Here is a 491,131-nt window from a genome sequence, read left to right as displayed (position 1 = left end):
TTGACAAATGGAGACCATCATTGCCATGCCAAATTCCACTCTTCATCATTTGCACTTCCAGCAGGGGTCACTCACATTCAAGGAGTAAATGGCCTGGGAGCATCTGGTTCATTGTATGCGTCCACAGCCTGAAGTAGCCACCATCATAGCTGAGGTGAGCTGGAAAGATTGCCGATTAAATTTTGGACCTCTATAGAGTCAATGCCAGGTATGGTGTGAAAATAGCTTCGAGTGAAATTGACAGGAATTCATGGCTCTGTAAATCTGGCACTTGAAAATGGAACAGGTCTCACTTCCGGTGGCGGCAATGCGCATTCGGCGGCTCCAGCGATTAACGGACTTCGGGGCTCTTTTCAGGGCCCCCAACGGAGCTGAGGAGGCAAATCCCAGCGGGGGAAGAGGCCAGGAGTCGACCCCAACGGTCCTATGGTCCGGACCAGGAGTGGGGCAGAGAGAAGACCGCCGAAAACACCCAGGAAAAATCGGGGGCAGGAAAAAAAAATGGCGGCCGGCGAAGGCTTCGAGGAGCTGAGAAAGTGGGTCCAGGAGCAGCAGATGATTCTGCTGCGCTGCTTCCAGGAGCTGAAGTTGGAGCTGCTGCAGTCCCTGAAGGTAACCAACAGGGAACTGATGGAGACCCAGACAGCCCAGGGGGCTGCGATCCGGGAGCTACAGCAGCAGGCCTCCGAAAGGGAGGTCGTGGCGGGGAAGGTGGAGATGCATGAGGCGCTCCATAAAAGATAGCAGGAGCGGTTCGAGGAGCTGGACAACCGGTCGAGGAGGAAGAATTTGCGGATCCTGGGCCTCACGGAGGGGCTGGAGGGGTCGGACCTAGCGGCCTATGTGGTGATGATGCTAAACTCGCTGATGGGGGCTGGGTCCTTCCAGGGGCCCCTGGAGTTGGAGGGGGCCCACAGAATTCTGGCTAGGAGGCCCAAGCCGAACGAGCCGCCGCGGGCGGTGTTGGTGAGGTTCCACCGGTTCGTGGATCGTGAGTGTGTGCTCCGGTGGGCCAAGAAGGAGCGGAGCAGCAAATGTGAGAAAACGGAGGTGCGGATCTTCCAGGACTGGAGTGGCGAGGCGGAGAGCTGGGTTTAACCGGACGAAGGCGGTGCTCCACAGAAGGAGGGTGAAGTTTGGAATGTTGCAGCCGGCGCGTGTGTGGGTCACCTATAAGGATCGGCACCATTATTATGAGTCCCCGGAGGAGGAATGGGCCTTCGTGCAAGCCGAGAAACTGGACTCAAACTGAGGGTCCCCCTGATGGGGGATGCTGTATAAAACTGTATTTGTATTTGCTGGGTTTCGGGTAAGATGTGGGTGGGGTGATGTCGTACGGGTTTTTTCTTTATGGGTTTTCAAGCAGGGGTCGGGTGGACGGGTTCGGGCAGAGGGGTGTTCGGGGAGCTGGTGGGGGGGACTGACCATGGGAGTGGCCCTGGAGGAGGCGGGGCCCGGCAGAGCGAAAGCGCGGGATACCCGCGCTGTGAGAGGGAGGGGGCGTGTTTTCTATTCCCGCGCAGGAGCGGGAGGAGGGTGGACTTGTTGGTGGGCACAATGGAGGAGGGGCAGTCCCACGTTGGGAGGAGCCGAAAGTAGGGCGGGAGCCGCCGGGGTCAGCAGAAGTTAGCTGGCTCACGGGAGTGCTGTAGAGGGGGGGCGCGGCTAGGAGGGGTCCAAGCCTGGAGGGGGGGGGGGGTACCGCGTTGCTGCTGAAACGGTCAGGAAGGAGGTGGAGGACGCAGGGGGTGCTGGAGGGGGGGGGGGGGGGGGGAGTTGCTGCCGTGGGAAACTGGCAGAGCGTGGGACGCTGGCCGGGGGTGGGCAAGGGATGGGGTATGGCTAATCGGCAGGGGAAGGGGGCAGGGAGCCCTCGGATCCGGCTGATAACCTGGAATGTGAGGGGGCTGAATGGGCCAGTCAAAAAGGCCCGAGTATTTGCGCACCTGAAGGGACTGAAGGCAGATGTGGCCATGCTCCAGGAGACACACCTGAGAGTGGTGGACCAGGTCCGGCTGAGGAAGGGGTGGGTGGGCCAAATATTCCACTCAGGGCTGGATGAGAAGAGTAAGGGGGTGGCTATCCTGGTGGGGAAGAAGGTGTCGTTTGAGGCGTTGAAGGTGGTGGCTGACAGTGGCGGAAGGTATGTGATGGTGAGTGGCAAGCTGCAGGGGGAGCGGGTAGTGTTGGTGAATGTTTATGCCCCAAATTGGGACGATGCGGGGTTTATGCGGCGTATGTTGGGCCGCATTCCGGACCTGGAGGTGGGGGGCCTGATCATGGGGGGGGACTTTAACATAGTACTGGATCCCCCATTGGATCGATCCAAGTCCCGGACGGGCAGGAGGTCGGCGGCGGCTAAGGTGCTGAGGGGATTCATGGACCAGATGGGGGGGGTGGACCCTTGGAGGTTTGCGAGGCCAAGGGCCAGGGAATACTCGTTTTTCTCCCATGTACATAAGGCCTACTCGAGGATTGATTTTTTTGTCGTGAGCAGGGGGCTGGTGTCGAGGGTGGAGGATGTGGAATACTCCGCTATTGCCATTTCGGATCTTGCCCCGCATTGGATGGACCTCGGGCTGGGGGAAGAGAGGGACCAACGTCCGCTCTGGCGCATAGAGGTGGGGCTGCTGGCAGATGAGGAGGTGGCCGGGAGGGTCCGGGGTGTATCGAGAGATACCCCGAGGCCAATGATAACGGGGAGGTTCGGGTGGGGACGGTCTGGGAGGCATTGAAGGCGGTGATGAGGGGGAATTGATCTCCATCCAAACCCATAGGGAGAGGGGGGAGCAGAGGGAAAGGGAGAGACTGATAGGGGAGATGGTGCAGGTGGATAGGAGATATGCGGAGGCCCGAGAGGAGGGATTGCTGGGGGAGAGGCGTAGCCTTCAGGCCAGATTTGACCTACTGACGACCAGAAAGGCGGAAGCTCAGTGGAGGAAAGCACAGGGGGCGGTGTATGAATACTGGGAGAAGGCGAGCAGGATGCTGGCACACCAGCTCCGGAAGTGAGACACGGCCAGAGAGATTGGGGGAGTGATAGATAGAGCTGGGAAGGTGGTGCGGAGGGGGGTAGATGTCAATGGGGTCTTCAGGGACTTCTATGGGGAACTGTACCGGTCTGAACCCCCAGTGGAGGGGGGTGGAATGGGGCACTTCTTGGACAAGTTGTGATTCCCGAGGGTGGAAGAGGAGCAGGTGGAGGGACTAGGGGCGCCGATCGAGCTGGAGGAGGTGGTCAAAGGGATAGGGAGCATGCAGTCGGGGAAGGCGCCGGGGCTGGACGGGTTTCCGGCTGAATTCTATAAAAAGTGTTTGGACCTGTTGGGCCCCCTGTTGGTCCGGACCTTTAACGAGGCAAGGGAGCCCCCCTCTATGTCACGGGCGCTGATTTCCTTGATCCTGAAGCGGGACAAGGACCCTCTGCAGTGTGGATCATATAGGCCGATTTCGCTGCTGAACGCCGATGCTAAGCTGCTGGCAAAGATCCTGGCCATTAGAATAGTGTGCCTGGGGTCATACATGAGGACCAGACGGGGTTTGTGAAGGGAAGGCAGCTGAACACAAACGTACAAAGGCTCCTCAAGGTCATTATGATGCCGACTGTGGAAGGGGAGGCGGAGATAGTGGTGGCATTAGACGTGGAGAAGGCCTTCGATAGGGTTGAGTGGGAGTATTTGTGGGAGGTGTTGGAGAGGTTTGGGTTTGGGGAGGGGTTTATCTGCTGGGTGAGGCTGCTCTACGAGGCCCCGATGGCAAGTGTAGCCACAAATAGGAGGAGGTCGGAGTACTTTTGGCTGTACCGGGGGACGAGACAGGGGTGCCCCCTGTCCCCCTGGCTCTTCGCGTTGGCGATTGAGCCCCTGGCCATGGCACTGAGGGAGTCAGGGAACTGGAGGGGCCTGGTGCGGGGTGGGGAGGAGCATCGAGTGTCGCTGTACGCGGACGACCTGTTGCTGTATGTGGCGGACCCGGTGGGGGGGATGCCGGAGGTGATGAGGATTCTTAGGGAATTCGGGGGTTTCTTGGGGTATAAGTTGAACCTGGGCAAGAGTGAGGTGTTTGTGGTGCATCCGGGGGATCAAGAGGAGGGGATTGGTTGGCTCCCATTGAAGCAGGCAGGGAAGAGCTTCAGGTACCTAGGGGTCCAGGTGGCAGGGAGCTGGGGGGCCCTGCACAAGCTCAACCTCACAAGATTGGTGGAGCAGATGGAGGAGGAGTTTAAGAGGTGGGATATGTTACCGCTGTCACTGACGGGGTGGGTGCAGTCCGTCAAGATGACGGTGCTCCCGAGGTTTTTGTTCCTGTTCCAGTGCCTCCCCATCCTTATCCCGAAGGCCTTTTTTAGGAGGGTCAACAGGAGTATCACGGGATTTGTGTGGGCACATGGGACTCCGAGGGTTTGAAGAGTGTTCCTGGAACGAGGCAGGGATGGGGGGGCTGGCGTTGCCCAACCTCTGTGGGTACTACTGGGCTGCCAACGCAGCGATGGTGCGTAAGTGGGTAATGGACGAGGAAGGGGCAGCATGGAAGAGGATGGAGGCGGCATCTTGTGTGGGCACGAGCCTGGAGGCGCTAGTAACGGCGCCGTTGCCGCTCCCTCCAACGAGGTATACCACGAGCCCGGTGGCGGCGGCTACCCTCAAAATTTGGGGGCAATGGAGACGGCACAGGGGAGAAATGGGGAGCTCGATGGAGGCCCCGATACGGGGGAACCATCGGTTCGTCCCAGGGAGCATTGATGGCGGATTTCTGGGCTGGCACAGGGCAGGGGTTAGGATGTTGAGGGACCTGTTTGTGGAGGGGATGTTCGCGAGCTTGGGGGAGTTAGAGGGGAAGTTTGGGCTCCCCCCGGGGAACATGTTTAGGTACATCCAGGTGAGGGCGTTTGCCAGGCAGCAGGTGGAGGGGTTCCCCTTGCTGCCCCCACGAGGGGTGCGGGATAGGGTGCTCTCGGGGGTGTGGGTCGGAGGAGGGAGGATCTCGGACATATACCGGGTAATGCAGGAGGTAGACGAGGCCTCGGTGGAGGAACTGAAGGGGAAATGGGAAGAGGAGCTGGGGGAGGAGATTGAGGAGGGGACGTGGGCGGATGCCCTGGAGAGAGTGAATTCCTCCTCTTCCTGTGCGAGGCTTAGCCTCATACAGTTCAAAGTGCTGCATAGGGCCCACGTGACTGGGTCGAGGATGAGCAGGTTTTTTGGGGGAGAGGACAGGTGTGCTAGGTGCTCGGGGAGCCCAGCGAACCACGCCCACATGTTTTGGGCGTGCCCAGCGTTGGGGGAGTTTCGGAAGGGGTAGCAAGGACAGTGTCGAGGGTGGTGGAATCCAGGGTCGAGCCAGGCTGGAGATTCGCAATTTTTGGGGTTGCAGTGGAGCCGGGAGTGCAGGAGGCGAGAGAGGCCGGTGTTCTGGCCTTTGCGTCCCTAGTAGCCCGGCGGAGGATCTTGCTCCAGTGGAAGGATGCGAGGCCCCCAAGTGTGGAGTCCTGGATCAATGATATGGCGGGGTTCATTAAATTGGAGAGGGTGAAATTTGCCCTGAGGGGATCAGTACAAGGGTTTTTCCGGCGGTGGCAGCCGTTTCTGGACTTCCTGGCGGAACGGTTGGGAAATAGGCCGACAGCAGCAGCAACCCGGGGGGGGGGGGGGGGGGGGGGAGGATTGGGGGGAGGGAGAACTGTACACATGTGTTTGTGGGGGGGGGGGGGATTGGGGGGAGGGAGAACTGTACACATGGGTTTGTGGAGGGTGCTATCTCTCTCTTTTTTGTTTTTTCTTTTTTCTTTTTCTTTGTTTTTGTTCTTTCCTTTTGTTTGAAGTTGCTCTTGAAGCTGGGGGGGGGTATTGTTCATGGAGTGTTACCGCGGTTGTTTGTTAATAGAGTTAAGATGTTTATATTTTGTATTTTGTAAAAATTTCAATAAAAATTATTTTTTTTTAAAAATGGAACAGCAATAAGCGCATCAAATTCATCACATGAGTTCAAGTTAGAAGTTATGTCAGACCTGTACAGTGCTTTGGTCAGATTCAGCCTAGAATACAGTGCTCACTTTGACGTCCTAAGACAAAAGGGAAACACTCAAGACAAGGAAGCAGTGGAACAATAATCACCTTTATTATTGTCACAAGTAGGCTTACATTAACACTGCAATGAAGTTACTGTGAAAATCCCCTAGTCGCCACACTCCGGTGCCTGTTCGGGTACACGGAGCGAGAATTCAGAATGTCCAATTCACCTAACCAGCACGTCTTTCAGGACTAATAATGAGGATTCAGTATTAAGAAAAGATTGCTGAAATTATTTGCCTTGAAGTATACAAAGAGCATAACTACAGTTATTTTGGAACACTATCTGAGATCTAGAACAGGACCCATTAAAATGGGCAAAAGGGACATTTAAGACATCACATCGTTTTCATGCTGAAATGCTCTATCAAGTACACAAAAGGATGCAAAATCCTTAGCCTCCAAACTGAATCAATTTTATAAAAGATTTTTAGATCCACAAGACCATTTGGTCCGTTAAACATTGTCAAATGGAAGGAGTAGGCTTAATCTGAAATTTGGAAAGTATGTGGAGGGTTACATTTTTTCAGGGGGCAGTTCAACAACAACTTTGTATTTAAATGTGCAATGGAGCAAACCTAATTATGGACTTTGTGTGGCACAGGCAGACAGTAAATTTGTGAATAGACAGCTCACTGAAAAAAGTTACAGTGCTGCACTCTCTGACAAGTCGAAAATGGTATGGGTTTATACCCTACTAAACATTGTGGTCCCTCAGGCCATCAAAAAATTTCAAGTTGTTTTCCAGACACAGGAAGAAAAGGAAGACCCCAAAATAATCCTGGAACAGTTTGAGAACATCTGTCTCCTGTTTAAAAAAAAAACATAATCCTTGGTAGACCTGCATTCAATTCAACAAATTGAAGATCAGTTGAGTCAATATAATGTTACATGACCACCCTAAAAATGTTGGCAAAGAAAAATGCATTCAGAATACTGACTGAAGACCTAATTAGGATTTGAGTAGTTTGTGGAATATATCGCGATTTAGTTGCTGCTGTGAGAAAAAGACAACATTGCAATCATCCATCAGTATCTGCATGTTAAACAAAATGAGGCAGAGATTTTAGGCAGGAAAACAAACTTTTTGTAGTGTAATTGAAAATATGGAAATACCTGATCTAAGGGTGCATGACAGAATGTAGGGAAAAATCCCACGAAGGGTTAACAGCAGCTGCAGAAGAGGGCTGTGAAATGCAGATAACCTTGGTCAAGCAGGCTTAGCAAACAAAACAAGCAGGTCTTTCAAGACACAATCAAGTGAATTTTAGTATACGGCTAAAAGCAATGTTTCGCACCTCCTTTTGAAATTAGGTAAGCAGATGGAAAAGAATGGATGAGGTTTTCAGTTGAATTAGGTGACAAATGTTTAAATGTGAGGGAAGTCTTTTAACTCACAACCGATTTGAATTTTTAGTATAAAGCTAAAAGCAATATTTTACACCTTCATTGAAGTTAGGTAAGCAGATGGAAAAGAATGGATGAGGTTTTCGGTTGTATTAGGTGACACGTGTATAGGTGTGAAGTTCTGCTGACATCAGGTAAATTAAAGAAAGCTGGACACAACCTGTCTGCGAGAACACAAATTAGAGCCAAATTAAAGTCAAAACTACAATTTGACAATAATAAAACTATAGAAATGACAGGAATCAAAAGTCACACCACTTTGAAATCAAAGCATTTTTGAACATCACAAAGGGTACAATGTAATCAGAGATCTATGAGATGAGGTCATGCTCAAAATGAATACTTAGTCGTGTTAGAAAAATTTAGACTAAAGGTACCTTTTATAATCAGAAGTAAAATAAAGTTACTTTACAATAAAGTCATAAAAATGTAATAACTGCTAGAAAGATACATAAACCCTAAGAAAGCAGACAGCCAGCAGAGTCAGCTCAGAGCCAGCTCTCATAGCTCAGTACATGGGAAAGATAGAGCATAGCAACCAAGCAGAACAGTGTATCCATCTGAGAAAGAACAAAAGCTAAAGAAGAGAGAGAGTCAGCTCTCATAGCTCGGTACATGGGATGGATAGAGCATAGCAACCGAGCCGAACAGCAAATCCATCTGAGGAAGACCAAAAGCTAAAGAAAAGTGATTGCCAAGGTCGACCTGAAGGGCTCTTCAACCAACCAGGAGAATCCAGAAGCAAGATCTTTTTACCTTTCTGTAAAGACAGTGATTGCAGCTTTTAAAAGAAAAAAATATAATAATAAAATAACTTAAGTTTTAACGTGAAACAGTGGTTATTACAAAGTCTACTTTACTTAGCAATGCGGGACCCAGGATCGATGCTACTAAGTGGTAAGTAGATGAAATCTTCTGTGAAGGTATGGGTTATACTGGGGGATAACTTGAAAATATAGTTTGACCTGAGTAGCACCCACCTAAGCCTGCATTGGAGTCAGGGAGTGAGAATCCCTGTTCACCATTTAGAATGTCGACCCTTTTTGGTATAGGAGGAATTCTAAGAACAGTGGTGAGTTTTTAACTTCAGTAGTAAAGGGGGTGGTGCCCTGATCCAACTGCAATAGTCAGCACCCACTGAACAGAACAATTTGCTTTACATGTGGTAAAAGTTGGAGGAAATGGAACCATTTTGCTAAGTGCTGCAGATCCAAACCACATCAGCCCGTCTTTACCATCAGCCATATGGTAGCTGTTTGATCCTCCAAGGGTAGTAGCATCAGTAAGGTGAATGATTTGGAGTTCAACCAAAGCAGTAAAGTTACAGAGCCTCCATAAACACTCTATTATGACACTGTTTACAACGTCACCGAAAGGATGAGATCTTCACCACCCTCAACATATTTAACAAAGGCCCGGGGCGGGGGGCGGGGGGGGGGGGGGCGGACAGAGCCGCCCCCTGTCCGCACCATCCCCCGAGGCCCTGACACTGACCCTCAGCCGCGGGAGGAAGGATCCTCCCCTTCGCTCCCCTCTTCCCCCCCCCCCCCCACTGTCAGCATCCCCCCCACCGCCCAGTAACCTCCCCCCCCCCCCCTGTCAATTCCAATGATTTCTGTGGTGGATAATTCCTTCGATGTCACCTTTATGTTCCTTAATCAGCCATGGACGATACATCCTTCTCCTCAGTGCATCAACGGTTAGGGGTCTATAAACTACTGCATTCAGTGCATTCCATATCCTTACCACTTGCTGTGATTTTTTTAAACTCCCTTCTCTCTCCACAGACGGTGTCAGACCTGAAGAGATTGTTCAGTATTTTTTGCCTTTGCATAAGAAAATGTGGTTGTCTTCTCCTCTCAGTATTAAGGAATTGATCCATAAAGATATTGGAAATCAGGAAATCATGGAGAAGAATAAGAACAGGAAGAAGCTGCGAATCTGTGTTGCCACCTGTAACCGTGCCGATTATTCTAAACTCGCTCCCATTATGTTTGGCATTAAGGAACAACCTGATGTTTTTGATCTGAAAGTGGTTGTTCTAGGTCGGGATCTCATTTAATTGATGACTATGGAAATACATATCGAATGATTGAACAAGATGATTTTGATATTAACACAAGTTTGCATACAATAGTTCGAGGATGAAGCAGCCATGGTCGAGTCAGTCGGTCTTGCTTTGGTGAAATTACCTGATGTGCTCAACCGTCTGAAGCCAGATCTCATGATTGCCCATGGAGACCGGTTTGATGCGTTGGCAGTCGCGACCTCGGCTGCATTGATGAATATTCGGATTCTGCACATGGAAGGTGGTGAGGTCAGTGGTACCATCGACGATTCAATCCGACACGCCATCACCAAATTGGCCCATTATCATGTGTGCTGCACTCGTGGTGCTGAGCAACATCTGATAGCCGTGTGTGAGGATCACAATCGAATCCTGTTGTCTGGCTGTCCATCTTATGACAAATTGCTCACAGCAGGATCCAAGGATTATCTGAGCATTTTGCAGACTTGGCTAAGCAAAGATGTGGAACCTCGAGAGTACATTGTGGCTTTGCAGCATCCAGTTACCACCAACATTAAACATTCCGTTAAAATATTTGAGCTTACACTCGATGCTCTAATAACATTCAGCAAACGCACCTTGATTCTGTTTCCGAACATTGATGCAGGAAGTAAGGAAATGGTGCGAGTGATGCGGAAGAAAGGAATTGAACAGAATCCACATTTCCGGGCAGTGAAGCATATCCCCTTTGAACAATTTATCCAGATGGTTGCACACGCTGGTTTAATGATCGGTAACAGTAGTTGTGGGGTGCAGGAAGCAGGTGCGTTCGGCACACCTGTCATCAACCTGGGAACACGCCAAACTGGAAGAGAAACAGCTCTAAGATCTATGCTGATGGTAATGCAGTTTCACGGATAGTAAAGTTCCTCAAGTCAATAGACATGAATGAACCTTTGCAGAAGAAGTTTTGTTTCCCACCAGTGAAAGAGTGCATCTCCCAGGATATTGACCATATTCTGGAAACACAGAGCGCTTTAGCTGTGGATTTGGGAGGAACAAATTTGTGGGTGGCTATTATCGACATGAAGGGTGACATCATAAAGAAGTACAGCCGGGCCAATCCCAGAACATATGAAGAAAGAATTGAGTTGATTGTGAAGCTGTGTGTTGAGGCCGCATCTGAATCAGTGAAGCTTAACTGCAGGATTCTTGGAGTTGGCATTTCCACAGGTGGCCGTGTCAACCACAATGAAGGAATCGTGCTTCATTCTACCAAACTTATTCAGGAATGGGACTCGATAGATCTACTGACACCAATCTCCGACACACTTCACCTGCCGGTTTGGGTAGACAATGACGGCAATTGTGCTGCTTTTGCAGAAAGAAAGTTTGGTCATGGCAAAGGAGTGGAACATTTTGTAACTGTGATCACTGGCACAGGAATTGGAGGCGGAATCGTCCACATTAATGAGCTGATTCATGGCAGCATGTACTGTGCTGCAGAGTTTGGTCATATCATGGTGTCAATGGATGGGCCTGAGTGCATGTGTGGGAGTAAGGGCTGTATGGAAGCGTACGCTTCAGGAATAGCCTTGCAAAGAGAGGCAAAAAAATTACATGACGAAGATTTGCTCATGGTGGAAGGGATGTCTCTGAAAAATGAAGAAACAATCAGTGCAGTTCACCTCATTCGAGCTGCCAAACTAGGGAGCACAGAAGCACAAAATGTGCTGCGAACAGCTGGGTGTGCTCTTGGAGTCGGCATTACTAACATTCTGCACACGATGAACCCATCTCTTGTTATCCTGTCTGGAGTTCTGGCTGCTCACTATGGGGGTATTGTGAAGGAGGCGATTGCCCAGCGAGCACTAACATCCACACAGGCAGTGGAGATTGCTGTCTCTGTTCTTTCTGAGCCTGCGCTCCTCGGAGCAGCCAGTCTGGTTTTAGATTATGCAACGCGCAGAACCTATTAGACCAATGAGAGATTGTCCCCAGAATTGTCCTCGTTTCCAGTTGCAGTTGAAAAATTAGTTAATAATTTATTCTCAGCCATTCTTATTTATTTTTTCAGTCTTCCATGTTGATAGAGTACTGCCCTGAAAAGGGGAAAGGTCAAGTGTAACTGCCCTCGGACTGTGTTAGTTACCTTTATGTTCTATTGCCAACACCATTGTTTCCAAGAATGCCTCGCATTTGGAAAGTCTGTGAAGGATTAGGGAAGGAGATAATTTCTGTGAAATTCCAGAGTGACATTTGGCTGAAGCTAATTCATACCAATTTTACAGTCTGTGCTGCACAATCCGTCCATCAACCTCTTTCCCATAGAGGTGAAGCAATCCTGGAGATGCAGCTTTGATCTAGGTTCACATCCAAGTTCCAGAAACCTTTTGGGGTATGCAGACACAAAACCCTTTCAAAAGGAGATTGTGATTTCAGTCACAATCCCACATCAGCTGTCTTACTACAGCATCAATGAGCTGCAAAATCACCTTTTAATGCACAACTCTGAACCATACATAAAATATGCCCCGTACACGGGGGAATGAAATTGCCACCTCCGCCTGGTGAAAATCATTTGGCCTCTTGTTACCAATTCACATCCTTCATGTCCCGATCAAGTCCTTGAGGAGGGGAGCTATAAAACCCTTCCGGTCCCCCGCTTCAATTTATCAAAAGGATATTTGTGATTTTTGCTCTTAAAACAGGGCAACCACGGAAAGCTTGTTTAAACAAATTATTTGCAGCACATGTGAATGTCTGCAAGGTGTGCTGCTTACACATTTGGTAAATATTCCTATAGGATTTATCTGCGAGAGACATGCGGGAAATGTAGTAGTATGTGGTAAGTTAGGGTTTGTTTCTACAGTGAAGTGAAGAGTGGGTGTGAGGGGGGCTCACACAGAAGATAAACACCAGATTAGACCACTCGGACAATGTGGTCTGTTTCTGTGCAGTAGACACTAACTAGATGTTGATTATATTATTTTGATGAAGGGAATAAAGGTAAAGATAGAATTTGCAGGTGCCATGAATAAAATGTCACGTGAAACTTTACAAATCCAATAAAATATATTCTCAAATACAGAATGGTAAGCCATTATACTACCGTGCTGCTCCAAAGTCCAGATTGTTAAGAACTCCACTAATATTATCTGCGAGAGTGACTCAAAACCCCAAAGGATAACTTGAAACACTGGTTCTTAATTGTGTAAACAATACAGAATATTTATTAATGTAAAAGAACATTTAAAAAACACAACAAAAAACTAATATACATAATGACACTTAAATATATTAATACTAAACACCTTAGTTTACCTGAAGTTACCTCTTGTTCTCAGAATATATCCACGCTCCCTCAATTCACTGAGAAATCCCTTTTCCCAAGCAATATCCAATTTTATAGATATCAATTCAATACAGATCAAATCCAGCTTCTAGTTACCGCACAATACCGCTTAGGTGATCTAGTCTGGGATCTTCCTGGTTCAGCGAAGGCACACAACTCCAATTTTCAGAGGAAAATGCAATCTGCCATGTCTCTAAATATTAGATGGAACAGGCTGCCATGTCTTGGATTAAGGATGGAACTGGCCTGTTGGATGGAGAACGAGCCTCATTTCCCAATGAGGGTGCTAGTAATTATAGTGTTCAGTCTCTTTGATATCCCACCTTGTGAATTCAGCTATCTGGTAAGCAATTTTTCTGATATGGCCATTTGCACCTCAATGTCTCTAAATCCCACCACGGCAGATGGTGAAATTTGAATTCAATAAAAATACTTGTCTGTTAGTTTGGTTTCAAGTTCACTGTTAATCTATTTAATTTCCAAAATTCCTAACAAACTAGCTTTCGGAGCGCATGCTACGACCACTCATCTGATGAAGGAGCTGCGCTCCGAAAGTTAGTGCTTCAAAACAAATCTGTTGGACTTTAATCTGGTGTTGTAAGACTTCTTCCTGTGCCCACCCCAGTCCAACGCCAGCATCTCCACATCATGCAACCAGAATGGCAGACCAACAGCTTTTGCTTCAAGGGCCCTCACTGACACTGAGACTAGTTATCCACAAATCAAAAAGGAGCTTCTTGCTTTAGTCTTCACCTGTGAGAAATGTCATGCCTTCATATATGGTCATCCTGCAACTGCTGAAACTGATCACCAGCCACATATCTTAAAGAAGCCTCTCCGCAATGCGCCTGCACAGCAGCAACATTACAACCTCAGCATCATCAACAAATATGGCAAGGGTGCTTTCGCCAGTGCCTTCCTACCCACCCCAGATCATGAGGAAGACTTACATATATGGCAATCGAGGTGCTGTTCTCTCACTGAATTCAGGAACTCAAACCGGTCTTACAGGCAGACATAACAAGCAGGCAACTCTACGACGTCTTCATGAGGGGCTGGCCAGAGTCCTCAAGGGAGCTTCCTCACAAGCTCTTTACATTTTTCGCCATGAGAGATTAACTAACCTTACAGGATGAACTAATACTGTGGCCAGTAATTCTTCATCCCTCCTTCCTCCCAGAGGTACTACACACAACTGCCGAACATGATGAGTAAACTGTAATCATCGAGCTTAAGTTAGAATCACTACAATGCAGGAGGTGGACATTCAGCCCAATGAGATTGCACCGATTTGGAGGAGGAGCAGGTGGCGGGGTTGGGGGCGCCAGTTGGATTGGAGGAGCTGGTCAAAGTGATAGGGAACATGTAGACGGGAAGGCACCGGGGCCAGACGGGTTCCCGGTTGAATTCTACAAGAAGTATTCAGACCTGCTGCGCCCGCTGCTAGTTAGGACCTTCAACGAGGCAAGGGAAGGGGGGCGCTGCCCCCGACGATGTCTAGGGCGCTGATCTCCCTGATCCTTAAGCGGGATAAGGATCCCCTATAGTGTGGGTCATATAGGCCGATTTCACTCCTAAATGTAGATGCAAAATTGCTGGCAAAGATATTGGCCATGAGGATTGAGGACACCGTGCCACAGGTCATACACGAGGATCAAACGAATTTTGTGAAAGGGAGGAAGTTGAATGCTAATGTACGGAGGCTCTTAAATGTTATAATGATGTCGGCAGTGGAAGTGGAGGCGGAGATAGAGGAGGCTATGGATGCGGAGAAGGCCTTTGATAAGGTGGAATGGGGAGGTGTTGAAAACATTCAGGTTTGGAGAGGGGTTCATTAGGTGGGTGAGGCTGCTACACGAGGCTCCGGTGGCGAGTGTGGCTATGAACGGAAGGAGATCAGAGTATTTCCGACTGTGCCGGGGCAGGGGTGCACCCTCTCTCCCCTGCTTTTTGCGCTGCCGATTGAACCCCTGGCCATGGTGCTGGGGGAGTTGAGGAACTGGAGGGGGATAGTGCTGGGGGGGGGGGGGGGGGGGGGGGATGAGCATCGGCTGTCGTTATACGTGGATGACCTACTGTTGTACGTGGCGGACCCGGTGGGGGGAATGCCGGAGGTGATGAGGATCCTTAGGGAGTTTGGGGATTTTTCTGGGTATAAGCTCAATGTGGGGAAGAGTGAGCTGTTCGTAGTGCACCCAGGGGACCAGGAGAGGGGGATTGGCGAGCTCCCGCTGAAGAGGGCAGAGAGGAGTTTTAGGTACCCGGGGGTACAGGTAGCTAGGAGCAGGGGGGACTTACATAGGCTTAACTTCACGAGGCTGGTGGAGCAGATGGAGGAGGCGTTTAAGAGGTGGGATGTGCTGCCACTCTCCCTAGCGGGCAGGGTCCAGTCAGTCAAAATGACGGTGCTCCCGAGGTTTTTGTTCTTGTTCCAGTGCCTCCCTATCCTGATTCCTAAGGCTTTTTTCAGGCGGGTCAATAGGAGCGTTATGGGGTTTGTGTGGACGCAGAAGACCCCGAGGGTGAGAAGGGTGTTCCTGGAGCGGGGCAGGGATAAGGGGGGTTGGCGCTGCCTAACCTCTGTGGGTACTACTGGGCCGCCAATGTGGCGATGATACGTAGGTGGGTAATGGAGGGGGAGGGGGCGGCATGGAAGAGGTTGGAGATGGCGTCCTGTGTGGGCACGGGTCTGGAGGCGCTGGTGACGGCGCCGCTACAGCTTCCCCCAACGAGGTATACCACGAGCCCGGTGGTGGCGGCTACCCTCAAATTTTGGGGGCAATGGAGGTGGCATAGCGGGGAGGTGAGGGCTTCAGCGTGGTCCCCGATACGGGGGAACCACTGGTTTGTCCCAGGGAGAATGGACGGAGGGTTTCTGAGCTGGCACAGGGCAGGTATTAGGCGGTTGGGGGACTTATTTGCAGATGGGAAGTTTGCGATTCTGGGGAGCTGGATGGGGGGTTTGGCCTCCCCCCAGGGAACACCTTCAGATACATGCAGGTAAGGGCGTTTGTCAGGCGGCAGGTGGCGGAGTTCCCACTGTTGCCGTCAAGAGGGGTTCAGGACAGGGTGCTCTCGGGGACGTGGGTTGGAGAGGGGAGGATTTCGGCAACCTATCAAGTGATGCAGGAGGGGGAGGAGGCCTTGGTGGAAGAGCTGAAAGGTAAGTGGGAGGAGGGGTTAGGAGAGGAGATCGACGAGGGGACGTGGGCGGATGCCCTGGGGAGGGTGAATTCCTCCTCCTCTTGCACAAGGCTCAGCTTAATTCAATTTAAGGTGCTGCATAGGGCGCACATGAGTGGGGCAAGGCTGAGCTGGTTCTTTGGGAGAGAGGACAGATGTGTCAGGTGTTCAGGGAGCCCAGCAAACCACACCCACATGTTCTGGGTGTGCCCTGCATTGGAGGGTTTTTGGAGGGGTGTCGCGGAGACGCTGTCACGGGTGGTTGGTTCCAGGGTTGAGCCGGGCTGGGGGCTCGCAACATTTGGGGTAGCAGTGGAGCCAGGAGTGCAGGAGGCGAAAGAGGCCGGTATTCTGGCCTTTGCGTCCCTGGTAGCCCGGCGCAGGATTCTTCTACAGTGGAAGGATGCGAGGCCTCCGGGCGTGGAATTCTGGGTCAACGATATGGCTAGGTTTATCAAACTGGAGAGGGTCAAATTTGCCTTAAGGGGGTCGGTGCAAGGGTTCTTCTGGTGGTGGCAACCGTTTCTAGACTTCCTGGCGGAGCGTTAGGTGATGGTCAGCAACAGCAGCAACCCCGGGGGGGGGGGGGGGGAGAGAGAGGATGAGGGTTCATTTGTTTTTCTTTATTGGGCGTGTATATTTGCTTTCATGGTTTTTTTGCTTTCATGTTAATTATTTCTGTTAACTTATTATTTGTGTATAGCGGGGCGGGGGCGGGGGGGGGGGGGGGGGGTTTACTGTTCTTATTTCTTTCTGTTCTTGTTGGTAAAAATTTGTGAACACTTGAATAAAAATAATTTAAAAAAAAAGAGATTGCACCGACCCTCTGAAAGAGCACTCTACCTCGGCCCATTCCTAAGTAACCCCACCTAACCTGTACATCCCTGGACGCCAAAAGACAATTTTATCATGGCCAATCTTTGGACTGTGGGAAGAAACTGGAGCAGCCAGAGGAAATCCACGCAGACACAGGGAGAAAGAGCAAACTCTACATAGACGGTCACCTGAGGTCAGAATTGAACCCAGGTCCCTGGCGCTGTGAGGCAGCAGTGCTAACCGCTGTGCCATCATGCAAGAGATACTTAGTCACACACAACATCCTCACAGAGACTCATGACAGACAACGCTCACAATTCATCTCTGCTGAATTATGCAACCTTGTACACACAATGAGCATATCTTGAGCAGCTCACCATATCCACAGTCAAATGGTTTGGTAAAACTGATGATTCGCTCATCCAAGCATCTTGAGAAATTTGAAATGAAAATGAAAATTGCTTATTGTCACGAGTAGGCTTCAATGAAGTTACTGTGAAAAGCCCCTCATCGCCACATTCCGGTGCCTGTTCTGGGAGAGGAATTGAACCGTGCTGCCGGCCTGCCTTGGTCTGCTTTAAGAGCCAGTGATTTAGCCCAGTGTGCTAAACCAGCCCCTAAATTTGCACAGGGTTGCACAGACTACTATTCTTCACTCCTCAGCCTGCAAAATCTAGCAGTCCAAAGATGTGCAGGTTAGGTGGATTGGCCATGCTAAATTTCCCCTTAGTGTCCAAAAGGTTATGTTGGATTATTGGGTTATGGAGATAGGGTGGAGGCTTGGCTTTAAGTAGGATGCTCTTTCCAAGAGCCAGTGCAGACTCAATGGCCTGAATGGGCGCCTTCTGCATTGTAAATTCTATGACGGGGCCTGCTCATTAGCACGACTTCAGATCAGTCACACCAGATCACAATTCCTCCTGCCAAAGCTCTGCTGCAGCCTAAACTTGAAACCAACTTGAAGATGCTTGAAGGACTTAGGGGCAGCACGGTAGCATGGTGGTTAGCATAAATGCTTCACAGCTCCAGGGTCCCAGGTTCGATTCCCGGCTGGGTCACTGTCTGTGCGGAGTCTGCACGTCCTCCCCGTGTGTGCGTGGGTTTCCTCCGGGTGCTCCAGTTTCCTCCCACAGTCCAAAGATGTGCGGGTTAGGTGGATTGGCCATGGTAAATTGCCCGTAGTGTCCTAAAAAGTAAGGTTAAGGGGGGGGGGGGGGGGTTGTTGGGTTACGGGTATAGGGTGGATACGTGGGTTTGAGTAGGGTGATCATGGCTCGGCACAACATCGAGGGCCGAAGGGCCTGTTCTGTGCTGTACTGTTCTATGTTCTATGTATGCCCTCCTGCAACATAGATTGTAAAGCAAAATGCAATATGATCAAGATGTTCATGGACATGGTCCTCTAACACCAGCTGAAATGGTCAGGATTCAGACTTCATGACAAGTTGGCAGTGGCAAACAGTAATGCTCTGCAAACGAACAGTTACGTGGTAGCCTCAGACAGTGCCCATAATATATGCAGAACCAGCACACATAACACGGCACTTCAGTCATCCGGCCTATGGCACCAGTCCCCATGCACTAGCAGACATGCAGATTCCTACGGAGGTCTGCGTGGTGAATCCTGCACCTGACTAAGATAGATGAAATGTCCTTGTTGCTAACAGTGAGGATACTGGCCAAAGAGAGACTTCAACACCACCAGCAGGTGTAATCACATGCTCAGGGTGCTTGAGCAGGCCAAACACAACATTCCAAGACTTTATTATCACTTAACCTAGAACTGACTTGATATGCCATCAATAAGCACACGACAAGTGATGAATGTAACTGAGGCTTTAATACACTAAACAGCTGGCCTCCTGGCCTCTGGTCCCGAATTGGGGCGGAGGCGGAGACTAGCCACCTATATACATGAGCCCGAGGGGAGGAGCCACAAGCGGAGCCAGGGGACAAGCCAACACAATGCAACACAGTGGTTTACCACATGACTTTTGAATGTAAGTTTTTTTTCCAACAAAAAAGGGAGGAGCGGGAGACAGGTTGGGCCATGCACCAGTTGCTGCACTGCTGCCTAATCCATGTCTCAGTATAAATACACGTAGTTATGCATTCAGTTTGTTCCGTTGTATGTTAAATAATGATCTGTACATAGTTTCCTATTGCCCACACACGCCCTTTACATCTCACACCACCGGCTGTCCCAACTGAATGAGGAAGAAGTAGGCCGAGTGATGAGGCGTGGTGACAGCGTGGGAATTATCCCCGGGAGTGCGGGCAGAACGCAACTCTTATATATAGTTGTTGAGCTTAGGAGTAAGCTACCTTTGTTGGAAGTCCTTGATGTCTGTAATTTAAGGAACTCACAACATACAACAAAATGAACAAAGCAAAAATGTAGAACTGGATTTGTGTCCTCTTGATCACTCTTGGTGGTTTAAAATTAAGTAGTGTTCGAATGGGTCTGCAATTTGTGTCACATTCTCATTGCCCTGATGTTGGGATCTCTAACATTTGTGCCAGTTCAGACTTGGGGCATTACAAAAGTGTTATTCACGTCATAGAAACAGATACACGAGCTTGTTTGAGCGCTGACGCGGACTCCTCCAGACAGGACTACAACCCCCAGGATGCCCCAGGGACATGCGCACCATTACGGTCCTCGGCAGCTCGAGGCCCCACCTTCCATCATCGCCGGCCGCCATTGGACAGCGAAGCTGCAGGCTTATGATTGGTGCTTGTTTTGAGCGAGCCTGCTCAAGGTGAAGGTGGTCACTGGTTGCATGCAATGGCGGCTACTCGGTTCGCTTATCTGGCCAGCCGGCGAGCTCAGAGAGGGGACGGTGTGGCACGGCGGCTGCTGGTGAGGAATCCGGTTCTTTGAGAGGTTGTGGCGGTGAGGTGATCTGTAGAGGTCGATAGGGGGCGGGGGCTCAGTCAGACTCCCGTTGATGTGAATTCAGTTGCCTTGGATAGACCGGGCGGTCTGTCATTATAGTTTGTGCAATCTGGACCGGAGAGTAACTGGTGCAAACCCATCTGAACATGTTCCACAATGACAATCATATGCCCGAGGTGAGAGTCACTCGTAGTGAATGAGACTTGCCTACTCCCCCCTCCACAAGTTGGTAAATAGTGGACTTAAAAAAAAATAAACTGCAAGCTTTAAAATCTATCGGTCGGCATAGTGTTTCAGGAGTTCAGTTTCGGGTGAGGATCTTCAATCAGAACCACTGAAACTAATATGTGTAAAAAAAAAGGTTATCTCTCGCCACTCCCCACCCTATCCCGATTTTTGGAAGAACCAAGGCTGTCAATGTAGAGAAACGTAGAACAATCAATAATCCATCAGTTGCTTCAAGATTTGTTTAGATCGCCTCTCACTGAGCAGTGTGTGCAAAGGGGAAAAACCAGATTAAGAGTTAAACATTTTAAATTTATGTGACAGCATATTACAGGTGGAGGCATGGCAGCACAGTGGGTAGCACTGTTGCTTCACAGCTCCGGGGTCCCAGGTTCGATTCTTGGCTTGGGTCACTGTCTGTGCAGAGTCTGCACATTCACCCCGTGTCTGCGTGGGTTTCCTCCGGGTGCTCCGGTTTCCTCCCACAGTCCAAGACATGCAGGTTAGGTGGATTGGCCATGTCCAAAAATAAATTATGTGGGGTTATGGGGTTAGAGTGGAGGTGTGGGCTTAAGTAGGGTACTCTTTCCAAGTGCCAGTGCAGACTCGATGGGCCGAATGATCTCCTTCTGCACGGTAAATTCTATAATTCTATGACAGGCGATTGGCTAATTTAGTTTTCTTTTAGAATATGTTTCTCAAAGCAGTGCATCGGATGCAGGTGTATGTATATGTATACTGGGATTTACATGGGGGGAAATATCCGAAAAGGGAAAAATAAATCTTACTGTTCTGACTGCGCATGATAACCAACCAAAAGAACTTCATGGAAGGTAAATAACAACTTGTCCCCAAATGTTTGCTTTTCTACCAAAGCCAGTTCCTGTTAGCTAAACAAACCGGTTAAGGCTTATCGTTTTGTGCGTTTTCTTCATTTCATGTTATATTACATTAATAGAGATTCTCTGGCTTCTTGGAGCTGGTGTACCATTCGCTGTTGGCGGGATTCTCTTTTCCTCCTGCTGCCAATAGGATTTCCCATTGATGCTGCCACACGTTGCCTGGAAACCTGTGGGCAGGGGTGTGCAGCTGATGGGACCAGGGAATCCTGCCACCAGCGAACGCTGGAGAATTCTGGCCAAAACTCATCATGAATTAGGTAAGTGGTGCTTTAATCTATTTTTTCCTGGAATGTTTATAGCTTTCCACTATAATTCCTGGTAGGTGGACCTAGTAGGTGTAGTCTGTTCCCCAAGGATGAACAACAGTTATGAAGGTTCCTAATCAATCTTTCTAAGTACATCTTCATGAGTGCTGCAGGCTTCAAGGCATCTCATTAAACAATCATAGAACATAGAGCATACAGTGCAGAAGGAGGCCATTCGGCCCATCGAGTCTACACCGACCCACCTGAGCCCTCATTTCCACCCCATCCCCATAACCCAATAACCCCTCCTAAGCTTTCTGGACACTAACGGCAATTTAGCATGGCCAATCCACCTAACCTGCACGTCTTTGGACTGTGGGAGTAAACCGGAGCACCCGGAGGAAACCCACGCAGACACGGGGAGAACGTGCAGACTTTGCACAGACAGTGATCCAGCAGGGAATCATTACTCATATGTGAATGTCACCAGACTCTTCAACTGTGAGACACCACATTTATTTTTTCCAATTAAGGCGCAATTTAGCGTGGCCAATCCACCTACACTGCACATCTTTGGGTTGTGGGGATGAGACCCAAGCAGACATGAGGCGAATGTGCAAACTCCACACGGACAATGACCCAGGGTCGGGATCAAACCTGTGTCCTCGATGCTATGAGGCAGCAGTGCTAATCACTGTGCCACCATGCTGCCCTGTGAGACAACCACATTTAAGCATAATCCTGTATGATATTTAGATACTTCCGGGTTTCTAATAGAGGTTGGTGGATAGTGATCAAAAAACGGAAATAAGATGTTTTCCTTCCCTGCCCAGATGTATGGACACTAATTAGCACAGCTAATTCAGAATTGAATTATTCTGGAGTTCTTGATATGGCCGATTGGTCAAGGTCACTGAACTGGTATAACAAAAACCCTAGAGTCCCAGACTCGAATCCCAACATGGTAGATGGTAAATCGTCTTGCAGCAGGCATGTGTCGTATATAAGATTCAAATACATGCTGCAGTTATCAAGGGAACTTGGATATGTTTCAAGATCTGTTATTGTTTTTAGACATGGAGTAGTGTACATCTTTTTTTAACATCAGATTTTTGACTTTCATAACATTATCTTGACATGTATATGAAGTTTCTGACAATCATTATAAATGTAAGGGTTGGGTTCATATCTGGAACAAAGGTCATATTATTTCATAATGGTGGATCATTGAGTTCACATATCTTTGACCAACGATGGTGCAATAATGACTGCAGAATTGAACAAATAGCTGGTGATTACTCAGGGAGAAATGTTTATCTTTCAATGTGCCAAATAAGTGATTTTTATTTAAAGTTGAATTTTTATTACATTTTTACTATTTTGGGATTTTATTTCATTTCTTTGCCATTTCTCTCTCATTCCAAAGTTGCGAGTATCTTACTACTATATATTTTCCCATGTGTGAAGACAAATTAATCTTTAGCACCAAATATTTTTTTGTGAATTTGTATGTATCTATACTCGTGTTAATTTTCTTTAAAATTCTATTTTTAAAATGAAAGGTCAACAGTTATTACTTAATAATAATAACCGTTTATTGTCACAAGTATGAAGTTACTCTGAAAAGCCCCGCGTCGCCACATTTCAGTGCCTGTTTGGGTAAGCTGGTACGGGAATTGAGCCCGCGCTGCTGGCCTTGTTCTGCATCACAAACCAGCTATCTAGCCCACTGAGCTAAACCAGCCCTTCTGACACCACAACCCACATGACTGCTGATAAAATATCTTTTTTTTTTTTTTTTTTTTAAATTTTTTTTATTGGAATTTTTTGCAGAAAATATAACAAAAAGTATAGCAAAAAGCAGTAATATGCAACTAACAGCCCCATAACACCCACAATTCCCCCCATACCGTAACATCACATGTATCACATTCCCCCACCCCCCCCCCCAAACAAGAGAACTTAACCATAAATTAAAATTAGATAAATCAAATTTAAATAAAATAAGCTAACATAATCAACGCCCCCCCCCCCCCCCCCCCCCCCCCCCCCCCCCCCCCCCCCCCCCCCCCGCCCCCCCCCCCCCCCCCGGGTTGCTGCTGCTACTGTCCCAGTACCCTATCGTTGAGCCAGAAAGTCGAGGAAAGGTTGCCACCGTTTAAAGAACCCTTGCACCGATCCTCTCAGGGCGAATTTAACCTTCTCAAGCTTAATAAAACCCGCCATGTCATTGATCCAGGTCTCCACGCTTGGGGGCCTCGCGTCCTTCCACTGTAGCAAAATCCTTCGCCGGGCTACTAGGGACGCAAAGGCCAGCACACCGGCCTCTTTCGCCTCCTGCACTCCCGGCTCTACCCCAACCCCAAAGATCGCGAGTCCCCATCCTGGCTTGACCCTGGATCCCACCACCCTTGACACCGTCCTCGCCACCCCCTTCCAGAACTCCTCCAATGCCGGGCATGCCCAGAACATATGGGCATGGTTCGCTGGACTCCCCGAGCACCTGGCACACCTATCTTCACCCCCAAAGAACCTATTCATCCTCGTCCCAGTCATGTGGGCCCTATGCAGCACCTTGAATTGGATGAGGCTAAGCCGCGCACACGAGGAGGAAGAATTTACCCTCTCCAGGGCATCAGCCCATGTCCCGTCTTCGATCTGTTCCCCCAGTTCCCCCTCCCACTTCGTTTTCAGCTCCTCTACTGACGCCTCTTCCTTCTCCTGCATAAGCTTGTAGATATCGGATATCTTCCCCTCCCCGACCCAGACCCCCGAGAGCACCCTGTCACTCACCCCCTTCGCGGGGAGCGCAGGGAATCCCTCCACCTGCCGTCTAGCAAATGCCTTTACCTGCAGATATCTAAACATGTTTCCCGGCGGGAGCCCAAATTTCTCTTCCAACTCCCCTGCTGATAAAATATCTTAATGACTTAATTCGATTTTGGCCGCAGACTACAACAGTTGGTTTAATTTGAAGAGTTAAAAACATGTTTAGGAGTGATTGCTGTCAGTCTTTTTTTGAGGCTTCAGTAGAAACTTATTTAGTAGTGATATCGGAATGAATGAAACAAGCTTCATTTTTAATTTGGTTTTAAAATCTTCCCCCGTACTCAAGGTTAAGCTAACAATAGTTATTACTGCCAGAGGTAGTCTTAATGTAGAAATAATGCATTCTTTTGCAATTCGGACTTTGAGATACAGTCAACAAATAGACTGAATAACACCAAAGAGCTGGCCTTTGACTCTCTTTGCCAATCAAAATAGAAAATAAAATTCATGCTAATATATAGTAAGTCCTAAGACTAAAATAAGCTTTGCTTTTATTGGCTAAATGTATGTTATTTGGACGTGCAATACCCGTTGTAATGTGCTTTGTCATTATAATCTTAGTTTTCTTTAATACAATGTGTTTTATCTCAGCTTTCAAGTTGGAAGCATAGAGAATATTCATCTGGACCCACATTACATGTAAGTAGAATGCATTTAATACGTTTTTGCAAATTTACTGCAATCTGCGTGGAGTATTATGGATTAGGATATATATTTTTCAATTTTAGAATACCCAATTATTTTTTGTTCCAATTAATGGGCAATTTAGTTTGGCCAATTCACCTAACCTACACATATTTGTGTTGTGGGTGTGAAAACCACGCAGACACGGGGAGATTGTGCAAACTCCACACAGACAGTGACCCAGGACTGGAATAGAACCTGGGTCCTCAGTGCCTTGAGGCAGCAGTTCTAACCACCGCGCCACCGTGCTGCCCATCTGGATTAGGATATTTTACCAGAAATGTGCACAGTATTCTGTGACAATTACAAAATGACTATATTTAAAATTAAACCTGTACAACTGACATCCCCAAAACTCAGTCACGTGTTGACGGTCCCAAATAACTTGTTTATGATGGATACAAGCTGCACCTTGAAATCACAGACACTTTGGATTGCGTTCATTGCACTAAATCTGTTCGCAAATGAAAACATGACACATTGGTAAATGCGAGGAGGGGGGGTGGGAAAGAATTACACATCTCTTACCCAGCATCAATTGAGACAGAGAGAGACCAGTCCATCTCTGAAATTGAATGATTGCTTGAGCCCCTTCCAGGCATCTGCCACTATGGTTGTTAGATAAAGGACTCCTCATTCCACAAAAGCTAAGAATACAGCTCACTCCACCACATGGTTCCCAACCCTCCAAGAAACGAGATTTCCTATCCTGTGCGCTGTCTCCAGATGAATTGTTTAAATTTATTGAAATAGGACACCCACATGACAAATGGGCAGTATGTGACTAATTGTTATCTTGGTGGCAAGAGTCAGAACAATTCATGCCACATTAATTTTAAGCTGGATTGCTTTTCTGCCTTTTCCATGGAGCTCATAATTGGTACTGCTTGGTGTTGACACTCCGAGCCACAACTTGGTACGGAAGGGGAAAATCAAATTACTGAGGGCTGATGGTTGTGGGGAAGGGGGAACGAAAAACTGGGGAATGAATGTTTGTCAGTTGGGTGCAGTGTTGGAGGGGTGAAGAGGTGAGGAATGGGGTCTTGGTAGGCATGTAGGTAGAGATGGAGGTTGGATAATGGAAGCTTGTGGGATTGGTGAATGGGGTTGGGCAGGGAAAAGAGAGAGGTTTGGGAATGGGGAAGGAGATGAGGGACATAGGGGAATGGGGACTTGGTGGGAGTAGAGAGAATGGGGGTTTTGGGAGGAAGAACAACAAGATTTGGGGAAGGGGGCTTCGGAAGGACAAGAGGTGCACTGGGGAAGGGGCTTTGGGGATGTGTGGGGAAAGGAAATGGGCATTGTGGGAGCTGTAGAAGTGAAGATTTTTTTGTGTTCATTGGAACATTAATTCCTTCAAGTTGCCTATACCTTATTTCCCTTGAGAGGGTGGTGGGTGAATTGAATTGCTGCAGTCCATCTGTTGTAGGTACACCCACAGTGCTGTTGGGAAGGGATTTTGATGCAACATGAAAGAACATATGGAATGACATAGTTCCAAGTCAGAATAGTGCGTGACTTGGAGGGGAACTTGTAGTTGGTGGTGCATCAAAGGGCCTTGTTCCTCTGGGTAGTAGAGGTCATGGGTTGGAAGGTGATGTCGAAGGAGCTTTGCTGAGTTGCTGGAGCGCATCTTGTGGAGGTTACATGCTGCTGCCACTGTGTGCCGGTGATGAAGAGAGTGAATGTTTAAAGTTGTGGAGGGTGTGCCAACCTGTGCCTTTTAGATTGAGAAGAGGCTTTGGGGAATTAAGAGGTGAGTTACTTGCAGAAAAGTTCCCAGCCTCTGATCTGTTCTTGGCAGCCACAGAATTTATATGGCTGGTCCAGTTGAGTTTCTGCTTAATAGTAACTGTTTAACATCCAGAGAGATGATTCGGTTCTCTCTTGTTGGAGATAGAAGTTGTCTGGCAATTGTCTGGTGTGAGTGTCAGTCCAACCCTGAATCTTGTCCAGATCATGCTGCAAGCCGGCAGGTTGCTTCATTATCTAAGGTGTTGATAATGTCACTGAACATTGTGCAATTGTCACGAAAGTCCCTGTTTCTGACTTTAATGGAGGGCAGGTCATTGAAGCAGCTGAAGATGGTGAGGCCTAGGACACTACCCTGAGGAACTCCTGCAGTGATGTCCTGGGTCTGAGATAATTGGATTAATACCCTTGAGAGAAGGAAATCTATCATCCTTCCCCGCTCTGGCTGACATGTGACTCCAGAACCACTAGAACAGAGTTAATCCTTAACTGTTCTCGAGGGCAATTAGGGATGGGCATTAAATGCCAGCGACACCAACATCCCGTGATTTAAAAATACAGACATTTTTCTGTGTCCTTCATGTCATTCGATATCAAATGCCACCTTGATGTTGAGGGCAGTCACTCTCACCTGACCTGTAGAAATTAGCTCTCTTGTCCATGTTTAAATCTAGACTGTAATGAGGTCTAGAGCTGAGTGGTCCTGAACAAGTCACTGCTGACTTGGAAGGTGCCACTGACAGTGCTATCATCACTTTGCTGATGTTTGAAAGTCAACACCACTCCTCTACATAGTTGGATAGATGTCAGTGTTGTACGTGTACTAAAACAGTTGGCTAGAGACCAATTATATACCCATTTTACATGTTTTATTAAAGTCTTGGAATTCTTTCCAGTTCATATCTGTGTTGACTACCTCTCCCTGCCTACCACCCAGTTATGTTTTTTATTCCAAACTCTTAACTTGTTATAATGTGTGAACAACAGTGGTCCCAGCTCTGATTTTTGTGGGATCACACATTCCGCCACCTGTGTAAGAAATTGGGGTCTTGAATAAACATGTATTTCTGCATAATGTAGAATGTTCATAGGAGTTGCTGAACAGCATAAATTTTCTCTCTGGAGTGAGGATTTCTAAACACTTCGACCTATAAACAGTCTTCAGGCTACTATGTTGACATTCCTAAGCTGTTAGGGTTGCGTCTTGTGCACCCCTTATCTATGCAAGTATTTAGAAAGCACCAGGACATGACCCGCAACATGATGTAAACTAAAAAATTGACATTGAGCAGGCTGACAACAGGGAGGGTGGTAACCACTCTTGACAGTTTGGATATCTGTCTTGTATCCATTGGTCAGAATAGTTTGGGTAGATGATTGACACTGAACAAACTACCAAACCTCAGAAAAAGTTTATATTAACAATTTTCAGGCACGGGTGATATACTGTCACGGGTTGTTTACTGCTGATTGCTGGGGAGGTTGCTGTAGTCATTGGCAGCCGCTTTCTCAGGATGGTGAGGTCAATACACACTGCCAACTGTTTGTCCACTGTCTGGAACCAGTAAACCACTCTCACTGATCATATACCTTTTCTGGCTAATTAGTTAATGTATCATATTCAAACTACTATTTCTTAACTTGTAACTAGTCAACTGCCTATTTGGATAACTGTGGTCCCCGATCCCCTGGAAAGCCTGTACCTACCGTTCTGAATCGGCACCCTAGACCCAACTCTGCTGTTTTGAAGCTATCTATTTGTCCAGTCTGCTACTTGTCTCCTGACTGTGCACGCTCTGATTTATTAGTTATGTCACACCTTATCCAAAGCCTTTCGGATGTCTAGAAAAATTACATCTGCTGTATTCTGCTTATCCACTGTAAGTTGCCAATATTAGTATACGATAAAACAAAAGCATTTTCTAAGGTAAAGAATGTCTTAGGTCTATCTTATTTAAAATTTCAGTTACAGTTGAACATCTATATTAATACCAGAATTTAATATGTTTAAACCATAGGAAGTGGTCATTGCAAGTGCAGCCAGAACTCCTATTGGTTCATTTAAGGGATGTCTTTCCTCATTAACAGCCACTCAGCTTGGTTCAATTTCAATAAGAGCGGCCATTGAAAGAGCAGGTATGAGTCTATGTTCTGTTCTTTGATTTAAAAATCTCTTCCTCAGCTTTAATTCATTTTTTTCTGTGAAATAAAGCCAGATAAAACTGAAACTACATTAATAGAAGCAAATGGTAAGATAAATTGGAGATCTTCATGATGCTGGACTGAAGAAATCATGTCATGGAAGAAAAGTAACCATTAAATCTAATTTGTGAATTAGCTTAAATTCATTTACGCATTAAATTCCTTAATGCGTAGATCGCTACATAGTGCAGTGATTGTAGACTCAGCTGAAGCATTTTACAAAATATTTAACTTTTTGTTCATGTAAAAAGGTAGAGGATATTGACACGGTCTCAGGATATGAGGAAAAGGGAGCTGGTGAGCTGAATACCATTTTCCCCATTGCCCAGGGGCAGCACGGTAGCATGGTGGTTAGCATAAATGCTTCACAGCTCCAGGGTCCCAGGTTCGATTCCCGGCTGGGTCACTGTCTGTGCGGAGTCTGCACGTCCTCCCCGTGTGTGCGTGGGTTTCCTCCGGGTGCTCCGGTTTCCTCCCACAGTCCAAAGATGTGCGGGTTAGGTGGATTCGCCATGCTAAATTGCCCGTAGTGTCCTAAAAAGTAAGGTTAAAGGGGGGGTTGTTGGGTTACGGGTATAGGCTGGATACGTGGGTTTGAGTAGGGTGATCATTGCTCGGCACAACATCGAGGGCCAAAGGGCCTGTTCTGTGCTGTACTGTTCTATGTTCTATGTTCTAATTCCTTCAGTTCTTCACCCGCCACCAAGACGTGTTTATGATGTCTGGTGGTGACCTTGATTATATTACAAGTTATAACAAAATCCCCAAATGTGCTGAATAATTTGCAGTTTGATTTACAAATGAGTATTAGCATGTGCTTCATGGTGCAAAATTGTAGAAATGTGAGAGTTTGCAAAAACCTCATTACCTGTTTCGGCTTAAATATCCATAGTAAGGTTCAAGCGAGAGACATTCATAAACGCCATTTGATGCTAAGAAGTTTAATTAGAAAAGGGTACTGTACAGATTCGGGTTTCAAACCACAAGTGGACAAAATCAGTATCAAGGTTACATTGGAAGAAACCTTCACCTAATTTCCGATACATTTTTATTTATGCGTTTATAATATTACATTGCAGTCATGTAAGCTCTATCATTTCAGTATCAAGTGGTTTTTCCAGTGTTAGTACTGTGCAACGTGAATGTTTATAGATACTTTGGTTTTAAAAATGCAATTTTCCAAGCCTGTTACCTTTTTAAAGGTGGGGAGGTGCCTAAAGCAATGCATTTTCTCCAGTATATTAACACTGTTTTTTAAGATACAAAGTACTTGAGAGCAGTTTGAAATCATCAATCTCATGCTATTTTCTTACCTCATAAAGCACATGGCTTCCACCTGACATTTCTCCATTGGCATAGCTGAGCAAAATATCATGGGATGTATCTGTACCCCTCTTATGCAATATGTTTGCACTATCGCCTATTACATTACAACAATGGTGATTAATCCATATTTCTGTAGACCAAATGATATGATCATTTATTCTGTTAAATCTGAGACATAGCTGTGCTTATTTTCTACAAGTGTGTAAATTAATTGAATACTTGTATGCAGCAGAATTTATGTATATTGGTTTAATTAACAGGAATTCCTCCAGAAGAAGTGAAAGAAGTATACATGGGCAATGTTTTACAGGCTGGAGAAGGACAAGCCCCTGCTAGACAATCTGCCCTTGGTGCAGGTAATATACTGCCGGTCTATATGGCACAGAACTTTGGGTTGGGTCATAATTAAAACTCTGACCATAGTTGTCTTAGTTCAGTGTCAAGAAAAATAGTTACTCTAAATGTTCTCGATGATGTTTGATAATTAGAAAACATTTCTCTTGGTTTAGGCTTGCCAGTCTCCACACCTGCAACAACAGTCAACAAGGTCTGTGCCTCTGGAATGAAATCAGTCATGTTGGCAGCACAAAGTCTTATGTGTGGACATCAGGTACTTTTGTTTAATGCATTGGTAAAGATGTGACTTTTTTTCTGATTGATCTAAAATTTAGTTTTCGTGGTAGTGTATTCTGATCTTGTTTGAAGCTTGCTCTCAATTAACTTGTTTTCAAGTCAGGAAGCTTGCAAATTGCAGTCTACTGAGACATGACTGCAGGAAAAAACAGGACTCAAATTAAACGTTACAGGGTATATTTAAACAAGATAAAGGGGGAAAATGGGAGGTAGATTAGCTATGTGTATTACATCTAGCATAATTGCAGTAATCCATATTAAAGATCAGTCATAGAATCATAGATGGGGATAGTGGGATCTTTTTCAGGATGGCAGCTGGTGACTAGTGGTGTGCCGGGTCTGTGCTGGGACCCCAACTTTTTACAATATACATTAATGATCTGGAAGAAGGAACTGAAGGCACTGTTGCTAATTTTGCAGATGATACAATGTGGAGGGACAGATAGTACTGAGGAAGCAGGGGGGCTGCAGAAGGCTTGGACAGGCTAGGAGAGTGGGCAAAGATGTGGCAGATGGAATGCAATGTGGAAAAGTGAGGTTATGCACTTTGGAAGGAGGAATGGAGGCATAGACTATTTTCTAAATGAGGAAATGCTTAGGGAATCAGAAGCAGATAGGGACTTGGGAGTCCTTGTTCAAGATTCTTTTAAGATTAATGTGCAGGTCCATTCGGCAGTTGAGAAGGCAAATTCAATGTTCGCATTCATGTCGAGAGGGCTAGAATATAAAACCAGGGATGTACTTCTAAGGCTGTGTAAGGCTCTGGTCAGACCCCATTTGGAGTATTGTGAGCAGTTTTGGATCCTGTATCTAAGGAAGGATGTGCGGGCCTTGGGCAGAAGGCAGGAGAATGGGGATGAGAAAAATATCAGCCATGATTGAATGGCGGAGCAGAGTCGATGGGCCGAGTGGCCTAATTCTGCTCCTATGTCTTATTGTCTTATAGGTGTAGTCTACAAATCACCTAATAGAGGGCGATGTGGCAAGAAAGGGGCGGCACGGTAGCACAGTGGTTAACACTGCTTCACAGCACCAGGGACCTGTGTTTGATTCCTGGATTGTGACACTAATAAAGATTGTTATGATTATTATTATTCAATAAATTAGGTAATTGAGTAAAAAAACAGAATAATAATCATGGGGGCTTTTGATTACTCTGATATTGGACAGAAGAAGTAGGGAAAAGGGATAAGGGAATGGAGTTCCAAAAAGGTGTTCAGAACTCCTTTCTAACTAAATATGTAAAAAGCCGAAGAAGCATTTGTTGCCCATGCATAATTGCCTTTGAGAAGGTGCTGATGAGCCACCTTCTTGACCCACTTCAGTCCATCTGGGGTAGGTACGTCCACAATGCTGTGAGGAAGGGGGTTCCTGGCTTTTGATCCAGTGACTAAAGGAACGATGATATAGTTCCAAGTCTCAAAAGGGTGTGTGAATTGGAGGACAACCTTTTGGTGGAGGTGTTCCCATGCTTCTGCCCCTGTCCTTTCCCTGACTTGGAAAGCCTTCACTGTCAAATATTGGTGGTCAACATCCAAGATGGAGTCCACCAGCCTTTGTGGTTCTACTCTCTCCTTTTTCACAACTTGAGCTTTATATGAGGTAATTTCCCCCTTAAAACGACCTTTAGGACTTCCCAGAGTTGACGGAGAAATTGGATGTTTTATTGAGTTTGATCAAGTCTGCTAGCAGCAGACAATCACTCACAAAATTTGTCATTGACAGTAAGGGGTGTCTAGACTCCCAGGCAGGCGCTCAGGGGGGCCAAAATCAAAGCAAAATTCAACAAAATGATGGGCATAGTCCGAGATGACAATTGGTACTTGGCTGTTCTCAGGGGAGGAGGGATTTATCTTCACAATATAAGCAGTTTGGGAGTAGGCGTGGTGAACGTGCGGGGGAAAAAAAAGAAAATTCTTTACTGTTTGAATGCAGAAAACGGGTCAACTCTTCCAATCCTATCCATGAAAGAGGTCAATGATTTAGACATCCCAGTTTGGGACTGGGATTTGGATATGGAGTGGCCTAATTTAGGGTCTATGATACAGTTTTAAGTCCCCTCCCAGAGTCATCCGAATCAGGGAGGGTGTTCACCAGGGAGTTTATGAAGCTCCAGTCGTCCCAATGGGGAGCATAATTATTCACCAAAATAACCAGAGTGTTTTCCAGTGAACCACAGACAATAATGTAGCCACCATTGGAGTAATCTATAATCCGGGAGGGAGTAAATTGTATTTTTTTTGTGGATTAGTATTGTCGTGCCTCTGGCCCTACCATTAAAGCCTGAGTGAAAGACTTGTCCCACCCAATTTTTGCAAAGCCTCATCTGGTCCTTCCCTTGAAAGTGGATCTCCTGTTGGAACACCACACCCGGGTCTAGACCCTTCAAATGTGCAAATACCCTTGCCTGCCTCATTGGTCCATTCAAACCCCACGCATTCCAGGTTATAAGGTGGAAAGGAGAACCTCGACCGCCTCTCCCAGGGGTCAGCCGTAACATCTGTAGTTCAGCAAGCAAGAAATTTTGTAATGCCACGGCGAGGAGATTTCACCAGGACTGCAGTCTGTACCAGTCCAATGGTTGGACAAGTACAAATTAGTGGGCAACATCAGACTACTAGCTATTTCCCTCTCCCTCCCTCTAACCCCTCAATCCCCAACAAACATCAAATTTGTATAACACCTAAACTCTTTAACACTATAAGTTCCTGTTCGCCGAGTATCTGCGAGTGGGAGCTGCAGAATACCCACATTTATAACTTCCTTTCTCCAGGCCCATCTCTAGCTATAGCTGAGGCTCTCCAGCCAACCTTCTATTAAAAGTTGATAAACTTTATTAATATTATTCAAAAAAAATCACACATCAATTCAGTGGCAATGACAGCAATAGTATAATTGGAAAAAAAAGGAGGACACTTCAACAGTAATAACTCAGCCATATAAACAACAAAAGTATAACTTCCGAACATACAGAATTTTAACTTTTAGACAACAATAGAGAAAGATTTACACAGAATTCGAACCAAGTTTCTAACACAAGTGTTTGCTTCGTCTGGGGAGTCAAAGAAGTGATCCTTTCCCTTGATTGAGACTCCAAGATGGGCTGGGTAAAATAGCCCAAACCAGATACCTCTTTTGAATAGGGCAGATTTTGCCCCATTAAATGCTGCTTTTTTTCACTAACTCAGCACTAAGGTCCTGGTAAAGCTGGATCGAGTGACCCTCACATTTAATGTCTCGATGCTCCTTGTCCCATCGCAAGATCTGCTCTTTTTCTTTTGAAGTTATGGATCCTCAAGATCATTGCTCGAGGGGGTTCCTCTGCAGGAGGTCTTGGTCGCAGTGTGTGATGAGCCCGATCTAGCTCCGGGTGGGGATCAGAGCACCTTCTCACCCACCGTTTTCGATAACATGCCAGCTATAATTCTGTGAGGGTGTTGCCCTCCGTTCCGTCCGGCAGACCCACAAGGCAGATATTTGTCTTTGAGACCTGTTCTCCAGGTTACTTACTTTATTCTTCAAAAACTTATTCGAATCCAGGACTGAAGATGAGGTTTTTTTTCAAACTCTGTAATCCACTCACTCTGGTCAGAGAGGGCTACCTCCATATTTTTGATTTTGTCACCCCACACTTCTATTCGTTTTATCCATCCACTAACCTTTTACTTCTCCAGCCAGGTCCTGATGATGTTTTTTTCAGTTCAGCTGCCACAATGCAGCTAATGGAGAAAATAAAAAGATTAGGAGAGAAATCAAAACTATTGGGAAGGCAAAGAGGAACTATAAAAATTGGGTTGCCAAAGAACATCGAGCAAAGTGGTAAAGTATTTTATGGGGACATTCAGAGAAAAGGACGGCTGAGCTGAAAGTAGCACCATTAAGGATGGATATGGTCATGTCGCAGATAACAATGATGATCAGAAGTGAGAGGATGTTAATAAATTTGCAAAAGGGCAGCATGGTGGCGCAGTGGGTTAGCCCTGCAGCCTCACGGCGCTGAGGTCCCAGGTTCGATCCCGGCTCTGGGTCACTGTCCGTGTGGAGTTTGCACGTTCTCCCCGTGTCTGCGTGGGTTTCGCCCCCACAACCCAAAGATGTGCAGATTAGGTGGATTGGCCATGTTAAATTGCCCCTTAATTGGAAAAATGAATTGGATACTCTAAATTTAAAAAAAAAAAATTTGCAAAATGGGCAAATAACTTCAAATTAAATCAACATAGATAAACAAAGTATATTTTGGATGGAAGAATAGGGATGTTACTTATTCCTTGGAAGGTGCACGTTTAAGTGGGTAGAGTGACAAAACTTGGCGTGCAAATAAACAAATCATTAAAAGCTCGTCACAGGTTAGCTCATCAAAAACAGCAAATCAGAGGGATAGAATCGAAAAGTAAGAAGGTTATGGTAAACCTGTATCGAACCTTGGTTAGACCTCACTTGAGAGTACTGCATGCATTTCTGGTTGCCGTATTATAATTAAATCGATGTAAAGGCACTGGAGAGGGCGCAGAGAAGATTTACAAGGATGGTCACTGAAACGTATGGCTCTATATCAGGAAAGGATTGGAAGGCTGAGAGGTGACATAATAGATGTCTTGCAAAGTATGAAAGTTTTGATAAAGTGGATACAGAATGTTTCCACTTGTGGGTAAGAGCATAACCAGAAGTTATCAGTATAAGATAGTCACCAAAACATCAATGGGGAATTGAAAAGAGACTTTTTTATCCAAAGAGTGGTAAGAATGTTGAACTTACTGCCACGGAGAGTGGTTGAAGCGCATAACCTTGATTAATTTAAGGGAAGCTCGAGAACATACAAGGGGGAAGGGAATATAAGGTTATGATGATAGGTTTACATGAGGAAAGATTGGAGGAGGCTCGAATGCAACGTAAGTTTGATATGGGCTGGTTGGGCTGTGGCCTGTCATGTGCTGCATATCCACATCCTACGGAACATGATATGCAAAGCAGCAACATAGCTGAGAGTTCACAGAATAACAGAATAATATAGCACAGAAGAGATCCTTCGGCCCATCGGGTCTGCACCGACGCATGAAAAACACCTGACCTGCCTACCTAATCCCATTTTCCAGCACTTTCCCATAACCTTGAATATTATGACTTGCCAAGTGCTCATCCAGGTACTTTTTAAAGGATGTGAGGCAATCCGCCTCTACCACCCTCCCAGGCAATGCATTCCAGACTGTCATCACCCTCTGGGTAAAAAAAGTTTTTCCTCAAACCCCACCTCCTGCCCCTGACCTTGAACTTGTGTCCCCTCATAACTGACCCTTCAACTAAGAGGAACAGATGCTCCCTATCCACCCTGTTCATGCCCCTCATAATCTTGCGCACCTCGATCAGGTCACCCCTCAATTTTCTCTGCCCCAGCTAAAACAACCCAAGCCTATACAACCTCTCTTCATAAATTAAATGCTTCATCCCAGGCAACATCCTGGTGAATCACCTCTGCACCCTCTCCAGTGCAATCACATCCTTCTTACAATGTGGTGACCAGAATTGCACACACTACTCCAGCTGTGGCTTCACCATAGGTCTATACAGCTCCATCATGACCTCCCTGCTTTTGTAATCTATGCCTTGGTTAATAACGGCAAGTGTCCATGCGCCTTTTTCATCACCCTATTAGCCTGCCCTTCTGCCTTGAGAGATCAATGGACAAACACGCAAAGGTTCCTTTATTACTCTGAACATCCCAGTGCCAGGCCATTCATTGAATATTTGTCACATCACCTCACACTTTTCAGGGTTAAATTCCATCTGCCACTTTTCAGCCCATTTGACCATCCCATTTATATCTTCCTGTAAGCGACACTCAATCTCACTGTTAACTACGTGGCCAATCTTTGTGTCATCCGCAAACTTACTTATCCTACCCCCCATATAATTATGTCATTTATATAAATGACACACAATAGGGGACCCAGCACAGATCCCTGTGGTACTGGCTCCCAGACACTAAAGCAGCCATCTATTATCACCCTCTTTTCTTACTGCTAAGCCATTTTTGAATCCACCTTGTCTGTCTCCCATGTGCAATTGCCTTCTTTATAAGTCTCCCATGTGGGACCTTGTTAAAGGTTTTGCTGAAATCCATGTAAACTACATCAACTGCACTACTCACATCTGGTCACATGCGCAAAAAATTCAATCAAATTTGTTCGGCATGACCTCTCTCTGACAAAGCCATGTTAACTATTCCTGATCAAACCTTGCCTCCCCAAATGGAGATAGATTCTCTCCTTCAGAATTTTCTCCAATAGTTTCCCTACCATTGACGTGAGACTCACTGGTCTGTAGTTCTCTGGCTTATCTCTACAAACTTTCTTAAATAGTGGGATCACATTAGCTGTTCTCCAGTCCTCTGGCACCTCCCCGTGGCCAGAGAGGAATTAAAAATCTGGGTCTGAGCCCCTGCAATCTCCTCTCTCGGTGCCCACAGCATCCTGGGACACACATCTGGACCTGGAGATTTTGTCCACTTTTAAGCCTGCCAACACGTCCAATACGTTGTCACTCCCTATGACAATTTGCTCAAGGACCTCACAGTCTCTCCCCGAGTTCTATATTTATCTTCTCATTCCCATGGGTAAAGTGTCCTCTGGCTCCACCCACAGATGTCCCTGTTGGTCCCTAATGGGCCCTACTCTTTCCCTGGTTATCCTCTTCCCATTGACATATTTTTAGAATATCTAGGGATTTTCCCTACTCTTACCAGCCAGAGCTTTATCATATCCCTTCTTTGCTCTCCGCATTGCTTTCTTAAACTCCATCCTGCAGTTTGTGTTCTACTAATGCCTTTGTTGATTTTCTCCCCTTGTACTTGTTAAAAGCCTCTTTTCCTTCTCATCATAAACTGAATGTCTCTGGTCATCCATGGTTCTCTGGGCTTGTTACTCCTTCCTATTACCCTCGAGAGAACATGTTGGGACTGTACTTTCCCCACTTCACTTTTTAAAACACCCCCCTTCTGTAGATTTCCCCACAGTTTATAACTCTTTCCAATCAACTTGGCCAGATCCTGCCCTATTTTACTAAAATCCGCCCTCTGCTAATCCACACCTTTTATTGCAACTAGTCTATTTCGTCGTCCATAACAAACTCAAATTGTATCATGTGGTCGTTATCACCAAAATGATCCCCCATCAACACATCAACCACCTGTCCAGCTTCATTCCCCAGAATTAGGTCCAGCACTGCACGGTCCCTTGTTGGACCCTCTACATGTTGAGCTAAAAAGTTCTCCTGTATACATTTTAAGAATTCCAATCCATCTATGCCCTTAACACCGTGATTATCCCAGTTAATGTTAGGAAAGTTTTTTTTTGATAATCTTTATTGTCACAAGTAGGCTTACTTTAACATTGCAATGAAGTTACTGTGAAAAGCCCCTAGTCCCACATTCCAGCACCTGTCCGGGTACACAGAGGGAGAATTCAGAATGTCCAATTACCTAACAGCACGTCTTTCTGGACTTGTGGGAGGACACCGGAGCACCTGGAGGAAACCCACACAGACAGGGGGAGAACGTGCAAACTCCGCACGGACAGTGACCCAAACCGGGAATCGAACCTGGGACCCTGCCGCTGTGAAGCCATAGTGCTAACCATTATGCTACCGCAAAATTCCAAAAACAGTGTACGTTTAAAGTAAGGTGTAGTCTAGCTTTCTTTTTTGTGAGTCCACTTTTCATGTTTTGTATTTTCTTGAATGTGACGACTAGCTATTTTTTAATATTAGGTAAATATTTTTTCCTACATCTCAGGAGGTAATGGTTGCTGGTGGGATGGAGAGCATGTCCAATGTACCATACGTGATGGGCAGAGAAGCACCAGCTTATGGAGGTGTAAAATTGGAGGACCTGATTGTAAAGGATGGGTTAACAGATGTCTACAACAAAATTCATATGGCAAGTATTCAACTTTTTACTGTAAACTTTTTACTGTAAACTCATTGAAAGTATTTATGCATTGGCAATGGCACTGGATGTTGAATATCTTTTGATGTAGAAAGTCTAATTTCAACTTCCTGCAGTGCTGTGATCTGATGTGATCAGACAAAGAATAAAGTTGGTGGGGTGAGATCGAGAATGGGGTCAGGGTCAGGAGATGCCAAGAGTGGGGTCTGGGGTTTGAGCCCTGACAGCTCCTTCACTTCATTCCAGCTCTTCCTTCATTGGGCAAGATGGAGAAATCCAGGCAGTGGAGAGGAATGGAGAAGGGAATGACTGAGTGCTGGATGCTAAGCGGGTAGGGAGTGACCGAGTAGAGAGGGAGTACATAAGTGAGTGGAGTCTCGAGATAGAGAGTGAGTGAGTGGAGTCTTGAGATAGAGAGTATGAGGAAAGGAGTGCATAAGTAAGTAAGAGGGGGACTAAGCATGGAGGAAGGGCATGAGTGTGTGGGAGAGCTGAGTGATGATGGGAGGACATGAGTGAGTGGATGGGGGTCTGAGTGACGATGGGAGGGAGGCCATGAGTGAGTGTGATTGGAGGGGATTTGTGTGGTGGGTAGGAGAGTTGGCTTCATGAGTCTTCCATCACCAGGGAATAAGGAGGGTGGGCTGAAACCTACATGAATATATAAAATATTTGTACAAATAGTTTAAAAATACAGATGTTGACCTGTAATACAAGAACTGTAATAACGTACAAATGTTACTATGCTACTTATTGCTATTTTTTTTTGTTGGTGTCTGGGCTCACATTAATTTACGAGTTTTTTAATTTTTTAAAAAGTTTTTTTTCAATTTTTAAATCATTTTAACATTTAAAACATATAGCATTACAAAGTAACACCAAAACAAAACCCCAACTCTTTCTCCTCCTCCTCCTACCCTCCCCCAGCAGTTGACAGGAATCAGCTCCTTGAAATATAGTATGAATAAACCCCAACTCCTGTGGAACCACTCACTCGCCCTCCGAGCAAATTTCTCCTTTCCCAAGTACAAGAAGGGTGGAGAAACTGACCTCAACAGGACACGCCTGCGAACGGTCAACGAGGCGAAGGCTAAAACATCCGCCCCCACTCCTGTCTGCAACTCGGGCATGTCTGACACCCTGAATATGCCCCCCAGGGGATTGGGCTCTAAATCCATATGTGAGATCGCCGACACGATGCTGAAGAACAACCTCCAAAATTTCTCCACACTTTGGGCAGGACCAGAACACCCCCTCAAACAATCGGCCCATCTTAGACTTTGTCAAATGCACTCTGTGTACTACCTTCAGCTGCATCAACCCAAGCCTCGCACACAAGGTTGAGGCATTCGCCCTCAGCAGCACCTCGGACCACAGCTCCTCCTCCCACTTGGCCTTAACCCCCTCCAGAGACGCTGTATCCTCCTCCAAAATCCTCCCATAGATTGCCAAGTACCTGAAAAGTCAAGTCGGAAAAACCTTTTGCGAAATCTCCCACCTGCATGTATCTGAAAACCTCCCCTCGCGGGATCCCAAACTTCTCCCCCAGCTCCTCCAAACTTGCAAACCGCTCTTCTAAAAATAAGTCCCTCACCCCTCGCTTCTCGCATCCATCCTCCCTGGTGTTTAAATATATATTCTTCAATGGATGTCAGCATTATTGACAAAGCATGCCCGTTATCCAGCCCTAAAAGCCCTTTAGAAAGTGATGGTGAGTTTAAATGGGGTCATATTGCACAATTGTTTTCATAGAATTGCCATAATCTTTTTCTTCGCTTTGCATGTATACAAGTGTGACATTAAGGATCCGTAGCAATTTGGCGGGGTGAGGGAGACGACTGGTTGGAGTCATACCTAGCATAAAGGAAGATGGTTGTTGGAGGTCAGTCATCTCAGCTCCAGGATATTACTGCAAGGGTTGCTCAGAGTAATTTCCCAGGCCCAACCATTTTATGAGGCTTCATCGTCAACCTTCCCTCCACCATGAGATTAGAAGTAGAAATGTTCACTGATGATTGCACAATGGTCAGCATCATTCACAACTCCTCAGATACTGAAGCAAGGCATGTCTAAATTCAGCAAGACCTGGACAATATCCAGGCTTGGGCTGACAAGTGGCAAGTAACGTCTTGGCACTAGAGCTGCTGGACAACAACTTGATCATTGACATTAAAGTTTTTACACTTTAATTACCCATTAATCCTGCTACAAAATTAAGTTGGTAACTAATAGCTGAAGTACCTTTTTAATGATGTGGATGTCATTAATGATTGCCAATCATACTTTCAGGTCAGAAGATGAACAGTTAAATGTGGAATCTCAGCCCTTCATTTGTGAATAGTTGTGAATTGAGATTTAAAAAATGCCAAATTTAAGTTTTGATTACTTTTCCTTTGTCTTTGCTTTCTGTCTTACCTGATCTTTTCTTCTCTGTTCCTCCAATTGTACCTGATTGAACATTGAATTCTCACATTCTAATTCACCCTCCTCAGTCCATTCTGGTTTTTTTCCTCAAGTCCTTTAATCACATGGTTAAAGCAGATGCACTGTTTGTCCCATTGGGCCTGAATTATCTGGATGCCCAGTTATCCTTCTGTGCTATTATCAGCTTACACTGCAGTAGCTTTGTGGACAGAAGTATTTAAGCCTACATATGCACAAAGAATTCTTAAACGGATATGTCTTGGTGCTCTGCTCCAGCAAAACCTTGGTCTTCTATTCAAGAAGTCTACAGTGTTTTTTTTCAGTGGTTTTTTTCAGTAGGTTAGCTTGAAATGAAAACAGCTGTATACTCTTTAGAAAAACATCAGCTTTCAATTATCAATTTCCTAAGCCAGGGTAATAAAATTGTTCTTGGGTAAAGGCAGATTTTGGAAAGATAGACATACACATTTAACTGAAAAGAAAATGTGTTCCTTTGGTTGTGATGTCTGGAATCCTTTTTCAAGGGAAGCATTTTGAAATGCTAATTGATTCCCATTTTTTTGCAGCTTTATAAAAGGACTCTCAGCTCTAATAAATGACTGATTTAGTAACCATTAAGTGCTTTGTTCCAGTTATAATGTTTGGTATCAATTGATATAAACTGCAAACCATATTGATTGCCAGGCATATTTTATATATAAACCTATATTTATGGGGAGACAGTGGCGTAGTGGTATTGTCACTGGGCCAGTAATCCAGAGACCCAGGGTAATGCTCTGGGGACCTGGGTTCGAATCCCGCCAGCGCAGTTGGTGGAATTTGAATTCAATTTTTTAAAAATCTGAAATTAAAAGTCTAATGATGACCAAGAAACCATTGTCATTTGTCATTAAAAACCCATCTGGAAACCAGCCCTCCTTACCTGATCATGTGAATCCAGATCCACAGCAATATGGTTGACTCTTAAGTGCCCTCAGGGATGGGTAATAAATGCTGGTTCAGCCAGGAACACCCACATCCCATGAATGAATAAAAAAAAAATAATCACACTAATATCATTGTCAACTGTATTTTGAAAGTTGCATGGAATAAATAGGTGAGGAACATGTAAAACCATATGTTGTAAACTGTTTAGGTCTATAAAAACATTAAGGGGATGGAGGAGCTTCCAGTTCCAGAGAATTGGGGAAATATTTACAGGGCTGGGAGGAAAAGGCAGAGTAAGACTCCTTCAAAAAGCAGGTGCTGTTGGCTGCATTCTGTGCTGCATCATTTTGTGATTCTTTTCAGGTGAAGCTAGATAAGTAGGAGGACAGAATAGAAGGATATGCAGATAACATTAGATGCAGAAGGGTGGAAATGACATATGAACACTGGCATAGACCAGTTGGAGAAAGTTGTTTCCATGCTACAAATTGTGTGTAATTCTATGATTATTAACTATATAATTTTAGCTGATGGGAATCATTTTCCATTAAAATTAAATTTGTTACAGGGTAACTGTGCTGAGAATACTGCTAAGAAGTTTAATATTTCCCGTGAAGAGCAAGACACTTACGCAATTAGTTCATATACTAGGAGCAAAGAATCTTGGGATTCAAAGGTGATGGCAAAAGAAGTGGCTTCTGTCAACGTTCCACAAAGAGGTATTTGTGCTAAGTCTTTCTGTTGCATTATTCAGTGTATTTTTAAAATTAAATTTTGTATTGTTTTCTCTTTCCCTCCCGTCACAATGCTTCCTCTCACTTCTCCTCCAGTGTCCCAAATTCCTGTTCCAACTCTTCAGTATTCCTCAAAGTTCTTACTCTCTCAAAGCTGTCTCAGGTTTAACTCCCACTTAGATAAGGCTGCTTTCTTCTGTGCTCCACTCTGCATACTTCAAAGGGCCCAAAGAGGTTCTGAGCACTGTTTCCCTATGATTAGCAACTCCAACTGCAGTTTAGCACACAGCTAAAATCGCTGGCTTTGAAAGCAGACCAAGGCAGGCCAGCAGCATGGTTCAATTCCCGTACCAGCCTCCCCGAACAGGCGCTGGAATGTGGCGACTAGGGGCTTTTCACAGTAACTTCATTGAAGCCTACTCGTGACAATAAGCAATTTTCATTTCATTTTTCATTTCATCCTCCTTTTATTACCGACCTTCCCATTTAGCACACAAATCGGGTACTAATCTTGCCATTCACCTTCCTGTCTCATTCACCCTTCCCAGCGCTGTTTCCATGGTTGCTGTCAGCAGATTGGTTGCCAGTATACTTCTCTGCATTTCCCTCCAGAAAGACTATTAATTTTTGAACGAGGCCCTTTCTGTCGACCTCCGGGTAGCGACATGTAAGAGGGAGGTCACACCTTTGGTAGCTCCGGCTGGGATCTGCATTTTTAGGCATTTTTGTCAGTTTATTTGGGTGATCTTTGTTAGAAAGCATTCTAGACCGGAACAACAGGTTCCTCCCGTGTCTAAAAGGCAGGGGAAAGAAACCAGGAAACCCGGAGTTGATATTCCTTTGACGGATCGCGGCTGAGATGGCAGTGGTGGCCGATTGGGAATAAAAGGTTGAAGGCAAAAGTCGGAGACTTGGAAAATGTCAAAGAGGCAGAACCTCCGTGTTGTGGGGTTGCTTGAGGGGGTGGAGGGCTTGTTTCCCACCAAATATCTGGCAAGGATGTTTTGGAAGACGGCGGGCGATAGTTATCTCCACCTCCTGGTATTCTTACAGGGGCCCATTGGATGCTCAGGAAGAAGCTTCGACCACATGAGGCGCCTCGTGTAATGACCATTTGGTTCCATAGTTTTTGGGATAAGGAGAAGGTCCTGCAGTGGGCCAAGGAGCACCGTGACACCAACTGGGAAGGAAATCTGATAAGGATCTATCGAGACGTGGGGCAGAGCTGGTTAGCAAGCATGCAGTCTTTTACAAGGTGAAGGCCGCTCTGTACAGGAAGGGTTTTCGATTCAGAGTTGGTTTTTGGTGGGGATCCATGCAGATTCCTGCACACACATGATCGTGGATTATCGTTTTTTTTCTCACGTACATGAGGTCTACTCCAGGATGGGCTTTTTTTTTTTGGGTAAGTCCCTGCTCCAGGCGGGTCAGAATGTGGAGTATTCAGCGACAGTAATCGCTGACCATGCGCCACATTTGTGGATCTTGAGTGGGGACAGATCCCATCCAGCAGTATTATGGAGATCAGGTGTGGTGCTACTGGTGGAGAGGGGGTTCTGTGAATGCACAGCTGTGGCCATTGAAGAGTACATTGGGTTTAACAGGAATGGATGGGTCTCTCCCTCCACGTTGTGGGAGGCACTTAAGCTGGTGATAAGAGGAGAGGTAATCTCATCCAAAGCGCACTTAGACAGGACAGTCAGGGTGGAAAGGCAGCGTTTGGCGAGGGTGATCCTGGAAACTGATTGTTGCTACTCGGAAGATACTACCATGGAGCTGCTTACAACTAGGAAGCAGCTCCAAAACTTGGTATCCACTGGAAAGGCTGTGAAACAGCTGTGATGCGGGAGGGGTATAGTGTATGAGCATGGGGAGAAGGCAGGCCATCCGTTGGCGCACCAGCTAAGTGGCAGATAGCTTTCTGGGAGATTGTACACGTCAGGGACTCGAGGGGCAGCTTGGTGACCGCACCAAGGAAAGTCAGTGCGGCATTTGAGGCTTTCTATAGGGAGCCTTATAGGTTAGAATGTCCGGAGGGGTATTGGACATGGTGGGGTTTCTAGACAGGTTCCTCAAAGTAAAGGGGGAGAGTAGGGAGGAATGCATGCCCCGCTAGGCTCGGAGGAGGTGCTGAGGTCGATTGTGTTGATGCAGATGGGTAAGGCTCCGGCCAGGGTGTGTTTTTTAAAAAATAAATTAAAAAATTTCAGACCAGCTGGTACCATTAATGGTAGATATGTTCAACGACGCTTTAGCTTGAGGTTCCCTGCCTGATGCACCTTCACAGGCCTCCTTCTCCCTCATCTTTAAAGTTGAGATGTCGGCGCTGGTCTGGGGTGGGCACAGTAAGAAGTCTCGCAACACCAGGTTAAAGTCCAACAGGTTTACTTGAAATCACAAGCTTTCGGAGCGCTGCTTCTTCACCCGATGTTGCTAAATCATTCTTTGTGAAGGTGGACAAGCTAGTGAATTCCTTTTATATGAACAAAGAGCAATCCAGCACAGGAACAGACCCTTCGGTCTTCCATGCCTGTACTGGTCATGATACCAACCGTGGCCAAAACCCTCAGCAATTCCTATTGCCGTATCCCTCTATACCCATCCTATCCATGTATTTGTCGAGATGCCTTTTGAACGTCGTTCATGTATCTGCTTCCACAGACAACGCGTTCCAGGCACTCACCACTTTCTGTGTAAACAAAAAAAAACCTGCCTCACACATCCCTAAACTTTGCCTCACGGACTTTAAACCTATGCCCCCTGGTGACTGACCCCTCCACCCTGGGAAAGAGTGCCTGCCCATCCACTCTGTTCATGCCCGTCATAATCTTGTAAACCTCTATCAGGCCACCCTCATCCTCTGTCGTTCTAATGAAAACAGTCCAAATTTATTCAGCCTCTCCGCATAGCTAACACCCTCCAGACCAGGCAACATCCTGGTAAACATCCTGGTAAACCTCCTATGCACCCTCTCCAAAGCTTCCAAATCCTTTTGGTAGTGTGGCGACCAGAATTGTGTGCAATATTCCAAGTGCGTCCTTGCCAAGGTTCTATACAACTGTAGCATGAATTGCCAGTTTTTATACTCTATGCCCTGTCCCATGATCCGCATGCTTTCTTAAATACCTTGTCCACTTGTGTTGCCACTTTCAAAGATCTGTGGACCTCTACGCCCAGATCTCTCTATATTCCCAAGAGTTTTGCCATTTACGGTATATTTCCCCTCTATGTTAGACCTACCAAAATGCATCACCTCGCATTTGTCTGGATTAAACTCCATTTGTAATTTCTCTGCCCAAATCTCCAACCTATCTATGTCTGCTGTATCCTCTGACAATCCTCAACATTGTCTGCCACTCCACCAACCTTGGTGTCATCCGCGAACTTATTAATCAGACCAGCTACATTTTCCTCCAAATCGTTTATGTATACTACAAACAACAGAGGCCCCAGCACCGATCCCTGTGGAACACCACTAGTCACAACCTTCCATTCAGAAAAATACCCTTCTACAGCTACATTCTGTGATCGAGCCAGTTCTGTATCCATCGTGCCACCTCACCTCTGATCCCGTGTAACTTCATCTTTTGTACCAGTCTGCCATGAGGCACCTTGTCAAAGGCTTTACTGAAGACCATGTAAACAACATCCACTGCCCTCCCCTTGTCATTCATCTTTGTCACCTCCTCAAAAAACTCGATCAATTTAGTGAGGCACAACCTCCCCTTCACAAAACCATGCTGTTTCTCACTAATGAGTCCATTTGTTTCCAAATGGGTATAAATCCTGTCCCATAGAATTCTCTCCCAATAAATTACTTACTACCGACATGAGGCTCACCGGCCTATAGTTTCCTGGATTATCCCAGCTACCTTTCTTGAACAATGGTACCACATCACTCCCTATTCTGGGGTAAATCCCATCCGGCCCAGGACCTATCTATCTTAATATCTTTTAAAACACCCAAAACCTCCCCTTTTTTTTGATGTCAACATGACCCAGACTTTCCACACACCCTACCCAAGAATCATCTTCCACAAAGTCATTTTCTTTGGTGATCACTGATGCAAAGCATTCAGTTAGTACCTCGCCCATTTCCTCTGGCTCAACACATAAAGTGGTCCAATCCTTTCCCTGGCCACCCTCTTGGTTTTTACATATGAATAAAAGGCTTTGGGATTCACCTTTCTTTTTTAAAATTTAGATTACCCAATAATGTTTTCCAATTAAGGGGCAATTTAGCGTGGCCAATCTACCTACTCTGCACATCTTTGGGTTGTGGGGCCGAAACCCACGCAGACACGGGGAGAATGTGCAAACTCCACACGGACAGTGACCCAGAGCCGGGATCGAACCTGGGACCTCAGCGCCGTGAAGCAGCTGTGCTAACCACTAGGCCACCGTGCTGCCCCCACAAAGACTTTTCATGACCCCATCTAATTTCCCGCTTAAGTACCGTCCTACTTTCTTTATACTCCAAGGGTTTTGACTGTCCCCCACCCTTCTAGACGGTACAAAGCCTCCTTTTTCTTTTTGACGAGGTTCACAATATTCCTCATTTTCCAAGGCTCCCTAAACTTCTCGTACTTATCCTTTGTTCTCTCAGGGATGTGACTTTCCTGAATCCTAATCAACTGTCGCTTGAAAGACTCCCACATGTCCGATGTTGATTTAACCTCACCAGTTGCACCCAATCCAAATTCTTTAATTCCTGTCCAATGCTATCGTAATTGTCTTTCCCCAGTTTAGCACCTTAATGTGAGGCTTACCCTCATCTCTCACCAAAAGTACCCTAAAACGTACGGAGTTGTGGTCACTACTCTCAAAATGTTCCCCTACTGAAACCTCAACCAGACCCATTCCCCAATACCAGGTCCAGTCTGCTCCTTCCCCAGTTGGATTTTCTACATTTTGCATCAAGAAGCCTTCTGGATACACCTTACAAACTCTGTTCCATCCAAGTCCCTAGCACTAAGTGAGTCCCAGTCAATATAGGGGAAGTTAAAATCCCCTACCATAACAACCCTGTTACTTTTGCACCTATCCAAAATCTCTCTACCTATTTGCTCTTCTATCTCTCGTTGGCAGTTGGGGGGGCCTGTAATAAACCCACAACATTGTGATTACCTCCTTCCTGTTCCTGAGCTCTACCCAGATTGCCTCCTTATATGAGTTCTCCGAGGTGTCCTCCTGCAGTACAGCTATAATATTTTCCTTAACCAGTAATGCTACTCCCCCACCCGTTTTACATCCCCCTCTATCTCTCCTGAAGCATCTATATCCTTCAAAGTTCAGCTGTCAATCCTGCCCTTCCTTTAACCAAGTTTCTGTGATAGTCGCAACATCATAATTCCGAATACTCATCAGCGCTCTAAGTTCATCTGCCTTACCTGCTATACTTCTGGCATTGAAACAAATACACTTCAAACCACTGCATTTGAGCAGACAGGGTGATGTTGTTCTCTTATTTTTGTTTCCCCTTCAGTTATTACACCTTCTAAGTTAACGCTCTGGTTCCCACACCCCTGCCATACTAGTTTAAATCCTCCCGAGTGACTCTAGCAAACCTCCCAGCCAGGATATTGGTGCCCCTCCAGTTTAGATGCAACCCGTCCTTTTTGTACAGGTCACACCTGCCCCGGAAGATATCCCAATGGTCCAGAAATTTGAAACCCTCCCTCCTACACCACCAGCGTAGCCACATATTTAGCAGTACTATCCTCCTATTTCTAGCCTCACTGGCACATGGCACTGAGAGTAATCCTAAGATTGCAACACTAGAGGTCCTGCTTTTTAGTTTACTGCATAACTCTCTGAACTCCTTCTGCAGGGCCTCATCACTCTTCCTACCTATGTTGTGTTTTTTTTAATATAAACATTTTATTGAGGTATTTATGGTTTTATAACAACAGAAGAAACGATGTACATACAAATATAAACATAGTGCAAAAGCCGTCTTCCTCCCTCGCAGATCTCACCTTTTCTAACACCCTACTCTAAGCTAAACTAAACCCCAGCACCCCCCCACCCTCCCTTTCTGCTGATGGCTGATTTTCCCCAAAGAAGTCGACGAACGGCTGCCACCTCAGGACGATCCCTAACATTGACTCTCTCAGGGCTGTGGTGATTGTAGATTTGACTAGATGAAATACAACTGAGCAAACACTAGAGGGAGCACAGGAGAGCTATAAATACACCGGGACACTCATTGAGCATAACAAGAAAAACAAAAGCCAAAAGAAGCACAGCAGAAACGATAACAACAACAGCAAGAACAAAAGCAACATGAAGCGCGACAAGAACAACAACAATAGCAAGAACCACTGCAGAAACGAGAACAACAACAGCAAGAACAAAAGCAACATGAAGCGCGACAAGAACAACAAAAAATCTCAAGAAGCACTGCAGAAACAAGAACAACAACAGCACCAACAAAAACTACAACAACAACGACAAAAACTACAAGAAGAACAACAAAAGCAACAAGAAACATAACAAAGATAGCGACAACAACAAAGACAAACGACAAAAACAGCAACAAGAATGTCAACGAAAACAACAAAGACAGGAACGACAGAAACAACAGCAATGATACAACGACTTGTACACAATGGTACAACTCTGCACATGAAGGACAATGCCACAGCACACTGCAAAACAATGACAAGACTACAAACATGCCATGGGATGACAACGAATCGCACAAACTCACATCTGCTCCAGAGCAAGCAAGCACACCAGCATTCAAGGCGGATGAGATAATAAATCGATACCACAAGCACAGAAAAAAGTCCATGTCAGTCAACATCAGTGGTTCGACCATGCAAACACCTCGGGATGACGCATTGGTTACTTAAAATAACAAGGAACACCAACAACATTCACAACGGAGTTGCAATATCAATATCACCACGTCAACAACAACAAAAAGAAAAAAAACTCTGAACAAATTCATCAAGTTTGGACTCATAAATGTTTTTATTAAGATTGGACTCATAAATATAAATTGGCTTTGTAAAATATGCAATAGCACCATCACTTGTATAGATACACATATCATAAGTAACTGTTTTGTACAGTTTTCTTTAACGATGTACAGAAAATATGTAAAGAGAAAAAGGGGGATGTGGTGATCGTAGATTTGACTAGATGCAATACAACGGAGCAAACACTAGAGGGAGCATGGGAGAGCTATAAATACACCGGGACAGGAAGTGAGGACACATTTCACGGAAGGCAGAACTCGTAGCAGGACAGACACACAAGCAGGCAGCATTTGAGGTAGCCGTAAGTTAAGCTCTGAAGAGAGAACAAATTCACAATAAAGCATCTTCTCCACATTTGAGACTACGAGCTTTATTAAGACACGAGGAACAACACAAGGGCGAACTTGATTTTCTTCAGACAGAGAAAGCTGGCTATGTCAGTTAGCCAGGTCTCCGACTTTGGGGGCTTTGAGTCCCTCCAAGCTAATATCCGTCTCTGGGCTACCAGGGAAGCATCTGCCTCTTTCTCCTCCTGGATTCCCAGGTCTTTCGACACTCCGAAAATTGCCATTTCCGGACTCGGGTCCACCCTTGTTTTTAACACCTTGGACATGACATCCGCAAACCCCTGCCAGAATCCCCTAAGCTTCGGGCATGCCCAGAACATATGGACATGGTTCGCTGGCCCTCCTGCACACCTTGCGCACCTAACGTCTACCCCAAAGAACCTGCTCACCCGGGCCACTGTCATGTGGGCCGGGTGAACGACCTTAAACTGTATCAGGCTGAGCCTGGCACATGTTGTGGATGTGTTGACTCTACTCAATGCGTCCCCCCAGAGACCATCCTCTATCTCTCTTCCTAACTCCTCTTCTCATTTGCGTTTCAGCTCCTCGGTCTGCGTTTCCTCTGACCCCATGAGTTTCTTCTAAATGTCCAAAACCCTCCTTTCTCCCACCCACATTCTGGAAACTGTATCCCCCTTGGTAGTAGGAGCGGGAAGGTTGAGACTGCCTGCGTAGGAATGCCTGCACCTGTAGGTACCTAAACTCATTCCCTCCCATCAATTCAAATTTCTCCTCCAACTCCCTCAGGCTGGAAAAGCTCCCCTCTATAAACATATCTCCCATCCTCTCAATCCCTGCTCACTGCCATCTCTGGAACCCCTTCATCTAGCCTACCAGGGGTGATTATTGCATATTGGAGACCAGACCGATGCTCCCTCTGCTCCCACATGTCTTTTCCATTGCCCACAGACTCTCGGGGCCGCTACCACCACGCTGTTACCAATGCCCCCAAACTAGTGCCCTTGCATGATGCCACCTCTACTCGCTCCCACACCATACCATCCTGGAGTCTCTTTGACGTCCACAAAAGCGTCTATCTGTGCCCTTTACTATAGAGTCCCTTATAACTATTGCTCCCCTGCTGAGCAACAGAGCCAGTTGTGGTGCCACTGTTTTGGCTGCTGTTGTTTTCACCCGATAGGCTATCCCTCCAACAGTATCCAAAATGGTAAACTTGTTGGGGAGGGGAACAGCCACAGGGGATTCCCGCACTGACTGCCTGCCATTTCTAGTAGTCGCCCATCTGTCTGCCCGCACCTCTATAATTCTTATCTATGATGCTTTCTGCCACCTGCATGCTCCTAAGTGCATCTGACTGCTGCTCCAGCCGAACCACACAGTCTGTGAGGAGCTGCCATTGGTTACACTTCGACCAGAATGCTGGAAGTGTCACGGATCTCCCACATCTCACAGTTAGAGCATTGACCCTGCTCTATTTAAAAGAAATACTTAAATTGTTATTAGATTAAGTTACAATTAACTATATGGTCCCTGGCGCTAGAGTTTTACTCTATGTAAAATTAAATGCTAAGTACTAATCTCTGCCCTCCGATTTAGTTACTCCTCTATCTAGTTAATTAATGAGTTAACTATTTAAAAATGTCAAATTTAACACCAATCCCCTACCAGCCAATCAGGTCACAGCTTTACTGTGACATCACTTCTCCATGTTTTTCCCCACAATTTGAAAACACAGAGTCACAGACACAAAGCACCACTTACCTTCCCAGGCTGCACTCTGGATTTCTCCCGCTCAGCTCTGCTCCCGATGTGAAGGACTTATCTGCCTGTCGTGGCAATTATAATAAAGACAAATTCTTTGAGGCGTCGATTCAGGAAATCTGTTTGACACAAATATTTGTGGAGAGGCCCATAGTCTGGTTAAATAGCCATTCCACAGTACCCTGAATTTTACAGTTAAAAATCATTATATTTATAGTGTGAAATAAACAACTTTAAAGAGATAAAACCTTGGAACATACGCAAGAGGAAATACGAATGTTTTGCCCTTGGTTTATAAACATCTGGAGTATGCATTTTGTTGTTCTTCAGAAGAACAACTTATTATGATAAGGCCGAGTCCCAAATAATAAGCAGTATTTTGTTTACGTTACTGGTCCTACTTATTTTCTCATGACAAACCCAAGTTTAAAAATTTTTAAAAAATCTTTCATTTTATTTACATTTTAAACATATTTATAAATACTAAGCACTAATAATATAAAACTTTAACCTACCAAAAAATGTCTTCCGACGTCTGCTGCCTCTGATGGACTGAAAGATTTCCGTGTAAATAAAAAGGCGTAAAAGCTCACCAAATATACGGGTAAGTGGCCCACGTTAGCTTTGCTGAAGGATTTTTCATTCGGCAGCACAGAGCTTCAAGCAGGGGAAAAAAGTGGCTGGGAGTTTAAACACTTGAAAACCCACACTTCTGGGTCATTATACGAACCAGAGACTTAGAGTCGTGAATCTTCCAGGAGGTTACAGGACAATATTTTTGTTCCCTCTCCTCAGGTACTGAATCCCTTTCCTTCAAATTTACTATTGTCATCCCTCTCAAAAAGCCACCCTTGAGTCCACTATCCTTGTAATCTACTGCCTCTAACTCAAACCTCTTGCCTCTCCAAAGGTATTGAAAACATTGCATCCCAAATCCATGCCCATGTTTTCCATAATTCCTAGTTTTAACCAATTGTCCAGCCACATACTGAAAAGTCACAAATGGCATCCCATGTGACAGTGACCATGGTTAACTATCCCACATCATCCTCCTTGACATAAAGGCTAATTACTGAGGATGCTGCAATCTGAAACAAAAGCAGAAAATCCTGGACAAGCTCAGCATCTGTGGAGAAAAAAGGGAGCTAACATTTCGAGTCTGGATGACTGTCAAATCCTCCTTGACACGTCTGTAGCTTTTGACACATTGAACCACATCCTCCTCCTCGATTGTGTCTCTTTTGTCATCTAGCTGAATGTGCCTGGTTCCATTCTTATCTATTCAGTCATAGCTAGAGCATCAGTTTTAACAGTAATCCATCAGTCTGAGATTTCAAATGAGTAATTTGACCCAGCATCAACTGCTGTTTGTGTTCCGTTCTCTAAACTTCCTTGTTTTTCTCATTTCACTGTTGACAGGACTGTCTCTAATGTTTTGGCTACGTTCTCTAGTTTCTCCAGCAAATTGAAATAGTTATTCCCTATTTACTCTGTTTCCTTAATATATTTTGATGAGATTATCTGGATCTTTAAATTTCAGGGAATATAATGCTAACGGTAGTGCCCACTCTTGAATATAATGTTTAAAAAAGCTTCAGCTGTCTTTTTGGACATTACTAGTAAGGAATGATGTGTCAAAATTGAAAATTCTATTTCCTAACTCTCAGGTACAAAATGCTGTTTTTTTTTCTCTTAGGTAAACCAGATCTAGTGATTAGTGAGGATGAAGAGTACAAACGTGTGGACTTCAGTAAAGTTCCAAAGGTAAAAACAGTCTTCCAGAGAGAAAATGGTAAGTGCATCTGCTCTAATAGTTTATAATACTTGCTTGAATTCATTCTTAAATATTGAATTGCTTAACGTCTGTAAAAATATTTTTTTTTAGTTGCAGAAATTGGTAGATTTTAATGCAAATTTCATTTATTCAGAATTAAAATATTTTTGTGCTCTGGTTGACACTCTTTCTGCAAACAATATCACCAGTCAGATTAATCTATTATTTATCTCATTATTGTTTGTTTAATCTTGTTATTTATAAAATGGCTGGTGTTTGATGACATCTAATTCTGTTCATGTCAAAGTAATGTATATGCAATGTGCTTTGAGAGGTTTGAGACGCCTGATAATGCACTCTCTGAATTCATAATTCTTCTTTGAAATATTGACTGTTAATTTTAGGTCAATTCAAATATTGAACTGTGAAATTGGGTTTCATCAAAATGTCCAAAGAAATATTGATGCAAAAAATATATCTGAGCTGTAAACTACTGTACAATTTGAGGGGAGCTCTTGAATTATTGTTACCCACACACAGTCAGAAAAATGATTTTTCACTACAACATCAACTTGTTCAGCCAACATGAGTTTTAAAAAACAAATGATAAGGTCATTATTTTGTCACTGTTTATGGAACCTTGCTGTGTACAAATTAGTTGTCACAACACTTCATGGGTGATAAATGTCACTTCAAAAGTTATTGTGGAAAATAATAGCTCATGGTGTGGAGGTAACTTATTAGCCTGGATAGAAGATTGGCTGGCAGAAAACTCTTAAGTATATCTTTGATTGCAGGATGTGACAAGTGGAGTCCTGTAGGGGTCCGTGTTGGGACCTCAACCTTTTACAATTTATTTTGATGACTTCGGTAAGGGGAAGAAAGACATAGTAGCTAAATTGATTGCACAAAGATAGGTAGGAGAGAATGTTGTGAAGAGGGCATAAGGAGTTTATAGTACGTTGAGGTAGTAGCCACAAATCTGTCAGATGGAGCATAATATTGGAATATGTGAAGTTGTTCACTTTGGCAGGAAGAAAAGCAAAGTATTACTTAAGCGGAGCAGCACTGCATAATTGAGGTACAGAGGGACCTAGGTGTTCAAGTATATGAATCACAGAAAGTTAACATGCAGTTACAGCCCATAATCAAGAAAACTAATGGAATGCTACCCTTTATTATGAAAGGAATTGAATGTAAAAGTAAGAATGTTTTGCTTCAGTTGTGCATGGCATTGGTGAGACCACAAAACAAAATGGCAAAAACTCAACATGCATTTCTCAGGCACAGGTTGGTCAATATTTTGGGGATTGTAATAAAGAAATTATACAAGCTAGTGGGGGTATAGCTCAGTGGTAAAGCATTTGACTGTAGATCAAGAGGTCCCCAGTCCAAATGCCCACATTTGGGACAGCACGGTAGCACAAGTGGACAGCACTGTGGCTTCACAGCGCCAGGGTCCCAGGTTCAATTCCCCGCTGGGTCACTGTCTGTGCGGAGTCTGCACGTTCTCCCCGTGTCTTTGTGGGTTTCCTCCGGATGCTCTGGTTTCCTCCCACAGTCCAAAGACGTGCAGGTTAGGTGGATTGGCCATGCTAAATTGCCCTTAGTGACCAAAAAGGTTAGGAAGGGTTATTGGGATGGGGTGGAAGTGAGGGCTTAGGTGGGTGACGGACAATGGAGAAGTTGATTGGGGTTGAGGCGTTCCCTCGGCCCTTGGAAGTGGATAGAGCGCACAGAGCCCTCGCAAATGAGCCACCGAGGGCAATGGTGGTACGTTTACACCGATTCCTGGACAAGGAACACGTTCTGCAGTGGGCCAAGAAAGAACGGAGCAGCAAGTGGGAGAATTGTGAGCTGCGCATCTATCAGGACCTGGGTGCGGAATTGACCAAGAGGCGAGCTGTGATTAATCGGGCAAAAATGGCCTTCTTTAAGAAGGGGGTGAAGTTTGGGATGTTGTACCCAGCCCGTCTGTGGGTCACACATGAGGAACGGGACTTCTAGTTTGGGGCAGCACGGTAGCACAAGTGGATAGCGCTGTGGCTTCACAGCGCCAGGGTCCCAGGTTCGATTCCCCGCTGGGGCATTGTCTGTGCAGAGTCTGCACATTCTCCCCATGTCTGTGTGGGTTTCCTCCGGGTGCTCCGGTTTCCTCCCACAGTCCAAAGACGTGCAGGTTAAGTGGATTGGCCATGATAAATGGTTAGATGGGGTTGTTGGGTTACAGGGATAGGGTGGAAGTAAGGGCTTAAGTGGGCCGATACAGACTCGATGGGCCGAATGGCCTCCTTCTGCACTGTATGTTCTATTAATATTTATGTATTGAAAACCTTTGTGTTCTATCCAGTGGGCTAAACAGCTAGCTTGTAGTGCAGAACAAAGCCAGCAGCGTGGGTTCAATTCCCATACCAGCCTCCCCAAACAGGCGCCGGAATGTTGCGACTAGGGGCTTTTCACAGTAACTTAATTGAAGCCTACCTGTGACAATAAGCGACTATTATTATTATGATGTACAAGGGGTTTTAATGTGTTTAAAATATTTTTTTCAAATGTGTATGAATAATACGAAAATACTCTAAACTTAGTGTTTTTTCTAGCTGCAAACTGGCTTAACTTTCCAATACCCATACCATTTAAACTACATATTGGTTGAATTTGTTTTTCAGGTACAATAACAGCTGCCAATGCAAGTACCTTAAATGATGGAGCAGCTGCTTTAGTACTGATGACTGCAGAGGCTGCTAAAAGACTAAATGTTACACCATTGGCAAGGATTGTAGGTATGCAACAAGTACTGGTTCAATATAATATTTTAAACTACAAATATTGTTTGTAGTATGAATGCTGCAGAGATGTGCAGCAATCATGAGGTGGGTATGGCAGCCATATTTAATTTGAAGTAGTAGTACATGTTTGTGACAGCGTAGCTCTTCTAACAAAAATACTTAAATGATTTAATGAAAAATAGAGATTCTTTTTAAAAATAGGCAGTCGCGGAATTATTCAAAAATAAATAAGGTTTGAAAACACAAGTTGAGTGGTTAGCACTGCTGCCTCACGGCGCTGAGGATCCAGGTTCGATCCTGGGTCACTGTCCATGTGGTGTTTGCACATTCTCCCCACCCCACACACAACCCAAAAGATGTGCAGGGTAGGTGGATTGGCCATGCTAAATTGTCCCTTAATTGAAAAAAAAAGAATTGGATACTCTAAATTTATTTTAAAAAAGAAAACGCAAGTTGATGTGGTGCGATAGAACAGAAGTGTGAAGTGATTCATTTTGGTAGGAAGAATATGAAGAGATAATATAAAATAAAGGGTACCATTCTAAACTAGATGCACGATCAGAGGAATCTTGCTGTATATAAATCATTGAACGTGGTAGGAGAAATTAAAAGAGTGGTTGATAAAGCAAACAGCAATCTAGGCTTTATTAATGGGGACATAAAATACAGAAGTGAAGCAGTTATGTTGAACTTGTATAGTGGCACAGTGGTTAGCATCGCTGCCTCACATCGCCACGGGCCTGGGTTTGATTCCCACCTTGGGTGACTGTCTTTCCCAATGTCTGCATGGGTTTCCTCTGGGTGCTCTGGTTTTCTCCCACCATACAAAGATGTGTAGGTTAAATGGATTGGCCATGCCAAATTACCCCTTAGTGTCCAAAGATGTGCAAGTTAGGTGGAGATACGGGGATAGGGCGGGTGAATGGGTCTAGGTAGGATGCTGTTTCCTAGGATTTGTACAGACTCAATGGGCCGAATGGCCTCCTTCTGCACTGTATGGATCCTATGGCAAACACTTGATTGGTTTGAACTGGAGAACTGCATCGAGGTCTGGACACCACACTTTAAAATGGATATGGCATTCGAGAGATTGCAGGAAAGATGAATGAAAATAGTTCCAAGAATAAGAAACTTCAGTTACATGGAACGACTGGAGAATTTGGGGCTGTTTTCTTTGGAAAAGAAAAGATTGAGAGATTTGATTGAGGTATTCAAAATCATGAGGAGTCTGGGCAGAGCAAATAGGCCAAACTGTTACCATTAGTGGAAGGGTCGAGAACCAGAGGGTACAGATTTAAGGTAATTGGCAAAAGAAGCAATGGTGACATGAGTGACAATAGACGAATTTCTCCTTCGGAGAATCAATTGGATTCCACTTGCTGCCTTCCACAGATGAGATGGTCAAGAATCTAACAAAAAAATGTTGGAAATCCATCTGCCAAATATTTGTTTCCACAACTTGTTGTAAACTGGCATCCTGAAGCTATGTCAAGTAAAACAGCTATTACATATTTACATATTTACATATTTGCAGGAATGGGGAAAGAGGTGGTGCTATTTTCATTGGGGCTTCTGGAAAGATTGGGCTAGGCATTTTGACCTGGTTGCACTGTTTTTTCAGCATAATTTACCCAAGGTCATCCAAACTAATGCAAAAGATTGAGGTACTTCAAATGCAAATCAAACTTTTGAGAGTTTTTTTTTGTTTCTTGTCTTTTCAAAAAAAAAGAAATGTGTGCCGGAATCCGCTCAATGCACTAAATTGACCAAGGCCCCAGATCAAAATCATTACCGTAGTGATTTTCTACGAAATGAGCTTGTTTGTTGAATCTTCAATTCTTTAGGTGCAAGAATGTTAAAAAGCACCTCCTTAAAATGCTTTTAAATTATTTTTTGATTTAATTCACGGGTATGAACCAATGAAACAGTAAATGGTTCTGTGCAGATTTAATACTTTGTCATTTAAAATCAGATTACTCGGCACCAAATAAAAAGTTTATTTTTGTGATAAACGCATTTTCAGCTGCTTTTCAAAACAGAAGCAGGTTACCACTCTCAAAATTATTGGAATTATTTCAAAATAAAAAGTTAATTCTAAACACTACTCAATTCCACTGGTTCACGGGAGATCTTGGGCTGGATTCTCCGCCCCACTGTACCACATTTCTGCCTCGACCTGCGGCGCAATTCTCCGTTACTCCGGCTGGTCAATGGGGTTTCCCATTGTTGGGCAGCCTCACGCTGTCATGAAACCCCCGGGCGCCGACAAAATGGAGCATCCCGCCAGCGGAGAATCACGTCCCTTGTGTTTGCCGATGTCCAAATGGATTGCAACAGAGACTTGAACACAATGCGTCTGAAAACTAGCATAATTTTGGTGCAGTTTGTGCCTGGGTTGCTCCTGAAGTGACAACTCTAACCGGAACTTCCAACTCAGAAATATTGTCAATTTTTAATGGGAAAAGGAAGATGACTATGATTGAACAATTTTAACATCCTTTTATTAAACATAAAGTTGTTTCATTGAACTACCTTTGTTCTTTTAGCTGGATCTGGTCTCTGTGGATTGATTTTGTGTAGTAAATCTTGTTTATTCTCTGCAGCTTTTGGAGATGCAGCAGTTGATCCAATTGACTTTCCAATTGCTCCTGCTTTTGCGATACCAAAGGTAGATATGTAATATACTGTAGCTGTTTATGTAAATCGATTTATACGCAAATTAGAAGATATGAATTGCTGGTGTAGGTGAGAGTGGCCACTATTTTGAATTATGGAAAAAAAATTCAATTAATGTGGCAATTTTTGAATACATTTATTCTACAAGATGCTTTAATCATAGTGAAAACCTTTAAAAATCTATCAAATTCATTGTCTTTGGCATCCAGGCAGAGATCATCAAATTAATTGAGTCACTTTGGCTATTCCACCAATTTATGTATCAGATATGGTGCTTTTGGTTTCAGATTCATCTCTCCACAATAAATCATCTTGAATCTCCATTCATTAAATTGGAAATTCCACATTTTTGAACGATCTGATGTCAGTTTCTGATTTGTGGCGAAACCTCACAAAATGGCAGATGCAGCAGGGCACACATTTGCACTCTTTGTAAAGGATTTTTCTGTGTTCACTATCAATCTATACCATTTGAGAATATGATCCTTGAATGGCTTGCTGAAGCAAGCATCCAAAGGTTGAAAAACAGACAATAGTTCCCCTGGTATAACTACAATGCGAGTGTTATTTAATTAAGAGGCACCTCTTGTTATCATCAGTTACATGGGATCTGAACATGGCCTACATAAGGAATGCAGCTTAGTGTAGGACATCAAACACCTATTCAATTTAAGTTTGAAAATTGACATAGGCTTTAATTTTGTCCCATTGGTTGGTACCAGTGTCTAATAACATTGTGAATCTTGTCTTCACCCATCCTGCCATTTTGACTGGAACAATTTTCGAACCTTTGCATCCCACAGTTCAGTTGCTGGGCATTTGGAATTCATGGGTGGTTCATCAATGTTTCCAATGTGTCATAATGGATAGTTTCACTGTCTGATGAATCGTTGGAAATTGGTAATTTTGGCATGAGGTTTTTCGGTAGTGTCTGAGCCATCTTGATCTTCTGCAACACTTCCCGTACCAGCCTCCCCGGACAGGTGCCGGAATGTGGCGACTAGGGGCTTTTCGCAGTAACTTCATTGAAGCCTACTCGTGACAATAAAGCGATTTTCATTTTCTTTTTTTTTCACTAGACATTTTTTCCCATTTTTGGCCCACTTAATTACCATTCTGATGATCTTCAAAGACCCATTCTGATGCATGCTTTTCAAGATCAGGCTAGTGGCTGATTCTTGTTCTGATGGAAATTTGGTCTTGAGCAGCTTCAGAGTGAATTCCGTCTTCCATTCTCACACCAGTGTTTCACAAATTCCCTTGGTGCAGCACAATTATTTCTTGAGTTAGAAAATGTTCTGAATTTTAGCTTGAAACCCAGTTTAAAACTTCATTTGTTTTGTTGGAAGGCTCCCTTCTGTTCATAATTCACCTTGTGAGATCTGCTCTGTGGGCGTCTTAAAGTCCCGCACATCTTCATAATACAGCCTGTATCAGCTGCTCGATCCCTTGCACCCAGTAGTTATGTAGTATGTACAACTTGCATTTGTGGGGTGAAAAGTTGAGGCCGAATACTAATGCTAGTATAGCATGTTGTGACTGAAAAGGGGGTAAAAAAACATGATTTTGGACCAGAAAAATAAGGTTGTCATCCTTTGTTGGTCAACTTACACCCCACAATCTATAATAATAATAAAAATAGGATAAGGGAGGGTAAGTTATATAGGGGAGGGTATAGTTATATCTGACTCACCTGATGAAGGCGCTATGCTCTGAAAGCTAGTGATTCCAAAGAAACCTGTTGGACTTTAATCTGGTGTTGTACGACTTCTTACTGTACCCACCCCAGTCCAACGCCGGCATCTCCACATCAAGTTATATCTGGGAATAAGGCAGCACAGATTGTGGCATTGACGTACAACTTTAGGACCTGGAGTTCAAATCCAGCCAGAAGTGATGGGATGAAAGTTGTCTTTTGACTACTGGCTGTAAGGCTTTGTGATAAAAAAGAATCTGGGCAGGGTCAGTCTAGTTCTGACTGAGCATGGTCCTTAATGCAGCACTAGTTGGCAACTTAATTGTTTGTCAGCCTTATCCAAGTTAGAACGTTTTAGTTTTGAGTCCCATGCCACAACTAAGCTGATACACCAGCACTATGTTGCACTGTCGTAAGTGCTATCTTTCGGATGAAACATTAAACAGAGGCTTTGTCTACCCTCTCATGGTTGAAAAGAAAATCCTATGGTACTATTTTAAAATAGTGTCATAGAATCATAGAGTTTACAGTGCAGAAGGAGGCCATCGGCTCGAGTCTGCACGGGCCCTTACAAAGAGCACCCGACTGAAGCCCACATATCTATCCTATCCCAGTAACCCCCATTTAATATTTATTGGACGCTGAGGGCAATTTAGCATGGCCAATCCACCTAACCCGCACATCCTTGGACTGTGGGAGGAAACCGGAGCACCTGGTGGAAACCCACGCAGACACGAGGAGAAAGTGCAGACTCTGCACAGACAGTGACCCAAGCCGGGAAACAAACATGGGACCCTGGAGCTGTGAAGCAACTGTGCTAACCACCATCCTACTGTCCTGGCCAACATTTATCTCTCAATTAACTTAAAATAGATTATTCGTTTATTATCACATTTCCATTTTGGGAGCTTAGTGTTCGCAATTTAACTGTTGTGTCTCCTACATTACAGCAATGACTACATTTCAAAAGTACTTTATTGGCTGTAAAGTGCTTTGGGATGTGCTGTGGTCATGAAATGTGGTATATAAATGCAAATGTTTAAACTCTCACTTAAGCCCAAAGGATGGCTGATGTGGAAAATGGAGAGGAAAAATGACACATGGTATTTTGAGCTGTCCATGCGCTGGTGACATTGTGAACCATGCAACATGTCGGATGACCTCTCTATGATGTATCACATTTGAGGATACAATTTTCATTAGGAAGACCATGGAAAGTTGGGAATATCTAGAAAAAACTAGTTCACAAACCAGAAAATCATCTCTCTGGTAGAAACTGGCATTATTTTCCTAGCATATCTTATGGTTAGTGGGAAAAGTAACTAGCAATTCAAGATGGCCCACAACCTTCTCTGTATAACTAAGGGTGACAAATAAATAATTTATAAAAATTGATCGCTTCTTATCTTAAGTATTTAACTTCTCTACCTTTTAATCTGGATTGTAAAAGTCTGTTTGGAGATTCAGATCATCGATGTTTTATGTTTTATTAAGACATCAAACCTATTTACTTGATTCGACATGTGAATTGCTTAATAGTCTACTAAGTATTGTGCACAGAAATGCGATTAACTTGCCTAACAGGCTGAATCAATCAATGAATGTGCAATTAATGTCTCTTTTTTTTAAATTAGCTCCTTTCAACAACTGGCATAAAGAAGGAAGATATTACAATGTGGGAGATTAATGAAGCTTTCAGCATTGTTGTTCTGGCTAACATTAAAATGTTAGAGATTGATCCTCAAAAAGTTAACATCAATGGTGGAGCGGTATCTTTGGGTCACCCTATTGGGTAAGTAGAAATCTTGAACCATGACTAATTTTTACTTGATAATGTTGACCCAGTAATTTGCTCCAGCCATGCAAGGCCACCTCTGATACCTTGGCCAAGTGCCTATTTTTTCAAGTAGGAGAGTAGATGCACATTTAGTCATTCAGCTCAGGAGACATTACAGCGAAACACTTCAAAACACTGAGGTACTAAAGAATTCTGAAATGGTGACTATTATTTAGACAGAAAAATGCACTTTGAATATAACTGGATATCAAACTAGGCACTAAAGCCTGACATTGTGCTCGATTCAACCAAATGGGAACAAAGTCCCATAGCGAGTGCGTTTAGCTGCGTGTTTCCTGGCGCTGGCAGTGCCGAGAAACACATGACTATACAGTGACTTGTGTTGTATAAGGGGCCTCAACGGGGAACACGCAACTGAGGCTGCACACAGCCCCATTTTGTACACTGGGGAGCTTCGCTCCGAGGCCCCCGAAGTGACCACCCCCCCCCCCGCAGCCCAAATGCACTATGGGAGGTTCGCACACCCAAGACCCATGCAGGGCAACCCTGGCCAGATCGTGCACGGAAAAAATGCCAACCTGGCATTGCCAAGGTGCCAGGCTGCCCAGGTAGCACCAGCAGTGCCAGGGCACCATCCTTCCCAAAGGGCATGCAGATGGGGGCCTCCGATCTGCTGGGAGACTCTAGGGGTTGGTTTAGCTCACAAGGCTAAATCGCTGGCTTATAAAGCAGACCAAGCAGGCCAGCAGCACGGTTCGATTCCCGTACCAGCCTCCCCGGACAGGTGCCGGAATGTGGCGACTAGGGGCTTTTCACAGTAACTTCATTGAAGCCTACTCGTGACAATAAGCGATTTTCATTTCATTTCATTTTTTCATTTTCATTTCATTTCATTTCATTTCATTTCATTTCAAAAGTGCTGATCTGTCTGGCCCCCATTTTTGGGGACCAGTGCTGAACTGCACTTGGCCGAGGTGTCTGCGGCGAAGGGGATGAACCCCAAAGCCTAAGGTACCTCGGGAATCTGCACATTACAGTGAGACTAGCTGCCTTGCTCTAATATGCAGATTTGCCGAAAGGTGATCCTGCCCACAATGGGTGGGAATTAAATGGCAACATCTCGCAAGATCGTGTTGGATTTTGACACGCGTTGAGAGCCGGGTATATCCCTGGACCGGGGTCTCCCAGCTTTTATCGGCCACACTGCATCACGCGCGAGCTGCTTTTCCGGCGCAACGTGGCCATTAGATTGCACCCAGTGTTCATTCTCCACACAAGATTAATTAGCAAGCTCAATTTTACATATCTGGATCACTTGAGGGTTGAGGATGTTATTTTCTTTTTTTTTGGCATTGTGTCCAACTCCTATATTCTGTCAGTCCTGCTATCTGGTTAGGTAATGGAAGCTGTTGAGCACGGAATTGATGCAACAAGCCTTCATAACACAGGATGTACAATTTACCTACTTTATTTCCTAAGGAACTTCTACATCAGTAACCCCCTCTAAGGAATTCCTGAGTATTTGTCTTTGATTCCATCATTCATTAATGAACTGTGGATTATTTGATCAGTTATTAATTTCATAACCTTCACTTTCACCTCAGCTAGGATTTATTTTTTAGAGAAAGAGGAAAAATATTCTAATCTGATTTGAGGCACGTTAGTTTTGAATTTGGTGTCATTTAACATCATTTACAAATATGCCTCCGCTCTATGTTTCCTAACGTTTTCACAGTTGACTGACTTTCTCTCAGGTTTTGCTTGTTTAGTATTCTTACATTCAGCTGAGCCATTCATTCCTATAAAGTAAACCATGACAATGTCCAAAATAATGGAAACAGATGTCCCAGTGTCTAAATTTTCTCCAAACGAAACACAAAAGACATGAACACTTCTCTAACATTTTTATTCTGTTTGGTCTTTCATTATTCTGTGCTGTATGTTCAAAATATTTTCTACACTTAAAAAATTTGGGAGGACATGCATTCCTAATCCGTTTTCTTTTAATTTTAGAATGTCTGGAACTAGAATTGTTGGTCATATGGTTCACAATCTAAAGCCTGGAGAATATGGTGTGGCTGGAATCTGTAATGGAGGTGGCGGTGCTTCTTCAATACTAATTCAGCGCTTGTAAAATACCGTCCTAAACTATGTCACTTGTGTAATTCAATGGCTAAGCTACTAAACATTGTCACGGAACAATGATGTAAAAACAAACTTTGTATAATCGTTTGGAATGAATATTGGATACAATTTCTGTTGTCAAGAAAATCAGTATTTCTACATTAGTGGCAAATATTACCCGATTCTAAGTACAGCAGAAGCAATTTAATAAAGACTTTGTGAAATGTGCCTTTTACAAGGTTTACATTGTACTTCAACCATATTCTGTTAAATGCAGTCTGACTGATCAGTGCAGATGTTTTGTTCCAAAACTTAACTCTTTCCAAACTTAATCATTGTGGCCTTCCATCAATTTTATGAGTATACTTCTACCTAAAGTGAGCGATACAAGATTGACATTGACATTTTTAAAAACTTCACAGCTATATTAAAATAGAGGTTTTCTGTAAATCTATGGTAGTTAAATGAATGACGAGCCTCAAAGTTCAATTTCTGCTTTGCTTTAGAAAAGCAGTGTGCCCAATTGTAGAATTCAGCCTCCTGAGTATATTAACAGCAGCATCAATAATAGTTTTCTCATGATCATTTATTGTCCATTCAAAATATTTACTTCAAATAAAATGGTATCTGCAAAACTCTGGTGAGTTACTTGAAGTTAAAGGTTGTGTGGGAGCAGTGAAGGATAAATGCAACATTTTCTCATCATTTTGCTTACAGAAAATGTTTTAAAAGTGATGAATTAAAATTAATTGGAAGTAAATTTCTTCCACTGGTTATTTATTACAAGCATGCCTTGTACCTGGGCAATATTTACCATTGTATAGTGTTGCTCGTTCTGGGTGAGCTCTGTTTCGTTACTTAACTCTGGAGTCGCCAGGTATCGTTAAGATACTGCCACAAGTTTCAAGGTCAAGTTCAAAGCAATAAAACCATACACCAATTAGTAAGTTCAAACAAATGAGTTTATTATAATACAATTATAATACTACCCATGCACACGCTAAGATGATTCCTACCACTAAATAAACCAATACTTAAAGGGAACTGCCGGATCAGGGGACAAGGCCTCTTGCTCTGCACTGGTCTGCAGACTTCAGGTTGGTACGGGTTTAAAAAGGGGTCAGGAGTGTCTATCTCTGGTAGCGATCGTTGTGAGACACTTACTTGCTGGCGGCTGCTGTCCCAAACCTCTCCTCTCGCTCGGTCAAGGTCTTCTTCGGTAAAAGCTGGTCGAGAGGGCTGGTCAAGAAGAACGAACTAAGTTTGGGAACCTGTCTTTTATAGGTCCCAGGGCTTCGTGTCCTTTTGGGCGGACCCTCTACCTGCTGGGAATCGATTGGGTCTCTTCCCAATCGATTTGTTTGAATCCCCCCAATACTGAGGCTGTCCCTCGGCTACTGGGCGGGCCTTCAGGTGCTTTGTCTTCGAACCCCCGCTGGTGCTGGGGTGTCTGGTGTCCTATACAATGTTGCAATCCCTTCCCTATTTGTGTCCATTGTCCCTGGGATCGTTCCATTACCATGTTAACTGTCCTGGAGATTGCCTCATTAGTATGCGGAATGTTCGTTTCGGTGCTGTCTGCTCTCTTAGCAGACAGAATACACATTGGCTTGGTGCAGCCTGCTTGTGCTGCAAACTTTGTCCATTTTAACCTGCAAGCTTTGCGTTCCTCCATTTTGTATTGAGGGAATGGCCAACTTCGGTGGCTACAATAGTTATTTACATTCTTACAATGTTTGCTACCACCCCTATTTGTTTGCAGTCTGAAATATTTTACAATCCATAATGTGATCTTCGCTACCAATTCTCTTTAGATTGCTTTACCTTAAAATATGGGGCGGAATTCTCCGACCCCCCGCAGGGTCGGGGAATCGCCCAGGGCCGGCGTAAATCCTGCCTCCGCCACCCGGGAATTGGCGGGAGCGGGAATCACGCCCCGCCAATCGGCGTGCCCCCCGCGGCGATTCTCCGGCCCGCGATGGGCCGAAGTCCCACCGCTGACAGGCCAACCCCGCCGGCGTGCTTTAAACCAACTCTGTGCCGGTGGAATTGGCGGCGCGAGCGGGCCCCTGGGGGGGGGGGGGGGGGCGATCGGACCCCGTGGGGTGCCCCCACAGTGGCCTGGCCCATGATCGGGGCCCACCAATCGGCGGACGGGTCAGTGCCGTGGGGGCACTCTTTTTCTTCCACGGCCTCCACCACAGCGGAGGCGGAAGAGGCCCCCTCCACCGCACATGCGCCGGTGGTAACGTCAGCGGCTGCTGACGCACCGACGAAGGCTTTTTGGCCAGCCCCGACGCTGGGCGCCAAAGGCCGTGGGCGCCAGTTTTGGCGCAGGCCGGCGGAGCGGAAACCACTCCGGCGCAGGCCTAGCCCCTAAAGGTGCGGAGAATTCACCACCTTTTGGGGAGGCCTGACGCTGGAGTGGTTGGCGCCACTCCGCTACGCCGGGACCCCCCGCCCACCGGGTAGGGGAGAATTGTACCCATGATCTTCGAGAATGCAGCCAAGTGCAAAGGTAAGAATTTTCACTCAAGAGGCTGATCTATAATTACTGTGGTGAGTAGCTGCAACAGAGATTGATGTTGCTTCAGCTCCTATGCAGGTGGACAGGACTTCCCCAGGAGAGGAGTGGGGGGGGGGGGGGGGGGGGGGGAAAGAGGTGTATCCGTTTGAAAGCTCCCAAACATATGCTGAAAACAACACTCACATTTCCAGTAGAATTTTTTGAGGAAGTAACGAGATGATTGATGAGGGTTCTGCAGTGGATGTTGTCTATGTGGGCTTGAGTAAGGCATTTGATAATGTCACATGCGACAGACTGGTCAAAATGTTTTATTTTATTATTTGTTCTTGGGATGTGGGTGTCACTGGCTGGGCTAGCATTTGTTGCCCATCCCTAATTGCCCTACTGAGTGGCTTGCTAGGCCATTTAATTAGGAGGCAATTAAGAGTCAAACACATTGCTGTGTGGGTCTGGAGTCACATGTAGACCAGACCAGGTAAGGATGGTAGATTTCCTTCCCTGAAGGACTTTAGTGAACGTGGTGGGTTTTTTACAACAATGGTTTCATTGGTCATTGTACTTTTAATTCCAGATATTGATTGAATTCAAATTTTACCATCTGCCATGTAAGATTTGATCCTGGCCCCAGAGCATTACCTTGGGTCTCTGGATTACTAGTCCAGTGAGAATACTACTATGCCGTCTCCCCCAAACTGTCAGATTCGTATGGGCTAGTGACGGGTTTGAGCCAAAATAGGCCTGGTGATGGAAAACAAAGGACAATGGATGTTTTTGGAAGGCTAATGGATGTTTTTGTAAATAGAAAGTAGTTGCCAGTGGTGTTCCAGTGCTCTACTGGGGTCTTGCTATTTGTTTTGTATAGCAATGATTTAGACTTGATTTGGGTGGCATGACTGGGAAATTTGTAAATGACACAAAAATTGAATAGTTTATATTGAAGAGGAGAGCTGTTGACTCCAGAATTCTGTCACTGGTTTGGGGTTGAGTGGGCAGCGAAGTGGCAAATAGAATTCAATCTGAACAAGTGAGGTAATGCATTGGGGGAAGGGAAACCAAGCCAAGGAAATACTCAATAAACGGGAAGATGTTGAGGAAGTAAGACCTTGGAATATATATCCACAGGTCCTTGACGGTGGCAGGTCAAGAAAGCATATGAACTGCTTTCTTCTTTTGGGTGAGGTATTGAATACAAAAATCAAGGATGTAATGATGGAACTGTATAAAATGCTGGTTAGGCCACTGCTGGAATTGTTACAGGAAGGACATCATTGCTCTGGAGAGTGCAGAGATTTACAAGAATATGGCCAGGGCTTGAAAATTGCAGCTGAGAGATTGGATAGGTTAGAGTGATTTTCCTTTAAAACAGACGAGGCAAAGGAGTGACCTAATTGCGGTGTACAATGAGGGGCCTAGAGAGACAGGAAAGGCGGGTTTCCCCTAACTGAGGGGCAATTATCAGGGGGCATAGATTTAAGGTGAATGGTAGAAGGATTAGAGGGGAGATGAGGAAAACCTATTTTATCCAGAGGTTGACAGGCATCTGGAATTCACTGCCTAGGACGATGGCTGATGCTAAAACGCTAAACTCATTTAAAAAAAAAAAGGTACCTGGAGTCTTCCGGAGGCGGCCATGAAGCGAGTGGTCGCACACAGGGCAGCTTCAGTCGAAGAGGTTAGTTTGAGCACTTTATTTCTGTTAGTGGGGTAACTGGCAGGAAAGTGGTGCAGAAGGTGTAGGAGAAGAGGTTCTCCCTGGAATTGGCAAGTCGCGGAAGATGTGCTGCTATGTGATTTGGACATTCTGAATTCTCTGTGTAACCGAACAGGCACTGGAGTGAGTGTGGCAACTAGGGGATTTTCACAGTACCTTCATTGCGGTGTTAATATTTAATTTTTTTTTTAGAATACCCAATTATTATGTTTTCCAATTAAGGGACAATTTGACATGGCAATCCACCTAACCTGCACATCTTTGGGTTGTGGGGGGTGAAACCCACGCAGACACGAGGAGTGACCCGGGGCTGGGAGCGAACCCGGGTCCCCAGTGCCATGGGGCGCAGTGCTAACCACTGTGCCACCCTGCAGTGTTAATATAAGTCTATTTGTGACAATAATAAATATTATTATTACTGGCTGGCTACCAGACCTATTAAAAAAAAGTTAAAGACCTGGCTTAGGAATTGGAAGGGACCTGTGGTACAGCAACAATTTTGAGAATGGTGGCGGGGGAAGGATCGTGATAGTGGGAAGCCCCAGATGGAGCAGTTAACATAGAACATAGAACGATACAGCGCAGTACAGGCCCTTCGGCCCTCGATGTTGCACCGACATGGAAAAAAAAACTAAAGGCCATCTAACCTACACTATGCCCTTATCATCCATATGCTTGTCCAATAAATTTTTAAATGCCCTCAATGTTGGCGAGTTCACTACTGTTGCAGGTAGGGCATTCCACAGCCTCACCACTCTGCGTAAAAAACCCACCTCTGACCTCTGTCCTATATCTATTACCCCTCAATTTAAGGCTATGTCCCCTCGTGCTAGCCACCTCCATCCGCGGGAGAAGGCTCTCGCTGTCCACCCTATCTAACCCTCTGATCATTTTGTATGCCTCTATTAAGTCACCTCTTAACCTTCTTCTCTCTAACGAAAACAACCTCAAGTCCATCAGCCTTTCCTCATAAGATTTTCCCTCCATACCAGGCAACATCCTGGTAAATCTCCTCTGCACCCGTTCCAAAGCTTCCACGTCCTTCCTATAATGAGGCGACCAGAACTGTACGCAATACTCCAAATGCGGCCGTACCAGAGTTTGGTACAGCTGCATCATGACCTCATGGCTCCGGAACTCAATCCCTCTACCAATAAGGGCCAACACACCATAGGCCTTCTTCACAACCCTATCAACCTGGGTGGCAACTTTCAGGGATCTATGTACATGGACACCGAGATCCCTCTGCTCATCCACACTACCAAGAATTTTACCATTAGCCAAATATTCCGCATTCCTGTTATTCTTTCCAAAGTGAATCACCTCACACTTCTCCACATTAAACTCCATTTGCCACCTCTCAGCCCAGCTCTGCAGCTTATCTATGTCCCTCTGTAACCTGCAACATCCTTCCGCACTGTCTACAACTCCACCGACTTTAGTGTCGTCTGCAAATTTACTCACCCATCCTTCTGCGCCCTCCTCTAGGTCATTTATAAAAATGACAAACAGCAACGGCCCCAGAACAGATCCTTGTGGTACGCCACTCGTAACTGCACTCCATTCTGAACATTTCCCATCAACTACCACTCTGTCTTCTTTCAACTAGCCAATTTCTGATCCACATCTCTAAATCACCCTCAATCCCCAGCCTCCGTATTTTCTGCAATAGCCGACCGTGGGGAACCTTATCAAACGCTTTACTGAAATCCATATACACCACATCAACTGCTCTACCCTCGTCTACCTGTTCAGTCACCTTCTCAAAGAACTCGATAAGGTTTGTGAGGCATGACCTACCCTTCACAAAACCATGCTGACTATCCCTAATCATATTATTCCTATCTAGATGATTATAAATCGTATCTTTTATAATCCTCTCCAAGACTTTACCCACCACAGACGTTAGGCTCACCGGCCTATAGTTACCGGGGTTATCTCTACTCCCCTTCTTGAACAAAGGGACCACATTTGCTATCCTCCAGTCCTCTGGCACTATTCCTGTAGCCAATGATGACCTAAAAATCAAAGCCAAAGGCTCAGCAATCTCTTCCCTGGCTTCCCAGAGAATCCTAGGATAAATCCCATCCGGCCCCGGGGACTTATCTATTTTCACCTTGTCCAGAATTGCCAACACTTCTTCCCTACGCACCTCAATGCCATCTATTCTAATAGCCTGGGTCTCAGCATTCTCCTCCACAATATTATCTTTTTCTTGAGTGAATACTGACGAAAAGTATTCATTTAGTATCTCGCTTATCTCCTCAGCCTCCACACACAACTTCCCACCACTGTCCTTGACTGGCCCTACTCTTACCCTAGTCATTCTTTTATTCCTGACATACCTATAGAAAGCTTTTGGGTTTTCCTTGATCCTACCTGCCAAAGACTTCTCATGTCCCCTCCTTGCTCGTCTCAGCTCTCTCTTTAGATCCTTCCTCGCTTCCTTGTAACTATCAAGCGCCCCAACTGAAACTTCACGCCTCATCTTCACATAGGCCTCCTTCTTCCTCTTAACAAGAGATTCCACTTCTTTGGTAAACCACGGTTCCCTCGCTCGACCCCTTCCTCCCTGCCTGACTGGTACGTACTTATCAAGAACATGCAATAGCTGTTCCTTGAACAAGCTCCACATATCCAGTGTGCCCAACCCTTGCAGCCTACTTCTCCAACCAACACATCCTAAGTCATGTCTAATGGCATCATAATTGCCCTTCCCCCAGCTATAACTCTTGCTCTGCGGGGTATACTTATCCCTTTCCATCACTAACGTAAAGGTCACCGAATTGTGGTCACTGTCTCCAAAGTGTTCACCTACCTCCAGATCTAACACCTGGCCTGGTTCATTACCCAAAACCAAATCCAAAGTGGCCTCACCTCTTGTTGGCCTGTCAACATATTGTGTCAGAAAACCCTCCTGCACACATTGTACAAAGAACGACCCATCCAATGTACTCGAACTATATCTTTTCCAGTCAATATTAGGAAAGTTAAAGTCTCCCATAACAACTACCCTGTTACTTTCGCTCTTTTCCAGAATCATCTTCGCCATCCTTTCCTCTACATCTCTAGAACTATTAGGTGGCCTATAGAAAACTCCCAACAGGGTGACCTCTCCTTTCCTGTTTCTAACCTCAGCCCATACTACCTCGGAAGAAGAGTCCCCATCTTGCATCCTTTCTACCACCGTAATACTGTCCTTGACTAGCAGCGCCACACCTCCCCCTCTTTTGCCCCCTTCTCTGACCTTACTAAAGCACCTAAACCCCGGAACCTGCAACAACCATTCCTGTCCCTGCTCTATCCATGTTTCTGAAATGGCCACAACATCGAAGTCCCAGGTACCAACCCATGCTGCCAGTTCCCCTACCTTATTTCGTATACTCCTGGCATTGAAATAGACACACTTCAAACCACAGACCTGAACACTGCCGCCCTCCTGCGAAGTCAAAACTGTGCTCCTGACCTCTCTACTCTCAATCTCTCGCACCCCAAAACTACAATCCAGGTTCCCATGCCCCTGCTGAATTAGTTTAAACCCCCCCAAAGAGTACTAACAAATCTCCCCCCCAGGATATTGGTGCCCCTCAGGTTCAGATGTAGACCATCCTGTCTATAGAGGTCCCACCTTCCCCAGAAAGAGCCCCAGTTATCCAGAAATCTGAATCCCTCCCGCCTGCACCATCCCTGTAGCCACGTGTTTAATTGCTCTCTCTCCCTATTCCTCATCTCACTATCACGTGGCACGGGCAACAACCCAGAGATAACAACTCTGTTTGTTCTCGCTCTGAGCTTCCATCCTAGCTCCCTAAAGGCCTGCCTGACATCCTTGTCCCCTTTCCTACCTATGTCGTTAGTGCCAATGTGGACTATGACTTGGGGCTGCTCCCCCTTCCCCTTAAGGACCCGGAAAACACGATCCGAGACATCACGTACCCTTGCACCTGGGAGGCAACATACCAAACGTGAGTCTCTCTCGCTCCCACAAAATCTCCTATCTGTGCCCCTGACTATTGAGTCCCCAATTACTAATGTTCTACTCCTTTCCCCCCTTCCCTTCTGAGCAACAGGGACAGACTCCGTGCCAGAGGCCCGTACCCCATGGCTTACCCCTGGTAAGTCGTCCCCCCCACAAGTATCCAAAACGGTATACTTGTTACTCAGGGGAACGACCGCAGGGGGTCCCTGCACTGACTGCTTCTTCCCAGTCCCTCTTACAGTTACCCATCTATCTCCAGTCTTTGGTGTAACTACTTCCCTGAAGCTCCTATCTATGACCCCCTCTGCCTCCCGAATGATCCGAAGTTCATCCAGCTCAAGCTCCAGGTCCCTAACACGGTTTTTGAGGAGCTGGAGTTGGGTGCACTTCCCACAGATGAAATCAGCAGGGACACTGACGGCGTCCCTCACCTCAAACATTCTGCAGGAGGAGCATTGTACTGCCTTCCCTGACATCCCCTCTAGATTAAAAAAAAACAAGAAAAAGAAAAAGAAAGGAAGAGCTTACCTGATATTACCTCAAACCCTGATCCCGCTGAAAGGTAAGCAAATTTAAAGGCACTCACTCACCTTCACGACAGGCCCCTGCTCCCGCTTCCCAACCACCGTGGGGTGGGGGGGTTGGTTAGAGGAGGAGGTAGGGTGGGAAACACTCACAAAGTGTTTCGGGTTTAACTGTCACTTGCCAACAGCCCCTCCACAAACCACCTTCAACTTAGGCTGACCGCACTGCACGTATGCAAATTTCCCCAGAACAGCTGATCAGTAGCTCTGCTATGCTGCCCTCTGCTGGTTGCTTGCCTTTACTCAAACTCCTTGGGTCTTCTTCGCAGGTTCACCTTCAACTTAGGCTGACCGCACTGCACGTATGCAAATTTCCCCAGAACAGCTGATCAGTAGCTCTGCTATGCTGCCCTCTGCTGGTTGCTTGCCTTTACTCAAACTCCTTGGGTCTTCTTCGCAGGTTCACCTTCAACTTAGGCTGACCGCACTGCACGTATGCAAATTTCCCCAGAACAGCTGATCAGTAGCTCTGCTATGCTGCCCTCTGCTGGTTGCTTGCCTTTACTCAAACTCCTTGGGTCTTCTTCGCAGGTTCACCTTCAACTTAGGCTGACCGCACTGCACGTATGCAAATTTCCCCAGAACGGCTGATCAGTAGCTCTGCTATGCTGCCCTCTGCTGGTTGCTTGCCTTTACTCAAACTCCTTGGGTCTTCTTCGCAGGTTCACCTTCAACTTAGGCTGACCGCACTGCACGTATGCAAATTTCCCCAGAACAGCTGATCAGTAGCTCTGCTATGCTGCCCTCTGCTGGTTGATGGACTTCATCAAAGACCTCAAAATTGTAGGTTTGCCAGCCTTCGTTCTGGAAGGAACGGGTGACACGAAATATGTGTAGGGGATGCTGGTCGGGTTTGTGCTGGAGCAGAGATGGCCCCAAAGATGGACAGGGCCCGCAGGCGGGCGGTGATTGTGCGGTTGCACAAGTTTGTGGAAAAGGAGAAGATCCTATGATGGGCCAGGGAGAAGTGAAACTGGGAATGGGAGGAGAATCAGGTCTGAATATACCAGGATATTGGTGTGGAGCTGGCAGAGGTGTGCTGGATTGAACAGGGCAAAGGTGGTGTACCAAAGGAAGATTCATTTTGGGGTGCTGTATCCGTCAAAACTGTGGGTCACTTTTGAAGGCCGGGAGTATTATTTCAAAACGTCAGAAGGGGCCAAGATTTTATAATGGACCATAAGTGCAGAGCTGAGTCGGTGTGAATTGGAGGAGCTATATTTGCAAAAGGTTGGAGGTTATGGCTAATGTTTGTTGCTGGAGTGTGGGGTTTCTTTCCTTTGGGGAAATTTTAAGTTTGCATGGCGCACAACTTTTGTGGTGAATTTTGGAGGGGGCGATTTTGGGTGTTTTTTTCTTTACGGGTAAAGGCTGAGTATGCTTGGGGGAAGGGGATGGGTTGACGGCTGAGGGGCATTCAGGTGGGTAGGGGGGCTGTTTGCACAAGCTGAGGGACATAGAGGTGCTAGTCAACATATATGCTGTAAATTGGGATGTCGGGTTTGTAAATGGTTTACTGGAGCAATCCCAGACTTGGATACGCATCAGTTGATTATGGATGGAGATTTCAATAGATGGAACAGAGGGTGGACAGGTGGATCCCCAAGTCAATTGAAAAGTTGATGATGGTGAAGGAGTTGAGAGAGTTTATGAAACATATGGAAATGGTTGAACCATGGGGGTTTCATGAACCCGGGGAGGGGGGGGGGGGGGGGAAGGAAAGAGAAAAGAGAGCTGTGGAGGTTCAAGAACCCAGTGGGAGGGAGTACTCCTCACACGTGTATAAGGTGTACTCGATCATGCACCGTATTGGCTGGAGGTGAGGCTTATCTCTGGGTAAATGCAGAGACCAGGATGTAGGATAGATTCGGGTCTTTTGGCAGATAAGGGATTTTGTGAAAAGGGGAGGTCGGTGATTAGGGTTTACGTGGAAATTAACCAGAAAGGGGAGGTGTTGGCCACCACATTCTGGGAGTCGCTGAAGGCGATGGTCTAAGGGGAGATTATCTTGTTTTAGGCGCACAGGGATAGGAGGCAGGAGGTGCATGGATGAGATGGTTGAGGTGGACAGGAGATACTTGGGGGCCGGGAGGACACTTAAGAGTTGGTGGTGGAGAGGAAGAGGTTGCAGGGGTAGTTTGATAGGTTGACGATAGAAAGGTAGTGGGGCAACTACGGAGGGCAAAGGTGGGGTGCAATATGAATATGAAGAAAAGGTGAGCCATGTGCTGGCCCACCAGCTGAGGAGGCAGGCTGCTTCCAGGGAAATTTTAAGGGTGCGAACAGAGAAGGGAGAGGTACTGTCAGAGCCGGTGAGGATAAATTAGGTGTTCAGGGGTGGAACTGTATGAGAAATTGTACAGGGCTGAGCTGGGTGGAGAGGAAGGGGATATGGAATGGGTTGGAGTTTCCAATGCTGGAGGAAGAGAGGAGGCAGGCGTTGGAGGAGTCCCTGGGGCTGAGGGATGTGATTGACAGCATCAGGGGTTTGAAGTCAGGGATGCCTCCAGGGGCGGACGGCTTTTCAGCAGAGATTTGTAAGGCAGTAACGGCAGAGTTGGCACCATATTTGTTGGGGATGTTTAGTGAGATGTTGGAGAAGGAGGAGCTGCCAGACACTGACACAGGCTATCACGCAATCCCAAAGTCAAAGGATTCGTTGGAGTGTGGGTTGTATAAGCCCATTTCGTTGTTGAACAGTGGTGGCAGGGAGCATGAAGAGATTTATGCTCGACATGGTCGCTGAAGATCAAACGGCTTTTGTAAAGGGCAGGTAGCTCTCCAGTAACATTAGGAGGCTGTTAATGAAGTTATGACTCGGTCAGTGGAGCGGGTGCCAGAGGTTATTGTCTCCAAGGATGCAGATGCACACAGTGTGGAGTGGAGGTATTTATTTGAGATCTTGGGTGGGTTTGGTTTTGGCCCGATATTTGTGGCCTCGTTGACAAGTATATGTACAAATGGGATGTGTTCGCAGCGTTTTGGACTGTATGGGGGAACAAGACAGGGGTGTCCGCTGTCACCGTTGTTCGCGCTGGCGATTGAGCCTTTGCCAATGGCCTTTATGGGGTCTGTAGAGTGGCAAGGGATTGAGAGGGGGAGTAGTGAGCACCGGGTGCCACTGTACACGAACAACCTGGTGTTGTTTGTGTCAGACCCGTTGGAGAGTATGGGTATGATCGTGGGAATATTGGAGAGTTTTGGGGCCTTCTCTGGGTGGAAGTTAAATATCGGGAAGAGAGTGAGGTGTTTCTGGTGAATGCGGCGGGGTGAGGGGCCAACTTGAGGTGTTGCCATTCAAGGTAGCTAACGTTCAGGTGGGGATTCAGGTGATGAGGGAGTGGGCTACAATGCACAGGTGGAATTTGACAACGTTGGAGATCAGGGGAGATTTTAACAGATGGGATACATTACACCTGACACTGGCAGACAGGGTGCAGGTGGTAAAAATTAACGTGCTAGGGAGGCGGAATTATTAGCATTGCTGCCTCATGGCGCTGAGGACCCAGGTTTGATCTCTGTCCCGGGTCACCGTCTGTGCGCACAACCAAACCCACAAATCAAAATGTGCAGGGTAGACACAGAGACAAGTTGGAAGAGATGTCGGGGTTGACACCACTGTGCGAGAACCACAGGTTTAAGCTGGGAGGGGGGAATGGATGGGATATATGGGAAATGGAGGGAGGCGGGTCTCGTGAAGGTGAGGGACTTGTACTTCTAAGGGAAGGTTTGCTGGTCTGGATAAAGGTACAGGAGAGGTTCTAGTTGCTGATGGGGGAGTGAATTTAGATAAATGCAGGTGAGGGACTTTACATGAAAGAAGTGGAGGACGTTTCCCAGGTTGCCGGAGTACATGTTTTTGGAGCAACTGCTGCTCCTGGATGAGTCGGGAGAGGGTAGGATTGGGGATATATATGGGTAGTTGGGAGAGCAGGGAGTGAGGATCAAAAACAAATGGGAGAAGTTGGGGGAGGGGGGAAATAAGCTGGGGATTGTGGTGCGAGGCAATGCGTAGGGTGTATTCAACATCTTCTTGCACGAGGATGAACTTGATTCAGTTCAAGGTGGTGCACAGGGTGCATATGACCTGGGTGAGAATGAGTGGGTTCTTTTTTTTTTATAAATTTAGAGTACCCAATTATTTTTTCCAATTAAGGGGCAATTTAGCATAGCCAATCCACCTATCCTGCACATCTTTGGGTTGTGGGGGTGAAACCCACGCAGACACGGGGAGAATGTGCAAACTCCTCACGGACAGTGACCCAGGGCCGGGATTCGAACCCGGGTCCTCAGCGCCGTAGGCAGCAATGCTAACCACTGTGCCACCGTGCCGCCCGAGTGGGTTCTTCTTAAGGGTGGCTGATGAGTGCAAGAAGTTTGGGGCAAGGGCGAGTGACATGCACTCATGTTCTGGGGTTGTGAGAAACTGGAGATTTACTGGGAAGCGGTATATGGGATGTTATCTAAAATTGTGGGGGGTGGAGGTCAGGCTGGACCCCATGGAGCCAATCTTTGGGACATCAGAATTGCCCAGCGAAAGATCCTGTTAAATTGGAAGTCGGGTACTCTGCTGGGGGTCTTGTATGATTCCGGTTGGAAAAAATGAGTTGAGAGGATCAGCAGAGGGCTTTGAGGCATGGTGGGGGTTGTTCGTGAGAAAGTTTGAGGAATTGTTCGTCGGGGGGGGCGGGGGGCAAAAGGGGATAAGTTGAACAAAATTGTGGACTGAGTTTGTGGAATGTTGTATATATTGGTTTTTACACGTTTGGAATAAAATACATTAGATACAGATTCAGAAGACGGTAAATTAGCCGGTTAGCCTGACTTTGGTCATTGGTAAGATTTTAGAGTCCATTATTAAAGATGAGATTGCGGAGTACTTGGAAGTGCATGATAAAATAGGACTGATCAGCATGGCTTCGTCAAGGGGAGGTCAAGTCTGACAAACCTGTTAGAGTTCTTTGGGGAAGTAACAAGGAAGTTAGACAAAGGGGAACCAGTGGACATGATTTATTTAGATTTCCAGAAGGCCTTTGACAAGGTGCCACAGAGGAGGCTGTTAAATAAGTTAAGAGCCTATGGTGTTAAGGGTATAAGATCCTGGCATGGATAGAGGATTGGCTGACTGGCAGATAGTGAGGATAATGGGGTATTTTTCAGGATGGCAACTAGTGACGAGTGGTGTCGCTCGGGTCTGTGCTGGGACCACATTTTTTCACAATATACATTAATGATCTGGAAGGAACTGAAGGCACTGTTGCAAAGTTTGCAGATGATACAAAGATCTGTAGAGGGACAGGTAGTATTGAGGAAGCAAGGGGGCTGCAGAAAGACTTGGACAGGCTAGGAGTGGGCAAAGAAGTGGCAGATGGAATACAATATTGAAAAGTGTGAGGCTATGCACTTTGGAAGGAGAAATGGAGGCATAGACTATTTTCTAAATGGGGAAATGCTTAGGAAATCAGAAGCACAAAGGGACTTGGGAGTCCTTGTTCACAATTCTCTTAAGGTTAACGTGCTGGTTCAGTCGGCAGTTAGGAAGGCAAATGAAATGTTAGCATTCATGTCGAGAGGGCTAGAATACAAGACCAGGGATGTACTTCTGAGGCTATGTAAGGCTCTGGTCAGACCACATTTGGAGTATTGTGAGCAGTTTAGGGCCCCGTATCTAAGGATGTGCTGACTTTGGAAAGGGTCCAGAGGCAGTTCACAAGAATGATCCCTGGAATGAAGAGCTTGTCGTATGATGAATTGTTGAGGACTCTGGATCTGTACTCTTTGGAACTTACAGGATACTGCTAGGCCTGGATAGAGTGGACGTGGAGAGGATGTTTTCACTTGTCAGAAAAACTAGAAGCAGAGGATACAATCTTTAGACTAAAGGCACGGTCCTTTAAAACAGATGAGGAGGAATTTCTTCAGTCAGAGGGCGGTGAATCTGTGAAACCCTTTGCCGCAGAAGGTTGTGGAGGCCAAATCAAAGTGTCTTTCAGACAGAGATAGATAGGTTCCTGATTATGGGAAAAAGGCAGGAGAATGGGGATGAGAAAAATATCAGCCATGACTGAATGGCGGAGCAGACTCGATTTGCCGAGTGGCCTAATTCTGCTCCTTTGTCTTATGGTCTTATTCCAGGTACCTTTTTAAAAAAAAGTGCCTTAACCTGCAAGGCTACAGATAAGATGGGCAGAATGGCCTCTTTCTATGCCATAACCTCTCTGGAACAAATACTATGTTGTTTCTTTGGCAGTTCTGTCGCACTTAACACTTATGCCTGTAATAAAATACATTGCTTCATTAACATACAAATTAACTGCCAAGTTGTTGGAAGTACATTCACTCCACATGCCAATTACAAATGCTGATGTGAACAAACACTTCTTGATGTGACTGATCGGCACACCACCAAACCAAGTTCAATTTTATGCTAAGTGCAACAGATATCATCTCAGTTTGAGGTTGTAATTGGGTATGATTTAAAAAATTGTACTTAGTGATTTGGTGTTATCCACTCAAAGTGAGATAGATCCAAATGAGGGCAGCATTAATTAAATCAGGCTAAAGGAGACTGTAGGAGAGGTATCATAGTTAGCTGGGGCAGACGATGGGCTAGGATTGTAAACTGTGCAAACAAACTAGACTTCCCATGCTAAAGGTGGGGTCTGGTCGAGACATTTCCCACACAAAAGGTCGGTAAGGTTTTTGCTGGCTCACATTAGGGTTCATTCACTTTTGGATGTATGGATAAAGGATATTCAACTGCATAAATTTAAATTCTGTCCTTATTGAAATAACCCAATACCATATGAGACTGACAGATAATTGTGCTCCCTTGCACGTGGTAAATTTATTAAAGCATAGTTCAAAGCTTTACAGTATTTACAAGTTGACTGGCAATATTAATAACAATTGCAACTTGAAATATACAGTCCAAGTTTCAAAAAATATTTTCAAGCATAATCTAGTTGTCACTCATTTTCTACAAGACTTGCCCTTCAACTACAACAGGTCACTCATTTTTACAAAACTTGCCCTTCGATTACACTGGGCAAAGGTCACCTTGCTTAGTACTTTTCAGCAACTGTACTAAGTCCTGTTCAAGGCATTGTAATTTGTAGAATTTTGTATGTCAATTTCTGAAATCAGTTATATAAGATAAACAGAGTAAGATGCAAGAAAGGTTCTGTTCATAAAATTAAGGCCATATTGAATTCTGCATAATCATTCATCATATTGTAGCGAACTCAAAAATTTATCTACATCCATTTCAACAGGAAAAGAGTCCAGGTGTTTCTTTCTCTTGTGTTTCTGGAAGAGAAAACATTTAATTTTGATGTGAGAACAAATTACCTATGATCTTCCAAGAAGAAATTAGGAAAGAAAAAATATGACCTGAGAAATTAAAAGCTATATTTTAAATAGTCTTAACATAGAGCTTTTGAATACATGTTGTCATTGTTGATTATTCTTTAGTCCAAACAGAACAATCCCAAAAAGACTGCAGCATATATATTATGTTAATACTATGCTATTGCCAATAAATAAACCAAGACTATGGGCAGAATTCTCCACTCCCCACGCGGCCTGGGAGAATCGTGGGAGGGGCCCCGACATATTTTACGCCCCCCTGGCGCTCCCAGCGATCCCCCCCGCCTCAGAAAAATCGGCGCTCGCCGTTTTTTACAGCGATTCTCCGAGCCCGATGGGCCAAGCGGCCGGCCCCTCACGCCCGTTTCACCACGGCAGCAACCACACCTGGTCGCTGCATTCGTGAAACGGGCACCAGATGCCCGTTTGGGGCATCTAGGGGCCTGATTGGCACAGGAGCACCACGACTGTGCTCGGGAGGGGACAGGCCCGCGATCGGTGCCCACCGATCGTCGGGCCAGCGTCCAAAACGGGCGCACTCTTTCCCCTCCGCCGCCCGGCAAGATCAAGCCGCCACGTCTTGCCGGGCGGTTGAGGAGAAAGACGGCCACCGCGCATGCGCGGTTCGTGCCGTCTGCGCGATGAAGTCATCCGCGCATGCGCGGGCTGGAACCAGCAACCTGCGCATGCCCTCACAAATGCGCCGTTTTGCGCGTCATTTCCGGCGCGATGAGGTCACGGCCGGGAAAGACGGAGGCCCGCTCCTAGCCCCCCGGGTGGGGGTGAATTAGGTGCGGGGAGCTGGCCCCGAGGCCGTCATGAACTTCGGCCGAGTTCACGACTGCCTCCACGATTTTGGCCACCAGCGGAGAATTCCGCCCCATTTATTCATCCAGGTCTTGTTTCACATAACTTTGTTGCAGTGTTAATGTAAGCCTACTTGTGACAACAATAAAGATTATTGTTACTTGGTCAGGAAAATCGATGCTATCCTCTATGGCTCCCATAACCATCTATGCATCAACTTCAAATGATTTGCTCCATTTTCTTGGGTACAAACAGCCTTATGAAACTCTTGTTCTGGCATCTCAAATTTGTCACTTCTTAATACTCCCTTTGTAATTTTGCATTCTCCATCCCTGCCACTAAATTTCTTTTTCTACAGCTCCATGAAACACTGACATTTCTGCAAATTTAGCTTTGACTGCAAAACGATCAACAACAAAAAATGTCTAATGATTTCTGACAGATATTTAATTTTCATCGCACCTTTCAGGGTCAAAAAGATTTTTTTAAACTCTCCTCAAAATGTCTTTATCAAAACTCTTCTAAATTTTAAGCACCTCTGAAATCTCCTCTTGGCATTTTCTGCTCTTAGTGAACAGAGTCAAACAACCTTGATCTATATAATCAATTCCTCATTCCTGGAACCATTCTAGTAAATTTCTTCTATACCTTCCCTGCAACTCCTTCCAAAAGTGCTTTGCCTGTAATTGGAAATATTCCAAATGGGCCAAACCAAATCCATGTTTTACATGGATTTAGCAGAATTTTGACGATTTCTACTTGTAAAGCCCAATTAGTATGGTGCTACTCTGCCAGGAGCATGCAAAGGTTTTCTCACCCAGATCTCTTTCATCTGCTCATCAGCTGGGTTTGAGCAAACAGGATTAGGTTTTAATGTGCACTTATCTGCATGGCACTTCATCTTGGCTCACTCTCCATGTAAGTTTTGCCTGGGCTTCTCCTTAGTTCTTTGAATTAACAGTTTAACATAGGTACAAGCTACCATCTCACCTACCAGTTAGTGTTGCAGGTACAGAATTACCAGTGCTCTAAACTGTACCTTATGGAATGCAACTTGTTCATCTTTTATCACTTTAAGATCATTGTTTATACATTTGTAAGTAGTGATAGTTTTTATTATTGACCAGACTGGCTGTGTATTTTGTCAAACACCTGTTAGATTACTATGTAACAAAATCCGAAGACTGAACGACTTACATGTGATTTTGACCGTTTCTTCTTTCCAGGCGAGTTGGAATTTTGAAGATCTAACCTGCTGGATAAAGACTGCTGTCTATGTTCTTCCTCCCGTTCTTCCAGTTTTCTTTTCTTTGTTTGGCTAAGTGGAGACCTGATTTGACAGGTATTATCTTTCAGAGGTGTGGTACCAGTAGTCCTTGCAATTGCAGCCCTTGAGAGAATCATTAAAGTATGGGCAGCCATACTAACACTGTTTTCACTTCCTGCTTCACTTGCTGGGCTGCATGTTGGTATGTCTGGGGTTGTTGGAGGTACCATTACCCTGGGCGATGCCTTATCATCTCCAATACCTTTGTTCCGTGGAGTGCGTTGAAAATCTGAGCTATCATCCGGTCCTTCATGTGCATTAGAGCCTGGTGTCCTGGGAACAGCTAAGTCAGCATTACTAGTTTGTTTTGGGACAGGACTTTGCCTCTGCATATCTTGCAGCATCTCAGCCGCCTGCTTAGTCAGTGTGCTGGTCAGACTAAAACAATCACTTTTATCTGGATTCCTTTTAGAAGTAGTTTCTTGAGAGACTGCAAGAGCAGTGGCCCCTTTTTTACACTCTTGCTGAGATTCAGGAATTTTATTCATGCCATCCTTGTCTGCAATAGTAGTTTGAGAATTAGGTCTCTCACTATGAGAGCCTTTTTTTTGGATTTGAATATTTGAAAGATCTGAAGTTTCTTTACCTCTTGGTCTAACCTGATCCCTGCTTGCCTCATTTTCCTTATTTGCCGTTGTTTTGTGGAATGAATCATAAGATGGGCCAGAAGATACATTTTTATTCTTCTCTAATTTCCCCTGCATTTCCCTCCCTTTACTAACCCTTGTATCCGTCCTTTCAGACCGCTCCTTACTCTGGGAACTAAAACGTCTGTCAGATTGATTTATATTATCTGTACGATTTTCTTTCTTTTCTTGACTGGTGTTGGACTCCACTTTGGATTGGTCTGATCCTATGGCAGTTGCATTATCAAAGCACAGTACTCGTCTATGGCGCTGAGGTTTCAGTTTTGAGCTTGATGCGTTAAGTATCTCCGCTGGGTGCTCTCTTGATTTTCCCGATTGGTCGACTGGAATATTCAGGTCTGAATTTTCACCCCTGAAAAATAATGCAAATTCTGCATTATATATTGCAGCCTTTGTCAAAGAACATAGTTCACGGAAGGCAGAAGTTATTTTGTCTACTTCACACAAGGAAGCACTTTATTTTCACTTGCTTTCTTCACAGATATATTAGGAAAGAACAATTTCCTTCTAAATTCAAGGGAGTCAATTTCCTAAATCACACATCAGTTACTGAGTAACTGAGTGCACATCAGATAGAAGTAAAGTCTAAAGAGAAACCGGAAAAATGGACAAATGGCTACATGCTGTCCAATGTTTACAATAAGCACAGTAATTCCATGGTGAGAGTTTAATTCTAATAATCTCAATGAAGGGAGCATATAGTTGAGAAATAGTGGACCAAGGACAGATCACCAGAGATATTGGTGCAGGAGCAGTGATACCCTGACTACAAAAATTAGACATGTGGTTGATAATGAGAGACTGTAGACTGCAACAAGATGTCAATGAACTTGTTAGGTATACAGGAAGTGGAAAATACAATTCAATCCTGAGAAACGTGAGGCAATGCATTTGGGGAGGGCAAACAAAGTAAAAAACACAAGAAGGCTAGAAAAGACTTTGGAGTGGTCTTCAAGACAGCAGGAAAGGTTGATAAGGTGACTAACAAGGTATACAAGACAGCGAAAGTACGGTTCTGGTCACATTATGGGAAGAATGTGATTGCACTAGAATGAATACAGAGGAGATTTGTAAGTATGTCATCAGGATTTGAGAATCTTAACTGTGCGGAAAGATTTCATAGGCTGGAGTTGTTTTCTTTGGAACAGAGGAAGCAGAGAGATTTAATTCAGGTATACAAAATTGAGGGACCTGGATAGAATGGATTGGAAGGGCATATTTTTCTCAATCCTCCATGTCTTGCGGAGTGGCGGACAGCAACTGCGCATGCGCGGGTTGGCGCTGGCCAACCTGTGCATGCGCGGGTGACGTCATTTAGGTGCCGCCGGCCGCGTCATTCAGGCGGCGCCGCTTTGATGTGGGCGCCAAGGCCCGGCGCCCGAGATTGACGCGCCTCCGCTCCTAGCCCCCTGGGGGTGGGAGAATAGGGGGCGAGGAGCGGCCTCCGACGCCGGAGTGAAACACTCCGGTTTTCACTCCGGCGTCGGCACTTTGTCTCCCTTTGGGAGAATCGCGCCCGAAGAGTTTCTACAGATATGTGAAGAGAAAGAGATTGGTAAAGAGAAATGTAGGTCCACTACAGACAGAAACAGGGGAATGCATAATAAGGGACAAAGAAATGGCTGAGCAATTGAATACATACTTTGGTTCTGTCTACACAAATGAGGACACAAATCAGATCCCAGAAATGTTGGAGAATGAAAGGTTTAGTGAGAGGGAAGAACTGAGGGAGATCAACATTAGTAGAGAAATTGTACTGGGAAAACTGATGGGATTGAAGGTGGATAAATCCCCAGGATCTGAGAATCTGCATCCCAGAGTGCTTAAGGAGGCGGCTCTGGAAATAGTGGATCATTGGTGGTCATCTTCCGGGATTCTATAGACTCTGGAACTGTCCCTGCAGTTTGGAGGGTAGCTCACATCACTCCGATATTCAAAAAGGGAGGTAGAGAGAAAGCAGGGAATTATAGACCAGAAAGACCAACATTGGTAGTGGGGAAAATGCTTGACTCCATTATCAAGGATTTTGTAGCGGAACATTTAGAAAGCAATGGCAGGATCAGTCAGTCAGCATGGATTTATGAAGGGAAAATCATGCTAGACAAATCTGTTGGAATTCTTTGAAGAGGTAACCAGCACAGTCGACAAGGGGCAGCCAGTCGATGTGGTATATTTGGACTTTCAGAAGGCGTTGACAAAATCCCACATAAGAGATTATTGTGCAAAATTTAAGCGCATGGAATTGGGGGAAATGTATTGAGGTGGATAGAAAACTGATTGGCGGAGAGGAAACAGAGTAGTGATTAATGGGTCCTTTTCAAATTGGCAGACAGTAACCAGTGGGGTATCACAGGGATCAGGGCTGGGACCCCAGCTATTCACAATATATATTAATGATTTGGATGAGGGAACAAAATGTAACATCTCAAAGTTTGCAGATGATACCAAATTAGGTGGGTAGGTGAATTGTAACGAGGATACAGGGATCCTCCATCAAGATCTGGACAGGTTGGGCGAGTGGGCAAACCAATGGCAGATGCAGTATAATTTGGATAAGTGTGAGGTTATTCATTTTGGAAGCAAAAAGAGGAAGACAGATTACTACCTGAATGGTTGTAAATTGGGAGAGGGGAGTGTGCAGCGGGACCTGGGTGTCCTTGTGCATCATTCGCTGAAGGCGAGCATGCAGGTGCAGCAGGCGGTAAAGAAGGCTAATGATATGTTGGTCTTCATTGCAAGAGGTTTCGAGTATAGAAGCAGGGATGTGTTGCTACAATTGTACAGGGCCTTGGTGAGGGCACACCTGGAGTATTGTGTGCAGTTTTGGTCTCCTTCTCTGAGGAAGGATGTTCTTGCTCGAGGCAGTGCAGCGAAGGTTTACCAGACTGACTCCAGGGATGGTGGGACTGTCATAGGAGGAGAGATTGACTAGGTTGGGATTGTTCTCGCTGGAGTTCAGAAGAACGAGGGGGGGATCTCATAGAGATGTACAAAATTCTAACAGGACTAGACAGGGTAGATGCAGGGAAGATGTTACCAATGATGGTTGTGTCCAGAACCAGGGGTCACAGCCTGAGGATTCAAGGTAAACCATTTTGGACAGAGATAAGGAGACATTTCTTCACACAAAGAGTGGTGAGCCTGCGGAATCACTACCACAGGAAGTAGTTGATGCTAAAACTTTGAATATATTCAAGACTTGGCTAGATATAGCACTTGGGGAGAATGGGATCAAAGGCGATAAAGCTATTGAGTTGGATGATCAGCCAGGATCGTGATGAATGGTGGAGCAGGCTCGAAGGGCCAAAAGGCCTCCTCCTGCTTCTATCTTCTATGTATCTACGAGATAAAACTATGCAGGATTTTGATCGCTTGCAACAGAGATGAGGTGAGGTGAATATTTTGAACAGTTCAAATCCATCTACCCAAGCATCATTTCTGAACTAGAACACAAAAGGTTAGCTTTAATAGCATTCAGAATGACGCATCAGTCACTCTGGTGTATTACCTCTGAGGCCGGGAATTACTTTGTGAAATCGATGAATCTATTGAAATGAAAGTGCCAATAACAGATGATTGTCCTAGAATACAAGAGAGTGCAGTAATTAATTTAATCAATTTAGTGTAATCCATGGTATTTAAACAAAACTGAGAAAGCAAAACACCAAATTACTTGTTTTTCACATTTATATTTCTCCAAAAATTGAACTAATATGAAGAATAAAGGTGCACATTACCAAACCATATAAAGCACTATTGTGGTATTAATTGCAAATCTCCTTTCAGCCACCACAATGGTGAGAATTACAAGCACGTGTTCCAGGATGTAAAAACAAACTAACTGTTAAAATACAATTTGATCATGCAAGGTAACAAGCAAAATTTGAATAGAAGTACATTGTTCGTCAAATGAAACCTTTGGGGGGGGGGGGGGGGGGGGGGGGGGGGGGGGAGGACGACGCAACTTATTTCCATACATGCTAACCTGTATTTAAGGGGCTTGGCTGAACAGCCAACTGTGGTGGTTTCCTTGAAATGGGAAGTTTGCTGAATCTGTTACACTTTTTGCCAAGTGAAGAGGGTACTGGCATACGGAGAACCTGTTTGAAATAAATAGAACATTGCATAACTAGCAGTCCTGTAAGTGGACACTGGTGTTTATGCATTCCACCTTCAATGTGGCAGAAAAAGTTATTCTTATCCTCTATCTAAAGGCTTGGGGCACCATGCTGCCATCCTGCTTCTGAAATGAGTCGCAAACTTACTCCTTTGGCTTCCACCAATGGGACTCCACATCATAGGCTCCAAAGACTTACATACCCGATTAGGGGAATGACTTGTATGTTTCCCCCTCTTTCTCTGCATGGTGTTGCTTCATAATACGGCTGAGATGAGCAATATGCCACAGCGAATGGCAAATGTGAAGCCAAGTTCTTTGATACGGTGATGACAATTTTTTTTAGCTTTTATAGAAAATAATTGGTTTCCAGTTTAAGCATGATCAGCCAGGATCTCTCATTACTTGAACCAATGGCAACAATGGAGTGGGGAATCTAACTATTAACAAAGAATATCCAGATCCTAATTCTCACTCTTGTACAAAATAACCTACATTAGCATCCAATCCACCAACTCTTTTTTTCTAAATTTGCAGCCCTGGCTCTAATCCCCTTCATGGCCTTGCCCTCCCCATCTATAACTTCAAGTCTAGTCCTACGACCTTCCTCCACCTCCATTCCTTTAACTCTGACCTCTTGTATATCCTCGCTGTAGACCATTAAGTGTTGGAATTCCCTCATTTAGCCTCTTCCCTCCTTCAAGACACTACCTGAAATCTACTCTTTAACCAAGCCTTTGGTCTTGTAATGTTCTAATGTTTTCTTATTGGGCTCAGTGTCAATTTTTGTCTGATTATGTTCCAATGAAGGGTCTTACAGCATTTTTACCACATTAACAGGGGCCATATAAACAAATAAAAATAAACATGTCAGTCAGCATACCTCCTGACTCCCCAAAACTTGTCAACCATCTACAAGGCACAAGTCAGGAGTGTGATGAATACTCTCCACTTGCCTGGATCTGTGCAGCTCCAACAACACTCAAGAAGCTCAACACCATCCAGGACAAAGCAGTCCACCAAGGGCCAACACTGTGACCCTTAGCACCAAGAACGACAAGATGCATTGGAACACTGCCGCCTGAAAGTTCCCTCCAAGTCACACACCATCCTGGCTTGGAACTAGATAGCTGTGCTTTCACTGTCACTGGATCAAAATCTGAAACTCTCTAACAGCACAGTGGGTGTACCGACACCACATGGACTGCAAGGGTTGAAGAAGGCAGCTCACCACCACCTTCTAATGGGCAATTAGGGATGTGCAATAAATACTGGTCTAGCCAGCAATGTCCACATCTTAGAATGCTTTACTACAAATAGCGGTTGAGGCAGAGATTAAGACATTATGCCATTCCATTTTAAACAATGTGCCAAACAGCCTCTCCCTGCACTGCAATTTCTCCAATTCTGTGAAAAAGAATCAATCAAGCTCTCAAAGTCCCAAATCAATATACAATTATCCTCAATAAATGCAGCACCTCCTCAAAGTCACAGATTAAGTACTCAAATGTAGGCAGATATAGAAGATATTAGAACTGGCACCGAGGACCTGGGTTTGAATCCCGGCCTTGGGTCACTGTCTGTGTGGAGTTTGCACATTCTCCTTGTATCTGCGTGGGTTTCACCCCCACAACTCAAAGTTGTGCAGGTTAGGTGGATTGGCCACACTAAATTGCCCCTTAATTGGAAAATAAAATAATCAGGTACCCTGGGCGCAATTCTCCGCTCCCCATGCCAGGTGGGAGAATTGCGGGAGGGCCGGGCGAGTCATGACACGCCGCCCTGGCACCCGCCGCAATTCTCCCACCCCCCCCCAAAATGACGTGTCACGGAATCGCGCTCACCGTTTTTCACGGCGACCGGCGATTCTCCGGCCCGCATGGGCCGAGCGACCTGATCACGCCGGCGGCAACCACACCAGGTCACTGTCGGCGTGAACATAGCGCAAAAGGTAAGTTTGGGGCTTGTGGGGGGCAGAGAGGGGATTGAGCACCACGGCCGTGCTCGGGAGGGGACTGGCCCGCGATCGGTGCCCACCGATCGTCGGGCCGGCGTCTCCAAGAGACACACTCTTTCCCCTCCGCCGCCCCGCAAGATCAAGCCGCCACATCTTGCGGGGCAGTGGAGGGGTAGACGGCAACCACACATGCACGGGTTGGAGCCGGCCAACCTGCGCATGCACGGCTGACGTCACTTAGGCGCTGCCGTCGCGTCATTCTCGGCGCGCCGCTTTGACGCAAGCGTCAAGGCCCGGCGGCCGAGTTTCTCACAACGCCGCTCCTAGCCCCCTTGGGGGGGGGGGGGGGGAAGGTGAATAGGGTGCAAGGAGCGGCCTCCGACGCCGTTGTGAAACTTGGCCGAGTTCACGACGGCCTTCCCGATGCCGCGCGGGAGCGGAGAGTCGCGTCCCCTAAATTTATAAAGAAAAATAAAGGTATTAGAACTGACCTGTTGGGGCGACACTGTGAATGAAGTTCCATTATTCGGACCCATTATTGAAACAGGAATCACTCCCATCATTCCTTGCAGCACTGGTTGAACAGGGGATGTGATAATAAAAGTTGAACCTAAAAAATGTAATTATTTAACTTTCAGTGACAAGATGAGTTACAAAACACCACCAGGGGTGACACCAGTGGTTATCACTGTGCTTCACAGCTCCAGGGCCCCAGGTTCGATTCCCAGCTTGGGTCACTGTCTGTGCGAAGTCTGCACACTCTTCCCGTGTTTGCGTGGGTTTCCTCCGGGTGCTCCGGTTTCCTCCCAGTCCAACGGTGTGCAGGTTAGGGGGATTAGCCATGCTAAATTGCCCCAAGTGTCCAAAAGGTTTAGGTGGGGTTACTGGGTTACGGGGATAGGGTGAAGGTGTGAGCTTAAATAGGATGCTCTTTCCAAGGGCGGACTTGGTGGGCCGAATGGCCTCCTGCACTGTAAATTCTATGAAGAGAAAGGTTACAAATATACATATGAATTAGGAGTAGACTACGGCCCCTCATACGTGCTCTGCCATTCAATAAAATCATGACTAATCTGATTGTAACCTCAACTCCACATTTCCACCTATCCCCAGTTAGCTACTAGGCTTAGAGGACAGATGCCACTCAGTTTAGGGGGGGGGGGGGGGGGGGGGGGGGGCGGCGGCGGGAAAGAGAGAGAGAGAAAGGGAGAGAGAAAGACACAACATGAATGTCATCTCAGGTTTCACACATGATTGCTCATGTGTCTGTCCTCTATTATAAGAGACAGGGAGGGAAATAAATAAATATGTACTTTGAATTGGCATTTTTCTATAAACCTGGAACCGAGTAAATGCAGGGAATGGTAGTCAGCCACACAAACAAAAAAATCCACAGATTCAATCTCTTTTCTGTAATATTTTAGCTGACATTCAGCTTCTATCTTTGTTATGTGCCAAGATAGTTGCCAGAGAAGCAGTTTTGAGTTACTTCCTGTAACCATTTGCAAAGACAATCAGAGAGGGGGAAAAAAAACTTCTCTTGTCTCCTTCTGCTCTAATTATTCTAGTCTTTCATCACATGCCAGCTGCGCAGCAAATATATGCCCAATATTGAATTACTATACAACTGTGTTACTGGGTAGTAGCACTAATGGAAAATAATAGAAGTTGGCAATATCACAATAACATCACACATGAAGTTGGAACATTTGCTATTATTACAAACATATCAAAAATGTGCACCTTGTGAAAAACTTGAAGATACAGGCTGTCCCATGGTAAAAACAGTGCTTGGCCTTGGAGGGGTTGATAAAACTTGAGGAACAGGCGTCGATATAGTGGCAGAAGCAGAGCTGCTTGGTAGCATGAGGACATTTGTAGAATTTCCTCGATGACCCAAAATAAACGTGTTACCATTATTTGGTTCCTCTCCCTTCCTCAAAGACTGTCCTGCGGAATCTTGCACACACGTTGCTATCAGGACACTGTTGGACTGCCCAAATGGGGTAGTGGCAGGCAATAGTTGAATAAGCCCAGTGTCATTTGATAGGCTAACTGGATTTTGTGTGGACAACAGAGTACCATCAGCCTGTGGTATATTAATGGTTATGTTACCAGTGGTAATGGTTTGTGTAGGCACAGCTCCAACTTCAGTTGCTGCAACATGCTGCTCACTGCTTTCAGGCTCTGCTGCCACCCCCAAACTATTTATAGCACGTTCTGTTTCTTCAGTACTTACACACTCATTGCAACTAGAGTTGGTTTCAGTAACAGTAACACTGTTGCTGCTTGATAAAGGTTGGTTTAATCCTTTGCCTTTTAAGGGCGTACCACCTGGAGAGGACAATACAATTGTTGGTACATTTTCATTTATAATACTGGACACAGCATTACTTAATTCTGGATCTGACGAAGTCTGTTTGGGGTCATCACTAATTATTATCTTGAGAGTGACTATATTTGTGGGATCTATCTCCATAGTGCTGGAAGGTTCAGCATTTGACATTTTGGAGGTGGAGATATCAGTCTTTGCAGAAGTGGTAGCGAGGGGCGACTTAGTCACCATGTTAGCTGAAACAGTTGCAGAATTCAGGCCCGAAGTACCAAAACCTGGTTGAAGGGAAATACCTTTAACCTCAGAGCTTGACTTAGAAGAAGAAACAGAGGACGAAACTGGTTCTGCTGGATCATGCAACTCCACTTCAGCAGAAACAACACAAGTTTTTATTGCAGCAGATTTCAGAGAGTTTACTGAACTAGAGCTTACAGTGGAACTATTTGATGCTTCGGGTACAGTAGAAACAAGGATATTGGTTAAACAAAGGCTTTTAGAAATGTCAAGTGTGTGCATAGCATTTTGCTGATCCGATAGTGTAGTTACTGAGGAGTTGTCAGAGTTAACTGATAAGGGCTTTCTTCCATCCAGGGGAGCAGGCTCACACTCAGACCTTTTCTGTACTACAGATGTTGACTGGATTGATGATGCTTCAGAACAAGCTGGAGCTAGTACATTACAAACAACAGTGTCAGTCTCATCACTTGTCCTTGTACCACAGATAGTTTGTGTTGTTGGCTGTTCAGGTTTGTGCGGACTTATAATTGCTTTTGACTTGTCATAAAGTGAAGACTTATTAGCTTCTGCAGCAAGGCCAGTTTGACATGTCAATTTGGATAGTGATTGTGCTTTCCCATTGTGATTAGTTAACTCTTCAATTCCCAAACGGTCCTCACTGAGCTCTTGTCGCACAAGTGGAGACAGTTTTGCCTTTTCATGATAAATAGATGATGACTGGGCTTCGATCTCCATTTCGGCAATGTTCCCAGCTTCTTGACACTCTGACATTGCTAAAGTTGTGTGAATAGTAGTAACAGAGGAAGGAAGGTCAGATACAGAACTGGCTTCTCCAGCGGTCCAACAGCTACATCTGGATGCCTGGCTGCTGGTCATCTGACTATTCATTGAAAGCGTGGGTTTGTTTATATCAGTTGTACTGAAGGTTGGAAAACTCAGATTTTCTCTTTTTGTGGATTTTGTAGTAGAATTTGATTCTGATGACATTTTATTTTTATGTACTGTCCCATCTGCTTTGCTTTTCTTCTTGTAACCACTTGACCCTTTCTCAGGGACCATTGAAGTCAAGGACACTAGCACACCAAAGAAAAGAAAGGTAAAATTACACGATTTGTAAACCTTGTAAAAACATATTACAAATACTTTAATAACGGTTTTACTTTTTAGAGAATACAATTATGTAATTATACACTGACGGCAATATTTTTACTTAAGAAATTTTTGATACAAATTCATAAACATGTATTTCTAATTTTATAAATTAGCAAACTAAACCACAACTCACCCATTTCCTCCGTTTGACAGGTGTTAAATACATCAGAGGGTGCCGAACTTGCACTATTTTCTATTATTTCCAATTCTTGACTGCACGGTGCACGAACGCCATCTTCATTCCTTTTAGATTTACCTACAGATTTTAGAACAGATAAAACACAAATGTACTAAATTATAAACACAACTTTAGATATACATTTAATCCTGATTAATGAAAGACTGATTTTAGAACCAAGATGTACAATTTCTCCAATTAACACCTTTAGAAAAACAAGTAAAAATTCCAGAAATCAGAATAACACAGGCCATTCAGTCCACTGTGCCTGTGCCACCGCCTTACCAAAAGCTATCTAAATAGAACATAGAAAAATACAGCACAGAGCAGGCCCTTCGGCCCACGGTGTTGTGCCGAACCTTTGTCCTCGATTAATCATAGATTATCATAGAATTTACAGTGCAGGAGGCCATTCGGCCCATCGAGTCTGCACTGGCTCTTGGAAAGAGCACCCTACCAGAGGTCAACACCTCAGTCAACATTTATCATAAGATTCCCTTTTCCGTTTCAGTTTAATCACTATGTCTTTAATTATCCGAGGGACATACCAACAAGGAGCAGGGGTAGGCCATTCAGCTCCTCGAGCCTGCTGCAACATTTAATATAAATGTCGTCATTGTCCCAGAGGACCATATGCTGCTCTCTCCTTTGAGAGCGAGAGCTGACTTGTGGTGATTTGGATTGGATTGGATTAGATTTGTTTATTGTCACGTGTACCGAGGTACAGTGAAAAGGATTTTTCTGCAAGCAGCTCAACAGATTATTCAGTACATGGCAGAAAAGGGAATTAAACAACATTCAAGAAAATACATGAGAATACATAATAGGGCAACACAAGATATACAATGTAACTACATAAGCATTGGCATCGGTTGAAGCATACAGGATGTTGTGTTAATGAGGTCAGTCAATAAGAGGGTCATTTAGGAGTCTGGTGACAGTGGGGAAGAAGCTGTTTTTGAGTCTGTTCGTACGTGTTCTCAGACTTCTGAATCTCCTGCCCGATGGAAGAAGTTGGAAAAGTGAGTGAGCCGGGTGGGAGGGATCCTTGATTATGCTGCCCGCTTTCCCCCGGCAGCGGGAGGTGTAGATGGAATCAATGGATGGGAGGCAGGTTCGTGTGATGGACTGGGCGGTATTCACAACTCTCTGAAGTTCCTTGCGGTCCTGGGCCGAGCAGTTGCCATACCAGGCTGTGATGCAGCCCGATAGGATGCTTTCTATAGTGCATCTGTAAAAGTTGGTAAGGGTTAATGTGGACATGACGAATTTCCTTAGTTTCCCGAGGAAGTATAAGCGCTGTTGTGCTTTCTTGGTGATAGCGTCGACGTGAGTGGACCAGGACAGATTTTTGGTGATGTGCACCCCTAGGAATTTGAAACTGCTAACCATCTCCACCTCGGCCCCGTTGATGCGGACAGGGGTGTGTACAGTACTTTGCTTCCTGATGTCGATGACCAGCTCTTTAGTTTTGCTGGCATTGAGGGAGAGATTGTTGTCGTTCACCACTCCACTAGGTTCTCTATCTCCCTCCTGTATTCGGATTCGTCGTTATTCGAGATCCGACCCACTATGGTCGTATCGTCAGCAAACTTGTAGATGGAGTTGGAACCAAGTTTTGCCACGCAGTCGTGTGTGTACAGGGAGTAGAGTAGGGGGCTAAGCACGCAGCCTTGCGGGGCACCGGTATTGAGGACTATTGTGGAGGAGGTGTTGGTGTTCATTCTTACTGACTGTGGCCTGTTGGTCAGAAAGTCAAGGATCCACTTGCAGAGTGGAGAGCCAAGTCCTAGGTTTTGGAGATTTAACCTGAGGGTCACCACACCTCAGACAAGAGGCAAGGTTGAGAAGGGTGGGCCCTTGATGAATAAGCTCAGCAGGTACGGGAAAAGATCATATCTGATCTGACAGTAATCTCAAATCTGCATCCCGCCTATCCCCAATCACCTTTCACCCTCTTACATACCCACCTTACATACCAAGGATCTATCTACTTATGTCTCAGAAATATTCAGACTCTGCTTGCACCACCTTTTCAGGAAGAGTTCCAAAGACTCATGACCCTCCGGGTGAAATTTCTTTGCCTCATCTCGGTTTTCAAGGGCGACTCCTTATTTTTAAACAGTGACCCCTAGTTACAGATTCGGCCACATCCCTTCATCCAAGTCATTTATATAAATTGTAAACCGTTGAGGTCCCAGCACATATCCATGTAGCACACCACTCTTACATCGTGCCAACCTGAAGTCCCATTTATGCCTACCCTCTGCTTCCTGTTAGCCAGTCAATCATCAATCCATGCCAATATGTCACCCCGTGACGAGCTTTTACTTTAAGCAATAACCTTTGATGTTGCACTTTATCAAATGCCTTCTAGAAATCTAAGTACAGTATATCCACTGGTTCCCCTTTATTCACAGCACATATTACTTCCGCAAAATAATTCAATCAGTTGGTTAAACACGATTTCACTATAACACAATTATGTTGACTTTGCTTGATTACCTTGAGCTTATCAAAGTGCCCTACTATAATTTCTTTAATAAAGGCTTCTAAATTTTCCCCATGACAGATGTTAGGTTAATTGGATTTCTGTCTTCCTCCCTGTTTGAATAATGGAGTTACATTTGCTATCTTCTGATTTAATGGAAATTTCCCTGAATCTAGAGTTTTGGAAAATTAAAACTGATCATTATCTCACGAAACCTTTCAGAAGCTAGGGTGAAGTCCATCAGGACCCAAGCTTTTGTCGGACTGCAGCTCCAACAATTTACTCAGTAACATTGCAGTTAGGGAGTTGTACTTTAGAATGCCCTTCCTTGCCCTCTTAGCAGAAATGTGTCCATTCTGTAGCCAAGCTATCTCCTCTCTGATGATTATTATTATCTCTGATGTCCTCCCATTGTTCATTTACTGTTTAACTGCCAATCCCAGATCCCTTTCCAGCTCACTGAAATTAGCCCTCATAACAGGGTATTTTCACATCTGATTTTTACTTGTCCCTTTCCATAACTTCTCCAAACTTAATGATATTGTGATTTCTGTTTTCCTCAAGTACACTACGACTAAAACATGCTCCACTTGCCGTACTCCACCCCTCAGAATTAGATCCAGCACAGCTTCCATCCTCATTAGGCTGGAAATGCACCAGTCAAGAAAGTTTTTTTTTGCACAAATTTCAGGAACTCCTTCCTTTCTTTGCCGTTTAAATTGTTATTTTCCCAGTCTAAATTAGGATACGTGAAGTCCCTCACTCTCACTACTCTGTAGTTCCCGTGTCTTGCTGCAATGTGCCTGCAAATTTGTTCCAGTCATTCCCACTATTTGGTGGCTTACAGCATACATCCAGCAGCATAATGTCTCCTCCATTGTTCATTCAACTATAACTAAATAGATTGTCTTTGTACCCTCAAGTGCATCATCACTTTCTGGTGCTGTTAACAGTATCTTTGCCATTCTCTCTCATTTATTTCCTTCACCAACTTGCCCAAATTCTGCCATTGTAACCATGAAAATTAAACATCCATTTCCCCCTTTGTTTGAGCCACTCTTGCTATTATTTCATACCATGTACCTGCAGTTCAGCAACCTTATTTACCACTGTATGCATGTGCACAAATGCATAGAGTAAAAGGGAATGCACAAAATTCATAGAACATCAACAAGCATTTTCAAGTCTAATGTTTTATCCTCTAATTAATTCCAAATTACCACATTTCCATGCATTTTAAATCCATTTGGGGAGTTCCTGCATTCAACAAGATGAGGAATGTTGAAGTGGAGAATCACACTTACCCAAATGTCTAAATGAATGAGTTTGACTAGGGGCTTGTCACAGTAACTTCATTGAAGCCTACTCGTGACAATAAGCGATTTTCATTTCATTTCATTTCTACTGTTTTAGTAACTCGAGGACTTTTCACCTCAAAAAACGACCAGGAAACGGGTCTCTCAATTTGTATTTTGCGCATTCGCAGCATTTGCAAATATATTGAATCTGAAATTCTGAACTGAAATCTGGTAGATAATGTAGCAACTCTTCCAACAGAATATGATAGCAGGTGCCATACTGCACAAAACCATTTATACATTGGAACTGTCTAGTTATATCAAAGAAATGTCATGTCTTTTGTGCTAATATGCATTTAGCATTTATATTCACATCCTTAGAGATTCTTCCTACAAATCACAAACAGAATACTTATGGCTGCTACTGATTGTAAAAATGAAAACAACTTCTTAATGCAGTCAAAGACTTGTACTAGGAGACCCTTATTTGCTCAGATCAAGTTCATTTTGAATTGATTTTTATTGAGCATAAATTTAAAAAGCGTACACTTATAATAGAGTTAGGCACAAACCATAATCAAAGAGATCAAACAAAGCCTGAAATGCAGGGTCTGACTCTGTCTGCTCCAAGATATCCTGGATAGCTTCATCAGACATATGGACTTCATCCTACAAAAAAAATAAAGAGAGCATTTTATTCAAGATTTTGATTTGGTTTGCAGAAAAAGTTGTGTCATAAGAGGAGGGCATTGTCTAGAATGGACTGTGGACATATTTGCTGCCTTTTAAGGACAGCTTTAAGAACAAAACACCAGTATTTTGTGTTTTATCTCGGTTTTGGAACTAGTGTTCCGCTTTTCTCAATCCACCTTTTGACCATTGCCCATTTGTGCACAAGTGTTTCTCAGCACCTAAAGATCAAAGCCGGGCAGCACAGTGGCGCAGTGAGTTAGCCCTGCTGCCTCACGGCGCCGAGGTCCCAGGTTCGATCCCGGCTCTGGGTCACTGTCTGGGTGGAGTTTGCACATTCTCCCCGTGTTTGCGTGGGTTTCGCCCCCACAACCCAAAGATGTGCAAGGTAGGTGGATTGAACACGCTAAATTGCCCCTTAATTGAAAAAAAAATGAATTGGGTACACTAAATTTATTTTTAAAATATCAAAGCCGAGGTTGTTGAACTAAGAGTATAACATTTGTGTTGGCTGAATACTCCATCTATTCATTTTGAAGAGCTTTGTTACTGAAGTGACATTACAGATGTTCTTCAGTTTAAGCTTAGTTATTCCAACATTTCTATAGTTGTAAACCGAGGGAAAATATTTCACAGCTGCATTGAAATACAAGCAATGGTATTTTAAATTAAGTTCATTTAATTTATACAGAGTTACTACTTATTCTCCAAACACAATGGGCATGATTGTTTGGTGGATGTTGGAACCCTGATGCCAGGCCCACATGGGGTACTGACCTGCCCACTGGCACAACTGTCTTCCTAACTGGTTATCTCCGTGATCAGTCCTATTAAGGGCAGCCGGCAGGCAGGTTCCTGATGTTGCCTGCAGCCATGTCAGGTTGGAAACTCCGCCAGGGGGCAGAGTCCGGTAGATGATGCCCTGGCTGGCAGGAAAGCATGAAGTGCTCCGGCATGGAGGTGCCCTCAGTTGCTTGTATAAAGTTATGAATTAAAGAGATTTGAAGTGAGAAGGGCCATCAGGTTGGAGAGGAAACCTATTCAGACAGAGCTGTGATTTTTCTTCCCCACAATCCTGTCATTGGGGATGGAGTTCAGCCCAGCTCAGTGCCTCGTATGCAGGAATGCCCCAGAGCTGTCTGATGCAGTTCATCTCCATTTTCCTTCCTTTTCCCAGCCTCCAAGGGTATGGAAAAACCCAGCCCATCATTTCACTATTTGTACAGAAAGGTCTTGTCCCAGAATAGTTATATTTGATCCTCGTCATATTTAGACTTAGTGGCATACAGCCACATTTTATAATCATAATTTATTGGTATCACACAAAAGTCCACCTTAATTAAACCAACTTGAAAATATTAAAAGAAATTCAAGAGAATCATCTCATGTTTTGCTGAATTTATTGACAAAATGCCATATTAATTGGCGCAAGTCTTCAAAGACACAAGTTGCATAAAATAAATTACACAATATACCACTCAAGTATAAAATAAAGATTACCCCAAGGCCTAGGATTTCATCAATGGACTGCTCTGGTAATGAAGAACTAGTGTCTGGTGGCTTTGAAGGGTGCCCAGCATTAGTCTCGCTACAAGACAAAAAAAGATGTTGGATTCAATATAAATTTGAGCAGTCTATCCAGTTTACAAAAGTCCAACCCATGGTTGGTTAAATTTTAGTTTTAGACGAAACGTTCCTATGAGTACAGATGCATCGGAATGCCCATAACCAAAATCCTTTTAGTACACTCTAGCGATGTATTTGGAGTATGGAGACCTGCCCGCTCACTGCAGCCACTAGTGCCCAGCCTGGCCAATCCTCTTCCTGTCCAACTCACCCAAATACTGACCTTATGAACTCTGCCAGTGGAGTTGCTCTCACTACCTCTCCTCGTCTTTCCCGCCAGAAAGTCTGTTCACTTGTGGACAAAGAAAGCCATTGCTAGGAATAATTGCATCAACAGCATGGCCTTAATGGAAACTTGGCAGAGGGGGCGACAACACCTTCCCCCTTCATGAAGCCTCCCTTCCTTGGCTATATATGCTATCACTCACCCCATGAAGACCATCACAGTAGCAGTGTGGTACTTATCACCTCTGCCCGTCTGGTATTCTCTCCTCCTCTGAGCATCTCACCTTGTTCCACCCTTCCCACCTCTTTCAAAACCATAATTCTGTACCACCTACCAGAAATTCTTATCACCAAGATGTTATCACTGCTTCACTCCTTCAGTGCGTGAACAAATCAACCCCTCATTCCCAGTGATTTCAACCTCCATTTCAACTCATCATGCCCTCTCTCAAGGTAATTGCCTTCTCATTATCCCTGTATCTCTATCTACATGTAAACTCCCTAACCTATATTCACAGCCACCCCCATGGCTATCTCTGATCATTTCCCTGTGTCACTCCCCACACACATCCCCCTTCCATGCCCCAACTGTACCTCCTTCGGTGTCCACTTCTGGAAAAAACTATTACCTAATTCACCTACAAAATTCCAATTATCCAGTCTTTGGCACACCATTCATTACACTTCTGCAGCTACTGATTTACTCAACTGCACCCTCACTTTCATCTTTGATATCCTAATCCCCAATAAAGCAATGATTCTCTCTCTCACCCTGGCCATTTCCCCTGGTATCACCCTCACCTCCACTCCCTTGATACTTGAAATGCATACTTGAAAGGATATGGCTGGCAGCTTAGCCATCCACTGCCAGATCTGATTGGACCACGTAAAACACTACTCTTGCTTGTTAAGACTGTTCACTATGCCAGGATCTTCCTGAAATGTAGAGCTAACCCCTGGCCTATTTACTGTAAACTGTTGTCATGAATCTCTCTCAGTCTTCTCCACCTTCACTTCCAACAAGTGTGAGGAGCTCGGATTTATTTGACATGAGAGACAATCCAATTAGCTGCCTTTGTCATTACCCTCTCTTCTGCGAGCTGACCTGGCTAAGTTTCCATTAATGCTTCTACCTACATTAGCCCTGAACTCGCCTCTTTCTTTAGTTCCCACTAAATTGCTGTTCACCCAACCTTTCCCCTTGCCCCAGGTGAGCTAATATTGTAAATGGTTCCCTCTCTTCAGGTATGCCCTCTCTCCCTTAAATTTGTAGTCATCAAATGTCTCCTTAAAAAAACAATCCTGACACTTGATTCTTGCAAACTACGAGCTCCAACCTCCCATTCTTCTCCAAAGCCCTTGAGAATGCTGTCGCCTCCCAAATTCCGAACCTCCATGTTTGAATTCCTCCAATCAGATATCTGTCCGTGCCACAATACAAAATGGCTCTCAAAGTCACAAATATCCTATGTGACTGTGACAAAGGTAATTTCATCCTTCTTCGCTGGTCTGCTGCTTTTGACAGTTTAAAAAAAAAAATTTTTTTTTTTGCATAATATCAACAACGAAAAGACAGAATTTTTTTTTTACAAAGAACAGAAAGAACAGCATACACAGCGGAAGAGATAAACTAACACCCATCATTCCCCCAAAACATCTGCCCGTCCCTTCAATAGACAGGACAGAACCCCCCCCGTCCCGCGTATACACAGAAGAGGAAATGAATTAATGCCCGACATTGGCACAGAACATCTACGCCCGTCCCTTTAGTACAAAACAACAAAACAACCCCACCCCCCCAGTTGCTGCTGCTGCTGACCTGTTTCTATCGTTCTGCCAGGAAGTCCAGGAATGGCTGCCACCTCCTGAAAAAACCATGCACTGATCCCTTTAGGGCAAATTTCACCTTCTCTAGCTTGAGAAACCCTGCCACGTCGTTGATCCAGGCCTCCACGCTTGGGGGCCTCGCGTCCTTCCACTGAAGAAGAATCCTCCGCCGGGCTACCAGGGACGCAAAGGCCAAAACACCGGCCTCTTTCACCTCCTGCACTCCCAGCTCCTCCGCAACCCCAAATACTGCGAGCCCCCAGCCTGGATTGACCCTGGATCCTACCACCCTCGACAACGTCCCTGCCACACCCTTCCAAAATTCCCCCAATGCTGGACATGCCCAGAACACATGGGTATGATTTGCTGGGCTCCCAGAGCACCTAATACACCTGTCCTCACTCCCAAAGAACCGGCTCATCCTTGTCCCGGTCATGTGAGCCCTGTGCAGCACCTTACAACTGTATGAGGCCAAGCCTCGCACAAGAAGAGGAGTTCGCCCTCCCCAGGGCTTCCGCCCACATCCCCTCCTCAATCTCCTCACCCAGCTCCTCCTCCCGTTTACCCTTCAACTCCTCAACCGAGGCCTCGTCCATCTCCTGCATCACTTGGTACGCCGCCGAGATCCTCCCTTCCCCAACCCACACCCCCGAGAGCACCCTGTCCTGGACCCCACGCAGCGGCAGCAGAGGGAACCCCGCCACCTGCCAAACGCCCTCACCTGCATGTACCGAAAGGCGTTCCCCGGGGGGAGCCCGAGCTTCCTCTCCAGCTCACCCAGGCTCGCAAATTTCCCGTCTATAAACAGGTCCCCCAACCTCCTGATACCTGCCCTGTGCCAACTCAGGAACCCGCCATCAATTCTCCCCGGAACAAACCGGTGGTTCCCCCGTATCGGGGATCCCATCGAGGCCCCCACCTCCCCCCCGTGCCGCCTCCATTGCCCCCACATTTTGAGGGTAGCCACCACCAGCGGGCTCGTGGTATACCTCGTTGGAGGGAACGGCAGCGGCGCCGTCACGAGCACCTCCAGGCTCATGCCCACACAGAACGCCATCTCCATCCTCTTCCATGCTGCCCCCTCCCCCTCCATCACCCACTTATGCACCATCCCTGCATTGGCAGCCCAATAGTACCCACAGAGGTTGGGCAGCCCAGCCCCCCCTATCCCTGCCCCGCTCCAAGAACACCCTCCTCACCCTCGGGGTCCTATGTGCCCACACAAACCCCGTAATGCTCCTGTTAACCCGTCTGAAAAAGGCCTTCGGGATAAGGATGGGGAGGCACTGAAACAGGAACAGAAATCTCGGGATCACCATCATCTTGACTGACTGCACCCTACCCGCCATAGACAGCAGCAACATGTCCCACCTCTTAAACTCCTCCTCCATTTGCTCCACCAGCCTTGTCAGGTTAAGCTTATGCAGGGCCCCCGAGCTCCTGGCCACCTGCACCCCCAAGTACCTAAAGCTCCTCTCCGCCCTTTTCAATGGGAGCCTACCAATCCCCCCCTCCTGGTCCCCCGGGTGTACCACAAACAGCTCGCTCTTCCCAAAGTTGAGCTTGTACCCTGAAAAGTCCCCAAATTCCCGGAGAATCCTCATCACCTCCAGCATTCCCCCCACCAGGTCAGCCACATACAATAGGTCATCCGCATAGAGCGACACTCGGTGCTCCTCCCCACCCCAGCCCCCTCCAGTTCCTCGATACCCTCAGCGTCATAGCCAGGGGTTCAATTGCCAGCGCAAAAAGTAGGGGGGACAAGGGACACCCCTGCCTCGTCCCTCGGTGTAACCGAAAATACTCCGACCTCCTCCTATTCGTTGCCACGCTCGCCATCGGGGCCTCATATAACAGCCTCACCCAACTGACAAACTCCTCCCCAAACCCGAACCTTTCCAGCACCTCCCACAAGTACCCCCACTCAACCCTATCAAAGGCCTTCTCCGCGTCCAGTGCCACCACTATCTCCGCCTCCCCTTCTACCGCCGGCATCATTATAACATTCAAGAGCCTCCGTATGTTAGTGTTCATCTGCCACCCCCTCACAAACCCCGTTTGATCCTCGTGGATAACCTGCGGCACACTGTCCTCTATCCTCGTGGCTAAGATCTTTGCCAACAGCTTGGCGTCCACATTCAGGAGTGAGATCGGCCTGTACGACCTACACTGCTGGGGATCCTTGTCCCACTTAAGAATCAGGGAGATCAGCGCCCGAGACATCGTTGGGGGCAATGCCCCCCCTCCCTTGCCTCGTTAAAAGGTCCTAACCAACAGGGGGCCTAACAGGTCTGCATACATCTTATAAAATTTAACCGGGAACCCATCCGGCCCCGGCGCCTTCCCCGACTGTATGTTCCCTATCCCTTTAACCAGCTCCTCCAGCTCAACTGGCGCCCCCAGCCCCTCCACCTGTCCCTCCTCCACCCTCTGAAATCTCAGCCGATCCAAAAAGCGCTCCATCCCCCCCATCTCCACCGGGGGTTCGGACCGATAGTTTCTCGTAGAAGTCCCTGAAGACCCCATTGATGTCTCCCCCCCTTCGCACCACATTTCCTCTCCGATCCTTAACTCCAACAATCTCCCTAGCCGCATCCCGCTTACGGAGCTGGTGTGCCAGCATCCTGCTCGCCTTCTCCCCATATTCATACACCGCACCCTATGCCTTCCTCCACTGAGCTTCCGCCTTTCTGGTGGTCAACAAGTCAAACTCAGCCTGAAGGCTGCGTCGCTCCTGCAACAATCCTTCCTCCGGGGCCTCCGCATATCTCCTGTCCACCCTTACCATCTCCCCCACCAATCTCTCCCTCCGCTCCCTTCTCTCCCGGTACGCTCGAATGGAGATCAACTCCCCCCGAACCACCGCCTCCCAGACCGTCCCCACTCGGACCTCTCCATTGTCGTTGGCCTCCAGATACCTCTCGATACATCCTCGGACCCGCCCGCCCACCTCCTTGTCCGCCAGCAGCCCCACCTCCAAGCACTTAAGCGGGCGCTGGTCCCTCTCCTCTCCCAGCTCGAGGTCCACCCAGTGCGGGGTGTGGTCAGAAATGGCTATCGCCGAATATTCAGCATCTTCCACCCTCGCAATCAGCGCCCTACTCAGAACAAAAAAATCAATCCGGGAGTAAGCCTTATGCACATGGGAGAAGTATGAAAATTCCCTGGCCCTCGGCCTCGCAAACCTCCATGGGTCCACCCCTCCCATCTGGTCCATAAACCCCCTCAACACCTTAGCCGCCACAGGCCTCCTACCTGTCCTGGAACTGGATCGATCCAGTGGCGGATCCAGCACCGTGTTGAAATCCCCCCCCCATTATCAGGCCTCCCACCTCCATATCTGGAATCCGGGCCAACATGCGCTGCATGAAACCTGCATCGTCCCAATTCGGGTCGTATACATTGACCAGCACCACCCGCTCCCCTTGCAGCTTGCCACTCACCATCACATACCACCCGCCACTGTCTGCCACCACATTCGACGCCTCAAACTACACCCTCTTCCCCATCAGGATCGTCACCCCCCGATTTTTTGCATCCAGCCCCGAATGAAACACTTGGCCTACCCATCCCTTCCTCAATCGAACCTGATTTGCCACCTTCAGGTGCGTCTCCTGAAACAGGGCCACATCCGCCTTCAGCCCCTTCAGGTGCGTGAACACGCGGGCCCGTATAACTGGCCCATTCAGTCCCCTCACATTCCAGGTGATCAGCCGGATCAGGGGACCACCTACCCCCCCATACCCGTCGACTAGCCATCACCCTTCCGTAATCCGCCACGTGCACGCGCCCCCCGCTCAGCCTGTTCCCCACAGCGGCAAATCCCCATCCCGACCCCCTCTACCTGCTGCAGCTCCTTTACCAGCAATCCGGTCCCCCCCCCCCCCCACTTTCTACCCCCCCCCCAAACTAGGCCCCCCCCCTAGCTGCGTAACCCCTTCTATTGTACTTCCGTAAGCCAGCCGACTCCTGCTGACCCCGCCACCCCAAAGACCCTCCCCATTGCAACACAACCAACCCCCCTCCAGTGGCGGTCCCGCCCACTACTCCTCTAGCGCGGGGGAAAAAAAAGCCCGCACTTCCCTCCCAACCCCCCCCCCGATCCAAAACGCGGGAAAAGGCGGGCACATGACCCAACAGGACCGCGAACCCCACCCAACCTCCCAACCGATGAAGGAAAATAAAAATCCAAACAAAACAAACGCCCAAGTAAGCAGATAACAGTCCCAAAAAGCAAAAAAAAAGCAGAACGGCAAAAAACCAACATCATCCAACAGAACCGATAAAACGAAAGGATACCAAGGAGGACAAAACCTCCGGGCTGTGTACAACGTTCCCCAGCCCCCAGTCCAGCTTCTCTGCCTGGACAAAAGACCAGGCCTCCTCCGGGGAGTCGAAATATAGCTGGCGGTCTTTATAAGTGACCCACAGGCATGCTGGCTGTAGCGGGCCAAACCTGACCCCGTTCTTGTGGAGCACTGCCTTCGCCCGGGTAAAACCAGCCCTTCCCTTCGCCACTTCCGCACTCCAGTCCTGGTAGATCCTGAGCACCGTATTCTCCCATTTGCTACTCCCCTCCTTCTTCGCCCAACGAAGCACACACTCGCGGTCGATGAAGTGGTGAAAACGGACCAGCACCGCCCGAGGCAGCTCATTTGGCCTGGGTTTCCTCAGCAGCACCCGATGGGCATCCTCCAGCTCTAAGGGTCCCTGGAACGACCTCGCACCCATTAGCGTGTTCAGCATCATAGCCACATAGGCCCCCAAATCCGAACCTTCCAGCCCCTCTGGGAGGCCCAGAATCCGCAGGTTCTTCCGACGGGCCCGGTTCTCCATCTCCTCCAGCCTTGCTGACCACTTCTTATGGAGCGCCTCGTGCGACTCCACCTTCCCTGCCAGGCCCAGAAGTTCATCCTCGCTCTCCGAGGCCTTTTGTCGAAGCTCTCGGATCTCCGCACCCTGAGCCGTCTGGGTCGCCATGAGCTTGTCCAGGGAGGCCTTAAACGGCTCCAGAATCTCTGCCTTCAGCCCCTTAAAGGAGTGCTGAAGAAGCTCCTGCTGTTCCCGCGCCCACTGCTGCCACGCTGCTGCTTCCCCGCCCGCCGCCATCTTGCCTTTCCTGCCTCGCACCTTTTTCTGCTCCAAAGCCGATTTTCTGACCGCTCCACTCCTAGTCCAGGCCATCCACCAGTGGAGAATCTGAGCAGGAGTGTTCCCACACGGGGAAACATCTAAACAGCACCACTACGGCCCCTTAAAAGAGCCCCAAAGTCTGAAAATAGCGGGAGCCACTGCTTTTGACACAGTTGACCACACCATCCTCCTCCAATGCCTCATCATTGTCATCTAGCTGGGTGGGGCTGTTCTTAAGAGTCCCATTCTTCTCTATCTAATTGGAACCAAAGAATCACTTGCAAGGGCTTCTCTTCTTGCTCCCACATCATTATCTATGGTGTGCCCCAAGGATTTATCCTTGGTTTTCTCCTATTTCTCGTCTACATCCTGCTCCTTGGTGACATTCCAAAGGCTTGGCTTTCATGTATATTCAGGTTGCTTCCAATTCCAGGTCACTCAACTCCTCTACTGTTGCGAAATTATCAGACTGGATGAGCAGAAATTTCTCCCAATTAAATATTGGGAAGACAGAAACCACTGTATTCGATCCCTGTTCCAAACTCTGTTCTTTATGTACCAACTCCATCCCTCTTCCTGGCAACACTTTCAAGAATAAGCCCATCTCTTTGCAACCTTAGTGTCACACCTGAGATGGGCTTCTGGTCTTTTATTCTTGCCATCATTAGGATCTCCTATTTTATCCTCCATAACATCACTCGACTTTTCCTATCTCAGCTCATCTGCTGCTGAAACCCTCATTCATACGCTCACTGAATCTAGACTATTTCAACAAACTCCTTCCACATTCTACACCAAAAACTGTGCTGTCTGTGTCTTAACTCACATCAAGTAGTTCAATGACCTCGGAGTGGCTCCCAATCAAGCAATGTATGGACTTTAAAATTCTCATCCTATTCTTGCCATTATTTGTTTTATAATGTTCCTGTGAAGTACCTTGGAAAGTTTCATAATGTTAAAGGCATGATATAAACATAAGTTGTTGTTGCTAGGAAAGCCCAGTTTGTTGCCACATAAGGATTACATTACCTGAACATAACCTTATTTATGTTTTCTGCAAGTTTTTCCAGGAGCGATCGGTCTTTCAAAATTTTCTCTCTGGCATTTTCTATTACTCTTTGCTGCATAAAAAAAAAGACAAAATTCCATTCTTAATTGGTGTCCTACACAATCTTATTTTAAAGGACAAATTATTATTTTCCTATATGAGCGGGTATATTAGTTGAGCTTAATCCTGTTTTTATTTGGTAGACATGAATAAGCAGTGAGTGAATTTCCTTTTTCCATTCTTGGGAAGATCAATATTCGTTGTCTGGCCCAAGCTAACCAGAATGGTTGCGATGGTCCCTCTTTAAAATTTTTTTTTAGAGTACCTAATTATTTTTTATTTTTCCAATTAAGGACCAATTTAGCATGGCCAATCCACCTAACCTGCACGTCTTTTGGGTTGTGGAGGTGAAACCCACACAGACACGGGGAGATTGTACAAACTCCACACGGACAGTGACGCAGGGCCGGGATTCGAACCCGGGTCCTCAGTGGCGTAGTCCCAGTGCTAACCACTGCGCCACCGTGCTGCCTGTGATGGTCCCTTTTTGACAATTCGATGGCTTACTAGGTCACATGTAGAGCAGACCAAGTATAGTATGGTTCCCTGTTTATACAGTAGCGACAGCTTTATAAGTGATTTTTTAGAATGGCCAACAAATTATTTCCACTTGTGATTAGATGCAAGAACCTAGGCTAATTCCTCCTCCTCTTCACCCTTTCCTATCTGGGATCAAAGCCACCATGTAGCTGATGGCAGGATTGAAACCAACTAACAGCACATGATATGGTCTGAACCATATACTCTTGATCCATTATGGTTCGGTACAATATTATCCACCAACTGCTAGAGAAGCCAATAATACAAGGTTAACGATTTTAATAAAGTTATCTTTCAACTTAAAATTGCTCCCAATTGCCTTGGGTTTAGTAAAGGGGACAGGCAATGTTCAACTTTTTCAAAATTTGTCAACAATAGCAAATGTAATAAAACCAAGACTCTTCAATCAGTTAGTAACACCTAAAATCTTCACTTGGCAGGACAGGTCAGTCCAGCACAAGCACATCCTCAGGACTGATCAATGTCATTCTGTGGAAGACAGCATTGAATGTAATTTCCTCCTTTATAGTTTATGTGCTCTTTCGAAAGTCTAACTGATACTCCCTCAGGCTCATCAGCTGAGTATGTGTACTTGCCTGTATTATTTTTGGATAAGCAGCATTGGAGCAGAAAAAACAGCCTTTTGACTAAATTTTAAGACTAGTTTTGTACTCCTGTACTTACTGGAAAATTTTCAACAGCAATTTCTACTTGACTTTCTTCCACTTCATTCTCCACACTTCTAGAAGTCGAATTCTGTCCTGATACAAAGTTACCTCTTTTGCGGGGGGAATCACTAAAGTCAAAAAGGAAACCAAATCAAGGAGTCATTAATACAACTAAAATGTACAGCAAAATTGTAAAGAGATGCAGGTTTCTTTAATGTAGGATAGAATGGCATTAATTAACATGTCAAAGTTGGCAATTTTAGTTGTCGATCACTAGTACTCTGGGGTCTTGAGCATGGCTGCAATTATTAGGTGCTAACTTGGCTTTTTCCTTGAGGTGCAATGTTCAGATACAGCCTGTAGGAAGTGATCTGCGACAAACGTGAAATAATTTTGTCTTGCATTGGTCTGGTAGTTGCTGTTTTAAACCTAACCTGACATAATGTTAGGTCTATGCCTAACATTAGCATGTGTTTTGTGATCGTCTTGAAAAAACAGCCAGCTCAAGATTTTCAATTAATATAAAGATTTGGCAATCGGTTCAACTAATTCGCGGCATGGTAGCACAGTGTTTAGCACAGATGCCTCACAGTGCCAGGGACCCGAATTCAATTCCAACCTTGGGTGACTGTCTGTGTGGAGTTTGCACATTCTCCCAGTGCCTGTGTGGGTTTCCTTTGGGTGCTCCAGTTTCCTACCACAGTCCAAAGATCTGCAGGTTGGATAGATTAACCATGCAAAAATTGTCCCGACGTCCAATGGTTAGGTAGGGTTACAGGCATAAGACAGGGAATGGGCCTCGGTAAGGATTGGTATAGATTCGATGGGCCAAATGGGCTCCTTCGGCACTGTAGGAATTCAATGATTCTAACGGAGAATGAAGAGAATAAAAGATATCAAAGGGAAGACAGTTAATGTTTAAGAGAAGATTGGGGATTGCTGATGCAGGTAAAAGATCTGGGATAGCTAAAGAACTAAGCGTGGCAAATAGCCTAGATAAGTATAGGAAGTGCAGGGACAAAGCCAATAAGGATGTCAAAGACAGAGCATGTCCGTGTTTACAAAGGAAACGGATGATGCAGATAATGTAGTCCAGGAGGAACACGGAGATATTGGATGGGATAAGCATAAAGTGAGAGGAAGTACTCGAAGGATTAGATTCCTTGAAAGTTGATAAGTCGCCAGGGCTAGACGGATTGTTTCCAAGACTGCTGAAGGCGGTCAGGGAGGAGAGATAGCAGATGCTCGGAGGATGATTTTCCAATCCCATACTAGATACAGGGGAGGTACCGAAGGACTGGAGAAATGCATATGTTGTTCCATTGTTTAAAAAGGGGTCAAAGGAAATGCCAAACAATTATAGGCCAGTAAATCTGAAGTCAGTGCTCAAAAATTAGAATTAATCCGGAGAGATAGGATTAACGACAGTAGTCCCCCGTTATACCGCGCTCCGCAATATACCGCGTTCGCTATATACGGCGGGGGGGCTTATGGACCCCAACTGTCAGCTTCCCTCTCCGGATCAAAGTGAGCTGGCCGCTGAAATTGACACTGCCGGCTGCTCTCTCCCTCCAATCAGAAACATTAAAACTTAAAAGTTGGATTGGAGGGAGAGAGCAGCCGGCAATGTCAATTTCAGCAGCCGGCTCACTTTGATCCGGAGAGGGAAGCTGCTCTCTCACTGAAACAATCAGCCGGCCGCTGAAATTGACACTGCCCGCTGCTCTCTCCCTCCAATCCAACTTTTAAGTTTTAATGTTTCTGATTGGAGGGAGAGAGCAGCTGGCAGTGTCAATTTCAGCGGCCGGCTCACTTTGATCCGGAGAGGGAAGCTGCTCTCTCACTGAAATAATCAGCCGGCCGCTGAAATTGACACTGCCGGCTGCTCTCTCCCTCCAATCCAACTTTTAAGTTGTTAAAAATGCAGCAGTGCTTGTTTTAATTAGATCCACGATGGGGGTTTTAAATTTATTTAAAACCCCCATCGTGGATATCCGCGGCTCGGATGCAACGCGGGTGGCTGTCTTGGACCCCAACACCCGCGTTATAAAGGGGGACTACTGTATCACACAAAAGGCATGAACTAGTCAGGGATAGTCAGCATGGATATGTTAAAGGGTAGTCTTTCCTCACAAATTTGGTTGAATTATTTGAGGAAGTGAAAAGGGTTGAAGGTAGTGCAGTGGATGTTGTGTACATGGATGTTAGCAAGGTGTTTGATAAAGCCCCACATGGCAGATTGGTCAAAAAAAAGTAAAAGCCCATGGAATACAGGGCAATGTGGCAAAGTGGATAAAAGGTTGGCGTATTAGCAAGAAACTAAGGGTAATGGTCGGTGGCTTCTGCTGCAAATGGAAAGTTGTTTCAAGTGGTGTTCCACAGGGCTCGGTGTTGGGGCCCTTACTGTCTGTATTATATATTAACAATTTGGACTTGAACATGGGGCACAACTGAGAAATTTGCAATCGTAAAGATTGGCGAGTGGTGGACAGTGTTGATAGCTATAATCTACAAAATAATATAGTTGGGTTGGTGGAGTGGGCAATAAAGTACAGATGGAATTTAACAGAGAGAAGGGGGAGGTCATGCATTTAGGGAGATCATACAATTATAGGGAGTACACAATAAATGGGAATATACTAAGAGGGGTAGATTAAGTGAGAGATCTTGGCGTACAAGTATACTGGTCCCTAAAGGCAGCAGTTCAAGTAGACAAGGTTGCAAAGACAGCATATGGAAAGCTTTCCTTCACTGGTATAGAATATAAAAGTAAGGATATAATGTTGGAATTGTATAAATATACTAGCTCACAACTGGAGTATTGTGTGCAATTCTGGTCAACACATTACAAGGAGGATGTAATTGCTCTGGAAAGAGTGCAGAAGAGATTTACAAGAATGTTGGCAGGACTAGGAAAGTGCAGCTACGAGGCGAGATTGGATAGGTTGGGGTTATTTTCCTTAGAACTAAGAAGGCTGAGGGGTGACTTAATTGAAGTGTACAAAATAATGAGGGGAAGAGATAGAATGGATGGGTGAAAATTGTTTCCCTTGTAGAGAATTCTAAAACCAGGAGACATAGATTCAAGATAAGTGGCAGAAGGTGCAGAGGGGACATAAGTGGAGTTTGCATGGACAAGAGGAGCCGAATGGCCTCGTTCCGTGCTCTAATTTTTCTATGGTTCTATCAGATTGAGGTCCTGGCTATATTTTGGAGGACTGGGATGGAAAACATTGGAGGCCATCTACTGCCTTCTTGTTTGCACCTCACATCCCTTACAGGTTGATCAATATTCTCAACACCTTCATTCCTTCTCCTGCCCTTCCCTCTCATTTCCATCTGTTCGATGCCTGTACTTGCCTTCTCTTATCCCCTGTAACCTTTCACGCTTCATTTTATTACTTACTGAATTCCATCACCCTTGTCCACTGCTCCCGTCTATCAACACCCCTTCCTATAATTATGCCCTCTTTTCCTTTGCATTCAGTTATACCCTGTTTACATCACCTCCCTTTTGTTGTCGACACTCTTTCCTCCTGATTTTTCTCTCATCTCCCATATACCTACACCTCTTCTCTTGTCCCCTCAACAACTTCTGTATATATTGACATTATCAGACAGAATTGGCTTTATCATAATCAGAACAATAAGCAATCAATAGTGGGATGAAGGAAATGTAACATGGACAAGGGGCCAGAGTTGGAGGTATGCAGAGTTGACAGGGGGGCAGCACGGTGGCACAGTGGTTAGCACTGCTGAATCACAGAGCCAGGGTTCCGGGTTCAATTCCGACCTTGGGTGACTGTATGGAGTTTGCACTTTCTCTCTGAGTTTGGATAGGTTTCCTCCAGATGCTCCGTTTCCTCCACAGTACAAAGATGTGAAGGTTAGCTGAATTGGCCACGCTAAAACTGATGGTTAATATCCAGGTTAGGTTATGGTGGAATGGGCCTAGGTAGGGTGCTCTTTCAGAGGATCGGTGCAGACTCGATGGGCCGAATGGCCTCCGTCTGCATTTTAGAGATTCTATGGCCTTCTGGCATTAAAATCAAAATCTCTCTGTGCTCAATACCGTATTTCTAAGAGCGATATTTTAACAATAGAATGTACTTTGTGCTCTATGTAGTACACGACTAACAGTATTAACTCTTTCTGTGCATTATGTATTTTGCCTTATGTAGGCCCTTTGGTGTACAAGATCCTGAATGGCCTTGACAAGGGGAACCTGGAAAAGTGGTTTCCTATTGTGGCTAGACCAGAACTAGTGGACATTGTTTTAAATTTAGGCTCACCCTGTTAAGACAGGCGAGGAGAATTTATTTCTCTCATGGGGTTGTGCAACTTTGGAACTTTCTACCTCAGAAGGCAGTGCGGTAAGGGGGCCATTAAACATTGGTAGATAGATTCTTACTAGGCAAGGGAATCGCAAGTTATTGGGGGTGGATGGAATGATTAACTTGAAAAACAAACAGATCATTCATGATCTTATTGAATGGCGCGGTGACGCCGGTATCTACCTCGTCCGGGATCTACCTCGCTCAGAGAAACATAGAAAGTAGGTGCAGGAGTAGGCCCTTCGACACTTCGAGCCTGCACCACCATTCAATATGATCATGGTTGATCATGCAAATTAAGTATCCCCCTCCCACTTTCTCTTCATACCTTTAGCCACAATCATGAGATCTTGCGAGGTGTTGAGACCTGAATCCTGCCCATTGTGGGTGGGACCACTATTTTGCAGCTAGTCTCACTGATATGTATGTCCCTGATTTATCCTAGGGATTGAGACCTAATCCCTTCGCCTAAGAGACCTTGGGTGAGTGCCGTTCATTGCTGCTTCCCGGAATTGCACTTGTGGGATTCTCGCAGGGAATCGGAGGCCCCCAGGTGCTTGCTCTCTGAGCAAGGTGGCACCCTGGCACTGCCAGCCTTGCATTTTCTCATGCCGGGGATCAGACCCTTTGTGGTGGGGTGGGGGGTCCCTTTGTGTGTGAGATGAGGTGCGGAGGGGCCTCAAGGACCTTCATAGGTGAGTTGGGGGTGGCTGGTTCAGGCGTCGCGTCAGGGGCTGAGAGATCAGGGTGCCATTTACCTGCGCTGAGTTCTCAGTGCAGGAAAACAGGAAAAGGGATTAGGTGCGGCCTCGGTGGGGCAACCCCCGCTGAGGCCCCGAATGGAAACAGAGTCCCAATAGATAGCATGGGCGGAAAACACCCCGCTAAACGTGCTAGTCACGGAACTCTGTTTCAATTTGGTTTGATCTTGCCCAAAGTTTTTGCCTAAATCACAGCTCACAACTGGAGCCCAATCTCTGTAGCAACAATAAACAATCACATTCTGTAACAAACAATTCTGTTGCATAGAGTTGTCCCGCCAATTCCCTTGTCCCAGTGTTTACCTCTAAAAATCTAAAATTCAGTCATTTCCAAAAGTAGAACATTCAAACACACCCAGCCCATGAGTAAAATCCTGAAACAGACAATCAACAGTGTATCCGTATTCTAGGATTCAACACAAGAACAGCGCATGTATAGCAGACCAAAGGCACAGTCCCATGTCGCCCCACCAATAAGCTCACGGTTTCTTGCTCATTCCTTCTCATGGTTCTCCACTTGGTGCTAGCTTTAACTATTCTCAGCTTGCACCCAGAGATGCAGCAGACCTGGTCCTACCAGAACAATAAAGCAGACAGGCAGAAAAAAGCAGGGCAAAAGGTGCAACACAAATATGACAGATTGAACAAAGTGGACAAAATAGGTAGAGAGAAAAAAAGCCACGAATCAAAAAGTACGAGACAAGGATAAAGACAGTGTTCTGAAAACCAAAAGCATTCATGGAAGTAGAGAATACAATCAGTAACAGTGGTAAAACCCATGAAGATTCTGTAATCATATGATAAATATATAATTTGACTTACCCACTGTGAAACAAGTTTCCTAATTATAAACAAACTAAATCACAGAATGCTATTCCAGAACGCATTGGAATAAAAAAGACAGAATTTCACTTATTCAGAACTAGTGGCCAAACTAGGTCACCAGCTCATTTTAGCTTTTAAACCCATTTGTTTCAGTCTATTGCATGTGTTTACTACATTTGTGGAAGTGAGAGACTGATCATCCATCACACAAAGTATTGATATCTGCAGTCATAAGGATATATTAGCATAGAAGGGGAAAGCAGACATTTATAGACGAAGCACAAGAAATTTAACCTCACTTGCAAAGGTGAAAATATAAACAACTAGTGTGTGCAAACTATACTGAAACATGGAATTTGCTAAGCGACATTTCAATATAACTTCCAACATGATGCCAATTCAATTTAAAGCTTTCCACTCATTACCCATTTACCATTTCCTTTTCCCTGGAGAAATGTGTTCAGGTTGTAATCTTCGGTCACAGTGTCCAGGAACAACAATGTGAAGGACATCACCTAAACAAAAACAAAGCACCTCTAAAATTTTCATCCACACAAATCCACACTCCCTAAACCATACAGCAAATCGCTCATCTCTGGTTTCTTTTCCATACCATGCAGCAGAGTACCTAATTTGAGCAGCAAGGTGGGGTGGTGGGCATCCCCAATAATAATACAAGGGAATTGTAATTAGTAGTGCTCCAGAATGATTATGAACTCAGAGACTAATTAAATAGAAATGCTTTGTTGAAAAGAAAGTTGCATGCAGCTTTGGGAATTAAACCCTTCCATGCCTGTTTCAGCATTAGAGGAATAAAAGCACAATCATTTTATATTGTATTGATCCAAGTGATAACTGATGTGTACCTCCATCCCAATGGCAAAGTGGCTAGCAGACACCAAAGCTGCAAAAGGATGGCTAGCATGGATATATATTTTAACAAAATTCAAACACATCCTCATCAATCACACCAGCTACTTCCAGCAGGAATAATCGAATGGTTATCGGAGGTGGGAATCCTATTTGACTTTCCTCTATCTAGTTCATAGGTACCAAGACTCCCTGAAGTCTCTTGCACCTCCCCACCCAAAATCAGCCGACTTGGAATAGATTAGGAATCGACCAATGACTGTACCATTATAAATAGCTCAACTACCAATCAAACCTATCCACCCATGGAGCTAAAACTTTCAACCCCAATGAACCTACTTACCACTTGCAATAGCGCCAGGCCGACTAGGATCTTGTGAACAGATCTGGTTTGCAAAAACATCTGGTCGAGGCTGTGGAATAACTGGACTGGTTCCAGTGCTGTGTGTTATTACAATTGGGTTTGCTGACAGAGGTTTAATAATTCTCTGCTCAGTTTGTGGAGAAATTGACAAGAGGCTGGAGTTAGCCTTGGCCACCTGCCTTGAAGAATAACTCCCTCGTCGTCTTAATTCACTTAAAGCATTTTTTGTGCGAGCTATAGGAAAAAAGATGTGTTTTTTTTTTAAAAAGAGGAATTTAAAATACCTTTGACAAACAATGTATAAATTGCTGTGAAATTAATACTAATTTTATAAACATTCAAACATTTAATATTTCAGCATTCATCTGCACAGAAAGGTACTTAGTGTAAAAGTCCAAGTCATTTACTGCTAATTATAACTCCCTATATTTTGCAGCAAAAGATTAATGAAGCAGCTGATTTCAGTGAAGGCAGGGCAGAGAACCAAGAAAAGGAAAGTTTAAAAGGTTTGATTAATCATAGATATATCCAAAATGTTTTAAGACAAAACATTTTTGCAAAAAATACCTCTCTGGTTTGTAGCAAGTGCTACAGAGCTCTGCTGCAAACTCCTGTAAGTAAAATAAACACACCAGTTAGAAACATCAATAATCAAGAAACAGCACAGAAAGCTAATCATGACATTTCAAGTCGACTCAGTACAGTATTTTGAAATTGCCTTGGCGCTCTGAACGAGGAAGAATATCAACCCACATACCAAAGAACTGCTGCATTTATCAGAGAGGCTTTCCTCTAGCTGCAAGATCTTTTTTTCAAGTTTTTTTCACTTAAGTATATTTTGCAGGAAGAGGTCAGGAGGGAAGAACATTCAGTTATGCTCCTGGGAGAATGTGACATGCCTTTTAGCTCTTGACCCAAGGTTCTCCTTTAAATGCTCCTCTTGCAATATCAGTTTGGCTGATCTCAATGCAGTTCCTGGTGGGCATGGATCGCCCCATAATTTGACGCTAACCCCATGCAGAAAGTGCCTGTCAGTAAAATTGCCGTGGCGCTCCTAATTGGAGAATGCCCGGTTGTGGGACATGCAAATTAATGCACGGAGGATGGAAGTACAGTCATGAAATTGGGGTAACGACAGCTTTATTTTGCATTTAACCATCCTACACTTTACCAGAGAATACCCGATATGACCACTAAACACCTGAGATGGGAAAGTATTCTACTTCAGCTACGTATGTAATATAGTTTTAGTTAAAACGCTATTTGTTGGAGCCTTGCCATTATTCCATTTGCAAAAATAACTAGCAGTCTAGGAGATGGGTTATTACCTAATTTGCAAAAGTGTGTACTCCAATTTCCTCCACAAGGATGGCAACACTGCAGGTGCTTCTGGCATTGAATCTAGAAAAGGGGAAAAGAGAGTAAAATTCAGTTTTTGCCATAAAAAAAAGCCGTCACTTCTGCTAAGATACTGGACCCAAGCATCTGCTACTGAACAATGAATTCAGGGCCAGGTCCACTGATAAAACCAAGCCAAAGCTCCATTATAAGAGTGCTGGAGTAGGAACTTATTCATTCTTGCCTTAAGATAAAAGTTTCATTTTTACCTTCCCCTAGTTCCTCATGCCATTTGATATACTTTTGCTTATAATCCATCGAATCCGCTTGGGTCACTGTATGTGTGTGTGGAGTATGCACATTCTCCCCATGTCTGCATGGGCTTCCTCTGGGCCCTCCGGTTTCCTCCCACAAGCCCTGAAATATGCGCTTTGTTCGGCGAGTTGGGACATTCTAAATTCTCCCTCAGTGTACCCAAACAGGCACCAGAGTGTGGCGACGAGGGGATTTTCACAGTAACTTCATTGCAGTGTTAATGTAAGCCTACTTGTGACACTAATAAAGATTATGAATCTCTACAGTGCAGAATGAGGCCATTTGGCCCATAGAGTCTGCACTGACCTCACCTGGGCCCACTCCCCGCCCCAACCAGTAACCCCACAATCCACTTTGGTCTTTATGTCAAAGAATGGAGTTAACCCTACTAGACAGGTCAAAGAATGGAGTTAACACTACGAGACAGGTCAATGAATGGAGTAGGGTTACTACTAGACGGGTCAGTTATACTCTGAACTCTATTATAGAGGAATAGTGCACATCAGAAATATATTTAGAAAGCCAACCAACTTTTTCAGAACTGCCATCTAAATAACCTTTCACCAGATTCATCTTGCACACAAGAAACTGAACTCACTTCTGGACATCTTCTTATAGAGTACTAACAGACAACAAATCCAAGGTGCAGCACAGAAATATAATCAAAGGCGAAAACTGACACCAAGCTGAAGGAGCAGATCTTTTTTTTTTCTTTTCTCTGATTTCCTTTATTCTGCTTTCTGATGGCACCATTTAGGATCCTGCCATTCATACCTTGAGAGTAAAAGTTTGTTTCTTGTCCGATTATCACTCCTTGCTCTATGAAACTGCCCTATCCTCACAATCTTTCCTTTTCATTTGCTCAACTGAGTGATTCCAGGAGGCCAGAGACAGTTCGCAGTGGTCAGGCTTATCGCAACTTTGGCCAAATTGCAGCTTATCCAAGACTGGATGTCAACAAGCAGGCTGACAGCACAGAGAGTGCAAGGGAGTGCATGGATGGATCCTTAGGGATGGGAAGAGAAGCTACAGTTAGCGGTGCAGGGTCAAATTGGCTAGCTAAGACTGAAACTAAGTGAGAGCAATCCTACTCAGTTGAGCAACAAAGAGCCAATGGAGATGATGGTGAGGTTGGTCTTGTTAAAGGCAAGGGTGAGTCCAAGAAGAATTTTTAAAAAAAAAATTTTTTATTAGGGTATTTGCAAGTTTTCATAATAATAAGTGACATAAACATGGTACAATAAACATTTCCACCCCCATCACAATCTTCACACACCCCAACCATAAAACAACAGTCCGTCCCCCCACCCCCACCTTGGAATTCTGCACCTGTTGAAATTTTAATTTTCCCCGAGAAAGTCGACTAACGGCTGCTCTATTAAGGCAAACTTTATTTTCTCAAGACCGTGAAACCCAGCCATGTCACTAACCCAGGTCTCTACACTCGGGGGGGGCTTTGAGTACCTCCACATTAATAAGATCTGTGTCCGGGCTACCAGGGAGGCAAAGGCCAAGACGTCAGCCTCTTTTGACCCCTGCATTCCCGGCTCTTCTGACACTCCAAAGATCGCCACCTCCGGACTCGGCACCACCAGTGTTTTGAGTACCGTGGACACTGCCTTAGCGAAACACTGCCAAACCCCTCCAACCTTCGGGCATGCCCAAAACATGTGGACATGATTTGCAGGGCTTCCCGCGCACCTCGCACACCTGTCCTCTACCCTGAAAAACGTGCTCATCCGGCCACCCTCATGTGTGCCCGGTGGACTACCTTGAATTGTATCAGACTAAGCCTGGCACATGATGAGGATATATTAACCCTGCTGAGGGCATCAGCCCACAGACCAGCCTCTATCTCTCCTCCTAGCTCGTCCTCCCACTTGCCCTTCAGCCCCTTCACCGGCGTTTCCTCCGATTCCAAAATTTCCTGGTAAATAGCTGATACCTTCCCCTATCCCACCCAGGTACTGGAGACGACTCTGTTCTGTATCCCCATGGGCGGCAGCAGCTGGAAGGCCGGGACCTGCTTTCTCAAGAAGTCTTGGACCTGCAAATACCTAAACCTGCTGGCAATTCAAATTTATCCTCCAAGGCTTTCAAGCTGGGTAAACTCCCATCTATAAATAGATCACCCACCCTCCTAATTCCTGCCCTTTGCCATCTCCGGAACCCACCATCCAGCCTACCCAGTACAAACCGATGATTATTATAAATCGGGGTCCAAACCAATGCTCCCTCCACTCTTGTATCTCCTCCACTAACCCCAGATTCACAGAGCCGCCACCACCACCGGTCTTGTGGTGGTGCCGGGTTGGGGATAACGGAAGAGGTGCCGTTATCAGTGCTCCCAAACTTGTGTCTTTACATGACGCCGCCTCCATCCGCTCCCACATCGACCTCTCCCCACTACCTAATCGAGTCCAAGAAAAATTAAGAGCGGTTGTGCCCTCCAAACTGAGAATTTAGTTAAACAAATTACAAAAAGCTATTGAATATATATTTTTGTATTTGCCTCTTGATATCACCCACACTTTCTTCAGGCAATACAACATGGCACAATTAAGATACACACAGAAATTTCCACAAGGCTCGGCTTCTGCCACATATAATTTGAGGGGACTGTCCCAATCAAATGAGACTCATCACAACCACCTATTTAACAGAGCTTTGCTCCAGCAGCATAGCAAATGACTGATCCATAAAATCAAGTGCAACATATATCAAGTTCTGCTCATTCTGCACAAAACCTCAAGCACCTGTTTCCCACGAGGTCACTTCTGACCAAATCCAATGTCTTTGGTGCCTATCACAAGCTCAGTTTCCTTGCCACCAACACCGTAAGTCTCCCGTGAGGCCAAACAAAGCAGTTCTTAACCTTGGTGTTGCATGAGCTTCCGACCACATATATACATCACCATGATTGCTGATTTCAACCTCTTTTCATCACCCAACACCACCCCTGCCCCAGCTCACCTGCTGCTGAAACTCTCATTAGTGCCTTTGCTTCCTCTAAACATTCCAATGCATTCTTGGCCAGCCCCCCATCCTCCACCTTCCAAATTTGAGATCATTCAAAAAACTTTACTGCTAGTGTTCAACATCGCACCAAGCCCCATTCACCCATGTCCTTGCTCATCTACAGTGATTCTTGGTTAAGCAATACCTGACTTTTAAAATTTCCAGCCTTGTTTCAAATCCCTTCCTGGTCACGCTCCTCTGCCATCCCACAACCCTCCAAAATATTTGCATCCCTTCAATTCTGTCCTCTTGCATAATTTTAATTGTTCCAACAGTGGTGGCTGTGCCTTTCGTGACCAAGGCCCTAATGTTAGAACGCCGTCTTTAACCGTCGCTGCCTCTTCCCTCCTGCAACACTTTCCCTAAAACCTACATCTGACTGAGCCTTTGGGCATCTTCCCTAATACCTCATGTAGCGTGGTCTGAAATATTGCTTGATAACATTCCCATGAAGCTATGTTAAGGGCACTATATAAAAGTTATTGTTGTTGATGATGATGCAATGTCACAGAGAACATTTGTTTTCTTTTCTGATTACTTGATTATTCCAACTTTCTTATTCTTCTATTTTATTAACATAATTCTGCATTTTTAATTTCCACATTTCTATTGACTATAGACTAACAAAAATTGCAGGTGAGTTTATTGGCTTAATCTTACCATCAGATATTTGAGAAAACACCATATCAACCAAGAACACCAACAATATGCTTACCTCTTGCTTTCATAATCACATATTCATTAAGAATAGTTTTCAAGTTTTTTCCAAAAAGTGACTGAAAGAGAATGAATTCAATATTAATCAGCAATTTAAAACAAGCAAACAAGAATTTCAGTTACACTATCGCAGCCAATCTAAAGAAGTTCACAAGAAACAAAAATGCTGTAAATACCCAGCAGGTCAGGGAGTATGCAGAGAGAAACAAAGTTAATGTTTCAGGTTGATGACTTTTCCTCAGAAATGGAAGAAGTTAAAAATGCAAAATATTTTAAGCAGATACTAAAACAGGGAAAAGGGGAGTTGGGGAAGATCAAAAGGACAATTCTGTGATCGGGCCAAAGGCAGAAAGATTAAATAACAAAAGATATGATGTTACTGGGACAATTAAGAAAGCAAAAGATTAGATGTCAATGTGTTTGGAAGAATAATCATTAAACCCTGTCAGAACAAAATGTGGGTAGAGGTTATTATCTGAAATGGCTGAACTTAATGTAGGATCTAGGAAGTCGCGAGTGTCTAATTGAAGGATGAATCGCTGTACTTTGAGCTTATGTTAAGCTTCATTGGAAGTGTAGGAAAGCGAGGGCAGAGAGGGAGTGGGGTGACACAGAGCCATTATCATAGGTCACAAAGAAAAGCCCCAAAAAGTGCATAATTTAATACTGTACTTATATGAAGTGAATTTAAAATAAAGATGAAGAGACTTTTTTAAAAATAGCAATGCGAGGGGTGGCACTGCAGCGGTTAGCACTGCTGCCTCACGACGCTGAGATCCCAGGTTCTACAAAAATGTAAATTTGATTATAGAGATTCGAGACTTGGATTCAGAAATGAACTAACATTTGCAGATGATACAGGGGCGGTAGAATCAAAGAGGCAGCTTAGAAATTAGAATACAAGCTGGACAATTTGTGCCAGTAGAATATGCAAATAATATTCCAAGCTGTTATAGTAAAATACAGCTCATATGAAGGATAAATGAGTACAACACAAGAAGTACAACACACTCCACGAATGGTGCTGAAATCACCACTAAATTAAAATGATTTGACCAACAGACTTAACAGATCACCGCAAGTAGAACAACAATCAAAGCTGAAAAATAGATGCTCTTTGTCAAAATAGTGGAATATAAGTCAGAGGAAGGTATGGTGAAATTGCATACAGCTTTAATCAGACTATTTCAAATACTGTATCCAGCTCCTGTCACTGAGAATCAAAGGAGAAGTACCATGAAGCACCATGATGCTAATCCCTAGTGTCAGAGGATTGAGTTGAGGAAATACTGGAGAAACTTGGTTATTTAAAGTTGGAAAGGAGATATATGAAAGTTGATCTTTAGAAGCAGATAAGATTGTAAGAAAATGGAAAAGAGAAGTTCAAAATATTACTTCAAATTGATGTGTGAGAATAGGACCAGAGGACACAGTTTCAAACCGGGAAAGCAACGCCTGTTAGCAAAATGTAGTTTCCCCAATGTGAACACATGGAATGAACTTGTGAATTAGAATAGTTCTTTGGTGGTGAAACTGCACACCTGAAAAGCTGCAGTATAGCTTATGCTGTCTCCAACCATCACAAGGATTTGTTCACTGGTAAAAAGTAACGGGTCAGCTTTGCGCAGCTATCATATAAATATCCTGCTCCCACATATCGGTCCGAATAACAATACCTGCAGCTTTATTCACAATCTCCAGGGATTGTGCCATGGAGTGTTTCATCCCTTCTCTTAGTTAGTGGGAAAGGCTTGTGGCACAATGGGTAGTGTCCTTGCTTCTGAGCCAGAAGCTAAGTCAGAGGATTTGATGGCCACGCAAGGTGGGTACATAGTATTCAAAATGATCAGCCTGTAAATTCAAGAGTCCCCTGGTCACCCATGCTTGATGCAGAGCAGTGTCCCTCAAGCAATAACCTCTTATGAGAGGTTAGTGACCTGTTCCAGGAAAAACTAGCCCTGGAAATAGACTCAAGCACATATTCTATTTGCCTCTGATGTCCCAACATGGGAAAGGTTCTTATCTGGGTGCTGTAGTAAAACTCCACAATCTCACTCATTACATGGGAAGTCTATTGAACCTTTGAGTTTTTTAAAATGGGACTTGCATTCCCACCAAGTACAGAACAAAGTTACTTTACAAGAGGCACAGAACTAATTCAATGCATACTGTACCAGTAAACAAGCTGGAACCAATCCATCCTCCGTACTGTGTTCTGCATACTCCTTTAGGTCACCACTTTCCAATATAAAGGCTCTGCAAGTATTAGAAAGCTTTTCCTGCTGTAGATATCCTATAAGACGAGCACAATAAAGCTCACAGTTTCTCACTGATCTATACAGAAAGCGATACATCTCAACATGCAAGCTGTTGCAGAGACATTATAACAATTAAATAACTTGTACTATAAACATATAGGGGGAGATGGTGGTGGTGTTAATGTCACTGGACTAGTAATTCAGTGACCCAGGGCAATACCTAGGGACTTTGGTTCAAATTCCACCGGGACCACTATGACTCTTCTCTGGAACTGCCTAGTCAGTGACTTAAATGTCAACAGTTTCTCGCTCAACAGATGCTGCCAGACATGCCGAGTTTATCCAGCATTTTCTATTCTGATTTGTTGTCCATCCCCAATTGCCCTTGAAAGTAGAGACAATCACATTGCTGTGGATTTGGAGTCACACAGAGGTCAGACCAAACAAGGATGGTAGACATTGTTCCCTAAAGGGCATTAATGAACCAGATGGGTTTTTACTACAATTGATGACAGTTCATGGTCACCATTACTAAGACTTGCTTTCAATTCCAAATTTTAATGAGTTTTTCCAGCATTTTCTAATTTCAGTTTTCCAGCATCTGCAGTCGTTTACTTTTATTTTAATGGGTGGCCTTGCCCACATAATATTAAAGAACAAAAACATAAAAGTCAGGATATAGGAAACTCTGAATTAATACCATTTTACAAATCTTTCAGTCACATTTCTATACGGGAAAACATTCCCTTTTGCAAGCTAGCTGTGATAAGCTTCAGAAAATAGGTTTGTTTTGAAGGATAGGTATTATTAGGCAAGTCTCCACTCCTCAAACAAAAAAAATGTATCACCCATAGGAAATTAGGCTGACCACAATCAGAAGGGGCACGGCAGCTGGTAATTGTTCTGTATTGTGCATCTAGCTATTTCCAAACCTGGCGGGTTACACCTGGCTCTGTCTACACCTGTGGAAAAATGGTCGCTTGCCACAGAGGCTACCAGACCTGTCAAGTCTTTACAACTTTTTCTATTTTTATTTCCAAATCCAGTACAACTCTTAAGCTGCCACCAATCGCACCAGCACCGCAAGGCCTCAACTAGCTCTTCTCTTTCCCTGTCCCCAATATGCCGACCCTACACCAGCATTTGCAACTGATATGTCTTCAGCATCTTTACATGAAGGCAGAGCTTGTAGAAACGTATCCCATGGCACATCAATAATGAAAACTCTATCCTAATCTCCTAGTATGCTTTAATGCTTTGGTATGATGTCAAAATAATGTACATGTTGTAATAATGAAAACTCTGTAGATTGTGCCATGACCTCGCGTTTAAATATAATTTCAGATAAACTTCCAGTATAAACTACTCCCACAATATAGTTCAAATAACTTTCTTACCTATGAGAAGAAACTTAAAAATATTGTCAGTAGAATGAGCCAGCATGAACTTTTTGCATTATGTTCACTCGAGCTGAGCAAAGTAACTCAAAGAGTTGAGTGATACATAATTTTCTTCCAAATTGTGCTACATTTGAGTCAGCAATTTGCTTCATTTATTATTAGGGTGAACATGCAACATGCATATTGAACAATATTAAAATATAAAAAGGTTAAATTTCTTCTCCAAAGCACTGTAGGAATGTACAGTAAGAACATAGACATAGGATCAGCAATGGGCCTTGCAATACTATCCCACTTCATTGGCTCTTCGGCAATTTAATTGAAACCCTTCACCAGATATTTATAGTTCTGTTAACTTATGCATAGATTTAATCAGGAGATTTTCTTGGTGCGCCAGGAATCTAGCTCAGCAATTGTAAGAGTCTCGGATCTTCAAAGAAATCTAAACATTCAGTACAAGATTGCAATATAGGAACAAGGGAAAGAAATTGCAGTATTTGGTATCTTATCAAATCTCCCCATGCATAAAAAATACTTCAAAGCATGGTCACTGTTGTCATGTAATCAGTTAACCTTGTCTCAGTGGTAGAACATTCTGGTTCAAGTCCTATTTCAGAGACATCAGCACATAATCTAGGCTGGCACAGATCTGTGGGAGTACTCTTGCAGTTGCCATCTTGCAAACAAGATGCAAAACCAAAGACTCACCTGCCCTCTTAGGTGGATGTGAACTATCCCAATATTTATATTTCAGCCAATGTCATTAAAAACAGATCAGGAGCTTGTTATTATTTCCAGTAACCAGTAGCTCATCATTATTTCCGGAACCTGATGTATGTAGTCAGACTGGCATACTTTTTACATTATGACACTAACTACACTCCAAAGTATATCATAGTAAGTAACTTTTGGACATCAGAGGTTATGAAAGGAGCTACATAAATGCCAGTTGTTTCTTTTATATACTGCATCTAAAGGATCCCAACAAAACATACATTTTTTTCTTCATAAGGAGACAAATATAATTAAACAACTGTTCTTTACACGGTTAGTGCTTCCATACAATGATCAGTGGGATGATTGTACTGTATGACAGATTTTAGCACGCGTGATGCTCTGTTGTTGCCACACTCCTGTACTGCTGTGAAACCAGGAGTGCGCATCAGTGACATGTAAAAACAGTAGGGAAATTCCATCCGCAATGCCATCACCACATCCTTCAAATTCAATGGTGGATTGTCAAACACACGCTAGTGTTCTTCTTGAAGCCAACTCCACACCATTCAGGCATAACTTCTCTAAAATCAATTGCAATGGACTGGACGCTGTGCCCGGATGACCCAGCAGGTCCTGTTTTGCTCTCAAATGGGCAACGATCCTGGGAGGACAAAAAAAAACATTGCAAAGACATTCTGAAGCTCAGCAGCATTGATATTAATGACTGGAATGAGCTAATTTCCAATAGTTCAAAAAATTCAAGCTTAGAGTCCTTAATGATGAGGCAAAGCAGCAACAGAGAAAGAAAGTAAGCAAATTCCACACTCCAGATGTAATACCCTGTTCAATGTATCCTAAGATCCACATGTCAAAAAATAGTCTGCTTAGTCCCACAAAGATCCAGTGGAAACAAGCAAGCTAATGTCATCCTTAAATCGAAGGACAGCTGCCAATGACCAATCAATCATGAGGAGTTTCTGATATGTGCTCACTGTCTAATGGAACTGTTTAATGACCAAATAATTTTCAAGACCAATTAAAAATTGCCTTTCTGGAGTTCAAAGCATGGAAAGGAAAAGCCAGCTGGATTTCTTCATAGCCAAAAAAGATCCAAGATGACAACCCACAAAGGAAAATAGGAATAGAGTAAACCCTCAGTCAAATTGATTTGATAACTGACCTTTGAAGACATTTACACAAAAACAATCCATCCATGATTTAAGGTAACATTCGCATGCAATACCTTATTTAAAAACAAACTGCAGTCAAATTTAGTTGATCTAAAAGGCCTGTTGTGAAGCAGGCTAAGAAAATTTCCCCCATGCTGCAAATCCATGTGAAGCAATGTCAACACAATGGTACAGATAGAAACTGGGGGGCTGTCAATTAGATGATGACACGCCGTTCAGGCAAGAAGAAAGTGAAAATATCCCGTCAGAGAACCAGACATTCGACAACACCATTAAATCGAGGTACACCCTCATGTTCTGGGGACTGCGATTCAATTTTACGATAGGAAAAATGTTGAAGTAACTTGGAATAAGTTGCGATCAAAGGTGACTGATTAATAAACCGTTATCGATGGGCAGCTTCAGGAGACGCGGCTGGTATCCCGCCCACTTCAACCTGCCAAAGAAATGTTCACCGCCGGTCTGACCGGTTCCTCATCAGCACCGCCCAGTCAGCCGAGGCGCAGCCAGGCCCTCTCCAGGCCCCACTTACCCAGGACGAGCCGCGCTATGTCGGATGGCAGTAGCATGATGGCGGAATGAGCCGTGGGGCGCCAGAGGGTGGCCGGGAGCCGCGGCCTCACTTCCCTCCGTTCTTCGCGGCTCACTCACATCCGAGAGCGATTGCGAGCGGAAAATGGCGCGTAAAAAAAAACACACGGCTGCGCTCATCTCCATCCGACGGAAATGAGGGCTCAACGGGATGCGTTGTGGGAGGTGTAGTTCAAGGGACTACAGATTCCAGAGTGCCGCGCGGCTCCCGGGCATGCGTGTTAGGTAACCGGGGGGGGTGAGGAGAGTGGGATACCTCCACCTGTAACTCGTTTCCAACGTGAGTTTCAGCAGCGACTCCGGTGTGACTCTGCTTTAAATGGAGTTTGATTCTGCCCCCCGCCCCGGTCGTGTGCAAAGTTTAGTTGCTATGAGTGCGCGGCCCTGTCCAAGTGATTCCGCGTTGTGATGGCGGGCACGTTGTGGTTGTCTGCCGGCCCGGTCGCAGACAGTGAGGATAACTGGACCAGGTCCGCTGGGGTTACTGCAGATGACATTGAACTAGAATAACATGGAGTCGCGGCCAGCCAGTGGGATATGTGTAATCTGCAATTTGATTGTTTTAGGATTTAAATGTGCGGATTTCCCGCTGAATTTTAACTGCCAGCGGATGGCTCGCTCGCTTTTTGCTGCTGGCGGGAGTGCAAGGTCAGGGCGGGCGCTGATTGGTTTACGCAGTCTCTTTGACTTGACCGACAAAGTCTCTGTGTTTGCCGTCTTCTCAAATGAATCATTTCCGTTCCGGTTCATCGCAAGCCAGAGATTCTTGGATGGTATTTATCAGGGATGATGGAGATCTCGCCTCCTGGTCGAAGAAACATAGAAAATAGCAGCAGGAGGAAGTTATTTGGTCCTTTGAGCCTACTCCTCCATTCATCATGATCATGGCTGATCATTCAACTCAAAAGCCTGATCCTGCCTTCCCCCTTCTATCCTTTGATCCCTTTCGCACAAGAGATAGTGAGGGGCCCACTTGGCCTCTTTTAGGAAAGGCACCACATTTCCACCTGATCAATTAACTGGACAGGGGTGGGCCTTTCTTGCGATCAAGGTCAGCTGTTCTGTTGAACGGCTACAGTGCTGGAAAGCAGTGGCTACTCTTGGTATGACACCCACCCAAGACGTGGTATCATTGCTGGGTCCCAGGTTACAGCTAAATGTTGGAGGGAGGTGGGTTGGCAGCAAGGAGAATGGCACTCAGCAGCCCCATGCCAATGCTGAGTCCCTTGATTAGCCGCTGAATGCCATTGAGTGAGGGTGCCCCCTAGGAGCCCGCAAACAATCCTGTACTGGTTACTTGTGTTCCCCGCATAGAGAACCCCCCCCCCCAAAAACCTGCTGCTGGGTTAGTGACAATTGCAACATGAGGTTCTGAAGTGGGCATTAATTGGCCACTTAAGGGTCTCTGTTAGCAGGGCAGGACCTCCCGCTATGGGCTTACTCAGGGCAGAGGCGGAGAGATGACTGGGTTCCCACCTGCCATCCTTCAGTCTGTTTACACGTCCTTCACCTCCTGACCACTAAATTGGCCATTAAACTCCACTCGGGCGGCTGAGATATTTTGTAATTCAGCGACCAAGTTCTGTGTAGAGCATTTGTTCGAGAGTCTGGTGTCAAGCATATTAATTACTTGTCCTGCCCATTGGAGCTGGCTTTGTGTGATAATCACCTCCATGTTGGCTTGGGATTGGACACTGCTTTTGGACTGCCTTTCTTGCCACTTTAGAACATAGAACAGCACAGAACAGGCCCTTCGGCCCTCAATGTTGTGCCGAGCCATGATCACCCTACTCAAACCCACGTATCCACCCTATACCCGTAACCCAACAACCCCCCCCTTAACCTTACTTTTATTAGGACACTACGGGCAATTTAGCATGGCCAATCCACCTAACCCACACATCTTTGGACTGTGGGAGGAAACCAGAGCACCCGGAGGAAGGACATGCAGACTCCACACAGACAGTGACCCAGCCGGGAATCGAACCTGGGACCCTGGAGCTGTGAAGCATTTATGCTAACCACCATGCTACCCTGCTGCCCCTTTATTTGAAGTATCTTGGGAAAGGCATCACTGATGGCATTTGAGATATCTGCTGTAGGTTGTCTGAGTGTCTGAAGCATTTAGGGAAGTCTGGTAAATCATGACCTTAGTCTCAGGTTTGAGATTCTGGGCCTCAATAATCTTTTCTTCAGACGGCCGAAGGGTGAGTTGGCAAATTAGAAACAATTATGAATTTTGTTGTCTGCCTTTGCTGAGCAGTTCCTCCGAACAACAGGTAGAAAACCACCCTCATTTCGAGCTTTCCGGGGTGATAGCCTCAAACAACAACAGTTGGCATTTGTGCACCACCTTTTACATAATAAAATGCCCCAAGGCACTCCATAGAAGCGTTATCAAATATCATTTCACAACAAACCACATAAAGGACAGATTCAGAGGTGGTAGAGGGATTCAGGAAGAATATTCCATGCCTAAAATGATTCAACGTGATTTTTAGAGGAATGTGAGTAATTATATTTGTGATTAATAAAAAGGAAAGTGCAGAGCTGTACTAAACCAATGGAGCTGTGCTTATTGGAGTAGCTCAGGAGTCAAAATTAGTTCTCTTTTTTTATAAATTTAGAGTACCCAATTAATTTTTTCCAATTAAGGGGCAATTTAGCGTGGCCAATCAACCTACCCTGCACATTATTGAGTTGGCGCGAAACCCACGCAAACACGGGGAGAATGTACAAACTCCATACGGACAGTGACCCAGAGCCAGGATCAAACCTGGGACATCGGTGCCATGAGACAGCAGTGCTAACCACTGTGCCACCGTGCTGCCCGAGTTCTCATTTTTAACAAATCATTGTCAGACTATGCAGTGTCAGCTCCATAATTTGAACATCTGTTTCCACATTCTCCCATTCTTCAGAACCACCTTCTTCCATTTCAGCCCTTCCTGGACTGAAACTGTTAGACATGCTTTTGTGGTCTCCAGACTCATTACTCACTTTACTGTTCACTGATCTTAACTCCATAATCTCCAATTTGTACAAAACCACGCCTCATGGACCATATCCTACAGTTAAATTCTGCTCTCCCATCATTCCTCCTCACCCACCTATATTGGCTCCATGTCTCCAATAATTAAATTAAAACTTTTTCATCCTTGGGTTTAAATATACCCAGGGTTCGCCTCACAATATTTTCTGTGCAATGTCTTCTTCCAATTCTGTTCTACAGTGCATCCCTCTTCCTCTTGGGACGGGGAGGCAGAGAAGGAATGGTGGACATGGCAGGAAGGAGAGAAGAGAGGAAACGGAAAGGGGAAAAATAGAATGGGAGGAGGAATAAGGAAGGAGGAAAGTAAGAATGGGGGATGGAAGGACAGGGTGGAAAGTTTGGATCATCAGTGTTAACTCAGCCTTATTTGTTGGGCATATTACATTATTGCTGGTCTTCAGTCTCACAAGAGGAAAAGAGGCTTTTCTTCCTTGCGAATTGAATGTTAAGGAGCGAAGAGAGAGGTTAGTGAGGAAAAGGAAGAGAGGAAGAACGAACAGAAGGGGAAAAGGAGGAGGAGAGCTGCTGGAGTCGAGCACTTTTTCTGAGAATGCAGTTTTACTTTCCTCCTGTACTTTGATCCAGGATGGGTGGGAAATGGATTGTTCTCGTTTCCTCTAGAGTTGGTTTTAAAGGTTGGGTAATGTTTTTGTATCTGCTTTCTTTATTGGGTGGGTGTGTGAGAGACTACTGGTCCGAATGCTTGGCTGTCATCATTCAGCTGTCACTGGCCACAATTGCCTTTCATCTTGCCCTTCATATAACCTCTCTTTTAATGTCTGAAGTAAGCAACGTTGCTGTTGAGTTTTCATGTTAGTGTAAACGTTTTAAAATTATCCTTTCTAAAATTCCCTCTTGCGTATTTTGTAAGATTTTTGATATAGCTTTGTTTTGGGTGGCCCTGTCACAGACCATTCGGACAATATGCTCATAGTGCAATATTTTTGGAATTTTGTGAACTGTGCTAGATGGTTATATGTATATTTACAATTGTACTCGCCAGAATGAATAACAGAAAAGACAACTTCCCTTTCAGGCTCTCCAGGGTCGCTAGCAACCTTTTAATTCCGACCTGCAGGGTGACGATTCGGTCACTCTGGTCCGTCAAGGCTTTCTCCAGCTCTTTTATTGTGCTGCCCTGGGCCTCCAATCTCTTTCCCATACTGTTGAGGGCCACCTGCGTGGTGGCCAGCGCCTTCGTCGCCATTATTTCAGCCTTGATGTCATTCCTCATCTCCTACAGTTCCCTGGTGATGAACGTCTTCCATCCATCGCCTGGTTGGGGGAGGGGGCTCGTCTTTCGGGTTGTTGGTCTCCCTCTCTTGTGAGTGGTCAGGGACCCCTCACCTCATGGGTCTGCTCATCCGCTTGCTCATTGCTCCTGCCCTTGCCCCCGTGTTTGGTGTCTCTGCAGCTTCTGGGACTGCTGCTTCCTGGCATCCTGGCTGTATTTCGTACTGTTGAGGGTGAGTCCTCCGCCGATTTTCCACGGTGGGGACCGCCTCAAGAGAGGAAAGTGCGTTTTCTTCACAAAAGATGTTACATACTTTGATATTGTGTGGATCAGGACAGACTGCACCTGGTGGAGGAGAAAGTGTGGGTGATTAGACAAACCCCCAATCCAGAAAATGCGATAGTTACAGTTTTCCTTGGGTCTCGTAAGCTATTATCTCGTAAGCTCGGAAGTTTATTCCTCGCCTTGCGACCATCCTCAGCCCTTGCATTGCAACAACAAGAATGGGTGTGGAGAATGTCTCAGAAGGAAGCTTTTGCCTGAGTAAAGCAGCAGCTGTCCAGATTATTAACTCATTACGACTCCTCTAGTCTTTGCACTTTGGTAGGGAGAATAGAGGCATAGACTATTGTCTATTTGGGAAAAGACTTAGGAAATCAGAAGCATAAAGGGACTTGGGAGTCCTAGTTTAAGATTCTCTTATTTTGGTTTGACAGAAGTTATCATGCCTTTTGCAATAGGAAATGTGAGTTGTAACATTTGTTTAGTTTTATGCTTAAATATTTGTGTGAACAATCTTGTGTAGACATGATTTAAGACAGTGAAATTGCAACTTGGGCATTAAATAGCTTGAGTAAACTGGCTTTGGAGATGAGCAGGAACTGTTGGCATTTTTTATCACAATGTTAGACCATGAAATGTTGCCACATAATGCTACAATGTGAACCTGAATCTGGTGGTCTGATTTAATTCAATGTTGGCACGGTTGAAGGAAGTTTGAAGGGGCTGTCTTGCTGGAAGTAAGAGGAGGCCAAATAAATCTCAACCCTTATACAAGTCTTGTTTCATCTTCTGATTTCGGATAAGTATCTGACTTCGGTTATTGGGGGTGTAAGGAGTGTATATACGAACCCACGAATTAGGAACAGGGGTCGGCCACTTGGCCCTTCAAGCCTTCTCTGCCATTCACTAAGATCATGGCTGTTCTGATTGTAGCTTCAACCCAACATTCCTGCCTACCCCAAAAGTTTTAAGCCCCTTGTTAATCAAGAACTGATCTATTACTAAGAGGGGAAATCATTGCCTTCAAAGCGCAAAGAGATAGGGAGGAAAGGGTGGCGAGGCAGAAGCTGGTCGACTCCATACTGGAGGTAGACCGTAAATACTCCGAGGCCCCGACCGTAGAGCTCCTGGCGGAGAGAAAAGAACTACAAAGGAACTTTGACCTCTCCACCAGGAAAGCAGTGCACCAACTCCGCCAGGCGCGCGGGACCCTGTACGAACACGGAGACGAAGCCAGCCGCCTGTTGGCACACCAGCTGAGAAAGCAGGCAGCCACCAGAGAAATTGCGCAAATCTGGGGTACCAGAGGCACGTTGGAACCAGAGAGGATTAACAAAACCTTCAAGGCCTTCTACCAAGAGCTGTACACCTCAGAGCCCCCAACGGGGAAGGCTGGGATGAACCGGTTTCTTGATGGACTGGACATACCAGTTGTGGGAGAGGGCAGAAAACGGGACCTGGAAGCACCACTAGCACTGGGAGAGATCATGGACAGCATTAGCTCCATGCAGACGGGGAAGGCGCCGGGACCGGACGGATTCCCGGCGGACTTCTACAAAACATTCGCGACAGCGCTGGCCCCGCACCTGCAGGAGATGTTCACAGACTCGCTAGCTAGGGGCACACTGCCACCCACGTTAGCACAGGCGTCAATCTCACTGATACCTAAGAAAGACAAAGACCCAACGGAATGTGGGTCAGACAGACCCATATCTCTGCTGAACGCAGGCGCCAAAATACTGGCCAAAATCCTAGCCAAAAGGCTAGAAGACTGTGTACCTGAGGTGGTCACAGAGGACCAGACGGGCTTCGTCAAAGGTCGACAGCTTACCTCGAACATCAGGCACCTGTTGAACGTGATAATGATCCCCTCCGGGGAGAGAACACAAGAGGTGTTCGTCTCCCTGGACGCAGAAAAGGCCTTCGACAGAGTCGAATGGAAATATCTCATAGAGGTACTGGAGCGGTTCGGGCTTGGAACAGGGTTCACCGCTTGGGTAAAGCTACTATACAACGCTCCCATGGCGAGTGTACGGACCAACAATACCAACTCCCAATACTTCCAGCTGCACAGGGGCACCAGACAAGGATGCCCACTGTCCCCGCTGCTGTTCGCACTAGCAATCGAACCGCTAGCAATCGCGCTCAGGGCAGCAAAAAATTGGAGGGGGATCCGAAGGGGAGGCAGAGAGCACAGAGTCTCACTCTATGCAGATGATCTGCTCTATATCTCGGACCCACAAAGCAGCATGGACGGAATCATTGCGCTCCTGAAAGAGTTTGGAGCCTTTTCGGGCTACAAACTCAACATGAGCAAAAGTGAGATCTTCCCAGTACACCCGCAAGGGGGGGAGGCAGCACTAAAGGGGCTGCCGTTCAAACAAGCCCGACACAAATTCCGCTACCTAGGGATCCAAATAGCCCATGACTGGAAAGGGATCCACAAATGGAACCTCACCAGCCTGACGGAGGAAGTAAAAAAGGACCTGCAAAGATGGAACACACTCCCACTCTCCCTCGCGGGGAGAGTCCAGACGATCAAAATGAACGTACTGCCCAGTTTCCTCTTCCTGTTTAGATCCATTCCGATCTACATCCCCAAGGCCTTTTTCAAAGTGCTGGACAAACTTATCATGGCGCTCGTATAGGGGGGGGTAAAAATGCTAGGATCCCAAAGAAGGTCCTACAAAAAACAAAATCCAGGGGGGGGCTAGCCCTCCCGAATCTACAATTCTACCACTGGGCGGCAACAGCCGAGCGAGTAAGAAATGGATCCAGGAGCCAAAAGCCGAGTGGGTGCATGCGAAGGAGGCCTCCTGCATGGGGACCTCCCTCCGGGCCCTCGCCACGGCAGCACTCCCATCTCCACCCAAAAAACACTCTAGCAGCCCAGTGGTGACAGCCACCCTCCAATCCTGGAACCAACTGCGGCAGCAATTTGGCCTGACCAAAATGTCGGACAAGGCTCCCATTTGCAACAACCATAGGTTCACACCAGCACTGACTGACGCCACCTTCAAAAGGTGGAGGCAGGACGGAGGGACACTGACAGTCAGGGACCTATACACGGATGGCAGGATCGCAACACTGGACGAACTGACAGAGAAATTTCGGCTAGTCAGGGGGAACGAGCTACGGTATCTGCAGCTCAAAAACATCTTACGAAAGGAGACAAGGACGTACCCACAACCGCCACGACAGACACTACTGGAAGACCTACTGGACGCAAGTATCCTAGAGAAAGGGGACTGTAGCGACATGTATGACCGACTGGTAGAAAGGGACAACACCGTACTGGACGCAACAAGAATCAAATGGGAGGATGACCTGGGGATTGAGATAGGGTGGGGACTCTGGAGCGAAGCACTGCATAGGGTCAACTCCACCTCCACGTGCGCAAGGCTCAGCCTGACGCAACTAAAAGTGATACATAGAGCCCACTTAACAAGAAACCGTCTGAGTAGGTTCTTCCCGGAGGTGGAGGACAGATGTGAACGGTGCCAAAGAGGCCCGGCCAACCATGCCCACATGTTCTGGTCTTGCCCCAGACTTGTGGAGTACTGGACAGTCTTCTTCGAGGCTATGTCCAAAGTGGTGGGGGTGAGGGTGGAGCCATGCCCGATAGTGGCGGTCTTCGGGGTTTCAGACCAGCCAGATCTATTCCTGGGGAGGAGGGCGGACGCCCTTGCCTTTGCCTCCCTGATTGCCCGCCGTAGAATCCTGTTTGGCTGGCGGTCAGCAGCACCGCCCAGAGCTGCAGACTGGCTGTCCGACCTCTCGGAATCTCTCCAAATGGAGAAAATCAAATTCGCCATCAGAGGGTCAGACGACGGCTTCCACAGAACATGGGAGCCATTCATGCAATTATTCCGGGACCTGTTTGTGGCCAACGAACAAGAGGAAGAATAGTCGGGTGGCCAAGAATCGGGGGAAAATGGACGGGAATCGGGGGAAGGTAGCCGGGGGGGGGTTCGTTATGGGGTTTGATGGCAAGCTAAGGCCCAAAACCAAACTATAAATAAATGCCTATAAACATGTGCCTCGGCCATATTGGAGAATGTAAAATATGTATGCCGGCTAAAGGGGGCGGCCACAATTGTTATTATGAAGATGCTTACCTGTAAATATACATGTTAATTTTTGCGTGTTTTTTTTCTCTCTAATAATTTGTAATATGTTGTATATAAAATATGAAAACTCAATAAAAAAACATTTAATAAAAAAGAACTGATCTATCTCTGCCGTACAAACATTCAAAGACTCTTTTTCCACTGACCTTTGAGAAAGAGAGTTCCAGAGGTCCATGACTTTCGGAGAAAAAAAATGTGCCGTAAATTATTGTCCCATTATTTTTAAACAGTGTGGAGGAAATTTGAGTTACATTTGAGTATAAGTATCAGTGTGCATGGTAGTTTCAACATTGTACCATAACTGATTATTTAAGATGGTGTAGTTATTAAGTATTAATTTTCTTTGATTTTTGTGTTGCAAAATTATTTTGATTTAAATGGTGAACCTTGCCGTAGCATTCCTTTGTTAAATACCTGGATTTTTGGATTTCCAAAATAAAGGTTACAGGCCTCTACTGGGATCATAACAATACATCAAAAGCAAAGCTGGAAATACGAAATAAAAACTGAAATGCTGGAACAACTCGGCAGGTTTAGGATCTGTGGAGAGAAACAAAGGGTGGAATTTTCCCCAAAATCGACCAAGTGTTTTTGCGGGTGGGGAACCAGCGCGAGTACCATTCCAATTCTCCCACACTTAATCATTTCTTTTAGAACTTGGAGAGATTATCACTGAATTCTCCCACACTTGGAACGTTTTTTTGAAGTGTGGACCTAAAGATGCCGGTAAGACCAGAATTTTTGAGATCAGGGCGTCCTTTAAAAAATACGGCCAGATCTCCAGACAACCCTACAACCATCCCCACAAGTGACTGAAGCCCCACATGGGGTTGCCAAATGCCCTCCCCTTCACGGCCCTCCTATGGTGCTGGCATCCTGGCTGTGCCAATTTGGCACTGCCAGGTAGCAGAACACATCCCTGCCCTGTTCCCAACCACCTGGGACCAATAGACTTTGAGCCCCACGGCGTGGGCATCACACCATGGTCTCTGTTCATGGAGACCAATAGTGATTTCTGCTGGCCTCCGGCTGAATGGGCGAGGCGGAGAATCCTGGGAGCTGGGAGATTCTGGTTTCAGACAGATCGCGGAGGGCCGTTCGGGGCCTGGGGCTCCCTGCGATTCTCATGGGCGCAACATGGCTGGAAAATCACCCCCAAAGTTAACGTTTCAGTCAAGTGATTTTCAGGGATCTGATGAAAGATCCTGTCTGACTTGCTGAGTGTTTCCAGAATTTTCAATTTTCACTGCATTTCTGTAAGATCATTGAAGTAGAAAACAATCCCATCTATTTCACAAATCTATGCTCCAACGGGCCATGTGCTTTTTGTTTTACCCTCTTGTCTGTGGAAGGAACTGTTAACTTCCGCAGCAGCTTAGCCTGAGAATGAAAATGGTAACAGAAACCCTGTGTCCAATGTGCCAAGTTACAGTACATTAAATCTTCAGTTCACATGCCAACAAAAGCATTGTTTCTATCTTTTCATGGATTGATGATTGTTAAAAATTAAATGTGTAAGTTCTCGTTCATTTTTAATTGATAGGATTCATTCCACTGCTCTTCAAAGGAACCATGAGCCTTATACTTCATGACCTCCACTGTTGCTGTCGCCAGTTTGACAATGACAAGACTACAGAGAGAAAGGTAATTATGTCTATCTCATTTAATTTTTTGTAAAGTACGGAAGACACTTCTCGGACATTGAGTTAAAAAGTAAAATTAAAAGCTTGACAGTCAATTTCACTCAGTGTTGCCAATTGTTTGAATGTTATTTTTTGTTGCGTTATATAATTTTTTTTGTTCCCTTGACAGGTCGGAAGCTTCTTCATTCACCTTTTCTCTCTTGTTCTCGCTATTTGTTTCTTCTGCTCTCTCCTGCTTTCTACCCTGGCAGGAATTAAGAGACTCAGCATCTCAATGTTGAACTGCTTCTCCTTTGCCATACGGAGGACTAATGTGCAGCAACTCTTGCCTGGTTTTGTGATTTTAATTCATAGATTGAATGCATACATTGTAGTTTGTACATGGTCACTGGGCTAATTGTGGCTTTAACACCTTGTTTCTTTTTTTTTAGAAAGAAATAGAAAAATTTAAACGTCTTATTCGAACACCAGAAGCTATTGAGCAGTTGGATCGAAATTCTGAATCAAAAAATCCAAAACAGTTGAACTGGGATGCAGTTTTTGGGTAAATTTTTCAAATGTCCCTTTGTAAAAAATAGTGTGGATGCCTTGTCAAGTATCTGAAGCCTTCTATTACAGAGCAAGTACTCAACTACAAAATATTTTTCAATGCATATAACAAAACAAAGAACAATGCAGCCGTAGACTGCCTTCCATACCCCGTCTATTCATGTGCGTATCCAGATGGGCTCTGGAAAGGTGCAAATTTGTACTGTTGTCAACATTTTTTGAAATATATGAAAATCCTGGTTGTGTTTTATCATACTTTATATCGCGGCATTGATAGTGAGTTCATCAGGATTTCATGTGTTTCTGGAGCAGCCACCCAACTCCCTCCAAAGGGTACATCAAGTTCTGCATGAGTTTATCAATTGTATTCCTTAGTCTCTTTTCTCCTCATTATTTATCAGTGATATGAATTTTTTTGTCCCCTCAAAATATCTTGACATTAAAATGGAAAGTCATTTTTTTAATGCAGCATGCTGAAGGTGATATGCTGTTCTTTAATAAAAAATGTATGTTTATCCTTCTCTAGTGATGTGTGTGCACAAAGTTTCTAGATAATGTGGAGAGGATTCTGCAGAATAAAGCACAGTACGGTGTAATGGCCATTTCCCATTCTATTGTAGAGATTGAAAGCCTACACTCATTGGATTGGCCATCAATTCTAGAACCCTAACCTGATGTGGCTTTAGTTTCTTAAGATTTGTAGTTTAGTTACACAGAATTTCACAGAAATTGTAAAATAAATCTGCGTATTGATCCCAACATGTACATGTTGATGATTATCCTTCGAGCAAATAATAATCCTCGCCTCAAATGTCCAATTTGTTGCTATATCCCTTTATTTAATCTAGGGGAAAGTGTTGTCCAATAAAATGTAAGATGAGACTTCCGGTGGCAGTTATGCAGCAATAAGCCACACATGTGGGAGCTCCCGTTTTAAAGAGATTTTTCGGCTCTTTTGAGAGCCCAAAACGGAAATTTTTCGACGTCTCCCGGTGGGGGAAGGTGTGCTGAACGACTTTCCCTGCAGTCCATGACTCGAACTCGGAGTAGAAAGGTGGAAAAAACAGCAGCAGCTCCTCAGGAAAAACGGGGGAAGGGATCCAAGATGGCCACCGACAAAGCTCCAGGGGAGTGGAGACTCTGGGCCCAGAAACAACAAACTGATCTCCTGCGCTGCTTTAAAGAATTCAAGGATGAAGTACTGAGCTCTCTGCAGGAAACAAACAGAAGGCTGTCAGAGATTCAGTCCACCCAGGGTGCTGCCATCAAGAAGTTGCAGACGCAGGCCATTGAACGAGAGGAGGAGGCCGTGGTCCTCGTGAGTAAGGTGGAGGGGCACGAAGCACTCCACAAGAAGTGGCAGGAACGCTTCGAGGAGCTGGATCACCGCATGAGGCGGAAAAACCTGTGGATCTTGGGCCTTGCGGAGGGGCTGGAGGAATCGGACCTGACAGCCTATGTGGCTGTAATGCTGGGTTCGCTAGTGGGGGCCGGGTCTCTCCATCTGCCCCTGGAGCTGGAGGGAGCACACACAGTACTAGCCAGGAGGCCTAAGGAGAATGAACCCCCGCGTGCGGTGCTGGTGAGGTTCCACCGGTTCAGTGATCGGGACTGCGTGCTGCGCTGGGCCAAGAAGGTGAAGAGCAGCAATTGGGAGAATGGGGTAGTGCGGATCTACCAGGACTGGAGTGCGGAGGTGGCTAAGCGGCGGTCCGGATTTAATCGGACGAAAGAGGTGCTTTATAGAAAAAAGATAAAGTTCGGAATGTTGCCGCCCGCGCGCCTGTGGGTAACTTATTCGGACCGGGACCATTATTTCGATTCCCCGGAGGAGGCGTGGGCCTTCGTGCGGACGGAGAAACTGGACTTGAACTAGGGGTTGGGGGTTGCGAGGTCGGCTGTAAGATATTAGTGCTGGATTCGGCTGTTGCTGTGTTCTCTTTTTCTTCTGTTTTTTTCTTCTTGTTTTAGTACTTTTGCAATTTTGATATGGTTATTTACGGGGGGGTTGTTCTGCTATGTTTTTGTTTTTGTGCTTGGGGCATTGTTTGGGCTGTATCTTGCGGGGAGGGTCGGGGGGGTATGTTGTATTCTATGTCGGAGTGGGGGTATGGAGGGGGGCTGATATTTGGGAGCTGCGTCAGAAGGGTGTGGTGGGGCAGGGCGAAAGCGCGGGCTTTCCTCTGGTTTCCCGCGCTGCGGGGCTGGGGGGGCGGAGATGGTGACGGGGGAGGTGGGGCCTTAACTGGTTCTTCCCCGCGCTGGAGCGGTGCCAGGAGGAGGGATAGATTGGGGGATGATCCCACCTCGGGAGGGGTCGGGCTATTGGCGGGAGTTTCCGGGGTCAGCAGAAGTTAGCTGACCCACGGAAGTACAATGGAGGACGGTTCGCGGCTGGGAGGGTTCCTAGCCGGGGGGGAAGGGAGGGGGGGAAAGGGGAATACCGGGTTGCTGCTGGTAGGGTCAAGAAGGAGCTGGTGGGGGCTGGGGGGACAGAGGTGAGGGGTTGTCGCTATGGGGATGGGGTCGAGCAGGGGACGCTGGCCTGGGGCGGGCAGTCGACGGGCTATGGCTAGCCGACGGGGGAGGGGGGCGGGACGCCCTCTGATCCGGTTGGTCACCTGGAATGTGAGAGGGTTGAATGGGCCGGTGAAGCGGTCAAGGGTACTGGCTCACCTGAAGGGGCTAAAGGCGGATGTGGCAATGCTTCAGGAGACCCACCTGAGGGTGGCGGACCAGGTCCGCCTGAGGAAGGGATGGGTGGGGCAGGTTTTCCACTCGGGGTTGGATGTGAGGAACCGGGGAGTGGCGATTCTGGTGGGGAAAAATGTGTTGTTTGAGGCATCGGAGGTGGTGGCGGATAAGGGGGGTAGGTATGTGATGGTTAGGGGCAGGCTACAAGGAGAGAAGGTGGTACTGGCTAGTGTGTATGCCCCAAATTGGGACGATGCGGGCTTTATGAGGCGTATGTTGGGACGGATCTGGAGGCGGGAGGTCTGATCATAGGGGGGGACTTTAATACGGTGTTGGATCCTTCACTGGATCGGTCCAGCTCTAGGACGGGTAGGAGGCCGGCGGCGGCCAAGGTACTGAGAGGGTTTATGGATCAGATGGGTGGAGTGGATCCATGGAGGTTTGTGAGGCCGAGGGCACGTGAGTACTCTTTCTTCTCCCACGTACATAGGGTCTACTCTCGGATAGATTTCTTCGTGGTGAGTAGGGGACTGATTCCGAGAGTGGAGGAGGCCGAGTATTCGGCCATTGCAATCTCTGACCACGCTCCGCATTGGATAGAGTTGGAAATGGGGGAGGTGCGAGACCAACGTCCGTTGTGGCGGTTGGATGTGGGGTTGTTGGCGGAGGAGGAGGTGTGTAGGAGGGTCCGGGCAAGTATTGAGGGGTACCTTGAGGTGAATGATACGGGGGAGGTTCAGGTGGGGATGGTCTGGGAAGCCCTGAAGGCAGTAATTCGTGGGGAGCTGATATCCATCCGGGCACACAGGGAGAGGAGTGAGAGGGATAGACTGGTGGGAAAGATGCTGGAGGTGGACAGGAGGTATGCAGAGGCACCAGAGGAGGGACTGTTGGGGGAGAGGCGCAGCCTGCAGGCTAAATTTGATTTGCTGACCACTAGAAAGGCTGAGGCACAGTGGAGGAAGGCACAAGGGACAGTGTACGAACATGGTGAAAAGGCGAGTAGGATGCTGGCTCATCAGCTCCGTAAGCGGGATGCGGCTAAGGAGATTGCTGGAGTGAGAGACAAGAGTGGGAATGTGGTGCGGAAGGGGGTAGAGGTGAATGAGGTCTTCAAGGACTTTTACGGGGAACTGTACCAGTCGGAGCCAACGGGGGAGAGGAGGGGAATGGAGAGGTTCCTTGACAGGCTTTCTTTCCCGAAGGTGCAGGAGGAGAAGGTGGAGGGGCTGGGTGCGCCGATTGAGCTGGAGGAGCTAGTTAAGGGGATCGGGCAGATGCAGTCAGGGAAGGCACCGGGGCCGGATGGGTTCCCGGTGGAATTTTATAAAAAGTTCGTGGACCTAGTGGGCCCCTTGCTGGTGCGAACACTCAACGAAGCGTGGGAAGGGGGGACTTTGCCCCCGACGATGTCACGGGCGCTGATCTCGTTAATTTTAAAGAAGGACAAGGACCCCCAGCAGTGTGGTTCATACAGGCCCATATCTCTCCTCAACGTGGATGCTAAGGTGCTGGCAAAAATCCTGGCCACCAGGATAGAGGACTGTGTGCCAGGGGTTGTGCATGAGGACCAGACAGGTTTTGTGAAGGGAAGGCAGCTGAACACGAATGTGCGGAGATTGCTGAATGTCATTATGATGCCGGCGATTGAGGGGGAGGCAGAGATAGTGGTGGCGCTGGATGCGGAGAAGGCCTTCGATAGAGTGGAGTGGGGGTACCTATGGGAGGTGTTGGGGAGGTTTGGATTTGGTGAAGGGTTCATTAGATGGGTAAAGCTGCTATATGAGGCCCCGATGGCATGCGTGGCCACGAATAGGAGGAGGTCGGAGTACTTCCGGCTTTACCGAGGGACCAGGCAGGGTTGCCCCTTGTCCCCCTTGTTGTTTGCACTGGCAATCGAGCCGCTGGCGATGGCATTGAGAGATTCAGAGAGGTGGAGAGGCTTGGTGCGAGGTGGAGAGGAACATAGGGTGTTGTTGTATGCCGACGACCTGTTACTGTATGTGGCGGACCCGGTGGGAGGGATGCCGGGAGTGATGGAGTTACTAGCCGAGTTTGGGACCTTCTCAGGTTATAAATTAAACTTAGGCAAGAGCGAGGTGTTTGTGGTGCACCCTGGAGACCAGGAGGAAGGAATTGGTAGGCTCCCGCTTAGGCGGGCAGGGGAGAGCTTTAGGTACCTGGGGGTGCAGGTGGCCAGGGACTGGGGGACTCTCCACAAGCATAACTTTACCAGACTGGTAGATCAGATGGAAGAGGAGTTCAGGAGGTGGGACATGCTGCCATTGTCGTTGGCGGGGAGGGTGCAGTCTGTCAAAATGACAGTGCTTCCGAGGTTCTTGTTCCTTTTTCAGTGCCCTCCCATATTTATCCCCAGGGCCTTCTTTAGGAGAGTGACCGGCAGTATTCTGAGCTTTGTGTGGGCACATGGGACTCCGAGAGTGAGGAGGGTATTCCTGGATCGAGGAAGGGATAGAGGCGGGCTGGCGCTGCCCAACCTTCTGGGGTACTATTGGGCAGCCAATGTGCCAATGGTGCGTAAATGGGTGATGGAGGGGGGAGGGGCGGCGTGGAAAAGAATGGAGATGGCGTCATGTAGAGGTACAAGCCTGGGTGCCATGGTAACGGCACCGTTGCCGCTCTCCCCCAAGAGGGTTACCACGAGCCCGGTGGTGGCGGCGACCCTAAGACAGTGGAGACGGCAACGGGGGGAAACAGGGGGCTCGATGGAGGCTCCACTGGGTGGCAACCATCGGTTCATCCCGGGGAACACGGATGGGGGATTCAGGGGATGGAAAAGGGCGGGCATCAGCAAATTGAGGGACCTGTTTATTGGCGGGAGGTTTGCGGGCCTGGGAGAACTGGAAGATAAATTTGGCCTTCCCCAGGGGAACATGTTCAGATACCTGCAGGTAAAGGCGTTTGCTAGGCGACAGGTAGAGGGATTCCCTTTGCTGCCCTCGCAGGGGACGATGGACAGAGTGCTTTCGGGGGTGTGGGTAGGAGAGGGGAAGGTGTCTGACATCTATAAGGTAATGCAGGAGGTGGAGGAGTCGTCAGTGGAGGAGCTGAAGGCTAAATGGGAGGAGGAACTCGGGGAGCAGATAGAGGATGGGACTTGGGCGGAGGCCTTGGAGAGAGTCAACTCCTCCTCCTCATGTGCGAGGCTTAGTCTCATCCAATTTAAGGTGCTGCACCGGGCCCACATGTCCGGGACTAGGATGAGTAGGTTCTTCGGGGGTGAGGACAGGTGCACCAGATGTTCGGGGAGTCCTGCGAACCACGCCCATATGTTCTGGGCATGCCCAGCACTGGAAGAATTCTGGAAGGGGGTGGCGGGGACGGTGTCGAGGGTGGTTGGATCCAGGGTCAAACCAGGGTGGGGACTCGCGATTTTTGGGGTTGGGGTGGAGCCGGGAGTGCAGGAGGCGAAAGAGGCCGGTGTCCTGGCCTTTGCGTCCCTAGTAGCCCGTCGAAGGATTCTGTTACAATGGAAGGATGCAAGGCCCCCAAGCGTGGAGACCTGGATCAGTGACATGGCGGGATTTATAAAATTGGAAAAGGTCAAATTTGCCCTGAGAGGATCAATACAAGGGTTCTATAAACGATGGCAGCCTTTTCTGGACTTCCTGGCTCAGAGATAGGTAACTGGGTCAATAGCAGCAGCAACCCGGGGGGGGGGGGTTGTTCATGGGGATGGGGCGAATGTATATGATTGTTAATATTATTGTTATTTTCGGTATTTTACTAAGGTGCGTTATTGTTGTATAAAATCAAAATTTCTCAATAAAAATTATTAAAAAAATAAAATAAAATGTAAGATAATTGGACTTTAATTTTTTTTTCCCTACTATGCTCCTGTTTTGTTTTACATCCACAAGTTGCTTGTGTTCTAGGTTTCTTCAAAGGTACATCCAGAAAGAAACTGAATGTCTCCAGGCAGCCAATCCCAATGTATCAGCAGCTACCCAAGCCAACAGGCAAAAGAAAATGCAAGAAATCGGCAGTATTATGAAATATTTTATCCGATGGGCCAATAAAAGTGAGCAAAACTAAAATGTTTACATTTTCTTCCATATAAACTATTCCTATCCTGATGAAAATATTTTAGTTTATTTATGTTAATTGTGGTATGTAATGTTTTTTCTGATCATTTCTAAAGACCCATTGTTCGTTTGTTCGCTTTCATTAAAAAAACCCAGAAAATGCTAACCTAATTCTCCTGTGCTGACTAATTGGGCTGGAGGAAATGTTGATCCTGAAACAAAAGTTCCTGAATTACATTACTTAACCACTTCAGCTTTTATTTTGACTTTCCAAGGCTATACTTAAAATCACAAAATCTTTGAAATAAACAGGCCTGCCAGCTGAATTTAAGCAATTTATTTTAGATTGGAACTATGATCTAGTTTCTAACCTTTCTCAGAGGGTTTGCATTAGCCAATTTAACCAGACTTTCTTGAGTTAGTGAGTTTATTAACTATTAAAAAGGTAAGGAGGAAAATGATAAAACACATGCATATGCATTCATACAGATTAGAAGTGAGAATTGAGTCCAATAGTAAATAACTATAAATAAAAAGATATACAAAATAATCTTTGACTCCCAAGGAGTCGATGATAACGCGTGTGGCCATTACGATTGATTCCAGTAGAATTGACTTTGGTAGGTGGATAGTCGCTTTCAAAGTTCCAGTACAGTTGACTTCTGCAGGCGAATAATTGATTCTTCAATTCCCATGTTTTGTGGTTTGGTAGCAAAATTCCCCAATAATTTTTTTCCAATTAAGGGGCAATTTAGCGTGGCCAATCCACCTAACCTGCACATATTTGGGTTGTGGGGGTGAAACCCACACAGACGCGGGGAGACTGCAATCTCCACACAGTGACCCGGGGCCGGAATCGAACCCGGGTCCTCAGCACTGTAGGCAAGAGCGCTAACCACCGTGCCGCCCAGCTGTGATCTTTTTGCTGCTTGAGATGATTTCCAGTCAGAGAGATCCAAGATATTCTGGCAAAAAAATAGCCATTTTACAGGGGTACTGCTGGCTGCTTCTGTTACTGTATCACACCTTGGAGTGTGAAAAATCTTACAGCTACTTATCCTCAGACAGCATACACAGACGGACACTGGCAGATCTTTCAGCTAACCTTTAACCCAGTCTTTGTATATTCCAAGTGGAAAACTGAATCCAAAATTCCATCTAGGTATTACACACAGGATCTTTTGAGATGAGATGTCCCTTTCTCTTTACCGATTATGCTAATTAGTCTCTGGATGCTTTTAGAAGTTAATTATCTGGAAACAAAGATGGGTTCCATTGTCCCTTCGAGAATGTGACTGACTGCATTCTCAGGCCTTTTGGTGTTTGTGTCCATTTGTTTTTTTTTTAAATGGTCTTTTTGTAAGATCAATATTTTGGGCGTAATTGTGTTTTATTTTTCCATGACGCCATTTCATACTGATTTATTTTGGTGTGCCCCTAGCAGATGTTGGAAGTCAGGAGGCGTGCAAAAACATACCAACAAACCCTCCTTGACACTGGCACCTCTGGCCACACCCCCCCCCCTTCTGTCTCATCACTAACTGCAAAATCGGACCCATTGTCTTCAAGGTGATATAGGAGCCTATGGGGCGGTTCCTACCTTTCTTCTTACTGTTTCATTGATAATATTGTTTCATTTAGGAGGACCACGTCTGAAATGTCAGGACCTTCTGAAGCACATCATGGATACTCTGCAGAATCGATTTAGCTGTGCTGCCTATGGAACTGACTACAGCAGCATTCTGCTGAAGGATATTCTCTCAGTTAGGAAGTACTGGTGTGACATTTCCCAACAACAGTGGTCAGGTATTTTTATTTATACTAAATGTTTACAATAAGTAGATATTTTCCAATGACTTATGAAAGTGCTTTTGTAACGGTAAATGGTGCAAAATCCACAAGAATCACATTGGAGGGCAAAACATGGGAATTGCATTCATTTGAAACTGGATTGGGGCAACTCAACCCAGACAGAAGAGACTTTCCTCCCAGAGTTCAGGATTGGATTTGAAGCTAGCCCTAAGAGGTGAAAGACCAACGTTGAATGCACCATATTACTGAGTTTCCTAATTTTTAATATTAGTGCAATAATCAATTTATTTTAGCAGTGGTCACAAGTCACGCTTGAATGTGAACCCAAATTAGGAGCATTTATCCTGTTAGTGATTAGTGAAATACATGATTACAAAAATCTACGGCATATAGTGTAACAGGTGGAATAGGTCAAATTTTATTTTTTATAGATGTTATTTTTAAAAAAAATAATTTTTATTCCAGTTTTTCAACAACAAATTTTCTCCCAACAATAAAATAAACAAGGCATAGAAAAAACAGAAAGAAAAACCCCTCCCCCACCCCCCACCAATACAAAGCAATAAATTAATTTAAAAAAAGAGAAATTAACAGACATATAGTTGCAAAAAAAAAAAAAAAACCCCTGGGTTGCTGCTGAGATTGACCACCCCCTAACACTCCGCCAGGAAATCAAGAAAAGCTGCCACCGCCAGAAAAACCCTTGTACCGACCCCTTCAGGGCAAACTTGACCCTTTCCAGTTTGATGAACCCGGCCATGTCGTTAATCCAGGAATCCGGGCTCGGGGGCTTCGCGTCCCTCCACTGTAAAAGAATCCTGCGCCGGGCTACTAGAGACGCAAAGGCCAAAATACCGTCCTCTCTCGCTCTCTCTATGCCAACTCAAAAACCCACCATCTATTCTCCCTGGTGCAAACCGGTAGTTGCCCCGTATCGGGGTCCAAACTGGGGCCTTCACTTCCCCCCTATGCCGCCTCCACTGCCCCCAAATTTTGAGGGAAGCCACCACTACTGGACTCGTAGGATACCTTGCCGGGGGGGGAGTGGGAGCGGGGCCGTCACCAGTGCCTCCAAACTCGTGCCCACACAGGATGCCACCTCCAAACTCTTCCATGCGGCACCCTCCCCCCTCCATCACCCACCTACGAATCATTGCCACATTCGCAGCCCAGTAGTACCCACACAGGTTGGGCAACGCTAAACCACCTACCTCCCTGCCTCGCTCCAGGAATACCCTCCTCACTCTCGGGGTCTTCCTCGTCCACACAAACCCCAGAATACTCTTATTAACCCTCCGAAAGAAAGCCTTCGGAATCACGATGGGGAGACACTGGAAGAGAAACAAAAACCTCGGGAGCACCGTCATCTTAACCGACTGGACCCTGCCTGCCAAGGAGAGTGGCAGCGCATCCCATCTCCTAAACTCCTCCTCCATCTGTTCCACCAGCCTTGAAAAGTTTAGCCTATGTAGGGCCCCCCAGCTCCTAGCTATCTGGACGCCAAGATATCTAAAGCTCCTCTCCGCCCTCTTCAACGGGAGCTCCCCTATCTCCTTCTCCTGGTCCCCCAAGTGCAGCACAAACAGCTCACTCTTCCCCACGCTGAGCTTATAGCCTGAAAAGTCCCCAAGTATCCTCAACACCTCTGGCATCCCCCCCGCCGGATCCGCGATGTACAACAGTAAATCATCCGCGTACAGCGACAACCAGTGCTCCTACCGGGGAACTATACAGCAGCCTCACCCACCTGATGAATCCCTCACCAAACCGAAATCTCCTCAACATCTCCCACAGGTAGCTCCACTCCACCCTATCGAAGGCTTTCTCCACATCCATTGATGTTACTATTTCCGCATCCCCATCCGCCGCCGACATCATCATAACATTAAGAAGCCACTGCACATTGACATTCAGCTGCCTCCCCTTCACAAACCCGTTTGGTCCTCATGGATAACCAGCGGGACCACATCTTCCACCCTCCTGGACAGTATCTTAGGCAACAACTTTGCGTCCACGTTGAGGCGCGAGATCGGCCTGTAAGACCCACACTGGAGGGGGTCCTTATCCCGCTTCAGAATCAGTGAAATTATTGCTCTAGACATCGTCGGGGGCAAAAGACCCCCCTCCCTCGCCTCATTCAGGGTCCTCACTAACAACGGGCCCAGCAGGTCTGAGAACTTCTTATAAAACTCCACCGGGAACCCGTCAGGTCCCGGTACTTCCCCTGTCTGTATGCTCCCCAGCACCTCAATCAGCTCCTCCAACTCGATTGGGGCCCCCAGACCCTCCACCCGCTCCTCCTCCACTCTTGGGAACTCCAGCTTTTCCAGAAAGTGGTCCATCCTGCCCACCTCCCTAGGGGGCACTGAGCGGTACAGCGCCTCGTAGAAGGACCTGAACACCCCATTAATGTCCCTAGCACTCCGCACCAGGTTCCCTCCTGCATATGTGACTCCCCCTGCATCTGTGACTCCCCCTGTCTCTCTCGCTGCCTCCCGCTTCCGGAGCTGGTGGGCCAGCATCCGACTTGCCTTCTCTCCGTACTCGTATACCGCCCCCTGCGCCCTCCTCCACTGCGCCTCCGCCTTCTGGGTAGTCAGTTCATCGAACTCCGCTTGGACACTACGACGCTTCCTCACAAGCCCCTCTTCCGGGACATCCGCATAACTCCTGTCCACCCTTACCATTTCTTCCACCAACCTCTCCCTCTCAACCCTCTCCCCCCTCTCCCTGTGCGCCCGAATAGATATCAGCTCCCCTCTAACCACCGCCTTCAACGCTTCCCAGACCACCCCAACTTGCAGCTCCCCATTGTCATTAGCTTCCAAATACCCCTCTCTGCACCTACGGACCCGCCCACATACTTCCTCCTCTGACAGAAGCCCCACATCTAACCTCCACAGCGGGCGCTGATCCTTCCCCTCCTCCAGCTCCAGGTCCACCGTGGTCAGATATGACTATCGCCGAATACTCCGCTCCCACCACTCTCAGGATTAGCGCCCTGCTGAGGACAAAAAAAATCAATCCGGGAATAATCTTTGTGGACATGGGAGAAAAAAGAAAACTCCCTACCTCCCGGCCTCAAAAACCTCCAAGGGTCTACCCCTCTCATCTGATCCATAAACCCCCACAGCACTGTGGCCGCCGCCGGCCTCTTGCCCGTCTTAGACCTCGAACGATCCAGAGCTGGGTCCAACACAGTATTAAAATCCCCTCCCAAGATCAGGTCTCCAGGTCCGGAATCCGGCTCAACATTCGCCGCATGAAACCTGCTTCGTCCCAGTTGGGGGCGTGCGTACACATTAACCAGAACCACCCACTCCCCTTGAAGCCTACCACTCACCATTACGTATTTGCCACAGCTATCCGCCACCACACTCGACGCCACGAACGACAAGCTCTTACCAACTAAAATCGTCACCCCTCGATTCTTCGCATCTAGCCCCGAGTGAAACACCTGTCCAACCCAGCCTCTTCTCAGCCTAACCTGATCCGCCACCTTAAGGTGCGTCTCCTGGAGCATAGCCACGTCCGCTCCCAGCCCCTTCAAATGCGCCAAGACCCAGGACCGCTTCACCCCCCCCCCCCCCCCCGGCCCGTTCCCCAAGGTGGCAAACCCCCCTCCCAACCCCCCATCACCAGCAGTTCCCCTTCGGCCCCTGCAGCAGCAACCCGGACTCCCCCCATCCCCCCTTCCCGCCCACTGCGCCTCCAGCGCGGAAAGAAAACCCACGCTTACATCTCAGACCCCGCCCCTCCCGACCCAACCCGCGGGAAAAAGAAGGGCGCATGACCCAGCGGGCCCGCGAACAGCTCCCCAGCCCTCCACCAGTGAAAAACAAGAAAGCACCAGAATAGATAAATAACAGCCCCAAAAAGCAAAAACGCATCAACAAACACAACCAGAAAAACGAAAGGATACCAAGGAGGACAAGGCCTCCGGACTATGTACATCAGTCCCCAGTCCTCAGTTCAAGTCCAACTTCTCTGCCTGGACGAAGGCCCAGGCATCCTCCGGGGAATCAAAGTAAAGCTGGCGATCTTTATAAGTGACCCAGAGGCGAGCCGGCTGTAACAGGCCAAACTTCACCCCCTTCTTGTGAAGCACTGCCTTCGTCCGATTAAAACCAGCCCTTCTCTTCGCCACCTCCGCGCTCCAATCCTGATAAATCCGGATCTCTGCATGCTCCCACTTGCTGCTCCTCTCCTTCTTCGCCCATCTCAGCACATACTCACGGGCAACGAAGCGGTGAAAAAGGACCAGCACCGCCCTAGGCGGCTCGTTCGGCTTGGCTTCCTCAACAGCACTCGATGGGCACCCTCCAGCTCCAAGGGCCCTTGGAACGACCCCACGCCCATTAACGAGTTCAACATCACGGCCACATAGGCCCCCAAGTCCGAACCTTCCAGCCCCTCCGGGAGGCCCAGGATCCGCAAGTTCTTCTGGCGGGAGCGGTTCTCCATTTCCTCCATCCTCGCTTGCCATTTCTTGTGGAGTGCCTCGTGCAACTCCACCTTCACTGCCAGGCCTAGGATTTCGTCCTCGCTCTCCGAGGCTTTTTGCCGTAGCTCTCGGATCTCTGCACCCTGAGCCGTCTTGAGTCGCCATGAGCTTGTCCAGCGAGGCCTTAAGGTTGTTCCAAAAGCTCAGCCTTCAGCTCACTGAAGCAGCTCCTGCTGCTCCTGTGCCCACTGCTGCCACGCTGTCGGTTCCCGCCCGACGCCATCTTGTTTCTCCTGCCTTGCACCTTTCTCTGCTCCAAAGCCGAGTTTTTAACCGCTCCGCTCCTGGTCCAGTCCATCCACCGGCAAATAAGCGCAGTGGATGTTTTCCCACACCGGGAAAAGTCCAGCCAGCACCGCTACGGGCCCTTAAAAGAGCCCAAAAGACAGAAAATAGCGGGAGCTACCGAACGTGCGGCTTAGCTCCGCATCACCACAACCGGAAGTCTTTTATAGATGTATTAACCAGGCCCAAGATTTCTTTAGAAATTTAGTTAGTCTAAAAATTAGTTGATGTCAAATCTGCATTTATGTCCAGTGGAATGAAATGAATGATTCTTCCGAACAGAATAGTCTAGAGCCTTAAATATGTCCAAAACCTCTTCATGGGTATGTTTTTAATATTTTTTCGAAAAAGTCTATAGTTTTGAATCTTGGTTGGAACCAAACTTGCCATTCAGCAGGTTTAAAAAGTTGAGAGTAATTAGTGGCTGATGAACTGTCTCCATCTGCCTTTCAGGTTTAACAAACTTGTACTTCAAGATGTACCTGAGACCATCTAATGATACGAACCGGGTTCTTGTGGCCAGAATAATTCATACACTTGTCAGAGGCTGCTGTTTCCAGTCTGAAGGATTGACCTCCAAGCTGTTTGAGTTCTTTGCAAAGGCAGTGCAGAATGCAAGGTAGTGAGCTTTTTGTATCTAAATTTCTTTAGGTGGTTGGGCTTGATAAATCATTATAATTACCTGCAACGTATTATCTTGGAGATAATGCTATGATTAGTATGTTCACTGGTAAAGATGGAGCATACAATAGCTGTTATTTTATGCCAAGATTGTGTCCTTTATGATTTTGCAACTGTGTCTGAATCACATGAATCACTTAAAATACTGTCTGATTTTATTTTCCCCCAACCCACATGCTCTTCTCACTAAATTCCTCGGGCTGGATTTCTCCATCTTGAGAGGGGGCTGGCCCACATTGGGTGGGCATAAAGAGAGGCGGGTGAGCCCTGCATCCGGAATTCCCACACTAATTTCAGACATGGCCATTTTCACTTGGATGTGGGGTGGGTCACGATGCAAGAGACATTGGGCGCACCGTAGTGAAGACTGCTGAAGCAGTCACTTCAACATTTTGATCAAGTTGTGTGGGTTTGGAAGCCTGAACCATGCCAACTCAGTGCAGTTGGTAGCAAACAGGAGGTCACTCAGCAATGAGAGGAAGCTTTGAAAACTTTGCACATAAGGAAAGTCTCCTGTATCTCGACCAGAAAGGGCCTCTGGGGAAGGTCCTGGATCTACACCATGGAGTGGGCCTGGGCACAATTCTGCCACCAATAGGACATCCGTCCATTCAGCCAGGCTGGAATAATCTTTACTCTTAATAAAAGAAAAAAAAAGCAAGTCTTCAATTGGACCTGGCTGAATCTTTCTCATGTCTGCAGGCCATTCAGGCAGAGTGACTGTAATAGCAGCCTTGCATGACAAAAATAAGTGTCCTCCGGCAGAAAGAATCAAAAACTCAGCAGCCAGTGCAGAGTGGGGGGGGAGGGGGGTTACATTGAGCAATATGTTTGACATATCAGGCTCGCCTACCTGGAGATGTTGGAGCACCAGTTCAGGAGGAGGCTTTGACTGTCCAAGGAGATAGTGATTCCTTTCTGTGCCCTCCTGAATGATGACTTGGCCCAAAGAACCATCCACTGAGAGGCCCTGCCAGTACAGCTCCGAAGATGACCATGACCCATCATTTCTTCACCTCGGGTTCCTTTCAGCACTCTCCTGCTGGTTCCAGTGGGATATCTCAGCCAGCTGCTCACCGCTACATCATTGCTGCCACATGGGCCGTCTTCGCAGTAGTGACTGACTTTATCAGCTTTCCAACAGATATGGTCGTACAAATACAGAGGATTATTGATTTTGTGTTCATACCCCGTTTTCCACAAGTACAGGTGCAGCTGGTATGTGACTACTGGATGAACATCCTGTATGTCTGTGCAAACTTTCCAGGAAACCACCACAACGCATTTATACTCCACAGGTCAACTCCTCTTAAGCCAACCCCCTCCCCAAAAAGCTGATGGATTCGGGGCAACCCTTACCCTTGATAAGGGGGCTTCAAAGCGCACGAGTGAACCTTCAAACAGAGCCCCAGCACAGATACAATGAGAACTATCTCTAGACCAGGGCATTCATTTCAAAATGAAATTTGGCGCTTTGATCACTCTGGTGGCGTGCTCCAACAGTTGCTTGCCGGGTTTCGTGGATGGTGATAGTCTGCTGCATGCTGCACAACAGATTTGGCACTTGAGGAAGACCCCATATCCTCTGAGGGGGAGAGTGGAGAATAAAATCAAGGGGACATGCACCAGAGGAGGCCCAATGACAAGGTGACCACAGGAAAAGCACAGGAAGGCTTTGGAGAGGAATGATGCAGGACGTCGTCATTGCAAAGGGCACACCGAACGAGCTGCTATTTAGTTGAAGGACCCTGACTGGTGGTGATGGGAACACATGCCTGGATAACAATCATGACGGTATCCTTTCCAATACAGCTGTCACATATAGATGATTGTCGGCATAGTAGTTCGCACTGCCTCATAGCTCCAGGGACCTGGGTTCAGTTCCGGCTTCGGGTGACTGTGTGGAGTTTGCACTTTCTCCCCGTGTCTGTTTGGGTTTCCTCCGGGTGCTCTGGTTTCCTCCCACAGCCCAAAAATGTGCAGGTTAGGTGGATTGGCCAGACTAAACTGCCCCTTGGTGTCCAAAAGATTAGGTCGGGTTACGGCGATAGGGTGAAGGCAAGGGCTTAAGTTGGGTGCTCTTTCCAACGGCCACTGCAGACTTGATAGGCCGAGTGGCCTTCTTCTGCACTGTAAATTCTATGATCTATTGGCTGCAGTCTTCACTGACACCCGTGAGAACCTGAAGACTACTGTATAAATAATTGTTGATGGAAATATAGAAAGCTGCAAACCATTTCATAAACCAGTTACTTTACTATAGCATTGTGTGAGACAATTTTCTTATCTGCATAAGCACATCACACTGCGGTGACCCATTCAGTGTTCTAGGTGACACGGTATCCTGCGAGCGTGCACATACCGATGCATTATTCCTCTTGTTGCCTTGGAGATAGTCTGCTTATGTCTTTAACTATGCAGCTGTGAGGACCGTAGCAATTGGCCTCATTGTACAGATGCCCATCTGGGTCCCTCCTGCAACTGCACTGCCTACAAGCCCTGCAAGAGCATCGCCAAGACATGGTCGATCTCATTTGCACCATGGACTCCACTGTTTGCAGCACAAAGTCTCTGCCATATGGACAGACATCATCAGCTGCAGGTACAAATACTGAGCCCCAAAATATGATTCCTGAGATTGTACCTTACTGCGCCCGAGAACAGCACTGTGACTGTCCACAGATGCTTATTGCTGTTATTCATGAAGGCCGGCCTCCTTAACTTTGTCTTTCGCCTGAGGTGTGATGATCCTCCGGTTAAATCGCCACCAGTCAGTTCTCCCCCTCAAAGGGAAAAGCAGCCTATGGCCATCTGGAACTATGGTGACTTCACTTGCTTACTAGTGCTGTGCTCCTTACCCAGTGTCCCTGACTAAAACTGCACATGGACCCACTGAGAGGCAAGTATCTGCACTGATGCTCGGTGTGCTTGTCTTGGTGTGACACTGCTTCTTCGAACAAGTTTTCCTTCTGGTGTCTGAGGTGCTGTATATTTCCTGGGGATAGGACCACAACGCTGGAGCCTGTGAGAGGAACAAGGGAAGCATATGAGAGGAGTGAAGAGCCTCATCATTTCTCATTGTCATTACACTGCACCCAGTGTTTGGTGTCCTGTCAGTTGAGGTTTTCCTTGCAGATTGAGTGCCATCCTTCCGACTTTGAGAGTCTCTGAGATTGACCACCGAATCATTCCTGCAAATGCTTTCATCAATTCTCAAAATATCCATGGCCTCCTCCAAAATGTGTATTAACCGCAGCATTGGAGTCCCACCCCAGCTCTCTCATGGACAATGTTTTCATGGGCATTCTGTGCCCGTTTCTCCTACAAGGACAACCGGGAGAGGGAGATGAGGCAATTCTGTTCTGCATGGGGAAGGGTATCTCCTCCACCTGCTTTGAAATGGCATCTCCTGGGCATCCTTGCCAATTAGCATTGGGTGCTGCGTCAGTGAACTGAGTGCATACTCCAACAAGGATGAAGAACAGCATGCGCCCTGTGTTCCCCAGATAGTTTGCAGTTTACATGTTGTAAGCAATTAGGAAGGCAAATGGCATGTTGGCCTTTATCCAAGGGGATTGGAGTGCAAAAATTTCTTGCTACAAATGTGTGGGGTTTTGAAGGGATTCCATCTGGAATAGTGTGTGCAGTTTTGGGCTCCGCAATTAAGAGAGGATATACTTTCATTGAAGGCTGTACAGCAAAGGTTCAGCAAATTGTTCCCTTCTATGAGGCAGTTGACCTATGATGAGATGTTGAGTAAATTGAACCTATATTCTTTGGCGTTTAGAAGAATGAAATGTGATTTAATTGAAACCTACAAAATTCCCATTGCAAGTTGATCTACAAACAAAGGAAGAAATCAGAAGGAGCTACTCTATTTTGAAAGAATACAGCTGATTTTTTTTTGGAGAAAACTGGGGCGCAATTCCCCCCCCCTCAATGGCGTGCTGAGATTTACGGCTGGCCGCTCAGAGAATCGCTGCTCGTCACTTGTAATGGGCGGGCGGCGATTCTCCGGCCCGGATGGGCCAAGCGGCCTGCCGAATACGACGTGTTCACGCCCGTTCCAACCACACCTGGTCGCATCTGGCGTGAACAGCGCGCGAACGCTGCGGGGGTGGCCTGTGGGGGGGGGGCGCTCAAAAGGGGTCTGGCCCGCAATCGGTGCCCACGTCTCTGAAGGACGCACTCCTTTCCTCCGCCGCCCCGCAAGATCACTCCTCCATTTCTTGCGGGACGCCCGCGGGGAGGACGGCGACCATGCATGCACGGGTTGGCGCCGGCCAACCTGCGCATGCGCGGGTGATGTCATTTACGCAGCGCTGGCCCAAGGCCCGGAGCGAGTAAATGCCGCGGCGCTGCTCCTAGTCCCCTGGGAGTGGGAGAATAGGGGGTGAGGAGTGGCCTCCGATGCCGGAATGAAACACTCCGATTTTCACTCCGGCGCCGGCACTTAGTTTCCCGTTGAGAGAATCCCGTCCCTGTTCTCTAACTGGAGCCAGAAGTGAGAGTGCGATTATTTAGCTAAACTGAAATTGGATTATATGTTGGTAATGAAATATTGCACAAAATTTCCTTTCAGGAATATAGCATTCTATAATAAATTATTGTTGAAGTATACCACGCTATCCGATTGAAGCAAATCATGGCCAGATACATATGAATTTGGAACATGAGTAGATCATTAAGCCCCTCGAGCCTGCTTCCCTGTTTTATAAGATCATGGCTGATCGGATTGTGCCCTCTGCTTTCCTGACTAATCGCATAACCTTTCACCCCCATGTCAGTGAAGATTCTATCTAACTTAGCCTTTAAAAATATAACATTACCTTGCCTCTACTGCTCTCTGGGGAATAAAATGGCCTGCTAATGACCCTCTTGAAAGGAAAGAAAAATTCTCCTCATCTCACCTGCATAGTAACTTTTGTGTGTCAGGTAATAAGGCATCCAGATACCTCTGTGCTGCAAAGTTCTGCAATCTCTCTGCATTTAAATAATATGCTGCTTTTCTATTCTTCCTGCCAAAGTGGACAAATTCACATCTTCCTATGTTATATTCGGTCTGTCATGTTTTGTCCACTCACCTTTCCTATCGATCTATATTTGATTGCAGACTCTTCATATCCTCCTCACAACTTGCTTTCTTACCTATCTTTGTATCATCTGAAAATTTGGGTGGAGTGCAGTCAGTTCCTTCATCCACATCATTTAAATAGATTGTAAATAGTTAAGCCTCAGCACTGATCCGTGTGACACTCCGCTGGTTTCATCTATTACTATCCCTGACCAGACCTTAACATTGGCTAGGATACTGGACAGAAGCCCCAATGGTTTGTTTAATTTGTAAGAAAGAATTTGAGGAAAGAATACTTCACTCCAGGAGTGACTCCACATACAAATAGGGATATGATATACTAAAACACTTTATTATTGACACAATATTAAACTAACATTAAAATCAGACAAGAAGTACCTCACAATTAGTAGTCAAATAACGCTTAACAATAAAATGAAACACTTCAACTCCTAACTGCTATATTGTTTGCGTCTTCTACAGTGAAGATAGACACAAAATATCTGTTCATTGTTTCTGCAATTTCCTATTAATTCCCTATATCTTCCCGAGAAGACCAGGTCTCACTTTCGTCAATTTGTTCCTTTATAAATACTGATAGAATTGCCTACTAATCTGCTTTTATATTTTCAGCTGGTTTTCTTTCATGCTTTATTGTTTACTTATTATTTTTTGGTAATTTATAGAATTCCCCCAACGGAATGTGGGTCATACAGACCCATATCTCTGCTGAACGCAGACGCCAAAATACTGGCCAAAATCCTAGCCAAAAGGCTAGAAGACTGTGTACCTGAGGTGGTCACAGAGGACCAGACCGGCTTCGTCAAAGGTAGACAGCTTACCTCGAACAACAGGACCCTGCTGAACGTGATAATGACCCCCCCTCCGGGGAGAGAACACAAGAGGTGATCGTCTCCCTGGACGCAGAAAAGGCCTTCGACAGAGTCGAATGGAAATACCTCATAGAGGTACTGGAGCGGTTCGGGCTTGGAACAGGGTTCACCACTTGGGTAAAGCTCCTATACAACGCTCCCATGGCGAGCGTACAGACCAACAATACCAACTCCCAATACTTCCAGCTGCACAGGGGCACCAGACAAGGATGCCCACTGTCTCCGCTGCTGTTCGCACTAGCAATCAAACCGCTGGCAATCGCGCTCAGGGCAGCAAAAAATTGGAGGGGGATCCGAAGGGGAGGCAGAGAGCACAGAGTCTCACTCTATGCAGATGACCTGCTCCTCTACATCTCGGACCCACAGAGCAGCATGGACGGAATCATGGCGCTCCTGAAAGAGTTTGGAGCCTTCTCGGGCTACAAACTCAACATGAGCAAAAGCGAGATCTTCCCAGTACACCCCCCAGTACACCCGCAGGGGGGGGGGGGGGGGGGGTGAGAGAAGCACTAAAGGGGCTGCCTTTCAAACAAGCCCCACACAAATTCCACTACCTGGGGATCCAAATAGCCCATGACTGGAAAGGGATCCACAAATGGAACCTCACCAGTCTGACAGAGGAAGTAAGAAAGGACCTGCAAAGGTGGAACACGCTCCCACTCTCCCTCGCGGGAAGAGTCCAGACGTTCAAAATGAACGTACTGCCCAGGTTCCTCTTCCTGTTTAGATCCATTCCGATCTACATCCCCAAGGCCTTTTTCAAAGCGCTGGACAAACTTATCATGGCGTTCGTATGGGGGTAAAAATGCTAGGATCCCAAAGAAGGTCCTACAAAAAACAAAATCCAGGGGGGGGCTAGCCCTCCCGAACCTACAATTCTACCACTGGGCGGCAACAGCCGAGCGAGTAAGGGGATGGATCCATGAGCCAGAAGCCGAGTGGGTGCGTGCGGAGGACGTCTCCTGCATGGGGACCTCCCTCCGGGCCCTTGCCACGGCAGCACTCTCATCCCCACCCAAAAAACACTCCAGCAGCCCAGTGGTGACAGCCACCCTCCAATCCTGGAACCAACTGCGGCAGCAATTTGGCCTGACCAAAATGTCGGATAAGACTTCCATCTGCAACAACCATAGGTTCACATCAGCACTGACTGACGCCACCTTCAAAAGGTGGAAGCAGGACGGAGGGACACTGACAGTCAGGGACCTATACACGGATGGCAGGATCGCAACACTGGACGAACTGACAGAGAAATTTCGGCTAGTCAGGGGGAACGAGCTACGGTATCTGCAGCTCAAAAACTTCTTACGAAAGGAGACAAGGACGTACCCACAACCGCCACAGCAGACACTACTGGAAGACCTACTGGACGCAAGTATCCTAGAGAAAGGGAACTGTAGCGACATGTATGACCGACTGGTAGAAAGGGACGACACCGTACTGGACACAACAAGAATGAAATGGGAGGATGACCTGGGGATTGAGATAGGGTGGGGACTCTGGAGCGAAGCACTGCATAGGGTCAACTCCACCTCCACGTGCGCAAGGCTCAGCCTGACGCAACTAAAAGTGGTACATAGAGCCCACTTAACAAGAAACCGTATGAGTAGGTTCTTCCTGGAGGTGGAGGACAGATGTGAACGGTTTCAAAGAGGCCCGGCCAACCACGCCCACATGTTCTGGTTTTGCCCCAGACTTGTGGAGTACTGGACAGCCGCCTTCAAGGCTATGTCCAAAGTGGTGGGGGTGAGGGTGGAGCCATGCCCGATAGTGGTGGTCTTCGGGGTTTCAGACCAGCCAGATCTATTTCTGGGGAGGAGGGCGGACGCCCTTGCCTTTGCCTCCCTGATCGTCCGTCGTAAAATCCTGTTTGGCTGGCGGTCAGCAGCACCACCCAGAGCTGCAGACTGGCTGTCCGACCTCTCGGAATCTCTCCAAATGGAGAAAATCAAATTCGCCATCCGAGGGTCAGACGACGGCTTCCACAGGACGTGGGAGCCAGTCATGCAATTGTTCCGGGACCTGTTTGTGGCCAACGAACAAGAGGAAGAATAGTCGGGTGGCCAAGAATCAGGGGAAAATGGACGGGAATCGGGGGGGGTCTACAGGTTCGTTATGGGGGTTTGTTCGCATGGTTTTACGCTTATTTCTTTTTCTTGTTAATTTATTGTTTTTGTATTGGAGGGGAGGTGTTACTGTTTTTCTCTATTGTGATAAAATTTGTTGTTGAAAACTTGAATAAATATTATTCCCAAAAAAAAGGAAGGACAAAGCCGCAAGCGACAGTCTGATGGCAAGCTAAGGCCCAAAACCAAATTGTAAATAAATGTCTATAAACATGTGCCTCGGCCATATTGGGGAATGTAAAATATGTATGCCGGTTAAAGGGGGTGGCCACAGTTGTTATTATGAAGATGCTTACCTGTAAATATACATGTTAATTTTTGCGTGTGTTTTTTTCTAATAATTTGTAATTTGTTGGATATAAAATATGAAAACTCAATAAAAAACATTTCCAAAATTTTTTAAAAATAGAATTCCTACGGTGCAGAAGGAGGCTATTTGGGCCATCGAGTCTGCACCGGCCCTCTGAAAGAGCACCCCACCTAGGCCCACTTCCTTGCCCTATTCAGAAACCCACCTAACTTTGGGTACTAAAGGACAATTTAGCATGGCCAATGCACCTAACCGTCTTTGCTGTTTTTTATATTCTATGCATTTTTCTGACCTGCCACTATTTTTTGTGAAGTTGTATGCTTTTTCTTTCAATTTGATACTACCTTTAACTTCATTAGTTTGCCATGAATGGTGGCTTCTCCTTCTAGAGTCTTTCTTTCTTAATTGAATATACCTTTGTCTAGCGTCACAAAATATCTCCTGAAACATCTTCCACTCTATCTCTACTGACCTACCCCTTAACCTAATTTCCTAGTTCACTTTAGCCGGCTCTGTATTCATACCTTTATAATTGCTTTTATTTAAGTTCAAGATGCTAGTCTTGGATCACTTTTCTCTCCCTCAAACTCAATGTAAGATTCAATAATTTAATGATCTCTGCTACCTTGGGCTCCTTCACAATGAGGTCATTAATTAATCCTATCTCATTACCAGGTAATGAAATCTACCCTGTGGTTAAGTGTAATCTCGTATACACTTTAACTCAGTAGAAATTTACACTACATGCCTCGGAGGCGTAATGAAATCTTTATTGGGTGTCTATTGATTATAATTGTGAGTTTGAAATCTTCTTGTGGGTACAAATCAAATGTTCTGAAGAAAGCCCCTGCAGAAGGCTTTAAGAGATAAAATTAAACTCAGTCGCTTACAAACAAATTGAACTTTCAAAATACAGTAATGGTTTCTTGCTCCAAGCAAAACAGCTTGCGCAGACTTAGAGTAGAAATATGAAAATATAAAATAAAGATAGTAGATAATCAAGCATATGGTATAGAGTGATTCCGGAATGGAAAATTGCTGCCCGGACCACTATTTTTCAGGAAAATGTTATCAATCTGAGTCCATCTGTTCCTACCCTTGTAAGATGCTGATTGGCTTGGATGACTCTTAAATGCATTTGATTGGATGGTAGTTGTCAATCATCAATGTGCAACATAGGAATGACTATGTTGGATCTTTGGGTGTTTTCTGAGTGTTGGAATGTAATTTACACTTATTATCAGGTCTGGTATTTGTTGACTGCTATACTCTTCACATTTTGAACAATGGTAGATTCATGTTGACTATGGTGCTCATTTTGACCGTCAGTAGAAATGTTGCATTTGCTTATGGTTAGACTGCAAATGTTTCAAAATCCATGCTTTTATTATTGCAAGCTATGTGCTTTTGTAATCTGAGGTTGTGTTTGATTATATTTGCAGTCTTATGATGGGATCCATTTTTAAAATGATTTTTGAACTGGGCTTTATTATTTATAACAAAATGGCTAAATCAGTGGTCCTTTACCTGTCAGAAATAGCGGGTTTCCTTCACCAGGTCGAGAATAATCTGCTCTCTGGCTGTAGATGTTGCTGCTCTAAGAAACTGCCTAGGGAACACTCTTATGAATTCATCGTCCAGGCTTTCCTTGCCAGTCTGTTTCATCAAATCTATATGTGGATTAGAGGGTGGCACAGTGGTTAGCATTGCTGCCTACGGCGCTGAGGACCCAACTTCGAATCCCGGCCCTGGGACACTGTCCATGTGGAGTTTGCACATTCTCCCCATGTCTGCATGGGTTTCAGCCCCACAAGCCAAAGATGTGCATGGTAGGTGGATTGGCCACACTAAATTGCCCCTTAATTGGAAACAAAACTAATTAGGTACTCTAAATTTAAAACAAAAATCTATATGTGGATTAAAATCAGCCATGATTATCTCCATACCTTTCTCAGAAACTCCCATTATTTATTTCTTTATATCTCTCCTTTGCTGTTCGGAAATGTATAACAAGTGACTTATCTTTGATATTTCTTATCTCTACCCAAACTGATTGTACATCTTGATCTTTAGAACGAAGGTTATCTCTAACTATTGTACTTATGGCATCCTTAGTAAACAGAGCTACCCCACCATCTTTTCCTCGCTTCCTATCCTTCCAAAATGTCATGTACCCTTGAATATTCAGGTCCTAGCCTTTGTCATCTTATAACCATTCCTCTGTAATGGCTTTTAACTCATATATTCATTACAATTTGAGCTGTCAATTCATCTGTTTTGTTATGAATGCAATGTACATTCAGATACAGAGCCTTTGATTCTGTTGTTTTGCAACCTCTGGCTTTATCTGTTGGAGCACTTTTATGTTTCTATGCTCTGTCCCTTTGTGCCACATTTTGATTATCATTACCCTTGTTACTGATGTGATGCACGTAGTATCAATCAGCCAAAGTCCCTAGCCCTTTCATTAATGATTTTTTTGTGACTGATGGTGAAGGCAGCTTTAACAAAAAAAAGTAAGAATGTTTAATTGTTTTCATTCATATTTCTAATACAGACAGGAAAACATCTTCGCTGTCATTGAACACATCATGTCAGCTCTCAATGTCTTTCTCAACATGTGTGTGATGAATTGTCGTATTCGTGTGTGCAAACTGGGGGAGGAGATCTTTCCAACACTTCTATGCATTTGGACTCGGAAGCGTCCCCAAGATTCCCTAAAAGAAGAAATAATTGAATTCTTTCGATTACAGCTTCGAGCCCACCACCCAAAAGGGGCCAAAACTCAGGAAAAAGGTACGGGGTAGATTGAGTTAGCTTGTGGCCTATGTTATTTTGTTTTTAAAAGTTCAGTTACGGAGTGTGGGCATCGCTGACTAGGCTAGCATTTAATGCCCATCCTTAATTGCCCTCAAAAACGTAGTGGTGAGCTACCTACTTCAACTGCTGCATTTCCACAGTGCTGTTAGGGAGTTCCAAGATTTTGACTCAACAACATTGAAGGAATGGCAATATATTTCCAAGTCAGGATGGTGAGTGACTTGGAGGGGAACTTCCAGGTGGTTGCGTTCCTATGTATTTGCTGGCCTTGTCCTTCTAGATGGTAGTGGGTTTGGAAGATGTTGCCTAAGGTGCCTCAGTGAACATCTACAGTGCACACTACTGCCACTGTTGTCAGTAGTGGAGGGAGTGAATGTTTGTGGAAAGGTTGCTAATCAGGTGGGCTGCTTTGTCCTTGTGCACAATTTACAGATAGTGTAGGAAAAAATATTTTTTCTCTATTTAATTATTGATTTAAATTCTTTATTACTAGTAACAGTACATACATGGTTGATTATGGTTTTTGTTAGCTATCTCTGCATGGTACAGATATATGCACTTTTATTTTACCAGCTGAGGACCAGTTACTATGTCTAGGTTATAGTCCCAAACAATGTGGAATTACGTACATATACAGATTTAGATTTATTGTCATGAGTATTAAGGTACAGTGAAAAGTATTGTTCTGTGGACAGTCCAGGCAGTTCGCTCTATACATGAAAACATAGAACATACAAATACATGATGTAGGGTGGCACGGTAGTATAGTGGTTAGCACTATTGATTCACAGCGCCAGGGACCCGCGTTCGATTCCTGACTTGGGTCACTGTGCGGAGTCTGCAGGTTCTCCCAATGTCTGCGTGGATTTCCTCCGGGCGCTCTACTTTCCTCCCACAAGTCCTGCGACACTTGTTAGGTAAATTGGACATTCTCAATTCTCCCTCCGTGTACCCGTGTGGCAACTGGGAGATTTTCACAGTAACTTCATTGTAGTGTTAATGTAAGCCTACTTGTGACACTAATAAAGATTATTATTATATAGTTATAAATGCATAAACATAGCTAATGGGTGAAGCATACGGATTATAGTGCGGCAACTGTAGAGCAGATGCGTAGAAAGATCAGTTCAATACATAAAAGGGCCATTCGGGTGTCTGGTAACAGCGCGCAATAAGGTGCTTTTGAATCTAATAGTGCATGTTCTCAAATTGCATTTTCTACCCAATGGAAGAGGTTAGATGAGAGAATAACCCACATGGCTGGGGTCTTTGATTATGCTGTCCGCTTTTGCAAGTCGGCGGGAGGTGTAAGGCTGATTTTCTAGAGTGCGGAGAACTAATACCAACTAATATCTTACCCAAACTATTCTAAATCTTCAAGATTCTTCTGAATATTATTTGTGTTTTAAAATGTTCAGTGTAATTATAATAAACTGTTTTTAATTTAATTTAATGTTTGTGTGAATAGGTGCTTTTGCAACTGACTGGTTGAAATGGCAGAGTCTGCTTTTTAGTCTCTATGAAACAATTGTCAATGAAGTGAGTCACATCGGAAGCAGAGGAAAGTACTCGGGAGGAATGCGCCATGTTGCTGTCAAGGATAACCTTGTTGATCTGGCTGCTGATATCTGTCATCAGGTAAAGTAGAAATGAAAATCTGACTGCTTTGGATTCCTGACATCTCTAATAGATTGACGTTCAACTTGGGAGGTGAGATGTTGGCATGGTTACTGATAACCGGTTTAATAGAGCTCTGGTTGTATGCAGAACATTTATTATTTTCACATCAAATTGTAATCTAGATGTTGAAGCATACGTTGAAGGAAGCAAATAATACTTTTACCATAAGAGCGCTTTAGGTGGAGCCAATTAATTTTATTCTTTGCTTTCAGTTGTTTGGTCAAGATACCAAGGTGTTTGTGTCATCAGTAACAACTGTTGATTCACCACAAAGCCACTCTCATCAGGGAACACCAAGCAAACTTAGACGTGTTGAATTAGGATGGGATGTAGTACGTGATGGTCTGCAAAAATCGCAGAATGATTTTGATGTGATACCATGGTATGTTTGCTTCTAAAATTAGATGTGTACCTAATACTGATTTCATTACTAATTGCTCTAAACTTTACATTTTTCCCCCATTTTCTTGTGCATATTCCCAGTCCACCTTACTAGAGTAGTGGGTCATTCTACATTCCTGTTAAAAGTTCAATAAAGAAGGTTAGGTTAAGTTTGAAATGTTTTATTCAGTTTGGACCTATTGAAGTCAATAGAGACTACAGAGGTTGGAATATTTTATGCTATGGGAAGTACAGAAATGCTGCTCATCACTGTAGTAGTGTCTGTAGTTTTTCTTCCTCCTTTTCCCCTTTCAATTTTAACAAAGCATTATCCTGACTGAGATAACCTCTTCTCCTTTCCCTGTTTCAGTTGTTTGATGAAGATTGTCCTATGATAGTTTTAAAATAAATGTGCTAGCATCTATCTGATATGTATTATCCGCTGTCTCCCCATCACCGCTTTCTTCTCCCTGTTTGTTTGAGGGACCTAACTGGCTTGGTTCCCTCATCTGTGCTGTACTGGTCCAGCAACGACTCCAACAGTGAGAAAAAAAATCACTTGAGACAAAAATGAATAGGTAAGAGAAGCAAAGGACAGAACACAAGAAATGGAAGTGACGGAGGTAAACAACAAAAACAAAGATAAGAGGAGGAGAAAGACATTTATATCATACGTAACACATTATGCTCAAAGAGTCACACCAATTTGTGTTTTTCTTATCCAAGAGCTGCAGAAGTTAAACTAGTCATTATAAAACACATCTCATTGCCAGATTCTAATCGGACTTGTGAAGTATCTTACAGAGATCATTTTAATTTAAAGTTTAATTCAGTTCAATATAAATATTGGAATTTGTTAATGAAATTTAAAATTCTGAGGAATATTAGTGCATTATAAATGATGGAAAACGTTTGCTTTTGTTCCTTAGGTTACAAATCACCACAGTTCTGGTTGCAAAGTATCCATCAAGTGTACCCCACAATGAACTGGTTCCCATTCTGACCATATTGCACCAGATCCTATCTCAGCAGAGACGAGGAGAAAGAATTCCTTATGTTCTTTGCTGCCTCAGTGAGATTGCTGTGTGCCAGAGATTGAAGTCGACTCTAAATACTGTACAAAGATTAGACCTGCAGAAGCTCTGGGCCAAGATCTGGGCCATCACATTTCGATGTATCAGCTCACAGCAAACTGAGGTTGAAAGCTTTCAGCTGCTGGAGGCTATCCTTCATGGAAACTTGACTATCCCAGATAAAGATTTCTGGAAAATATTTTCATGCTCTACATGTCAGCCATCCAGGTGAGCCTATCATATCCAAATGTTCATGGTGATGATCATCTGTTTCAAAATTAGAGTACAAACTTTTATGTAATTTTGTCTATAATTCCCAAAACATTAGCACTTCAATTCTTCCCTGTTCACCTTGTAGAAGGACAGATGGCCGTGTTGCACTCAGGTTGTCAGTTGAACTGAATACTGGAATGAGCCAGCCACCTCGCCTGTCAGTAAATTGGTTACACTGCTTACAATTCAGCCATAATAGAGCAGGAAAGCCTTGTGTTAATAGCACGGTTGATGATAAACACCAACGTATTCCAAATCCCAGAAGGGAAACTTGTAACTCCTGCCCTTGACTGTGAAGTAAGATTTGAAAACCAGATAATGATGTCCCAGATGGGTTTTCTGATGATTTTAAATAAAATAAATGTTTATTAAACAACATTAAAGTAAATTAGAAGTATACTTAACCAACTCCGTGACTGTACACAGTAACCATGACTTTATCCAGTTATAAACACCTTTGTTTCCTTAACTTCAGAGCTAATTCTCCCCAAACAACATTTCTACGTTTAAAAAAAAACTATAACCAAAATCCAGTTATAGCTACCACACCAGGCAGTTATTTATTTTGGGGTTGCTTCTTATGTAGGACAAAACAACTGGTTGTTGAAGCAGGTCTTCTTCACAGAGGCAGCTTGCTGGGCGTTCAAAAGCTATATCTGCTGTGGGCTGAAGTCTCAAAAAAGACCGTTGCATAGGTTGAATTGCTTCTGATTTACCGTTTTACCTTTTGATCTCCTCCTGTCTGAACTAACCTCTTCAGAAGTCAAACTTAATTACCTTCATTTCTTGAGTACACCCTTTAGAATCTAATTGAAAAGTTAACACCATGTATATTTCTTTGAACATTTGACATCTTACTCAAACTCATGATATTCTATTGCCCATGGTTACTATTTTGCCTTAGATAAACATCTGTTTGCAGTGTAGCTAGGCTCATCAACATATTAAAAGCACTAATTCCATTAACCTAGCCAAACTGTCCCTGCCATTACACACCTTCCATTTTTAAATAGTTTAAAAAAAAACTTGGAACCAGCAGAACACATTCCAATTTACTGGATTTCCTTGATTTTTCATGTTGCCATGATTTTTCCTGACACTTCGATTTAGTCCCGAGTCTGTTCTGAATTTGTCACATTTCCCAAGAAAGCAGAAAGATCCTAAATTGTGCATTCTGAGTGTAAAATTAGTTAATTCCTGAATCCAATCCAGTGATTCCTGCTATTTAGTCCATCATGACTGCCATTAGTTCTTGCTTTGATTTATGTCTTGTTCATGCTTATCCTCATTGCAGTTTGTACTTCATTGATATATGACTGACATGTGCCCAATTTAGTTCACCAATTTATTTAGCTTGAAGTACCAAGTTGTATCATGTTATAGTGGATCCCTATAATTTGGTTGAGATGAATAGATTATAACATAAATCTTTGCGCATGGTGGCGCAGTGGTTACCACTGCTGCTTAATGGCACCGAGATCCCAGGTTCGATTCTGGCCCTGGGTCACTTTCGTCCCCACGTCCTAAAGATGTGCATTGTAGGTAGATAGGCCACTCTAACCTGCCCCTTAATTGGAAAAATGAATTGGGTAATTTCATAGAATTTACAGTGCAGAAGGAGGCCATTCGGCCCATCGAGTCTGCACCGGCTCTTGGAAAGAGCACCCTACCCAAGCCCATACCTCCACCCTATCCCCATAACCCAGTAACCCCACCTAACACTAAGGGCAATTTGGACCCTGAGGGCAATTTAGTCTGGCCAATTCACCTAACCTGCACATCTTTGGACTGTGGGAGGAAACCGGAGCACCCGGAGGAAACCCACGCACACGGGGAGAACGTGCAGACTCCACACAGACAGTGACCCAAGCCGGGATTCGAACCTAGGACCCTGGAGCTGTGAAGCATTTGTGCTAACCATTATGCTACCGTTATTTTTAAAAATAACAAATCTTTGTAAAGATTTCATCAGCTAATTAAAATTACTTTTAATACCAGAAATCTTGTGTAGCATTGCAAGTATCATTGTGGAATCAGACTTGCATTGCAGGATGGCTCCCTAGATAACTGGATGCTGAAACAGCAGCTGAATCTGGAAAGAAGGGGAGTGTTATGGTTGGGAAATTGACAAGTTTGGCCCAATAATCAGGGTAGGAGTGAAACTATATTACTTTAACGAGAACTGGTTCATTTTGAATGTATATAAAGTATTGGAGGCTGAAAAAGAAGTATATACTTCTCTGTATGTAAAGGGGCTGGACGGACTGAGAAAGCTCTGCTTAGTTTGTGCACGAACAAAGGCTAAAAAGATCCCAAGGGAAGGCCCAACAAATAAAATTAAGCTGTAGGAAATAAGCAAAATAGAAACATTATCAAATGCATTTCCAGTAGGTGATGAACAATTAACTTTGTTTCCTGTTATATAACTTGTATCTTTAAGTGCCTATATAGTCTAACTATTGAGGAAACAAAAACCAGGCAATCTGAGGAAAGCGCAAGGAAAAAATTGAACTGTTTAATTGGTGTTAATGATCCAGAACAATTTGATTAATTTGTATTGCTGGTTATTGATGGTTTTTACTATTTGAGTGAATAGGCATGGTTATTTTAATTGCAGTTAAGTAATTCATATTTACAAATATGGTATTTTGGAGTATGGGCAATTTACCAATGCTTTGGAAATGCTTTAAATAATTAGCATCTAATTGTTGAAAGATATTCTCAAGTTCTGCAGTTAAATGCCTCTCACGAGCATTGGCGAAGTGCACTTTACCAGAACAAATCGATGGCCTTGCTGAACATAACCTAATAACTATGGGTGACAGACCACAGACTCTTAGAGAAGCCATAATGCGATGGTTATTGGGATACCGAGCAGAGGAGGACATGGAAGAAAATGTGGAGCTTCCGTCCATTATCCGCAGGTTGGTCAATTCATCTTACAAAGTTCAACTGTAAGATAATGTTGAACTATTCTGTGGACACTGAATTTTCCGGACTTAAATGCCTGGAGTGTGATTTAGCCTCGAAAGTATAATCGTACTGCATGACAATTTCTGGAATTGTTTAATTACTCTATTTAACACAGTAGAATGAACTTTGCCTTGCACCAAATGATCATATCTGACTTGGTAGTGCTTAAGGTTGACAGTAAGAGTAAAAAATAAACACCCCATTTCATAATGCTCACCTCTTTGATCAAAATAAAGATGTATTTATTATAAATAAATATTACTTGTCCATATTCATATCCAAAGAAAATTACTTTGAAAAGCTGAATTTACTGCCTTTTGGAATAAATAAATGTTTTCAGGTCTAATTTTACTTGAGCAAAGTCTTGAAACTCTGAAGCAAAATTAATATTTTTAAGTCGATGTTTGCTCATGGCTTACACGCAGCAACAAACCCAACAAATCTAAAACTAGCTAATTCAAGTCCAGCCAGGGTTGTGTTAGAATAGTCAGGTCCGGACTTCCGGTTGCGGCGATGTACGAGTGAGCCGCACATTCGGTGGGCTCTCACTCCGGCGGGGCTGAACAGCTGATTCCCCGCGATAACGGGACCACGGGGGCGGCAAAAAGGCTGCCGGGAACAGAAGAGGAGAGCGGGCTGCAGCAGATGGAAGTGTGGGAGGCCAGCAGGTGAGGAAGAAAGAGAGAGAGAGAGACGGAGGCAAGGAGGAAGCTGACCTGAAGGGTAAGATGGCGGACCCACGGACCTTCCTTCCTCCAGGACAAAGGAAAAAAAAAGTTTGGAGTTGCTGAGGAGGGACAGCTTGGACCCACTTCAGATGCCCAGGAGGTAAAATTCAAGGAGCTGGGCGAAGGAAAGCGGCAGCGAAGGCGCTGAGGAGCGGGCTGCGGCACATGGAACAGCGGGATTCCAGAAGGCAGAAGAAGAAGGAGAAAAAGGGACAGAGACAAGGACCTGAAGAAAATTACCTGGGACCTAAGATGGCGGACACACGGACCCCGGACTCAGCAATCCAGCTGGCGCTGGATAACATGCTCCAGGTAATGAAGTCCAGTTTTGAAGCGCTGAAGTGGGGCAGCTTGGACCCAATCCAGAAAGCGGTGGATCAGCTCAACCAGAGGCTGGACGCCCAGGATGTTAAAGTTAAGGAGCTGGGAGAGGCGGTGGAGGAGCAGGCGCATGCGCAAACGGTTGCAGCGCTAGAAGTGGACGGCCTGAAAGAGCGGCAGAGAAGACTGCTGGACAGAGTGGAGGAGCTGGAGAATAGAGTCCGCAGGAACAATCTGAGGATGGTCGGCCTCCCGGAGGGGGCGGAGGGAGCTGATGCTGCAGAGTTTGTAGCAGACCTGCTGAAGCAGCTGATGGGGGCCGAAGCCTTTCCGCGACCGCTGGAGCTGGAGGGGGCACACAGAGTGCAGGGGCGGCCGGGCGGACCCCCCCCGCCCGATGGTGATTAGGTTCCACAGGTTCGTGGACAAGGAGTGGGTGCTGCAGTGGGCAAAGAGCGCCAGGAGCAGCACGTGGAACAACAGTGTTCTCCGCATTTATCAGGACCTAAGCCAGGAGGTGGCACGGCGGCGAGCAGCCTTTAAGAATGTCAAGGAGGTGCTTACAACACCAGGTTAAAGTCCAACAGGTTTGTTTCAAACACGAGCTTTCGGAGCACGGCTCCTTCTTCAGGTGAAGAAGGAGCCGTGCTCCGAAAGCTCGTGTTTGAAACAAACCTGTTGGACTTTAACCTGGTGTTGTAAGACTTCTTACTGTGCTCACCCCAGTCCAACGCCGGCATCTCCACATCAAGGAGGTGCTGTTCAAGAAGCACGTGAAGTTTGGTCTGCTGTTCCCAGCTCGGCTATGGGTCACGCACCAGGGTCAACACCACTACTTCTCCGAGCCCGAAGAAGCGATGGATTTTGTGAGGGACCTGGGCCTGGTCCCGAAAGGAGGCCCCAAGGACGCGAGTTAGGGCCCGAGGATTTCTGTGGGAAGGAACGCCGAATGTGCCTGGACTGCTGCTCAACGGTTTGCTGGGCCAAGGGGGCCAAGCGGAACATTTGAGACTCTTTCCTTTGTTCATGGACATTTATGTGCTTTTTCTCTTTTTTCTGTGGTTTTTTCTTTTTTTTTCCTGTTTGGGCTGGTTTGTGCTTTTTGTGCAGCTCGCGGAAGACACTGGAGCCGGCTTGCCCCAGTGGGTGGGGAGGAGGACGGGGAAACGAGGGGAATGGGACAGGAAGGCGCCGGAGTGTTGAGTCACCGGGCTAGCAGATTGGCTAGTCAAGGAAGTCAGATGGGGGGGGAAGTTACAGCCAGTAGATGGCAGGTCGAGGGTGGAGGCAGCCAAAGGGCGGGCCAGGAATGGCGCGACGCACGGGTCGGGTCGGCCCGAGAAAGGCTATGGCTGACCGGCGGGGTGGGGGTGGGATGTGCCCCCCGACCAGGCTGATCACCTGGAACGTTAAGGGACTGAATGGGCCGGTTAAGAGGGCGCGGGTGTTCGCGCACTTGCGGGCCCTGAGGGCGGACGTAATTATGTTGCAGGAGACACATCTGAAAGTGTCAGACCAGACCAGGCTAAGGAAGGGCTGGATTAGCCAGGTCTTCCACTCGGACTTCGACTCGAAGTCCAGAGGGGTGGCAATCATGATCAACAAGCGCGTGCAATTTGAGGCAGAGGGCATATCCGCAGACAGGGGGGGCAGATACCTGATGGTACGGGGCAGACTGGAGGGGAGAAGAGTGGTGCTGGTGAATATATATGCCCCGAACTGGGATGACGTGGACTTCATTAAAAGAGTGCTGGGGAAGATCCCGGACTTGGATTCTTGCAGGCTAATAATGGGAGGGGACTTTAACATGGTCCTTGACCCGACTTTGGATCGGTCGTGTCCCAGGACGGGTAGACTCTCAGCAATGGCAAGGGAGCTGAAAGGGTTTATGGAGCAAATGGGGGCAGTGGACCCCTGGAGAGAGGGACAGGCAACAGGAAGGGGCTACTCGTTTTACTCGCACGTCCGTAAAGTATATTCCAGGATAGATTTCTTTGTACTAAGCAGGGACTGTATGGGGGTGGTAAAGAACACGGAATACTCAGCAATTACCATTTCAGACCATGCCCCGCATTGGGTGGACCTGCAGTTCGGGGGAGCGAGCTATCAACGCCCGCAATGGAGGCTAGATGTGGGACTGCTGTCGGAGGAGGGGATCTGCGAGAGGCTTCGGAAATGTATAAAAAATTACCTGCAGGTGAATGACACTGGGGAGGTCTCAGCGGCGACCGTGTGGGAGGCGCTAAAGGCAGTAGTGCGGGGGGAGCTGATTTCAATTGGGGCCCACAGAGCCAAGGCAGACCGGGCAGAGATGGATAGATTGGTCAGGGAAATGGGTCGGATAGATGAAGAGCACGCGGAGTCCCCGGGGGAGGTTTTACTCAGGGAGAGGCAGAGACTACAGGCGGAACTGGGGGTACTATCCACGAGCAGGGCCGTGGAACAGCTTAGGAAGGCGAGGGGAGTGGTGTACGAGTATGGGGAAAAGGCCAGCAGACTGTTAGCGCAGCAACTCAGGAGGAGGGAGGCGGCCAGGGAAATAGGTAGAGTGAGGGACGAGGGGGGGCGCAAAGTGGAGGATCCGGCAGAACTGAATAGGGTATTCCGGGACTTCTATCGTAAGCTGTATACTTCGGAGCCGCCGGAAGGACCGGAGGGGATGAAAAGGTTTCTGGACGGGTTAACATTCCCAACAGTTGGAGGGGGGGGGGGGGGGGGGGGGGGGCGAGTGGAAGAGCTGGGGACCCCGATTAGAGTAGAGGAGGTATTGGGGGGCCTAAAGGCCATGCAGTCGGGGAAGTCCCCGGGGCCGGATGGATACCCAGTAGAGTTTTATAGGAAGTTCTCTGAGCTGGTGGGCCCGGTCTTGGCGAGGGTTTTCAATGAGGCAAGGGACAGAGGGACCCTGCCGCCGACAATGTCACAAGCCACCATATCTCTGATATTGAAGCGGGGTAAAGACCCGGAGGTGTGCGGGTCCTACAGGCCAATCTCCCTGATTAATGTAGACGCCAAGCTCCTGGCAAAGGTACTGGCGGGTAGAATGGAGGACTGTGTACCAGAGGTGATTGGGGAGGATCAAACGGGGTTCGTGAAAGGTAGGCAGCTGGCGGCCAATCTGAGGAGATTGCTCAATGTGATAATGATGCCCCCGGCGGGTAGAGAGGTGGAGGTAGTGGTGGCAATGGACGCCGAGAAGGCCTTTGACCGGGTGGAGTGGGACTATCTATGGGAGGTGCTCGGACGGTTTGGGTTCGGGGAGGGATTGGTGGATTGGATCAAATTATTATATCAGGCCACGAGGGCCAGCGTCAGGACCAACAGAGAAGTGTCGGAGTACTTTAGGTTGTACCGAGGGACGAGACAGGGCTGCCCGCTCTCCCCGCTGCTGTTTGCGCTGGCCATAGAGCCGCTGGCGATTGCGCTGAGAGCCGCAGAGGGTTGGAAGGGGATGGTGAGGGGCGGGGTTGAACACAGGGTTTCTCTTTATGCAGACGACCTGCTCCTGTACGTGTCGGACCCAGTGGCCGGGATGGGAACTATACTGGGAATGCTGAGGGAGTTCGGCCAGTTCTCAGGATACAAATTAAATACGGTCAAGAGTGAAATGTTTGTGGTCCAGGCAAGGGGCCAGGAGAACAGATTGAGAGGGCTACCGTTTAGGCTAGTTGAGGAAAATTTCCGGTATTTGGGAATCCAGGTGGAACGAGACTGGGGCAGGCTGCATAAGTTAAATTTGGCCAGGTTGGTGGAGCAAATGAAGGGAGAGTTTCGGAGATGGGATGCACTCCCGCTGTCACTGGCAGGGAGGGTGCAGACTGTAAAGATGACAATCCTCCCTCGATTTTTGTTTATTTTTCAGTGCCTCCCGATCTTTATCCCACAGTCCTTCTTCAAAAGAGTTAACGGGCTGATCATGAGCATTGTCTGGGCGGGAAAGTCTCCGCGGGTGAAGAAGGCGATGTTGGAGAGGAATCGCAGCGAGGGAGGGCTGGCTTTGCCGAGTCTGGTCAATTATTACTGGGCGGCCAACATCGCTATGATAAGGAAGTGGATGGTGGGTACGGGGTCTAGTTGGGAGCGAGTGGAGGCGGCTTCGTGCAGGGGCTCCAGTTTGGAAGCCCTGGTCACGGCTCCTCTACCGCTGCCGCCGGCCAAGTACACCACCAGCCCGGTAGTGGTGGCGACCCTGCGGATATGGGGCCAGTGGAGGAGGCATGTGGGGGAGATGGGGGCGTCTGTCTGGGCGCCAATCTGCGACAACCATCGGTTTGCCCCCGATGGCGGCGAGCAGGGGCGGGAAGGGTGGGTGATATGTTCCTGGAAGGGAGCTTCGCGAGTTTGAGGAGCTTGGAGGAGAAATTTGGGTTGGTAAGGGGAAATGATTTTAGATACTTACAGTTGCGGGACTTTGTTCGTAGACAGGTCCCATCTTTCCCGCGCCTCCCGCCAACGGGGATCCTCGACAGAATAGTCTCTAGGAGGGAAGAAGGGGAGGGCAGAGTCTCGGGTATATATAAGGTGCTCATGAGGGAGGAAGGGTCCCAGACAGAGGAACTGAAACTTAAATGGGAGGAGGAGATAGGCGGGGAAATGGAGGATGGGCTGTGGGCAGAGGCCCTGAGTAGGGTAAACTCGACCGCGACATGTGCTAGGCTCGGGCTGATCCAATTTAAGGTCGTTCACCGGGCCTATATGACGGTGGCTCGGATGAGCAAATTTTTCGGGATAGAGGACAAATGCGCTAGGTGCGCGGGAGGACCAGCGAACCATGTTCACATGTTTTGGGCATACCCTGAGCTGAGGGGGTACTGGGAGGGATTTGCGGGGGTCATGTCCCAGGTGCTGAAAACAAGGGTGGTGATGAGTCCAGGGGTGGCAATTTTTGGGGTTTCGGAAGACCCGGGCGTCCAGGGGGAGAAAGAGGCCGATGTGCTGGTCTTTGCTTCCCTGATAGCCCGTCGACGAATATTATTGGCGTGGAGGGACTCAAAGCCCCCGAAGACTGAGTGGTGGCTTGCGGACATGTCGAGTTTCCTGGGGATGGAAAAAATTAAGTTCGCCTTGAGGGGATCTGTGCAGGGGTTCACCCGGAGGTGGCAACCATTTATTGACTTCTTTGCGGGAGAGTGAGCGTCAGCAGGGGGGAGGGGGGGGGGGGGGGGGGGTAGAGTAGAGTAGGAGGGAAAATATGGCGGGTAGTACCGGTGGGAGGGGAGCGGGCTTGTGCAATATGTTACGATGGAAGTATTGAAAGTACGTGGATGTTTGCACATTTTTATCTTTTTTGCTTCCTTTCTGATGATGTCTGTAACTGTTTATAAAGCCAAAAACTACCTCAATAAAATTGTTTATTAAAAAAAAAAGAATAGTCAGGTCCTAGAAATGTTTCTCTCGATTCATTCTCCCTGTCTTTCCTTTCTATTTCAGTGTGCATATTTTTCTCTCTCTTTCTCAGCTTTGCCTCCCTTTCTCAGCAGCAGGTGGAGTAGACCAGAATACTCCAAATTCAAGTATGTGCAGTCTGATATTCCCACAACATATCATGCTCTAACAATGGAGCTTTTCTGCAGCAGTTTATGTTGTGATCCTATTTGAGTCATAAATTGCAAGTGGATACACTTGGAGGGATTTGTGGAAAGAGCAGTTGAATGGGGCTAACTTTAACTTTGTTAAAGAGCCAGCACAGGCACAATGGGCCAAATGGCCCCTCTGTGCTGTATGATTCAATCTCAATTCTTAGTGTTTGGAATGGCAGCTTGTGCTACTCATGTTTCTGGCACATAATTACCGATTTCAAATTTGGAATTTATGGGGGGAATAAATTACGACAATATTTATAAATTCTGAATAAAGCAAGTGCAGAATAATGAGAATGTCATACTGAACTTTAAGAGAATAGCTAAGTAGAAATAGCTTCCAACTGGGTTTCTGGTTTGTTTTGAATGTCAGGCTGGTAAATTAGCAAACATGAGTTCTGATGAAAGGCTATTGCCCTGAATTGCTGACTGCACAGACAATTCTTTTGCCTGCATTCGCCTTCAGCTGACCTGGGTGAAAAATCAAGTGAGAATCGGGAAACACGATTGTCTCGGGAGAAATCGCATTTCTCGATTTTCCTCACCCTTTGCCGTTGAATCATGAGGGCAAGAACCTTATTTTAATGAATTTAAATACATTTTCATATGATTAACCAGCCCCCCTGCCACACAAACCCCCCCCCACCACACACACACACACACTGAATATTCTTACCTCGTCAACCTTTATGACCACGTTTTAATTCTGGATTCAGTCAAGGAGATCCCTCTGGGTGCGCAGAGGTAAGCCCGGGGGGGGGGTGGACATGCCCACTTGGCAGTGCCAACCTGTACCAGGAGCTTTGCTAGGGGTGGGCCCTTGTGGGCTTCCATGAGATGTTCTATGTATGTGTGATGGGGAAGGGGGGGGGGGGGCAGTGAGGGTAGAACTTGCAGTCATGGGGTGAGGGAGCGGGCACTAAGGGCAGGAGAGGATTGCCGTTGACACTTGCGCGATGACAGCAGTGTGGGGGTGGGGGAAAGGAGAGAGTTAAACTTCAGTGCTGATCGGGGCACCCTTTAAAGATTGCGCCCCGATCTCTGTGGAGCCAGGTGCTGGCTCTGTCCCGCCATAGTGACGCCGTAAATTATGCCCGCTCAATTTGTTTTCTCGGAGAGGCTCAAGTTCTGGAGAGAAAACTGTCCTGTGCAACTGAAGAGCTGCACGCTGGTCTGTCTGAGCCTGATACTTTGAAAAAATGTGGTAAGATTCTGCCCTCTATTTCTCTCTCCACAGATGCTGACTGACCTACAAAGTCTTTCCAGAATTTCCTGTTTTGTTTCAGATCTCCAAAATTTACAGCTTTTTGCTTATATGTTATTCCTTGTTTGCCAGTGCTAAATATTGTTTTTCTCACCACACATTTTCTTATAGAGATTTTCCAAGTCAGCTTGTTTCTCAAATTTTGGTGGTTTTGACACTGAAGGACTGTCGAGCAGGAATGGATTTCTTTCACAAGCCTTCATCAGAGAGGTAACTGAATAAATATTATATGGATAGGACCATTTTAAGGAGCTGAAATGTCTATTCCAATTGTAATCCTGCCTCACCAAGGAATGTTATAATGTAACAGCTTGTATTCCAAACAATTTCTTGAGTTCAGAACAATTTAAAGTGAAAGTTCCTAGATGTCTGTTAATAAACTGCCTAAATATAATAAACTGGCTTCTAATAAGGAGAGAGTATGGGCATTGTTTTGAAGATGTGCATATTCTGATGCAGAAATAAGTTTATTTAGGAAAATAAATCACAGAAGCTGCAAAACAGAACATAGAACAGTACCCTCGATGTTGTGCCGAGCATTGTCGAAAACCAAGATCAAGCTATCCCACTCCCTGTCATTCTGGTGTGTTCCATGTGCCGCTTGAAAGTTCCTAAAGTGTCCAACTCCACTATCACAGCAGGCAGTCCATTCCACACCCTAACCGCTCTTGAGTAAAGAACCTACATCGGATATCCCTCCTATAACTCCCACCCTGAATCTTATAGTTATGCCCCCTTTTAACAGCTACATCCACCCAAGGAAATAGTCTCTGAACGTCCACTCTATCTATCCCCCTCATCATCTTATAAACATCTATTAAGTCGCCTCTCATTCTCCTCCACTCCAAAGAGAAAAGCCCTAGCTCCCTCAACCTTTCCTCATAAGACCTATCCTGCAAACCAGGCAGCACCTGGTAAATCTCCTTTGCACCCTTTCCAATGCTTCCACATCCTTCTTATAATGAGGTCACCAGAACTGCACACAGTACTCAAATGTGGGCTCACCAGGGTCATGTATAGTTGCAGCATAACCCCCGCGGCTCTTAAACTCAAGCCCCTGTTAATAAACGCTAACACACTATAAGTCTTCTTCACGGCTCTATCTACTTGAGTGGCAACCTTCAGAGATCTGTGGACATGAACTCCAAGATCTCTCTGTTCCTCCACATTCCTCAGAACCCTGCCGTTGACCCTGTAATCCGCATTCAAATTGTTTCTACCAAAATGAATCACCTCGCACTTATCAGAGTTAAACGCCATCTGCCATTTTTCAGCCCAGCTCTGCATCCTATCAATGTCTCTTTGCAGCCTACAACAGCCCTCCACCTCATCCACTACTCCACCAATCTTGGTGTCATCAGCAAATTTACTGACCTACCCTTGAGCCCCCTCCTCCAAGTCATTGATAAAAATCACAAATAGAGAGGACCCAGCACTGATCCCTGTGGTACACCGCTGGTGACTAGTCTCCAGTCTGAAAATTTTCCATCCACCACCACCCTCTGTCTTCTATGTGATAGCCAGTTACTTATCCAATTGGCCAAATTTCTCTCTATTCCACACCTCCTTACTTTCTTCATGAGCCGACCATGGGGAACCTTATCAAACGCCTTATCCAACACAGTACATCTTATCAAATAACCTTATCAACCTTATCAAAGTAACCTTATCAAACACAGTACATCTGTGGTAATGAGTGGAAAGAACGGGGATGAGATAGGGCAGGAAAAAGGAAGGAAAATGTTGCTCAAGTTCTTCAGTAGGACAACACTACTGGGTTCAATAGCTGTGCCAATGAATATTATTACCTCTTATATTATTATTTTAATAATTTTAGTCCTGTCAATGCACACTTTTAATAAAGAATGGTAATATTTCTGTCTTGTCCAAGTACACTAGCAGAAGAAAGCCTGGCTGAAGTAGACAAAAGTGGCACAGTCTTCACAGAAACAGAACGTCTTTTCCTGCAGACGACATTTGATGAAACTCCAAACTACAGTAGCGCTATAGTATCAGTTAAAAAAAAGGTACCTGTGACATCACGAATATGTTTCAAACATGTTTTGAAAACCAAACTCGAGGAATACCTGTTGGCATTGATGGAATACCTGCATTCTGTTGAGGTAAGTGCATACAATAATATAATGTAACTTTGGTGCTGGGGACATTCTTCCCAAACTTTTCATTGGACGTGAAGGCATTCTATGAAAAAAAAGAGAGAGAACAAATTTAATTTATGTAGTCTATTTCCATTGTCTCAGAACAGTCCAAAGCACTTCAGAGCCAATAAAGTACTTCTGGTTCTTCTAGTGACAGGGATGTACTGAGTAGTCGCACATCAGATGGCTCTCCTCGAAAGAAAGAATAATAGGCACTTTGAGCCGAATTTAGCCCATATTCCCTCACCACTAACAACACAAAATACAGCAAGGATGCCAGAAAGCAGCAGTTCAAGAGGCTGCAGAGACACCAAAAACAGCGGCAAGGGACAGGAGCGGCGAGCACATGGATCAGCAGAACCACTAGGCGAGGGATCCCCGGCCACCCCTGAGAGGGAGATCAATGACCCGAAAAACGAGCCCCCACCGCGTGATGGATGGAAGACATTCCTCACCAGGGAGCTGAAGGAGATGAGAAATTTTATTAAGGGTGAAATAAAGGCAGCAGTCAAGGTGGTGGAAGTGCGGTGGCCCTCGACAGTATGGGAAGGAGACTGGAGGCCCAGGGGACCACAATAAAGGAGATGGGTAAAGCCCCAACGGACCAGAACAACTGAATCGTCACCCTGGAAGCTGAAATGAAGAGGTTGGTGGTGACCCAGGGGAGCCTGACAGATGGACCAAGAAAATCTGTCGAGGTGACAGAACATCAGAATAGTGGGCCTGCCAGAGGGAATAGAGGGCAGGGACCCGACCGACTATGTGTCCAAAAGTGGGGAGGGATCGCTTCCCCAAGCTGCCAGAGATTGACAGGGCACACTGGTGCTCCAGCCAAAGCCCAAGACAGGGGAGCAGCAGGGAGCGATCATTGCCAAGCATTACAAATACCAGGACCGGGAAAGGATCCTTCGCTGTGCCAGACAAACGAGGGCTTGCAGCCGGGAGGGACACAAGATCAGAGTCTACCGGGACCATTGGGGTAGGCCTGGCAAAGTGCAGGGCAGAATTTAATACAGCAAAATTAGCCCGGTACAAAAAGAATATTAAATTCAGGATGCTATACCCAGTCAGGCTCTAGGTAACATGCCAGGGCAAGGAACATTACTTCACTGCCCCTGCAGAAGTGGAAAAATCCGTCAAAAAGAACGGTCTAGACAGACAGCAAGGGAGACAGCGATGAAAAAGGCCCAGAGGAAGCAGAGAAGAATCAATGGACAGTTATGCACGGGACTTAATCGCCTTGTTATGAACAGGAGAACCAGTTCGTAGAAAGGAGGGGGTGAGTGCAGGAGAGGGTGAGGAGGAGATAGAGGGGATACCAACAGAGCGGGAGTAGGAAGGAGATGACCGACCCCAGGAGGGAGGCCATCACACTCGCGAGAAATCTAGCACCAGGATGTATGAGTGGGGATGGGGAGGTAGTGCATCTCCTTCAGGGAGAGAGCCTCTGCCAGGGGAGGTACAACACCAAGGTGGGGTGGGGGAAACTAGAGGGGTAAACCGAAGGAGGTGGTTGGGTGGGGGGGGGGGGGGGGGGGGGGGGAAAGAGAGGGGAAACAAATCCACAGAGGGAATAAAATGACTGGAGGGGGGGGGGGGGGGGGGTGCTCAAGACTGGCTTCAGCCAGTTACTCTCTGAAATGTGGAACAAGATGACATCGCAAGTAACCACTTCCCCAAACAAAGGGAAACCCCGGAGTGCAGGGGCTCATCCATGCGATGCACACACAGTTGCTGGACATGTTAGGTGGTCCTTGGACAAAGGTAAACACCAGAGCGCAGGGGACCTGTTCTCATGGGGAGTACAGTGACCGCAGCTATTTTGCATGGCCCCCTAACAAAGGGAAACCCTGAAGTGCAGGTGCGCATCCACAAGGTAAGTATGGTTGATCTCGCAGGGGTTGTGGGAGGGGGGAATTCCCAACAGTATAGTCACCTGGAATGTCAGAGGATTTAATGGCCCAGTTAAAAGATCCAGGTAAGAAAGGGTTGGGTAGAACAGACATACCATTCATGTTACGGGGTGAGAGCTATCGGGGTAGCCATACTGCTCAGTAAGAAGAAATGTTCACTGCGGCTAATGTGAAGGGCCATGGGGAGTGGTACATCGTACTCAGCAGTGTCCTGGACGGGGCACAGATGGTCCGAGTCAACGATTACGTGCCCAACTGGGACGACATGGAATTCATTAAGAAGACCATGGCGGAAATCCCCAATATAGCTACGCGCCGACCGATCATGGGGCGGGGGGAGGAGACCTAAGAAAATATCTTTAAGCAACAAAAGGGAGGCTAGGTTGGGGGTCTATACCAGGGGTGGGCAAACTACGGCCCGCGGGCCGCATGCGGCCCGCCAAAGGTATTTCTGCGGCCCACCAAGTCATTAAAAAAAAAAAAAAAAAATTTTTTTTTAAAAAATTTTTTTTTTTTTTTTAAATTTTTTTTTTAAAGGTTAATGGGTGGGGGGGCTGTTGGGTTACTTACTGGTATAGGGTGGATACGTTGACTTGAGTAGGGTGATCATTGCTTGGCACAACGTCGAGGGCCGAAGGGCCTGTTCTGTGCTGTACTGTTCTATGTTCTATATGAGGCGCCCAGAATCATAACCGGGTGACGTAATTATTTTACTTAATATACTATGCGGGCCCTTTGTGAATTGTGAATTTCTGAATGCGGCCCTTGCACGGAAAAGTTTGCCCACCCCTGGTCTATACCAATGGAAATTTTTTGTACATTGTACCCGATGCACATACCCTTGTTCACTGTACAGTGTAAAGATGGAAAACTGCAATAAAAAGATTTTGGACAAAAAAATTATCATCACTGTTGTGATGTGGGGAAACCGGGCAGCTAATTTGCAGGCAGCAATTTTTCTCCAGCAGGAGCATGTGCAATCAATGACCAGATAATCTGAGTTAGCCATGTGGTTGAAGGATAAATGTTGGCCAGTAAACAAGGAGGATTCACCCGTTCTTTGTCAAATATTCATGTGGTCTTTTATCTGCACCTGAGAGAGCAGATAGCACCTTGGCTTGTTGTCTCATGTATAAGATAACACTTTTGAGTGTGCTGCAATATCTCCGTAATGCACTGATGTCGCAACCTAAATTATGTGCTTAAGTGGTCCAAGAATGAGACTTGCACCCAAAAACTTCGAACTCCGGCAGATGATATAATTTGAACTATAGTTGACATCTATTGCTAAAATGTGAGGAAAGGAAGGTATCTCCTGTTTGTTGGACTGGATATTTGCATTTTGGTCAAGTTATGAACCATTGGTAAAGTTTGGAAACATTTGTTCTATCGTGTGAGAGTACCTTTAAGAAACGGGGGCGGAATTCTCCGACCCCCCCTGCAGGGTCGGGGAATCGCCCGGGGCTGGTGTAAATCCCGCCCCCGCCGTGGCCGGAATTCACCGCCACCTGGGAATCAGCGGGGGTGGGAATCACGCCCCGCCAGTCGGCGGGCCCCCCGCGCCGATCGGCGGGCACCCCGCGGCGATTCTCCGACCCGCGATGGGCCGAAGTCCTGCTGCTGTCAGGCCTCTCCCGCCGACGTGGTTTAAACCACCTCTGTGCCGGCGGGAGCAGGCGGCGCGAGCGGGCCCTGGGGGTGGCGCGGGGCAATCGGACCCCAGGGGGGGCTCCCACGGTGGCCTGGCACGCGATTGGGGCCCACCGATCGGCGGACGGGCTTGTGCTGTGGGGGCACTCTTTTTCTTCCGCCACTGCCAGGGCCTCCACCATGGCGGAGGCGGAAGAGACCCCCTCCACTGCGCCTGTGCCGGTGGTGATGTCAGCAGCCGCTGACGCTCCAGCGCATGCGCGGACTCATGCTGACCGGTGAAGGCCTTTTGGCCAGCCCCGACGACGGGCGGTTTGACGTTGGCGCCAGTCAGCGGAGCAGGAGCCACTCCAGCACGGGCCTAGTCCCTAAAGGTGTGGAATTCCGCACCTTTGGGGAGGCCTGAAGCCGGATTGGTTGGCGCCACTCCGCTACGCCGGGACCCCCCGCCCCGCCGGGTATGGGAGAATCCCGGCTAGGGTGTTTATCAAATAGCTGCAGTGATGTCAGAGTGGGTGGAGCTGGGATGGCTGTCTTTCACTTTCGTTTTTGAGCAGGCAGGTACAGTGTGTTTTAGTTTTGTTTTCAGAGCTGTGTAGCTTCAGGCAAAGCAAGCAGCTGTTTAATGATCTCTCTCTACAAGCCACAGACTGTCTTCAGCTCATTTGAGGATTTCATAGTAATTCTTGTTTCTGTAGAGAATTTAAATCTGCTGTTGTTCTGTAAAAAGAATCTTTAGAACTTATGGATGTTGTTAGGAAAGTTATGAAGGGTTACTTACAGAATATTGTATCTGTGGGGATTATTGGTGTTGATAGTTGTTAAGATGTTTACTGTGGGTTTATAAAGTGTTAAGTGGACTCATAAATAAACATGGTTTTGTTTTAAAAGTACTTTAGAACTCTGTTGCATCACATCTATAAAGTAGGCCCTTGTGCTTCCCATAACCGAAATCTATTAATGGGTCAGGTGATCTCCATGATACACTTTGGTGTTCTCGAAACCTTGGCCCATAACCGTTCCCACAGTCGTGAAATTCTCCAATTTAAGAAAAGGACCAGTCCATGTTAGACCACATCAAGTACTGTAACTAACCCCAATGTCAGATATTTCTGAAAATCTGGAACTTGAACCAAGTGCAATATTGACTGTTTTAGGAGGTTGTTTTTTTCTCTAGGTGTTGTAATCTATATAAATATTGTGCAATCTCAATGGTCTGAAATGAAGCTGGCAAGTCTTTAATCCAAGCAAGCAGGACTGTGTTAACTTTTCAGCTAAATTTAACAAATTCAAAACAAAATTGTATTAGATCAAGATATATTAAAAACGCAGGTTATTAAAAAACCCATTTAGAAATTATTTGGACCATCTCATTTATCACCTGAAGTTAGCACATCAGATTAAAAACAGGCAAAAAAAACAGCGGGCAGAATTTACCATGCAATCCACCATATGTTTCCCGGAGACGGCCTGCCATTGGCCAGTGGTGATATCTTCTGGTCCTGTTGTTGTCACTGGGGTTTTGCATTGAATGCTGTTTGCGGGGCCAGAAGATCCCACTGGTGTGAACGACCAGAAAATTCCAGCCTGTGTTCGTTCAGCTACTGAGCCATACTGACTTGGTAAAATGAAGTGTGCCCACTTGGGAAAGATATGAAGAGGTTCCGCTGCCTGTAATGCTATTTTAGATTAGCGGATAGAATGAAGAGAAGCTTGCAGGGAAAAGTTTGAAAGAAGAAAAAATAAAGTCTTCAGACTTAGATTTTTAAATTATTGTTGATTAAAGGTGAATTGTGGCAGCAGTGAATTGACCCTGTTTAGTATGTTAAGGAGGGGAGCAGGTGAGCTCAGTTGGCTAAATGGCTAATGTCTGGTTCAGAATAATGCTATCGGCAGGGTTTGATTCTTGTTTTGGCTCAGGTAGACTTGGGACCTGCTTTATCGCCCTGCTCCTGAGAGCGGATGGCAACAGCACTGACAAAAACTGCCATGGAGTCTTCTCAGGATGAAGCATCTGCAGACAAGGAGCCAAGAATCTGTCTTTGGGCAGAGATCGGATAAATGAATGAATATATTAAGCAACAAAAATAGCTCATTAGAGAACATTTATCATTGAGTTAGCTTGTGTAGTCCAAGCAAAAGTCCAGTATTGAGTAAAGGATCTGATATATTAGATTGACACGGTAGAAATATCTACAGTGAAAGGTTTCAGACCACTTTTAATGCTGGTATTCTACTTATTGTTTCCAGATGGTTCCACCAGAATGCCAGGTTCGCTGCGCAAACCTCATCGTTGGTGTACTCCAGTGTTATTCTGATATCGGTGTCACCAGTGAGGATGATGCATGTACATCTGTCCTGTTTCAGAAGGCAAAGGTATATTACTGAGTTCTGGCTCCTAAATTATTGATCTAGAATTTGAAGAACACACTTAAGGGTTCATCACATATAAGTTTGACGGCTGTAATGTAATTTCTTTAAAAATTCAGTTCAAGCCTGACAGAATGGTTTTGATAAACATCCAGGAGCAAAATGTCATCATTAGTTGTTTTTAAGGAACAGGTTAATGCCATTAGGCTAATTTATAGGACCAACCGCTAGTGAAATCCAATTTACAGCACTAGAATCTGGTTCAGAATTTTGTGTGGATGATTGGAAGATCTCATATGTGTGTATGTGCACCTGGCTTCCTTTTTCATCCTATTTTTATTCTCTCCCCTATTTTTCCAAATCTATTTTCTCTTCCCCACCAAACCACAGTTTCTGCTGGCTGCAACTCCAGAGCACTTGGTATGATTAACAGTCTCTCTTTGAAGTTAATGTGCAAAATATTCTGACTAGTACAGAAAGATTGAGGTTGAAGTTTGGGTTCAGTTTTGAGACAAAAATATTAAATGTTGCTTGATTAGGGCATGTTTAATGTGAACAATATGGGCTTGTAAAATCATTCTCGTAGTGCATTTGCTACTTGAGAAATTCCTACTCAAAAAAGATATATTTTTGTCATTTAAGTTGTGATTGTTAATTTCCTTTCCCTCTTAGTCTTTTGTACTGGATGCCGGTGAATACATTTCGACAGCCAAAGACAAACTTAATGAAGAGTTGAAACTTAGCTCTCTGAAAACGATGGTGACCGTATGCACGAAATGTCTGCATTCTCACACTAAGGTATTTGACTCAATTCAGTTAAATGTCTACAAGTACATTGTACTAAATATGTTCAGCTTCATTAAACTGCCACAATTTTGTTTTATCTTTTTAATGGAATTCACTTCAATTAAAGCATAATTCCAATTGTTAGCACCCTTATGCTTGAGTCAGAAATCCTAAATTTAAGTTCTGCACCAAGATTTTGTGGGATGAACTAGGCTGGCACTCCATTGAAGGGATGCTACACATTCGGGAGTGCCATCCTTCAAATTAAACTTGAACTAGGGCTCTGTCTACCTGTTCCAAGGTTTAGATAGATATGAATTATCCCATTCCACTACTTGGAAATGAGCAAGGAATTCCCTTGGTGTTCCTGCCAATGTTCTTCCCTCAACTGACACTGTTGGAGGACTTCCAGTGACGACGGGCGGGAGGCAGCCGCGCAATGGAGGGCTTCCGTTCGGGAATGGCATTTTCGGGGCTTTAAGCCCGGTCCCAGGGTCCACGGAGGCGGCAAAAGCAGGAAGAAGGCACAGAGGAGGCACAGTGAAGGTACAGTAAAGGAAAATGTTGAGGGTGAGCAAACAAACGGCCCTAAAAAAACAGCTGAAGGTCTGTCAGGGAGTGGAAAGGTCACCGCGGGGTCACCAAGGAAAATGGAGGCTGGAGCACCTGGGGAGGCCGGATTACTTACGGCTGAAGAAATAACTAAGGTGATGGCTGCGGAATTCGAAAGGCAGTTTACAAAATACATGGAGACAATGAGGAACGAGATGATGGAGGTTTTGAGTGGGCTGGTGGAGGAGGCGATTTCCCCGGTGGCGAACGCAGTGGCGGGAGCAAGGGGAGGCGCTGAAGGAAGTGGAGGAGACAGTGCAGCACGGTGATCAACTTACCTTGATGGGGAAGGAGATGTGGAAGATGTTGGAGATTAACAAGGATCTACGAGGAAAAATGGAAGACCTTGAAAATAGATCCAGGCGACAGAATTTGAGGATTGCGGGGCTGCCCGAAGGAGTTGAAGGGCCGAGGCCGACTGAGTATTTTGCCGCGATGCTGGTGAAACTATTGAGGGAGGGGGAGGATCCCTCCCGGTATGAACTGGATCAGGCTCATTGGTCGTGGAGGCCTGTACCAAAGGCGAGTGAGTCGCCAAGGGTAATGACTCTGTGCTTCCGTAGGTACAGTGTGAAGGAGAAGGTCCTGTGCTGGGCCAAGCAGAAGTGGGTGGTGCCATGGGCTGGAGCTGGTATACGTGTATACCAGGACTTTGCAGTGGAGCTGGCGAGGAGGCGGGCTGCTTTCAACCGGGTGAAGAGGGCACTGTACATTAACAAGGTGCAGTGCGGCATTGTATATCCAGCGAAGCTGAGGGTGACTTACAAGCTCAAGGACTTTTATTTTGAAACGACGGAAGCAGCGGAGGAGTTTGCGAAGGCAGAAGGACTGTTGAAGAATTGAGAAATGGCCATGTGCCGATGTAATCTCATGACTGTGTTTTCTTCTTTTTTGTTTCACTGCATGTGGGTGCATGGGCTAAAGGAGCCAATGTTCTATGTATTTGGACAAGGGAAGTGATGGGACTTTCACTCGAAGTGAGGGCTCTTTTGGGTGTAGGTGGATATGCGGGGTTTGTGTGTTAAACGGGGATTTCTGGGCTTTCCTAGGGCCGAGCAAGGGGGAAAAGGACCCAGGTGGGGGCCTCCACGCTGGCCGGTTTAAGCCGGCCAGTGAACGGGAGTGAGGTGGGGGGAGGGGCTGCAGCCATCGGAGCCTGGCAGAACAGGGTCTGAGTGGTCTAGCCGGGGTGGAAAGTTGGGAGGAAGGAACCTAGGTTGGGGGGAGGAGTATTACAAGAGTAGTGGAGGGGGAGTTCGGGGGGGGGGGGTGTTTACAACTCTGGGTATCATGCACGGTACTCTTTCAGAAGGTTGCGATGGCGGTTGAGTGGGGGGGGGGGGGGGGAGAAAGTCGACTCTATAGGTTAATGGGCCGTTGTTTGGGGTGGTGGGAGGATGGGATCGTTGTTATTGTTAAGGGGATTAATTTTGTATTTGTTACTGTTTACTGTCTGTGGGTAGGGTGTAAACTTTGAAGGAAAATGTGAAAATGGAGAATAAAAACATTTAAAAAAAAACTGACACTGTTGGATCTTGCGCTGATAGATTGCCGACTATTTCTACCTACCTACCAGAAGTCACTCCACTCTAAAGTAATTCATTTTAGGCAAAGCACTTTGTGGTTTTTCTGAAATACATGACAAGATACTCATAAATATACTTATTTTGCCCCAAAACAGCAATTAACTTACCATGTCAGCTTTACTTAATTTTTAATGGTAACCTCACAAAGTTCCTTATAAAGTAAATTTTTTTTTAAAAAGATAATTTATTGGGGACATTTTCAAATATATACAAAGAGCCATAACAAACAAACAGCAATGTAATAAGATATCTAACACTAATTATACATATTCCCTCCTCCCCCCCCCCCCCTTTTAACCAGTATAACCCTCAACCCCACCCTTAACACAGAAAAGAAAAAAGAGAGAAAACAAAAAGAGAGAGGAGACCCTCCCCCGTTGACACTTTAAAGAAGTCAATGAACAGCTTCCATCTCATGGAGTACCTCTCGTCCATCCCCCTAATGGAGAACTTAATCTTTTCTAAGTGAAGGATTTCCAACAGGCCATTCACCCATGTTCCTATCCTTGGCGGCTCCGAATCCCGCCAACTCAGCAAGATCCTCCTCCAGGCTAGCAGTGAGGTGCTTCTCTTTTTTACTCAGCTCCACATAAATATCAGAGATCTTGCCTTTCCCAATTTCATCCTCTGACAAGAGCCTGGCCTGCAGCTCCGGGATGCAGCATAGGGAGCGAACCCACCTGCTTTCTCAGGAAGGACCTGATCTATAGGTATCTGAACCCATTCCCTTTTGACAGCCTATAAACTTCTTCTATCTCTGACAAGTCCACAACCTTCCCTCCCATAAACAGGTCCCCAATGCACTTCCGGTGCCACTCCCGAAACCTAGTGTCTAGCCTCGCCAGGACAAATCTATGGTTGTCACAGATTGGTGGCCCCCCCCCCCCCCCCCCCCCCCCCCCCCCCCCCCCCCCCCGGTCTATCTCTCCAGGAAAACCCTCCTGGTTTGAGGGGTCTCCCTGCCCACACAAAGCTCAGAATCAGCTTATTCACTTTCCTAAAAAACAGCTTGGGCAAGAAAATTGGGAGACTCTGAAACAGAACAGGAGTTTCAGCAAGACCACCATTTTCACTGCCTGAACTTTCCCCGTCAGGGACAGTGGCAGCAGATCCCATCTCCTAACGTCCTCCCTCATTCCCCCTACAAGTCTCGTTGACTTATGGAGCTGGAGCTGGGCCCAGGTTCGTGCCACCAGTATCCCCAGATAGTGGAAGCTCGACTCCACCAACTGGAACAGTAGGTTACTCGGAATTCCCCCTGCCCCCTGGTATTTATCGGGAGCACCTCTCTTTTTGCCATATTGAGTTTGTATCCCGAGATGATACTAAACTCTTCCCATTATCCTGCCAAAGCACTCCATTGGTTTTGAGATATTGTATATTGACATATACACTAGGACGTCCCCGTTCAGGAAGACCTGGTGATCCACACTCTTCTCTCTTCCCCCCGCCCTGACCAACACTCCTCCATTCCCTAGAGGCCCAAAGAGCCATTGCCAAAGGCTCAATCACAAGAACAATGGGGAGAGAGGGCAAACCCTGCCTTACCCCACGTTGCAACGCAAAGTACTCAGAGCTGACTCCATTAGTCAGGACACTCGCCTTCGGGGCTTTATACAATAATCTGACCCAGTCTACAAACCCCTGTCCAAACCCAAAACCGCTCCAGTACATCGAGCAAGTATGCCCACTTTACCCGGTCAAACGCCTTCTTCGCATTCATAGACACCACCACTTGCACCTCTTTCCCCTCTGTAGGCTTCATCACAATCACATCAAATAACCTCTGTACATTCAATGACACCTGCCTGCCCTAAACAAACCCCATCTTGTCCTCCCCAATCACATCTGGCATACAACCCTCATTCTGTGTAGCCAGCACCTTCGCCAGAAGTTTCACATCAACGTTCAATAGCAGAGTTGGCCGGGTGACCCACGCTGCACGAGGTCTTTGTCCTTTAAAATGAGCGCGATAGATGCCTGCGATAACATGAGGCAAGCTCACCTTTTTCCAGCGCCTCGTTATACATTCCAACCAACAAAGGACCCAACAGCGCTCCAAACTACTTATGGAACTCGGCTGGACTCCAACTGGGCCCGGGGCCTTCCCAGACGGCATCAGCCCCTCACACACCATCACCTCTCATAGCCCTACTGGGGCCCACATCCCTCTGCTCTACCCTCGGAAACTCCAAGCCATCCAGAAAACGCCTCCTTCCCTTGTACCTCGGGGTTCCAACTGGTATAGTTTCCAGTAAAAGGCCTCAAATACTCGGTTAATCCCCTCTGATTCCATTGCCACTTTGCCTCTTCATCCTTCAACCTACCAATTTCCCTCACCACCACCTGTTTCCTCAGATGGTGAGCAAGCATCCTGTTGTTTTTTTCTCCGTATCATACACCGCCCCTCCAGCCTTACGCAATTGCTCACCACCTTCTCAGTAGAAACAAGCTCAAACTCCATTTGGGGCTTCTTTCATTCCTTAAGCAGTGCGACTCAACCACTCTTGTCAACAATGTCTTGAATATGACAAAAAAATTGATCTGGGAATACCCTTGTTGAACATGTGAAGAAAATAGAAAATTCCCTTGCCCGTGGCCTCTTGAAGTGCCACGGGCCCGCCCCACCACATACACCATGAACCCCAACAGCTCCTTAGCCATCTGCGACAGCTTCCTGGGCATGGGATATGATCGGTCTAATTCGGGGTCCAGCACCATATTGACGTCCCACCCCCTCCCCCTCAAGGATCAGCATGGAATGTCCATGTAAGACCCCTGGTATGTGATCCACAGTCAAGCCAGATACAATACCCCAGATTTCACACCTTCCTTATGTAGGACCATCTTGACCCTGTTAAATCTGGCCTGTCGCATAGCCAGCTCCATGCCGCAACCTGGGTGGATTCGGACTACGTTCCTCTCCCAGGAACGCTTCTTCATCTGCCTGGCCCAGTGCAAAATCTTCTCCTTATCCAGGAATCTGTGTAGGTGCACCACCATCGTGCTCACCCGCCTTTGGCTTCTTCCTTAGCATTCTGTGCACTCGGTCCACCTCAAGGGGGTCAGTCGAAGGTCCTCTCTCCCATCAACCTTTCCAGCAAATGCATAGGTCACTGTCCATATGGAGTTTACACATTCTCCCTGTGTCTGCATGGGTCTCACCCCCACAACCCAAAGATGTACAGGGCAGGTGGATTGACCATGCTAAATTGTCCTTTAATTGTAAAAAAAAGAAATTTAAAAAAGTTTAAAATAAATTTAAAAAAAAAACTTTTCTAGCATATACTCAACATGTTCTGAGGCCTTCAAGCCCTTGATCACTTCCACTAGCCCTACTATATGGAGGTTTTGGTATCTCAGGGTTCTCAAGCTCATCTACCTTCTCACGCAGCTTCTTCTGACTTTCCCTACTAAGATGATCTCCGCCTCCAACAAGGCCAGCCGGTACTCGTGGTCAGCCACATACTCCTCTGGACGCTCCCTGGGATTCCATCCTTTCAACAGCCGCCCAAATCGGTTCAGTTACCTGGGCACGGTCTTCCAAGGTTTCAATCCTTTGTTGCTGCCTTGGAACCTGCCACCATTGCGCTTTCAGCCATGTTCACGAAGATCTCCTGGTCTTTTAGCTGCCACTTTTTAAAAAGTTCTTCTGGCCAGACAAGAAGCAGACAAACCCAGGTGAAGAGGTTCTCACACCCCTCACTGTTCCGTTGCTTTCTTTTTTGCCGGTTGTCCGCCTAAGTGGGTGTTCAGGGCCAATTAGCGCTACCTCATGCGAGAGCCGACAAGTACGCGATCACCTATGCCATGGTTGCTGCCGGCAGTGCTTATGAAGTAATTCTTAAGTACTCAAGGATGGTCCATAACAATTCATATCACCTTTTTCTTTAATGTTTGCAGTACTCGGCAAAGAGGAGCTCATCTGTTCTCTTCCTTCAACTATTCCCAGCAACTTTTATGAATGATCTTGTGGAGATTTGCAAGCAACTGGTAAGAGATTTACTGAAAATTTCTAATGTTGACAGGCAAATTGAGATTTCTAGATATGTTGCTACTTGTAGAACCTGGGTTTAATTCATTCTAAATTGCTGCTTGCAAGCAATGCAATTATTTGAACTGCATTACACACATCAATGTGACAACTGGATATGACATAACCACGATGAAAATTATATGCTGTTTTTCCATCTCAAATGCTTTTGGGCACTATATTTCCCTCTTAGATTAGGCACAGTATATTTTGTGACAAATTTCTCAGACACCATGCAACCAATTTTATGATGAGTTTAAAGCTTGAGGAGGTTATTCGGAGCCAAGATGTTTTAGCAAGTTTTGGGTCCTCCCAAACTTGTTAGGGGAAGGCAGCAAGATAATTTAACTTATCACAAGCACCCAAATTATACAATTGTTGCTGTGAGTCAGATTAGAGAAATTCTTGACTACTTCTGGTGACTTATAAAGTGGTTGCTAAAAACAATAATTGTGATTTCTATTCTACAAAATTGATTTACTTCTGGCAACTTCAACATGCCACAATTACTGCATTGTCCCTATATGCACTTGTTGAATTTTGTTTTAGCTGTTTATATTTTGGAAAAGGATTTTGTTCTTTCTATATTTGTTATAGTCTGTGAGGGATGTAGTATTCCAAATTGTGACTTAAAGAAGACTGCACAGTTTTCCTTGCTGTTATGGCTGCTAATTAATGCACCCATTGAGATATATATATACTGGCAGTCTCCACTGCACCAAGACATTTCTTGAATTTGTTCTGAGCAATGAGCACTCTTTTTTTTTTTAAAAGCTCCCCTTCCTCCTGAGGTGTTTCACACCATTAAAGATTTACGCTGAAGGTCAGATTAACAAAAGGGTTCATCGTTCACCCCTAAAATTCAGGCAGCCCACAGTGGAAAATCACAAGAGGCTTGTGAACCAAGGAATGATGTTCAAGATGGTTTCAGGGAAGTGCAGGGAAGTGGATCCGGAGATTTCTTTGACGATGATGACCAAACCCTTGAAGTAGGTGATTACAGTGACAGCAGTGACTCATTGATTGGAACAGGTAAGATGTTTAAGGGTCCAGATATTAAGCATGCTCAGCTGGTTCCCCAGTGGGTCAGTTTAAGGCAAAGTGGACCTTAACCACAGAGACCAAGAATGGGTTTGACATGTGGTCTGCGCTGGGTTAGTTAATCATGAATGGAAATTTACAGTGCATCTCACACCCTTTAGCTAATAAGGCAAAAGAAAAACAGATAAAGAATCGCAACTGATAGTATTTATGCTGTGTGGAAGTATGTGAAGATAATATTGGGCTAAAAAATTACATTTTGTGTAAATTGAACAGTTGATTAATGTAGCAATTTCAGATATTATATGTACTTGGTGCAGTAAGGATTAAAGGCCTGGATTAATGTGTGTATGACTGCTGCAGTAATATTTTTAGTTTTAGATTGGGATGTAAGCAGACGTCAAGCATCTGCTCTCAATGCAGTTCAGTTAAATGTTTGACTGGGGACGGAGCAGAAACAGCTGATCTCAAGACCGTGAGTTCAAGATTTGCCTGTGAACAGGAAAGGCAGTTTCAGCAGTGAGTTGCAACAGGCAGGAGTTTGCAGTTGGTTCTTGGAAGTCAAACCATGAAGACAGCTTCTGAAGACTTCAGATAGAGATCCTGCATTGTTCTGATAGGATTCAGGTCTATCTCTTAAAACAGTTTCAAAGAACGTTTCTTAAGCAAGTATGCCTGGGTCTGATAACTGTATTGAAAAGTGGATTGAGAGTTGAGAAGGTTTTGTTGTTTGAGTGAGAATAAAGATAGCAGTTAAGGGTTGTTGTGTCATTGTATTGGTTAGCGTTGTTTAAGAGATAATTAAGCTATTTTCTTGTGTGATGTTAAAGATATTTTAATACTGTGTTAGTAATAAAGTTTGTTTTAAAGTACCATTTCCCATTATGGCGTGAAATCACTCCTGGAGTGAGGTATCCTTTCCTTACAGTCTTACAAAATTAAAATAAAATGTTAGGGTTTCTGTCCAGTAGCCTAGCCACTGTTGAGGTCTGGTCCGGGATCGTAATTAAAAAGTCTCCTTGGTAAGATCAGACATGGAGCATGGCCACATGGGTGAGGTATAAGAGGATAACCTGTGTCGATAGAACAATTGGCTTGTAAATAATTCAGTGACCTCAAGAGCTATATAGAGAGAAAGGATGGGAGAAATGTAAGGATTTTATACCACAATTATAAAATAAATGAAGCCAATTATGATTGAAACAGAAAAATAATTGCAGTTCTGCTTGAAACTAGCTTCTTGCTGCATTTTATAGCCGAGGCCTAGTAGCATATTCATTTAATTTCATGCAAGTTTATTAAATAATTCAAATATGCCATCATGTAATCCATGGATTCATTGGCTTTCAAACTTCTTTCAGGAGCAAAGAGCATTTTAGCTGAAGAAAATTTGATGAAGCACGATTTTCTCCTCCTCGACACTCTTCGATTTCTCTGCTGTTGCACAGCAGCAGGACAGATGCATGTGCATTCTTTCAGGCCTAGTGATATTAGAAGAAAACTGTTAATGTTAATTGAGGAGAAAGATCACAGCATTTCAAAGTCTCTGTATTTGCATATGGTGGGTATCACTTTACACAATGGTACGGTTTGCTTTTGTTATTGAAACAGGGATTTCCGAAAAAGAATTTGCTGAGTTTTCCTTTGGCGATTCAGGTCTCATATTGCCCCTCCCCTTTCCAAAAGAAAATGGGGTGAATTTTATAAATTAATGCTTCAATTGTAAAATATGTTTTGGACATGGAGGTGGGGGCAAAGGTATGAATGTTGACCACACATATTAGAACTTTGCTCCCATTCATACCCTGTCCTCATGGATTCCTATCTCTTAAGTTAATGGAGCACATATTTATAAAATTGACCCTGTGGATCATCTGACATTATCCACTTATCAAACCTCGTTACAGCGGAAATGATCACATTCTGAATGTCAGAAAAAGAAATGCATTTTGCTCTGTGACCGTTGTTCATGAAGGACATTAACAGTGTAGCCAAGGATGTAAAACAGTGATTCTCAAACCTTTCTTGCCCTTTGTGCAAATTTATTAATAATCAGAATCTCACCCCTCTCTGAATTATATTATACAACTAGCAGAGATCTGCACAACTAGTATCTTTATTGCAAAAGTACTTGTTTAAATATTAGATTTCTAGTAAATCAAAACTTCGCAATCTGGAAAAATCTACATAAATCTGACCATGCGGAAAAACAGACACAGGAATATAAATACCAATTTTGTCAAATGCCTAGCCTTATGATGTTTTTTTGTCATTAAATATGAAAATCTAATTGGGAACTATTTTCTCCTGAGTTGAAAAGGAACTATTAAATCTGATGGGCTCTTGTGACTCTGGGAAAAAAACCTATAAACCAGTGCATGTGTGAAAACATTGGGGTTAATGTAAATTGCAGTGAACAGCAGTTCCCTGGAACTCGTATCTTAAAGATTAATTTTGGGGCAGCACGGTGGCACAGAGGACACAAGTTCGATCCCGACCCCGAGTCACTATCCGTGTGGAGTTTGTACATTCTCCCCATGTCTAGTGGGCAGCACGGTAGCACAAGTGGATAGCATTGTGGCTTCACAGCGCCAGGGTCCCAGGTTTGATTCCCCGCTGGGTCACTGTCTGTGTGATCTCTCCGTGTCTGCGTGGGTTTCCTCCGGGTGCTCCGGTTTCCTCCCACAGTCCAAAGACGTGCAGGTTAGGTGGATTGGCCATGCTAAATTGCCCTTAGTGACCAAAAAAAGGTTAGGGAGGGGTTATTGGGTTACGGGGATAGGGTGGAAGTGAGAGCTTAAGTGGGTCGGTGCAGACTCGATGGGCCGAATGGCCACCGTCTACACTGTATGTTCTATGTGTCTGCGTGGGTCTCACCCCCACAATCCAAAAGATGTGCAGGTTGGGGAATTGGCTATGCTAAATTGCCCCTTAATTGGAAAAAAATAATTGAGTACTCTAAATTTATTTTTAAAGGGAAAAAAAAATAATTTCAGGCAGTAAATCGAATCGGGCTTAGATTCTCCAGTCTGCCATGCGCCCCATGTGTTCCTGTGTGCACCATTGTAGAGACCAGGAAAACATTGCAGGAAACAAAACAAAACAAAGTAGGGCCATTCCCCTTCAAAACAAGTATACCGTTTTGGATGCTGTTGGGGGGGATGACCTACCGGGGGAAGGCCCCAGCGGCCAGGTCTCTGGCACTGAGTCTGGCTCTGGGGCTCAGAAGGGAAGGGGGGAGCATAGAAAAGCAATAGTAATAGGAGATTCAATGGTTAGGGGAATAGATAGGAGATTCTGTGGTCGCGAGCGAGACTCCCGAAAGGTATGTTGCCTCCCGGGTGCCAGGGCCAGGGATGTCTCTGATCGTGTCTTCAGGATCCTGAAGGGGGAGGGTGATCAGCCAGAAGTCGTGGTGCACATTGGTACCAACGATGTAGGTAGGAAAAAGGGTGTGGAGGTAATAAACAAGTTTAGGGAGTTAGGCTGGAAGTTAAGGGCCAGGACAGACAGAGTTGTCATCTCTGGTTTGTTGCCGGTGCCACGTGATAGCGAGGCTAGGAATAGGGAGAGAGTGCAGTTGAACACGTGGCTGCAGGAATGGTGTAGGAGGGAGGGCTTCAGGTATTTGGATAATTGGAGCGCATTCTGGGGAAGGTGGGACCTGTACAAGCAGGACGGGTTGCATCTGAACCAGAGGGGCACCAATATCCTGGGGGGGAGGTTTTCTAGTACTCTTCGGGAGGGTTTAAACTAATTTGGCAGGGGAATGGGAACCGGATCTGTAGTCCAGCAACTAAGGTAGACGATAGTCAGGACGCCAAAGCACGTAGTGATGCAGTGGGGAAGGTAACAATGACAAAGGAGAGTACTTGCAGGCAAGGAGATGGGTTGAAGTGTGTATACTTTAATGCAAGAAGCATCAGGAATAAGGTGGGTGAACTTAAGGCATGGATCGGTACTTGGGACTACGATGTGGTGGCCATCACGGAAACTTGGATAGAAGAGGGCCAGAAATGGTTGTTGGAGGTCCCTGGTTATAGATGTGTCAACAAGATTAGGGAGGGTGGTAAAAGAGGTGGGGGGGTGGCATTGTTAATTAGAGATAGTATAACAGCTGCAGAAAGGCAGTTCGAGGGGGATCTGCCTACTGAGGTAATATGGGTTGAAGTTAGAAATAGGAAAGGAGCAGTCACCTTGTTGGGAGTGTTCTATAGGCCCCCCAATAGCAGCAGAGATGTGGAGGAACAGATTGGGAAACAGATTCTGGAAAGGTGCAGAAGTCACAGGGTAGTAGTCATGGGCGACTTCAACTTCCCAAACATTGAGTGGAAACTCTTTAGATCAAATAGTTTGGATGGGGTAGTGTTTGTGCAATGTGTCCAGGAAGCTTTTCTAACACAGTATGTAGATTGTCCGACCAGAGGGGAGGCCATATTGGATTTAGTACTTGGTAATGAACCAGGGCAGGTGATAGATTTGTTAGTGGGGGAGCATTTTGGAGGTGGTGACCACAATTCTGTGACTTTCACTTTAGTAATGGAGAGGGATAGGTGCGAGCAACAGGGCAAGGTTTATAATTGGGGGAAGGGTAAATACAATGCTGTCAGACAAGAATTGAAGTGCAGAAGTTGGGAACATAGGCTGTCAGGGAAGGACACAAGTGAAATGTGGAACTTGTTCAAGGATCAGGTACTGCGTGTCTTTGATATGTATGTCCCTGTCAGGCAGGGAAGAGATGGTCGAGTGAGGGAACCATGGTTGACAAGAGAGGTTGAATGTCTTGTTAAGAGGAAGAAGGAGACTTATGTAAGGCTGAAGAAACAAGGTTCAGACAGTGCGCTGGAGGGATACAAGATAGCCAGGAGGGAACTGAAGAAAGGGATTAGGAGAGCTAAGAGAGGGCATGAAAAATCTTTGGCGGGTAGGATCAAGGAAAACCCCAAGGCCTTTTACACATACGTGAGAAATATGAGAATGACTAGAGTGAGAGTAGGTCCGATTAAGGACAGTAGCGGGAGATTGTGTATTGAGTCTGAAGAGATAGGAGAGGTCTTGAACAAGTATTTTTCTTCAGTATTTACAAATGAGAGGGGCCATATTGTTGGAGAGGACAGCGTGAAGCAGACTGATAAGCTTGAGGAGATACTTGTCAGGAAGGACGATGTGTTGCGCGTTTTGAAAAACTTGAGGATAGACAAGTCCCCCGGGCCTGACGGGATATATCCAAGGATTCTATGGGAAGCAAGAAATGAAATTGCAGAGCCGTTGGCAATGATCTTTTCGTCCTCGCTGTCAACAGGGGTGGTACCAGAGGATTGGAGAGTGGCGAATGTCGTGCCCCTGTTCAAAAAAGGGAATAGGGATAACCCTGGGAATTACAGGCCAGTTAGTCTTACTTCGGTGGTAGGCAAAGTAATGGAAAGGGTACTGAGGGATAGGATTTCTGAGCATCTGGAAAGGCATTGCTTGATTAGGGATAGTCAGCACGGATTTGTGAGGGGTAGGTCTTGCCTTACAAGTCTTATTGAATTCTTTGAGGAGGTGACCAAGCATGTGGATGAAGGTAAAGCAGTGGATGTAGTGTACATGGATTTTAGTAAGGCATTTGATAAGGTTCCCCATGGTAGGCTTATGCAGAAAGTAAGGAGGCATGGGATAGTGGGAAATTTGGCCAGTTGGATAACAAACTGGCTAACCGATAGAAGACAGAGAGTTGTGGTGGATGGCAAATATTCAGCCTGGAGCCCAGTTATCAGTGGCGTACCGCAGGGATCAGTTCTGGGTCCTCTGCTGTTTGTGATTTTCATTAACGACTTGGATGAGGGAGTTGAAGGGTGGGTCAGTAAATTTGCAGATGATACGAAGATTGGTGGAGTTGTGGATAGTGAGGAGGGCTGTTGTCGGCTTCAAAGAGACATAGATAGAATGCAGAGCTGGGCTGAGAAGTGGCAGATGGAGTTTAACCCTGACAAGTGTGAGGTTGTCCATTTTGGAAGGACAAATCTGAATGCGGAATACAGGGTTAATGGTAGGGTTCTTGGCAATGTGGAGGAGCAGAGAGATCTTGGGGTCTATGTTCATTGTTCTTTGAAAGTTGCCACTCAAGTGGATAGAGCTGTGAAGAAGGCCTATGGTGTGCTAGCGTTCATTAGCAGAGGGATTGAATTTAAGAGCCGTGAGGTGATGATGCAGCTGTACAAAACCTTGGTCAGGCCACATTTGGAGTACTGTGTGCAGTTCTGGTCACCTCATTTTAGGAAGGATGTGGAAGCTTTGGAAAAGGTGCAAAGGAGATTTACCAGGATGTTGCCTGGAATGGAGAGTAGGTCATACGAGGAAAGATTGAGGGTGCTAGGCCTTTTCTCATTAGAACGGAGAAGGATGAGGGGCGACTTGATAGAGGTTTATAAGATGATCAGGGGAATAGATAGAGTAGACAGTCAGAGACTTTTTCCCCGGGTGGAACACACCATTACAAGGGGACATAAATTTAAGATAAATGGTGGAAGATATAGAGGGGATGTCAGAGGTAGGTTCTTTACCCAGAGAGTAGTGGGGGCATGGAATGCACTGCCTGTGGTAGTAGTTGAGTCGGAAAATTTATGGACCTTCAAGCGGCTATTGGATAGGTACTTGGATTAGGGTAGAATAAGGGAGTGTAGGTTAACTTCTTAAGGGCAGCACGGTAGCATTGTGGATAGCACAATTGCTTCACAGCTCCAGGGTCCCAAGTTCGATTTCGACTTGGGTCACTGTCTGTGTGGAGTCTGCACATCCTCCCCGTGACTGCGTGGGTTTCCTCCGGGTACTCCGGTTTCCTCCCACAGTCCAAAGATGTGCAGGTTGGGTGGATTGGCCATGACAAATTGTCCAAAATTCTATGATTAACCTAGGACAAAAGTTCGGCGCAACATCGTGGGCCGAAGGGCCTGTTCTGTGCTGTATTTCTCTATAAAAGTAGTATCTTTATTACAACACTGCTTGTTTAAATTCGGGATTTCTAGTTAACCTTTCATCAAAGGCTTCAAGAGATCCAAAAGTTCTCACGTTTGAAAAGACCACAGAAAGCTGCGCTAATGTAAAAGCATTGGGTGTGAAATGGTGGTGAAAAGTAAATGTACGCTGCATGAATGACACTCTCATAGCTCAAAGTTTAATTGACTGTATTAAATGGAATTGTATTTAAAAGTATTGAAGTTTTAGAATTGTGGTTAAAAACTACTTCACACACTATATTTTTCACCTCAACCAGTTTAATGCATAACTCTGAAGTAACGCTACAGCTTTTACTCCCAGCTGTCCAATCAGTGCATTTCTTTTATGATTCTTCGCTGCATGAGCAAATACGTAATAAGCAAAAGCCATTAATCTACTTTAGTTTGCACCGTTGGCAACTATCCATAAAGATAAAAAAAATCTATTGAGAACACTCCTGTCGTTTGATGTCGCAAAGCACCTTGTGGAATTCATTATCAGGTGCAGTTTCTATGAGATAATGTGGCAACCCTATTGTGCACAGCAAGTTTCCACAAATTATTTTAGCTAGCAGCCATTTCCCTGAAACAGCTTGCACGGCAGAGATTAGAAGTGTCACACCTGGTTGTTACTGCAAGTACCGTGCATCAGATAGATCAAATATATATAATAATTGTTTGCAGTTTTACAAGCGTATCTTATAATTAATTTTGCATGCAGATGGTGCTGATTTTTCTTGTTTGTGTCTGATCCCATAGTACTTGATCCTGTTAAAAGAACTCCCAGCAGAAGAATGTGTTCTCCCATCAGATGATTTCTCCATACTTGTGAAGCCACTCTTGTAAGCAGTGTTTGTTTATGTGGATAGCAAGCAGGAACTTGGGTGGGAAATCATGGAACCCACGAAAACAAGATTCCAAAACACCTTCATGGCAAAGCTACACACAAGAGATTATTTGATGCCGATACTGAGTGGCTGAGATACACAACATCATATTAACTAGCACTAACATAGCACTAACATACTTACCTTCATGAGCACGACAAATGATGTAAAAATATTCCACGTCAGAACAAGCGTCTTTTTAACAAAACAAACCAGTTGAATAGTTAACTGTACAAGTTCTAACTTTTTCCACAAAAAATTCAATATAAAACTTTCTTACGAAGTAAGTGATCATCAGAAAAATAATTGGGCTAGTTCGAATAGTTGAAGCTTGTTTAAATGTTAAGAATATTTTTGGGAGATTAATATTGGATTTTGTACCAGTTGTTTGGCATTTTATTGTGCATTTGATTTCCGAGAATCTTGTAAAGAAAATTTTTTTTTCCCTGATAGAAATTGTCCCAATTCAGTTTGGAACTGTCAATGAAAATGGTAGTTACAAATAAATTATCAGCGGACCTAACCATAGCCCATTTATGTACTCTTTAACTCACATTTCATGTTGACGCAGAATTGTGCAAACTCCTACACAGTTAGATTATGAACAGTTTTGAAGTGTAATTTTAGTAGCACTTAACAGGAATGGATTTAATTAACACTAATTGATTTGGAAAATTAAGCATTTTGTAATTGCAGCCTCTGATCTGTGCAGGGACCTGTGTTCCATGTATCGTTGTGATCAAGAGGTTTGTTCAGTGATCCTGACACACATTCTTCCATTACTGACAGTACAAGGTATTGAGTCCGATGAAATGACAGATACCCAGGGGAAACTACTAAAGGCAATTGGAGCTTTCTGGTAGGTAAACTCTCTTGGCCCCACCCTTTCCACTAGACATTCTTGGCCCCACCCTTTCCACTAGACATTCTCAAGCTATGGTTTCTATTGAAAGCAAAAGTCTAAAAATTCTCCCTAGTTGTGTAGTTTTGAAGTTTATGGAAGTTAACATATATATCGATGTGTGTGTTTGTTTATATTAGGCACCTAAGCAAGGAAGGAAAATGTAATGCACATGTGAGAGCTGCTTTAGTAAGATGTATGAAAACATTACTTGAGGTGAGTCAATTGAATGTACATTCTGATATTCGGGTAATATTTTACCAAGGTTTAGCAATTGTTTAAATATTTCAGTGCTGCAACCGCAACAGACAGACACTATACTCAGGATTCCCACTCACCAGCAGTCTCTCAGCAGTTCTAGTTTTGGTATTTTCATATAACTCTAATATCCCTTTATATGGCTTGGTGTACGTGCATATTTGGCCAGGATGTAGAGACTCCTCCTTTCATCAACATCAATAACCTCGCGGTGAAGATCGTTGACAGCTTCACATATCTTGGATCAACAATTACCAGCAACCTGTCCCTTGATGCTGAACTCAGCACCACGATTGCCAAGGCTACAGTTGTCATGTCACAGTTGAGAAGTTGAGTGTGAACCAACAGCAAACTAACCTAAAATACAAAGCTTTGTGTGTACCAGGCTTGTATCCTCAGCACCCTCCTTTTCAGCAGCGAAGCATGAGCAACTTATGCAAACACAAGATTAGTGGATGAACAGCTTCCATCTCCACTGTCTCAGGTGAATATAGAGCATCTCTGGGCAGGAAACTCCCCAATGTGGAAGCATACCAGCATGCAGGGATCCTCGGCTTGTTTGCACTCTTGAGTCAAAGGAGACCCCAATGATTGGGTCATGTGTGCAGCCCCAAAGACATGCTCTATGGCAAGCTTGCCATCAGCACAAGATTAACATCTGGAATGCAAAGATGTTTGTTAAGTGGAACCTCAAGTTGACTGGGATCGGAGTCAATGCATGGGAAGCCCTTGCTGCTGAGTGGTGTGCCTGGAAACAAGTAGTCAGCAAAGGTGTGAAAAAAGTAGAGGACAAAAGGAATGACCAGATGGTGGTAAAGAGGACACGCCGGATGGAAAAAACATCAATCGATCTCCGGCCAACACTATTCATTTGTATAAACTGTGGAAGGGACTCCCACTCAAACCGGCCTCTACGGCCGCAATAGAGCATCTTCAGTGCAGAAGTGACGTACATCCCATGTGCCGTCCATTGCCTCTCAAAAGAAGATATGCCAGAGAGATAGAGATGTTTGGGCAGCAAGTTTTGTATGGTAATTCTCCTGTGCAAGCCGTAGCATGCTTTATTGCATTTAAGGTGCTTTATAAATGCATGCTTCGTATTAGGACAATCACCGACTCTGAATAAAACCAAAATAAAATTGTTAATAATAGCCTCCGTAATATAGAAGTGCTTGCACCAAAACTCAGTTGGAGAATTATTATTTTATAGCTATGGGAGTGGCACAATGGTTAGCACTGCTGCCGCATAGCTCCAGGGACCTGGATTCAATTCCGGTCTTGTGTGACTGCCTCTGCGGATTACTCCCTGTGTCTTCATGGGTTTCATCCAGGTGCCCTGGATCCCTCCCACAGTCCAAAGATGTGCAGGTTAGGTAGATTGGCCATGGCAATGGAAGTATGCTTGGGAGGAGTGGTCTTTCAGAGGGTCGGAGCAAACTCGATGGGATGAATGGCCTCCTCCTCCTGTGGGAATTCTATGATTCTATAGCCTACATATGATGTGCAGAGTAACTGCAAGATTTGTTAGTCCTGTGATCTTAGTGCATTTCATGATTTAATTGATGCAATGATCTGTTATGATAATGTTTATTTTGTAAAGTACTTGTTTTGTATCTTCAGAAAGACCCACATTCGAAATGGACTGTACTCTCCATCAAAGGTGAAGAGATGCCTGTCTCTGAAGTCTATACTGAGTTCTTAACAGATACTCACCATCAGGTCCGCATGCTTGCTGCCATGTCTGTGAGCAGGTAATCTTTCTGGGTACTAATAAATGTTATGGTTTTGGGTGAGATCTTTCGGCTGTTCATGCAGTAGGGATCTTCCGGTCCTGCCGACGGCACACCTCTATCAGAGGCGTGGGGTGGGTTCAATGGGAAATCCCATTGACAGAGGCGGGAGAAGAAGATCTATCTGCCAGCCAACGGCAGGCTGCCTCCTGCCACCCAGAATCACACCCAGAGATGCAAGGTTTGCATTTTTGAAAGACATTTTGCTCAAATTATATTTAATACCATATACAAAGTGAGTTTTTGACTTTTACAAATTGAGGGTTAATATTAGTTGACTGACTTATGGTAGCAGATGTGAAACACACACTTTTATCCTGAAGCTTTTGTGTACAATTGAGTGAAACAAATATTTCCGAGCTATTACACTGGAGTTGAAGTAAAACTTTTTGGTGAAATATTGGGCTGGATTCTCCGCTCCCTGACGCCGAAATCACGTTTGACGACATGACGGAGAATCCGTTTTGGCTGCAAAACCGGGAGAGGCGCCAGTTTCTGAATACTCCGCCCCCTGAAAAGCAACGCACTCTAGGATTATCCACTGCCTGAGGGCCCGCGATGCTCCGTCCCTGACCGGCCGAATACCCGATAGAGTGGGTTACGTGTGCTCACACCGTCCGGGAAGCTTTCGTGGCAGCTGTGGACACAGTCTGGGGCCGCCACAGTCGGGGAAGGGCCGGTCGGCGGGCAGGGGGGGGCTTCATTCAGGGCTGAGGGCAATGTGGGCAGGCGGTCCGGGGTGCACGAGCAGCCGATGGGGGGCACTACTTTGGCGGTCCAGGTCCGCGGGCTGATTCTGCCGTGGAACGCGGTGTGGCCACAGCAGGTGCTAGCCCCCAGCAAAACGAGGAATCGGTGGCCTTTTGGCACCAGTTTTCCTGGCGTAAAAGACCACCACTTTCACACCGGCGTGGGGACTTAGTCTCCAAAATGGAGAATCCAGCCCATTGTGTTTGTCAAATAGTTGTTATGGGGGACTTTAACTTTCCAAATATTGACTGGAAACACTATAATTCGAGTACTTTAGATGGGTCCGTTTTTGTCCAATGCGTGCAGGAGGGTTTCCTGATGCAGTATGTAGATAGGCCAACAAGAGGCGAGGCCGTATTGGATTTGGTACTGGGTAATGAACCAGGACAGGTGTTAGATTTGGAGGTAGGTGAGCACTTTGGTGATAGTGACCACAATTCGATTATGTTTACTTTAGCAATGGAAAGGGATAGGTATACACCGCAGGGCAAGAGTTATAGCTGGGGGAAAGGCAATTATGATGCGATGAGGCAAGACTTAGGATGCATCGGCTGGAGAGGAAAACTGCAGGAGATGGACACAATGGAAATGTGGAGCATGTTCAAGGAACAGCTACTACATGTCCTTGATAAGTATGTACCTGTTAGGCAGGGAGGAAGTGGTCGTGCATGGGTTACTAAAGCAGTTGAAACACTTGTCAAGAGGAAGAAAGAGGCTTATGTAAAGATGAGACGTGATGGTTCAGTTAGGGCGCTTGAGAGTTACAAGTTAGCTAGGAAGGCACAAAAGAGAGAGCTAAGAAGAGCCAAGCGAGGACATGAGAAGTCTTTGGCAGGTAGGATCAAGGATAACCCTAAAGCTTTCTATAGATACGTCAGGAATAAAAGAATGACTAAGGTAAGAGTAGGGCCAGTCAAGGACAGTAGTGGGATGTTGTGCGTGGAGACCAAGGAGATAGGAGAGGTGCTAAATGAGTATTTTTCGTCTGTATTCACACAGGAAAAAGACAGTGTTGTCGAGGGGAATACTGAGATACAGGCTACTAGACTAGAAGGGCTTGAGGTTCATAAGGAGGAGGTGTTCGAGGAGGCGATTCTGGAAAGTGTGAAAATAGATAAATCCCCTGGGTCGGAATGGGATTTATCCTAGGATTCTCTGGGAAGCTAGGGAGGAGATTGCTGAGCCCTTGGCTTTGATCTTTAAGTCATCTTTGTCTACAGGAATAGTGCCAGAAGTCTGGAGGATAGCAAATGTTGTCCCCTTGTTCAAGAAGGGGAGTAGAGATAACCCCGGTAACTATAGACCAGTGAGCCTTACTTCTGTTGTGGGAAAAGTCTTGGAAAGGTTTATAAGAGATAGGATGTATAATCATCTGGAAAGGAATAATTTGATTAGAGATAGTCAACATGGTTTTGTGAAGGGTAGGTCGTGCCTCACAAACCTCATTGAGTTCTTTGAGAAGGTGACCAAACAGGTGGATGAGGGTAAAGCAGTTGATGTGGTGTATATGGATTTCAGTAAAGCGTTTGATAAGGTTCCCCACGGTAGGCTATTGCAGAAAATACAGAGGCATGGGATTCAGGGTGATTTAGCAGTTTGGATCAGAAATTAGAAGACAAAGGGTGGTGGTTGATGGGAAATGTTCTGACTGGTGTCCAGTACTAGTGGTGTACCACAAGGATCTGTTTTGGGGCCGCTGCTGTTTGTCATTTTTAGAAATGACCTGGAGGAGGGCGTAGAAGGATGGGTGAGTAAATTTGCAGATGACACTAAAGTCAGTGGAGTTGTGGACAGTGCAGAAGGATGTTACAAGTTACAGAGGGACATAGATAAGCTGCAGAGCTGGGCTGACAGGTGGCAAATGGAGTTTAATGCAGAAAAGTGTGAGGTGATTCATTTTGGAAGGAATAACAGGAAGACAGAGTGTACTGGGCTAATGGTAAGATTCTTGGTAGTGTGGACGAGCAGAGAGATCTCGGTGTCCATGTCCATAGATCGCTGAAAGTTGCCACCCAGGTTGAGAGGGTTGTTAAGAAGGAGTACGGTGTGTTAGCTTTTATTGGTAAAGGAATTGAGTTTCGGAGCCATGAGGTCATGTTGCAGTTGTACAAAACTCTGGTGCGGCCGCATTTGGAGTATTGCGTGCAGTTCTGGTCGCCACATTATAGGAAGGATGTGGAAGCATTGGAAAGGGTACAGAGGAGATTTACAAGGATGTTGCCTGGTAGGGAGGGAAGATCACATGAGGAAAGGCTGAAGGACTTGAGGCTGTTTTCGTTAGAGAGAAGAAGATTAAGAGGTGACTTAATTGAGGCACACAAGATGATCAGAGGATTAGATAGGGTGGACATTGAGAGCCTTTTTCCTCGGATGGTGATGTCCAGCACGAGGGGACATAGTTTTAAATTGAGGGGAGATAGATATAGGACAGATGTCAGAGGTAGGTTCTTTACTCAGAGAGTAGTAAGGGCGTGGAATGCCCTGCCTGCAACAGTAGTGGACTCGCCAACACTAAACGCATTCAAATGGTCATTGGATAGGCATATGGACGATAAGGGAATAACGTAGAGGGACTTTAGAGGGGTTTCACAGGACAGCGCAACATCAAGGGCCGAAGGGCCTGTACTGCGCTGTAATGTTCTATGTGGGAAAGTGAACAGTTTTTATTTGATTGACTTTGAGCCAGCTGTCAGGAAAAGCGTGGTGTAAATGTAAAGTTGCCTGTACCCTGTTGGCAAGTCTAAATCTTGATGTATAACCCTCATTGCATCAATGTGCGTTTGTTTCGGCTTACTACATCAGACTTTTTATGACCCTCTGAGGTTGCCAATTGTTCTAAATCTTACCACATTCTTAGGGACCAATTGGAAACTTGCCTACATTATTTCACTTGTGATGTAACTGTAACAAAGGTAAACTTTCCCACCTCATGGGCACGATTCTCCGCCCCCCACGCCAGTTGGGAGAATAGCGGGAGGGACTCCCGACATTTTTGACACCCTCCCGCTATTCTCTCCCCCACGCCACGAATCGCCGCTTGCCGTTTTTTACGGCGAGCGGCGATTCTCCGAGGCCGATGGGCCGAGCGGCCGGGCCTTCACGCCCGTTTCACCACGGCAGCAAACACCTGCTCACTGCTGTCGTGAAACGGGCGCCAGATGCCCGTTTGGGGCATCTAAAGGCCCGATTGGCACGGGAGCACCACGACTGTGCTCGGGAGGGGACAGGCCCGCGATCGGTGCCCACCGATCGTCGGGCCAGCGTCCAAAACAGACGCACTCTTTCCCCTCCGCCGCCCGGCAAGATCAAGCCGCCACGTCTTGCCAGGCGGCTGAGGAGAAAGACACCAACTGCGCATGCGCAGGTTGGCGTTGTCCAACCTGTGCATGCGCGGCTGACGTCAGCCGCCTTGATGTGCAGCCTTGACGACCGTCGTCAAGGCCACGCCGCCGTGACGCACGGGGCCGCGATCCTAGCCCCGCCCGGGGGGGAGAATCGGCCCCGGAAGTGGCCGTGAAGGCTGCCGTGGGTCACAGCCTGTCCCACAGCAGCCTTTACGATTCTCCGCATTTGCAGAGAATCGCGCCCCATATTTCTCGATCTGCCTTTGACGTGGTTAACCACACCATTCTCCTCCAACTCTCTCCTGTTGTCCAGCTGTATAAGGCTGCAGTTACCTGGTTCCATTTTAAATACCTAATTGTTTCTATGGTGTCACTTGCAATGGATTCTCTTCCTGTGCCCACACTCTTACCGATGGTGGCCCTAAATATCTTGCCTCAGCTCCTTCCTATTTCTCATGTGCATGCCTCCACTCGGCGACATCATCCAAAAGCACAGAATTGGTTTACACATGAACTCTGAAGACTTCTAGTTCTACCTCGCCACCCCTCTCCTGACTGCTGCATTGTTGCTAAATGATCAAACTCCTCCTTGAACATTACGTTCTGACTGAACAGAAATTTCTCCAGTTAAACATTGGGAAGACTAAAACTTGTTTTTGGATGCTGCCTTAAATACCAATCCCTTGCTGCCAACTCCATTCCTCTCCTTGACTACAGTCTGAGATTAAATCTATATGTTCACAACCTTGGTATCATATTTGATCTGGAGAGAAGCTTTTGACCACATATGTATGCCATCACTAGCACCACCTATTTCCCTCCAGAACACTGCTTGAACACAGAACATACAGTGCAGAAGGAGGCCATTCAGCCCATTGAGTCTGCACCGACTCACTTAAGCCCTCACTTCCACCCTATCCCCGTAACCCAATAACCCTCCTAACCTTTTTGGTCACTGAGGGCAATTTAGCATGGCCAATCCACCTAACCTGCACGTCTTTGGACTGTGGGAGGAAACCAGAGCACCCGGAGGAAACCCACGCAGGCACTGGGAGAATGTGCAGACTCCGCACAGACAGTGACCCAGCGGGGAATCGAACCTGGGACCCTGGCGCTGTGAAGCCACAGTGCTATCCACTTGTGCTACCGTACTGCCCACGCCCACTGTTTTCTGTTTCAGCTCATCTGCTGTTGAAGCATAGAAAATAGGTGCAGGAGTAGGCTATTCAGCCCTTCGAGCATGCATCACCATTCAATAAGATCATGGCTGATCATGCAAATTCAGTATCCCGCTCACACTTTCTCTCCATACCCTTTGATCCCTTGAACCGCAAGGGCCACTTCCAGCTCCCTCTTGAATATATCCAACGTTTGGCTTCTGTGGTAGAGAATCCCACAAATTCACAACTCTGAGAGAAGAAGTTCTTCCTCATCTCAGTCTTGAAGGGCTTACCCATCATTCTTCGTCTATGACTCCCTAGTTCTGGACGTCCTCAACATTGGGAACATTCTTTCCACATCTAGCCTGTCCAGTCCAATCAGGATTTTATATATTTCTATGAAACTCTCATTCATGCCTTTGTTACCTATAAACCTGACTATTCCACTGCACTCTAGGTTGATCTCCCACATTCTACCCTCTATAAACTTACGGTCACCTAAATCTCTGGTGCCTCTGTCTTAAATTGCAGCGAGTCTCATTCACTGACCTACATTGATTCCCAGTCAAACATCATATTGTTTCAAATTGCTCCATGGCCTCATCATTCCCTATATTTGTAATCTTCTACAGCCCACTTCTAAGACATCTGTGCTCATCTAACCCTGACCTCTTGACAATCCTCAATTTTAATCGCTACACCCGCGTCTTCTGTTGCCTTAGATCCAAGCTCTGGAGTCCCTCCCTATACCTTTCGATCTCTCCATCCCAACTTCCTCCTGAGGACACTTATTAAAGCCTACTTTTTGAGCAAGATTTTAGTCATCTGACCTATTAGGTGCAATCAGCCACAGGCTCAATGGATGAATCCCACCAGAGCTCCAAATCGGACTCCGCGCTGGCCAATTGCAAGTCACCCAACTCACTCCACCCAACACAATCTGGATCACGCCCTCACTGGGCACGTTATATTTAATTATATTTAAATGAATGGGTGGCATTGCCTGGGTGCCAGGCCGGCAGCGCCATGATGCCTGGGTGCCAGGTAGGCACTGCCAAGGGTGTGGGCATGGGGGACCTTACTCATGAAAGGGGGTGAGGGGGGGGTTTGAGAGGACAAGAGAAGGTTGGGGTTTGAGGGGACAAGAGAAGGTTGAGGGGTGGGGTGGAGTGTAGAGAACAAGGCAGCTGTTCAAAATGACGTCCCGATCTGCGAGGAGTCGGTCCTGAGCTCGTCAGTGCAGGAAAAGTGCCAAAGCCGCTGAGAAACAACCCGCCAAACGTGGCCGAAACCAGACATAGAAACTCCATCATGCCCAATATCTCCTTGTATCCCATTTGTCTAGGTGGCATTCAATCTGAAATCACAAAGGTGTAAGATCCAGGGCAGGATTCTCCATCCCGCAGCACCAGTTTTCTGGTGCGGCACGGCCCCGCCGACAGCGTGATTCTCTGTCCCGCCAGTCGGCCAATGGGGTTTTCCATTGTGGGAAGCCTATGCCATCAGGAAATTCCCGGGCGTGGGTGCGCTGCCGGCATAACATAAAATCCCGCAAGCGGAGAATCCAGCCCCAGGATTCTAATCCATTATATCCTTACCTATTGAATCTGCAGTTATTGATTTATACTTAGTTACTTTCTATTTCTATCATTAGTGTTCATTTAGTGATTTGGGACCTGGGACTTCTAGCAAAAACATGACTGTAGCATTCTGATCATGACATTTCATGAAATATGATCATTCAGTTTGAACAATTCATTTCTCTACAGACTATTCCAAGAAGTCCAGGTACAGGATCAATCTGTACAGCTAAAAGCCATTCCTGTGAAATTGCAGCAGAAAGCCTTTGAAAATGTGTATATGAAGGTGCAAGCTGGAATGAGGTTTCAGGTATTGTCATTTCTTTCTTTCAATATGATTTCAAGCATTGTACATACTCAGTTTTTACTATTGCCTGGTTTCGTTCATGTGCGTCCTTGCCAAATTTGAAGGAATGGTCAGTTGATCCTGTTTGGAGAAGTAGTATCTTCCTTTTCTGTCCCCTCAGTCTGCCATTGTCTATTGGCTCACGTTCCATCTCCTGTTGCATCTCTTTCCCCCCCAACTCATACATTTATTTCACTCAATTGACTCACTCAATATTTTTTTTCTCATGAAACCACACTGTTATAAATTAATTTGATTCAGTACCATTGAGCTTATCTTTGTGAAATGTGGACCATCTTTGTGATTCTGAGCCCTGACGTTACCTACCAATAAAACAAATATATTGGCCCAGGTCTTTAGTTTTTTATCGGTCGTATCTTAGAATATGTACTGGCGGGCCTCTCGGAGTCCCCATGAAAGGGCAGCATGGGAATTGGATGGGTACTTTTGTTGGACAATTACCTGTGTCTGGCATCCTCCAAAAAATCCAATTCAAATCAGAGACTTTGGAGGGTTCCAACTTACTGAGCAAAATAGTTACCCATGAAAAGTCCGAAACATAGTAAAACTAGTTCCAATTCCTGGGTAGTTATGCTACTGACCACCCCGACTAGGGGCGGCATGGTGGCACAGTGGTTAGCACTGCTGCTGGGACCCAGGTTCAATTCCGGCCTCGGGTAACTGTCAGTGTGGAGTTTGCACTTTCTTCCCTTGTCTGCGTGGGTTTCCTCCGGGTGCTCCGGTTTCCTCTTACAGTCCAAAGATATGCAGGGTAGGTGGATTGGCCATGCTAAATTGCCCTTTAATGTCCAAAAGGTTAGGTGGGGTTACAAGGATAGGGTGGAGAGGTGGGTTTATGTAGGCTGCTCTTTCCAAGGGCTGGTGCAGACTCGATGGGCCAAATGGCCTCCTTCTGCACTGTAAATTCAATGATTTTCTGTCTGGCTACCCTCCCACCCCCGACTCCACAACCTAACTAACCTTCCACCTCCCCAAAGCCACCCAATCGATCCTGCCCCTTACCACACACCTTCCCTCCTCGCTTGTCAAAGTGCTTTTAAACACAGGGACATTTAAATTTTCCAGAATTCAACAGCTAGTGACATAAAATGGGAGCGTGGCTTTGTTTTCCCAAATGCTCCTACATGTACTGAAGGATTTTAGCAGCAGCTAATGGTTTTCAGCCGGCCTGGTTTGAAAGTCTGGACAAGAAATGTAAAACTCCAGTGTAAGATAGAAAAATAGGAACAGAGTGGCAATCTGATGGTGACTGCCACCCCCTAGAAGATTCAGCACATGAACTAAGCTTTTCTTCTTGGGGCAGCACGTTGGCACAGTGGTTAGCACTGCTCCCTCACTGTGCCAGGGACCCAGGTTCAATGCCGGACTTGGGTGACTGTGTGGAGTTTGCACATTCCCCCCATGTCAACGTGGGTTTCCTCCGGGCGCTCCGGTTTCCTCCCACAGCCCAAAGGTGGGTAGGTTAGGTGGATGGCCATGGTTAATTGGCCCTTATGTCAACCGATGTGTAGCTTAGGTTAGGGGGTTATTGGATTAGGGTGGAGAAGTGGTCTTGGGTGGGGTGCTCTTTCAGAGGGTCGGTGCAGACTCGATGGGCTGATTGGCCTCCATCTGCACTATAGGGATTTTATGATTCTATGACGTTTTCATTGCTGTGGGTTTTGTTTGCTGCATAGTCTACTTACTATAGTCTACTTCACCGAAATGTAAAAAAAGATACTGTGCTGCCAGATGCGTCATTTCTGTTCTCAGCATCTCACTGTAAAAAAACTATATTTTTCTGGGTTATCTTTATTCTGTTAGTGGCTGTACTTTACTGACCAGGAAAGCCGCAGCTTTTTTCCAGTCTCTGTGAAGTTAGCTGAGCTGACCTTGGGTGGTAATTGGAACACCACATTTGACCTCAGCAAGAAATGTGCAGATGTGAACATCAAGTGAGGGCAGAATTACGGTGAGATATGGCACCCCCTTGCAGTTGCAAAGCCTGCCAAGACTCACTGTGCTCATGAATAGTTGTATGTTTTCAACTAAAGTGTGAATGCCTCCGTGGGAAGGGCAAAAGGAGAACATTGGAGAGACTTTTTTTTTAAATCAATTTTTCAAACAAAATTCCATGGTTAGTTGAAAAGGTTTCAAATTATTAAATAGCATTTTATATAATCCATAATATAACAAAAAGTCTTATGCTGGTAGCACTTACTGTTATCATTGTCTGTAATTAATTCCTCACTCCATCTTTACAATGGAAATGCTTATGAAAATGTGTTGCATTGTAATTAAAACTTCCCTCTCAACAGAGGCACTGTCTGATCCAATTGTGCTTTTATACTCCAAACCCATTTCACCTGAAGAGTACACTTGATTTCCTATCTGCAACCATCGATTGTAGGCTGGATTCTCCGCACCCCTGCGCCGAAATCACATCCAGCGCCGGGGCAGAGAATCCACTTTAGTGCATCGAATCGGGACCGGCGACGGTTCCCCACTTTTCCGGGTGCCAAAAAGCAGTGTACTCCGAGAGTATGCCGCACCGCGTATCCCCTACCTGTGGCCATTGCTGGAGGCCCGCCCCACCATTCTCCGCCCCCGACCAGCCGATGTCCCGACGGCGTGGATCTAATGTGGTCCTGTCATTCGGGATACTCATGTGGTGGCTGAGCACTCAGTCCGTGGCCGCCATGGTTGGGGGCAGGCCGATCGGAGGGCGGGGAGAGCCTCATACGGGACCGGGCTATTTTTGAGCAGGCAGTCAGGGTTGGGTGCAGCCGATCGGGGGAACTATGTAGGAGGTTCAGCTCCGCGTTCTGAGTCCACCATGGAGCATGGCACGGCCGCTTGAGGCCACGGCCGTGCGCATGCGTGGCCTCTGACCCGGAAGTGCGAGTTTCCCGACGGATCCCTCCTAGCCCTCTGCAGGGCTATGAATATGTGGCCTTTTCACGGCAGTTTTTCTGACGTGAAAGGCCACAGCTTTTACGACAGCATGGGGACATAGTCCCAAAAATGGAGAATCCAGCCCTGTATCTTGACACCTGCATTTAGAAGGCCAGAAAACTTGATATGTCAGATGGTGCTTTAATATGTAAAGTGTAAAGGAAGTATCACACCACATCTTTAGCAATTAAGATGGCCAAACAGGTCAGATCATCATTGTTTGTGAGATTTCTTTTTTGGCAGTCGAGTAGTAATTTTCATTCTCTTCCAACCAAACATTCCAATGTGTTAATAGCATCAGAGTTTTCTCTTTCCTTCACCCCCTCCTTCCAACAGCAGATCTCCCTTGCCCTCAGTCCTATCTTCAGTGGCCTATAGTTATTTTTAACAGTGAATCTCCATCCTCATGTTTTTCTGCCTCCAGGACCTAGTTTTTCCCTATCTATGTAACTTCCCTCAGTGCTACAGTTTTCCCATTCAAACTTTCCATTCCTCTGACTCCAGGATTTTGTGCTTCCCCAGCCTGCCTGCCCACTTCCGTCTCTTCTTTTTATGGCACCTTAAAATGCAGGTCATTGACCAAGCATTTGGTCACCTCTCCAAATATCTCCTCCTTTAGATTGGCGTCCACGTCTTTCTGTGACTTATGGAAAAAAAAACTACTGCGGATGCTGGAATCTGAAACAAAAACAGCAAATACAGGACAATCTCAGCAGATCTGACAGCATCTGTGGAGAGAAAAGGGAGCTAACATTTTGAGCCTGCATAACTCTTTGTCAAAGCTTTGTTTAGCTCAGTTGGCTAGACAATTCCCATACCGGCTGAGGTTATTCATGAAGGCCTCAATCTCGCCTGAGGTGTGGTGATCCTCCAGTTAAATCACCACGAGTCAGCTCTCCTCCTCAATAGGAAAAGCAGCGTACGGCCATCTGGATCTGTGGCAACTTTGCCTTTCACTTTTATGTCTCCTTGTTTAAACTTTGTGATTTTTCCTCAGAATAGTGCGGAGGAACTCCAGGACGAAAAATGCAACAGAAGAGCTGCGTTGCTTACAGGGATTTCATTGATCATGTGCTGTAGTCCCATTTGTGAAAAGCAGGCCTTATTTGCAATTTGCCAGTCGTTAAAGGAGAACAAACTGGATCCTACACTTGTTAAAAAAGTAACTATGATATCAACTTGTTGCTGTCTTTTTACTGTAGATGATTGTGTGGTGATGCATACTTTCTCATTTGAATCTGTTTTCCAGTATTAGGGCGCAACCCTCTCATCATATTGAACCTGCTCAGCTGTCAAGACAGCATTTGTTTTCATTGAGTGCCTTTTCAAAACTGTTTTTGTGAAAATGTGATCTTAAGTCGGCAAAAGGTGTTAACTGTTTTCCCCGATGCGCCTTTCATCTTCTGCAATCAGGAGACAGGTTGTCTTGTCACTGTGCATCTGTGGTAGAAGAATTTGCCAACCACTTCCAGCAGGGTGTTATTGAGTATGATCAGGCAGAGATATAACACCATGTCCCATGACCATGGTGTTCTTGGTGCTTAAAGTCGGGGAGAAAAAGTTACAGGCATGGGAGAGACAGTCCAGAAGTCCTTGCAGTCAGACGCCCAATTCTGGTGCTCACTGGAAAAAGCCAACAAAGCCACTAATCCGCCTTGATCGAGTCATCACCTCAGTAAATTAAATTAAGCTTCCTCACTAGCCTACCACCTCAGCAATTTAACCCCTAAGTAGAAGCACAGCTCAATACTAAACCACCCTGTCACAGCATTAACCACCCCCCCCCCTCCAAAGAGCTCCCCCATCACAACACCCAACAACCTGTCGCCATAGTAGTGAGTCCACTAATAATCATTCAAAAAAAACTCTCTGATTACAGTTCTAAAACCCCCCTCCCCAAAAAAACCAAATCCTTCCAGTAAAGCCCACCAGAGCACTACTCCACAACAATCAATTCCCCCCAAAAAGGCTCAACACAGCAAATTCTTCCCCACCAAAACAAAGTAATGATCCCTCACTATGACACCAGATACCCAAATTAATCTTCACTCAGCATCAAAAACCAAATTTGAAAACATGCAGCCTCTGGTTAATGAATGAAGCAGCGTCAGGATAGCATCTCACCCTATTGAGAGAAGGACCCCACTCCTCAACTCCACTCCTTGTGACTTCCAACCATACTACACTCGGACCTCACACCATGACAGGCTTGGACTCAACCCCCTCCCAACCAAAAGAAAACTTTTGTTGGGGGGGGAAAGCGGGAACAGGTTACTGAGTTGGATGACCATCATTGATCACAATAAATGGCTTACTCCTGCTCCTATTTTGTATGTAAAAATGGCCACTGCCAACTCCCCCTGATTTGATAGCCTGGAGGGATACAGCGATCCCCTGTGCTGCCATGGATGATCGTGGCGCATTAATGCCAAGCACATTGTTGTAGCATTCCACCATGACTCTTCAGCCGTCCATCACCTTGCCCCTCCTCGACCTCCCTCTCTGCTTCCCTTGTAGAAAGTAAGTCTGAACATATGTAAGTCTTTGCATGAAGTGCATTTTTATAGTGGCAATTTTATGTTTTTAAACTAAAATTAAAAAATAGTAATTTCAAATTGAAATGGAACTGAACAAAATGTTTTCCGTTCGATAGTACACAAACAACCAATTCCTGGAATTGCATAATTAATTTATGGCAACCAATGTTTTGCAATCGAACATTCAAATCTTGAATTTGACTTGTTGCCGTAACTTCATGTTGTTTGCATGATATATGTAACATCATTTCATGTCCTACTCCAACTTTAATTAGATTCTTGAGACTGTATCGAAGTGTCTGAAGTATCGTAGTTTGGAAAGCTTCATGGTTTCCCATTTGGATTACCTTATCCATGAATGGCTGAAAATGGCTGATTCGGGCTACAACTTGCCAACTTTTCCTTATGTCTTGTTAAACTGTTCTAATCTGGAAGGATTTTGCAGGTAAATGGAATATTACTTTCTCTCCAAGTCATACAGTAGGTTACTGTGAAGGTTTTTATCTTTAGGTACCTGAACACATTTAATAGATGTTGCAGTCAATATGTGCTGAATGTTCCTGAAATAACTCATTAATGGCATGAGGAGCAAAAGCATTACTTTAATCTCTCTCATGATCAGCAATATTGTAAATTTTCACTGCATCCTTTATAAAAGGGGCAAGTTAGCATCAGTAATCCTGTGAGTAAAGAGGACTTTGTTCAATGAAAAGCTGTCCTTGTTTAGTATTTTAAAATGTCAGATTGAGAAATGCAGTGCCATCTACTGAACCCTTGCCTAGTGTCTGGAATGTTTTTGGCTGAATCTTCCCGACTTTGAAAATATTTGGGAAATGGGACCATTTCTAGGTTGCAACCCTAATCGTTGCTGCAGTGGACCATCTGGTTTAATATTATGGGAGGTAACCAAGTAGTAAGCCATCTCTGCACTTACTGTCTACACATTGTCCAATTAGGACCTCAGGAGGCATGGGGTAGATACAGTGTTTCCCATTGCAAGTGTAGCTGGTAGTCTTCACTCTCACCAGTGAGAGGTTTATGAGGCCCAAGCAACAGGAAGGTCAGAGTTACAATGGAACTACCATCAGTCATCAGAGGTGCAGTTGCCATTGCGTCAGTTGGGGCACCATGCAAAATATAAGCTTACATGATATTTTGACACCATGGCAAGTCTCTGACATGGCAACACATCAGCCTTGCCATGTGTTACCTGTATGCATTAAAATGCCTTGAAATCACATGCAGTTCCAATCTCTTGCTGTGTGGCTGCTTCATCTAATGCGACATGGTGCTGATTCATACAGCGGTGCACAGGTTCCACGCTAAGTAACAATCCTCCTAAAATCTTGCAGTTAGTTGCCTGGAATGACCTCAGTTGGCTTCCAACTGCTGTGGTTAGCCACCCTCCTGATGAATCCGCCCCTGGTAAAATGACTCTGAGACGGAAAGCCATTTGGAAATTGGCAATCATTCTCCTGATACAAAATTCCCAGCTCCCCTGCCTCCACGGTGCCAGGAGATATCCCCTCTATTTCCACTTTCTGTAAGGTATCACTTCAAAATGATTGGCATTTCCTTTAGCATGTCCTGGCCAAGCTTAATTTGCATTCATAGAATAGAATAGAATAGAATCATAGAATCCCTATAGTGTGGAAGGAGGCCATTTGGCCCATTGAGTCTGCACCAACTCTCTGAAAGAGCACCCTACCTAGGCCCAGTCCCTCTATCCATGTAACCCCACCTAACCTTTGGACACTAAAGGCAATTTAGCATTGCCAGTCCACCTAACCTGCAGATCTTTGGACTGAGAGAGGAAACCGGAGCAGCCGGAGGAAACCCACACAGATACATACAAACTACACAGTTACCCAAAGTCGGACTATAACCTGGCTTCCTGAGGCTGAGGCAGCTATTAACTGTGCCACGGTGCTGCCCCATTCATACCTGCCATTCATCAATGATCATTTTATTGATTATTTAAGTTTGAGCATTATCATATTGTGGGTGGGTCTTTGGCAGTTTCAATGCTCTCAATTCTATATCAGAATTCTGCATCTGAAATGTGAAAATTTAAGTCTATTCAAACAGATGCAATAAATAGGCCAGTGACTGAATATGGTGTTCCTAGCGTTTCGTAAATACATATCAAAGAACAATTGTATGTTTTTTCCCTCGCCTGACACTTTTGTACAAATCCAGTTCAGACAAGTGGGAACAAAAACATAAAATGCTGGAAATATGCCAGGGCCCACCAGAAAGATAGATTAACATTTCAGGACAAGACATAATGTCAGACCTAATAAATTCACTTATGTGAATGTATAGGTTTTCTTGTGGGCATATTTTCACAGCACAAAAACACCCCAAATCTGCAGTCTTACTTACAGAGATCACAGGATCGCTGATGTGTGGAATGCAAACATTCACGCTGCTACCTCAGGAAATGTTCTTCTGATGTTGGAGCGGAGATATGTTGAAGAAGTAGAGTAAACTGAACTTTACTATGCACCTAACTGAAATACCTGAGGTGAGAGTGATTGCTTCTGATGGAATGAGGAATGGAAATGTTTGCTGACTTCCGGTACTATCATTCCTCATCTTTCAGTCCCAAATTCAGTACTAAATTCTCCAAACAGCATGAGCTGTACACGTGGCCAAGAAATAAATAAAATAATATAACCCACATGGCGATTCCTACCTTTCTAGGAAGTCTTACAACACCAGGTTAAAGTCCAACAGGTTTGTTTCAAAGTCCTGATGTTGTAAGACTTCTTACTGTGCTCACCACAGTCCAACACTGGCATCTCCACATCATACCTTTCTAAGAGATAACTTGGATGCCTGTTTTATTAGTATGGGTTTTTAATGCTGATATAAAAACTAATTTTATGACCTAACCTTTGCTGATGATGTGTCCTAGGTCCTATTACAAAATTCTCGTACCGCACCTGATGGTTAAAGGTAACTTGGAAGAGGTGAAATCAATTGCTGAATGCATTAAGTGGGACTGGAAAAAATTGCTTTCTGATTGCCTTCCAAAGATCATGGCTTACATCCTGCCATGCTTTGCATATCAAGATAAGAATGAATCTGATAGTGATATGGCACTTCAAAGGGAAAACGCATCAAAGGTGTTTGATATGTTGAAGGAGGATGATTGCTTAGGGAAGCAGGTGAGATTAACTATTGTATTGTTGCAGCTTGTTTGGGGTTTGCTGCATTTAGCAATTAAATGGAACCGGAGAAGGGTGAGCTCAAACTACTTTTAAAAAATTGAAGCTGGATACTCTTGTTGCCAGTACAAGTCTTTTTTACAGTGATGCTACTACAGGGAGACCTAACAAAGAACAAAGAAAATTACAGCACAGGAACAGGCCCTTCGGCCCTCCCAGACTGCGCCGATCCAGATCCTTTATCTAAACCTGTTGCCTGTTTTCCAAGATCTACTTCTCTCTGTTCCCCACCCGTTCATATATCTGTCCAGATGCATCTTAAATGATGCTATCGTGCCCACCTCTACCACCTCCGCTGGCAAAGTGTTCCAGGCACCCACCACCCTCTGCGTAAAAAACTTTCCACGCACATCTCCCTTCAACTTTCCCCCCCCTCACCTTGAAATCGTGACCCCTTGTAATTGACATCCCCACTCTTGGAAAAAGCTTGTTGCTATCCACCCTGTCCATACCTCTCATAATTTTGGAGAACTCAATCAGGTCCCACCTCAACCTCCGTCTTTCCAATGAGAACAATCCTTTTTTTAAAAATAATTTTTATTGAAAAATTTTGAATTTGTACAACAACATAATAAAATAATAACAATAATAATAGCAATCATAAACATTTGCCCCTCCTCACTAAACAACACAACATATTAACAACAACTTAAATTACCACAATGTTAAGTTACATAACCGTAGAAAAAAAATTGAAACTATAATAAGGAACTTCCCCCCCCCCCCCCCCCCCCCCCCCTCCTCCCGGGTTGCTGCTGCTATTGACCCAGATACCTATCTTTGAGACAGGAAGTCCAGAAAAGGCTGCCACCGTTTATAGAACCCTTGTATTGATCCTCTCAGGGCAAATTTGACCCTCTCTAATTTTATAAATCCCACCATGTCACTGATACAGGTCTCCACACTTGGGGGCCTCGCATCCTTCCACTGCAGCAAGATCCTCCGCCGGGCTACTAGGGACGCAAAGGCCAGGACACCGGCCTCTTTCGCCTCCTGCACTCCCAGCTCCACCGCAACTCCAAAAATCGCGAGTCCCCACCCTGGTTTAACCCTGGATCCAACCACCCTCGACACCGTCCCCGCCACCCCCTTCCAGAATTCTTCCAATGCCGGGCATGCCCAGAACATATGGGCATGATTCGCTGGACTCCCCGAACATCTGGTGCACCTGTCCTCACCCCCAAATAACCTACTCATCCAAGTCCCGGACATGTGGGCCCGGTGCAGCACCTTAAATTGGATGAGACTAAGCCTCGCACATGAAGAGGAAGAGTTGACTCTCTCTAAGGCACCCGCCCAAGTCCCGTCCTCTATCTGCTCCCCAAGTTCCCCCTCCCATTTAGCCTTCAGCACCTCCACTGACGACTCCTCCACCTCCTGCATTACCTTATAGATGTCAGACACCTTCCCCTCTCCGACCCACACCTCCGAAAGCACTCTGTCCATCGCCCCCCACGAGGGCAGCAAAGGGAATCCCTCTACCTGTCGCCTAGCAAACGCCTTTACCTGCAAGTATCTGAACATGTTCCCTTGGGGAAGCCCAAATTTATCTTCCAGTTCCCCCAGGCCCACTAACCTCCCGCCAATAAACAGGTCCCTCAATTTACTGATGCCCACCCTTTGCCACCCCCTAAATCCCCCATCATTGTTCCCCGGGATGAACCGATGATTTCCACCCAATGGAGCCTCCATCGAGCCCCCTGTTTCCCCCCTATGCCGTCTCCACTGTCCCCAGATTCTTAGGGTCGCCGCCACCACCAGGCTCGTGGTATACCTCTTAGGAGAGAGCGGCAACGGCGCCGTTGCCAAGGCACCCAGGCTCGTACCTCTACATGACGCCATCTCCATTCTTTTCCACGCCCCCCCCCCCCCCCCCCCCCCCCATCACCCATTTACGCACCATTGACACATTAGCAGCCCAATAGTACCCCAAAAGGTTGGGCAGCGCCAGCCCGCCTCTATCCCTCCCTCGCTCCAGGAAAACGCTCTTCACTCTCGGAGTCCCATGTGCCCACACAATGCTCAAAATACTGCTAGTCACTCTCCTAAAGAAGGCCCTGGGGATGAAGATGGGCAGGCACTGAAAGAGGAACAAGAACCTCGGAAGCACCGTCATTTTGACGGACTGCACCCTCCCCGCCAACGACAATGGCAGCATGTCCCACCTCTTGAACTCCTCCTCCATCTGATCCACAAGCCTGGTGAAATTATGCTTGTGAGGAGTCCCCCTGTCCCTGGCCACCTGCACCCCCAGGTACCTAAAACTCTCCCCTGCCCTCCTAAGCGGGAGCCTACCAATTCCTTCCTCCTGGTCTCCAGGGTGCACCACAAACACCTCGCTCTTGCCTAAATTTAGTTTATAGCCTGAAAAGGTCCCAAACTCAGCTAGCAGCTCCATCACCCCCGGCATCCCTCCCACCGGGTCCGCCACATACAGTAACAGGTCATCGGCATACAACGACACCCTATGTTCCTCCCCACCTCGCACCAAACCTCTCCACCTCCCTGAATCCCTCAACGCCATTGGCAACGGCTCGATTGCCAATGCAAACAAGGGAGACAGGGGGCAACCCTGCGTGGTCCCTCGGTAAAGCCGGAAGTACTCCGACCTCCTCCCATTCGTGGCCACACACGCCATCGCGGCCTCATATAGCAGCCTCACCCATCTAATAAACCCTTCACCAAATCCAAACCTCCCCAACACCTCCCATAAGTACCCCCACTCCACTCTATCGAAGGCCTTCTCTGCATCCAGCGCCACCACTATCTCAGCCTCCCCCTCAATCACCGGCATCATGATGACATTCAACAGCCTCCGCACATTCGTGTTCAGCTGCCTTCCCTTCACAAACCCTGTCTGATCCTCGTGTACAACCCCTGGCACACAGTCCTCTATCCTGGTGGCCAGGATTTTTGCCAGCACCTTGGCATCCACATTGAGGAGAGATATGGGCCTGTATGAACCATACTGCTGGGGGTCCACGTCCCTCTTTAAGATTAACGAGATCAGCGCCCGCGACATCGTCGGGGGCAAAGTCCCCCCTTCCCACGCTTCATTAAGTGTCCGCACCAGCAAGGGGCCCACTAGGTCTACAAACTTTTTATAAAATTCCACCGGGAACCCATCCGGCCCCGGCGCCTTCCCTGACTGCATCTGCCCGATCCCCTTAACTAGCTCCTCCAGCTCAATCGGCGCCCCCAACCCCTCCACCTGCTCCTCCTGCACCTTCGGGAAAGAAAGCCCGTCGAGGAACCTCTCCATTCCCCTCCTCTCCACCGTTGGCTCCGACCGGTACAGTTCCCCATAAAAGTCCTTGAAGACTTCATTCACCTCTACCCCCTTCCGCACCACATTCCCACTCTTGTCTCTCACTCCAGCAATTTCCTTAGCCGCATCCCGCTTGCGAAGCTGATGAGCCAGCATCCTACTCGCCTTTTCACCATGTTCGTACACTGCCCCTTGTGCCTTCCTCCACTGTGCCTTCGCCTTTCTAGTGGTCAGCAAATCAAATTTAGCATGTAGGCTGCGCCTCTCCCCCAACATTCCCTCCTCTGGTTCCTCTGCGTACCTCCTGTCTACCTCCAGCATCTTTCCCACCAGTCTATCCCTCTCACTCCTCTCGATCCTCTCCCTGTGTGCCCGGATGGATATCAGCTCCCCATGAATCACTGCCTTCAGGGCTTCCCAGACCATCCCCACCTGGACCTCCCCCGTATCATTCACCTCGAGGTACCCCTCAATACTTGCCTGGACCCTCCTACACACCTCCTCCTCCACCAACAACCCCACATCCAACCGCCACAATGGGCGCTGATCCCGCACCTTCCCCATCTCCAACTCTATCCAATGCGGAGCGTGGTCGGAGATTGCAATGGCCGAATATTCGGCCTCCTCCACTCTCGGAATCAGTCCCCTACTCACCACGAAGAAGTCTATCCGAGAATAGACCCTATGTACGTGGGAGAAGAAAGAGTACTCCCGTGCCCTCGGCCTCACAAACCTCCATGAATCCACCCCTCCCATCTGGTCTTTAAACCCTCTCAGTACCTTGGCCACTGCCGGCCTCCTACCCGTCAATGAAAACAATCCTAATCTACTCAACCTTTCTTCATAGCTAGCACCCTCCATACCAGACAACATCCTGGTGAACCTCCTCTGCACCCTCTCTAAAGCATCCACATCCTTCTGGTATTGTGGTGACCAGAACTGCACGCAGTATTCCAAATGTGGCCTAACCAAAGTCCTAAACAACTGTAACATGACCTGCCGACTCTTGTACTCAATACCCCGTCCGATGAAGGCAAGCATGCTGTATGCCTTCTTGACCACTCTATCGACCTGCGTTGCCACCTTCAGGGTACAATGGACCTGAACTCCCAGATCTCTGTACATCAATTTTCCCCAGGACTCTTCCATTGACCATATAGTCTACTCTTGAGTTAAATCTTCCAAAATGCATCACCTCGCATTTGCCTGGATTGAACTCCATCTGCCATTTCTCTTTCCAACTCTCCAATATATCTATATTTTGCAGTATTCTCTGACAGTCCTCCTCGCTATCTGCAATTCCACCAATCTTAGTATCATCTGCAAACTTGCTCATCAGACCACTTATACCTTCCTCCAGATCATTTATGTATATTACAAACAACAGTGGTCCGAGCACGGATCCCTGTGGAACACCACTAGTCACCTTTCTCCATTTTGAGACACTCCCTTCCACCACTACTCTCTGTCTCCTGTTGCCCAGCCAGTTCTTTATCCATCTAGCTAGTACACCCTGAACCCCATACGACTTCACTATTTCCATCAACCTGCCATGGGAAACTTTATCAAATGCTTTACTGAAGTCCATGTATATGACATCTGTAGCCCTTCCCTCATCAATTAACTTTGTCACTTCCTCAAAGAAATCTATTAGGTTTGTAAGACATGACCTTCCCTGCACAAAACCATGCTGCTTATCACTGATAAGTCGATTTTCTTCCAAATGTGAATAGATCCTATCCCTCAGTATCTTCTCCAACAGTTTGCCTACCACTGACGTCAAGCTCACAGGTCTATAATTCCCTGGATTATCCCTGCTACCCTTCTTAAACAAAGGGACAACATTAGCAATTCTCCAGTCCTCCGGGACCTCACCCGTGCTCAAGGATGCTGCAAAGATATCTGTTAAGGCCCGAGCTATTTTGTCCCTCGCTTCCTTCAGTAACCTGGGATAGATCCCATCCGGTCCTGGGGACTTGTCCACCTTAATGCCTTTTAGAATACCCAAAACCTCCCCCATCCTTATGCCGACATGACCTAGAGTATTTAAACACCCATCCCTAGCCTCAACATCCGTCATGTCCCTCTCCTTGATGAATACCGATGCAAAGTACTCATTAAGAATCTCACTCATTTCCTTTGAGTCCACGCATAAATTCCCTCTTTTGTCTTTGAGTGGGCCAATCCTTTCTCCAGTTATCCTCTTGCTCCTTATATACGAATTAAAGGCTTTAGGATTTTCCTTAACTCTGTTCGCCAAAGATATTTCATGACCCCTTTTAGCCCTCTTTAATGCGCGTTTGAGATTTATCCTACTTTCCCGATATTCCTCCAAAGCTTCATCAGTTTTGAGTCGCCTCGATATTATGTATGCTTCCTTTTTCATCTTAGCTAGTCTCACAATTCCACCCGTCATTCATGGTTCCCTAATCTTGCCATTTCTATTTCTCATTTTCACAGGAACACGTCTGTCCTGCACTCTAATCAATCTTTCCTTAAAAGACTCCCACATTTCAAATGTGGATTTACCCTTAAACAGCTGCTCCCAATCCACGTTCCCGAGCTCCTGCCGAATTTTGTTATAGTTGGCCTTTCCCCAATTTAGCACTCTTCCTTTAGGACCACTCTCGTCTTTGTCCATGAGTATTCTAAAACTTACGGAATTGTGATCGCTATTCCCAAAGTAATCGCCGACTGAAACGTCAACCACCTGGCCGGGATCATACCCCAATACCAGGTCCAGTATGGCCCCTTCCCGAGTTGGACTATTTACATACTGCTCTAAAAAACACTCCTGAATGCTCTTTACAAACTCTGCTCCATCTACGCCTCCAACACTACATGAGTTCCATTTAATGTTGGGGAAGTTAAAATCTCCCATCACAACCACCCTATTGCTCCTATGTATGATGCACCACCTGGAAGGTTTAGTCGATTGACATGGTGCATTATACATTTACTCAGGTTTGAAGCCTCCCTTTTTTTCATCCGTGGATTTTCAGTATCCGCAGAGAATTTCGGATTGTTATTTTTTTCCTTTTCACCACAAGCTGAAGGGAAAAACTGCTTATAATTCAGCGTTGTATATTTTTTCACCTTTTCGTTTGTCCAAAACTCGAAATACACCTTTCTGCACGCATCCCTGCATCGTCACTTTGTTGACATTAAGATACAACCAGCACCTCAACATTGCAATTTTTTTTCTCTCTCATTTGGCTTCCTTCAATTTGTCAGCTTATCACCTATTCACTCCGAATGAACACCCTCCTCTCTTGAATTATTTTATTCTTGCCACTTTTCTTTCCCTCCATCCCCTGCCTTCCAAAAAATGTTAGCACCTTTGTACACCATATGGGTGCTAGATGCATCCTGATACATATTCCAGTCTCTACTGTAAATAAGTATTTGTACATACTTCATTAGTGAACACAAAAGGTATTTATTGATAAGAATTGTACAGCAGTCACATGGTAGTAGCTAGTTCCCAAAATGTCTCTTGTCCAGGAGCCTCTCTCACCGTAGAGTGATTCCACACTCCCGATTGGTCACCCAGGCCAGGTGACACTTACTCTGCTGTGTTGCTTCCACAGAGACATCAGTTATGTCGATAGCAGGTCGAGCAGGTACTTTGGTGTTTACTGGTTTGAAAACATTTGATGGCAGCAATGACTGCTGGAGCGTCTCTGTACCCCTCAAGTGGTCTATGTCTTTACAAACATCCATCACTCCATGCCCACTTGGTATGAAAGCGGTCTGATCTTGGAGACAATAATTCTGGGAATCCAACTTCATCCACTACCGAAGATTCTCATTTTTACAGCTTCATTTACATAAATGATTGTGCTGTACAATGTGAATTATGCCTTGCTTTCTGATTACTTTGACTGGCTTCTACCCTCTCTGGCAAATTTGAAAACACGAGGCTCAGTCTTGTTCTGAAACAATGTTTCATTAGCAGTTCTGCTGGTGGAACTCCCGTTGTTGCATGTGGTACGATAGTTGAGAAGGAATTATGAGATATTGGTCTCCCAAGTTTCCTCCTGACAGTTTCTTTAGACCAGTCTTGAAAGTTTTGGATGGCTCTCGGCTAGTCCACTTGATGCTGAATGGTAAGGCACAGTTCTCTAATGTGGTTAATACCATTGAGAGCGGTGACGATTGATCATCCAGGCCAAGTGACCCTTACTCTGCTGTGTTGCCCTGAAAGGAACAATCATCACAAAACCACACAGGATTACAGCCTAGTCAGAATTTTACCTGGCATCCATTCAGCCCACTTCAGCAGGGATCACTGGATAGTAATAGTGAATGGTAACCACATTTTATTTGGTATTTCCCACTACCTAACCAAGAGTAAATGAGGGCACTTATATTAATGCGCTATGTGATAGCAAATGACTACATCGTCAGGGGATTAAGCCTGCGACTTTCTCATCTGAATCATCATGGTACTTACCAGATAAATCTTCCGATCTGTATGACATTATGAATGCATATAGCTAGTGGAACATTTTTTGAGCATGGGTGTTACTACTACCCTTTGCCTTGTACCTAGAATTCTCAATAAAAATTACTTTGACTCTACTTCTCAGTCTCGAGTTGAAATTGGTAATTTACTAGCAACATGAGTTGCAAAGAGATGATATGAGGCAGTTTATGCATAGATGTACATTTATTGCTTCCTATTTTTGTTCTGACAGTAATAACAACTGTAACCTCTGGGAGTTTGCAGGTTCAAACAATCTGTATTTATTATATTTTTGCTGATCCATATTGGCTTATTTTGATTTATCATGAGAACAAGAAATATTTCGGGAAGTAGTAGACATGGTGAAGTCATTCCATGCCATTTTCTTTCAGGAAAGCTGCCTTATTTGCTGTGAGCATGTTTGGTGTAACAATACAATTTCTGAAATATTGTTTGACATTAGTATTTTTCTTTTTTTGTAAAAGCAAATTGACCATTTGAGCCACAACAGCTTGCCAGAGATTGTTGTAGAGCTGCTTAATACCCTGTACGACCCGCCGAACCAAGACGCAGGAGATGGTATTGAGTTGGCAAAGTTTTCTGGGTAAGGAAATTAAAGGAGATTTGAAACCATTCATTGGTAATGAAACTAATAACCGGGTAATAGGTTACCTGCATCCCCACCCAGAATGTTACGAAAAGCAAATTTTTGCCAGCTGTTCCTACATGAAGATTGTATATTTTAAAAAAGAAATAACATGAACATTCTTGAGTTCCATGTGTTTCTTACAAAACTATGGTAGTATCTCAAGCAATCACATCTGTTGGGCTCACTTGTTTTCTTCATTTGAGTTATTTTCATTTTATTTTGGATTTGGTGCCAAATTAAGAGGGGGTAGTTTTAACGGGGGTGGGGGGGGGGGGGGGGCTGCTGTTGGTAGCAAGGGATCTAGCAGAATTAGACAAAATACATTGTGTCGGATAAATATACATGTTCCTGCCTCCAGCTGATTTTCTCGGGAATAAGCTGAACTATGCTGATGCCAACCCACCTGACAGCGGAAGCAAGCCAACTGAGAGTGATGATTAAGCTATCATCTGCAGTGCTCCACCAACATTGCCATTTTACCGGCATTGCCTGGGCACCACTCTGTATCAGCACCTCCGCAACTCAGACTAAGCAGCTTCACAATGGGAGGTTGGAGTAGCACTACAGTTCAGTGCTTTCTGACCTTCAAAGGCAAAAAAATGACAAGGCTGAGGTCTTGTGCTGGCAGAAGCATACCATTGTGTGAGTAGCTCCTGGAGACTCTTGTCTCTGGTGGTGCAGTGGTAGCTACTCTCATTATCCTTGTTGTCCCTCTCCTGCAGCATTTGCAGCAGCACTCTCACTGCAGACACAGTGATGACTGCTGGCCAGCCTTGCAATGGAGCACAATAAAGTGACCTCTTGCCTTCCCAAATTCATGCCGTCGCTAATTGGATCACAATCCCAAACGCAGGTTCTTAATTGGTTGTTTTCTGGAAGATTGAGCAAAAAGGCATGCTGCTCCTGGAAACAGGGTTGAGAACTAAAAATGACTCCGACTGGCAGAATTTTCATAACTTAGAAAGTTTTGGCGAAGAAATCTGGCTGACTTTTATTTATTGTTTCATTGTCAGTCACTGTATTTGCTATGCAAACACTAGATTTATTGAGTAGAGCATAGAATTATGCAAAGTATAATTTTTTTTAGTTGTCTTTTTTTATTTGAATTTAAATGTATTTTCTTAAGATATTTTCATTCAGATTTTTAATTTTATATAATACAAAATAGTGTAGCATTGTGATTCGCACAATTGCTTCACAGCTCCAGGGTCCCAGGTTCGTTTCCCAGCCTGGGTCACTGTCTGCGGAGTCTGCATGTTCTCCCCGTGTCTGCGTGAGTTTCCTCCGGGTGCTCTGGTTTCCTCCCACAGTCCAAAAATGTGCAGGTTAGGTGGATTGGCCATGCTAAATTGCCCTTAGTGTCCAAAAATTTCCATTAATGTTGGGTAGAGTTACTGGTTTATGGGAATCGGGTGGAGGTGTGGGCTTAGGTAGGGTGCTCTTTCCAAGAGTTGGTGCAGACTCGATGGGCCGAATGGCCTCCTTCTGCACTGTAAATTCTATGATTCTATGAAAATAATGCAAAACAACATAGCAGAATAAAACACCAGTACAAACATAAAACCCTGAAAACATAGCCTATCCCTGCCACAACCTAACCTCTCCCCCGCCTTAACAACTAACTTCTTAAAGTAAACAATGAAAGGCTGCCAACTTCGGTAAAACTCCTCAATTGCTCCCCTCACTGTGTACTTGACTGTCTCAAGGTATAGGAACTCATCCGATCTCCCAGCCACACTGAGGCACCGGGTGGAGATTTTTAAATCTGTGCACAAAGTTTCCTTATTTTATTTTGCAGCTTTAAATTTGTGGGAGAGGTCAAACAGTCCAAATTGTCAATTTTATTCACTAGATCCTTGAATATTTGTTGGTCAATAAGAGATATAAATGCCTCCTGGCGCCGAGGTCCCAGGTTCGATCCCGGCTCTGGGTCACTGTCCGTGTGGAGTTTGCCCATTCTCCCCATATTTGCGTGGGTTTCGCCCCCACAACCCAAAGATGTGCAGGCTAGGTGGATTGGCCACGCTAAATTGCCCCTTAATTGGAAACAATTAATTGGGTACTCCATAATTTTTTTTAAAAATAAGAGATATAAATAATCTGAAATGAACACCATCAGTTTTAACTCTTATCAAGTTGAGATACTGTGGATTATCATAGAATTTACAGTGCAGAAGGAGACCATTCGGCCCATCTAGTCTGCACCGGCTCTTGGAAAGAGCACCCGACCCAAGGTCAACACCTCCACCCTATCCCCATAACCCAGTAATCCCACCCAACACTAAGGGCAATTTTGGACACTAAGGGCAATTTATCATGGCGAATCCACCTAACCTGCACATCTTTGGACTGTGGGAGGAAACTGGAGCATCCAGAGGAAACCCACGCACACACGGGGAGGATGTGCAGACTCCGCACAGACAGTGACCCAAGCCGGAATTGAACCTGGGACCCTGGAGCTGTGAAGCAATTGTGCTATCCTTGCACATGGATGCTTGCACATAGATCTGCATCTGTGAGATGAGGAAAGAAGAAATCTGATCGTTTCATTACCTGGATCCATTCTGTGTGTCTCACATTCGGGTTCAATTCCCATACCAGCCTCCCCGAACGGGCGCCAGAATGTGGCAACTTAGGGGCTTTTTACAGTGGCTTCATTTGAAGCCTACTTGTGACAAGCAATTTTCATTTTCACATTGGATTTTTTTGGAAAACTCTTGCATGATTAAATCATAGCTGTATTTTTCTGCAGCAGGGCATCTGTGCTCAGAAATGTTATTTTTTAATTTCTATATAGGGCAATGGACCCTGCTCCCAACCCACCTTATTTCCCATCGTCTGTGGTCAAAGCTACATTGGAATACATTGGTAGCTGCCACAAAGAGAAGTTTAAGTCGCTAGTTACAAGTCTTTCAAGAAACCCGGTAAGTTTCTTGTTCACCTACATTTTTCACTTGTTTTTGCTAATAAAGGAAATAAAGGGGGCATTAACTGTGATGGAAAGCCTTTGAAGATATTATCTATCCTTAATTTAAAATTGACAACTCATTTTATTCCACAGTTTTGAGGGGGAAACCAGAGGTGGGTTGACATTCTTCTCAGTTGCACCTCTCTTTAGCTAATAAGGTAGGTTATCCCAATCTTTCTCACTCAGTTTGAACCATCCTTTAATTAAGGAGACCAATTTCATGGCTACAAGATTGGACTGATCCCAAAAGGTTTTCCCATATTGCAAGGTATAATTGACTCATTCCCGTTGTTTCTGATACAGGCAGCAGCCAAATTTCATACAGCCTGCTGTTTTGCATGATAGCTGTATGCAGCCAGAGCTAAGTGATCTGATAAGAAGCTGCACTCCTTAGTAAGGAGTCCAAATCAATTAAATTTAATGTACTACGTAAAGCCAGCCTGCACCTCTTAAAGAAAAGTGAAGACTTGCTGGAACAAGTGTTGTAACTGCTTATAAACAAGAATGTGAACAAGTAGAGCTCTGCACAACAGAGCTGAGAACATGCACCAAGGTACCCTAATGCTGAGCTGAAATCCTTGGTGAAGGAGATAGACAGGAGGACAGAGTTCCTCTAAATACCGAGCCAAGAGGGTCTGCAGACAACTGGCAAGAGAGTAGGGCAGATAACTGTAATGGTCAGTGCCATGTTCAACCCTGTGGACCTGTGCCCCAGGAAGATCAATCAAATGGTCATGGTAGTGAATTAATCTTCAAATGCCAAATCCCATTAATTGCACCACTAGACTCCCACTGTTCAATGCATCACGCACCCATCACTTACCATCTCCTCTGGGCTTGAGAGGAACTTGCAGTGGGAGAATCCAGTTGTCATGGTCCATGTCAGTACCAGTAACATAGATAGCATTAAGAAAGAGGTTCTGCTTGGGGATTATGAGCAGCTAGGGGCTAAATTAAAAAGTAGAACTACAAAGGTTAGGTGGATTGGCCATGCTAAATTGCCCGTAGTGTAAGGTTAATGGGGGGATTGTTGGGTTACGGGTATACGGGTTACGTGGGTTTAAAGTAGGGTGATCATTGTTCGGCACAACATCGAGGGCCGAAGGGCCTGTTCTATGCTGTACTGTTCTATGTTCTCTATGTTCTAAAGGTAATAAGCTCTTGATTACGACATGAGCCACGAGCTGTGGATAAATAACATTAGAGAGTTAAATGCATGGTACAATGTTTGGTGTGGGAGAAAAGGTTTTGATTCATGGGGCACTGACACCAATACTGTAGAAAGTGAGAGTTGCACCATTGCGACAGTCTTCACTTGAACTATGCTGAGACGAGTGTTCTAACGAGTCATATAACTAAGGTAGTAGAGAGGGCTTTAAACTAAATATGGAGTAGGGAGGAATCACATGAGGTGAGATATGGTAAATTTAAAAGAAAGGTCAAGGCAATAGTCAGAGTAGCAATATGAGTAATGATAACCAGGAATGGACAGAGCACACAAACTGAAGAGTGCATCAGCAAAAAAGCACAGTTTGCAAAATTAGTGCAAAAACAGACTTAAAGGCTCTGAATCTGAATAAATGCAGTATTTGTAACAAAACAGATGAATTGGTAGCTCAATAGAAATAAATATGTATGACATGATGGCCATTACTGAGACGTGGATGCTGACCAAAGCTGCAACCTACATATTCGCGGGTATTTGACATTTTGGAAAGACAGGAATCTGGGAAAAAGTGGTGTTAATTAGGAATGGCATTAGTACAACAGTAAGAGATAACCTTACTTCAGAAGACCAAGATGTAGAATCAGTTTGGGTTGAGATAAGTCGCTTGGGAGTAATTTATAGGACCCGTAACCGTAGCTACACTTCAGGAAGGGTACACAAGAAGAAATAATGGGAGCCTGTAAGAAAGGTACTGCAATAACCATGGGTGATTTCAATCTTCATATAGATTAGATAAAGCAGATTGGCAAAGTTGATGAGGAAGATCAGTTCATAGAGTGTATTCAGGACAGTGTCTTAAAGCAGCAGTACATTCTGTTGCTAATCAGGAAGCAGGCTATTTTAGGCCTGGTAATATGCAATGAAACAGAATTAATTTACTTGCCTTTATCCGTCATGGCAGAGATTATAAGAGCAGGGAAGTTATGTTGGAGCTATTCAAAACTTTGGTTAGGCCACATCCAAGGTGTACTTGGATTTCCAAAAGGCATTCACTAAATTGCTCTTTAAAGGTTACTCCACAAAATAAGAGTTCATATTGTAGGGGTGTCACATATTAGCATGGATAGATGATTGGTTAGGGAACAGAAAACAGAGCGTAGGAATAAATGAATAATTTTTCAGTTGACAAGCTCAAACTAGTGGAGGAAGGATCAATACTGGTGCCTCAAATTCAGATTTACATGTAAAGCAGAATACTGCGGATTTCTATTTCTGGCCAGTTCCTGGGTGATAAGGGGTGCGGCTGATTATGAACAAATAAGGTGACATAATGAGTACTTTGTGTTGGTGTTTTCTGAAGAAGAGGATGCTGACGAAATACCAGTAGAAGCAGAGATGGTAGAGATAATGATGGGTTGAAAATTGATAGGCAGGATGTATGTGAAAGCATGTCAATAATTAAATTGGATAAGTTGCCAGGTTTGGATGCATCCTCAGTTGCAAAAGAAAGTGAGGGTGGAGATGACAGAAGGGCTAGCCATATTCTTCTAGATTTTTCTAGCTATGGGGAATATTCTAGGAGATTGGAAAGTGACACCTTTGTTCAAAAATTCACAATTCCTAGTGACATGAGCGGGAGGTAATATTTTAGAAACTGTAATCAAGGGTAAAAAAAAACAGTCACTTGGAGAGATTTGAAATAATTAAGGAGAGCCAGCACTGATTTGTCAAGGACGCTATGCTGAGAGATTTGTCAAAGGCAGAGATTGAATTTGACTTACCTAATTGAATTTTTTGATAAAATAACAGAGAAAATTGATATAGGGAATGCACTGGATATTGTCTATATTACATATATACTGGATAGATTGGTAGAATGGGAAGACAAGTGGCAAACGTGATACATTTTGGCAGAAATAACGGAAAGGCAATATATGCTTAATTTCACAGTTGGTAATATATGTTTAATTGCACAGTTCTAAGAGTGTGGAGGGATAGAGGAACCTATGGATGCATCTGCACATGTCCTTGAGGTGGCAGGACATATTATTGAAAATTGAAAATCGCTTATTGTCACGAGTAGGCTTCAATGAAGTTACTGTGAAAAGCCCCTAGTCGCCACATTCCGGCGCCTGTTCGGGGAGGCTGGTACGGGAAGAGAGTAATTAGCAAAGCACACAGAATCTTGGGCATTATAAATTGAACAGTTTAGCACAAAAGCCAAGAAGTAGTGCTGAACTTTAATGAAGCTCTGGTTGGCCACAACGAGAGTTATTGTGTCCACTTCCAGCCACCACACTTTCGGAAGGATGTGAGTGTCCTTGAGCATGTACAGAGGAAATTTATCAGAATGATTCTTGTGTGAGGGAATGTAGCTATATTAGATTGGAGAAGCCGGGACTCTTCTCCTTGGAGCAAAAGAGGCCGTGGGGAGATCTGACAGAGACGGCACAGTGGTTAGCACTGCTGCCTCAAAGCGCCAGGGACCTGGGTTCAATTCCGGCCTCGAGTGACTGACTGTGTGGAGTTTGCACTTTCTCCCCGTGTCTGCATGCGATTCCTCCGGGTGCTCCGGTTTCCTCCCACATTCCAAAAATGTGTGGGTTAGGTTGATTGGCCATGCTAAATTGCCCCCGATTGTCCAAAATGTTAGGTGGGGCTACTGGGTTACGGGGATAGGGTCGGGTTGGAGAGTAGGTAGGTTATTCTTTCCAAGGTCGGTGCAGACTCGATGGGCTGAATGGCCTCCTTCTGCACTGTAGAGATTCTCCTAGAGGTGTACATGATTGTGACCAGTTTTGGACAAGTTAGGCAAAGAAAATCTGATAGTACAAGGTCCAGGGGACACAGATTTAAGATTTTGGCAAGAGATGCAGAAAGCAAGATATTTTTTACACAAGTAAATGGTAATGACTTGGAACTCGTTGCCTATGGGGGTAGTGGATGCGGTAACATTCAGTGATTTCAAAAGGAAAGTGGATAGGCACGTAGGGAAGTAAATTTGCAGAGCTCTGGGAATTGAGCTGGGGAATGGGTCTGACTGGGTTATTCTATCATGAGCCAGCATGGGCTTGATGGCCTCGTTCTCACTCCATGACTTTTAAACACCTGGAATTACAAGTTTCTGAAATGTGTTGTCAACAGGATTCCATCCAAAAAATTTTGCTAGCAATTTCCAAGAAAGCAGCAGACAACAGCAGTGCCTACGAAAAGCATCGAATCCTGATGATGTATCGTTTGTTTGTAAACTTGCTGCTGAAAGAGATAAAAGACGGCCTGGGTGGCGTTTGGGCATTTGTTCTTCGTGATGTTATCTACAGTCTGATCCACCATATCAACAGCTGGTCAGTCTTTCATTTTCTTATTCTTTTGAAGGCTCGGTTCCAATTTATTTGGCCAAGCAAAGACTGCATTAAACAAAAAGTTAATACATTTTCTCTTCCCCCTTGTAAAGATTCCAACTCTTTCAGTTGTGCTGTTCCATAAACACCGGCCATGTTCTCACTCTTCTAGTTGTCGAAAAGCTAAATTATTCCTGGAGTGGGGGTTGGAGGGGAATTAGAGTTTAGGTGGACTTCACCTTACCTGATGCATTTTGTAAGAGGGGACCATTGAATAGCATTACGTTGCTGAGGCCCTTGTTAATTGTTTTCCCCTACCTACCTGAATAATGCTGGTTTTCTTCTGGTTTCCTAGCTACCTACTAACTCATCGCAGGTTGAATCTATAAACCTTCCTGGTTTGTGATTCTTATTTCAAGACGGGGCAATGATCTACCAGGCCATGAACGACGAGATTTTTCTTTTCATTTTAGTGTTTGATTGTTCTCTAAATATTATTCTGTGTAATATTAATAGTTCATGTCAATCTAGGCTTCTTCATTCTCTTCCCTTAAGGAATTACTCCTAACAATAGGAAGTTGTCCAAATGATTGAAGCATCATGGAAACAAGATTAGTACATTAGATCAATCATCCTTTGAATTCTTCCGTCACTTGGCTACATAATAAAATTCTGTTTGGAAGAATCACTTTTATCCACCTGCTGATATTGGAGTGTGATATCGGTGGGACCCGATCGCGGGCCAGGCCACCGTGGCCGGAGAATCCCGCCCCATTTCCTTACTGACAGGATGCACAAAGATGTGCAGGTTAGGTGGATTGGCCATGATAAATTGCCCTTAGTGTCGAAAATTGCCCTTAGTGTTGGGTGGGGTTACTGAGTTCTGGGGATAGGGTGGAGGTGTTGACCTTGGGTAGGGTGCTCTTTCCAAGAGCCAGTGCAGACTCGATGGGCTGAATGGCCTCCTTCTGCACTGTAAATTCTATGTAATAAAATATATGACAGCAAACATATTTATGAATTAATTTATCTGTGTCTTTTAAGTAAATCCTCTTCACATGGGATCTAATCTGGTTCCTTCTCGGACAACTTTGTTGCAATTTTCAGAAACTCACCTGTGGGGACTGCAACAGTACACTGGAGCTCAGTGCCTCTCTTAAAAAAATTAGTTACAAGTGATGGTGTGTATAACGTATCGCAAGCATCTTATAAGGTGTTATTAAGTTGACGAATATAAAAAACTTTAATTTCCATTAGCTACTTGTAGTGAATGGTTCCACAGCCATTTTGAGTTAATGAATGTTAGATAATGGGGTATCTGAAATCCTAATATGGACTCCAATTGCTCCAAAGACCCACATTTTACACCAATGCCTTATGTTAGATATTAGGTGAATCTTCTGTGGAGTAACAATCACCGTTGGATTACCACTGTACTCCTATTTTCTTACATTAGACTGGAGCTCCACATTTCTGGCCTGGACATCTGACCTGGTCCTGCTGAGAAATGTGGAGCGCAGCAGCTCCTGGAGGCTTTCAGTGCAGTGCAGGATCATCAGGGTAAATGAAGCCACGCTCCCTTTTTATGGCACTAGCCCCGGTAAACCAGTACGTTTAAATGTCCCAGCCACTTTGACAAACTATGAGAGGGAATAGGTGGGATGGTGTAGAATGGGTCTGGATGGAGTTAGAGGGTTGGGCGGGGTTGGGGAGTCGAGGGGGTGAGGCTAGGTGGGAGGATCAAGTGGTCAGGGAGGTGAGGAGATCGTTGGGAGGTTAGTTGTGAGTGTGGTCCGGTGGGGGTGGGTTCATAAAGTAGTTACCTAAGTGTTATTTTAATGCTTCTAACCTTTCCTGGGTACCTTCTTCTATGTAAGTCAGAACCATCCGAAGTCTCCAACTTTAAATCAGAGTTTTAGATAGCCCCAGACACCGGGTAATTGCCCAACTGAAGTTGAAACTTCCTGGGCAAATCCCATGCAGTTCTTGCAGGGGACATCCTCGGGGTCCTCCAGGCATCTTCTAGTGTACGACACTCTGAGGAGCAATAGACCTGGGCCATCATTTTTTCAGTCCATTTGTTGCTAATATTCTTTTCAGGCCATCACACATGGATGATGTATCTACACGTAGTTTTTCTCTGTGTTGTGACCTTTTAAATGTTACTTGCCAAACTGCTGTGGAGCACTGTGGAGATGCACTTGAAAGCCACCTTCATGTTATCGTGGGCACGCTTATACCATTGGTCCATGAGCAGCCAGGGATTCGCCAGCAGGTGAGCTGATTCATTATGTTGTCTTTGTTTGTGACTTGCAGTTTTAAGTCTCATGGGCTTAATTTTTTTCCTATTGAAACTGTAGTTAAAAACTTAAACATGTAGTAATAAAATAATTCTACCGTGTAATGTCTTTGATGTAGAAAAATCTCCCATTGTGCCCCACAGAAGCACAATCAAAATGGATTGGGCCTAAGACAGAAATGAACAAGTGCTTCGGAAGAGAAATTGGTGTAAAGGCATCAAGGGTTAGGGAAGTGGAGTGGCAGAGAGATTTAGGGAGGATACCCACAGTGTTGAGCCTATGTAGCTGTAGACAAAACGGCCAATGGGACCAGAGGAGATCAATAAGTAACCTAAACAAGAATGGGGATTTAAAATTGGAGGTGTAAGGGAGTGGAGAACTAATGCAGAACTGCACCTCTATAATTGTTTCATTTCCGTGTGAAACTGAGCTGAAATCGAACATGATTGCTTTCTGTTCCTGAGTTGTTTTAACACATCATTGTGCCTCTCTATTTTAATGTTGATTCAAAAATTTAGTGAATTGTATTCATAACTTTTTCAGGCCCTAGAATTGCTGAGGTATCTAGTGATAACTAATCAAGGCAATGAGAACTTGTACAATGCAATTAGACGGTTGGATTCATTCCCTGATCTTCCTGACTTCAGAGAGCTGCGTCTTACCCAAAAGAAAATCAAGTACAGCAAAAGACAGTTCACGTTGTTGGAGGTAACATTTTTTTTAAATGAGCACTTGAAGGACTAAATGTCTTGCTTTCATTCATTCTTGGAAGAGCTTTGATGAAATTATACAATTTAACTTTTTAATGTGGCAAGGTGGACAGCACTGGGACTGCGGCGCTGAGGACCGGGTTTGAATCCCGGCCCTGGGTCACTGACCGTGTGGAGTTTGCACATTCTCCCCATATCTGCGTGAGTTTCACCCCCACAACCCAAAAGATGTGCAAGTTAGGTGGATTGGCTATGCTAAATTGTCCCTTAATTGGGGGAAAAAAATAATTGGGTGCTCCAAATTTATTTTTTAAAAAGTCACTTTTTAACTTATGCATGCTTTTCACTGAAATTCTTGTAGATGGGTTTATATCTGTCTGGTGAAAAATCTATGTACTCTTCTGAATTGTGGTAAATTGAACTTTCAAATGAGAGGGTTATAAAGCTGCAGTAGTATTTTAACCATTGGAACTATGAAATAATTCACTTTACGTTTGGAAAGCCTGTTTGCACAACCTCTTACAAAACCAATCCCTATTCGAAATTGCTCTAAAATATCATGTTGCATAGTTGATGATAATTATGAGCAGATTAATTTCACACTGGGAGAACTGCCAGTTTAAAACAGCCATCAGTTACAGCTGCTTTCTAGGAAAACAAAGTTTTGCCTGAGATGTTCATTAGTTCTGCACTCTATTTCCAGGCACAAAGCGGGTGCCAAACAATCTGTATGACTGGCTCATTACATGTTGAAAGTACACCACCTGTCATATTGAATTAAGCAACATCATATGAAAAACATCTGTTTTCTGTGTTATAAAGCTTAATTTTGATCTCTAAGTTTTCTGGTATTGAAGTGTTTTTGGCTGCCTTCAATATAGTTTTATTTCAATCATGGGTGTTCTGGTAGGGTTGCCTTTAAGGCTGGAGGATGAGGGTGAACACCCAAGAAAGTAGTTGAAATTGTAATATAAGAGAGAAGGCAAAAGGTCACACCTACAGAATATCTTCAAAAAACAGCACTTGCCCTTCCTGAACATCTCTGAAGCACAATGCATCATAGCAACTTTGCTTCACAAAGGAGGCTAATGCCAAACAATGTCGCCTACTATGGACACAACAAGCCTTGAACCAGGGCATGGAAGGCACTACTTGTGGCAGTAATAGTCACCCTTAACGTTTATGCTACAGGCTGCAGAAGGTGACATCAATAGCATCATCCAGCTTGCGGTGTACTATTGGAAAAGGGTCCCACTTCCTTAACCACCAGAGCGCCATCTAGATTTTTATCTGCTTTGCATTTGTCATCATCAGCCCCGAACTGAAAAACAATCCTCGGCCCCTCTGCCCTTACAAACCATGTGCCTCATTTCCAACCTCACTTTTCTCTCCAAGTCTTTGAATGTGTTGTCACTTCTCAAATCTGTGACCATCTCTCCTGAAAATCAGTGTTTCAACCCGAACGACCAATCAGGATTCTGCCCTTGCCACAACATTGAAGCAACCATTATCAAAATGACAGAAGATATCCTATGTGACTGGTAAACTATGCTTCCTCGTTTTTCTTGACTGTAGGCCTTGACACAGTTGATCACACCATCCTCTTCAAATGCCCCTCCACTGTCATCTATGGAACCAGGTTTGTGGTGAGGACTGAAACTGGCTTTGGCTTTCCCAATATTTGGTTGGAGAAAATATCTGTTCATCTAGCATTACATACCAGACAAGCAGCGAGAAAATTTGGAGATTGTGAAGAGAGAGGTGATGATGGAGTGGAGCTGAATGAAGTCAGCATACATGTGCAATCTGATGTATTTTTGGACAATGTTGCCAAGGGGCAGCATTTTTTCATAAATAATCTTTATTGTCACAAGTAGTACATTAACGCTGCAATGAGCTTCCGCTTGTGACCATGGAGTGATTGGTCACATAAAGGGCTGTTCCTGTTCAAAGTCACAGAAAAGGGCTCTTTTTACCCAGATTCTGTGGAATTTTGATGAAAAGACGTAGGTGAATGTTAGAGGAGTAGTTTACCCCTGGAATGTCTTCAGATCACCGGACCCGGCAGAAAACAGCGAAAGGGTTGGCTGGAAAGTTGAAACAGTCTTGTGCTTCACAGACAGTCTCTTCCAGCATGCAGGCGGGGGAGGGGCAAGTGTAAGGCCCCAGATACAGGAACTGATGACTTTTATCAAGGAGGAATTCCATAAGCAGAGGAAGGAAATGCATGAGGATCATGCAAAGGCCTTTGCAGAAGCTGTGGCACCCCTGAAGAGTACTTTAGAGCAGATGGAGAGATGTTTGGAGGTGCAGGGGTCACAGATTCGGGAGATTGAAGGAGTGATCTTGGGCCACAGCGGTCATGTGGTGGCTCTGGAGGGGGAGGTGGGGCTCCTAGGAGACGTTTGTAAAACGCTGAGGGCAAAGGTTGAGGAGCATGTTGCTCGTTCTGGTGAGTGCGCTTTACACTCAATTGGCTCTGTTTTATTACTTAGCTCTAGAGTCGCCAGGTATCCTTATGATACCACCACGAAGTTCAAGTTCAGATCAATGACTCAATACACCAATTAGTAAGGTTCAAATCAAAACATGTTTATTAATACACAGTTAATCGCTACCCATGCATACAATACTAAAAGACTAGGCTATTCCTACCACTAACAGGCCAGTACTTATCTGGATAAGGGAACCCGCTGGGTCAGGGAACAATGGCCTCTTGCTCGATCCTGAGTCTGCAGGCTTCCAGCTGGTATGGACTAAGGGGTCAGGAGCGTCTATCTCGTAGCGTGCATTGACTGGACACTTACTTGATGGTGCAGCAGTTGGCCAGGCCTCTCCTTCTTATGGTCAAGTTCTTCGAGAGCTGCTAAGATGTTCTGCTGGGAGGGCCGTCTAAGAGAGCGAACTGACCTTGGGGGCTCGATCTTATAGTCCTCAGGGGCTTTGCGCCCTATTGGGCGGACCCTGAGCTTACTTCCAATCGATTGGATCCCATACCAATCGATTGGTTTGAATTCCCCAATATTGGGGCTGTTTCCCGATCACTGGGCGGTCCTTGGGTGCCCGTTTGTTTCTTTTGTCTTGGACTCCTGCTGGCGCCGAGGAGTCTAGCTTTACTTCGATCACCTTTGATTGTTACTATTGTGCCTGGGAATCGCTCATTAATATGCATGGCTGCTGGTTTCAGTGCTGTCTGCTTTCTTTGCAGGCAGAATACACAGGAAAACTCTGCAAACTGCTTGTTTCTCTGGGATTGTCCAATTTTCCCTGCGTTACTTGTGTTTCTCCATTTTAACTTGGGAAGTGGCCAACTCAGGTGGCTACAAGCAGGAGAATACCTCCAGAGGACGGAACCTGCGAATAGTCGGCCTGCCTGAAGGAGTGGAAGGTGTGAGTGCCTCGAGGTACGACTCGAGGATGCTGGCGGGACTGGTGGCAGAAGGGGTGCTAGATAAGGCACCTGAAGTGGACCGAGCGCATAGGTCTCTGAGGCAAAAGCCTAGATCTGGGGAGCCGTCGCGGGTGGTGATCGTGAGATTCCATAAATTTGTGGAGAAAGAGAAAATTCTACGGTGGGCCAGGGAGAAGCGTAGCTGCGACTGGGAGGGAAATAACGTCCGGATTCATCAGGGCGTTGGAGCTGAGTTGACAAAACGGCGAGGAGATTTCAACAAGGACAAGCTCGTGCTGTACCGGCTGCAGATCAGGTTTGGGGTGCTCTACCCGGCAAAGTTATGGGTGAGTTCTGAGGCCGGGAGCATTATTTCGAGGCACCAGAAGCGGCCGAAGACTTCATTAAGGAGCATAAACTGGGCGAGAACTGATTGGACAATGTTTGGGAAAATTTGCTGGCACTATGTAATGGTCAGCAGCATGTTTGAAGTGGGTGTAGGGATTGAGGGATTTTCGTCTTTTTTTGTTAGGGGGGGGGGGGCAGGCAGAGGTTCTGTTCAATGTTGAGATTGTAAGGGTGAAAAGTTTATGTGGGGATGGATATTCCCATCCCCCCTACTGTTTTATGTGACTGTTTGTGTTTAACATCTGTTTGTTTGCTTTTGGAGAAGGCTGCCTGGAGTTCAGGAGAGGTCCTTGTTTGGGTGAGGGAGGGTAAGGCCAGCAGGAGGCCTTCTTTGAGCTGAGGGGGGGTCATTAGGATGTGCCTTTGGGAAGGGGCAGCCGCGCTAGCAGGTTATGCTGGTGAACGGAAGTGAGGTGGTGGGGGAGAAGACCAAGAGGGGTGGAAAGGGGAAGTGGGGGGAGAAGAAGGGGAAAAGCGAGGGGGAGGGGTTTCTGCGACGCGGCAGGGGGTGAGAGATGACATGGTCAAGGGCGAAGAAAGGGGGCCATGTGGGATGGGCTGGGTACAGAGTGGAATTAAAGGGGCAGGAGTTAAGTTGGGAAGATGACGGACAGTAGAGGGGATTGGAGGCGCAGCCTCCGGTAAGGTTGGGAACGTGGAATGTCCGGGGACTGAATGGGCCGGTTAAAAGGTCGCGGGTGTTCGCGCACCTCAGGAGCTTGAAAGCGGGGGTTGCCTTTTTGCAGGAGACACACCTTCGTGTGAAGGACCAGGTTAAGTTAAGGAAGGGGTGAGTCGGGCAGGTTTTTCACTCTGGGTTTGATTTGAAATCGAGGGATGTGGCGATTTTAATGAGCAAAAAAATGGGATTTGTGAGTGCGAAGGAGGTGAGGGATCCAGGTGGGAGATATGTGATTGTGAGTGGGGTATTGGAAGGGGCACTGGTAGTGTTGGTAAATGTGCATGTCCCAAATTGGGATCATGTGGTTTTTATGAGGGCATTGCTGGCAGCAATCCTGGATTTGGCCACATACCAGTTGATCATGGGAGGAGATTTTAACTGTGTCCTGGAGACACGGGTGGATAGATCGAGCCCCAGGTCGATGGGTGGGGTATGAATGGCAAGGGAGCTCGGGGGGGGTTTATGGAGAGAATGGGTATGGTGGATCCATGGTGCTTTCAGAACCATGGGGGAAGGGAGTATTCCTTCTTTTCACACGTCTATAAGGTGTATTCGGGGATTGATTACTTTGTAGTAAGTCGGGAGATTTTGGTTGAGGTGGAGGGGGCAGAGTATGCGGGGATAGTTATCTCGGACCATGCACCTCACTGGCTTGATATTCGGTTCAGTACGGGACGAGAGCAGAGGCCGGGTGGAGGTTTGACTGGCGGACGGAAGATTTTGTGATAAGGTGCGGTTGGCAATTAGGGATTATGTGCCGTTCAATCAGAATGGGGAGGTGTCGGCGGGCATTTTTTGGGAAGCACTGAAGGCAGTGGTCCGGGGAGAAATGATCTCATTTATGCTTTGTGCGAATAAGGAATGGAGGGCGGAACTTGACCATCTAGTGAGTGAGATAGTGGAGGTGGACAGGTAATATTTGAGGGTGCCCACCGTGGAGGGATTGGCGAGGAGGAAAAAGTTGCAGGGGCAAGTTGACAGGCTGACAACGGGGAGGGCGGTAGGGCAACTGCGTAGGGCAAGAGGGGTGCAATACGAGTATGGGGAGAAGACGAGCCGCAAGCTGGCGCACCAGCTGCGGAGGGAGGCTGCGTCCAGGGAAATATTGAAGATCCGTACTGGGGCTGGGAATGTGGTGTCGCATCCAGGGAAGATAAATGAGGCATTTAGAGAGCATTACCAGGGACTTTATGAGGCAGACCCAGGAGGAGAGGAGGGGGACATGGGGTGGTTTCTGGACGAGCTGGAATTTCCTCAGGTGGAGGAAGCAAAGAGGCAGGGGTTGGAGGAGCCCCTGGGGCTGAGGGAGGTGCTGGATAGTATCAGGGGTATGCAGTCAGGGAAGGCCCTTGCGCTGGATGGGTACCCAGCAGAAATGTATAAGGAATTTGCGGCAGACCTGGCACCACATCTATTGGGGATGTTTAATGAGGCACTGGAGAAGGGGGAGTTGCCGGAGACGATGAAGCAGGCAGTAATCACACTAATCCCAAAAAAAGGGAAGGATCCGGTGGAATGTGGGTCGAAAAGACCCATATCACTATTGAACACGGATGTGAAAGTATTGGCTGAGTTGTTGGCGGGGAAATGGAGGATTGTGTCCCGGGGATGGTTGCAGAAGATCAAACAGGCTTCGTGAAGGGCAGGCAGCTCGCGAGTAATATAAGATGGCTGTTGAATATGGTGATGAATCCATTGAGAGCTCTGGTACTGGAGGTGGTGGTGTCCATGGATGCAGAGAATGCATTTGATCGGGTGGAGTGGCGGTACTTGTTCGAAGTTTTGGGAAGGTTTGGGCCGGGATTTGTGGTATGGGTGCGGTTGCTGTATATGGCGCGAGGGTGAGGATGAATGATATGAGCTCACAAAGCTTTGACTTACACAGGGGCACGAGGCAGGGGTGCCCGCTGTCGCCGCCGCTGCTGTTTGCGCTGGCCATAGAGCCATTGGCGATGGCTCTCAGGACGTCGACAGAGTGGCAGGGGATAATGAGGGGACAGAGGAAGCATCTGGTGTTCCTCTATGCCGATGACTTCTTGCTGTATGTTTCGGATCCATTGGAGAGCATGGGAAGGATTATGGGCCTGTTCGGGAGGTTTGGTGGCTTCTCGGGATACAAGCTGAATATAGGGAAAAGTGAGGTATTCCCGGTGAATGAGCTGGCATAGCAGGCTAATTTAGGGGGGATGCCATTTACGGTAACGAGGGATAGGTTTAGGTACTTGGGGATTCACGTTGCAAGGGAATGGAGGGGGCTCCATAAGTGGAACTTAACGAAGCTGGTGGAGGAGGACATGGAGGATCTTAAGAGGTGGGATACACTGCACTTAACATTGGCGGGGAGGGTCCAAGTGGTGAAAATGATTATTCTGCAAAGGTTCTTGTTTATCTTTCAGGCTCTCCCGATGTTTATACCAAAGGCCTTTTTTCGGAAAGTGGACACAATCATCTCTGACTTTGTATGGGCGGGGAAGGTGCCGAGATTGGGGAGGACCCTGCTACAGAGGCAGAGACAGCAGAGGGGGTTGGCGTTGCTAAACGTGCTTCATTATTATTGGATAGCGAATGTGCACAAGGTGCGGCGGTGGTGGGAAGGAGAAAGGGTAGAGTGGGTTAGGATGGAGGAGGAATCTTGTAAGGGGTCTAGTTTGAGAGGCTGTGGACGTGAGCATTGCCAATAGCTCCGAGTAGGTATTCAGGGAGACCAGTGGTGCAGTCCATGGTGAAGATATGGAATCAGCTGAGGAGGCATTTTAGGGTGGAAGGGATGTCGTTGCTAACACCGCTGGGGGAGATGGATAGTGTATCCAGGAGGTGGAGGGAAGTGGGGCCCGTCAAGGTGAGGGATTTTTATTTGGAGGAAGGGTTTGCCAGTCTGGAGGAGCCAAGGGAGAGGGTAGAGCTGCTGAGGGGGAGTAAGTTCAGGTATCTACAGGTTAGGGACTTTGCATGAAAGGTCTGGATTGCCTTTCCCTTGATTGCCGGGGTACCCTGCTGGAGCAACTGCTGCTTCCGGATGTGGAAGGGGAGGGAAGAATTGGGGATATATTTAAGTGGCTGAGGGAGCAGGGAGGTGAGCGAGTGGTGAAGATCAAGGAGAAATGGGAAGTAGAGTTGGGAATGGAGATCACTTGGGCGAGTATGGAGTGAGGCACTGTGTCGGGTAAACGGGACCACCTGTTGTGCAAGGATGAGCCTGATACAGTTTAAGGTGGTGCACAGGGTGCATATGACTCGGGCGAGAATGAGTGGGTTCTTTCAGTGGATAGCTGTAGAGTGTGAGAGTTGTGGGCGGGGGCCAGCGAATCAGGCGCACATGTTTTGGGGTTGTGAAAAATTGTGAAGATTCTGGGCGGGAGTGTTCGCGGTCTTAGCCAGGAGTGGAGGAGGGAGTGGACCCGGACCCTTTGGTGGCAATATTTGGGGTTTCAGAGAAGCTGGAGCTCATGGAGAGGAGGAAGGCCGATGTCTTGGCCTTCGCCTCTCTGATTCCACGGCGACAAATTTTGCTAGAGTGGTGTTCGGCATCGCCACCGGGGGAAGTAGCATGGCTGGGTGACCTGTATGACTTCCTGCGGTTGGAGAACATAAAGTATGAGTTAAGGGGCTCAGCAGGGGTGTTTGAGAAAAGGTGGGGGATGTTTGTGACCGTGTTTGAGGAGCTGTTTGTCGCAGGGGGGTGGGGGGGAATGTGTGATGGGGAGGGATGAAAAAGGAGAAAAGTCTGTACAAACTGTATAGTTGATTGTGGGAAGAATGTTTCCCAGGGTGTTTATTTGCTGTAACCTACTTTGATACAAGTTTGAATAAAATGCGTTTTTAAAAAAACCCACTGCAATGAAGTTACTGCGAAAAGCCCCTACTCGCCACATTCCACCGCCTGTTCAGGTACACGGAGGGAGAATTCAGAATGTCCAATTCACGTAACAGCATGTCTTTCGGGACTTGTGGGAGGAAACTGGAGCACCCGGAGGAAACGCACGCAGGGGAGAACGTGCAGACTCCACACACACACTGACCCAAGCCGGGGACCCTAGAGCTGTGCCATTATGGTATTGAATGGCGGAGCAGGCTCTCTTCTGCTACTATTACTTACGAACATAAGGCTTAAGAGCAGGAGTAGGCCATTTAGTCCTTTGAGCCTGCTCCACCATTCAATATATAATACTTATACTCAATACTTGTATCCTCATTGAAGCAGAAAATGACAAATGCAGTACACCTTCAATACCACATTGAAAGTTCAGCCCACTAGAAGCCACAACTTTTTAACTTGAGTGTTAATATTCTGATGACACAAAAACTTGGGATTAAAATGCCTGTAGGCTATCGAAGAAAAGGAATATTAAAAGAGTAGAGTTCCAATTTGTGGAAGAATGAATTGAGTGAGCTCTAATGGAAAGAGTTTTGAACATGTGAGGATGTAGAAAAGCGAACACAAAGTAGGGCTCTAAACCTGAAGTTTAGAAGGAAAAGTACTAAAGTTTAACGGGCCAATGACCACATGGCAAGAAAGATGAATGGAAATAGAAAAGAGCAGGTTAGAATTGAAACACAGGTTTCATTCCCCCGGATAATATAGAAATAGTGTAAAAGCAAAGTGAGGCTAAAGTTAGAAATGAGAAAGAAATTGCAGCTTTACCTTTACAATGCTATTTTTCTGTTTCAGGAAATCAATCACTTCCTTTCAGTAAGCTCCTGCGATTCATTACCATTAACTAGGCTTGTGGGATTAAATGATCTAAAACAACAACTGGAACTGCACAAAGCAGATGTTAAAAATCTGTTGAAAGAATATCAAGGTAGTTTTTATACATTCTTATTGTCTAGCAGCCCTGACGTTAGCATGGCAAATATTGTTGACCAAGTTGCAATAACGTTAGGTTTAAAAAAGGGTTGTAAAGTCACTGTATGAGGATGTTCAACTGTATCAGTAATTTGAACCTGCATACAGCACTATTACTCACAGAATCTCAATGGCTGAGATAGCTGACGTGGGCATTAAGTCTGTACCTAATTTATAATGAGTATTTGCTCTAAATAAAGAAAAGTGCAATTAAAGTAATTGAAACATTGGGTGGAATTTTAAATGTGTTCCCAGCCCACTACCTGGTGGATAGGTTAAATTATTAAAAATTAGGGCAGCATGGTGGCGCAGTGGGTTAGCCCTGTTACCTCACGGCGGCGAGGTCCCAGGTTCGATCCCGGCTCTGGGTCACTGTCCGTGTGGAGTTTGCACATTCTCCCCGTGTTTGTGTGGGTTTTGCCCCCACAACCTAAAGATGTGCAGAGTGGCTGGATTGGCCACTAAATTGCCCCTTAATTGGAAAAAATGAATTGGGTACTCTAAATTTTTTTTTTTAATTCTTAAAAATGGAACTGCAGCCCTTGCGTGCTGCAAACGTGCTTACTTGTGGTTTAACATTGGTAGGGTGGGGATGGAATAAGAACCTGCTTTCGAGTCGCTTGGCAATGATTATATGTTGACCAGGCTTTGTGCCTCCGATTTTGTCAGAAATTTGAAATTCACTCAATCCAACAGACATTGGAAGGTGCAAACTTCTAGATCCAGTAGGTAAGTGGCTTTTCAGCGCTGTTTGTGAGCCACAAAAAGCAGAGCTACTGCTGTCAGGGGGCCCCAAATAATCATAAGAGCATACCTGCAGGGAGCTACCTCCATAGTCAGCCCCACTCCCACTGTCCCATCAATCTTTCCCTTCTCTGTGATCTAATTTCACCTACTGCATCAATCACCCCCACCCCCAGGAAAATGATACCCCGTCCTTCCCTCTTTCTTTTCCTTTGTTTTCGGCAGTAACCATCTGGGAGTTATTAGAATGGCGTAAAATAAATTCTACTGAGATCTTGCTTCCATTTGCCAGGATCTCCGCCTTTCCAGAATTTCTACTGGCAGACCACCCCTAGTTTCTACCCCACCTCCCTGCAAATATTGGGGCCAGTGTTACTGTACATAATCTAGTTTTGTGGTGCCAAAAACATGAGTCAATTCCTAAAAGTGTTTTTTCAGGGAAGCTTCATTATATATGTATTTGTAAGTTTCAACACAACTGTTACTTTTTTCAGTCAGCAGCTATTACCATGGCTTTTACCTCGACAGTTTCCCCATGATTCTTTCCACAACAATGTCCCAGCTCGATGAAGAAAAACGGATGACTACATGGTCAGTTTTTCCAGAAAACCAGGTTTCCACTGTTCCAGTAGCAGTGAATATATATGACTGTTTTCAATACATTATGGAATTTTGTATCCTATAATGTGTAGAAACTTTTTCGTGAGGTTCAGTGCTACGGGTTATAGTTCATGTGTTAAAACCAAAAGTATGAAACATGTTGCTAGGATTGATTGATTAAACATTTTTAATATTTCTCTTCATCAGATGACCCAGAGTCCAGTGTTCTGGTGAAACTAGTTGTAAATCTTTTGCAGTTGTGCAAATCTGCTACTAACCACCCTGCTGGAAAAGAAATTCTTGGTGAGTATTTAATTAGCTCTTATTCAATAGATTCTCTAAGATAAACCTTGATTGTGAACTAAGGTGTTTACTTGTGAATTATACCTACGTTCTCCTTTCTGTTTAGATTGAATTACCCACTGATTAACTTTTTAAAATAATACTAAATAAGGACAAACAAGTTCAAGCAGGTAGATGCCAACTTTAGGACAGTAGTTGGTTCTTCTCACAGAATGATGAACACTAGATTTAATAGTGCAGTCCAAGCAATCAATCTTTTGAGAACCAATTGAATGTTGCACAATGCGGCTGCAGAATCGCGTCCTTTGAGTTATATTGATAGATTGGCGTGGGTTCTTCATCTTAGAAAAGAGGATGGTCTCGAGGTGATTTGATGGAAGTTTTCAAAATCATGAGGGGTCTAAGCAGAATAGATAGAGACAAACTGGTCTCATTCACAAAGAGTCAAGACCAGAGGACACAAATTTAAAGTGATTGACAAAAGAACCAAATGCAAAATGAGGAAAAACGTTTTTATGCAGCATTCTGGAATGCACTGCCTGAAATGGTGGGTGGGTAGTGGGAGGGGGAAAGCAGATTCAGTTGTAGCTTTTGGATAATCATCAGAAGGGAAATATTTTTTTGCAGATCCTAAGGGAAAGGGCAGGAGGGTAGGATTAGCTAAATTACTCTTGCAGAGAAGCCTGAAATGCATTCTAGTGAATTACCCTCAGTTGTGTGCAGTGAAGACTGAGAAATGGATTGAGATGACTCTGAACCATCTCATTCAACAATAGCTGCTGATTGAAATGCAAGTAACATACTGATGCAGGAAAAGATACACTTTTAAAGATGTAGTTGACATGTTGCTGAGACACCAACTTTACACACCCGAGAGTGATTGGTGTTTGAGATTCGCTGCCTGGTTGGGGAGGCTGAAATCCTCAACTCAAAGGTACCTGCATCTGCACCTAAAATGCTGTAACCTGCAAGGCCACAGACCAGTTGCTGGAATGTGGGATTAGGCTGGGTTGCCAAATACGACGGGCTGAATGGTTTTTTTCTGTGCCATAACCTTTCTATGGTTCTACTCTACAATTTGACTCCAGAAGCATTTGGTACATTGGGTGCAATGCTGAAAAGGGTGCTGTTTAAGATCTGTATCGGCTCTAACTGAATTACCAAATCAGGCTCAGGCAGTGCAGTGTCTACGTTTGCAGTTATATATTCAGCATAAAGGCTTATAAAATGGCTTATTGCTAGTTTTGGATTATTTAGTTTGTAATAATTACCATATAATTGAATATATATTTCTCATATATGTTATGATTTCAGAAGCTGCAGGAAATTGTTTGGGAGAAATGGGTCCAATTGATTTTTCCACCATTACCTTACAACGCAAAAAGGACGAATTTCATTGCAAAGCAACAGAACTGTTTAAAGAAAAAAAATTTAAATTAGTTTTCATTCTCCTAAGTGTAATTAATAATGCCCTCATTGATCAATGGTGAGTATGTACAGATATTGAAACAAAGCCAAAAGAAAATAAACACTTTGTAGATCTCTAGCCAAATTGCTTTGTGATCTGCATTCTATTCAAACTGTTCACCAAATTAATTTATACTTCTTTTTAATGAATATTCTTTTGTTGTGAATTGCACTGTTTATTGTACAGTATTTAACTTATTTTTATCCCATTTTATGATGGACAATTTGTAAGGGTAACATTCGAGACATGGACAATTGCATTATAATCAGAACAATGCTCATAATTGCTTTTATTAGGCATGCTTGCATGTTTTCCTGCTTGTATTATATTTATTCACATACATGTAATAATATGATCAAAATATTAGACTTACACTTACAAGACAAGTTTGCAGTAATCCTGCTGTAACTGCTAATTCTTTAATCGAGAAATTCGCCTGCATAAAATCATAGAATAGTTACGGCACAAAATGAGGCCATTCAGCCCGTCATGTCCGTGTTGTATCTCTGAAAGGGCAACTCACCTGTCTGAAGAAGAGCCTTAAGGACTCAAAACATTAACTCTGTTCCCCTTCCCACAGATGCTGCCAGACCTGCTGAGCTTTTCCAGCATCTTCTGTGGGATTTTCAGGTTTCCAAACTCTACAGTATTTTGCTTTTATTTTCCCATCCTCTCCCTTTTCCCAGTAGACATGCAAATTGTCTCTCTTCAGATAATTATCCAGTTCTCTTTTGAAGGTGACAATTGAAACTGCCTCCACCACACTCTGAAACAGTTAATTCCAGATCCTAACCACTTACTGTTTAAAGGTTTTTCCTGATGTATTTTGGCAGTCGCCTTAAATAAGTGCCCTTTGTTCCCTTTGGAGGAGGATGAAAACCAGTTTCTGTCCACTCTGTCCAGATTCCTCATAATTCTGAGCTCCTCTATTAAATCTCCTCTTAATCTTCCCTTTGCCAAGGAGCCCCAGCTTCTCCAAGCTGTCTGCGTAACTGAAGCTCCTCTTTCCTGGAACCATTCTCAGGAAGCTTTTCTGTACCCTCTTTTTAATGCTTCAAATCCTTCCTAAAGTGTGGTTCTAAGAACTGGACACAATTCCCTAATTTAGGCTGAACCAGTGTTTTATGCAGGTTTGTCTTAACTTACTTGCTTTTAAGCCCAGGATTCCTTATGCTTTATTAATCGATTTCTCAACCTGCTCTCCCACCTTTAATGATTTGTGCATTTATACTCTCAGGTCCTCCTGCTCTGCACCCCCTTTAGAATTGTACCCTTCATTTATTTTAGCCTCCCCTCATTTGTTTTACCAAATTGAATCATTTCACATTTCTTTACATTAAATTTCATCTGCCATTTGTCCGCCCATTTCAATTAATTGCTCGGTACATAGCCGCCCCGAGGTGACCAGTCACTTAACCAGATCATTAATTCCCCCTCTGTAGTTTGCTGGCTCAGCAGAAATTAGGCCCATGGCTTAATATCTGGTACATGGCAAAGCCCTTCATTCAGGCACCAGATTGATACTTGCCTCCTGTTTGTGCCCAAAAATGCATGCTTGAACTTCTAGTCCGTGATCAGAACAGAGATAATGACTTCATTACCAATGTTGGAGAAATTACAGTTTTGAATGATGTGCTTGTTTCTGTGGGGTTAAGTCTCTTAAATTTCATTCTTGAGGGGAATTGTTTTACCCCCAGCTTTATATCCCACTTTATAATATTCTCCATTTAACTTCAATGAAGAGGCAAGTTGGGTGGGGTGTAAAATTAACATTCCATCCAATCGCATTAGTTTATCGATGGGCAGTTCAGATTAAAATTGACTCCATAGTTTCATCTCCGTTGAAACAATTAAGATTGTTTTTGGCTTTCACCAACGTACTCGCTACAGTTTTGAAATGATGTCAAGAACCTATCTAATAAAATAAGTGACTGGTCACCTTGGGGTGGCTATGTACCGAGCAATAAAAACCTATAAAATGTGCTTGCTTGTTCTCAAGATGTGGGGTGATACCGTTAAGGCTGTACTTATTTATTATGTGACCCTCACTGTTCTGGTTAAGTGGTGCCAGACCTTCTGTTGAAATTAAAGTGGAAGCATTAATCACATGGCTTCCTTCACCCTCGGGTGATGTCAGTAGCCTCTGACTGTCCGAGTGGCTGGGATGGTTCATGCTGTTCTTAGGTTTGAAGTAAACAAAATGTCACAGAAAAGCATTTGGCTCGCTGATTTCACGTTGCATATCCAGTTTTTATTCTCGAAAACTACCCATCACGATAAAATATAAAAACAACCAGAGATTCGTGGCCTGACCACACCTTATTTTGGCCTGTGATACAGCGTGCCATAGCAGGAGAGTTAACACAGCTTTAATTCAGTTTTGAATCTCGGCCTTGCTATTTGAGGAGAAGTTGCAGAATGGATTCTCTCTCTCCTCTTTCCCCCACCCCCCCGATCTCTCAAATAGAATTAGATGATTTGTCAATGTTTAGAAGTCTTATGCACCAAACTCAAGAGTTACATTAACTTGTGAACCTAGACAGTAGATTGGAACCCCAGTGTGCTGCACCATCAAATTATAAAAAGCAAATTCAAGTTTGTTTTCTGCATTTAATGAACAGTTCATCTTAACTGTGTTGCCATATGCAAATCCAGGGTAACGGCCAGAATCTCCCCCTCCAGTCAGAGAATTAGAGGGGCAGTCAATCAGGTGCCCCCTGACAACCAGTTCAGAATGAGTCACATGATGTGATTTCAAACAGCTTATAGTCAAACCTAAAGATTGTTGTTAGTCATTTTACAGAAACCTCTTGGTATGCGAAGGTGCATGGAGTGGAAGAGAACTGAAAAAAAATCAAATAAGTGTAGAAAGATGTACTCAAAAGGTTGATTGATTAAATTTCATTATGTTTAAGGGATGACCAATTAGTTTTTACAATATTATCTTTTCTATTCTTTTCTGCAAGCATCGAAGTTCGCTTTGCAGCAGCTACTTGTGCAAAGAACATTCTTGCTACACAGTCAGGTCACCAGTTCTGGGAACAGAGTAAAAATGACCCCAACGGTCCTGATCCTATGCTAATGTATTTACAACCATTCCGAACAGCCAAACAAAAGGTAATCATCCGACAACCCTGTGAACCATGTCATTCTAACAGTAGAATTGATATTACTTTCTGAAGCTACATCATATTTGATCCATGTATGATGACCAGCAACTAACAGTTTAAAACAGGAGTAGGAAGCGTTATTTGAAGTTCAGTTGATAATGGTGTTGTGTAGACTGTCCTGCAGATTAGGAAAACTCCTGATTCAGTCGATGAGTGGACTGTAACAATGGATGATGAGTGCTTTGAGTCAACCATTGCTCTTCCCATTCCTATGCTGAACTGGGAGAAAGTCATCCAGATTCCTGATGGTTATGTGATGGTCCCTCTGGGAATATCATAGAAATTTAAGCACAGCAGAAGGCCATTTCAAGTCTTTACGAGTTGAGCTTTATACTTCAATATAATTTCCCTAGTTATTTTGCATATCTTAAATGTTTCAAGTTTTTAATATATTACTGTCTAAAAATATTTGATTGACTTTGTTTCAATAGCTAGTTGTAATGTTTACCACATTTTAAATCTGACCTCCCTTCTATGCTTTTGGTACAAACCCTAAATGTATGTTTTCTCTCATCAACAGATTAAGTGGAAAAGTCTCCAATTGGTTATCTTTTAAATCCTTTCATAATTTTGAACATTTCTGTAAACACTTCCTTAACCTTTCCTGCTCCAGAAATATAGTCCTCCTTTTTCATCATAAATTTATCCTCAAATCTCTAGCATTATTTCAGTGAGTCTGTGTTTGACATTTTCTCCAGTTGCAATATCCTTTTTATAATGGGCTAAGCAAGACTGCTCACAGTACTCCAGTGATGACCTAAAAACTATGATAAAATCCCCGTAGATACTTTAAAAAAAATTAATTAGGATTTGGGTTTATTGTCACGTGTACCGAGGTACAGTGAATAGTATTGTTCAGTGTACAGTCCAGGTAGATCGTTCCATACATGAAAAACATGGGGCATATGATAAATGCGCAACATAAATACATGGATTGGGATTCTCTGACCCCATGGGGGCTCGAAAATCGGGCCCCGATGCCGGTTTTACCATTCCCTGGCGCCGTTTTTCGGGCATCGCGGGATCGCCGCATCGTTGGTCGGGGGCCGTTGACAACGCCGCCAGCGATTCTCTGGGCCACAATGGGCCGAGTGGCTGATGAGTTTGGCCGAGTCCCGCCGGCGTGGATTACGCACCTCCCACACGGCGGGACCTGGAGGGGGGAGCGGGAGGATCTGACCATGGGGGGGTGGGCCACGGTGGCCTGGCCCGCGATCGGGGCCTACCGATCGGCGGGAGGGCTGGTTCCTTGGGGGCCTACTTTACTCTGCGCCGGTCCCCCACAGGGCTCCACCATATTGCCTGGGGGCCGGTGCAGAGAAGGGAACCCCCACGCATGCGCGGAAATACACCGGCCGTTCTGCAATTTCGAGGGCCGTTTTGCGCCTGCTGGAGCTGCGGGACCACTCCAGTGGCAACCTAGCCCCCTAGAAAGGGGAGAATTCCTCACTTTCGGGGGCCGTTGGCGCCGGTTTTCATGCCGGTGTGGGGACATAGCCCCATTATTAGAGAATACCGTCCATAGATACCGACATCGAGTGAAGCATAAGGAGTGTAGTACTACTCAGTAGAGAAGATGCGTGGAGAGATTAGGTCAGTCTGTGAGAGAGTCTGATAACGGCGGGGAGGAAAGCTGTTTTGAATCTGTTAGTGCGTGTTCTCAGACTTTTATATCTCCTGCCTGAAGAAAGAGATTGGAAGAGTAAATAACCTAGGTGGGAGGGGTCTTTGATTATGCTGCCCACCTTCCCAAGGCAGTGGGGGGTGCAGACAGAGTCAATGGATGGGAGACGTGTTTGACTGGGCTGTGCTCACGACTGTCTGTAATTTCTTATGGTCATGGACCAACCGGTTGCCATACCAGGCTGCGATGCAACCTGATAGGATGCTTTCTATGGTGCATCTGTAAAAATTGGTGAGAGTCAATGTGGACATGCCAGATTTGCTTAGTTTTCTGAGGAAGTGGAGGTGATGTTGTGCTTGATTGTAGCGTCGACATGGGTGAACCAGGATAGATTGTTGCTGATGTATACACCTAGGAATTTGAAACTGCCAACCATCTCCACCTCAGCACCATTGATACAGACAGGGGTGTGTACAATAGTTCGCTACCTGAATTCAATGACCAGCTTCTTAGTTTTGCTGGCGTTAATTCCCAAACAACCGCTGATGAAGGAACTGATGGACATGATTTCACTTTTTAAAATTTTACTATAATAGTCAAATGCAAAATCAACATAAAATTAAGTATATTTACTGACAAATTATATTTCAATGGAAAAAATTCATTTTAAATAGTCAATACAATAAAGGCAATTCTCACAAATGTCCCAACATCACTCCCAGTACATATGTGGCACACACGTAGTTCCATCGTTCATTAAACTCTTCCTCCTATATGGAGGGTCTCTCGTTTTTCTCACTCATTGGATTTGCCCTTGAGTCACTTTCACCAGCAGCTTTATTTCACCTGAAATCCTGGGATACAATTCACACCAATAAGCACCCTCCTGCCAAACCACCTTAGCTAGGTTCACAAAAGTCTTAATGGCACACATTCCCAGGTTGTCCTTTATTTGAACCCTTTAATAAACTCCATCAAATGGTCTGGTCATCTCTGGAAAAATTAAGTGGTATCGGTGGAGTTCTCCCAATTTATGATTCTAGCTTTAACTCTGTGTTCACCTTTCTTTCCTTTTTAACGGTATTGCACAACTCGTTATAAAAGTGCATTCTCTGTTGTTCCCCTGCTAAAGGACTGAGTACACCAAGAACTCTGTTATCTACAGTGCAGCAGGCTGCAAATTCACTCCTACTTGTCTTTTTCATCAACTAGCGTTCATTTCCATTGCAACCTCAAGTCACCAGGTCACTTCTCAGAACTGACCTCACAGTCAGGAAATCCATTATTCTCCTTTTTTGAATGATCTTAGTTTCACTTTATCCAGGGGATGTCAGAAAAATACAGGCTTTTTGCAAACTGCAGAGGTCATCATAACTGTATTGTACCAATTCTTCATCTGGCTTTTGTATTCATCATCTTGCTACCTATAACCTATTTCTAAAAGCTATTTTAATCCTCTTTGCCGCTTTGTCTTTTTTCCACCTGAGGTCCTGGTCTATATATGTATCTCTTCCTCCAGTACACTGAAAAGTTAATGTACTTGTGGTGTGTTTCTATTCTTTGTTCCCTTCCCTAAATATGTTGCTTTACATTTGGCTTTGTGAGCTGCATTTGCCATATATCTGCTACATCCTAGGCTGAATTGAATGTCGGCAGCAGCCATTCAAGGCCGGCATTTCACATTTCTTGGGACTGCCAGAGGCCCGGAGCTAGAACCAATTATGGAAGCCCCGGAACCCAGCTATGTGGGGTGGCCTCGTCAGGGCTTTGGCAAATGGAGGTGAAGGAGGATCAGTGTGGGGAGCACAGTGGGTTTTTTCTCACGAGGACAGCTCTTGCTATTGCAGGGCCTTCCATTGGATACTGGATGCCAAACAGGGGAAGCCCCACTCTGGGGCCACCATATGACATTGAGCACTCTGCCTGTTTTTTTTATTATTTCATGGAATGTGGGTATTTCTTGACCATTCCCTAATTGCAATTGAACTGAGTAGCTTGCTAGACCATTTCAGAGAGCAGTAAGTGTCCACCATATTGATGTGAGTATGGAGTAACATGTAGACCAAACCAAGTAATGATGATAGATTTCCTTCCAAAGTGCAGCCACAAGTAAGCCAAATGGATTTTATAACAGTCAGTGATAACTGTCATTGTCATCATTACTGAGCCTAGCTTTATATTCCAGACTTGTTAATTGAATTTAAAATTCCACCAGCTACTGTGGTGGAATTTGAGTCCTCGCCCACAGGACATTAGCCTGGGCATCTGGATTACTAAACCAGTGACATTACTACTATGCTGCTATCTCCCCTTGAGGGATCAGGGAAAGCTACTAGCGTCCATGAGGCAATTGCCAAAAACAACAAATTTCACTTTTTGGCAAAATATGTCCAGTCTCGAGGTTGATTATTCTCATTCAATTACTCGCTAATTTTGTATTCAAGTATTCAATTACATTTTCCAACTCTCTGCCTCCTTGGATAGTCTGTTCTGTATTTTCAGAATCCTCTGCATAAAATGGTTGAATCTAAACCGTCCTTCCTCTAAACTTCAGCCTGTGTTCCTTACTTTTGAAATACGTAGCTATCTTTAACGCTATCTGTTTACTTGCCCTTGCCTGCACTGCATCCAATGCTTGGACATACTTGATGTTATACAGAAACCAAAAGACAATTGAGTCAGGTACCATGCAATGTATTTTTAAACCATTGTCTTGAATCTATGATTTCCTGGCTTCAGGTTCACGAGTTGCCGGTAGACAAGAGTTCTAGTCCTTCTGAAAATCTCGACGATGGCAGTTTGTGGATACCTCAGACTGGAAACCATGACACGTGGCTGAAAACTCTGACCTGCGCATTGCTGGACAGTGGAGGTGTGAGAAGTGAAGTTCTGCAGTTAATAAAGCCAATGTGTGAGGTAATTTGGAAACTGTTCAAGATACTGGATGCTGCAGATTATTAGTTGTGTCTTTGCATGAAAATCTAATTTGCGTATTTTGGTAAAGTAAAACAATGAAGATTAAAACACTCAGAACTAGATTTATCAGTGGCTAACTTCTGTTTAGAAATTAAATCAGTGACGAGCTATATTTATATTGCCCCTTTAATACAATAAATGTCCAAAGCAGAATTATACACTGAGCCACATGCGGTGATATTAAGGCAGATTGCCAAAAACTTGGTCAAAGAGGTGGATTTAAGGAGCATGGTAAAGGAAGAAGGAGAGGCTTAGGGAGGAAATTTCAAAGCTTCGGGACCAGGCAATTGTTGTTCACATCCAGTTATTTCATAGGTGCTCAGTGACGTTTCTCCAATTTTATAAGCATTGATTGTAGCTACAGAGAAGACAAGTGATGCAGCTTAATTTAGGATTCTAATGCAATTGAGAATTAATATTGTTAGATCCTACTGGGGTCTGTTAATGTTAGAAAAGAGCTCTGAACACCCAGCAATTGACCACAAGATTTCATGTGTTTGAAACAAAAACAAACTTTATTGTATATAATGAAAAAATAAACAAAGCAAGCACCACTTAACTAGCTTATAAAGATTTGCATTATAAATTCAGTTCTGCTTTTTATTCCTCCACCCACCCCCACCAGCTATCCTTTATCTTATAAAATCTTGAATGTTCATTCACTTTTCCTGGGACCAATCCCAAGGTATGCCAAAGCCCTCCGGAGTTTATTTTAATTCTCCTCAGTATCCCAACTTCCTCCAAGATACAGGATTTATGGGATTCTTAGCGACATTCCAATGTTCTTTAATGACCACAGGACTGAGGTCTCCAGTTCCTGGCTTTGGTCATATGTAGACTGCTTTTCCCAGTGTGCTCCAACAGTTTCTGTACAGCTCTTCCCAAGCTAACTTCAAGCTCTATGCTTTCTGCCACATGGCTCTGTGAAGATCACTTTGGATTTCTTCCTCTAGCTTCAAACTAGGCATTCTTCCAACTTCTTTCCCGTTCTCGAACTCCAAACTGAGCTCCAGCCCCACCGGCTTTCCGTGTGGTGAACGAAGAAGTTAGTATTTTGTCTGCTTAAACGCAAGCCTGACTAACATTTATTTTGGCTTTGCCCACTAAGTGAGTTGCAACCTACACAAAACCAAATCTGCAACTGTCTGTATCTATTCCCAAACTGAACCACTTACTTCTGTCAGCAAACACACACAGATAAACAAAAGAACCTTCTTACCAAGACACCCTCTGAATCACTATCTCTATACTGAGGTGACAATCTTTGGGATTTCAAACAGAAATGTAAATTTATTATTTTATCCTCAGCATTCTGTAACCCAGATAATTATTTATATTTCTAATGGATGTAATTGCACTCCCTCCAGACTCTCGTACTTCATTATAAGCTTAGACAGGGATTCATTATTCAAGGTTTTTTACTGTCAATTCTGAACTTGCGAGATAAGCACAGGCTAAGTGTAATTTTAAGTGTAATAAACCCAGGCTTCCTTGAGGGCATTTACATCTGTTTTTTTAAACCATTTTCTCAACCAGATGCCTTCATTTTTCTACATTTAAAACGTTAATTCCTGAAACAGTTATATTTATAGTTAGATCATAAAGCATGAATTATGCACTAGATATTTGTAACTATATTTTGAAAGCTTTTATTTGCATGGAATGCTTGAATTCTTAAAATTTGCGTGTAGATTTAATCTTGGTACACTGTAATCGTGAAGTTGCAATTGATTGATTTGCTACTGTTGGCTAATTTGCTTCATCAGGTGAAGACTGACTTCTGCCAGATGGTTCTTCCATACTTGGTCCATGATATTCTCCTTAACGAAAATGATAGCCCCTGGCAGGTGTTGTTATCTAACCACATTAAAGGTTTTTTTAATGCATGCTGTAGAATGGGATCAAGCTCCAGCCGATCCACCACACCGGCTATTGGTGACTCAGGTAATTGATTGTACATTTGTTCACTGTAACAATATTGCAGTGTTGTACATAAATTTGTTTAAAATGAGTAATCTAAAATAAAATTTGTGATGTGTAAAACCTAAAATAACGAGCTCACTTATTTCAGTGACAGCCCAAATGTTTTCTGCATAGTTCCTTCAGGATCAGAAGAACTGGGATCAGGAATCCAATAAAATGAGATATATCTGTACTCCACCTGTCTGTGCAATGCTCTGATTTTTGAATTAGTCACTGTAACAATGGGATTAGGGTTTGCTTCTGTCCTTCAATCTTCCAGTACTTACCAATAGGAAGCTACTGCTACAACTAAGAAGACAAACATGGAATGGGGAAAAGCAGCAATGATAGCACGGCAAACTTTCATTCCAAAGTCAAGAATCTAATGCCCGGAACATTTCCGGGTACCAACCCCCACAAGGCAGTTTTCAAAGGGGCAGCCACTTTAGCACGATGGCGAGCAAATAGGGGCATCAGCTGCGGAAGTTGGACTTGGATGAAAAGTTTCAAAGGCAAACAACAGCCATGCCTGAGCTTTTATTGATGTGGAGATGCCGGCGTTGGACTGGGGTGAGCACAGTAAGAAGTCTTACAACACCAGGTTAAAGTCCAACAGGTTTGTTTCAAACACGAGCTTTCGAAACTCGTGCTCCGAAAGCTCGTGTTTGAAACAAACCTGTTGGACTTTAACCTGGTGTTGTAAAGACTTCTTACTGTGAGCTTTTATTGCCTTTGCAAATGGGTGAGCAGGGAGAGCTTGAGGGCCTGTAGTGGTTTGGGCAGGTGGCCTCAGTTTTTCTGATGCCTCGCTTGAGACCCTGCTCACAGCAGTGGCTGAAAGGAGAGCTATATCGTTCCTCCACCTGGAAGAAGACTCTCAGTGAGCCAGAAGACCAAGCAGGTGGGTGTGGTTAGAGATGGCCACGAATGCTATCAGCATCATGTTCTCCTCAATTACTCTCTCCTCACAAAATCAGATCTGTCTAGTGACGGCAACTGTGCGCATTTGCATCAACAGCTGAGTTTCACTCTCCTCTTTTATGCAACTTTTTCACGCTGCTGCCTCAGCATTAATGTCTGCCTGCTATGTTCTCATAGCTATGCTCAACATGGCTCGGATCCTCCATATTTCTGTGCCAGCCATTTGAAAATTGTTAACTGTTGATCTCCACTCGCCTTACGAGCTGAACATATAATGATTTGGAGGTGTACAGGTTGCCAGCTGCCTCCTTCTGCCCTCCCTTTGAAAATCCAAATGCATCACTGGGCATTGAGAACCAGTGACACCTTCCAATTACATGATTTCTGTGCCTGAACTCGGTTCCACGGACGATTCTAAAATTCACATCAGTGACCTAGACCAAGCTCTTCCTTTCAGTTATGGCTAAAATAGCATTGACCATTTGGATCTGGGGTTTTCATTGTCATAGGGTAAATCAGAGTGTGGGTCTCAACCACTGATACTCATCATCATCAAGGATATATGATTAAAAGGTGGGCAAATATCTTTTGAGTGGCTGCATTTATCATTACAGATGGTAAACTGATTATCAGCTGTTGGTGTATTTTGTGAAAGGTACTGCAGCTTGAGTAAAAGTATGAGAATGTTGTATGTTATCATAGAATTGTGATCGAAATACATGCATTTTTGTTGACCTATTTTTATTTCCATAGAAACAGACAGTCTTCCCCAGGCACACATGGATAAAGCATCTCGGCGCACCATGTTGGCAGTGGTCGATTACTTGCGAAAACAAAAAGGTCTCACATGTTCTGTCTTTTTTAAACTAAAATACACTACAAGTCAGCAGCATCAAAGAAGAAAAATAGGTTAGCTAAGGTATAACTTCATCAGAATTCTGTTTCCTTTTGAGTTGTGATGAAGAGTTACATCTAAAATATTATCCACACTTACTAAGATCCTTAATTCAAGAATCACTACACGACAATGATTTGGTTTAATGATTTTTAAATAAATTTAGAGTACCCAATTCATTTTTTCTAATTACGGGGCAATTTAACATGGCCATCTACCTATCCTGCACACCTTTTGGGAGAATGTGCAAACTCCACACGGACAGTGACCCAGAGCCAGGATTGTTCCTTGGACCTCGGCACCGTGAGATAGTAGTGCTAACCATTGCGCCACCATGATGCCCTGGGTTTAATGTTGAATTCAATGTTTCCACATATTTGTGCAGTTAAATATGGGCCGGAATTCTTTGGCCATTGGGATTCTCTGTTCCCGCCAGCAGCCACACTCCCGCCCGCAGGCTTCCCGCCGGCCTGGGGTAGCTTCAATTGGGGAATCTCATTGACAAGCAAAGAGAATGGAGAATCCTGCCACCAGCAAACATTTTGCTACCAATAAACACGAGGCCGGGGACCAAATAATCTAGTCCGCAATCTATTTGATTTACTAATTTGCGACATTTGAAATTTGAGATGACGCAACAAAAATAATTGTCTTACCAATTTATCTGTATCTTTCTCATTCTAGACACCAGCTGAGCACCGTATGGGATGACAACTTCTGGCTGGATCTGAACTACTTGGAGGTTGCTTTGACAGCCCAATCATGCGCAGCTCACTTTACAGCCTTGCTATGCACAGAAATCTATGCAGATAAAATCAGATCTGAAGAGGAGGAATTGAAACGGTACCAGCTGAAACTGTAGCAAATAATTGCAATTCTTATCTGATATGAGCAGAGATGTCTCATGACCAAAGTAACACATTTTTGTCTTGAGATAGAGAATTATTTAATTCTTTCAGCTCAACTAAAATGAGCATCAATGTCCCAACTTGATACTATTGATCAGTATTCGATGGTTTTTCAAAGGCTGGTGTCTGAGGGATGATGTAAAATATTGAATTAAAAATATTTGTGACCAAATATATTTATGATTGACAGCTTTGTTTTAATTTAGCAGTCATTCAAACTCAACTGAGTCGAAGTACCTTTTTCGAGGGCACAGTCATCATTGTACATAATGAACCTGTTTGTGCTCACATGATTTTCCTACTATAAATGACAGTCAGTGAAACCACAGTGGTAAAAGAGCAAACAGTTGCCTTTGAAGATGCCCAAAGTCTCCTTCGGCTATTTGTATTGATTAAAAACTGTGGGAAAAGTTTAAAGTGTCTCTTGAGCAGCATCATTCAGCTACTTAAACTTTTAACTTAAAGTGAGCTATAACTTTTTAATAAAGCCTGTAGCAGAAACAAACTGAGAGAGAACCACCGTTTTCCCCCCCTAATTCCTGGGCAAATAACTGTGTTCCCTGGGAAAGGGAGAGCTCAGGGCCACTTGTGCGGGTTGTGTTGTGACTGAGATGGGAGAAGTGCACTTTCCATCTCTAGTTCCATTACTGCATGGGTCACAGCCTATATTTAATAATTTCTACAGCCAGCTATACAGTCAAATACAAAAAAGAAAATGCTGGAAAATCTCCGCAGGTCTGGCAGCATCTGTAGGGAGAGAAAAGAGCTAATGTTTCGACCCCGATGACTCTTTGTCAAAGCAGCTTTGCCAAAGAGTCATCGGACTCTAAACTTTAGTTCTTTTCTCTCCCTACAGGTGCTGTCAGACCTGCGGAGATTTTCCAGCATTTTCTTTTTTGTTTCATATTCCAGAATCTGCAGTAATTTGTATTTATACAGTCAATTATGCGTTTTATCTATGAATCTCAGAATGACCATTCAATGATAAGATTTCTTCAATAAACAACAAAATTATTATTTTATTATTTTCAGGCTTGTCTGAAATATGAAAGTGCAAGAGTAAAGGATAGATGATTAAGTACGTGAAATGGTGTCCAGGTTATATGATTGGTTTCTCAACACTGGCCTGCAAAACAGTCAATTACTCTTGCACTACTTTCCAAGCAGACCAAGGCACATGTTCAAAGAGTTGGGGAGGAATTATGAAGTTACTTCATGTGCATATGTATGAGTTATCCAGAATGTTCTCCTGTATCAGCTTTTTTCTTCAGACCTACCACCCATCAGCCAATGCTGATCGATAGTTTGGCTATCTGTTCACTAGTTAAGCCTGCAGTAGAAGAATGCAGTGGAAGAGTAGGCAGATCTTGGGGGTTGGTGGGATGATTACAGAGGAAAATGCATGCAAGATTGTGGTTGCAGGAGGATAGAGCATGGTCATGGGGTGCTCAACTCGGGTGGAGATTGGGGGGGCTTTACAAGTAAGCTTGTTCGACCTCGGAGAAAAACTCTCCCTGCTATGGGTCCTGTCTTCCTCACCTGTGTGATTTTCGTAGGCCAGGGAAATCTGGCCAACATGACTAAAAATAGAAAGCTTATAAAAGTGGAGCATGCAGCCTTTTTATGAGTTTTCAACAATTGATCAGACTTCTGGGAATGGTTTGGTCACTGTTTCCCCCAACTGAAGAAGGCAGGTTGAGTTAATTTTAGAAATATAGGGCGGGATTCTCCTTTAGCCGATGCTGAAATTAGGGCGTGCGATTAGGCGGAAAATAGCTCCCGATGCCAAAATTGCGGCAGGTGCGGTTTGACGCCGAATCAGTGTTCAGCCTCCTCGAAAGCTGCGTCAATGTGACACATGCCGCACATAGTTGAAGCACCGTTCGCGTATCATTAGTCGGCTCATCCATGATTCTCTGCCTCCGATGGGCCGAATTCCCGACGTCGTGGTCCATGTGTGCTATCACAAGTCATGACCCTGGCATGGTGGCTGCTGAGAGAAAGAGGGTGTACGGACAGTGTCCAGCACCGCCATACTTCACCGACAGCCGTGCAGTTGGCCGGGTAGCTTCTGCCAGGGCTGGGGGGAGTAGTGGGGCGTGGCCAGGAGGTGGGCTGTGGGGTCCGGGTGGACAGGTACGCAACACAATTACCGAGGCTGACAAGGCAGCCATGCAGCTGCGCATGCTGCTGACAGCCCGCTTTAAACCTGGTGCCTTGGTCATATAGGTGACCCCCCCCCCCAGGGCACCACCCTGCATTCCCTCTGGCCCCAACCGAACGATCAGCTGTATGGGTGCTCCAGCACAACCTGTCCCATCTTTTCGGCCCTGTATATAGTTTAAGCGCGGCTGCAGCTTGTCAGCCCTGCGATTCCCGCACCGTTTTTTATGGGTTTGGTGATGTTCCACGTGGCACCGGTGCTAGTCCCTCACCGGAAGCAGATTCGGTGCGGGTTTGCCGCCGAATCTTCTGACGTGAAAGTCCACAGATTCTCCGTTGGCGTCAACACTTAGACTCAGAAACGGAGAATCCGGCCCATTGACTTCCAACCTAAACCCCACCTTTTATGCAGGCTGAAAATGCTCCCATGGAGCCAAAAATAGTAACTTCAAAATGTACCAACTTCTGCAAACTCTTAGTATGAAATATATTTTCTACATCAGGTAAATAATGAGACACTCCTAGCAAGACACCGCAGATACTACAACCTAAGTTGAAATAACCGTGTTTCTGATTTTGTTAGGAGTTCTTACAAAGCAGCACGCAGCCTAAAGTTTGATGAGACCAGCCAAGAACTAACAATCTTCAGCTTGAGCAACAAAAGCAAAGAAGAAACAGGGATTGGTTTACAGGTATATGCCTAAAATGGAACTTCAATATCTCCTTGAAACGTTTATCTTCTCCCATATCTGCAATAAACTCTCCAAGGCAGAAAATGAATAGACCCTATTAGGCCATTCGTATTAAACACTTGAATGTATGAAGGATAATTTGGTGCTTGATAAAATATTTAATAAATAAGTAAACAAGAATTCGCCATGTCTGTGTTTGGCAGTCAGTCACAGCTATTGGGCAGGATTCTCCAATCCCGCAGCAGAGTGTCCATGCCGGCATAAACGCCGTCGCGTTTTACGACCGCGCACGTTTCATGCCGCTCCAGCTGCAGATCCGGGCGCAGACTGTGCGCCGCGGGATCCGCGCATGCGCAGTTGGGCCAGCGCCAACGAGGATATGCGCAGTGGCACCAGCGCCAAACCGTGCATGCGCAGTGGCCTCCTTCAACGTGCCGGCCCCAACACAACATGGTGCAGGACTATAGGGGCCAGCGCGTAGGAAAGGAGGCCCCCAGCCACAGAGGCCGGCCTGCAGATCGGTGGGTCCCGATCGTGAGCCAGGCCACATTGGAGGCCCCCCCCCCCCCCCCCCCAGGGTCAGGACCCGACCCTTACACGCCGAGGTGCCGCCGGCCCAGAGCAGGTTAGAACGGCGCCGCGGGACTCGACTCTTTTCTTACGGCTGCTCGGCCCATGCGGGCCGGAGAATTGGTGGGCCTGCCGCGTAGGCCCGTGACCGGTGCCGTGCCAACCACGCCTGCACCAATGGCGCGTTTCTCTGTTCTGCGGAGAATCACTGCCGGCGGCGTGGTGCAATTTGCCACCCACCATATCCCAACAATGGAAATTAATCTATATTGAGACTTGCCTTTGACTGCAATCATGTTGTCTCATGGAGGTGACTAAAGATTAATGTGGATAATCTTCTCATACTGAATTGCAAATTAGCAATGTTATTAAAATAAATTAGCCACTGAACAAAAAATATGAAGTTTATTCTTTGGCATTATAACCCACAAACCGTTCTTTTCAAATGGGTAAAGGGACGGACCAAATAATTTCAGACCTAATTTCAGTGGTGGGCAAATTATTAGAAAAAGTTTTGAGATGATGATAATCATCATTTAGAAATACACAGATTGATCAAGGAGAGTGAGCATGCATTGTTACGGAAAGATCATGTCTGACTAACTTGATTGAATTTTTTGAAGAGGTAACAAAGAGGGTTGATGAAGCTAACATGTTTGATATAGTTTGCATTGACTTTAGCAAGACTTTATAAGGTCCCACATGGTGGCTGATCAGAAAATTAAACGGGCAGAAGATCCAAGAAAAAGTGGCAAATTGGACCCAAAGTTGGCTCAGTGGTGGGAGTAGCTGGTCATTGGCTGTCTTTGTTACTGGAAGGCTGTTTTCAGTGGGGTTCCACAGGATACAATACTCAGATTTCAACTTAATTGTACAGAACATGATTAAGAAGTTTTAGATGATACAAGAATTGGCCATGTGGTTGATAGTGTGGAGCTGTAGACAAAGTATCATGTGAGAGTACCTTTAAGATATGGGTGTTTATCAAATAGCTGTAGTGGATGTACCTTTAAGAAATGGGTGTTTATCAAATAGCTGCAGTGATGTCAGGGTGTGGGTGGAGCTGGGCTGTCTGTCTGCTTTTACTTTCGTTTTTGAGCTGGCAGCTACAGTGTGTGTTTAGTTTTGTTTTCAGAGTTGGAGCTACATCCAAACAAGGTGTAATTTTGATCTCTCTCGGCCTGAAAAAAATGTCTTCCTATCACTTGCTAATTTAAAAGTGATAACTGCTGTTAGTAGAGAATTTATACCAGCTGTCTTTGTTAAAGAGGGTATTTGTCTTATGGATGTTGCCAGGAAAGATTGAGGGTTACTTTCAGAGTACTGTATTCTTTGAGGGGAGTACTTGAGTTGATCGTTGCTAAGATGTTTACTGTGTGTTTGTAAAATGTTAACTGGATTCATAGAATAAACATTGTTTTCTTTTAAAAGTTCTTTAGATCCCTGTTGCATCACGCCTGTAGGGTGGGCCCTTGTGCTCCCCATAACCAAAATCTATTAAAGGTCATGGGTCAGGTGAACTCCATGATACACTTTGGGGTTCTCTAAACCCTGGCCCGTAATAAAAGGACTGGTCATGTGAGAAGAAAAGTTCAAATGGAATTCAAACTAGTGAATTGGGAGGTAATGTATTTGAGGATGCCAAATACATAATAAATGGTAGGGCACTAAGACGTATAGAGGAATAAGGCGCATTGGAGTACATGTTCATAGATCCCCAAATGTAACAGGACAAGTAGATAAGGTGGTTAAGAAGGCATACAGGAAACTTTATTAGCCAACATGTAGAATACAAGAGCAGGAAGTTTATGCTGGAACTTTATAAAACACTAGTTAGGCTGCAGTATAGCATTCTGGTAACCACATTATCGGAAGGATGTGGTCACAAAACAGAGAAATAAGAGGAGATTTACAACAATGTTGCCAGACATAAAACATTTTAGCTATGCGGAACGATTGGATTAACCAAAGTTATTTTCTTTGGCACAGTGTCATGTGAATGTCCCTTTAAGAAAAGAGTGCTTTATCAAATGGCTGCAGTGGTGTCATTGTGTGGGTGGAAAGCTCTTTTTGGCTCTGTTTAGTTTCGCTTTGAGTTGGAGAACTGTATTCAAAGCAAGTGGATGTGTAATGATCTCTCTACAAGCTAATGAATGTCTTCAGCTCACTTGATGATTTCAAAGTAATACCTGTTTCTGTAGAGAATTTAAACCTGCTGTCTTAATTAAAAAGGGTTTAACTTATGGATGTTGCGAGGAAAGGTATTAAGTGTTACCTATAGAGTATTGTATCTGTGGGGTTACATGTGTTGGTAGTTGATGAGCTGTTTACTGTGTGTTTATAAAATGTTAACCTGGTTCATAGAATAAACATTGTTTTGTTTTTAAAATACTTACGATCTCTGTTGCATAACACCTGGAGAGTGGACCCTTGTGCTCCCCATAAACAAAATCTATTAAAAGTCGTGGATCAGGTGAACTCTATGATATACTTTGTAGTTTTCTAAACCCTGGCCCATAATAAATAGAGGTTGAAGGGAGATGTAATAATAAATTGAGAGATTCAGAGTGGGCAGGGAGAACCTATTTCCCTATAGAGAGAGGTCAATAACCAGAGGATATAGATTTGAAATAATTGGTAGTAGGAGTAATGGGGAGTTGTTTTGTTTTAGTTGGCGGTGAGGGTCTGTGCCTGAAAGGGTGGTAGAGGCAGAAACCCTCATCACATTTAAGAAGTATGTGAAAATAAACTTGATGTGCCAAAATCCACAAGGTTATGGATCAAGTACTGGAAACTGGAATTAGGCTGGCTAGCTTTTTTTCAGTTGGCAAAGATGCAATGAACCAAATGGCCACTTGTGCTCTAAATTTAAAGAATATTATTTGGATATCTGTAATAATTTTACATCACAACTATCATTGCAGGCGTATTTGTGATAACTTGAGTTTTGATATAAAGATGTTGGACGTGATTTAACGGACAAGTTTCTACGGGCACGTTTCGACTCAATAGGAACAAAGTCCATTACCAGCGGTTTAGCCTTTTGTTAATGAAAGGGAGTAAAACTATGCAAGTACCTCATTTTGCAAAGAAGATCTTGGACTCGTAAATTTGCTCTACATTGGGTTCCAAGTGAATTTATTGTTGTATCAGACAAAGTTAGGTGTTGTAAATGTTTAAATGATATTCATAATTAAATTAATATGTTCTAATAGGAGCTCCTTATCGATGTGTACAGAAGCATTGGAGAACCTGATAGTTTATATGGCTGTGGTGGAGGGAAGATGTTGCACCCACTTGCCAGGTAAGAACTAAAGTTAAAGATCCTTAATTCATTAGTCCATGATGGCACTAGATTTGTTGAGTTTTGTATTCTTATCTCAATTCTTTTCCATATCTATTCACGTTTTGAAGACAACTACCTCAGTTACAGTTCATGGATATTAGCAGCTGTCATGATCCTGTTAGGAACCATTATCATTCAAAAACAAATCCAAATACATAATTTTAACCAATAGAACTATGCCACAAGATTTCACTTTTTTGGACTAAAACAAACTTTAATGTATATAAAATAATTAAATGAAACAAGCACTATTAACTTAACAATTTAGTTTATGGCCATATATGTTTGCAGTTGGGTTTACTTCCTACTTGCCGCAAGAATGTTCCTCTAAGGCACATGGATCTTAAAGATATTGGCCGGGATTCTCTGAGCCCGCGCCGGCTTGGAGAATCGGAGATGGCGCTGAGACTTCTCCCGATGACCGGAGAATTGCCGCAGCCACACGTGCGCAGTCGATGCGTCGCCAGTCGGAGGCCGATGAAAGAGGCCCCCGTGGCGATTCTCCGCCTGTTGACTGGCCGAGTTCCCACCGGCGTAGATCAAACATGGTTCCGCCAGGTGGGAGCTCGGACCCGCGGCCACGGTGACCGTCCTGGTGAGGGGGGTGGGGGGATCGGACTCCGGGGGGGCCTCCACGATGACCAGGCCCTTGATCGGCGGGCGCATGCGGTCCGGGGGGGGGGCCCTACCTCCTCCCGTGCCGGCCCACTGTGTGGCTCCGCCATGTTGCACCGTGCTGGCGTGGAAGCGGCCACTGCGCACATGCGCGGACCAGCAGCGAGCAGTGCAGGGCCACATACGGTAGCTGGAGCAGCGCAGAGCACTCCAGCCTAGTGCTAGCCCCCTGTCGGCTACAGAATCGCTGGGCCAAGAGGCCCGTTGACGCCGCCGTGAAACAATCCGGTGTTTACGCTTAGCCGTGTTTTCAGAGAATCCCAGCCCCGAACGTGTAGGGACAGCAGAATGCCACAGTTCCATAAAGAATTTTCCTCACGTCGAGCTATTCCCAGAGGTAAAACTTCCATTTCCTTAACTATGTTTGGCTTAGTCCCTTGTTCTGGTTACTTTTCTATTATCCCACGTTAATGTGCTAGTTACTTTCTTTTGCAATAAATCACTGTGAGACCTACTGTAGATTCTCCCACCAGCTTCAAACTAGGCAATCTCCCAGCTTCAAATGTTCCCAAGTTTCAAACTGCAATTAAGCCTCATTCACATTTCGCACGGTCAATGTTGAAGTTAATGTTTTACTCTATTTACAGTGCAGGTCTGAATAAATGTAATTTACTTGTATCTCCCCTCGATGAGCTGCAAACCACACAAGATCCAATCTGTAACTAAAATCCCATCCCAGCAAACACCCATATAAATTGAAAACAGAGAGCCTTCATAAGTTCCACCCATCTCATAAACACGTAGCCTAGCCTTGGATATCCTCAGCCAGACATTTAGGTTCATTACCCCTCAATTACGAATACTTCTTTATTCTGACAAAGTAAATGGATTTTGCATCTTTTCAGGGTTTATTGAATACTTTCAAACTAATTTAGCTCTAGTTCCCAAAACAAATATAGTTCTCTGGACTACACGTCTTTGCAAGCAGTGTAGATATCATGGGTGTGTTTTCCTGCACCCCTCCCCAAGCGTGTTTCATGGTGGTGGAGGTGATCTGCCATTGGCCGCTGTCAACCGAGTTTCATATTGTATACACCTCCTGAGGCGGGGGTTCATTGTTCCTTTGACCGGAATATCCTGCTGGCTGGAACAGTCAGAAAATTCCAGCCCATGTCTTCAGTTCTCCAGATAAGCCCACCGACTTTTAATAATAATAATATTTATTATTGTCACAAGTAGGCTTACATTGACACTGCAATGAAGTTACTGCGAATATTCCTTAATCGCCGCACTCCAGCGCCTGTTCGGGTACACTCTGAGGGAGAATGCAGAATGTCCAATTCACCGAACAAGCATGACTTGCGGGATATGTGGGAGGAAACCGGAGCACCCGGAGGAAACCCACGCATTCACGGGGAAAACGTGCACACTCCGCGCAGGCAATGACCCAAGCTGGGAATCGAACCCGGGTCCCTGGTGCTGTGAAGCAACAGTGCTAACCGCTGTGCTACCATGCTCTATCTCTTCTATTCTAACTCTATTAAACACACCTAGGTAATCTTTCGAACTGTAATTTCTTATGGTATTCTAGCAGCCACTAAAGCACAGAATTTTAATTGCTTTACCTTCACAGCAAAAATCTTCCCAGAGCTAAACATTGGGCATTATTCTCCCCTACCCGGCAGGGCGGGGGACCCGGCGTAGCAGAGTGACGCCAACCACTCCGGCCCATTCAGTCCCCTGACATTCCAGGTGATCAGCTTTTCTCGGGCCGGCCCCCAGCCCGCGCGTCGCGCCATTCTTGGCCCGCCTCTTGGCTGCCTCCACCCTCTACCTCCTTCCCACTGTCTACATCAAATCCCTCCCACGTCAGCAGAACCCCCCCCCCATTGTCCGATGGTGATCAGGTTCCACAGGTTCGTGGACAAGGAGCGGGTGCTGCGGTGGGTGAAGAGTGCCAGGAGCAGCACGTGGAACAACAGTGTTCTCCGCATATACCAGGACCTAAGCCAGGAGGTGGCTCGGCGGCGAGCAGCCTTTAAACAAATCAAGGAGGAGCTGTTCAAGAAGCACGTGAAGTTTGGCCTGCTGTTCCCGGCCCATCTTTGGGTCACGCATCAGGGTCAACACCACTACTTCGCCGAGCCTGAAGAAGCGATGGACTTTGCGAGGGATCAGGGGCTGGTCCCGAAAAGAGGTCCCACGGGCGCGAATTAGGACCCAAGAACTACCGTATGAAGGGACGCCGAATGTGCCTGGACCGCTGTTCAACGGTTTGCTGGGTTAAAGGTGCCAAGCAAGACATTTGGGACGCTTCCCTTTGTTTTTGGTTACTGGTTTTTTTTTCTTCTTCCTCTTTTTTCTGTTTTTTCTTTTTCGTGTGGGTTTTTACTTTTTATTGGGCTCGCTGAGGCCACTGGAGCCGGTATTGTAACTAAGGGTGGCCGGTCAGCAAGGGCGGTTAAGGACGTGAATTGGGGGTTTTTGTTTTACGATTGTGTATGCCTTCCTGTGCCAGTGAGTTTGCTCCAGTGGGCTGGAGAAGGGGATGGGGCGCTGGGGAGTGGGGAGGAGGACGGGGAAACAATGGAAATGAGACAGGGGGGGGGCGCCGGAGTGATGAGTCACCGGGCTCGCAGATTGGCTAGTCAAGGGAGTCAGGTGGGGCGGGGGAAAACAGCCAGTGGAGGGCAGGGTTGGGGATTGCGGGGGGGGGGGGGTTCTGCTGACGTGGGAGGGATTTGATGTAGACAGTGGGAAGGAGGTCGAGGGTGGAGGCAGCCAAGAGGCGGGCCAAGAATGGCGCGACGCGCGGGCTGGGGGCCGGCCCGAGAAAGGCTGATCACCTGGAATGTCAGGGGACTGAATGGGCCGGTTAAGAGGGCACGGATGTTCGCGCACTTGTGGGCTCTAAGGGCGGACGTAATTATCTTGCAGGTGACGCATCTGAAAGTGTCTTACCAGACTAGTCTAAGGAAGGGCTGGATTAGCCAGGTCTTCCACTAGGACTTGGACTCGAAGTCCAGGGGGGTGGCAATCATGATCAACAAGCGGGCGCAATTTGAGGCAGAGGGCATAGCCACAGACAGTGGGGGCAGATACCTGATGGTAAGGGGCAGACTGGAGGGGAGAAGAGTGGTGCTGGTGAATATATATGCCTCGAACTGGGATGACGTGGACTTTATTAAAAGAGTGCTGTGGAAGATCCCGGGACCTGGAAACTCGTAGGCTAATAATGGGGGGGGGGACTTTAACATGGTCCTTGATCCGGCGCTGGATCGGTCGTGTCCCAGAACGGGTAGACTCCCAGCAATGGCAAGGGAGCTGAAAGGGTTTATGGAGCAAATGGGGGCAGTGAACCCCTGCAGAGCCAGACAGCCGACGGGAAGGGGCTACTCGTTTTACTCACACGTCCATAAAGTATATTCTAGGATAGACTTCTTTGTCCTAAGCAGGGACTGTATAGGGGAGGTAAAGAACACGGAATATTCGGCAATCACTATCTCGGACCATGCCCCGCACTGGGTAGACCTGCAGGTCGGAGGGGCGAAGCACCAACGCTCACAATGGAGGCTAGACGTGGGACTGCTGTCAGAGGAGGTGATCTGTGAGAGGCTTCGGAGGTGTATGCAAAATTATTTGCAGGTGAATGATACAGGGGAGGTCTCAGCGGCGACCCTGTCGGAGGCGCTAAAGGCAGTAGTGCGGGGAGAGTTGATCTCAATTGGGGCGGACAGGGCAGAGATGGACAGATTGGTTAGGGAAATGTGTCGGATAGATGAGGAACACGCGGAGTCCCCGGGGGAGGTTTTACTCAGGGAGAGGCAGAGACTACAGGCGGAACTGGGGGCGTTATCCACGAGTAGGGCCGTGGAACAGCTTAGGAAGGCGAGGGGCGTGGTGTACGAGCATGGGGAAAAGGCTAGCAGACTGTTAGCGCAGCAACTCAGGAAGAGGGAGGCGACCAGGGAAATAAATAGAGTGATGGATGGGGAGGGGTGCAGAGTGGAGGACCCGGCAGGATTGAATAAGGTATTCCGGGACTTCTATAGCAAGCTGTACACTTCGGAGCCTCCGGAAGAACCGGAGGAGATGAAAAGGTTTCTGGACGGGTTAACATTCCCAACAGTAGGTGGGGGGCGAGTGGATGAGCTGGGGGCCCCGATTAGAGTGGAGGAGGTATTGGGGGGGCCTAAAGGCCATGCAGTCGGGGAAAGCTCCGGGGCCGGATGGATACCCAGTAGAGTTTTATAGGAAGTTCTCTGAGTTGGTGGGCCCGGTCTTGGCGAGGGTTTTTAATGAGGCAAGGGACAGAGGGACCCTGCCGCCGACGATGTCGCAAGCCACTATATCACTGATACTGAAGCGGGATAAAGATCCGGAAGCGTGCGGGTCATACAGGCCAATCTCCCTGATCAATGTAGATGCCAAGCTCCTGGCAAAGGTACTGGCGATTAGAATTGAGGACTGCGTACCGGAGGTGATTGGGGATGACCAAACTGCGTTCGTGAAAGGCAGGCAGCTGTCGGCCAACTTGAGAAGATTACTTAATGCGATAATGATGCCCCCGACGGGCGGGGAGGTGGAGGTAGTGGTGGCGATGGATGCCGAGAAGGCCTTTGACCGGGTGGAGTGGGGCTATCTATGGGAGGTGCTCGGACGGTTCGAGGAGGGACTGGTGAATTGGATCAAGTTATTATATCAGGCCCCCAAGGCCAGCGTCAGGACAAACCGAGAAGTCTCAGAGTATTTTAGACTATACCGTGGGACAAGACAGGGCTGCCCGCTCTCTCCGCTGCTGTTTGCGCTGGCCATAGAGCCGCTGGCGATTGCGCTGAGAGCCGCAAAGGGATGGAAGGGGATGGTTAGGGGCGGAGTGGAACATAGGGTCTCTCTTTATGCGGACAACCTGCTCCTGGACGTGTCGGACCCAGTGGCCGGGATGGGAAGTATACTGGAAATGTTGAGGAAGTTCAGCCAGTTCTCAGGATACAAATTAAATATGGCCAAGAGTGAAATGTTTGTGGTACAGGCAAGGGGCCAGGAGAACAGATTGAGAGGGCTACCATTTCGGCTGGTTGAGGAAAATTTCCGGTACTTGGGGATCCAGGTGGCGCGAGACTGGGGCAGGTTGCACAAGTTAGATTTGGCCAGGGTAGTGGAGCAAATGAAGGGAGAGTTTTGGAGATGGGATGCACCCCCGCTGTCGCTGGCAGGGAGGGTGCAGACTGTAAAGATGACAATCCTCCCTAGATTCCTGTTTATTTTTCAGTGCCTCCCAATCTTTATCCCACAGTCCTTCTTCAAAAAGGTTAACAAGAAGATCATGAGCTTTGTCTGGGCGGGAAAATCCCCACGGGTGAAGAAGGCGATGCTTGAGAGGAGCCGCAGCGAGGGAAGGCTGGCTTTGCCGAGTCTGATTAACTATTACTGGGCGGCTAATATCGCTATGATAATGAAGTGGATGGTGGGTACGGGGTCTATCTGGGAGTGGGTGGAGGCGGCTTTGTGCAGGGGCTCCAGCTTGGCAGCCCTGGTCACGGCTCCTCTACCGCTGCCGCCGGCCAGGTACTCCACCAGCCCGGTAGTGGTGGCGACCCTGCGGATATGGGGCCAGTGGAGGAGGCATGTAGGGGAGATGGGGGCGCCAATCTGTGACAACCATCGGTTTGCCCCCGAGAGTATGGATGGGGGGTTTCGGGCATGGCGGCGGGCGGGGGTGGGGAGGGTGGGCGATATGTTCCTGGAAGGGAGCTTTGCGAGTTTGAGGAGCTTGGAGGAGAAATTTGGTCTGGTAAAGGGAAATGATTTCAGGTACCTACAGTTGCGGGACTTTGTCCATAGACAGGTCCCATCCTTCCCACGCCTCCCGCCATTGGGGATCCAAGACAGAATAGTCTCTAGGGGGGAAGGAGGGGAGGGTAGAGCCTCTGATATTTATACGGTGCTCATGAAGGAGGAAGGGTCCTAGACGGAGGAACTGAAACTCAAATGGGAGGAGGAGCTAGGTGGGAAATGGAGGACGGGATGTGGGCAGAAGCCCTGAGTAGGGTGAATTCGACCCCAACATGTGCCAGGCTCGGCCTGATTCAATTTAAGGTCGTTCACCGGGTCCACATGACGGTGGCTTGGATGAGCAAATTCTTTGGGGTAGAGGACAAATGCGCTAGGTGCGCAGGAGGACCAGCGAACCACGTACACATGTTTTGGGCATGCCCGATGCTTAGGGGGTACTGGGAGGGATTCGCGGGGATCATGTCCCGGATGCTAAAAGCAAGGGTGGCGATGGGTCCAGGGGTGGCAATTTTTGGGGTTTCGGAAGACCCGGGAGTCCAGGGTGAGAAAGAGGCCGATGTTTTGGCCTTTGGTTCCCTGATAGCCCAGCGACGAATATTATTGGCATGGAGGGACTCAAAGCCCCCGAAGACTGAGTTGTGGCTTAAGGACATGTCGAGTTTCCTAGGTATGGAAAAAATTAAGTTCGCCTTGAGGGGATCTGTACAGGGGTTCGCCCGAAGGTGGCAACCATTCATTGACTTCTTTGCGGGAGAGTGAGCGTCAGCAGGGGGGAGATTGGGGGAGGTTAGAGTAGGGTAGAGTAGGAGGGATAAATTGGCGGGTAGTGCCGGTGGGAGACGAGCGGGCTTGTGCAGTATGTTACGATTGAAGTAGTGAATGTATGTGGATGTTTGCACATTTTTGCCTTTTTTGCTTTCTTTCGGTTGATGTCTGTAACTGTTTACAATGCCAAAAAACTACCTCAATAAAATTGTTTGTTAAAAAGAAAGAGATGTTTTACTGCAATTGTATAGGGAATTGGTGAGGCCACACCTGGAGTATCGTGTGCGGTTTTGGTGTCCTTATCTGAGGAAGGATGTTTTGCTATGGAGGGAGTGCAGCAAAGGTTTACCAGGCTAGTTCCTAGGATGGCAGAACTGTCATATGAGGAGAGACTAAATCGGTTAGGATTATATTCATTGGTGTTTAGAAGAGTGAGAGGTGATCTCGTAGAAACTTACAAAATTCTAACAGAATTAGACAGGATATGTTCAGAAAGAATGTTCTCGATGGTGGGGGGAGTCCAGAACTAGGGGTCATAGTTTGAGGATAAGCGGCAAACCTTTTAGGACTTAGTTGAGGAGAAATTTCTTCACCCAAAGAATGGTGAATCTGTGGAATTCGTGACCACAGAAAGTAGTTGAGACCAAAACGTTGTGTAATTTTAAGCAGGAATTAGATATAGCTCTTGGGGCTAAAGGGATCGAGGGATAAGGAGGGACAGCGGAATCGGGGTACTGAACTTGATGATTAGGAATGATCATGAATGGCAGAGCAAGCTCGAAGGGCTGAATGGCCTCCTCCTGGTTCTATTTTCTATGTTTCTATGAGCTAATATTTTGATTTTTACCTTTACACAGAATTCGAACATATGAGCATGAAGTGCTATGGGATAAAGCTCTTGTAACATATGATATTGAAATGAATCTCCCTGTCTCTACACGCCAAGCTGGTATTGTCCAGGTAGAGTTGCTGTCTTAAGTCCTAAACCTTATTGATGTACTGTATTATAAACAGTGATAATGTTGTTGGACAAGTGATCCAGTAATTGTCCCGGTAACATTAGACAAAAAAAAACTAGGCCCAACCTCTGGGTAATTGCAGAACTGAGCCTCCAATCACTCATACTGACACACTCCTGTTTTGGCCCACCCCGTCCGAAACGCCAACTATACCCATTGAGCCTCCCCGACAACCTTTCGACCTGACTTCCCCACCTGGCCATGTTAGCACTCCCCTGCCACCCAGCTGCTCCCTGACCTGACCTGACTAGCCTCTTCCATTACTACCCTTCCTGACTCGCTCACCCCCTGTCACCTGACCCACTCACCCCCTGTCACCTGACCTACCTGTTCAATACTAGATCTAAATTACCTTTATCCGTAGTTCGTTCCACAATATGTTTCTCCAAGAAACTGTCAAAAAAGCATTCTGCAAACTTAATCTTCCAGACCTCCGTTGCCAATTTGATTGGTCTAGTCTATATTAAAATTAAAGACCCCACAAATAGTACATTGCCTTTGTTGGAAGTTCCAATAATTTCTTGTTTAATGCTCTGTCTAATTATATAACTACTGCTAGGGAGCTTATAATACTCCTATGCCAACTAGATCTGCAGGTAGCTTGCACCAGGCGGAAGGAGACCCCTCTGCCTCTTTGGAGCAGTACTGATCTGAAACAGTGACAAAGGAGTGTCCATGGGTCCAGCAGCATGGTGCTGTTCATGAAGACCAGCTTGGCATGGAGATGGAGGGCAGGAACCAGTCTGCCTCAGCAGAGTGATATACATCGCATCAGGAGCAATGCAGCACTATTACAGTGTTGTACTCGCCCTGAAGTCTCTTGCTCATTAGGACCGCCTTGTGCACGCCATTCTTTAGCAATTGATTTTAGACTGACGTAATTTCACGCTGCTGTGACGCAGGTTTGGGAGACCTGACGGGATTCCGTAGGGAAGCCTTTTAATGAACATTTATGAGGTGCAAACAACGCTCGCACCACCAGCCAGCAAGAAGACCAACTCACCATCGGGAGAATTGCAATGTACTATTACACTGACCGGTTTCTTACTTTTTGGCTCCCACTAGACTCTACGCTACCATCCACCACCAAAGCCGCTAAGGGTGTGATGGGGCAATTCCACCTTATCTCACTTAACCTGCAAACTGCTAAAAACAAACAGCTCCCTGGTCTATTAACTCACTTTGTACAATCGGCATATCTGTTGATTCTTGCAGATATTTTCTTTTTTTCTGTTATTTCCAACTATCTTGAAATGCCAAATTTTAGTTCTCAGTTCTGATGAAAGATGCTTGATCGTCACCCTTCCTTTTACAAATGTTAACTGACCTGCCATGAATTTCCAGCAATTTTTGTTTTTATGTCAGATTTTCAGTTTTCTTTTACTTCGCAAAAACATTGGGAATGGACAGATGGTGGCCATTTTGCAAATCCTGTCCGCAATTGTGTGTTTATTTATCTTTAACTTGCTCACAAATAGTTTGAAGAAATCTAAAGTTGATTTTTATTTGTTGAATGCAGGCTTTACAGAACTTTGGATTGTGCCACATTCTCACTACATATCTAAAGGGACTTGAAGCTGAAAATGCAGAGTGGTGTGAGGAATTGCAGGAAATTCGTTTCCAGGCAGCCTGGAGAAACATGCAATGGGACCATGTCCCTCAATGCAGGTAAATGCAAAGTACCCTGCTTCAAATAAACTCATAAATGCTGATCTTTTGGTGAAATTTCTAGCTTATTGCATTAAATATAACTTCTCGGGCCTGAAGCTTGAATCTGGAATTCATGCCTGAGGCAAAAGCAGTGTGGTGGTTTCAAAGGAAATTGGAAAAAGGGGTTACGGTGAAGGGGTGAGGTAATGGCACCAATAAGTTGCTCTTGCAAAGAGCTGGCACGAGCTCATTGGGACAAATAGCTTCCATCTGTGCTATAACCATTCAATGATTCTCTCCTAGAAGCTAATACTTAAAAATAATTTCAGAATTATTTTGGCAACTTGTGAATCCATTTTTGTTATAAATTGCAGTGAGCGTTTGCTTTTCAACAACAACTTGTATTTAAGTAGCACTCTTAACGTAGTATAAAATGAAAAATGAAAATCGCTTATTGTCACGAGTAGCCTTCAATGAAGTTACTGTGAAAAGCCCCTAGTCGACACATTCCGGCGCCTGTCCGTGGAGGTTGGTACGGGAATCGAACCGTGCTGCTGGCCTGCTTGGTCTGCTTTAAAAGCCAGCGATTTAGCCCAGTGAGCTAAACCAGCCCCTAGCACCTATAACATCCCAAGGCGCTTAACAACAACAGTCTGTAATACTCTAAACCAGTGCTTCTCAAAGTGTGGTACGCGTACCGGTGCCGGTACACGAGCCATCGTCTGCCGGTACTTGGAGTGTTTCCAGAAAAGAAAGAGACAGTAATCCTGGATTGGCTTGTTTCGCTCACCGGTCCCTGGCACATTGAAAAAAAAAACTGCCGGTACGCCACATCAGATAGTTTGAGATGCACTGCTCTAAACCCCTAGTTATATGCTGCATTTCTACCTCCAAGCTTTGTCATTTTAAAAGACTAGAAATTCCACTATCTTTGCTTCAATATATTCTTGTTGAATTACACTTATACTTTGTAGTAATGAAGTTGTACAGGTATTTGGCAGACTGATTCATCTTTGACTTGCTAAATGATCGTTTTATGTTGTTTCTTCCAGAGATGAGACTTCATGCCCCGGGTATCATGAATCTGTGTACAATGCATTGCAATCTCTGAAAGACCAAGAATTTTCTGCTTTTCATGAGGTCATAAAGTTTGCCAGGTAACTTTGCAATCACTGGTTAATTCACCCGTGGCAATCTCAGAAGCAAGTTTTTCTTTTCATTATAACTGGAACTGTCCTGCTCATCTTTACTGACACTGATATTTACTTCAATTCAGCTTAATATTATTTCTCATGTTTTTTTTTTTTAAATAATTTTTATTGAAAGAGTTTTTCCATACAGACATTTACCCCTACTAATTTTTAAATTATTTACAACACAATCCCTCCCTCGCGCGCACCAGTCCCCCCCCCCCCCCCCCCCCCAGCAACAACTTAACAAACAGGCAGCCTACAGTTTCCAGACAGGAGCAGCGAGCAGACGTGCCCGCGTTACAGTCGTGCATGTCCCCCCACGGCCATTGCTCCCCCCCCCTTCCCCCCCCCCCCCCCCCCCCCCCCCCCCCCCCCCCCACCCCCGGGTTGCTGCTGCCACGACCCCGTACGCCTATCTCTGATCTAAAAAGTCAAGGAAAGGTTGCCACCGCCTGGAGAATCCCTGTACCGACCCTCTCAGGGCAAATTTGATCCTTTCTAGCTGAATATAGCTAGCCATATCGTTAATCCAAGTTTCAACGCTTGGAGGCCTCGCGTCCTTCCATTGAATTAATATCCTTCGTCGAGCCACTAGGGACGCAAAGGCCAGTATTCCGGCCTCCCTAGCCTCCTGTACCCCCGGTTCTACCCCGACCCCAAAGATCGCAAGCCCCCATCCTGGTTTGACCCTGGACCCCACCACCTTCGACACTGTCCTTGCCACCCCCTTCCAGAACCCTTCCAGCACCGGACATGTCCAGAACATATGCACATGGTTCGCTGGGCCTCCCAGACATCTGACACACCTGTCCTCACCCCCAAAGAACCGGCTCATCCTTGTCCCCGTCATGTGAGCTCTATGCAGCACCTTAAATTGAATGAGGCTCAGCCTCGCACACGAGGAGGAAGAATTGACCTTCTCCAGTGCATCCGCCCACGTCCCGTCTTCTATCTGCTCTCCCAGCTCCCCTTCCCACTTGGCTTTCAGCTCCTCCCCTGATGCTTCTTCCGCCTCCTGCATTATCTTGTAGATGTCTGATATCTTCCCCCCTCCGACCCAGACCCCCGAGAGCACCCTATCACTCGCCCCCTTACTGGGGAGCAGGGGAAACCCCTCCACCTGCCGCCTAGCAAATGCCTTCACTTGTAAATATCTGAACATGTTTCCCGGGGGGAGCTCAAACTTCTCCTCCAGCCCTCCCAGGCTCGCAAACCTCCCCTCTATAAACAGGTCCTTCAGCTGCCGTATGCCCACCCTGTACCAGCTCTGAAATCCCCCGTCGATGTTCCCCGGGATGAATCTATGGTTCCCTCTTATTGGCGCCGCCAACAGACCTCCCATTTCCCCCCTGTGTCGCCTCCACTGCCCCCATATCTTGAGGGTGGCCGCCACCACCGGGCTCGTGGTGTACCTCGTGGGGGGGAGCGGCCATGGTGCCGTTACTAGGGCCCCCAGGCTTGTGTTGCCACAGGACGCCCTCTCCATTCGTTTCCAAGCTGCCCCCTCCCCTTCCATCATCCACTTGCGCACCATTGACACATTTGCCGCCCAGTAATACCCCGAGAGATTGGGTAGTGCCAGCCCTCCACTGTCCCTACTCCGCTCCAAAAAGACCCTTCTCACCCTTGGGGTGCCATGCGCCCACACGTAGCTCATGATGCTACTCGTCACCTTTTTGAAGAAGGCCCTAGGGAGGAAGATGGGCAAGCACTGAAATAAAAACAAGAACCTTGGGAGGACCGTCATTTTGATTGACTGCACCCTCCCCGCCAGCGACAACGGTACCATGTCCCACCTCTTAAATTCCTCCTCCATCTGTTCCACCAGCCTGGAAAAGTTCAACTTGTGGAGGGTCCCCCAGTTCCTTGCCACCTGCACCCCTAAGTACCTAAAGCTCTTTCCTGCTCGCTTGAAGGGGAGTCTCCCAATACCCTCTCCCTGATCCCCCGGGTGTATCACAAAAACCTCGCTTTTGCCCAAATTTAGTTTGTACCCCGAAAAATCCCCAAACTCTGCTAATAGTTCCATTATCTCCGGCATTCCCCCTTCTGGGTCTGCCACGTACAGCAGTAGATCATCCGCATACAGCGATACTCGATGTTCCTCCCCTCCCCTAGTCAGTCCTCTCCACCCCCCTGAACCCCTCAGTGCCATCGCCAACGGTTCAATCGCCAGTGCGAAAAGTAGGGGGGATAGGGGACATCCCTGCCTGGTCCCTCGGTGGAGCCCGAAATACTCCGACCTCCTCCCGTTTGTCACTACACTCGCCGTCGGGGCCGAGTAGAGCAACTTCACCCACTTAATAAACCCTTCCCCAAACCCAAACCGTTCCAACGTCTCCCACAGGTACTCCCACTCCACCCTATCGAATGCCTTCTCCGCGTCCAGCGCTACCACTATCTCAGCCTCCCCCTCCACTGCCGGCATCATAATTACATTCAGCAATCTCCGCACGTTCGTGTTGAGCTGCCGCCCCTTCACGAACCCTGTCTGGTCCTCATGGATTACCCCTGGCACACAATCCTCTATTCTAGCTGCCAGGATCTTTGCCAGCAACTTGGCATCCACGTTCAGAAGCGAGATAGGCCTGTAGGACCCGCACTGTACGGGGTCTTTATCCCGCTTCAATATCAGGGAGATCAGAGCCTGCGACATTGTCGGGGGCAGAACCCCCCCCCTCTCGCGCCTCATTAAAGGCTCGTACCAGTACCGGTCCCACCAAGTCCACATTTTTCTTGTAGAATTCCACCGGGAACCCATCTGGCCCCGGCGCCTTCCCCGCTTGCATCTGACCTATTCCCTTGACTAGCTCCTCTAGCCCTATTGGCGCCCCTAGCCCTTCTACCAGCCCCTCCTGGACCCTTGGGAACCTCAATTTGTTTAGGAAGTCCTCCATTCCCCCTCTCCTCGTCGGTGGCTCAGACCGATACAACTCCTTGTAAAAATCCCTGAAGACCCCATTCACTTCTTGCCCCTTCTGCACTACCTTCCCGCCCCTCTCCTTCACTCCCCCAATCTCCCTAGCCGCATCTCGTTTGCGAAGCTGGTGTGCCAGCATCCTGCTCGCCTTTTCCCCATACTCATAGACCGCGCCCTGTGCCCTTCTCCACTGCGTCTCTGCCTTCCTGGTGGTCAGCAGGTCGAGCTTGACCTGCAGGCTGCGCCGTTCTCCCAGCAGCCCCTCCTCTGGTGCCTCCGCATATCTCCTATCCACTTCCAATAGCTCCCCCACCAGCCTCTCCCTCTCCTGCCTCTCCTTTCTTTCTCTGTGCGCCCTTATGGAGATCAGCTCTCCCCTGATCACTGCCTTCAGGGCCTCCCAGACCATCCCCACCTGCACCTCACCCGTGTCATTCAAGTCCAGATAGCTCTCAATGCTCTTCCGGACCCTTTTACACACCTCGTCGTCCGCTAACAGCCCCACATCCAGCCGCCACAGCGGGCGCTGGTCCCGCGCCTCCCCCATTTCCACATCCACCCAATGTGGTGCATGATCAGAGATCGCAATGGCCGAGTACTCAGCTTCCCGTACCCTCGGGATCAGCCCCCTGCTCAACACGAAGAAATCGATTCTGGAGTACACTCTATGGACGTGGGAGAAAAAGGAATACTCCCTCGCCCTCAGCCTACCAAACCTCCATGGGTCTACTCCTCCCATCTGCTCCATGTACCCCCTCAGCACTTCTGCCGCTGCCGGCCTCCTATTGGTCCTTGAGCTCGATCTGTCTAGCCCGGGGTCCAGCACTGTGTTAAAGTCCCCCCCCATGATCAAGCCCCCTGCCTCCAGTCCCGGAATGAGGCCCAATAGGCGCCTCATAAAACCCGCGTCATCCCAGTTCGGGGCATATACGTTGACCATCACCACTTTCTCCCCCTGCAGCTATTATTTCTCATGTTAATTGCAGTTCAGGAAAGTCTTCAAATCCTGAGACTTGTATTTCTTAATTTTTATTGACGAAGGATGCATTTTCTGTTTCTATCACAATATTTCCAGAATCTGGAGTATTTTGCTTTTATGTTATGATGTGTTCTCTAATCGCTTGCATGCATTCATCCTGGATGTCAGGATGACACTGAATTACAATTTACTGTGCTGACAGGGTGAAAGAAGTTGAAGAATTATGCAAAGGCAGCTTGGAATCAGTTTACTCGCTGTATCCTACATTGTGCAGATTGCAGATACTCGGAGAACTAGAAACCATTGGGCAGCTGTTGTCCAGGTAACCAGCTGATATTTTATTAGCACTTATACTGAGATGTTATATTTATTCTTTGCATGTGGAATATTCTGAGACATTTCTCGGGTATCTCTTAAATTGCTGCAAATATACAAGGGTGGATGTCAGATGAGGACAGCATCAGACTTGGCTGTGCCCCCTAGAGTTTTTTTTTTCATTCAATCTTAGGATGGGGGCATCACTGACTCAGCCAGCATTTATTGCCCATTCCAAGGTGTCCTTGAGAAATCGATGGTGATTAAATACCCCACCATACAGTTCACCTACGAGAACTGCTTAGGTGTATGGTACTGTGACTGCGTGGTGTATGTTGAACTGCAGACCAGCAAGGTGTTAAGAATGGTGCAGAGGATATGGATAAGAAAGGGGATCAAAAGCTACTCCAGTCTGAACTGATGGGGATCATATTCAAAGCTTAGTTTTAAACTTCTACAGGATGTTATGTTCATTTTCAGATCTGCGACATGTGAGGCATTAAATGAGGTGCACAGAAAATGGCAACAACAACTTCAGCTTCTCAAGGACAGCGATTTTACCTTCCAGGAACCTATCTTAGCCATGAGAACAGTTATTCAGGAGATGCTTATCAAAAGGGAAATGGATGATCAAAGGAAGAATTTCATTAAAGATGCTCTGACTGAACATTTGCTTCAAATGGCAAAATTAGCGCGAGCAGCCAGAAATTCCCAGGTTTGGCACCTTTTAACAATTATTTGCTATGAAAATCAAATAGTATTGCCATTGTACGTGTAAAGCATTTAAGCGTTTTAGGCAATAATGCATTAGCTAAAGTTTTGAATACAAAGCAATATGTGTTTTGTCTGCAAAACCTTGATCTCTCTAAGTGTTCATATTACCGTATCAGTGTATTTATCACTGATCTCATACTCATGCCATCTCTGAAACTATCTATTTCCACTTCCATAACACCGCTCAACATTAGTTCCCGGTCAAGCAATGTCCAAATATTAAAATTCTGTTCCTTGTTGTCAAATCCCTCTGTAGCCTTGTACTTTCCCTATTTTTGTAATCTCCTCCAACATCACAATCTTCCGACATACCTGCACAGCTGTAATTCTGTCCTTTTGTGCATTTCTAATAATAATTGCTCGGCCATTGATGGCTGCGCCTTCAGTTGCCTTGGCCCCAAGCTCTGAAATTCTCTCCCTACACCTTTCTGTTTCACTGCCTCGCTTTCCTCCTTTAAGACACTTCTTAAAACCTACCTCTTTGACCAAACTGTTGATCATTTGACCTTGTATCGCCATATGCGGCTTGGAATGATACCTTGTTTTGTTATGCTCCTGCAAAGTACCTTGGATATTGCATTACATTAAAAGCACTATACCAATATAAGCTGTATCTAGAATATAACATAGAAAGCTTATGTCTCCCTTGCTTGTACGTTAGGTTGTCTCTCAGGTACACTGAATATTTTCGATTTATAAAAAGTATTGTTTGGTTACAGCTGGCAGAGAAAGCCATCTTCCAGATCAAACAACACAACCCAGTTGGGTTTGGCATTTCCACCTGGCAACTGGAAGAAGCCCAGGTCTTTTGGGGTAAAAAGGAACAGAGTCTTTCTCTTGATGTTCTCAAGCAGATGATTGGCAAATTAGAGGTATGTTCAATAATCTCAAATTATCCAAGCAAAAAAAAGTATCAAATGTTTTCTTCCACGATTAGTAAATTAAGGGGTTTGGGGGGGATGGAGGGATATGGTTGTGAATCCAATAGGTTGCAGGGACTGCAGTATATTTGGTGAATGCACGCAAACACAGAACAATGTAGTGGAAATGGTTCATGTTTACTGGGTCTGCTTACACTTTACAGGATATTTTGTTAATTGTATAGTCAAAGCTGTATTTCAATAAGCATTTTTAATCAGTTAGAACAGGGACTAACTTCCAGTATGTCAAATGTAAATCAGTTTTGGAAACAAAGTAGCCTTATCTGTGTTGACTCTGCAGACAAGTTGTGGATTAGAAGTGCATCAGGTTATATTACTGGACAAATCTGTTCTAGACTAAGTAGGAACTTGGATGCATGGTATTATTCATTGGTGCTCTTTGCAACACAGCATAACTTTTGAAATTACCTGTGTGTAGTGTTTGTTCAGAAGGGGATGACGAGGTTTTTAAGATTATGGTGCTAAAATTAAGAAATTTGCTACCAGACTTGCCTCAATATTCAGCTAAGTGGTTACTTTTTTTCATTTCTGATGTTTTAGCGTCTTTCTGCTTGTTCTTCTTTCCTTAGGTAACCAGCAACGAGTCATTAGTGCCGCTGTATGTTGAGTGCCTGCGACTTTGTGGAAGCTGGTTGGCAGAAACATGTTTAGAAAGTCCTGGCACCATCATGCAGAAGTATTTAGAAAAGGTGAGAATGAGTAAATAAACAATGACTTATGTCCTGTCGTGATGCATTTGGGGAACAAATTTGTCTCTCAACCCTAAAATAATGAAACTAATGCAGAGCCAAGAGAAGGGTCATTATAATGGCAATGGTGCATCAATCGTTCATCTGAGTTCCATTAATTGCCAAAGCACTGAGCCATTCCATGATACGCAACATTTGTTCTCCATTGCAGAATGCAGACACTAAATTAAAATCAAAATTGCCTCAAGGGATTTTCCTAAAACTGTTACGTTTGGTATTTAATAACATCATCGTTTGTTTTTGCAGCCCCTTTCTCTAAAAACAAACCTGAGTTGTATACTTCACTATTTTGACATCTTCAGCCTGTAACTGGTATTATAGCACCTAATTGTTACCATTTGTTTTATTAGGCTGTGACTCTTAGCATTCAACACAAGGACACAGTTCACACTGGGAAGATGGAAGCATTTTTATCGTTGGCACGTTTCTCAGATGCACAATACCAGAGTATTGATAATTACATGAAATCATCTGAGTTTGAAAACAAACGTGCACTCCTCAAGAATGCCAAAGAGGAAATCCATTTGATCAAAGAACACAAAATTCAAACAAATAGGTAAGCAGGCATGAAAGCCATTTTTCATGAAGATAATTAATGTACATTCTTTACAAAACAGTGTAAGACTGTCCTTCTAAACTTACTGTATTACAATTACCCTCTGATTAATTTGGTTTACCACAATCTACCCTCTAAACTTGAGGTCTGATGCCTGTTACGCTATCACTCCTGTGCTGTCTGACCTACATTCAAATCATTTGTGGAATGTGGGCATCACCGGCTGGGCCAGCATTTATTGCCCATTCCCAAGTTGTTCCAGTACAGCTACAACACTGCCATCTCCCAACAATGTGGAAAATTGCCCAGGTATGCCCTGTGCACTAGAATTGGACAAATCCAACCCAGCCAAGTACTGCTCTATCAGTCTGGCGGCACACTAGCATAGTGGTTAGCACCATTGCTTCACAGTGCAAAGAAGCTCGACAAGACAAAGCAGACGCTTGATTGCTCCTCCTTCCACAAACATTCAAACCCTCCACCACCGACAAACTGGCAGTTTACATGATGCACTGCAGGCACACGCCGAGGTTCCTTAGGCAGTACCTTTCAAACCCATGACCACTATCATCTAGAAGGACAAAAGTAGCAGATACCTGGGATACCCCCCACCTGGAGGTTCCCCTCCAAATCACTCACCACCACAACTTGGAAATATATCCTTGTTCCTTCACTCCCCCCACCCCCAACCATACTGTGGGTGCACCTACACCTCAGGGACTGTAGCGATTTAAGATGACAACTTGCCACCAACTTCTGAAGAACAACTAGGGATGGACAATAAATGCTTGCCTAACCAGCAACACGCACATCCTGTAAATGATTTTTTAAAAAATTAAAATGCCCTTTCAGAAGCATTTAAGAGTCAACCACATTGCTGTGGGTCTGGAGTCGCATGCAGGCCAAACCAGGTAAGGACGGCAGATTAGTGAATCTCACATCCCACAGAAGTAAAAAAAGGTTTTGTCTCCTTATTTGAGGTGAGATATACTTCCATTTGAGACAGTCAGCAGAGATTTACTTAGTTGACTCCTGAATTGAAAAGTTTGGCTCATGAGGAAAGGTTGTGCAGGTTAGGCCTATATACACTGGAGTTGTGAAGAATGATAGGTAATTTTATTAAAATATAAAAGATTGCGAGAGGACTGGAGGGTAGATACTGAGAGGATGTTTCCCATCATGGGGAATCTAGAATTTTGAGCATAGTTTCAGAATAAGGGGTTTCCCATTTAAGACTGGATGAGGAGAAATTCCTTCTCAGGAGGTTGTTAATCCCAGAGTGCTGTGGGAGCTGGGTCATTGTGTATACTCAAGGCTCAGTTGGACAAATTTGTGATTCACAAGGGAGTCCAGGGTTATGGTTGGGGCAGGCAAGTGGAGCCAAGGCCATAATCAGATCAGCCATGATATTGAATGGCAGAGCTGGCTTGAGGAGACAAATGGCCAACTTCTGCTCCTGCTTCTTATGCTCTTATGAGATATCTGTACTCCTCTAATTCTGGCCTCGTGAGCATCCCAATTTTAATTGTTCCACATTGGTAGACATTCCGTCTGTTTTCAAGGTCCCAAGCTCTGAAATGCCCTCCGTTCACCCCTCTGGCTCTCTAAATTACTTTCCTCCTTTAAAATATTCCTTGAAACATACCTCTTTGACCTTTCCTTATATGGCTTGGTGTCCATACTTAATTTCATAATGCTCCTGTCAAATGCCTTGGAGTGTCTCACTATGTTAAAGGTGCTATATAAATACAAGTTGTTGTTAGTTCCAGTTAAATGCCCTGGCCTTTTCTGTGTATGGCAGTTATGTTCTTTACCCATCACATTGCACAGCTCCATTCCTTCATTCCATTACAAGATTTTTAAAATTTAAAATGTTGAATGACACATGCCCTTTCAGTTCACAAAGCCCATTGGGAATTTTTTTTTTCCATATCAGGGAGTTGATCCACTGATATAATTTGTCGGCTTGTCAAAGCAGTTCCAAAAGTGCCCGGTGAATTAGATTCAAGCATTAATCTGGTATAGGAACAGGAACTGTGCGATCCACAAATGTCAATACTGGTGGCATCATTACTCCTTTTAAGTTAGTCAAACCAAATTTAAACATGGAGCTATTCTGAGACAGGACAAGCAGCTGCTTTTCCATAGGAAGAGGAAGAGAAATCCTAGGAATGCATCCTGCTGGAATTCTCCAGCACTAACTATCCTGTCCTCCTGGTTAGTGATGGACCTGTAATGATAAGTGGCCGAAATGAAAGAAAATGCAGAGAGAAAAACTACGACAGTTTGAAAAAAAAACACCATCCCTTAGTTGATTTTATTACACATTCTAAACATTTTCTGTTTGCTAGATATGTGGTGAAGGTACAACGAGAATGTGAATTAGATGAACGAGCAATGTGTGCATTGCAAGAGGATCGCAAACAGTTTCTGTGCAAAGCAGTGGAGAACTACATCAATTGCTTACAGAGTGGAGAGGAGCATGACATGCGTATATTTAGACTCTGCTCCTTGTGGCTTGAAAATTCAAATGTTCCAGAAGTAAACAGTAACATGAAGGTAACGTCTGGTAACTATGTCAAGCTTCTGATGACATTGAAAATCAGCAAAAACTGAAATTGTGTGTGATGTTTCATCATTTTAAAGTTAGCATATCAATAACTGTCTCTCATCAGACTCCGATTTCAGTCACACAAATTAAAATGCAAGAAAACTTGAAACAAGTAGCAGTTATTTGGGCTGTGAAACCGGACCCCACCCTTCACTTCTGGCTTGGACAACTCATCACCTAATCTCATGAGGACAGTTCTACACAAATCCTTCCCGACCTCCACTGTTGTTGTGAAGATAATAGATTGTTCACTAGAAGTTAAACTTTTGTCCTAACACTCTTGTCAAGCTGTGCTATTTCACTTGGCAATTAATACAGCAATGTCTATGTTTGTGATAATTTTAGTGAAGCCGTGAATACAGGCACTGAGTGGGTGCTGTGCTAATAAGACACACTTTGAGTCACATACCTTTGGGATTAATTAATTATTACATAATTTATACATCCCTGGAGGCACTAAAACAGACAACTGCAGATTTGACACTCCAGCACCAATTAGAAGTATTTTTTGTGGTGTAGCATCTGTGGTGTGCAGTGTGCTGTCTGACACACAACAGAATATTTTGGGATTGTTCAGGGACCGAGTGAAAGGGTGTGCAGTTCGCCGACGGTGGTGAAGATCTGGAGGAGGAAGGATGCCCTGTACCCGCAGAATTGGAAGGACTCCACCTTCATCCTCTCTCCTGCAGCTCTGTCTAACCTCTTGTCTTCTTCCCATTCCATGTGTCCAAGATGCCTCCTAGCAAAAAGCTCCTGGGCAAGTGTCCTGATGGATGACTCTTATAAGGTGAAGCAGCAGAGCATTCACTCTCTTGAGGTGAAGCCCTTCAGTTAAATAATAGAATGGTCACAGAACAGAAGCAGACTCATCATATCTGTGCTGGCTGTCTCCCGACACAATTCACTTGGTGCCTCTCCCCTGTCTTTTCCCAAAAACCATGCACGTTTTTCTTTTTCAGATAATGATTCAATTGCCTTTTGAACCCCTCCATTGAACTTGCCTCCACCATGCTTCTAGACAGTGCATTCTAGATCCTAACCATGTGCTGGGTGAAATTTGTTTTTCTTGTGTTGACATTGCTTCTTTTGCCAAATACATAGGGCGCGATTCTCCGCTCCCCAAGCCGGGTGGGAGAATCGCGGGAGGGTCCGCCGACAAATTTCGCCCCCCACCCCGCGATTCTCTCTTCCTCCCCCGCCCCCGCTCGGAAGAATCGGCGCTCGCCGTTTTTCACAGCGAACGGCAATTCTCCGACCCGGATGGGCTGAGCGGCCTGCCATTCGCGGCCGTTTCACGACGGCGGCAAACACACCTGGTCGCTGCCGTCGTGAAACGGGAGTGAGAAGCCCGTTTGGGGCTTGTAGGTGGCCTAGCAAGGAAAGAGCACCACGACTGTGCTTGGGAGGGGACAGGCCCGCGATCGGTGCCCACCGATCATTGGCCCGGCGTCCAAATCGGACGCACTATTTCCCCTCCACCGCCCCGCAAGATCAAGCCGCCACGTCTTGCGGGGCGGCTGAGGGGAAAGATGGCCACCGCGCATGCGCGGGTTTGTGCCATCAGCGTCATGACATCAGCCGCGCATGCGCGGGTTGGAGTCGGCCAACCTGCGCATGCGCGGCTGACGTCATTAGGCGCGCCAGCCGCGTCATTCTTGGCGCGACGCCCCCGCTGCCGAGAGTTACGGAGCGCCGCTCCTAGCCCTGCCGAGAGGGGAGAATAGGGGGCGAGGAGTGGCCTCCGAGGCCGTCGTGAAACTCGGCTGAGTTCACAACGGCCCGCCCGATTTTTCCCAAAAGCGGAGAATTCCGCCCATAAAATCTGTGCCCACTGGTTCTAGATCCTTCCACTAATGGGAACAGTTTCCCCCCATCTATTCTGCGCAAATCCCTCATGATTTTGAATATCTCTATAAAATCTCCTCTCAACCTTCTCCAAGGAAAACAGGCCCATCTTCTCCAATCAATCAACGTAACTGAAGTCGTTCACCCCTGGACATTCTTATGAATCTTTTCTCTGATGTTTTCACATTTACCAAACCATTCACGCGAAGGTGCGTGGTGCCCAGAACTGGACGCAATACCAGTTGTTACCGAAGGTTGGTGAAGCCTTAACAAAATCTCCCAGCATGTCTCCAAAGTGTTCTCAAAGCCATCAGCGGCAAGTGGAAATTTAGCATAACTCAAGTAGTGCCCAAAGCCCTCAGCAATGGGTTATTCATTCCTATTCAGTCGCTGTTAGGAAAGGTTATTAAATGAGGAGAAAATAATTACTTGATAGTGATTTTTCCCTACCACTGAACATCTCAAAGTGCATTTAAGCCAATGAAGTACTTTCTGAAGTGTCGTCACTGTTCTAATGTAGGAAATTCAACAGCCAATTTGCACTCTGCAAACTCCCACCAACAGCATTTGCAAATGACCAGAAAATCTGTTTCTGTCATGTTTATTGAGGAATGAATATTGGCCAGGACACTGGGGATAACTCCCCTACTCTTCTTTGAAATAGTGCCATGGAATCGTCTACATCCACCCAAGCAGGCAAGTTGGATCTTAGTTTAATGTCTCATCTGAAAGATGACTCCTCTGACAGTGCAGCACACACAGTACTGCAGTGGAGGGTCAGCCTTGACTTTCCGCGCAAGTCCTGAATCCCGATTTGAACCTGGAACCTTGTCACTCAGAGGCGACAGTGCTACCAACTGAGCAATGGCAGCTGCAATAATTGAAGCACCAAAATGCCATTTATCTGCTAATGAACACAAACAGGCCCTTCAATTATCAATCAGATTCTTAAAGATCTGCTTAGTGTTGAAAATAACATATGCTTCAGGTCTTTACCTTGCACCAAATACTGGCTGAACCAATTTGCAGCACAAAATCTTGGCCACCTCGGAGGTTCTTTAGTACCTAAAGCATCCAAAGAAAATCACTTTTCTCACTCCGCGCATCTCCCCTCCCCGCCCCCCAATCAAGTTGCTTTGAGCGAGTAAGCAAAATATAAACCAAAATCTAGATTTCCATCTTGGATGTGAATAAGGCATCTGGACACTCGCTTTTATCAATCAGGTCATAGATTACAAAAGCAGGGAGGTCATGATGGAGCTGTATAGAACTTTTGGTGAGGCCACAGCTGGAGTGGTGTGCGCAGTTCTAGTCGCCACTTTATAGGAAGGATGTAATTGCACTGGAGGGGGGGGGGCGCAGAGAGGATTCGCTAGAATGTCACCTGGGATGAAACATTTAAGTTATGAAGAGAGGTTGGATAGGCTTGTGTTGTTTTCTCTGGAGCAGAGAAGACTGAGGGGTGACCTGATTGAGATGTAAAAGATTATGAGTGGCATGGACAGTGTGGTTAGGGAGCAGCTGTTCCCATTAGTTGAAGGGTCAGTTACGGGGGGACACCAGTTCAAAGTGAGGACTGGGAAGTTCAGGGGGGGAATTTGAGGAAAATCCTTTTTATGCAGGGAGTGGTGACAGTCTGAAATGCACTGCCTGGGAGGTTGATAGAAGCGGGGTGCCTCATATCCTTTAAAAAGTACCTGGATAAGTACTTTTGAATGGGTATAGAGGGATACGGCACAAGCAAGTGCTGAGGGTTTTGGCCAAGGTTGGTATCATGACCAGTACAGGCTTGGAGGGCTGAAGGGCCTCCTGTGCTGTATTGTTCTTTGTTCTACTTGGTACGCCATAACATTCAAGGCTATGGGCCAAGTACTGGCAAGTGGGGTTAGGTGGGCAGATCAGGGTCTTTCATGCATCGGTGTAGACTCGATGGGCCGAAGGGCCTCTTCTGCACTGCAGTTTTTTGTTTGTTTTTTTAAATTTAGAGTACCCAATTATTTTATTTTCCAATTAAGGGCCAATTTAGTGTGGCCAGTCCACCTAACCTGCATTTCTTTGGGTTGTGGGGTTGAAACCCACGCAAACACGGGGCGAATGTGCAAACTCCATACGGTGTTTTTTTTTAATGGTTCTGTGAACATTGTTTGAGCCTAAATGTAGGATGTACTTTGCACAGTAGGAGGACTCAAAAGCATTCTTACCTTTTTTGACTTTTTTTCAACAGAAAGCTGTAGAAACGATTCCATCTTACAAGTTTTTACCTTTAATGTACCAATTGGCTGCTCGCATGGGAACCAAGATGCCAGGAGGGCAAAGGTTTCATGAAGTATTAAACAAGGTATTCAGTTTGGATGACTACATCATATTGCAATTACAGCCATTAAAAAAAATATTTGTGGGACCTGTAGATTTATTTTTCTGAAGGTGATTATTCTGTCCATCAAATAGATACATTCGTAATAAATTTCTGAATGGTTAGATCAGGGGGTCCCAAAGCCCGGAGGCTTTGTCAAGTGCCGACTCTGGTGGCTCCATAACCATACTCGCTGTGTGTGTGTGTCTCTCTCTCTCTCTTGCTGTCTGGGGTTGTACTGATTTTAAACATTAAAATGGAGTCACATTAGAAAAAGGTTTGCTAAGGTGTGCGTTAGATGCTGCTGTTGGCCCTTGTTTGCATGCAAAACTGTATAAGATCTTACATCTTGAGCAATCTTATGTAATCTTACCTACTGCAAATTCTGGGAATATATATTATACTCAATGGGATTGTTCTATTAATAGTGACTTGGGGCGGAATTCTCCGACCCCCTGCAGGGTCAGCGCGGGGCGATCTGATCCCGGGAGGTGCCCCCACGGTGGCCTGGCCCGCGATCGGGGCCCACCAATCGGTGGGTGGGCCTGTACCGTGGGGGCACTCTTTTCTTTCCACCGCCGCCACGGCCTCCACCATGGTAGAGACAGAAAAAACCTCCTCCACCGCGCATGCGCCGGGGTGACGTCAGCAACCGCTGACGCTCCAGCGCATGCGCGGAATCACGCCGGCCAGCGAAGGCCTTTCGGCCAGCCGTTCGCACCGGCTGGCGGGGCGCCAAAGGCCGTTCACGCCAGTCGGCGGGGCGCCAGCCACTCCGGAGCGGGCCGAGTACCCCTCCGCACCTTTCGGGAGGCCCGACGCCGGAGTGGTTCTCGCCACGCCGGGACCCCCCGCCCCGCCGGGTAGGGGAGAATCCCGGCCCTGATTCCTGATCAGACCAATGTGGGTACGGCAGCATAGTCTTGCATCATTTTAGTTCAGCAGTATTTTTGATCTGCAATCTAATTCTCTTCTAAATGGGTTTTGGGGCAAACAATCAAAGTGTCTTTCTTTTATAAAATTATTTTGACGAAAACTTTATGAAAGAGTGTTGCTAAGAAGGTGATTGCCCTACACATGTAGCCACAACTACTAGTTGCTGCACTGTTAAATTCCTGATTGCAACTGGGCTGTCAGAGAGAAGAGTCTTGAGGTTCTTCCTTACAGGAGATGGTCTGTAGTATATTGAGAGAATGTTGGGGACAGCAGTATTGTTGGTGACAGCAATATGTATGGGACTCAGGAAGGGTAAAATGGGAGCAGAGAGTGTTTTCCTACATAACAGAAAGGAGGGGGCAGCATGGTGGGGCAGTGGCTGAAATGAAAATCGCTTATTGTCACAAGTAGGCTTCAAATGAAGTTACTATGAAAAGCCCCTAGTCGCCACATTCCAGTGCCTGTTCGGGGAGGCTGGTACGGTTAGCACTACAGTCTCACAGTGCTGAGGTCCCAGATTCGATCCCGGCTCTGGGTCACTGTCCGTGTGGAGTTTGCACATTCTCCCCGTGTTAGCGAGAGTTTCGCCCCCACAACACAAAGATGTGCAGGCTAGGAGAATTGGACACACTAAATTGCCCGTTAATTGGAAAAAATGAATTGGGTACTCTAAATGTTTTTTTTAAATAACAGAAAGGAGAAATAAAGTAATTAATTGCTTTAAAGTAGTTTTAAAAGGCTTTAGTTGTAACTGTTGCTAGGATTTTACCAGCTTCTTGAGATGGGCTGGGAGGTGAGAGGGATTGGGAGGGAAGCCCAACATCTTCCCACCACCACAAGGTGTTTTGAACAACGGAAATAGTGTTAAGTTGGCTGCTTTCTGACAGGAGGCAGGTGGCCAATTAATCTGATTCACTGGTCTATTCATGACCAGTTTGTATCCCCATTGCCATCTTACCAGCATTGGTACAGCCACCCCCAAGGGTGGGGAGACCATCAAGCACATAAAGGTACCCACTCAGCCCTCTCCCACGTAGTGTTGGGGGGCGTAATGGTGGGGGGGGTTGGTGGTTTCCTTTTATGAATGCTCGATGGCCCAAGGCATGGCAGCAATGGCTCTGACTCTGCGGTCAGAGCTTTCATCCCTCCAGTCTCTGGGGCCGCATTAAGAAATTTTCTTCTCCACACTTCAATATGAAGGTGTCCTCTCCTCCCCTTTGCAGCCTCAGCAGTGGCCACCTATATTGGTGGTGCTGCCAGCCTTCTGAATGGGCTTGGGGCCCACATTTGCTCTAGCAGCAAATCCTTTGGAGTGAAATTCCAACCTGTGTTTCCTTCAGAGATTTCTAATACCTGACTTAACAATATATGTTCATAATTTTGTTTTCTATTAATACCACAGCTAATTGAAAGGACTTCATTGGATCACCCACATCACACACTATTTATTATTTTGGCTTTATCCAATGCAAACAAGGATGACATTCTTGGGAAACCTGAAGTACTGAAAAGAGGGAGACATACAAGAAAGGAGATGTCTCATCTGGATCAGGTTTGTTGGTAAAACATGATGAATGATCAGAATAAATTAATATTCTGGATTTGAGTTCAGCAGGTTTGTTGTTACCTAGCGTACCGTTGATTGACCACCCAGACTGTCTTACTCATGGGATCTAGAGAGGTGGATCTGTGACACGGCTTACTGCTGTGCTCCAAATAGTCTTACCATACAGAGCCCAAATGAGTAGATTTGGCTGCACAAGAAGCAAAAGCCAAAGAAACAAAAAACTTAGTTAATTTTATGCCTTCAGGGTGTCCCAGTGTTTCACATCAAATTAGTTACTTTTCAAATGCAGTTACTGTTACATAGGCCAGCATAGCAGCCAGATTTTATGCTACATTTTCCCACAAATAGGAGAAATTATTAAGTATTCTATTTTGGTGATGTTGATGAAGGATTAATTGGAGTGAATTTCCCCATTATTTTTTAAATGGTGTTCTGGATTTTTATATTCATTTAAATAGTTAATTGTCTCCCTGACGAATAGTTCCTTCAACAACACAGAACTTCCTCAGCCTTACACTGCAGTATCTGCTTAGATTATCCTGCTCAAATCCTGGTGTGGTGCTTGAACTCAGGGCTCTGATACAGAGGGTCTATACTGATTGGGTGTGCCATTTTAGCAGATTAAATTGAAGCAGAGCCATTTTGCACACTTGATTTCCGGCTATATCTTGCCTCTCTGGACTTGGGTGAGCAAGGTGTATTGCAACGGAGTGAGAACGTGCACTCCATATTCGGCAAACTAAAGTTCCACCTGTGTGTAATGAGTAACTTGGTCTGAGGCGTCTGACATATGGTTGTGGATTTTGACATGGATGACCACATCCTCCAATCCTTTTAAGTGAAAAAATATGCCAATTAATTTCATTTGTGACCCGCCACAAACCTGTGTTTTGAGTCTCTTTCACGCTTGCAAGAATACTGATATTTCAGAGGCAGGGCATCTATTATGGTGAAATGCCCATCAGCCATGATTGAATGGCGGAGTGGACTCGATGGGCCGAATGGCCTTACTTCCACTCCTATGTCTTATGGTCTTATTATAATAATACTCAGTTTTTGTCCAGAATGTTTTGATTAGTCAGTTTAAGGGTTGTTTGTTGGTGGGTTTATTTGGTGGCTGGTATCTGGTGCAAGTGAGTGGTACCTGGGATGTGCGGAGGACTGGAGTGTGATGCATGTGAGGCTATCAACAATTGCTCCTGGCAGCAGTGATAGGATAGTGGAGGTGCTCAGTGGGGCATGAAAACAACAGAAGGTAAGGGGAGCCCAACAACAAAGTTTCCCCGGCTGGAGAGACTGATTGCATGAGGAACGGAGTAGGATTGATGGGTGGGATGGAATGGCAATGGAAGGGGTAGATGAGATGATGAAATTGGTCAAGTGTGGCAAAATGGCAGGGCAGTTACTTGATGCAACTTATTGTTCCATGCTATTCTTTGTGCTAGAAATGAAGGTACACTAGATTTGAATTAAAAAGTTTTAGAATTGAGTGAATTAAAAGAATATATTTTTTGTTGATTCTGGAGATGAAGAAGATGATAGTTTCCAGTAAGCCCTCCAGAGTTTTTACACAGTCTAATTCTATGATCATGCCACCACATAAACCTAGGCTCCAGGAAGGAGTAGTTGTAATTTTACTACGAAACCTGAATCCTAAAATTGGACTTTATCAGGAATGAGCTTGGAGGTTGGAAGCTGTTTTCTTTTATATGATAGATCTAAAATCATAATAGGCAAATTTCGAGGAAATACACCCTATTTGAGGAATTTTATTCCTGCATTTTCAGCTCTGGCGAAAGCAGTTCCCAATTAAGACCTCGTATTCTATGACTAATTCTTGCCAAATTTGAATTTGTGTTCGTAGGGCATCTTTATGGTGATTTTTTTCAGGGTGCAAATTTTTGACTCTGTTATAATCATTGGTGAAGGCATAATTAGAAATCCTGTATTTAAAGAAGTACTGTTGCAGTAGAGATACTAATTTGGCCCATTTCAAATGTATTGTGGATCGCTCCAATTGTCTGTACTTCAGACCGTCTTTGAGCCTTATTCAGTTACACAACATTGCATTGCTTCTTTGCTTTAGGAAAGAATGGATGCTGCCAGCAGTATAATAAACACAGTGCGAAAATCTAAAGCTAAAATGGTAAAGGATATTGAGAAATTATGTGATGCGTTAATCACCCTTGCAAACACGGATGCCACTAAATGGAAGACGGAGCGAAGTAGGTATTAATTATATAAAAGTAATACTTTGTTTAATAACCCTGGTTTTAAACTTGACAGACAAGAATATATGAAAACCCACACCAGAAAAAGGGTTATTATTTTAAATCAGTCATGCTGAGCCCTGATATTAAGGATATCCGTAGAATATTGGGTTCTCAAAGTGTTTTGCCTCACTTCCATCTTTCAAGCTATTTTTGCCCTTCTGAGTGATAGTTCCCTGTAAAAGACGGATGAGCCCTCCTAGTTTTGTTACCAAAACAAGAAAAGAGCATAATTCTATTACATGCTGCTGCTGGAAAAGGGTACCTGTAAGGTTTTCCCAGGTTCCTTATGGTCTAACGTTTGTCAAAGTATTAAGGGAGTTTCAAAGCATGAAGGTGACTTAGATACCCTCACCTCTTAAAAGCTTTCTGATTTGGCATGGTCACCTAATTGGGGGTGGGAAGCTGAGGAAAACTTTGTAAAAGCTTCACTTTGGAGATTATATTCAGTTGAATAAACTATTTGTGGTTTGTCGGAGGAATTGGCGTGAGATTTTCCTTTCATGCTTTCCTGTATTCCTAATGTTTCAGATAATGATTCACTTTGGTATAACAGTGCCTTTTATTTTGATTAATTTTATTCGCTCTAATTGCAGAAGCCATTGACATTCCTTCAACGCAGCCTATCACAAAATTAAAAGATCTTGATGAAGTTGTTATTCCCACCATGGAACTCAAGGTAAGCCGGTCGAGGATCTTGATTAATATTCCCTGTGCACAACAACCCAAAACCCAGCACAAGTCGGTCCCTTTAAATGACCATATGTGCGCAGCCGCGCAAAAACATTTAAAGGGGCCGCACACTTAAATAAATCACCCACACAGCCCAAAACAATTAGAGGGAACTTTGATTCTGGCCCACAATTTATGGAGGTGCACTCCATATGTGTGCTTCTTCCTTCCAGCGTCAACAGTAATTACATTGGAACCAAGATTTATTTTAAGATTACCGATTGTTGTATGAAACCATCAAGCCATTGTTATTTAGTTTTGCAATGGACCCAGCTGCATACAAATAGAAATGCAGATTTTTTTCCTGTCTCAGTTCCTTCACAGCATTGTTTAGTTGGCAGTAATATACTGCAGTATTTGTGAGAGTCCTGACCTGCACTGTAACTATACCTGACTTATACATCAGATTGATTTCTATAATATAAGAAAATTACTGCGGATGCTGGAATCTGAAACGAAAGGGAAAATGCTGGAAAATCTCAGCAAGTCTGGCAGCATCTGTAGGGAGAGAAAAGAGCTAGCATTTCGAGTCCGATGACTCTTTGTAAAAGCTAACAGACACAGAAAGTGGGAAATATTTATACTGTGGAGCGTGAATGAAAGATGAGTCATAGCCACAGAAACCCAGGGAAACCGGGTGCTAATGGCCACAGAAACCAAGGGGAAAGAGTGTTAATGGCAGTCCCAGAGAGGACAAAAGATGTGAACGGTCAAACAGCTGGGAAACTAACATCAGAGGATGAACTGTAGGTGTGGGGGGAGGGCAAGGGGAAGCAAAGAGGAGAAAGGTGCAGGAAAGGTGGATAAGATGGGGGGGGGAGGGAAAATAAATTTATATTAAGAAAGAAAGAAATGGTGAAAGACAGTTAAAATGAAATGAAAACAAATGGGTCGAAGTGGGGCTGATCATCTGAAGTTGTTGAATTCGATGTTCAGGCCGGAAGGCTGTAACGTGCCTAACCGGAAGATGAGGGGCGCGATTCTCCGCTCCCCACGCCGGGTGGGAGAATCGCGGGAGGGCCGGGCGAATCACGACACGCCGCCCTGACACCCCCCACCCCCAAAATGGTGTTTTGCGTGACGCCCCTAGGAGAATCGCTGCTTGCCGTTTTTCACGGCGACCGGCGATTCTCCAGCCCGGATGGGCCGAGCGGCCTGACGAACCCGACCGATTCACGCCGGCGCCAACCACACCTGGTCGCTGCCGGCGTGAACATCGCGCGACAGTAAGTGTGGGGCCTGTGGGGAACGGAGGGAGGATCGAGCACCACGGGCGTGCTCAGGAGGTGATTGGCCCGCGATCGGTGCCCACCGATCGTCGGGCCGGCGTCGCTAAGAGACACACTCTTTCCCCTCCGCCGCCCCGCAAGATCAAGCCGCCATGTCTTGCGGGGCAGCGGAGGGGAAGACTGCAACCGCGCATGCGCGGGTTGGAGCCGGCCAACCTGTGCATGTGCGGCTGACGTCACTTGGGCGCTGCCGGCCGCGTCATTCTCGGCGCGCCGCTTTGACACAAGCATCAAGGCCCGGCGGCCGAGTTTCTCGCAACGCCGCTACTAGCCCCCCAAGGGGGGGGGGAGAATAGGGGGCGAGGAGCGGCCTCCGACGCCGGAGTGAAACACTCCCGGGTTTCACTCCGGCATCGGCACTCAGTCTCCCTTTGGGAGAATCGCGCCCGAGATGTTGTTCCTCCAGTTTGCGTTGCGCTTCACTTGGACATTGCAGCAGGCCAACAACAGACATATGTGCATGGGAGCAGGGTCTTTTGTTAAAATGGCAAGCAACGGGGGCAGCACGGTGACACAGTGGTTAGCATTGTCGCCTACGGCGCTGAGGACCCGGGTTCGATTCCCGACCCTGGGTCACTGTCCGTTTGGAGTTTGCACATTCTCCCCGTGTCTGCGTGGGTTTCACCCCCACAACCCAAAAGATGTGCAGAGTAGGTGGATTGGCCACGCTAAATTGGGAAAAATAATTGGGTACTCTAAAATTTTTAAAAAATGGCAAGCAACAGGAAGGTCAGGATCCTGAATGCGCACAGACCGAAGATGCTCAGTAAAGCGATCACCCAGTCTGCGTTTGGTCTCTCCGATATAGAGGCGACCACATTGGGAGCAGCGAATGCAGTAGACCAAATTGGAAGCGATGCAAGTGAAACGCTGCTTAACCTGGAATGAGTGTTTTGGGCCTGGAATGTTAAGCATGGAAGAGGTAAAGGGGCAGGTGTTACACCTTCTGCGATTGCATGGGAAGGTGCCATGGGTGATGGGAGAGGCACTGGTTGATTTCTATACTCCCCTTTGAAATTCAAATTGGAATTGGATTGGACCTGGTTAAAGCAATTGACTCTGTATCTGTGAATGGAAAACCACTTCAAATAGTCATGAGCAGGACTTGGATGAGGGAGTTAATAGAAGGGCGAGAACACTTTATCATTCTTACATTTTTGTCTGCATTTTTTTATGCATTTCCCATCATCAGGTTACCAGCTCAGAGTGCAGTAACTATCTGCCAATTTTAACTTGAACAATGCACAAAAGCTGTGGGGAGTGATTTTTCTTCCTTTAATTTTTTTCTCCCCAACTTCACCAACGGTATGCAGCTAACTTTTGTTGAGCACCTCACAAAATAGTTACGGCAGGCAGTTCACCATTTAGAAAAAATGGGTTTAAACCAACCTTCCAACCTACCAATGTGCTGCACCATCCCACTCTTTATGTTGACCTTATCCTTTCTTTTCGTTAATGTATTTTAAGAAATAAATGATGAGGCCTTCTCCAGAAGTGTATATACGTTCTATTAAAATATTTTGCAACAAAGTAAAGGTGCCTTAACTATGCATTAGATTAGTTTTCTTTAGCCTGGCCATGCCTGATACTGTCACTAGGGCTATAGAAAGCTGTCCACTGATGCATTTCAGTTTGATGAGTGCTTTGTGCTGACTGATTCCTGATCAGATGGGCAACTGCTTATATTTCAGAAGTATTTGTTACTTTGTGCTTACGTAGTTATTTAATTGGGTTCAAATTTCAATGGTTCTCCCTTAGACATTCAGAAAGAGCAGAGTGGAAGCTCTTGCATTAATGCATTTTTAAAATCCTCTGCTAAGAACATTACAGCGCAGTACAGGCCCTTCGGCCCTCGATGTTGCACCGACCTGTGAAACCACTCTAAAGCCCATCTACACTATTCCCTTATCATCCATAATAGAACATATTTCATCATCAATATTACTTTGTAAAGGCAACACGTGGATTACATTTATTTTTTAAACAGGTTTAAAATGTAGCCTTTGCAAATGTAACTTCATGGAACAAAGTTTAAAATACAATAAGGAGGTGCAAGCATCTGGAGGGAAACCCCAAAGTGCTTTTTTGCACCCATACCAAATTTAAAGTACTTATGTGAATTTTCAGTGGCAAGTTATAAATTGCTTGAACTTGTGTATTTTCAGGTTGATCCATCGGGAAGATATGAAAATATGATAACTGTGAAATCCTTCAGGTCTCAGTTTCGTTTAGCAGGAGGGGTGAATCTTCCAAAAATTATTGATTGTGTGGGGTCAGATGGGAAAGAGAGAAGACAACTAGTCAAGGTAATTTATAATGGAAGGAAATAAAAGATTTACATTTAACAGCTGCAGACTGGTTTCCCAGGAGCTGGGAAAACCCACTGTGTCCTCCTTTAGGCTTTTCTACCTTGCAACCAGCCAGATCTCATGCTGACCGGCTGCCGGACAGGAAATTGGATAAATAACATTTTCATGAGATTCTGCTGATAACTTTGGCATGACACTTGTATTTCCAGATTTCCTGGCTGCAGATATACTTCCCCATGCCCTTCCTGTAAACATCGATACCATAGTTCTAGAAATATTGCTCATTTTATTCATCCATGTTATATGGCATCCCTGACAAAGCCAGCATTTATTGCCCATTGTTAATTGCTCCTTGCAGAATGTGATTGGTCTTGGGTCACATACAAGTCAGACTGGACAAGAACAAAATATTTCTTCCCCAAAGGACATCTAGGTGTCCAAGGATGGTGTTACTTGGTCACCATTACTGATACTAACTTTTTATTCCAAATTTACTTAACTTAAATTTCCCATCTGCCATGGTGGAATTTAAACCCAAGTCTTTATGCGTCCAGGCATCTGGATTACTTGTCCAGTAACACATCACTATGCTACTTTTCCCATAAAAATTATGCATTGTTTATGCAATGAAGCAATGTCCAAAATAAAACCATTCGCTGTCATCGCCTATAGAAATTCCATGATGTCTTTTAATGTAGTTGTCATTTATGTTCATTTAAACTACATCTTGGACAGCCCAATAATCCCTGGACTCTGAGCTTGCAATTTAGAAAACGCTATTCTTGATAGTCATTCTAACTCATTTCTCAGGATTTCTTTAAAATTTAGCTACTTAACAACTGGGCTAATGTTTCTCAGTGATAAACACTGTCTTGCGAGGCAGAAGACGACCCTTCCCATCCTGGTCTGACTGGCTGCCAATTATTGTCAAATTTAAAGTCCATGGTGTTGCCGATGTACAGTCATCGGGTTGAAATTGCCTGGAATTACTCCCCTTGTGGCTGGTCAGAAGAAACTTTAATCCCAAAATGGCAATAACACAATGGTTCTTTCACACAAATTACAAAACTGGAACCAAAATGAAAAAGAAATCTTTTCACTGCATATAAATGACCTATTACTCTTGACACTGTACCATGAGGCTATGCTCTAGAGGGACCACCCCTTCTATTTTTTTTAATAAATTTAGAGTACCCAATTCATTTTTTCCAATTAAGGGGCAATTTAGCGTGGCCATCTACCTATCCTGCACATCTTTGGGTTGTGGGGGTGAAACCCATGCAAACACGGGGAGAATGTGCAAACTCCACACAAACAGTGACCCAGAGCCAGGATCAAACCTGGGACCTCAGCACCGTGAGGCACAATGCTAACCACTACACCACCGTGCTGCCCCCCGGACCACCTTCTTTAGCTGCTGATTTACGACAACAGGAACGCTCGATTCATTTACTGTCAATTCAATTAACCAAGTTGTTAATGAGTAAACCGAAAAGTCTCCCGTAGATGTAATGAAGCTAATTTCCATCCTAACCTTGGGTATTTCCAATATAACTGCCAGACTGAGTTAAAAACAGGACAGTGCTGAGGTCCATAAGAATTCCATTGAAGAGAAGGCCAGGAAATTCCAATAGGAGACTATGTGCACATCATCTGCGTGGCACTGGGGCTGGTTTAGCACAGGGCTAAATCACTGGCTTTGAAAGCAGACCTAAGCAGGCCAGCAGCACGGTTCAATTCCCGTACCAGCCTCCCCGAACAGGCGCCGGAATGTGGCGACTAGGGGCTTTTCACAGTAACTTCATTTGAAGCCAACTTGTGACAATAAGCGATTTTCATTTCATTTCATTTTTCACCAGCCTCCTTCACTAGCCCCCGTCTCATGTGGGGATTTCTGGAGGAGATCCTGGGCTACCTCAGGACATTCTATCAAGTCTGCTTCTTAATAGGCCCAACAGAATAGTGTCTGATGAGAGCAGGTTCCACTTTGACCCTTCAACAGATCCCAGATACCTAAGAAAAATGGGGGGTGGTTTCCTTTGTAACTGAAGGTTTATCTAGCACTTTTTCTGATACTGTTGCTGAATCTTTGCAATGTTGGACCAGCTGCCCAACGGTAACTGTTAATTGTTAATCCACCTATGTAAGGCAGAATGTTCCTCGCTCGCTGATGCTAATGACTCCATCACCATTATTTGAGATGGAATTATTGTTTCAGACAGCCAGGAATCTCACTCCAAATATCTTCAACAGTTGAATCAATTGAATAACACCAAAAAAAAATTTTAATGAATATTTTAAGTAATTAAATGTTTTAACTACTGTCTGATTATTAAGCAGCTAGATGCAATACTTACTGTTCCTTTCATCATCAGGTTTAAATTGTGTAGGGTAAGCTTCCCCATATTAGTGTGAAAGTTGAAAACTATTGATAAAGCTTATCCACGCGCACCACGAGATTGAAAGCAACAGATAAAATAATTCAATCAAATTTTCAATTTGCACAACTTTTGTGTTGAAGATTTATTACAATTTTTGCTTATTCTGACCCATTCACAGCCTGGTCCTACATAGCCTTTCTTACCTTGCCTCATTCTGCCATTTAACCTTTCTCAACTGTGGCTTCTTATGATAATGTGTATGATGGTGGTCCAATGGCATTCACATGCTGCTGCCCAGAAGTAAACAGCTCCTGATCTGGATGCAGACTGCAGCCTACCATTTGAATACCCCTTGCCTCAGCGTTCACGCTTCAGAAAGATTCAATGCAGATTAATACCGTAGTAACAAAATTCCTTTAGTTAAAACCTAGAACACCATGCAAGTCCCAAAATAATACAACATATGAATTTAACTGATCATAACCTAGTTGCTGATCCTTGGGGAGCTGATGACAAAGTTCTTGAACAAGAAGATATTTAGAGTTTTGATGAAGGGCAGGAAGGAACCAAGCAGCGACCATTTCCTTACAAGTGATTGGGCGAATGAGAGTGTGTCACTACCATGCTATACTTGTGAATCTCCTTGGAGTGGTCTGAATATTACCAATAGTCTGGGTGCAGACTGCTTGCACTTGGGGACCCTGCCTGATTTTATTTTGCCTGCAACTTTCAGGTGCTAGAATCAGCTTTAGCACTAGTCCTGTTATTCCAACTTTGACCTGGGTATTGATTTTTAATTAGTTCGTTTCCACCATCACACCTGTAAACACCTCTTTGTTCAAGAATGTTATGCCCTAATATTAATCCGCATTCAATCTTTCTGAAGAGGAAAGCTAAATGGCAGCTTGCAGGATGGTAAGAAAGGTAATGCAAGGTGAGGCTGTGAAAGAGTCAGAATAAACAGAACTTTTGCGTTGAAGGTTTCTTACATTTTATGCAAATTGGAATTTTGATTGAATTATTTTATCTGTTGCTTTCAGTCTCCTGGTACTTTTAAGCTTTATGGCTACCTTTCTCTAACCTCCTCCAGTCGTACCATCCCACTGAGCTTTTCACCCTTCAAGCTCTGACCTACTGCCCCTACCATTGGCAGCCATGCCTTCAATCATTTAACATCTCTGCCCCCTCACCTTGTCTGGAATTCCTTCTCTTAAACCCTCTCCTTCTTTAAGACCTCCCTAAAATCCACCTCTTTGGCCGAGTCTTTGGTTACCCTTTTAATATTTTCTCCTTTGGCTTGGCATTAAACGTGCTATAATTGAAAAATATTGCATTAGTTGACAAGGTTCACACAATGCAATATAGAGTTTGTAGCCTGATGAACCCAATTCAGTGGCGTTTTTCCCTCCAGGGGCGAGATGATCTACGACAGGATGCTGTCATGCAGCAGGTCTTTCAGATGTGTAATGCGCTTTTGCAGAAGAATGCAGATACCAGAAAGAGGAAGCTGACTATCCGCACATACAAGGTAACCTAAAATGAAATGCATTGAAATGAATGACATTTTGGGTGATAAGTTATTTTTTTTTGTAAAATATTTTATTAAGGCATTTGTGATTTTATAACAGTAAACCATATACAAACAAGTATAAACATAGTGCAATGACCATCTACCTCCCTCACAGGTCCCACCTTCCTTGAACAGTAATCTAGACTAACCCCCCCACTGCGCTGACAGTTAATTTTCTCTAAAGAAGTCGGCTGCCACCTCTGGACAAGCCCTAGCATTGACCCTGTTGGGGCGAAGACTGAGGAAGCCAGCCATGTCATTGATCCAGCTCTCTGATTCCGGGGGCTTTGAATCCATCCATGCTGACAGCATCCGTCTCCGGTCTACCAAGGAGGCAAAGGCCACTGGGTGATAAATTCTGATTAATGCACCTTCAATCACTTCTCCTTAACCTCTGTCATGATTCAGCATCTATTCTTCTTGTTTATTCTCTGCAAAACTTCAAAACATTTTCCACGTCAAAATCCAAGTTGTTGCCTCTGCTGCTTATCTCCTTCCCAATGCCCACCAGCCCAAACTGCTTCCCACTTCACCATCTAGCCTGCCCCTGATTTTTCACTTCTAGTTTCTCCCCCAGCTTCCACATGTTTCCTCAAAGATTAACTTGTCTGTCTTGTGGAGCAAGGAAGATGTTCAGCAAAAATAGAGCTGTTGACAGTGGTTGCAGTGGAGCTGCTACCCTATGATAATCACCCCTATAGGAGGAAAAGAATTGAGGTTACATAACCCCACAATTACTAACCTATTTTTAAATTCAATTGGACTTCCTGTAATAAACATTTCAGTACATTTAGGCTTAGGGATTTGAAAATAAAATGCACCATTGAATTTTTAATATTTTTTTATTTATTCACCAATCGTGCTCCAGCAAGTAAACGTATTGAAATGTGCAGTATGTCAATAAGTTTTATACCTGAATATTTTGACTTCATTCTTGAACAGGTCATTCCTCTTTCTCAGAGAAGTGGCATTCTCGAGTGGTGTACAGGAACTGTGCCCATTGGGGAATATCTAGTTAACCCAAATGAAGGAGCCCATAAAAGGTATCGACCCAATGACTGGAGCAGCCTAGACTGCAGGAAAAGAATGTTGGTGAGTCACAGCACATTGGTGATTCAAAAAAATAAAGTCACCCGGGTAAAATATTGTTTTGCCATTTTATGTAATTGACCATGTTATATTCAAGTACTAGTCTGTCTTAAACAGGTTTCAGCATTTAATGTAAAATCTAGTTTGGCAAAAGATTCCAGGATCCATTGCCCCTTTCATATATGAACATTATTGGGAGTGATTTTCACCATTTCTTTACTCGTCTACATCCGCAGGATCTTGAGAAAAAGATGAAGATAAGGGTTGGGTTTCTCCGTCCCGCCGCACCAGATTTCTGGTTCAGCACACCGTTGGGATTCTCCGTTTCGCCAGCTGGTCAATGGGGTTTCCTATTGTGGGGCAGCCCCACGCCATTGGGAAACCGGCTGCCGGAAAAACTGAGAATCCAGACGGCGGAGAATTTAGCTATCAAGAGCAACTATGAAGTGATTTTTTTTAAGCCTAGAGTTTTATGAGTGCAGGTTGCTATATGACATCATGCAACTCATGAAGAGGGAACTGGAATAGGAAAAATTCAAATTCTGTAAGTTAATTAGTATGAAAAGAATATGAGACCATTTACCACAAGGGATAGGAAGAAAAGGGGATGAGTTAAACCGCAGTATTTTTGTACATATCTAACGGTCAGTTGCAGTCTGGCCAAAGAATGGAGTTTTGGTATTCGTGGCTGTCAATTCATCACCAAATGTTGCACAATGTTTCACTTACCTTTACAGGAAGCACAGAAACTAAGCTTTGAAGATAAATATCAAGTCTTCATGGATGTCTGTAAGAATTTCCGGCCTGTTTTCCGATATTTCTGCATGGAAAAATTCTTGGATCCTGCTGTTTGGTTTGAAAAACGGCTTGGATACACTCGAAGTGTAGCTACTTCGTCAATAGGTAGGTCACTATTTAATCATTGTAATGTATCAGTGCTTTTCAGGTTACCTAATTGTTATACAAATGAAATTCTATGAACTCTGGACCTCTGTCAGTAATTAATATATTAATGAATGGAGATCTTGAGCCAAACCGACTTTGAATATTACCTCTCTCAGCTGGGCCAGTCAGGGACACTGCAGTTGGTTTTGGGTTAAGCAGAAAGAAAAATCAAGCGGGTAGACCTTGTTTATTCATTGATGGGGATGTGGGGCCATCAAGTGAAGAGAAGAAGATAGAGACACTCAAGGTTGAAAAGCCTGCAGGCCCATCTTGTCTGATTTCACACGTGGAATTATATTTAAATTCCTCCATGGCTGCACCCTATCTGTAAAACCATACCTAGCCCTATACCCCATCCCCCAAACAGTACTGTGTTCCTTTGACTTCACCTACCTTAGCCCTATTTTCTAGAAATCCTCTCCAATCTTCGCTCTCGCCTTAAAAACCTTTGAAATATATCTCATTATAAAAGCAAATTACTGCGCATGATGGAATCTGAAACAAAAGAGAAAATGCTGGGAAATCTCAGCAGGTCTGGCAGCATCTGTAGGGAGAGAAAAGAGCTAACGTTTTGAGTCCGATGACTTGTATAGTTTGAAATATATCTCGTTGACCTAACCTTTAGAGGTCCTTTCTACTCTTTTGGCTTGGCTCTGACATGCCTTTTCATCCTTTTATGTTAAAGTCACTGGGCTGGATTCTTCCACCCCAGCTGCCGCAAAATTGCCACGGGTGGGATGCGGACCATGTAAAGGTCCATTGATCTTGAGTGGGAATTTCCGGTCACCGGGTGGGTGAGGCCGGAGAATCCCGCCCACTATATAAATATACATATAAATATGGCTAGAGCAGAGATTGCTGAAGCCTTGATAGAAATCTGGGTAGAGAGGAAATTGCTGAGGTCTTGACAGAAATCTTTGGATCCTCACTGTCTTCAGGCGATGTCCCGGAGGACTGGAGAATAGCCAATGTTGTTCCTTTGTTTAAGAAGGGTAGCAAGGATAATCCAGGGAACTACAGGCTGGTGAGCCTTACGTCAGTGGTAGGGAAATTACTGGAGAGAATTCTTTGAGACAGGATCTACTCCCATTTGGAAGCAAATGGATGTATTAGTGAGAGGGAGCATGGTTTTGTGAAGGGGAGGTCGTGTCTCACTAACTTGATAGAGTTTTTCGAAGCGGTCACAAAAATGATTGATGCAGATAGGGCAGTGGATGTTGTCTATATGAACTTCAGTAAAGCCTTTGACAAGGTCCCTCATGGTAGACTGGTACAAAAGGTGAAGTCACACGGGATCAGGGGTGAGCTGGCAAGGTGGATACAGAACTGGCTCGGTGATAGAAGGCAGAGAGTAGCAATGGAAGGGTGCTTTTCTAATTGGAGGGCTGTGACTAGTGGTGTTCCGCAGGGATCAGTGCTGGCACCTTTGCTGTTCGTAGTATATATAAATGATTTGGAGGAAAATGTAACTGGTCTGATTAGTAAGTTTGCAGACGACACAAGGGTAGGTGGAATTGCGGATAGCAATGAGGACTGTCAGAGGATACAGCAGGATTTAGATCGTTTGGAGACTTGGGCGGAGAGATGGCAGATGGAGTTTAATCCGGACAAATGTGAGGTAATGCATTTTGGAAGGTCTAATGCAGGTAGGGAATATATAGTGAATGGTAGAACCCTCAAGAGTATTGAAAGCCAGAGAGATCTAGGTGTACAGGTCCACAGGTCACTGAAAGGGGCAACAAAGGTGGCGAAGGTAGTCAAGAAGGCATACGGTATGCTTGCCTTAATTGGCAGGGGCATTGAGTATAAGAATTAACAAGTCATGTTGCAGCTGTATAGAACCTTAGTTAGGCCACACTTGGAGATAGTGTTCAATTCTGGTCGCCACAGTACCAGAAGGATGTGGAGGCTTTAGCGAGGGTGCAGAAGAGATTTACCAGGATGTTGCCTGGTATGGAGGGCATTAGCTATGAGGAGCGGTTGAATAAACCTGGTTTGTTCTCACTGGAGCGACGGAGGTTGAGGGGCGACCTGATAAATTTACAAAATTATGGCGGGGAGTGGATAGTCAGAGGCTTTTCCCCAGGGTAGAGGGGTCAATTACTAGGTGCGAGGGGCAAGGTTTAAAGGAGACGTACGAGGCAAGTTTTTTTACACAGAGGGTAGTGAGTGCCTGGAACTTGCTGCCGTAGGAGGTGGTGGAAGCGGGGACGATAGTGACAGTTAAGGGACATCTTGACAAATACATGAATAGGATGGGAATAGAGGGATACGGACCCAGGAAGTGCAGAAGATTTTAGTTTAGATGGGCAGCACGGTCGGCACAGGCTTGGAGGGCCGAAGGGCCTGTTCCTGTGCTGTACTTTTCTTTGTTCTTTGTATAATTTCTTTCATGATTTTTTAATCAGTGACACAAAAATTTTTTTATAATTTAGTCATGTTTTGATAAAATGGTCCCAGAGCAATTAACCTTTCATCTAATTGTAGTTAAAATGAAGAAGTAAGTAATTACCGTAGTTATAGTCCGCAAAGGAACATGGACATCCCTCTCCATTTGAGAGAGACAATTGGGTATGGATAACTTGAAGGGCACCACTCCAAAAGCGTGCGGCAAGATGAAGAGGCTTGCCTCCATGAACCACCACAGCCATTACAGGTTTTGCACCCACACCATTAGCATCTTTCTGTATCTCACTCTAGCCTGTTATCTTATTGTAACTTGTCCTTTATTTGCAGTTTGTTACATTGTTGGCCTTGGTGACAGACACGTGCAAAACATCCTCATTGACGAAGAATCTGCTGAACTTGTGCACATAGACTTGGGTGAGCACCTAGTAACTAATTTTATTGATATGCATACCAATAATAATGCAAGTAATGAAACCAAAGTGTTCGAAAAACTCAGCAGTTCTGGCAGTATTTGTGGAGAGAGAAACAGAGTTAATGTTTTGAGTTTAATGTGACTAATGCAAGCTTAATTTGATACTTTACTCTCTTGCTACTATTGCTATATATATATATATGTAATATGTATATAGCATGACGAAAACTATTAATTCTATAATTCATATTTTTAAAAATAAATTTAGAGTACCCAATTCAATTTTTCCAATTAAGGGGCAATTTAGAGTGGCCAATCCACCTAACCTGAACATCTTTGGGTTGCGAGGGTGAAACCCACGCAGACACGGGGGGAATGTGCAAACTACACATGGACAGAGACCCAGGGCCAGGATTCGAACCCGGTCCTCAGTGCCGTAGGCAGAAATGCTAACCACTGTGCCTTGTGCAGCCCCTACATTTCATATTTTTAAAATTTTATTTCATGGTTACTCACTGAAATAATGTTTTCATTGTTCCCCCCCCCCTCCCTCTGAAAATTTGGTGACATAATATGCTGACGTACCACAGTGCCAGGGTGCCACGATTCCCACTGTTGCTAAGGAGACTGACACTTCTCTCCAGGGAGAATGAGGGGGCAGATTACCCAAAACGCTTGCACGCCATGTTGGAAAAGCTTGGAAATAAAATGCAAGAAATTGGAAATGTTGAAACACATAGCTAAGTCAGCAACTGTAGAAAGGGCAGATAAGGTATGCTGTCTTCCATCAAATCATCAGCTGAAATGTGCTGATGAAAGGCTGTGTGTTTGAAGTGTCCATGCCTGTTCTGGGCCTATCCTGGCCACAGAAATGCACCAGAGGGTGAGGAGATAAATATTTTAAATAGGTTAGTTTTTTTTGAGGTAGTGATATGGCAAGTTGTCAAATCCAATAATAAAATCTATGAAGGCTCAGAAAGTTTGACATAAAAGCCCTGAACCAAAGAGAATGTCAACATAAGCATAAAATAGTAGACGTCATAAGATAAAAGTAAAATATGAAAAGGGATAGGCTAAAAAAAGAGAATGTGGTGGACAATCATAAAATATGTGATTTGGGAAAATATACAAGGTGATGTAGCCAAGGATTAGAGCAGGAGCCTTTACTGTTTCTGAACAGTATAAATCTAAATTCAGAAACAAAAGATAAGTTACCAAACTTGCAGATGATACCAACCTGGGAATTCAGTCGGTAATTACATTTGTTGGCTCAGTCTTATAAATGTACCCAGAATTATGGCATGTAAAATTCAAAATAGATGCTTGGAACATCTTGCACATTTGGACAGAAATCTCAGAATTTACTTACTTAATAAATGGTGCCAAACTAAAAGAGAGGTTGAAATAAATCAAGGACTTAACACTGACCTTGTCCAATCATTGTAGGACAGCAGTTGATAAAGCTAATGGAATGCTGTGCAATATTGAAAAGTCAATAACATATAGGATCAATTTTCAAAGTATATGCTTCCAGCGGAAAATCTTCACCCATATTGTTAAATCATGGATAGGGTACCTGCAGTTTCCTGATGCGCGCATCCAGCAGGGTGAGGATTTCCACACAAATCCTTGTCTTAAAAAATAGGCCCTAATACGTCTGGAGCCATCAATCTTTAGTCAATCTGCTTCTTGAATAATATAGTGTTTATTCTAATCTATAATGGGAGAATGTAGATTTCTTTGAGAGGATGAGCTAGGTGGACCAAATTATCTCCCTCTAAGAAAAAAAATGGTGTCCTGTAAATGACATGTTTTTGTTTGGCTGTTTCTCTAACCTACATCCTTTAGATTAGGTGCTGTTGGAATGTATTCCTCCCCATCAGTGCTGGTTAGATTGGATATAGTTTAACATGACAAAGATTGTTACCATTTGCTTAACATCCGTATGTTACCATTGAAAGTAATGGTAATTTATTTCTTTTCAAAGTGACCAATTCTGACCCTATGTACAACTATGTAAAGCAGCAACTATGGAACGTTAAAGGGATGGTCGAGAAACCTGGTTTTATAACTGGTCACAGTTAATGCATACCTCATGCACCTGAACTCCTTGCACATTTCTCTCTTTTAATAGGGGTTGCTTTTGAGCAAGGAAAAATTCTTCCTACTCCAGAGACTGTTCCATTCCGACTAACAAGGGATATAGTAGATGGAATGGGCATCACTGGTGTGGAAGGTGTTTTCAGAAGGTAAGTGCTAGACACTACTTGTGCCAGTTACAATATTTTCCTTAACCTCAATCAGCAAGTTTTTTTTACTGATTAACAGTAATTCTCTATACATTAACCGGCTGATGGATTAAAACGAGATTGCATAACCTTTCCTGTTACATGATCCCAAAGGATACATTGTGTACGGCTAGACGATGGTCTATCATCAAAATGATGAAGCTTTTAATGTGAATTACTTTAATTATAAACTTCAAGAAAACACTTGTGTCTGCAACTCTAGTTGTGCCCCGTGACTGAATTGCTGCTTTGAATTCACAATCGGATTTGAGGAACATTGGCCTGAATATTTTAGGTTGATGGGTTTTTCTTCCCGCCATCTGAAGACTCAGACTGCCCCGCGGTCATTTCACGCTCCCATGAGTTGGCTGCAGGTGGGACTTCTACCCCTCAGTTGGGAGGAAGTCCTGCCATAGAAAGTTGTTAACCAATCTGATTGGCTTGAAGCTCTCCAGTCACTGAAGCAATAAGAGTTGCAGTGGACAGAAGATGAAGTTTAGGAAGATGTCTGAGTCTTGCGTCCTGGGACTGGCCATTTGGGGAGTGGGCAATTGAGGTGTCGGGGGAAAGGCTGGGAGGGGTGTGGGGGAGGGGGAGATCCAGCAGCCACCTGACTAACGGGGGAGTGCGCAGAGCCGAAGGGTGCTTCTGATGGAGATGACACCCATCCAACACCCCTTCCCCTTCCTGCCCAAGGCCTAAGCTTTCCCCACGCCAGGTAAATCCTTCTGCCAGTTTCAAAATTGAGGTTGGGCATGAAAACAGCCTTCAAGTGGCCAATAATGATCTCAAAGTCTCTGCCATTTCCTTGATTCCCATTATTATTCACCCACTAAATGACCAAAGCATACTTCAGCTACTTCCTTTTCATGCAATTGCAAGCTTTTACTGTCTGTTTTTATATTTCTTGCTTGTTTTCTCTCATGCTCTAATTTCTCCCTCTGTTTTTTTAATCATCCTTTTATAGTTTCTAAAATGTTCATACTTTTCTGGGTTACCTTTGCAGCATTATACATCTTTGCTTTCAATTTAGAATCATAGACTCCCGACAGTGCAAACGGGGGGCCATTCGGCCCATCGAATCTGCCCCGACCCTCCAAAAGAGCCCTAAACAGGCCCACAACCCCACCCTATTCCCGTACTAGCCTCCCCGAACAGGCGCCTGAATGTGGCGGCTAGGGGCTTTTCACAGTAACTTTATTGAAGCCTACTTGTGACAATAAGCGATTATTATTATTATTACTATTATTATTCCTGTAACCCAATCTAACCTTATACACAAAGGGGCAAGATCCTGGCCTTGGGTGACTGTCCGTGAGGAGTTTGCTGTTCTCCCCGTGTCTGTGTGGGTTTCCTCCGTTTTCCTCCTATAGTCCAAAGATCTGCAGGTTAGGTGGATTGGCCAGGCTAAATTGCCCCTTAATGTCCAACGGTGTTGGGTGGATCTACGGGGGATAGGGCAGGGGAGTGGGCCTAAGTAGGATGCTCTTTTAGACTCGATGGGCTGATGACTGCCTTTTGCACTGTAGCGATTCTATGGATTTAATGTCGTGTCTACTTAAATTGATCTACCAGATCATTAATTGTACCAATCTCATCCTTTATTAACAGAGCCATGCCTTCTTTTCATTTCTTCTGTCCTTCTGAAATGGCAAATACCTGCGAATATTCAGGTCCCAGCTATGGTGACTTTGCAACCACATCTCTTATGGCCCGCACATCTATTTATTCTATCAATATATCTATTATGTTGCAACAGCTACATTCATTCAGAGAAAGAGCCTTTAATTCTGTTTTCTTTTACCAATTCCCCCCCCCCCCCCCCTCAATTATAATACAATCAGGCATAGTCAACATGTTTTGTGACATTAAAATTGTGTTTGACAAATTTATTAGATTTCTTTGTGGATGTAACAAGTTGGGTGGATAATGTGATGTATTTGGATTTTCAATAGGCATTCAATAAGTTTCAAATCCCAGGATGTTGGTGCTAACATTAGCATGGATAGAGGATTGCTTGCATTTGGATCTTTTTCATAGAATCCCTACAGTGTAGAAGAAGGCCATTTGGCTTATCGAATCTGCACTTACCCTCCGAAAGAGCACCCTACCTAGGCCCACTCATCCACCCTATCCGCGTAACCCTGTGAATTGATCATGGTCAGTCCACCTAACCTGCACTTTGGACTGTGGGAGGAGACAGGAGCACCCGGTGGAAACCCTCGCCGACACTGGGAGAACCCAGGTTCCTGGCACTGTGAGGCAGTAGCGCTAGCCACTGTGCCACCGTGGTTAGCTAACAGAAAGCAGGGAGTCGGGATAAATGGGTCCTTTTTGGGTTGACAAACTCAGAAGTGCCAAAGTATCAGTTCTCTGGCGTCAACTGTTGATAATCGATATTACTCACACTGGCATCTATCTGGCAATGTGGAAGATTGACCAAGTGCGTCCTGTTCACAAAAAGCAGGACAAATCCTACCTACCGATTATTGCCCTATCAATCTACTCTCGAGCATCAGAAATTTGATGGAAGGTGTTTCTGACAGTACTATGAAGCGGCATTTACTCAGCAATAAATACAGTGACTGCAGAAGCAGGTCAGAGGCTGGAAATTCTGCAGCAAGTAACTCTCCTCCTGACCCTGCAAAGCCTGCCCACCATCTACAAGGCACATGTCAGGAGTGTGATGGAATACTTTCCACTTAGCTGGATGAGTGCAGCCCCACCAACATGCAAGAAGCTCAGTATCATCCAGGACAAAGTAGCACTTTCAATGGATGGTAAAGCGGCAGTTTCCTCCGGGTGCTCCGGTTTACTCCCACAGTCCAAAGATGTGCAAGTTAAGTGGATTGGCCATGCTAAATTGCTTGTGTCCAACAATTGGGCAGGGTTATGGGTCGGGGGAGGAGGCTGAGGTTGGGTACTCTTTCAGAGGATTGGTGCAGACTCGATGAGCCAAATGGCCTCCTCCTGCATTGTAGGGTTTCTATGACAACCTTATCACTGCCTTAAACATTCACTTCCTCAACCACCAGGGCACATGGCAGCAGTGCCTATCATCTAAGGATGCACTGCAGTAAAATCACCAAGGCTCCTTTGACAGCACTTTCCAAATTCGTGACCTTTACCACCTCGAAAGAGAAGGGCAGCAGATGCATGGAAACACCAGCACCTGCAGACTCCCCTCTAAGTCTCACACTATCTGACTTGGAATTGGATTGCCATTCCTTCACTGTCACTGGGTCAAAATCCTGAACTCCTCCCTCGCAGCACTGTGGGTGTACCTACAGCATATAGACTGCAGTGGTTCAAGATGGCGGCTCCCCACTGCCTTCTCAAGGGCAATTAGGCTTGGGCAGTAAATGCTGACTTAGCCAGCAATACCAACATCCTATGAAAATATATTAAAGAAGTGACCGAATGTATGGTACAGAAATTTGCTGGCGACACAAAGATAGGTCAAGTAGCAAGTTGTAAGGAGTACACAGAATCTGAAAAGAGATATAGGTAGGGTAAGTGAGTGGGCAAAATTTTGTAGATGGAGTATAATATGGGAACTTAAGAACAAGTCCACTTTGGCACAGGAAGGATAGAAAAGCAGAATTTTATGGAGAGAAACAACAGAAAACCGGTACAACTATGGATAGTAATAGTATGAGAACTACAGAAATTAATATTAATTCACGTGGTTTCCACAGTCCAAGAAATCAAGGTCCAGAGGGTGTATCCATCATGACGGAGTTCATTCCAGATGAGTTTCGGGTTGGTGATAATAACACGACAATCCTTGCAGCAGCATGATGGGCTTTGTGTGTTTAGACTGCTTGACAGAAGGAGGCTACTCGGCCATCGAGTCTGCACCAGCCCTTGGAAAGAGCACCCTACGTAAGCCCACGCCTCCACCCTATCCCAGTAACCCCACCTAACCTTTTGGACATTATGGGGCAATTTAACATGGTCAATCCATCTAAGCTGCACGGGCGCGATTCTCCGCTCCCCACGCCGGGTGGGAGAATCGCGGGAGGGCCCCCCCGACTAATTTCACGACCCCCTGGCGCCCCCTGCAATTCTCCCACCCCCCGCTCGGAAGAATCGCCGCTCGTCGTTTTTCACGGCGACAGGCGATTCTCCGACCCGGATGGGCCGAGCGGCCTGCCGGTCGCGACCGTTTCACGACGGCGGCAACCACACCTGGTCGCTGCCGTCGTGAAATCGCCATGAGATGCCCGTTTTGGGGCTTGTAGGGGGCCTGGTGGGGAATGAGCACCACGACTGTGCTCGGGAGGAGACAGGCCCGCGATCGGTGCCCACCGATCGTCGGGCCGGCGCCTCAATCGGACGCACTATTTCCCCTCCGCCGCCCCTCAACATCAAGCCGCCACATCTTGCGGGGCGGCTGGGAGGGAAAGACGACCACCGCGCATGCGCAGGTTCGAGCTGTCAGACATCATGACGTCAGCCGCGCATGCGCGGGTTGGAGCCGGCCAACCTGCACATGCGCAGCTGATGTCACATAGGCGCCGCCGTTGCGTCATTCTCGGCGCGCCGCCCTGCGGCCAAGAGTTACGGAGCGCCGCTCATAGCCCCGCCGGGAGGGGAGAATAGGGGGCGAGGAGCAGCCTCCGAGGCCGTCGTGAAACTCAGCCGAATTCACGACGGCCCTCCCGATTTTTCCCGGGAGCGGAGAATTCCGCCCCACGTCTTTGGACTGTGGGAGGAAACTAGAGCATCCAGAGAAAACCCACGCAGACACAAGAGAGAGCAAACCCCACACAGACAGTCACTCGAGGCCGGAATTGAACATGGGTCCCTGAAGCTGTGGGGCAGCAGTGCCACCATGTCGCGTGATCAGAGACTTTTAAAATCAAACAGGCTTTGAGGAGTTGAGAGATGATAACAGTTGCTTGCTCAGCCAGGCTGCTGGATGTCTTTCCAGTTGGTGTTAAAACAGCATGCAGAGGATTTTTCAGTTCTCAAAGGAATATAGAGATTTCAAAATGGTCACACCAGTCATGGACCTTTCTCCACAATGATTTCAAAAGGGATGTTTATTCAGTGTCAGGAACTGGTTAACATCCCAGTCATTAGCTTTTGAATGTGTTACCATCCATATTGAGGGTCTTGTGTTGGGAAGTTATTGTCAAGGCAAACCTTCTGACTCTGCTAGATGGGCAAGCTTATCAAGGTACACATGATGTCCTTTATCCCCTTATGAAATGGACCTGGTGGGTCCCAAGTGTGAGAATAGTCTATTAACAGCTCTGCAATAATAATGAACTCTGATCTGCAAGTCCCTGGTTTCAGGATTGCAAAGGTCTATACATTGAGGACTGAAGTTTCACAGACTGAGGGTCAGTCCTGTGGTTATGTGACTTGTAGCCATTTTTTGGTTAATCAGAAAGTCTATCTTAAAAATAGCAAAATCAACACAGTTTTGATATATGTGCAGTTCTTGGTATTTCTTTAAATGTCTTATTGACCTTCATGTTGTTCATGGGATCGTTGGGCATAATAGGTTAGTATTGAGGGATGGAATATTTTTTCACTTTTTAAAGAATTCATTCATAGGATGTGGGTGTCGCTGGCTAGGCCAATATGTGTTGCCCTTGAGAAGGTAGTGGTGAGCTACCTTGAACCACTGCAGTCCATGGGGTGTAAATACACCCACAGTACTGTTAAGGTGGAAGTTCCAGGATTTTGACCCAGTGATAGTGAAGGAAAGGCGATAGAACCATAGAAAGATTATATATTTTTTCATGCTATATTCCCAAGTCGGATGGTGAGTGGCTTGGAGGGGATCTATCAGATGGTGGTATTCCCATGTACCTGTGTGAATTGCGCTTTCACATAGCCGTCCGTCAGTCCAGAAGTAAAACACTCGAACACGTCAGTAACGAATATTCGTTTATTCACGGCCGGGACAAATCTCTAAGTAGTCGGGGAACCACCTTCGAGAAGTGCCAAAGTCCCAAAATATGGACTGTCTCTTTATACAAACACAGCTTAGAGGTGGTCCCCTTAAATTCCTAGATACACCAATGATTTGGCAAGGATCCAGAACATGTGCTTATATGGAATTATTATCCTACGGTAGGCTGGTGACTATGATGCAACTGCTGCTGCTAACGGTTTTTCTTATCCTATCTGTCCCTCAGGTCCAACTTCCTTATCTCCTTCCCTCTCATGCTCCTGAGTCAGCTCTTTCACATTCCAATGTCCCTTGTCTCAGTCGACAAGGTTTTAAACACTCATCTTTGCTGTCTCTGTATTAACAGATACAGAGTTCTGCTCTCATTTCATTCCCTCAACCCTTTAACATATTTTTACTTGAGGATCACAGATATATTTCAGACCCTTAATATTACATACAGCAAGGTTATAACAAGACGATAAATGAAATCCACTTCCACACCTGCTGACCTTGTCCTTCTCGGTGGTATCAATCATGTGTTTGGAACCTGATATCTAAGGAGCCTTGGTGAGTTCCTGCAGTGTATCTTGTAGATGGTACACATGGCTGCTTCTGTTCATCGGTTGTGTAGGGATTGATTGTTTGTGGATAGGGTGCCAATCAAGAAGGCTGTTTTGTCCTGCATGGTTGTAGTTGGAGCTGCACTCAACCAGGCAAGTGGAGAATATTCCATCATACTCCTAACTTGTGCCTTGTAGATGGTGGACAGGCTTAGGGGAGTCGGGAGGTGAGTTACTCACTGCAGGATTCCTAACCTCTGTCCTGCCACTGTATTTATATTAGTCCAGTTCAGTTCCTGGTGAATGGTAACTCTACTGGAGGATTCAGTGATGGTAATGTCATTGAACGTCAAGGGGCGATGTTTATATTCTCTCTTGTTGGAGATGGTCATTGCCTGGCACTTGTGAGGTGTGAATGTTACTTATCACTTGTCAGTCCAAACCTGGATATTGTCTCGGTCTTGCTGCTGTATCTGAGGAGTTGCAAATAGAGCTGAGCATTGTAAAATCATCAGCGAATATCCTCACTTTTGATCTTCTGATGGAAGGAAGGAAGCAGCTGGAGAGGGTTTGGACTAGGATACTACCCTGAGGAACTCCTGCAGAGATGTCCTCGAACTGAGATGATTGAACTCCAACAACCATATCCATCTTCCTTTGTGTTTGATATGACTCCAATCAATGGACTGTTTTCTCCCTAATTCCCATTAACTCCAGTTTAGCTCGGACTCCTTGATGCCATCCTCGGTCAAATTCTGCCTTGATGTCAAGGGCAGTCACTCTTACCTCACACCTGGAGTTCAGTTCTTGTGACCATGTTTGAACAAAGGCTGTAATTATGCCAGGAGCTGAGTGGCCCTAGGGGAACCCAAACTGAGTGCCAGTGAGCAGGATATTGCTAAATAAGTGCTACTTGATAGCACTGTTGATGACCTCTTCCATCATTTCATTGATGATCGAGAGTAGACTGATGAGGTGGTAATTGGCCGGTTTGGATTTGTCCTATTTCTTGTGTACAGGACATAGCTGGACAATTTTCCACATTGCTGGGTAGATGCCAGTGTTGTTCCTGTACTGGAACAGCTTGGCTCGGGGCACAGCAAGCTATGGAGAAGAGGTCTCCAGTGCTATTGCCAGAATGTTGTCAGGGCCCATAGCTTTTTAGTATCCAGCACCTTCAGCCGTTTTTTAATATTTTGTGAAATGAATCGAATTGACTGAAGATTGGCCTCTGTGATGTTGGGGACTTCTAGAGATGCGGAGATGGATCATCCACTCTTCACTTCTGGCTGAAGGCTCCACCACTTTGTATTAAGGGTTCAACATTTTCAAGATTGTCGTAGTAAATCCTGGATCTGAACAATGTACAGTGCCCCCTTTTCTGTCCAGCATTTGATACGGTGTCTCGAAAATGTATCTTCCACTGCACTCCTGTGAATTCCCAATTTTGTTTATTGTTGTATCTGCCGAATTCTCAAATACTTTGTCCAGTATTTTAATCAAAGTTTTACTCAGAGGTCTTTAATAGCGAGGAGAACAAAGGACCAGCAAAAGTATAATTGGGCAGCATGGTAGCACAGTTGTTTCTTAGCGCCAGGGATCCGGGTTCGATTCTCGGCTTGGGTCACTGTCTGTGCGGAGCCTGCATGGGTTTCCTCCAGGTACTCAGATTTCCTCCCACAAGTCCCGAAAGACGTGCCTGTTAAGTGAATTGGACATTCTGAATTCTCCCTCAGTGTACCCAAATAGGCGCCATAGTGTGGTGACTAGGGGATTTTCACAGTAACTTCATTGCAGTGTTATTATAAGCCTGCGTGTGACACTAATTAGATTATTATTATTAATTCAACGATCTTTAATAAAGATAACCCATATATTAACCCAAAATATGTAATACAAGAAACACCCAAGATTTGGTTATACTACCCACAAAGATGGCTTGGTTGAATGATGGGTCCGATTCTTGAGCCCCTCTGGTCTGTCACCACAAAAGTGAATCTCTGTGGCAGCTTCTTCCTTCCTTCCTCAGATGTCTCGATTGTCTCTGCCTGGAGTCTTCGCTGCTGATGTGCCTTGGGTGCCTTTTTATCCCCTCCCTCTCCCTTCACGTCCTTTTGCCATTTCCTCTGGTTTTCTTCCAATGAAGCCTCGGGAGGGGCTGGTTGATGACTGACAGGACATCTGAGCCCGCCTCACATAGAACATACAGTGCAGAAGGAGGCCATTCGGCCCATCGCGTCTGCGCCGACCCACTTAAGCCCTCACTTCCACCCTATCCCCGTAACCCAATAACCCCTCTTAACCTTTTTGGACACGAAGGTCAATTTATCATGGCCACTCCACCTAACCTGCATGTCTTCGGACTGTTGGAGGAAACCGGAGCACCTGGAGGAAACCCACACAGACACGGGGAGAACGTACGGACTCCGCACAGACAGTGACCCAGCGGGGAATTGAACCTGGGACCCTGGCGCTGTGAAGCCACAGTGCTATCCACTTGTGCTACTGTGCTGCCCATGTCTGGTGGTGTGGGCTGCACATAACCTGTTCCCATAGAAGGTAACAGCAGAAACTCTGGGTGCCCAAAAGTCTGGCTCGATCTGGGCTACTGTCAATAGGGTGCGATGATCTTCTGATGGGTGATTGACAGGTGTGTTCCAGACATGTTTCTGGCAGTTAGTCTGTGGGTTGTGTTTTTTCCTTTGGTCAAGTCTGAATTCCCAACAGCCTGCCTGAGATTTGACTGCAGTTTGATTTAAAGTAACCAATCCTTTAATTTAAAATATCTAATTTAATCAGGCTCAAACCTAAATCCTGTCAGGTTACCACAATATTAACAATTATAGGAGCACTTAAGATTGCAAATTGATGGCAAGTTAGAGTGTACTTTGTTGTCAATTATTTTTGTGTATGAAACTTGCAAGCAGCAAGTAATAATTCATTGCACTCTGGATTAAACTTGTGCTGTGTCCCCATTAACATTTTCTGTCCTCTTACCCTTCAGATGTTGTGAAAAGACAATGGAGGTTATGCGAAGTTCCCAAGAAGCCTTACTAACTATTGTCGAGGTAACTTGTCTTTATCAAACTTATGTCCATCTCCCCATTGAACAGATGCTAAATGAATGTGCAAGTAATTGGTATACTTTGACTTTCACCCTCGCTTCAAACACCAAATGCAAGGATTTATTTTTGTCTAAGATTGAGTCCGACTGTTCAGTTCCCCATCCTTCAGCCTCAAAACTGCTATTCGTTTCAAGTCAGGATTTGAGCATTTTCTACTCCATCTTACTCCCATTCCACCCTCTTCAATCTTCACTCATCATGAGAGCAACCTCTTGCTCTTGTCCACGATGGTTGATCAGAAATTTACCTTTCAATGCTTCTCCCTTCATTCAGCTTCAACAAATTATCCTGACATGGTTTGTTCATATCCAACCAAGCACGGCAAATTTCCAGCAAATGTTTTTCTTTCCTCACCTGTATCTTCACCTTTTGGATCCCCCCAAAATCTAATGGTGACTTACTTCATCTTTCTTACCTACATATTTCTTCCTTAGTAATATCATCCACAAGCCTATGGGCAGCTTTTGCATGCTTACTGATGATTCGCAGCTCTACCTATCAATCACTTATTTTGGCTCCTTGACTGCCTTTGTATTTTCCATGATCCTGTTTGTCATAAAATACTTCACAAGTTATAATTTTCCTCAGCTCAACATTGTGAGGATATAATCATCTTTAGCCCCATCGCACTCTCCACTCCATTGCCGCTGAAGCCAACCTACACCCTAGCAACATGCTCAGGCAGATCATTTGCACTTTTGTCCCCTGTTTTGTCTTGGGATGAACTTTACATCCCACTCAACACCAAGAGTGTTTGCTTCCACTTTCATAACTTTGCCCATCTCCACTACTACCTCAAAACCACTGCCTTCATCATCACCAAATTTGAATACTCCAACAATCTTTTCTCTACTCTTCGATCATCCACCATCAGCAAACTCCAATTTATCCAAAACTACCACACATATCCTGTCACACCATGGAAGTATCGGGAGGCACTCTTTCCCCCCACCACCCCTCTTGCAATGCCCACTTCAGTGACCCCGGGAAAGTGCCAGGAGGCACAATGCCCAATCCTGGCCCCCAACCATGGGGTCTTCAGGCAACTCCATACCCTCGATATGTTCATCGCGACTGGTTTTCCACCTCTGCCATGTCAAAAATAATTTAAAACCCATCTCCACAAATATCCCTATCCTAAATAATGTAGGAACCCCGCACATGTGGGCAAAAGACAAGGCTGAAACATTCGCAATAATGTTCTGTCTTGGGAGTGTCCCTTTAAGAAATGTCTTTGTCTTATCACATGGCTTCAGTGATGTTATTGTATGGGTGGAGCTGGGCTGTGGCTCTGAGTTTTACTTTCGCTTTGAGTTTTGGACTGGTTTGAACTGCACAGGTGGAAAGAAGTGTCTACATTTTAAAAGCTGTTTTCAGACTGCTTGATAACTTAAAAGAGATAATTGCTTTCTGGAAGGAAAACCTGCTGTTTGGAAAGGAGAACAAGAATATCAATAACAAGTCTTATACCAGTAAGAATGCTGTGTGCTGGGCCACACCTTTGAAAAGTGGTTTCTGGTTTTACTTGGATTTTTTTATTGAATTGGAACAGTTAAGGGTGAATTCATTAAGAGTTATACATAGATTCCTGTAGCTGTGTGGGGTCTTTATGTTTGTAGTTGATAAGAATTCTTACTGTGTGTGTTTATACAAATGTTAACTAAATTCGTAGAATAACGCTTGTTTTTTGATTAATAGCACCAAAGAACTGTTGAGGCTCTATTGAAAGGCAGGCTCTTGTGCTCATCGTAACCAAAATCAACAAACAGTTTTAGGTCAGGTGAACTCCACAGTATACTTTGGAGTTTTCTAAACCCTGGCCCATAACACTTCAGCTAGAAATACCGAGTGGATGATCCATCTTGGTCTCCTCCAGGGGTGCCCAGCATCACAGGTACCAATTCGATTCACCCCACAAGATTTCAAGAAACAGCTGAAGACATTGGATACTGCAACGGCTATGGGCCTTGACAATATTTCGGCAATGGTACTGAAGTCTTGTGCCCCAGAACTTGCCACACCCCAGCCAAGCTGTTCCAGTACAGCTACAAGGCTGGCATCTACCCGGCAATGTGGGAAATTGCCCAGGTATACCCTGTACACAAGAAACAGGACAAATCCAACCCAGCCAATTACTGCCCTATCAGTCTATTCTCCATCATCAGCAAAGTGATGGAAGGAGTCATCAACAGTGCTATCAAGCTGCACTTACTCGGCAATAACCTGTGCATGGACACTCAGTTTGGATTATGCCATGGTCACTCAGCTCCTGACCTCATTACAGCCTTGGTGCAAACATGGACAAAAGAGCTAAATGCCAGAGGTGAGGTGAGAGTGATTGCCCTTGACATCAAAGCAAAAGTTGATCAAGTATGGCATCAAGGAGCCCTAGCTAAACTGGAGTCAATGGGAATCAGGTGGAAAACTGTCCACTGGTTGGAGTCAAATCTGGCACAAAAGAAGATGGTTGTGGTGGTTGGAGGTCAATCATCTCGGCTCAGGACATCCTCAGGGTAGTGTTCTCGGGCTAACCATTTTCAGCTGCTTCATCAATAACCTCTCTTCCATCATAAGGTCAGGAAGTGGGGAAGTTTGCAGTGGAAACAGCGGTGCTTATCACGTTGAAAACCCTGACGAGTGTGATGGCGCAGGAGCAGGAAACGTTCAGAAATTGGATGAATGGTATATTTGAGCGGCAAGGCAGGGATCTGAAGGAGTCATTCAAAACCACCGTCAAGGAGGTGCTGGGCCCGCTCAGGGAGCAGCTTGGCAAAACTGCCAGGGCTGAGAGGGAGCAGGGTGAGACGTTAAAGGGTGTTGAGGAGACCCGGTCGAACCACAAAGACCGATGCACATTCGGTTTCATTGGAGGCTGAAATGCAGATTCTGGCAGATAGAAACGAGGACCTGAAAGCCAAGGTTGATGATATGGAGAACAGGTCGAGGCACATGAACCTCGTGGACTTGCTGGAGATTGTGGAGGGTGCGACGCCGATCAAATATTTTTCGCCGATGTTTTCTCAGTTGGTGGACGGAGATGAGGTGTTTGCTACGCCGAAATTAGATAAGGCGCACCGAGCCCTGTGACAGAAGCCGAGGCCGAACGAGCCATCACGTGCGGCAATACGTGATAGTGGTAGGTGTTTTGGAAGGAAAACCAGCTGTACCGGTAGCGTAAGTGCCCCAAATTGGGATGATGTGTCGCTCATGAAGCGGTTGGTAGTTGCAGTAACAGACCTGGGCAGGGACATTGGGACAGGCGTTCATCTCACTACTCTTGGAGATTGACAAAGACCTCACGGAGTGTGGGTCATACTGTCCGATCTCCATGTTGAACGTAGATGCCAAATTGGTGGCCATGGGGTTGGGTGTAAGAATGGAGTCGTGCTTCCCAGAGGTGATAGGGGAAGATCAGATGGTGTTCGTGAAGGGGCTAAACTTGTCTGCGACTGCGCACCAGTTCGTTAATGTGGTGCTTACACCTGCACCGTTGGCCTGCTTTGTTCTAGTCTCCTCTGGCACCGGTGTGTCTGCTTTAGTATCGTTTAACTAAATGGTTACTCTTTTGTCCCCGGAGATGACTCATTGGTACGGTTATGGCTTTGCAGTATCGGTCTTGTCTGGGAGCTACAGCTCCAATCAACAGACAAACCTTGCACCAGCTTGCTTTCTCAGCATTGTCCATTTTCCCTGTATTCTTTGCAAAGTGTCCATTTTGTAATCGGAACATGGCCACCCCAGGTGGCTACAGATGGCCCTCTGGGTACAGATGGAATCAGAGTCAGTTAGGGAGATGAGTTTGGGTGCGTTGGTAATGGCACCACTTCCAGTGGCGTTGACGGAATATTCAGCAAATCCAGTGGTGGCGGCCACACTTAAAATCTGGAGGCAGCTCTGCCAGCATTTTGAAATGAGAGCAGCCTCACGGCTGCCCGCATTTGTACTAATCACCTGTTTGAGCTGGCAAGGCTGGATGTCACATTTAGTGCATGGAGGGAAAACAGTTGGAAAAGTGGGTGATCTGTTCTTGGCGGGGATGGGGTGGTTCGCCAGTTTGGAGAAGTTAAAGTATGGGCTTGTGAATGTGGGTGGGTTCAGGTACCTACCAGGTGTGGAGCTGGGTTAAGCGCTTGTTGCCAGCCCTCCCGGTGGTACAGCCATCTACCTTGTTGGAGCGGAATTTATTCAGTGCGGGATCGGTGGAGGGTAGTACATCCGGAATGTACCAGCGAATAGTGGGAGAAGGATAGTTCGCTTGAGGGGGTGAAGGCGAAATGGGGAGACGAGTCAGAGACAAACCTGGAGGATGGAGTGTGGTGTGAGGCATTGAGGAGGGTGAATGCGTTATTGTCTTGCACAAGGCTAAGCAATATTCAGTTCAAAGTAATTTTTCGATCACACCTTACCGAAGCAAGGATGAGCTGCTTTTTTGAAGGAACGGAGGACAGATGCGAGTGCTGTTTGAGGGGGCCCATACAACATTCATATATGTTATGGTCGTGCGCCAAGCTGGTAGAGTTTTGGGGGGCCTTTTTTGACACCATGTCAGCAATCCTGAATGTAGAGGTGGAACCTTGCCCACTGATGGCGGTTTTTGGGGTCTTCGATGTGCCTGAACTGTGGATGGGGCATGGGCCTTTCTTCTTTGGTGGCATGGAGACGCATCCTGTTGGGATGGAGGCTGGTGGCACCACCGAAGGTTACGGCATGGATAGGTGATTTCTTGGAGTTTGTGCACCTCAAGAATGTCAAATACAAGTAAAGGGATGGATTGAGGGGTTCCATCGTAGATGGCAACCATTTATAATATACTTTAAAGAATTGGTCACTACCAGATGTTAGGAGTGTTGTGGCGGTGCTGGCACTGGACTGGGCTGAGCACAGTAAGAAGTCTCACAACCCAGGTTAAAATCCAACAGGTTTATTTGAAATCACAAGCTTTCGGAGCGCTGCTCCTTCAGGAGAAGTGGAGGCAGGTTCATAATCACAACATATATATATATAGGAGAGACACAATTGCAAGATAATTATAGATTGGAATGTAAAGAATAGTTGGAATGTGAGTCTTTACAGGAACAAACAGTGTGAGTGGAGTGGGTGATAATCATAGGTAAACGAGGTGTAAATTGTCTCAAGCCAGGACAGTTAGTAGGATTCTGCAAACTCGGGCCGCATGGTGGGGTTACATGTAGTGTGACATGATCCCGGTTGAGGCTGTCCTCATGCGTGCGGAACTTGGGTACCAGTTTTTGATTCGCGATTCCGCGTTGTCTTCTGTCTTGAAAGAAAGCCACCTTGGAGAATGTTTACCCAAAGACCTGAGGCTGAATGTCCTTTACTGCTGAAGTGTTTGCCAACTGGAAGGAAACAACATTCCTGCCGGGCAATTGTTGCGCGGTGTCTGTTCATCCGTTGTCATAGCGCATGCATGGTCTCGCCAATGTACCACATGCATGGTCTCGCCAATATACCACATGCATGGTCTCGCCAATATACCACATGCATGGTCTCGCCAATATACCACATGCATGGTCTCGCCAATGTACCACGCCTTGGGCCATGCTTTCCTGCAGCGTATGAGGTACACAACGTTGGCTGAGTCGCATGAGTATGTACCGCGTACCAGGTAGGTAATGTTCTCATGTGTGATTGTAGTATCCATATCGATGATCTGGCATGTCTTGCCGAGGTTGCCGTGCAGGGTTGTGTGCTGTCGTAACTGTTCTCCTGAAGGCTAGATAGGTTGCTGCTAACAACAGTCTGTTTGAGGTTAGGCAAGTAGTGAAGGTGTGGGAATGGCCATAGCAAGATGTTCGTCCTCATTGATTATGTGTTGAAGGCTCCAAAGGAGATGTTGTAGTTTCTTCACTCCGGGGAAGTACTGGACGACGAAGGGTACTCTGTCGGTCGTGTCCCGTTTTGTCTTCTGAGGAGGTTGATTGCATTTTTCGCTGTAGCGAGTCGGAACAGTTGATTGATGAGTTGAGCGCTATATCCCGCTCTTATGAGGGTGCCTGTAGGTGTCTGTCGCATTCCTCCTCATCCGAGAAGATCCTGTGTATACGGAGGGCTTGTGCGTAGAGGATTGCTTCTTTAACGTGTTTAGGGTGGAAGCTGGAGATGTGAAGCATCGTGAGGTTATTTGCGGAAGAGTGAAGTGCTAGAGTGTCCATCCTTGATGGCGATACATGTGTCCAAGAATGCAACCGATTCTGGAAAGTAGTCCATGGTGAGTCTGATGGTGGGATGGAACTTGTTGACGTTATTGTGTAGTCGTTTCAGTGATCCTTTGCCACGAGTAGAAAGCAAGAAAATTGTAGTCAATGCATCTAGTGTATAGAGTCGGTTGAAAGTCCCGTGCGGCGAAGAGGTCTTGCTCGAACTTGTCAAGAAGATGTTTGGGGGGGGGGGGGGGGGGGGGGTGTTTATTCGTTGTGTGTGGGGGAGAGGAGGGGGGTAGTTTGGGTCGAGGGGAGGCAAGGGTGAGTATTTTCTAAATTGTGTTTGTGTCTTTTGTCAACTTTTATCTGAAATGTTAAAAAATTCAAGAAAGATTATTTCCAAAAAGTGTGTTGGCCACATCGCTTCATTCAGTTCTGACATGGCACACCCTGACTATAAGAATGTGAGCATGGGCGTGCCTTGCATGCTGCAGAAACTTGCAGAATGGGAAGATTGGCACCAAACAGCCTCTAATGCTTTGGCTCATGATTGCCATTTTGCATCACACAAGTCTTGACCCCTTTCTTAATTACTGCGATCTGAACACACAAAGCTCTACTTGGAGAAGTCAAGACTTGGTATCTTTATTACTAACTAGCCATTGAAGTTTATCCTGTGTGAGGCACCTGCGCCTCAAGGAGCTGGTGGCTGAACTCTGCCACCACCTACAACCAGACCTGCAGCTGCACAGCAGGGCAAAGGCAGCATTGTCTGTGTCTATCAAGATCATCGTCATCCTAAATTTCTATGCAAGTGTATTTTCATTCAGGGGCAAGTGACATTAGCAATATAGAATCATAGAATCACTACAGTGCAGAAGGAGACCATTCGGTCTATCGTGTCTGCATCGACCCTTTTTCCTGACCTAGCCCTATGCCCCCACCCTTTCCCTCTTCACTCCAGATGGCCTGTCCATGATTAGATACTGAGACTAGGGTTCCCCAGAGATGTCCCCAAATTGCAATTGCTCACAATTCCTTTCCTTTCCCTTCAATACATCTTCTGCACAGCATTACCATGTACTCTTGGCTAAAATGCTGGAATAAAAGCTACAGACAATAAATCACTCCATAACAATTATAGCGAACAACTTTTGCATGTCCTTGTGCTCCTGCATAGTGCAATCCCAAGGCTGGTGAAAGGCTGTTGAGTTTCACTGGGGGTGATCTGCAGATAGCCTGTAAGACAACTTCAAGCAGTTCTGTACCCTGTATTCATTTGAGGGGCTGTCCAAATTTGAATATCTAGGGATGTGGATTTCATCTTTCACGATGTTAATTTCATTCTGGCCCTAACTGAGTCCAACAACATTGATGTCATCAAGCAGGTTAAACAGCTTGTCAGTTGAAACATTCTCACAGATGGCAAACTAGGAAGTAACAAGCAGGTTTTAATCAATTTTTCAAAAACATTTACAGAAAGCAAAGTAAAGATTGGGACATACACATGGAATTAAAATGTTGAACACATATTGAAATATCAAATAAACTTTCAAAACAAAATTACTTTCATGAAGGAGAAAATTGATATTCCATATTACGCTACTTTAAAAGGCACAACTTTTCAAGGGTTATTTACAGCAAGAACAATAGTGTAAAAAGTGGAAATTCATGTCAATACAGTGATTTCTAATTGATTTCCACCTCTCGAGTTTATTGGAGCATCCTATGGGAAATCACTGACAGCAGTGTCTGGATTTCCGTATTGCACATACGCGGATATCAAAATTTGCTGTCAGTTTCACAGAGTAATGATGGTAAATACTGACAGTTTCACTACCATCCAGACCATAAACTCCAGTCTAGTAGATCTGCTTTGCCCACTTACCTGTGGTGTTTACTGTTTTAGGGTCATATGTACCGATAAAAGCATCAAAGACTTGAAGCTGTATCAATTTAAAATGTAGGGGGGGAGTCTTAGATGTGCTTTTATTATTCACCATATAGACTTATTTCTTAAACTCTCCTTTCCACATACTTTCCAGGTGCTGCTGTATGACCCTCTTTTTGACTGGACCATGAATCCTTTAAAAGCACTTTACCTACAGCAGAGACCTGAAGAAGATGCAGACCTCCATTCCACACTGAATTCCACAATAGCTGGAGATGAGCCAGAGCGAGATGGAGATGCCACGTAAGAATCAACATTACTTTAAGATAACTATGCTAAGGCAACATTAATGATTCCAATGTGACTTAACTCACTGTTATACACTGCACTAAGAAACAATGGGCTGCTGGTTTGTGTCATTAATTTCCCATAAGATGGGCCGGATCTTAATTTTTGTGTCAGAGTCTCAACGTCAGGATAATGTGCGGGTTCTCAATTTGAAAGCTGATGATAAATGATTCATTGGTAAAATTACCCTCAGTGGAGGCAGCCTGAGCAAACCTGCCCGTAGCAGGTGTGAATATTACCTCACAGCTAATTGGGTATGTCTGAGAACATCAGCCTCCACTGCTTATGCAGCGTGACACACACTGCAATTTTTAAATGAAAGGCCAGTTAATGGCCAGAGTGTGCACTCATTCTCCAATTAAGAACTGCAGGTGGGCTTCTAACACTGGAGTGCCTGCACTTAAAAGCATCGAGAGCACCTCAAGATGAAGGTACTCTCTCAACACATTTAAAATTTTGATGGGGCAGGTACAATGTTAATATAGAACACTGGCACTCCCACCTCCTTGTCTGTCACTGGGAGACCACCTACTTTCACTGGTCTTAACAGGCCTCTTAATTGGCTACCTGTTGCTTGCAGGCAGTTGGCCATTGAATCTCCAATCCAGAAAATGCCAGCAAACCAGTGCATCTTTCTCCCAAAGCGATCTTTGTGCCCACTCCCATCGGCCTACAAAATTTAGCCTAATAAGTTTGCAAGTGTTGAGGTGTCAGAGAATGTGCTCAGCAGAGGCCAGAAGAAAAACAACAATGTTTGCGTTCAGCTCAGAAAACTTTTAGTATTCTAATTAATTCATTCTTGTATAACCTGTTGTAGGTAATATTCACACCTGCTACGGGCAGGTTTGCTCAGGCTGCCTCCACTGAGGGCAATTTTACCAATAAATCATTTATCATCAGCTTTCAAATTGAGAACCCGCACATTATCCTGACGTTGAGACTCTGACACAAAAATTAAGATCCGGCCTATCTTATGGGGAACATAATGAGGCTTTATTTTGGCATAAGACCATAAGACATAGGAGTGGAAGTAAGGCCATTCGGCCCATCGAGTCCACTCCACCATTCAATCATGGTTGATTTCAACTCCATTTACCCGCTCTCTCCCCATAGCCCTTAATTCCTCGAGAAATCAAGAATTTATCAATTTCTGTCTTAAAGACACTCAATGTCCCGGCCTCCACCGCCCTCTGTGGCAATGAATTCCACAGACCTACCACTCTCTGGCTGAAGAAATTTCTCCTCATCTCTGTTCTAAAGTGACTCCCTTTTATTCTAAGGCTGTGCCCCCGCGTCCTAGTCTCCCCTGCTAATGGAAACAACTTCCCTACGTCCATCCTATCCAAGCCATTCATTATCTTGTACGTTTCTATTAGATCTCCCCTCAACCTCCTAAACTCCAATGAATATAATCCCACGATCCTCAGACGTTCATCGTATGTTAGGCCTACCATTCCTGGGATCATCCGTGTGAATCTCCGCTGGACCCGCTCCAGTGCCAGTATGTCCTTCCTGAGGTATGGGGCCCAAAATTTCTCACAGTATTCTAAATGGGGCCTAACTAGTGCTTTATAAAGCCTCAGAAGTACATCCCTGCTTTTATATTCCAAGCCTCTTGAGATAAATGACAACATTACATTTGCTTTCTTAATTACGGACTCAACCTGCAAGTTTACCTTTAGAGAATCCTGGACTAGGACTCCCAAGTCCCTTTGCACTTTAGCATTATGAATTTTGTCACCGTTTAGAAAATAGTCCATGCCTCTATTCTTTTTTCCAAAGTGCAAGACCTCGCACTTGCCCACGTTGAATTTCATCAGCCACTTCTTGGACCATTCTCCTAAACTGTCTAAATCTTTCTGCAGCCTCCCCACCTCCTCAATACTACCTGCCTCTCCGCCTATCTTTGTATCATCGGCAAACTTGGCCAGAATGCCCCCAGTCCCGTCATCTAGATCGTTAATATATAAAGAGAACAGCTGTGGCCCCAACACAGAACCCTGCGGGACACCACTTGTCACCGGTTGCCATTCCGAAAAAGAACCTTTTATCCCAACTCTCTGCCTTCTGTCTGACAGCCAATCGTCAATCCATGTTAGTACCTTGCCTCGAATACCATGGGCCCTTATTTTACTCAGCAGTCTCCCGTGAGGCACCTTGTCAAAGGCCTTTTGGAAGTCAAGATAGATAACATCCATTGGCTCTCCTTGGTCTAACCTATTTGTTATCTCTTCAAAGAACTCTAACAGGTTTGTCAGGCACGACCTCCCCTTACTAAATCCATGCTGACTTGTCCTAATCCGACCCTGCACTTCCAAGAATTTAGAAATCTCATCCTTAACGATGGATTCTAGAATTTTGCCAACAACCGAGGTTAGGCTAATTGGCCTATAATTTTCCATCTTTTTTCTTGTTCCCTTCTTGAACAGGGGGGTTACAACAGCGATTTTCCAATCCTCTGGGACTTTCCCTGATTCCAGTGACTTTTGAAAGATCATAACTAACGCCTCCACTATTTCTTCAGCTATCTCCTTTAGAACTCTAGGATGTAGCCCATCTGGGCCCGGAGATTTATCAATTTTCAGACCTTTTAGTTTCTCTAGCACCTTCTCCTTTGTGATGGCAACCATATTCAACTCTGCCCCCTGACTTTCCTGAATTGTTGGGATATTACTCATGTCTTCTACTGTGAGGACTGACGCAAAGTACTTATTAAGTTCCTCAGCTATTTCCTTGTCTCCCATCACTAGATTACCAGCGTCATTTTGGAGCGGCCCAATGTCTACTTTTGCCTCCCGTTTGTTTTTAATGTATTTAAAGAAACTTTTACTATCATTCCTAATGTTACTGGCTAGCCTACCTTCATATTTGATCCTCTCCTTCCTTATTTCTCTCTTTGTTATCCTCTGTTTGTTTTTGTAGCCTTCCCAATCTTCTGACTTCCCACTACTCTTTGCCACATTATAGGCTCTCTCTTTTGCCTTGATGCATTCCCTGACTTCCTTTGTCAGCCATGGCTGCCTAATCCTCCCTCTGATAACCTTTCTTTTCTTTGGGATGAACCTCTGCACTGTGTCCTCAATTACTCCCAGAAACTCCTGCCATTGCTGTTCTACTGTCTTTCCCACTAGGCTCTGCTTCCAGTCGATTTTCGTCAGTTCCTCCCTCATGCGCCTGTAATTACCTTTATTTAACTGTAAAACCTTTACATCTGATTCTACCTTCTTTCTTTCAAATTGCAGACTGAATTCTACCATATTATGATCACTGCTTCCTAAGTGTTCCCTTACTTTAAGGTCTTTTATCAATTCTGGCTCATTACATAACACTAAGTCCAGAATAGCCTGTTCCCTCGTGGGCTCCATCACAAGCTGTTCCAAAAAGCCATCCTGTAAACATTCAATGAATTCCCTTTCTTTGGGTCCACTGGCAACATTATTTACCCAGTCCACCTGCATATTGAAGTCCCCCATGATCACTGTGACCTTGCCTTTCTGACATGCCCTTTCTATTTCGTGGTGCATTTTGTGCCCCTGGTCCTGACCACTGTCAGGAGGCCTGTACATAACTCCCATTATGGTTTTTTTGCCTTTGTGGTTCCTCAACTCTACCCACACAGACTCCACATTGTCTGACCCTATGTCGTTTAGTGCTATTGATTTAATTTCATTTCTAATTAACAAGGCAACCCCGCCCCCTCTACCCACCTCTCTGTCTTTTCGATAGGTTGTAAATCCCTGGATGTTTAACTGCCAGTCCTGAACCCCCTGCAACCACATCTCTGTGATGCCTACCACATCATACCTGCCAGTCACAATCTGGGCCACAAGCTCATCTACCTTGTTCCGTACACTGCGGGCATTTAAATATAGCACCTTTAATTCCCTATTGACTGTCCCTTTTTGTTTTCTTAGTGTGGTGGACCTTGGTTTACTGAGCCTTTCCATACGCTGTGTCATATTTTGTGAGATGGGGACTATCGTAACCTCTCCTGAGCTCTGTCTTTTCGTGATGTTTTGTAATCCTAAGCAGCTACGCTTCCCACTGATTCCTTCACCTCTTGGTTCCCTGACTTTCCCTTCCCCCCCAATCTCTAGTTTAAAGTCCTATTGACCACCCTATTTACTCTTTTCGCCAGAACACTGGTCCCAGCTCGGTTCAGGTGGAGACCATCCCAACGGTATAGGTCCCCCCTGTCCCAAAACTGATGCCAGTGTCCCATGAAAAGGAACCCCTCTTTCCCACACCACTCTTTCAGCCACGTGTTAACTTCCCTTATTCTTGCCTCCCTATGCCAATTTGCACGTGGCTCGGGCAGTAATCGGAGATTATGACCCTTGAGGACCTGTTTTTTAATTTGAATCCTAACTCTTTATAATCTCTAAACAGGTCCTCTTTCCTAGACTTGCCTAAGTTGTTGGTACCGACATGGACCACAACAACTGGATCCTCCCCCTCCCTCTCCAATATCCTTTCAAGCCGGTCAGAGATGTCCCACACCCTAGCACCGGGCAGGCAACATACCATGCGGGACCCTCTATCCTGCTCACAAAGGATACTATCTATCCCTCTGATAATAGAATCCCCTACAACTACAACTTGCCTATTTACTTCCTCCCCTTGAATGGCCTCTGAATGGCATCTGGTAACTGGTCATAAATGAACAAAAGAATAAAGATGGAATTTGCCTCTGGTACAGCCAAGAATTCACCTTTGTTCCTATTCTTTGCATAGATAATAATAATAAAATTGCAGCAGAGTGTTAAGTCATTCAGCCCAACTAGTTTATGCTCCTGCCCTATTTCACTTAGCTTCCTCTTAAAGGTATCTGTGCCATTCATCTCACATGTCACCTTAGGGAGTTTGAAAGGTGCTGGTTACAGAACAGTTTAGAACTTCCAAGAAATAATTACTTGCGTTGTGTCTCGTAAAGCCATCTATGGGCAGCACAGTGGTTAGCACTGCTGCCTCACAGCGCCAGCGACCCGGTTCATTTTCAGCCTTGGGTGACTGTGTGGAGTTTACACTTTCTCCCCATGTCTGCTTGGTTTCCTCCCACAGTCCAAAAGTCTTTAGGTTAGGTGGATTTGCCATAATCAATGCACAATGAAATGGGCCGGGGTAGAGTGCTCTTTCAGAGGATCGATGCAGACTCGATGGGCTGAATGGCCTCCTGCACTGAAGGGATTCTATGGATTAAGAAATGCACAAACTTCGAGTTGGGACTGCAGAACAAGTCAGAGACTTCCTCCTTTGTTTAGCATAAGCAGCAGAGGCTGATGTTCTCAGACATACCCAAGTCACTGTGAGGTTATAGTCACACCTGCTACGGGCAGGTTTGCTCAGGCTTCCTTCACTCCAACTTCCTCCCGGAGGGTAATTTTACCAATAAACCATTTATCATCAGGTTTCAACTTTACAAATCTTCTCCCAAACCAGCACAGCCTAAAGATGTGCAGGGTAGGTGGATTGGCCACACAAATTCTCCAGATAATATCATTTTCAATAATTGCGGAATTTTAACGGGTAAGTAAATAATAGAAAGGGCTTCTTTACAATATTTATATTGCAATTTCAAAGACAAATAATGATCTCCAGCTGAACATATAAATTAGTCAGATTCAGACTCCAATAAATGTATTTGCCTGATTGAAATGATTTTAGCTCAAATAAAGGGCAAAATTGAAACCGCAAAATTGATCAGTAAAAATGTGAGATATTACTCTTAAGTTGTGCTTAGGTCCTCGGTACTTTTCCACGGGCATCCTGTTTATCTCGACTATCCTAATGACCTCCTTACTAGCCGCAACCATTCATAAACCAAATCTCTCCTGCTTGTATCTTACAGTTTACAGGTCCTGCTCACCCATCAATCCTGTCCTCTCAGGCCTGCACTTAGTGCAGTGCATAACATGGGCCCTCAGTTCATCAATGCTTCAAATTTAATTTTATATTCTCATTGTGTTTAAATCCCTTCATGACTTCCCCAGCATATCATTGGTGCCTTCTCCAACTTTATAATGCTTTGGTCTCAGTGTTTCCCTGTTCTTTTTGCTCCAACACTGGTGGCAATGCCAACAGCAGTTTAACAGCCTTCTTAAAACCCATGTATTTGACTAAGGTTTCTGTGACCTCTCCTAATCACTTAATAAATGACAGATACACATGGACAGGAGGTTATTTGTCCCATCATGCCTGTGCCAATCCTTTGAAAGAGTGAATTTTTTCCATAGCCTGGCAAATGTTACGTTTTCATCCAGTTCCGTTGAATGTTACTGCTGTATCTGCTTCCACCACCTTTTACAGGTGTGCATTTCAGATCAAAGCAACTCCCTGCATAAACATATATTCCTCATGTTGCCTTTAGATTGTTTGCTAATTAAGTTAAATCTGTGTCTTATATTCACTGAGCCTAGGGCGGCACGTTGGTGCAGTGTTTAAGCACTGCTGCCTCAGGGTGCCGAGGTCCCAGGTTCGATCCCGGCCCCGGTCACTGTCCATGTGGAATTTGTACATTCTCCCCGTGTCTGCGTGGGTTTCACCCTCACAGCCTAAAGATGTGCAGGGTAGGTGGATTGGCCACACAAATTGCCCCTTAATTGGAATCTTTTTTTAAATGTTTGCTGAGCCTTCTGCCGGTTTCTCCTTATTTATTCCATCTAAACCCTTCGATGATTTGAACATCTCAATCAAAAATCCCCATGAAACTGCTCTCCTCTGAGGAGAACAGCCCAAATTGCTCTTACTTCTCCACAACCAGGCTTACATCCCTGAGACCATCCTAATAAATGAATGACCTCTCTTGAGATCTTGGCATTCCTCCTAAGGTATGGTAGCCAAATTAGCCACAACACTCTAGCTGGGCCTAAGAGGTATTTTATAAAAGGTTTAACATAATTTTCTTGCTTTAGTGCTTCCTCCTCTACTTATAAAGCCAAGGATCCCATGTGGTTTTTAATAAGCCTTCTCAACTTGTGCTGCCATCTTCAGAGGCCTGTGCAGGTATACCTCCAGCAGTCTCTATTCCCCTGCCTCCTTGAAAATTGCATAATTTAGATAATAGCCTTTCCTTCTATTAACCAAAATGAATCACTTCATACTGCTCTGCTTTATTTCATCTACCACGTGTCTGCCCATTTCACCAGTCTATTTCCTCCTGTATTATTTTTCTCACTGTTCACTGTGTTTCTGAATTCTGTGTCTTCTGCAAAGTTATGCCCTGTATACCCTAGTCTCGGACATTGATATATATCAAAAATACAGTGAGCCCATCACTGACTCCTAGGGACACACTTGCCTTCTTTGGTTCTCCATTACATTTTTAATCTCGTTTAAACTTATTGAAGTGCCTTGGGGCATCTTTCTATCTGAAAAGTCCTATGTAATTGCAAGTTGGTTATTGTATCATGCATTTATTATAAATACATGTTTACCTGCTATATTTTCTTTCAATAGTGATGTCAAGAGCATCAATAAAGTTGCAGAACGAGTACTTCTGAGGCTACAGGAGAAGCTGAAGGGGGTTGAGGAGGGTGCTGTCCTCAGTGTGGGTGGACAGGTGAATCTCCTTATACAGCAAGCCAGAGATCTAAAGAATCTCAGTCGACTATTTCCAGGCTGGCAACCTTGGGTATGATGGGGAAAAAAATGTACTGCAGGTTTTACAGTTCTTTGTTATAAACTACCAATGTTTTGGCTGTACAATATGGATGTGTATTTTTTATTGTACTCTTGAATCCAAATCCTGTACCTCAATTTTAGATATCAGTCAAATGCTGCAAAATAGTTTTTCTATTGTTGATTCATCTCTAATGGGTAAAAGTTTAATAGTGGTGACATGAAAACAACATTGTATTGTCCTCTAATACCCAATGTAGGGATTATACCCTAATATTCATATAACAGATAAAAAGATGCAAGAACTTTCTCAGTTAGGTTATTAGAAAAAATTCACACTAATTGACAATTCTGTGCCTTTGTTTCTATGATAGATTTCAAATCAAAATTAACATTATTTTAAAAACTTGCTGAATTCCTGTATTTCATAGTTACGGATTTTAGACTATATTTCATGCTGTTAACAGAAAGCCACACTTTAATGTGGATCAGGAAATTGGGCTTTACAGATATAATCCATCATCTCTGGCCTGAGCATAGTTCCCCGTAAAAATTGTGGGATCAGTGAATTTGCAATAGTGGGATCTGTCATCTCCTAACTTGCCTTCAGTTACAATGGAGGAGGAGCTATCCAATAATTCTGAAATGTTTGAATTTCTAGAAGCATCTCATGCATGTGCAAATTAGTCACTCATCTTAAACAAGATGTTTTTGCAAGATTAATGTCTGCTACGGTTATTTTGTATTTGCTCTATATTGTACTACTCAGATATCAAGACATTCATTTTGCACAGTTAACAAATTTCTTTCCTGGGCTGTGGATTTTGCTGGCAAAGCCAACGGAATCCACAACGGAATTGCCCATTCCTAATTGCCTTTGAGAAAGAAACATTTAAAGAAAAGATTTAATTCCATGATACTGTTTTTGATACTAAATTGAACTTGAATCTAGTGTATATTGCAGATTTAATTATTTGTACGCTTCCTGCAAGTTGTAAATTGACAGTATAATTTTAACTGTAAATGTCTAATCGTCCTGTCTGAGTTTTCCCTTGCGCATTATGAGGCACCTTATCTATTCTTGGAAAAATATACTCTGTTTACCTATTCTATGCAATGTGCATTTTAACATTTAGGATCAGCAGCCATTTTACTATTAAGGTGACATGCTCCATACATATTTTTAGACAAAAACTTAAATAAAAACATTTGCATCAACATTTCTGAAGTAAGTATCCGTTATTTTTATTTGGTTTCATTTTTTACTGTATAAAATGATTCATCTTCACAACAGGGTAATTTACCACCAGTGAGAACATTCATAAAATCAGATTCCACGCAAGATTATTTAAGTCTGCTAATCTATGATTACTTCCCATCGATTATGTCTTCTATTTCTTTAATATTTTATTGGAAATTGAATGACATCTAAGCTTCTGCTAGCTTGTTGTAACCCATTGTTGTATGTTGGAGGCAATTGCGTATGGTGATGGGTGCGGAAAAATGTCTCCTGCCTCCCTCTAGTGACTTTTCCGGTCAAGTACTTTGCCAGTGTACAAAGGGGCTTCTGGAATAAAAAGTTTTATTAAAATATTTTATTTGGAATTGTATAAAATGCAACCAAAATATTAAGTCTCAGGTAATGTTAATTTTGATTTTTCCCTTGATAAGTGTGATTAATCTGTAACCAGCATACGAATTGGATTCAGAATTAGTTGACATGTATAAAGGGAAAATAGGCACTTTGAAAAATAAAGGATCTGGGGAAAGGTATTCTAAAACGGTTTTAAAAGAACTAAAGCAAAATAGTGCATATAGTGGAAATCTGAAATAAAAATAGTCAATGCTAGAAATATCCAGCAGGTATGATAACATCAAGCAGGCAACAACATGATCCATAAGGAGCAAAGTCCAGGATAATAACTGAGATGTAGTTCTCAGGATAAAGACATCTCCACTGGCGCACAAAGAAAGCCAAAATAAAGGATGAGGCAGGATGCGGGGTGGGGTTTAGAATCGACCAGCCCAGCCACCTTCAACCCATCATAACCAGCATCTGGAAAAGGGCAACACAGGACTGTGGTTGGAAGGCCGCACCAACCCCAGGCCTTGGAGAGAGGATTAGATGTGTTCCATCAAATTTAATTTGCCCAGACTCAAGATTGAGATTTCTGAAACATGGCACCCAGTTCTCAAACTCAATTGGTAATTTCTCTACCTCCTCACCTTGGGGATCGAACTCAGCAGCACTCCTCTCCTGTTCCCTCTCTTTCTATCCCGACTCTATCAGGATGGACAACAGGCCATGCAGCAGGAACTCGACTATACGAAGGCGGCCTCCCACCAGGGACAGTGCTCTCTCTATTGCAAGATCTCCTTGTGTGTGCTATGCCTCCATAAAAACACCATGTAGCTCTAGAAACTGGGTCTTGGCGACCTGTATCTCAGAGCCGGAACTTACAGCCAGAACAGCATCTTAGTTGGCCGCCATCACCTGTTAATGCACACCACACCGTCAGGGCGGGAGCGCACTCAAAAACAACTGTGCCACTAAAAGCAGGGTCCCACCCTGACACCTTCCAGCCACCTCACACAAGCGGGGATTTAAGCATACTAACCCAGCTCTATCATGCAGAAACACCAGCCACCAATTCTTGGAACATGTGTAACCAAGAAAAGACAAAAACAAAATGTGCACAAGGATGAAAAGACTTTAAAAGATGAGCAGTGCTGGAGCTCGCAAAAATGCAGCTGTTCCGGGGCTCACATAACGGGACCTTTCCCCCCCCCCCCCCCCCCCCCCCCCCCCCCCCCACCCCTTTTAGCGGGCACAGGATAAAGATGGGGATTTCCCATTTAAGATGAAAAGAGGAGGACTTTCTTTTGAGGAACATCAACGTTTGGAATTCTCTTCCACAGAGAGCAGGGAGGTTGGGTCATGGAATATATGCAAGGTTGAGTTCAACAGAATTTTGATTGATAAGAGAGTCCAGAATTATGTGGGGTTCGGATGGGGCAGGCAAGAGATGGAGTTATGGCCACAATCAGATCAGCCATGATCTTACTGAATGGGGGAGTAGGTTCGCTGGACCAAACAGCCTATTCTAAGAACAAAGAAAAGTACAGCACAGGAACAGGCCCTTCGGCCCTTCAAGCCTGCCCGACCATGCTGCCCGTCTAATCTAAAATCTTCCACACTTCCGGGGTCCATATCCCTTTATTCCCATCCTTTTCATGTATTTGTCAAGATGCTCCTTAAACGTCACTATCGTCCCTGCTTCCACCACCTCCTCCGGCAGCGAGTTCCAGGCACCCACTACCCTCTGTGTGAAAAACTTGCCCCGTACATCTCCTCTGATCCTTGCCCCTCGCACCTTAAACCTATGCCCCCTAGTAATTGACCCCCTAGCACTAAGTGAGTCCCAGTCAATATTCCTCTGGTATATTATGATCTTACATGCTCCACTTGAGTTTTCTTTCCACTGATCTTCCTCTCCATTAATTGTCTGACTGGATTTTCAATTTGTAAGATTGGTGTTGATTTTAATCCTCACTGTCTCCAGTATTGAAGCTCCTTGTTTCCGAGAGTAACTAATGCAGGGGATTTGGCTCATTGTTGTCAACAATCAGAACTAGAGGGAAATCCTCTCTCAAACACGTGGGACTGCGTGGCTTGTGACGTAGAGGCGGCCAACGCAAAGACAACAACGAGTGATTTCTAACTGCATTATTATGTGGGGCATGAAGAAAAGTTTGGTCATGGGTTCCTGGAATTTGAGTTCAAACCAGACAGTGAGAGTTGGCCAGAATGTCCAGAGCTCATGGTGTGGTTGTGAATCCGGAGCCTGGGGAGGTTAAGAGGTGGTGGAGGGAAGGCCATGCCCAGGACCTCACACTGCTGATGCTGAATGTCTCTGAGTCAATGTGCAGTAGCAACACCAGCAGTAGCCCTCCTGTACAGCACCCTGACTGTAAAATAAATACAGACCTCCCAGGTGTTTCGGGGTCTTTGAAAGTCAAGGTTCCTGGAATCCTGGGCGGCGCAGTGGCACTGTTGTCTCAGCGCCAGGGATCCAGGTTTAATTCCAGCCTTGGGTGACTGTCTATATGGAGTTTGTACTTTTTCCCCATGTCTGTGGGTTTCTTCCAGGTGCACCAGTTTCCTCCCACAGTCCAAAGATCAGGTGTGTGGCCATGCTAGATTGCCCCGTATGTTAAGTTAAGTGGTTATTGAGATAGTGCTGGGAAATGGGCTTGAGTGGACTCGACACTTGCTGCATTTGCTACTGAATATTAATTCCTTGGCTGTGATGGCCTGAGGATGTGAAACAAATGACACTGTTTGTACTCCCTGCTGGCAGCTTAACATGGTATTTATAACACAGAAACAGGCCATTTGGCCCATCCTATCTATGTTGGTGCTTACGTTCCACACAAACCTCCTCCAACCCTTCTTGATCATGCAATCAGGGTAACTTTCAGCTTATTTCTCCCTCGTGTGTTTATCAACCTCCTTAAATGTATTTATACTAGAATCATAGATGGTTACAGTGCAGAAGGAGGCCTTTTAGCCCATTGCCTTTGTGTCAGTTCGCTGCAACAGCAACTCAGCTAGTCCCTCTCCTCCATCTTAACCTGCAACCCAGTAAAATCTTTTTTCTTAAGATAATTATCCAGTTCCCGTTTGAAAGCTGTAATTGAATTTGTCTCCATCACATGCTCAGGCAATAGGTCCAGATCCAAACCACTTGTTGTATAATAAAGATTTCCCATCGCCTCTGGTTCTTTTGTTAATAGCATTAGGATTCTCAGTCTTCTGCTGATGGGAGCAGTTTCTCACCATTTACACTCTCCAGGTCCCTCATGATTTTGATTGCATCTAACAAATCTCCCCATAATCTTCCCTTCTCCAAGGACCACAGCCCCAGCTCCACCTTTCTATCTCTCATCCTCAAAACAATTCTCATTAATCTTTTCTGCACCCTTTCTAAAACTTTCACGCCCTTCGCGTTGAGGCTGAACCAGTGTTTTATGAAGGTTCATAACTTGCTTGCTTTTGCATTCTGTGCCCCAATATTATATATATAGCTCAGGATTCCGTACAGTTTATTAACTACTTCCTCAACCTCCCCTGCCACCTTCAATTATTTATTCCCATGTATATCCAGATCCCTCTGCTCCAAATTTCCTCAAGGATTGTACCCTATATTTTATGTCACCTCTCCTCTCTGACCAAAAGGTATCACTTCTCTAAATTAAATTTTGTCTGTCCATTCCACCAGCCTGCCTGTGTCCACTTGAATTCTATCACTATCGAAGAAAGAACAAAGAACAATACAGAACAGGAACAGGCCTTTCGGTCCTCCAAGCCTGCGCCAACTATGGTACCTGCCTAAACTAAAACCGTCTGCACTTAAGGTGTCCATATCCTTCCATTCCCATCCTGTTCATATATTTGTCGAGATGTCCCTTAAATGCCGCTATCGTACCTGCTCCTACCACCTCCCCGGGCAGTATGTTCCATATATTTACCACCCTCTGTGTAAAAAAACTTGCCTCGTACATCTGTTCTAAACTTTTCCCCACGCACTTTAAACCTATGTCCCCTAGTGCTTGACTCCTCTACCCTAGGAAAGAGTATCTCACTATCCACTCTGTCCATGCCACTCAACCTTGTAGACCTCTATCAGCTCGCCTCTCAACCTCCGTCATTCCAGTGGGAACAGAATGAGTTCATCTAACCTCTCCTCATAACTAATGCCCTCCATACCAGGCAACATCCTAGTAAGCTGCTTCTGTACCCTCTCCAAAGCATCCACATCCTTCTGGTAATGTGGCGACCAGAATTGTACACAATATTCCAAATGAGGCCCAACTAAGGTCCTGTACACCTGCAAAATGACTTGCCAATTTTTCCAATCAATGCCCCGACTGATGAAGGCCAGCATGCCGTATTCCTTCTTGACCACCTTATCCACATGCGTTGCCACTTTCAGTGATCGGTGAACATGCACGCCCAGATCTCTCTGCCTGCCAGTAATCGCAAGAGTTCTACCATTTATTGTATAATTCCTAAATGCAATGGACTTTCCAAAGTGCATTACCTCACACTTGTCCAGATTAAACTCCATCTGCCATTTCTCCACCCAAGACTCCAACCAGTTTATATCCTGTTGTATCCTCTGACAATCCTCTTCACCATCCCCAACTCCACCAATTTTTGTGTCTCTGCGAACTTACTAATCAGACCAGCTACATTTTCTTCCAAATCATTTATATACAACACGAATAACAAAGGCCCCAGAACGCCGCTAGTCACAGCCTTCCATTCAGAAAAGCCCTTCTACTGCTACCCTCTGTCTTCTGTGCCCTAGCCAGTTCTGTTTCCAATTTGCCAGCTCTCCTCTAATCCCAAGTGAGTTCACCTTTTGTACCAGTCTACCATGAGGTACCTTGTCAAAGGCTTTACTGAAGTCCATGTATACAACATCTTCTGCCTTTCCCTCATCTATCCTCTTTGTCACTTCCTCAAAAAACTTAATCAAATTAGTGAGGCACGATCTGCCCTTCACAAAACCATGCTGTCTATCACTAATGAGTCCATTTATTTCCAAACGTGAGTAAATTCTATCTCTAAGAATCTTTTCCAATAGTTTCCCTACCACCTCCGTGTACCCGAACAGTATGTGGCGACTAGGGGCTTTTCACAGTAACTTCATTGCAGTGTTAATGTAGGTCTACTTGTGACAATAAAGGTTATTATTATATAATAATATATATAAGACAAAGGAGAGTACTTGCAGGCAAGGAGATGGGTTGAAGTGTGTATACTTTAATGCAAGAAGCATCAGGAATAAGGTGGGTGAACTTAAGGCATGGATCGGTACTTGGGACTACAATGTGGTGGCCATCACGGAAACTTGGATAGAAGAGGGGCAGAAATGGTTGTTGGAGGTCCCTGGTTATAGATGTTTCAACAAGATTAGGGAGGATGGTAAAAGAGGTGGGGGGGGGGGGGGGGGGGGGGGGGGGGGGGGGGGGAGGGGTGGCATTGTTAATTAGAGATAGTATAACAGCTGCAGAAAGGCAGTTCGAGGAGGATCTGCCTACTGAGGTAATATGGGTTGAAGTCAGAAATAGGAAAGGAGCAGTCACCTTGTTGGGAGTTTTCTATAGGCCCCCCAATAGCAGCAGAGATGTAGAGGAACAGATTGGGAAACAGATTTTGGAAGAAGTCACAGGGTAGTAGTCATGGGTGACTTCAACTTCCCAAACATTGAGTGGAAACTCTTTAGATCAAATAGTTTGGATGAGGTAGTGTTTGTGCAGTGTGTCCAGGAAGCTTTTCTAACACAGTATGTAGATTGTCCGACCAGAGGGGAGGCCATATTGGATTTAGTACTTGGTAATGAACCAGGGCAGGTGATAGATTTGTTAGTGGGGGAGCATTTTGGAGGTAGTGACCACAATTCTGTGACTTTCACTTTAGTTATGGAGAGGGATAGGTGCGTGCAACAGGGCAAGGTTTACAATTGGGGGAAGGGTAAATACAATGCTGTCAGACAAGAATTGAAGTGCAGAAGTTGGTAACATAGGCTGTCAGGGAAGGACACAAGTGATATGTGGAACTTGTTCAAGGAACAGGTACTGCGTGTCTTTGATATGTACGTCCCTGTCAGGCAGGGAAGAGATGGTCGAGTGAGGGAACCATGGTTGACAAGAGAGGTTGAATGTCTTGTTAAGAGGAAGAAGGAGACTTATGTAAGGCTGAAGAAACAAGGTTCAGACAGGGCGCTGGAGGGATACAAGATAGCCAGGAGGGAACTGAAGAAAGGGATTAGGAGAGCTAAGAGAGGGCATGAAAAATCTTTGGCAGGTAGGATCAAGGAAAACCCCAAGGCCTTTTACACATATGTGAGTAATATGAGAATGACTAGAGCGAGGGTAGGTCCGATCAAGGAGAGTAGAGGGAGATTGTGTATTGAGTCTGAAGAGATAGGAGAGGTCTTGAACAAGTATTTTTCTTCAGTATTTACAAATGGGAGGGGCCATATTGTTGGAGAGGACAGTGTGAAACAGACTGATAAGCTCGAGGAGATACTTGTCAGGAAGGAAGATGTGTTGGGCATTTTGAAAAACTTGAGGATAGACAAGTCCCCCGGGCCTGACGGTATATATCCAAGGATTCTATGGGAAGCAAGAAATGAAATTGCAGAGCCGTTGGCAATGATCTTTCGTCCTCGCTGTCAACAGGGGTGGTACCAGAGGATTGGAGAGTGGCGAATGTCGTGCCCCGTTCAAAAAAGGGAATAGGGATAACCCTGGGAATTACAGGCCAGTTAGTCTTACTTTGGTGGTAGGCAAAGTAATGGAAAGGGTACTGAGGGATAGGATTTCTGAGCATCTGGAAATACACTGCTTGATTAGGGATAGTCAGCACGGATTTGTGAGGGGTAGGTCTTGCCTTACAAGTCTTATTGACTTCTTTGAGGAGGTGACCAAGCATGTGGATGAAGGTAAAGCAGTGGATGTAGTGTACATGGATTTTAGTAAGGCACTTGATAAGGTTCCCCATTGTAGGCTTGTGCAGAAAGTAAGGAAGCATGGGATAGTGGGAAATTTGGCCAGTTGGATAACAAACTGGCTAACCGATAGAAGACAGAGAGTGGTGGTGGATGGCAAATATTCAGCCTGGAGCCCAGTTATCAGTGGCGTACCGCAGGGATCAGTTCTGGGTCCTCTGCTGTTTGTGATTTTCATTAACGACTTGGATGAGGGAGTTGAAGGTTGGGTCAGTAAATGTGCAGATGATACGAAGATTGGTGGAGTTGTGGATAGTGAGGAGGGCTGTTGTCGGCTTCAAAGAGACATAGATAGGATGCAGAGCTGGGCTGAGAAGTGGCAGATGGAGTTTAACCCTGACAAGTGTGAGGTTGTCCATTTTGGAAGGACAAATATGAATGCGGAATACAGGGTTAATGGTAGGGTTCTTGGCAATGTGGAGGAGCAGAGAGATCTTGGGGTCTATGTTCATAGATCTTTGAAAGTTGCCACTCAAGTGGATAGAGCTGTGAAGAAGGCCTATGGTGTACTAGCGTTCATTAGTAGAGGGATTGAATTTAAGAGCCGTGAGGTGATGATGCAGCTGTACAAAACCTTGGTCAGGCCACATTTGGAGTACTGTGTGCAGTTCTGGTCGCCTCATTTTAAGAAGGATGTGGAAGCTTTGGAAAAGGTGCAAAGGAGATTTACCAGGATGTTGCCTGGAATGGAGAGTAGGTCATACGAGGAAAGGTTGAGGGTGCTAGGCCTTTTCTCAGAATGGAGAAGGATGAGGGGCGACTTGATAGAGGTTTATAAGATGATCAGGGGAATAGATAGAGTAGACAGTCAGAGACTTTTTCCCCGGGTGGAACACACCATTACAAGGGGACATAAATTTAAGATAAATGGTGGAAGATATAGAGGGGATGTCAGAGGTAGATTCTTTACCCAGAGAGTAGTGGGGACATGGAATGCACTGCCTGTGGAAGTAGTTGAGTCGGAAACGTTAGGGACCTTCAAGCGGCTATTGAATAGGTACATGGATTAGGGTAGAATAATGGAGTGTAGATTAACTTCTTCTTAAGGGCAGCACGGTAGCATTGTGGATGGCACAATTGCTTCACAGCTCCAGGGTCCCAAGTTCGATTTCGACTTGGGTCACTGTGTGGAGTCTGCACATCCTCCCCGTGTGTGCGTGGGTTTCCTCTGGGTGCTCCGGTTTCCTCCCACAGTCCAAAGATGTGCAGGTTGGGTGGATTGGCCATGAAAAATTGTCCTTAGTGTCCAAAATTCTATGATTAACCTAGGACAAAAGTTCGGCACAACATCGTGGGCCGAAGGGCCTGTTCTGTGCTGTATTTCTCTATCTCTATCTATCTCTAATGTCCCTGATACTGCCCAAAGGATCTGAAATATATAGCAACAGGTCATCCGCATACAGTGATACACTGTGCTCGACACCCTAAGCGCCATTGCCAGTGACTCGAAAGCCAAGGCAAAAAGAAATGGAGAGAGCGGGCACCCCTGTCTCATCCCCTGAGGCAGCCCAAAATATCCCAAACTCACTTGCAACTGTCACCTTGTACAGCAACTGGACCCAGTCCACAAACCCCTATCCAAACCCAAACTGCCCCAACACCTCCTGCAGATACTCCCACTCCACCTGGTCAAACACCTTTCTTGCATCCATTGCCACAACCACCTCCACCTCTAGCCCTCTGGCAGCATCATGATTACATTAAGCAGCCTCCTCACGTTCGCCATCAACTGTCTTCCCTTCACGAAAACCATTTGATCCTCAATTCACAAGGCCAACAGCTTGGGGTCTACATTCAGTAATGCTATTAGGCGGCACTATCCACACTGCACCAGATCCTTAACCTTTTTTAATATCAGGGAGATGGAACCCTGCGACAATGTAGGGGGGAATGTTCCTTCCTCTCTCTCGATTCATTATATGCTGTCACCAGCAGTGGCCCCAGGTCCTCGCCAAACCTTTTACAAACCCCCACTGGGAACCCGTCCGGACCTAGGGCCTACCCTGTCTGCATTTCCCCCATACTGTCCCATTACCTCCCTCAACCCAATTGGGGTCCCAGTCCCTGAACCTGTTCATCCTCTATCTTGGGAAACTCCAACCCATCCAAAAACTGTTGCATTCCCCAACACCCCCCACTCCCAGCCGGGGGCTCCGACTTTTATGGCCTTCTGTAGAATGCCACAAACACTCCATTCATCCCCTCTGTGTCCATCGCCACCTTACCCTTATCATCCCTTACTCTGCTAATCTCCCTCGCCGCTTCTTGCTTCCTCAATTGATGGGCCAACATCCTACTCGCCTTCTCCCGAGCTCACACACTGGCCCTCTGTAATTGCCCCACCGCCTTCCCCATGGATACTAGCCCAAACTCCATTCAGAGCTTCTGCCTCTCCTTCAACAACCCTGCCTCGCTCGGGGGCCTCCGACTGCCTCCTGTCTGTAGCGCTAACAATTATACTCAAAGCCGAGAGACTAGTACAATAGAGGCTTTATTGTTGTACGATGTTGTCCCTCCATCTGCAACAGTAGACTGAGGGTCTGAGTGGCTCTCATACATTTATACACAAGCTCCCTGTGGGCGGAGCTAGCCGGCAGGGGCTTACCGGAGGAACCTGTATTACAGGTACAGGCATACATCCCCCTACAGCAAGTACGCATAACTACAGTGGTTATCACCACACTGTCCACACTCAATATCTCTTGTCCCAGCCCTGCCATCCCTACCCGCTCTCCCTTCTCCCTGCACGCCCAAATTGAGATAAGCTCTCCCCTAACCACTGCCTTGAGCATCTTCTGCAGCGTGACCGCCGTCACCTCCCCTGCGTCGATTAGCCACACGTACCCCCGAATGGCAGCCTGCTTGCATACCTTCTCATCTGCCACCAACCCACATCCAGCCTCCACTGCGGGCACTGGGCACTCCCCCACCCCGGGCCACACGCAAATCCATCCAGTGTGGCGCCTGATCAGAGATCACAATTGCCTCCCGAGTTGACCGCCCCTGCCATCAACGTCTTGTCAACACGAAAAAGATCAATCCAGGAATGCATATGGGAGAAGTATGAGAATTCCTTCACCAAGTGCTCCCAAACCTCCACGGGTTTGCCTCTCGTTCCCCCCACCACCCCACAACTGGTCATAAATCCCTTCAGCTCCTTCGCTGCTGCCGACACAGCACCTTCACCGACTTAGGACTCGACCAGTCCAAGCTCGGTTCTAAAACCGGATTTAAATTCCCCCCCCTCCATAATCAACCAGTGTGAGTCCAAGTCAGGGATCTTCCCAAGCACGCTTGGGGTAGGGAAAAGACCAAAAACATCTGCCTTGAGCGGAAGCCACTAAATGTATGTCAGCTCACTCCATGGCCACCACCGTAACTCCCTAAACACATAGTTGGCGGTAAAACACAGACTCCATGACTTCAGAAAGTTTTCTTTTTCTTTTCAAGTCCTTTACTAAATTTTTGTGTTCACCAGGAGAAGCAATGTTGGAATGGAATGCTCATATCAGACCTCCTGTCCTTTTATTGCCCCAAAACATACTTTGTTCATAATATTTGTAAAAATACAGTTCAAATATGACCTCCAATAAAGTACTAGACAGATCAAATCAGTTTCTTTCAATTAAACATGTGCCTGAGGTGCCTTACTATACTTACAATTAGAGTTTATATTTACAATATACGTTTATGTAAAACATTATCCAGCCTGAAGAGTTTTGCACAGTTTGCAGCCCATCGGTATACTATGGCAAAAGAGCCTTAGACAGTATACTTTCACTATTGAAAGTGAAGAGCAACACTCTTTTGTCTATGCATTGGAAGACCAGCATGTCTCAGGCAGACAAAACAGCATCTTACGCCGAGTTGGTGTTTATTATGGTGTGCATCCCCATAGAGCAATGAGAACTGTGTTCGGGAGCTGCCCAGGATGAATCTCGACAAAAACCATGGAACCTCTTTCCAGACCTTCTGTGGATATCAGGTACTCAGGTCAGCTGTAACACTGCTAAAATGTTGAATAAAGCTCTCTTCACTCCAACCTAACAGTGTGACTCCATCTCAACTAAGAAGAGCACTTTGTAGTCATGTGTGTGACATTTCCATTTCCTACACTCATCAGCCCATGAGTCATGATGAGTTGATTCTACGGCTGACTGAGTTAAGACCGCCCAAACTGGATCCATATAGGATAATCACAGCTAACAGAAAGTTCACTGAAAATTCAAAACCAGGAAACCGTCTAACCTGTAGTCCTGTTCAGGCCCAGAATTAAATCCTAATTTTGCCATGCTTTTGTCGGGCAATTCTATTGCAGCTCTGTTTGTTTAATTTAGGCAGTCTGTATTGGTGGTACAGATGTAAGTTTGGGCGCTTCACACAAGGGGCTGGTTTAGCTCACAAGGCTAAATCGCTGACTTTTAAAGCAGACCAAGCAGGCCAGCGTCACGGTTCAATTCCTGTACCAGCCTCCCGGACAGGTGCCGGAATGTGGCGACTAGGGGCTTTTCACATTAACTTCATTGAAGCCTACTTGTGACAAGCTATTTTCATTTTCACAAGGGGATCTGATAAATATTTATTACATTTTGAGTGATACCAGCTGGAAATATCAAGAAGTATCATTTACACTATGGTAGTGACAAGACATTTGGCCTGACACTGTCAGAATACCACACATATAGTTGGCTGTGCCTTATTAGTTAACAAGATGTGATCAGATCTCACCTTGAGTTCTACATCTACTTCTGGCTGCCAAAATGCAAATAAGAAATTCAAAGAGCTGGATGCAATGCAATGCAGAGCCACCACGCTGACCCCAGTATTAGAATTGTGCATTAGAGGGAAAGCCTGGTGAAACATCTGGTCACCTGTTAATTAAACTCTCATCTGTATTTTTGTAATGTCCCTACTCAATTATTCATAGAATCATTACATTGCAGAAGGAGGCCATTCAGCCTATCGAGTCTGCACCGGCCCTTTGAAAGAGCACCATACATAGGCCCCCCACCCATAAGCCAGTACCCAATCCTATCCCCATAACCCAGTACCCAACCTAACCTTTTTGGACACTATGGGGCAATTTAGCAGGGCCAATTCACCTAACCTGCACGTCTTTGGGCTGTGGGAGGAAATCCATGCAGACACGGGGAGAATGTGCAGACTCCACGCAATCACCCAAGGTCAGAATTGAACCCGGGTCCATGGTGATGTGATGCAGCAGTGCTAACCACTGTGCTGCCCAAAATAAGGGCACACTCAGATTTGAACCAGGGACCTCTTGATCTGTAGTCAAATAATCGACCACTGAGCTATCCCCCCAAACTGCAATCCCATGCTCTTCCTGTCAACTTCCCATTTCCCACACACCAGCTCATCAATATTTTTGTTGCCCATCCTAATCTGCTCCAAGGGCACCGGCCTGTGACCAACATTGTCCCCAGGTTCCCCAATGCCTCAAATTGTATATTCCCATCTTTTACTTTTATTCTATTATTGGTGACTGTATTTTTAGCCACCTAGGAGCCATACTTTGCATACCCGTTTTCACTTTTAACTGCCTCCTTAAAACGTATTTCTTTGGTCACCATCCTTAATATTTCCCTTTCAGCTCAGTGTCCATTTTCTTTCCTTACATCAAATGCTTTGGGATATTTCTTCTAATGTTAAAAGTACAGTATAAGTCAGTGATGAGCAACCTAGGATAGTGATGGGCCACATGAGTGGCCCTTCAACAAGCTATAGAAAATGCCTAATCATTTTGGATTGGATTGGATTTTGATTGGATTTGTTTTATTGTCACATGTACCGATGTACAGTGAAAAGTATTGTTCTGCGTACGTGCCAGGCAGATCGTTTCATACATGAAAAAAAAACATAAGACATACCAACATAGGATTTATATATTTATATAAATTATATTATTTATATCATTTTATATTATTTATATCATTTATATATTAATATAACTATCATCAACTTCAAATCAGATATATATTTACACTTTGGACACAGAGCGAGCACACGAATCTTACAGTCAGTGCTGTGTTCGATCAGCGCGCACCTCACTTCGCTAGCTCTTGCTTTATGTGCGTATTATTTCAGTCATAATGGTAGGAAAAAAAATTACACTAATGTAAATCAGCGGAATGTGGCAACCCTGTGGGCAGGCAACGGTCAACAAAATGTATGTGGGCCACACTCAGAACCCAGATAGGCCGCATGTGAATCCTAGGCTGCAGGTGTTATGATACTAGACCAGACCCCAACATTTATTAGGATACCGGCCATGAACAGCAAATAATTGTTTAAAATTTGTAAAACTGTGAGGAAAGGATACTTCATCGCAGGAATGATGACTCTGACCAATAGGTATCTTTTATATGAAAACAAACTTGAATTTAAACACAAAATTAATCAGATTAACAGCAAAGAAATAGCTTTACAACAGTAAATTAAATAATTAATGGCAATGGGGGTATAGCTCAGTGGTAGAGCATTTGACTGCAGATCAAGAGGTCCCTGGTTCAAATCCAGGTGCCCCCTCATTTTGGGGTGGCACAGCGCTGCCTCACAGTACCAGGGACTCAGGTTTGATTCCAACCACGAGTGACTGTGTGGCGTTTGCACATTCTCCTCGTCTCCAGGTAGGTTTCCTCCCACCGTCCAATGATGTGCAGGTTGTGGTGGTATGGATATGAGCACTGCCATTGGTGCAGAGCATTGGTTTGCCATTGGCTCTGGCTGGTCATGTGCCTCTCGTCCGATTGGCTGGGACTAGTCATGTGACTGCTCACCAATTGGTCGAGAGGCAAGTAGACCCCGCCTCCAAGGTGGGGTATAAGTACCCAGAGTTCCCGGCGGTCGGCCTGTCTCTGTCGTCGACCACCGGGCTAACAACTAGCTGATCAAAACCACAGTTTGGATCTTCATCGTGTCTCGAGTCCAATTGATGGTACATCAATTTAATCAGCTAGAATTTTGGAATGGAGCTTCGCATCAAGCCTGACTGCCTCCGTACCAGCCTGCATGCTTCAAATGCGTCTGCAATCTTTAAACACTGGCAGGCGTGTTTTAACAGTTACCTGACAACTGCAGCCGGCAAGCCCACCAAGGAGCAGAAACTCCACATCCTCCACTCATGCGTGGGCACAGCGATCTACTCAATGATTGAGAACGAAAGCGATTATGATGCGGCCATGGAGATTCTCAAAGGACATTTTCTCCGGCCGGTCAACGAAGTTTACGCACGGCATCTCCTGACGACTAGACAACAGTTCCCTGGTGAGTCACTCGACGGGTTTTACCAGGCCCTCACAGCTCTAGGGAGAACGTGCGAATGCCTCCAAGTTTCGGCGACTGAGCACATGGAACTTCTAATCAGAGACGCTTACGTTGCTGGCATGCAATCCCCCTCTATCCGCCAACGATTTCTGGAGAAGAACACCCTCAGCATAGCTGAGGCACGGACCCTTGCCACCTCCCTGGAGGTCGCTCACCTGAACGCCCGCGCTTACGACCCCAGCCGCGCAGCAACCCCCTGGACTTCATGGCACTCGCCACCCCCCGTCCTCCGTGGACCCTGACCCCCCCCCCCCAGGCCTGTGCTACGGGTCGCCCCGACAACCTAGCGGGGCCCCGTTGCTATTTTTGTGGCCTCTCCAAGCACCCCTGCCCGCGCTGCCCCACCCGCTCCGCTCTGTGTAAGAGCTACGGGAAGAAGGGCCACTACGCGGTGGTCTGCCAGACCAAGTCGGTCACTGCTGTTCCACGCGGCGACCGTGGATCGCCCCCCCGGGCCCCCCTAGGGCCCAGCGCCGCGCACCAACCTCTCCGGCCCGCCTCCCAGCCCCAGCAACGGCCCCACGGTCCTCCCGACCCTCGCTCCCAGCTGCCCCGACCGGCCCGCAGATGCCACTGACACTGCCCCCAGCCGCCACGAGGTTCCCACGGGCGCCGCCAACTTGTGCCCGGAACGCCATAGGCGCCGCCATCTTGGGGCCCCGGCTCCACGTGCGGGTCCTTGGCGCAGCCATCTTGGGCCAACACGGAAGGCCCGGCGAGTGATTACTCTGCCACCGAGGATGATCTGGAACTCTCACCACGACTTGCTTCCATCAAACTCAACCAGTCGCACCCACGCACGCTCGCCAAGACTACAACAATGATCCAGCTCAACGGACACAAAACGACATGCCTGCTGGACTCCGGGTGCACGGAAAGTTTCGTTCACTCCGACACGGTAAGACGCTGCGCGCTCCCCATCCATCCAGTTAAACATAAAATTGAATTGGCCTCGGGTTCACACTCCGTCCAAATCACCGGGTGCTGCACAGCGGACCTCACGGTCCAGGGGAGGGTTTTCAAAAACTTCAAACTCCTCATTCTCCCCCGTCTATGCGCTCCGGCACTCTTGGGCCTGGATTTCCAGTGCAACCTGCAGAGCTTGACCTTCCAATTCGGCGGCCCTATTCCCCCTCTTACTGTCTGCAGCCTCACGTCCCTGAAAGTGGACCCCCCCTTCCTTGTTTGCTAATCTCACCCCAGATTGTAAACCTGTCGCCACTCGGAGCAGACGATACAGTGCCCAGGACCAGACCTTCATCGGGTCCGAGGTCCAGAGGCTCATTAAGGAAGGAGTTATCGAGGCCAGCAACAGTCCCTGGCGAGCCCAAGTGCTGGTAGTTCGGACTGGGGAGAAAAACCAGATGGTCATCGATTACAGTCAGACCATCAACAGGCTTACGCAGCTGGACGCGTATCCTCTCCACGTATCTCCGACCTGGTTAACAGGATCGCGAAATACAAAGTCTTTTCCACGGTGGACCTTAAGTCCGCCTACCACCAGCTCCCCATCCGCGCGAGTGACCGAAAGTACACCGCGTTTGAGGCAGATGGGCACCTCTACCACTTCCTCAGGGTTCCATTCGGTGTCACAAATGGGATCACGGTCTTCCAACAGGAGATGGACCGAATGGTCGACAAGCACGGTTTACGGGCCACCTTCCCGTATCTCGATAACGTCACCATCTGCGGCCACGACCAGCAGGACCACAACATCAACCTCCAAAAATTCCTCCGAACCACAAAACTCCTTAATTTAACCTACAATAAGGATAAGTGCGTGTTTAGCACCGACCGTCAAGCCATCCTTGGCTACGTAGTACGTAACAGAGTGATAGGCCCTGATCCCGAACGGGTCCCCCCTGATGGAACTCCCTCTCCCCAACTCCCTCAAACGCTGCCTCGGCTTCTTCTCATATTACGCCCAGTGGGTCCCCAACTACGCCGACAAAGCCAGCCCCCTCATCCAGTCCACCTCCTTTCCCCTGTCGATGGAGGCCCACCAGTCCTTTAGCCGCATCAAAGCGGATATCGCAAAGGCCACGATGCATGCTATCGACGAGTCCCTCCCATTCCAGGTCGAGAGCGATGCATCTGACGTAGCTCTGGCGGCCACCCTGAACCAAGCGGGCTGACCCGTGGCCTTCTTCTCACGAACCCTCCACGCTTCCAAAATCCGCCATTCCTCGGTGGAAAAGGAGGCACAGGCCATAGTCGAAGCTGTGTGATATTGGAGGCACTATCTGGCCGGCAGGCGGTTTACCCTCCTCACAGACCAGCGGTCAGTAGCTTTCATGTTCGATAATGCACAGAGGGGCAAGGTCAAGAACGACAGGATCTTGCGGTTGCGGGTTGAGTTGTCCACGTACAACTACGATATCTTGTATCGTCCTGGGAAGCTCAACGAGCCTCCCGATGCCCTATCCCGCGGTACCTGCGCCAGCGCGCAGATTGACCGCCTCCACTCCCTCCACACGGACCTCTGCCATCCAGGGGTCACCCGTTTTTACCATTTTATTAAGACCAGCAACCTGCCCTACTCTGTTGAGGAGGTCAGGACCGTCACCAGGGACTGCCACGTCTGGGCCGAGTGCAAACCGCACTTCTACCACCCCGAACGAGCGCATCTGATCAAGGCATCCCGCCCCTTTGAACGTCTCAGTATAGACTTCAAGGGTCCCTTCCCCTCCAACAACCGTAACACATATCTCTTGAGTGTTATCGACGAATACTCCCGCTTCCCTTTCGCCATTCCCTGTCCCGACATGACCACAACAACCGTCATAAAGGCCCTCCTATCCATCTTCTCCCTGTTCGGTTATCCCGCGTACATCCACAGCGACCGGGAGTCCTCCTTTATGAGTGACGAACTGCGTCAATTCCTGCTCAGCAGGGGCATAGCCTCTAGCAGGACGACCAGTTATAACCCCCGGGGTAACGGTCGGGTCGAGCGGGAGAACGGCACCATTTGGAAGACCATCCTGCTGGCCCTACGGTCCAGAGATCTCCCTATTCCCCGCTGGCAAGAGGTCATCCCCGACGCCCTGCATTCAATCCGGTCTCTCCTCTGTACTACCACTAATCAAACACCTCATGAACGTCTTCTCGTTTTCCCCAGGAAGTCATCCTCAGGATCCCCTCTCCCGACCTGGCTGGCCACCCCCGGGCCCATCTTGCTCCGGAAACATGTACCGGTTCACAAGTCTGACCCGATGGTTGAGAGAGTCCAGTTACTCCACGCCAACCTGCAGTATGCGTATGTGGAGTATCCCGACGGTCGGCAGGATACGGTCTCGCTTCGGGACCTGGCACCCGCCGGCGTGCGGCCTTCTCCCCCTACATCAACACCCCCCCAACCCCAATTCCCCCCCAGCGCCCCCCGCGCCCCCACGACCCAGCGCACATGCCCCCCCCTCCCCTGATTACAGCATCTCCACCACCGGCCCGGGGAACGGAGACACATCTACGACCAACGCTCCCGGAGGCAAGGACGACCATCGGCCCGACATCACCGGCTCCACTGTGACGGTCCTCCAGAGCACCACGGGCACCCAACAGGCTGATCGTGTCCATCTGATGCGGCCAATGGACTTTTTTGGACATTTTTGGACTTTGTGTTATTCTGTTGTACCTTAAGTTAGTAGTAGTAGTATTGTTTTTTTTGCCACGAGCCAGTGGGCAGCCCACCTTTCTCGATTTTTGCTGCTCATACCACCAGTCCCCGGACCCCCAACCCCACCTTCTTTCTCCACAAGGGGTGAATGTGGTGGTATGGATATGAGCACTGCCATTGGTGCAGAACATTGGTTTCCCATTGGCTCTGACTGGTCATGTGCCTCTCATCCGATTGGCTGGGACTAGACATGTGACTGCTCACCAATTGGTCGAGAGGCAAGTAGACCCCGCCTCCGAGGTGGGGTATAAGTACCCAGAGTTCCCAGCGGTCGGCCTTTCTCTGTAGTCGACCACCGGGCTAACAACTAGCTGATTAAAGCCACAGTTTGGATCTTCATCGTGTCTCGGGTCCAATTGATGGTACATCACAGGTTAGATGGATTGGCCATGCTAAATTGCCGCTTAGTATCCAAAAAAGGTTAGGTGGAGTGGTGGGGAGTGGGCCTTTCAGAGTGCTTTTTTCTGCAAAAGAGAAAATGCTGGAAAATCTCTGCAGGTCTGGCAGCATCTGTAGGGAGAGAAAAGAGCTAGTATTTTGAGTTCAGTGGTTTGGTCATAGTCCAGGGGGAGATAGGAGGAAGTATCTGAGAGTTGGCGCTCAGCCTCTGCGAGGTCGAGGTCAGCACGTCAGACAACAACAGCACCCCCTTTGTCAGCAGGTTTGAAGACAAAGCTTTGACAAAGTGTCATCTGGACTCAAAATGTTGGCTCTTTTCTCTCCCTACAGATACTGCCAGACCTGCTGAGATTTTCCAGCATTTTGTCTTTTGGTTTCAGATCCCAGCATCCGCAGTAATTTGCTTTTAATCAGTGCAGACCCGATGGGCTGAATGGCCTCCTTCTGCACTGTAGTGATTCTATGATTTTACCACACCTGCTACTGACTCCAATTTAGCAACCCAATGCAGTTCAAATGCCACTTACAAATAAAGCAAACAATTAGATTACTTGCTTAGCTGTGTGGAGACTTTTGGAGAAACTCTTTCAGGAACAGAACCAGTAGACCTCTGCTCAACCTAGCAGCATTACACTTAAAATCCTTCTGTGTTGTCAGACTCAAATCCTATGATAAACTGCGAAACTAAGATAGACCTGGCTCCTCGCATAAATTGCAGCGGCTGTGTCCCACTAAGATGTCACGTGACCTACCTAGCTAGTACTAAATACAATCCCTCATAAATTATCTATTCTCCAGGTAATCTCCAGCAAGCATAACAATGTTTCATTAGTCCTCTATATATAATCAAGTAACTAGTTAGAAGCCATGGTTAACTCGCTTTTTTACGACTTCTTAATTACAGCTTTAGATACCTCAACCTAGGTTCTGCAACAAATATATACTGTAACCTGGGCTTTTAAAACTCTTACTGCAATACCATATATATCAATTTCTCCATTCATTACACAGGTTTTGCATCACTGATATAAGTACTAGATAATGTTGCTTCCGAAAGGATATATTAAGGTTGGCTGGCAAGCTTCCTTCATTCACAATTCCCTGGTGTACTTAATGATGCCAGCATCAGAGGCAATAGGGAAGGTGTACAATTAAATTGGGCGGACCTAAAAAGCTAACAGAGGGTTTCATGATACCTTAGAATGCTGAGGGGGGAGGGCTGTCCACTGGGGAAATTGCTGGAATCAGGAGCTACTATGGGAATGTTGTATATCTTTCCCCCACCCCCGAAACTTGATCAAAACTTTAAATTACTGCATAAGTCATGATCCATTATATCTCCTCAAATCTTCACCTAATTTACAATAGCAAAATACTGAGTTATGGACTCGAAACGTTAACTCTGTTTCTCTCCACAGATGCTGAGCATTTCCAATATCTTCTATTTCACATTCTCTTTTGGTCCACCTGCTTTACATTTTGTCTGTTTCAGATTTCTAATATTCACGGTTTCTTTTCCGTATTGTCACCTTTCATTGAAACATCTGGCTACTCTTTTGCACCAAAGTTCAGCAAGATCTAGAAAAAATGTGACGAAAATAGTGGTTGTTCGCGAAGATACTTCGCAATAATGGCCAATGCAGTAACATGGTTTCTAGCTATTCACAGCCTAGTTACTCCACCAACAAATTCAGATCAATTCTAGAAACGCAAATTACCTTTGCATGTTGTAATGTTAAACAACCCTACATACAAGATAACTAGGGAACATTTAAATAAAATCCTTCCGGGCTGGGGCAGAATGCTCCAAAGTGACACGTAGGCAGAGCAAAGAAGTGAGTGGCCTGTAAAAATGTATCAGATTGATGGAATGGAACCTTTAGGCGGCAGCATTCCACTCTCAATGTGTCAACATTCGCGCGCGCTGAGTGCGTCACAATGGACTTGTGGAACCTACAGTAATAAAATCACCATAGTGATAATTGTATCGGGCTGCTTGAAGTATCAAATTATACAATCCTTCTTGGAACGGATCGCTCATTCCTTTTTGAAATAAATGGATCGATACGGAGAAGAGCGGCAGTGGGGGTATAGCTCAGTGGTAGAGCATTTGACTGCAGATCAAGAGGTCCCCGGTTCAAATCCGGGTGCCCCCTCATTTTGAATGTTTTGTTCAAATATTATTTAGTAGCTAAACCGATTAGAGAATATAATATTAAATTAGGTTACATCGAGGCTTCCATAAAGGAAGCAGGAATTAAGAGCAGATAATTGCACGGCTACAGGAAAAACAATGGAGTGGGAGTAGTTGAGTAACGCTTGCAGTTAACACGGACGAGTCGAATGGCCTCCAGTGGTGCTGCAATCATTCTTTGACTCTTTTAGATCTTAAGTACATGAATATGTTTTCATTTGTACAGAAAACTTCAAAATATACAAAATAAATTCTGATAGTCATTTTGTTGCGTTTATATATAGATATACGTTTCTAAAGTGATTATTTCCTTTCGCAACAGCGGAACACTGATGGGCGGACAAAAAAAACACACAAATATTGGTAAGGCAAATTGGATTTTTGCAATAAAAGCAAAATAGTGTTGATGCTGGAAATCTGAAATTAAAAACAGTAAATGTTGGAAATCGCCTGCAGGGAAAAATGGAGTTAATGTTTCAAGTCTGGGATCTTACATCAGAACTGGGAAACGTTAGAAATGTGATAGGCTGTGAGTAAGGGGGTGGGTATGAAGGGGAATCATATCTGACATCTGCCACCACTTCCTCCCCTGCACTGATACTCATTCCTTACCATTAAATACACGCTGTAGTGTGCTGGATCTGAGTCTGGTATGGGTTGGGTTTGCAGGTGACCTAGTCACTTGCTCTACCTTCATCACCTTATGAAGGAAGGAAAGTGAAGGACTCTCCCTCAATAGCCTTTAAGAGTTAAGAATTTGGGTGAACATTTCTGAGTCAGGACCTCTCAAGCAATGCATGAATTTCTGGAAAATCATGGGTGCTTTGCCCACAATTTCTGATTGCTTCTGAAAGTAAGCAATTGTAATGGTGTTTAAAATTGCAACCAACCATAAAACCTGTAGCAATATAGCTTCATATAGAACATAGAACAGTACAGCACAGAACAGGCCCTTCGGCCCTCAATGTTGTGCCGAGCCATGATCACCCTACTCAAACCCACGTATCCACCCTATACCCGTAACCCAACAACCCCCCCCCCCCCCTTAACCTTACTTTTTATTAGGACACTACGGGCAATTTAGCCTGGCCAATCCACCTAACCCGCACATCTTTGGACTGTGGGAGGAAACCGGAGCACCCGGAGGAAACCCACGCACACGGGGAGGACGTGCAGACTCCACACAGACAGTGACCCAGCCGGGAATCGAACCTGGGACCCTGTAGCATTTATGCTAACCACCATGCTACCCTGCAGCAGTTAGATTCCATACATGATCTGGGAATAATTTATCCGAGATACATGAAGAAGATTCACCCATTATATTTTTACACATGCTCCAGTCACATCTTTAAGTAGGAAAAGTATGAGAAAAGTAAGATTCTTGCAAGACGATGCATCATTTTATCACACAAAGAATTGAATTATCATGAGGTAGAAAAGAAGAGAAGAATATGGTGTACAATGCGATGTATAAGGTGCCAGGATGCTAGTGTGGAGTATAGAAAGCAAAAAAACCTGCTGGGCTAATGCTTTAGTCACCGACATTGCAAACATTTTTTAAAAATACATTTAGAGTACCTAATTCATTTTTTCCAATTAAGGGGCAATTTAGCATGGCCAACCCACCTACCCTGAACATCTTTTGGTTGTGGGGGCGAAATCCACGCAAACACGGGAAGAATGTGCAAATTCCGGATGGACAGTGACCCAATGCCAGGATAAACCTGGGACCTCAGCGCCATAAGAACATAAGAACTAGGAGCAGGAGTAGGCCATCTGGCTCCTCGAGTCTGCTCCGCCATTCAATGAGATCATGGCTGATCTTTTGTGGACTCAGCTCCACATTCCGGCCCAAACACCATAACCCTTAATCCCTTTATTCTTCAAAAAACTATCTATCTTTACCTTAAAAACATGTAATGAAGGAGCCTCAACTGCTTCACTGGGCAAGGAATTCCATAGATTCACAACCCTTTGGGTGAAGAAGTTCCTCCTAAACTCAGTCCTAAATCTACTTCCCCTTATTTTGAGGCTATGTCCCCTAGTTCTGCTTTCACCCGCCAGTGGAAACAACCAGCCCGCATCTATCCTATCTATTCCCTTCATAATTTTAAATGTTTCTATAAGATCCCCCCTCATCCTTCTAAATTCCAACGAGTACAGTCCCAGTCTACTCAACCTCTCATAATCCAACCCCTTCAGCTCTGGGATTAACCTAGTGAATCTCCTCTGCACACCCTCCAGCGCCAGTACGTCCTTTCTCAAGTAAGGAGACCAAAACTGAACACAATACTCCAGGTGTGGCCTCACTAACACCCTATACAATTGCAACATAACCTCCCTAGTCTTAAACTCCATCCCTCTAGCAATGAAGGACAAAATTCCATTTGCCTTCTTAATCACCTGTTGCACCTGTAAACCAACCTTCTGTGACTCATGCACTAGCACACCCAAGTCTCTGCACAGCGGCATGATTTAATATTTTATCGTTTAAATAATAATCCCGTTTGCTGTTATTCCTACCAAAATGGATAACCTCACATTTGTCAACATTGTATTCCATCTGCCAGACCCTAGCCCATTCATTTAACCTATCCAAATCCCTCTGCAGACTTCCAGTATCCTCTGCACTTTTCGCTTTACCACTCATCTTAGTGTCGTCTGCAAACTTGGACACATTGCCCTTGGTCCCCAACTCCAAATCATCTATGTAAATTGTGAACAATTGTGGGCCCAACACGGATCCCTGAGGGACACCACTAGCTACTGATTGCCAACCAGAGAAACACCCATTAATCCCCACTCTTTGCTTTCTATTAATTAACCAATCCTCTATCCATGCTACTACTTTACCCTTAATGCCATGCATCTTTATCATATGCAGCAACCTTTTGTGTGGCACCTTGTCAAAGGCTTTCTGGAAATCCAGATATACCACATCCTTTGGCTCCCCGTTATCTACTGCACTGGTAATGTCCTCAAAAAATTCCACTAAATTAGTTAGGCATGACCTGCCCTTTATGAACCCATGCTGCGTCTGCCCAATGGGACAATTTCTATCCAGATGCCTCGCAATTTCTTCCTTGATGATAGATTCCAGCATCTTCCCTACTACCGAAGTTAAGCTCACTGGCCTATAATTTCCTGCTTTTTGCCTACCTCCTTTTTTAAACAGTGGTGTCACGTTTGCTAATTTCCAATCCACCGGGACCACCCCAGAGTCTAGTGAATTTCGGTAAATTATCACTAGTGCATCTGCAATTTCCCTAGCCATCTCTTTTAGCACTCTGGGATGCATTCCATCAGGGCCAGGAGACTTGTCTACCTTTAGCCCCATTAGCTTGCCCATCACTACCTCCTTAGTGATAACAATCCTCTCAAGGTCCTCACCTGTCATAGCCTCATTTCTATCAGTCGCTGGCATGTTATTTGTGTCTTCCACTGTGAAGACCGACCCAAAAAGCCTGTTCAGTTCCTCAGCCATTTCCTCATTTCCCATTATTAAAACTCCCTTCTCATCCTCTAAAGGACCAATATTTACCTTAGCCACTCTTTTTTGTTTTATATATTTGTAAAAACCTTTACTGTCTGTTTTTATATTCTGAGCAAGTTTACTCTCATACTTTATCTTACTCTTCTTTATAGCTTTTTTAGTAGCTTTCTGTTGCCCCCTAAAGATTTCCCAGTCCTCTAATCTCCCAGCAATCTTTGCCACTTTATATGCTTTTTCCTTCAATTTGATACTCTCCCTTATTTCCTTAGATATCCACGGTCGATTTTCCCTCTTTCTACCGTCCTTCCTTTTTGTTGGTATAAACCTTTGCTGAGCACTGTGAAAAATCACTTGGAAGGTTCTCCACTGTTCCTCAACTGTTCCACCATAAAGTCTTTGCTCCCAGTCTACCTTAGCTAGTTCTTCTCTCATCCCCTTGTAATCTCCTTTGTTTAAACACAAAACACTAGTATTTGATTTTACTTTCTCCCCCTCCATCTGTATTTTAAATTCCACCATATTGTGATCGCTCCTTCCGAGAGGATCCCTAACTATGAGATCATGAATCAATCCTGTCTCATTACACAGGACAAGATCTAGGACCGCTTGTTCCCTCGTAGGTTCCATTACATACTGTTCTAGGAAACTATCGCGGATACATTCTCTAAACTCCTCCTCAAGGTTGCTTTGACCGACCTGGTTAAACCAATCGACATGTAGATTAAAATACCCCATGATAACTGCTGTACCATTTCTACATGCATCAGTTATTTCTTTGTTTATTGCCTGCCCCACCATAACGTTACTATTTGGTGGCCGATAGACTACTCCTATCAGTGACTTTTTCACCTTACTATTCCTGATTTCCACCCAAATGGATTCAACCTTATCCTCCATAGCACCAATGTCATCCCTTACTATTGCCCGGATGTCATCCTTAAATAACAGAGCAACAGCACCTCCCTTACCATCCACTCTGCCCTTCCGAATAGTTTGATACCCTCGGATATTTAACTCCCAGTCGTGACCATCCTTTAACCATGTTTCAGTAATGGCCACTAAATCATAGTCATTTACGGTGATTTGTGCCGTCAACTCATTAACTTTATTCCGAATACTACGAGCATTCAGGTAAAGTACACTTATGTTGGTTTTTTTACCTCTGTTTTGAATCTTAACATATCCAGTTTTATTCCTTTTGTTATTACTGGGCCTATTCACTGAGCTCCCCTCAGTCACTGTACCTTGTACTGTCGCCCTTTTAGATTTTTGACTATGTCTTCTCTGCCTTGCACTTTTCCCCTTACTTCCTTTTGCTTCTGTCCCTGTTTTACTACCTTCCAACTTCCTGCATCGGTTCCCATCATGAGGCAGCATTACTAACCACTGCCACTGTGCTGCCCTATCGGTTCCCATCATGAGACAGCATTACTAACCACTGCCACCGTGCTGCCCTATCGGTTCCCATCATGAGACAGCATTACTAACCACTGCCACTGTGCTGCCCTAACATTGCAAACATGGCAGCCAAATGGTGGAAACGTGAGATATTCCCAATCAACGCCTAGGGTCAGGGGGGAGTTTAAGGAGGTTGCTGTTTCAGTTGGTAGGGCCGAGCTTTCGGTATCTGGGGATACACGTGGCACAGAGCTGGACCCAGCTGCACAAGGTGAATCTGGCAAAGCTGGTGGAGGGAATGAAGGAGGGCTTTAGGAGGTGGGATGTGTTGTCTTTGTCATTGGCTGGAAGGGTCCAGACTGTAAAGATGACTGTGCTCCCGAAGCAAATGTTCGTGTTTCAGAATCTCCCGGTTTTCATGCCCAAGTCTTTTTTTAGTGGTGTGAGTAAGATTTCATGGCTCAGGGGGCTATATCTGGCGGGTGGAATGGGCTGGTACTGCCAATCTGCAGAATTACCAATTGGGCGGCGAATATAGCTATGGTACGGAAATGAGTGGTGGAGTGTGCGGACGGATGGAGGAGGCTTTGTGTAAAGGGACCAGTCTGAGGGGACTATTACTGGTGCCTCTTCCATTCTCGCCAGCCAGGTACTCCACGAGCCAGGTGGTGGTATCGGCATTGAGAGTGTGGAATCAATATTAGCAGCACTGTAGGATGGAAGGCCTGTCCCTGTGGCCAGTGATTTGTGGAACCACAGGTTTATTCCGTTGGGGGTGGATGCGAGGTTTCGAGGGTGGGGGTGGTTGGGGATAGAGTATTTTCAGGACCTGTTGTGAGGGGTAAGTTTATGGAATTGGAGGAGCTTGAGGAGGTGTATTCGTTACCGAAGGGGAATGGGTTCCAGTATCTGCGTGTGAGGGACTTCTTGAAGGAGGTGGGTTCATTCCCCCGGCTGTTGTCTCCAGCGCTACAGGACAAGCTTCTGTCCGAGGATGAGTTGGCGAGGGAAAGGTGTCAGATGTATATGAGGAGCTGGTGGAGGGGGAGGGAGCTTCAGCAGAGGCGGTTCGGCACAAGTGGGAGGACAAGTTGGGAGGGGCGATGCAAGCTGGGGTTTGAAGTGTGGCTTCGTGGAGGATAAACCCATCTTTGCTGTGTACAAGACGGAGTCTCATACAGTTTAAGATGGTGCATGGGGCTCATATGACGGGTCTAGGATGAGTCGGTTATTTCCAGGGGTGAAGGATAGGCGTGTGCAGGGAGTCCGGCGAACTATGTCCACAGGTTTTGGGCATGTCCGAAATTGGTGGGGTTCAGGAAAGAGTTTGCTAATGTTATGTTGAAGTTCTTGGGAGTGGAGGCTGCACCAAGCTCGTGGGTGGTGATATTTGGGGTGCCGGAGGATCTGGGAGTGCAGGTGGGGAGAGAGGCTGCAGTGGTAGCCTTTGATTCCCTGATAGCCTGAAGGTGGATCTTGCTGTGCTGGTGGAACTCGGAGCCCCCAGAAGTGGGGTATGGGCAGAGTTCCTCCACCTAGTAAAAAATCAAGTTCGCCATAAGAGGGGAGGAGGAGGGGTTCTCCACAAGGTGGAGGCTGTTCATTGATTTCTTTAAGGGACAGTTGCACGTCAGTAGGGAGAGAGGCGGTTTCTTGGGTTTTGTTTGGATTTGGGGGGGTAGGCTGGTTGAAAAAGGAGGGGATGGAGGAGGTGGTACGGAGGAATAGGGGCAATTGAATATGGTTAATTGTTGTTGTTTGCCAGTTTCTGTTATGTATATATTTGAATATACCTCCAATAAAATATTTTTATGAAAATGGCGGCCAAATAGATTCTAGAAAGAGTCCTTCAGTTAATAAAAGTTAAGGTGCACAAAATTCAGAGGCCTAGGGCCTTTTTTTGGGCACTGCAATTGACCTTAGAGGTCCAAAATAGCATTGGTGGTGCATATGCTCACATCTGATCTGAGTCAAGTCAGATACAAGATTTGTGATACAATGCACTGTATGTATTGATACAATACACACAGTGAACATCCATCAGTGCACACAGTGTGTCAGGATTCCAACTGCATACGGCACAACCTCACCATCAGGAGGAGTTATAAGGACACATCTTCAAGAGCTATAAGAGAAGAACTGAGGAGCAGGAGGCAGAGCAGAAGGTAGAGGAAGAGCAAGGGAAGTGGCAACCTGCCCAGTCCAATTCTGACTAGGCAATGTGAGAACAATTCATCTGACTGCATGCCAGTATTTACAACCCCATTCACCCAAAGTTCCACACCTTACTTTCCCTCTCTCTCAGACCTCCACAAAGCCAACATGACCACAAAATGAAAATAAAAGCCAACACAAAAAAATTCAAACCAAATGTCGTGGAAATTATAATAAAGACAAATGCTTCAAGCTTCGATTCAGGAAATTTATTTGACACAAATTTGCGGAGAGGGCCGTGTTTGACTAAATAGCCACTCCACAGTACTCTGAATTATACAGTTGAAAACCAATATATTTATAGTGTGAAATAAACAACTTTGCAGAAATAAAACCTTGGGAACATACGCAAGAGGAAATATGAATGTTTTGCCCTTGGTTTAAAAACAATTCTCGTACGCATTTGTTATCCTTTGGGAGGACAATGTGTTATCATAATAAGGCCGAGAACAAAATATTAGCAGTATCATTTTCCGTTACCTGACCTTCTAAATTTTGGTCAGAAGCAGTGTTAAAAATATAGTCAAACAATCCCATCATGCTTTAAAGTTCCAAATTCTTTAATAGCAACTAGATATTAATGTATGCTCTAAGCGGGCAACTAACCCGTACATTAATTTCCATTCCACACCAAATTTGGAAATGAAATCATGCCATATCACATTTAAAATTCAACTTGTTATCATAGTGCATTCCCTGAGTGATATTCTCCCAGATGCCTTTGGCCTTTCTTTAATGCTATCCCAGAGACTACTGCATGACTGGTACAAGGCTATTGTACCAGTTTTGGACTGCAGCATCTAGCCATAGACATAAACAGTCGGGACTGGCTGCCAACAGGAAGGCTATCAAGCATGGACACAAGTAGAGTAACAGTAATGGGAGGACAAATTGTGGAATTCTGAGAGAGGACGGAAGGTTCCGGCTCCATGGGGCCACTGCCCCTTCCCTAGGATGATGCCTCAGCATTCTCAGTAATATTTTGCAGGTTTAATGGGTATCAGACATCAAGAGCCTTGTGTAGTTTTCAGAGGCTGCTTGGTTTAGGCCCAAACTCTTTTAATGATTTGGTTAACTGCTGTATATTAGCCAGGTGACATTCCATCTTTCCATTGAACAATGCAATGTGATTGTTGTAGGTTCACCTAAACAGTCAGATATATCAACTGTTTACTGTCATCAGACAGGTGTACAAACAGAAATGAAGCAATCCTTCAGCATTGCATTAAGACATCCTGACCAATATTTAGAGCCTTTAACATACATCATTAAACCAGTTTGGGGTTAAACTTGGCAGCCCCAGAGAACGGTGCAGGGTTCGTGATGTCCTATGTCCATTCAATGGGCTCCAGAGCCACATAAGGAGATATTACATCAAATGATCGAGAGTTTGATTTTGAATAGTGTCTTAGAAGAGGAAAGTGAGGTAGAGAGACAGGTGTAGGGAGGGAATTTCAGAGCTTCAGGCCGAGGCAATTGAAGATATAGCCACCAATAGTGGATCAATTAAATTTGGGGATGCACAAGAGGCCAGAATTGGAGGAGCACAGATCTCTCGTAGCACTGAGGAGATTACAAAGATAGGGAAGGGGCAGAGGTCTTGGAGGGATTTGCAAACAAGGATGAAAATTTTTAATTCATGGTGTTGCTTGACTGGATGGGAGGGCAGGTAGAATGCTGGCTGCAACAGATGGCACATGGCGACAACAGAAACAAGGGCACTGCAAACAGACATCTTGGAGGGCCCCCAAACAGAGGGGAACCTGGAGTCCAGGGGCGCATTCACATGGCGTACACAACAATGTTGGCCATCTTTGCTGGCCCCTGGACAAAAGGAAACCCTGGAGTGCAGGGGCGCAGCTCGCTGGTGAGTATTGTGACATTGGCCATCTTGGATGGACCCAAACAATGGGAAACCCCCGAGTGCAGAGGTGCATCCACGAGAAGGTAAGTATGAACTACCCTGCAGGAGTGGGGGGGGGGGAAGAAACACCCCCCCCATCAGACGAGTCACCCGGAACGTCAGGGGACGTAACAGCCCAGCGAAAAGATCCAGAGTCTTTCCCTATCTGAAAAGTCTGAGAGCCGACATAGTCTTCCTCCAGGACATCCACTTGAGGGAGAAGGACCGACTGCGGGTAACAAATAGCTAGGTGGGGCAGACTTACCATTCGTGCTGTGGACGAGGGCTGGGGGGGTAGAGTGGGGGTGGCCATACTGCTCAAGTAGAGGACAGCATGAAGGCAGCACAGTGCGCCGTGGTTAGCACTGCTGCTCCTGGCACCGAGGTCCCAGGTTCGATCCCGGCTCTAGGTCACTGTCCGTGTGGAGTTTGCACATTCTCCCCATGTTTGCGTGGGTTTCACCCCCACAACCCAAAGATGTGCTGGTTAGGTGGATTGGCCTCGCCAAATTGCCCCTTAATTGAAAAAAAATGAATTGGGTACTCTAAATTTATAATAAAAAAATAAGAGGACAGCATTTACGGACCAAGGGGAATGGTACATCATGGTCAGTGGAGTCCTGGAAGGGGTACCTGTGGTCCTGGTAAATATGTATGCTCCCAACTGGGACAACGCGGAATTCATGAAGAAAACCATGGTAGAAATCCCCAACATAGACTCACACTGACTCATCATGGCGGGGGGGGGGGGGGGGGGGGGGGGGGGGGTGGACTTTAACGGCGTGGAAGATCCACAGACAGATCAAACCCCAGTCGGGGAAAAGATCAAACATGGCAAAGGAATTGAACTCCTTCAGGAACAGATGGGGGCAGTGGACCCATGGAGGTTCACTCACACAGGGGAGAAGGAGCTCTCCTTCTTCTCCCAGATACACAGGGTAGATACCAGGATCGACTTCTTCAGAGTTGAGAAAGCAGTGCTTCCAGGGAGAGTGGGAACGGAATAGAACATAGAATATACAGTGCAGAAGGAGGCCATTCAGCCCATCCAGTTGCACCGACCCACTTAAGCCCTCACTTCCACCCTATCCCCTTAACCCAATAACCCCTCCTAACCTTTTTTGGTCACTAAAGGCAATTTTATCGCGGCCAATCCACCTAACCTATAAGACCATAAGACATAGGAGCAGAATTAGGCCACTTGGCCCATCGAGTCTGCTCCACCGTTAATCATGGCTGATATTTTCTCATTCCCATTCTCCTGCCTTCTCCCCATAATCCCTGATCCCCTTATTAATCAAGAACCGATCTATCTCTGTCTTAAAGACACTCAGTGAATTGGCCTCCACAGCCTTCTACGGCAAAGAGTTCCACAGATTCACCACCCTCTGACTGAACAAAATTCCTCCTCATCTCTGTTTTAAAGGATTGTGCCATTAATCTGAGATGATGTCCTTTGGTTCTAGTTTTTCCTACAAGTGGAAACACCCTCTCCACGTCCACTCTATCCAGACCTCGCAGTATCTTGTACGTTTCAATAAGATCCCCTCTCATCCTTCTAAATTCCGAGTACAGTCCCAGTGTCCTCAAACGTTCCTCATCGGACAAGTTCTTCATTCCAGGGATCATTCTTGTGAACCTCCTCTGGACCCTTTCCAAGGCCAGCACATCTTTCCTTAGATATGGGGCCTAAAACAGCTCACAATACTCCAAATGGGGTCTGACCAGAGCCTTATACTGGCTCAGAAGTACATCCCTGGTCTTGTATTCTAGCCCTCTTGACATGAATGCTAACATTGCATTTGCCTTGTCAACTGCCGACTGAACCTGCACATTAACCTTAAGAGAATCATGAACAAGGACTCCCAAGTCCCTTTGTGCTTCTGCTTTCCGAAGCATTTCCCCATTTAGAAGATAGCTTATGCCTAGATTCCTCCTTCCAAAGTGCATAACCTCACACTTTTCCACATTGTATTTCATTTGCCACTTCATTGCCCATTCTCCTAGCTTGTCCAAGTACTTCTGTAGCCCCCCTGCTTCCTCAATGCTACCTGTCTGTAGAAGTCAGGTATTTTAAATACACTTAATATAGGTAAGAAGACTGTTTAAGACAGAAATATCAATTCCCAGTTTTAAAATGAAAGAACCATACAATTTCCAAACTCAGTCATGAGTTTGCAAAACACAGAAGTTTGATAAAAACATCACATTTTCCAAGGGCAAGGGCGGAATCCATAGCAACAAGGGATAAGGATGAAGTATTGTGCGGTTCTCACGCAGCTCGAGATTAGGTTGAATCATATCCCATAAATTATACAAGCTAAAAAAATATCTTGAACTATATTGCCTTGTTTTTAATAAATGGACAGTTAAAACATCGACTCAAATATAATATATATATGTATATATTTGATTCCAACATTCTCAGTGAAACAATCTTATAAAAGACAGTTTGAGTTGTATGTTCTGAATTATGAGATAACATGAGGTCTCCATGGTGGCAATAGGTAGGTCAGCATTAGACCAGTTTTTGCTGGTTTTGATAAAGCACAATATCCCATGAGAAACATACCAATAAGCAACAATTAGAAGCGGCGTTACATTGTCATGATGGACGGCTTTTTATCAAATCAAATGTGTTTTGAATATAGCTTAAACCAATTAGGATTATATTGGGGTGTGATCGGATCGCTTAAGACAGATATCAAAGAGTATATCCATGGATGATTTGACCACCATTTTTAGTGAGGTGAGGTGAGGCGTGAAGAGACTAGAGACAGGAGACTAGAGACAGAAGACTAGAGGCAAGAAGACAGACAAGTCAGAGAGACAAAGAGAACAAGACAGAAAGAGAGAGAGAGAGAGAGTAAAGGAAGAGAATTAGAAAGAGTTCTGTATTCCTATTTCATTTTCATACTTTAACTTCAGCCTTTGACTTTTAAAGTTGTGTTCAGGCTATTGTCTCAGAAGATAATTCCTGTGATTCTTTGAAGAAAATCAAATTGTCTACAAACTACCTTTTAAATCATTTTCAAGTTGTAACCAATGAACTTTGAATAAAACAATTCTTATTTGCACCTGACAAGTTTTTAACTTGAATTTCTACTGAGTTTCAGCAATGTCTCACCAACAACCGGCAACCGTAAATTAAACAAAACTGGAATCAGATCCTTAGAGATACTTCTCAATTTGGCGAGCCAGCCAGGAGGGGAGGAGTTCTGATTCGACCTTCGGAGAGGTTCGGAAAGCTTCGTGAGAAATCGGAGGAGGAACAGGCGACGACGGAAGCTTCGGGAATAATCGGAAGAGATCGGAAGACAGTCGGAATCCACGGCTAGACTGGGGTAAGAAATATCTTTTTCACCCATTAAAAGTCTTAAAGCCGCATCAATCAGTGCTTCGACCCCTGAAAAGGACATTTTTATAGACTGTGTTAAATCAATCAGCTGCTGGTTGTTGAGACTAACGCAGCCTACACACAAAAAGTTAAGTGAAAGGTTGAATTTATGGCTGATCCAGTTGAAAGTATAGATTTAGACCCTTTAGAAGGCAGAAATTTACTCCCTACGACGGTAAAAGGAGGAACTGGGATACCAGATGTTTCCATTGAAGATATGTTGGGGGATTTTGGGTCTTTCTTTCGTAAACAATTTGACCTATGTGAAACCTCAAGAAAAATTGAATCAAAGTATAATATCTGCAGAGGACAGTGGTCCTTTGATAATATCAAGAGAGCATGGGGAAAAAGCACACGATTGCACAGTGCAGAACGTGTTAAATGGTCCCTGGCAATTATGGGACAATTACGCAGACAGCAAGAGATAATTTCTAAAAATAAAATTGATCATGAGTATAGGACCACTAAAGACCAACTAATTGCAGTTGTTGAAGAATTGCAAGATGCAAAAGCAAAACTTGAATCTGACGATGAAATTAGAACTGATTTGGAAAATCAAATCTCTGAACTCCAGCAGTCGAAAGCAGAAGTACAAAATCAAATTTTTGAGGTGCAATTAAAAGCTGAGCAAATTGAATTTGAAAATTCCAAGTTAATTGAAGAAAACTGTGTTTTAGAAAGAGAATTGCGAGATGTAAAATCCAAATTTGAACAGGACGATGAACTTAGAACAGAATTGCAAAACAAAACTTCTAAACTCCAGCAGTTATCTGTTCAAATAGAGTTCCAAGATCACATTTTTGATGTTGAGTCAAAATACAAACAGTTACAATCAAAAACTGATCAAACTGTACTTGAAAATTCAAAGTTAATTGCAGAAAAATGTGTTTTAGAAAAAGAATTGCAAGATACAAAAGCAAAGCTTGAACATTATGATGAAATTAGCACAGAATTGCAAAACAAAACTTCTAAACTCCAGCTGTTATCTTCTCAAATAGCAGAATTACAAAATCAAATTTTTGAGTTTGAGTCAAGATACCAAAAGTTGCTATCAAAAACTGAACGGATTGAACTTGAAAAATATAAGGTAATGGAACAAAAATGTGTTTTAGAAAGAGATTTGCAAGATGCAGAATCTAAACTTGAACATTATGATGAAATTGGAACAGAATTGCAAAACAAAACCTCTAAACTCCAGGAGTTATCTATTCAAACAGCAGAATTACAAGATCAAATTTTTAAGGTTGAGTCAAGATACCAAAGATTACAATCAAAAACTGAGCAAATTGAATATGATAATTGCAAGTTAATCGAAGAAAGATATGTTTTAAAAAAAGATTTAAGTATTGCCACTGAAAGTGGCAAGGTCCTAAAAGACTGGATTCAAACAGCAGCTGAAGTAACACAAACTCAACAAGCAGCCCACCTGGTGGCACAATTGGCAAATGCACAGCCGAAATCAAGTGTCATGAATAAGTTAATTCCTCTGCCAAATGAATCAGACGAAGATAGTGTTCCTACAAAGCGTAATACTAAATTAATTCAACTAGCCCCTTTAAAACGCAAACGGGTTAGAGTTGGAAGCAAAAAAATAGAGGAAGAAGGTGAGACTATCTCTAGAAACATATTTGATCATCAATGGACTCAGGAACCAGCAGAGCCTGCACAAATTTACGAATGGTCCAAAAATCTCCCACATCCTAAAAAGGGTGGTATGTCCACATGGAATGGAATTAACAGATTAAAATCCATTTACAGTCTCCACCCATTTGATGGAGTACAAGTTCTGACTATCATGCTAGGTACTCGCGTAATTTCAACCCTTAGAACTGAGGTGGAATTTGCCCTTGGAGACGATTTGCAAAATTTAGACGCTGGTTGGCTAGCAATCAGAGATTGGCTATTAACATTTCGCCCCCCGAGGACCGATTGGTCTAAGATCACATCTTGCATTCAAAAAAGTAATGAAGATATTCAGGATTTTGAGGACAGATTTTTACAGACTTGGATGGAATATTCGGGAATGACACTTACAGACGAAACTGACACATGGGATGCAAGCGATTTAAATCCGTTAAAAACGGCTTTTGTAGCCGGTGTTAAAACTGAAGTCTCTGATGCTTTGAATTTGGTTTTACCAGCTTGGGCCAAAACTGGCACATACCGAGACATAGTTGACCGGTGCATTCAGATAGATCGCGGTTTACGCAATCGGACAAGCTCATCAGCAGTGACTAAAGCACAACCACAAGATTCAGGGCAAACATGTACCCTGGCTCCATTAAAATCACGTAAGGAAAATATACCACTATGTCTTTACTGCGGTAAAGAAGGACACTGGATGGCAAAATGCTATCTTAAACCACGGATGGATTCGAGAGATGATAATGAGGTAGACAATTTTCACTACAATACATTTCCACCTCGTGGTCAACCACGTAATGCGCACAAACAAGATGCACCTAGGGTAACGTTCCAACAAGACAGACCCAGACTTACGTACAGGAATTCTAAAACCTCCCAACCTTATCTACGTAGGGAGGAACCTTATCCACGTAGGGAGGAACCTTATCCACATAGGGAGGAATCTTACCCATGTAGGGAGAAATCTTACCCACATGGGGACGAACCGTACCCACGTAGGATTCTACACGATGATAACAATGCTATGAATGAAATGTTAAACAGCTGTCCTCCAGCTCAAAGACGTTCTCTGTGTGATAATTCAAAAAACTGCTAGACCCCACTCTTGATGATTCTCTCCATTTCTCTCTACATGCACTTTTGCAGCAGAAAAATGATGGATTATATATTTCATTAAGAGTGGAAGGTATTGATATCGATTTTCTATTTGATACTGGAGCTGAACTTACCTGTGTTACTGAACAGAATGCTGCTTTCTTTCCCCTAACTTCAGAGAAAATTGAAGCTTTTGCTGCAGGAGGAGACTCTGTCCCTCTTCGGAAGACTAAACCACTGCTCTTAGAATTTGGACCACATCAACTGATAGCGTCAATATGGGTAGGTCTGGTAACACAAGCACTTCTAGGTATGGACATCTTATCACAACTAAATTCTTCACTCAATTTCAATAATGGGAAAATTACCTGGTCCATTAGACACATAAAAAAGGATGAATTACAACATCATCCAATTTGGGCAATTGACAAAAATGATTGTGGCCTTTTGAAAATGGAACCAGTTACTTTCATGGGATCAGCTCCACCTTGTACCAAACAATACCCCATTAGCAAAACGTCAATTCAAGGTATTCTACCTATAATAAAACAACTTGAAGAAAGGGATATTTTAGTGCGTATTCACAGTTCATCAAACAGCCCTGTATGGCCTGTGAAAAAGGCTAATGGTACATGGCGCCTTACTATTGACTACAGAAAGGCAAATCAATTCATTGTCAGAAAAGCTCCTTTAGTGGCAGATCCGTCTACAATTTTTAACTCTTTAACTCCTGACCTTCAGTGGTTTTCAGTCATTGATATGGCAAATGGCTTCTGGTCAGTACCATTAGCTAAACAAGTACAACCATGGTTTGCTTTTACAGTTAATCAGCAACAGTACACATGGACTAGACTACCGCAAGGTTTTCACAATAGCCCAACTGTTTACCATATGGCTCTGCAGAATCACATCAGGCAACTGCCTGATCTGCCTTCAACCATTATTCAGTATGTAGATGATGTTCTGTTAGCCTCCATCAATAAAGATGACCATGAAAAGGACTTACGGGTGGTCTTGAACCACCTCAGTGCAAATGGTCACAAAGCTAGCTTTGCAAAAGCACAAATTACCCAGGAAGAAGTTGTTTACTTGGGACAGAAAATTTCCAAAGGCAAAAGGGAACTTACTCAGGACAGAACAGCTGCCATCAAAGCAGCTAAAGAACCCTCAACTGTACAGGAAGTACGAGATTTTTGTATCATCTGCAAACCTAGCAACAGTGCCTTCAGTTCCTTCTTCCAGATCATTAATGTCAGTCAACCAATCCTCTATCCATGCCAGGATCTTACCCTTAACACCATGGGTTCTTAACTTATTTAACAATCTCCTATGCGGCACCTTGTCAAAGGCCTTCTGGAAATCTAAATAAATCACGTCCACTGATTCTCCTTTGTCTAACTTGCTTGTTACCTCCTCAAAGAACTTTAACAGATTTGTCAGACGCGACCTCCCTTTGACAAAGCAGTGCTGACTCTGTCCTATTTTACCATGCACTTCCAAGTGCTTCGCGATCTCATCCTTAATAACAGAATCTAAAATCTTACCAATGACCAAAGTCAGGCTAACCGGCCTATAATTTCCCGTTTTCTGCCTCCTCCCTTCTTAAACAGTGGTGTTACATTAGCCACCTTCCAGTCCTCTGGGAGCCTTCCTGCCTCCAGTGATTCCTGAAAGATCATCACTAAGGCCTCCACAATTACCTCAGCTATCTCTTTTAGGACCCTGGGGTGTAGTCCATCCAGTCCAGGTGACTTATCCACCTTCAGACCTTTCAGTTTCCCCAGAACCTTCTCCTTAGTAATGGTCACTGCACTCACCTCTGCCCCCTGGTTCTCCTGGACTCTGGCATCCCACTGGTGTCTTCCACCGTGAAGACTGAACCTGCACGTCTTTGGACTGTGGGAGGAAACTGGAGCTGCTGGAGGAAACTCGGACGGCAGCACGGTAGCATTGTGGACTGCACAATTGCTTAACAGCTCCAGGGTCCCAGGTTCAATTCCGGTTTGGGTCACTGTGTGTGCGGAGTCTGCACATCCTCCCCGTGTGCGTGGGTTTCCTCCAGGTGCTCCGGTTTCCTCCCACAGTCCAAAGATGTGCAGGTTAGGTGGATTGGCCATGATAAATTGCCCTTAGTGTCAAAAATTGCCCTTAGTGTTGGGTGGGGTTATTGGGTTATGGGGAGAGGGTGGAGGTGTTGACCTTGGGTAGGGTGCTCTTTCCAATAGCCGGTGCAGACTCGATGGGCCGAATAGCCTCCTTCTGCACTGTAAATTCTATCTATCTATGAAACCCATGCAGACACGGGGAGAATGTGCAGACTCCGCACAGACAGTGACCCAGCAGGGAATCGAACCTGGGACCCTAGCGCTGTGAAGCCACAGAGCTAATCACTTGTGCTACCACGCTGCCCGGAATACTCCACAATCGTAATTTCTGATCACGCTCCACATTATGTCTATGTGTGGTTGGAGATAGGCTGGGCACAATGCCCCCCCCATAGAGGATCACGCTCCACATTACGTCTATGTGTGGTTGGAGATAGGCCTGGCACAATGCCCCCCCCCCCCCCCCCCCCCATAGAGGATCACGCTCCACATTACGTCTATGTGTGGTTGGAGATAGGCCTGGCACAATGCCCCCCCCATAGAGGATCACGCTCCACATTACGTCTATGTGTGGTTGGAGATAGGCCTGGCACAATGCCCCCCCCCCCCCCCCCCCATAGAGGGTGGACCATGGTCCAACTGGCCGACAAGGCATTCTGTGATGTCACAGGCCATAGACGGATACGTTACCAACAATCAAAATGGGGAGGTCTCACCCTCCATGTTCTTGGAGGCACTGAAGGCTGTGATAAGGGGTGAGATTATTTTGTACAAGAAGCACAAAGATACTGGAGATGGACCGGCGGGTAGTCCTCGAACCCGACCGTAGAACTACTGACGGAGAGGAAAAAAACTACAGATGGTCTTTGCCCTGCTCTCCACTGGGAAAACAGTTCACCAGCTCCGCTAGCCAGACACAGAGGACTTTTTCTGAACATGAAGGCAAAGCCAGCTGTCTGCTGGCTCACCAGCTGAGAAATCAGGCAGCCACGAGGGAAATAACTCAGGATAAAGACAGAAGCAACAGGCTAGTCACTGCACCAGAAAAGATCAACAAAGTCTTCGCAACTTTCTACCGAGGGCTGTACATCTCTGAGCCCCTGGAGGGGGACTCGAAGATGGAGCAGTTCCTCTGCGGACTGGACATGCCAGTTGTGTGTGTGTGGGGGGGGGGGGGGGGGGGGGGGGGGATAGGAGGTGGGGCCTGGAAACACTATTAGAACTGGGGGAAGTCATAGTCATACACCAACTCCAGGCAAGCGGGAAAGGCCAGATGGATACCCGGCGGACGTCTACAAAACATTTGTGAGAGCACTGGTCCCGCACTTGTGGGAGATGTTCACAGGCTCACTAGTAAGGGGCATAAGCCTCAATATCGCTAATATCCAAAAAGGACAAAGATTTGAGGGATTGTGGGTACTACAGGCCCATCGCACTACTCAACGTAGATGCAAAGATACTGGTGAAGGCCCTAGCGAGGCGGCTGGAGAGCTGTGAGCCAGAGGATGTTGTGGAGGACCAGACGGGCTATGTCAAGGGCAGGCTGCTAACATCAAACATCAGGTGCTTTCTGAATGTGTTAATGACCCCATCCAGGCAGAGAACACCAGAAGTGATCATCTCCCTGAACACAGAAAAGGCCTTAGACAGAGTGAATTAGAAGTACCTCATAGAGGTACTGGAATGGTTTGGGTTTGGGCCAGGGATTACCTCCTTTGTGAAACTACTGTACAGTGCTCCCATGGCAAACGTACGGACAAACACTACAGGTTCTCGATAGAGGCACGAGGCAGGGATGCCCACTATAGCCGCTGCTGTTTGCTCTGGCAATCAAGCCACTGGCAATCGCCTGCAGAGTGGCAAAGGGGTGGAGAGGTATTCAAAGGGGAGACAGAGAGCATAGAGTTTCACTCTACACGGATGACCTGTTCCTCTACATCTCGAACTCCCAGACCAGCATGGAGGGGATAATGAAACTCCTGAAGGAGTGCCGAGCCTTCTCAGGCTGCAAACCTTACCTGAGAAGAGCGAGATCTTCCCTCTGAATTCATAGGGGGGACAGGCAGAGCTGGGAGTACTGCTGTTAAAGCAAGCCCAGACCAGATTCAGCTACCTAGGGGTACAAATAGCCCTCGACAGGGCACAGGTCCACAAATGGAACTTGATGGGTCTGGTTGAAGAAGTTAAAAGGAACCTGCCAAAGTGGGCCCATTCCCATTCTCCCTTGCAGGGAGAATACAGACAATCAAAATGAACATGCCGCTCAGTTCCTCTTCCTGTTCAGGTCCCTTCCGATCTACATCCCCGAGATCTTTTTCAACAGAGTAATTATGACATTTGTGTGTGTGTGTGTGTCTGTTTGTGGAGGGGGGTGGACAAAGCCCGAGGATAAAAAGGTCCTACAAAGGAAAAGAAACATGAGGGGCTTAGCCTTCAGTTCTACCACTGTGGACCACCGGGGATGGGTGAATGAACCGGGAACAGAGTTGGTGAAGGTGGAAGAGGGTTCCTGCATAGCGGCACCCCTCCGAGCTCTAGCTACAGCCGCTCTCCCATCCCCACAAACAGATACTCGAGGAACCCAGTGGCAGTAGCCACTCTCGGCCGTGGTACCAAATGAGGCAACACTTTGGCTGAACCGAAATGTCCACCATAGTCCCTACCTGCAACAACCACCGATTTACCCCCGCAATAATGGACTCGACCGTCAAAAGTGGAGACATGCTGAGGGGACACTGACAGTTAGGGACGTGTACACGGATGACAGTGTGCCGACCTTGGGAGAACTCTGGGAGAGGTTCCAGCTACCAAGAGGAAACGACCTGAGGTACATTCAGGTCAAAAATCTCCTCCGTAAGGATACAATGACATACCCCCAGATGCCAGCACACTCATTAGTAGAGGAATTGCTGGACGCGGGTGGCCGACGGAAAGGAAGCTGTGCGGACATGTTGGAAGAGCTATGCTACCCCTGGACGAGACAAAGAAAAAAAATCGGAGGAGGAACTAGGCATATAGGGGAATGACTCTCTGGATTGAAGCACTACACAGGGCGAACATCACCTCCACGTGCGCAGGGCTGAGCCTAACGCAGCTAAAGGTGGTGCACAGAGCGCTCCTAACCAGAACTTGAATGAATAGGTTCTTTCCGGAGGTGGAGGACAAATGCGAGCAGTGCCAGGGAGGCCCAGCCAACCACACCTACATGTTATGGGCGAACCTCAGACATGTCAGGTACTAGACGACCTTCTTTGAGGCCATGTCCAGGGTTTTGGGAGTGAGGGTGGAGCCATGCCCAAAAGTGGTGGTCTTCGGGGTATCAAATCAGCCAGAGCTCTTCATGGGGAGTGTTGTGTTCTGTGACCTTACAGCTGTAATGACACTCTCAGAAATGTAGATGAGTTACTCAGAATGATGATTTATTATTTAACACGTGGAAGGATAACATGCAGAATGCTATACAAACTAGGTTGCTCTGGAACTACCCGATGTGCGACTGTCCTTGTTTATGCCTTACTACGAACTGATGGGTCCGGGACATCACGTGACCAAAGTCTGACGGCACCAGCTGGTTGGAGGTCGCATTGCTATCTGCATACAATCTTACTCACAGACATGTCACCACAGGGACGTTTGCTTGTAACTATATGTGTTGGGGTTTCTTTTGGTTTAGTTTTGTAATTTATAATTTATGAATTGCTGAATATAAAATATGAAAATCCAATAAAAACATTTTTAAAAAAGGCATTGCACATCATTTTGGCTTGATCTGACGCTTGATCTTATCTAAAAGGCCGAGAAGTGATAACTCTGATCTTATTTCTCCTATGCAATTTGGTCATGACTCAGGTGATAATCTAGAGATTATTTCCTTTGAGATTTGGCTTTTTAATTTAGTTCCTAGCTGTTCATAGTCCCTCTACAGAACCTCATTCTCAGTCCTACCTATGTCATTGGTACTGTTACAACATCCTGGGCTAGTGCGTGGTCAATTCCAGCCCCACTTGACCCGGAGTTGCAACACAATTGAGATTAACTACTAAATCCTAGAAAATACAGGATGTCTTTGGTCTTTGGCTGGCCAATAATTACAGTTAGAAGGTTTGTAAATTTAAACACAATTAATTTTTATTAATAACAATAACTATAATTAAATAGGCAGAAAATACAACAGGTTAACTATGATCTAATTCCTAACCCCCATCATTAACTTGCCCAATCCTCTATATATACACACACACATACAAGACAGACAAACACAGAGGGGAAAGAGGGGTAGAAAGAAAAATAATACAAAGAGTAAAAGGATAAAAGTCTTTGTTTCAGATGGACGTCGTCCAGTTTTATTATTTTTGTCTAGGCCTTCAGTTAGGTGAGGTAGTTGGTTTTAGTCTGTAGATTCATCAGGATCTCAAGTCTTATCTGTAGATTCAGAAACAGCAGACAAGAAACCTTTTAGGAGTTAGAAAGAGAGAAAGAAAGAAAAAAACTCAGTTTCTTCTCTCAGCGTTCAGGAGAATTCTGTTTCCTTCCTGAGATCTCTGAAAACCCCCACCTGGCCGAACCCTGTCACTGTCTGTCACCGGGCAGAATACGGTCTTTGGCCAATCCATTAGCCACCAGCCAACCAACTGAAACAAATCCTCCAATCTCTCAGGTGCGAGAAAGTCTGGGTTCTTCTGTCCAAAATCAAAATCTTACCACAGTGTACTATTTTGCAACTTTTGAGTTCCTCACTTTCTCTGCTCGACTTAAAGGTCCATTAAACATCCATGGATCAAAAATGATAACGACAAAGTTAAAAAAATAGAAAATAAAGGAATCAACAGGAAGGGTCCTTACAGTACCCACATGCAGCATGACAACTGGATCCTTGTCCTCGTACTCCAACTCCTCTTCTACCCAGAAGAGACATTCTTAACCCTGGCACTGGGAAACAACACAGCCTTTGGGATTCATCTTCTAGGTTACAGAGAAGAATATTTATCCACAAACTATCTGTCACCTACTACAATTACATTCCTTTTTACTTCCCCACTCTCCCACGGTGCCGTGATTAGATTGTCCATTCTCCCTGCATTTCCTATGCTCATCCGTACAAGGTGTGAACTTCATTACCACCTTCTCGGTTCCCATATTTGTCTCCCTCACAGTCACAGCCATTTTTCCGTGACCATGGAACAAATCAGAATAATCTAACCTAAGGGATGTGACTGCCTCCTGGAACAAAGTGTCCAGGTAACTTTCCCCTCTCTGATCCCTTCAGATCATTAAGATTAAACCAAAGGTCTTTGAGCTGCAGACATATGCTGCAGATATGGGTGCTGTGGTTTGGACTGGTGTCCACCAGCCCCCACATACTGCAGCTGCAAAACATCACCTGCCCTGCCACCTTTACTAATTATTGAACTAATTAGGTTTCAAGTTTAAAAATATCACTCAGCTGTTATTTCTGGTTATATTGACCAGTTTAACTAGTTAAACTATAGATTTAATGCTGTACTTGTATCTCACCAGTACTGTTTTTAAATAATAGCCTTGCTTAGAGGAATAAAATCTTAAAGCTCACAACCAATTATCACTAAATCAATGTCTTTGAACACACACCAACTACTGAAGGCTGAAAAAAGGTATAAAAAGCAATACCCCTTTCCCCTTCTGTGCCAAATTTCCACCTGCAACAAAATCCCAATAATGCACTTGTTCCTCTCCAGCTCCATTCTGTGCGGTCTAAAGTCTGTCTTCTTTTGTAGAAGGCTAGTGACTCCCACCTAAGTTGCCATTGCAAAGTCAGAGTTCTGTTAGTGTAATGAACACCTATTCAGGTAACACTTTTCAATTGATTGACAGATAATTGTCACTCCAGGCAGTTACTTGTAAGCTTGGCTTTTTAACTAGTTTTCAGTTTTAAAGTTCTATCAGAGACCAACTTTTAATCGAAATTATAGTTTGCGAAAAATGTACCAGAGATATCCCACCCACACTGAATTCCTAAGTTAGCACTTGTTTGTCACACTCAGGCCCTATTGTCTCCACGCTGTGCTCACTACAGAGCACCACCTGAATTGTTGCTGGGAGAGACATTTTCATCTGCAGGTTAGTGGCCTTATGATGATGTCCTGGTATCAATGTTTTATCACCAATACAAATGTTTCTCCATGGACTCTGACAAAATTGGCTCTTACCCCTATTTTTCCCACATTTCCCTACTTTCAACATCAGGTTGTAAAAGTGTAATCATAAGATATACTTGCATTACTTTATATACCTGTAGGAGGCTTTAAACTCAGCACAACATCAATATGATGACAACCATAATTATTATAATGCTAAGAGGTCCAGTATGTTCAAAATTATGTGGGAATAGAGCTAGAATAAATTATTCCTTCAATCCATCCACAAACCAAAGGGGACCAGAATGCTTGATAAAATTTATTTATTTTAACTCCAGTTCCAGTGGTACAGATGTGTTGGTTTTAATGTGCAAATACAGTTCTGTTTACATGTTCCACAATATATTCCACTAGAATATCTATAATGCTATAGGCGATTAAGTGCCTCAACAGATATTGCTACTGACTCACTGTTGAATAAATGACATCAGTATCACTGATTTTGTTTAAGCCAGAACCTGTCAAAAATAGTGTGCTAGGCAATTGTACATGACAAATGATTCATGAGACCATTTAATAAAGGATGACTGGTAATTCTTTAGTGTTGAAACTGTACATCTATTTTTAGCCAGGAAAATAACTCCTTTGTTCATTTTCTTTATCGTAGACTTGTGCTTATAATAGTTTTTGGTGATCAGTCAATGTATTTATTCTTGGCACACTGAGCAGCATCTTGCATCGTGACATAGGTATTCATCACACATTGTCTAACTCGATTGTCACGATCATTCTCCGCAGCGTAGCATCTTGTGCCTATGGATAGATTGAGGAACAGAATTTAATGTATAACTTGATTCATGAATATTTTTTCCTCAAAATGTCTCTATTTGAGCAGATCAAATAGAAGCGCTAATTGTAACCCTCAGAGTTGATGTGCCAGGGTGTCCAGGTGGCACTGCCAAGGTACAAGGCTGGCAGTGCCAGGCTGCCCAGGTGCTAAGTTGGCACTGCTAGGGGTTGGGCCAGGTGGGTGCATTTCTCATTGGAGGGGGATGATGGGGGTTCCAGGGGCCTCAACATAGTTTTGGGGGTGACGGGGGTTCAATAAAGCGGGTGGGGGGCCTGAAATGGGGGGGTGGGGTGCAGAGATCGGGCTGCTGGACAAATGGCGCCCCGAACTGCGAAATTGACTCAAGTGTTGTCTCGTTGGGAGAAACTTCCTGAGGCCCAAAGAACTGGCAAAGTGCCAGTGAATATCGGGGTGAATCTCGACACTGCAGCCACCAAGAAACACCCTGCCAAACGAGGCCAAAAGCCGATTTTAATTTATCTCCGCTGAATCACGTCCCATATTTTATTGTGAAAATGATTTTGTAGATTTTGTCCGTAGCCTTTCATTCATTGGCTATTGTTCTTTCCTGACATTTCCTTTACTCTAAAAACAAGTTCACTAATGTCTGCCTCATACACACCGATTCAGGAAACTGACTACATGACACAGCTATCTGGGATGTTTATATATCTTAATACTCGGCCGAATTTCACAAACATTGCACAGAGTGCTGGATCAGGCGGGAAAAGCAGTGTGAAACCCACTGATTTCACAGCTGCCTTTTCTAGACAAGTCCAACGGTAATTTCAAAGTGCTGGCTAGGATTACACAGGCAACTGGGGGGCACTTAACTCAACAGAAAAACTGGGATTCGGAGATCGGGGCACCTTTTTTAAAGGGTTCCCCAATCTCAAAATGAAGTCAAAGGCCCCACTCCCAAGGCATCAGGTACCCCAGCAGACAACGGGAACATTCCCAACCCTTCAGTCTGCCCACAACTACCATGTATGCAGTGCCAGGGCACTACCCGGCCATGTCACCATCTGGGTGCTATACTCCACTTTGAGCTCCAGGTGTGGGCCATTATGACTGGTTTCCAATTTTGGAAACCAGCAATGATTTCTGCCCCCAAGGAATATCTGACGACCCTGAAGCAAAGGCGTTAAGCCGTTTATGAATATTAAAATTCAGTGTGAAGCTGAATACATCGCCCCTGACCGGGCCAGCGGGGGGGGGGGGGGGGGGGGGGGGGGGGCGATCTCAAAGTGAGTTCTCACCCTTACAAATCCCGTAACGCCCCTCTCGAGAGAGAGTTAGCGGCCATAACGGGATTTGCGCTGTGGCAAATGAACCCAGAAAATCATGGCCCTGGTCTTAAATTGCAATTTGTTTATTTCATTGTTATGCTCATTGATTCCAATGAAGTTGACACAATTATCTGCCAATTGATTTGTTTCAGCAACTATCCCATGTACCACATAGAAACATAGAAATAGGAGGAATAGGCCATTTGGCCTTCAAGCCTGTTCTGCTATGCATTATGATCATAGCTAATCATCCTACTCAATAGCCTGTTCCCACCTTTCCCCCCCAAATCATCTGATCCCTTTTGCCCCAAGAGCTACATCTAACTCCTTCTTGAAAACAATGTTTTGGCCTCAAGTACTTTCTGTGGCAGCAACATGTTAGCACACTGGTTAGCACTGCTGCCTCACAGCGCCAGGGACTGGGTCAGATTTCAGCCTTGGGTGACTGTGTGGAATTTGCACGTTCTTCCAGTGTCTGCATGGGATTCCTCCAGGTGCTTCGGTTTCCCCCACAGTCCAAAGATGTGAAGGTTAGGTGGATTGGCCATGCTAAATTGTCCCTTAGTTCCAAAAAGGTTAGGTGCGATTACTGGGTTACTAGGTAGGGTTGGTGCAAACTCTACGGGCCGGATGGCCTCCTTCTGCACTGTAGGGATTCTATGACTTTAAGAATGTCACAGGCTCATCACTCTCTGGATGAGGAAATTTCTCTTCACCTCAGTCCTGAACGGCCTGCTCCACATCTTTAGACTGTGACCCTCTGGTTCTGGACACCCCCACCATTGGAAACATCCTCCTGCATGTACCTTGTCTAGTCCAGTTAGAATTATATAGGTTTCTATGTGATCCCCCTTTGATTTTCTGAGCTCCAGCAAATATAATCCTAACTGACTCAATCTCTCCTCAAATGCCAGTCCCACTATCCCAGGAATCATTCTGGTAAACCTTCGCTGCACTCTATCTATAGCAAGAACATCTTTCTTCAGATTCCCCCTCCTCTGACTCCTTGCATAGGTTCCCATCACCCTGCTATTTTAGTTTAAATCCTCCCCAACCACTCTAGCAAAACTCCCGCTACCACATCAGTCCTGAATTATACTTAAGAAGTTTGCAAAAGGAAGAAGGAGATTTTGCCTTAAATTAATTGAAATGCAGTGTTTGAGGACTTTCGGTGGAGGCCATGGAGTGAGTGGTCGCACATTTGGCAGCTCTTGCTCGAGGCGGTTTTGTTTAGCGGGCGGATGATTTGAAATAGAAAGGTGCAGGAGTGGTGGAGGGAGACTATACTCCACCGGTGACTGGATTAGTGGACCAGAAGTGGTTTTAGAAGAAAGGAGCTGCAAAAACAAGAAACTCTTCCTGCGACAGAGGGAAAGATGGAGCAAGGGGTCAGCCCTCCCAGCCCAATAGTCGATTGAGCAGCTGGTGGACTTTTTGAATAAAAGCTCAGTCAGGAGAGCAGGGAAGTTCTGGAGGACCTGGCGAAGACGATAGACCCGCTGAAAGCGGGGAGTGACCGGGTAGAGCTGAGGTTGGAGACCCAAAGCTGGGCGATCCAGAAGGTGGAGGAGACGGTGGGGGGGCACGAGGAGCATCTTATTTCGTTGCCAGCCGAAATCAGGATGTTGAGGGATACCCAGAAGCGGCTCAAGGAGAAAGTGGAGGATCTGGAGAACCGCACCTGGAGACAGAATTTGAGGATTGTGGGGTTGCCAGAGGGCATCGAGAGAGTGGGCGCTGGCTTTTATGTAGCCAAAATGCTGGCAAAGCTGTTGGAGAAGGGGGCCATCAACTGGCGCCAGGAGGTTGATCGGGAGGCTGATGAGGAAGCCGCAGGAAAACGAGCCACCAAAGGCGATGGTGGTGAGGTTGCACCGATTCCTCGATAAGGAAAGGATCTTGAGGTGAGCCAGGTAGATGAGGAGATGTACCTGAGAGGGCAATGAGTTCCGGGTATATCAGGACCTGGGTGCAGAACTGGCCAAGAAGAGAGTGGGTTTCAACCAAGTTTAGTCTGCCCTCTTTAAGAAGGGTGTGAAGTTCGGGATGTTGTACCCGGCCCGCCTCTGGGTGACCCAGAATGGTCGCGAGTATTATTGGAGAGTTTGCTGGAGACAATGGACTGGCAGGAGAAGGAGGACATTGAACTTTGGAGGAGGTGTTTGGGATGTTGGTTCTCTCTGCCCCACTGGCTGGGGAGTTTTTTCTTGTTCTACTGTTACTGTTGTTATTTTCCTGTTTCTCTGGCGTGAGGTCAGAAGAGAACTTTTTTTCACTCAGGGATCGTTCTTTTTTTTTTTGCAGAGGTCGCTGGTGAGATTCTGGAGGCTCGTGCTGTGTGAGTGTCCCCTTTTTTCAGTGGGTTAGTCTCCTTTTTCTCTTTCTTTCTGATTATTATTGCTGTTTGCACTGAGAGAGTGAGTGGGTGGGGTGGTTAGAACGTTTGATGCCATGGGCAGGGGCTGCCGGGCCAGCTGGGTGGGCTAGTTCACGGGAGCGCAGGGGGAGTCAGCAGAGTCAATGCAGGAAACACACCTGAAAACCGGGGATCAGACCAGGCTAAGGAAAGGGTAGGTACGTCAGGTCTTCCACTCAGGGTTAGATATGAAGACGCGTGTTGTGGCGGTCCTAATAAATAAGCGAGTATGGCAGTAATTTGCGGACGTCATGTCAGAGGTCCTGAAAGGGAGGGTTACTCCGAGTCCAGAGATGGCAATATTTGGGGTGTCAGAAGATCCGGGGGCCCAGGAGGGGAGAGAGGCCAACGTTTTGGCCTTTGCCTCCCTGGTGGCCCGGAGACGGATTTTGCTGGGATGGAGGGACTCAGAGCCTCCAAAGTCAGGGGTGTGGGTCAGTGACATGGCAGAGTTTCTCAGGCTGGAGAAGATTAAGTTCGCCTTAAGAGGTTCAATTCAGGGGTTCGCTCAGTGGTGACAGCCGTTCATCGACTTCTTTGAGGAAAACTGACCGTCAGCAGAGGGATGGGGGGGGGGGGGGGGGAGGAATGGCATTGTAGAGTAAGGATATATTATTATTATTATATTATTATTTTAATGTAATAATAATAATATATTATTATATTATATTATTATTATTGTTATGATAGGGAATCTAATATACAGGCAGTCAGGAGGTAGGGTGGGGGGGAAGTTGGATATGTTATTGCGATGTCGTGTGTGTCGGTCCGCTCTGCTGTTTAGAATGTTTAAATGTTAAAATTATAAATGGTTCAATAAAATGTTTTAGAACATAGAACATAGAACAGTACAGCACAGAACAGGCCCTTCGGCCCTCAATGTTGTGCCGAGCCATGATCACCCTACTCAAACCCACATATCCACCCTATACCCGTAACCCAACAACACCCCCCTTAACCTTACTTTCATTAGGACACTACGGGCAATTTAGCATGGCCAATCCACCTAACCCGCACATCTTTGGACTGTGGGAGGAAACCGGAGCACCCGGAGGAAACCCACGCACACGGGGAGGACGTGCAGACTCCACACAGACAGTGACCCAGCCGGGAATCGAACCTGGGACCCTGGAGCTGTGAAGCATTTATGCTAACCACCATGCTACCCTGCTGCCCCAAAAAACAAAAAATAAATAAGTGGGTAGCGTTTGAGGTGGGGAATATAATAGCGGACTTGGGGAAGGTCCATAATGGTGAGTGGGAAATTGGAGGGGATGGCGGTGGTCCTGGTGAAAGTTTATGCCCCTAACTGGGATGATGTTGAATTCATGAGGCAGGTGCTGGGGAAGATCCTGGACCTGGACTCGCCACGGCCAATAATGAGGGGATTTCAATATGGTTATTGAGCTGAAATTGGATCGGTCGTATCCTCGGCTGGGGAGGGTCCCGTGTATCGGCAGTGGCGAGGGAATTGAAAAGGTTTATGGAGCGAATGGGAAAAGTGGACCCCTGGAGGTTTGGAAGGTCGAGGGCAAAGAAATTTTTGTTCTGCTCCCATGTGCATATGGTGTACTCCCGGATTGAGTACTTTGTGATGGATGAGACTTTGTTGGAGGGGGTAGTCGGCTCGGAGTACTCGCCGACTGTGGTCTCAGACCACAAGCCGCATTGGGTGGATTTGCAGGTGGATCGGGAGTGGGGGAGGGGGGGGTTGTGCCCAATCCCCGCAGTGGGGGGGGGGGGGGGGGCGGGGCAGCACCCGCAATGGAGGATATGGGATTATTAGCTGTTGAGGAGGTTTGTGAGCGGGTGAGAGGTACTGTTCGGGGGTATGTGGAGCTGAATGATACGGGTGAGCCGCTGAAAGCAGTGGTCGGGGTGGGGGGGTGGGAGTTTAAATCAATACGGGCGTATAGGGACACAAAGGAGCGGGCTGAGATGGCGAGGCTGGTGGATAAGATCCTGCAGATTGATAGGAGCTATTCGGAGGCCATGGAGGCTGGACTGCTGAAAGAGTGGCAGAAACACCAGATGGAATTTGGACTGGTGTCTACGGATAAGACAGTATGGCAGCTGAGGAAGGCCAGGGGGCCGGTCTATGAATAGGGGGAAAAGGCGAGCAGGATGTTGGCACACCAATTGAGGAAGCAGGAGGGGTGAGGGAGATCAAAAAAGTGAAGTATAGGAGGGGAAATATGGTCTTAGGCCGGGGAGGGGGGGGGGGGGGGGGGGGGGGGGGCTTGAATAGGGTATTTGAGGGCTTTTACAAGAGGCTATATGGACACCTCCGGCCGGGGTGGAGGGAATGCAGATGATTTATTGCTCTATATATCAAACCCACTGGAAGGTATTGGGGGCGTCATGGGCATATTGGAGGAATTTGGCCGGTTCTCTGGGTATAAGTTAAACATGGGGAAGAATGAGGTCTTTCCGATCCAGGAGAGGGGGCAGGAGAGGAGGGTGGGTGATCTGCGTTCAAGGTAGTGGGGGCGAGTTTCAGATATCTGAGCATCCAGGTGGCGCGGGGATGGGAGCAGAATTGAATCTGGCATGACTGGTGGAGCAAATGAAGGGGGATTTTAAGAGTTGGGAAATGCTCCCGTTGCCATTGGCGGGTTGGGTGCAGTCTGTGATGTCGATTCTCACCATGTTTTTATTTGTGTTCCAGAACCTCCCAATTTTTATTCCAAAGACTTTTTTAGGGGGAGAGAGAGGTCTATGTGTTGGCCTTTGCTTCCCTGGTAGCCCAGAGACGGATCTTGCTGGAATGGAGGGACTCGGAGCCACCAAAAATGGGTGTTGGTGAGCGACCTCACAGAATTCCTCAGGTTGGAAAAGATCAAGTTCGACTTGAGAGGGACGGTGGAGGAGTTTGCCCATAGATGAAAATTGCTTATCGACTATTTCATAAATAGTTAAGAAGTCAGCGTTTGAGCAAGTGTAGCCCTAAGGAACATCCTGCTCCATGTCTATGTAACAAAGATTTGGCTATGATTATCCCATTACATCTTCATTGGTGTCTTTGGAGGGCCACATTAAGCTTTATACATAATACACCAAATATTAGATTCAGAGGGCCATAATGAATTAGAACAGTCTGTAATGCAAGTGTAAACAATTAACTTTTGTGGGTAAATTAATCACATGGTGTATTACTGAGCATTGCACGCAAGGAAATCATGGATTCCATCGTTGATCTGTGTTGAGTTAACGATTCTCAGCCAGGGTAACACTTGAGGTACAGCAGTTGATCTCAGTCAGTATTTCTACTCCTGACTTGCCTCTTTAATCTTGGTACTTAATTGCAAGTACGATTTTTCTTTAAAAATTTAATTTTCAAGAAGTTAACCCACAGCACATAACAACAGACTAAGAGAAAAGTCAAAGAACAATTAAAGTTTACTTCTCTATTAGTCATGATTACATATAAAATATATTCTGCTGGTCCTCAACTCCTTTACATACAATTCACTATCAAATACCCCAAAATTGGGATTTTCCCAGTTGCATGGAACTGCCTGCTTACACTTTGTTTTAAATGATCTTATTTACAATTTTCAATTGGTATTCTATTTTGATATTTTATATATTTATGTAAAATTAATATCTGGAGTACAATTATTACTACATACAGAGAAATCTTACATGAATGTAGAGGTACCTTGAAAATTTGCTGAAGAGCTGCTACAAGCAATTTCCATCCAGTCATTTAGATACCTGAAAAAGTAGAAATCATTGTTCTTTCATGATTTCCTCTGATGCGTTATGAGTATTATATATTGTACAAGGCAGACTTTTGTAGTCCGATGTCTATTTTAAAGTATTGCTCCAATTCTAGTGAGCTTCTTCTGCCAACTGTTTCGCACTTCTAAATAGAATGCAAGGAATAGCTTGTCAGCTAACAGATGATCTCTTGCTCCTCTAACATTTTCCATTGTAACACATTTTTTATGTTTAACAAATACTATTAAAGCCAGTGTATCTTTTCTCAGTACCAATGGACTATTTGATAAGGGCCTCAACTCAACAAGGAACCATTGGACAATCTTATATTCTAATTCAGTCTTTCTCAATCTTGTATTCTAATTCAGTCTTTCTCAGATCGGTGGGACGTCTTATTCCCTCTTTTTTTCTTCACTAGTAAATGGAAGTCCATTATTCAAAAAGGGAAGGAGACAGAAAGCGGGAAACTTCAGGCCACTTAGCTTACCATCTGTGGTGGTAGGAAAAATGTTAGAAGCTACTATTAAAGAATTTATAGCAGGGCACTTCAATAAGTTCAAGATCATCAGGTAGAGTCAACATGTTTTTTTTTATAAATTTAAAGTACCCAATTAATTTTTTTCCCAATTAAGGGGCAATTTACTGTGGCCAATCCACCTACCCTGAATGTCTTTGGGTTGTGGGAGTGAGACTCACGCAGACACGGAGTGAATGTGCAGACTCCACACGGGCACCCGGACCAGGATCGAACTCAGGTCCTCAGCGCTGTGAGGCAACAGTGCTAACCACTGAGCCACCATGCCACCCTGTCAACATGGTTTCGTGCAAGGGAAATCATGTTTAGCCAACTACTTGGAGTTCTTTGAAGAAGTAGTATGTGCTGTGGATAAAAGGGAACTGGTGGATGTACTGTACTTAGATTTCCAGAAGGCTTTTGATAAAGTGCCACATCAGCGATTGCAAAAAATGTAAGCTCATATTATATTATTAGAAGATTGGCTGGGTAACAGAAAATAGAGAGTAGGTATCAATGAGTCTTCTTCCATGCCACAGGGATTAGAGCTGGGACCTTAACTATTTACAATTTATATAAATGACTTGGCTGAAAGGATTGACAGGATGGTTGTCAAATTTACTGATGACACAGAAATAGACAGGAAAGTAAGTTGTGAAGAGGACATAAAGAGGTTACAAAAAAACATAGTTGAATGATTGGGCAAAGATCTGGCAAATGGAGTGTAATGTGGCAAAATGTGAAAATGTTCATTTTTACAGGAAGAATAAAAAAAGCATATAATCTGTGGTGAGATATTTAAGAACTCTGAGATACAGAGGGATCTGGGTAACCTAATGCATAAATCACAAAAGGCAAGCATGCAGATACAGCAAGTCCAGCAGAGCGGTGATGCTGATTGGCTGTTGCGGGGAAGATTTGCATCGGGTGGTCAGTGCTTCCAGAAAGTGGGATGTGGAAGAGCTGTCGTCAAGGAACAGTTAAACCCCAAACACTACTTCAGTGTTTCCCTCTCTCCCTCCTCCTCTAAACAAAAAAAACTGTCACTGTGAGGACAACAAGCAAGAGAAAAAGGGAGGGAGAGAGAGAGGTGTGCTATTAGAAAATTTGCAGCAGTGTTTGAATGGAGAGGCTTCAGCAAATGGCGTCTCAGTAGAGTACAGGTAATCTCAGGGAACGTCCTCTTGACTTCCCTCTTTAATCTTGGTGCAGTTGGGATGTCAATGTGGACAGTGATATGCTCCTCTCCCTCATTGCCCCAGGGCCCTCAAGAGGTGCCTGGGATTTTTCTCTTATTATGCCCAGTGGGTCCCAAAGTATGCGAACAAAGCCCGCCCAATATTTAAGACCACAGTCTTTCCACTGTCAGCTGAGGCCCGCCAGGCCTTCAACTGCATCAAGGAGGACATCGCCAAAGCCACCATGCGGGCGGTGGATGAATCCGTCCCCTTCCAGGTGGAAAGCGATGCCTCAGCGGTCGCTCTCGCCGCCACTCTGAATCAGGCAAGGAGACCAGTCGCCTTCTCCTCCCGAACCCTCTCCGCTTCGGAACTTCGACACTCCTCAGTCGAAAAGGAAGCTCAAGCCATTGTGGAAGCCGTCCGGCACTGGAGGCACTACCTCGCAGGTAGGAGGTTTACCCTCATCACCGACCAAAGATCGGTTGCCTTCATGTTTCACAACTTGCAAAGGGGCAAAATTAAAAATGATAAAATCCTGTGGTGGAGGATCGAACTCTCCACCTACAATTACGATATTATGTATCGACCGGGGAAGCTCAACGATTCCCCAGATGCCCTGTCCCGCGGCATGTGCGCCAGCATGCAAGACGACTGCCTGAAGGCTATCCACAATGACCTCTGCCATCCGGGGGGTCACCCGGCTCGCCCACTACGTCAAAGCCCGAAATCTGCCTTTCTCCACCGAGGAGGTCAAAGCCATCACCAGGGATTGCCCGATCTGCGCGGAGTGCAAAACTGCACTTCTATAGACCAGACAAGGCCTACCTGGTAAAGGCATCCCGGCCCTTTGAACGCCTGAGCATCGATTTCAAAGGGCCACTCCCCTCGACTAATCGAAATGTGTACTTTCTGAACGTCATCGACGAATTCTCCCGCTTCCCGTTTGCCGTCCCGTGCCCCGATATGACCTCCCACACAGTCATCAGAGCCCTGCACAGTGTCTTCACCCTGTTCGGTTTCCCCAGCTACGTACACAGCGACAGGGGTTCGTCCTTTATGAGCGACGAGTTGCGTCAGTACCTGCTCGACAAGGGCATCGCCTCGAGCAGGACTACCAGCTACAACCCCAGGGGAACGGGCAGGTGGAGAGGGAGAACGCGACGGTCTGGAAGACCGTCCTACTGACCCTCCGGTCCAGTAATCTTCCGACCTCCCATTGGCAGGAGGTCCTCCCCGACGCGCTCCATGCAATTAGGTCCCTCCTGTGCACCGCCACCAACCAGACCCCTCACGAACGACTATTTGTTTTCTCTAGGGGCACTACCACGGGGGTTTCGCTCCCATCCTGGTTGAGGACACCGGGCCCGGTTCTCCTCCGGAAGCATGTCCGGCACACAAAACAGATCCGCTAGTAGAGAGAGTGTGACGACTTCATTCAAACCCCCAATACGCCTTCATTGAATACCCCGACGGCCGTCAGGACACCATTTCCCTCCGGGACCTGGCGCCTGCTGGATCCACCACTGCCGAGGTACCCTCTCACTACACTCCTCCCAACCCCCCACGCCCTGCGCCCCCACGCCTATAGGTTCCCTGCCCACGCTCGGTGCCCCCGTGCCTATAGGTTTCCTGCGCCCCCCCCCCCCCCCCCCCCCCCCGTTGCACCGGTCAGGAATGAAGCTCGGGCCGAATCACCCCCGGAGTCCACCATCATACCACACCGATCGTCACCACCCAGCCACCCGAAAAGGCTGCAACCCCGGTGCTCCGCCGATCCCAAAGGACGACTCAGCCACCGGACTGACTCAATTTGTAGACCCGTCACCCCCGCCGGACTTGATTTTTTTACAGGGGGTGAATGTGGTGAATTATACTGCATTGTAATTCACACTGTATTGCATTGCGTTGTATTATGTCCTTGTGGGCTCTGTATGTGAGCCATTGCGCAGATCTGCCCATAGGGGGCGATGAGGAGTTTGTACTGGGCTTCACCCTTGGCTCCCCCCATGGCTCCGCCCATGGCTCCTCCCACTAACCGGAAGTATAAAGTGCTGCAGCCGTAAGCCTGCTCTCAGTTCCTCTGGTCGCAGGCTGGCTCAGTTGTAAGACTATTAAACCACAGTTTACTTCCAATCATGTGTCTAGTGAAATGATGGTCACATCAGAGGGGTTATTGGGATGGGGTGGAAGTGAGGGCTTAGGTGGGTGACGGAAATGTTGGAGAAGTTGATGGGGGCTGAGGCGTTCCCTCGGCCCTTGGAAGTGGATAGAGCACGCAGAGCCCTCGCGAATTAGCCGCTGAGGGCAATGGGGGTACGTTTGCACCGATTCCTGGACAATGAACATGTTCTGCGCTGGGCCAAGAAAGAACGGAGCAGCAAGTGGGAGAATTGTGAGCTGCGCATCTATCAGGACCTGGGCGCGGATTTGGCCAAGAGCGAGCTGGGATTAATTGGGCAAAAATGGCCTTCCTTAAGAGGGGGTGAAGTTTGGGATGCTGTACCCAGCCCATCTGTGGGTCACACATGAGGAACGGGAATTCTGCTTTGAAACACCAGACGATGTATGGACTTTTATTGAAGAAAAAAGACTGGAGGTAAACTAAAAGACACTGAAGCCTTGGAGAGTACTGTTGTGGTGATTTGTTGTGCCGGGCTGTATAGGTACAAGTAGCGTTATGTGTAATAAGGGGCTGCTTTTTTAACTTTGTTTTGCAGGGAGCTGGTTAGAGGGGGGTGGTTTCTGGGGCTACTTTGTTTTGTTTTTTACTAAAGTGGCTGTGTTTTCACTGTTTTTTCTGATGTTTAGTTACTGGGGAATATGATGCTTTGAATATGTTTGTCCAAGTGGGGAGAGAGGGGAGAGAACAATGGGGAAACAGACTGCTTGGTGCCATGGGCAGGTGCTATCAAGTCAGTTGGGTAAGCTGACTCACGGAAGCACAGTGGGGGGCGAGCAGGTGTTAAGCTGGAGCTTGACTTGGGGGAGTTGAGTTTCTAGTGCTGTTGAAATGAAATGAAAATTGCTTATTGTCACGAGTAGACTTCAAATGAAGTTACTGTGAAAAGCCCCTAGTCGCCACATTCCGGCACCTGTTCGGGGAGGCTGTTACGGGAATCGAACCGTGCTGCTGGCTTGCCTTGGTCTGCTTTCAAAGCCAGCGATTTAGCCCTGTGAGCTAAACAGCCCCTGGACAGCCTTTTGCTAGGGGGGGGGGAGAAGGGGGAGCTGCTTTGCTGACGGGGAGGAACTATTACGAGGGGACAAAGGGAGGCCGGGAATGGTGAATGCCCGAGGGGGGGGGCTCGAGGAGGCCGAGGGCGCGAGCTGGAGGATGGCCTAAAAAGGGTGATGGCTATTTGGCAAGCGGGGGGCGGTGGGGCGGGAAGGAAGCCCCCCCCCCCGACCAGGCTGATTACATGGAACGCCAGTGGGTTGAATGGGCCGGTCAAGAGGGCTCGCATGTTTGCGCATTTGAGGGGGCTGAAGGCGGACGTGGCAATGCTACAAGAGACGCACCTAAAGGTTATAGACCAGACGAGATTGAGAAAGGGGTGGGTTGGCCAAGTATTCCGCTCAGAGCTGTATTCAAAGACCAGGGGGGTAACGATCTTGATCAACAAACGAGTGGCATTCGAGACAGGGAGAATCGTATCAGACAAAGGGGGTAGGTATATAATGGTGAGTGGGAAGCTGGAGGGGGTGCGGGTGGTACTCGTGAATATATATACTCCGAACTGGGACGATGTGGAATTTATGAGGCGGGTGTTAAGGAAGATCCCAGACTTAGAGTCACATAGCCTGATTATGGGAGGAGCTTTTAACAGTCATTGATCCGGAATTGAACCAGTCAAAATCCAAGATAGGGAGGAGGCCAGCCACGGCAAAGGAATTGAAGGGGTTTATGGAACAGATGGGGGGAGTAGACACATTTGCACGGCCAAGGGCGAAGGAGTTTTCTTTTTTCTCCCATGTCCACAAGGTATACTCACGCATCGACTTTTTTGTTCTGAGCAGGGCGCTAATACCGGGGGTGGTGAATGCTGAGTACTCAGCAATTGCAGTATCGAATCATGCCCCACATTGGGTGGATGTACGGGTTAGTGTGGAGAGGGGGCAGTGCCCGCTGTCGAGACTGGATGTGGGGTTGCTAGCGGAAAAAGCGATTTGTGGGCGGGTAGCACGGTAGCATGGTGGTTAGCATAAATGCTTCACAGCTCCAGGATCCCAGGTTCGATTCCCGGCTTGGGTCACTGTCTGTGCGGAGTCTGCACGTCCTCCCCGTGTGTGCGTGGGTTTCCTCCGGGTGCTCCGGTTTCCTCCCACAGTCCAAAGATGTGCGGGTTAGGTGGATTGGCCATGCTAAATTGCCCATAGTGATCTAAAAAAGTAAGGTTAAGGGGGGGGTTGTTGGGTTACGGGTATAGGGTGGATACGTGGGTTTGAGTAGGGTGATCATTGCTCGGCACAACATCGAGGGCCGAAGGGCCTGTTCTGTGCTGTACTGTTCTATGTTCTATGTTCTATGAACAAGTCCATCCAGAACTACCTGGAAATAAATGATACAGGGGAGATCTCTGCAGCGACGGTTTGGGAAGCTTTGAAGGCAGTGGTCAGAGGGGAATTAATCTCAATACGGGCCCACAGAGAAAAGGCAGAACGCGCTGAGAGGGATAGGTTAGTTGAGGAGATACTCCAGGTGGACAAGAGATACTCGGAGGCCCTGGACGGGGGCTGCTGAGGGAGCGGCGAGGGTTACAAGCGGAGTTTGGGCTGTTGACTACAGGGAAAGCGGTGGAACAGTTGAGGAAGGCAAGGGAGGCGATTTATGAGTATGGGGAAAAGGCAAGCAGAATGTTAGCGCACCAGCTCAGAAAAAGGGAGATGGCCAGGGAGATAAGGAGAGTAAAGAGTAGGGGTGGGAATATTATCCTGGACCCAGTGGGGGTGAATGAGATATTTAAAGACTTATGCAGTAAATTATATGAGTCGGAACCCCCAGCTGGGGTGGAGGGGATGAGGCAGTTTTTGGATCAGTTGAGGTTTCCGAGGGCAGATGAGGATCTGGTGGAAGGGCTGGGAGCCCCAATTGAGATTGGGGGAAATAATCGAGGGGCTGGAGGGCACGCAGTCGGGCAAGGCCCCAGGGCCTGACGGCTATCCGGTGGAATTCTATAAGAAGTTTTCAAAGATATTGAGCCCACTGCTGGTGAGGACATTTAATGAGCAACAATGTCGCAGACCTCGATTTCATTGATCCGGAAATGGGAGAAGGATCTGGAGCAATGCGGGTCATACAGGCCAATTTCTCTACTGAATGTGGATGCCAAACTGCTGGCTAAGATACTGGCCACAACGATAGAGGACTGTGTCCTGGGGTGATAGGGGAAGACCAGACGGGCTTTGTAAAGGGCAGGCAACTCAAAGCCACTATTCAAAGGCTTTTAAATGTTATTATGATGCTCTCAGGAGAGAAGATGGAGGTGGTGGTAGCGATGGATGCGGAGAGGCTTTTGATCGGGTGGAGTGGAACTACCTGTGGGAGGCGCTGGGAAGACTGGGGTTTGGTGAGGGCTTCATTGACTGGGTGCGGTTGCTCTATCAGGCACCAGAAGCGAGTGTGCGTACGAACCGGCTGAGGTCGGGTATTTTAAATTACACCGAGGGACGAGGCAAGGGTGCCCCCTCTCCCCGCTACTGTTTGCTCTGGCCATTGGCCATGGCGTTAAGAGCCTCTAGGAACTGGAAAGGGCTGGTTCGGGGGATGGGGGGGGGGGGGGGGGGGTGGGGAGAATGGAGCACCGGGTCTTGCTTTACGCAGATGACCTGCTCTTGTATATTGCAGACCGTTGGAGGGGATGGAGGAAGTAATGCGAATCCTGGGGGAATTTGGTAATTTTTCGGGTATAAATTGAACATGGGGAAAAGCGAGATGTTAGCAATCCAGGCAAGAGGACAGGAGAAGAGACTGGGAGAGCTGCCGCTTAGAATGGTAGGAAAGAGCTTTCGGTATCTGAGAATCCAGGTGGCCGGGAATGGGAGGCACTGCACAAATTAAACCTATCCCGGCTGGTAGAACAAATGTAGGAGGACTTTAAGAGATGGGACCGTGAAAATGACGGTCCTCCCCAGATTTCTATTTGTCTTTAAGTGCCTCTCCATCTTCATCCCAAGGGCCTTTTTCAAGCGGGTGAATTAGATTATTTAGGCTTTGTGTGGGTGGGGAAACCGCGCGAGTGAAGAAAGTGTTGCAGGAGCGCAGTCGGGGGGGGGGGGGTTTGGTGCTGCCGAACTTCTGCAATTACTACTGGGCGGCTAATATAGCCATGATTAGGAAGTGGGTAGTGGGGGAGGGGTCGCTATTGGAGCAGATGGAGGCGGCGTCATGCAAAGACACAAGTTTGGGAGCACTGATAATAGCACATCTTCTGTTCTTACCGGCCCGATACTCCACAAGTCCGGTGGTGGTGGCAGCTCTGAGAATCTGGTGGCAGTGGAGGAAATATAAGAAATATAAGGGAGCATCGGTTTGGACCCCGATTCATAATAATCATCGGTTTGTACCGGGTAGGCTGGATGGTGGGTTCCGGAGATGGCAAAGGGCAGGAATTAGAAGGATGTGGGATCTATTTATAGATGGGAGCTTCCCCAGCTTGAAAGCCTTGGAGGATAAATTTGAATTGCCAGCTGGAACGGGTATAGGTATTTGCAGGTGCGAGACTTCTTGAGAAAGCAGGTTCCGGCTTTTCCGCTGATGCCACCACGGGGGATACAGGACAGAGTTGTCTCCAGTACCTGGGTGGTGTAGTGATATGCATCACTGTATATACACAGGGGGTTAATGTAAATACACTACAACTAAGTAACCACTAGAGGGAGTACCAGAGATGGCATGACATGCAGACACACAACCAATGGGTCATTAGAACAGGACACAACCAATGGGTAATCAGGACACCCAGAGGTGGCATTACCACAAGGGGGCACTACATGACCCATATAAAAAGGACAGGGCACACAGGCTCTGCCTCTTCCACCAGCAGAAACCAAGAGAGCAGGACAGGTTTGATTATCAGCAACATCACACCCTAGCACATGGTCGAGAACAAGCTTGTATAGATAGCAGAATAGACTGAGTTACTAGAGGCAGATTAGTAGAGTGTTGAACTCATTTACGAGCATTGTTAATCATTCAATAAAGACGTTAAACTTATCTCCGAGTCTGGAGCATCTTTCAGCAGAGCCTACATCAAGTAGCAGCTTATGCTACTAGCAATAAAATAACACAACATGATGTGGAGATCACAACATGGTACAGGAGTGACTGCTCAATCTCCCTAGTTCAACTCAGCAAGGTTAGAGACAACCAGCAACCGAATCCAGGCACGATGAACAAGATTCAGGCTCCTCATCAACTCAGGACCACCGGTAAACTTAGTGCTAGCTGGCGTTCGTTCAAACAAAAATTCGAACTATACATGGAAACATCCGACCTGAATGGCGCGACCGATGCTCGGAAGATAGCTCTTCTACTCACCATTGCGAACATGCGATAGCGATCTTCAACTCGTTTCAATACTCAGAAGGGCAGGACAAAACAAAATACCAGACCATCCTGGACAAATTCGACAGCCACTGCGAGGTGGACACAAACAAAATCTGTAAAAATGGCGTGAATACTCACCATGAGGCAGGGGTAGGGTTGAAACAAAAGAAGATGGCAGTTTTAAATGAGAGCCATCTTGCACGTGTGCAGTCTGACCACTCCACACATGCGCACTTCCCTAAAAGACGCAAACCGGTGTTTTGCGCATGCGCGAGAAACCGCGCATGCGCAGTTGCGAAAAGAGCACACAGTAAAGGAATCTTGGCGTGCGCATGCGCAATTGAGTCCTATGCATGACGCCATGAGCGTCATGTCGTCAGAGGCCCCGGACCACACCCACTTAAAGGGGAAATGTCCGAAAATTAAAAAGAAGAGTTTTAAAGCCACAAAACACAATTCTTTCACCTCGAAAGACAGAACAATGCCTGAACTTCTACCAGCAGTTGAAAATAACCTCTGCAGTAACCTGGAACAAGCAGTTTGCACCACCCGAAGTGAAGAGCACAATGATAAATCTGAAACCAAAGAAGATGATTTGTTCATTGAACAAGAAGAAAACGATGCCACACAGCGAGTACTGAACGACTCAGTTGGCATTAGGAGTGTGCGACACCAAACGCATGACTCTGATCAAGGCAGTGCTACAGATGCAGACGATGACTACCTGGATAACACATACCAAGAAGGCATCATCATGAAGCGCGAATACGCCACACCGGGCACATTGCAAAGTCCCATCAATCCTTGCCGTGGATTTCGAGGACGAATGGAATGCAGTGATGGATGTCAACCACTGCCCCATCCAGTTCAAACTGCACACAGGTGCCTCCGCCAACCTGATTTCGCCGTCGGACTTCATGAGAATCAAGAAGGCTCCCAAGCTCCTTCCAGCTCCCTGCAAACTCCAGGACTACACTGGCAATGCAATTAAGGCACTGGGGTCCTGCTACCCGACAGTGTCCAACCGACACATACAGACAAGACTACGCTTCGAGATTGTTCAGCCAAACAGGGCGTCCCTGCTAGGTGCCCTTGCCTGCAAGCAACTGAATCTCATCTGACGGGTTTACACCATGACGCCATCTCATCTGGATCCTCAGGCCAGCATTGACGACATCCTGACTCAGTACCCAGATGTCTTCAGCGGGATGGGACACTTCCGTACGAGTACAGGATTCTACTGCGGCCTGATGCCAAACCAGTGGTCCACACACCACGAAGAGTCCCCGACTCCACACAGAGAGTGATGAAAGACACCACAGAGAGCTCGTTGACAGACTCCAAAATGGAAGCAACTCAAGACTCTATAGTGAAGCCCATCATGAACAAGACCATGAAGGTCTATCAACCTTATCTGAGCAACCAGCAGCAGACTATGAAAGTCTTCCCAGCTCATTTAACCAACAAGAAGACACTGAATGTCTACCCACTGTATGTGAAACAAGTGACGAAGAAATCACAATTTCCATACAGGATGTGCAAGATCACAGCGAGACTGACAGATCTCAGCTTGTATGTAGAGGCACTCAACAATCAAAGTGATACTACTCTTGAGTCCAGTGAGACCATGTCAATTAAAACCTCATCCACTCAAGCCTATCCACAAGAAAATGAAATCTTGAAGATTTTGACTCCAGACGAGGAGCATCAAGAAACCAATGATGATTCAAGTGAACCTGAAATGACTCCAGAAGAGGAACACCAAGGAATCAAAGAGTAATCACAACAGCCACAAAGGAGTGATGTCATCAAGATCAATGCAACATCCGGTCATTCTCACAATCCTCAAGTCAAAACGCTCAATGAAGCATCAGATACCACAAAGGACACTGACACCAATAACTTTGAGAATGACTCAAATTATCCACACGGAACAGCCATTGAGCGCGACAAGCACGCCAAAAACAACAAAAAAAACAACAATAAAACAACAACTTGTACGACATGGTACAACTCTGCACATGAAGGACAATGTAGCAGCACAGCTCAAAACAATGGCAAGAGATTTGCATGACAACAAATCTCATCAATTCACATTTGCTCCACTACAAACAAGCAAACCAGCTTTCAAGAAAGATGACACACAGAATCGCTACCACAAGCATAGAAAAAAATAGTCTAAAGCAGACAACAAAGTGATTCGACCATTCAAACACCTCATGATGACTTCTTGGTTACTTAAACACAAGAACACTGACGACGTTCACAAGGAAATGACAACATCAACATCACCACTTCAACAACAGAAGAAGAAAACAACTCAACCATACAAATTCATAAGATTGGACTCATTGATATTAATTGGTATTGTATAATCATCAATATCATCATAACGTGTACGTCATCATTCATCTACCTGTTTTGTACAATTTCCTTCAACGAAGTACAGAAAATATGTAACACAATAAAAGGGGGGATGTAGTGATATGCATCACTGTATATACACAAGGGGTTAATATAAATACACTACAACTAAGTAAACACTGGAGAGAGCACCAGAGATGTCATGACATGCAACCAATGGGTAATCAGAACACCCAGAGGTGGCATTACCACAAGGGGGCACTACACGACCCATATGAAAAGGACATGGCACACAGGCTCTGCCTCTTCCACCAGCAGAAACCAAGAGAGCAGGACAGGAGAGATTATCAACAACATCACACCCTAGCACATGGTCGAGAACAAGCTTGTATAGTTAGCAGGATAGACTGAGTTACTAGAGGCAGATTAGTAGAGTGTCAAACTCATTTAAGAGCATTGTTAATCGTTCATTTACTACATTAAACTTATTTCCGAGTCTGGACCATCTTTCAGCAGAGCCTACATCAATTGGCAGCTTATGTTACTGGCAATAACATAACACAACAAGTGGGAGTGGGGAAGGTATCAGACATTTACCAGGAACTTTGGGATGCGGAGGAAATCCCAGTGGAGGAGCTTAAGGGCACGTGGGAGGACGAGCTAGGAGGAGAGATAGAGGCGGGTCTGTGGGCGGGGTTAATATATCCTCATCATGTGCCAGGCTTACCCTGATACAATTCAAGATGGCCCGGATGAGCACGTTTTTCAGGACAGGTGTGCGAGGTGCGTGGGAAGCCCAGCAAACCATGTCTACATGTTCTGGGCATGCCCGAAGCTTAGATGGGTTCTGGCAGATTTTCGCGAAGGCAAATACCATGGTACTCAAAACATGGGTGGTGCAGAGTCCGGAGGTGGCGATCTTTGGAGTGTCGGAAGAGCCGGGAGTTCAGGGGGCGAAACAGGCTGACGTCTTGGCCGGAGGTGGCAGCCGTTCGTCGACTTCCTCGGGGAAAATTAAACTGTCAGCAGAAGCAGTATTCTGGGGGGGGGTGCAGATTGTTGATTCATGGTTGGGGTGTGTAAAGATTGGGATGGGGCGGGGGGAAATGTTTATTGTACCATATTCATGGCATTATTATTATAAAACCTCACAAATACCTTAATAAAAATATTTTTAAAAAACTTTCAGTAACAAAACTGGGCAAGTGGTTCAAGCAGCCCAGGCCCCCGGGGCTATTTTTCGCGGGCGACGGGCCGAACGCCCGCCAAGTCCCGCCAGCATGGTTCAAACATGGTACCACCCGCCGGGAGGTCGGACCCACGGCCGCTGTGGACGTCCTGGTTGGGGGGGGGGTCTGACTCCGGGGGCCCTCCACGGGGTCCAGGCCCACGATCAGGGCTTCCGATCGGTGGTCGGCCGCAATCTGGAGGGGGCCTACCTCCTTCCGCGTGGGCCCGCTGTTTGGTCCCGACATGTTGCTCCGCACCGACGCGGAGATGGCAACCATGCGCATGCGCCGCCGCTGAGATGGCCGTCGCACATACGCGGACCCACGCCGGCCGTGCAGGGCCGCCTTTCAGCGCTGGAGCAGCACACATCACTCAGGCGCCGTGCCAGCCCCCTAAAAAACAGAAAATTGCTGGGTCAGAAGGCCCGTTGACGGTGGCATACACCATTCCTGTGTTTACGCCGGTGTCAACACTTGGCTGGGGTTCCGGAGAATCCCGGCCGCAAAGCCGCTCTCACTATCTGGAGAGTTCAAATCAGAGGTGTGATAGCATACTGCGCATGGGTGCAGCTGCAGTGGCATTCAAGAAGGTCAACACCATCCAGGACAAAGCAGTCTACTTGATCAGCAGGCCCAATCCACCAGTTTAAACATCCAATTTCTCCACTACCAGGATACGATATTTACAGTATATATGATATACAGAATATACTGCAGCAAGTTGCCAAGCTTATTCAGCAGCAAGTCTAACCTAGGGCAAAGGCAGTGAGTCTGTGGGAACACCATCATTTCCCCCGTCATCTGGAATGGATCGGAATACAAAACAAGATGTTATACTTCAGTTTTATTGGAGCCCGGAAAGATCCAATTTGAAGTATTGCATTCAGTGCTTGGCTCCACACCTAAGGAAGGATAGCCTGGAGTTGGAGCAAGGAACACTGTGAATTTAACTAAATGATACTGAGTTTGAAAAGTTAAATTATGAGAACATATTACGTAAATTTGGGACATGTTAGCTTGAGTTTAAAAAGTTAAGGGATGGGCTAATGAGATGTGTAAAATGATTCAGATATGGAGAAGCTGTTTCCTCTGGTAGGAATTAAAGTGAAAGGGTCACAATCTTGAGTAGAGTCATTCAGGAACGAAACCAGGAAGCATTTTTCATATGAAGGACAGTGGAATTTTCTCCCCAAAAGGTTCTGGATGTTTAACTGAAATTTCAAAGACTAGATTGACAGATTATTAGATGAGGAAGAATTTCTTCACTGAAAGGGTTGTGAAATTTTGGAATTTTCTACCCATGAGGGCTGTGGATGTTCAATGTTCAATCGTCGAATATATTGAAGACTGAGATTGAGATGCAGATTTTTGGATACAGGGCGACAGGAAGAAAAATGGAAGATGCGACTTGATTTTATTGAATGGCAGAGCCTCCTCAAGGGTCCTTCTGCTTTTATTTCTTACGTCCTTATCAGGTAAATGCATCAAGGGATTATGGTTCGAAACAGGCAAATAAATTTGACCCACAGATCAACACGCCCTTTCCAAGAGCAATTCGCGCTGGACAACAGATACCAAGAATCTTGAGAACGAGGGGAAAACCTGGTATGTCCTTTCACTACATTCAAAGTTATTATAATGTCATCACTGTGGAGTACATGATTTATAGGAGAGTGCAATAATAAAATAGTTTTTAAGTTCTAAAGACAATTTATAATTAAACACCTTATACATATTATAAAGATGTGCTCTGTAGACCTAACTAGTTCCAAGAGCTATAACTATAATTTATGCATAATTGAAACCAAATAAGGTTTATTTACTTCTCAAAATTCAATGCATTGGTCCACTCAAGTAATTCATCCACCTCCCAATCGAAGACTGCATGAGGGCCATTCTGCTCTACACTGTTGATTACTCCTTCTGTTGCTCTCTGCACCAGGAGAGCTGTATTTGGATCCAGTGTCCGGGCCTGCAACATGCCCTCATGGTACCTGGAAGACATTAAATAAATTAACATGAAAAGCAGAGACCTGCTGCTCTTTTGAATTGTGACTGCAAAACCTGCAATGGGTTGGAGACACTTCTCATGAATTTCTATCAATGCAATACCATCTTTAACTTGCTTAGTTAGCCACAGATGGTGCATCATTCTGGTCGAGTCTTCCTTTCTCAATGCAATATATCTTTGCTGAGAGTTATGAATCCAAATGGGGGACGATCCTTCTGCCTTGTGTAATAGGAGAAAGGTCAACTGGATGGCATCACTGGTGGGAATTTTTGCTGCTCCCACCTCTTTAGACTCAAGCAACTAGTGGAATTAGGACCACAAGAGTGACCTGAACAATACAGGCATTATGGTGGGACTTCACCGGGGCGGGGGAGAGACACACATCTCCCCATCCCCCCCACCAAAAACATGCCCAGTAGAGGGCCATAAAATCCAGCATTTTCTGAATGACCAACAATGATAGACTAACTGGCATACAGTTTCCTGTTTTCTGTCTCGCTCCTTTCTTGAACACAGGTGTCACATTTGCAGTTCAAGTCTGCTGGGATCTTCTCAGAATCTAGGGAATTTTTGATGATTACAACCAATGCCTCACTATCCCTGCAGCCACCTCTTTTAAGATTCTCGAACGTAGGCCATCAGTTCCAAGGAACATCGCAGCTAGTAGTGCCATTACTTTTTCTCTAGTTATTGTTTTTAAGTTTTGCCCTCCCTTTAGCCTCTTTAATTTCAATATTCTTATGGTGCTTTATGTAGATCTTCTACTGTGAAGATGAATACAAACTACTTGTTCAAAGCCTCTGCCATTTCTTCAGTTTCCATTATTAATTCCCCAGTTTCATGCTGCTCTAGGGATCAGTGATGTGGAGATGCCGGCGTTGGACTGGGGTGAGCACAGTAAGAAGTCTTACAACACCAGGTTAAAGTCCAACAGGTTTGTTTCAAACACCTTTGAAAGAGTGGAGGTGTTTGAAACAAACCTGTTGGACTCTAACCTGGTGTTGTAAAACTTCTTACTAGGGATCAGTGCTCAATTTAACTACTCGTTTCCTTGTTATGTAACTTGTATAAGCTTTAACTGTCTGTTTTTAAATTTTTTGCTTGTGTTCTCTCATGCTCCAATTTCTCCCTTTTCATTACTCCTTTCGTCATCCTTTACTGACTTACCACTAATCCTTTCAGCAGTGTATGCCTTTTCAATCACTTTAATACCATCCTTAACTTGCTTAGTTAGCCGCAGATGGTTTATCATTCTGGTAGAGACGTCTTTTCTAAATGCACTATATCTTTGCTGAGAGTTATGAAATATCTCTTTAAACGTCTGTCACTGCTTCTCTACCACTTTTTTTTCATCTATTACCCAGTCTACTTTAACCAACTCTCTCGTCATACCCTTATGATTGCCTTTATTAAAGTTTAAGGCGCTAGTTATGGACTCACATTTCTCACTCTCAGACTGACTGTGAAGTCTATCATGCTATGATCACTCTTGCTGAGAAGATTCTTTACTATAAGGTATTTAATTAGTACTGTCTCATTACATATTTCGAGGTCCAAAATAGTCTGTTCCTTGATAGGTTTCAGATATTGTTCAAAGAAAATGTCCCAAATACACTTTGCGAACTCTGCTTCCATGCTACCTTTGCCAATTTGATTTGTCTAATCTATGAGAACATTAAAGTCACCCATGAGTATTGCAGTACCTTTATTGCAGCCCCCCGTTATTTCTTGAATGTACAATTTGAATTACTGTGTGGCTACTGTTAGGAGGCCTTTAACTACTCCCACCAGTGACTTCTTTCCTTTGCTATTTCTTATCTCCACCCAAACTGATTTATATGTCTTGATCATCAGATTAGTTTTCACTGCATTGATCTCTTCCTTTATTAACAGAGTTGTCCCATCTTCTTTAACTCTCTTCTTGTCCTTCCTAAATACCAAATAACCTTGAATATTTAAGTTCCAGCCCTGGTCACCTTGCAACCATGTCTCTTTAATGGCTATCACATAACTCTCATTGATTTCTATTTGTGTTATCGATTCATCTGTTTTTTTACGAATGTTGCAAGCATTTGGCTAAATAGTCGTCAATTCTGTCTTTTTCCCGTTTTTACCTACTCAACCTTATTTGTTGGTGCAATCTTATATTTACATGATCTGTTGTTTCCTGTCACACTCTGGTGATCATTATCTGTATCACTATTGCCGTGTCCTTCCTCTTCAACTTCTCAAATCTCCCCACATGTGAACTCTCCCACTACTATTTAGTTTGAAGCCCATCTACAGCTCTAGTTAACTTATTTGCTGGGACACTGGTCCCAGTTCGGTTCTTGGGAAGGCCATCCTAATGGTACAGCTCCCTCTTTCCCCAGCACTGCTATCAGTGCCAAATGAATTGAAACTATTTCTTTGACACTAATCCCCGAGCTACATATTCAACTCTTTGATATAATTTACTCTATGCCAATTAGTACATAGCTCAGGCGGTACAACACCTTTATGGTTCTCTTTTTTAAATTTAGCCCCCAGTTGCTAAATACTGTATTGTTGGCTACATCAGCTACATTCCTTCTAACTCCCCCTCACTTGAAAGGCTCCCTGCATCACAGTGCCGTGATCAGTCTGCTGATTCTCCCTGGAATCCCTGCTCTTGTCCATGACTTATCCTGATACTGTCAAGGATCTGTGCATATGAACTCCAAGCATCTTCTTGTTCTTGCATCCCCTTTCAAATTGTACCATTTAGTTTATAGTGGCTCTCCTCATTCTTTTATGTACCGCTTCATATGTTAAATTTCATCTGTCATATTTCACCAGTTTGCCCATGTCCGACGTCAGTGGAAGAAAGGCATGGTCAACTGTGCCAAAGGCTGTAAAGAGATTGAGGAGGTTGAGGGAGGAATAACACACCCCAGTCACAGTCATGATCACAGAGAATACCATTTGGTTTGGGGTTTTAAAGTACTGTGGCAGAAAAAATAACCTTTCTGAAACAATTGAAACATGGAGTTATGGGAAAGATGGATAAAGATTTGAGAGTCAACATTATTGAGCTGACGGACACAGCTTCGTCTTAAGAGAATATGGAGAGGATGAGGGCCTCCCTGGTCCTTCTCAAATGTCGGACCCTAGCCGCCGCCTGTTCGCCATCCTCCAGCTCCTCCTCAGGGTTGTCCTGTAGCCCCTACTGGACCGCCTCCTCCTCAGATGAGGCTGCATGTCCCTCCGCCTTTTCCTCCTCCTCCAGCATGTCGCCCCGCGTGTGTGGAAGCCTGAGCGTACAGTGCATCTGTAAATTTGTGGATGCTCCTGTGGACGAAAGACTGGGAAACGCCACAAAGGTCCCCGCCCAAGCCCTGTAATGACCTGGTGACATCAAGGTTCAGGGCTGCAGTGAGCTTCATGGCTTCTGGGAGCAGCAGTCCTCCTCCTCCATGGGGTACCAAGTCCGGGGGGGTATGGCAGAGTTGCCGCACTGTCTCCCTGCTGAGACGCAGTCTTCTGCAGCACATGGTGTCCCTCAGCTCATTGAATGACCATCTGGATGAAGAGGCAGTGCATCCTTACCTCTCTGGCACCGGCCAACTTCGCTGTCGGCGACTGCTCTCTCCTCAGACAAACCCCGATTTCTAGGGCCTGTTCCCATTTATTATGGGCTATCTTCTCCTGCGTGTACAAAGAGATTTCTAATTGTGTTATCGATTCATCTGTTTTTTACGAACGCTGCAAGCATTTGGCTAAATAGTCGTCAATTCTGTCTTTTTCCTGTTCTTACCTACTCAACCTTATTTGTTGGTGCAATCTTATATTTACATGATCTGTTCTTTCCTATCACACTCTGGTGATCATTATCTGTATCACTATTGCCGTGTCCTTCCTCTTCAACTTCTCAAATCTCCCCACATGTGAACTCTCCCACTACTAGAGGGCAGCACGGTAGCATGAAATGAAAATTGCTTATTGTCACGAGTAGGCTTCAATGAAGTTACTGTGAAAAGCCCCTAGTCGCCACATTCCGGCGCCTGTCCGGGGAGGCTGGTACGGGAATCGAACCGTGCTGCTGGCCTGCTTGGTCTGCTTTAAAAGCCAGCGATTTAGCCCAGTGAGCTAAACCAGCCCTGATGGTCCGGGTGCTCCGGTTTCCTCCCACAGTCCAAAGATTGCGGGTTAGGTGGATTGGCCATGCTAAATTGCCCGTAGTGTCCTAAAAAGTAAGGTTAAGGGGGGGTTGTTGCGTTACGGGTATAGGGTGGATACGTGGGTTTGAGTAGGGTGATCATTGCTCGGCACAACATCGAGGGCCGAAGGGCCTGTTCTGTGCTGTACTGTTCTATGTCTATGTTACTATTTAGTTTGAAGCCCATCTACAGCTCTAGTTAGTTTATTTGCTGGGACACTGGTCCCGGTTCGGTTCTTGGGAAGGCCATCCTAATGGTACAGCTCCTTCTTTCCCCAGCACTGCTATCAGTGCCAAATGAACTGAAACTATTTCTTTAACACTAATCCCCGAGCTACATAGTCAACTCTTTGATATACTTTACTCTATGCCAATTTGTACATGGCTCAGGCGGTACAACACCTTTATGGTTCTCTTTTTTAAATTTAGCCCCCAGTTGCTAAATACTGTATTGTTGGCTACATCAGCTACATTCCTTCTAACTCCCCCCCACTTGAAAGGCTCCCTGCATCACAGTGCCGTGATCAGTCTGCTGATTCTCCCTGGAATCCCTGCTCTTGTCCATGACTTATCCTGATACTGTCAAGGATCTGTGCTATGAACTCCAAGCCTCTACTTGTTCTTGCATCCCCTTTCAAATTGTACCATTTAGTTTATAGTGGCTCTCCTCATTCTTTTATGTACCGCTTCATAGGTTAAATTTCATCTGTCATATTTCACCAGTTTGCCCATGTCCGACGTCAGTGGAAGAAAGGCATGGTCAACTGTGCCAAAGGCTGTAAAGAGATTGAGGAGGTTGAGGGAGGAATAACACACCCCAGTCACAGTCATGATCACAGAGAATACCATTTGGTTTGGGGTTTTAAAGTACTGTGGCAGAAAAAATAACCTTTCTGAAGCAATTGAAACATGGAGTTATGGGAAAGATGGATAAAGATTTGAGAGTCAACATTATTGAGCTGATGGACACAGCTTCGTCTTAAGAGAATATGGAGAGGTTGAGGGCCTCCCTGGTCCTTCTCAAATGTCGGACCCTAGCCGCCGCCTGTTCTCCATCCTCCAGCTCCTCCTCAGGGTTGTCCTGTAGCCCCTATTGGACCGCCTCCTCCTCAGATGAGGCTGCATGTCCCTCCGCCTTTTCCTCCTCCTCCAGCATGTCGCCCCGCGTGTGGAGAGGTGACAGCAGATTCTCTGGGGGGGGGGGGGGGGGTTACTGCAGAGCACCACCAGAGCGGTCTACTCATCGGAACCACATTTTCAGCAGGCCAATGCACCGCTCAATGACTGCATAGGTAGCAGCATGGGCCTCATGAAATCGGGTCTCCACCTCAGTCTCAGGCCTCCGCACTGGCGTCATCAGTCATGAACTCAGTGGGTATCTCCTGTCCCCCACGAATCCACCTGTCATCCTGGGGTAGTCCTTGCAGATACTGGGGATCTCAGAGTGTCCCAGGATGTACCTGTCATGAAAGCTCCCAGGGTAGTGGGCATATACGTGCATGATCTCAGGCGGTGGTCGCACACTAATTGAACATTCAGGCAATGGAACCCCTACCTGTTAATATAGGGCACTCCCTGATGCCCATTGCTCGCAAGGTGACAAGGATGCCATCGATTGTCCCCTGGATCTAGAGCATCCGGCGATGGCTGCAAATCCTGTAGCCCATGGATCTAGGTGGGCCTGGTCCTGCTGGAAGGTGATAAAGTTGGAAGCCTGAGCGTACAGTGCATCTGTAAATTTCTGGATGCTCCTGTGGACGAAAGACTGGGAAACGCCACAAAGGTCCCCGCCCGAGCCCTGTAATGACCTGGTGACATCAAGGTTCAGGGCTGCAGTGAGCTTCATGGCTTCTGGGAGCAGCAGTCCTCCTCCTCCATGGGGTACCAAGTCCGGGGGGGTATGGCAGAGTTGCCGCACTGTCTCCCTGCTGAGATGCAGTCTTCTGCAGCACATGGTGTCCCTCAGCTCATTGAATGACCATCTGGATGAAGAGGCAGTGCATCCTTACCTCTCTGGCACCGGCCAACTTCGCTGTCGGCGACTGCTCTCTCCTCAGACAAACCCTGATTTCTAGGGCCCGTTCCCATTTATTATGGGCTATCTTCCCCTGCGTGTACAAAGAGATGGTATTGTGAGCCCCATGCTTGATGGGTCGGGTGTCTATTCCAGATGCATGTGTGGGCACTGCACCTGGACATGAAGAGGTTGCATTGGTGGGTGCCAGGGGGTCTGAGGAACAAGCACAAAGATAGGATGTGTGGAGGGTGTGAGGTTGCAGTCAATGTTTTGGAGGGGTTTGGGAATTTGAGGGGTGGCAGGCGGAACTGATGTCAGGAGAGGGATGATAACTTACCCTTGCAGTTCGTTTGAGGTAGTTTTTCTTCTTCTGACATTTGATGGTGGTCCTCCTTGTCATGCTGCCTGCACTGACAGCGGCGGCAACTGCCTCTTAGGTGACACTACTCACCCTGCTGCTGGTCCTCTGACTCGCCTCTCATTCACATCGTTGAGAAGTCTTGTCAGATCGCCATCCTCAAAGCGAGGAGCCGGTCTGCGTGCTGCCATACTTATGTGTTGACTGGGTGTGTGGTGAGTGAGTGTTTAAAAGCAACTCTTCCATGTTAGCAGTGAGCAGCTGAGGTGTGAGTCGAGTGAATCAGACTGCTTGTGAGTCAGTAATGTCGAGAATCTCATAGGGGCTCATTTTTGGCACTAAATGTCGGTGAATACAGACCGTGGTCTTACCAAAGCAGCCAACGCAAAACTCCCCACCAAACGCACCCAAAACCGGACTTTATCTTTGGTCCGTTGAATCTCACCCACTTGAAACAAGCATATTGATGTGACCATCAATTCACAGGACATGTGGTTGGAAGTGAACAGCGGTTTTAATAGTCTTACAACTGAGCCTGCCTGCGACGAGATGAACTGGCAGCAGGCTCACAACTGCAGATCTTTATACTTCCAGTTAGTGGGAGGAGCCATGGGCGGAACCATGGGCGGAGCCAAGGGTGGAGCCCAGTACAAACTCCTCATCTCCCCCTATGGGCAGAGCCGCGCAACTGTTCGTATACCGAGCTTACAGAGACACAACACAGACAAAATAACACAGTGTGAATTACTAGGATTGTGATTCACCACACATAGAATGCATTGAGTTCATCAGGGAGGGCTGTGCTGTTGCCGGAGATTCTACTTGGCTTTGCTTTGTAGCCCATTATGTTGTTTAAGCCTTGCACAACCGACGAGAGTCCGTGCCATTAGTCTGTGACTCTGGCTTAGTCTGGTATTGTCTCTTGGTGTCCCTGATGGCTTTGTGGAGGTTGTACCTAGATTTCTTGTATAGGTCAGGGTCGCCGGTCTCGAACGCCTCAGACCTGGCCTTCAGTAGGGAGTGAATCTCCTGCAGTTGAACCATGGTTTCCATTTGGGGTCGCACATACTACCTAGGTATTACCTTCTTTGGCATGCAATCTTCTACCCACTTACTGATGAAGTCTGTGATGGTGCTGGCATACTCATTTAGGTTCACCACTGAATTATTGAATATGGACCAGTCCACTGACTCCAAGCAGTTGCGTAGGAGCTCTTCCATTGCCTCGGACAAGCATTGCACAACCTTCTTAGCCGGATTCTCATGCTTAAGTTTCTGGTTGTATGCCGGGAGAAGGAGCACTGTCTTGTGGTCCAATCATCCAAAGTGCGGTCGGGGTTTTGGATCGGTAGACGCCTTGATGTTTGTGTAACAGTGATCAAGAATGTTGGGGCCCCTGGTGGGACAGAGATGCGTTGGTGGAATTTTGACAGTACACTCTGAGGTTGGCCTGGTTGAAGTCCCCAGCCACGATGAACAAGGCCTCAGGGTATTTTGTTCCATTGCTATTTATAGAGAAGTACAATTCATCAAGCACCTTCTTCACTGGGGTGGGATGTAGACCGCCATGATGATGGCAGAAATGAACTCCTGTGGAAGGTAGTATGGGCGGCACTTCACGGTCCGTGCCAGGTCTGGGGAGCAGTAGTTCACCAGGGTCGCCATGTCCGAGCACCAGGAGGAGTTGATGAGGAGGCAAACCCCTCCATCCTTCGCTTTGCCTGATGAAGCTGTGTGGTCCATCCGGTGTATTGAGAAGCCATTGGGTCATATGGCACAGTCCGGTGAGGCAGGAGTGAACTATGTCGCTGTGAAACAGAGCACACAGCAGTCTCTTACTTCCCTCTGAGAGGCAAATCTTGTGTTAAGCTGATCCAGCTTGTCTTCAATCGCTTGGACATTTGCCAGGAGTATCCTGGGGTGAGGAGTCTTGAACCAGTGTTGTTTTAGTATTACCTGCAGACCGCTTCCCTCGCATCCTCGGTCAGCAGCTGCTTCTGGATGGTCACGGGATCCGATGGGAGAAGTCTAACCTTGTGGAAGGTAAATCACTCCTGGACCGAAGTATCTTTTCCAGTCTTACAAAATGAAAATAAAACACTGGAGTTGTCCGGTATCCTAGCAAATGTTGGGGTCTAGTCTGGGATCGTATTAGTAGGGTGCGCAAAGGTTCATTAGACGGGTTCCTGGGATAAGGGATTATCCTATGAGGAGCACTTGAGTAGAGTAGGCTTATGTTCCCATTCCCAAGAATTTAGAAGAATGGGAGTGGTCTCTTTGAAACATATAAAGTTCTTATGGGTTTATGGGGTAGATACTGGGACGATGTTTACCTTGGCTGGGGAGTCTATAACCTTGGGTCACCAATCAGAATGAAAAGTCAGCCATTAGGACTGAGATGGAGAGAAATTTCTTCACTCAAAGGATTGTGGATCTTTAAATGTTCCACCCCCAAAGATAATAGATGCTCAATTGCTGAGTATATTAAAGCCAGAAATCAATAATATTTTGGATCCTAAGGGAATTTAGGGGTATAGGGATAATGTGATAAAGCTTGAGATAGATCAGATATGATTGCATATGATTGCATTGAATGGCAGAAGGTTCAAAGAACTGAATAGCCTTCTCCTGCCCCTATTTCTTATGTTCTTGTATTATTATGAATAAATGCAGAATTAATTCACATTGCATAAGTACAGCACAGATTAGGAGAAACATCCTAATCGGAATCAAACTTTCCCCTTACACCAGGTGCTATGAATCTGGATGGATCAAAAATTGCTATACTTGGGGCATTAAGTATTTTAATGCCTCATAAAAATGTAACAATATCTAATTAACTGGCTGGCAGCCCACAAGGGCAAAACTTCACTGAATCAACATTATCTCACCAAACAATAAATCACACAACAAAAGAAGACTCTCAAATTGAACAGAAATTGTCCTTTTTTGAATAATGGTTCCCTCTGCAGGTTCTGAGTAAAAGCTCTACTGTGATGATCCACTAGATAAATGCACTAATTCATGGCTTATGCTGAATGAGGGCATAAAAGGGCTTAGATAGGATGTCCCTCAGCAGTCAAATCACACTCACTATCAAGATTTAGATATGGAAGGTGTGTTGAGCCACCCCATTGCACCCAGCGCGGAGCCTGGCATGACGGGTGAATCGTGGGTGAGGCCCAAAGCAAGCTTTGTGCCGGGCGCCAAGCTGAGCTGGAGTCACTCGGCTCGCAGTGCCCGGTGCAAGTTGTATCACACTCTTACTGGGCATGATTCAGACAATGATATGTACATGAGTCATTAGGCTCATTTAAATATGCCAACACCACATTCACCCGATGCGTGGGAGTCACCAATTGCACTGGCACTGGTCTTCACAAACAGAGACCAGTCGTGTTGGCCACTTGGGGGTCTTGGAGGTCATTGGAGCCCCTGGTTAATCAGGTACAGGCAGGGCAATACCCTGGCACTCCCCCTAGAACCTGGATGCCTGGCACTGGCAGTGGCAACATGACACTGCCACAGTGCCCAGTTGGCACTGCCAGGGTTTCAGGGGCATTGCCAAGTTGCCCTGGCACTTCCTAGGTGCCAGGCTGCCATTGTCAAGGACCAGTGCCTGAGGGGAGCCATGCCCACGAAAGGGGGGGTGAAGATGGGTATGAAGGGGACTCAAAGGTTAGAGACCCTCAAGCTCGTTAAGCGATCACGACTCACACAGACACAGGAAGAATGTGCAAACTCCACATAGACACTGACCCGGGGCTTGGATCAAACCCGGGTCCTCAGCGCCTTGAGTTAGCAGTGCTAACCACTGCGCCACTGTGCTGTTCTCGCAGAAAACATTTCTAAGTGTGGGCTGGACCGGGAAACACTCCCTAAGACTGAAGAAAATGACTTGTGGTTGAACCTAGGTCTGGATCTCACCAAAAGAGCCACAGAAACACCCGCCAAACTCGCCCAAAATGGCACGTGGAAATCTTTTGGCTGAATCATGCCCCAAATATAGTTGGACAAGTCTCAGTGAGAAACGTCTGTCCTTACAAAGAATCAATCACTTTCTGTTGCGATGGGAGAGAAGAAAACTGAGAGGGATGAAAAATAAAGTGGTCCAAGCAATAACTGCCTTTCCTGAGTTCTTTAGTTTATTAAAGATTTTTGAAATGTTAGTTAGGTAGCAGGCACAATGTCCGACTTTGAATGCTTTTCTTTATCTGCAGCAAAGATTAGGTACTTCAGGACTACCTATTGCTCCGAATGGTTGCATATACATTTATTCAAACTCACATCTTTTTCATCCATTCAATTTTTCTTTGTTTTTGCTTTCTTGTGACCTCTTGCCTTCTCTGGAACTTGCAATGATGAAACTTTGTTGTCTTTCTGTTGGGTTCAAACTCCATATAATCTATAGTGGTTCCAAGGTACTGAACAAAAAAACAAAATAAAGTTATTGAATATCCAATTAACAAATAAAACTCCCATGCCCATTACATATGAATCAATAAAACCGGAATATTGCTGAAAAAAGAGACATGTGGGGCAGCACGGTGGCACAGTGATTAGCACTGCTGCCTCACGGCATCGAGGACCCGGGTTCAATCCCGGCCCTGGGTCACTATCCATGTAGAGGTTTTCACATTCTCCCCGTGTCCGCGTGGGTCTCATCCCCACAACCCAAAAAGATGTGCCGGACAGGTGAACTGGCCACTGTATATTGTCCCTTAAGTGGAAAAAAAGAATTGCATACTCTAAATTTCCATTTCAAGAAAAGAGAGATATGTTCCATTTCATCTTGTGTCGATCAAGACAAATGCAAGAACACCAAATTTTAAATGACCACAGCAATTTATCTCGGATGAGCCCTTTGATGATGTTGGGCAGCACAGTAGCACAAGTGGATAGCACTGTGGCATCACAGCGCCAGGGTCCCAGGTTTGATTCCCCGCTGGGTCACTGTATGTGCAGAGTCTACACATTCTCCCCGAGTCTGCGTGGGTTTCCTCCGGGTGCTCTGGTTTCCTCCCACAGTCCAAAGACGTGCAGGTTAGGTGGATTGGCCATGATAAATTGCCCTTAGTGACCAAAAAGGTTAGGAGGGGTTACGGGATAGGATGGAAGTGAGGGATTAAGTGGGTCGGTACAGACTTGATGGGCCGAATGGCCTCCTTCTGCAATGTATGTTCTATGTTCTATTATACTACAGGAGAAAAAAGTACTGTTTGGTTGGCAAATCAATTCTGATTGGCTAGGGCAGCATGGTGGCACAGTGGGCTAGCACTGTGGCCTCACAGCGCCGAGGTCCCAGGTTCGATCCCGGCTCTGGGTCACTGTCCGTGTGGAGTTTGCACATTCTCCCCGTGTTTGCGTGGGCTTCGCCCCCACAACCCAAAAATGTGCAAACTAGGTGGATTGGCCATGCTAAATTGCCCATTAATTGGAAAAAAAATAATTGGGTACTCTAAAATTAAAAAAATAAAATTCTGATTGGCTGAGGTGATTCCATGGAGAAAGCAAGGGGAAGTATTGACTCCCCAAACAAAGGGTATCTCAGAAAACGTGTTAGGCTTGAACATATTCCTTTTGCAGAGAACAGGTAACTGAGTATGAATGTATGTCACTTCTAGCAAGTGAAAATGAACTATTTTATAAGCTTGACTGATTATCTTAAATTGTTAGTATAGCAATTAGAGCACTCCGAATTGTTCAGTAGGTGATACCCAATTGCACAATCACATCAACAGAGGACGTTCTGTTTTTGGTTTGCAAGCATGGGCTGATTCAGTATGTTCTGTACTCTTCCCAGTACGAACTGAAGGAACATGATGTTTGATTCGAACAGCCAATCATTGGGACACATGGCCTATGTACATAGCCTTACTTAGTACCTAGTCATACATGACTTTGCTCAATTGTATGGTGGGCAGAATGTTTTTGGGCTAATGGCAGCATCCTCTTCGTGGAAAAAAAAACACTTGTATAGCCATTGCATAGTAGCAGCATGAAATGGCTTGCTTAACCTGTTGTTGAAATTCCTTCACTTGTTTGTAAAAGGCAGAGAGAGTACAGATGGTACTCAACCAGCCCAGGCTTGCAAAACCCAAAAACAAAAAGTCTACTGTTAGATATGTGAAATTCTTCTAAAAATTACTAATTTTGAGTGGGGAAATCGCAGGGCAAATTCTGCCGGGTGTTTGGGAGCAGATCCAGATCTGTATTCACCTGCACGTAGTCAATCTTGTTGGAACTTGGGGAGATTCTCACTGAAAAATTGCACACTTAGAATTTTGTTTGGAGTGGAGAACTAAAGACGCCGGCAAGACTGACTCCTCAGAGATAGTAATGTTGAAGGCCCCCCCCCCCCCCCCCCCCCGCACCCATGGACATCACGATCCCACCCCCCGCAAACCCCGGCAGACCTGGGCAACACCCCCAGCCCTCGACCCTGGAGGGGCAAGCTCCCCCATCACTAAATGTATGCGTCAATCCTCTCTCCTCTCCAACACCACCAAGACATGAGGGTGTCCCGGCCCACTCCCTTCCATCCTCGTCAGCATCGGGGCATCGCCCTCCCCTCACCCAAGTGAGTATACCCCGCTAAGAGGCCGCTGAGGGAACCTCACCTTTAAATCCACCCCTTCTTTCAGACCCCCCCCCCCCCCCCCCCCCCCCCCCCACCACCCCCTCCTTACAACCCACCCATCATACACTCGTTCAGGCCTCCCCACTTCCTACCCGCTTTATGCATCCCCTTCACACATTCCATTTCATGGGAATGGCTCCTTCAGTTCCTGCCCCTTGGCAATGCCCTGTGGCACCCTGGCACTGCTGCTGCCATCTGGGAAATACCTACTTGGCACATGGGCAGTGCCAACCTAGCACTCCTGCAGTGGCACTGGTACCAGCAGCAGTGTCAGGGCATTGCCCTACCCTAAGCATCCACATCCTTCCAATAATGAGGCGACCAGAACTGGACACAATATTCCAAGTGTGGTCTAACTAGGGTTTTTAAAGTTGCAGTAAAACTTTGCGGCTCTTAAACTCAATCCCCCTATTAATGAAAGCCAACACACCATACGCCTTCTTAACAACCCTATAAACCTGGGTGGCAACTTTGAGGGATCTATGTACGTGGACCCCAAGATCCCTCTGTTCCTCCACACTTCCAAGAATCCTATAACCATATATTTAACATTCAAATTCGACCTTTCAAAATGAATCACTTCACATTTATCGAGGTTGAACCCCATCTGCCACTTCTCAGTCCAGCTCTGCATCCTGTCAATGTCCTGTTGTAACCTGCAACAGCCCTCAACACTATCTACAACTCCACCAACCTTCCTGTCCGGCAAACTTACAAACCCATCCTTCCACTTTCTCATCCAAGTCACTTATAAAAAACACAAAGAGCAGAGGTCTCAGAACAGATCCCTGTGGGACACTACTGGTCACCGACCTCCAGGCGGAATACTTTCCATCCACTACCACTCGCTGTCTTCTTTCGGCCAGCCTTGTGAGCTCAGAAGAGGAAGATACAGAAGACAGATGAAGACACAGAAGGACAGATGAAGCATGAGAAAGAGAGAGCAGTTGTGTACTTGAGAGTTCTGTCAGTTAGAGATAGCATAGTTTAATATAGAAGCCTATTCTGCTGTATGGAAGTGGTGGCCTCCGTTTACTTTGGGCTTCAGCGGGCGGTTCCGGAGTAAGAGGGCTTAATGTCGATGACTGCGGCGAGAACACTTACGTGGATGAGGATGATGGAGGAGAGAACCAGATAGGACCTAACGAGGCCGAGGTGGACGCTTCCATCAGGCAAGGAAATCTACAGGGGCGGGGGGGGGGGGGGGGGGGGGGGGGGGGGGGGGAGTGGACTCTAGCGTGACCATTGGCGGTCCCGGACTCCTTTCTTTTTTCTCCTTTGTTATTTTATTTCCACTGTGGGAGGGTTTGTTTTATTGGATGCATATATTGACAGGTGGGCCGTTGTTTGGGGTGGTGGGAGGATGGGATCGTTGTTATTGTTAAGGGGATTGACTTTGTATTTGTTACCGTTTACTGTTTGTGGGTGGGGTGGGAATTTTGGAGGAAAATGTGAAAATGGAGAATAAAAACGTTTTTTAAAAAAGGCAAGGAAATCTAAATGCAGCTCTCCAAGCAGCATTGAAAAATCCCCCGATTAATACAAGTAGCCAAGCTGTTAAGGGTCGGGCAGAAGCTTAAGTTGTTAAAGTGTTGACTTCATTAATCTCTAAAGTGGTGCATGTGAAACTGGACCCGGGCCCTCGGGAGGCCATATTTGGGAGGCCAGCCGGGGTTGGAAATTGGCGCGGAGGCAGATGTTGTAGCCTTCGCCTCGTTGATCGCCCGAAGGCGGATTCTGTTAGGGTGGAGATCAACCTCTCCACCCTGTGCCCTTGCGTGGTGGGGGACCTGTTAGAATTCTAGATCTTGAAAAGGTCAAATTTGAACTGAGGGGAAGGATGGAGGGGTTCTACAATTCATAGGCGTTATTCATTATGCACTTTTGAGACTTGGATCACATCGAACATGGGGTGGGGGGGGGGGGGGGGGGGGTTGGGAGGAGAGGGAGGACTGTATGTGTGACTATGGGTGATTCCTGATTCCTTTTTGTCATTTGTTTATGTTAACATGCGGGCTGATATTTGGGGTTTGGTGGGAGGATGGGATCGTTGTTATTGATATGGGAATTGACATTACATTCGTTACTGATTATTGTTTATTGCTGGGTGTAAACTTGGGAGAAAATGTGAAAAAGGAGAATAAAAATATTTTTGAAAAACAAGTGTTGACTTCATTTAAAAGTAATGATATTGAAAATGCCGTTCAATGCCTTGACAAGAATAGCATTGACCTCCTGATGAAGTACATCTACAAAGGTTTTGAAAAAGCATCAGAAAATAGCAGTGCAATTTTACTACAGTGGGATGAAAAGATATTAGCAGCTGAGGAGTGGGATCTGTAGTGCGAGTTCTAACAGTGAGGAAAACTGTTTGAACAATGGAATCAAGACCAAGTGGGCAGCACGGTAGTGCTGTGGTGAGCACAATTGCTTCACAGCTCCTGGGTTCCAGGTTCAATTCCTGGCTTGGGGCACTGTCTGTGCGGAATCTGCACATTCTCCCCGTGTATGCGTGGGTTTTCTTCGGGTGCTCCGGTTTCTCCCACAGTCCAAGGATGTGCAGGTTAGGTGGATTGGCCATGATAAATTGCCCTTAGTGTCCAAAAAGGTTGGGTGGGGTTATGGGGTTAGGGTGGAGGTGTGGGCTTGGGTAGGGTGCTCTTTCCAAGGGCTGGTGTAGACTCAATGGGCCGAATGGCCTCCTTCTGCACTGTAAATTCTATGATTCTATGAAGAACAGCTATCTGGTACAGAGGAATTGCTGGTGCCGAGACCAAAAGAACCTGTTTGTGCAACACTGGAGTCATGTAATATCCTTTCATTTTTAAAAAATTGGCTTACTTTTTATGACCAGTCTATGTAATTATTGCTGTTCATGTGTCAGTTAACCAGAATCAAAGATTCAATTTTAATTAGGTTTTATAAACCCAATATTTAGTACAATTTTTGTATCCGAACAAGAACATTTCTGAAGCTGTTTTATTAAAAAAAAGACTGGGCAGAAAATTTTAGATTTTTCTTTGCAGAAAACTATCCTTTTTAATTTAAATGATTGATTGAATAAAGGTACAGTATATGGGGAAGAAAAATAAATCTTCTACTCTAGGAATGTGAACGAATCATATTAAGTAGTATGAATAAATTTATAGTTTTGGTTGTTAACAAAGCTTGTTGTTCTTTGTTCAACACTATGCATCCAAATGATCACAAGTAGCATACAAGCTGTGCAGGACAAAAACGAGACCGACAGATCTCAGCTGGACTGGACATCGGCTGACAATCAGAGTGCAACAATGAACAGATCAAGTGAGAGCACATCAACAGTGATCAGCTAACAAGAACATAACAATGAAAGTGCAACAGTGAACAGATCAATTGAGAGCACATCAATTGTGAACAGCCTACAAGAAAATGACATCTTGGACAAGTCGACTCCAGATGAGAAGCACCAAGAGATCACGGATAAATCAGAACATCCAACAGGAACTGATATCACGGAGCCTGATACATCAGATAATCCAGAGGGCACAGATGGTAAACAAGTTAAGATTGAATCAACCAAGCAACATGGAATTGACCTTGAGCACACTAAGAGCAACTACGGAACAACAGACTATACACAAAGGTACGGCTGTGAAACCGAAGGACAACTAAACAGCACAGTCCAATGCAATGACAAGGAAGTGTTGAAACTTGCAGTCACACTTGACAGACCATACAGTGTGAAAGCAATCCAGATGGCAAGAGAGCAAGGGACCGCAGGATAGTGTGTGAAACACAGCTACCGGTTGAGGTAAAACAGACAAATGCCGGTGCAGACAATATAACGTTCAAGTATAATGGCACCAATGTCAGGAAGACCAGGACAATGCTTGGAAAGAAACAACGATGTTCCAATAATCTAGAAGAGTTGGTCCTTGCTAAAAAAACAGATACCAAACAGATTTTTAGGGCAAAGGAGATACAGAATCGACCCCACAAGCACAGAAAAAAGACCAGGTCAGACAACACAAGTGGTTCAACCAGTCGAACACCTGATCGACTTGGACTGGTGACTTTATTGGTCCTGTAACACACAGCCACAGTGAAGACTGAATGCATACTCAAATTTGTGAACTGTAAGAAAGTTTGAACTGTTTTAAAAAAAATTGTTAACTTATACTCAACAATGATTTTGATATATGTTTGTAACAATCTCCAATTCTCTTACAGACAAGAACCAGGAACAAGGGGGTTAGTATGACATGTATAGTCATTAGTAATGGAACAGGATAATGCATTTATGATTAATACTGCATGACATAAGAGTGAAAGAAAGATGTCTTAAACAAAGAGTAATACTTATTCTTTAGAAATAAAGGAGGATGTGGTATTATCATACATGAAGGCAATGCAAGGGTTTTTTTTTAAATTTAGATTAGCCAATTATTTTTTCTAATTAAGGGGCAATTTTAGCGTGGCCAATCCACCTACTCTGCACATTTTTGGGTTGTGGGGGCAAAACCCACGCAGACACGGGGAGAACGTGCAAACTCCACACGGACAGTGACCCAGAGCCGGGATCGAACGTGGGACCTCAGCGCCGTGAGGCGGTTGTGCTAACCACTAGGCCACCATGCTGCCCTGGCAATGCAAGGGTTAATGAAATGAATACAGACAGCCACTAGAGGGAGCTAGTCCTATGAGTATATAAGGGATGACGCTGAGTCTTGTGGGTCAGAAGAAGAAGAAATAGAAGATAGATGAAGACACAGGACAGATGAGGCATGAGAGAGAGGGAGAGGGAGGGAGAGAGGGAGAGAGAGAGAGAAAGAGAGAGAGAGCAGTTATGTAGTTGAGAGTTCTGTTAGTTAGAGACAGCATAGATTAATATTGAAACCTTCTACTCTAGGAATGTGAACGAATCATAGTAAGTAGTGTCAAAAGATTTATAGTTTTGTTTGTTAACAAAGCTTGTTGTTCTTTGTTCAACACTACGCATCCAAGCCAGCCAAGTAAAGCAAACCAGCGAACAACACCCCCCCCCCCATGGTGGACTACCCCCTTCCGAGCACAGGGGCAACAAGCCCAGTGCCCTGGGCTCTTTTCCTATGAGCGAAGATGGCTACACACCTCCTCAGTTCCCGGCAGAAGCCCTTCACCCAGGTGCACATTTTTCAAAAGGAGTACTAATTGGTGCCAGTGTGACCACTTGTTGGGGAGCCGGTTGGATCATAGGAGTGCGCTGGATATGGGGTGGCTCCACTTAATTTTATGGAAATCAGTCTTAAGTGGTGATTATTGGTTTCTTGCTATGCTACGGCAGGATCCCAAGTTCAGCTATGGGAGCAGGCCGGTTGAATCATGAATGGTTTGGCGCTTGGCCAAATCTCGTTTTTGGTCTCTCACACTATTCACCGGCCTCGTTGTGCTCTCGCTGGAGTTCAACAAGGCCACAGAATTGCACCCTTCAACTTTATGTTGATGATGTGGGAGTAAGAAAATTGATTTTCTCACTGATTTCAGTGATTGTTAGCTGTGGAAGTGGTTCACAGTGCAGCCTGTGTCAGAACCCTGAGTGACAAACTGCAACTTCATTCACACACACGTGCTCAATATCATGAAGTTGTGGTCAGCTTCACAGAGGTAATTACGGAGAACATTCATCTGGAACAAAATCCTGGCCACTGTCATCAACTCATCCCAGGATGAACCTTTACATACACTCAGTTTCACCAGCCTGTTGCATGATGTAAGTCATATACTCTCAACATTTCACTTAAGGATACACCTCACATACCCTTAATTCCCATCATCCACGTTAGGTCCAATCCCCTACCCTAAATTCTACTGTATTGACCTGCTCTCTACTTATGTCTACTTGTAATGGAGAACACTAACTGCATTACAACAACCTGACTCAAGGAAAATAAAATCTCTAAACTAATTGAACAATCCAAGTCTCGTTTGTGCCAAATGTATGTCCAAACAATTCCAGAACATATCTCAACTGTTAGTTCAATAGCCCTGCAAACTGTGGTTTTCGAGTAGGTTATATATATTCAGTTAATTTCTTCTGGCTGTTGGAAAATTGTGTCTTTACCTTGTCTGAAAGACTTCTCCAGTCATTATTCTCCATTCGTTTGTACCATCCATTGCGATCATCTTCCTGATCTTTTACAGGATTATGGTTGTGAATTTGCCTGGGTAGTTTCTGCTTCACAGCAGGATGAGTATAATCTTTGGGACTGTTTGCACATATATCCACGATTGTTCGGTGAGTGAATATTTTGTAGTACAACTTTGGAGGAAATGTTTCCTATAAGCCAGAGCACGATGAAAAATAAAAATAGACCGCATTTGGTTAGCACCTTTTCATGACCACAAGACAATCCAAACACTTTACTTGAAGTGCTATTGAAGTGGCATCACTGTTGTAATATGGAAAACAAGGCAGCCATTTGTGCACTGCAAACTCCATAAACAGCAATGTGATAATGCCCAGTTAATTTGAAATGTTGGCAGAGGGATAAATATTAGCCAAGATGCCAAGGAGAACTCGTTGGCTCTTCTTCGAAATAGTGCCATGGCATTTTTTTTTAGGAAACATTTTATTGAGGTATTTATAATTTTAACAATGCCATGGCTTCTTTCACATCCACCCGAGAAGGCAGACGGGGTTCAGTTTAACCTCTCATCCAAAAGATAGCAGCAGCTCTGACAGTGCAGCAGTCGCTCAGTACTACACTAGAATGTCAGTCTTGATTTTTGGCTCAAATGGGACTTGAACCCACAGCCTTCTGACTCAAAGATAAATTTGCAACCAATTGAGCCATAGCTGTCTCATTAAGTATGAGCTCAGCTGCACAGTGGCATAGTGGTTGGCACAGTGGTTAGCACTGCTGCCTCACATCACCAAGGACCGGGGGGTCTGGTTCTGGCTTTGGGTGACTCAGCCCTGGATCTGTTCTAGGCTTCCAACTTTGGGGCAAAGCCTCCACCCATTCTGAACAAGGCCACAGGAACAAAAGCAGTTCCCATGTTGTCCCCTTACAGGCCCTCGCTGTAAATTTAGAGGCTGGTGCATTGGGTCAGAGAGCTTCGTGATGGGAAGAAGTGGCCTTTACCAAGCTGAAGATGCAGGTCAGGATCATGGACTGAACCTCAAAGATATGTGGTTTTGGGCAGCACGGTGGTGCAGTGGTTAGCATTGCTGCCTCATGGCGCCGAGGTCCCAGGTTTGATCCCGAACCTGGGTCACTGTCCGTGTGGAGTTTTTTCTCCCCATGTTTGCGTGGGTTTCACCCCACAACCCAAAGATGTGTAGGGTAGGTGGATTGGCCACGCTAAATTGCCCCTTAATTGGAAAAAGAAATGAATTGGGTACTCTAAATTTATTTTAAAGATATGTGTTTTCTTTGGCAGGACTGGATAAGGGAACTTGGTATTCTCCCAGGATAGGTAAGTCATTTGGAATTTTGAGCCTTTGGGAATTGGTAGACACTGCTAATGTAGATTAAGTGCCATCCTTCTGACCCTGTGCTCTTCAGTAGCATCACAGCTGGAGAGCACTGTCAGGCAAGATCTAATGGAAAATGTAATCCCATTTTTTTGCCTTACACGTTAGCCATTTCTGTATGAACTAATTCACCCTTACCAACAAGCATGCATAACAGCCCAATATATAATAGCATCAATAAACTGAAATGGCCAAAAGTGATAATAATTTTCTATCAGTGAAAAAGCAAACAAAGATCACTTACTCCTCCCAGTCTGAATCGGACATGAATACCAGCAGCACTGTCCAGTAATTTTGCCTGTGAATATGTTGTTACATGAATTTTGATTACAGTCTGCTAAATTTCTAGAATCCTCATTTGTATGTTAATCGTATTGCAGAGTCACAATTTAGCAAATGACATCTGGAGCCTGTCAACTCATAAAATACATTATAATAAATGCAAACTGTGACCATATTTTGTTTATGTCAAAGGAAATTATTAAATACACAGGGACCCTAAACATTCAAAAAGAGAGGCAGAGTATGAAAATGTAAATATAATAGAGAACCTTCTGTTGGTTTTTGTGAGAAGGATAATGGGCAGGGTTTTGGGGTCAAATGGGGATCAGAACCCCGCACTCTATAAGGAATAATCGGCTGGCAGTGATTGTTCCCAAATTGGCCAGCTAGTGATCAGAGTGTGCACTCACTGGTCAATTAAGGACGGAGGGCGGGCTCTATTTTCTCTTTATGTGGCCTCTGACAAGAGGCCTTAATTAGCCTTTAATTCACGACCCCTCCTCCCCTTACCAGCAGTAGCCCTGCTGATTCTGACCCCCCATCCCGGCAAATGGCCTGGGAGCGGGATAGTACCCGCAAACCAATCAATGACCTAAATTATTTCTCCTGCCCACCTCCATACTCATCCCCAATCCTGTCCAATATCTTTTCATTTGAACATTTTCATCAGCTCTACCCAGTGGTTGCAGCCAGTTGAATGATCCCTTTTCCTCATCTCCAATTAAACTCATGAGTTTAAGCAATCTTTCCTCTCAAGGTGAAGGCGAGTAACATGTCAAGAGAAGGTTAAGAGTGGGAAGTTCAAATGAAAGGCTGATGGAAAAGCGGTAGAAAAGCAGTGAGAGCAGACTGGGAGCAGACTGTTCAAGACAGGGCAAGGAGCTGAAGAGTACACAGTCACAAGGTCTTTAAAGAACCAAAATCTAATGGAAGGATCCCTGTAAATCGTGTACCTCGGAGAAAGCTGGAATGCTGAGGAGAATTAAAGTAAATTCTGGAGGACTGTGGCATACCTTTGGATTGATCCCAGGAAGGATGAATGAATCACCAAGACCTTTGTAATGCATAAGAGAAATCTTGGGGGAAGTAAAGTAGCACTTGATTTTTCCACCCGGTTCACACCAACCCAAGTTGGGCAGGGAATCATTCAAGGGAGGCTGCAGGACCAGATTGGCTCACTCCCCTGTGGGAGGATGGGTAATCTGGAGTGGCTGGGACTGACCCAGGTGGGATGGAATAATCTGGGTGGGGAGAGCATGATCATGATCCAGGCAGGATGGCAATCGATTGACATTGGAGACATGATCCCAAGGTCCAGGAAGAGGAAGTGATCAGATCTTGGGATTCTGGTGGAGAAGGAAATCGGAGGCCTCCTAGGGAATTTCAGATGAAGGTTGGAAGGATGGAGGCAATTTTCTAATAGCAGGGTGTTTCCCAGGCAGGCATTTTGGATCTAAGGGGTAAATGAAAAAGCACTCACCCCTGGATCCTGCAGTCCTTGCCTGGGTTTAGCTGTTTGATTTCCATATTTTAGAGATGTTACGGGATTTTCATGAAATAATCTTCCTTTTATGGGTTAAGGTGCTAAATCTTTATTACCGCTCCTTCATACATATAGTCAAATCTACTGACATTAATAACAATTTTCTGATCCTATTAACATTTAAAGAAAAATCCGAATTATCAATAATTAACTAAAAGAACTATGTCACATGTTTTCATGTCTTTTAAACATAAATAAACTTTATTATATATAAAACTTAAACACCATAGTTTATAAATACTTATGCTATGAATGCAGTTCCACTGATGGGGGCACGGTAGTACACTGGTTAGCATTGTTGCTTTACACCTCCAGGGTCCCAGGTTCGACTCTGGGCTTGGGTCACCGTCTGTGTGGAGTCTGCACATTCTCCCTGTGTCTACATGGGTTTCCTCTGGGTGCTCTGGTTTCCTCCCACAATTCCCGAAAGACGTGCTGTTAGGTAATTTGGACATTCTGAATTCTCCCTCAGTGTACACAAACAGGCGCCGGAATGTGGCGACTAATAGGGGTTTTCACAGTAACTTCATTGCAATGTTAATGTTAGCCTACTTGTGACAATAAAGATTATTATTATATTTTTACTTCCCCCAAGAATTCTCTTATACATTACAAAAATCTTGGTGATTAATTTATCTTTCCTGGGACCAACCAAAAAATATGCCAGTCCTCCAGAATTTACTTCAATTCTCCTCAGTGTTCCAGCTTTCCCCAAGGTACACGATTTATGGGAATCCTTGATTAGCTTTTGGTTCTTTAAAGACCTTTGCCCTGGCTTTGGACATACTTAAACCACTTTTTCCCAGACTGCTCCCATATCTTTTCTACAGCTCTTTCCAAGCTAACTATTCAAATTGAGTACCTTCTTCCACAAGGCTCTGTGAGGACCCCTGTAGATTTGTCCTCTAGGTTCAAACTAGGTGAACCTTCCAGCTTCTTTCCCTTCATGAATTCCAAACTAAACTACCTGCTTCTGTCAAAAACACACTGATAAATTAAATGAAGTAACCTTCTAGCCAAGGTTCCACCCTGAAACACTTGCATGGCAACATGGCATGCTTTGAGATGATCCAAACATAAATAATTGGCACAAATGATTGTTACAGGGAGTTAGGGGCATTGCTTTATTGTGGAATAATCATTATTATGTTTTTTGTTCAAACTTTATTGAATTTTCATGTTTGTGTCCAGTGTTGCACTTGCCACTCAATGGAATTTGGATGAACATGCAAGCTCCATATTCCCTCCCTTCTATCCATTATAAAGAAGACTGACTTAGAATACTCTCAGTAGGGATAATTAAAATGTTGCAAGTGAATTCTGCCAGCCAAAACCTTGAGATGGCACTACATGTGGATAGTATTGACACTATCCTTTAGGCCTCTCATCTTCTTACCTTGACTGACTGTTCCCATTGACCTCTACTAGACTCAGAGTTCCAGACCCTTCCCATTTCATTCCTCCAATCCACCTATCCCACCCTGTGTCCTTCCTTTGATCCCTCTTCAATTCCTCCAAGCCTCCGACCCCACTCCACAACTCTTCCTTCACCACTGGCTTGCCCTTGCCTGTCCTGAGTATTAATGCAAGCTGCCATTCTCCTGCTTCCTTCCCTTGTGCTGCAGAGTTCAAGGAAAACTACTGACCTCAGGCACAATTATACAATGCTGCCTCAGCCTGCCTGTTACATTGCAGGGAGGGGGAAGGGGTTTGGAGGAATGAAATGGGAAGGATTTGACATCCTGGTGTAGTAGAGGTTGTTGGGAACAGTCAGTCAAGATAAGAAAATGAAAGGTCTAAAAGTTGGTGTCAGTATTTATTGTCCACTTGCGGTGTCATCCCAAGGTTTTGGCTGGATGATATTTCAATTATCCTCACTGAGAGTGATCTCAGACAATCTTCTTTACAGTGCATAGAAGGGAGGGCCAATTGCTCCTGTATATTCATCCATATCATATGCATAAATATGCATGAACTGGGTGCCATGAATGTTCCATTGACTTTATCATGAAGGTAGGAAGTAATTACAAAAAGTTTGAGTACTCACGCCACGCAAAAATATTACAAGTAGGAACCCGCCTTTGGATGGCGTAAAGCCTGACCCGCCATTAGCATGCTGTTGAATTTAACTCGAAATTTGAACCCACTGTTGAAAAGTAAGATTTTAGCTCCTGCCAATTCACCTGCCATATTTGCTATTTTTACAGCCCCATAGTACTCAGTCCCCGTAGTTTTTCTTACCTCGATTGGGTTAATGCATTTCATCATAAACTGAGGGTTTCCTTGCCCTCTGAAATTAATAATATTCTTGTAATGCTTAAACACCTGTCTATCCTGCAAACAGCAAAAAGAATTTTGTGGTTACATCAACATTGCTAAAAATAAACCAAATTCCTCAACTGTATCAAAAAGGAATTTAATTTGAATGTTAAAACATACTAAGCTTACTTCAGCTTAACAGGCAGGTAGAGACAGAAACTTATAGCAGTTTTTACAAGAATGCAAAAGAACTGCAACTCACAAGCACTGGAAAATAAGCAAGATTTTATATCTTAAGCATTCGGTTCTCCCGGGATTGCTGAATTTCATTGGAATGTAGTTCCATGGCCACGGGAAAGGCTTCCTTCCACAGAGCCGGATAGTCTTTTTCATGTGCGAACAAAAGACTCTCAACAGGTATATTTGATCATTGCTGCGGTTGTGTGTGAAGCACAGATGCCACATATTTGAATTGCGATTCATAATGGAGGCATGTGTAAAATTGATGAATTTGAATCAAGTTAAAATTTCAAATTGTCGAATTTCCATGGGACTTCTTCTATGTGTCCATCGCAGCTTTGGTAGTAGATCAACAAAAACCTTGGGCAAGGTTTTAACTCATTCAAAATCCTCCCAATCGCACAATCCCACCTGAATCAAACCCAATCTGGTGAAGGAATTCTAAATGATACAGTAAGTTTATCCAATGAGTGGTTAACGATATAAATCAGGAAGGTCCGAGTTAATCTCTAGCATGTACTGAATTAGTTGATCTCATTGTGGTAGAGTGCTACCATTGGCCTCAGCACATGTGCAAAACCCGGGGAAAAATCATCCAGGGTTCCCATCCCTGATTTGTATCCAATAACCCTTGCTAAAATAATGTACACTTGGGGTGAGGACAGGATTGGGTTTGCGAGGAGGCACTTCCACAGACTAAACTTATTCAAATATTTACTTCCAAGACTGACACATGAATAATGGCCATTTGAGAAAGCACGTGAGGACAGTGGCACTTATGCAACTGTACCCCAGCAAAAGGGGAGAAGGTGAGAAAATTGGTAAGAAGTTCTCCCCCACAGGGATGCCCACTGTCCGCGTTGCATAGGGATGCCCACTCTCCCTGTTGCTCTTCGTGCTGGCCATAGAACCGTTGGCGATTGCGCTGAGAGCTGCGAAGGGGTGGAAGGGAATGGCGAGGGGGGGCTTAGAGCACAGGGTCTCTCTCTATGCGGATGACCTGCTCCTCTACGTGTCGGACCCACTGGCCGGGATGGAAAATATACTCGAAACATTGAGGAAGTTTGGCTGGTTCTCAGGGTACAAATTAAATATGGCCAAGAGTGAGATGCTTGTAGTGCAGGCAAGGGGCCAGGAAAATAGGCTGAAGGAGCTGCCATTTAGGCTGGTTGAGGAAAGTTTCCGGTACTTGGGGACACAGGTGGCATGGGACTGGGGCTGGATACATAAGTTAAATGTGACTAGAGTAGTGGAACAAATGAAGAGGGAGTTTCGGAGATGGGATGCACTCCCGCTATCAATTGCGGGGAGGGTGCTGACGGTAAAGATGACAATCCTCCCTAGATACCTGTTCATTTTTCAGTGCCTCCCAATGTTTTAGTCCCAGAGATGTCGAGGAAAGGATTGCAAAGATGATTCTTGACAGGAGCGAGAGTAACAGGGTAGTTGTTATGGGGGACTTTAACTTTCCAAATATTGACTGGAAATACTATAGTTCGAGTACTATAGATGGGTCAGTTTTTGTGCAGTGTGTGCAGGAGGGTTTTCTGACACAGTATGTAGACAGACCAACAAGGGGCGAGGCCACATTGGATTTGGTACTGGGTAATGAACCCGGCCAGGTGTTAGATTTAAATGTAGGTGAGCACTTTGGTGATAGTGATCACAACTCGGTTATGTTTACTTTAGCAATGGGCAGGGATAGGTATATACCGCAAGGCAAGAATTATAGCTGGGGGAAAGGCAATTATGATGCTATTCGGCAAGATTTAGGAGGTATAGGATGGGAAAGAAAACTGCAGGGGATGGGTACAATCGAAATGTGGAGCTTTTTCAAGGAACAGCTACTGCGTGTCCTTGATAAGTATGTACCTGTCAGGCAGGGAGGAAGTTGTCGAGCAAGGGAGCCGTGGTTTACTAAGGAAGTTGAAGCACTTGTCAAGAGGAAGAAGAAGGCTTATGTTAGGATGAGACATGAAGGCTCAGTTAGGGCACTTGAGAGTTACAAGTTAGCCAGGAAGGACCTAAAGGGAGAGTTAAGAAGAGCGAGGAGAGGACACGAAAAGTCGTTGGCGGATAGGATCAAGGAAAACCCTAAGGCTTTCTATAGGTATATCAGGAACAAAAGAATGACTCGAGTAAGATTAGGGCCAATCAGGATAGTAGTGGAAAGTTGTGTGTGGAATCAGAGGAGATAGGGGAAGCATTAAATGGATATTTTTCGTCAGTGTTTACACTGGAGAAAGACAATGTTGTCGAGGAGAACACTCAGGTTCAGTCGACCAGGCTAGATGGAATTGAGGTTCAAAAGGAGGAGGTGTTAGCAATTTTAGAAAATGTCAAAATAGATAAGTCCCCTGGGCCAGATGGGATTTATCCTAGGATTCTCTGGGAAGCCAGGGAGGAGATTGCAGAGCCTTTGTCCTTGATATTTATGTCGTCTTTGTCGACAGGAATAGTGCCGGAAGACTGGAGGATAGCAAATGTTGTCCCCTTGTTCAAGAAGGGGAGTAGAGACAACCCTGGTAATTATAGACCTGTGAGCCTTACTTCGGTTGTGGGTAAAATGTTGGAAAAGGTTATAAGAGATAGGGTTTATAATCATCTTGAAAAGAACAAGTTGATTAGCGATACTCAACACGGTTTTGTGAAGGGTAGGTCATGTCTCACAAACCTTATTGAGTTTTTTGAGAAGGTGACCAAACAGGTGGATCAGGGTAAAGCTGTTGATGTGGTGTATATGGATTTCAGTAAGGCGTTTGATAAGGTTCCCCACGGTAGGCTATTGCAGAAAATAAGGAAGTATGGAATTGAAGGTGATTTAGCGGTTTGGATCAGTAATTGGCTAGCTGAAAGAAGACAGAGGGTGGTGGTTGATGGCAAATGTTCATCCTGGAGTTCAGTTACTAGTGGTGTACCGCAAGGATCTGTTTTGGGGCCACTGCTGTTTGTCATTTTTATAAATGACCTGGAAGAGGGTGTAGAAGGATGGGTTAGTAAATTTGCAGATGACACGAAGGTCGGTGGAGTTGTGGATAGTGCTGAAGGATGTTATAGGATACAGAGGGACATAGATAAGCTGCAGAGCTGGGCTGAGAGGTGGCAGATGGAGTTTAATGCGGAAAAGTGTGAGGTGGTTCACTTTGGAAGGAGTAACAGGAATGCAGAGTACTGGGCTAATGGCAAGATTCTTGGTAGTGTAGATGAACAGAGAGATCTCGGCATCCAGGTACATAAATCCTTGAAAGTTGCCACCCAGGTTAATAGGGCTGTTAAGAAGGCATATGGTGTGCTAGCCTTTATAAGCAGGGGGATTGAGTTTCGGAACCACAGGGTCATGCTGCAGCTGTACATAACTCTGGTGCGGCCACACCTGGAGTACTGCGTGCAGTTCTGGTCACCACATTATAGGAAGGATGTGGAAGCTTTGGAAAGGGTTCAGAGGAGATTTACTAGGATTGTTGCCTGGTATGGAGGGAAGGTCTTACGAGGAAAGGCTCAGGGAATTGAGGTTGTTTTCGTTAGAGAGGAGAAGGCTGAGAGGTGACTTAATAGAGACATATAAGATAGTCAGAGGGTTAGATAGGGTGGACAGTGAGAGTCTTTTTCCTCGGATGGTGATGACCAACACGAGGGGACATAGCTTTAAATTGAGGGGTGAGAGATATAGGACAGATGTCAGAGGCAGTTTCTTTACTCAGAGTAGTAGGGGTGTGGAACGCCCTGCCTGCAACAGTAGTAGACTCACCAACTTTAAGGGCATTTAAGTGGTCACTGGATAGACATATGGATGAAAATGGAATAGTGTAGGTCAGATAGGCTTCAGATGGTTTCACAGGTCGGCGCAACATCGAGGGCCGAAGGGCCCGTACTGCGCTGTAGTGTTCTATGTTCTATGTTCTATCCCACAGTCCTTTTTCAAAAGGACCGGCAAAATCATCATGAGCTTTGCTGGGCGGGAAAATCCCTGCGGGTGAGGAAGGCGATGCTTAAAAGGAGCCATAGCAAGGGGGGACTGGCATTGCCGAATCTGATCAACTACTACTGGGCGGCTAACATAGCCATGATAAGGAAATGGGTGGTGGGTACAGGGTCTATCTGGGAGCAGGTTGAGGCGGCTTCGTGCAGGGGCACCAGTTTGGCAGCCCTGGTCAAGGCTCCCCTACCGCTTGCGCCGGCCAGGTACTCCACCAGCCCGGTAGTGGGGGTGACCCTGCGGATTTGGGGCCAGTGGAGGAAGCATGTAGGGGAGGTGGGTGCATCGGTCTGGGCTCCAATTTGTGATAACCATCGATTCGCCCCCGGGAACATGGGTGGAGGGTTTCGAGCATGGCGGCGGGTGGGGTGAGGAGGGTGGGCGATATGTTCCTGGAGGGGTACTTTGCGAGTTTGAGGGAGTTGGAGGAGAAAGCTGGGCTGGAAAGAGGAAATTACTTTGGGTACTTACAGGTGCAGGACTTTGTACGCAGACAGGTCCCACCCTTCTCCCGCCTCCCACCAATAGGGATTCAGGACAGAATAGTCTGTAGAGGAGAAGGAGGAAAGGGTAGAGTCTTGGATATTTACAAGGTGCTCATGAAGGGGCAAGAGTCCCAGACGGAGGAGCTGAAACTCAAATGGGAGGAGGAACTCGGCTGGGAGTTGGAGGACGGGGTATGGGCGGAAGCCCTGAGTAGGGTAAACTCAACTGCAACATGTGCCAGGTTCAGCCTGATTCAGTTTAAGGTCGTTCACCAGGCCCACATGACGGTGGCTCGGATTAGCAAATTCTTTGGGATAGTGGACAAGTGCGCTAGATGCGCGGGAGGACCAGAAAATCACGTTCACGTGTTTTGGGCATGCTCTAAGCTTAGGGGGTGCTGGGAGGGATTTGCGGTTGTGTCCCAGGTGCTGAAAACGAGGGTGATGATGAGTCCAGAGGTGGCAATTTTCAGGGTTTTGGAAGACCCGGGATCCAGGAGGAGAAAGAGGCCGATGTTCTGGCCTTTGATTCCCTGGTAGCCTGGCGACGAATACTGCTGGCATGGAGGGACTCAAAACCCCCGAAGACCGAACTATGGCTTTCGGACATGTCAAGTTTTCTGGGTATGGAAAAAATCAAGTTCGCCCGAAGGTGGCAACCATTCATCGACTTCTTCGCAGGGGGGTGAACGTCAGCAGGGGTGGGGGGGGGGGGGGGGAGAGAGATCAGAGTTGAGTAGGAGGGATAAATAGGCGGGTAGTGTCTATGGGAGAGGAGCGGTTATGTCCATTATGGTTTGGTTGAAGTGCTGGTTTTCCGTTGATGTTTGCATATTTCTGTAATCTGTAACTGTTTACAATGCCAAAACATACCTCAATAAAATTGTTTGTTTAAAAAAAAGATCCTCTCCCTCCATCAAATGTCAACATGGTTGAACAAGGGGAGCTGCGGAATCCACATTGCGGGTGATAAAAATTCCCAAATCATTATTAATTGGACTCGTAAGCTCCTTCAGTGAATCAACACTAGGTGTCAGCTCTTGTCAACATAACTCTTCAAAGTGTTGAACTGTGCCTTGCACTTTTAAACTGAACTTGTCATGGCTAGAATCTTGCCAAAAATGCACAGAGCATTGGCTCAGGCCAGAAAACAAGCTCGCAGGCTGCCCAGCCATACTGAACCGCACTCAAAGAAGCAAGATTCACACAGTCAGCTGGAGGGACGGGGCTTAAGAAAGCCAGCACTGCTAGGAATCCCGAGAGACTCCCCAATCTCCAATTTAAATAAAAGGCACCCCCTCATACCTTACGGACACCAAATCCCCCCATAGACATAGGGAACCACCCCCCCATCCCCCCCACGGACATCGAGACCCCCACAGACGCGTGGAACCCTCATCTTATGGATATCAAGATCCCACAAACAGAAGGACAACACCTCCACCAACTCCCATAGTTAAGGGGAACCCCTGCAGAGGATCGCATGGCGGTACCCCCTACCATTGCCCCCGGCAGTGCCAGGAGGCACTGCCATGGTACCAGGGGGTAATGCATGGGTATGTTTCTCATCACCGGTTCTATACTTATCTGTGCGCCCACGGTCAACATGGCCGTTTGATCATGGCCCATGTCATGGCTGGTTGGTCTGTATGCATTTTTGGACATTTCTGTACCTTTCATACTACTTTTCGACACGTCCACAGGAGAGTATTTTCCTGAAGCCTTGGAGTTTGATTAGCACTAACTGAAAAATCATTAAAGATTTTCAAACCAGGAATGGGTAGGGGTGTTAAAACCAACTGGAATATTCTGACCTAGATTGTGTTGCTAGATGTCAAATGCTTGAATAATTGTGCACCGAATTAATTACATAAAGAGCCTGATCTAACGGGTTTGGCTGGGATTTTCTCCCTGGCTCTGTTGGCGAGTCCCCCACCACTATCTGACTAAAGTGGCCTTTAGTATTTTCTTCGGGCCCTGGGGAGTTTCTCCCTGGGCTAGACCTGGGCCCACTGACCAGACCAGATCCTCAGAGATTGAGGCACCATTTTGAAACATTGCCCCAATCTCCAAGTGAGCTTGAGGGTCCCTCACATCCCCCATCCATGGGAAATGTCACCCCCCCACACACATGGACATCACCCCATACATCCCTAAGTTAAGACACCCCGCCATGGGGTCACTGAAGGGCTCCCCTTTTTCAGGCCTTCCCATGACTCTTTTCGGGCCCCTTTTCCAGGACCGTGCCCTTCAGCCCCCCCCACCCTTCACCCCCATCCTTCATATCCTTCTCATGCCTCCTTTCATGGGCATGGTCCCCCTCAGTCCCTGACCCTTGGCAGTGCCACTCTAGAACTCAGGCACCTTGACACTGCCACCCTGGAATGCTGGTAGAGCCCCTGCCAGATTGGCAGTGCCAGGTGCCTGGGTGGCAGGGAACCAACCTGCCCTGTTGCCAACCACCCTAGGACCTCCAATGGCCTGGGAGACCCCCCCCCCCCAGGTGCCATGAAGCCTGATCTATGTTTGTGTGGGCCAGTACGAATCAGCACCTGCGTGACCTATCGCTGGGGAACTGATTAGATTGCAGGAGGCCTTTAGATTGGGGACCATCTCATTAATGCGATGGCGATTGGCCTTAAATGTACCCGGACCTGCCTCCCCGAACAGGCTCAGAATGTGGCGACAAAGGGCTTTTCACAGTAAAAAGCCTCCTTGTGACAATAAGCGATTATTATTATTAAATGGCAATTATTGTTTTCTCGCCGCGTTTGAGCGGGATCTGGGTCCTGCCAACAGGAGCAGCCCAGTTTGATTGCAAACAACTAGGCACCCGCACGGTCCCTGATTTGAGCCTCTCCAGTGATCTATCCGGCCAGCATGGATCCTCCCTGGGAGGAACGCAGCAGTTAAATTACGTCCAAAACCTTTACTGCATGGAGAAGACAACTTGGGCGTGATCTAATGGAGAAGTTTGTCAATATCATTTGTGGCGGGCTTTGCTGGGAATTTCTTGTGGCGGGCTTTGCTGGGAGTTTCCTGTGGTGAGCTTTGCTGGGAATTTCTTGTGGCGGGCTTTGCTGGGAGTTTCCTGTGGCGGGCTTTGCTGGGAGTTGCCCACCGGCTCTGACAGCGAGTTCCCCATCACCATCTAACCACACAGTCAATTTTTCTGCCCTGGGGAGTTTCTCACCAGGCTAGCCCACATTTACAATTATTTACATCACTGGGGAGCTGAATTCACTGGCCAGACCAGCTCCTCAGAAATCGGGCCATCACGTGAGCTTGCAGGTCCCCCCACACCCCCACACCCATGGGCAGTCTCACCCCCTTTCCCCTAATTTATGGGTCCTGCTCTAGGATTGCTGAGGGACCTCCCTTTTCAGGCATTTCCACCCCCACTTTCGCGCCCCCCTTCCAAGCACCCCACACTTCACCTCCCCAACCTTCCAGAGGCTCCTTCATACCCACCCTGCAAACCCCACCCTTCATACACCCCTATAACCTCCCTTCATGGGCATGGCCCCCCTCAGGCCCTGACCCTTGGCAGTGTCGCCCTGGCACTACCACTGACACCCTGGCAGTTTTCATGGCAGCACATCAGTGCCACCCTGGCACATTGCCACAGTGCCAGGGTGGCAGTTCCAAGGTGCCTGCCTTCTAGGGGGAGGGCCAACGAGCCACCCTGACCACTGAGGGACCGCTGATGGCCCAGGAGACCCCCCCCCCCCTTCTCCCCGGGTGCCACTCTGCCAGGTCCATGTTTGTGTGGACCAGTATTGAATAGCACACAGCTGGGGACTCCCTGGGGAGGGTGTTGCTGGGAGATGGTAAATCTCGGGTGATCACACCTAATTAGGTTTAAAACTGGTGCGATGCTGATCATGCCGCCTCCCAAGATTTGGGTAGACCTTGTAAGGTGTACTGGCTGCTGGGAAGTCTGTGGGAGACTTTTCCCAGCATCTACCGGCCAAATCGAGCTCCCGTTCAGGCAGGACGCAGCAGGTAGATCGTGCGCTCGATTTGCTTTGTACAAGAAGCCACCTTGGGCTACCAATGTTTCTCGTTATGCCCAATATGCTCTTGAGTCCACAGGAGTGACTTTGATGTTCTCTGGCCATCCTTTCATCACTACTTCTGTAGATGCCTGTAGAGTTGCATCTTGTTTGCTGGTTTGCTTGATTTGAGCAAAACAATTGCCTGCCAGATTCATGTCTCTGCTGGGTTGATGACTTCCTGAACATGTCAAATGCTTCATATTGAATCTGGAAGATTTGACATTCTGATGTAGCATCCTTAACTTCCTTCATGGAAAGCGCTGCTCTCAATAGTATGTCAACAATGTGCATCTGTTTCCCTCGCTTATATGTGATGTCTAAACAATGTATCTGTAACCGAAGAAATATTCTTTGCAATCACTTTGGAGCAAATATTAGCGGTTGGAAAAAAGTGCTGTGAAATGGCCGTGGTCGAACTCCGTTGTGGCATTGTCTCTCCCAAGAATCCATTGATGAAAATGCTCACAAGCAAACAATACTCAGACACTAATTCTCGATCTGAGTGCAGCACTGTTCAGTTTGTGTTAATGCATTGGATGCAAATGCGACAGTTGTCCTTTCTGCATCAAATTTGTCTCATTGGTGTCACACTGCAAGATTACTTCACCATTGACATCAGAGTACTTCAGCACTGGTGTTGTCATCACTGGTTGTTTGATTTTAATAAATTCTGCTTCTTATTCTGTGCCCCAATACCACTGCACAAACCTGACAGTGAACTTCCATAATGGTTTCCACAATGTAGTTACATTGTGTATATATTGTGTTGCCCTATTATGTATTCTCATGTATTTTCTTGTATTTTCTTGAATTCTGTTTAATTCCCTTTTCTTCCCATGTACTGAATGATCTGTTGAGCTGCTTGCAGAAAAATACTTTTCACTGTACCTCGGTATACGTGACAATAAACAAATCCAATCCAATCCAATGGTTTACACTCCGATGACAAATTAGGCAAAATATTTTGCTTTGTAGTTCATGAATCCAACGAAGCATTGCAATGTCTTCATATTGTCGGCCACAGCATCGCTGCTCCAGTTCTCAGGATCTGGATGTTAGGATCTGGATGAAGACCTTTTTCTGTCAGTACATTTCCTGGGTACTTGATTCCAGGTGTTTTCAGTTGCAATTTTTCCATCCAGCGAGCTCTAGCAGTCATACTAGATTCTGATTGTGGTCTGCTATGGCATCTTCCATTGTGACTCCATATCCATAGACTAGTAGATTATCCACTTTGGCTATCACTCTGGGAAGATCATTGACTGTCTCATGCTGTCTGCGTTGATACCCTTCTGGAGCTGTGGAAATGCCAAGCAGCTTCTGCAACCATCTGTATGTCCCAAACGGCATCCAGAATGTCGTTAGAAAGTTACTGCTTTCATCCAGCTTCACCTGCCAGTATCCATCCTTCACATCTAGGACAGTAAATAGCTTTACCGTTTTTGGTAAGTTGTGGCAAAAATTCCTTTAATGATTGGTATTGGGTAATGACACCCCTTTAAAGCTTTATTAAGATTTCTTGGTCGGGGTTTTCCAGTCCTGCCGATTTCTGGAATTATCAGGAAGGGACATAAAATTTGTGATGCACTATCAATTGACCACAGAAGCGAAGTTGTAGTCTGAAACTGAAGGCTTTAATAGACAAGATGTTTCCCCAGCAGCTCAGGTACAGAAAGGAAGCTGTGGGGAACACACGGGCTCTTATACCCCGCCTTACAGGGCGGAGCTACCTTACAGCTCTAGCCAATGGGTGACTAGTGCTACATACCATTGGGCCAATGAGCAGCGAGCCTTCTCCACCAATGGTCTCTCAGCATTGCTAGTTACCGTAATACTTCTAGTCATACTACCACAATTTGACTGACCAGCAAAAGGTCCATTGATTTTGGGAAGGAATTTCTGATCCCACATCAGGGGCGGGATTCTCCGACCCCACGCAGGGTCCGAGAATTGGCGGGAAGCGGCGTTATTTCCGCTCCCGCAGGTTTTCGAATTCTCCCGCCGGTAAAAAACCGGCGTTGTGCAAATCCCGTCGGCAGCCTGTGAAAACAGCTGGCGCCGGCGGGATTTCATTTTATTTGCACTGACCTTAAATCTCCGGCCCGGATGGGCCGAAGTCCCGCCGACGTGGCCACGGGTCACGTCGGCGGAAAATCACAGTTGATTTAAAACGGCGTCAACCATTGATGATGGTTGACGCCGTTCAGTGTCGGGGTGGGTTGCGGCCATCGGGGGGGGGGGGGGTGGGTTGCGGCCATCGGGGGGGGTGGGTTTGCGGCCATCGGGGGGGGGTGGGTTGCGGCCATCGGGGGGGGGGTGGGTTGCGGCCATCGGGGGTGGGTGGGTTGCGGCCATCGGGGGGTGGGTTGCGGCCATCGGGGGGGGGGTTGCGGCCATCGGGGAGTGGGTTGCGGCCATCGGGGGAGTGGGTTGCGGCCATCGGGGGAGTGGGTTGCGGCCATCGGGGGGTTGCGGCCATCGGGGGAGTGGGTTGCGGCCATCGGGGGAGGGGGGTTGCGTGCCATCGGGGAGTGGTTGCGGCATCGGGGCGTTGCGGCCATCGGGGGAGTGGGTTGCGGCCATCGGGGGAGGGGGTTGCGGCCATCGGGGGAGTGGGTTGCGGCCATCGGGGCGTTGCGGCCATCGGGGGGAGTGGGTTGCGGCCATCGGGGGAGGGGGTTGCGGCCATCGGGGGAGTGGGTTGCGGCCATCGGGGGAGTGGGTTGCGGCCATCGGGGGGTTGCGGCCATCGGGGGGGGGGGTTGCGGCCATCGGGGGGGGGTGGGTTGCGGCCATCGGGGGGGGGGGTTGCGGCCATCGGGGGGTGGGTTGCGGCCAATCGGGGGGTGGGTTGCGGCCATCGGGGGGTGGGTTGCGGCCATCGGGGGGAGTGGGTTGCGGCCATCGGGGGAGTGGGTTGCGGCCATCGGGGGAGTGGGTTGCGGCCATCGGGGGTTGCGGCCATCGGGGGAGTGGGTTGCGGCCATCGGGGGAGGGGGTTGCGGCCATCGGGGGAGTGGGTTGCGGCCATCGGGGGGTTGCGGCCATCGGGGGAGTGGGTTGCGGCCATCGGGGGAGGGGGTTGCGGCCATTGGGGGAGTGGGTTGCGGCCATCGGGGGAGTGGGTTGCGGCCATCGGGGGAGTGGGTTGCGGCCATCGGGGGAGTGGGTTGCGGCCATCGGGGGAGTGGGTTGCGGCCATCGGGGGGTTGCGGCCATCGGGGGAGTGGGTTGCGGCCATCGGGGGAGTGGGTTGCGGCCATCGGGGGGGTGGGTTGCGGCCATCGGGGGGTTGCGGCCATCGGGGGGGTGGGTTGCGGCCATCGGGGGGTTGCGGCCATCGGGGGGGTGGGTTGCGGCATCGGGGGGGTTTGGGGGCAGCGGCGGGCAGAGAGGGGGGGGGCGACGGATGCCCGGGGCCAACGCACAGTCGCCCCCCCCTCTGAACGCCGCTGCCCCCTACCCTAACCACCCCCCCCTCACCACCCCTACCTCCCTCCAACGCCCCTACCCCCCTCCCCACCACCCCTACCCCCCTCCAACGCCGCCCCCCATCTCTCGCAACGCCGCAACCCCCCCCCCCCTCAACGCCGCAACCCCCCCCCCCCCTCAACGCCGGGTCCCCCCCCCCTCAACGCCGCAACCCCCCACCCTCAACGCCGCAACCCACACCCCGTCCCCCTCCCTCTGAAGGCCGGTACCCACACACCCCCCTCTCTCCTCCTCCCCCCCTTCCTTCCTCCTCCCCCCCTTCCTTCCTCCTCCCCCCCTTCCTTCCTCCTCCCCCCCTTCCTTCCTCCGTTAGTGGGGGGGGGGGGTGCGGCGTTAGTGGGGGGTGGGTGCGGCGTTGGAGTGGGGTAGGGGTGGTGAAGGGGGTAGGGGTGGTGAGGGGAGGGGGTTGGGGTAGGGGCAGCGGCGTGCAGAGGAGGGGGGCGACGGATGCCCGGGGCCAACGCACCATCGCCCCCCCTCTGCACGCAGCTGCCCCTACCCCAACCCCCTCCCTTCACCACCCCTACCCCCTTCACCACCCCTACCCCCCTCCAACGCCGCACCCCCACACCCCCACTAACGCCGCACCCCCCCCCCCACTAACAGAGGAAGGAAGGGGGGGGGAGGAGGAGAGAGGGAGGGGGGGGAGGAGGAGAGAGGGAGGGGGGGGAGGAGGAGAGAGGGAGGGGGGGGAAGAGAGAGGGAGGGGGGGGGAAGAGAGAGGGGGGGGGAAGAGAGAGGGAGGGGGGGGGTACCGGCATTGAGGGGGGGAGACCCGGCATTGAGGGGGGGGGGACCCGGCATTGAGGGGGGGGGGGGGGCCCGGCATTGAGGGGGGGGGCCCGGCATTGAGGGGGGGGGGGGCCCGGCATTGAAGGGGGGAAGAGACCCGGCGTTGGAGGGGGGTAGGTGTGGTGGGGTGGGAGGTAGGGGTGGTGGGGAGGGAGGTAGGGGTTGTGGGGAGGGAGGTAGGGGTGGTGAGGGGGGGGGTGGTTAGGGTAGGGGGCAGCGGCGTACAGAGGGGGGGCGACGGTGCGTTGGCCCCGGGCATCCGTCGCCCCCCCTCTCTGCCCGCCGCTGCCCCCAAACGCCGGAACACACCCCCCCCCCCCCAAATGCCGGAACACACAACCCCCCCCCCCCAAAATGCCGGAACACACACCCCCCCCCCCCCCAAAATGCCGGAACACACACCCCCCCCCCCAAAATGCCGAAACACACACCCCCCCCCCCCCCAAAATGCCGGAACACACACACACACACACCCCCCCCAAATGCCGGAACACACACACACACACACACCCCCCCCAAAATGCCGGGTCTGTCTCTCTCCTTATCCTCCAAAAAACGCCGGGTCTCACCACTTCCGCAGCTGGTGAAACTGACGCGTATCGCGTCAGTCAGCTGCTAGCCCCTCCGGGAACGGAGAATAGCTGCCTTAAAGAAGGCCCCGGCGCCGGAGTGATTAACACCGATTTTTTTCGCAGGCAACCCGCGTTACGAAGGGCTACGGAGAATCCCGCCCCTTATCCTCCAAAAAACGCCGGGTCTCACCACTTCCGCAGCTGGTGAAACTGACGCGTATCGCGTCAGTCAGCTGCTAGCCCCTCCGGGAACGGAGAATAGCGGCCTTAAAGAAGGCCCCGGCGCCGGAGTGATTAACACCGATTTTTTTCGCAGGCAACCCGCGTTACGAAGGGCTACGGAGAATCCCGCCCCAGGTGTGGCAAAAAATTTCAGCCTTTGTGCCTTTGCATACTCTCAGCTTTCAAGTTGTGTCACTGCTGGCATGCTGCTAATCCAGTCTGTAGGAGTTGTTACTTTCTTGATAACACCCTTCTTTTCCAGCCCTGCCATTTTGTTTTTTAAGCTTGACCTGATAGTAACTGGAATTCTTCACAATAGATGCTGAATTGGTCTTTCACTCTTATCTACATTGAGATGATATTCACCAGTACGCATCCAAACTCAGTGGGCGAGATTCTCTGGACTCACGACGGTTCGGAGAATAGCGGGCGTCGGAAATTTTTACGGCGACGCTGTTCCGACGCCCTCCCGCTATTCTCCGAACCCCGCAAAATGTCGGAGTCGCCATTCCCGACAAACGCCTCCTTCCCGCCCCTGACACGACCAGAATCGCCACTGATAGCCCCCCCCCGCTATTCACCGGCCCGGATGGGCCGAAGTCCCGACGTCATGGCGCCCTGTTTGCACGTCGTGAAACACACCTGCTTTTTAAATTCGTCAACCAGTCGGCCTGGCTGACGACAGCTTGGAGGAGGTCAGGGCACCACTCTGCGCACCGCTCAGCGCACCGCTCAGCGCACCGCTCAGCGCACCGCTCGAGTCTGGCCACAACGGGGAAGGCATCCCTGAGAACGGGAGGGGGTCCAGAGCGGGGGGAGTGTGGGGCGACGGGCGAGGCAGTGGGGGAGACGGGGGAGGCAGTGGGGGAGACGGGGGAGGCAGTGGGGGAGACGGGGGAGGCAGTGGGGGGCGACGGGGGAGGCAGTGGGGGGCGACGGAGGGGGGGGGGGTTAGGTAGAGAGTGAGCCGTCCAACCCCGTAACAAAATGTCTGCCAGCATGCCATGGTGTGCCGGTGACGAGGACACGGCCGCTGGTTCCCCTGTGGCTTCCGGACACAGGCCACTGACGCACCCGTGAGGAGGCCATAGTTTACTGGCCGTTGGATGCAGAAAGTGACCAGGGGTTAGGCTGACCGCGTGTCAGCAGCGCGACCAGGCCACCGGGACACACTGGTATCCCATGGCTGGCGGCTGCCGAGGTGTCGACTAACGTCCGTCTAGCATGTCCCGTTTCTCTGCCTCCTACCACCCTTCTGTAGGTTAGCACGATGCATGGGAACAGAACGGCTATGTTCTGCGCAGTGGTTGGGGCCGCTCTACTGGATTTGGAAATGCAGCAGCATCCACACCCACAACCCGCAGTGGCTGCAGGGCCAGCTGCAGCAGCAGAGGGAAGGGCCGAGGAGTTGCCAGTCGTCGAGCAGCATGGGGGGGGGGGGAGGAGGAGGAGGAGGAAGAGGAAGAGGAGAGAGTGAGGGTGCAGCCACGGCGCCAGAGGCGACGACCAAAGCCGAGGGTGTACCGTGTCCGGGTCTCTTTCCTAACAATGCCGGACATCACCTGCAGGAGAAGACTCCGGCTGAGTAGGCAGACGGTGATACATATCTGCCAACTCCTGTCGCACCTCGCCCCACGTGGAACGGGGGGAGGACAGGCGATCCCGGTTGCCATCAAGGTGACGGTCGCTCTGAACTTCTATGCTACCGGCTCCTTCCAGTCTCCGAGCGGGGACGTCTCCGGGATCTCCCAGTCATCGGTGCACAGGTGCATCCGGGATGTGACCGACGCCCTCTATGCCATCGCGGACCGCTACATCACCTTTGCCGAGGACCAAGCAAGTCAAGACTCACGAGCCCGTGGATTTGCCAGTGTGGCCGGGATACCGAGGGTTCAGGGGTCAATCGACTGTGTTCACGTCCCCATGCGCCCGCCTGCTGTGGACAAGGAAGTGTTCACAAACAGGAGGGGGACATACTCCATTAATGTCCAGGTGGTATGCGACCCCCACATGAGGTTCATGAACGTCTGTGCAAGGTTCCCAGGGAGTGTGCATGACTCCTACATACTAGCGCAGTCGTTCATCCCTGCGATGTTTGAGGGACGTCCCCCCCGGCTGAGGGACTGGTTGCTAAGCGACAGGGGTTATCCGCTGAGGTCTTGGCTGATGACGCCTATACGGAGGCCTCAGACCAATGCGGAAACACGATACAACGAGGCCCATGCAGCAACCAGGGGTGTGGTGGAGCGCTGCCTTGGCCTCCTGAAGATGAGATTCAGGTGCCTGGACCGCTCCGGAGGGGCCCTGCAGTACCAGGCCGACAGGGTCGCTCGCATTGTAGTGGTCTGCTGTGCGCTGCACAACATCGCGATGCAGAGGGGAGATGACCTGTTGCAGGAGGCGGAGGGAGAAGCTAGTGGCAGTGGTGCCAGCACAGAGGAGGAGGAGGAGGAGGAGGCGAGGGAGGAAGAGGAGGAGGAGGAGGAGGAGGAGGAGGAGGAGGAGGAGGAGGCTGGCGGAAGTGGCGGGGCGCAGAACGCAGACACGACCCAGGTGCTGGTGATGTCCAGGAGGCGGCACGACGGACCCGGCAAGGACGGCGGGCACGCGACGCCCTGGTGGCAGCACGGTTGACGCATCGCATGTGACGTCCCGATGAACACCAAACCACCACCTGCATCGCTAGTCATGCAGAGGGTCACCACACAACTGCCACCACCACAACCCCCCCCCCCCCCCCCCCCCCCTCAGTGTACACTGCTCCACTTCGACATGACGCTTATCACTGGGTGCAGACGGAATGGCACAACATTGATGGCTGTGTCAGCGGGTGTGATCAGTGCCATGTGGAATGATGACAGCCCGCTCTGCGAAGAGCTGTGAGCTCAGAATCGTTAGAGAGAGTCTGACCCATGGCAATAGCTGAACCATCCACCTTGGTGGCCGCTGAGTTTGTCACTGACACTCCATCACGTGCCCGCGTGGGCTAGCTGTGGGAGGGGGTAGGGGCAGGGACTGCACACCCGGCACCGAGGTTTCACCACCCGTCACCCCCAGCGACACTCGGTCACCATCACGATTCCTGTGGCTGTGGAACAATCACACGGTATTACAAGTAAGGTGGAACAGTGCGTTTAATATTAACAATTATTTACAGGTGCCCTAGCCCCTACAACTAAACTGTGCCCTTCACCCGTGCCAACTTACTCAGTGTCTATCTTAGTTGCCTTACGGGCCCTACCACTACGTCTAAGTGACTCCCCAGATGATACAGCAGGAGTGGAGGAGGATTGCTGCGAATCGCCCCCCTCGACTCGTTTCTCCTTGGCTAAGCGTTTCCTGGGGCGACCAGGCCTTGATGGGCCAGGCTGCTCTGCGGGCGTCTCGGGTGACATTGTGCCACCCTGCTCTGCCTGCTGCCCACCCGATGCACCAGGGATGGGACGGGGGGAGGCCGAGAATTCCGGGACGTCCCGTGATGGAGTTAATGGGACGGGCACCGAAACCTCCTCCTCCCTCAGGGAGCCCGGTGGCCCCCGGGCCTCACTTTGGGACAGAGGTGCGAGCGGGGAGGTGCCCCGTCGCACCACCGACACCTGGCGCTGCCAGTCCTGGAGGCCTGCAACGGTATCCACCAGGATCCGAAGGTTTGCAGAGACGGAGTCCAGGGAGTTAGACATTCCTGCCAGGGACTGTGCGATCTCAACCTGTGTGTGCACGACGCCATCCAGCACATGTGTCAGGCGGTTGATGGTCTCCGCGACCGACTGCTGCGACTGGGCCATGACCTGCTGAGACTCGGCCATGGCCCGCAGGGCGCCGGCAATGTCGTTTTGGCTCTGGCACATTGCTGCCTGTGAGAGGGCAACCCTGTCCAGGGCCGAGGATGACGCGTGCACATTAACCCCAACGTCTTGCATAACCTGACCCATTGCCTCCACCGCGGATGCCACCCGTGCGGTGTCGGACTGGGTCTCTGCCATGAGCGGCACCACTCCCTGCTCTTGGACGCGGTTCGACTCCTCTAACAGCGTCTGCAGAGCCAGGAAGGCTGCCCTCCTCCCGCCATTGTTTCCCTGGGTTTCCTGAGGCATCAGCTGTGCGGGTGGGTTGATAAACTCCAGGAACTCAGAAAACGTCTGGGAGCCAGCTGCATCCTGGGCCTGGTCTGGCCTCCGCAAGTCCGGGCCCTCTGTTGCTCCGACCTCCACCTGCTGTACCTGCTCAGCTGTGATGTGCCAACCAGACTGTGCCCCAGGAGACTCATCACTAAATAGGCCCGCCGGGGTGTGTGTCTCTGGGATGATGGATGTGGTGGGAGAAAGCAGTGCCGCAAGCCCGACGCTCTCAATGTTTAGGGCCTCCTCCAGGGTGTGGGGCTGCTCAGCGACAGGAGGGTTGTCCCTGGCCATTTCTGGTGGTGGTGGTGGACTTCGAACCCTCTGTGCGTCCTGGTCCGCAGATTGGGTTGGGGCGGATAGGGCTGCCCGCTGATCGGGCACCCTCTGTTGTGAGGCCCCGGGTGAGGTGGCGGCAGATTCCTGTCTCCGTCTGGAGGCAGACGGCCCTGGTCGTTCGGCATCACGTCCTAGGGAAGAGAATGAGACGTGTTATTTCGATTTGCTCGGCAGGCCGCTGGACGGTCCCAGTGGGCAGGGTTTGTGAAGGGACAGAGGATGGGGGAGGTGTCCCAGTGGGCAGGGTGTGTGAAGGGACAGAGGATGGGGGAGGTGTCCCAGTGGGCAGGGTGTGTGAAGGGACAGAGGATGGGGGAGGGGTGAGTGTTTGTCAGGGAGGGTTGTCTCACTTGCTGCAGTTCCGCCAACCTCGCATTGCGCGATATCACGGGTGGCAGACCCCCCAACAAGGTCCAGGGCCCTCTGTTCAAAGGTGCTGAGGGGGTGCAGGTTGGGCGAACCCCCTCCAGTCTTGTGCCGGTCACGGTGGTTATGAGCGGCCTTGGCCTGTTGGGGGAGGGAACATAGGTAGATCATTACAAAACGGTAGGTATCAGCAGTCCGTTCAGATACTGGCACAGTTTGGGGGGGGCAAGTTGTCATAAGACGATTGCATCTCTCCTCGGGGCCAGAGCGCTGGGTCTGTGACAACTTTGTGAACCACCCTCAAATAACTCTGCCCCAATCCCTCTCTCCCCCCCCCCCCTCCCGTGCCGGGGGGGGGGGGGGGGGGGGGGGTGCTTAAGTTAAGGGGGAGGGATGGTTGTGACTAGGGGGCACCCTCATGGCACTTACCCTGGCAGACCTGGTGAGGTCGTGTAGCTTCTTCCTACATTGCTCTGCTGAGCGAGGGGTCTGCCCCACAGCACTGACGGCAGCAGCCACGTCACGCCAGGCCTGGCGTACCGCGCTGGCAGGTTGGCGATGCCCTCTCCGCGGGCGGATGATGCCCCTCCTCTGCTTCACGGCATCGAGCAGCGCCTCGACGTCAGCATCTACAAAGCGAGGAGCAGCTCTCCTCGGCTCCGACATCCTGCCCGACAGATTCTGTGGTTGCCCGCGCCTTTTTACGGCGTCGGGCGGCGTCACGTGGGCGTGATCGTGTCGTCGTCGCGTTCCGTCGTCATCACGCACGTAATTGACGCGGCCGCGCTACTAGCCCATTTCCAGGAAGTGAATCCGTCGGGAAATGAAGCTTTCGCGACCGTCGTAAAACGCACCCGATTTTTACGACGGTTTTACGACTTTCCGCGGGTGCGGAGAATTTCGCCCAGTAAACACATTTTTGTGCTCCTTTAAGATCCGTTCAGCGATCAGCGGTTTAGCATGCAGTGCACCTTGTAAATCCCTTTAGGCATGCTTAAGGTTATCAGTTTGATGCACGATCAATTGAACAAAGACTAGAGTTGGGTACAACTGAGGCTTTATTGCTCTAAGATGTGTGGCCTCCCACAGCAGCTGGCGAAATGGCTGCTGCATGGAGGACACACATTATTTATACTCTGCCTACTGGGCGGAGCCAGCAGGCAGGGACTACCGACGAACCTGTAGTACAGGTCCTACCATACATCACCTAATAAAGGTGTAACAGTGGTTTACCACACAGTTCAAGCCTTCGGCTTTGTCCAGCTGAGAAGAACAGCTTTTGCATACTCTCTATGATCTGACACTCCAGATCTTCATTCTTGCCATTACATTTGGCTCTCAGATTAACCTGCCCTCTCGGTATGAGTATCGTGCTGTACTTGAACAGACACTGGAGTGTGGCGACATGGGGATTTTCACAGTAACTTCATTGCACCGTTAATGTAAACCTATTTGTGACACTAATAAAGATTACTATTATCATATAGCCTCAGCCTTACTTTCAAGGGCTTCATTTTTGAATTGCCATGTTGAGTACAGGTCTGTGAAGGTCATATTGCATGATGCACCAATGTCTATTGGATACTTCATGTTTACTTAATGCTGTCCTTCGGTCGTCATCATTCTAACAGTCCCAAACCATTTATCACCTACAGACTTGACCGAACCAATCTGTTATATGGTGTATAGTGATTTGTCAGAAACTTTGGCTGATACCTCACCAGTGTCCATCTAGATAGGCTTGTTTTGCTTCTGACTAGCCAAACAATTGTGTGCAAAATGATTTGGCTTTTTGTAGTTAAAGCACTGCTTTCCCTATGCTGGACAATCCTGCTTTTCTTTTGTATGATGTATTTGCGTCCTGTCCTTTGTCTGTGGTTTTTCTGCTCTTTCAGCCTGGAATGTCTATCAGCATAATGTAACAACTGGTCCATTTTGACATACATGTGCTCCAGTTGAAGTTTTACACCCACTGCACTTTTGCACATGCCTATTGGTTTCCTCAGAATAGGTTTCTCCTCCCTCAGTAGACTTGCTCTCGCTGCAGGATCTCTTATGCCCAAGAGAACCCTATCTTTTTTTTTAAATTTAAAGTACCAATTTTATTTCCAATTAAGGGGCAATTTGATGTGGCCAATCCACCTACCCTGCACGACTTTGGGTTGTGGGGGTGAGACCCACGCAGACACAGGGAGAATGTGCAAATTCACACATTGTCACAGTGCCACGGCACCATGAGGCAGCAGTGCTAACTACTGCACCACCGAACCACCTAACTCTACCTTTAATTAGGTAATTTTTTAGTTGCCCAAATTCACATGACTCCGAGCTGTATTACTGCATTCACATACTGATCAATAGACTCATTTTCACCTTGAGACCTTGTGTTGAATACATAGGGCGCGATTCTCCGCAAATGCGGAGAGTCGTGAAGGCTGCCGTGAAACTGGCCGTGTTTCACGGCAGCCTCCGCGCCCCCTCCTGGGACCCGATTCTGCTCCCCGGTCGGGGCTAGCAGCAGGGCCCCGTGAACCTCGGCATTGCAGGCTTAGCGAACTTCGCTAAGCCTGCGCGCCAAGGTTAACGGCGGCTGGCGCGCACGATGACGTCAGCCGCGCATGCGCGGATTGGACGGCTCCAATCCACGCATGCGCGGATGGCGTCATCACGCATATGCGTGAAACCCGCGCATGCGCGGGCCGTTATGCCCCTCAGCCGCCCCGCGGACTGATCCAGCGGGGCGGCGGAGGAACAAAGAGTGCGCGGGGTTCGGACCCGCTGCCCGTGATCGGTGCCCACCGATCGCGGGCCCATGCCACCCTGGTGCAGCCGTGCCAATCGGTGGCATGGTTCTCCAGAACGGCACTTTGCGGCTGTTTTCACGAACTGTGATAGCAGGTGTGTTGGAATTCGTGAAAACGGCCGTAAAGGCCTGGGAAATTGGCCCATCGGCTAGGGGAGAATCGCTGCTCGCCGTAAAAAAACGGCGAGCAGCAATTCGTGTCTTGGGGCGGCCGTGGGGGGGGGGGGGGGGGGGAGAATAGCGGGAGGTCGGGAAAAATGTCGGGAAGGCCTTCCCGCTATTCTCCGACCCGTCGTGGGGGGCGGAGAATCGCGCCCATAGTGTTCGTAAATCACATTCACTTGGGTTTAAAGTGTGCCTTCAAGGCTCTCAAAACTTCTGCTGTCTGTTTTTTCTATTCTTCAAAAGAGCATTATTGTGAAATATAATTTATAACAGTCTCTCCACAGCAGGAGTGTTGCTACTTTTATCAACTGAAGCTTGTTAATTAAATCTGTTTCAATCTCATAGTTTACCATTGCATGTGGAAAAACTGCTGATTTTTCTTTGCTTCAACAGGAGCAGGGAGTAGAAAATTTGCAGTCTTTTTTGGTCTCATCCAGCGATTTTCTTGCAGCCTTCGCCTTGTCAGTGAGCTTTTCTTAGCAGCTCTGAACATTTCTGCATTCCTTTTTTAGTAGCTGTGGCTTCTCTCCAGCTTTTAAAAACTCAATCTCAGATCCATTTCTGACACCATGTTACCAGTTCAAAGCCCCCAGTCTTTCAAGTGTAATGTCTGATGCACCATCAATTGCACGCGAGGCGAGTGATTTACCAATGTCAGGCTTTAATTAACTAGAACACAGCCTGGCGATCGTCTACAGTGGAAAAGGCCGATCGTCAGGCTTCTGAGCATTTATACCTCGTTGATAGAGGCGTGGTTAACTCAGCCTCTCGGCCAATCGGTCGAGAGGCACATGACCGACCAGGGCCAATGGTAAGCCGACGTTCTGGCCCAATGGCAGACGAGTATGCAGATCATATCATCACATTCACCCCTTACGGAGAAGGAAGGCGGGGGGGGGGGGGTGTGAACGAGACCCGGGGTGGGGGGGGGGGAAGAACTGATGATATGAGTAGCCGTCGGGAGAATAATTTTCTCTCCGTACCCTTGTCGAATTTGGGGGCTTGCCACTGGCCCAGACATAACAATATTTACAAAAGGAAGTCCATGGGACCGTAGAACTCTAGATGGATTCGATCAGTCGTTTGGTGGTCCTTGACGTCCTGGCCGAGCGCCGTAGTGGAGGAGGAGTCGTCGGATCGGCTGATGGTCCTGCTGATGTCCTGGAGTCCGGGAGCGATAGACCTCGAGTAGTCTCCGTCACCTGAGCTGGCCGTGGAGACGCCATGGATGAGGGATGGGGAAGCTGAGTGGGGTGCTGGGGTGAAAAAGGGGAGGGGGGGTCTGTGGTGGGGGGGGGCTGCACGCCGGCGGGTGCCAGGTCCCGGAGGGAGACCGTGTCCTGCCGACCGTCGGGGTACTCCACATACGCATACTGCGGGTTAGCGTGGAGTAACTGGACATGCTCCACCAACGGATCGGACTTGTGCACCCGCACATGCTTCCGGAGCAAGATGGGTCCGGGGGTGACCAGCCACGTCGGGAGAGGGGATCCAGAGGACGACTTCCTGGGGAAAACAAGAAGACGCTCATGAGGTGTCTGATTAGTTGCAGTACAGAGGAGTGAGCGGATAGAGTGCAGTGCATCGGGGAGCACCTCTTGCCATCGGGAAATAGGGAGATTTCTAGACCGGAGGGCTAGTAGTATGGTCTTCCAGATGGTACCATTCTCCCGCTCGACCTGTCCGTTACCCCGGGGGTTATAGCTGGTCGTCCTGCTAGAGGCGATGCCCCTGTCAAGCAGGAATTGACGCAGCTCGTCGCTCATAAAGGAGGACCCCCGATCGCTGTGAATGTACGCGGGGTAGCCGAACAGTGAGAAGATGGAGAGTAGGGCCTTAATGACGGTCGATGTGGTCATGTCGGGACAGGGAATGGCGAAGGGGAAGCGGGAGTGTTCGTCGATAACCGCCAGGAAGTAAATGTTGCGGTTGTTAGAGGGAAGGGGCCCCTTGAAGTCAATGCTGAGACGTTCAAAGGGGCGGGATGCTTTGATCAGGTGTGCGCGCTCGGGGCGGTAGAAGTGCGGTTTGCACTCGGCGCAGATGTGGCAGTCACGGGTTACTGTCCTGACTTCCTCGATAGAGTAGGGCAGGTTGCGGGCCTTAATGAAGTGGTGTAGGCGGGTCACCCCTGGATGGCAGAGGTCTGCGTGGAGGGAGCGGAGGCGGTCTATCTGCGTGCTGGCGCAGGTACCGCGGGACAGGGCATCAGGAGGCTCATTGAGCTTCCCAGGACGATACAAGATATCATAGTTGTACGTGGACAACTCGATCCGCCACCGTAAAATCTTGTCATTTTTGATCTTGCCCCTTTGTGCATTATCAAACATGAAGGCTACTGACCGTTGGTCTGTGAGGAGGGTAAACCTCCTGCCGGCCAAATAGTGCCTCCAATGTCGCACGGCTTCGACTATGGCCTGGGCTTCCTTTTCCACAGATGGGTGGCGGAGTTCGGAAGCCTGGAGAGTTCTGGAGAAGAAGGCCACGGGTCTGCCCGCTTGGTTCAGGGTGGCCGCCAGAGCTACTTCTGAAGCATCGCTCTCGACCTGGAAGGGGAGGGCCTCGTCGATGGCACGCATCGTGGCCTTTGCGATGTCCGCTTTGATGCGGCTAAAGGCCTGGCAGGCCTCCGTCGACGGCGGGAAGGTCGTGGTTTGCATGAGGGGACGGGCCTTGTCCGCGTAGTTGGGAACCCATTGGGCGTAGTATGCGAAGAACCCTAGGCAGCGTTTGAGGGATTTGGGGGTATTTGGGAGAGGGAGTTCCATCAGGGGGCGCATGCGTTCGGGGTCGGGGCCTATCACTCCGTTACGCACTACGTAGCCGAGGATGGCTAGGCGGTCGGTGCTAAACACGCATTTATCCTTATTGTACGTGAGGTTAAGGAGTTTTGCGGTTTGGAGGAATTTCTGGAGGTTGGCGTCATGGTCCTGCTGGTCGTGGCCGCAGATGGTGACATTATCAAGGTACGGGAAGGTAGCCTGTAATCCGTACTTGTCGACCATTCGGTCCATCTCCCTTTGGAAGACCGAGACCCCATTCGTGACGCCAAACGGAACCCTAAGGAAGTGGTAGAGGCGCCCGTCAGCCTCGAACGCGGTGTACAGTCGGTCACTCGCGCGGATGGGGAGCTGGTGGTAAGCGGACTTAAGGTCCACAGTTGAGAAGACCTTGTATCTCGCGATCTCGTTCACCATGGTAGAGATACGGGGGAGAGGATACGCGTCCAGTTGCGTAAACCGATTGATGGTTTGGCTATAATCGATGACCATCCGGTTTTTCTCCCCCGTCCGGACCACCAGCACTTGGGCTCGCCAGGGACTGTTGCTGGCCTCGATGACCCCTTCCGTCAGCAACCTCTGGACCTCGGACCTGATGAAGGATCGGTCCTGGGCGCTGTACCGTCTGCTCCGTGTGGCGACGGGTTTGCAATCGGGGGTGAGGTTAGCAAACAGGGAGGGAGGGTCTACTTTGAGGGACGCGAGGCTGCAGACAGTGAGGGGGGGTATAGGGCCGCCGAATTGAAAAGTCAAGCTCTGCAGGTTGCACTGGAAGTCCAGTCCTAGGAGTGCCGGTGCGCAAAGGTCAGGGAGGACAAGGAATTTATAATTTTTAAAAACCTTCCCTTGGACCGTGAGGTCCGCGATGCAGCACCCGGTGATGTGGACGGAGTGCGAACCTGAGGCTAAACCGATTTTGCGTGTTACGGGATGGACAGGGAGCGCGCAGCGTCTTACCGTGTCAGGGTGAACGAAGCTTTCCGTGCTCCCGGAGTCCAGCAGGCAGTCCGTCTTGTGGCCGTTGAGGTGGATCAGCGTAGTCGTTTTGGCGAGCGTGCGTGGATGAGACTGGTCGAGTTGAACGGCCGCGAGCCGTGGAGAAAATCCGTCGTCGCTGTCCGATTCCATGCTGGAGGGACCTTGCGTGGCAGATGTGGAAGTCGGTGGCCAGGATCCATATGTGGGGTGAACGGCCGCGAGCCGTGGAGAAAATCCGTCGTCGCTGTCCGATTCCATGCTGGAGGGACCTTGCGTGGCAGATGTGGAAGCCGGTGGCCAGGATCCCCAGGTGAGGTCTGTTCCCCAAGATGGCGGCGCCCAGGACCCGCACGTGGGGTCGGGGCCCCAAGATGGCGGCGCCCAGGACCCGCACGTGGGGTCGGCACCCCAAGATGGCGGCGCCCAGGAAGCCCTCGTGGCCGCTGGAGGCGGAGCTAGCGTTCCCGGCGCTGTGAGCGGAGAGGCGCGCAGGCCGGCTCCAAGAGGTGAGTGACCGGCATCAGCTGCGGGGATGCACAAGCCGGCTCCAGGACGCCGGCTAGGTGCATCAGCTGTGGGGATGCGGAAGCCGGCTCCAGGACGCCGGCTAGGTGCATCAGCTGTGGGGATGCACAAGCCGGCTCCAGGACGCCGGCTAGGTGCATCAGCTGTGGGGATGCGGAAGCCGGCTCCAGGACGCCGGCTAGGTGCATCAGCTGTGGGGATGCGGAAGCCGGCTCCAGGACGCCGGCTAGGTGCATCAGCTGTGGGCGGAGGTAAGGCGCGCGGGCCGGGTGCGGGGGGCCGGGGGCGGGGGGGAGCCGAGTCGCGCTGCGGGCAGGCAGGGACCGGGGGGCCCGGAGAGGCGAGCCGGTCGGGCGCCGGGGCCCGGGGGTGGGGGGAGCCGGGGTCCGGGAGCGAGGGAAGCAGGGCCGCTGCGGGCAGGCAGGGACCAGGGAGGCCCGGAGAGGCGAGCCGGTCGGGCGCCGGGGCCCGGGGGCGGGGGGGAGAAACGTGCGCGGCGGGCAGGCAGAGGCCTGGAGGGGCCGGGGAGGTGCGCATGTCGGCCGGCGGGGCGCGAGTCGGTAGCAGCTGGGGCGGCCCTGGGGGAGAGAGGGAGGCACACAGGCCGTTTGCAGAGGCCTGGGGGAGGGGGGGAGAGTGCTGTGCAGCTTCCAGAAGCGCTGCAGCCAGCGTTTTGGCCTGGCAGACCGTGGAGTAGTGGCCCTTCTTCCCGCAGCTCTTACAGAGGGCGGAGCGGGCTGGGCAGCGCGAGCGAGGGTGCTTAGCGTACCCACAAAAGTAGCAGCGGGGCCCCGCGGATTTATCGGGGCGCCCCGCGGCACAAGCCTGAGGGAGGCCGGGAGCGGTGGGTAGCTGGTGGGAAGCGTGCCAGGAGGCGGCCTGGCCAGGGTCATAGGTGCGCGCGCTTTGATCTGCGACCTCCAGGGAGGCGGAGAGAGTCAGTGTCTCCGTTAAACTGAGTTCGTCTCTTTCCAGCATCCGCTGGCGGATCACGGGGGACAGCATCCCAGCCACGTAAGCGTCTCTGACGAGTAGCTCCATGTGCTCTGTAGCGGACACCGCTTCACAGGCGCAACCTCTCCCCAGGGCACAGAGGGCCCGGGCGTATTGGTCTAGAGACTCACCGGGGACCTGCTTTCTGGTGGCCAGCAGATGTCGAGCGAATACCCTGTTGATGGGTTTGAGGAATTGTCCTTTTAGCTTCCGTATAGCTTCATCATAGTCTGTTTCGTCTTCGATTATTGAGTAAGCGGCAATACCCACGCTGGAGTGGAGGACGTGCAGCTTCTGTGCCCCGGTGGGGGGGGTGGTTGTAGATGCCAGGAACCCTTCGAGGCAAGTCAGCCAGAGCTTAAAGAGTTCTGTAGAGTTCAGAGTTTGCGGGCTGATGCGGAGGCATTCGGGCTTGATGCGGAACTCCATCTTCAAAGTTGTAGTTAATTAAATTGATGCACCATCAATTGCACGCGAGGCGAGTGATTTACCAATGTCAGGCTTTAATTAACTAGAACACAGCCTGGCGATCGTCTACAGTGGAAAAGGCCGATCGTCAGGCTTCTGAGCATTTATACCTCGTTGATAGAGGCGTGGTTAACTCAGCCTCTCGGCCAATCGGTCGAGAGGCACATGACCGACCAGGGCCAATGGTAAGCCGACGTTCTGGCCCAATGGCAGACGAGTATGCAGATCATATCATCACAATGTCTTTATGGAACTGTGTGTGAGATAACTCTTCCCAACCCTGTGTCTCATGGCAAAGGTCACATGACAATGGGAAGCCAGATAGGACATGTAGTATTGATGGCATTTCAAAACTCAAACATCTCTAACTTACCGTGACCAATGGCTATTGTAAGTCACATGTTGAAAAGACTAATTTTCTGCTTTCAATTTAAGGAGCTATGACTAGCTGTTTACTGAAGGAACAGGTTACAAGTCTGTGAAAATGGCTGAAAGCATTTAACCACACCAGTTGAATATCATTAGTCCCATACTTCTTTCATTTGCTGGCATATTTTGTGGGGCGAGAACACATTGGCAGATCTCACGTCAGCCAAATGTGTTGTCAGTAAACATTAGTCCAACCTGTTTTAAAATCAATTCTACCATCAAAACACATATAAGGGTGGAACTAAAGTAATCCACCCACACCTATGCAAGATATTTAACTGCATACTCAGAGACACATGTTTCGGTTACTGATCTTAACATAGGTTTCCATCAGCTAGAGGGTGCAATTCTCCCAAAAGAGAACAAAGTCCCCTAGCGAGCACCTTTAGCCGCGTGTTTCCCGGCACTCAATGGGTTGAATCCAAAAGCCTCAGGTACCTGGGGAATCTGCCCAAAGTCTCGCTCTAATATGGCACTTTGCTAAAAAGTAACCCCGGTCATTGTGGGAGGATTCACATCGCAACGTCTCGCAAGATTGCGTTGGATCTTGTGAGACGTGGCAAGCCGGGTAGATCCCAGGAACCGGGTCTTCCAGCTTTCAATGGTCATGCTATACCGCGGCGAGCTGCTTTCCACGCACAGCGTGGCCATTGAATCGCACCCCGACTGTTTTCAGTTTTCCAAACCTTTGAGGTATTTAATGCTCCAACAAACTACAACATTCTCGAAAATAGTAAATATAATAAAGGGAATTGATTTTCCGTCAAAAACATATAAATTTTAAAATTAATATATTTTCATATTTAGAATTTTCAAAAAAACTTTTAAAATTATATTTGGTACAGTAAGGAAAGAAGAAAGAATCAATGTTCAGACCCTCAACATGTCCCATATTGCTTAAAACTTTGAAGTACTTTTGAAATGTGGTCACTATCGTGATGTAAAAAAAGGCTCAATATATATTCGTTAAAACATGGGGGTAACACAAATGGAAGCACAGATTAAATTGCTCAGCAATCCTGTGTTTGCTGCAATTCCTACTATAGACAAGTATTTAATATAAAGTTAAACTTACAATGTGTCTTCTCCATGCTCGTTGTATGATTTTTGCTGAATTTTCTAACTCTTCCAAAGTTTCTTGTTGATCCTCAACTACAAATTCAAAGATTTCACTGGCAGGACTAGTGCTGCCTGTAGAGCTCTGTTCTTCCTCAGTTCTGGCATCTGGCACATCGATGCTTAAAAAGTTACAACGTTTAACAAGTTAATTCATGAATTCATGAGATTAGCTCAGTTCCCATAGAGTAAATTTGAAAATGTTACCGAACTGTACATAATACATTTTCCTTTTGATCATTTAAGGAAGCAGCTTGCCAAAGGCAATTGTGCAGTTCCATTTTCAAAGAACAGAACTCCAACCCTCACCCCTCCTCAACCCCCACATGTAAAAGCAATAGGAAATGCCGATCAAAATCCGGCATTTGATGCGCCAACACTGTTCCGATCCAGTACGGGGAGACGCTACAGGTAACGATCAAAGATTTCCGAGGGTCACAGTGGATCAGCAAGCCTGAGGTTGTCTGGCTTCTTTTTAATTTGTCGGAAGACAACTTCCTGGTAGGAACCCCAAGGCCATTTGGAGCTTTTCCTCAAAAAGAGAATGTAGAGGGGCCAGAATAACAGCCAGGTGTGGAATGAATTTTCCATAATAATTAACCAGACCTAAGACTGACCTCAGAGCCGTGGCGTCGTGGGAGCCAGAGCCATTTGGAAACCTTCACCTTGTCCGCCATGGGGTGGAGGTCAGCGCTGTTCACTTGGTGACCCAGATAGACCACTTTGCATGCATGAAAAACCCATTTCTTTTGACGCAGTCGAATGTCAAAGTCCGAGAACATGCGGAACACTGCCTCCAGATTTTTCAGTTGTTCCTCTTTCCAGGAACAGTGCCAGTGACCAAAACATCATCCAGATAAACGGCCACTCACAGCAATCCATATAGCATGCTTTCCATGATGCGCTGAAAAATAGCACATGCGGAAGATACCCCAAAAAGCAAATGTGTGTATTCAAATAGGCCCCATTGGGTGTTGATGGTGACATAACGCAGCTGCAGATACACGTTGCCCATGCCTAATTTTGTAAATGTAACGCCGCCGGCCAGTTTGGCATAAAGGTCTTCTATTCATGGAAGCGGATATGTGTCCAGGCGGGAAGCAGTATTAACGGTTAATTTATAATCCCCACAAATGCGGACAGAGCCATCTGACTTGAGGATGGGAACAACCAGCGGCCCAAACGGCAGAACAAACAGGCTGGATTATGTCCAATGCTTCAAGATTATCCAACTCCAAATTAACTTTGTCATTGAAGGCGTATGAACCGGTTGGGCCCGGGAAAAAAATATTTGAAGCTGGGCCAGAGGGTTGATTTAAATCCTTGCTACCGCCCCTCTGATAGTGCTGAGCCCTGGGTGGAATACTTCATCAAACGTCCCCAAAACAACACATAAACTGACCTGTAGAATTCAGCTCCAATCTAAGTATAATTGGTGGAGTCAATCGTCGCCCAACAAACTAGGCCCGTCCCCATTAACCACAATTAAAGGCAATTGGGCCTCCTGGTGACTGTACACTATGTCGTTCCGGCAATGTGTAGTTGTTCTCCAGTATAGGTGGTAAGATGCGCCGTAGTCTTGATAAGTCCAGCATCGTAGTCCCCCTTTGAATATCTTCAAAAGTTTTTTTAAATACCACCGACACCGCTGCTTCGGTGTCAAGTTCTATTTGCAACAGATTGCCATTTACCCAGATGGGAACAATGATGGGGGCTACTCGAGACGCCAAGACACAGTGTAAAATGAGCTTTTCCTCCTCCTCCGGATCTCATAAAAGATTGGCCCGGGCCCTGGGCAAAAGCCGGTCATGACCTGATCATTGTGGGCGATCCACCAAGGTCCAACACTCTTGACATGGGCAGGTGGTGGCCACAGGAGACTTACGCAGCCATATTTCAGGGGCTTGGTGCTGATCCAACCAAAAGGAGGGTCGCACGCCCCAAGGCGTTAATCTCCATAGCTTGCAGTTCTGGGACTCCCCGGTCCATACCTTCTTTCGCCTAGGCTATTTGGATGGCCTGTGACAACATCAGAGCACGTTCTGCCAACAGCTGCCGCTGCGTCTCTGATACCCCAGACCAACTGATCCCTCAGGACTCTCCAAACGAGCAGAATTCGGCCATTCGCGCAAATGGGTCATGAACATGGCCATCAACTTCCCTGGATTGCTGACTGCATTATTAAGTCAATACCACATTATGACTGAAGGAGACGGGCTAAAATGACTGCTGACCCGCCTCGATCAGCTGTTCAAAAGTGCAGCTGTTGGGGCATCAGGAAAAACCAAGTCTCAGATCACCCCGTAAGTCTCTGCCCCCACCACGGACCTAACACCATCACTTGCCGGTCATTCTCAGCAATGGCATTGGCCCAAAAGAAGAAGCAAACGTATTCAGCGTAGCGGACCCAATTCTCCCGAGCCGCATCAAATGATTCAATCGTTGAACAACGGCATCTGGGGCTGGGAAGAACCCAACTGGAACTCGAGGCTTTGGAGGCGCCGGAGGCTGTAGCCTGCAGCGTCGTCCAGAGACCGGAGTTTACTCCTCGCCGCCAGTATGATAAGGTCCGGAAAGGAGTCCCCACTCAGGTTGAGTCAAAAGAAGAAGGTTTAATGCAACAGAACAAGATTATAAAGCAGTTACCCTACTATAGGGACCAGCCACAGAGTTCATGGCCTTCCGGTTTTATCCAGGATGTAGAAGGGGTGCCCCGCCCCTCAGTGGGGGAGTGCGTATTCCCCATTTGGGAATATCAATCCCCCAGTCTCATAAGTGTCCCCATGACCTGCTTAACCCCAGGTTATGATATATACAATCTGCAAGATGCACTGCAGCAACTTACCAAGCCTCCTTTTACCACACCTTCCAAACCCATAACCTATAGAAAGACAAGCGCAGCAGTTGCATGGGAACGCCACCTCATAGAACAGCATGGTGGCACAGTGATTAGCACTGCTAACTCATGGCGTCGAGGATCCGGGCCCCAGGTCACTGTCTGTTTGACGTTTTCACATTCTCCCTGTATCTGCGTGGGTCTCAGCCCACAACCCAAAAAGATGTGCAGGGTAGGTGAATTGGGCATGCTAAATTGCCCCTTAATTGAAAAAAAAGAATTGGGCACTCCAAATTTATTTTAAAAAAACACCACCACCTACAAGTTGGGAACACCAACATTTGCAAGCCTACCTCCAAGCCATACATCCTGACTTGGGATTATATTGCTATTCCTTCACTGTCATTGGGTCAAAATTCTGGATTTCTCTCTAACAGCACTGTGGATGTGCCTGCATGACATGGACTGCAGCAGTTCAAGGGGGCATGCCACCTCCGTCTTAAGGGTAATTAGGGATGGGCAACAAATACTGGCCAAGCCAGTGATGTCCACATCCAGTGAAAGATAAAAAAAGCATGATTTGCAACATCTGATCTGTAAATCAAGCTATTCACCCAAGCCATTTTTTGACATCTCTAACAATGCAGTGCTCTTGCAATTGTGGCTGGGATTTCAGCTTATACGATGTGCACAAGTTCTGGAGTGGGGTTTAAACCCACAACTTTCTGTCTCGGGTGTCTTTCTCTTGGGCAATTTGTTGCAGAATTACCGCAATTTGCAATTTTATAGGTTGTTATAAATCTGAAATAAAATGTAAGTCTCACTGGAGAGATGGTGATGCAGTGAGATATCACTGGACTAGTAATCTAGAGACCCAGGGTGATGCTCTATGGACCTGGGTTTGAATCCCACCACATCAGAACTCAATAAAATCTCTGGAATTAAAAGTATAATCATTAAACTATTATTGATTGTCGTAAAAACCCATCTAGATCACTAATGTCCTTTAGGGAAGGAAATGTGCGACCTTTATGTGGTCTGGCCTACATATGACCCCAGACACACAGCAATGTGGTTGATTCTTAAATGCCCACTGAACAAGGGCAATTAGGGATGGGCAATAAACACTGGCCGAGCCAATGATGCCCACATATCACAAAGGAATAAAAGAAGAAAGGAAAATCACCCTGAAACTACCAGGTTATTGTAAAAACCCATTTGTTTTGGTAACATCCTCTGGGAAGAAAATCTGCCATCCTTACCTGGTCTGCCCTACATGTGACTCCAGATCCACAGCAATGTGGTTGACTCATAACTGCTCCAGCAAGCCAGTCAAGCTACTCAATTGTATCAAACTGCTCCAGAAAAAACATCTTCTCATAAATGGCGGCATAGCCAGTGATGATCACATTCCAAGGACGAATAATAAAAGAAGATCAAGTAGCAAAAAGCTGCTGAAACAAGAAAAACTAGACACAACAGCTGGGATTAAAGCCTTACCAATAGCCCCGAGCAAAGTAATTATCTACTGTAGCTGGGTGTGTACCAGATGGAAATGCTTTGTTTTGTTTTGTTTCAGAGTTGTAAAGTAGGTGCAGCTCTTTTGTTCCATGGAAGGAAAAGGACCGCAAAGAAAACTATAAATCTGAAGTAACTGGAGTTTGACAAGAATAAATGCGTACAGACATCAAAAAGGTCACTGGAAAAAGTTTTGCTTTTTTTCATATTCAGAGAGCGTTGTAAAATGCAAACCACAATTTTTTTCTTCAAAAAAAAATTGAATAACATAAACCCTTTCCCATCATGTACATACATAATGAAATGAAAATGAAAGTTGCCATAGTCCCTGAGGACCATAGACATCTCCCCCCTTTTTGAGTGAGAGTTGAGTGGTAGTGATTTAACCTGAGGGTCGCCGCACCTCAGGCGTGGATCAAGATTGAGGAGCCCATATGGGAATTGAACCCGCATTGTTGGCGTCGCTTTACATCAAAAACCAACTGTCCAGCCAACTAAGCTAACCAACCCCACATAGTATAATATATTGTAAGCAAAAACAAAAAATAAAACAAATGCTGACAATTGTGATAGGATCCTCTCTACCCTCATCTTAAACTCACCAGCACATTCAAGAGAACTTGGTGTTAAATTAGACCTGTGTTTTTCAACCTTTTTTGCCCGGGATCCATTTTTACCTACGAGCCATCCTTTGGGACCCACGCTGGCCGTCCTTAGTGACTCATGCTACCCGAAGTTCACGACCCACCATTTTCACTTACCTTTAATGTGACAGGTGAGCCTGTTTGGTCCTCATGATTTCACTTGCTTTGTCATTCAATGTTACATTTCTGATAATGACTTCAACAGATGATTTAAGATCTCGTTGCATCCATTGAACAAAGTAAAGAGGTTTGACCTCAAACTAACCAATGTCTTTGACGTTTGAGGGTTTTAAACTATAATTTGCCAGTGCTTCCCTGCATTTAACACACATGAACTTTGAATCCTGATTTGCAGTGGCACAATTAGTAACCATCTTTATGCTGCTTGGTTCCTGTTTTCACTATCTTCTTCATGGGTTGTTCACCAGAGGCCCTAGAGTTCGCATCAGCACTGCTGACAGCTGCAAAATGGAGGAATCTCTCTCATGCCCAGAACATGTGACGTCAGCGTGGCCTGCTCTATGCCACACTTCAGACAGGAAGACTCCAGCGATTTAAAAACAAATCTGCTCCTGGGTCAGCGTGCTGACATCAGGAGGAGGTGTTCTGCCCTGCTGGACTCCAGGCCTGCACACTGCTGAGGGAGCACGCATGCACGGAACGGCCGCCATTCTGAAAGTCGGTCGTGCCACTGGGCAGTATTTCCCGCGTTTAGGAACGACGCGATGCACGGCCCCGCGACCCTGCCGACACCTGCCCGTGACCCACCCGCGGGTAACGATCCTGGGTTTGAAAATGACTGAATTAGACCATGGGTGCCTGTTAAGTAATGTGTGGTCTCCTAAGACTTCTAATGAAGAGCAAAAAGCAGGTACCAATATAATATTTTGTTGTTTATTCCTATAGAAATGGATTTTATTACTTATTTGTTCTGTTTGTAAAAAGGCACTGAGAAAATTAGGCATTATACTATCAGGCCATGTAATTAATACCATCAGTTTGCAAAAACTTTGCAGACTCTGAAAATCAGAAATCAGACATTCTGATTTCTAAATTTACCCCAAGCAACTCAACAAAATTGCCAAAATGAAAAATAAATTGCTGGAAATACTCAGCAGGTCAAGCAGCATTTGTGAAGAGTGAAACAGTTAGGGCGCGATTCTCCGCTCCCCACGCCGGGTGGGAGAATCGCGAGAGGGCACCCCGACTAATTTCACGACCCCCTGGCGCTCCCCGTGATTCTCCCACCCCCGCTCGGAAGAATCACCAGTCGCCGTTTTTTTACGGCGACCGGCAATTCTCTGACCCGGATGGGCCGAGTGGCCTGCTGTTCGCGACCGTTTCACGACAGCGGCAACCACACCTGGTTGCTGTCATCGTGAAATCACCGTGAGATGCCCGTTTTGGGGCTTGTAGGGGGCCTGGTGGGGAATGAGCACCACGACTGTGCTCGGGAGGGGACAGGCCCGCGATCGGTGCCCACCGATCGTCGGGTCGGCGTCTCAATCGGACGCACTATTTCCCCTCCGCCGCCCCGCAAGATCAAGCCGCCACGTCTTGCGGGGTGGCTGAGGGGAAAGACGTCCACCACGCAATCGCGTGTTCGAGCTGTCAGCCGCCATGACGTCAGCCGCGCATGCGCGGGTTGGAGTCGGCTAACCTGCGCATGCGCGGCTGACGTCACATAGGCGCCGCCGTCGCGTCACTCTCGGCGCACCACCCGGCGGCCGAGAGTTACGGAGCGCCGCTCCTAGCCCCACCGGGAGGGGAGAATAGGGGGCGAGGAGCAGCCTCCGAGGCCGTCGTGAAACTCGGCCAAGTTCATGACGGCCCTCCCGATTTTTCCCGGGAGCGGAGAATTCCGCCCTTAATGTTTCAAGTTGATGATCTTTCTTCCATGAGTTCTTACAACCATCTTTCTCAATATCGTCCACATCAATGTGCCAAAGAGGGGAGAAAATTGAGTGGGACCCAATAATAGTGACAGGTGAGAAGAATTTCCAATGAAGTTTGTTTTAAAACGTTTGAAAGGGTCACAGCAACTCTACTTGATGATTCAATGTGGCTGGTAGTACTGCTTAAAATAAAATGATGGCAATGGCATTTACTATAATATTTACTAACCATTGATGGTCCAATGGGGGGGAACATAAATGCACAATTAACTCACACCATTGTCCGAAACACATTAAGTACGATAACTTAAAGCAAACTGCTGACTTTATCGATTCAGCATCTAGGCTGCACTAACCATGTAGTTGATTGGTTGGATACATCAGTTGAGGGTCTATATCGTGAGTGGCTAGGACCACTTAAAGCTAACCTGCACCTCTTAAAGAGAAGGTACATCTGGTGACAGTCATGCATCAGACCAGGGAAACATTGAAGAATGAAATGAAATGAAATGAAATGAAATGAAAATCGCTTATTGTCACAAGTAGGCTTCAAATGAAGTTGAAAACCCCTAGTCGCCACATTCCGGCACCTGTTCGGGGAGGTTGGTACAGGAATTGAACCGTGCTGCTGGCCTGCCTTGGTCTGCTTTCAAAGCCAGCGATTTAGCCCTGTGCTAATGGCACAACATTGGAGAGAGCAGGCTTCAAAGCTTTCAGGTGCTGCACTGGAGGGCTTTGTGGAGCAGGTGCAAAGGCAGAGAGAGGCAGTTTCAAGGAGGTCCTCCAGACAGATGCACAGGAGGCAATGGGAGTATGGAGGTCTATGTCAGAAGTCAAGCCCTGAGAACCTGGCTGCAATGCACAAGATTATGACCTTTTGAGTAGGTCAGGTCAGGTTCAGTGAACGCATCTTCAAATATCTGTCTTATTAAATACACTGCTAACCTCAAACACTGCTAATTCACCACACCCTCACTCTCAATTCACTTGCCAATCAACAATCTCTATCAATTAGGATTCATACCTCACAGTCACATGCTCCACTGCACCCTCACACAGTCAGTACTAGTATAAGCACATCTCACAACCTGTACACACAGTCAGCTATTTATCCATGACACCCACATCAGTCAAATAAATTGCACAACACTTACTGACACCCTTTCCTCTTTTTTGCAGGACAAGGTGGTACAAACCAGGGGCAGAGGAGCTAAGCAGAGGGCAACAGGCATGTCTTCATGCTCTTACTTCTTTTTTTTAATGTATTTTATTACAGATATGTATCAAAACAGATTACAGCAAACAAACACCCCGGGAAACATGCTTCCCTACAATCAACTGTGCAGTCTGTACAGACCTTTCCTCTTTTTCACCCCTCCCCCCCCCAACTCCCCCACAACAAACAGCCCCGAACGCGGTCACAAACATCCCCCACCTTTCCTCAAACCCCCCTGAAGAGTCCCTTAACTCATACTTTATCTTCTCTAATCGCAGGAAGTCATACAGGTCACCCAACCAAGCTGCTACTTCCCGGTGGTGATGCCGACCGCCACGCCAGCAAAATTCGCCGCCATGCAATCAGAGAGGCGAAGGCCAAGACATCAGCCTTCCTCCTCTCCATGAGCTCCGGCTTCTTCGAGACCCCAAATATTGCCACCAAAGGGTCCAGCTGTGAACTGAGTCCCCAGCCGTCACGCCGAGTTACCAACGGCTGAGACCACACGCAACCAATGTCATCAGGAACTCGGTCCCGAGGCCATCGATACGTGGCGCAGCGTACTCTCTGAGTACGCCGCTTTGGAGGAGGCGGAGCATCGCGAAAGCGGCGCTGCCCCCAATTTGGTTGGGAACTGTTACTTGGCGTCGGCGACCAGAGAATACAGCCCTCTATGTATATGAATTGTACCTATTGGCTGGGATTCTCCAATCCGAGGTCGCCCCTCCATCACTGCCAGTGAGAACGGAGACTTTGGCGCTCTGCCAAAACTTTATTCACTGCAGCAGGACCTGAGAATCCCGCTGGTGTGAACGGATGGACAATTCCGGCCACTATCTATATTTCACCTAACTAATCAGGACTTCATGACAAACAACATGTGAGTGCTGCAGTGGAAGCTCAACGGAAGCTCAACTGAAATATTAACTTACTGTCATGCAAGCCCAGGCTGCTGCCAATATAGTTGTGGGTTGCTGTGTGCAATGCAGCTTGCAGCTTATCGCAGCTGTCCAGATATCCGTCCTCCAACAGATTACTCGGGTGACGGAGGTGCTTTCCCAGGACAGGGGCAGTAGCTCTACGGAGTATCTGTCTGCCTTCTTCTCAGGATGACAGCATTCATCCTCCCACCCTGCCGCTCGACCACTGCCTTTGCTGTTGGCTGTCATCCAGTCTGTACAAACTGCTGCCACCTATGCTAAGATGCTAAAGTCCACAGCTGGGTTTTCTAGGGCCAGTGCTGTTCAAGATTTTCTTCCAAGGTCATCCTGCAGCCTTTCACCCTTAAAATAAATCTAATTATTTCATACTTATTCATATCTTCGCAAAATCCATGGGCGGGATTCTCTGAGCCCGCGCCGGGTCAGAGAATCGCCGGGGGCGCAGGAAATTCCAGCCACGCCACTCCGACGCCAGGCCGCCGATTCTCCGGTCGCCGGAGAATCGGCGGCATTCACGCCCCCGCGGCGCCAGTTGGGGGCCGCTGAAATAGGTCCCCGTGGCGATTCACCGCAGGCGACTGCCAGAACTCCCACCGAGTTCTGCCGAGTCCTGCCGGCGTGGTTCCAACCTGGTACCACCTAGCGGGAAGTCGGACCCGCGGCCGTAGTGAACGTCTTGGTGGGGGTATGCAGGGCCGCCTTTCGGCGCCGGAGGAGCAGCATGCAGCACTCCAGCGTCGTGCTAGCCCACTGAACACCGGTGAATTGCTGGGCTAGGAAGCCCGCTGACGCCGGCGTTCACCACTTTGGTGTTTACGCCGGCGTCAACACTTGGCCGGGATTTCAGAGAATCCCGGCCCATGTTTTTCCAAAGTAAAAAATAAGACAGGTCTCTTTCTCTGTCCTAATAATCGAGGGTCCTTAACCTAGGCATCAATATGGTTGTCCTTCTCTGAACCTATTCCAGGGCCTCTATATCTCCCTTCATATGATAGGACCAAGACTGGACACAATATTCTAGATGCACCCTCATCTTCAACAAAGAATATGTAGCATTTCTCCTTTCATATTTAATAATGCCAGCAATACATTTTTATGTCCCTTATTGTGTCCACAAAAATTTAATTGGTCCTGAATCTCTAACCCCTACGCTCATCCCCCATCAGTGACCCTGAGAATTCCTTCCTGCAATGGTGTACATAAGCTTTCAGTTGCTCCACAAGTGCATGACACAACATTTGTCTATATTAAAAAATGTCTGCCAGACATGAGCCCACTCATCATGTTTGTGTGATTGGTTCAGTTTATGTTCACCTCCATTTTTAAATTTGAAGTTTAAGAGTCAAAATCCAGGAGGAACCGACAGCTTTTCCTAGATTATAAAAGATTGATAGATGTAACTGAACCATTATAAAAGAAAATTTTAACAAGGTGTCTAAGGGCAGCACGGTGGCCTAGTGGTTAGCGCAACCGCCTCACGGCGCTGAGGTCCCAGGTTCGATCCCGGCTCTGGGTCACTGTCCGTGTGGAGTTTGCACATTCTCCCCGTGTCTGCGTGGGTTTCGCCCTCACAACCCAAAAACGTGCAGAGTAGGTGGATTGGCCACACTAAATTGCCCCTTAATTGGAAAAAATAATTGGGTAATCTAAATTTATAAAAAAAAAAAAAAAACAAGGTGTCTAAAATTCCAAATCTGCCTCTTACCTGTTTGTTTGTGCTATTTCTTCAGTCATTTCTTGTTCACCGTCAGGCAAGACGTCATTAATTTGCAAAAATGTCACTGTGTTGGATGTCTGATGAATCCACAATACGGTTCGAGAACCGATGTGTCTAACACCTACAATTCAAAAAATAAAACAGTAGCAAAACATCTATCATTATTCAAAATTAAATATAGCACATTTATTCAAGAGCTCTTGGGCGGGATTCTCTGACACCCCACCGGCACGAGAATCGCGTGAATCCCGCCCCGCCGTCCTCCGAATTCTCCGACCCCCCCAAAAGTCGGCAAGGCGTGAATCGCGCCGCCCACCTCAGAGAATGGCGGGGACCAGCGCGATGCTAGGGACCCCGGGGCTGCCCGAATTCTCCCGTTCGGATGGGCTGAAGTCCCGACGACGTGACCACGGGTCACCCCGGCGTAAATTAAACCACCTATATAACGGTGTCAACCAGTGCTGATGGTTGACACCGGACAGCGCGGAGGTAGGTCATGGCATGGGGTGGCCGCAGGAGAAGTGACGGCGTGGCCGCAGTCTGTGTGGGGGGTGGGGGTATGGGGGGGGAAGTGAGGGGGGGATGAGGGGGGGGGGGGAGATGGTGAGTGCCGGGGAGGGGGAGAGGCGAGTGCCGGGGAGAGGGTGAGTGCCGGGGAGGGGGGAGTGGGTGATTGCCGGGGGGGGGTCACCCTACTCAAACCCACGTATCCACCCTATACCCATAACCCAACAACCCCCCCCTTAACCTTACTTTTTAGGACATTACGGGCAATTTAGCATGGCCAATCCACCTAGCCCGCACATCTTTGGACTGTGGGAGGAAACCGGAGCACCCGGAGGAAACCCACGCACACACGGGGAGGACGTGCAGACTCCGCACAGACAGTGACCCAGCCGGGAATCGAACCTGGGACCCTGAAGCTGTGAAGCATTTGTGCTAACCACCATGCTACCGTGCTGCCCCTTGCTGGACTATAATCCGTGAGACAGCTCTCCCAATTTAGGAACAGGTCGGCAAATGTCAGTGAGGAGGATGTTGCATAATCAACTGGGTTGCCACGTCCTGTTCAATGCTGGGTGGTCTATTTGGTTTTATTTTATCAGGCTTTTTCAGAGGAGTTTGACAACTGAGTGGCATGCTGGGCCATTTCATAGGGGAAATAAAAATTAACCACATTGCTGTGCATTTGAAGTAACATATAGGCCAGACAAGGTGTGATTAGCAGATTTCCCTCTCTGTAGGCCACTGGGGAAGCAGATGGGTTTTTAATGACAAGCCATGGTCAATATCACTGATACTAACCTTTTTACTGCAAGTTTATTTAATCAGCTAAATTTTACTTCCCCATTATATGTATCTCTGGGTCATTAGTTCAGGTCCTGTATTACAAGTTTAGTAACCTAACCACTATTCTGGTAGAGGGCTGGATAATAATAGTTGAATTTCAGTTTAATAGAAAGCACATATTTTGTAACACTTATCAGCAGTTTATCACCCACTCACCATTGAAATCCCACTCTCACCAAATTTCCAGTTTGGAAATCCCGATTCCTATCCTTTATTGGTTCACTCCATGATGTGCTCTTGGCTTCCTTCAGGCCAATTTAGCATAACACTTCCTGCCAGTCTTGAAAAATGAGTTTTCACAAACCAACTCTGCCCTAATTCTTTAAAAAAATTTGAAGATTCTTTTGTGTGACTTGTACATGGCCAAGTGTCGTGAGTTCTCTCATTTTATACTTTGTCATTAAGAAACTGATACTTTAGGTGTGGTAGCATGAGAACAGAATCAGTCTACTACCTTTTTTAAGAGCACTCTGGCAAATAAAATGGGCATGACGTTGAGAAATTTAGCAGTGTAGCGATAGCAGCCAGCCAATCGCCATTTGAGCAGCTAGTCTTCCCTTTACTAGTTCTGGTTCACTTTTCAGGATCTAGAGAAGCCCGGGGCCTCTGAAATAATGTGTCAGGTGAGTTCTTTGCATTTACCTCACTGAGGAGGCAGGTGCAGCTCCTGCTTCAACAGTAATACTATGGGGCACTGCCAGTCTGTGTTCATCAACACCTGCACGAATCACCTCCCTGACCCACCCAAGAGCTTACTTGAGTACCATGCTGACATATTGCAAATCTAGCACGGATATAGTTAATGCAATCTTTGAGTGGAATCACAGAATTGTTACGGCAAGGAATTGTCAGGCTCAAAATAGTGAGCAATTTTGGAACACCCACAACTTGCCCGTCTGAAGATGGAGGATTGAAGATCAATCTCTGGTGGTTCTGACCTAATTCTACTAGCGTGCCACATGTTTCATACCTTGAAATAGTTGCAAAAAAATCCAGACTGCTAAATAACCACTTCAACTTGTAATGTAATTTGACTGCATCTATTTATTTTATTATTCATTTACGGGATGTGGGCGAAGCTTGTTAGGCCAGCATTTATTGCCCATCCCTACTTGCTCCTCAGAAGGTAGTGGTGAGTTGCCTACTTGAACCGTTGCAGTCCTTGAGGTGTAGGTACACCCACTGTGTTGTTATGGAGGGAGTTCCAGGATATTGACCCAGCGACAGTAAAGGAATGATGATATATCATATCTCCAAGTCAGGGTGGTGAGTGACTTGGAGGGGAACCTCCAGGTGGTGGAGTTCCCAGGTGTCTGCTGCTCTTGTCCTTCTGGATAATAGTGGTCCTGGGTTTGTAAAGTGTTGTCTGAGGAACCTTGGTGGGTTACTGCAGCGAATCTTGTAGATGGTGCACACAGCTGCCACTGTACGTCAGTGGTGGAGGGTCGGAATGTTTGTGGAAGGAGGGGCAATCAACCTGCTGCTTTGTCCTAGATGGTGTCGAGCTTGAGTGTTGTTGGAGCTGCACTCATCCAGGCAAGTGATGAGTATTCCATTACACTCTGACTTGTGCTTTGGAGATGGTGGACAGGCTTTGTGGGGTCAGGAGGTGAGTTACGCACCGTAGGATTCCGAGCCGTTGACCTGTCCCGGTAGCCACAGTATTAATGTGGCTAGTCCAGTTCAGTTTCTGATCAATGGTAGCACCCAAGATGTTGATTGTGGGGTTTCAGCAATGGTAATGCCATTGAATGTCAAGGAGTAGTGGTTAGGTCCTCTCTTGTAGAAGATGGTCATTGCCTGGCACTTGTGTGGCGCGAATGTAACTTGCTACTTGTCAGCCCAACCCTGTATATTTTCCAGGTCTTGCTGCATTTGGACATGGACCGCTTCATTATCTGAGGATTCATGAATGGTGCTGAACATTGCGCAGACATCCGCAAACATCCCCACTTCCGACCTTATGATGGAAGGCAGGTCATTGATGAAGCAGCTGAAGATGATTGGGTTTGGGACACTATCCTGAGGAACTCCTGCAGTGTTGTCCTGGAGCTGAGATGATTGGTCTCCAACCACCACAACCATCTTCCTTTGTGCCAGATATGACTCCAACCAGTGGAGAGTTTTCCTCGTAATTCCCATTGACTGCAGTTTAGCTAGGACTCCTTGGTGTCATACTCGGTCAAACGCTGCCTTGATGTCAAGGGCTGTCACTCTCACCTCATCTCTGGCATTCAGCTCTTTTGTCCATGTTTGGCGGAACCCAAACTGAGCTTCTGTGAGCAGGTTATTGCTGGGTAAGTGCCGCTTGATAGCACTGTTGATGATTCCTTCCATTACTTTGCTGATTATGGAGAATAGGCTGATAAGGCAGTAATTGGCTGGGTTGGATTTGTCCTGTTTCTTGTGTACAGGACACACCTGGGCAAATTTCCACATTGCCGGGTAGATGCAGCTGTACTAGAAAACAGCTTGGCTACGGGTGAGGAAGTTCTGGAGCACAAGTCTTCAGTACTATTGCCGGCATATTGCCCGGGCCCATAGCCTTTGCGGTATACAGTACCTTCAGAGGTTTCTCCCAAGGTGCTTGATCCACATTCAGAGTGATGTTGAGATGGGTTAGGTATAAAGGTAGGGCCCAGTCTTTATCCTTGGTTAATTCCCCCTGAGAGTTTAGGAGACGCACGTGGCGATTGGTTGACCGGTCATTGATTTGTTACAATGATGTAATATGGTGAATCCGAGGGATTATCTCCGACACTTCTTTCTCTGCTTCTTCCTCCTTTTCCTTCAGACCTGGTGTGAGGTGTTAGGAGCATTACCTATATCCTTCTTAGTGTGGCATAGTGGTATTGTTGCTGGACTAGTAATCCTGGGATCTGGGTTCAAATCCTTCCAGGGCAGGGTGAATTTGAATTCAATAAAAAAACATTTTGACATGCAGCCAATGTCAATCGTAGTTATAACCCATCTGGTTCACTAATGTCATTTACGGAAGGAAATCTGCCGTCCTTACCCGGTCTGGCCTACATGCGACCCCAGACCCTCAGAAATGTGATTGACTCTCAAATACACTCAGAGATGGGCATAAATGCTGGCCCAGCTAGCAATGCTCACATCCCATGAACGAACAAAAAAAAAACACTGACCTACCGCACCCCCCCCCCCCCCCCCCCCCCCCCAAACTGTTTACGGGACCAGCTCCCTAAAAAAGACAATGAACGGCTGCTACCTCGAGTAAAACCCATCCACCGACCACTGCATATTTGATCTTCTCAAGGTACAGAAATTCCATCAGAGACTTTCACCCAAGCAAGACCCGCCTCCGGGCTATTAGCGAAGTGAAGGCCAAGACTGCCTTCATCCCTGCTTGCAGCACGGCGAGTCCGGCACTCTAAAAATGGCCATCAATGGCACGGCTCCAGCTTAACACCCAGAATTCCTGACATTGGTTCAAAAAAGGAGACCCCAAAATTAACAAGCTTGGGGCAGGACCAGAACATGTACGTGTGGGTTCGCTGGCCTCCTAGAGCACCACTCACACCTGTCCCCCACACCTTAAAAAACCTATTCATATGTATCCTGGGCAGGTGCACCCTGTGCACCACCTTGAACTGATACCAGACGTAATCTTGCACACAAGGTAAAGTTATCATAGAATTTACAGTGCAGAAGGAGGCCATTCGACCCATCGAGTCTGCACCGGCTCTTGGAAAGAGCACCCTACCCAAGGTCAACACCTCCACCCTATCCCAATAACCCAGTAACCCCCCCCAACACCAAGGGCAATTTTGGACACTAAGGGCAATTTATCATGGCCAATCCACCTAACCTGCACATCTTTGGACTGTGGGAGGAAACCGGAGCACCCGGAGTAAACCCACGCACACACGGGGAGGATGTGCAGACTCCGCACAGACAGTGACCCAAGCTGGGAATCAAACCTGGGACCCTGGAGCTGTGAAGCCATTGTGCTATCCACAATGCTACCGTGCTATAAAGTCCCTCACAGCCCCCCCAACCCCTCGAACCAACCCAGCACATCCTCCCATTTCTTCTTTATTTTTCCAGTGATGCCTGCTCCAACACCTGCTCATAAATGTCTGAGATCCTTCCTTCCCCTTGCTCATCCAAGGACAGGACCTACCCATAAGTGAGGGCACCAGTACCAGGGGAAACGAAGGAAGATCCTTAGGTACAAAATCGCACACCTGAAAGTATCTGAATACATTCCCTCTCGGGGCCTGGAACTCCTCCAAAATCTCATCTAGACCGGCAAATCTACCCATCAGAAACACATCACTAAACCGCTCCCTCTCCCATGCCCTGAATGTTGAATCTAAACCAGATGGCACTAACCTATGGTTCCTGCAAATTGGCGGCAACAGCAATGCAGAGCCTAATTTAAAATGCTGCCTAAATTGAGTCCAAATTCTCAAAGAGGCTATTACCACTGGGCTTGACGAAAATTTTACCAGAGGGAATGAGAGTGGAGAGATAACAAGGGCCCTCAGACTCGGTCCTATGCACAACGCCTCCTCCGTCCGCCCCCATATAGAATCTGGATCCTTTTTTTTTGTTTATTTAAATAAAGTTCGAGTACCCAATTATTCTATTTCCAATTAAGGGGTAATTTAGGGTGGCTAATTCTCCTAACCTCCACGGGCGGGATTCTCCACTCCCGGGACTAAGTGTCCGCGCTGTAGTGAACGCTGTTGCGTTTCACGATGGCGCGGACAGGGCCCGGGCACGACCTGTGGGGCCTGCACGGCGCTGGAGCAGTTCATGCCGCTCCAGCCTCCTTACGCGGCGCCAAATGGGCGCTGCGTCAACCCGTGCATACGCAGTTGGGGCAGCTCATTCCTGCGCATGCGCAGGTAACTTCTTACGCGCGCCAGCCCCTCACCAACATGGCGCCGGGGTTCTGAGGCCGGCCGCGGAAGGAGGTAGGCCGGGGGGGGGAGAAAGAGGCTGACCCGCCAATTGGTGGGCCCCGATCGCGGGCCAGACCCCATCGGAGGCTTCCCCGGTGAAGGAGCCCCTCTCCCCCTGCCACAGGCCGCCCCCCCAGCATTCCCACACAGTTCCCGCCGGTGCGTCCTGATCGCGGGCCAGACCCCATCGGAGGCCCCCCGGTGAAGGAGCCCCTCTCCCCTCGCCACAGGCCGCCCCCCCCCCCAGCATTTCCGCACGGTTCCCGCCGGCTGCGACCAGGGGTGGACACGCCGGCGGGAACCTGTCGTGTCGGAGCTGCCACTCAGCCCATCCGGGCCGGAGAATTGCTGCTCGCCATTTGGGCCGATTCTCCGAGCGGCCTGGCGGATTCTCGCTGCGCTGGTTTTGGGGGGGGGGATCATGTGCGGGTGTCGGGGTGGCGTGGCGCGACTCGCACGGCGCTTCGGCAATTCTCCCACCCGGCTTGGGGGGGGGATAATACCACCCCACATCTTTGGGTTGTGGGGGTAAAGCCCATACAGACACGGGGAGAACGTGCAAACTCCACACAGTCACCCGGGGCTGGAATCGAACCCGGGTCCTCAGCGGCGTAGGCGGCAGTGCCAACTACTGCATCACCGTGCTGCCTAGAGAATCAGGATCCTTAAACCAAATCCACACCATCTCATTGTTTGCCGTCTAGTAATAACACAGCAGATTAGGTTGTGGCAACCGTCCAGACTGTCTGTTCCTTTGCAAAAATGCGAACCCGAGAGATGTTACCCAAACAAACAAAAGCAGATATTAACTTACCAACTATCCAAAAGAAAGCCATAGACTATCCCAAAAGAAAGCCTTAGAAAGAAAGACTGGTGTCACTGGAGAAGAAACAAAAACCTTGGGAGAACATTAATCTTCACCTTCTGTACTCTTCCTGCAAAGGTCAGAGGAAGGGCAGCCCATCTCTTCAAATCAGCCTTCACCTCATCCACCAGCCTGACCAAGTTAAGTTATGGAGCGAGGCCATATCATGGGCCACTTGAATTCCCAGAAACTGGAAACTAGTCCTGGCTGGATGAAATGGCAGCCTCCCTAGATTCCTTTCCTTCCTTTGGGGGGGGGGGGGGGGGGGGGGGGGGGGGGAGGCGTGGCACCGTAAAAAGTTCACTCTTGCCCAGGTTTAGCTCCACTCCCATTCTCTTTGGTAAAAGGAGTCAAACACCCTGGGCACCCCCACATTAGAGAGTGGGTCCGTGACGCATAACAGAAAATCATCCGCATATAAAGACAACTTATATTCCCTCCCTTCACGCTCTATCTCCCTCCAACTGGTAGAAAACCTCAGCGCAATGGTTAGCAGCACAATTGCTGAGGCAAACAACAATGAAGATAATGGGCACCCCTGTTGTGTACCCAAGTTTGGTTGAAAGTACCCCGAGCTCAGGGCATTAGTACAGATATGCACAGTGGGGCCCTATACAAATGCCAAATCCAAGATATAAATTTTGGCCCAAAGCCAAACTGTCGCAAAATCTCAAAGAGGTGTCCCCACTCAACCCTCAAACGCTTTTTCTGGGTCCATCGAAATAATCACCTCTGGCTTGGTCACAGACGAGGATGACAACACCACATTCAACAATCTCCTAATGTTGGCCAATAACTGATAGCCCTTAAGAAATCCAGTCTGCTCCTCCAAAATCACCCCTGGCAGACAGGGCTCCAAACGAGTCACTAACACCGTAGCCAACAACTTAATGTCAACAATTAGCAGAGAAATAGGTTGGTACAAAGAACAATACAGCATAGGAACAGGTCCTTCGTCCCTCCAAGCTTGCGTCGATCATGGCACCTGCCTAAACTAAAACCGTATACACTTACGGAGTCCGTATCCTTCCATTCCCACCCTATTCATATATTTGTCTAGATGCCACTTAAATGCCGCTGTTGTACCTGCTCCTACCACCTCCCCAGGCAGCACGTTCCATATATTTACCACCCTCTGTGTAAAAAACTTGCATTGCACATCTGTTCTAAACTTTCCCCCATGCACTTTAAACCTAGTACTTGACTATTCTACCCTAGGAAAGAGCATCTGACTGTCCACTCTGTCCATGCCACTCATAATCTTATAGACCACTATCAGGTCGACTCTCAACCTCTGTCGTTCCAGTGGGAACAGACTGAGTTTATCTAACTTAGCTAATGCCCTCATCTTCACCGTCTGCACTCTTCCTGCCAAAGCTAACGCCCTCCATACCAGGCAACATCCTAGTAAACCGCTTCTGTACCCTCTCCAAAGCATCCACATCCTTCTGGTAGTGTGGTGAGCAAAATTGTACACAATATTCCAAATGAGGCCTAACTAAGGTCCTGTACACCTGCAACATGACTTGCCAATTTTTATATTCAATGCCCCGACCGATGAAGGAGCATGCCATATGCCTTCTTGACCAACATATCCACATGCGTTGCCACTTTCAGTGATCGGTGGACATGCACGGCCAGATCTCTCTGCCTGTCAATACGCACAAGAGTTCCATTTATTATGTAATTCCTACATGCATTGGACCTTCCAAAGTGCATTACCTCACACTTGTCTGGATTAAACTCCATCTGCCATTTCTCCGCCCAAGACTACATCAGTTTATATCCTGCTCTATTCTCTGACAATCCTCTTCACAATCCGCAGCTCCACCAAGTTTTGTGTCGCCTGCGAACTTACTAATCAGACCAGCTACATTTTCTTCCAAATCATTTATATACAACACAAACAGCAAAGGCCCGAGAACTGATCTCTGGGGAACTCCGCTAGTCACAGCCTTCCACAGTACGACCCACACTCTGTGGGGGGGTCCTTGTCCATTTTCAGAATCAAGGAAACCACACCTGTGCCAGCATCGCCGGCAACAGCACCCCCCCCCCCCCCCCCCCAACCCCGGGGACAGAAAATCTTTGAACATATTGCACAGAAGTGGAACCAACAGACCAGAAACTGTTTATATAATGCAATAGGGAATTGACCTGGACCCGGTGCTTTGCCCGTCTGCATTAAACAAATACAATTCATTTAAAAAAAAAAAAATTTAGATTACCCAATTGTTTTTTCCAATTAAGGGGCAATTTAGTGCAGCCAATCCACCTACTCTGCACATTTTTGGGTTGTGGGGGCGAAACCCACGCAGACACGGGGAGAATGTGAAAACTCCACACGGACAGTGACCCAGAGCCGGGATCGAACCTGGGACCTCAGCGCCGTGAGGCAGCTGTGCTAACCACTAGGCCACCGTGCTGCCCTAACAAATACAATTCATGATCTCCTCCTGTCCAATAGGTGCCTCCAGCTCCTGCCTCTCTCCACCTCCAAAAATTGTAACATTATCGAATGCTCTGCTGGAGGCTCAGATTTATATAGTCCACGATAAAAGGCCTCAAACACCTCAGGAACCTTCTCTGTGGCAGAAACCCACCTGCCACCCGAGTCCCTAACCTGAACTATCTCCCAGGAGGCAGCTTACCACCTCACCTGGTGAGCTAACAGACAGCTGGTCTTCTCCCCTTACTCAAACGTCCAGCTCGGGCAATACAGCTGGCTCACCTTCCGCGTTGACAACAAATCGAAATTGACCTGCAATTTCTTTATCTCTGTCAAAAGTTCCAGTGTTCCGCCAATCGAGTATTGATGGTCCATCTCAAGAATGGAATCCACCAGCCTCTGCCTCTCCACCTTCCCTGCTTTATTCCTACATGCCTCATAAGAAATGATCTCTCCACTAATAATCACCTTCAATACTTCCCAGGGCTTGGAAGGCAAAGCCGCCTCGTTTGACCAAAACCACCGGCGTGCCCGCTAGTACCCTCCTGTGGTGAATGTATTCACCTAATGTATGAGCTGTCTGTATAGTGCTGCGAGCTATGACCTGGAAATGATGATATGGTCTACTTCCAGGTACTGTACTGGAACCCCGGTGGGCTCTGCCTCTGGCTCCGCCCTCACCGGGGCAATATATAGACTGGCCACCTGTGGGTGGCACTCATTTGTACAGCCGACACTGGCAGGCGAGTTCACGGATAATAAAGCCTAATGTTCACTCGTTCTCACGGTCTCACAGTGAATGGACGGTATAACACCTAACAATTCAGTACCTCCCTCCTGAGTCGGCTAAAATGTTAACCGCAGAAAAAGCCACCCTCTTGTTCATCGGCACCGTGGCCTCACCAAGTCCCAATACCAGAACTCGAGGATTACACTCACGCCACCCACTTCATTACGACTGAAGTCAGGGCCACCAGACGGTAGTTATTGAGGCACATTGCCTGGTTCTTCTTCATGATGGTGGTCTTCTTGAAGTAGGTGGGGATCTCAGAGCGGAGTAGGGACAGGTTAAAGATGTCCATGAACCCACCTGCCAGCCGGTCCGCACAGGCTCTGAATGCACGACCAAGGATCCCGTCCGGACCAGTCGCTTTCCGAGGGTTCACTTTCAGGAAGGCTATCTGACTTCAGAAGCTGTGATGGTGGGTATGGGTAGCACGGTAGCATGGTGGTTAGCATAAGACCATAAGACCATAAGACATAGGAGCGGAAGTAAGGCCATTCGGCCCATCGAGTCCACTCCACCATTCAATCATGGTTGATTTCAACTCCATTTACCCGCTCTCTCCCCATAGCCCTTAATTCCTCGAGAAATCAAGAATTGATCAATTTCTGTCTTAAAGACACTCAACGTCCCGGCCTCCACCGCCCTCTGTGGCAATGAATTCCACAGACCTACCACTCTCTGGCTGAAGAAATTTCTCCTCATCTCTGTTCTAAAGTGACTCCCTTTTATTCTAAGGCTGTGCCCCCGCGTCCTAGTCTCCCCTGCTAATGGAAACAACTTCCCTATGTCCATCCTATCCAAGCCATTCATTATCTTGTAAGTTTCTATTAGATCTCCCCTCAACCTCCTAAACTCCAATGAATATAATCCCACGATCCTCAGACGTTCATCGTATGTTAGGCCTACCATTCCTGGGATCATCCGTGTGAATCTCCGCTGGACCCGCTCCAGTGCCAGTATGTCCTTCCTGAGGTGTGGGGCCCAAAATTGCTCACAGTATTCTAAATGGGGCCTAACTAGTGCTTTATAAAGCCTCAAAAGTACATCCCTGCTTTTATATTCCAAGCCTCTTGAGATAAATGACAACATTACATTTGCTTTCTTAATTACGGACTCAACCTGCAAGTTTACCTTTAGAAAATCCTGGACTAGGACTCCCAAGTCCCTTTGCACTTTAGCATTATGAATTTTGTCACCGTTTAGAAAATAGTCCATGCCTCTATTCTTTTTTCCAAAGTGCAAGACCTCGCACCTTCACAGCTCCAGGGTCCCCGGTTCGATTCCCGGCTGGGTCACTGTCTGTGCGGAATCTGCACGTCCTCCCCGTGTGTGCGTGGGTTTCCTCCATGTGCTCCGGTTTCCTCCCATAGTCCAAAGATGTGCGGGTTAGGTGGATTGGCCATGCTAAATTGCCCGTAGTGTCCTAAAAAGTAAGGTTAAGGGGGGGGGGTTGTTGGGTTACGGGTATAGGGTATAGGGTGGATACGTGGGTTTGAGTAGGGTGATCATGGCTCGGCACAACATCAAGGGCCGAAGGGCCTGTTCTGTGCTGTACTGTTCTATGTTCTATGTTCTATGGGTGTGTTATGGGCTGCTGGGCCACCCAACAGCGGATCGTTGGTTTCCAAACCGAGCATAGAATGCATTGAGTTCATCGGGGAGGGTTGCGCTGCTGCTGGCGATACTGCTCGACTTCGCTTTGTAGCCCGTTATGTCGTTTAGGCCTTGCTACAACCGCCGAGAGTCTGTAACGGTAGTCTGTGACTCTAGCTTGGTCTGATGTTCTCTCTTGGCATCTTGGATTCGGAGGTCGTACCTGGATTTCGTGTATAGGTCAAGGTCGCCTGACTTGAACGCCTCAGGCCTGTCCTTCAGTAGGGAGTCAATCTTGTGCTTGAGGCCTGGTTTCCGGTTGGGGAACGTACGTACTGCTTTCTTTGGCACGCAGTCGTCCACACATTTGCTGATGAAATCTGTGACGGTGGTGGCACACTCATTTAAGTTGGTCGCTGAGTTCTTAAAATTGGACCAGTCCACTGTCTCTGAGCAGTCACGTAGGAGCTCTTCTGTTTCCTCGGACCAGCACTGCACAACCTTCTTCGCTGGATTCTCCCGCTTGAGTTTCTGCTTGTATGCCGGGAGAAGTAGCACCGTCTTACGGTCTGATTTTGCAAAGTGCGGTCGGGGGATGGAACGGTAGGCACCCTTGATTTTTAAGTAGCAATGGTCAAGAGTGTTGTCGCCATGTGCTGGTTGAACTTTGGCAGTACACGTTTCAGGTTGGCCTTGTTGAAGTCCCCGGCCACAATGAACAAGGCCTCCGGGTGTTCCGTTCTATAGTTGTTTATAACTGTGTACAGTTCCTCCCTTGTAATAATGATCTGTTCTAAAGTGTTCACACATCCCTCTGAGACATCACTAATCAATGTGTCCCTCTCCTTTGTGAATACTGATGCAAAATACTCATTAAGGACTTCACCTTCTTCCTCTGGTTCTACATATAATTTCCCTCCTTTGTCATTGAGTGGGCCAACTCTTTCTCTAGCTACCCTCTTGTTCCTAATATACCTATAAAATGCCTTGGGATTCTCCTTAATCCTGTCTGCCAAAGGCATTTTGTGACCTCTTTTTGCCCTCCGAACACCCTGCTTGAGCTCTTTTTATATACTTTCTTTGTATTCCTCGAGTGTTTAATCTGTTTTTACTTGCCTCTACCTCACTTATGCATCTTTTTTCTTTTTGAGAAGATTTGCAATTTCTCTGGTCATCCATGGTTCCCGAATCTTGCCTTTCCTGTCCTTTCCCTTTACCAGCACATGCCTGTCCTGCACTCCCATCACTACTCCTTAAAAGACTCCCACATACCAAATGTGGATTTACCCTCAAACGGCCTCTCCCAAACAACAACCTTGAAATCCTGCCTAATCTGGTTGTAGTTAGCCTCCCCTAATTTAGCACCTTAACCCCAATGACAACACTTGTCCTTTTCCAGGAGTATCTGAAAGCCTACGTAATTGTCATCACTGTTCGCCACATGTTCTCCTACTGCAACTTTGATGACCTGGCCAGGCTTGTTCCCAAGTACTAGGTCCAATATAGCCCTCTCTCTAGTCGGACTATCCACATATTGTTCCAAAAAACCTTCTTGGACACACTTAACCAGACCCCTTGCCCTAAGGGATTTCCAGTCAATATGAGGAAAATTAAAGTCTCCCGCTATAACAACCCTATTATTTCTACATCTATCCAGAATCTGCTTACATATCTGTTCTTCAACTTCCCGTCATAGTGACTGCCCCCTTCCTGTTTCTGAGTTCTACCCACAGTGCCTCGTTACTTGATTCTTCTATAATGTCCTCACTCTGTACACCTATAATATGTTCTCTAACCAGTACTGCAACTCCCCCATCTCTTTTACCTTCCTCCCTATCTCATCTAAAACACCTATATCCTGGAATATTTACCTGCCAGTCCTGTCCCTTTTTTAACCAAGTCTTTGTTACAGCAATCACATCCAGATTTTGTGTGTGAATCAAGGCTTGAAGTTCATCTGTCTTACCTATTATAGTCTGTGCATTGAGGCAGATACACTGCAGGCCTCTAGGTCTACTGAGTTCGACCTCCCCCAGCCCGCCCTTCCCCTTAGCCAGCCTGAGCCTGGTACCATGCTCATCCTCAGTCTCTACACTTGCTGGCTTACTGTTCTGATTCCCACCCCCCTGCCAATTAGTTTAAACCCACCCGAACCATACTAGCAAACCTCCCAGCTAGGATATTGGTGCCCCTCCGGTTCAGGTGTAACCCGTCCTTCTTGGACAGTGCAACACTCTCTCAATACTGCCTGTTAACCTAGATTGTGGTCAAGTCGCTAGAGTGGGACGTAATCCTATAACCTTCTGACTCATAGACAGTAATGTGATCACAAATATACAGCTGATACAATTTGTTGATGTAAAGGCCTGGCTCAAAGAGAATATATGCTCACTTCAGCTTCACCATATGGATGGTAATTTACCAAAGTGGCTAATTTGCCTGCTCAATTTATATTTTATTGATGTCCATTTGATCCATTCAGCGATGCTGAAAATTTACCCAATGTTAAGCAGAATTCTGCTTAATAAAAAAATGGTGAAAGCTGATCTCCTTGGTCTGTCGATATGCGTGATTGTGTCCGAGTAGCTGGTCAATACCATCGTAGATGTAAACACATCAAGTCCTGTCTCCTAAGACTCGGACTCTTCTAAAAGGGGGCAGAGACAGAAGTTTGCAGTTACCATGTCCTGATGAGAGGTTACACATTAGCCATGTTTTTTCCTCCACAGATACTGCCTGACCTACTGAGAATTTCTGACCAGACATGTTTAGATTCCAGGTACAGTGACTTAGCTGGTGTCCATATTTAGAACTGTCGTCGTGGCGACTTAAATGGTCACCGGCGACAGACGAAAACTCGCAAATTAAACCCATAAAATGCAAAATGAGTCAGAAATCAAATCAGCAGCAAGTGCCAGCGAAACGGCATCTGCAACGTCAAAAATCCAACAGAAATAATGGTACATCCTTCAGGACTACAAGCCACAGTATAATCCATACGGTACCTGTGTTAAATAGACGCGAAGGACTTTGAAGACATTGCCAGCTCTGACCATGGGGAAGAGTGCCCCTGGCAATCCCAAGGTGGTTCAGAGAGTGCTCCAGGCAACCTTCTCCTGTCGCTGGAGCGTCCTGTCGCTATGGCGACGGCAGAAATTACGTCACATCCGTGCCTCGCGGACACTCGCAGCAGGGGGTCACGTGGTGTGCAGGGCTCAGTGTCCCTCCTCAGCCAGGTGTGGCCCTGGGCCACCAGCGCTGAGCGGCAGTGAGCCATTGCCACGTCCCGCCTCAGCCAGGTGTGGCTCTGGACCATCAGCGCTCAGCAGCAGTGAGCCATGGCCAAGTCCCTCCTCAGCCAGGCGTGTCCCTGGACCACCAGCGCTGAGCAGCAGTGAGCTATGGCCAAGTCCCTCCTCAGCCAGGCGTGTCCCTGGACCACCAGTGCTGAGCAGCAGTGAGCTATCGCCACGTCCCGCCTCAGCCAGGTGTGGCTCTGGACCACCAGCGCTGAGCGGCAGTGAGCCATCGCCAAGTACCTCCTCAGCCAGGTGTGGCCATGGACCACCTGCGCTGAGCAGCAGTGAGCTATCGCCAAGTCCGTCCTC

General features: G+C 46.3%; 5 protein-coding genes, 2 non-coding genes and 1 pseudogene across 20 annotated transcripts; 6 read left to right on the top strand and 2 right to left on the bottom strand.

The window, feature by feature from the left end:
* Positions 1 to 9,091: 9,091 nt before the first annotated feature.
* Positions 9,092 to 12,551, top strand: LOC119977740 (bifunctional UDP-N-acetylglucosamine 2-epimerase/N-acetylmannosamine kinase-like). The gene is given in 5 exon segments (XM_038818941.1): positions 9,092 to 9,174; positions 9,263 to 9,522; positions 9,525 to 9,613; positions 9,615 to 10,360; positions 10,363 to 12,551. Coding segments are annotated over 5 exon segments (2,247 nt in total). The 5' UTR covers positions 9,092 to 9,122; the 3' UTR covers positions 11,463 to 12,551.
* A 6,967-nt stretch (positions 12,552 to 19,518) lies between these two features.
* acat1 (acetyl-CoA acetyltransferase 1) lies at positions 19,519 to 65,105 on the top strand. The gene is made up of 12 exons (XM_038818029.1): positions 19,519 to 19,700; positions 24,529 to 24,576; positions 28,392 to 28,509; positions 30,162 to 30,257; positions 30,411 to 30,511; positions 38,321 to 38,464; positions 42,393 to 42,543; positions 53,310 to 53,405; positions 56,057 to 56,170; positions 58,780 to 58,844; positions 62,183 to 62,340; positions 64,360 to 65,105. Exons 1-12 carry the CDS (start codon positions 19,626 to 19,628, stop codon positions 64,478 to 64,480), a joined length of 1,287 nt encoding a protein of 428 aa, XP_038673957.1. The 5' UTR covers positions 19,519 to 19,625; the 3' UTR covers positions 64,481 to 65,105.
* Positions 65,106 to 80,083: 14,978 nt separating this feature from the next.
* npat (nuclear protein, ataxia-telangiectasia locus) lies at positions 80,084 to 127,841 on the bottom strand. Of its 5 annotated transcripts, XM_038818315.1 has the most exons (19): positions 127,642 to 127,841; positions 126,483 to 126,580; positions 123,719 to 123,837; positions 121,543 to 121,603; positions 117,485 to 117,557; positions 116,724 to 116,767; positions 116,136 to 116,390; positions 115,356 to 115,437; positions 109,019 to 109,130; positions 107,716 to 107,807; positions 99,376 to 99,463; positions 97,758 to 97,854; positions 93,352 to 93,474; positions 91,238 to 93,139; positions 89,986 to 90,104; positions 87,406 to 87,520; positions 86,929 to 87,001; positions 82,644 to 83,772; positions 80,084 to 80,579 (listed from the first exon to the last, which is right to left on the bottom strand). In XM_038818315.1, the coding sequence occupies exons 1-19, from the start codon at positions 127,824 to 127,826 to the stop codon at positions 80,493 to 80,495; spliced, it is 4,854 nt and encodes a 1,617-aa protein (XP_038674243.1). In that variant the 5' UTR covers positions 127,827 to 127,841; the 3' UTR covers positions 80,084 to 80,492. The 5 variants fall into 5 exon arrangements, with proteins under 5 accessions (XP_038674243.1, XP_038674246.1, XP_038674244.1 ...); XM_038818318.1 differs by lacking the exon at positions 116,136 to 116,390; XM_038818316.1 differs by lacking the exon at positions 126,483 to 126,580 and having other exon boundaries at positions 127,642 to 127,836.
* Positions 127,842 to 127,893: 52 nt separating this feature from the next.
* On the top strand, positions 127,894 to 343,627 carry atm (ATM serine/threonine kinase). 5 transcript variants are annotated; one of them, XM_038818310.1, is made up of 63 exons: positions 127,897 to 127,980; positions 137,942 to 138,042; positions 138,473 to 138,585; positions 145,181 to 145,326; positions 146,972 to 147,136; positions 152,385 to 152,550; positions 163,573 to 163,811; positions 165,304 to 165,473; positions 165,728 to 165,897; positions 166,826 to 167,197; positions 169,969 to 170,166; positions 178,219 to 178,317; positions 179,999 to 180,230; positions 186,080 to 186,205; positions 186,872 to 186,997; positions 193,087 to 193,176; positions 194,083 to 194,248; positions 195,619 to 195,818; positions 201,994 to 202,076; positions 202,834 to 202,980; positions 203,163 to 203,238; positions 204,901 to 205,031; positions 212,094 to 212,214; positions 216,203 to 216,367; positions 218,018 to 218,187; positions 220,663 to 220,915; positions 229,197 to 229,315; positions 232,158 to 232,284; positions 236,641 to 236,840; positions 238,938 to 239,112; positions 239,681 to 239,845; positions 248,998 to 249,130; positions 250,726 to 250,821; positions 252,136 to 252,307; positions 255,256 to 255,406; positions 259,823 to 259,999; positions 261,826 to 262,003; positions 263,696 to 263,781; positions 264,520 to 264,680; positions 267,492 to 267,600; positions 271,386 to 271,474; positions 279,550 to 279,652; positions 281,231 to 281,379; positions 282,414 to 282,518; positions 286,656 to 286,775; positions 287,249 to 287,483; positions 288,262 to 288,414; positions 289,053 to 289,172; positions 289,583 to 289,788; positions 292,140 to 292,347; positions 296,469 to 296,582; positions 298,936 to 299,085; positions 301,187 to 301,325; positions 301,967 to 302,049; positions 305,557 to 305,697; positions 309,493 to 309,609; positions 310,594 to 310,743; positions 311,478 to 311,643; positions 314,422 to 314,508; positions 316,641 to 316,755; positions 326,270 to 326,333; positions 334,597 to 334,745; positions 342,246 to 343,627. In XM_038818310.1, the coding sequence occupies exons 2-63, from the start codon at positions 137,971 to 137,973 to the stop codon at positions 342,424 to 342,426; spliced, it is 9,189 nt and encodes a 3,062-aa protein (XP_038674238.1). In that variant the 5' UTR covers positions 127,897 to 127,980; positions 137,942 to 137,970; the 3' UTR covers positions 342,427 to 343,627. The 5 variants fall into 5 exon arrangements, with proteins under 5 accessions (XP_038674242.1, XP_038674241.1, XP_038674238.1 ...); XM_038818311.1 differs by lacking the exon at positions 127,897 to 127,980 and adding an exon at positions 128,053 to 128,170; XM_038818312.1 differs by lacking the exons at positions 326,270 to 326,333; positions 334,597 to 334,745; positions 342,246 to 343,627 and having other exon boundaries at positions 316,641 to 316,759.
* Positions 343,628 to 357,463: 13,836 nt separating this feature from the next.
* trnac-gca lies at positions 357,464 to 357,535 on the top strand. Its single transcript has one exon. It is a non-coding gene; the product is annotated as a tRNA-Cys (tRNA).
* Positions 357,536 to 364,489: 6,954 nt separating this feature from the next.
* Positions 364,490 to 364,561, top strand: trnac-gca. The gene has a single exon. It is a non-coding gene; the product is annotated as a tRNA-Cys (tRNA).
* Positions 364,562 to 388,270: 23,709 nt separating this feature from the next.
* On the bottom strand, positions 388,271 to 490,662 carry c14h11orf65 (chromosome 14 C11orf65 homolog). 6 transcript variants are annotated; one of them, XM_038818461.1, is made up of 10 exons: positions 490,528 to 490,662; positions 475,534 to 475,604; positions 464,738 to 464,900; positions 435,844 to 435,936; positions 432,022 to 432,075; positions 430,362 to 430,577; positions 421,927 to 422,063; positions 410,900 to 411,070; positions 396,181 to 396,236; positions 388,271 to 388,777 (listed from the first exon to the last, which is right to left on the bottom strand). In XM_038818461.1, exons 2-10 carry the CDS (start codon positions 475,560 to 475,562, stop codon positions 388,659 to 388,661), a joined length of 1,038 nt encoding a protein of 345 aa, XP_038674389.1. In that variant the 5' UTR covers positions 475,563 to 475,604; positions 490,528 to 490,662; the 3' UTR covers positions 388,271 to 388,658. The 6 variants fall into 6 exon arrangements, with proteins under 6 accessions (XP_038674389.1, XP_038674391.1, XP_038674388.1 ...); XM_038818463.1 differs by having other exon boundaries at positions 396,165 to 396,236; positions 475,534 to 475,666; positions 490,529 to 490,662; XM_038818460.1 differs by having other exon boundaries at positions 475,534 to 475,666; positions 490,529 to 490,662.
* Positions 418,814 to 426,654, top strand: LOC119977480 (annotated as a pseudogene).
* Positions 490,663 to 491,131: the final 469 nt, after the last annotated feature.

This window comes from Scyliorhinus canicula, chromosome 14, assembly GCF_902713615.1.
Source record: "Scyliorhinus canicula chromosome 14, sScyCan1.1, whole genome shotgun sequence".
In the NCBI taxonomy this organism is placed as follows: domain Eukaryota; kingdom Metazoa; phylum Chordata; class Chondrichthyes; order Carcharhiniformes; family Scyliorhinidae; genus Scyliorhinus; species Scyliorhinus canicula.
This window is presented reverse-complemented; position numbering and strand designations above follow the sequence as displayed.

Coding starts and splice junctions, on each gene's coding strand:
- acat1 (XM_038818029.1), top strand. CDS start 19,626: ATGGCGGCTACTCGGTTCGCTTATCTGGCCAGCCGGCGAGCTCAGAGA. Junction 24,577..28,391: donor CATCTGGACCCACATTACAT/GTAAGTAGAATG, acceptor TTTAAACCATAG/GAAGTGGTCATTGCAAGTGC. Junction 30,512..38,320: donor GTCTTATGTGTGGACATCAG/GTACTTTTGTTT, acceptor CCTACATCTCAG/GAGGTAATGGTTGCTGGTGG.
- npat (XM_038818315.1), bottom strand. CDS start 127,826: ATGGAGATGAGCGCAGCCGTGTGTTTTTTTTTACGCGCCATTTTCCGC. Junction 117,558..121,542: donor TGTGATTATGAAAGCAAGAG/GTAAGCATATTG, acceptor CCCCTTTTCTAG/ATTCAATGCCAGAAGCACCT. Junction 97,855..99,375: donor ATGAAATCCTAGGCCTTGGG/GTAATCTTTATT, acceptor TTTTTTTTGTAG/GATGAAGTCCATATGTCTGA.
- atm (XM_038818310.1), top strand. CDS start 137,971: ATGAGCCTTATACTTCATGACCTCCACTGTTGCTGTCGCCAGTTTGAC. Junction 178,318..179,998: donor CACAAGCCTTCATCAGAGAG/GTAACTGAATAA, acceptor GTCTTGTCCAAG/TACACTAGCAGAAGAAAGCC. Junction 289,173..289,582: donor TGCAGAAGTATTTAGAAAAG/GTGAGAATGAGT, acceptor TTGTTTTATTAG/GCTGTGACTCTTAGCATTCA.
- c14h11orf65 (XM_038818461.1), bottom strand. CDS start 475,562: ATGACTGAAGAAATAGCACAAACAAACAG. Junction 435,937..464,737: donor GAGCATGGAGAAGACACATT/GTAAGTTTAACT, acceptor TGCTGTTTGCAG/GATAGACAGGTGTTTAAGCA. Junction 422,064..430,361: donor GGAGAAGTCTTTCAGACAAG/GTAAAGACACAA, acceptor TTTTTTGTTCAG/TACCTTGGAACCACTATAGA.